The sequence below is a fragment of the Engystomops pustulosus genome, chromosome 4 (assembly GCF_040894005.1).
Source record: "Engystomops pustulosus chromosome 4, aEngPut4.maternal, whole genome shotgun sequence".
NCBI lineage: Eukaryota > Metazoa > Chordata > Amphibia > Anura > Leptodactylidae > Engystomops > Engystomops pustulosus.
In genome coordinates, this window is record NC_092414.1 from 94,806,850 (window position 1) to 95,296,079 (window position 489,230).

The 489,230-nt window shown below is 39.5% G+C and overlaps 1 protein-coding gene across 2 annotated transcripts; it reads left to right on the forward strand.

The window, feature by feature from the left end:
* The first annotated feature begins 44,883 nt into the window (after positions 1–44,883).
* On the forward strand, positions 44,884–409,669 carry SYT1 (synaptotagmin 1). 2 transcript variants are annotated; one of them, XM_072146793.1, is made up of 13 exons: positions 44,884–45,080; positions 62,215–62,275; positions 119,014–119,077; positions 157,679–157,723; positions 203,991–204,058; positions 279,529–279,695; positions 289,005–289,189; positions 300,416–300,547; positions 306,376–306,543; positions 329,300–329,467; positions 344,916–345,033; positions 405,259–405,392; positions 406,744–409,669. In XM_072146793.1, exons 6-13 carry the CDS (start codon positions 279,545–279,547, stop codon positions 406,948–406,950), a joined length of 1,263 nt encoding a protein of 420 aa, XP_072002894.1. In that variant the 5' UTR covers positions 44,884–45,080; positions 62,215–62,275; positions 119,014–119,077; positions 157,679–157,723; positions 203,991–204,058; positions 279,529–279,544; the 3' UTR covers positions 406,951–409,669. The 2 variants fall into 2 exon arrangements, with proteins under 2 accessions (XP_072002894.1, XP_072002896.1); XM_072146795.1 differs by having other exon boundaries at positions 300,425–300,547.
* Positions 409,670–489,230: the final 79,561 nt, after the last annotated feature.

Sequence of the window (489,230 nt, forward strand, 5' to 3'; positions counted from 1 at the left end):
GATGTGTCCACAATTAGCAATTGCACTGCTATGCAAAAAGGACCTATACATAGAAGGCAGACAGTTTCCCTCAAGGGTTAAATTATCCCAAAAGGAAAAAAACAGATATTCATTTGGAAGGAAAAGTTCAAAATATGCTGCATGTAGTTGTAACCAATCAGATGCCCTAAAACAGCGGACCTATCAGCGGTCAGGTTTTTTTTTTTTAAATTTTATTAAATAACAAAATGAACGATTAGTACATATCCGATTGCCTAATGGAGAAAACTCTTCAACTCAAAATCAATGTTCAGACCCCGCGCCTGGAGAGACTCCAGATGGTAAATCCAGAAGCCTTTTCTGATATTCAGCTTTTTGTCCACATCCTCCCCCCTCCAGTTAGCCTTTACCATTTCAAGTCCAAAAAAGTGCAGTCCCTTAGGGTTCTGGTTATGCTTTTCACGGAAGTGAGCTGATAGACTATGCGTTTTTAGAGCTTTCTTGATGTTTCTCACATGTTCCCCAATTCTAATTTTTAATTTCCTGCCCGTCCTCCCCACATATTTTAACCCACAGGGACAAATGATTAAGTATATAACTCCACATGAATCACAATTTATGAAGTTTTTTATTTTATATGGGTGAGGATCATCACTATTACCATACTCCTTCACTATTCCCCTATCTGACCAATCCCGATATTTACAGCCCTGGCATTTTTTGCAGCAGAAAAAACCTTGCATGCCCTTCCCTCTAATGCTAACATCTTTTAAATAGCTAGAGGTGAGTATGTCTTTCATGTTGTTAGCTCTCTTAAAGACTATTGTTGGTTTGTTCGTGGCAATCTTGTTTAGGACTGGATCATTGGTGATAAGATACCAATGCCTCTCTATACTTTTTTTCACTGCAAGAGCCTCCTTACAGTAATTTGTCACAAAAACTGGATTCCACAAGGTTTCTTCTTTCTTTCCTATGTACTTCCTCCCCTTCATGTCGCCTGTGACTTCTTTAAAAGCCTTGTTTAAAATCTCTTCTGTATAGTTCCTTTCCTTGAACCTATCCATAATAGTTTTTGCTTGTGCTACTAAGTCCTCATTCTTACTGCAATTTCTTTGAATTCTCCTGAGTTGCCCTTTTGGTATATTTTCTATCCACAGGCGGTGGTGACAGCTGTGGAAACACAAAAAGAACACAAAAGACACGAGTGATAAATATGAAAGAAAAAAAACGTTTGATAATAATATGGGGTATAGGAACACACAGAGGTTACCCGATAGGAGACCTCAGCGATGGGAACAGGGAGGGTACAATGAAGGGAGGTCATGGAGACCACATGATAATTATAAGGCACAGCACCAACCTAACTATAGAGCACATCGGGATTTTGGTTTTGACCCAAGATATGGGACACACAGACAGTATGACAAGAGGTGGAGTGATAACTTTGTAGGATACAGGAGATGGAGGGAACCAGACCCTATTCAGACCTATAATAGGTACACTCCACTTTCCAGAGAGCATCTGCACACTCCGACCTCACACAAAGGGGATTTTCATTTGGAAAAGGGGAAAACTATGGGGAAAGAGAGGGAGTGATGAGCGTCAGAAATACCCCACTAAAAAGAAAATTAGGAGAGGGGGACGGAAAAGAAGGACATCAAAACCAAGCCAAGAAAACCAAAGAGATCTAAAAGTGGGTATCTTTAATTTGAGCAACATCACTCTTAGTGAGCCACAATTGCGGGTTCTAAATAAGGGTTTTAAGTTTGCCCCCAAGCCCAAATTTATCAAATTCCAAACATATATTGACATTCATAAATTTGTTAGAAATATAAATCTAAAAAAATATTTTGCCACGAGACCCCTGGAACCTCGGATGCAGGATCTCCAGATAGGGGGTACTTTACAGTCCAACTTGAAAGAAAAATCCTCCTTCCTTCCGAAAAATCATGCGAATGAATGTGTTGAGGCTTTTAAAAGAGTAGTCCTAAGTAGAGATGAGCGAGCACTAAAATGCTCGAGTGCTCGTTATTCGAGACGAACTTTTCCAGATGCTCGAGTGCTCGTCTCGAATAACGAGCCCCATTGAAGTCAATGGGAGACTCGAGCATTTTTCAAAGGGACCATGGTTCGGGAATAAAATGTGTTAATTAATTGAAAAAGAATGTCTTCTGATAAGTTAGCAGATGTATGCAAACATCTGCAATCTATTCTTCACTGTTCCGCGCGTATATTATCTCCCGACAAGTTAGCAGATGTGAAGAACAGTGAAGAATAGGATCATTTAAGTGAAAAACACAGTGAAGAATAGATTGCAGATGTTCGGCACATCTGCTTACTTGTCGGGAGATACGCTGTCTCCGTGCCCCGCTGTCTCCGTGCCCCGCTGTCTCCGTGCCCCGCTGTCTCTGTGCCCCGCTGTCTCCGTGCCCCGCTGTCTCCGTGCCCCGCTGTCTCCGTGCCCCGCTGTCTCCGTGCCCCAATGTCTCCGTGCCCCGCTGTCTCCGTGCCCCGCTGTCTCCGTGCCCCGCTGTCTCCGTGCCCCGCTGTCTCCGTGCCCCGATGTCTCCGTGCCCCGATGTCTCCGTGCCGCTCCGTGCCGCTCCACGATGTCTCCGTGCAACGATGTCTCCGTGCGGCTCCCCGCCGCTCCCCGATGTCTCTGTGCCCCGCTGTCTCTGTGCCCCGCTGTCTCTGTGCCCCGCTGTCTCCGTGCCCCGATGTCTCCGTGCCCCGATGTCTCCGTGCCCCGCTGTCTCCGTGCCCCGATGTCTCCGTGCCCTGATGTCTCCGTGCCCCGATGTCTCCGTGCCCCGATGTCTCCGTGCCGCTCCCCGATGTCTCCGTGCAACGATGTCTCCGTGCGGCTCCCCGCCGCTCCCCGATGTCTCCGTGCCCCGATTTCTCCGTGCCCCGATGTCTCCGTGCCGCTCCGTGCCGCTGCCTGATGTCTCCATGCTGCCGCTGCCCCATGTCTCCGTGCTGCCGCTGCCCCATGTCTTCGTGCTGCCGCTGCCCCATGTCTCCGTGCTGCTCCCCGGTGTCTCTGTGCTGCTCCCCGGTGTCTCTGTGCTGCTCCCCGGTGTCTCTGTCCTGCTCACCGTGTTCTGCAATGTCTTCTTCACACATATATATTGTTCTTCACATACTATTTTGTTCGCACCGTTCCGCGCGTATCTCCCGACAAGTAAGCAGATGTGCCGAACATCTGTAATCTATTCTTCACTGTGTTTTTCACTGTGTTTTTCACTTAAATGATCCTGTGTTCACTGTGTTCACTGTTTTTATTCTATTCTTCATTGTTCTTCACTGTGTTTTTTTAATTAAATGCTCGATCTCGAGCAGGGGAAATACTCGTCCGAGCAACGAGCCGTTTCGAGTACCTTAATACTCGAACGAGCATCAAGCTCGGACGAGTATACTCGCTCATCTCTAGTCCTAAGTGATCTTGATAGGATGAAGAAGTTTAGGGTGAGCGATAATTTATCAAAAGAAGAAAGGGTAGCTTTAAATGAACTTAAAGAGAATAAAAATATAGTCTTAAAACCTGCGGATAAGGGGGGGGGGGGGTCGTTATTCTGAATAGGGAAGATTATGACAATGAAATGAACAGACTTTTGTCTGATGGGGACACATATTCAAAGCTTAACCCCTTAACGACTTGGCCTTTTTTAGTTTTTTCACTTTCATTTTTCACTCACCAACTTCAAAAATCTATAACTTTTTTATTTTTCCACATAAAGAGCTGTGTTATGGCTTATTTTCTGCGTAACAAACTGCACTTCATAGTGACGGTATTTAATATTCCATGGCATGTACTGGGAAGCGGGAAAAAAATTCCAAATGCAGTGAAAATGGTGAAAAACCACATTTGTGACGTTTTCTTGTGGGCTTGGATTTTACAGCTTTCACTCTGCGTCCCAAATGACATGTCTACTTTATTCTTTGGGTCATTAAAATCACGTGGATACCAAATTTGTATAGATTTTATAATGTTTTCATACATTTAAAAAAATTAAAACCTCCTGTACAAAATATTTTTTTTTTATTTTGCCATCTTCTGGGGCCAATAACTTTTTCATACTTTGGTGTACGGAGCTGTGGATAGTGTCATTGTTTGCGAATTTTGATGGCGTTTTCATTACTATAATGTTTGGGACTGTGCGACCTTTTGATCACTTTTTATGAATTTTTTTATATTTTTCAAAATGGCAAAAAAATGCCATTTTCGACTTTGGACGCTATTTTCCATTACGGGGTTAAACGTAGTGAAAAAACATTATCATATTTTGATAGATCGGGCATTTTCGGACGCGGCGATACCTAATGTGTTTATGATTTTTACTGTTTATTTATTTTTATATCAGTTCTAGGGAAAGGGGGGTGATTTGAATTTTTAGGTTTTTTTATTATAATTTTTTTTTTTTAAACTTTCTTTTATTTTTACTTTTACTATTTTTCAGACTCCCTAGGGTACTCTAACCCTAGGTAGTCTGATGGATCCTATCATATACTGCCATACTACAGTATGGCAGTATATGTGGATTTTACTCCCCATGCATTACAATGTGCAATTAGCACATTGTAATGCATGGTTAAAACGAAGTAGCCTCGGGTATTCGGAACACCCGAGATTACCATGGCGCTGGATCGCCGCTCCCCGTGACGTCATCGGGGAGCAGCGATCCACAACAAGATGGCGGCGCCCATGCGGCGCCATCTCTTTGAAGCCGCCGGGAGCATTGCCGGCGGCGATCGAGGTGAGAACACCCGCGATCGGTGCTAGCACCGATTGCGGTTGTTACCGGTAAGCCTTTGCTGCAATATGCAGCAAAGACTTACCGGCTATGGAGAGGGCTCGGCCCGCGAGTCCTCTCCATGCACCGGGACCCGGCGCGCGTCGGGAAGGGGTTAAAACTAACCCTACTGACGACTACAAAAAGGAGCTACAGATACTATTACTAAATGCTAGGGAATCAAATATTATCAATCAGAAAGAATACAGCTATCTTTCCATAAAATACCCGAGGATACCCGTTATATATTACCTCCCAAAAATACACAAGAGTTTGAACAAACCCTCGGGACGACCCATAGTCTCGGGGATCTGTTCTCTTACTAGTCGACTATCAGAGTATATTGATTTTTTTCTACAGAGACATGTGGTTAATATGAATTCTTATTTGAGGGACTCTCAGCAGGTTATTAAGTTTCTAAAAGAACTGAAATTTGAAGACAAAGTTCCTCTCTTATGCAGTTGCGATGTTTCTTCGCTTTATACTTCCATCCCACAAGAAATGGGGGTGGAGGTAATCAAAAAACGATTAGAAAATGACACTGACATAACTTCCGAACACAAGGAATTTCTACTTAAATCTATCAAATTCTGTCTGGAGAAAAATTACTTCAGACAACTGGAACAGCAATGGGTGCGAAATTCGCACCCAGTTTTGCGAATTTGTATATGGAGGCCTTCGAAGAGGAGTACATTTACTCCCACGAGAACCCATATAAGAACCAAATTTATGCCTATAAGAGGTACATAGATGATTGTATCCTATTGTGGTTGGGTGGCACTGATGAATTGAAGGGATTCATGAATTATTTAAACCAAAATCGATATAATCTAGCATTTACCCATGAGAGTGATTCCAGTAGGATACATTTTCTAGATTTGGAAATTTATATTGAAAACGATAAGATCCTGACTAGGACACATTTTAAAACCACGGATGTTAATAGTTATATAGATTTCCACAGCTGTCACCACCGCCCGTGGATAGAGAATATACCAAAAGGGCAACTCAGGAGAATTCAAAGAAATTGCAGTAAGAATGAGGACTTTGTAGCACAAGCAAAAACTATTATGGATAGGTTCAAGGAAAGGAACTATACAGAATAGATTTTAAACAAGGCTTTTAAAGAAGTCACAGGCGACATGAAGGGGAGGAAGTACATAGGAAAGAAAGAAGAAACCTTGAGGAATCCAGTTTTTGTGACAAATTACTGTAAGGAGGCTCTTGCAGTGAAAAAAAGTATAGAGAGGCATTGGTATCTTATCACCAATGATCCAGTCCTAAACAAGATTGCCACGAACAAACCAACAATAGTCTTTAAGAGAGCTAACAACATGAAAGACATACTCACCTCTAGCTATTTAAAAGATGTTAGCATTAGAGGGAAGGGCATGCAAGGTTTTTTCTGCTGCAAAAAATACTTAATCATTTGTCCCTGTGGGTTAAAATATGTGGGGAGGACGGGCAGGAAATTAAAAATTAGAATTGGGGAACATGTGAGAAACATCAAGAAAGGTCTAAAAACGCATAGTCTATTAGCTCACTTCCGTGAAAAGCATAACCAGAACCCTAAGGGACTGCGCTTTTTTGGACCTGAAATGGTAAAGGCTAACTGGAGGGGGGAGGATGTGCCTAGGCCGCAACCGCCAGCCACTCCGGTATTCCGGGCCCCGGCTGTCTCCAGGCCCCAAGAGAAGAAAAGGCTAGGCCCCGGTGGGGGATGTTGCACTCTGCTTTAGTCTCCAGTCTACAGCAGGGAGCTCCATGTCCTGATGTTATGGTAAAATGGCATGACAGTTCTTTCCACTTTTAAATGATGGCCCCAACAGTGCTCACTTGAACCTCCAGTAGTTTAGAAATTCTTCTGTAACCAATCCCATCAGTATACTTTGCAGTATACTTTGCAGTAATAAGCTTGCAAAGGTCTTGAGACATCTCAATGGTTTTACCCATCAAGAGAATTTTCTTGCATGGCACCTTTGTAATGAGACACCTTTTTATAGAAAATCAGTTGAACCAGCTGATGTTATTTCTAAAGTGGCAGGATTCCTCCTAATTATTGATAGATTTCAGCTGGTATCATGACTTTTTACACCTCTCTTTCTTCATGTGTTCAATCCCCTTGTGTCATTTCTCATTATTGCATACAAATTACTTTATGAACATCTATGGTTTTGATGTCTTTGCCAGTTTGGATTGGATGGGTTGTTATCAGCATTTGGTGAGGATTTTATGTCAATAGCACCTTTAGAAATATATTTACATTGACATGTACAATACTTCTTTTAACCTCTGTATATAATCCTTGGATTTAGAAGTGTGTTGAAGATTGTTGATGGAGAAATTTATAGTAGCTTAATTTCAGTCCTGTTGAAAATTTGTGATGACCTATTCCATATAATCCCTAGCAATTTATAATTGGCATCTCTAGCTCTTTTAACCCCTAGGGGACTCAGCCTATTTTGGCCTAAAGGACGCGGCCCCATTTTTCAAATCTGGCCTGTGTCACTATAAGTGGTTATAGCGTGGGAACGCTATGAGATATCCAGGGGATTTTGAGATTGTTTTCTCGTGACACATTGTACTTCAAATTAGTTTAAAAATTTGGATGAAATCTTTTGCGTTTAGTTATGAAAAAAAACTAAATTTGGCAAAAATTTTGAAAAATTCTTTATTTTCAACGTTCTAAATTCTCTACTTTTGATGCAGATAGTCAAAGCACCCAAATAAATTCATAACTTACATTTCCCTAATGTCTGCTTTATGTTGGCATGGTTTTTAAGATTCCACATATTTTACTAGAATGTTATGAGGCTCAGAATTTGGGTGCCATTTTTCACATTTTTTGTAAAATCGCCAAAACCCGTACTTAGATGGACCTGCTCAACTTCTAATTGACACTGAGAGGCCTAAATAATAGTGAGACTCGTAAATTACCCCATTGTGGAAACTACACCCCTCAACGTATGAAAAACTACTTTTAAGAAGTTTGTTAACCCTTTACGTGTTTTATAGGGGTTAAAACAAAACGGAGGTGGAGTCTGCAAATTGTAATATTTTTTCACAATACACTCATTTTGGGTGGAAAATTAAACATTTAAAATGGATTAAACGAAAAAAGGCTCCACAAAGTTTGATACCCAATTTCTCCCGAGTACACGGATACCCCATATGTGCTGGTAACCTGCTGTATGGGCGCATGGCCGGGCATAGAAGGGAAGGAGGCGCCATCCAGATCAGATTTGCTATGTCACATTGTACAGGCTATAATTTTTTTCTTTTTTTTAATGAGGACCTATAGGGGCTTATTTCTTTTGCCACATGAGATGCACTTTTCTAATACATAATTTTGGAGCCTCTATAGCTAATTGGTGAGATTTAATTAACTCTTTGTTGGTGGAGGAAATGAAAATCATCAATTTTTAGGAAAATTTTTATGTGTTTTTTTTTTTTGGCCGTTAACCATACCATAAAAATAGTATATTATTTTTATTCTATGGGTCGCCACGGTTATGAAAATACTTCATTTATATATATTTTTAATTTTTTACCATTTTTACTGAATAAAAAGTAATTTGGTAAAATTGTTGTTAATTTTAGCATCACCGTCTTTCATATGTATAACTTTTTTATTTTTCACCTCACAAATCTGTTTAAGGGCTTATTTTATGCGAGAATGATTGCTCTTTTTAGTGGTCTTATTTTAGATTGCGTAACTTATTAAAATCACTTTTTTTAGAGCATTTTTAAAGGGCATTAATAAAAAATCATCTTTTTCAGAGAGAGTTTTTTTAGGTTGTTTTTTACGGGGTTCACTTTGCGGATCTAATAACGATTCTGTTTTATTATACAGATTGTTACAGACGCAGGGATACCAAATATGTGGGGGGTTTGTGTATTTTATTCAATTGTACTGAATAAAAACTAATTTGGAGAAAATCTTATTCATTTTAGCATCACCATCTTTTTATATGCATAACTTTTTTATTTTTTGGCTGACAAATCTTGTTAGGGGCTTATTTTTTGCGAGAACAGTTGTTCTTTTTAGTGGGCTGATTTTAGAGTGCATAAAATTTTTTAAATCACTTTTTAGAGCATTTTTTATAGGGTATTAATTAAAAATTATCTTTTTTCAGAACGTTTTTTGCATTTTTTTTTTTCTTCTTAAAATCTATATTGCAAAAATCCAGAACATCAAGATTTTTATGTTGGGCATGAAGCTTCACAATAGGCTCACGCATCCTATCCTGTAGTGGTCACTTTTTAGCTGTCATCTGATCTTACAGGAAAGATCACAATGGTAACACTTCCATTATACTGCTGGAGGCAGATAATACAAGATCCACCATTTGCAATAATTCAATGGTCATTGAACATGCACATTCTGAATCAGTTTAGAACTAGAGATGAGCGAACATTCTCGTCCGAGCTTGATGCTCGGTCGAGCATTAGGGTACTCGAAACTGCTCGTTACTCGGACGAATACTTCGCCCGCTCGAGAAAATGGCAGCTCCCGCCGTTTTGCTTTTTGGCGGCCAGAAACAGAGCCAATCACAAGCCAGGAGACTCTGCACTCCACCCAGCATGACGTGGTACCCTTACACGTCGATAGCAGTGGTTGGCTGACCAGATCAGGTGACCCTGGGATAGACTAGCCGCTGGCCGCGCTGCTCGGATCATTCTGTCTCTGGATGCCGCTAGGGAGAGAGCTGCTGCTGGTCAGGGAAAGCGTTAGGGTGTTCTATTAGCTTACTGTTAGGCAGGAGTGATTCTCAAAGAACCCAACAGCCCTTCTTAGGGCTACAATAACGTTCTACTTTTTTTATTTTAATTTGCATCTTTTACCATTTTGTGAGGAATTAGCAGGGGGACTTGCTACCGTTGTGTTTAGCTCTTAGTGGCACACATATCCATAGCAAAGACCGAAGTGGGAAAATTCAGTAGGGGTTGGATTTCTATTAGGCAATAACTCAGTGTCATCTCATCTGGCATAGTAGTGTGCTTCCTTTGATACTTGGCTAGAAAATAGCCATAGGAGAATACAAACAGCTTCTTGAAGCCTACAGTAGCGTTCTATATATTTGATTTCTGGTTGATCTGCTGGTGGCTGTAGTTTCTGCAGTGCATGTACTTGCCAATTCTGAGCAATTTGTAGTGAGACTTGCGACCGCTGTGTTCTGCGCTTAGTGGCGCACATATCCATAGCAAAGGCCGAAGTGGCAAAATTCAGTAGGGGTTGGATTTCTATTAGGCAATAACTCAGTGTCATCTCATCTGGCATAGTAGTGTGCTTCCTTTGATACTTGGCTAGAAAATAGCCATAGGAGAATACAAACAGCTTCTTGAAGCCTACAGTAGCGTTCTATATATTTGATTTCTGGTTGATCTGCTGGTGGCTGTAGTTTCTGCAGTGCATGTACTTGCCAATTCTGAGCAATTTGTAGTGAGACTTGCGACCGCTGTGTTCTGCGCTTAGTGGCGCACATATCCATAGCAAAGGCCGAAGTGGCAAAATTCAGTAGGGGTTGGATTTCTATTAGGCAATAACTCAGTGTCATCTCATCTGGCATAGTAGTGTGCTTCCTTTGATACTTGGCTAGAAAATAGCCATAGGAGAATACAAACAGCTTCTTGAAGCCTACAGTAGCGTTCTATATATTTGATTTCTGGTTGATCTGCTGGTGGCTGTAGTTTCTGCAGTGCATGTACTTGCCAATTCTGAGCAATTTGTAGTGAGACTTGCGACCGCTGTGTTCTGCGCTTAGTGGCGCACATATCCATAGCAAAGGCCGAAGTGGCAAAATTCAGTAGGGGTTGGATTTCTATTAGGCAATAACTCAGTGTCATCTCATCTGGCATAGTAGTGTGCTTCCTTTGATACTTGGCTAGAAAATAGCCATAGGAGAATACAAACAGCTTCTTGAAGCCTACAGTAGCGTTCTATATATTTGATTTCTGGTTGATCTGCTGGTGGCTGTAGTTTCTGCAGTGCATGTACTTGCCAATTCTGAGCAATTTGTAGTGAGACTTGCGACCGCTGTGTTCTGCGCTTAGTGGCGCACATATCCATAGCAAAGGCCGAAGTGGCAAAATTCAGTAGGGGTTGGATTTCTATTAGGCAATAACTCAGTGTCATCTCATCTGGCATAGTAGTGTGCTTCCTTTGATACTTGGCTAGAAAATAGCCATAGGAGAATACAAACAGCTTCTTGAAGCCTACAGTAGCGTTCTATATATTTGATTTCTGGTTGATCTGCTGGTGGCTGTAGTTTCTGCAGTGCATGTACTTGCCAATTCTGAGCAATTTGTAGTGAGACTTGCGACCGCTGTGTTCTGCGCTTAGTGGCGCACATATCCATAGCAAAGGCCGAAGTGGCAAAATTCAGTAGGGGTTGGATTTCTATTAGGCAATAACTCAGTGTCATCTCATCTGGCATAGTAGTGTGCTTCCTTTGATACTTGGCTAGAAAATAGCCATAGGAGAATACAAACAGCTTCTTGAAGCCTACAGTAGCGTTCTATATATTTGATTTCTGGTTGATCTGCTGGTGGCTGTAGTTTCTGCAGTGCATGTACTTGCCAATTCTGAGCAATTTGTAGTGAGACTTGCGACCGCTGTGTTCTGCGCTTAGTGGCGCACATATCCATAGCAAAGGCCGAAGTGGGAAAATTCAGTAGGGGTTGGATTTCTATTAGGCAATAACTCAGTGTCATCTCATCTGGCATAGTAGTGTGCTTCCTTTGATACTTGGCTAGAAAATAGCCATAGCAATAGGATAGGATTGTTTGGTTTTAAAAACTAAAAAAAAAAACAAAAAACACAAAAAAAAAAAAAAAACACAAAAAAACACAAAAAAAACCAAAAAGAAGTAAAAAAAAAAAAAAAGTTATAACTCTCATTTTAAAAATGTTTAACCCGAGGGCTAGGGGTAGAGGACGAGGGCGGGGACGTGGGCGTCCAACTACTGCAGGGGTCAGAGGCCGTGGTCCTGGGCGGGGTGAGACACCACCTGCTGATGAGGGAGCAGGGGAACGCCGCAGAGCTACACTCCCTAGGTTCATGTCTGAAGTTACTGGGACTCGTGGTAGAGCACTGTTGAGGCCAGAACAGTGCGAACAGGTGATGTCGTGGATTGCTGACAATGCTTCGAGCAATTTGTCCACCACCAGTCAGTCTTCCACGCAGTCCACCCATGTCACCGAAATCCCCACTCCTCCAGCTCCTGCACCTCAGCCTCCTCCCCCCCAGTCTGCCCCCTCCCAGGAAAATTTGGCATTTGAACCGGCATACTCTGAGGAACTGTTTTCTGGACCCTTCCCACAGTCACAAACCACTTGTCCGGTTGCTGCTGAGCAATTTTCCGATGCCCAGGTTTTCCACCAGTCACAGTCTGTGGGTGATGATGACCTTCTTGACGTAGTGGAAGTGTGTAAAGAGGTGTCCAACGATGAGGAGACACGGTTGTCAGACAGTGGGGAAGTTGTTGTCAGGGCAGGAAGTCCGAGGGGGGAGCAGACTGAGGGATCGGAGGATGATGAGGTGACAGACCCAAGCTGGGTTGAGAGGCCGGGTGAACACAGTGCTTCTGAGACGGAGGAGAGTCCTCGACCTGAACAGGTTGGAAGAGGCAGTGGTGGGGCCAGACGGAGAGGCAGGGCCAGAGCTGGTGCATCAGCGCCACTGTCAACTAGTGAAGCTCCCGTGGTGAGGGCTCTTGCGGCGAGGGCTAGATCTTCAGAAGTGTGGAGGTTCTTTAAGGAAACACCGGATGACCGACGGACTGTGGTGTGCAACATTTGCCAAACCAGGCTCAGCAGGGGTTCCACCACTACTAGCTTAACTACCACCAGTATGCGCAGGCATATGAATGCTAAGCACCCCACTCAGTGGCAACCAGCCCGTTCACCTCCGGCCGTGCACACCACTGCTCCTTCCCCTGTGTCAGCTGCTAGTCAGCCCCCTGCCCAGGACCCTGGCACAAAAACCCCATCGTCGCCTCCACGATCCTCCACAGCATCCACCAGCGTTCAGCTCTCCATACCCCAGACGCTGGAGCGGAAACGCAAATATAGTGCAACCCACCCGCACGCCCAAGCCCTTAATGTGCACATCTCCAGATTGCTTAGCCTGGAGATGCTGCCCTATAGGCTAGTAGAGACCGAGGCCTTTCGCAACCTCATGGCGGCGGCCGCCCCTCGGTATTCGGTCCCCAGCCGCCACTACTTTTCCCGATGTGCCGTCCCAGCCCTGCACCAGCACGTGTCAGACAACATCATCCGTGCCCTGACCAACGCCGTTTCTGACAAGGTCCACCTGACCACGGACACGTGGACAAGTGCTGCCGGGCAGGGCCACTATATATCGCTGACGGCACATTGGGTTAACTTGGTGGAGGCTGGGACCGAGTCTGACCCTGGGGCTGCTCATATACTGCCGACGCCGAGGATTGCGGGGCCTACCTCGGTCCAGGTGTTTCAGGCCTACTATGCCTCCTCCTCCTCCCACCCCTCCTCCCCCTCCTCCTCCGAACTACCATCCGTGGGCACAGCGCCATCAGTCGGTAGCTCTAGGCACAGCAGCAGTGCCGTCGCTAAGCGACAGCAGGCGGTGCTCAAACTGCTGAGCCTAGGCGACAAAAGGCACACCGCCCAAGAGCTATTACAGGGCATCACGGCGCAGACTGATCTGTGGCTGGCACCGCTGAACCTCAAGCCGGGAATGGTTGTGTGTGACAACGGCCGTAACCTGGTGGCGGCTCTGCAACTCGGCAGACTGACACATGTGCCATGCCTGGCCCATGTGTTAAATCTGATAGTGCAGCGTTTCCTCAAGACATACCCCAATCTGTCTGATTTGCTCACGAAGGTGCGCCGCATCTGTGCGCATTTCAGGAAGTCCAGCCCAGATGCTGCCACTCTCAGGGCAGCGCAGCGCCGCCTCCAACTGCCCGCTCACCGACTGTTGTGCGACGTGCCCACGAGGTGGAATTCAACACTGACCATGTTATCCAGAGTTTACCAGCAGCGCAGAGCGATTGTAGACTGCCAGATGTCAACTTCCACCAGAACTGGTAGTCAGGTCAGTCAGCTTCCTCAAGTCTACAATGAGGAGTGGACGTGGATGTCTGATATCTGTCAGGTGCTGAGTAACTTTGAGGAGTCAACACAGATGGTCAGTGGCGATGCCGCCATCATCAGCCTCACCATCCCGCTGCTTGGCCTGTTGAAAAACTCTCTGGTCAGCATGAAGTCGGAAGCTTTGCGCTCGTCACAAGAGACGGGGGAAGAATATTCCCTTGTTGATAGCCAAAGCACCCTGAGGTCTGTTTCTCAGCGCATATCGGAGGAGGTGGAGGTGGAGGAGGATGAGGAGGAAGAGGAGGAGAATGTTGGCGAGACACAAGAGGGGACCATTGTTGAGTCCTTCACTGTTCAGCGTGTATGGGCAGAAGAAGAGGAGTTGGAGGAGTTGGAGGAGGAGGAAATGGACAGTCAGGCCAGTGAGGGGAGTGAATTCTTACGCGTTGGTACTCTGGCGCATATGGCAGATTTCATGCTAGGCTGCCTATCCCGTGACCCTCGCGTTCAAAGAATTTATTCCAGCACCGATTACTGGGTGTTCACTCTCCTGGACCCACGGTACAAGCGAAATCTTCCCACTCTCATCCCTGGAGAGGAAAGGAGTGTGAGAATGCATGAATACCAGCAGGCCCTGGTGCACAAGCTGAAACAGTATTTCCCTTCTGACAGCGCTAGCGGCAGAGTGCGTAGTTCTGCGGGACAAGTAGCGAGGGAGAGTAGGCGAGCAGGCAGCTTGTCCAGCACTGGCAAGGGTACGCTTTACAAGGCTTTTGCCAGCTTTATGTCACCCCAGCAAGACACTGTCACCTGTCCCCAGTCTCGGCAGAGTAGGGCTGATCTTTACAGAAAGATGGTGAGGGAGTACGTAGCTGACCATACCATCGTCCTAAATGATCACACAGCTCCCTACAACTACTGGGTTTCAAAGCTGGACATGTGGCACGAACTGGCGCTGTACGCCTTGGAGGTTCTTGCCTGCCCTGCCGCTAGCGTCTTGTCCGAGCGGGTTTTCAGTGCAGCTGGTGGCATCATCACCGATAAGCGTACACGCCTGTCGACTGACAGCGCTGACAGGCTGACGCTTATTAAAATGAATAAAGGCTGGATTTCTCAGAATTTCCAATCTCCACCAGGTGAAGGAAGCTCAACCTGAATAATTGATCCACTCCTCCTCCTCCTCATTTTCCTCCTTCTCCTCCTCTTTGTACAGTAAAGCAGAGGAAAATGGCTATTTTTTGACAGGGCCCACTGGCTCTTGCTATAGTACTTCATGCATTTAATTTTTCTGGAGGGCCACCTACCCGGTCCTCTGTTTGAAACAATTTTTGTGAGTGCCACATACAGGCACTCAATCTATTCCATTTTTCTGGAGGGCCACCTACCCGGTCCTCTGTTTTAAAAAATTTTTGGGACTGCCACATACAGGCACTCAATCTATTCCATTTTACTGGAGGGCCACCTACCTGCTCCTCTGGTTTGAAACATTTTTGGGACTGCCACATACAGGCACTCAATCTATTCCATTTTACTGCAGGGCCACCTACCTGCTCCTCTGGTTTGAACAATTTTTGGGACTGCCACATACAGGCACTCAATCTATTCCATTTTACTGGAGGGCCACCTACCTGCTCCTCTGGTTTGAAACATTTTTGGGACTGCCACATACAGGCACTCAATCTATTCCATTTTACTGCAGGGCCACCTACCTGCTCCTCTGGTTTGAACAATTTTTGGGACTGCCACATACAGGCACTCAATCTATTCCATTTTACTGGAGGGCCACCTACCTGCTCCTCTGGTTTGAAACATTTTTGGGACTGCCACATACAGGCACTCAATCTATTCCATTTTACTGCAGGGCCACCTACCTGCTCCTCTGGTTTGAACAATTTTTGGGACTGCCACATACAGGCACTCAATCTATTCCATTTTACTGCAGGGCCACCTACCTGCTCCTCTGGTTTGAACAATTTTTGGGACTGCCACATACAGGCACTCAATCTATTCCATTTTACTGGAGGGCCACCTACCTGCTCCTCTGGTTTGAAGAATTTTTGGGACTGCCACATACAGGCACTCAATCTATTCCATTTTACTGGAGGGCCACCTACCTGCTCCTCTGGTTTGAAACATTTTTGGGACTGCCACATACAGGCACTCAATCTATCCCATTTTACTGGAGGGCCACCTACCTGCTCCTCTGGTTTGAAAAATGTTTGGGACTGCCACATACAGGCACTATCCAAATTAAATTGTCTCCATAGCAGCCTCCACACGTTGTCTCCATTGCTACCTCCAAAAGTCGTCCATATAGCTGCCTCCATACATCGTCCCTTTATCAAACGAGGTGTGTCAGGCAGAAATTTGGGTTGTTTTCATGGATTCCACATCAAAGTTGTTAACTTTGTCGCCACCCTGCTGTGTTATCCACAAAATATACTGGCAAACTTTTACCATTTAGGGATATTATTTCAGCGCTTCTTGCGCATCTGTTTACATTCCCCTCACCCGGCATATCCTAAACTTATAAGAACGCTACTACACTTGATCTTATACAAAAGGTTCTTAGAAGTGCTGTTTGGGGAGTAGCCTAGAGACAGGGGCTTGGATTGGCGAAAGCTCGCCTGGCAGCGGAACGCCAGCTCCATGCGCATCATGCGCTTCTTGCGCATCTGTTTACATTCCCCTCACCCGCCATATCCCAAACTTATAAGAACGCTACTACACTTAACTTGGTGCAGGCTGGGACCGAGTCTGACCCTGGGGCTGGTCATATACTGCCGACGCAGAGAATTGCGGGGCCTACCTCGGTCCAGGTCTCAAAGGCCTACTATACCTCCTCCCACCCCTCCTCCACCTCCTCCTCCTCCGAATTACCATCCGTGGGCATGGCGCCATCAGTCGGTAGCTCTAGGCACAGCAGCAGTGCCGTCGCTAAGCGACAGCAGGCGGTGCTGAAACTGCTGAGCCTAGGCGATAAAAGGCACACCGCCCAAGAGCTATTACAGGGCATTCCACATCAAAGTTGTTAACTTTGTCGCCACCCTGCTGTGTAATCCACAAAATATACTTGCAAACTTTTACCATTTAGGGATATTATTTCAGCGCTTCTTGCGCATCTGTTTACATTCCCCTCACCCGCCATATCCTAAACTTATAAGAACGCTACTACACTTGATCTTATACAAAAGGTTCTTAGAAGTGCTGTTTGGGGAGTAGCCTATAGACAGGGGCTTGGATTGGCGAAAGCTCGCCTGGCAGCGGAGCGCCAGCTCCATGCCAAGATCCAACTAACATAGTTTTAACTGCAGCACCTTTAATCTACTACTAGTTCACTGCCTCCATACATGGTCCCCTTATCAAACGAGCTGTGTCAGGCAGAATTTTGGGTTGTTTTCATGGCTTCCATGTTAACTTTGTCGCCACCCTGCTGTGTAATCCACAAAATATACTGGCATGTACCGATATTATTTGAGCGCTTCTTGCTCACCTCCTTTGGTTCCTCTCTGCCACCCATTGGTTTGAAGCCTGAGTCCATTTAGGGTATGTCGCCATGACACTCTCTAGCCTGCTGCCGCTGCCTCTGCATGCCGTCCCCTATAGTGTCAGGGTCAATTATTGGATGTTTTAGATGCTATCTAGCTTCATTCTGTCACTCTGTCATGGCCATGCTGTTGCCCATAATTTTGGCATAATGGTGCGATTAGGCAGCCTCAGAGGCATCCATGCATGCTGCCCCTGCTGTTTCCTGTCCATTTCCGTGGTGTTTCCATCCTTTTCTGAGGTTCCCAGGTGTTTGGCCAAGCTTCCCTGTGCAGAGCCTTGGTCCCCTTGAAAAATGCTCGAGTCTCCCATTGACTTCAATGGGGTTCGTTATTCGAGACGAGCACTCGAGCATCGGGAAAAGTTCGTCTCGAATAACGAGTACCCGAGCATTTTAGTGTTCGCTCATCTCTATTTAGAACCCTTTGCCATACAAGTTAAAAGGTAGTGTTCAGATTTATTTTTATATCCATGCAAAAAAATGACCTCATTTACATTTTCCATAATTTTCCATGTATCTAATAATTTATATAAAATATAACGGGGCTTATATAAAATACCCGTGAGGGGGCTATATACAAAATAACTATGAGCTGATTTATATGATAAACTAGAGAATATTTTAGGGAACAGGAGACTGTTTTAGTTTCTAAATTTTTAATGCTGCCACATGAGTTCACTGCAAAGAGGCCCACTGTGGCTCTGTCGCCCAGGGGCCTACTGAAACCTGAGGGAAACACTGATTCAGTCAAAATATTTGCAAGTGACAAGTAAAAGCAGCAATCTAAAAAAAAAACCTGTATCAAATAATTAACAAAACCATAGCTCTCCGTGAAAGGCACACACAATATTGCTGCATTTCTATCAATGACTTCACCTCTCAATATAGCTTTATTTCATCCTTCATCCAGTGCTTAAACAACAAAATGTGACCCAATGCATGCTGTTTATCTACTGATAAAGAGGTTAATTAAGAAATCTGCTTTAAAATGCTGGCACATCTGCTCTGCAATCTAGCTATGAACACTGAAAGAATATAATTTACTGTTCCATCAGTAGACAAAGGTGCCATAAAACATGTGCTCAGTCTTCCCTGCATGCATCATGCATCTATCACTATGCTCATCTGCTTTCGCATGTAAGGTCTTTACAGAAAACAAAATTAATTAAATCATTGCCTTCTGGGTTCTGATGGGAGTTGCTTTCTGTTAAATTAGGTATGTTTATTACCAATGTGCCTTCACCATGTTATCCTCTGTATAGCTGTGTCTGCTTTCCATTCCCCAATTACTTAAACATTCAGTATGACATCTTATGTTGTGAAGTACAATATACCTCACATGGTAGGAAGTATTATTATTATCATACAAACAAATGCTGAAATGTTCAGACTAACTATTGTAACGTGTCTTTAAGGGGTTGGCCACTTTACCTCATGTTTTTTGTAATGTTTGTGAAAGTGTGGGGGGTAGGAAATTAGGTCATTTACCACATCTTTTTAAAGTTCTGCTCTGCTTTCTTGATATGTAATCATCAGCCTGACCATAAAATGGACGCAGATGAAGAGTCATCTGATCCCTAACTGGCAATAGTTCATGAACAGTAAGATATCACATGACCCTCTATCTGCGGCCATTTTATGGTCAGAAATGTCTGACTACTGAGGTAAAAGAAAGTGTAGCAGAACTATTAATGGATGTATATTGGAAAATTATCTAATATCCTGCCCCTCACACTTACACACACATTTCAAAAACATGAGGTAAATTGGCCATCCCCTTTAACCAGTTTACGACCGTCCGCTGTGTATTCACGGCGGCGGTCGGGTCACGCTACATGGAGAGGGCTCACGGGCTGAGCCCTCTTCATAGCTGGTAAGTCTTTGCTGCATATTGCTAGCACCGATCGCAGGTGTTTTCACAGCGATGTTCAAAAAGATAGCGGCGCCGCCATCTTACCTTGGATCGCCGCTCCCCGTGACGTCATCGATCCATCTCCATGGTAGCCTCGGGTCTTCCGAAGACCCGAGGCTATTTCGTTTTAACCCCTTCATTACAATGTGCTGATAGCACATTGTAATGAATGAGGAGGAAAATCCCCATATACTTCCATACTGTAGTATGGCAGTATATGATAGGATCGATCAGACAACCTAGGGTTAAAGTACTCTAGGGAGTCTGAAAAATAGTAAAAATAAAAATTAAAAAAATTAAAAAAAAAATTATAATAAAAAAACCTAAAATTTCAAATCACCCCCCTTTCCCTAGAACTGACATGAATATAAATAAACTGTAAAAATCATAAACACATTAGGTATCGACGCGTACGAAAATGCCCGATCTATCAAAATATGATAACGGTTTTTCAATGTGTTTAACCCCGTAACAGAAAATAGCGCCCAAAGTCGAAAATGCCCCTTTTTTGCCATTTTGAAAAATATAAAAAAATCTATAAAAAGTGATTAAAAGGTCTTACAGTCCTAAAAATGATATCATTGAAAATATTATCAAATTTCACAAAAAATGACACCATTCACAGCTCCGTACACCAAAGTATAAAAAAGTTATTAGCGCCAGAATTTGGCAAAATCAAAAAAAAATTTTTGTACAGGAGGCTTTCATTTTTGTAAATGTATGAAAACATTATAAAACCTATACAAATTTGGTATCCCCTTAATCGTACCGACCCAAATAATAAAGTAAACATGTCATTTGGGGCACTCAGTGAAAGACGTAATATCCAAGCCCACAAGAAAATGGCGCAAATGCGTATTTTCACCTTTTTCACTTTATTTGGAATTTTTTTCCTGCTTCCGAGTACATGGCATGGAATATTTAATACCATCACTATGAAGTGCAATTTGTTACGCAGAAAACAAGCCATCGCACAGCACTTTATGTGTAAAAATAAAAAAGTTATAGATTTTTGAAGGTGGGGAGTGAAAAATGGACATGAAAAAACAGGAAAGGGCCCAGTCCTTAACCGGTTAATATTTTAATATTAATGCAGCATAGCAAGAAAAGTGTATAGCTACCTGCATAAAACGTTGAATTTATTACATGTAGTTTTCTCTACAACTAGAACACATCCTAATGCACAGCTCATGCACATGATTGTGGATTGTACAGCTCCATGCATAAGTTGTCTGGCCAAAAGACAAAAGATAGACCAAGTACTATTCCTGCTTCCGTCTCAGGCCATCATTTTCAATTGTCATTAGAACGTGACCAGAGCTCACCTGCGGATGCCACATAGGACACAACTAGAGATGAGCGAACATGCTCGTCCGAGCTTGATGCTCGGTCGAGCATTAGGGTACTCGAAACTGCTCGTTGCTCGGACGAATACTTTGCCCGCTCGAGAAAATGGCAGCTCCCGCCGTTTTGCTTTTTGGCGGCCAGAAACAGAGCCAATCACAAGCCAGGAGACTCTGCACTCCACCCAGCATGACGTGGTACCCTTACACGTCGATAGCAGTGGTTGGCTGGCCAGATCAGGTGACCCTGGGATAGACTAGCCGCTGGCCGCGCTGCTCGGATCATTCTGTCTCTGGATGCCGCTAGGGAGAGAGCTGCTGCTGGTCAGGGAAAGCGTTAGGGTGTTCTATTAGCTTACTGTTAGGCAGGAGTGATTCTCAAAGAACCCAACAGCCCTTCTTAGGGCTACAATAACGTTCTACTTTTTTTATTTTAATTTGCATCTTTTACCATTTTGTGAGGAATTAGCAGGGGGACTTGCTACCGTTGTGTTTAGCTCTTAGTGGCACACATATCCATAGCAAAGACCGAAGTGGGAAAATTCAGTAGGGGTTGGATTTCTATTAGGCAATAACTCAGTGTCATCTCATCTGGCATAGTAGTGTGCTTCCTTTGATACTTGGCTAGAAAATAGCCATAGGAGAATACAAATAGCTTCTTGAAGCCTACAGTAGCGTTCTATATATTTGATTTCTGGTTGATCTGCTGGTGGCTGTAGTTTCTGCAGTGCATGTACTTGCCAATTCTGAGCAATTTGTAGTGAGACTTGCGACCGCTGTGTTCTGCGCTTAGTGGCGCACATATCCATAGCAAAGGCTGAAGTGGGAAAATTCAGTAGGGGTTGGATTTCTATTAGGCAATAACTCAGTGTCATCTCATCTGGCATAGTAGTGTGCTTCCTTTGATACTTGGCTAGAAAATAGCCATAGGAGAATACAAATAGCTTCTTGAAGCCTACAGTAGCGTTCTATATATTTGATTTCTGGTTGATCTGCTGGTGGCTGTAGTTTCTGCAGTGCATGTACTTGCCAATTCTGAGCAATTTGTAGTGAGACTTGCGACCGCTGTGTTCTGCGCTTAGTGGCGCACATATCCATAGCAAAGGCTGAAGTGGGAAAATTCAGTAGGGGTTGGATTTCTATTAGGCAATAACTCAGTGTCATCTCATCTGGCATAGTAGTGTGCTTCCTTTGATACTTGGCTAGAAAATAGCCATAGGAGAATACAAATAGCTTCTTGAAGCCTACAGTAGCGTTCTATATATTTGATTTCTGGTTGATCTGCTGGTGGCTGTAGTTTCTGCAGTGCATGTACTTGCCAATTCTGAGCAATTTGTAGTGAGACTTGCGACCGCTGTGTTCTGCGCTTAGTGGCGCACATATCCATAGCAAAGGCTGAAGTGGGAAAATTCAGTAGGGGTTGGATTTCTATTAGGCAATAACTCAGTGTCATCTCATCTGGCATAGTAGTGTGCTTCCTTTGATACTTGGCTAGAAAATAGCCATAGGAGAATACAAATAGCTTCTTGAAGCCTACAGTAGCGTTCTATATATTTGATTTCTGGTTGATCTGCTGGTGGCTGTAGTTTCTGCAGTGCATGTACTTGCCAATTCTGAGCAATTTGTAGTGAGACTTGCGACCGCTGTGTTCTGCGCTTAGTGGCGCACATATCCATAGCAAAGGCTGAAGTGGCAAAATTCAGTAGGGGTTGGATTTCTATTAGGCAATAACTCAGTGTCATCTCATCTGGCATAGTAGTGTGCTTCCTTTGATACTTGGCTAGAAAATAGCCATAGGAGAATACAAATAGCTTCTTGAAGCCTACAGTAGCATTCTATATATTTGATTTCTGGTTGATCTGCTGGTGGCTGTAGTTTCTGCAGTGCATGTACTTGCCAATTCTGAGCAATTTGTAGTGAGACTTGCGACCGCTGTGTTCTGCGCTTAGTGGCGCACATATCCATAGCAAAGGCTGAAGTGGCAAAATTCAGTAGGGGTTGGATTTCTATTAGGCAATAACTCAGTGTCATCTCATCTGGCATAGTAGTGTGCTTCCTTTGATACTTGGCTAGAAAATAGCCATAGCAATAGGATAGGATTGTTTGGTTCTAAAAACTCAAAAAAAAACAAAAAACACAAAAAAAAACAAAAAACACAAAAAAAACACACAAAAAAAAAAAAAAAAAGTAAAAAAAAAAAAAAAGTTATAACTCTCATTTTAAAAATGTTTAACCCCAGGGCTAGGGGTAGAGGACGAGGGCGGGGACGTGGGCGTCCAACTACTGCAGGGGTCAGAGGCCGTGGTCCTGGGCGGGGTGAGACACCACCTGCTGATGAGGGAGCAGGGGAACGCCGCAGAGCTACACTCCCTAGGTTCATGTCTGAAGTTACTGGGACTCGTGGTAGAGCACTGTTGAGGCCAGAACAGTGCGAACAGGTGATGTCGTGGATTGCTGACAATGCTTCGAGCAATTTGTCCACCACCAGTCAGTCTTCCACGCAGTCCACCCATGTCACCGAAATCCCCACTCCTCCAGCTCCTGCACCTCAGCCTCCTCCCCCCCAGTCTGCCCCCTCCCAGGAAAATTTGCCATTTGAACCGGCATACTCTGAGGAACTGTTTTCTGGACCCTTCCCACAGTCACAAACCACTTGTCCGGTTGCTGCTGAGCAATTTTCCGATGCCCAGGTTTTCCACCAGTCACAGTCTGTGGGTGATGATGACCTTCTTGACGTAGTGGAAGTGTGTAAAGAGGTGTCCGACGATGAGGAGACACGGTTGTCAGACAGTGGGGAAGTTGTTGTCAGGGCAGGAAGTCCGAGGGGGGAGCAGACTGAGGGATCGGAGGATGATGAGGTGACAGACCCAAGCTGGGTTGAGAGGCCGGGTGAACACAGTGCTTCTGAGACGGAGGAGAGTCCTCGACCTGAACAGGTTGGAAGAGGCAGTGGTGGGGCCAGACGGAGAGGCAGGGCCAGAGCTGGTGCATCAGCGCCACTGTCAACTAGTGAAGCTCCCGTGGTGAGGGCTCTTGCGGCGAGGGCTAGATCTTCAGAAGTGTGGAGGTTCTTTAAGGAAACACCGGATGACCGACGGACTGTGGTGTGCAACATTTGCCAAACCAGGCTCAGCAGGGGTTCCACCACTACTAGCTTAACTACCACCAGTATGCGCAGGCATATGAATGCTAAGCACCCCACTCAGTGGCAACAAGCCCGTTCACCTCCGGCCGTGCACACCACTGCTCCTTCCCCTGTGTCAGCTGCTAGTCAGCCCCCTGCCCAGGACCCTGGCCCAAAAACCCCATCGTCGCCTCCACGATCCTCCACAGCATCCACCAGCGTTCAGCTCTCCATACCCCAGACGCTGGAGCGGAAACGCAAATATAGTGCAACCCACCCGCACGCCCAAGCCCTTAATGTGCACATCTCCAGATTGCTTAGCCTGGAGATGCTGCCCTATAGGCTAGTAGAGACCGAGGCCTTTCGCAACCTCATGGCGGCGGCCGCCCCTCGGTATTCGGTCCCCAGCCGCCACTACTTTTCCCGATGTGCCGTCCCAGCCCTGCACCAGCACGTGTCAGACAACATCATCCGTGCCCTGACCAACGCCGTTTCTGACAAGGTCCACCTGACCACGGACACGTGGACGAGTGCTGCCGGGCAGGGCCACTATATATCGCTGACGGCACATTGGGTTAACTTGGTGGAGGCTGGGACCGAGACTGACCCTGGGGCTGCTCATATACTGCCGACGCCGAGGATTGCGGGGCCTACCTCGGTCCAGGTGTTTCAGGCCTACTATGCCTCCTCCTCCTCCCACCCCTCCTCCACCTCCTCCTCCGAACTACCATCCGTGGGCACGGCGCCATCAGTCGGTAGCTCTAGGCACAGCAGCAGTGCCGTCGCTAAGCGACAGCAGGCGGTGCTCAAACTGCTGAGCCTAGGCGACAAAAGGCACACCGCCCAAGAGCTATTACAGGGCATCACGGCGCAGACTGATCTGTGGCTGGCACCGCTGAACCTCAAGCCGGGAATGGTTGTGTGTGACAACGGCCGTAACCTGGTGGCGGCTCTGCAACTCGGCAGACTGACACATGTGCCATGCCTGGCCCATGTGTTAAATCTGATAGTGCAGCGTTTCCTCAAGACATACCCCAATCTGTCTGATTTGCTCACGAAGGTGCGCCGCATCTGTGCGCATTTCAGGAAGTCCAGCCCAGATGCTGCCACTCTCAGGGCAGCGCAGCGCCGCCTCCAACTGCCCGCTCACCGACTGTTGTGCGACGTGCCCACGAGGTGGAATTCAACACTGACCATGTTATCCAGAGTTTACCAGCAGCGCAGAGCGATTGTAGACTGCCAGATGTCAACTTCCACCAGAACTGGTAGTCAGGTCAGTCAGCTTCCTCAAGTCTACAATGAGGAGTGGACGTGGATGTCTGATATCTGTCAGGTGCTGAGTAACTTTGAGGAGTCAACACAGATGGTCAGTGGCGATGCCGCCATCATCAGCCTCACCATCCCGCTGCTTGGCCTGTTGAAAAACTCTCTGGTCAGCATGAAGTCGGAAGCTTTGCGCTCGTCACAAGAGACGGGGGAAGAATATTCCCTTGTTGATAGCCAAAGCACCCTGAGGTCTGTTTCTCAGCGCATATCGGAGGAGGTGGAGGTGGAGGAGGATGAGGAGGAAGAGGAGGAGAATGTTGGCGAGACACAAGAGGGGACCATTGTTGAGTCCTTCACTGTTCAGCGTGTATGGGCAGAAGAAGAGGAGTTGGAGGAGTTGGAGGAGGAGGAAATGGACAGTCAGGCCAGTGAGGGGAGTGAATTCTTACGCGTTGGTACTCTGGCGCATATGGCAGATTTCATGCTAGGCTGCCTATCCCGTGACCCTCGCGTTCAAAGAATTTATTCCAGCACCGATTACTGGGTGTTCACTCTCCTGGACCCACGGTACAAGCAAAATCTTGCCACTCTCATCCCTGCAGAGGAAAGGAGTGTGAGAATGCATGAATACCAGCAGGCCCTGGTGCACAAGCTGAAACAGTATTTCCCTTCTGACAGCGCTAGCGGCAGAGTGCGTAGTTCTGCGGGACAAGTAGCGAGGGAGAGTAGGCGAGCAGGCAGCTTGTCCAGCACTGGCAAGGGTACGCTTTACAAGGCTTTTGCCAGCTTTATGTCACCCCAGCAAGACACTGTCACCTGTCCCCAGTCTCGGCAGAGTAGGGCTGATCTTTACAGAAAGATGGTGAGGGAGTACGTAGCTGACCATACCATCGTCCTAAATGATCACACAGCTCCCTACAACTACTGGGTTTCAAAGCTGGACATGTGGCACGAACTGGCGCTGTACGCCTTGGAGGTTCTTGCCTGCCCTGCCGCTAGCGTCTTGTCCGAGCGGGTTTTCAGTGCAGCTGGTGGCATCATCACCGATAAGCGTACACGCCTGTCGACTGACAGCGCTGACAGGCTGACGCTTATTAAAATGAATAAAGGCTGGATTTCTCAGAATTTCCAATCTCCACCAGGTGAAGGAAGCTCAACCTGAATAATTGATCCACTCCTCCTCCTCCTCCTCATTTTCCTCCTTCTCCTCCTCTTTGTACAGTAAAGCAGAGGAAAATGGCTATTTTTTGACAGGGCCCACTGGCTCTTGCTATACTTCATGCATTTAATTTTTCTGGAGGGCCACCTACCCGGTCCTCTGTTTGAAACAATTTTTGTGAGTGCCACATACAGGCACTCAATCTATTCCATTTTTCTGGAGGGCCACCTACCCGGTCCTCTGGTTTGAACAATTTTTGGGACTGCCACATACAGGCACTCAATCTATTCCATTTTACTGGAGGGCCACCTACCTGCTCCTCTGGTTTGAAGAATTTTTGGGACTGCCACATACAGGCACTCAATCTATTCCATTTTACTGGAGGGCCACCTACCTGCTCCTCTGGTTTGAAACATTTTTGGGACTGCCACATACAGGCACTCAATCTATCCCATTTTACTGGAGGGCCACCTACCTGCTCCTCTGGTTTGAACAATTTTTGGGACTGCCACATACAGGCACTCAATCTATTCCATTTTACTGGAGGGCCACCTACCTGCTCCTCTGGTTTGAAACATTTTTGGGACTGCCACATACAGGCACTCAATCTATCCCATTTTACTGGAGGGCCACCTACCTGCTCCTCTGGTTTGAAACATTTTTGGGACTGCCACATACAGGCACTCAATCTATCCCATTTTACTGGAGGGCCACCTACCTGCTCCTCTGGTTTGAAACATTTTTGGGACTGCCACATACAGGCACTCAATCTATTCCATTTTACTGCAGGGCCACCTACCTGCTCCTCTGGTTTGAAACATTTTTGGGACTGCCACATACAGGCACTCAATCTATTCCATTTTACTGCAGGGCCACCTACCTGCTCCTCTGGTTTGAAACATTTTTGGGACTGCCACATACAGGCACTCAATCTATCCCATTTTACTGGAGGGCCACCTACCTGCTCCTCTGGTTTGAAACATTTTTGGGACTGCCACATACAGGCACTCAATCTATCCCATTTTACTGGAGGGCCACCTACCTGCTCCTCTGGTTTGAAACATTTTTGGGACTGCCACATACAGGCACTCAATCTATTCCATTTTACTGCAGGGCCACCTACCTGCTCCTCTGGTTTGAACAATTTTTGGGACTGCCACATACAGGCACTCAATCTATTCCATTTTACTGGAGGGCCACCTACCTGCTCCTCTGGTTTGAACAATTTTTGGGACTGCCACATACAGGCACTCAATCTATCCCATTTTACTGGAGGGCCACCTACCTGCTCCTCTGGTTTGAAAAATGTTTGGGACTGCCACATACAGGCACTATCCAAATTAAATTGTCTCCATAGCAGCCTCCACACGTTGTCTCCATTCCTACCTCCAAAAGTCGTCCATATAGCTGCCTCCATACATCGTCCCTTTATCAAACGAGGTGTGTCAGGCAGAAATTTGGGTTGTTTTCATGGATTCCACATCAAAGTTGTTAACTTTGTCGCCACCCTGCTGTGTAATCCACAAAATATACTTGCAAACTTTTACCATTTAGGGATATTATTTCAGCGCTTCTTGCGCATCTGTTTACATTCCCCTCACCCGCCATATCCTAAACTTATAAGAACGCTACTACACTTGATCTTATACAAAAGTGCTGTTTGGGGAGTAGCCTAGAGACAGGGGCTTGGATTTGCGAAAGCTCGCCTGGCAGCGGAGCGCCAGCTCCATGCGCATCATGCGCTTCTTGCGCATCTGTTTACATTCCCCTCACCCGGCATATCCTAAACTTATAAGAACGCTACTACACTTGATCTTATACAAAAGGTTCTTAGAAGTGCTGTTTGGGGAGTAGCCTAGAGACAGGGGCTTGGATTGGCGAAAGCTCGCCTGGCAGCGGAGCGCCAGCTCCATGCCAAGATCCAACTAACATAGTTTTAACTGCAGCACCTTTAATCTACTACTAGTTCACTGCCTCCATACATGGTCCCCTTATCAAACGAGCTGTGTCAGGCAGAATTTTGGGTTGTTTTCATGGCTTCCATGTTAACTTTGTCGCCACCCTGCTGTGTAATCCACAAAATATACTGGCAAACTTTTATCATGTACCGATATTATTTGAGCACTTCTTGCTCACCTCCTTTGGTTCCTCTCTGCCACCCATTGGTTTGAAGCCTGAGTCCATTTAGGGTATGTCGCCATGACACTCTCTAGCCTGCTGCCGCTGCCTCTGCATGCCGTCCCCTATAGTGTCAGGGTCAATTATTGCATGTTTTAGATGCTATCTAGCTTCATTCTGTCACTCTGTCATGGCCATGCTGTTGCCCATAATTTTGGCATAATGGTGCGATTAGGCAGCCTCAGAGGCATCCATGCATGCTGCCCCTGCTGTTTCCTGTCCATTTCCGTGGTGTTTCCATCCTTTTCTGAGGTTCCCAGGTGTTTGGCCAAGCTTCCCTGTGCAGAGCCTTGGTCCCCTTGAAAAATGCTCGAGTCTCCCATTGACTTCAATGGGGTTCGTTATTCGAGACGAGCACTCGAGCATCGGGAAAAGTTCGTCTCGAATAACGAGTACCCGAGCATTTTAGTGTTCGCTCATCTCTAGACACAACGCGTCCCATATAACTGCCCACGTCCTGTGCCAGTAGCTTAATTCTGTAAGTTCTTGGGTATGGATTCAATTTGGGAAGGCAACCAACACTCTTTATTGTCAGTAACACTAAGCTCTTTACAGCTCTTAGAAGCAGTGCAGAAAATGTTGCATGTGAAGGAATTATACCTTGAGAATTGTTAGCAGTAAGGAGAGAAATTCAACAGTAGAAATAGATGAGTCAAGGTCAGATACTGTACATGCTGAGTTCAGTATATTGGAGGAGGAGGTCAGACATGACCATCTGTATTAAGGCTTCAATGAACAGGAGTAGGAGATCACCTATGGTCAGACATATGCGAAGTTCAGCAAAAAGGTGACAAAACAAAACTAGTAAGCTAAAATAACCAGGCACAGGTTTTAGGCTGCATCTTAATACTGGTCAGCAACTACTGTGATTGGCAATAGAGTAAGTGTAATCTAGTAACTTTTCAAGCGCAGAGCCAAATCCGCAAAGTCAGGTCCATACTGAATTTGAAGAGTTTGTGGCTGGGAACCCTGTACTGAAGTTTAATTTTGAGTCCGAGGAGCAGATTTACTTACCCGTCCATTCGCGATCCAGCGGCGCGTTCTCTGCGGTGGATTCGGGTCTGGCCGGGATTCACTAAGGTAGTTCCTACGCCGTCCACCAGATGTCGCTGCTGTGCTGAATTTCCCCGAGGCCCGCTGGAATGCCCTGAAATTCACCGGCCTATACCTGGTGAAGGTAAGTGCAAGTTTCGCAACACATTTTTTTTTTAAATGCAGCGGTTTTTCCGAATCTGTAGGGTTTTCGTTCGGGCACGCCCCCGATTTCCGTTGCGTGCATGCCAGCGCCGATGCACCACAATCCGATCGCGTGCGCCAAAAACCCCGGGCAATTCAGGGCAAATCGGCGCAAATCGGAAATATTCGGGTAACACATCGGGAAAACGCAAATCGGGCCCTTAGTAAATGACCCCCCTAGTTCCTTATTCAGCGGTAAAACTGCACAGAATGCTGCTTCATTGATGATGAGCAGCCAATCAGGCAGTGTTTAGCCCCTTGACAACCACAACAATGCCCTTTATGGGCCTTGATGTGATTGGCCAGGCGGAAAATATGACCTCTCATTATATGCATCAAATCCCCGGTCAGACCACACATGGAATATTGTGTACAGTTTTGGGCATCAGTGTATAAAAAGGACAAGAAATAGAGAGGAGAGCAACCAAGATTATTAGGAGAATGGGAGGGGAACTAAAATACAATGACAGATTACTAAAGTTAGCTTTATTCAGCTTAGAAAAAAGATGGCAGAGAGTGGAGACCTCATTACAATGTACAAATACCTGAACGGACAGTACAAGGATCTCTCCAAAGATCTTTTTATACCTAGGCCTGTGACCAGGACAAGGGGGCATCCTCTACAGAGACGCGGTTCTTTTTTCTTTATTAAATATTTTAAATTAAGTTTTAACATATAGACAACCTATGATACATTCTGTTGCAAAGCAATTACAATTACAGTATCAATATCCCTGTCTACTTGGTCTTTACTTGCTGTTATTGGAATATTAAATCCTATAATAAATTTTATTCTTATACAGAGGTCTATTTGTGTTATCGTACTATAAGTACATACAATTTATCCTGTAAGTACAATTTATCCTGTAATTGCAAAGCAGTCATATTTAACTCACATGAATACAAACAAACAATGGTCTTCTCAGACCCTTACTTAACATAAAGTAACATTTAAGGTGTTAACGAGACTCTTGGGATTGGATTGGAGGGAAGGTAGGTATTGGGGGAGGGCCATGAGCTTATCACTGTATCTTCTATTTGTGTTGTTGTTGGTCAGTCAGATTAAGGTGAATAGTATTTGCTCTCTGTCGAGAGGTTCCATCTGGTAGAGAATTTTTTGTAGGTTGTATTTTGACATGCTAAGATTCTCTCGTATGCGCAGGATGTGTTCATTTGGCTGATCACTTCGTTGATGTGTGCGCTGTCTTAAGCTTTCCAGTGTCTGGTTATTATTAGTTTTGTGGACATCAGAAGATGTACAATGATTGTTTTCTGTTCTTGGGGTAGCTCTTCTATATTGATTAGTAGGAGGGCTTGTTCCAGGTTTATTTCTCAGTCTTTTTTTGTTATTTCTCTTATTATGGTGTTTGTTGCTTTACACAGGCCTAGAATTTTTGGCAGTTCCACAGGATGTGTATGAGACTTCCTCTGTTGCCACATCCTCGCCAACACATTGGAGACACGTTGGGGTAGATAAGGTTTAATCTGGTGGGTGTAACATAACATCTTAGGTGCGTTTTCAGTATTGCTTCTATATGCAATGTGCATCAGAGGATTTGATATGTTGTCTTTAGTGCTGCTTCTCATTTCTGTATTGAAAATTTCTGTTGTAGATCTTCTTCCCATTGTATTACGTTGTGGGTCATTGTGAAGTCTGTTCTTTTTCCTATTTTATTATAAAAGAAGGATATTCCTTTTTTCCCGGGCTGTTGTTTATCTAGGAATTTTAGTAGGTCTGGCTCAATTTTGGGTGTTGGATGTTTTAGTGTAGACTTTTGACCTTTGTGATTTTCTTAGCTTCACTGTTTGGAAGGCCCTTAGTGGATATAAGATATCTAGAGTCTATTTGACCATTTGGTTTGAGAATATCTTCAAAAGTTTCCAATTCTTTTTGTCTCCATGTTTCCAGCTTCAGGTTTTTGTTTTGGTTTTCTAGGAAGTTTAATGGGATGCGGTTTATGATACTTTCTTTAGAGTTGGTTTTGTTACTTTCTTTCGTTTCTTCGTTTCTTTAGAGTTGGTTTTGAAACAAACTTCGCCCCCCTTAACACCAATATCAAAGCACTATATATAAAATATTCAAGACACCAACTTACATGGTTTGGCTGAATAGCTTCATTTAAGATGAAGATAAATCTCTATATCTGTTCAGAAGGTTCCAATAAACATACCAAATGCTTTCTTTAAAAACAACAATAAGAATCTTCAGGACTTCATTTGGCAACATAATATCGTTATCTATCATGACCAAATATAAAAAAGCAGGAGGGTTGGGATTACCAGACCTAAAGGATTACCACAAAGCAGCAGTACTTGACCAACATAAAGACTGGTGGCTAGACTCAACCGATAAAGTATGGGTAACAATTGAGAAACACTACAACAACAACACATCATTAATAAATAGAATGATTGCTAAAGTATGGAGCAAACTCCAAACAATGAGAATATCAGACACAATATGGGGAAATATGATTAAAGAAGCGGTTTTTCAATCAACATAGAGATAGGTTTTGTACTGTAAGAGCAGTGAGACACAGGAGGTTGTCATGGTGGACTCTTTGTAAATGTTCAAGAGAGTCCTGGATGCCTTTCTGGAGAGAAAAAATATCACGGGTTATGGGGAAAAAACCTTTGTTTAATTCTTAAAGGTTGGACTTAATGGACTTTGTATACTATGATAATTTGCTGTATAACCAGCAAGGTCACATGTCCCAGCACTATTACAAAGAGGAGACAGAGAGGTAATGAATGCACTGTAGGGACAGTGAGGGGAAGAATAGTGTGTCCTGGATTTCAGAACCGCCCTTTACAAGGTAGACAGGGACACAGGGAGGGAGAGATAACTGTGGGGTACGGTACTAAAAGAAATACTTTAAAGTTTCACGGGAGTGTGATTCTTTTTGCTAAGTGGCAATGTCAGGTTTCGCCATAAGTATCCACCACAAACTTGCACATACGTGTTCACTGCAAGTGTGTTTTTTGCTAAGTAACGTTGTCAGTAGAGATGAGCGAGTATACTCGTCCGAGTATACTGCTCGGTCGAGTTTTAGCATACTCGGACCGGCTCGTTACTTGGACGAGTATTTCCTTTGCTCACGATCGAGCATTAAATTAAGTGAAAAACAGTGCTTTTATTGGTTAATAAAATATTACAGATGTTTCCTGATGTTTTGCTTGTAAGAACACATTGAAATAACACTATTCTTCACATTGCAGGTGTTCGCGCATGTCTCCCGCTAGGTTCGGAGCTGTTCGGAACATCTGGAATGTGAAGAATATTGTTCTTTCAATGTGTTCTGCACTTAAATGGTCCTGTCGTTTTTGCAGGTGTTCGCGCGTGTCTTCCGACAGGTTCGGAGATACGCGCGAACATCTGCAAAGTGAAGAATAGAATTAAAACATTAAAAACAGTGAATACAGGACCATTTAAATGCAGAACACATTGGAAGAATAATATTCTTCACATTCCAGATGTTCCGAACATCTCCGAACTTAGCGGGAGACACGCGAACACACCTGCAAAGTGAAGAATAGTGTTATTTCAATGTGTTCTAACAAGCAAAACATCAGGAAACATATGGAATATTTAATTAAGCACTGTTATTTTACTGTTCTGTTTTAGCAAAAAAATGCTCGGGTCTCCCATTGACTTCAATGGGGCTCATTATTTGAGACGGCACTAGAACATCTGGAAAAGTTTGTCTCGAATAATGAGCACCCGAGCATTTTAGTGCTCGCTCAACTCTAGTTGTCAGTTTTCCACATTAGTATACATCACAAACTTGTACATACATGTTTCCTGTTATTTTTGCTAAGTAATAGTCATGGTGTTCTACATCCATAATCACAAACCTGTACACATGTTTTCATTGCAAGCATGATATTTTTTCTAAATTGCATTGTCAGTTTTCTGAATCCATAATCGACAACATCCACATACGTGCTTACTTCAATTGTTTTATTTTGTTAAATAGCATTGTCTGCAGTTTCCTGCATCTGTATATATATATAAAAAAATTGCAAATTTATGTTCACTACGTATTTGATTTCCTAAAGTACTGTTAGCCACAACGTTTCTTGCTACTGCACAGTCTACCCAGCACACAAAGACCGACTATCAGGATATCAGTAGTGTGGCATTTTTTCCACTAGAGTGGAGAATACAGAGCATGCTTCATTAGAATCCAGTGCTACCAGTGCCTAAAGAGAGGTCAAGGTTTCAACAATTTCACCTCATAAAGGACCCAGGACCTGCAATGTAAACATGAGCTGCAATGGATGAAACACCATGAGACTCCCACTGATTCTTCTGTCAGATCAGCTTGTACCAGCAGCACACATGTGACAAGAGCACCACTTTCACCATCAACAAGCCAGTGCAGAGTTACCCAGTTTCACGGGTACCCCTACGATCCATTTTATGGATTGTGGGCGCAACCGTGCCCCTCTCCATGGCTGACCCTCTTCCCAAGAGCCTGGTCCCATCTGAACTAGGCCGCACGCGTCCCAGCTCCCTAGGGCGTGCAGGCGCCGGCACTCAAAATTTAAAAGGCCAGCGCACTCCTGACTGGCACTGGCCACATCCGGGTTTCCATAAATTCCGGCATCTCCCATCATTCCCCGCTGGATCTTTGAGCCAAAAGCCTTAGTGAAAGCTCCCCTGCATGATTGCTGTGTTCCTGTTCTCCAGTGTTCCTGTTTCCATGTTCCTATGCTCCAGCATTCCTGATCCATGTTCCTGCTCCTGTGTTACTGCCGTGTGTTCCTGTGTCCCCTTCTGCATTGTTCTCCCGCTATCTCCCTGGGCTTGAACTGTGTTCTGCATTACTAGCTTGGCTGCCACCACAGGCTAGTCGCACCTGTGGAATGACCTGGTGGCACCCCGCCGCAGCAAGACCATCCTGCTTTGCGGCGGGATCTGGTGAAGACGAGGTGCCACTTAGACTTCGGTGCCTGGTGTCCGCTAGTACCATCTCCCTGATCTGTCTGTCTCCTCTGGCGATACTGTTATCTGGATGGTGACGGACCGGTTTTCCAAGTTGTCCCATTTTGTTCCCCTTCCAGGTATTCCGTCTTATCCACGGCTTGCCAGTTTGTTTTTCAAACATATGTTCTGGCTGCATGGACTTCTGCTGCACATTGTGTCCAACCGAAGAGTCCAGTTTGTGTCCAAATTCTGGCGTTCCTTGTGTAACCATCTGCAAGTTAAACTTGACCTTTCTTCTGCCTACACCCTCATTTGAATGGCCAAGTAGAAAGGGTGAACCAGATTTTGGGCTGTTACCTCCGCCACTTTGTCTCAGTCCATCAAGATAACTGGTCTGACCTGCTACCAGTGGGTTGAGTTTTCCTACAATTCCCGGCGGTAGATCTGGTCTATTTGGGACCAGACCCGCCAGTCCCTTTCTCTGAGCCACAGACCTTACCAAGACCCAGGCTGATAAGAAACGTTGAGCTCCTCCTGTCTTTTCTCCGGGTGACCAGGTGTGGTTATCCTCCAGATACATCTGGCTGAAGATACCCAGCTACAAGCTTGGTCCCTGGTTCTTTGGTCCCTTTGAGGTAATCAAGCGCATCAACCCAGTGGCCTACAAGCTCCGTCTTCCTCCATCGATGCACATGCTGAACTCCTTCCATGTCTCCCTCCTGAAGCCTGTCATTCTGAAACACTTCTATCAACCACCTCCTCCTCCTGAGGCTGATTCCCCAGATGTCTATGAAGTTATGGAGGTTCTGGACATGAAGACTGTGAGGGGTAAGCGGTTATTCCTTGTAGACTGAAAAGGGTTCGGGCCTGAGGAGAGATCCTGGGAGCGCGTAAAGAATATTTTGGATCAAACTCTCCTCCAGAGGTTTCTTGGGACAAAGAAGAGGGGGAGACCAAAGGGGGGGGGGGTTACTATCATGGTTGCCCCTGTGATCCAGGTCACGGATTGCGGGCTCCCCCCGACCCTCACTTACCTTCCCACGAGCCCACTCCCGTCTGGACTAGGCCACGCCTCCCCACTCCCAGGTGGCACCCCACTAGAGCTGTGCAAATAAACACAGGAAGATTAGATGCTAACTCAGATTCAGCCTCATAGACACATACAATACCACTACTATACCACCACTATAGCCTGATTCATTTTACAAACTAAGTAGCATTTCTTAGTAAGCATCTTAGTATAAGGATTAAAACTGATTAAAACTGATGGTTATTTTTAAATAACATGTTTTCACGTATTATGTATAATAGGACATCCATAGAAGTACATATGTTCTTTCTTACCTTTTCCCTTCGTTCACAATTACTGTGTAATGAGATATTTAACCTATATGTGTCTTTGTGCAACAACCCAGTTATGTTGTGAATTTCATCCTGTCCAGGGTTTTGGTACATATTTGTCCACATTTGAGCATGGAAGTGGCATATGAGCATGCAAAGTGTGAACAAAGATATATAGAACTTTTTGTACCTCTTAAAGTTTTTGGTGGAGATTTATCAGCATTGAGAGCAAAACTGATTTAGTTGACAAATTTATTTTAGGCGTTCCGTTTTGGTCATTATTTAGTGGATCTATTCTGAGGTCTATGTTCACTTTTTGTGGGCTTGTTTAGGAGGGGGAGGGATTTGTTTAGGTGGATTGTTTTATGCCCTGTATTTATTCCTTGCTCTATTTTATTTTAGAGTCATTGAGGGTTCTAAGACTTCTTCAGTCTCCTTTACTACTTTTTGAGGCAAAAAGAAGTAGAAGAAAGTGCAACACGTTATGAGATCTATGAAAAAGAAAAGAGAACCCCCATTGTATAATCACTGGTGATGTTATCTGTAAGTAATTGAATTCACAGAGGACCTTCCCTGACACTTCTGGTTGTGTAAGCACTTGTTTTCCACAAAAAGTTTTCTTGCACATTAGATTTTTTTTTTATCTAAAATGTCTCTGATAAACCTGCGACAGGTCAACTAACAGATCAAGCCTTAAGTACAACTATGAAGAGGATAAAATGTTAGCAGTGTGAGATTAGGACATTACTTATTTTATGACATTTCAGTTATGATTGCAAAATAAGCATTCTAGGTGTATTTTAGGTCTCTACCAGGATGCATTAAAACATACTTGTCCTATTTTCTGAAGCATTTATGATAGCTTTGTAGGTTACCACTAACCTTTGCTGTCTTGTGCCTCAAAAGATGTATTTTGATTAAATTACATAGATATTGTACAGAATTTTACCAGCACTGAACAAAAACATAGTAGCCTGTTACCGCTGTGCTCTCTAATTGGTTTGGCTAGGGTACTCTGAAAATAACATAAATAACATTTCTAGTAATGTATGTGTGGCATTTTACCCTCCACCACTGATAGCACCAGCTTCTCTCCACAAATTCCAACATACAATCTCCCCACTCTCCCACTGACAACACATAAGCACACCCTCCCCCTCTGACAACACGCAAGCCCCCACCCCCACTGATGACTCGAAAACTCTACCCTCCCTCACTAACAACACACATTTCTCCCCCTTCCCCATTAACAACACACAGGCTCCTTCTACCCCCCTTACAACACAAAGCTCCTCGCCCCCATCACTGGCAACCTGCAGAATCACCCTTCTACACACAAAACACTAACAAAATTCAATCTCCCCTTCTAAATGCACAACTTGCGCCCAAAACACACATAAGTCCCCTCCCCATTGCCTACGCACAAGAGAGTGTTTGTTAATTAGAAAACATGCTGTCATATATATTTCTATTACCAAAGCTGGGAAAGTGCTTGACAGTGGAAATAGTTGGACATTATAGTGATGAGGTTGAACAAGCTTATTTAGACACTTGTCACTTTTCAGACTTGGCAAATAAGTGACTAACCCATTACATTCCTGATAAAAAAATATTCGAGTACAAGGCCAGAAACTGCAAAATGTCCCGTGTTTATGCTACCTCCACACCAAGTGGGAATAATGTGGACTGTGCCATTTCCTGGTGCAGATTATAGCACAATTTTTCACCAGGCAGGGCATGGCCTCTCGATATATCTAGTGGGACCAAAGGGGTGTCAGGAATTACTATGTGCCAGCACTTGATATCTCTCTCCTTATAATTCTGTTTTGTATTGTGTCTTTGTTATGCCTTATAGTAATTTATAAATAGTTTGTTATGGGTTTGTGTTCCTAAACAATTGTTGCTGAGAGTTTCAGTCTTTGAGGGGCAAGGCCCACGCTGGTAACCCCCAGGTGGCTTACTACATGTGAATTACCTTAAGTGATAACAACAGAACTGTACAACATGAAGCTAGTGTGCAGCACAAGAATTGGTATTTTATCAGGAAAGAATGTATGTACTAAACGAGATAATGTCAAATAAGGTAGATATAACTTTAGGTGCACAATAACACTTGTAAAAACATTGCTTTATTTATTTAACAAAAAACAATGCCAAAGTGCTGAGGCATTATTTAAATGTTATGGCAACCTTACCGCTTCCATAAGAATTAATTGGTAAGATGGCAACCGATAACTGATAATTAAATACCCATGAATTGATTTTCAGTAATGTCAATTAATCTCAGAAGGTTTAAAACCGCATTTCCAAATATTATGAATGCCTTAATGTTAAGAGAGTTGTGTATGAGCGAACAACCCAGAGCAAAACAAACTGAAACAACATTGTTAAGAAAATTGCACAAAAAATTCATCCCATGTGGTACAATGATAAAGTCATGCAGGAAACAATTACTTTAGATTATTGATACTATAGGTAATTTAAAAGTCATTGATATACATGCAATCCCTTGGTTACATACAAGATAGGTTCTGTAGCTTTGTTCTTAAGTTGAATTTGTATGTAAGTTAGAATAGGTATGTTCTGTAAGTGTAACTCCAGACTAAGTATTTGGGATTTTGAAGATTTGGGGCTGACATGGGAACAAAGATTAACAAGAGAGCTTTATCGCAGACAAACTTGATAACTTTTATGTTGACCATTGCCACTGGGGGCTAAAGTTCAGTAAATTTTTGTTATCCACGGAGCTTAGAGGGTTTTGCCCACAAAAGAAAGTCCTCAAATCTGAATCCCCCAGTGATCCTAACATGATAACAACTTTCAACCATTTATTTTGCGATTTTACTTTGCAAGTTTTTAGTTGCCTGCTGGGTGCTGCAATGTGATTAGGAAAGTATCACGAAAGGAGATAACAATTTAATAACTTACAATCTACACTTCACTGTTATCAACCATTACAAGATTACTATGAAAAGAAAATCTGTAAATATATCTACCGCCCCATTGAACAGTATTGTTTGTGAATGGTGGGGGCACCTAATAAATATTCATCTTTATTTATATATAGTGCCATCAAATTATGTAGCACTTTACATTTTCTGGGAAACATATACAAATATAATATAACATTAGACAGTACAAACAGTCATATGGAAGGAGTGAGGGCCCTACCTGCAAGAGCTTACAGTCTATGAGGATGAGGGGGTAACACAAGAGGTATAAGGGTTTGTCTTCCATGTACGTACGAGATTATGTTCACTAGCAGCACGGCCCAGGCGTCCCATCATACACTCACAGTTTACGTGTATCAGTGATCTCTGACAAGTCCTCTCCTGCATGTTAGCTGGCAGGATTCGCAGTGTGCCATTTTGCTTTCTTCCTGCTCTCCATGGAGCTGTCGCTGCAGAGACCTGGAGGTCCAGATGTCCCCTGGATAGGTTGTGAGGCCGCTCAGGGGATCTGTCCAGATCTATCCGCAGATACCAAAGGTAAGAGGCGACTCTGTAGTCACATTGCTAGATGTGTATGATGAAAGATGTATATGATGAAAAGCAATTATAATGAGAAGCGTAATGATGAGAGCAGGTGCCCGCCGCGGGAGAACAGGTAACCGGAGGCTGAGGATGATGAGGATAGTAGTACATAGATCACACAGCCCTATGGTATCCAGGTAGCAACCAATGCACATAGAACACATGTGCAGGGGATGCATGTTCATGTGCAGGGAATCCCACTAGACAAGAAAACCAGTGCGAAAATTATAAATAAGAAGAACTTATGTCGACAGGTTATAAATCAGATTATTAATATATCTGTGAAACACTTGATTTTTTTATTAACATCACATTACAAAATTTGTTATTTTTCTATTCTGAATGTAATTAAGAATTTTGCCTTCATGGGAATACCCCTTTAAGTTGGGAACTGCCTGTTCAAAGTTTTTCACATATAGGTATTGCATGTTGACTTTTTTTGTTAAATAAATTATGACATGGTGAAATTTGTATGTGCATTTCCTTTGAGATTTTTAAGATCTTCTAAGGCACCTTTTTTTCTTATTCTCTAAAACCATACCATTCAAAGAAAATGCATTTTCTGAGTAGACTTGAATTTATACAAAGGATGGACCTCCATTCCAATAGCAACGGTTGTCTTACTCTACAGCATGATAGCAGTGGCGTAAAGTCAATGGAACAACTGTAGCAGGACGTCTCATAGCCCAATGTGGGGCAGATATCTTCTACTGATGTAGAAGTCTGCTATGTATCATCCAAATATTCTTGCAGAACAGAATTCATTATGGAACATTACCTTCCAACAGTACCTGGAAATTCCTTGGTGCAGAGGTTCATCTTTATACACTTCTCACTGTCATTGCAATTCGCTATATTTCCAAACACTGGGGCGAGCTGAACCCAATTGAACAGAGCTAACTTCTTGGTCTATACACATAACAATCTTTATAAGTGATAAACTTTTCCTTTAAGTTTAAAACAAGTGCCATTGAACAATAAGACAAAAATCTTACCACAAGACTTACATGAAAAGAAAACTGCAGTTCAAGCATAGAGCAAGGCATGAACTGTCCATTGTGTTGAAAAGAGCCTGACTACATACATACTATAAAGAAAATTACATACTGTATATGCAGGGCCGGTTTAAGAGACAGTGGGGCCCTGGGCAAAACTAAAAGTTGGGCCCCAAGATAAAACAGTTTTCTGGACAGTCCCATTCAGTAAGAGGCTCCTTTGGCCCTCCACTATAATAACAACTTGTAGTTTACAAGCATGATTGAAGGTAAATATGAAAGATGATATAGATTTATGGATAAATAAATGAAAAGTAGATTATCTATAGATACATGGTAGATAGATAGATAGATAGATAGATAGATAGATAGATAGATAGATAGATAAGAAGATATATACATAGATAGACAAAAAGCTAGATAGATATATGGTTAGAAAGACAGATATTTAAATAGACAACTAAACAGATAGATGATCTCTACCCAGATATTTAACAAAGGGGTATTAAAGGAACAATACATCCTGCAGGGGGCCCTGGGCAAATGCCCAGTTTGCTACCTGCTAATTCCGGCCCTGTATACACTCCCCGGGTTACATACAAGATAGGGTCTTTAGTTTTGTTCTTAAGTTGAATTTGTATGTAAGTCGCAAATGTATATTTTATCATTGTAATCCCAGCCAGAACTTTTTTGGTCTCTGTGACAATTGGATTTTAAAAATATTGGATTGTCATAAGAACCAGGATTAATAATAAAGCTTCATTACAGACACCTGTGATAACTGTTATAGCTGTTTATTGTAGCCTAGAACTAAAGTACAGTAAATTACCAACATCCAGAGGTCCGTTTGTAACTAGGGGTCGTATGTAAGTCGAGTGTTCTTAAGTAGGGGACTGCCTGTATATGAATATTGTGTTATTTTTTGTAATCACAAAGAAGTCTCAGTCAGCACTGGCTCAGAGTTACTATCATGAGCATCAAGATGATGAAGAATTAACTAATGTTCCTAGACCAATTCCGCAGTTGCTTAGGATTTTTGCAGGTTTCTTCAGCATAGTTTCAAATGTATAGCTGTGATAAGTGTTCATCATTTATTGTACCTTTTCTGCATAATCAAACTGCCTCTAAAGAAGTTTTTTCAAGACATACAGTATTTTGTGTCACATATTATAGAAATACAGAAATAGTAGTCACAATGGGTTTAATGAGTCATACACACTGAACCATATATGCAATTGTTATGTCGGAGAGCCCACGGCCAGGTAAATTCACATTTCCACTTTCGGTCAGATTGCTGGTAAAATATTTAGCTTTGAAGTACATAAAGTAGCTCTCAACTTGGTAGAATGTTAGAGAGACTAACTGGTCTATGATGAGCCATTAAAGAGCAAGGAGCCCAAGTACCTGAAAGGGGCCAATAAATATAGTTTCTGTACAGGTATGCTCTGCTGTCTGTACCTTACATATAAAACATTACATATTTGCATTATTCCATTAGAACCTTATACTGATAACAGTGGAGCATTGAACACTCAAGACAATAGCCATATGTCTGACCTCTGCATACAAAGTATTGATTATCTCAGAGGCCATCAAGTCCTTATGTTTCCTTAATACATTTGTCTTTCGCTTAGCTGAGGGGCCTACAGAGTCCCATGAATATCTTTCTATTGTGCATCCTCAAGAGCATTGTTTTAACGATTTTAGCTTTAAAAATCAAAATCAAATCAAAATTTTATTGATTTAGTTATGATATTTGCATGTAATATCAGAAGCTAGTGGATTCCTATCTGATGTGAGTACAGTGCGTTCATCTAGAACGCAAACATATGCAAAATGCATCTTTAACAAGCAGTTAAATGTGGACTCACTGTGCCATCTAACTGGCATAGCTTTGGGTTTCACCGAAGGGCCATCTTTAAAGTGACCACATTGATAGTCACCCTCAAACAGGGATTAGATTTGTTACCAGGAAGCTGTCTCTCAATGTATTCAGTATAGGTGGCAGCTGACTTAGGTGGGTCTAGAGACAAGATGAAGCAGAGAATTATCACATAAAAGCAAATTTCACTGTATGGGGAATTCCAATGGAAATAAAGATAAGGTCAAAGGTCAGTGGGGGTGGCAGTAAATAATTACTGGGACATAACAGGAGCACAAAAAGTCTGAAACAAGAGCCATGCATATAAATGGTGAACTAAAGAAAAGTGGAAACAGTTGCTTCTTTTGCTACTAGTAAATTTGGGACAGTAAGCCTTAAGGACAAAGGAGCAGAAGGAAACACTTGCCTTCTCTGCACTGGAAGGAGGGCACATGAGTCCCTCAGTGCCCTTGCTGCAATATTCCATACTGAATGAGTCACACAGCCTCTCAGAGCAGCCATACCTAGCTATAGAAATATATGAATGTGGGAGATAGGAAGGGGCTAACCAAATAGTTCACATGGTGGTTTAAAGTTCAAATATTAAAATAATACAAAAGAAGTGTACACTCTAAGAGAATAAGTGTTTCTTGATTCACAATAAAACAATACATTGTAACCTGTGGCTGAGTGTCAATGTATTAACAAGTGAAGAGTGGGAGCGAGTCTCCTAATCTTCCCATACATTCATTTAACTGTGTTTCTGGGGAAAGGGAATATATTGCAGATTGGAGGCAACACACAAAAATGGAGGTTATGCACCCTTCTAAATGAAGCATAGTCGAACACAACACTTGGATATTTTCTGTGGATAGATGTTATTATCTACCATGTCTACTGTGTCTCTATCTACCCTCCCATACAGATTAAGAACCCTCATGGGCAGGATCCTCTTTCCACTACATGAATTGTGGGTCTTGTCTGTATGCAATGGCAGAATCCCTTTAAATGTGTTTAAGTGTGTTTAAAAGGCTAAAGGGATATAGATGTGTTTATCATAGGTGTGCAATTCCTCTCATGTCCAGAGGGATTATGTATTAATATGTAGCAAGTGGACTGTTATTAACATCACTGTGTCATCAAGTAGCCACAGTCTACAGCAGTGTGCCTCAACCATGGGGGCCAGAGGCCAATTCCAGGTAGCGGAACATTTAGTCCTGGGTTGCTGGAGGATAATGCAGGTGCAGTAGAAATTTGAAGGTGGAGATGTGACACAGCACCTTTGCTCCTCAGGTGTACTACTACACATAGAAGTGCTGCAGGTACCTGAAGTCAGCAGAAACTCCCTCATTGTCCTACTTTTGAAGCACCCCAGGAATCCTTTCCTTGCCCCCACCCTCATTATCATCCAACCCCTACTTACAGGCACCCACCTAGCAAATCTTACTGGTCCCTGGGGCAAAAAAAAGGTTTAGGATCACTAGTGCAGAGCATCCTAGGAGACATTACAGGTTCTTTAGAGTAAAAGCAGTCCGGCATTATGACAGTGTGCCTATAGGCCCAATGTAATGACACATAATTGACAAATATAATAATGCAAATGCAGCTACATATTTCTATACTGTCCTGCAAATGAGGCTCTATGTAGTTATTTAAGGCTCAATAGGTGTCATTTTATATAACATTCTGTAATGATTTCCATTATATAACCTTTCACAGTCATTTAAAAGAATGTTCTTTAAATATTTATCAACACATTTTACACTAACTCTATTAGAGGTAAATGTCTAAGAACACACATACACGTGGTTTATAATGAGACAACATAAGAGGGGTCAGGCATAGCCAAACCACTAGCATACTGGATAACAAAAGAAGTGTTACAGTGAGGAACATATGCAGCCATCTGTCTTACCCCAGCAGCATATTGGCACAGGCAGAGTTAAATGCTTCTGTTCATTTCCCAACAGCCCCTCCTCCACTCCCACATCAGCTGCAGCACCAGGGAGATAGAGTGCTGACTGCAATGTATCAGCTTTAAACACAGCTGCACTCCACTGCTTGGGGGGGTATATTAGATTCTGCTCGGAAAATGGGGCATCCCAAGATGGCAAGAGAATTCCAAGCTTGAGGGATCTGTGTCTTGATAATTACAGGCAAGGCTTTTCATATATAGATCTATATAGAGCATAGACAGTGCTATTATATTAGATGTTGCTGTTATAATATAAAAATAAGTGGGTTGTATTCTCCTGCACTTTAGCCTGGCACCCCCCCCTCCTCTCTGCCCTGGGGGGCACCTTCAGGTCACAGCCAGATGTGCTGCTGGGTGCACATGGGGCAGAGTAAGCCAGGGTCACTTTGCTGGTCCAGAGGACTGGGATACGGTGTCCTTGGTTGTCATTCGCCGGGATCTCCTTCCTCCCCTGCCCCTGCCCATCTGGGGGATAGTAATACAAGGGATGGGCGATGCAGGATGGATTTGTGCTGCTAGATTGGATATTCAGGGCAGCATCCTGAGCCGGGAGCCAATGGGCGGCGAGAGCTGAGCCGTGTCCTGCCTTCCCACAGGAGGGATGCCGGAGAGGCTGCAGTGTGCTGCTGATGCTGATGCTGCTCTCTCACCCACAGCACAAACTTAGGGGGTGAAGCAGTCTATTCCTGGCTGTCTGTGAGTGTGTAATAAAGATCAGCTGTCATCTAGGCAGATCCCCCTCTCCTCTCACCTATTGTGTGTCTAGGAGCAGCAGGGTAAACAGTGTTACCGACAAGGCAGAGCTGAAGGACACCCATCTCCAGCAGGTAAGTCATCATCCACTGCTTGTCATTTCTTATCAATGAGAGATAATGGAGCACATGCTAACACTCACCCTGTATCGCTCCATACATAGAGATTGCAGCCAGGGTCAAATCAAATTAGGAGTACTATGCATAGTCTATGTCTCTTTCCATATTATTACCAGGTCTTCATGTAATATTCATTGCTGCAATGTCCAAGGAAGCAAATCACCTAAGCTGCTATGGTTGGGCAGAGCCACACAATCCTCCAGTAACTTGGCTTTCCTCTCACTCTTCCTTGGAGTTCCTTGTTTTTGTGTCTTTTTAGAACTTGACATGCATGCCTTGCTATAAAGCCCGGTGATTACTTCATTGCTGCTGATTGCAAGTGTCAAGCATCTGACATCTGCTGCTCTTCAGCTCCAAATGCTGAGCTGGTAACACCCTAGAATATTATAGTAGTCATCACAGCCCGGATAAGTGTGTCAATTAACACTGATCACCGGGGTCCTGGATTTTTTCTAAGGCAGTGGATTTGTTTTGTTTCAGATGGAGAGTCATACACCCTGAAAATGAGTAAAATGTTCTTCCTAATGACCCCCAACATGCCTAACCCCCTCCACATTGTGTAGTTAGTGCAGAATATTAGTTAGAGCTCCTCCAGGACCAGCCTGGGACACTGTAGCCATTGTAAACTTGCTAGCTGTCTACTCATCCCAGAGTAGAAAGTAAAATGGGACAAGGAGGTCATCTTCATGCTTATATGTACCTAACATGTCTGGGGGAATATGCTTAGGTGGGGGGGGGGGGTGCTAAAAGTGGGCATGTCCTTTCATTATGAATGGGTGGAGATATATTATAAATGGGGTCAATGACTATGAACCTAAATACTGCCACTTCATGCGCTCTGTACATATACTGTACATGTGTGTATTACTGTTTATTTTTATTAGCTTTTTTTGAAGGGGGTGGGGTGGGATTTTTTTTAATTAAGTGTCCTTCTAAGACAGAACATTGGTCATCGGGCAATCTGTAAATCAATCACCACTGATAGAAGCTGCTGCCTTCAACCATTATTCATCAGACCCAGCTGGATGGTTTCTGTCAGATGGGAAGTGCTACTGCAAAATCTCTAGGTAAATGTATCTGGAAGGCTTTCCAAGTATAGTCTTAAATGAGCAGACACACAGTTGGCTGCAGTCTGCAGGCAGATGTTAGAACACTAATAAATCTTTGCTTTTTATTGTCAATGAGATGTCAGGTCTTACTATCTTATTTAAAAATGAATTTGCAAGTGAAAGAAGTGTCTTTATTTATAAGATTCCGCCTTAAGATCACAAAGCCCTCCATACTGTGAGCGATGATTATGGTGTGAGCATATTTATGGAATAAATACTTGTACTGTAAGGAGTGGAGACCTAGCCTTATGTTCTATGATGCTCCATACATTACAGTAACCAATCCATACACACTGCACATTACTCATATATGGTTTTCAGGCTAGCATGTATAAAAGTATGCCATAATCTGCAAACCTTTCTCCAGCTATAACCTTCTTACTTCAAGGACAGGATCCAACGGTCTTCTGTTCATTAGAGACATGTATGTATACTGTACATGACAATTAGCAGCCATTTGTCATGTTATAATGGGGGCAGAGGAGACATAGGAGCTGAGCTCTGACTGTTTATAGCAATTACTGCCTTCTAGGTTTTTAATTGTTGAACATTTTATGTCCTCATAGAAACAATAATTAGTTTAATGTATAACAGAGCCATTACATACAAAATCCCAGTAAATGCCACACATGAAATGATATTTAGGCTGTCTGTTATGGTGGAAGGATCAGGTTACCCAGGACTACATTATATAATAAACATTTCTGTGCAAATATTACACACTGCCTTTGTAAACTATCACACAATAGTGTGACTCCAATGCGGCAGATAACAGAACCGCTGTAATGGATTTATTTATCTTAAAGCCCTGCATTTATTTTGTATTGATGCTGTAGGTTGCTACAGAAGATCACAGGCACTAGAGAGTACTAAATAAGTCCGGAACTGGGAAATATAATCCAGAAGATACAGTGTATTACTAGTAGGCAGTGGTGTAGCCTGTGGGTAACCCATGCATGTGCCCTGTGTTCTGATTGGCAGATGAAGTGCCAAAACCCACCCATCTTGATGTATTTAGATACAGAGTCAAGACAGAGAATTGAACCTTTGTCATGAGTGAAGGAAAGTCTATCTACTGCTATATAGATATATTTTGGGGAATTCACGGGTAAACATTCTAATTTGCAAAAGCCAATAAATCGGAGAAGCCGACACTACCGGCTTTACCGGTCATTACTTTTGGACTATAAAAATAGCATGTACTGTAGAAACATTCAATGGGAATCTAGTGGACCCCTTTAGAGGTCAAAGGCATTTTCAGGGCTTATTGGGACCCACTGGAAAAGTAATTTGACATAAGTGTCAATACTATCTTATGACCAGAAACCATGACAGTAGTGTGAACAGAGCTTATGTAAAATGATTATTATGTGCAGCAGATTTGCAGTGCAAAGGTAACAATCATTTTGCATGATTTTTAAGCTTACGGTTATATTGTATCTGCAGGTTTTTTAGTGATTTGGGCATGCGCAACCGTACATGTAAATGGGTTTTATTCTGGATACATATAGCTATTAATACGGCATAAGAGGGAGGGCGTACTACAGCAATATACACTTTGACTATACTATACCTTTTTACCATTTTTTATTGATACATTGGATCCTTACAAAAAGTATGAAGATAGCAGCAAAGTTATATTATGGGATGCAGTTAATGAATGTTCATGGCTTCATAAAATACATCCTTTGTCTTTACACCAAATTTAATGTTGTGAGCACTTAGTTCTTTTCATTGATGTCCTTTAAAAACTACTCTATATTGTATCAGTATTAGAGGCTATGATTCTTTCATGTTTGATGGAAAATTTACACTGCATACAGCTGTATTTTTTCCTTTAAAATGACAGACATCTTTGCAAACCAGAATAACCATAGGGGGTATGAGTAAGAGCGTTGTTGAATGCAAGTTGACTAACCTCGCTATTTGGATGCATTCATTGTGAATTTGTATGTATTTTTTATAACCTTTGCAAAAATAGAATATTTTTTTTAAGTCTGCATGTGGTACTGGTGCCAAACCTTATTTCTTATTTGTGTTTGCTGAGTCTAAGGTCCAGACCAAGTCTCTCTTGCACACTGGGATATGACAGTATTGTCATTCCATTAAATCTATGTATATATTAGTCATAAAAGGTCTAGTATTGCTGTATTTGATGTCAAATGGATGAAAAGACTTGTAGACTCACTTTAAGTATATAGATGCAGAATGCTTTAACATAATATTTTATTAAAAAGATACCAAAAACCAAGTTACCTTGATTGATGAATATGTAAATAGTCCTCACTAAAAATATGGTTACTCCACATTAATCACTTCAAACCTACCTCCGGAGCTGTTTACAAGAGGGACATTAGAGAGCTTAAAATGGCCTTCTTACATCTAAATACATCTAAATAACATTGAATGGTATATCTAATATATAAAGCTGAGTGCAGGAGTGTATGTGTGTGTGTATGTATTTCTGCTAAAGGAATCTGCACCTTCGTGTTTTCAATCAACAAATTTTGCACAGCCTCTATCTGTGACTCAGGGAACGTCGTAGAATAGGTTTTAAGTTAAAATGTTCACCCCACGCTTTCCAAAATACACTTCTTAATCATTAATCGTTATATACAGGAGCCATTGTGTGCTGATCGCTGTGGCAGTAAGCAACCAATCACAGCTCATCTTCTATTTTGCCACAGGTCATTAATATGATCTCTTAGCTTAATGATAGGTGTATATAGTCCTGTGAGACTTTTTAGCAGTGAAAAGTCCCCAAAGCCCTCAATGTGACTACTTTAAGACAGACAGATAGAAAGAGGGAGAGACAGACATAGAAAGACAGAGAGAGAGACACAGCCAGAGAGAGAGAGAAATAAAGAGAGATAGATAGAGACAGATTGATATGGGCATGGTTAGACTGTATCCTCTGGTCCTCCGGTGAGCCCAGCCTCCTGATACCTATCTCCTCATAGCTATAAACTGCCCCAGAGGATAAAGAAGTAGTTTCCTCTGCTCGATGCACAGGATTCGCTCACCAGTTCTAGAGGAGCTCAGAGTTAGCTGGACCGGTATTAGGCAAAGGGAGGGGGAGCAGGGCAGCTACCAGTGGTCGCCACCCAGATGCCTTTCATAGATGCACATTGTTCTAGCTGCCATAATGTGAACACATTTGCAGCATGACATTGTCACCCTGCACTGGCTTAAAAACTAACCAAAAAAAAACTGTAAGTCGCTGACTTTAAAGCAAACTGTCCCCCAAGAATGTTGCAGAACTAAACAGAACTAGTTCTTTCAGAACTAAAGGTGAATTGGACAGACCTTCCAGGCTGGATTCACAAGGTGCACTTGTTTTAAAATGCATGCACTTTACAAAGAGAAAGATGCTTTCATATGCATTGTTGCCTGATGCATTTGAAATGTGTTTCAGACTAGTGGATGCTGCTAATAATGTTTTATCTCACTGCAACCCATTGTATTGCGTTGTTAACATTATAACACAGCTGCCATCCTCACAGCTCTTGTGCCCATCCTTCCACTGCACAGTCAGGTTAGGCATTTTTAAATCAAATACGTACTCATAGCACTATAATATTAAAGAGGAGGATTTTTGTGGAAAGGGATATGTTAATTGCAGGTATACCCAGGCATTTGTTGGCTTGCCATCAGATACTGAACAGATACCGAACACAGAATAATGAATGTTTTGATCAATTTAATTCTAAGTATTCTAGGTGTGAATTCAGGCTGCATTCACATATTCCAGTTAATAAGCATTTTGAAGCGCAATTTAACCAGAACAGGGAAGGGTTTGGGTCTATTCCCAGCAGCTGGGCAGTGATATGCTGTATACTGGCCTGTGACTTCAGCACATTACTACTTAGATGCTGATTGCTGCAACAGTTATGTGTCAACCGTACAACAACATAGATGGTTTTATTAGTAATATTATAGTAGCTGCAAATATTACAGATATTCATATGGGTAGCCTGCATTGAAAACATTTCTGAAGATCCAATGGGCCTATTCTGGGTTCTATTCAACCGTTGGGCCCAAGTTACCAAAGTCTGAACATTGCTATGGGTGTGCTGCCATTTCTTTGAATTTATTTAAGGAAGGCCTGAAACCTGACCCTGTTTGTGTGTGCGCCCACTGTTTTGTTAATTGATGTTTTTGACAGTTGCTCTGCTTTTAAATTTCCAGATATATTTAGAGGTAGATCGATATACATAGATAGATCTAAACTGTTTTTGTTAATCCAGTCTATTTTGTTATAGTTAAAGGGGTATTCCAGAAATATGCCTAATTCATATACAAATGGGTCCTTAAAATATATGCTAATATGTAATTAGTTGTTATTTAAAATTTAGCTCCCCTTAGCAGAAAAATGCGTCTGACAAACATCATAATGGAGAATTAAAATGCTACTGGCCCTTTAATCAGTCCAGTAATTTCCTCTGCGCCGAGGAGACACAGAATGGAAGATGGCAACTGGTCACATGTCAACATTACACATCCTGCACCTGCTGGGGGAGGTCATGTGATCATCACTATGTTTGACTGTGGTCGGTTGGTTGCAGTGCATCCAGTACGGCTGGTGTTATGCTGACACCATCTCATTGATCTCATTGTAATGTGCAATGATGGCAGTTACAGACATCATTACTATGGTAACAGATCAGGACAGCCTGTTACATCATCACTGGGAGCAGAGCATAAGAGGGACGAGGAGTTACTGAGAACTAAAGGATCATGGGACTTGTAGTTTCCAGTGGCCACCATCTTGGAGATAACTCTGCCTACTTTGGAAAGCCCAAAACATATCAAATGTTCATATTCCCGGACTACCCTTTAAGAGCAGTTATTTACCATTTAACAGCTTGTTATACTGTAAAATAGAATTGTATTCTCTTATAGTCTTTTCCCTCATCCCTATCTCTTGCCTTCCTTGGTTTAATTTGTTGGACATATGTCTTTTTGCAGTAACTTATTAGTTAAGGTGACGATGTGACTTTGTCTACATATGGAACTATGGTGAGTAAATAACAGAAAAATAATTAAGCAGCAATTCTTTAATACTCTATTGTAGTGGGGAGTATTCCCTTTGTTCAGTGGACTTCAAAATCCTTTTCCCTGTTTTCCATCTATTTTCATCTACTGTCTAGGCTGATTAGTGGTAATCTGTAGTCTTAGAACTGATTATAGAAGGAAATCACAACTAAGGCTATGTGTACATCTAAGGAAGAGGCTCCTTTAGGAATCTTTATGTCAAAGATAAAAAAAAATCTGGACCTTTCTCCATCAGATAGCAGATCTCTCTTACTTGAGCATTTTGTTTTCATGTTTCCATAAACACTGAAGGAAATGCGAGATCAGCCTGATTATTGGTTTTAAACAAACATATAACTTGAATTATTTTTAATTAGTATATTTTCCATATTCTGGAGAGATAAAAAACTACAGCAAATGCATTAAGATAAGAGAAAGACTGCTGGTCTGCTGACCCCCTTCCCAAAACACGGATCACATGTAGGCTGCAAAAGTTGGTTGTGGCTAATCCCAAATTTAAATCTATGGGAGTGCTGAAAATATCTGAGCAAGTAGAATGGGCTACCATATTTTAAGTGCTGCCATAGACCAGAATTCAAAAGACCTCTGTTTGTGACTGGTGGATGATATTTTCACACTTCACAACACACAGTAACGCCAAGTTGCTGGCATGGCCTCAAAAGCTGAGCCCATGCCTTAATGGTGGTAGTACAACCTATGTCACATGACAACCTAGCCCTTGTAACAACTGCCACTGCCAATGTTCAGACTGATCACACCTATTTTACCCTTAAAGGGGACCTTGCACCAGGAATGTAATTTTTATCTGGTGTCTGGTTCCAATAGCCTATGCTATGATGATTTAAAAAATGCCTTTGTCAGCATTCTGAATGATTTTAGTATGAGTATGTATGAGTATCAATATGAGTTTATTGGCTCACTGCCAGCAGGATGTACCAGGGGAGGAGCAGCTGTAGCAGCATGTATTTTATTGTATCTCCTCATACAGTCTTCCTCACCATACCCCTCCCTCCCCTGCCTGCTTAATGCACATTAGCTGTATAGAAGGGGTACACTGCACTCCATGTAAAATATGAAATGCAGGGGTGCGGTGTCTCGTTTTTTTGTTGTTTTTTTATACATGTTTTTTTTTAGAAGCTGCTGTGTATACTGGTGTGCAGAAAAATGGGGAGGGGTGAGGGAGTTGGAAGAGAGTGGAGGAAAGGAGACTAAGACAGGCATATATAGGCTGCACTTGCCCCTCCCTGGGGACTCACCACAAGCTGCTAACAGGGAGCAAGGTAATCTTAAATAAACTATTATAAACTACTTAAATGAGTCCGAATTCTGACAAAGGTATTTTTAAAATCAGCATAGCCATCCCTCCCAACTTTTGTAGTGGAGGAAGAGGGGCAAAAGATGGAAAAAATGTTTGCCCAAAGCCAAGCCTTTCAACTCCACTCCTTACTCCACCTTCCACACAGTATTATTTCCTCTTTAGTGTCCTTCATCCCCTCTCACACTATGTTTCCCCTCAGCTCCCTGGCACATTTTAGCCCATGTGATATTGTGCCCCCAGCTCCCTCTCATATAAATGTCCTCTCTTATTGCGTCCCCCTGCACCACCTCCTCATAATAGCCACCTAACAACTCCCCAGCTGTTAACAGCTCTGTCTGTGCCCGGTGGATGCAGACCGAGATGATGTTCAGGCACATAGCTCCTGCCAGGTGCAAAAGCAGGATTGAATCCCAAAACCATGACTGTCCCACTAGATCCGGGATGGTTGGGCAGTATGGCATAGCATTGGAACCTGTCACCAGCTATAACTTACAAATAACTTGAAGACTGTACTGACTGTGGCCTATAAGAGATGTGGAGAGATTAAAGTAAAGGCATCAGGCAAGATTGTTAGGCACCAATATATCACCATTACACCTGGGGTACAATTATTGCCCTCAGGCCTGCCATAACAAGACCTTTTATGCTGACAACCATGATAAAATGTCACATCTATGAAAAGATATGGGGATGTGTGCTAACTGTTGAAACAATGGTTAGCACATATCCAAAATCAACAGCCATGTATGTGCGTGGGGTCATAGAAAAATGCAACAGTCAATGAGGTCTGTTTGATGGAAAAAGTGCTACATTCAGTGTACATGTATGCAATTGCTGCCCAATTAAAAGAGTCAACATAAAAATGTATATCATGTCTAGGCTAGCTAGCATTTATGTTATTGTCCGAACCACTGAGACCGCGACCAATCATAAAAACAGAGGCCTCTTAAATCCACAGGCATGCTCATTTCACTGTTGTAGGACTGCAAAAGAGAAATATAAGGCTCTGCGGAATTACCCCAGTAGGGCAGAATAGCAGTGCTCCTGTGTGACTCCAATAAGGTATGCTTACCGTTAGATATCAATGTAGGACGAGTATCACCCAACCTGTGGTGGTGATATGGACAGTATAATTTTGACCTTCTCCAGAAAAATGAAAAATCTTGTACTATTTGGTTGCACATCAAACTGCTATTAGCATTGCAACATATTGTCAAATGTATCCATATTTTTTGTGTTTTCTCAGTAAATAGTTGAACAAAAGTCCTTCCTTCACAAGGTCTCCTTACTGCATAACATTCATGTTTTGACTCTTACTACTTAGTGTGGAAGACTTCATATTTTACATAGACCTTACTAATCACTTGGCTGTAGGTCTCTAAGGCACCTGCATGTTTTAAATGTGACTCTGTATCTAAGAGAAGCTATTCCTAAATATACACACGAGGATTTGTTCTACGGTCAATGGTTTGTTTGCCACCAACAACTTCAAGAGATAGAACTTGTTAAAAGAAATTCAGTCATCAAAGTAAATCAACAGAGCTGTATTGTTATGTAAATATTGTTGTGAGCCAAGATCAGGAAGTCGTGTTGACTGTGCAGTCTCTTGTCACTTGCAAGTTACATCATTATAATGCAAGATCCTTCTGAATCCATAACACAAACAAAATATGAGCAGTACAAACACTCATGTTATTTCGATAAACCCCGGTATTGAAGTGAATTTATGAGAACACTTGTATTAACAGTGACGGATGTTTGCTGTTACAGAGAGGACAAATGAAAACTCATAGACTAGTGACAGGTGTCATTATTACTACTTTACAGGGATGCTGTTGCCAGCTTTTACCCCACAAAACTACCAGTCCCTTTTGGTAGGGTATGAAATATCCTTTGTTGTATTCCTTCTTTATTGTGAAATCTCATCCAAAGGCATATTCAAATGAGACAAGAGCTGAAGGGAGCCCGAGATGAGTCATGCTAGGAGGCTGAAGCTGGGCTTTAATTTAGATTCTCATATCTTTGGCTGTATAGTACCTTGAACCATACTTAAGGTATCATATAAAAGAATTTAATCCAGTTTTGTGATTCTGTGAATTATAGAACCAGAGATAAAGGCAGTTTAAGAAAAAGGCGGAAAACTGACTTTTATCAGCAGTTTGCATTGCAAGCAAACAACCTGCCTCCGGTTACATAACTCACAAAACCCTTATCCTGAAAGGTGAGATTCATCTCTTCACTATGATATCAAATGCATGTCTCCAGGTACTATAGAGCCAAAATTATAGGCGTCTGAATTTACACTCCCCCTTGAGTCTTTACAAGTGGCTCATCCTAGGCAAAAAGTGACTTTTCAGCTCTTTTCTGCTCATTTCCAATGACTTTGGAAATAATACGTAAATCAGTAAGATTTAACATAAAATAGTGAATTCTATAAAGGGTTTTTTATCCCTTTCATGAGGGAGCTGATAGTTTAGTGTGGTAAAAGCTGATGACAGAATCCCTTTAGCTATTGCCTTTGTTTTTAGACCATATGTCTCTTATAGTAACACATAAATATCACACCGTTCTTCAAACATACAGAAAACAACACATTAAATGAACATTTACCTAGCCTGTTGGCAGGGCTGGATGACTTTCAGAAGTGTACATTAGCACCTCAGTTCTCCCCTACATATGACGTTAGAGGTATCTTAGAGGTAGACTCATATCCTTTCGTTCTCAAAATAGTTGAGCCACAACTTAAAATTCCTCACTGCTGATCCCCCTTTCCAATGCATGCTTAAGAATGAGGGTTGTGGGGAATTTAAGCTGAAGAAGTTAAAGCTATTTTCAAGTGATAATGTAGAGGAACCTTCTTGACTCTAAATAATTTCCATAAATGTGTTTTAATCTATGTAGTAATAACAATGAGTTGGATGATCACAGATATTACAGAATTGATTTGCCAGGATTTGCAGTAGATGAGGTTCTCAAATTCTTTGAACTTGCTTCCTCTATCACACAATTGGCACCCTATAAGCACAGTTACATTTACTCTAAGTCTTGTCAGGCCGAGGACCTAGTATTCTTTATTATAGGTTTGATGAAGAGGTAGTATTAGCTGTGTTGACTCTTTTTCTGTGTTTATAAACATAATAGTTATAGTAGCATATTACGTTCACCTACTGCACAAAGAGATCCTTATAATAAAACAAAAAAATGCCAATGGAAGAAGAGTCAGTAAAGTGCTATCCAATGTGGGGGTGGATTGTACAGACGATGCACTATTTAGAGCAAAGCTATAGAATTTTTTTCTTGCTTTCATGGTATTACAGAGAAAAGAACATGTTCCCTAGCAATGCTACGCATGACCTAATATAAAGATAAAGGGGCGCACACATTGTTATCCTGTCACATCACTCACAGTAATTGGTTTAGTCTCACACAAAGACCTTCATAGGTGTTAGATAACTTCTCCTTATTTACAGATCTCAGATTTTTGCACTGTTATTTTTTGTTAATAATTTGCTGTATTGGCCAGTCTTTCCCATTATCCCTTATCTGACAAATCATTTTATATTCTGCTTAGATAGAGGTGCATAAGATAGTGTAACTACTGCGATACAGTTTTGTTCACTTGTTAAACCAAAGCAGAGGAAAATCAGAGATTCTAGATGAATCATATTAGTGTGGATGGCATAAAAACTAAAAATCATAAATCATGAAAATGGTAAAATTGAAATGAGACAACTAGGAAATGTTGACAGTTATCTATGTAAGTATTAACCACACTCTATGCATTGTTAAAGCGTTTTCATAGGACCATTACCACTCTTCCCCATTGGCTGTCTCTGTCATTGCAGCATAAATATTGCTGCACTGTAATACCTGCTGCAGACCTTGGGCAAAAGTGGAATTGTATTGTGGGGAAAAGCAGGCCCTTCTTATAGCTGTTTTAAGAATTTTTTGATTTTATAAAATATATAGTACAAATATTAGATGTTATTTGGTCTGACATTGCTCATTCTCTTGTACTCTACAGCATATTCTCCTTATTGGTTCTCATCTCATTGGAAAGATTACTGAAACACGTAGAATTGGTATATACTTAAAGGAAATCTACCACCTAATTTGACCATCGCTTTGTAGAGGTTAAAAAGCTTAACATACGAAAACATTAAAGATCACACCTCGCGTAGCACTTCTAACCCACCTGCTGCTCCATCCTTCATTCCATCCTTCTGTCTGTTTCAAGAGGCGGCTGACGTCATCAGGAGAGGAGGGCCAGAGGATGCAATGGATAGGTTAGAAGTGCTGTGGGAGGCGTGATGCAGAAACCCAGAGGGGAGTATTGCCTCCCAGAGCCCTTCAGCCTAATTTACATAAAGATAAAGGGTTGAAAAAGAAATCAGCCAGCTACTACATTGGAAGTTAACATTAGGGAACAATGTATGACCACTTGCTTTTTTCAGACATAATGTAATCGACATAGATCAAGTAACATCATGCCACTAGAACCACAGTACATAAACAAAAATCCTTTATAATAGGAGTACAGAGAAAGATTATAATAACATTTCCTATCGGTTACAACAGTCACCAATCAGCAGGCAGTGTGCAGGCCTTTGCTGTGATTGACTTCAGCACATCTGCATCCTAGACATCACTAGTCTCTGTTCTAGTGGGATTTTGGTCCACTCTTCTTCCAGTCTCTTCCACAGTTCTGTGACTGTTGTGGGTTTTTTGGACATAACTTTGTCACAAAGGATTTTCCAGAGGTTTTGTATTCGGCGCTGGGCTGGCTATTTTATTGTTTTAATGTTTTTGGTTTGGAAATACTTTACCAGTTTTGCTGTGTGACAAGTGGCATTGTTCTGCCTGAAAAGTGTTGAATGCAAGGAAAAAACTACCTGTTGTTGAAGAGGGTTCTGATACACACTTACATTCACTCTTCCATGTAGCTGTATGAGAGGTCCAACTGCTGCTGCAGAAAACATTCCCCAAACAATGACACTTCCTCCACCATTTTTCAGTGATTTCAATCTTTGGGTTCAGTCTTTCCCCAGTTTTCAAAAAATGTAGTAATGTTTCCCATCAGACCCAAATAAATTAAACTTGCCTTCATCACTAAAATGAACTGCAGATCACTTCTCCTCTGTCCACAAAACATATCCTCTGCAAAGGTGAGTCTAGCCTTTTGAATCTTTCTCCTATTGAGAAGTGTTGTCACAGTACAGACCAAATGTTCTTAAACGTTGAGACACTGTATGAAGAGACAGATCCTTCAACTGTTGAGTGCTGAACTGGTGTGCAATTCCAGCTGCAGTATAAAAACAAGAACCCTTGGAGATTCTTGCACTTGTCTTTTGAGGAAACCAGCCTTTTAGGGGGACTTGAATGAGTTTGTGGTGTTGTAAAGATGCAATAGATTCTAGAAATCACAGACTTGGAACTACCCACTTCTCTTAATAGGTAGAAATGGTCCGGTCGGTCAAAATTGCCCTGCCCAAAATTGAGTAGAGAATGAAATATTAATTCTGATCCACATATTAGTACACTAACCAAACTTTTCCAAAACTAGTTATAAAATCATAATATTCTCTGACAACAGGACTTTTTTTTAGCTAGGTATGAAAGCGAAATATTGTGTGACAACAAGACTATTTTTAAGACTTTAGGTATAAAAGTGATATACTCTGACAGGAGCAAACAAGGTATGATTGATGATAATGATTTAAGAATTTTCTGTGGCTGAATACTAGACAGAGACAAAATCTTTAGGATCTTGCTGGATAATGCAGTACATGCTAATAATCAGGCCTGGTCTTCGCAAGTATTTATGTAAAATCCTGAAGAATCAGTAAGAATATCCTTGCACTGCTGCAATTCTTCACAGTGCCCTTAAAAGGGCAATTATTTCACATATCTCCCTGTTCTTAACCCCTTCACGACTTGGCCTTTTTTAGTTTTTTCACTTCCATTTTTCACACCCCACCTTCAAAAATCTATAACTTTTTTATTTTTCCACATAAAGAGCTCTGTTATGGCTTATTTTCTGCGTAACAAATTGCACTTCGTAGTGACGGTATTTAATATTCCATGGCGCGTACTGGGAAGCGGGAAAAAAAATCCAAATGCAGTGAAAATGGTGAAAAAACACATTTGCGACGTTTTCTTGTGGGCTTGGATTTCACAGCTTTTACTCTGCGACCCAAATGACATGTCTACTTTATTCTTTGGGTTGCTACGATCACAGGGATACCACATTTGTACAGGTTTTATAATGTTTTCATACATTTAAAAAAATTAAAACCTCCTGTACAAAATATTTTTTTTGATTTTGCCATCTTCTGGCGCTAATAACTTTTTCATACTTTGGTGTACGAAGCTGTGGGTGGTGTCATTTTTTGCGACTTTTGATGGCGTTTTCATTGCTATCATTGTTAGGACTGTGCGACCTTTTGATCACTTTTTATTAATTTTTTTATATTTTCCAAAATGGCAAAAAAATGTCATTTTTGACTTTGGACGCTATTTTCCGTTACGGGGTTAAACGCAGTGAAAAACCGTTATAATATTTTGATAGATCGGACATTTTCGGACGCGGTGATACCTAATGTGTTTATGATTTTTTATTAATATTAATATCAGTTCTAGGGAAAGGGGGGTGATTTGAATTTTTAGGTTTTTTTAATATAATTTTTTTTTTTTTAACTTTTTTTTACTTTTACTTTAACTATTTTTCAGACTCCCTAGGGTACTTTAACCCTAGGTTGTCTGATCGATCCTACCATATACTGCCATACTGCAATATGGCAGTATATGGGGATTTTACTCCTCATTCATTACAATGTGCTGATAGCACATTGTAATGAATAGGTTAAAACGAGACAGCTTCGGGCCTTCGTGAGGCCCGATGCTGTCATGGCAACGGATCACCGCTCCCCGTGACGTCATCGGGGAGCGGAGATCCGCGCCAAGGTGGCGGCGCCCATGCGGCGCCATCTTTTTGAAGCCTCCCGCAGCATTGCCGGAGGCGATCGCGGTGAAAGCACCCGCGATCGGTGCTAGCACCGATCGCGGGTGTTACCGGTAAGCCTTTGCTGCAATATGCAGCAAAGACTTACCGGCTATGGAGAGGGCTCGGCCCGCGAGCCCTCTCCATGCACCGGGACCCGGCGCGCGCCGTACTAGTACGGCGCGCGTCGGGAAGGGGTTAATTGTAGGAGCCTTTTTTATATATATCTCAGTGCTGAGCCAGGGCAATTGCTTCTGTCCCTGTCTGTCTGTCTGAAAGCTCTTACTAGCTCTATCTGCTTTGTGTAATGGCGTCTGGACACGTGATCCTTCTCTTATACTGCGGAGTCACATGTCCAGCCCAGACAATCACAGGTATGCCTACAGAGGACATGTTAAGGGCCTGGAAGCTATTGGATTGGCTGCTTTTTCAAGCAGCATTGCACTTTTTTTTCCAGAACATGGACCCAGATGAGGAATAATGATGTGTGTTTGGGCTCTAGGTCTGTGGATGCCAAACCTGTGAAATTTGTTGCAGATCGGAAATTTGCAGTTCGGGTCCCCTCATCACTACTGATAGATCTTTGGCCTTCATAAGGACAACCTGCTGCAGGGAGTTTCAGTTACTTTGGAACAACACATTTTTGCAAAGTCAATGAAAACAGGAAAGTTAATGGGTTTTGTCAGATAATTGAAGAAAGTAGCACCAGGTGCCAGATTAACACAGAAAACTTACATGTATCTGAAAGTGTTATCTCATTTTGATTATTTGTTATTTTACATTTATCTCATTTACAGAAGATTTACATTTTCTGAAATAATTTCCTTTTTTCACTTTCTTAGGCTTCTTCTCTTGCATACAGGTTTCTCATTTCTCATAGGCTTCATATCTTTTTCTATTTATTATTTTTTCTACCTCTTGTCTTGTAATATCTCCCTCTCCTCTCCTTTTTACAACTCCCTCAGCTCAAATTCTTTTCTCAACTCTCTACTGATTCACCGGATTTTCTAAGAAGGGGTAGTAGTGAACATGATTTGACATGATTCTCATCTCCAATGATCTAGCTTTGATTGTGCAGTTACCAAAAACACACAAATATAAAGTACAGGGGCAGAAAACAAGTGGGGAACACAGAAGATGTATACACATAAAACATAATTACTCAAATTAAAAAGCATAATATTCAGAAGACATAATTGGTGCACATGGTATATGTTTTATTTTTATAAACTCACTTACTATGCAAGCAAGATGATTTTATGAGGACAATAAAAGCCACCACAGAGGATGGCAGTCTCCTCAGCCAGAGGCATTTACAGGGTTAACAACCGCAATCAGTGCCAGCACGGACCGTGATTGTTACCAGTGGGTGTTTGCCGCATTATGCTTCAAATGCCCACCTTGTATGGAGAGGGCTCAGGCCGTGTGACGTTATAGTATGTCACATGTCAGTAAGGGTTAAAAGTTGATTTTAGAAGGAAGAAGGCCATGGATAACAAATATAAGAAGATTACCATAGTCACAGTGTCTGGTTTATCATGCTTGATTTTGATGGGAGATTTATGTTGGGAAATTTTAAAATTAAATTGTATTTGTATATCCTTATGGTATCCTTATGGTATACCGCATATTATATATCCTCTGTTATAAATAGTTACCATTACCTCCCACTTACACCTGGATAAAAACATTTCTTTTCTATGTATTAAAGTTTAGTTTAGGTATAAATCTATGCATGAATTCCAAGCAACTCAGCATTCTTAATTGGAACAGTCTGTGATGCTGGAGCTTCAGGCTGTGAAAACACAGGTTCCAAAACCAGATCGTGCATTTCGTTTTTGTGTATAAAAATAAAAGGTGTTATATTGTGAATATGCAAGCGATCAAGCTCCTGGTTTACAAATCATTGCTTTAAAATGTAGTACTATTGAATTTATATCGATGGAGGTCTGGGTGTATGCTGAAACGAAACCTAATACCAGGTGGTAGAATAAATGGTCCCTGAATGCAATTTAATCAATACTCTATTCAGCATTTACTAATGGAGGTGTAAAGTGTCATGCCGAATGCGTAACGAATTTACTAAAGCCAAGGCTGGAATATTGGTGCAAGTTAAAGCTGAAATTTGTACCAGGTCCAACGCGACTTGTTTTTAGCATTTACTACACCGCCGGTGTTATTAAGTCTGGTGAACAATATGCCAGTCTTAATAAGGGTTACAGAAAACTGTAACCCTTGGAATTATATATTTGTATATGGCTTATGTTACACTAAAGGATTAATGATCTCTCAAGAGGAGGGGGAATCTCAGTGCAGAGAAAAAGGCTGAAGTATTTATAATCCTTATATTGCAAAGCGTCAAAGAATATCTAAATGTTGTACAGTGGCTTGTCAGCAATTGTGGCTTATAGGCCTTTGTGCCGTTGTAAAGACGACCCATGTGACCTCTAGAATTACACCAATGTCAGGTAGCCTGTCAATACCAGGGCCAGCATGAAGTTTAGCATGAAGTTTAAGCAGGGAAGTTTGTAAACATAGTAGTTGTTTGTAACATTTTGTCCTTTAAGAGTTTTATATTTTATTAAGTCTTTTTCTTATCTCTTCTAGAAATTCCTTTGGTGGTGGCAACCAGTTTTTGTAAATATTTCTGGAGACGTTCCATTTTACAGTAAGTTTCATGGCTTTTTACATGCAGTGGGGTTTTAGGAACTATGTGATGTATTTTCTGAAGCTTCATCAAACCAATCCTGGAAAACTAATGCGGAAATACCTCATGTAGACTTCTCAGTGAAACCTTCATGGCGGTTAATACTCCTTTAATCTGTAAAAGATCGCCTGCAAGTGCAATTACTATAAGGAGTTTCATTTCCACATAAATGGTCTTTAACCTACCAGACCAGTTCCCTGCACTGTACAGCATGATCTATCATTGGGAGTCTATACCTTTTGTTAGAGACTTACTGGTTAGGCTGTTGTGTCATGTCACAAGGCATCCTGAAAGTCAGGCATTGATGTACGTAGAGGGGCCTTATTTTAGATGGCACTGGTGGCATAGTTTTCGTTACCTAAAAAACTTCAGTTTCTAAAATATAATTTATTTCCGATTGTCACATTTGTTTCATTTCCACCGTAAATACGTTAAATCCTATTATTCTCTACTAAAATAATTAGTCATTTGATTTGACCATGTTTATATCTCATCGGTTTTGTAAAGAATCATGGTATTCTGAATTAGTTAAATATTTCTGCCTCATTATGTAATGCTTATTAAAGATAAGAGTTTAAATTCTAGTGGGACTTACTTTCTCCATAAACATCTGTAGAACATATTGTACTTTCTGAATAGATGCATTAGCACAGTTATCAACAATCATTTTCAAAGTTATTTACATTGGGCTTATGGTCCATTCAAAAGACATAAGAAGACATAAGGGCAACCTATAATTTATGTTGCCTATCAATTTATGTCAACACTCATAAATTAAAGCCCCAAATTCCTGAGTTATGTTATTAGTGGCACATTGATAAAGTCAACCAATTAGAAGCCTTTACACTAGCAGAAAAAAATAATCTTTTATTGCAATTTTTTTCTTTGCATGGTTATTTGTTCATTCATTCTCTTATGCTATGCAGAGTTATCAAAGTAAATTACTCATGCAAACACTTATTTATATCAGAAAATAAGGATGTCACTTATTCTTGCCCTGTATCCTGAGATGGAGTTTTATTTTGTGGTGTACTTTGAAGTCCCCCTTACAGAATATCCAGAAGGCTGTTAGTCAGAAATAATCACTAAATGTCTATCATTGTTCTCCCAGCCACTGGGAAATGCAGCATTGAAGAGTGTTGACATCTCAGCCTGGTGTAGTGATTTGCCGAAGTGATAAACCAAGGTCTCTGAGTTCAAGGATTCAGTCCCTCTTCCAAGTAGCTTTAACTGACACATCAATAAACTGGAGACGTTGCACAATTATACCCAGAGACTTAACCAGATTTTCGAGGCTGAGATGTGGCTAAAACTAAATTTGCCTTTGTTCAGATTTTTCTGATCTTCCCATGTGGTAACAATGGGGCTGGTTAAAAAATGTATAATTTGTAGATCTTGGTAAACTCTGTTGCTTCTTCAATTTGCATAGCCCATGGCTTTTCTTTTTTGGTGTTATAATGTCCAAGTTGAGTAGTAGTTAATGTCCTCTATTACAACACCTCTTGTCACGAAAAAAAATCTGCTAAAACTATTTTACTGTCTTTATTTTCATGGCGGCAATGTGTTATTGCTAGATTTCCATTCCTTTATTTACTATGCTGCTGATGTCACAAAACATACACAAATATAATTGAGCTAGTGTACTTTTTATATGAGCATAATAATTTGTCACAGAAGAATATAGAATGTACAGAGTGAATGTATAATTTATTAATGTTCGTATAATTGCTCTAATTTTCCTTTTTGATAATTACAGTTTCATTTAATTTATGTTTAATGATAGCATTTATTTTCTTAGAATGATTTACTTACAATGAAGCTTATTAATATAAATGACATTATGCATGGCGGTTGAGGTAGAATTGATCCCCAAAGGTGTTGTTCAAAGATTATTTGGGCGGAAAAGCTAATTACGCAGGTGTGTTTCGTATATTAGACCTATTATGAAACAATAAATATACAGTAAAACAACAAATTCACATAAATAGCTTCTACCATTTCCTATGCAAACATAATAGTTAGTTGAACAGCACATGTTTCTTTCTATCCTTATCATACTTTCTGATAGTAACTGATAGAGAAATTGTGTAAATGAATATGGAATTAGCTCATAGTCGATTCCAAATATTATATTATAAACATGCTTCCCTGAAGCTTATCAACACATTTTACTATAATCTATTCTCTTTAAACTATCAAAACAAAACTGGTTTATTCATGAAAAAATGAATATTGTATACCTTTATAAAGAATCATACAATACATAATTAAAAATAAACTGATTACTGAAAGCAGCATTTTATATAAACATTGAATGAGTTTTTACTGTAGAGACTGATACTGAATACTAAATACTATAGGGATTCATTCAACAACATGTTCTGTAATACCTAAATAAGCTGCATCCAAAATTGGACATAGTGGAAGCTTTTGCTTTATGGAAAATGTTAGATTGCAGACTTGCTCTTATTTGCTGGTCTCATTTACAAATTTCACATTTAAAATATGTCCATCCCATTGTTGAGTGGGGTTGAGCTGATGTTAAAAAAACGCATCTGAAATCGCCAACCTGCCATGAAGAAAAATATATGCATTTTTTGGAATTAATAATATACTGTATATGGTCTGAATATGCATCTGGGAGTACAAATTCCCAGCTCAGGTTCCAAGGTCAAATTTCCAGGCTAAGTGAGTTCAATATAGTGGTCTGAAGTTTGTTGTTAAAACCCCCCTTGACTTTTACTGTAAAACAGTATAGCATATTGATGCAGTCATGCACAATAATCATTTCACAAATCTATGCATAAACGCAGAAAACAAAGGTTGTGTTAGGTTAAGAAATATGGGGAATTAGTTTTTGTTTCAGAAAAAAGGAGTGAATGTCAATATGATGGTACTCATACATGGCCAAGTTTTGATACCCATAAGCATATTATGGAAAGACTTATTCAATCTAAAAACAACAGTAGAAAATGCAAAGCTAATGATACTGGAAAATACTCATATTTATACAAATACTACTGGTGTACAATATTTTTACAACTGCTAATAATATTGAATGTCTGCATACGTTATGGTAATGCCATGAATGATCTACAGTAGATAACACTGACATGCTGTATTCAAAATATTACAATCACAGTATATAGTATATATTCCGTATAATGGTCAAAGTATAATATTTATTCATATAGAACACAAGTGTTACCGCTCCTCTGCCATTTTTAGGCTTGTCCTTTACCTTTCTAGTGCTATTGCTAAAATGTTATTTTACTATTAACTTCCAATCCAAGCTCCTACTCTGGATATGCTCCATGTGTGCAGTAAACGTCTACACCTCTTCCATACAAGCAACACAATACTATACAGTAAATAATATCCTTTCAACCAGACAACACACACACAGAGTGCCAGTAGACTGCATTTACAATATGTAGAGAAAGCTCAAGCTTTAATAAAGGTCACTTTAGAAAAAGGAAAATGTTTCTATCTAAGACATGTCTGTTTACACTTTGATGTAAGTTAGGAATATTTTCCTTTTAGACTGGGAAGTATGAAAACAAGAACCCACAGGGAATAAATCATGATTTAATTTCAAAATTTAAAATTATGTTTGCCTGGTTTCTGGAACTGCTAAATACTTAGAACATAAACAGTGAAATAAATAAAGTCTCCTGCATTGAAAATGTGAGTATTTTGGAAAACTTAGCAATACTGGGTTAGCTCATAAAGATGATCATAAACTACCATCTACCGTATTATTAGATACACTACTTTCCCTCACTTTCCCCAGGCATGCTTCGCTTGATGCATTTGTTGTTACTGGAGAGAGGAGATTAATCTAATCCCACTGAACTTTTTGGGTGTTTTTTTTTCAGAGAAAAAAATTTGGAGCCCATTTGCCCATTACAGCAGGCTGACCTAACCTTTGTCCCTTACAATAGGTTGACACTACATATTTTGTAGAGATCACCTCACAATCAGTATTACAATGAAACACCTACTTGATAATAAGGGGACAAATGTCCTTCTCTCTTGTTGTGTTATGTAAGAAAAAGTAGCACATGCAAAATATTTTTATGGATTGGCTCTACTATTATCTATTATTGAAGGCAATGGGTCTGAAAAGCTAAAAGTGGAAAAATTGGTCATGAAAAATGTACAGTAGGCTTGGCATAGTCAGGTATGTAAATGCTTGGGGCTGAAAAAACAAGGTGAGTTAGGTGGTAGTCAATAGTGAATGTATTAAAAAAGGACATTTTCCTGACTTTTATATAGTAAAGTCACATTTCCCAATTTAACATATACAGGCGGTCCCCTACTTAAGAACACTCGACTTACATACAACCCATAGTTACAAACGGCCCTCTGGATATTGGTAATTTATTGTACTTTAGTCCTAGGCTACAATCATCAGCTGTAACAGTTATCACAGGTGTCTGTAATGAAGCTTTATTGTTAATATTGATTCTGATGACAATCCAACATTTTTAAAATCCAATTGTCACAGAGACCAAAAAAGTTCTGGCTGGGATCACAATAATAAAATATACAGTTCCGACTTACATACAAATTCAACTTAAGAACAAACCTACAGACCCTATCTTGTATGTAACCCGGGGACTGCCTGTATTCTCCTTCAGTCCAATTAATTTGAGGTGAAATGTAGATTGCATTTTAATAGTATCGGGTGATTCATGAAGGATATCATTGCAAAGTGCTTGCTCTTTTTGACCAATAATGTTTGAAATGACATCTTGTTAAGCGATTTGAAATGAAGTTTTCTTTATAAGGTTATATAAAAAATAGACTGACTTTCTTTGTCCTTCTATACCTCATTAACTGTTCTGCATTTGATTCTTCTTAAAGCATTATATTTAGCAAGATTGATAAAGAAAACATCCGCTTATCATTCCACAAATGACTTTTGCTATTTGTAGTCCATGGATATACTAAATTATAGAACCTCATCATGGTGGAAATATCTATACTTATACTATAAAGAATGATTGTGAAAATATATAAAATTGTAAAGTGTTCTTATGGGTGTCAACATTCCACATTTCTTGGTAGCAGTATGTCACTTCATTTTATTCTCTGGCTCAGCAGATAAAAATGTTTCTCAAAGGCTCCTGGTACCGTCTGATCCATGGGCCATCCAATTGCAGAAACTCCAAAAAACAGTGGTAGATGTATGCGGGAAATGTGGCCCAGAGAGCCCCTGTGTAGCATTGGATCACAGAAGGCTTGCTACAGATTTTAATGAAAGAGATGCCATTCATATTGACTCAGCCAACTCTTTTAACGCATATGACATTAAACAGATTCTTTGATATCCTTCAAATATCATTGAAGAAAGTTGAAGGATGACAGGTCCTTATTTATGTAAACTATCTAACAATAAGAGTGTTTTAATTGCCTGGAATAAACCCTTTGGTTTTCTGCTTTAAAAGACTGTTTTGGAAAAATAGCTATGTTTTGTCAAAAAAGCCCCCACTCTTGATCAAAAAGTACTGGCATCTTTAATAGAAACTGATAACATTACACATGATAAAAACTTTTCCTACAGACTAGAAGATTAGCAAGTTATTGCAGATTATACCACTGTTCAGACACAAGAAGAAGTGCCGCTTAGCAACTCATAGGTGCCATCTGAGGTCCAGTAGGAACCGGACTTCATTATCACTTCTCCTATCAGTGACTAATTGCTGCAGAATTAGCGGGCCAGATCTATATGGTTCACACATCATACTAAGTATACCAGTCACTTCCAGTGTAGTATTGCTTGAATAACAACTATGCCGCACACTGTGCTCCTAAATAATAAACACTCCTCAAACCCCCTGATTTTATAAAAAAACACTGTGACCCCATTAATGCCTAAAATATGTAATTTACCCCGAATTAAATTATTGTGCAGTGCCATTTGAATGAATTTATTTTTATTTATTTCAATGTATTCATTAAACTGACAATAATATATGCCAGTGATAGCAAACCTTTTAGTCACTGAGTGCCTAAACTACAAAAAGAACCAATGCAACAATTTAAGCAGTAACTTATGACTTCCTGCTCTTTCACAGGTTTAAATTGTATAGGCACCTGAGGACACTAATACAGTAGAAAGGAGAAGAAGTTTAGATTATCATTGTAGCTTCCTTCTAGGGTCCTGGACTGCCTGGGGCTGCAAGAGGCCTTGAGTCCTGTCTGGAGAACCCTGCCCTGAGGTGATGGCGCGGGTTCCCATATAGAGGGCTCTGAGTGCCACCACTGGCACCTGTGCCATAGATTCGCCACCACTGATATATGCAGTGGGGAACATGTACCTTTTTTACTTTACTTTTTTTACGTTTTTTTCTTCCTTATTTGTGACTTTTTTTGTGGTGCATATGTCCAAGACAAACTCCCTTAATTGTTTTCTAGAAGAATTATCACATCATTCCAGATGTTAAATTTGCAACTTTTTGTAAAAAGTTGCAAAGAAGTCGCAAAACTCCTAAGGTACACCTGGCCAGTAGAAAAGCAGAAAAAGAAAAAAAGCCAGTAGCACAAAGCAAAAACCACACTGCAAGTGCTCCAGTGTCTCCCATTGTCTTAAGAATTCTGTAACCGACCCATACTCATTATATCACAACGTTATTATCTGCCAGAGCCAATACTTCTAATTATCTGTAGTTCATCAAATGATGGTTTGCTGATGTACTTCAAAATGGAGAGAAAAATATATTGTGTTCTTCCTTAGAACCTGTCACCAAGTACAAAATACTGAATGACATACATCTGATTTATTAGTTTTGTATTTGTTTTATTAAATTAATTTACCTGTTAAAATGATATAGTGCACAGAACTATATATTTCAATTAATGCAAACTAGTCAAGAGGGCGGTAAACACCCACAGATACACAACAAGAAAATGAAAGATACTGCCCCCTTGGTTAAAATTAGTTTTTTTACATATATAAACACACCATATCTCTTGATGGTGGATGGATAAAAAAGAACAACAAATTAATTAGGTCACAGCTGCACTGAACTGAGGTATAGCATTTAGTGGTTTTTAATTTGGTGGCAACTCCACTTTAAAAAGTCTGAAAGTATATAGAGTACTCAAAGTAAAGCCGCCTGTACACAAACATGTATGGTTCCGTCATGTAGACATTTATGAGTTAGCAGAACTCCTCATAACTTAAGAGTGTACTACATTTATCATTATGTACTATATTAACTTTATAGTATTATTTCAAATATCATCATCTACGCAACTAATTCCTAATGAAATACCCCCTATAACCATGTCATAATTTATTTTCAGCATGGAATTGTATGCCATCAAAGACGCTTTGCAGTTTGTTGTAGAACCTGGAATAATGACCGCACCCCAAACTACAGTATATATTGCACACATGATTTTTAATGTGCACTATACAACACAAATCAATAATATCAAAAGCAATGTTCTATCTTTCTATCAATATCACATCATTTCTTTAAGCTTGAGAGGATTTGTTTTTCCCATTATTTTGGGAGCTGCCTCTCTAAAGAAACAAGATCTTTATTGATCAGGCTGGAACAATTTGCACTTGAGCAACAATTTCCCCTCAAGTATGTTTTGATGCACTCCAGCATCTCACACAGAAGAGGAGATAAACCAGCGACACAGACAAATAGTACAAGCGGCTAGTGTTCAGGGGAAAGTGACAGTGTGATAGAGAACAGGACTGCAAGTAGGCTGTATAAGTACAAAACATTGATCTAAGAGGCATTCATCATGACACATGGTTTACTAGACTTGTTCAGGGTTCTGTAATTGATACCGTAGGCTACTTTAATATGGGTGACTTGTAAGACATATTTTACATCTCAAAGTCCAGAGAATGACCAGTAAATTATAAACCACGATGATAACATTTTATTTGTATTTTAAATATTTTTATCAAACATTTTTCAGTATAAACACCAATACCTCAAACAAAGGTTGCAGCGCACATGACAGAAGCACAGATCAATGTCCAATAGCAGGTAAAGTCTTCTAATTTCCTGGATTCTATTAACAGTCAGGTGCTCATTATAGGAAGTATATTTCAGCCGTTCCAGAGTTGGTGTTGCAATGGAACGGTGGCAAGAAGCTGTGGTAACAAAATGGAGTTACCATTTAGGGATATCGCAGACTGGAGTTGGTCCAGTGACCCCAGCCACTTTAAAGGGATTCTAGTGTGAATAGTAGCCAGGTCATTAATAAACTGTGCTTCCAGATGTATGAAAACAAATTGATGATTATATTTTTACCCAGAATCAATTTTTTTCTCTTCCATTAGTCCAAGAGTTATTAGACTAAAACATACAAAATTTTCTTAATTTAGAACATTTATCAAACAATACATGCTCACTACTAAGTGAAAAAAACAAGGACTATTTATTTATCAATTGGAAGCACAAATAAATGTCTTCCCAGAGCCCACAGAATGGATTATGAATGCATTAGGACTCATCTGCCTTGACCACAGTAATTGATTTTACATTCAAAGACTTACACCTTGGAAAACAGGGCAGTAAATCCTAGGATATATCGAAGTGTTGGTCTTTAATAAAAAAAGATGAAATACAAATCACTCACTCTCAAATCATCCTCCAAATGAAATTGGTCTCTTAACTGAATCTCACACTTAAAAGGTTAACTGGCAGGTTTTTAGCCATTACATCTTTCTGAAGGAAAACAAGATATTGAATACTATATCTTGGAGCCTTTAGGTGAAATGACCTTTGTTGACGTTTCATTTAAATTTCTTATAGCTTACAAAATCTCTGCTACATTTAAAGGGAAACTTTATTGTGATTTCATAATCATTCAAGCGCTTGGCTAAATATACACCTCTGATAACTGTACTAAATGTTATAGTCATGGATCCTGAGTGATCAGTCATTTTTAGTAAACATAGTTTTCTGCATGTAAAAACAATTTGTAATGCATGCTCAGGTAACAGGTACTACAGGCAAAGGCAGTGGACCCCGAGACTAAACTCCATTCCCAGCTCTTGCTGCATACTTGCCTCATTTACCTTAACAAGTAAGGAACAACTAGTCAACATTCCCTTTCTGCAACAAAATGTAAAAAAAGAAGACAAAGATAGTACATCACACACAAATATGAATAGTCTCCAGAGCCAAGTCAAAACGAAGAGGACTAACACAGTACAGTGGAGGGAGAGTCAGTTAGTAAAAGCAGGTTAACTATTGATGAACTGGGCAGCACTGCAAGAGAGTAATGGGTGTGGTGCAAACAGTGGCCCCAGTGGGCCCCTGTGTGAACTTAGAAACGGGGCACCAAGTAGTTGGTGCTTTTTGCTGTCCACTTTTATTCTGTATGGAATCAGCAGCAATCAAAGGCTGTATGCATTATAAAAGATACAAATAAAAAAGAGGCAATCCAAGACATATATGTTTATCCTAAAAAAGAGAACGCTAACTGTTTTATATTGTAGTTGTAAACCGTACAGTACCAACACCATGTAGTAGGCACTCAAACCTATTATAGTCTGGCTAATATATACTATGATAAACAAAACAACAAACATCATTTGCATACAGGAACCTTGATGTAAAGATGTAAAATAGAGCAACTTCTCATAAGACGTGACAAAACATTATATACCTCCTTCCGTGAATTCTCTGTTATGTGAACGTCTGATACAATATTGGGATGTTTTTCAGCAATTACTTAAATCATTTTGGATGTAGGAGATGTCATCAGATTAATAGCTCATCAGTTAAGTGAGCTTCAGTTATGCTTCATTTCTGCTACTAATTATTGCCACACATTTGTCAGGCAGAAAAAATATAATTGAACTAATCCATAGAGTCATTAATGAAAAAATAAACTGCATCTGTAGCGAGCGATCTATTCTGTTTTCTTTTATAAATGAAGACAGTCAATGTCATAGTCTTTACATTAGCAGGGCAGACCATACATAATTCTAATGATAAATGTCACCACTTCCAAACGCTCGGCGCCTCTGTCAGCAGTGTAGAAACTGACAAACTACAAATTGAGTATGCAAGAAAATGCTTGCCACAGAGATTTCTGTTGTGCTAGAAACGTCTGTCTTATCCTGTTATGAAATAAAAACTGATGTTCCAGCCAGAGAATTCATATGGTGTGTCTTAAAAAGAAATTGTACAGGCAAACCCTTACTTCATTATATCCACTTTTCTCCACCTTATATACTCCTGTTTTCTTTGTTGTTCTGTTTAACCCTTTCATAGCATAACAGTGGAGTACATAAATGACAAGGGACCCTGTAGCAAAAAAGAAAATGGAATGTCCATTATGCTACTGTAATCTATAGAGTTAGCTAACCACTATTTCCAAATGAGTAGTGGACGGTGGTGAACATGGAAAAGTAAAAAAGAAGAAAGCTGTGTCTACTTGGGCACAAATCTTGAAGAAAAAGAGGTAGCTTCCAGAAAAATCCAGAAAGAGTAGTAAAAATCAGTCACAGACCTACGAATTCAGACATTTACATTGTAGTCCTCAGTCATGGTCTTTTGACTATTGTACAGCAATCATAAGAGACCACAATCCAAGATGGTGGTGTCCATGCACTGCTAGCATTTAAATGCCCCTGATGACTTTGCTGGGGAGTTTTAAATGGTTAACACCTACAATCAGTAGCAGCATCAATAACAGGTGTTAGTGGTGGTTGTTTGCTGCATTTTTTTTGCTGCATTTTGCTGCATATTGCAGCAAACACCCAGTTTGTATAAAGAGGGCTCAGCTCACACCTGCTACCATAAGATAACATAGCAATTTTATTTTTACTATACGTTGCTACAAGTGCTGTAACCTAACTCTTTCTCCCAAGCACATGTCCATGTGAGCGTAACCAGTATTTCAATGAACAGAGTTTTCTACCCCTTTTAGGGTACATTCACTCAACATATGTTTGCCCAGGCTGCAGCCAAACGTATCCTATACAGCCGTTCATGTCCTATACATGTCCTATATTTCACCGTGCAACGTGTGCTCACCACAAATGACCGGGTGCCTTAGACGTCAATGGGGACCGATATGTGGCAACATATCGGTCCTCCTTACATTCGTATGAATGAGCTCTTATATATAATGACTTCTGTTATCACACCGACAAAACTAGGAAGAACATGCACTTTCCTGGCCACAACAATTGATGGATACTTCCCCTGCAGCCCATCAGCATTATTGATAATATACCGCAATACAACATGCATAGTAAATAAATTCATTGATGTATGCAACATTCTACATAACATAATGGCCTCAATAGTGCCAGATGACGCCGGCAAATGCACGGATAATGATATTGTGAAGCGTGCATTTGCACAGAGTTTTACTCTGTATGCCTCTGATGACACACTACCTATTAGGGGAGTGTAGAAACGTGTCAGGGGGAGGAGAGATATAGGATGAATAAGAGTGCATAAATAGCAATGTGAATAGCACTCGATTAGTGGATGTGCAGAGATCTGAAATAGATTAATAAGTATGCACTGATACGACAAACACGTCTTTTCAGTAGTATGCAGGGGTGATATGTATGATTGGGACTGCTCCCGATCTCCGTGCATACACTGAATTGCCTGATTTATGAATTTTGTGGTCCCATTTTTAATGTCTAAATAAAATATAGAAATTTTAAGTGTTATGTAAATTTTAACATTCTACATAACATACCTGACAATCTTTTGATGTTATCTAAATTTGATAATCTACTAGGAAAAAGTTCAACTGAGTCAAGCAGCGAGACAATTGTTTCCCTTAGTGTGTTTCCATTGCCTCCAGCACATTATCTGGATGGAGGTGCACTAATAACTATCATGCATTTCATGAACGGCTCCACCTGGAACAGGGATAAGATGAGTCACAATAGCAGCAGCAGTAATTAATCTTCTCATTACTATGAGTCATTGTAGTCCAGAGTATATTGTGGTAAAGAGAGGCTGTTTATACCTATATTACATCACTTACAAATGTTACAATATTATTTAATAATGAGACAAAACAATCCACTGTCCAATATACAGTAATTGGTGGTTTTGCTGTGTAATTTCAAGTTACTATATGATCCTAAATGTACTTTTACTTCTATTATACTTTTAAACTGATCAGTCATAATATAAAACACCTAATGTTGTATGAATCCCTCTTTGTCCTGCCAGAAAAACTTTGTCCCTTTACAGTAGCAGGTTCTCTGTGCTAAAGTAGTTGCCTATCCATAAAGTTATGTAAATTATATATATGGGGGTCCAACTTTCAAAAAAAAATTTTTTCAGTTTTTTAAAGGGGCTGCAGAACTAATGCGGTACAGAAGCTCGTTATAGCTTAATTTTCTGGTTTATACTTTCAAATTTCACACTTATGACTGGGAAAATGCTGCAATACTTTGCACCACCTGAATGGAAAGCATAGTCTTTTTAAGGATGAACCTGTCTGCCTCTCAGTGTTAACATTAGAAAGTCTACAACCATGTGTAGTCTTATCAAATGTTTAGGTCATCAATTTTAAAAAGTAGCATAACTCCTTCATACCCTAAACCCTTCCTTGAATCAGACTTAATTTACTACATACTACAATAGTGAAAGGACTGAGATTTAGAAGGGCACTACCATTTACTTCCATTATTATTTTGTCCCCTATTAAATTCATAAAATTTTCATTCATTTTGAAATATATCCTTTTGTGGTCATTTGTGTGAACATGAATAGCCTCAGAAATTTAAAGGGAAGCTATGCTGAGGACCAAGAATGATGGGATTTCTTCAACTGGGAAGTGAAATAGATCACTAAAGAGGTCCAAATAAAAAAGGGTTTACAAATTGTTATAAGTAAAGCTGATCACAGTGATGGATTAAGGCAACAGAGGACCCTTGGCCGGTAAAAAGATTGTTGGTCTTGAGTTTTACAGACATAGGGCCTTTTACCTTTGATACCATGTACTATTCAGTTTTCATTTAATTTACAGTCTAGTCTTTAAAAAGCCCCAAAACTGTGATCAGAAAAATAAAAAATCATTGCCAAGAATTGATAACATCTCCATACCGTGTCGCCAGTCCACATTCAGAAGGCAATCCTGTCTTCACATACTAAGAATTGTCTCAAACACTATAAAGTTAGTCAGTAACAACAGGACAAGAAACTCACTAGGGAAGAATTACACCAACAGGAGGAAAACTTTACTATGACTTCATCCTGGCTGTGACTCCCACTGCTTAATTTGCTCCCAGATTTCCTAACATCCTCAAACTGCAACCCTAAAAATGCCGTAGTCATTACAGTATAATGTCACCTGGATATCAAAATATATTCCGTACAACACAATTGTCCACACGGACAGTCCCCATCGACATTGTGGTCCTCCAATTGTATTATAATACACACTATATTCCCCCTGAATAAATTATCATATAATAACCCTGTAATATAACGCATTTGCATTTTTTTTTAAACCTTGCGCGATCAAATTGGGCAATTTATATGTAGCCTATTTGTAGTTTTTTTTACAGCCCTCTAATTAAATTATTTATATACCCCTATATACAGATCCATTTTGCTATATACAAACCCTCCAGGTCCTTTACATAAAGTCCATCCATACACAGCTCTCCCAATTTCATTATATACAGCCCCTTTCATTTTATTATTTGTAGTTACCTATATACAGCTCTTCAAATTTCATTATAGGGGTTCCCATTTCATTATATACAGCTACCTATATACAGTTTCACCATTCCTTTATATACAGCTCTCCATATACAGTTTCCCCGTTTCATTATAAGTAGATAAAGTTTCATTATATTTAGCCCCAATATAAAATGTACCACCATTTCCTTATATACAAACCCCCATATACTGTTTCCTTTATGTTAGTACATACTCCTCCCCCGTTTTACTGTATACATCCCACTTATACACAGCTCCCCCAATTTTGATTATATTCATCCCGCATATATAGCCTATATCAACCCTCAGGTAACACATCCCCCCATACTGACTACCAGATCTCCTCAACAGTTCAGGCTAACATGTTCCTGACTCCCTCCCCCTGTGACCTGCACAGAAGCAATAGCTGCTATAGGATGCGTTATTTATGACAGCTCAGGGCCATGGGTCATTTATTTCATTTGTCCACAGTGAGTAGGCTTGGGACACAATCTGTGCTGCAGCAGTATTAACTTTCTCAGATACTCACACACAGAGCCCTGCATGTGCCATCAGTGGTTCTGCTGCCACAGACTAATATAGAGGATGTCAGCCACAATTTTCACTATGGGGGTTAAGGTGGCAATGGGCCCCTCAGGAGCTTAAGGCTAAATTATACATAGATTAGCCTATTATAATGGGTAGCATGGGCATTTTCCATGCAAAGCTACTAAGGGAATCTCAAAACTTTAGCCATTTAATGGTTTGTATTCATATGTGCAGGTGGCAACAGTGAATGCTCAATTGCTCTGTCAATTATTATTATACTGGAAGATGCTGCATTCACATTGATGGTTCTAAAAGAAATGAATCAATACTTTTTTCAGACAATATTCCAATCAATTCCATTATGTTTTGTAACTCAGTCAATAAAGAACATAGCAGAAGAACGTACAGAAGTGCTAATGATCCAATCATTCATTGCCTTTTTTCAGAGTGCAAAATACAATAATGGGAAAACTGCTGGGGATTTAAATATTTCTCTTAAAAGTGAAATGCAGATCAACTCCATTCCACACAGATAGCACAAGGGAATAAATAAAGCTGCTCCTGCCATGATATGCTGACTTTCAAATTGGTTCAGTATTTTCTTTTTAACCCTAGAGGTTTAATGGAAGAAAAAGATCAGGTTTTTTAACCCTATCAGGACAGAGCTTCTACTGTATATGCCAGATTCTTTTTCAGGTCATTATTCTGTTGGGCATCCAAAAATCTTTCAGTCCAGATTAGCCTCAGTCATGATTGCATGTCATCATTATTCAACTATGCAGTCATGAAATCATCATTGACGTCCTTGAAAAGCTTTCATTCAAGCTTTTTCTTGCAAGTGAATTTAAAAAATAGTATAATTTAAATGTTAATGTGTCACTGAATGTTGGCATTGGCAATGATTTTCAGAAGAAAAATAATTAAGAAATGAATCAAAATCTGCTGATTTAGATTTCCATTTACAAAGGTTGCAGATGTCTTTCCTCCTACATAGTCACATGGGAGAAAGAAATAACAATATTTATTAAATGGGCATTTTATAAAAAAGTACAGAAATGTTTATCATAAGTTTCTAATAAAACTTGGAATGTAGACAATAATAATGTAGCAATAAATGGTACGGATGTATAATTTAGCATGTGATATAAAAGCAGTACCCTATATCTTAGAGGGTAAAAATAAACAATGAGCTCAATGGTGGAGATCAAAGTTTTATTTGATTGATATATGCCGCTGGAGTGGAAGTGCACTTATGATCAACCCTATTGTATACTGAACAAAAGAGTAAAGAGTAATAGTGCTATGGTGTTGTGTATGTATGTTATGAAGACATTCTCCCTTTCCAACTTCACATCAACAGACATTGTTATGGTTTGATACTGCCCCCATTTACATTCTACAGGATTAATATAATAGTGTAATGTAACAGATTTAACAGTATACAGTCCCCTAACCCCATGAATTTCTTATGTACAGCCTTATGTGGGCCCCCCCAGGGGCCCAGATATTTCTAGTGCTGACGCCTGCCCTGAGTATACTATTAAGTAAACAGGTTACAAAACCTCCACTCATTTTTTGACAATGATTTATTCACTAGGGAAAACAGGATCTGAAAAAGTAAAACTTGAGCCATTGCTCATTTAAAAAATATATTTATATTTACCAGGTTGTACAGTTGATGCAATTATTATGGTTTTTTTTACATTTTGATACTTGCACCTTCTGTAAATTTTAATATTTTAGTGAACAAAAATGTTCATACAAGGGTTTTCTCCATTTCCAATGTTTCTTAATGTTGTTTTCAGGATAACTGCGTACTTTTATATACTCAGCATAGACTTTGGATAGACTTTAGGTTTATGTGCACGTTTGGTGTTCATGTTGGTATTATGCTGCTGAAAGTACAAATAGTAATAAAAGAGTTAAGCATAGTACATGATATAATGAGATGGATGAAATTCTGTTAAAATCTGTTACTTGTTTCCAAAATGATGCCAAAAAACCTTTGCCAAGTCTGATTTGCAGATCTCTGACTAATGAACTGAAACAACAGGTTGAACAAGCTAACATTTGGTGCATTAAAACATATATAAAAAATGTATATATGTATTACATTATTTTTTGTATCTTGGACCCTGTACCTCATTCATTATTAAATGTATTCCTCTATTGACTTTGACCTGAGCTTATGGTCAAATTGTTACAAATTGAGATAAGTTTTGATGTAATTCTTGAATTATTGAACTGCTTTTCATTTTAATCCTTCTTATTTTTACCATTCCTTTTCTTATTATTACTGTAAGTCTGTGCCAATAATCGAATTCCAGAGCCTTTGAAACAAAAACTTTGTTGACCTTCCCAGACTTAGAAATTGAAATTTTACTGATGACAATATAGCATTTGTGCAACAAACCTCTGGTGAGTATTTTTGTAAAAAGTAAGGTTCAGTGTATTTCAGTGAGTAGATTGAACATGGCTAGCTCCAATACAGTCTCAGAGTTAAAACAGCTAAATTGATTTATTAAAGTGGCACAGAAAAAGGTCACTCACCAGCAATAATCCTTCACTGTTATTATCTCCATTCCATCTCAGTTGCATCCATACATTTTTAAGCCCTTTCACTTCATGCATCTATGTCAGAGCACAATTCCCATGCACAGATAGGAGTCTTTCCTATCTGAATTCCAGAATCACATTAGAATCTTTGAAAAACTTACTCCCAACTTCTTTATACCCATCACAGTATATATTTTATGTATGTCTATCGATGTATGCACTGCCAATGAAGGTATAATTTGTTATATATAAATAAGAATAATAAAAAATAATCTAAAGCAGCAGGAGTTCAATGATATATTAGGTAAATTCCTATAATAATTCTCTGCAGATAAGTCTCCCTTAACCCACTCATTATTTGCTGTGTGAAAGAAACTGTACATTTACTGTCACTGTACTAGAAGACAGCAAGGGTATACACACCAATCCAGAAAACAGGAAAACCGGAACAAGTAACCCAAACCAATTGTACCCAAAATATGTAAATTGTGCTGACTATGTAGACATAACCGCAAATAAACCTGTATATTAATAGTAAATCTCTCATAGAAACCAGTGCAATAAATATAGATAAATAAACATGAGTAAATAAGCAATGCATACAAGGTACATAGGCATGTTACTGACCAGAATAGGTGATCCCCTACACGTTTTTCAGGTCTTTGATTGTCTTTAATTGTTTTAAGAACCTGAAGAAGAGTCTTGTGCAGAGCCGAAACACGTTATTTTAACCATCAATAAATAAAAGAATGAAGATGCGTTGCTTTGTTGGAGATTCCTTGTATTCCTTTCACTGACATTGTGACGCTGGACCCACTTATCTCCAAATAGCATGCCGATTTCTATTATTACATGTCTTTCACCAAGATACTGATAAAGTGAGCCTTCTACCAACATATTGTTTAGCAATCCTATGACCTCCACTTGAATCTAGGACCCATCTCTTTTTAATGAATGCTGACGATCTGCGATCCACAATTCTATGACCCAGCTTCAGTTCAAACATGCTTAAATGTCCCAAACAGACAGGCAAACATCTTCAACAATTTTTAGTAAATTTGTTGATGTTATTATGCTAAGTTCTTAAAAAGTCAGAAATGCATTATAAATGTATTTCTCTCTAATTCTGTAGAGATACAGGCAGATGATGATGAAAAAGGAAAAACAGACATTATAGTATTCAGATAAGTGTCTTAGAAATGTCATAGAAAGTCTACAATGATAGGGCATTTCTGTCTCGCTTATGTTTATGCCCTTGCATTTGACCTTGTAAATATTGTATTTTTTTAGTATCTCGATTAAGTCAGAGGAGCTTCAAGAACTCTAAAAATATTAGATACACATTATCAGGATTCTGCAGACTGCATAACATTGGCATGGCTCATTCTTATCTGCTGGAAAGATGTAACTTTGTTATCTTTCTATTTTCCCTTTTCTCCCTTTAGTTCAGATTTTCTTTTTTGAAGGTTTTTCTTTGTAAAAAAAACTAAGTATGTAGAGAAGAAGAAGATGAACCCTAGAAAGGAATATAATAGAAAGTTGAACCAAGCTGCTGAAAAATAATTGTATATCAGATAAAGGATTGTAGAAATGAAATATATGATATAAAATAAAGGTTAACTGTTCTCAGCATTCAAGCTACATAACATCAAGGTGTCTAAAGTATTTTTCCATTTAATACAGATCATGACTATAGCAAAGGCAAGGGTATTCATAATGTAAGGCAAAAAGTGTCGAAAAAGTAGAAAATTAAGATTTTCTAACATCGAGAATTTTTCAAAATTTTCACCAAACAAAAAACAGATCACTAAAATTTTTCAACTAATATAAAGTACGATGTCTCATGAGAAAACAATTAAAAATCACAAGGTTTTGAATAATTGGCTGTGGCAGGAAGGGCAAAAGTAGCTTTGGCGTCAAGTGGTTAATATTGCACTCATTAACCCCATAGCCCAATAAGACGTAACCTTCATAATGAAGCAAATGCCCGTCGATATCACCCGCGAATGGTGCTTCCACCGATCGCGGGTGTTAACAGCTTTGCCGGTGGCGTGAAAGAGCCGGCGGCGCGTGGGCGTCGCCATCTTGGCTCCAATCGTCGCTCCCCGTGACTTCATGGGGGAGCGGCGATCCGTTGTCATAACAGCCTGGGATCACACAAAGATCCGAGGCTATCATGATCTCGGCTATCTATTATAATGTGCGATTTGTACATTATAATAGATGGTGAGCAAAATCCCCATATACTGCCATACTGTAGTATGGCAGTGTATGGTAGGATCAATCAGACAACCTAGGGTTAAAGTACCCTAGGTAGTCTGAAAAATAGTAAAAAAAATTAATTAAAAAAAAGCAACAAAAAAAAATTATATTAATAAAAATTCAAATCACCCCCCTTTCCCTAGAACTGATATAAATATAAATAAACAGTAAAAATCATAATCACATTAGGTATCACCGCATCGGAAAATACCCGATCTATCAAAATATAATAACCGTTTTTCACTGCGTTTAACCCCATAACGGAAAATAGCGCCTGAAGTCGCAAATGGCATTTTTTTTGCCATTATGAAAAATAGAAAAAATTCTATAAAAAGTGATCAAAAGGTTGTACAGTCCTAAAAATAAAAGCATTGAAAACGTCATCAAAAGTCACAAAAAATTACACCACCCATAGATCCGTACACTAAAGTATGAAAAAGTTATAAGTGCAAGAAGATGGCAAAATGAAGAATTTTTCTTCTGTACAGGAGGTTTTAATTTTTGTAAATCTATGAAAACATTTTAAAACCTATACAAATTTGGTATCCCCGTGATCGTATTGACCCAATGAATGAAGTAGACTTGTCATTTGGGCCGCACAGTGAAAACTGTAAAAACCAAGCCCATAAGAAACGGTGCAAATGTGTTTTTTCATCATTTTCACTGCATTTAGAATTTTTTTCCTGGTTCCTAGTACATAGCATGGAATATTGAATACTATCACTACGAAGTGCTATTTGTTACGCAGAAAATAAGCAGCTCTTTACATGGAAAAATAAAAAAGTTATAGATTTTTGAAGGTGGGGAGTGAAAAATAAAAACGCAAAAACAAAAAAGGGCCTGGTCCTTAAGGGGTTAAAGTGAAATACCAGGCGAGCTATTAGGGTATGTTTGGAGAATATATTGCTAAACCAACACTCGTATCAGATTCTTAAGAAGTCCATTTTGTTATTTCATTCCATTAAAAGTTCAGAAATACGACATTAACATTGTATCAGCCAGACCATGCGTCCAAGAGTACAATTTTTTTTTTATATATGGCTGGGGGGTTTAAAAAATTAAAAAGAACTAATACTCACTTCTTTCCACTGCTGTTTAGCAGCGTCAATGCCAGGTTTCTGCTTGTATACACCCTGACACAGCTGCATGCCCCCTACAACAGCCCAAAATAAGCTTTTATTTAGTTTTTAAGCCCATCCCCCCTGCCAAATATAAAAAAATTGTACTCCTGGACATCCCCTTTAAGGGCAGAGATGTTGACAAAAAGTATATTTTACCTCTCTAAGTGATGTACTATATGTGCCAAAGTCACCCTTAATGCCTGTGAGACATTACCACTGTAAAGGTTTGGATGAAAGGAAACAGAAGAACCAGCAGCAACTGCTGGTAATGGAGGAGACGGGAGGCTAGGGCATGTTTTTGTTAATTCTTCTGCTATGATGCTGATTAAGGAAAAAAGTTCAATAACCCATTTATCAATAGTTTGCAAAGTACACTTGCACTTTTTTGCCTCCCCACCTGTTTTATAGAGTGGATCTTATTTGATACAGATGTTGATATTTAGGCATGTTTCCTACTTGTGAATGCCCTACATGACTTTGAAATGTTAAATGTGACTATCCCCTAGAAAAAAAGAATTTAACACATCATTCTGTTAGAAGTGTTTCTTTATCCCTTGCAGCTGAGAAGGCATCCGTGTTAAGAGGGTGTTAGACCTCTAGAGATGCTTTTCATCCTAGGACACATCAAAATTTGCTTCTTCAGGCAGTTTCCTCCAATTACAGATTGTATTTCTAAATTAGAAATCTAGAAAGTCTCCACATGATTTTACAAGCAAGTGCACATGGAGTGTTTTATGTAGCATTTTGCTTTATGAAATGCAAGAACACATTTTTTTTCTATTGCAGCCGCCAAACTGCAAGCTGACAGAAACTCTTTATCATAATGTTTACTGCTTGTTAGGGACCAATAAATGTTTATGGCATCATTAATTATCATATTGTACAGAGAATAACTACATAATAATAACCCATTTTATTATGTGCTATAAACGACAAAAATGTGTTTTTTAATGTATTTTTAACAATTTAGAGGAGTTTTGTTATCTCAGAACGGCTGATACAAGAAGTATTTTAGCTCTGTGACTGGTATAATAATATTCTAGACAGTATCTCCCATTTCACTTTTGATAGGTCTATGGAAACAGAAAGAAAAATGTTAAATGTCAGTCAGGGTATGTTACAACCACTCAAAGTAGGTTGGAACAACATTGCTACATGTAACCGATGTTTAAAAGGTCAAACTGTAAACAATTTAAAAATATTAAAAATAGACTAGTGATTTTCATTATTAAAAAAAAACAATTAACAAAATATAAATGAAAGGGATTGTGATCATTATTTATTAGAAAAAGTCCAAAATAGTCCCTCATAGGAAATGGAGTTCAGGAACACTTTCTTGACCTGCTCTCTTTCCACTTCTATGGGTCTTCTGGGACAGCAGTTTGGGTAGTACCATACAGTCAATTCAGGTGACTATTGGTCCCCCATTCTCCAGATCACTAGGCATCATGTGTATATGATATACATGTCTACTATGGCATAACCTGCATAACTTGCACCACAAGTACCTACACCACAATTATGTTGCACGTGACTCATTTGTGTTGCGGCTGTTCTATTCCCTATCTACGCAAATTTTGGCACTGAAAGGGGCGCTCCGGTGCTCAGTCGGACCCTGTGCTACATTTATCATTCAGAGTCCAACAGAATTGTATTGGATACTCTATATTAAAGGTGCACCAAAAAAAAAAAAAGTTGGTGTACTCTGTCGGAGTGGTGCAGAGGGATTCATGAAGAACCTGCCCCACAATTCCTGAATCTGGTGCACCTTACACACACCACAGGCAAACTGCATATAGTGCAGTTTACACTGTTTTTGATAATTGTGGCCAGGATGTTATATTTCCAGAGAGAATATTTGCATAAGAAAAATGTTGCTCTTTAAGTACTTTTCAGCAACACATGATTACATAAGGATTTCTGTGTGTGAGGACCATTTATTTCCCTCTAAATTATCCATTATTGACTCTCAATGTGATATTCCCTGCTGATCTTGATTGCTTTTTGCATAAAACTATGTCTGCCAGTGCTAGGCCTTTGATACATTAAGAGCAATTGCTGCTCTCAACCTCCTTTGCTTTGGATTTCAGTTCTGATGCTTACAGTAGTTTGCTTTCAATTTGTATGCAGCCCCAAAGCATTGAAAAACTTTAGAGTTCATATTTTGTGTCTTGAGTCCAGTGATCACTTATGAATGATTTTATTACACATTTTCAAACATACTTAAAGGGGTATTCCAGTATTGCAGGAATAAGCATAATTTAGATTCAATACCTTTATAATATAATGTAAGCTTACCCAAAATCTAATATGTTATTAGTTGTTATTTAAAATTTTGCTCCCCTTTTTGTGGTCATATGCTATGATGGGGAATTAAAATGCTACTGGCCCTTTAATTAGTCCTGAGACTTTGTCCATTTGGAAGAGAAACAGGACAGAAGATGGTCACATGTCCAGATGACATGTCATGCACCTACCCAGGCAGGTCATATGATCAGCACTACGTTTGGTTGTAGTTGATTGGTTGCAGTGCATACAGTAAGGCCAGGGTTGTCTCAGTGAGGTAATGTGCAGTGATGGCAGTTATATATTATTACTATGATAACAAAGCACTGCAGTCTATTACATCATCACTGTGAGCAGAACTTAAGAGGGAGGAGCTGTTATTGAGAATTGAGTGATCATCGGAGCTGTAGTATCCTGTGGTGGCCATCTTGAAGATAACTTAGCCTACTCTAAAAAAGCCCATAACATTTTGTAAATCATAAAGCACACTAGTTAAGCTCTGTTTTGTGATTAACAACATTTTACATTGAGTTTTGTTGTATTTATGTATTTATAGGATAATGGGCTTTTGTATCAGAATAACCTTTAATTATTATTGGAAGTTTACCAAAAGTTTTGACCATGGAGTTCAAGAGATCTGTTTAGCCATTATTTTGTGTGTGTTTGCCATATTTTCAGCCTGACAGATGCAACTCTTTTATTAGTTTCTAGCTGTAAGCACTTTGACAAGTCCACATTTTTATTCAGTAAATGTAACATAACCTCTACTTCAAGGATGTAACTTTTTTCCAATCTTTTCAAAATGTTAAGGTGAATACAAGAAAAGGGCAAAGATCCTTTAACGGAAGCTTTATCATTAGCTAGAACAAATCTGAATTCCTAATGTTATGTGTCCACATAGATTAGCTCGAGACTTTGTAGCCAGTCATCTAAAAATATTTTCCACAGCTATTCTTGAAGAGGTCACAAGAAGAACTCATACAAGCAGTGAATCTCATTTGGCCCTTGAGGTTTCAATGAAAATGAGGCAGTCGGGCAGACGCCTCTACTTATCAATTATATATTGCATGAGCCAGTATCAAGTCAGGAGTGTGGAGTCTAAAGGCGGCTTATTTACAACTGCAATATGTTTTATTTGCCAGAAATATATATATATATATATATATATATATATATATATATATATATATATTGAACCTTTCTTTTCCATGACAAATATTAGTTAGTCTTCCATTGTAAGAACCCTATTACTTTGTTGTTTAATGTATCACGTAAATCATTTTCAATACATATTTTTCGCCAGTAGTTCTTACAAAATGAATATAATTTAAACTGTATCTATCAGTACTAAAAATCTGCTCACAGCCAGTTCCTTGCGCCAGCCAAAGATCAAAATAATTATGGTCCATTCTACAGGCATTTCCGTGTGTTCTTTTCTCATGAAAAGATGCTCAGTGGGAAAAACAACCATTCAATACAATAACCCTCTGAGCACAACAAACAAGCTTAAGGCACCAATTTTCTGAAAGTCCCAGGGTGCACATTTATGCTAATTACAATATTCAAATGGGATAGCGGCTTTATCAAGCTTTTCACTATTCAGGTTTCATTAATTCTTGTATGAATAACCTGCAGTGAATAATGAAGCACACTATGCAGCGCTGAAATAGCCACCACTTCCAGAGAAATCGCATGCGCTGGTACAGTACAATTGTTACTAACACAGTCATTTATTATGAACAGAAAGCAATTGTGGCTAGGTTTTGTTCCCTTTTAACAAGATAAGTATAGTACATATGACACACTGTGTCATACAGCATGGTCATCGTTTGACATGGTGGATAATGAATGTTGGGAAAGTTTATTGAAAAACTATTTAGCAAAATGCCAATACAAACATATAGATTTAGTGTAAAAAGAAGCAAAATCTATTATAAATGCTATTATTGTCATAACACCAAACCATGCTGACTGCATAGAATTAGTGTAACAAGAAGCATAATCTATAATGAAGGTAATTATTGTCAAAACATCAAATGGCGGTGGCTACACTTTGTGATGCACTTTGGGTTATTTGAACACCTGCTTACATGGTGTTCTAGCTTCCAGAAGATTCTTAGCAAAATGTATTTGTGGCATTGTGTTCTTGTGGATTAAGTGCAAGAACAGGGTTACACTCCTCAATGTCAAACTCAACACTTAGAGGGTCATTTATCATACGCTGGAGCTCGTGCTTCCACCTCGCTGGAGCCGGAGGCTGTAAGCCGCTGGGGCCACTGGGGCCGGAGCTCGCTGGAGCCGCTGGGGCCGGAGGCTGTGCAGCGTTTATTCTACGTGCAGTGTTTATTGTACTTTAAAGTCACCGGCAGTAACACCCTTTTGCTGGCCCACTTCTGACCCTCCACTCGGCCAGTCGCACCCCCCTCTGACGACCCTTCATGCCCCACTGGCGGAGAGGGAAAAATAGTTGCAAAGGCTAGCAATAAGCTAGCATATGCGATCATTTTCAGGTCCTGGTAAATATGCCCCTTAAGTATATATGTTTGGTTTGGTTTGGTTGAATCCCATGACAGCACAGCATAAAATATAGCTGCTCCGACTTACATAGAGAATCAATTTAGGTGCAAAACTAAAGAACCTATCTTGTACATAATCCGAGGCACGAAGCGGCCTAATCTTTTTAGCAGTGCATTTTGACTTACGGTACGGTATCAGCAGTTACTATATGGTATTCAAGTTTAAATGCGAAATAATACCAATGTCTAACAAATTATAAATACTTTTCTTGTCTTTTCTTTCTTTCTATCCAAGTCCATCTATTGGACTTTTATTAAATTCAGGAAATTGCATATGCAAGCATTCAATATGGATTTTTACATAACCGGGTAAAAAATAATTATGATGTGGTAATGCTAAACTCACAGTTTATTTTTCTTCATTGTACTGTCAATTTAGAAGGTAATTTCTAAACTTTCACAACTAGTTGCTTTATGTTATTTGAAATAAAGATAATTAAATATTACATATTGCAGATGAAAATCATGTTGCAATTATCTTGTGCAATCCTCTAGAAAAATTATATTTTTTCATTAGCATGCTGTCTTTGGTATGCCTGGCATAGGTTTGTATGAAAAAAAGATATTTAGGGTTAAAGTGACATAATTATGATGTATTGTGACCTATGCATGCAATTGAATTACTGATATCACTTCAATTACTTCAAAACATTTGTAAAGGTCTTCAAATTCAGAATTGGACATGACATTAATGTTATCAGCTCTGTTCTCTGTGCAATACTGTTCTTCAGATCCTTTCTTTGTGTTAATTCTGATACAAGAGGCAACTGCAAAGTGTTGGTTTTTGGTGATCCCGAAGGGCAGATCCACATGGATTTAATACCACTTTTAATCAATTCTTTAAAGATTTTAGAATTTTTGAATTTTTTTAGAGTAACAATAAAAATAACAAGATACACACTGTACTGATGTTGTACAAAAAAGAAAAGTGAGAACAATTGTCACATATTGCCGAAAGTAAGATTAAAGGAAAAATACAAACATGGCATCATTCAAATTAACACATAGTTGACACGGAATAATCAAAAAAGCAGATTAGTATTATAGGTGTCCCAACAAGTCCAGGTATCATTCAATTTGTCCACTGTACTGCTGCTATTCACCCTAACAAGGATTTCATATTAATCGACTATGCTTTAGAAATGTCACTAATGTCAATAAATTAGAAACATTTCATGTAACTTGGTAATGCTAGTGAGCTATAGTTTATGGAGTTTGTGTAGTCTTGGCCAAGTAGGAAAAAAAATGCAGGCTGTCACAGCAAGGGAAATATAATGGCAACTGTAAGTTACATGTGAGTTTCTTTCATTGAAAGTAAAAATATTGAATGTCTGAATATTAGTGGAAGACAAATGCAGACAGCTGAATTGAGAGGGTGTCGGACACCTTATTCTCACATTGTATTCATATGATAATGAAATAATTTCTAATCCCCTCTGAACAATGTGATCGGTCTGAGACCAGCATTCAGATTGTGCATTAGAGACAATGAATTTAGCTCAACTAAATGTTACCTAAATGGTCTAGCTATTAATCATTCATTTCTCCTGCACTGTGAATTGTGTCACCAGTACCTGTAGCTATTATTTGCTGAAATTTTCAAAGCTGACTTGTATATGTCAATGTCTTCAACTCCTTTGTGCTGCAAATTGCATATCCCATTTGTTTTGCATCTCACATTTACTGTCAGTAAAACAATGAGTTATGTTATGTTTACTGGGATAAATTCCCTTTTAGGTATGTTTCTGTTATACGACAACATTATTCTTGAATGTGTAATGGAATGGGTTATAACTAGAGATGAGCGAACACTAAAATGCTCGGGTACTCGTTATTCGAGACGAACTTTTCCCGATGCTCGAGTGCTCGTCTCGAATAACGAACCCCATTGAAGTCAATGGGAGACTCAAGCATTTTTCAAGGGGACCAAGGCTCTGCACAGGGAAGCTTGGCCAAACACCTGGGAACCTCAGAAAAGGATGGAAACACCACGGAAATGGACAGGAAACAGCAGGGGCAGCATGCATGGATGCCTCTGAGGCTGCCTAATCGCACCATTATGCCAAAATTATGGGCAACAGCATGGCCATGACAGAGTGACAGAATGAAGCTAGATAGCATCTAAAACATCCAATAATTGACCCTGACACTATAGGGGACGGCATGCAGAGGCAGCGGCAGCAGGCTAGAGAGTGTCATGGCGACATACCCTAAATGGACTCAGGCTTCAAACCAATGGGTGGCAGAGAGGAACCAAAGGAGGTGAGCAAGAAGCGCTCAAATAATATCGGTACATGATAAAAGTTTGCCAGTATATTTTGTGGATTACACAGCAGGGTGGCGACAAAGTTAACATGGAAGCCATGAAAACAACCCAAAATTCTGCCTGACACAGCTCGTTTGATAAGGGGACCATGTATGGAGGCAGTAGATTAAAGGTGCTGCAGTTAAAACTATGTTAGTTGGATCTTGGCATGGAGCTGGCGCTCCGCTGCCAGGCGAGCTTTCGCCAATCCAAGCCCCTGTCTATAGGCTACTCCCCAAACAGCACTTCTAAGAACCTTTTGTATAAGATCAAGTGTAGTAGCGTTCTTATAAGTTTAGGATATGGCGGGTGAGGGGAATGTAAACAGATGCGCAAGAAGCGCTGAAATAATATCCCTAAATGGTAAAAGTTTGCAAGTATATTTTGTGGATTACACAGCAGGGTGGCGACAAAGTTAACAACTTTGATGTGGAATGCCCTGTAATAGCTCTTGGGCGGTGTGCCTTTTATCGCCTAGGCTCAGCAGTTTCAGCACCGCCTGCTGTCGCTTAGCGACGGCACTGCTGCTGTGCCTAGAGCTACCGACTGATGGCGCCATGCCCACGGATGGTAATTCGGAGGAGGAGGAGGTGGAGGAGGGGTGGGAGGAGGTATAGTAGGCCTTTGAGACCTGGACCGAGGTAGGCCCCGCAATTCTCTGCGTCGGCAGTATATGACCAGCCCCAGGGTCAGACTCGGTCCCAGCCTGCACCAAGTTAAGTGTAGTAGCGTTCTTATAAGTTTGGGATATGGCGGGTGAGGGGAATGTAAACAGATGCGCAAGAAGCGCATGATGCGCATGGAGCTGGCGTTCCGCTGCCAGGCGAGCTTTCGCCAATCCAAGCCCCTGTCTCTAGGCTACTCCCCAAACAGCACTTCTAAGAACCTTTTGTATAAGATCAAGTGTAGTAGCGTTCTTATAAGTTTAGGATATGCCGGGTGAGGGGAATGTAAACAGATGCGCAAGAAGCGCTGAAATAATATCCCTAAATGGTAAAAGTTTGCCAGTATATTTTGTGGATAACACAGCAGGGTGGCGACAAAGTTAACAACTTTGATGTGGAATCCATGAAAACAACCCAAATTTCTGCCTGACACACCTCGTTTGATAAAGGGACGATGTATGGAGGCAGCTATATGGACGACTTTTGGAGGTAGCAATGGAGACAACGTGTGGAGGCTGCTATGGAGACAATTTAATTTGGATAGTGCCTGTATGTGGCAGTCCCAAACATTTTTCAAACCAGAGGAGCAGGTAGGTGGCCCTCCAGTAAAATGGGATAGATTGAGTGCCTGTATGTGGCAGTCCCAAAAATGTTTCAAACCAGAGGAGCAGGTAGGTGGCCCTCCAGTAAAATGGAATAGATTGAGTGCCTGTATGTGGCAGTCCCAAAAATTCTTCAAACCAGAGGAGCAGGTAGGTGGCCCTCCAGTAAAATGGAATAGATTGAGTGCCTGTATGTGGCAGTCCCAAAAATTGTTCAAACCAGAGGAGCAGGTAGGTGGCCCTGCAGTAAAATGGAATAGATTGAGTGCCTGTATGTGGCAGTCCCAAAAATTTTTCAAACCAGAGGAGCAGGTAGGTGGCCCTGCAGTAAAATGGAATAGATTGAGTGCCTGTATGTGGCAGTCCCAAAAATGTTTCAAACCAGAGGAGCAGGTAGGTGGCCCTCCAGTAAAATGGAATAGATTGAGTGCCTGTATGTGGCAGTCCCAAAAATTGTTCAAACCAGAGGAGCAGGTAGGTGGCCCTGCAGTAAAATGGAATAGATTGAGTGCCTGTATGTGGCAGTCCCAAAAATGTTTCAAACCAGAGGAGCAGGTAGGTGGCCCTCCAGTAAAATGGAATAGATTGAGTGCCTGTATGTGGCAGTCCCAAAAATTGTTCAAACCAGAGGAGCAGGTAGGTGGCCCTGCAGTAAAATGGAATAGATTGAGTGCCTGTATGTGGCAGTCCCAAAAATGTTTCAAACCAGAGGAGCAGGTAGGTGGCCCTCCAGTAAAATGGAATAGATTGAGTGCCTGTATGTGGCAGTCCCAAAAATTGTTCAAACCAGAGGAGCAGGTAGGTGGCCCTGCAGTAAAATGGAATAGATTGAGTGCCTGTATGTGGCAGTCCCAAAAATGTTTCAAACCAGAGGAGCAGGTAGGTGGCCCTCCAGTAAAATGGAATAGATTGAGTGCCTGTATGTGGCAGTCCCAAAAATTGTTCAAACCAGAGGAGCAGGTAGGTGGCCCTGCAGTAAAATGGAATAGATTGAGTGCCTGTATGTGGCAGTCCCAAAAATGTTTCAAACCAGAGGAGCAGGTAGGTGGCCCTCCAGTAAAATGGAATAGATTGAGTGCCTGTATGTGGCAGTCCCAAAAAATTTTTAAAACAGAGGACCGGGTAGGTGGCCCTCCAGAAAAATGGAATAGATTGAGTGCCTGTATGTGGCACTCACAAAAATTGTTTCAAACAGAGGACCGGGTAGGTGGCCCTCCAGAAAAATTAAATGCATGAAGTACTATAGCAAGAGCCAGTGGGCCCTGTCAAAAAATAGCCATTTTCCTCTGCTTTACTGTACAAAGAGGAGGAGAAGGAGGAAAATGAGGAGGAGGAGGAGGAGTGGATCAATTATTCAGGTTGAGCTTCCTTCACCTGGTGGAGATTGGAAATTCTGAGAAATCCAGCCTTTATTCATTTTAATAAGCGTCAGCCTGTCAGCGCTGTCAGTCGACAGGCGTGTACGCTTATCGGTGATGATGCCACCAGCTGCACTGAAAACCCGCTCGGACAAGACGCTAGCGGCAGGGCAGGCAAGAACCTCCAAGGCGTACAGCGCCAGTTCGTTCCACATGTCCAGCTTTGAAACCCAGTAGTTGTAGGGAGCTGTGTGATCATTTAGGACGATGGTATGGTCAGCTACGTACTCCCTCACCATCTTTCTGTAAAGATCAGCCCTACTCTGCCGAGACTGGGGACAGGTGACAGTGTCTTGCTGGGGTGACATAAAGCTGGCAAAAGCCTTGTAAAGCGTACCCTTGCCAGTGCTGGACAAGCTGCCTGCTCGCCTACTCTCCCTCGCTACTTGTCCCGCAGAACTACGCACTCTGCCGCTAGCGCTGTCAGAAGGGAAATACTGTTTCAGCTTGTGCACCAGGGCCTGCTGGTATTCATGCATTCTCACACTCCTTTCCTCTCCAGGGATGAGAGTGGGAAGATTTTGCTTGTACCGTGGGTCCAGGAGAGTGAACACCCAGTAATCGGTGCTGGAATAAATTCTTTGAACGCGAGGGTCACGGGATAGGCAGCCTAGCATGAAATCTGCCATATGCGCCAGAGTACCAACGCGTAAGAATTCACTCCCCTCACTGGCCTGACTGTCCATTTCCTCCTCCTCCAACTCCTCCAACTCCTCTTCTTCTGCCCATACACGCTGAACAGTGAAGGACTCAACAATGGTCCCCTCTTGTGTCTCGCCAACATTCTCCTCCTCTTCCTCCTCATCCTCCTCCACCTCCACCTCCTCCGATATGCGCTGAGAAACAGACCTCAGGGTGCTTTGGCTATCAACAAGGGAATATTCTTCCCCCGTCTCTTGTGACGAGCGCAAAGCTTCCGACTTCATGCTGACCAGAGAGTTTTTCAACAGGCCAAGCAGCGGGATGGTGAGGCTGATGATGGCGGCATCGCCACTGACCATCTGTGTTGACTCCTCAAAGTTACTCAGCACCTGACAGATATCAGACATCCACGTCCACTCCTCATTGTAGACTTGAGGAAGCTGACTGACCTGACTACCAGTTCTGGTGGAAGTTGACATCTGGCAGTCTACAATCGCTCTGCGCTGCTGGTAAACTCTGGATAACATGGTCAGTGTTGAATTCCACCTCGTGGGCACGTCGCACAACAGTCGGTGAGCGGGCAGTTGGAGGCGGCGCTGCGCTGCCCTGAGAGTGGCAGCATCTGGGCTGGACTTCCTGAAATGCGCACAGATGCGGCGCACCTTCGTGAGCAAATCAGACAGATTGGGGTATGTCTTGAGGAAACGCTGCACTATCAGATTTAACACATGGGCCAGGCATGGCACATGTGTCAGTCTGCCGAGTTGCAGAGCCGCCACCAGGTTACGGCCGTTGTCACACACAACCATTCCCGGCTTGAGGTTCAGCGGTGCCAGCCACAGATCAGTCTGCGCCGTGATGCCCTGTAATAGGTCTTGGGCGGTGTGCCTTTTGTCGCCTAGGCTCAGCAGTTTGAGCGCCGCCTGCTGTCGCTTAGCGACGGCACTACTGCTGTGCCTAGAGCTACCGACTGATGGCGCCGTGCCCACGGATGGTAGTTCGGAGGAGGAGGTGGAGGAGGGGTGGGAGGAGGAGGAGGCATAGTAGGCCTGAAACACCTGGACCGAGGTAGGCCCCGCAATCCTCGGCGTCGGCAGTATATGAGCAGCCCCAGGGTCAGACTCGGTCCCAGCCTCCACCAAGTTAACCCAATGTGCCGTCAGCGATATATAGTGGCCCTGCCCGGCAGCACTCGTCCACGTGTCCGTGGTCAGGTGGACCTTGTCAGAAACGGCGTTGGTCAGGGCACGGATGATGTTGTCTGACACGTGCTGGTGCAGGGCTGGGACGGCACATCGGGAAAAGTAGTGGCGGCTGGGGACCGAATACCGAGGGGCGGCCGCCGCCATGAGGTTGCGAAAGGCCTCGGTCTCTACTAGCCTATAGGGCAGCATCTCCAGGCTAAGCAATCTGGAGATGTGCACATTAAGGGCTTGGGCGTGCGGGTGGGTTGCACTATATTTGCGTTTCCGCTCCAGCGTCTGGGGTATGGAGAGCTGAACGCTGGTGGATGCTGTGGAGGATCGTGGAGGCGACGATGGGGTTTTTGTGCCAGGGTCCTGGGCAGGGGGCTGACTAGCAGCTGACACAGGGGAAGGAGCAGTGGTGTGCACGGCCGGAGGTGAACGGGCTTGTTGCCACTGAGTGGGGTGCTTAGCATTCATATGCCTGCGCATACTGGTGGTAGTTAAGCTAGTAGTGGTGGAACCCCTGCTGAGCCTGGTTTGGCAAATGTTGCACACCACAGTCCGTCGGTCATCCGGTGTTTCCTTAAAGAACCTCCACACTTCTGAAGATCTAGCCCTCGCCGCAAGAGCCCTCACCACGGGAGCTTCACTAGTTGACAGTGGCGCTGATGCACCAGCTCTGGCCCTGCCTCTCCGTCTGGCCCCACCACTGCCTCTTCCAACCTGTTCAGGTCGAGGACTCTCCTCCGTCTCAGAAGCACTGTGTTCACCCGGCCTCTCAACCCAGCTTGGGTCTGTCACCTCATCATCCTCCGATCCCTCAGTCTGCTCCCCCCTCGGACTTCCTGCCCTGACAACAACTTCCCCACTGTCTGACAACCGTGTCTCCTCATCGTCGGACACCTCTTTACACACTTCCACTACGTCAAGAAGGTCATCATCACCCACAGACTGTGACTGGTGGAAAACCTGGGCATCGGAAAATTGCTCAGCAGCAACCGGACAAGTGGTTTGTGACTGTGGGAAGGGTCCAGAAAACAGTTCCTCAGAGTATGCCGGTTCAAATGCCAAATTTTCCTGGGAGGGGGCAGACTGGGGGGGAGGAGGCTGAGGTGCAGGAGCTGGAGGAGTGGGGATTTCGGTGACATGGGTGGACTGCGTGGAAGACTGACTGGTGGTGGACAAATTGCTCGAAGCATTGTCAGCAATCCACGACATCACCTGTTCGCACTGTTCTGGCCTCAACAGTGCTCTACCACGAGTCCCAGTAACTTCAGACATGAACCTAGGGAGTGTAGCTCTGCGGCGTTCCCCTGCTCCCTCATCAGCAGGTGGTGTCTCACCCCGCCCAGGACCACGGCCTCTGACCCCTGCAGTAGTTGGACGCCCACGTCCCCGCCCTCGTCCTCTACCCCTAGCCCTCGGGTTAAACATTTTTAAAATGAGAGTTATAACTTTTTTTTTTTTTTTACTTCTTTTTGTTTTTTTTTGTGTTTTTTTGTGTTTTTTTTTTTTTTTGTGTTTTTTGTTTTTTTTTGAGTTTTTAAAACCAAACAATCCTATCCTATTGCTATGGCTATTTTCTAGCCAAGTATCAAAGGAAGCACACTACTATGCCAGATGAGATGACACTGAGTTAGTGCCTAATAGAAATCCAACCCCTACTGAATTTTGCCACTTCGGCCTTTGCTATGGATATGTGCGCCACTAAGCGCAGAACACAGCGGTCGCAAGTCTCACTACAAATTGCTCAGAATTGGCAAGTACATGCACTGCAGAAACTACAGCCACCAGCAGATCAACCAGAAATCAAATATATAGAACGCTACTGTAGGCTTCAAGAAGCTGTTTGTATTCTCCTATGGCTATTTTCTAGCCAAGTATCAAAGGAAGCACACTACTATGCCAGATGAGATGACACTGAGTTATTGCCTAATAGAAATCCAACCCCTACTGAATTTTGCCACTTCGGCCTTTGCTATGGATATGTGCGCCACTAAGCGCAGAACACAGCGGTCGCAAGTCTCACTACAAATTGCTCAGAATTGGCAAGTACATGCACTGCAGAAACTACAGCCACCAGCAGATCAACCAGAAATCAAATATATAGAACGCTACTGTAGGCTTCAAGAAGCTGTTTGTATTCTCCTATGGCTATTTTCTAGCCAAGTATCAAAGGAAGCACACTACTATGCCAGATGAGATGACACTGAGTTATTGCCTAATAGAAATCCAACCCCTACTGAATTTTGCCACTTCGGCCTTTGCTATGGATATGTGCGCCACTAAGCGCAGAACACAGCGGTCGCAAGTCTCACTACAAATTGCTCAGAATTGGCAAGTACATGCACTGCAGAAACTACAGCCACCAGCAGATCAACCAGAAATCAAATATATAGAACGCTACTGTAGGCTTCAAGAAGCTGTTTGTATTCTCCTATGGCTATTTTCTAGCCAAGTATCAAAGGAAGCACACTACTATGCCAGATGAGATGACACTGAGTTATTGCCTAATAGAAATCCAACCCCTACTGAATTTTGCCACTTCGGCCTTTGCTATGGATATGTGCGCCACTAAGCGCAGAACACAGCGGTCGCAAGTCTCACTACAAATTGCTCAGAATTGGCAAGTACATGCACTGCAGAAACTACAGCCACCAGCAGATCAACCAGAAATCAAATATATAGAACGCTACTGTAGGCTTCAAGAAGCTGTTTGTATTCTCCTATGGCTATTTTCTAGCCAAGTATCAAAGGAAGCACACTACTATGCCAGATGAGATGACACTGAGTTATTGCCTAATAGAAATCCAACCCCTACTGAATTTTGCCACTTCGGCCTTTGCTATGGATATGTGCGCCACTAAGCGCAGAACACAGCGGTCGCAAGTCTCACTACAAATTGCTCAGAATTGGCAAGTACATGCACTGCAGAAACTACAGCCACCAGCAGATCAACCAGAAATCAAATATATAGAACGCTACTGTAGGCTTCAAGAAGCTGTTTGTATTCTCCTATGGCTATTTTCTAGCCAAGTATCAAAGGAAGCACACTACTATGCCAGATGAGATGACACTGAGTTATTGCCTAATAGAAATCCAACCCCTACTGAATTTTGCCACTTCGGCCTTTGCTATGGATATGTGCGCCACTAAGCGCAGAACACAGCGGTCGCAAGTCTCACTACAAATTGCTCAGAATTGGCAAGTACATGCACTGCAGAAACTACAGCCACCAGCAGATCAACCAGAAATCAAATATATAGAACGCTACTGTAGGCTTCAAGAAGCTGTTTGTATTCTCCTATGGCTATTTTCTAGCCAAGTATCAAAGGAAGCACACTACTATGCCAGATGAGATGACACTGAGTTATTGCCTAATAGAAATCCAACCCCTACTGAATTTTCCCACTTCGGTCTTTGCTATGGATATGTGTGCCACTAAGAGCTAAACACAACGGTAGCAAGTCCCCCTGCTAATTCCTCACAAAATGGTAAAAGATGCAAATTAAAATAAAAAAAGTAGAACGTTATTGTAGCCCTAAGAAGGGCTGTTGGGTTCTTTGAGAATCACTCCTGCCTAACAGTAAGCTAATAGAACACCCTAACGCTTTCCCTGACCAGCAGCAGCTCTCTCCCTAGCGGCATCCAGAGACAGAATGATCCGAGCAGCGCGGCCAGCGGCTAGTCTATCCCAGGGTCACCTGATCTGGCCAGCCAACCACTGCTATCGACGTGTAAGGGTACCACGTCATGCTGGGTGGAGTGCAGAGTCTCCTGGCTTGTGATTGGCTCTGTTTCTGGCCGCCAAAAAGCAAAACGGCGGGAGCTGCCATTTTCTCGAGCGGGCGAAGTATTCGTCCGAGTAACGAGCAGTTTCGAGTACCCTAATGCTCGACCGAGCATCAAGCTCGGACGAGCATGTTCGCTCATCTCTAGTTATAACTTAGTTTGTCTGGGTTAAGAGCTTTTTATGGGTCTGTGCTGAATAACTCCCAAAGCCAGAGATGGAATAGAGGGGCAAGAAAACTTCTTGTAGAGAATATAGCACTAGCTTTACAAGTTGTATATTGTACGTGGTGTGTGCACACATTTGTTATTTGCTCTTAAAGGAAACCTACCACTTGTAGTGGCAGGTTTCTGATGGAAATACCGGGCACCAGCTCAGGGTGAGCTGGTGCCGGAGCTTATTTTCGTTAGTGTTTTAAACCGTGGTATCGGTTGTATAGTGGTTCTTTTGTGGGACCAGAAGGCTAGACCTTGCTCCCCACATCAGCAAAGATTAAAGTTTGAGATCCCCAGTCACTGACACCAGTTCACTGGTTGCTTTTCTTGGGTCACTTATTTTGGGCCAATATATAGGACACCCGCATGCCAAAAAGTTAGCCGTAGATGATTCATATTCTTACACTTATCCATTTTCCTGGCTACAAACATATTGGGGGTCATTTACTAAGGGCCCGATTCGGGTTTCCCGACGTGTTTCCCGAATATTTCCGATTTGCGCGGATTTTCCCTGAATTGCCCCGGGATTTTGGCGCATGCGATCGGATTGTGTCGCATCCGCGCCGGCATGCACATGACAGAAATCAGAGGGCGTGGCCGAACGAAAACCCGACGGATTCGGAAAAACCGCCGCATTTTAAAAAAAAAGTGTCACTGGACTCGCGCTTACCTTCCCCAGGAATAGGCTCGTGCATTGTGGTGGGCCTCGGTGGACTTCAGCGCAGCAGCGACACCTGGTGGACGCCGGAGGAACTGCCTTAGTGAATCGCCGGAAGACCCGAATTCACCGCAGAGAACGCGCGCTGGATCGCGAAGGGACCGGGTAAGTAAATCTGCCCCATTGACTTTAAAGACTAAGGGGGAGATTTATGCACCGTCGTATGATTGTGGCCACCCCCTCCCATGTTGGATACATCAAGAGGTTTGGGTGCTGGCAGCTGGACATAACTACACCAGGTCCGACCTGGCATAGTTATGCATAGAAACCAGAGAGCCAACCACCTCCACTCACCACCTCGCCCCTCTACCCAACTTCCACAGCTACATGGAATGTGAAATTGCTATTTTAAATGCAAATTCTTGCACCGCGCAATGATTTGTGATCATTTCACTACTTTAGTGCCTTAAAGCTGGCACAGAAGCACTGATAAATTTCCCCCTGAATATTTATTTGCTGTACATTATATACTGGCCAGAAATATTGTAACATTTTTAATTGACTGGTGCTGTCAGTGGTGTTAAGGCTTTGCATGATCAACATTTATCTATTTTAGATATCTAAGGGATTTTCACATTATTCATACAAGGTACAGTGCAAAGCTCTACATTTATTTTTACATCGTTCACATCTTATCACTTTTTAAATTGTTGTAACAAAAACACCATCATATAGAAAATGGGCCTTCGGTTATACAGTTTTTTCTGTTATAACAGCCGGTGATGATGAAGTTACAGTAGTTTTGGTGTGAGCTAGAATTTTCAGGGGAGTTAATTAAAATCTAATCCTGAATCATATGTATCAGCCATTATAGCTCATATGCACATAAAGTGTAAGTCTAGGGATTTGATTTGGTTCATCAAATGAAACACATTCATTGTTGAGAAAAATCTTTAAGCACTTTTTTACTATAAGAATACTCACCAGCTATCATGAATTTTAGCAATGTTATAATTATTATTGATGTGTACTATTATTAAGCTTTGTAACAGCTAGTTTCCTAACCCCTGTTGGCTCCTACATGATGATATCAGCATAATAAAAGGCAAACCTAATAAATAAAATACAATACAGTTTAAACCCTTGTTAACTGCCCTGTAGAAAAAGTATTTTAAATGGTGAGATCATCATCTCCAGTTAGACTCCTGGGACATCTGTAATAGTCCTTCTAACATAATATCAATTTCTTCTTACATTAATGTTAAGTAGCAAATAGCTGGAGGGTGATGTAGAGATACAGAAAATACAGTTGCTTTCTACCACTTATAGTGACCTGAGGAAGTAACTCCCAGATACATTACCCTCATTCACAACTAGCCTATATTGGCTTTTAGAGCCAGGAATATTTTGATCTCCATCCTAAGCCCATAACATTTTTCATTTTTTTTGTTGGTGGGGCTTTCTGGAACTGATTTTTACCGACAAGCCCTATATTCTGAGTGGTGTCTGGCCATATTCTGCCAAACTAGTGGCAGAGGAAGTGTCATGGCAGCCATCTTTCAACCTCCCGGTAGAAAAATCCTGTAAAAAAGTCATAACTGAGGCTAAAATAGAGAAAATGTTAACATGGAAACATTTAATTCCAACTATGAACATAATATAGTAACTAAATTCACTAGTGACACTTTAAGATGTAGACAGTAGAGATGAGCGAGTATACTTGTCCGAGTATACTGCTCGGTCGAATATTAGCATACTCGGACCAGCTCGTTACTCGTACGAGTATCTCGCCGGCTCAAGTTTGAGCATTAACCCTTTCAGGACCTGGCCCTTTTTTGTTTTTTAATTTTCATTTTTTACTCCCCATGATCAAAAATCCATAACTTTTTTATTTTTCCATGTACAGAGCTGTGTGACGGCTTATTTTCTGCGTAACAAATTGCACTTCATAGAGATGGTATTGAATATTCCATGCCGTGTACTAGGAAGCGGGAAAAAAATTCCAAATGCAGTGAAATTGGTAAAAAAACGCATTTGTGCCGCCTTCTTGTGGGCTTGGATCTTACGGATTTCACTGTGCGCCCCAAATGACATGTCTACTTTATTCTTTGGGTCGGTATGATTACAGGGATACCAAATTTGTATAGGTTTTATAATGTTTTCATACATTTAAAAAAATTAAAACCTCCTGTACAAAAATTTTTTGGGGGATTTTGCCATCTTCTGGCGCTAATAACTTTTTTATACTTTGGTGTACTGAGCTGTGGGTGGTGTCGTTTTTTGCGGATTTTGATGACGTTTACAATGTTATCAATTTTAGGACTGTATGACCTTGTGATCACTTTTTATAGAATTTTTTTATTTTTTTAAATGAAAAAAAGTGCCATTTTCGAATTTGGGCGCGATTTTCCGTTACGGGATTAAACGCAGTGAAAAACCGTTATCATATTTTGATAGATCGGGCATTTTCGACCGCGGCGATACCTAATGTGTTTATGATTTTGACTGTTTATTTATATTTATATCAGTTCTAGGGAAAGGGGGGTGATTTGAGTTTTTAGGGTTTTTTATTATAATTTTTTTTTTTTTTACTTTTTTTTATTTTTATTTTTAGTACTTTTCAGACTCCCTAGGGTACTTTAACCCTAGGGGGTCTGCACGATCCTATCATATACTGCCATACTACAGTATGGCAGTATATGGGGATTTTACTCCTCATACATTACAATGTGCTGATAGCACATTGTAATGCATGGGTTGACCAAAAGTAGCCTCGGGTCTTCGCGAGACCCGAGGTTACCATGGCGACGGATCGCCGCTCCCCGATGACGTCACGGGGAGCGGCGATCCTCGAAAAGATGGCGGCGCCCACGCCCAATGCTGCCGGCGGCGATCGAGGTGAAAACACCCGCGAACGGTGCTAGCACCGATCGCGGGTGTTACCGGTAAGCCTTTGCTGCAATATGCAGCAAAGACTTACCGGCTATGGAGAGGGCTCAGCGCGTGAGCCCTCTCCATGCACCCGCGAGCGACCCGTGACGTGCTATTACGTCACGGGTCGTGAAAGGGTTAAATTAATAAAAGACAGTGAAGAACAGTGTTTACACTGTTCTTCAACACATTACACATTTTTACAGATGTTTTCCTTGTAAGAATTGAAATAACACTATTCTTCACTTTGCAGGTGTTCGCGCGTGTCGCCCACAAAGTTCGGAGATGTGCACGAACATCTAGATTGTGAAGAATATTGTTCTTTCAATGTGTTCTGCACTTAAATGCTCCTGTGTTCACTGTTTTCACTTATTTTATTCTATTCTTCACTTTGCAGATGTGCGAGCGTGTCTCCGAACTTATAGGAACAATTTGTGTGCTGTTGTGCTGACAATGATTAAGCATTGTTGTGCATTCTCATAAAATACAGTAAAATTAGCATTTTAGGAATACAGTTTAGTTCCTTTTCACATTTTGTCTTTCTCTTGCTATCACAAGCTAAATATACAATGTTTGAGTGCCTTGAGCAACACACATGGAAAGGCAGTGCTGCCTGGCCTTTGTGTGACAGCTTGTTAGTATTTTTGCCATGTAGCTGCAAAAATAGCAAGTTCTGCTTCCATCTGCACTCTGCTCCTTTTCCATAGCATTGATCATGTTTTTGTTATCACACATAAATTCAAGGTCACAGTCATAGTTTAGGCTTCAGATTGTAGTTTAGCATCAAATAAATGGCTGAACCACTTTGTCTCAGGTTACAAGAAGAGGTCAAAGCCTGTACGCCTCTAGGAAGGAAATGTCTTGATATAACAATCCAAAAGTTCACTAACCTCAGTCAACAAGCCAGAATAACTTTCCTTTCTTAAGATTGGGTGGACGGGTGCTCAATGGGCCCACATTTCTAATTCTAGAGACTACATTTTATTCTAAAATAACACTTTTCGTTTATGGTTTTTGATACAGATATTTCCAGCTTTACCTAAGCTCGGATTTGGTTCAAAACTACAATTTCTCATTGAATTAACAGCAAGATATCCAAACAAAAATGTATTTGAAATAAAGCTTGGTGTCTTGTACCACACAGTAATAAGAACAGATTGAGCCATATGTAAAGGTTGTCCAGGACACATCTCTAACTGACTGCAAAATTATAATTTAATTTCAATATGTTATTCTTATTTCTACTTTGGTTGTAGGCCCCACATATTGTTGTATTTCAGGCATTTTTACATACAGCTTAAAGGGTATTCCCACGAAGTCAAGATATTTAAATATGCTCAGGATAATAAAATAGCAAATTCTCTAATTCAATGTTATTTACAAAAATATAGCATTTCACAGATATAATTTCAACCTGTCTCTATCAGTCCTGGTGTATACAATTTCAGATGCCCCGGGATCAGACCGTAAATCTTCTGACTATGGTTGGGGAGGGAAGATTCTTCTCATGAATAGCTTCTCCTGTCTGTACACTGCAGTGCTCTCTGCATCCATCCCCCATCCCCACATTACAAGACAAGCTCAGACAAAGACACTTCCTGCAAGCAACATGCAGAGTTTACAGAAAAGCTACAGATAAGAAGATAAGATCTTTATCCAGTGGAGGTAATCACTCTGTGTTTGTTGTAGGTGAGATGTAACAGAGCTGACAGTGTGTGTTATAGCTGAGCTGTAGCAAGGCTGAGAGTGTCATTGTGTGTTATATCCATCTCATGGATCTCTCATCTCATGATCTGTCTCTTTTTTGGATACTAGTAGAATGTTCAGAAGCTAAATATAAATGTAAATAAACCATGGACCCTGATAATCTAAGCACTTTGCCAGCACACAGCATCTCATCATGAAGTTTTTGCTTAGAGAATCCCTGCCCACACTCAAAACAGCAATAAAACTGAGTAAAATTTTAAAGGGGTTAAAAATTAGCTTTATTTTGTAAACATCATTAGGGGATTCAAATTTGAGAACTTTATTTTATGAGAAAACCTCTTTAACCATCAAATACTTCTCCTTTGGGAACAGTACAACCCAGTATCACATCTGGGCATGCGTCAAAAAGTTCCAGTGAACCAAAAATTGTTTTATAACTCTTGTGAATTTAAGAGGTAAGTGCTATAAATGCACATACAAAGACCATTCTCTATTTCTATCAGCTTGCGAGATGAGGGATTTTAACTAAAAAACAGAATTTTGGTGAAAGGTTTGTAATTTTGAGATTGGTCCATGCTTCAAAGATGGGCATTCGAGTTATGTTTACTGTATTTTTGGGACTACAAGGCGCAATGGATTATAAGGCGCACCTGATTATAAGGATGAATGACCAGCAGGTGGCAGACCTGTGTACAGTTCAAGGCAGTTGTTGTCTGTATATATAAGGTGAACTGGACTATAAGGCGCGCCTTTGATTTCTGAGAAAATCAAAGGATTTTTTGTGCACCTTATAGACAGAAAAATATGGTATTTATTAATAAAATGTGTAGTTTTCTGCTTATGGCTAGGGCATGCTGGTAGACCATAAATCATGAATAATTTCATAAAATCTAGTTCCTATCTTGGGTCAGTTGATTGACAGTGAAGTGCATTTAAATCTACATCAGCCTTTTTACAAAAAATATTTTATTATAATATATCCTATACAGCATCCTTCTAAAACTAGATAATCTTTCTAATAAAAGTTGTCTTTATGCCACATTTACAATATAGTGTATGTCAAATGAACCAAAAGTTGCTGTCTTGAAAATAATAGGCTTCATTATTTTCTTGCTCCAGTTTTGGTAGAAACTATGATTTAATAATAGGTAAGTTTAATTAGGAGCTTAGCCTAGGGCACTCACTGGCCAGTCGCTTGTTTCTCTGTAATGATGTTTAACCCCAGATGGCTGAGATTGCTACTTTTACTCTCTGCAGAGGTCATGTCAAGTTCTTTTCTTTTATGTTTTATTTTAGTTGAAACTGATAACTGAGGGTACCACCCTGTTATATATGCAAAAATAGGCAGTTCAAAGCTACACATACTCTTATTTTAGACCAGGTTTATGAAAGTGTTTAAGGCTAAATAAAAAATATGGGGTAGATTGAAGCTGTCTAGTTCATCTTTATACCTCCAAATAGTAGTTGGGATTACAAAAATATAGCAGTTTTGATGCATTTTGTATGGATCTTTAGCTAAGACTTTTAACAAGCCATGAGTCTCTGAAACCTTTCTAAAGTCACTAAAAAGTGGTGCAAATAAGCCTTTCTATTTATTTACAGAAGTTCCCTTTTGCCTTTCTCTGGCTTAACTGTCCACTCTGCTCCCGGTCACCTACTATAAATGGCCCTATGTTATATTGTGGTTCCCTTGCTAAGAGAAAAAAATAAAGGAGCAATAAATGAAGTGCTGTTGCTGTTAAAAGCAGATAACTTTATTTTAGAAAACCAATGCAATGTATAATTTACACATTAAGGCTACATGCACACTGCCGTGTGCCCCCTAACTGTAGCACGGCGGGCACATGGCAGCGCGGGGAGAGGAGGAGGAGGTGAGCGCAGCTCACCCCCGCCCCTCTCCATAGCGATGTATGGCCGCGGCGCCGTAATACGGGAAAAGATAGGCCACCGTAGGGCACCGCGAGCCCATAGAAGTGTATGGGGGACGTATATTGGCCGCATATACGTCGGCCGTATATACACCCCCCATACTGTAGTGTCAATGCAGCCTAAGGCCTCATTCACACAGCTCTTCTTAACCTGGGCATAGAACAGGGCTGGGTAGAGGAGGAAGCAGGAGTTGGTGTTAGTCACCCCCTCTCCCCATAGAAAGCTGTGCGGCTGCCGCTGTCTAGTAAAAACTAAGATCTTAGTGGGAAGTGAACAAATAGAAATATCAGATTTGTGCCTGCCAGAGCAGGTTTCAAGAAACAAAGAATCTGATTAAATGCAAAAAATATTAGGGCACTCCTTAACCTTTAAGAATAAATAATAATACATCCAAATGGATTCACACAAGCCACAAATTATAATAATGGGTAAGGTGCTAAGTCGAACGGAGGACATGCATTTTAAACTTTTTCATATAGGTTTATAAATAACAAAAAGCGTGCTATAATTTTGTAAATCCCCTTATACCTGTTAAACAGTTATACCCTACACATTTCAAACTAAACCAGGATCCGCAGGGATATATATAAAGGCATAGGGGAACTCACTATTCATAGAATCCTAGTATATAAGGTTGGAAAAAGATGCAGGTCCATCAAGTCTAACTTTAGATCAACAAAATGCATTTTCCCCTAACTTGTGATATTATCTTTAGATAAGGCCCTCTTGAATATGTACAAAGTATCAGCCATCAGCCTGAGGCAGAGAGTTTTACAATCTCACTGCTCTTACAGTAAAGACTCCCCAACTATGGCAATGGTAGAACGGCCTCTCCAGGGGAAAATGCCCCCTGTACTGCCCATTTGGGTATTGATACATTGTAATGAGGTCTTCAATTAGTCGTATTTTTTTGTAAGATGTATAACTCCAGGTTTTCCTGGGGAAAGCAGTTTGAGCTCATTTTGTTTGCAGCCGTGGCTTGAGTGATGGATGGCTAAACCAGTTAGTGCTGGGGGTAGTGTCCATTACTCCCTTTAAGTTCGGTTTGCTATTCTGTGTATATGACTTCAGCTACTTGTTACCAACCATTCTATTGCTATACGATTCAGCACTTTTGTGGCCATCTTGGTTTTACCAGGTTCTGTCCGACTCTGTTTGTCTGTCTTTATCTGTTGTCTGTCCATCAGTATCCTGTCTCTCCCGGTATTACCCTGCTTTACCTGCCACAAAATTGTTTGTTTTTGGCTTCATGCTTTGCTGTGTACAAGTGTGAACACTGGTCTAGCTCTGAATCACTGTTACCTGTCAGGTTCTCCATCAGCAGCTGCCAGATGATGTGCCACCTCGCAAGGTCACTCAGGGTCTGCCCTTGTCAAGGCAGTTTTATCTGCTGTGCTGTGCCTTTGTTAGTCTCCTCTCCTGCACAGTCATGCAGCTCCCTCACTCTTCTCCACTTCCTGGCAGAGGAGGGTGAGGGATGGTGTGGAGCAGAGGAAGACTGAATGAGAAGACGCAGGCACATACAGACTGCCCCTCCCCAGGACTCACCCCATGCCAGGTAGTGTCAGTAAAACTCATATAAACTACTGAAATGATTCAGAATGCTGACAAAGGCAATTTTAAAATCAGTATCCTGTCACCAGCTAAAAATTACATTCCTGCTGACAGGTACATTTTAAGCCCCATTGAAAGTCAAGGAGCTTTTAAAAATGTTAAATGTTTTGTTTTCTTAGAAAAGGAAAGGACACGCATGGATTTCTTCAGGTTTGCACTATGAAATATCCAACTGTAAATGAAAGCTATTTTATTGAACACCGGCATAAATAATGCATTGCTATTCAATGAGAATAAGCCCAAGGCATCTGTCCTACATTAGCTGCTTGAAACATGTATGAGGAAGGGGTGTGCTGCCTACTGTTATTGTGCTTTTCTATATGTAATAACAGGACGTGTGGCAGGGCTTTGTAAAAACTGCACTGCAATGTCATTCGCAGTAATTTAGTGAAACCATTAAATATCTAGTTATGAAAGTTAACAGTGATGATTCTACAATGCAAATCTTACCTATGGAGAGGATACAAGAATATGTCTAATTTAGTAGAATTTATCTAATCTTTAGAGAAAGGCGGGTCGCTGAAATGGAACCTGCATGTGCCATGCATTTGTGGCATAGCCTTTGAATGCCATAAATGTCCAAGATGTCATTAGTTACCTTTACAGCGGTGTATGCAATACTGTCAGCAAACAAGGAAAGTTTGGGGGCCGTATTCCATAGGTAGACATTGGTGGTTGAGCACCAGTCACCCTGCCCATGTCCATAGAATGTGAGCAGCCTCACCCCAAAAAGGGAAGATATAGGAACTGCTCTATAATTTGCAATGCAGATGCTCAGCTTGCTCATGGTGTTGTGAAACAAAGTGTATGCACAATAGACCTTGTGCAACTAGTTCACAGCCTGCAAATACAGACACATGCATGAGGACTTAGTCTCTATTATCTATATTATTACTGTGACAGCCAACCAGACTTACGTTACAGATTCATGCAGAGTGGTGGCCTACCTCAACAGATGGCAAACTAAAGGTATATCACCTAGTGCCATGGTGGCATACATAGATCAAATAGGTATGTTATATAAAGTCATGTGCTGCCATATAGTTTAAGAGAAACCAAGTTTTAAACCTAATAAATATCCTCTTGTACAATACCAAAACTGCCAATAATCATTGTGATATATTTTTCCATCAAGCTATGTTCCATAGTGATAAGTGGCATTTTTAGCTCTGCCGTTACATGTTGACAATTTGATGCCACCTATTTTTAACGCAAATCTACAGAAAATGTAGTTCATTAATATTTATGGAAGTGATAATTTGCATGATAGTGTTTTTCCCAATCTGTACATTTTGATAACACCTGCAATAACAACTTTGCTACTATTCGATAATACAAAGATAGATTTGATGAAAGGTTGGATAATGAAATGCATTACCTTTGTGCACATGTTACTCTGTCTCTGCTTGAATAAGGTTTAAAATGGTGATGTTCTATTTAAAAGAATTAGCATATGTAAATTTATATTCAAATTCCTATATAAAAGATGTTATGACTAAAATGATGAAAACAAAGATATGCAAAATATATGTGATGGTAAAAAGTCTGGGTATTATTTCTAAAATATACAAAATGAAATATAAAGAAAGCATTTCTATATTTTATCATGTAAGAATGGAGTCCCACATTTACCACTGTGCATTGTGCAGGGTGCATCGTGCGACTGTGCACCGAAATGTCCCTTCCAGTGCAGAATTCTGTGTTCCGTCGGGTATATTGTAGCCACAACACAAATATAAATACATGTGAGAGCAGTTTGCACTGAAAAAACTGGGACAGGGGCTTAAATAAATATGGGCCAGAGCGGTGGTGGATAATAGGTTCTACACTACAGCTTTTCTGTCTTTCTATGTAAGCGTTCTCCTGGCTGTCAAAAAGTCACCACCTTAATGCTGTCTAAGCCATGAGATGCAAAATGTCACCATATGGAGGATGGCTTAAAGTGGCTAATTCTGAAATTCTATGTAATCTCTTCTATCAAAAGAAGGGTCATTCTTTTAGTCCCCTTTTCTACATCTAGCTTCTGTATGTTCACAACAGAACTTTAAGCTTTCTATTGAACATATATCAAGCATCTTCATCCACCTAATGCTATTGTGTTTGGCTGTTTTTAACCTATGGTGTTCCGTGTGCACACCATTTTAACAATTTGTACAAAATACACTTCTTTGAAATAAAAGATCATTTGCAATATACATACAGACGGTACCCTACTTAAAACACCCGACTTACAGACGACCCCTAGTTACAAACGGACCTCTGAATTTTGGTAATTTACTGTACTTCAGCCCTAGGCTACAACAAACAGCTATAACAGTTATCAAATGTGTCTGTAGTTAACCTTTATTGTTAATCCTGGTTCTTATGACAATCCAACATTTTTCAAATCCAATTGTCACAGAGACCGAAAAAAAAAAATATTTGTCTGGGGTTACAATTATAAAATAAACAGATCCGACTTACATAAAAAATTCAACTTAAGAACGAAGCTATAAAACCTATCTTGTATGTAACCCAGGGACTGCCTGTAAATAATATTACTCCTTTTGTTTGCTTTTAGTTGTTCTATTCCATTCCCCTATCTTAAAATTGTTAACAGTGTTCCCAGCAATATTTAGCATTTTTTTAAGGATCAGTGACCTTCTATGTTGCCTTGACACACTGGGATCTTGGGTTTAAATGTAGCCATTTGTAAAGAGTTTTTATCCTCTATGGCTTAATTCTGGCTTAGTTAAAATTTTCTATCTTGCTCATATCATGTCTGAGTAATGAGCATTTTTATTTCGCCAGTATCAAATGGACGAGAGCAGGATTCCTGCTCCCACTCAGGTCAGTAGAGAGCCTAATTAGCAGGCTTTTCTGCAGCCAATCTGCTGTTAATGCCCGCTAATTATCACCACCATTTTTGGGAAGATTGATGCTCCGCAGTGACATCATAAGGAGGTAAATGCTCCCCAAAATGACAGCACATGCGCAGTCATTTAAATGCAGCTGTTTATTTTTCCAGCAGCATTTAAACAGTTAACACCCATGATCGATAACTGGACCAAAACAGCATTTTAAATTCTTATGGATTCATCACTACTTGGGTGGAACAGACAGCTTGTCTGAGATCCAAAAATTATTATATTGTTGGATTGGGAACAGTAATAGCTATGGAAAAATTCCATCTCTTCCAGAAACAGTGGGACTGTACCTATTAAAGGAAATCAAAATTTAAAAAAAAACTAGAAATACTCACCTCTGCTCCTCTTCATCTTTATCCCGGCACTGCCCTTTGCTAATCTTGATGTCAGGGTTCAGGATCAGTGGATCCTCTGGACCACCACGGGAGGTGGTACTTGCCGATACCTGGGACTGGAATCTAAGTGGTACCTGGTTTTCACTAGAGCCCGCCGCAAGGTGGAATGGTCTTTATGCGGCATGGTACCACCAGGTCATTCCAAAGGTGCGACTAGCCCACGGTGGCAGCCGAGGTCCAGGTACCTTAACGGAAGACAGTCTTGTGGTAAGGTCCAGGCACAGGGTCAGGGCAGGCGGCAGAGATGCAAGGTCAAGTCCAAATTCTGGGTCAGCAATGGGAGGTCCAGGCAGATGGGAATGGGAACACAGGCACACGGAACACAGGAACACAGCAACACGGAGGTACTTTGGTAACACAGGAACACCGAGCGATCAGTAGGAGTCCGGCAGAGCAGGAAGGGAGGTGTTGGATTATAAGCTGGAGGTTTTCAGCCAGTGCACCAATCAGCGGTGCGCTGGCCCTTTAAATTTTTAGCAGCTGAGACACGCGTGCGCACCCTAGGAGGCTGGGATGCGTGCACGGCAGTCCGGAGGAGATGAGTATTTCTAGGTGGTTTTTTTTTGTTTTTTCAAATGGTTGATTTCCTTTAAAGGTTGGGTTGAAGTTGATAGATGTAATTAAATGCCATTTTTAAACATAGTGGTAAATGGAATTGACACTAGTATGTGTGTCCATATCAGGGAAACTAGAGTGTAAGCCATGTTAATAGAAATGACTGATGTGAATGGTGACAGTCTCTGTAAAGCTGAATATGCCAGAACTATCTATGTAATACCGGTAGTTACTTATTTACATATAAAACCATGTTCCATTTTTAAATCTTAAATTTATGGAAAATATGTGTTGGCAATCCTGTTCTAACAAAGTCTAAGAATCTTTTATTATGTGTGCTAATTGCTTAATTAAAATGTGGCATCAAAGAGCCTGAGTTTTGGCATGGCATTAAGAACATAGTGAAAGAGTCGGATCTGACACATTTTCACTGGGGTACAAGTTAATCCTCTGGATATAAAAAATTCTCTTGTGGTTTGCAAATCTGTTCAATCAAATGTGTTTCAGGTCAAAATCTAGTTTTGCAACAAGTACTATCAAAGTAGAAAAATGCTTATTAGACAGAAAGATCATTCATGTGAAATAAATTATTTTTACATCATTGCTGGTGTTTTTATTCCCAAGACAGATAATGTCAAGGGAGATAAGAAGAGACTGAATTGAATATCTAGTAATTATCCTTAAAAATCATTCACATTATTATCTCTTATATTGATCTTTTAGCATTGTACAGTACTTTACATTGTTACATTTTGACACTTACACTATGTGAAAACACAAAAAAGTAGTACAATGGTGGATCCACAAGTACATTATGTATGCAATCTCCAACAAAAGTGGAAAATATTTAAACTTGAGGGCATTTCATAAAGAAAACCAGGAATTGATTCTGGAACCTCTAAATGCAAATTAAAAATATAAAAGAAATACAACAGAGAAATATATTTCTTTGGGCACCTATATAGTATACAGAATACATTATAAAAATAATATAGAACCATGGTATCCAGAGGAGGCTCAGTTTTGCAGAGCTACTGTATGCACAGCAGTCAAAGATGCAAAGGGGTGAAGGATTGTAAAACAAGCATAATTACATACTGGTTTGTGCCCCTCCTAGCATGATCTGTTCTTCTTTGAGCTTATTATGCCCTTGTTTTTACAAGCAAAGGCTTTAAAAATTATGCAAATGAGCCTGAGGGGCTAGAGGCTCCAAAGCTGTTAATGGAGCGTGGAACCCCTCAGGCTAAGGAGCATAAGAAGCTAAAAGAAGAGTGGATCCTGCTGGAGGGGGCACACACTAGGATTTAAATGTACTTAGTTTACAATCCTTTATCCAGGTGGTAAATTTTTTTATTAATTCTGATACCTCAATAAGCTTCTGTTTGTCTTGCTTCCTAGATGAAATTAAATAACAGGGAAGGGAGCAGCATTGGAGGAGTACAGTAATCAAATAAATAGGTGCTTTTCTCTCAAGAAATATTACATAGTCTCTTGTGTTACTGTATATACTTGTGTATAAGTTGAGTCGGCAAAAAAATGGCGTCAGGACGCTGCCATCTACCGGTTATCTACCGGCAGGCGCATAGTATGGCGTGGCCGCTGCCGACGTCGTACTATGCACCTGCCGGCTGTGAGATAACATGGCCACGTCCTGTCGCCTGTTACAGAAGCCAGAAGAGGAGCCGGGAAGCCAGAAGAGGAGCCGTTATGACATTGGGGGAGCAGCGCTGGGGAGCAGCGATGCACACCAGGGCCCCCGGAGGGTGAGTATGTAAGCGTTTTTTTGGGCTGGCTGTATACTTCGGGGGTAGAATGGGCTGGCTGTATACTACAGTGGGCAGGCTGGGCTGGCTGTATACTACTGGGGCAGGCTGGGCTGGCTGGGATGGCTGTATACTACTGGGGCAGGCTGGGCTGGCTGTAAACTACTGGGCTGGGATGGCTGTATACTACTGGGGCAGGCTGGGCTGGCTGTATAGTACTGGGGAAGAATGGGCTGGCCCTATACTACAGGGGGCAGAATGGGCTGGCTGTATACTACTGGGGCAGGCTTGGCTGGCTGTATACTACTGGGAGCAGGCTGGACTGGCTGTAAACTACTGGGGCTGGCTTTATACTACTGGAGCAGAATGGGCTGGCTGTGTACTACAGTGGGCAGAATGGGCTGGCTGTATACTATTGGGGCAGGCTGGGCTGGCTGTATACTACTGGGGGCAGGCTGGGATGGCTGTATACTACTGGGGCAGGCTGGGCTGGCTGTATACTACTGGGGGGCAGGCTGGCTGTATACTACTGGGGGCAGGCTGGCTGTATACTACTGGGGGCTTGCTGGCTATAGACTGGGGGGGGTGCTCTGACCAATTGGGGGTCTCGGCTTATACTCGGGTTGGCTTATACTCGAGTATCTACGGTAACTATTGATTGATACAAAGTTTGTTTAAAATTCCCGTTAAACATTTCTTCTGAAGTGTACAGTTCTCTTAAATATAGGGTATTGAAAACATCAATATTGCATTTTGTTTGAGAGGGATTTTAAGTAAAATACATTTACCGATCCTTTAGTAGGTATATTAAATTTAGCTATGCATTTCATGCTGAGTAAATAATCTCACACAAGAATCTGATAAGTTCACATCAGCGCAGATACGAAATATTAGCATAGTAATTGTGACAGCTTCATGGCTTCTGCTGTGACATTTACAGAGGATTTAGAGCATGGTGTATACATTGATCTACATCTTGAAGTGCTTATAAAGTTTACTTTTGCTGATCAAGTACAAATAGCTCCTAGTAAGCCAAATATTGTAGAGATCTTAGTGTAGTGAAACACTTTAGCTACATAAAGATAGGTCTTAGGTTTAAAGCTGACCGGTCTTAGGGGTCAATATCAACTAGAGATTACAGTGTGTACTACAGGAGGAAGGGTTTAAAGACTTTTTTCCACCGGCAGACAGAGCAAAGGTGGGTTCAAGCTTTAACCAAAAGAATGCAGCTCTAGCCAGTTGTTTTAAAAATTGTCATTGTTTTGAATCGTAAAGGAAATATGAAGGGAAATAGAGCGGCTCCTTGCACACTGAGAGAATTTGTTCATAGAGTTTTCTTTATATTTCGTGCATTTCTCATGTTAATCCTCTAATCTAAATTTAAGGCTGATATTGAATTGAAAATGTTATGTGATTTTTATTTTGGTAAAATGTAGTACTGAATGGCACAAGTATGAATGGATGACCATGCAGACATTGAAGTGCTAGCTCCTTCAAAGCAGGATCTGCACTCTTTAGATCTGCTCTTATTTAACCCCTTCCCGCCGCAGCCCTTTTTCGTTTTTGCGTTTTCACTCCCGACATTCAAAAATCTGTAACCTTTTTATTTTTCCATGTACAGAGCTGTGTGATAGCTTATTTTCTGTGTAACAAATTACAATTCAAAATGGTGGTATTTAATATTCCATGCCGTGTACTGGGAAGCGGGAAAAAAATTCCAAATGCAGTGAAATTGGTAAAAAATGCATTTGTGCCGTATTCTTGTGGGCTTGAATTTTACGGATTTCACTGTATGCCCCAAATGACATGTCTACTTTATTCTTTGGGTCGGTACAATTACAGGGATAACAAATTTATATAGGGGAGCAACGATCCTCGGAAAGATGGCGGCGCCCATGCGTAAGTGTTACCGGTAAGCCTTTGCTGCAATATGCAGCAAAGACTTACCGGCTATGGAGAGGGCTCGGCCCGCGAGCCCTCTCCATGCACCGGGACCCGGCATGTGACGTCACATGTCTGTAAGGGGTTAAAGTAAACCTATATACCTGTATACCATAATATGGCACATAGTAATTATGGGTTTTAGTAACTTAATTGGCATAATTCTTAAAGACAACCTAAGCAGCTATCAATAGGAAATATTGTTCTACTACATGTACGAGCCAGGCAAACATACAATATTAAGCAAAGAAGCACTTTACTTTTGTGACTGACAATTTGGAGCTTTAAGTACTTGCCAATATTGGAATTACGTATGGTCTTGTTATATATTTATTTCAGATTTTCTGTGACAACAGTAAATACATAGTACATAATCTTACATAATCGTACATAATCACAAAAATCAAAAACTTAAAATTCTTTAAATCATGAAATAAGATGAGAAATGGAATATTGGTGCATTGTTTTAAAGCTTAACACTTTAAATATGATCAAATGCTGTAATCTTGTCATTTAACACAAAACATGTTTACTGAAATTAGGTTTAATATTTTATAGTTTATGAAACCCAGCAGTTACCTCTAAAAGTGCTTACAAATAGAGTATAAAAAGTCTTGAGACTTGCTATGTGCTGTGGTGCAGTGAAGCACATGGGCAGATGCCGTAACATATTTATAAAAGGCAAGCTGCTCACAATGATGATCTATAGATAATGAGCCATGACAAGTCTGGAGTTGATGAAGCATAAGCTCATAGCAATTGAACAAGTCCAAATTTCGTCCTAAAAATATCTTTCTGTGCTAAGCACAGCGGCAAACAAATCCATGCTGCATCATTTATGTGCTGGGAAAGAAGGAGCATTGTTATTGTAAACAAATATAATATACTTTAATTTAGCTTTTTGGGCAACTTGAAATAAAATGTAGAGATTAAAGTTTATCAAAACCTTAACAGTTGGATACAGGGAATGGTTTAGAAAACAGATTTTAAAAACCATTAGCTAATGGAGGTGGGGGTGTAGTACAAGGCTTTGATCTCTTATCTAGATTATAGATACACTCCAGAACGTGTCTTTTAATATATCATATGTTATTCGTATTCATCTCTCATGCACTACAGGACAAAATTCACAATATAGTGTAACACAATGAGTAGCATTTACCATTCCTAGTAGGCCAGTTTTCTGGCATACAGTGCATGAAGAAGTTGCAATTCCGGACACATGCCACACATATTGTGACTTTTTGAGGATTTTCCACTCAACATGTCACAAGGGCAGGGCACAAGGCCAGGCAGTGGAAACTCTGGTTGTAGCTGAAATATTTACCATTTTGGACCTGGTGTGGATTTCAATTCTGGAGTACCAGTTCTTTGCTGAAGTTGCTAAGAATCTAGTTCAAAACTGGCAAAGATTTCAATTCTGGCATGTTACTAAAGGTCTGTTCATGTTAGTCATTCCAATGAGTTGTGTGCTGAGTGTGGAGCACAATGTGCCAGTCTTAATAAATCTCCCCCAATGTGTTAAATTTTTTCATTGGGACACCTGGTTTTGTCATGTTTCTATAGTGAACCTTTCATGGGTAATAAATTATAGTGTAATAATTACGCCTCCTAACTGAAGTTTAGATAGCTTCAACTTAGGCTGTAAAATGAGAAATAAACAACTAAAGGAGATTTTATTTTTATGCATTTTCTGTTCCCGTTGTTCCTATAATAAAGGACTTTATACTTTATCCTTTACAAAACATATATGGGTCATATTGATTGTTTTGTCCATGAAGAAATAGATCAATATGTGCTGCATGTATGAACTGACATGTAACCATTGGTTATCGTATTTACTCTCTGTGAAAAAAGGAAGTCTGGATAGCAAAAGTCATTATGTGCCTACGAGAAAAATTCATGAATTACAGTCCAATTTGACTTTATCACAAATACATTTTAAGACTATTTACCAAGTTTAAATAATAAAAACTTTTAAATGTATTTATCTAATTGTGAAATGTTTATCAATTAATAATGCACTGATGCAATCTCCAGACCATGAATCCCATACTCTTATTTAATAATCTAACTCTAGCCAGTCTGCTAGACAGAATTTCATTTTCTTCAAATATCCTTTTGTGATTGTCGCTTTAATATCGATAAGAAAGGGTTATGTTAGAGCTTATATCCGTTTCATTCACAAAATTTAATAAAGAGAAAAAAAAGTAAAGAAATAAAAACCAGTCGTCTGCATTAGGCAATGGATGACTAAGGCTTATGTGATATAAAAGAGAGCCAGTCAGATCCTCTTGAGATATGTTTTTAGACTGTAGACTCCAGCTAGAAAACATTTACTCTATTTATACTTGTATTTTCTATCTGAAGGGAATGTACGACCAATACTTTTGCGATGAGTGGACCCAACACTACAATACTCGGGTGTCCTAAACTCAGAAGGCAATGCGCCCTCACCTGTCTGCATTTAAATGCTGACAGTGATATTTAAAGATTGTAGATGTTAAATGGCGGAGTATGGGATCGGTACTCAAACTCAAACAAAAAAATTTCGGGTCAGCTTATTCCTAATCACTAATTTTCTTTTTGATATAGTAAAACCACATGACAAAACTAATAACTTTTCTTTCATCTGCTTTTATTTTCTGATCTTAGATTGAATTGATTCTATTTTCTGTACATGAATATGGAGGGGGTACCAACTTTCATGTTGCCTTGCTCTGCTCCGTTAGCAGCACTAGCTGACATGCTTTACAGAAGCCTCATGGCCATAGAGAGCAATAGAGAGGTGTAGATAAGCTGTGACATCATCAAATGAAGTGACTACTACATGAAGATCTACATGGATGCTATAGCCTATAATATAGTCAAATTGAAAATGATAGAAAGTAGTACTTTTTATTCAATATTAATAATGACACTAAAAACTTGTAAGAATATTAATAAAAGAAATATAAAAAGAATTACCCATAGATATCAATTAACTCAGTTAACCTTAAAGGGAACAATAAAATGTTTCAAACTGATTACTAGAGATAAGCAGGATTGTTTTTATGTCTGGGTTTGGGTGTGTCTTGCATGACCTGGCCAGACGTGCAGCCAATATGGCAAATTGACTCCCCTATCTACTAGCCATTGATCTGATTGATCAGGAATGTCTCTCTGGCCAATCATGGCTATGGCTGGTAGGTATGGGCATCAATGTCGCGGTTTGGCTGCACAGCTGCCAATCCGGCAATATGTTTGGGGCACATGGGACATACCTGGACCCGAACTTAAAGTTTGGGTCCTATCATATCTACTAATGATTTATCCTTAGGAGGGGACATCAGTGCTAATTAAATTAACTTTCTTTTATCAATTATGGATTAAGTGTGACACTGTCTAAAAAATTTTGAAGACCTATCCAAATTCCAGTGGCACATGACAGTAAAAAAATCAACAGTGTGATGCCAGACTCATAACAGCCATGAATAATAGACTTTAGCGATCTTTGCCTCTTTTGTTAGCGGGTAAACTATAAACTATAAGTATACGGTATACTATCAGTGTGATGGATAAGTAGTCACAAGGAATGCACTTATCACCTCATAATAAACTGACATAACATTTCTCTGTAGGAGAAAAATCTCATTCAGTTTCTTGGTAAAAATAAGTAAACAGAGAGGTTAAGTGACAAGTAAGTTCTTGAAGGCACAGCTAGATCCTTTTCCCTTGTAAGTTCATTTTTTTTCTAAAGCCACTTAGATTTGTGTTAGATAGAAGAGAGTGCGCAGGTAATCAGCAAGTAGTTGTGTAACTAATGCTCTGTAAAGCTGTCTGCAAATAGCTTTGTCTGTTTCTGTATCACAAGATGGTCAGATTAGGCTCATTCACACTTTAGAACCAATTTGTTCAGTATACTTAAATGGAAACCTTATTGCATCTTTTTGATCTCTTCCAAAATGTGCTGCCCGTGATTTTCTTCATTACTCTATCCGACACCTGTTTGATGTTTTCCTTCTGTAGTGTAATTTGGACTAAGCATTTCTCTTCCAAACAAACCAAGGATAAAATGAGATTTTATTCTTATTTTTAACATTTTCTATTGGTCTCTAATGAGAGTAGCCAGACTCTTTCACAAGTAGTCTGTGAAAATTGGCACATAATAGTTTTTATCAAGGTAAAGTCCTGTTGTCCTTGATCCTGCTCTCAATATATTCCTCATAAAACCTGCCTATCTTAATATACTGTCTCAAAGTAGAAGCTTAAAATTCATTAGAGACTTGTGGGTAATGTTTTATAATGTTGACATTTATGAAGTCTATGGACAAGGAACAATGTGAATATGTTACAAGATCGCTTGACAAGAATGATGTCTCAGATTAATTTTAGTGGTGTGAATAATGGGAATGATATTGAATAATATTCAGTTGATTATGCTTTTAACATTTGCATATTGTTTTCTTTTCAGGTCTAATTAAAGTGAAGAGCTATTTGAATTTACTACCTGAAGCATCATAATCAAAGTTCTTCAAGTAAGTCATATCCATGAGTTTGTAATATTAAAACCATTATCACAGTTGTCATAAAATGCTATGTTAGTGTTGGTTTATTGTTTAATATTATTGTTATTTTATTTCAATTTTGGAGGGTTAAACTTCTTTTCATTATTTTGGACTTAGCTCTGAGGGCTGGTATAATTGTTATGGTTAAAGTTTTTAACCTCACATAATGCTATCACTCCATCTTATAGTGATAACCTTTCCATGTACAGCTTGTATAAAAATTAATACATATAGCTTACCATGTGAATGAGTCCATATTCTCCCATCTGTGGATAGTTAGTTTACAAGGGCAACACTACTAGAAGTTTGTCTTTCCATCAAAATACAATGAAAACCCTACGGAGTAGTCACTTAAAGGTTTCCCTCCTGAATGAGAATGGTGGTTTCCATTATGCAATTATTTTCTTGGAAGCAGTTTTTAAGAGTGCAACAAATTCTACCAAGGAGTCATGCACAAAAATATGTACAAAAACATTTTTGGCTGGGTGGAAGTGGGAGGAAGCTTAGCGGACAGGATTAGGACCTGCTCTATTTTTCGCAGTGCAACCCCATGGCTCAGTCAGGGTATGGTAAAACACAATATGGTCAACATACCATGCCAGTCCACAATAGACCAATATGTCGGTTGTGAGCTAGCTGCCATTTTTGTTGTTAGTTCATAGCGGTCATATATATGGTTGTGTGCATGAGACCTAAGGCCAGTGTTTCTTTAAGGTAAGTAAATTACTTAATCCTTTTTGCTCAAAATATACTGTATATCTTTGTTTTGTTTTTTTTAAGACTATTTTTGGAATTAGTTTTTTACAAAGAAGAACAGAAAGTTATTGCTTCACTTAAAAATGAGAAGTCTTTTCACTCCATTGAGTGGGTGTTCATGTTGGGACCTTGGATTCCCCCTAATTTTATTAAATGGCTCAACATTCTTTATCACAGACACAGTGATTAGTTCCAGGTCAAGGATACCTTTCTTAATATTTTCTGCTTGGGGGTGGGACCAGGTAAGGCCGTCCTCTTTGTCCTGTGTCTTATTTTTGTATTGGTGTTGGAGCCTTTATTTACAGTAGAAAAACGATTGGAAAGTCACTGTATGCTGACGATCTGTTAGTGTATCTTTCTGACCTGGACCCCTCTCTAGATGTCTTTTTACTGGTGGTGGAGGAATTTGGTGGTGGCAGTACTCGGACTTCAAGTTAACTGGCACAGGTAGCTTCTACTATTGGTGGTTGATTTTGATGCCGCACTAATATCTATACAGATATTTCTGAAGCTTTTGTGAATATTTTTTTATATTTATTTATGATAAAGAAAGATCACTCTGCCATTGCTTTTATTCATCCTAAAAGGGGTGTTGTGAATGGTTAATGTTTCTAATGTTGACAAAGTTCCATTAACTCTTTTCTTAAGGGACAGCAGTATGATTATGTATAACTCTAATATTAAATTAGATATGTTTGCATGAAAACACACCTAATGTAGAAATGTGTAACTTTATCACATTAATATTTAGTATAAAGTATTATTTTGAATCTTCATTTAATTTTATTTCTCAAGAAGTCTTTTTCATAAGGCTAAAACCCAGGGAATATTACTATTGCATGAATTAGAAGGAGAGATTGGATTAACGTAGAAGTTTGCTCTAGGTAATTTCAAGGTTTTGTAATTCTACTTTAAGAGCATTTCTTCCTTTAATCATTTGCATGGTAGGAAAAAAAAATCAAATGTTTGAGATCAAGGACCAGAAAGTACATCAAAGGCATTACAAATCATTACTTGTAAGTCTCAAGCAGAGACTGTCTATTTTATACTACATGGATATCATTTGTTGCCACTTTATGGTTAAACACATCAATTTTGCCCTATTGTTAACCTACTGTAGCTGAAGGTAGATGTAAATATATTCATACAATAAATAAATATGATGGGGGTTTTTAATTTAATAAAGGAAGCCGTACCAAACTTTCCATTATAATCTCCTCTGAAAAACAATCCTTGTATAGCAGACAACCTAGGATAGGATGTGACACAATGAATGTTTCCCTTCGGCAAAGGAAAATGTAGTCATGTAGTATTTAGTATTTACATATTATGTACCGTATATACTCGTGAATAAACCGAGTTTTTCAGCACAAAAAAAAACTCGAGTCAATAAAGTCACTAAAATACTTAAAAAATACTTAAAAAATAAAAAACTTATATACTCACCCTCCGTTGGCCCTGATGTGCAGCGCTGCTCCCCCGATGTCCGTGCGGCTCGTCTTCAGGCTTCCGTGCCATTCTTCTTTCTTCTGCTGGGCGCTGCCATGACTTTCCCCCGTATGAAATCAGTAGCGGTGCGTCATACTAGGTGCCAGCCGGGAGAGAGCTATGGCGGCGCCCAGCAGAAGAAAGAAGACGGGCGCGGAAGCCTGAAGACGAGCCGCACGGACATCGGGGGAGCAGCGCTGCATATCGGGGCCACCGGAGGGTGAATATATAAGTTTTTTTCTTTTTTTTTTAATGCTGGGGGCAAGCTGCATATTACTGGGGGCAGTGCTGTATACTACTGGGGGTAGGCTTTATTCTACTGAGGGCAAGTTGTATACTACTGGGGGCAGGCTGTATACTACTGGGGGCAGGCTGTATACTACTGGAGGCAAGTTGTATACTACTGGGGGCAGGCTGTATACTACTGGGGGCAAACTGTATACTACTGGGGGCAGGCTGGGCTGGCTGTATACTGCTGGGGGCAAGCTGGGCTGGCTGTATACTATAGGGGGCTGGTAGGCTATATACTGGGGGGGTCTGTGACCAATGCATTTCCTACCCTCAGCTTATACTCAAGTCAATAGGTTTTCCCAGTTTTTGGTGGTAAAATTAGGGTCTCGGCTTATACTCGAGTATATACGGTACTTTAGATATTGCTATTTTAAAATATATTTTAAATAGAAAATTCACATGATCCATTAAAAGTGTACTCCTATTTTTCATGAGATATAGAGCACAGAATGAGAATTATATAATATAGATGAATGCTTAAATACAACACATGTAATAACAAAAAAAATTAAAATACACAGAGAATTGATCTTTTATAAAGGTGATTTGCTTATAGAGAGGGCAGTTTCCATAGAGTATCGTAAGAAAAAAAATCGGACACTGAAAAAAATCTGTATTTGAGGAATGGGATCTTCTCAAAGGGTGGTATTCATTTCAACCCATATTCTGTCCCTTTGTTCTCAATTTTTTTTTATCATATATACTTTGTTTTCGTTGTAGACTATAATAAAGTCTCCATATTTTAACAGGTATTTCTGGTAAAATACCCTATATGGATGATTCAATTAAAGCACAGATCTAGTCTAAGGATTATAACAGTAACATTTCAGAACATGTACTGCCTTCCAGTTAGCTGGGATAGCCAACATCACAAAATGTGCTTCAATGCATGATTGATGAGTTCTGGCTTGATTTGTCAATCTACATAACTGTTCTGCCAGATGACTCGGCAAACAAAATGAATATAAGCATAAAGAGCCAAATGAAGTTGGCTTAGCTGATTAAATGCAAAATCTAGTTATTTTTAACATGCAGAAACCTAACTGAGCCCAAGGCATCAACAGTATTAATCAAAATGTGTTGTTTTTTATTTTTAACTGAAAAAGCGTTAGAATTCTAGAGTAACAAATGGAAGATGAATGAAATATTGCACCATTAATAGGATTCTATAAATATTTATGAACAGGAAAAATCTTGTTCTTTATCTATAAAAAATGAATGGCTATTTTCAATTTTTGTGTATGTGTGTGTTTTAATGTAGGTGAATGCTGTGTTGTTTTATCTTAAACAGATCTAAACGTAATATCATTGCTAGGCATTGTCTATATATTGTAATACATTGAAGTACAGAGTGTAAATGATAATGACATTTATGTATAGAAGATATAAAGTATGTGGTGGGATGTAGTTTGGTAAAGTAAAATCTTAATGAAAAATACTGCACAAATTGGACAATACTTAATGGCAATGATATATTAAGACTGGCACCAATATTAATCACCAGCAAAACCGTTCCTCAACATGCTGGAATTATTAAGAGACTTCAGAACTTAAATTTATGCTAGGTCCTAACTACAACCTATGCCACTTTTTGGTGTAGATTATAGTAAATTTGACTGATCATGGCGTTCCCCTTCTGGGCCTCCTTCTTCCCCGCCCAGTAGCACCCAACTTTTTTTAAAAAGTGGTTTCAGTGGGACAAATGGACCAATAAGCACCAATTTCTGCACCAGGAATTGCAACTTTTTTTATGCGCTGTATGCAAAAATACTGGCTATACGGCATTATACATCAGACCCAAAATCTGCCTTGTTACAGATTTAGTGGTGCAGCAATCACCAAGTCATTGGTCAATGTGTAAATGTATCTATGTTAGAGATTTTTATCTAGGGCTTAACTGCCCTTACTTCAGTTGTACAGAAATTAACCTTTTCACGACTGCCCCAGGGCTTGAACACAAACCAAGACACACGTCAGTCTCTTAGTGCATGTAAAGATCTTCTCCCTGTTTATTTGTCTCAGCTGCATAATATCACAGACAGAAAATCATCAAAGAGGCGTGAATAGAACACTGCAATGCTATTGGCCATAATGAATTTACCAGCACATTCTGTGAAAAAATTAACAGGCCTTGTTCCTCAGACATGTTTATCTACAGAATGTACAGAGAATGTCTCCAGAACCCAAACATTTATTATAAGAAGGAGAACATACTGAAGGTGAATCATCTCTCACATGTGCCAAGTAAAAACTTTTACAGGCAGGTTATACAAAAATGGCTGAATCATGACACTAGCTGGACAGTGGTCAGAGAACATGTCCGCTGTATCTAAAATGGCTGACAGTAGGCAAGATGGCGTCCGAAACCAGTGCGATCTCCTTAACAATCTGGAAGCACACATATACTAGTTATCTATTATCCACAACATACAGAGAATAAGAGTGCCATAATCACTTGAATTTATCTGTTTTTAACCCCTTAAGGACGGAGGGTTTTTCGCCTCATTTCTCGCTCTCCAACTTCAAAAATCCCTAACTTTTTCATTTTTCCGTGTACAGACCTGTGTGAGGGCTTATTTTGTGCGTAACGAATTTTACTTTCCCGCAATGTTATTTATTTTAACATGCCGTGTACTGCGAAGCTGAAAAAAAATTCCAAATGTGGAAAAATTGAAAAAAAACCGCACGTGCGTCACGTTCTTGTGGGCTCAGTTTTTACGACTTTCACTCTTCGCTCCAAATAACATGCCTACTTTATTCTTTGGTTCGGTGCGATCGCGGTGATACCAAATTTATATAGGTTTTATTGTGTTTTAATACATTTTCAAAAATTAAACGAATGTGTACAAAAAAGAAAAATTTTTTTTTGCCATCTTCTGACGCTAATAACTTTTTCATACTTTGGCGCACGGAGATGTGTGAGGGGTCATTTTTTGCGAAATGAGGCGGCGTTTTCATTGCTACCATTTTGAGGTCTGTGCGACATTTTGATCATTTTTTATTTCATTTTTTATGTTATGTAAAAAGGTGTAAAAGTCGCATTTCGGACATTTGGGCGCCATTTCCCGCCTCGGAGGTCACCGCCGGCCGTAACCGTTTTTATATTTTGATAGATCGGGCATTTTGGGACGCGGCGATACCTAATATGTTTGTGATTTTTACTGTTTGTTATGTTTTATATCCGTTCTAGGGAAAGGGGGGTGATTTGAACTTTTAATATTTTATTGATTTTTTTTATTTTTTAAACTTTTTTTTTTCTTTTTTTTTTCACTATCTTTTAGACCATCTAGGGTACATTAACCCTAGATAGTCAGATCGCTGCTACCATATACTGCAATACTACAGTATTGCAATATATGGCATTTTTGCAGCACATTCATTACAATGAGCCACTGGCTCATTGTAACGAATATGCAGCTGCCAGATAGCCTCGTGTCAAAAGAAGACACGAGGCTACCATGGCAACCGATCGCCGCCCCCCGATGACGTTCGGGGGCGTGGCGATCGAAAAAAAGATGGCGGCGCCCGCGCGCCGCCGTCTTTTAAACGCCGCCGGCGACTTTGCCGGCGGCGTTTAGGGGGTTAATAGCCGCGATCGGTGCAGGCACCGACCGCGGTTATTAGCGGTGGGGGTTTTGTGCAAAATGCAAAAACCCCCACCTCTGTATGAAGAGGACTCAGCCCGTGAGCCCTCTTCATACATCCCTTATACCTCTGCGCCGTAGAGCTACGGCGCAGAGCGTTAAGGGGTTAAATCACTGTTTGTTATTATGGCAACAATTAAATAGAGAATTCTGAAATTCCACATGTGCCTCTCCCCCTCTACAATGACAAGGTTTGGAGCCTTTTGATATTGCTTTACATTTGAAAAGAAGCTCTTCGGACTTTTCAGAATCACCTAAAAATTGGAAACATGAATGGTGCATAAAGCAATATTGTGTAACCCTTTCTCATAATCAGAGCTTAAATACAACCAAAATTTTACTAAAACTGGTAGATCATCACTTACGGTATACACATAACAGTCTTAACTCCTCTTATTTCCCATTATTGATCTATTAGTTTTAGTTCTCTGTCACTTGAAGCTCTCACCTAATAAAAAACATAATTTTTCTGCTATCATGCCCTAGTCTATGAATTCTTATTATAGGTAATAAGTGCATTCACATGGTCATTGATGAGTACACTCTCGACCCCATCTGCTATGTTCTTCTTATTGTTATTCAATGCCTCTTCCTTCAGTGTCTGCTTTAAGAAGTCTCTAGGGAGGCATAACAGCTCCTTTAATCAGATACCCCAGCAATCATTTAATCTTCAACTATTGCTTCGCTGCAGCTATTGAGTGGAAGTGCCCTCTTTTCTGATTTATCCTTTCTGGATCATACAAATTAAAGTGCTAACACTTTATGAGGGGATGTCCAATATTTAAAAAAAAAAATTAAATCCAAGGCCACATTCACATGGCCATGTGCTCGGCAAGATTAGTTCCACAGCACACTGCTGGATAAATAATGGAGTGGGAGTGAGCTCTCCTTACCCCTACCCTCTCCACTGAAAGCTGAGGGCAGTAGAACACAGTGGGGCTTATTTACTAGGGGTCCGTGGATCGCATTTCCATCGCATTTTCCAAACTTTTGGGGGATCGTGCCACTGGGACAGGTATCTAGCAGGTGATTGTGCCGCACGCAATTGGATTTTATGCACAAATTGGGGGGGCGGGCCGACGATCCGATGGATTCAGACAAACTGCGGGATTTAACTTAAAAATTGTGTTGCAAGACATGCACTTGCATACACCGGGAGGAAAATGGTGGACCTGATCGGGGAAGCAACACATTCAGGAAATCAGGCGCACAATCTTATTGAATCGCGGCACAGTGTATTTTCGTTGGACAATGGACTTTCGGGAACTCCTCCGGATTGGGTAAGTAAATGTGCCCCAGTGCGTTCAAAGCATCATCCTGGGTGCCATAGACCTCTATTGTGGCTCTTACCTGGCCTTCAATTTGTGCAGCCAGATAATTACGGTCATGTGGATAGGGCCTAAAGATATATTCAAATTCAAAAAATAACTTATGTTCAACTGATAAGAACTTAAGTACCAGAGCTCCAGAGTACAAGTCCTATATTAATTTCTTTTTGCTGTCTGTAAGTACGGTTCATATATAAGGCGCACTGGACTATAAGGCACACCTTTGATTTCTGAGAAAATCAAAGGATTTTTAGTGGGCCTTATAGTCCGAAAAATACAGTACTCTTTCCATGCTTCACATTCCTTGTTTATAGCAATACATTCTGCTTATCTAGTACTTCATTGTGCTCATTAAAAAAATATCAAGATCTAGAGTACAAGTTATGATTGGAAGGTCTATAATATAAAAATACTTCACTTTGACAATTTTAACAGTCCTAAAACTAATGTTTAAAACCACCTTATGAAGGGCAATGGATTCAGTTAGTAGATGACCCAAATGCAATTCTTTTTTCTTTAAAAAAAATATAAAAATCAATGCCTTATAGCTTTTTCTTTTTTTTCAGACATTGTAAACCTTTGTTTTATGTGTTTATTGAACACTAAATCACCATTACGCTTTTGCCACAATTCCTCATGAAAGCAAGAAGTGTGAGCTTTCAAGTGAAATAAATGAGGTTCCATTGAAATAGGGCAATGCTTGGATTGCCACTTGCAAATTGAATTCAGATGTTCTATTTCTGAACATCCTTATTTGTAACTTGAGGTAAAAGTTGCATTTAGGGATTTTGTTGTCACACAGAAGTATAATTAGCCACAGTCTCAGAATATCAGACAATAGGAAGCACTATTTTTGGGATTCACCATTAAATTGGTGCTCTGCTAACTAAATACACTAATGCTTTCACTTTACGGCTGTTTCCATCCTCAGACATTAACTAGAATTGGGAATCTGTGTATATATTTTTTTTTTTTTTATAGAAGAAGCCGTTTTACAGTTTTCAGCAATAGAGTTAAAAGGTTTTACAATTGTAAACCTGTTCTATGTTGTACTTGATTTCCAACAATATATACAACAATATATCATGGATAACAAATATAAACTAATGTTTCCAAAATTAAAATCCGTGCCCACCTCTTCTGTCAACCCCTCTCTTCCCTTTTCCAGAATTTTTTAGTTTTCCAGTTTTTACATAGTTTTCCTAGCAGACTACCATAATCCTTATTCAGACATACAAAAAAGTCTGTTTATTTTTCTGAATCTATTTCTGAATTCTATTAATTGTTCCTCAAAGGAAGGAACATGTATTTAAAAGTGAGGATTCCAACATACATCAGTTTAAGAACTTCCCTATAACTCAGTGATGGTAGTGTGTCACTTCTTAAAAAATAAATCATTTTGTTGGGATACAGCACAGCAAGGTTTAACTGTCTCTGATTGGGTATTCTCTTCCCCAGTATTACTAAGTGGTAACTGCGACGGATGCACTGGCAGTAGGGTATTAAGGCAAAAATTTTAATAGCTGCTTTTAGATAGTGGGTGGTTGTAAGGAGCTCAAACACCTTGGTCCAGCCTTCCGCCACTAACAGGGCAACTGTGGGACACATTCCTATTATTCCCAGCATTCTGGGTGCAAGTCTGGAATAGACTTAGTGCAGGTGGGAACTCTGGCTTTGTTGACTAACTGCCTTCACTAATGGAGGTAAGATAGCTTCCCCTCATGCTGTGCTCAGCAAGAGAGTTGTTCCATCTCCGGATGCTTACACTATCTGGTGGTGAATCCAGAGCAGCAAGCAGACAGTGTCAGCATCTGGAAGGGGTGCAACTCTCCTGCTGAGACCATGGTGTGAAGAGTGGCTGTATCACCTCTGTTAGTGAAGGGCACTATGCCCCACTCTCAGCAGGAGAGTTTGCTGCATGTTAGAAAATATGTTTCGACATGTCCCCTGTGTGTCGTTGTTAAGCCATCTTTGCTCTAACTCCTTATGAAGAATGTATTGACAAGTGGGTGGACACGTGCATGACTCTTTTGTTTCAAGTCTATCTATTTCTTTACTGCAAAAGTATTGTATTAGAGAGAGGGTACAGCATGGCACTTAGAGGAGACGGCATCATTCAGACAAGTGCTATGGCTTTTACAAAGTCTACCAAGCACTGATCTGTACCTTGTATATCGGCATGTTGGAAATATGCCTTAGCCCATTTCACTGAAAAGGAACTGAAAAGCCATGTGACCGTGGATATGGCTTTCAAGTAGGGATATTGAAATTGTTCACTTATCACTAATAGTTGAATACAGAGTTTTAAATGATAAAATACTGCTTTAAGCATAACTTGTAAACATAAGGTATACTTATGGTATTTCTTTAAACCTATTACATGTGTTGCTATATCAAGGAAAACATATGAATATATTTAAATAGCTATATTTACATTGAACAATACTGTAGGTTAGCCAGTGCTGAGTTTTCTGTATGACCTACAGTATAGTCATTTGTACAGTGTGTGCATATTGCACTGAATGGTTCATCTCCACATGGTTATTTGTAAATATGTGCTCTAGACCTATTTAAATCTATACATGATGTTTCTGTAAACTTTCATAAATAAATACATTGTTTGGATTCTCAGACTTTTTTCCCACTTACAACATTTTCTCAGTAGGGAACATATTGCTTTGAAATTGCTTACTTGAGCCTTCTTGTAATTTATGACCTTTCATTCCAGGTAAACTTATACACTCTTGATACAGAAATGGTTTCATTATTATTTCATATCCAGACACTTTCCTGGGTTTCAGTATATTAAAATGAAACATTAAAAATGAAATTACATTTTAAGGGGTTATCATTCAGTTATCATTTATTTTTTTTTAAAAAAAACAAAACATTTGAATACAGTCACATGATGGCAGAATGGATGTGTAATTCTCCGGTTTAGATCTTGGCACCCCCTTTGTTTTGTTACCTAAAGGCTTTAAATACAATTTAAGCATAGTTGAATATGTGTTAGATAACATCCATGGGGTTTGAGGGTCAATGTAAACCTTATCAACCAATCAGGTTATGCTTTTGGATTTTTAAATGTCTTCTATCTAATGCAATAATAACAGCATCAAGTTTTAAGAGCATGTTATATAGTGTGACCTAGATTTTTGTAGGCTAAAGTATATGTTTCATCTGCTGGAAATGAGTACCATGTTGTGCTGCACAGTCATACAGTGCATAACATAAATGAAAAGACCTCTACCTTTATCCCCAAGGATTTCCTGCCAGCCATGTTATATGTGACAGGCAGAAAATGAAATAAAAAGATAAAATATGTTTTCACCTAATGACTTGTGCATTCAACTGTGATAAAGCTCACACCACTCTGATATACTAGTGCATTGTGATAAAGTGGTCCACAGCATGAGCACCAGGGAAAGTATCAAGCCTCTGACAGCTTATATTCAGTCACTGCAAGATGCCCTTTACAGCCAAATAAAAAAAAAAATTGAGGCACATTTTTAGTATTATTAGAAATGCCAAACCTGATCATTGCTCAAATCATTTCAAGAAAAAAGGCATCAATGCTATTTAGGGCTACATGAAAGACTTTTTGGTGAGCAGTGAGTCTGCATAGACCAACTAAAATCTAGTGTTTGTCAATAAGGAGGTGTCAGATTTGATTTGCTACAATGCTAAAGGAAGTACAAAATTGATCAGTGTAAAAGAAAAACAATTACTATAAGAACATACTGCACCATCCTCCCACTCTGTGCAGTAAAGAATCTTCATCTTCATGGTAATGACAAGGAAAATGGGCCTGCAGTATTGATTTAATAGCCACTGAAGCAAATGGCATTAGGATATAAAGCCTGGAAAAGTTTTATGCTATAGTATATGACTACCAGGGTGACACACAGATCTATGTAGCTGATTTCACACATTGGGAGTCATTTATCTTGGTCTTTTCTCTGTTTCTTTGTCTGTTGTCTGTATTTTTGCCTTTTTTGTAGCATTTGTATATTTTTTGATATATTGGTGACATTTTGACTTGCCCAGCAAAGATCGCTGTCAGGCTGCATTCACACTACCGCAAGGGGGACGTATATATATGGCCGACGTATATACGGCCGATATACGTCCCGCATAGGCGGCAATGGGCGCGCGGCGCCCTACGGGAGCGGTACGGTGCAGCACACGTGCGGCACCGTACTGCTCCGTGCCCCGTGAAAAAATAGGACATGTCCAATTTTTTCAGGGCATACGGAGCCATGCGCCATATATCCCTATGGAGAGGGGCAGAGGTGAGCAGCGCTCTCCCCCTCCTCCTCTCCCCGTGCGCTGCCGTGTGCCCGCCGTGCTACGGTACGGCGGGCACCGGTCGTGTGAATCCAGCCTCACCATGAGTTTTTCAGTGATGCGCCTAATATACTTTTAGAATCCAGATGTGGACATATAAAAAGACCCCACAATTTTGGTGCAAATCATTGTTAAAACGTTTCACTATTGCTGCAAATCATGGTTAAACTACACTCCCGAGCAGGGGGAAGGAAAACGTTTTGAAGGGATTGCAGAACCCTTTGTTTCTTGATAAGCATCAGATTTTTGAGATGTAAAATTCTCCCTAAACTTGTGCAAATAAATGTATGTTTTGGCATTTTTTAGAAGCCTAAAAAGGCAACAAATTATTTGTAAAGGAATCCAGGGAGATATATTTCATTTAAAAATAAAAAAGAAACAAACATCAGATGTTCCCACCCCAATATTTGTTTAAATTTAACACAGAAAATTAGCCCAATCCTGTGGGAAAAATTATAGTTACCCATCACACTGTTTATTTTTTGCAGTTTTTGTTTATAAGCTGAGGCTACAGTACAGTAGACCGTGTGCAGTGAGCTCCACTTCCTCCATATGCCAATGTAGTTTAGAACTGTCCATAAAAAAAACCATCACAGCTACCAAATCTGCAAATAGTAAAGCACTTCACTCTCCCACACTCATCTCCTGTGTGGTGTTCCAGCTTGCTCACTCTCCCTGCCTGTCAGCACCATATCACTTCAACCCTCCACTCATGTCCCTAGCCCCCACCCCATAAGCATCATCCATTAACCCCCCGCCCTTGTCTGCAGATGTAGCACACACTACTACAGCTAAAGACCATGTCTGCTGCTTGTGACAACCTCCGAAGAAAATAATATCTGTTCCTTCATTGTGATTCATCATGTAAACAGGCAGATGAGCAGAGCTGACAAACTCTTTTCTCCTTTCTACCAATGCTGGCCCTCTGATGGTTCAAACCATGTGATAGTTTCGTGATTACTCTGGTCCTCAACCAACTCTCCAAGCTTCTGTACATCATATGCGATGTACCTGACAAGTTAGTGGAAAAATCATATCCATGAGAGGTCATAAGACCACCTAGACAGACAATGAATATATCAGTGAAGATACATTACTGGTTGATTGTTGCCTTGAAAAGCCCTTGGACACCAATATTCCAAGAAATCAATTCAAAACATGATTTCCTTGAAAGGCTGGAATTCACAAACAGTTAATAGCCACACTGATAATGCATATCCCTATGCCATAAACACAAAAATATTGTCACATAAAGCTTATCATGTAACACACAGCCATGAGGAATAGTATAGGATGCTACAACTGTAGGTGCAATATTTGTCATAGTATTCATTTAGAATGGAAATATACCATATACAGTATACCCTACCCTAGAGTCTTAATGTAGCAACCTAAATCGCAAAAATTAGTGTACGAGGAATAGAATATCAAAATGTATTGCTATCCTGCAAGTGCTAATGTGGTTGGGTGTTAAAGCTGTCTCCTGGAATGTGAGTTTTTGGCTGGTGTCAGGTTCCAATAGCCTAAGCTATGCTGATTTTAAAAAGGCCTTTGTTACCATTCTGAATCATTTGAGTAGTTTATATACCGTATATACTTGAGTATAAGCCGACTCGTGTATAAGCCAAGATCCCTAATTTTACAACCAAAAACTGGGAAAGTCTATTGACTCGAGTATAAGCCGAGGGTGGGAAATGCATTGGTCACAGCCTCCACTATATAGTATATAGCCAGCCCCCAGTACTATATAGTCAGCCAGCCCCCAGTAGTATACAGCCAGCCAGCCCCATGTAGTATACAGCCTGCCAACCCCTGTAGTTTAAAGCCTGCCAGCCCCCAGTAGTATACAGCCTGCCAGCCCCCAATAGTATACAGCCTGCCAGCCCCATGTAGTATACAGCCAGCCAGACCCATTGTAGTATACAGCCAGCCAGACCCCAGTAGTATACAGCCTGCCAGCCCCATGTAGTATACAGCCAGCCAGACCCATGTAGTATACAGTCAGCCAGTCTGCACTTTGCCAAATAAACTTACATACTCACCTTCCGGCACACCGATGCTTGGCGCGACTCATAATCCGCAGCTCCCGGCCGACAGATCAAATGGACGTTTCTTTGCCCGGCTGATACAACATAGAGAAGATAAAAGAGGAGCCGACAGGAGCCGTGCCAATGATCGGGAGCTGCGCCAAGTACAGGGGCATTGGAGGGTGAGTATATAACTTTGGTCTTTATTGACTCGTGTATAAGCCAACCTGAGGTTTTTCAGCACATTTTTTTGTGCTGAAAAACTCGGCATATACATGACTTTATACAGTAAGTTTAATTCACATTACCTGCCAGCAGTGTGTGGTAAGTCACAGGGGGAGGGCAGCTACAATCTGTGTGTGCCTCTGTGTGCAGTCTTCCTCTCCTCCACACCATCCCCTCCTTTCCCTGCTCAATGCTCATGACAAGAAGTGGAAAAAAGGAGGGAGCTGCATGAGTCTGGAGAAGAGGAGATTGACCCAGGCACACAGGCTGCAGCTGTTCCCTGCCCAGGGACTAACAACACCCTGTTGGCAGGGAGCTGGGTAAAGTGAATTAAACTTATATAAACTACTGAAATGAGTCAGAATGCTTAGCATAGGTTTTTGAAACCTGCTACTAGCTAATAATCAAATTCCTGGTGACAGGTTGCTTTAAAGGTTTTATTATATTTTAGCTATTTTTCGTTCTTTGCATGTATATTTGTAGGATATTTTGCCACAAATTGTCACAATTGTCACAATTAATAGTCATGAATTAGGGGGTTAGTAAATGATTGCAGCGTTTAGGTATCCCTTTACATAATCACAGTTTTACATAATTATAATCATATTTCCACACAAATGCATAGCCCGGAAAAACTTTTTCAAAACAAGCTTTCTGAAGGTCCTAAAACTGCAATTGACGAACTGATCCTTTGAATAAAAATGACTGGTGCAGTAGAAAAGAGAAATACAGCTCACAGAGAAAAAGCTACATGAATCTATCAAACAATTAGCATATTTTATCTGACTACAAAATATATGTCAATCACTCTGAAACTTCAACTAATCCAAAAAAGTGACACGGATATTAAAAATCCAATGAAGCAAAAACCTACTGTATTTGTCCGTATCTGGTAACGACTACACAGATTGTGAAATACTCTTTCTTTTTTTATAAACAAAGTCTTGACATAACAGAATAAATTTTAAAGTTAATACAACCTGACTATAGAAAATCAGAATGCATTTAAATATTAACTAGAGGGAAGAGTGTGAAGAGCAAAAGCTGTTGGCAGATTCATGCATTTTTAGCAAAATATATTTATGAAATTCATGACTACTTTATTTAATGTAATATTTTGTGGCTGTTACTAAAGTTTGAATTGTAAAATTCTTAAAAATAAAAATTCTACAGGCATAACATTTAATAAACTATGCAATAAATAGAAAATCCCATTGGACTAATTTGTAGATACCCATAGGCTTTTAATACCATCTTACAAATGCAGTTTGTAATAATAGCATTTGAATGGTCTCTTTATTCTATCTACTGTCAAATTTTAATATAAATGCCAGATTAGCTGTAAGATTTAAACTTTTGCCGGGAAAAGTGAAAAACATTGACATCTCATTACAATGATACCTGCCGGGGGATTGGACATAACAGACGGAAAATAAATAGTTACATTTAAAGTAGACATACAGGAAACAGGCAAGCTGAAGAATTCTGAGCCACACTGACAATGGCATGATTTTCTTTACTAGATGATTGGGCAGTAATGACATAACAAATTGTGCAGGCATATCTTTTATCTTTTGGGCTCCTATTAAGCGCACCCAAGGAATTTAATAGCTGCCAAACCTATTTTCTTATGGACATGCAGATCCTCCCCATGTATCTATTATTACCTACCAGGTAGGTAATGACTTCTCCATGAAGTCACACATCTGCACTTTTCACACATGCAACAAAGTGAAAATAGGAGAAGAAAAGCCATGTGTGCATGCATGTAAGCTGATAGGAGGCTATGCTGTGGAGAAAAGCCACGGGTACATATGTCAGCACTATTTTCTCCATGATACTCCAAACAATATCATGAGTGAGAGGGGATGGTGGAGCTAACAGATTAAAGCCCAATTCACAGACCATCAAGGGACGTATCTACGGCCGTAAGCTCCTCCATAGTCATCAATGGCCCACCGTACCACTCCGTACATAGGACATGTCCTACCTTTCCCGTGATACTGTGTATCTCTATGGAGAGGAGAGAGATCACGCCTCCTCCTCTCCATGGTGCTGGACATGTGCCTGCTCAGCTACGGAGGTAACACGTTTGTGCGCATGTAGTCTAAGGCTGCATTTCTCCAATCCTGCATTTATGTGCTGTGTGAATCCGTATGAATCTGTATGTACGTGATGATTTTCATCTGTATGTGCATGTATGTCACGTATCTGTACTGTATCCATATAAAATATGCTGGGCCGGCAAATGATGGCTAACTAAACATTATGAGATACTTAGTGTGGAATATATATTATACAAAACTTGCCCAAGAAAAACCCAGTGTTCCCATTTGTTGCACAAAAAAAGATATAAACTTAATTGTACCGCATTATGTACATGATATTTTAGCTATATAATTGAATAATGAATGTAATGGTGACACTCAGAATATAATTTGTCCCACATCATCGTATTTCATTTTTGTGCATTACATTTATTACTTGCCTATAGAGTGTCCTCTAAGTTAGGTAGTAATTCACTCATTATGCTGTATGAGAGTGACATAGCTTGCTGCTGTGTTAGACACATGCAATGTTACCATAGTTTTGCTGTAGTAGGTTGATTAGATTGTGAGCCCCATGGGGACACGGACTGATCTGGCAAGCTCTGTGCAGCGCTGTGTAATCTGTAGGCGCTATATAAATAAAGGAATTATTATTAATTATTATGTTTCCCTTTAAGAAGCAGTTGTTTGATGGGAGCCTCATATTGTCTTTTGTCATAATATAATAACTTTTATTACATTATGCAAAGGTTTTAGTCTGTAAAGGTTGTTGAGCTTTAAAGACATTGGAAAAAGGCACAGCAAAAGAAAATCTGATGAAGGAGGCAAAGATGAGTAAAAGTAACTATTAAAAATATTGGTAATTAATGAGGCTTTTAAACATGTAGCATATGTCATGTCCTTCTGTGTATACATTATTCCTCCTACCAGGTTTCATCGCCTTTCTGCCATTTCCAAGAAATAAGAATTGAAAACAAATAGTTTTTTGTATGATACATTGCCCCATTTAATGACTCTCATGTGTGGAACTAATGACAAAATACATTGAAAATAAAATAGGTTTCTCCGTCTGTACATGGAATGATACATTATAGCCCGTATACTAATGTGCTGTTATCTCAGAGTAAATGTATGTTACAGGTGTATTTCATTTATCATGGACCTTCAGCTCATTACTTACCCTGATGAATGCAGATAAGGCCAGTTTCTGGTCAGCTTTTAGCATCAATTTTTCCAAAGCAGGAGTGGATCCTATCAGATCCTTCTCTAGGAGTTATTACTGATATCAAAAATGAGAGAAGAAAACCACTACGTCTCTGTTTGGAGAATTGCAGGATTGTCCGATTGTTTGGAAAAGAAGAAAGATATTTTCCGTTACTATTGTTAAAAATTTATATTTTTATAGTAATATATTAAAAATTCATATCTCCATAGATAACATGTTTAGACTATGTGTTTCGGGCAAACACAGTCTTAATTTTCTAAGGCTACATTCACACGAACGTATGGAGGACGTATATACGGCCGACGTATATACGGCCGATATACGTCCCCCATACACTCCTATGGGCGCACGGCACCCTACGGGAGCGGTACGGTGCCCGGGAAAATGATAGGACATGTCCTATCTTTTCCCGTAATACGGCGCCGTGCGCCATAGGTTGCTATGGAGAGGGGCGGGGGTGAGCTGCGCTCACCTCCTCCTCCTCTCCCCGTACACTGCCGTTGCCCGCTCCGGTACGGTACGGGCGGGCAACGGCAGTGTGAATATAGCCTAAGACAAGGCTTTGTTGTGTTTTCATGAAACAAGTCAGCTAAACATGTCTTTACAAATACTAATGCAAAATACTAAGCAAAATACTGCCATGTGAAATTGGTCTAAAATGTGCGTGACTGCAATAATGTCTTATACAGTAGGGCTTTAAATGGATTACTGTTATTTCTGATAATTATTAACTTCCCAAATTACTACAGACAAAACAGGCAGATGACTAATTCTACTCAACGTACGGTGTCATTTATTTTATATGTTATAAACTGTAAACACACTCTGATTAGAGCAGTGGTGATAAGGGTGGCCACACTGGCACTTTCCATGTACTGCCTGTACTTGGTATTGTGTCTGATAGCACATACAAATGTGTCCAAACAATTAGCAGCAATTACAGGTGGCATGTGCTAAAAGCCAGGTGCTATGTGTTGTATGTAGCAAGTCCAAATAGAAAGTATTGCACAGGTGCCAGATAGCAAGAACAGGTTCTAGTGAACACCTGCACCTGGGCTGCACTGTATATGGGCAGCTTAAAACTAACATTTTATGGAATCTTAGACATAGCCATTCACATTGTCATAGTGTAACACATTAGAGCAAATTTACTTACCTGGTCCTGCCGCGATCCCCGATTCGGATGGTCCGACGAAGATGAAGTCCGGTGCGATTCACGTAGCTCTGTTGCTTCCCCGCCGAGGTCCGCCGGAGTTCCCCTTCTTCTTCCCGGTGCTTGTAAGTTTGTGTCTTGCGACACAATCGAAATGTTAAATCCTGTGCGTAGTCCGAATCTTTCAGATTGTCCGACGGGACGCCCCCCCCCCCATTTTTTGTCGCGTGCAAGCCAGCGCCGAGGTGCCAAAATCCGATCGTGTGCACCAAAATCCCATGTTAAATGTGGAGCAAAACGGAAAACGGCGGGAAAACCGCGACCGAAAACCGCGGACCCTTAGTAAATGAGCCCCATTATATGCAGAGAAAGCTCGGACAAATCATAAGCATAAACATATATGGTTCATTTAAATGGCATATTGTAAATTCCAAAAGATGAGTTTTGAACGAGACCTGATTAGCAATACCAATAAACACAGATGATGGAATTGGGCATTTTGGGTAATCCACATTGACACTAATATTTGTGACGTCTCTCACCATTCCGAATTTTTTAAAATGGTACAACCCACAAATATATGCCTTATCATAGCCTTATCATAGTTTTTGATAACCTCTGAACCAATCATTAGTCTTGTGTGTAAGTTTGCTGTGCACATTCAGCTGGGACTCACTTCTCCCCTTTCTCTCTTCAAAGACCTTCTATGTAATTTAGTAGTTAGGATGCGAGTAGGTGTAAGTGGGACAGTGCCAAGTGAATGGTAGCGAATGATATTGGGGTCTACAGAAGCATTTTTTTATTGGGAGATTATGCATTTCGGAGGTGGTTACTAGGTAATGGAAACAACATAATCTCCACATGCAGTCTCAACGTTGGCCTTCTGAGAATCTGAGAAAGAATATAGTTCACCCCTGAAACACATAGGGACATATTTATCAGGGCCTTTGCGCCGCATCAGTTGTGTCTCTGCTACCACTTGCGATTATTTTGTCCTCCCCACCACCTTCACGCCAGTGGGAAGATGGTCCGACGCAGGTTATTACTGTCCCCGCACCTGTGGAGTCGCTGCTACCGGCTGAGATTATTGCTACACCAGAATAAACGCTGTGCAGCACCCTGCCCAATACATCAAGAGGCTTCAGCCTCTTGATGTATTAAGCTGCGAAAATGCAGTGGCGGGGCTGTCATACGCCTGTGCATGACAAATATCCCCCATAATCTTCAAATACATTTTCTGGACAAAAAAGTGCATATGTGGACCCCAGTTTAATTCCCTACCATCCCCTTGGTGCCTTTCTCGTCTTTCTTTCTGGCATCCTAACTACTGAACTAGCCAGGTATCTCTCGTATATACACATATGGTTGATTGCTGGGCAGCCTGTTTAGGTATAATTTCCCAGCTTCTACCCAACAAAATCTTTGATGTGGTGGTGGTGAATAAACAAACATGTCTACTTTAAAGGGGTGCTGTCAAGCTTTATATCTTGCCTATATTAGCTTCTATGAAATTTGACAGTTAAAGGGGTTGTCCACTTTCAGCAAATATTTGATATGGTTTGTGGAAGAAAACGTTATCCAATTTCCCATTATACTTTCTGTATCAATTCCTCAATGTTTTCTAGATCTCTGCTTTCTGTACTGCTATAGAAAGCTTCCACTGGCTAGAAATCTGTCCATGTGATGTGATGGACATGTATGTGCACAAAATGTTATTATCACAGAGAGTAATAGGAGTTGTGTGATAATAATGGCTTGTGCACCTGCATATCCATCACATGACCATGTACACTGGTTGTAAACAAGGAAGCTTTTTATAGCAGGACAGCAAGCAGAGATCTAGAAAACATTGAGGAATTGATACAGGAAGTATATTGAAAAATTGGATAACTTTACCTTACACAAACCATATCAAATATTTACTGAAAGTAAACAACCCCTTTAAGTAATCTGTGACTTTTTGATTACTTTGCTTGCCTGAAAAAAGTGTATATAATTTCAGATGGAAAGATGGAGTAGAGATGAAGGGGAGAGGATATTAAGGTTCTTTGTAAGTGAAGATGGGAACACTTATCTCTGATCCAGGTGAATGGTAGAATCCCCCAATAAATTGTGCATTACACAAAGTATGTATCTACATTGCAACATTTATCAATTAAATTCACAGTTTTATCACATGAAAAAATATAATTAATTCTTCATTAAAATAAAGACATGCTGTCGTATAATTATTTTAAACATAACCAAGCACAGGAAACTATAATTATACTGAATTACTGCTCATTAATATCACAAAATATGGATACAATTATAATTAAAATGGCATTATTGGCTCCTAGTATCAATAAAATCTGATTTTTCAATTAGAAGAACAGTTAATGTCTGCAATTTTATAATTAGAGAGACACCATCAAGTATACTGGGATAGTCATACTGTTCTTTATGTTTCATACTTTTTACAGTGTTTTGCTTTATTTTAGTTACAGATGTAGCTGTAGGGATCATTCTCCTCTCTACTCTCTCAGAATTTTCGGAATTATGTTGTTTTTTACATTTTATACTAATATACAGGTATGATTTAATTACATAAAAATTTTAACTGTGTATAATAGAATGCATCAAAATACAGTCATGATAATGAGATTTTACCTAAATATGTTTCTTAGTGTTCGTGTTCATGATTGCAGAAAAAAAGTTTCATAATATTGTATATACTCAAGTATAAGCCAACCCATATATAAGCAGAAGCACTTACTGATAAAATGCCCAGTAGCCTCCGCCACTAATGAAATTCCCTGCAGACTCCCTTCACTAATGAAATGCCCAGCACCCTTCCCTCACCAATGAAATGCCCAGCAGATTTCCCCACTAATGAAATGCCCAGTAGCTTCCCCCACTAGTTAAATTCCCTGCAGAACCCCCTCACTAATGAAATGCCCAGGAGCCTCACCTCACTAATGAAATGCCCAGCAGCTTCCCCTTACTAATGAAATGCTTAGCAGCCTCCCCATACTAATGAAATGGTCATCAGCCTCCCAGACTAATGAAATGCCCTGCAGCCTTCCCTACTAATGAAATACCCAGTAGCTTTCCAACACTAATGAAAAACCTCAGCAGCCTCCCCTTACTAATGAAGTGCCCAGCAGCCTCTCCCCAGTAATTGAATGCCCAGTAGCTTCTCCTCACTAATGAAATTCCCAGCAGCCTACCCCATTATTAAAATTCCCAGCAGCCTCCCACACTAGCCTCCCTAACTAATGAAATACCCAACAGCTTCACCATACTAATAAAAATGCCCACCGGCCTAACCGCACTTATGAAATGCCCAGGACCTGCCCCTCACTAATGAAATGCCCAGCAGCTTCCCCTCATTAATTAAATGCTCAGCAGCCTCACCCACTAATGAAATGCCCAGCAACCTCACCCACTAATGAGATGCCCAGCAGCCTCATCCACTAATGAAATGCCCAGAAGGCTCCCACACTAATGAAATACCCAGCAGCCTTCCCATTTAATGAAATGCCTAGCAGCCTCACCTGACTAATGAAATGTCCATCAGCCTCCCCTCACTGATCACCAATGAAATGTCCAGCAGCCTCCCACACTAATGAAATGCCCAGCATCTTCCCCTTATTAAAGAGAACCTGTCAGGCAAGTAAACCCCCAAAACTAAATATATTTTCATAAACTGCCATTAGAAAGCATTAATCCTATCCCTTTATTGCATCTGTACGTGCCTGTAAATTTTAACAATCAGGTACTACGGTAAATCTGTATGAGAGGTCCAATGAATTATTATCATATTTAGCTATCTAGCTTATTCATGAGTGGGAGGTACACCCCCAGTGCTTGACTGACAGCCTGTATATTGATGTTACACTCCAGGTGCTGGCTGCCTCTATAAGCTCTCTGGTTCTGGCGGTTGCTCCCTCTGCAGCCTGTGTGTGTATGAGATAGTTCCTACACACATGACTGACAGCCTGTATAATGATGTGGTTGGTGCTGGCTCCTCTCTGTACTTCCTGGTTCTGGCGACCAAGCCCCCTGCAGCCTGTGTGTGTGTGTATAAGAGAGATACAACAGCTCCAGGCAGCCATGTTATAGGAGAACATGTGAGGTACTTTTGTAGCTGATGTCTGTGTCTCACACATGTGTATTAGGAGGAGAGAACATGTCAGCAGGTAAAGCACAGACACTAGCAATACTGTACTAAACATTACACACAGACATGAGCAAGGGGAGGAGAGCAGAGGGGTAACAGGGGTGACATCACTTTCTATCTCCATGTGCCCAGGTTCATAAATAAAAGATGATTTTACAGTGAATAATGAATGAATTGAATAGATAAAAGTTGGGATGGATTCCTTGTGAGCTGCTCCAACAGGTAGTGATGACAGAAATAGAGACCTGATGACAGGTGTCCTTTAATGATATGCCCTGCTTATACTGAAGTGTATATGGTGTGTTATATGTGTTAGCATCTATTATCTAAAGTAATGATAGGTACAATAAAGCTGTTATTTTTAACATCATAAAGTAAGTGATATTAAATTGTCATTTTATTGTCAATTGTTTCCTAAGGATTTTTAGAAAATAAGGTGATAGCTCTTTTAGGCCTATCATTATTTCCTTCAGTTATTTGGAGTCAAAACCACTTTCCATTATACCTTAGCTTTGTAGGTATTTGGTACCAGTTCTGTTTGTCCTACATCACCTGGTTTTGGCTCAAAATAAGTGAAGAAAATAACTGAAGACTAGTGTTGAGCAGACTGGAACCGGGTCAATGTGAGCAACTTTCCAGTGGCATTTAAAGAGTTAACACCCACAATCGGTGCCAGTTTCTGGAAACAACTTACTGATTCATGCTAGTTTTAAGCAATAATTGCTTAAATCTCTGTAAAAGACACAATACTGAATAGCTGGGTGAGAAGAGGTGACAGTTTGGGCTCCAAACACCATGACAACTGATCAGCTGATATAAATATATGATAAATATGGTATGATAAAAAAGCTTAAATGTTAGGTTTGACTGTTAGACAACCTGGGCAGCGCAGTATCATATATATTTTATCTGAAAGTTCTTTTTTCTTGGATATTCCCATGTGACATTGTAGGACCAACAAACTATTGGATTAACATGCAGAACATATAGTTCATGTGTCAGCCTATAATACAACAACAAATCATTTTTGGCAGAGATTAATGCTATCTTTCTACTTATTTGCATGAAGAGTCTACAATGAATTGCAGATACAAAGTCCTCTGGCAGAGAATAGATTAATGGAACCTATTATTTACTTGCCCTACATAAGATAATGTTAATATACTCTACGATAGATAGTAAATTAAATAGATTTTTTATTACATTGCCTTTATATTTAGAAAAATCTATATATAGTAAGTAAATGAAACACTAACACTGAAGTAATGAAACACTAGGGGGGGGGTGTGTGACTAGGACAAATAAGTCTCAACTGGGACAAATATGGGACAAATAATACTCAACAGGAACCAATGAGGACAAATAAGTCTCAAAAAGTAGTAAAACACAAAAACCAGACAATGTGATGAAAACTTACCCCACCCAAATGTTAATTAAGCAATCGGATCCATAAAAGGTATTAGAATTAGGTACAAATCACCTCAAGTGAACAGCAACAAGTGACAAATGATGTATAATTAACTGAGGAACAATTTTTAAGATAATCCCTGTTGAGTTCCAATTAGGTCAATTATGCATGCTGTTATTTTTCTTCTTTGTCAGTTTATTTTAATGTGACCACTCTAGAGTGGATCAAGCCTGCACTGATAGAAGCGCCAAAAATGCTTGGTTAACATTTAAAAATCTTGTGAAGGAATTATTAGGAAATACACAAGCTTACCGTTGACCATAAACAAGAAAGCAGAGGTGCACCTGAAAAACCTTGGAACAATTCCACTAAGATTTGAGGGTAATGAAGGCATGGTATAAGGGTAGATTGTTTGTATTCATGATGGATAACTATTGTTAAAGCATCAGCAAGATTGTCCAAAGACTGAACATTCAAGGAAAAGTTCTAGGTATACATTTTTACATTTATATTTTTATATGTGTGTTCAGCTGCAGAATGGCAAAAGTTAGTCAAAAACAAGTTTCAGATCTCAAGAAAAATTGTGTTATTTGGTGTAATTTATTTGACAAAATCTGTACCAAAATGCAGAAGCTATGTGTGAAAAATAAGGCACCGGATTACTGGTTCTATAACAATCATCATCAGAAAGTCACTACAAGCGGTCCCCTACTTAAGGACACCCGACTTACAGACAACCCATAGTAACAGACAGACCACTCTGACCTCTGGTGAAGCATTCTGAATGCTTTACTATAGTGCCAGACTGCAATGATCAGCTGGAAGGTGTCTGTAATGAAGCTTTATTGATAATCCTTGGTCCCATTACAGCAAAAAATGTTTAAACTCCAATTGTCACTGGGGCCCAAATTTTTTTATGTCTGGATCTACAATTATAAAATATACAGTTTCGACTTACATACAAACGCAACTTAAGAACAAACCTCTGGACCCTATCTTGTACGTAACCCGGGGACTGCCTGTACTCATATGAAAGTACACACTTTGACAGTTTCTAAGTTTTAACACCGTGCCAAAGAGAAAAAACATTAACCACAGAGAAAACAATTGTTGATGCTCACAAATCTGAAAGGGGTTGTAAGGCTACTTCAAAATAATTCATTCTAAAGTTAAAAATATTACTTATAAACAGACAACAGTTTCATCTAGATTGGACACCCCAGCAAATTCACACCAAAGTAAAACACTCAATAGCTACATCTTTGCTGTGTGAACAGACTTAACCCATTTGCTGCTTAAGTTCATGACAGTACATTAGTAAAATACTGAATAAGCATGGCTTGCTTTAGAAGGGTTGCCAGAAGAAATCCTTAGGTCATAACATCTAGCCCTGATAACCATGTTTTGAGAGGTGTGGTGAAGGGGAAACTACTTGGGCTTGTTTTAAAGCAAAAGGACCTGAGTTGTTCATAAACTCCTCTGCATACTATACTATATAAACTCCAGACAATATAAACTAAAGCATGTCATCAAATATACAGCAGAAAGGTCAATTAAAACCGAACAGGGGGCACACATGCAATCCGCTGTATTAAAAGGAACCTGTCACCAGTGATTTCATTTTCAGAGAGGTTGCAGAAGCCCATTACACCTGCATTGCAAATATGCCTGTCTTCCATTTGCATTACAATACAATTGTGTGTTTAACACACAAAATCATAGGGCCTCCTACGATCATGTGCCCTTTATAATACTTTTTATGAGACACGGTTAGCTTCAGGGTCCTTGGTGACTGCCAGCTCAGCACCCCCCCCCCCATATTTCCCATGTTTGTGGAGGAAAAAACACCCTTATATAACGCCAAACAAGCATTGGACAAAAATGTATTTACTTATTGCTTCCCAATCAGAATAAAAATATGTGTCCTTTAAAGTACTTCATTTGGGCAACAATGTTTCTGGTTGATATCCCACTAATCTGAGTGAAAGGAACCAATAGCTCACATCTAGTATAGATAGTCTAGTATATGTAACCTTAGCTGTGTATTGTTTTAAGAACTAAGCATCTATATAATATATTTGAGACATTTCATATACTGATAAAAGAAGTGTCTTGACAAAACCTCTGTGCTATTAAACATCTCATTTGGACATTTGAAAGTGAATAAAACTAAAATGAGAAAACCATCTATAATAGCAAAGAACAGTTAATAATCCTTTGTTTTGTGTTTGAAATCCATTGCATGTTTTATGCTTTTCCCCACTCTGGTTTTGAAATTCAAAGCATAATTTGATTGACCTGTCATATTATTAATAACAGTGGAAACCCGAAAATGAATCACTTAAATTATCTCACATAATTTAAAGAACATAGTCAATTTGCATTGTAATAGCCTACCATGTTCATTCTTGTAGGCCAAATTTAATAAATATGTGTTCTCTGGATAGTAGATAAATGCATTACTTGCAAATAAATGTGAATTAAAATGAATTCTACTTATATGTGCCAGCATATCCCTTGGAATATTTATGTCTTGTCCCACAGGTGCAATATTGCAAACAGGATATCTGATTGAAACGAATTTATGTACAGAAAAGTGTCATAGTATACACTGTTCATGCTTAACAAATGTTGATGTGTCAAATCACTATGTACAGTGAACATGTAACTAGTTTATGAAAAATATACTGGAACCGCATATTAAATAGCATTAAAAACACGGGATAGCAATATTGTTGCTGTTATTAATATTAATAATAACAACGAAACAACATATTACATAACATTGAATGACAGGCTCTAGAAAATGAGCTTACATTGAATTTGTTAATAATATACAGGCGGTCCCCTACTTAAGGACACCCGACTTACAGACAACCCATAGTTACAGACGGACCCCTCTGCCCACTGTGACCTCTGGCGAAGCTCTCTGGATGCTTTAAAATAGTCCCAGATTGCAATAATCAGCTTAAAATTATCTGCAATGAAGCTTTATTGATAATTCTTGGTCCTATTACAGCAAAAAAATTTGAAACTCCAATTGTCACTGGGGCAAAAAAAAAAATTGTCGGGAACTACAATGATAAAATATACAGTTTCGACTTACATACAAATTCAACTTAAGAACAAACCTACAGTCCCTATCTTGTATGTAACCCGGGGACTGCCTGTATGTCCAAGGTGCTCTTTATTTATTTAATGTTTCTTTATTGCAAGCAGCAAAACATTTTTGAAATTGAAACCTAAAAATATTACACTGGAAAATGTTTTCCTTGAACTTTGCACATCTAGAAAGGTTCCATCTCAGTAATATATAGTTATTCCATAATAACGTTTAGTAATTTAATACATTACATTTAGTTGAATAGAGGCTCAGGTCCATCACTTACAACTATAATGATCCAGAGGAAGCAGCCAGAATAAATTCCTTGACCTATGTCCCAACTTGGGAAGCTTGTTCCCATAACTAATTATAATTTTCCTGTCAAAGTGGCCATCCTGCCCCTCTTCACATTGTTATATATTGATTAAAACTTTAATGAGGAAAACTTATTCCCATGACCAGGCATGTATTTTAATGAAAACAGTAATTATATATAAAAGAAAATATAATAAATGTTAGACATTAATATAATCTTAAAGTTCAATATGTAAATTATGCATATATCTCAGAAAACAAATCAGATAATTTTAGTGGCTCTATGTTTACATTACTTTTTTTTACAACTTACGTTATATGGTATATACTGTAGCACTATGGCCCTTAATCTTGACCTCAGAACAGAAATTGCAGTGTCTCGTAGCCTTACATTTACATTCATAGCATGCTTTATTGTTCCTGCAGAGGTATAAAGCTTATCCTTTAACAATAATTTTCAATACAATTTTACGGGTGGATAAAATATTCCACCTGCCCCTCTGCCGTACCTGATATATCAGGAGGCTTGATGTATCTGTCAGGCAGCTATGCTGGCAGACAATTCTATGCTTTATCCTGTGCCCCTTCAGGCCTGAATTGGCGCAGGTCATTGCTCACTGCCCACTCCCCCTCTGGCTGGCATCCACTTCACACCGCTCAATGCCCACTTGGTATGGAGGTGGCATATGGAGGGAAATAATGAAAATTCTTTGTCATACAGCAGGATTTGCAATTATTTCAGGGCTTGTATGCCAGAAAACTGATGCACAAGCCCTGATGTCCTCCAATGAAATCATGCACTAGATCGGTTAAAAATAAACCTTTTCCACAGTATGTGGACTACCTACTGTAAGGCCAAATGCACACAAAGATTGTGGGTATGTAAAGCCACATGCACAAGTTGCAACCAGATATATGTCCCCATAGATGCAAGAGGCCTTAATGATACTTTACAGTTATGAAAAATTCTTATAAAACATTAAGCACATGAGTTATGGCATCATGGTTTTCCATATTCCATTTTTACTTCTCCCACCAAGCACTAGCTGAGATATAACTGGAAAGCTGGCACGTTCTGCAACCTTTTTTCTACCAAAACTCTAATTTAAGTTTATTAAGATTTTAATAAAATCATTGGAGAACAGAATATGAATACTCTAGACATCAATGTAGTTTATGTAGACATCTGCACTACTACAAGTTGTAAAGGTAAACATTTTCAATTACAATACTAGCAATAAAGATGCCCTATCAATACTGAACAATAGAGATGAGCGAGCACTAAAATGCTCGAGTGCTCGTCTCGAATAACGAGCCCCATTGAAGTCAATGGGAGGCCCGAGCATTTTTCAAAGGGACCATGGTTCAGGAATAAAATGTGTTATTTAATTGAAAAAGAATGTCTTCTGATAAGTTAGCAGATGTATGCAAACATCTGCAATCTATTCTTCACTGTTCCGCGCGTATATTATCTCCCGACAAGTTATCAGATGTGAAGAACAGTGAAGAATAGAATAAAACAGTGAACACAGGATCATTAGAGTGAAAATCGCAGTGAAAAACTGTGAAGAATAGATTACAGATGTTCGGCACATCTGCTTACTTGTCGGGGTGATAGGCTGTCCCGGGATCCGCTACTCTTCTTCCACTGAAGTCTCCCCGTGCTGCCCGATGTCTCCCCCGTGCTGCCCGATGTCTCCCCCGTGCTGCCCGATGTCTCCCCCGTGCTGCCCGATGTCTCCCCCGTGCTGCCCAATGTCTCCCCCGTGCTGCCCGATGTCTCCCCGTGCTGCCCGATGTCTCCCCCGTGCTGCCCGATGTCTCCCCCGTGCTGCCCGATGTCTCCCCCGTACTGCCCCATGTCTCCCCCGTGCTGCCCGATGTCTCCCCCGTGCTGCCCGATGTCTCCCCGTGCTGCCCGATGTCTCCCCCGTGCTGCCCGATGTCTCCCCCGTGCTGCCCGATGTCTCCCCCGTGCTGCCCGATGTCTCCCCGTGCTGCCCGATGTCTCCCCCGTGCTGCCCGATGTCTCCCCGTGCTGCCCGATGTCTCCCCCGTGCTGCCCGATGTCTCCCCCGTGCTGCCCGATGTCTCCCCCGTGCTGCCCGATGTCTCCCCCGTGCTGCCCGATGTCTCTCCCGTGCTGCCCGATGTCTCCCCCGTGCTGCCCGATGTCTCCCCCGTGCTGCCCGATGTCTCCCCCGTGCTGCCCGATGTCTCCCCCGTGCTGCCCGATGTCTCCCTGCTGCCGTTCCGCGCGTATCTTCCGACAAGTAAGCAGATGTGCCGAACATCTGTAATCTATTCTTCACTGTGTTCTTCACTGTCTTTTTCACTTAAATGATCTTGTGTTCACTGTGTTCACTGTTTTTATTCTATTCTTCATTGTTCTTCACTGTGTTTTTTTAATTAAATGCTCGATCTCGAGCAGGGGAAATACTCGTCTGAGCAACGAGCCGTTTCGAGTAACTTAATACTCAAACGAGCATCAAGCTCGGACGAGTATACTCGCTCATCTCTACTGAACAATAATGTCCCCACTACAGTATTCATATAATGGCCTCTGGGGCTCCTGTTGTCTAGTACTTGGAAGGCCTTAAAGGTAACCTGTCGAAAACAAAGCAAACCCTGGGACTCACCTGATGATTTTGTCAGTAGAATCTACAGATTCTTATCACATTGTAATGGAATAAATTGTTAATTCCCTATATTCTAAGTGTCCAAAACTCTAGCATTTTATCATTATATATTTGACTCAAAGCCATTTAGTAATAGGGCAATTGGGTATTTATTAATAGTTGTGAAAATAATGTCTCACTCTGATTTAGTGAGAAATAGAACTTACATGCATATTCCATGACTTTAATATTCTCTTGGGCTGGCAACTCAATAGGGGGTATAGAAAAAACACCTTGTAGCTCATCAATTACTTACTTCACTTTTGTTGCTTACAAACCTGGTGTTTAAGATGTAGTTGCCATGGCAAACCATCTGGACGTGAATGAAAAGATTTTAAGTGGTGGTTGTAGAGTGATTCACAGCATGTGTGGTAAATCTTATGCTAACTAAATTCTTAGATCTGTCTTGAGTATTCAAGTTAATCAATATTACTTACATTTAATGTGTCAGACAAGGAAATTTAAGTCATGGTATTGACTCTGAACTGTATGCAGCATCTAGTATTATTATTTAATATAACATTGCTTAGAATTGTGAGCTCTAATTATAGTGAAGAGATTTATGTACAGTAAGAAGAACATTAAAAGGTGTTCCATAACCAATCTATGCTTCAATAGCATATATAATCCTTTCCTGATAAGTCCAGCCAGAATTACCCCTCCTAATGGTTGAATGAAGCATTTGTGAAACACTTTTGGTATTTATAAAGGTGGGGTAGTTTCTTTCTGTCAGCTTGTGTTAGACTCAGCTGTACGTTCAATGATGCAGGAGCTAGGCAGTTGCAAGGGCGGGTCCATGAACTGGATAAAGAGCTTATCTCCAGTCAGAACTGGTGATACTTTCTCCCTGGACTTGTAGTACTATTGCCTGTGCTTTGTTGGACCTGAAAACCAGTATGAACTAGATCTAGCATCCATACTTACATAGTTAATACGGTTGAAATGTCCATCAGGTTCAACCTAGGAAGGGAAAAGATAGGATGGGAAACAAAGCCTGCACCCAAGGCTAGACTGGCACCTTTACCCGAGCCTGTATCCAGCCTGACCTGGAACCCCAACCTTATCCAAAACCTGAACCTTGTATCCTGTCTAAACTGAAATCCTGTTTCCTGTCTGATCCGGAACCCTGTTTCCTGCCTGATCCAGAACCTGGAACCTCAGCCTTATCCAGAACCCAGATCTTGAATCCTGTATCCTGTCTTTTTTTTTTAATTGCAATAAAAGAATGTTTTAAGGGTTATCACAGAAATAGAATACAACTTTGCCCATAATCAGAACATTTTTTTTTTAGTTTTCAAAAGTTTTTATTGAGGAAAACAACATTACAGGTTATATAAAAACAATGGGGGTGCTGATGCTCGCAGGCAACGGTCCCACTTAAATTTTTAAATATCCTGTATCCTGTCTGATTTGGAATCCTGTAACGTGTCTGGTTGTCGAGGGTCTTGCCAATCACCTGCCAAGACAGCCAGGAGTTTATGTCAAACTCCCAGGGTTGTCTTTAGGTAGTATCTGTGTGTGTACTGTAAAATCCCCATATACTTCAATACAGTGGTACTGTAGTATATGGTGGGAATGATCAGATATCCTTTGGTACCCTAGGGGCCTAAAATACAATAAAAAGGTTTTAAGTTTTTGAAATATATTAAAACATAATCAAACCTATATATTAATTTGGTATAATTCTGACCGCTTCAAACTAAAGAATGAAATTGTAGTATCATTTGAAGCACACAGTTAAAGTTGTAAAAACAGAGCCCACAGGAAAATGACACAAATGTGTCTTTTTTGCCAATTTTACCACATTTAGAATTTTTTCCAGCTTTCCAGTACACGGCGTAGAAAATTAAATACCGTCACTGGAAGGACAGTTTGTTGCATAGAAAACAGGCTCTTACACACCTCAGTATACAGAAACATAAAAAGGTTATGGATTTTTAAGGGTGGGGAGCAAAAAATGAAAAAGGGCATTTACAATAAGGGGTTAAAAGTATAGTCAACTTCCAGAAAATAATGAAAAGTTATCAAATTTTCCAATTTACTGTTAATATCAATTACTCATTTGATATTGGAATTATTGTATTACCTACTATGGGGAGAAATTGTCCAAAGTCATAAATAGAAACACGGCTCTTTAATATTACAGAGAGTGTCTTGTAACAAGTCACCTTCTGTGTGACATCACATGACCATGGACTTATTTTATCAACTGGAAAATATAGTGAAGCTTCTTATAGAATGACAGCAAGCAGGGATATAGAAAAAGTGAGGAATTGATACAGAAAGTACATTGGAAAATTGTCAACTTTTCGTTATACAAACAATATCAATTATTGTATAGATAAGATTATATACTACCTTAACTGACAGTTGCAAGACTCTTAGGGCAGCTATATTAATTTTTAATTCCATGTGTCATCCCTACCTCAAACCCTTCTATGTTTCATAATTCTTAGTCTCTTAAGTCTCTGTTTTTCTCTGTCCCACTCTCTATAAATGCATGCAAAAAACACACACATAAATATGTTGCTCTATATATTCCCATAGGTGCCCAGCTTAGAAAGAGAATTTGAAGTATCACAAAATCACAATGTCAGGTGCTGTTTATGCTATATGTAGCATGTAGAATCTACTGAACTTGATTTAACCGGAGGTTGTTTTTGTTTCAACCCTTAGACTAACTAATACACATTAAATGTCACAAGTCCAAATAACGTAGAGTTTATGTGAATATTTTATAACCAGAAAGATATTCTGGAAGAAGAAAAAAAAACTGAAAAAAAAAACCAAAATGTAAACTTCGGAATCAGAGGGTTAGTTTAGATGATGGCATTTTAGATTTAGCATTCTGGCATTATAAAGACATGATACATTAGATATAGGATACATGTTGCTGCTTTGCATTATTGTAAGATCTGAATGTTTATTTATAATGACATCTACTTATGTGATACTCTTTCTGCTTTAAGGAAATGTCATGTTTCTTTCTGAAAGCCTTATGAACTTTATGGGCACACAGAATAAAGCAGCATGTGAAGATTGTCTCCATTGTCACTCTTGCGGGTGCATTACAAAACATCTGACACTTCTGCTAGTTGGTCTGTCAAACTGTCAAGACGAAGAATGAGACAACAAAGCAATATCAATACAAATGTAGAATATACATTTATTTTATATATGTTTCAATTTTATCTTAAGAAAACTGGTCCCACATGCTAAAGTAAGAGACTTTTTTAATTTTTGCAAGTTTTTAAATTATTAATTTAATTATGCATTATCACCAATTAGTTCAGGATCTGGGGGGGGGGTGATCAATTGCAAAGGAAATAAGGAAATAAACATTTTATCGGAGAGTGTTAATCAGTTGCCATGGCAGACATGTAGGTTTGCCATGCATAATGATATCCAATAGCCTGCAGATGGCAGGCTTTTAGATATCATCATCAAAGCACAGTATTATTGCAGTATATAGTATGAGCAATCAGACCCTGTAGGGTTAAAGTACTGTAAAGGGTCTGAAAAAATAGTAAAACAATATTTATAAAATGTAAAAAAACATAAAAATGTTTTAAAAATTCCAAAAGTTTAAATCACCCCCTTTCCCTAAATCACATATAAATATAAACAGTAAAAAATCATAAACATGTTAAGTATTGTCACCTCCCAAAATGTTTGAATAATAATGATCGAACAGTCATATAGATCCCAAATTGATATAAATTAACACCTATATGTACTGCAAAAATGACACCTTACAAAGTGTGAAAAAGTTATTGGTCTAATTATTTTTTGTACAAAAGATTACAAAATCTACTAGACCTTAATGAAACCTATATAAATTTGGTATATCTATGATTGTATCGACCCAATGAATAAAGTGAAAGTGTCGTTTGGAGTGCACAATGAAATCTGTAAAAAAAGATCTCACAAGAAAATGTGTTTTTTGCCAATTTCACTGCACTTCGAATTTTGTACATTGCATGGAATATTAAATGGCGCCACTAAAAAGTACAATTTGTCCCACCAGTAACAAGCCCTCATACATCCCTGTAAACATGAAATTAAAGAAGTTATCACTTCTGGAATTAGGGGAATAAAAAACAGAAACACAAGGGTCCTGTAAGCGTTAACAAAAGGAAAAAACATATTTTTATCCTTGAAAGACCTTAAAGTGGGATTTGGATCCAAAAAATTGCTGACTAATATAGTTATGAAAGTTTTTGCTCTGTCATGTTTAATTCTATTTGTATATATGCCCTATGATATGTAAAGTGCTGAGGAATATGATGGTGAGATATAAATAGAGATCATTATTAGCTAAAAAAACTATGTAAGTAAAACTAAGTGTTGGATAATTACAGTGTAAGATGATATCTTTGATTTTTTGTTGCTTTATGCTTAAAAGGGCACCTCCGTCATTGACTTCTTCCTTCAACTGTACACGGTGAACATTTAGACCCTAATATATGTCTTAATTATTATGTACCTCTTGTTTCTTCTGATATATTTTCCCAATCAAAGAATGTGGGGTAATGTCACAATATAAAGACTCCACGATAAGCGTTGTAGTCAGAATTTTACAGAACTGAGTAAGGTTGTGATCTCCTAATTGGGACCATGATAACTGTGCAGCAGTTATTTCTCATTTTAGTTGCACTTTTGGAAAACCATGGCAAAAGGCAAACTATTGTGACAAAATGTAAATATAGCCTAAATATTTGGGGCAAATTGATTTTGTGTCAGAGTGTGCTACTGTGCTGTGACTCGCTGACTATTGGACAACGTTTCGGAACCTCAGAGTTCATTTCCACATAATTATTCTGCCTGGACTTATTTGGATATAAAGAAAAGTAAAAAAGAAGGTGTGGTACACCTTTATTTTAGCTTTGAGTCTCAATATTTGTCCAGAACAGCATATTGCTGTGATATTCTATCATTTCTTTTACCTGTATTAATACTTGTTATAATATTTGTAACTATCAAGTGAATATTTAGCAAAAGAATAGTTTCTAACTTTTGTAAAGGACAAATGAGATTTTTTACAGTAATAGTAAGCAATCTGACAATGGTGTCATTAATACAGTAAAATAAAGAGTCTCAACTAAGCAATTTGTAAAACAAGATGCACAATCTATTGTCTAACACTACAGAAACTTGTTCTATGTCTCCAGTTTCACATAGATAATAGATGGTGTAGGCCATATGTTTGTTGCTGACAGAAGCGTAAAAAGGGCCTCATTCAATAATACATGACAAGCATAATGTCTTTAATGGAAAAACAGGTTTAACTGTAGAATAAATGTGAGAATAATTGCTAATCAAGGTCAATGGAGTATATATTAAAAGGAATATAAAGGTACATTGTGCATTATGTATCTGCCATGATAAGACTATAGATTAAGTGTTTTTGTAATAAGAAATATTACATGTATCAGCCATTCTTTGTTTCCCTTTTTTTGTTTTTATGCCTTTTCTCAAAGTAGAAAGTTGTACAGTATTTACATATTGTGAAAAATAACTATTAATAATGAAAAATTTAAACAGAATTAAATAAACATGCAGATGTCATTGATAAACACTTTATACCTAATATATAGAAGCAAATAAAATAGATCCAGTCTTCACTGCATAGAAAGCCATTGAAGCTGATCAAGAGTGTTATCCCTGCAACCCCGCCTTAGCCCGTTTGGCTTCCTTTCACAGTCATAAAGTGGTGCACATGACACAAAAACCTCAAGACTTGAGGCAGTTTCTGAAGAAAAGAGTTACATTTTCCCATGCTGCCAGTAAACCCCACCTCCTTTTTTGACTGACAGTTCTGTGTCTCTTCCAATTTCGGCATGAGCAGACAGAAAGTCCTCTCTCTCCACTTCCTGGCCTTACCAGAATCTCTCACTGCATGGTGAATATAGCAGTGAGCACTGCAAGAAACTACAGATCTCTTTACCCAGCTATAGGCTTATGCGAGTTACAAAGGAAGGAAAAGTTTGGGAAAGGATTTTATTGATGAGAGGAGGCAGATTGAAGCTGGGATGCCTGTGCTGCACTTCCCAACAAAGGCACAGTAGGGGGTTGTGTAAAATTATTCTTGATGATAGGTTTATTTAAGAAATACTTTTAGGCCAAAGTTAGCAGCTGGTGAGTAACATAAATAAAAACACACTCTAAACAAAAAATAGATGATTGTGGATAATTACAAACTGATATTTGAGGTAATGATAAAAAATATTACTTCTAAATTGTCAAAGAAAGTCCTATTACAGAACATGAATATTAAGACTTGAACATATTTGTGTTAATACTAATACAGAGAAATGACTATAGGACAATAAGACTTAGTATCCAAAATATTTCTTCTACTAGTTGTTTTGATGATGGTCTATTTCTTATGTCACATAACACTGGAGACAAGTGTCAATGTAAAGGAAGCTGATAATAAGTAAATTATTAAGTTCATTTGTAATGTTTAAATAATTTGAGCTTTTCACTGGGAGACTTTAATTATTATAGTTGTACTGTATGTTTCTTTTTTATCATTTTCTAGTAATCCTAAATAAACCTCCCCTTGTTGATAGCTACAATGTGTATTTCACAACACTGTTGGAAAGGAGCAGCTGTGGATAATTGCTAATGTTGTGTGGCAAGCACTGATTATTATGTTGTGGGTGGCTCTAATGACGATACAAAATGTCTGGACCTCTGGTGCTTTAATACTTATGGGGTGTCGTGAATTAATCAACTATTAGTGCAAGTACTGGAAATCAGCCTACAGTACAACATATGAGATTCTCTATGATGCAAATCTTTTTTAATAATCAATATACTATTGTATATGATATATTATTTGAACTACTAATAGCTCATACTTTAGCAAAGTTAATGCAAGAAATATTTTTCTTTGTATTCTAGGTTATTCAGTTGTTTTACTTTTCATTTCTTGTTTTAAGGTTTTCTAAGGCAGGTTGTTATGTTGTTTTTACTGAAGATTTTACTGAAGATTGCAATGGTTTTTAAAAATGTTGTTTTTACAAATTATAGCATAAAGAATTACCTATGTGTTTCTTTGATTAAAAAAAAAGGGTTCAAATATGTTGCGCTTTCAAAGTGCATAATGCGGCAGGATGAGGCTTAAAGAGTAACTGTTATTTCAGCTACCATTTAAATGTGTGCAGGTGGAAGGAGGTAATTCAGGCTATTTCTGTAATTTACATTTTTTTTTACTATAAGTAACAGCGCTGAAGGTCCTCCTTGGTAACATTAAGTAACTGAATATTACTAAGGAGTGTCTTTAGTCTTTACAGTGTGTACTATTTAGACTGAGGATGGCTACTATGAAATGCATATACATGAGTGTTTGAAGATTTTTACACACTAAATGTATTTAGCTGCCCTGTCTAATTCGTGAAGTCAGCCCTTTTCTGGAACAGTTTTAAGGACTGGGCTACCACTTTCAAACAGAAAGGAACAATTAAGATGTTCATATGACTGGACGGTTATATGAACCTCCCTTCTCTGCATGTAACAGTAGCCATCTTCAGTCTGTATAGTACATGCTATAGAAACTGAAGGTGAGCTTTCTTTGCTAAGGAGAACTTGTTTCTAATCTACCTATCATAATTTATGTTCACTCTTAGTCTCAATTAATGCAATGGATAATGGGTTCTTCACATATTAGCAAATAAATATTATTGTTTGTATCCCATTTTACAATTTACCAATATACTTTTTACATCAATTCCTCATGATTTTCTAGATCTCTGCTTTCTGTCCTTTTATAAGAAGCTTCTATGTTTACTTCCAGTAGATAGAAATATGACCATGGTCACACATAAGGGCTCATTATATCATACACCTCTGATTACTCTCTGTGATACTACCAAGCGGTGAATCTGGGTGAAATCACATGACCATGGTCAGATTTCTGTCCACTGGAAGTAAACATAGGGGTTCAATTATCTTAATTCAGAACATTTGTACATGTATTGTTTCCTTTTTCCTGGGTTTTGTACTTTCATTTATCTTAGAGGGTGATATATCAAACACGTGTGCCCATTGTTTTTTTGCACCAACCCCCTTCTAAGTTTTTACTTACATTTCTCTGGAATGGATTTTATTTCTGCCAAAATTACATCATTTATCTGTGATTTGAAAACTTCAAGGAATTGATACAGAAAGTATATCAGAAAATTGCATAACTTTTAATAATACAAACAATAACATTAATTTGCTAAAACAGGAACACCCTTTTAAGAATATTGCAACGAATGTCAGCATTATATGCATTAGTGTATTGTATATTCTACTTTTATTATAACTACTTTTTACTGCCTTGAATTGTAATTGTATGGTTTCATGGATTATTTTTTGTTACAGATATATTGACATTAAAGCAAACAAGACCATCAAGTCCAGAAATTGGTGAGTGCATCTATGTTTACAAAAATTTATTTCCGCCCCAATTGTTGTCTTTTTGGTGTGAAAGAAAATAGTTGCAATGCAGTGACTGTACACTGTTAGATTTTACTGCAAAAGGCTTTGAATTTTATTTATCTCCCTAATCCTCTTTTATAATTTATATAGTCCGTCTCTGCAAACTGTACATACCTAGATAATATGAAATAATAGCTCATTTGTGAACTGTGAGTACTTAGAAATATATATTAATCTAATAAGCAATATGTAGCATCTTAATCACAAACACTAAATAATCTAATTTGCATTGTATTTGATAATATAGTGTTTTACTGTGAATATATTTAATTGTCTACAGTAAAATGGTACATGATATAACAAGGATTTATCATTACTACTTGATCTTGGGGGTATAAACTTTGGACACCTACTTGTAATGAGAAAAAAATATCAGAAACCCAAATGTTTATAGTGGTTGCATCTCACCTGCCAGCTCCATTTAAATGATTGGGTATTAATGATGAGTGGCATGAGTGGCCCCTCAGAGAGATTTGCACTATGAAGGAAAAATATTTGGATTGTACATTGCAGATGAGGGTCATTGTAAATACTTCCCCTACACCTCTAGTAAGGAGTGGACACTCCACCTAAGGGGTTCCTCTATTTCTGTATTTATCATAGGGGCCTTCCTGACATCTACTATACCCATAATCGATATCTGATTAAGTTCCATAATAGGACAGAAACATCAGGATTTTGTTGGATCATTGGATTATTTGAATGTAAAACAAAAAGCGGTATCGACACAAGATTGAGTGCCAGCTTTTCTACATTATTTGAAGCAAAGGTTTGGTTGGCAATTATGGCACCAATTACTTCTAATTAAAGAAGTGCTATGTTATTCTAGATTTTATTGGAAATACAGACCTCCATCAACTGTAATGTAATTGTAATCCTTTCAATGTATTGTCTCATCTTTTGGTTCAAAAAACAACATTGTCCAGCATCATCCATAATCTTCTTGTATCCTTCTAATGCACAGAGCTAGTCAGAGCTCCCAGGTAGTGGTTCCTTCTCAAGCTACTCATGGTTGGCCACTTACTCCAATGTACAGCCTGTAAGACTGCAATATTTAACTGTAGTTTGCAGAATGTTTCTGAAGCCAAGCCAGGAGGAGTCTTATGTCTTCTTGAAGATACTACATGCAGTTTTTTCTTTTTCCCTTTCCCAGGCCCACAGAAATGAGATTATTGCAGAGTTGGTTCCGATGTAAAATCCACTAATACTTAAATCTCACATTTCCTAATTTTTTTAATAAAACTTGAATTCGTTCATTTCTATTTTATATAAACCACATTGCTTTGTGATGCTTTCTTTCTATCATTTTAATGTTAACTATTCCAACAACAGCAGTTACTAGATGTCTAACACAGTAAATAAACTGAGGAGTAATATGCCCATAAAGCACTTCTATATGCAGTACAGGATGATCACACTGGTATTTTTCATGGTGTTATCTTGCCTGACCAGTATTATGGCATGATCCCAGCTGGAACCACACAGCCTGACTGCAAAAATAGAATTCAAGCCAGGATTTTAAACTGCATGCCCTCTTCCTGTATTCCAGAAGGCAATGCCAAGTATGCTCTTTTAGAGCTTTATTTTAATACCTGTACCTTTTACAAAGTTATTTTTGATGCTGGCATCAGTCTATGAAAGCTGGGTTGCTGTTTTGAAAGTAACATTTCCAAGACTTGTTATTGGAAATTCTGAAACTAATTTAAATAAATATAGTATATAAATTATATAAATATAGTAAATTTAAAAATGAGTCCATGCTTTGGGTGTTGAAAGCAAGGGACTGTCTTAAAGCCATATGATATTGGTAAGAGTATTTAAATACAACGTAACTAAACTAAAGTCTTCCCTGGTAAAAGAAGTCTGGCTGCTACTTTGGGTGTTTCATTATATTCTTTATACATTCTGGAGTCAAGATACTTGATTAATATAAAATAATCAGTTTATCTATAAATCATGTAATTATAGACTTACTAAGAACACTTTCTAAATATAACACTAGCCCAAAGCAGCACAAAATGATACAGTGTAAAGTGTAAGTGGAAACACCATTCAACTTCATTATAAGCAAACTTGTTCGTTATATGGTAAAAATGTCTTGTAGGCCTTGGGGGCAAAGTCTTCCCAGAATATCTTTAATGTATATTCAATAACTCTCTTATTCTTGTCCTAACCTACTTTGTGTTTAAATCCACTATTAGCCTTTTATTCTACCTTTTATCTGACCTAGTTTCTTCCAAGAGACTTATGGGTTAGATAAGTGGGAGGTTTTTCCGCAATGCTCTGTAACATTATTATTGGGATTATTGTTATTATGCATTGTTGCTGTTAGTATAAGGTTAACAATTGTGTGCAATATAAAGTTACATTGTTCTTCTATCATTTAAAATGACAATACTTACACATGACTCAACTGGATTGTTGCTATTTTTATAATGTTCCTCTTTTTAATAAAATTATAATTTCTGTAAGTGTTGCTTTAATTTTGCTAATCGCATAACATGCTATTCATGCACCATGAGTTAATCAGCATCATTCGGCACTTTGTCCCTCAAGTGAATCTTCTCTGTAGAAGTAGTTTACAGTATTCTTCATTTGTCATAGAAATAACTGAGAATATACATGTTTACTAGAAAACATTTCACTGCAGAAGTACAAACATACAAAAAGACATTTCAAATGCTAATATTAAAAACTATTTTAAATATTTTTCTACAAGTCAAAGGGATCCAAGTCAAATTAGTCTATAAAAAAACTGTTACTATAATGCACATGTATTTATTGAGACCTTTCTCAAAGTCCATTACCTCAATGTAAGGCCTCATGTCTAGCATAGCATCATTGCTTTCTATTGGGTACATTCACAGCATGGTGCATGCACTCATGGTGGATTAAAACTACCATGGGCCCCTAACTGTAGAGAGATTTCAGGCCCCTTACCTGTCTGTAGTTTTAAAATACACAGATGCAGCCTGCTACCTCTAACCCTACATCATGTCCACCAATTTTACTAGGCAACCCCTAAAAAGGACCCACACTCTAACCAAAAATGCTAACAACACCCTCACACATTGCCCTTGAATCGTATTTGGAAGGAAGACTTTTACTGACACAATACATGATGAGGGTTATACTAGAAGGTCTTGCAGTGATCAGTAACGGGCAAAGCTAAAAATGTCACTTTCAATATAATATCATATAATACCTACCATATTATTAATATGAAATCATTATATTATACCTCAATATATGTTATACGTTATATAATATATACAGTGTGCCCTGTAATATAATATATAGCCCCCTTGATTAAAAAATACAGCCCATATATATATATATATATATACATATATATATATATATATATATATATATGGCCCAGCCCCAACCATATACTTATTCATTTATTCACTGTATACCCCTTATAGCTAAAATACACAATAAATCAGCTCCTTATATATATATATATATATATATATATATATATATATATATATATATAATATTCAGCCCTTCAGTATATATCTCCAACACTCCAGTATATATCTAAAGCCCCCCAGTATATATCTACAGCACTCCAGTATATAACTCCAGACCTCCAGTTTATAGCTTCAGCCCCCAGTATATAGCTCTAGCATCCGGTATATATCTCCAGCCATCCAGTAGTTAGCTCCAGACCTCCAGTGTATAGCTCCAGTCCCCCAGTATATAGCACCCAACCCCAGCATATTGTAAGGGCCCCCAAGTGTATATCTCCAGTCCCTAGTATATAGCTTTAGCCCCCCAGGTTATAGCTCCAGCCACCCAGTATAAAGCTCTAGCTACCCAGTATATAGCTCCAACCAAAATGCCCAAATTATAATCCACCATTGCATGCACTATGAGGTACAGAGTATCATCACTGTTCTGCAAAAGATAAGGCACTTCCTATTCCTGTCCATTGTTGGGACCTAGACAGTGATTTCCAATGGAAAATGGCAGAGTTGACGGTGTTCACCACTGATGTCAGTCAATCCCCAGGCAAGAGATTTCATTACCTTGCTTGCAGCCTACAAAAGGCACACGTTTGCATGAAGCCTAAGTGCAATGAAGTGGAGACCAACAGATAGGATATTTACTGGATTTCTTGTAACTAATTTAAGTCCAATGTATGAGGTTCTCCAGTCTGATATGGTTGCTTACCCACAATTGGAGATGACATAGCCAAGTGTACATTAAAGAGAACCTGAGAGTCATGTGTAAAGTGAAACTGTCAGGTCTTGTGTGTTTCAGTAAATACTTGAACTCCTTATTAAAAACTTTTTTTGCACAACAGTGACGTGCCAATCCCCTTTTATTTCCTTAAACATGTATAAATACAATAACAACTGGTAGTCTCCCATGTATGATATATCCCTGCGTTGTGTGACATATTCTAACCAATATTATCAGTAGAAAGCAGTGCTGCCAGTGACAACAGAAATACCGTAATTATGCCATACCGCCTTTGCTAAGGTTGACTTTTCTTTAACTTTTCTGTTACAAATAAAGATAGAAGACCAATAACCGCTTCATAATTCTACTCACCTGCACATGCAACACAGTAAATAAGTATATGCAGAAATACTGAATAATTGTTACAATTATAAAATCATTATCTAGGTAAGTAGCCTAAGATAACCAAATAGTTTACCTACTGCTACTTAAATAGTAAGGATGAACCTGTGGTGTTAATTTAAAATATATGGAAGAAAATGTTTTTCTGCAAATAAAATTGAATTATTCTGAGGAATGTTTTTTTTCAAAGTTTGAGCTTGTTTTATAAATCAGATCTTAGAAATAATGCAGTGATTTTAGGGCCACTTAGATGTTGAGTATCTTTTATGGCAGAGGTTAGTTAACACTTTTGCTATAGATGCATAAAATGTTACACAAGTACATTTTTCTGATTTGCACATAAATGCAAGCTAACTAGTGACCAAAACCTAAAACATTCACCAAATGGATATAGAGAACTGTAAAACAGTGTTTATGAATAGTGGATGTATTGCTTTATGCTCTACAGTTGTAATACTACAGCACCCAATACATATCCGGGTTTCACATTATTTAGTAATTCGGGACAGTATGTCTGTATGCTTTATATTACAACTATAGTCTTCTCATTCAAATTATTATTAGAATCCAGTATTACAGTTTTCATCTCATTAGAAATATCCCAATGACTGGCCTTTAAAAAAGGGACATTTATATATTAAAGGATTGTGGCACAAAAAGTATATTCTACAAATGCAAAGTGCATACATGTGTGTCTTAAATTCCATCATAATTTGGGTTTTCAGGATTATGCAAATTGATTTTTATAAATGTTTATCAAAGTATACCTTTGTATGCTTATTTTAGTGATGGTCTACAAAGGCTCTTTTTTGTGGCATAGGTTTGTTTTTTTTAATGGTAGATATTCGGTAGATTTCACTGGTTTAAATTTTTTTGGACTGGGTGAATTTAAAAAATAGCCAATGTTGTATTTCTTGATGTAACAAAATGCCCTCATTGTGCCCTTGTTTAGCAAAATGTTTCCATTGTACAATGTTTCTTACATGGCCCAGCATGGTGGTATCATCCAGAAAATCAACTTTAAATTGAAATTTAAAAAGTCATCAAGACGGAGAATTGAGTACTGAATTAAAAATGTATTTGCCTGGTGATTGAGATCATGCACATGAGCCAGTTCCTGCCATATTTGGATGCAAGGCAGCAAAGGGCACATTCTGTGGTAGGAAGTGGTACATTTTTATACAGACAATTTACATTTCAATTCAAAGTTTTCACCAGGGTTTACTGATACATGATCTGGACGGTGTTAAGCTGCTTCACAACATACTGTTAGGGTGCATTCACAAGATGTGTTGCGTCACGTTTTCTGATGCGTTTTTGAAGCATTCCAAAGGCTTCAGCATTGATCACATGTTGAAATAACTTAGCATTTTAGCAAATGTAATGGAAACGCAATGTTACTTTACCATGTGATCAAGGTTGAAGCCTTTGGAATGCGTTAAAAATGCATTAAAAAAGTGACGCAGTGCATCGTGTGAAAGCACCCTTAGTGGTTAATTAGGTCAATTGCTGCAGATAGGTCCCCATTAAGTTGTTTAAGATTAATTAAACTAGTCTGCCATATTTTATCAAATCTTTCTATAAATTTCAATATTTTCTTATTTTGGGGAAGCAAAATAGGCAGTAGAGACAAAAAAACTCTCACTCTATAACAATAATAATATAATTTTGCCTTGAATTATTGACTTAGTAATGGAAGTACTTTTCTATTGAGTACTTTCAGATGCAACACTATCAAATGTAATATGCCATTGCAAGATAGAAAGAGCTGTTTGCGCTACATTAATTTTTAGAGGCAAGTACCACACATAAGGAGAAGCATCTTATGATATTATTTGTCCAATGCAATCAAGTGTTTCCATAAAACAGCTGCGACTGCTTGGTGTGTGGTAGCTTATTGAAAAAGACACTCTGGCACACAGAATAAGGAATTTATCTTTTTACTGGCCTTGAACCCATATTCACTAAGAGGCTGGGGCCTCTTAGTGAATATCCTCACAGGACCGCCAGTGGGAGGAATTTTAACCACCAGTCTTACTAAATTTTCCCCATTGACTTAGCATTTCTAATATACATGTAAAGGCTAGATGGAGCTCTTCAGCAAGAATCCAAATGCCTTTTGTGAGAAATTTTACAGAAATATTTTCATTTTTTTTATAAATGATCTTATATGTGATATAGAGAAGATTGCACAAAGCATCTTGTGTTTAATTTTTGTTCGATGGAAGGTCTTCAATAATTCTATACATTCCTTTCAGTGACTCATTCTTGACACTTGACTTTGAATTTGTTGGACAGCTCATTACCTTGAGTATAGTGTATATCTCATTTTTTTACTGAGAGAAAAAAAAACAAAAAACGGAAAGCGCAAATGTTCTGTAGTATTTTGTGGGTTGTTTCTTTAGACTTTATAATATGTGTGCTCACCTTCTCAGGTTGTAGAATAGTCACAACCAACCTTTTCAGCTCGTTAGTGATTCCATGGGGCAGCCCCCCAATATTTCCCACTGTCATAGGATCCAATGGGGGTAGTATATCCAAAGAATGTGAGCGTATAGCTTATCAAGAAAGAAATCTCTGCGTTCAGCACCCAAGCGTGATGTTTTACTAATTTTATTACTAATTTAAATGTGATAAACATCACTAAAAACTGTTGAAAACATAGTAGTATATAAAAAACAACAAGGAGACACCTTTCGTAGCCCGTACCTGGCATGTCATCAATCCATACTGTATGGACTGATGACATACCAGTTATGACCTACAAAATGCGTCTCCTTTTTTTTTTTATACTACTTTGTTTTAAATAGTTTTTAGTGATATTTATTACATTTTTTAAGAAGTGATAAAATTTGTCAAATATTAGCATGCTTGGGCGCCGAACGCAGAGATTTTTTCTTGATGAGTTATACTCTCACATTTGGATTTTTTACTGATGAAATATTTTGTATATGGTCAGAAAATACAACACTAAGAGGTTTTTACAGATTCTGTAACCTAACAATGTTATCATTTAATATTTTTAGAAGATATACATTTTTCTAATGGTCACATCTGGCTCTGTATGAAATAGAATCTGTAAAGGTGTCCTGTTGTGTATGAAAATTAATGTACAAAACCAGGTCCACGTAAAACACGGATTTCACTTTTTAGAAAGCTACAATGGAGTGACTAAAGCTTGTTATTCGACTTATATATCTATTGAAACTGCCTGATACTGCTGGTGGTGCTGCGTGTCTACCTAAAAGGTTAGGTATCAAAATTCAATGTAACTGCTCCTATGTTTTCCCCGAAATCAAGTAAAGAAACTCTATACGTATAGGAAAGTGAGCCAATGCGGCCAACAACTCTTGCTTTGGCCGACATTTCAAATGTATATGGGGTTATAATGTGATATTTCTAGTGCTCTAACTTTCAGTTATATTTATCTCCAAGTATGAATGGATACAATGCACTTTTTAATGCTGTATGTTACTTTTTTCCCAGTAAATGAGCAAAAACAGCAGCCATTATCAGATGGCGATCAGTCAATTATCTGTTCTTACACAGAATCCTTATCATGTAACGGGCATCTTTTACGTTCCGATTTCCATTCAATTGTTTGTAGATAGAGCAACTGACAGCAGGTTGTAATCTTCCTCTATCTTCCTAGACAGCAGTCGCCTTTACTCATGCACAGGCTTCTAATGTGTCTTTCACTGGATGTGGCGAGTTGCTTTGCATTATAAGTGATAAAGGAACTATATCATATTAACATTTTCTTTTTCTTTGTATGCCTTACCAGCTACAGGCAGTGGCAGTAAGGTGGCAACGATGACAGGGAACTCAACCAATATACTCCTCAGGGATAAGTATCTCAATAAGTTATTTGCTTCATTGTACATGCGCTACTAATGCAGCATGCTTGCATTGAAATGCATTGTTTGCATTAATTTTCTGCTTGAACTCATCCCAATGCTGGGCACACCAGTACAATGGATAGGAGCTTATAGTCATGAAGAAGCATGATACATTTGCCATGGTATAAAAAGCTGTTTTATCTATAAATATGAATATAATTCTTTATGTATGGACATACACTATGCCTGATAAATTGGAGCTATTGGTTCATTGGATCCGAATTTCATTCAAACAAACATAAGAAGGGTTTTGTTTCGTACATGATAAAGCTTTACCATCACCTGAATTGCTAAATGTAGCCTAATCAATGATAGTGATGCAGGTTTATTATACAGTTTGCTTGTCTAACCGCTCAGGATACACTTGCATGAAGCATGTCAAATATAAAAACAGGAATCTTGATGCAAACTCAATTTCAATGAATGTGGTAAATATAGGTTTTTCCAATAATTTTCTATTATATAACCTATAATAATCTTTGCATAGGCAGTATTTATTTAGTGGCATACATTCCAAAATTCCATTGTTATAAGATGTTTATCACATTCTGAAGTTGGAAGTTAAGGCAGTAATATGCAGAGACTACCAGATTGCTCTATTAATGTTGAAACTCTAGAGCCTCCAACTTGCAGTAGACAGGAATATAGATATTCAGTGCATGCATTCAATAATGATAGCAATGGCTCTTTTACTTTTCACTCTATTGAGATGGGATAGTTTAATTTTACTTTTCAAAAGTGCCAAATATGTTAAAACAGCAAGGACTGATAAATAAATGCAATAATTTACTGTATAAAATTATTTCTGTATTTGTGTCATAAGAAAAGGTGTATTCTTGTCTCTATAGATATTTCATGTAATATATGATATCTTATGCTAAAAATGAATCAACAAAATGTTAATACAGGCAGTCCCCGGGTTATGTACAAGATAGGTTCTGCAGAGTTGTATGTAAGTCAGAACTGTATGTTTTATTATTGTGACCCCAGTCAAAAATTTTTTGGTCTCTGTGACAATTGGATTTTAAAAATGTTGGGTTGTCATCAGAACCAGGATTAAGAATAAAGCTTAAAACTGTTATAGCTGCTTATTGAAGCATAGGGCTAAAATACAGTAAATTACCAACATCCAGAGGTCCGTTTGTAACTAGGGGTTGTCTGTAAGTCAGGTGTTATTCAGGAGGGGACGCCTGTAACTTATAATTCTGGAAAATGGACTAATATTGTACATTGAAACAAGGACTAAACAAATGGAAAAAAAATAGGGAGATGCTTGGAGAAGAATACCTTGTAATATAGACAAAAGTAGAAGTGTACTTGATCTATTTCTTTAGGATTTTTAAGCAAAAAATAGATTTGTTGTCCTGCACAAAAAGGAGGGCCAAAGATGACCCTCTGGATAATTATGACCATGTGATATTTAAGTTTTTTTTATATGGATAGTAAACATGTATAATGAACAAAATCTAAGATGCAGCAACGCTGTTTTGTTTGGTGTCTATTTGGTAAGTTTGAAAGTTTCACTGTTCTTTAGTAATTTATTGTAATGGTGGTTTTGTGATAAAATTGATTTTTGAGATTTTAACTGGTTCTGAACTGCCCACCATATATCCATGGAGGATGGCCTGGGACCCTAAAGGTCACACCTTTACACATTTACAGCACAGGCTTTAGGAGGCTGCCCCAACAGCTACAGGGAACCCATGGGGATCTGAAACATAATTTGTTTTACCATTTTCTTCAATTTTTAAGCCAAAAAAAAAAAAAAAATAAGTATATGCAAATATGTCAATGGTAGCCCAATAATAAAAAGGTAGGGCCATTAAAGAACACATTCAAAAGCTGACAAATTGGGGCACATTTACTAAGGGCTGTGCGCCAGTTTTCTTGCAGACTTTGCACATTCTTTCTAGTGTAAACTGCTTGTACAGGTATTTAACAAGTGTCTGCACCACAAATTTGTCCCACACAACCATTTCGTGGCGCAGCTGCAGTAGGTATCATGTGACACAAATTAGGGAGCATTCCGGTGCTCAGTCAAATCGTGCACCAGGTCTAACTTGCAAGTCCGACAGAAGTGTGTTGCATGCACCATGTTAAAGACAGACCAGAAAGAAAGTGCAGTTTGAACCATTCTTATTAAATCTTCCCCATTGTGTTTGGTCCTGAATCGGCTAAAGGAATAGCTTAGGAAATATTATGTGTAGAAATACCTAGGTACAATTGACTTTTTTTTTAAATTTATATATGTTCTTATTTTTTGGATTCTGAGCAATAACCCTTTGCAATAAAGGCGAATTTAAAGGTAAACCCTACGTTTCTACTTCAGTTTTGTCCTCTACAGGGATAAATACAATCAGATTTTCGTATATAGGATGAAAGTAAACCAACAATTCCCACATCATTAACACAGCAGTTTTAAAGGTTAATGTCCTTCCCCTCACCATTTTTGGTACCAACCAACCACAAAAATAAGAATAGCCTGCAATATCTACTGTTTTAGAAATACACTGACGCAACCTTCTAGCCATCAGAACAGTCAGATTCTTACTCTTGCTTTTTCCTTTTTCCAACACATTAAATGTAACGAATGACTGTTTATTTGTTGCATATAATACCACAACCCTTGATTGGTTCCAATGTAATATGATAATCAATGCTCCCATAGAAATTGGTGTCAATGTCCAGACTGATCAGTATATATCTAAATAGTGGCACAAGCGCATAACATTAACCTCATGCATTTTTCATGCCAGATGTCTCCATATTTGTGATTTAGAAGTATGTATATAAAAATAATTGGTCCACATTTTCTCAATCAGACCCATTTTTGAATAAAATTAGGTATTGTTATGACAAACAATGAAAAGAAATTGCTTAAGCTTTGTGACTCCTGATGGTCCACTTAAAAAAGAACTATTACACTTCCGTTGATGTTGTTTTCTAGTTTGAATAGCTTTTAACAAGCACACTTCTTTAGTACAATAAGGACTTTATGAGAGGCATGAGACATAAGCATTTTAAAATGCTAGTGGAGAGCAGTGGGGGAGTTGCTACAATAATTGAAGTGTCAGGAAATAGTTCTGAAAAATGTCCTTTCACCTCTTAAGAAGTTGAACAAAATTACACATACTAAAAGTGTAAACACATTATTATCCTGCTCTTTGAGAGGCTAAAGAGGTTTGTTCAAGATGATTGCTGAGTAATGTGTACAATGCAGGTCAGAGTAGAGCATACTGACATATCATGTACATTACTTGAACATTACCAGAACATTTCTGTCTGGTCTAACCCAACAGGGCAATGAATCAGAAGTATATATGAGTTTATTTAAAAATAAACTAGTGACTTTAATATATGAAAACCAAAATGGGAAAATATGGGAGAAATCTTATTCTGTATAGATTAGCAATATTGTGCACACATTAACAATTAACATTAACGGAGGCCGGAAGAAGCGCAATCTTGCACGAAACGGCGGTCGCCACAGACCACAGGCATTCTGCTTTCACCTACCCCCTCCCTTGCACGCACCATTGTGAGTATGCAATTGTTTCCTTGAGATGAATAAAAAGTAAGAAGACTTTATTGAAGATCAGTGAGTGCCATCCATTCCTTCTCCCACATTGCACTATTGTGCACATATTAACAACATTGGCCGTTTATCAGGAGATTCCGGACATTGCAAAGTAGCTGGCACATTCTAAACAATCCACTATATGAGCCCAATCCTATTTTTGTTGCCACGTGTCTCCTTTTTTCTAACAACTGCCCTGGACTGGAGGGTTTAGGGATCACAGTTTGTCAGAATAATTTATATTCTTAGGAATAAAAGGAGCATACACTTTTCTGTCTAGTGACAGATGATATGGACACCCACTTATTACAGATTCCTCTTGTACAGACTGTTTCATAATTTCCCCAGAAGAAAAAAACCTAATAAACTAATAAATGTTACAAAATGTAATTGAGAGATGCATGTTTTATAAAACTTTGTATTTTAAATATCATCATTAAAGAAATGAATGTATTTCCCCGGCTTTTCACTATTCAAAGATTGCAATGTTTGCAGTGTAACTTCATTTGGCTGTATACAAACTATGTTCTCTATTGGTTACTATTCATTACAGACAGTAAAATCCTTTGAGGTGTAACCTCTCATTAGCATCAGTGTTCTGAAGGTAGCATACACAAACTGCAGCAATCAATCACACGGAGACAGCCAGGTAGAAAAAGATGAATATGGATCGTAATGCAGAATGACATCGCCCTGACATTGGTAGGAGAAGCCATTCTGATACCAAGATAAAAAAACAATACTAAAACTCCAAGAACATATTGCAGGCAGTCTTACTATATTATGATCTTTACTTAATTGAAATAATTCCAAAATACTATCAAGTACTTACAGTATTTACGTAGAGGGGGCCAGCATGGCATTAAAAGCTACAACTGAATAAAAATCACTGTGTTACTTTATTCCTGTTTTATATTAGAAAAAATGCAAACCCTACCATAGAGCATGCAAACTAATTCAGCTAATAAAAATGATTGTATATGGGCACAGATACAGAATTTATTTGCACATTTCCCATTATTTCACTTACTCAACAAACAATCATCTAGAAGCATAGTGGGACAAGCTGTTACAGGCTTAATTTCTAAGAGCATGAGTACTCTATTATTTTCTTGCAATATTTCTACTGGTTGGGTTCTCTATTTTATAATGCATCATTTTATAAATCCTATTACTTTCTGTATATTTAAATCAATAGAAGATTGTCCACTTTTCAGGAACCTCATCTCTTAGAAGTGTTTTTCATTCTGTAGCAACTCTACTGTCTTGACTTACTAGATATCTCATTGACTTGAATGCATAATGTCCAATTCTTAAAGGGATATTTTGGGATTGAGGGGTTTTGAAATATAGGGCCTGGGTGGAAAATTGTCTATAAAATTGTCAAACATGATATACTCACCCATCTCTTATACTCAAGTTCAGTGAGTCGCCACCTACCACCTCCAGCCTCTGTATGTATACAAACCTGCTATAGCCTTCAACTGCTGCTGTAGTGGGTGCATGGATGAACTAGAGCAATGAAGAGATTTGAGTTTATTGATTTTCTTATTTTTAGACCCTTTCCAGTTTTAAAGACCCAGACAACCCCTATATAAAGTAACTAAACATGGAAGCATTTTCTTTTGTTTTGGAAATTAATAGAGCAGGTGATAATAGTACATTTTTATTTCATTAAGAAGATCAGCTTCTCCGTGCCTTTTTCTGCTTCATTCTCCTGCAGTGAATAGTTTATATGAATCTCTTTTATCACTGTCAGTGGAATACAGGACCGAATTCTGATTTATACAAACTGCTTATACAAACTGTTCAAATAAGGAAGAAAGGCAACGATTAAAAATGAACTTTTCAAGTCTGAAAATCAGAAGGATCCAGCACTTTCAGATGTTCCTGACCACTTTCCTGGAGATTGGGTGAAGCACTGACAAAGAGTTTCCCTGAGAGAGCAGAGCCTCTTCACTGTTCTCCCTGTCCTGGCCGTACTGATATGAGTATTAACAGCAGGACCTAAAGTGAAGTTAGAAGCATGTGACTGATGTAAAAATTCATTTTTGTAACATCTATGTTTTTCACAAAGGACAATTGATACAATGGCAGGTTCAGTAATAAATCAGTTCAGTATTTAATATTAAACCCATGTTGTGTCCAACAGAACTTTAATCAGCATTGGTACCAAACCTGTTAAATATGGGCCAACACTGATTTTTTTTTCATTTTGGCTTTCTTCACTGCCTAAGCATGAGGGAAGTACATGACAATCCTTAACCTTCTCCAATTACTGGAAGTGAGTGAAACTGCAGGGAATTCAGCTCCCCCGTCAGCTCCTCTACAGACACTCAATCTTTTATGAGTCTTTTTAAAATGACAAAAGACACTATATTTGATCCTACGATATATTTAATTTTACCATCTGCATATTTTACACTGTACCATAAGCAAGAAAAATAAAGCCTATCACAGTTTTTTAGCTTCTTCAATAAAAACAGTCCTACTTGATTTAATATCATCCCTTGAGGTTCTAGTATTTACCAGACATTGATGTTAGTCACACAAGGGCATTTGGGATGTTTTTCCCCATCTTAATGAATGTGGATTCATGCTCTTATTTCCTGCTGTATTGATTGTAACATAATCTTGCAGCTTCCATGAAATGACAGGTCTGCTTTTATTTTTAGTTGCTGTTATGAAAAAGTATTCTATATACAATAATAAATATTTCAGCACCCGCTCTCCTGCATTAGTCAGGATGTTATTCACATTCAGCAGACATGCTTCCTAGTGCAGTAGTTAAACTCTGCATTCTGTCACTGTCCTTAGGGAAGAAATGGTTGAATTTAACAAGCCACTTTCTTCAGAAAATTCACAATTTCTCTCTTTTCTCCTGGCTGTTGGAAACTCTAGAATATGCAGAAATCCATGTATTCAGCACATTCTCCAATTTATAAGATTTGAACAGAACTTGTGAGGTTAGAGAAAGTCACATGGTTGCCATAACTTATGGATAAATATAACGGCATTGCATATATATAGCAATTAATATTATATTTCTGAGATTTATTACAATACGGCACTATACATTTATTATTGGAATTGTTTCTTTTCCTAAATATAAAGTTATTTCAGCAACAATGCAAAGGTTACATTGGTGAAGCTGTTGAATGTACATAGTAATACCAATGCAGTGGATTCAACCGGTGCTAACATCTTGCTACAGCCATTCTTAGAATGTCTAACACAATAGATAGATCTCTGATGTCTCTACTACAGAAGTAGTACATTAAAATACATAAAAAAGAAAATTCTAAACCCACAGTCCCATACATGTTATGTTTCAGACAGTTCTAATGTATCCACCATATAGTGATTATTGCCCACAACCTAAGCCTATGGAATAATAAAATGTGGTAATTTATGTACTTTGGATATATGAGGTAAGATGAACAAGTCTATTTATTAGTTGGCAGATTGATACAAATGGGGCATTTTTTGGACACCAAATCTTCTGATTCACTTTGGACTGATGTTTTAAAATGGCACTTCTACTACTACTGCTGCTGCCATTCACCCCAAAACAAAATAAATTTGGACCCTAAGAGAGTGTTTAAAAAAATTTATGAAGCTTGCAAACATTTAAAGGGAACCTGTCACCAGGAGACCTATGTTAGCATACACTGCAAAGAGTTTTTGTATAAAACATAGGTTTTCACAGAAAAACAGATATGTTATATAGTACCTTTCAATGCAATGTGCTGTGTGACTAAGCACTTATTACTTGGGAGTGGCTATAGAGGAGCAGTCCCCTCCACCCTTGGGAAAACTGCTCCTCCATGTGTCCTTTTCAAATATATGAAAACGTCCATCACTTGGCTACACAATGCCCCCTGCTCCTCTATAGCCACTCCCAGGGATGGGTGCCAATATTTTTATAGAAAAACTCTTGGTGGTATATGTACTATACTCTGTGGGGACTACTGAAAAGGGGTCTCCTGATGACAGGTTTCTTTAATCTTGGATGATTTACTAATTTCTACAATGTTTGATGCTTGCAAGGCAGTTTAGTACTTTAGTTTCTTAAAAAGGTAGAGAGTAGAGATGAGCGAGCACTAAAATGCTCGAGTGCTCGTTATTCGAGACGAACTTTTCCAGATGCTCGAGTGCTCGTCTCGAATAACGAGCCCCATTGAAGTCAATGGGAGACTCGAGCATTTTTCAAAGGGACCATGGTTCGGGAATAAAATGTGTTAATTAATTGAAAAAGAATGTCTTCTGATAAGTTAGCAGATGTATGCAAACATCTGCAATCTATTCTTCACTGTTCCGCGCGTATATTATCTCCCGACAAGTTATCAGATGTGAAGAACAGTGAAGAATAGAATAAAAACAGTGAACACAGGATCATTTAAGTGAAAAACACAGTGAAGAATAGATTACAGATGTTCTGCACATCTGCTTACTTGTCGGGAGATACGCTGTCCCGTGCCCCTCTGCTCTCCGTGCCCCGCTGCTCTCCGTGCCCCGCTGCTCTCCGTGCCCATGTCTCCGTGCCCCATGTCTCCGTGCCCCATGTCTCCGTGCCCCGCTGCTCTCCGTGCCCCGCTGCTCTCCGTGCCCCGCTGCTCTCCGTGCCCCATGTCTCCGTGCCCCATGTCTCCGTGCCCCGCTGCTCTCCGTGCCCCGCTGCTCTCCGTGCCCCGCTGCTCTCCGTGCCCCGCTGCTCTCCGTGCCCATGTCTCCGTGCCCCATGTCTCCGTGCCCCATGTCTCCGTGCCCCGCTGCTCTCCGTGCCCCATGTCTCCGTGCCCCGCTGCTCTCCGTGCCCATGTCTCCGTGCCCCATGTCTCCGTGCCCCGCTGCTCTCCGTGCCCATGTCTCCGTGCCCCATGTCTCCGTGCCCCATGTCTCTGTGCTGCCGCTGCCCCTTGTCTCTGTGCTGCCGCTGCCCCATGTCTCTGTGCTGCCGCTGCCCAATGTCTCCGTGCTGCTCCCCGGTGTCTCTGTGCTGCTCCCCGGTGTCTCTGTGCTGCTCCCCGTTGTCTCTGTCCTGCTCCCCGTGTTCTTCAATGTGTTCTTCACACATATATATTGTTCTTCACATGCTATTTTGTTCGCACCGTTCCGCGCGTATCTTCCGACAAGTAAGCAGATGTGCCGAACATCTGTAATCTATTCTTCACTGTGTTCTTCACTGTGTTTTTCACTTAAATGATCCTGTGTTCACTGTGTTCACTGTTTTTATTCTATTCTTCATTGTTCTTCACTGTGTTTTTTTAATTAAATGCTCGATCTCGAGCAGGGGAAATACTCGTCCGAGCAACGAGCCGTCTCGAGTACCTTAATACTCGAACGAGCATCAAGCTCGGACGAGCATGTTCGCTCATCTCTAGTAGAGAGGCATTTGGAATGCTTCAGCCCAGGTGTGTCTGTTATCTCTACACAATATATAGCTCCCCTACTGGTGTACAGTTATAATACAAGAACTACCCCTTACTTAATGTTCCTGCAGAACTTTGTTGGTGCTCTGGTGCTATAGTAACAAAAGAAATCAGACTAGGACTAGGAGAAACCACATCTACAAATGAAATCTGCATTTGTAGTATATGACAAGTATATGTTTCCATCAGATTATTCTATAGATGAATAGAAGAAGGATAGTCCTTATGTTTTTAACGCCCAACTATAATAGTAAAAGGTAGTAACATTTTAGGGGCTATATTAATAATTAATGGATTAATTAGCCATATTTATATATCAACATCATATTAATGTATAATGGCTATACTGGATAAATAGATTTTTTACTGTATCCTAAGTAATCATCAGTCCTTTAAAGGTGTGTCAGTCAGACAGCATTTTAGTATTTAATGCTTGAATTCAGCTAAATGAACCACCATGAACGTCCCATGCAAAATGTTCATTGCCGCCCACCTCAACATTTAGGGATTGTATGCTGATAAGGTTTAGTGTGAAAGCGACAACGACTATGTGGAATCATTTCTGACTGCTGGAAATAATAAACATTTCTATCAAATACCTCATAGGGAGATGTTCTCAGGCTTCTTCCACATGAAAACTTTTCATAAATATTTATAATGCTTTTAACTTCTGGATTATGTAGGTTTTGATAACAGTGGGAAACGATTTCATGCAGAGTCATTTTAATTCCTTTCACCTTTAAGAACTTCAATAGGAAAGTATTTGTCAATAGACATACGTGATTGTTGCACTTCTTTTCATTTAGGCTTTTTTATAACAAAAGTGTAAGAAGTTTGTTCAAATAATGGCAATAAAACAAAAAACGAAGTATTTAACACAAACTAAAGGTGTACATGTCATCTGCCATCCACTTGGAAAGCTAATACTTATGAAGCTATTAATATATAATCAAGCTATAATTGTTTTAATTACATAATATGATTCAATTACAAACTGATAACATGTAAATTCAGCATAGTGACACATATAGACCATTCCCTCTATGAGACATTCATGCATATACACAGCTGCATGCACACTTGTGTTTGGGCCTTCATTTTTATTTCCCAAACCATAATCACAGAAGTCTAACAGATCCATTCATCAGTTTTCATTATTTGAAAGGTTTCATGACTTTCCGTTAGTGTCAGCTTGTGTCATTTCCATTAGTACTTGCATTATTTAGATGGGAATTTAGATGGGAGCTGCAGTACCTTTTTTACAGTCTCAAATAACTTCTGTTATTGTTTTAGTGATGGAAGAACATAGTGGAGATACAAACGCAGATGGGATTTTAAATCTGTAGAAAAAAACAAACCATGTCACCTTTACTAACAACTATGTTACCTGAAATTATAGACATGAATATTAATTATTAATTAATTATTAAGTGTCAATTAACATTTAGAAATCTACATGTATATTAGGTCCTCAAGGTTTATTAGCAAAATATCATAATTTATTTAACTGGTTGCGGCCACAAGACGATATAGATCATCCTAATTAGCGGGAGGTTGCAGCATAAGGACAATCTATATCGTCATCAGAATTGCGCTGTCACTGTCAGTGTGCCAGTTTGATCCGCAGCAGGAGAACAAATGTTCTATACAACCTGGTCCCTGCTGCCTCTGCCTGGCAGGGAGATCGCTCTTTGCTGGGCAGTGCAACTCTTTAACTGTTGCAATTGAGTACAAATACGGCAACTAAGGAGAGACGGAGGGAACAGGGAGACAGAAGGAAGAAGGAACACTTCCTCGGCCCCCTGCAGCGCGATCAAAGAGTGCTGGCAGGTGGAGGTCTGACAAAGACCTCTGTGTCTGCCATGTATGGTGGCCTATGAGGCCCAGTCCAAGACTAGGCAGTACAGTACTGTGCAGACAGTACAGAAGTACTGCCAGGTATTGTATAAGTGATCAAGGTATCCCAGCAAGTCCCCTAGTGTAAAAAAAAATTCAAATGAAGAAAAAAAATAAATAATTGAAAAAAACACATAAACCACCCATTTTCCTATATATACTTATATTTAAAATAAAATAAATAAAATACCCCCCCCCCCCCCAACACAAAATTGGTATTATCACATCCATAGCAACCTTGGCCTTGCATCTATTACATTATTATTCCCGTATTGTCTGGGTATAAAAAATACAAATAAAAAAATTATTAAAAATTGCAATTTGAGAGCTTCCTACCTCCAAATAATATATAATATAAAGCGATCAAGAGATCAGTTGTACCCTAAAGTAGCCCCAATCTGGTGGAAGACACAATGAGGAATAATGTAAATTCTTTTTGGAATGTCAACAGTTTAACCCAGGAAGAGGTACGGCGCGGCCTCGCAACCAATAAGATAGATAAATCCCCGGGGACAGATGGCATACACCCCCGGGTTCTGCATGAACTATGTACGGTGATAGACAGACCGTTATTTTTAATATTTGAAGATTCACTGAGGACTGGTTATGTTCCACAGGACTGGTGCATAGCAAATGTGGTACCAATATACAAAAAAGGATCAAATAGCGATCCTGAAAACTACAGACCTGTGAGTCTAACTGCTGTGCTGGGGAAAATATTTGAGGGGTTTGTTAGAGATGCTATCCTGGAGTATCTCACTGTGCAAAACCTTATAACCCAGCGTCAGCATGGGTTTATGAGAGATCGGTCCTGTAAGACTAATCTGATTGGTTTCTACGAGGAGGTAAGTTCAAAACTGGATCTGGGGGACGCTGTGGATGTTGTATATCTGGACTTTTCAAAGGCATTTGACACCGTGCCATATAAAAGGTTGATATATAAAATGAGACTGCTGGGAATAGGAGAAAATCTGTGTATTTGGGTAAGTAATTGGCTTAGTGATAGAAAACAGAGGGTGGTCATTAATGGTACATTCTCAGATTGCATTGACATTACCAGTGGAGTGCCACAGGGGTCTGTATTGGGGCCACTTCTTTTTAATATTTTTATTAATGACCTTGTAGTGGGTTTACACAGTCAAGTTTCAATATTTGGAGATGATACTAAGCTGTGTAAAGTAAGAAATACTGTGGTCGATAGTTTAGCATTACAGAGGGATTTGTGGAAGCTTGAGGAGTGGGCAGAGAAATGGTTGATGAGGTTTAATGTAGATAAATGTAAAGTTATGCACTTGGGCCATGGAAACAAAAAGTATAAATATGTTCTAAATGGTCAATTACTTAGTAAAACTGGAGCTGAAAAGGACTCGGGGGTACTGGTGGATGGTAAACTTAATTTTAGTGACCAGAGCCAGGCGGCTGCTGCTAAAGCAAATTAAATTATGGGATGTATCAAGAGAGGAATAGATTCTCATGATAAAGACATAGTTTTGCCCTATACAAATCCCTGGTCAGACCACACATGGAATATTGTGTTCAGTTTTGGGCACCAGTGTATAAAAAGGATATAGTAGAGCTGGAACGGGTGCAGAGGAGAGCAACCAGGATTATTAGGGGAATGGGGGGATTAGAATACACTGACAGATTACAAAATTTGGGATTATTCAGTTTAGAAAAAAGACGACTGAGGGGAGACCTCATTACAATGTACCTGAACGGACAGTACAAGGATCTCTCCAAAGATCTTTTTATACTTAGGCCTGTGACCAGGACAAGGGGGCATCCTCTACGCCTAGAGGAGAGACGATTTTACCATCAACATAGGCAAAGGTTCTTTACTGTACGAACAGTGAGACTATGGAACTCTCTGCCGCAGGAAGTTGTTATGGCGGACTCTATGTACATGTTCAAGAGAGGACTGGATACTTTTCTGCAGAGAAAAAATATCACGGGTTATGGGGATAAAACATTTATGTAATTCTTAAAGGTTGGACTTGATGGGAGTGTGGACTTGATGGGAGTGTGGGAGGAAACCGGAGTACCCGGAGGAAACCCATGCAAACACGATGAGAACATACAAACTCTTTGCAGAAGTTGACGTGGGGGGGATTAGAACCCTAATCTACCCACTCAGCCACCGTACTGCCCATTTGTTTTCCTATAATTATTTAAAAAGCATGTATTCTGAATAATGATTTACTGGTTGATTCAGTGAATGAATAAATATTATTGCTTCTATATTTCAGAAAATTAGTTATTTACTGAATGTAAAAAGACGAACAAAATTAAATAACTGGAGCACAGAAATCCACAATTTCATTTTGCCCTTTAATGTATGAATTCCCATGTGCCACTTCACAATTGACATATCTAATTAATTTGCTTACAATTGGCACTCCTGTATAAATGTCAAAGTTTTTAGTACAATGTGAGTAGTCATTAAGGATAAAATATTAGTAGTTCAAATGGCAGCCACCTGCACAATGCTATTATGAAGCATTGACTTCATGCTATTAACATTACATTATTCGTTGACTTAATTGCAATGAGCACTTGTTTATGTAAGGCATTGATTGTAAACCTGTGATGTATTGAAAATACGACATGTAAAATTAGAGATAGCCAAATGCAGCAAAATAATAGATATGTTTTATACATTGTAAAAAAACAACAGAGAAATAATTAATATGGTAATTTATAAATAATGTTTTTTTTCTGCTTGTTGCTTAATTCTATCCTATCCTGACCATTCGCTTTAGCGTTCTAACAGCTAGAGGCTATAGATGAGAGGATCTATTTGGGTTGGATCTAGCAATTTTCTGGCACCGCATCAAATATGAACATTTTCTGATTTGCATTAGACAATTCTTGTATGTACAATAATAATGGCATTCTAACAGATCCGTTATATATACATTGACTTTAATAGACGTCTGATTATTCACACTACTGTCCACCACCCTTTAGGCTTCTGTTATTATCTTTATTAGTGAAGAATTAAATTTAAAACATTCTTTACAGAATAAAAAAATGAGATAGGGCTAGAAGGGTTCAAATACCAGTTGTTTAGGACAATTAAAGCAACAACAAACTGCATATATTTGGTCCCGACTGGAATCTTAAGAAAACGCCTGCATAGTTTCAGCAAAGCTAATCTGGAATTATCACTTGTTAGAGACCCATAATTAATAGTGTGTTTAAATATCAACCAACTTTATCATTTTATCTAATAGATCTGTATTTATGGTATTTTAATAAATGGTAATTTATATTTTACATGTTTCATTTCACTCCATGGGTTCTTCGAAACTATGTATAACTATATTTTTTAACAAATGTTTTCATTTTACCAGGTTTTCCAACGTTTTTGTGACATTAGTCCATCATTATGTGTGTGTTTGCTTATGTTTCTGGCTGTGTGTTGGGATGGACCAATTGGGATTAAAACAAAGCCAGTATATCTGTTTCAGAAGGAACAGACTCCATACTGTAGACAGCACTTTTCCACCTGGCCGGGTCTCCTCAGTACAGTTTAGGGAACTGGTTGAGAGGAGTGAGAGGCTTAAGAGTAGGGTTGGGAAGTAAGAGTTCTCCTTACGGAGACTGCCAATTAAGGCCGCCGTGTAGGCATGTAGAGTCTCATAACCATGGATGCTACACTAGTGGACATCTCATAATTCTTCTTATTATGGGCCATTCAGGTAATTGTTGAGGCCTGATAACAATGTACATCTTAGTTTGCAGATTTCCCAATGCTTGGCACGATATCTCAGCCCCATTTACTTGGCTAAGGTTAAGCTATAATTCCAAATTCAGCCTCCAGACCTTTTCCTATAGACTTTTTTCTGTGGAATGAAACAAAAGAAAGAACATCTTGAGACGTGCTAGCATAAACCTCATCCCACTCCTTCAGCAAGAACAACTTTCAACTTGCTAGACAAATTTCTTTTTATTTTGCAGTTGTTGCATCCAAAATATACATATTTCTTTTTTTACTATGTAATACCTTATCACATAAGATTCTATACATTATATTCTATACTATATTTTTGCACATTTCAAGCTGTTTCATTTACATTTTACTTAAGAATATGAGATTAGATAAGAATCACATATATCCAGAATTAGATTTTGAACCATGGAACTATGAGATTTGTACTGAACTTGTCTGGCCATTAACATGCTCTTAGCAATGAATTAGCTTTCTATCATGTGGAAGCATAGTCTGAGAATGGCTTGTTAATGAATGTTTGATAATGGCTTGTCATCGTTTCGCATTAGATCTCACGGGCATTCTTCTACTAACCTTTAACATTCCCTGCCTCTTCAAGCATTGTCAATGGGTTTGCCCAGAGAAGTAGATGGCATAAAGATGACAATGACATTCACCAGAGGATAAAAAAAAATAAAGTCTTGGTTAAAGACTAGAAGAAAAACAGTATTTCAGTTAAACATTACCTAACCACACATCAGCATATGGCAAATGGTCTTAATTAAACTAAACACAAGGAGTATTATTGAGAGATAGTTTTGAATCGCATCCATAAACCAGTGTGCAATGCCATAAAAGCAAACGACAGATGTCAAGTGGGGGCAACATTTAATTGAAGTATTTAAGTGAAGTATAGATGATTTTGTCAATAAGCTTTAGTTTTTCATGTCCATAATGGGAACTATCAAAATATCCAAACATAAAAGAATTTTCCACACACCTATAGGCCAGAGGTTCATGTAAATGCCCAAGATGCATTCATAGATATGGCATCAGCAAGATTACTATTAACCCATGGCTATTTCTTTCCTTTACTCTCTTTGAGTCTTAGAAGTCAATATTTTGTACCTGTGTTTAGATAACGAAAGCTAAGTTCACATTTAGGGGTTTACACCATGCCCTAATGTTATTTCTAGAGGAATTTTGCTATAAATAGTGAAAGCGTATTGGAAGCTGCCCTTCCATGATTGTAACCCAATGGAAACAAAAGGTGAGAGGAAGACCTTTATCCTTAGGTCTGTGGCTTTTTTTTTAGCTCTGGTCGGTTCTTCTGTAATGCAAGAGCACAATAAAAGCCTCCTACACAGTTGTCAACTGGGCCTAAGAAGTAATGCACTAAGCATAGCATGGACACTGCGTGATTTCTTTGTTTGGACATACACAGTCTCTTATGCTACCTTTTAGGCAGGGGCGCACCAGCCATGAGGCGAGTTGAGACTTTCACCTCAGGGCGGTGCGCCTCCTGCTGGTGGAGAGACGGCATTTTGCACGCTGCCAGGCTGCGCCGCTACTACTTACAATGGTACTTGCATCATTCAGATGCAAGTACCATTGCTGACAGCACCGCGCAGGACTTCCTGTGCGGTGCTGCTGTGACATAGGAAGCGCTTACTAGCACTTCCTGTGTCACTAGCACAGAGGCAGCCTGGAGGAGCGAGGGGGAGGAGCCAGGGGGAGGAGCGAGGGGGAGTGGGAGCGCCACATTCAAAGATGTGGCTGGTCTCCCTGGAGGTGCAGGCCCCGGCAGAGCTGACAGGAGAAGCCCCGCCCACCAGCCCGGGCCTACTGCACAGAGGAGACAGCTCCATAGGCCTCCACTGCCTGACCTGGACCTGCTGCTGTATACCAGGTAAGTGTAATGTATGTGTGTGTGTGTTCTCTGTTTATATGTGTTTTGTCATGTGTATATGTGTGTGTATTTAGAGGTATAACATGTAAACATGTAACAGGTATGACATGTAATAGCTGTATATATAGGTGTAATCCGTATGTATGTAGAGGTATGACATGTAATAGCTGTATATATAGGTGTAATCCGTATGTATGTAGAGGTATGACATGTAATAGCTGTATATATATAGGTGTAATCCGTATGTATGTAGAGGTATGACATGTAATAGCTGTATATATAGGTGTAATCCGTATGTATGTAGAGGTATGACATGTAATAGCTGTATATATATAGGTGTAATCCGTATGTATGTAGAGGTATGACATGTAATAGCTGTATATATAGGTGTAATCCGTATGTATGTAGAGGTATGACATGTAATAGCTGTATATATAGGTGTAATCCGTATGTATGTAGAGGTATGACATGTAATAGCTGTGTGTGTATATCTATATATATATAGATGTAATGCATGTATATATAGAGGTATGACATGTAATAGCTGTATATATAGGTGTAATGTGTATGACATGTAATAGCTGTGTGTGTATATCTATATATATATAGATGTAATGCATGTATATATAGAGGTATGACATGTAATAGCTGTGTGTGTGTATATATATATATATATATATATATATATATATATATATATATATATGTAATGCTTGTGTATATAGAGGTTTAACATGTAATAGCTGTATATATAGGTGTAATGTGTATGACATGTAATAGCTGTATATATATAGATGTAATGCATGTATATATAGAGGTATGACATGTAATAGCTGTGTGTGTGTGTGTATGTATATATATATATATGTAATGCTTGTGTATATAGAGGTTTAACATGTAATAGCTGTATATATAGGTGTAATGTGTATGACATGTAATAGCTGTATATATATAGGTGTAATGCGTGTGTATATAGAAGTATGACATGTAATAGCTGTATATATAGGTGTAATGTATTATATATGTGTGTATATAGGGGTATAACATGTAATAGGTGTGTGTATATATAGGTGCCATGTATGTGTATATGCAGGTATACCATGTAAAGGGTGTAGATATAGGTGTAATGCGTGTATACTGTATATACAGGTATAACATGAAATAGGTTTATGTATATGTGTGTGTAATTTGTGATGTGTGTGTGATATATATATGTATACAGTAATTGCTTTCTTTTGGGGGGAGCTGTATACAGTCATTGCTGGCGTGGGGGGTATATTACTCTTCCCTGTCCGGACTACATTCAATGGGGGCCCTGGCTGTATATGTTTTCTACTACATGACGGTACTCTATGAATTTTATACTACATGGCTGTACACTGTATCTATCTTGTACTACATGACGGTACACTGTATCTATCTTGTACTACATGACGGTACACTGTATCTATCTTGTACTACATGACGGTACACTGTATCTATCTTGTACTACATGGCGGTACTCTATGAATTTTATACTACATGGCGGTACACTGTATCTATCTTGTACTACATGGCGGTACACTGTATCTATCTTGTACTACATGGCGGTACTCTGTATGTATTTTCACACCAAACCAATATGATGGATCTGGTCCTGACATTCCCTTATAAATGGCGGGGGGGGGGGGGCGTCTCTCTATGGCTCGCCTCAGGCAGCAGACAGGCTTGGTACACCCCTGCTTTTAGGTCTACCCATACCCTATTTGTACAGTGCTATATCTAATACAGGTGATGCTTTAAAGGAAACCTACCACCATGGATCTACCTATAAAGGTAGATGGGGTGGTAGGTGCACCTATGGGACGTGAGGATAACCCATTTAAGGGCTAATCCTCACATCCCTGCAATCTTTTAATAACTTTAACTTCCCTAGTATGCAGATTTTCTAACAAATTGCGGGGATGTGAGGGTTAGCCCTTAAAATGGCTATCCTCACGTCCTATAGATGCACCTACCACCCAATCTACCTTTACAGGTAGATCCGTGGTGGTAGGTTTCCTTTAAGGGCACAATATTGTACCTCTTACTTAGACAAATTGTAATAAACTCAGACAAATTACTTGGTATAACAAAGTAGGTTCTGAAATCATTCGAAAAACATTTATTAGTATCTTACTGGCTTTAGATGTTTATGAATATATCTGTATTACTGAACTTCCATGATTCTTTGCTATGCATTTTTTATATCAGAATAATAGAAAACCATTTACCATTTGGGGGAGGAATAACGTTATCTATCAATGGGTTTGCAAATAAATTCATGGTCCCTAATATCAATCAGCCAAGTCATAAATGAGCTTATTTACTCAATGTTGAGATAGTTAACATTTTGGTTAGTTCATACCAAAGAACCCTAATTTCTAAATGGTTTCAAATTAAGACACAGTATTTTATTTTAAAAAGGCAACAGGACTCAAATGACATGTCTCTAACCACAATTGTGATTAAATTATTCTCTTTATGGGAACTATTCATATAACATTTTTTAATCATTGGCATCTTTACCCCATAACAATTCACTAATCACTTTTCTTGACAGATTACTCTAGGGTAATTTGGTTGCTACACTGCCGCCACATAAAATATGTAAAGTGAAGCACATTTGTGGAAAGCCGTTGAGAAGAATTAACCAATTTAATTAGAACAAAACCTGTAACAGCTATTTAAAGGTACATTGACCTTGAAGTATTTGACAATATAATATGCAGATTAAGCTGGATTGTATAGGAAAAAGGTGCAATTGAGTTCTACTGACATGGCATATCAGTAGAGTCACTGACCCGTGGCTGCATTGCACTTTTGCTGTCATACATTTTCAAAGAGTTTTTACCCTGTTCATTCACATTGTGCATGGTGATGACATGAGCCACCGCTGCTATGGATATCCTTGATCCTTTCTATTTAATGGAAATCTTCAGCTCACGATGCAGTAATTATGTTATTGAGATTACTGCTGTACCAAACTTTATCAAAAGAAGTTTGATACATTATACGTTTTTTACACCTCAGATGCAAGTAAATGTTTGCCTAAAACTATTGCATATCTCAAATTTATTGAGAGAATAATGCAGTATTCATGATTTTTTGGTTAAGAAACTATACCTGAATGAAGAAAAATGGGACAATTTTTCAGATTCTTTAAAATCCAGTTATATTGTATTATATATTATTTTGTTAGAATGTCAATTATGGCTAAGATGTAGATTTAAGTTGTGAAAAGTAGTTGCAAAGCCCATCCTTCCCTTTTCTCCTATCCTCTAATATAAGAAGAACTATGTGGAAAATGACCTATTGGATAGTGTGTTCTCTATTAACAAGGACCTATCACCACCACAACAAACACAACCACAACAGATTGCAACAAATGCTTATTTAATCCGGAGACCCCACCACTCCCAGGAAATTAGTAACGTTAGCATCTGCACCTAATACATTAATTAGCCTCTTGATGTCAGGTGGGAGGGGTCAGACAATCCACTTCAGACCAGGACTGCCCAGGACTACCTTGGATTTCCAAGGTGTTATCTGTGGGGTTTTCTGTTCATAAAGCTATTTGAATACAATGCACATCTGCCACCTGCCACATCTACTGTACATATCATTACTAAGGGACAAGAAATTTAATCAGGCACAGACATTTAAATCATTAAACTAATTAACACTTGCGATATTGGCACCATACAATATATAAATGTTTAAAATAAGGGAAATACTTGGGTGGGAGAAAATAAAAACACAGAATTGTGATCCATGGTGACTACAGGATGGCTATTCCTGCATGCAATATTTCCAGATGGAATAGCTAGATGAACAGGAATGCACACAGTGAAATATCAGAGCAGCATTGTGCTGCTAAGCGTGCTTGACTGAGCAGCTCAGTTGACATTTGGCATGTTTGTTTCCTCAGGCGACATACTGTTGCTAGCTAAAAAGTGCTCATTCGATTGGGTGATGCAATGAATATATACAATCCTGACGTGGTGTTTTTGGTTTTGCAGGAATATTGCAGAACAGAAAAGGAAATGTAGTCAAATGTAAATTTCTCGGGAAATTAATACACAGCATTATATAAATTATGAGTTCTTTTTAAAAAGTCAGTGGAGCATTATTTGTTTTCTGTTAAGATTGCAAACACAACTGCTCTCCTGTGCCTGAACCTACACCTTTGCAATTATTTGGCTTCCTTATTCATAGTTATAATGATGAATTAAGAAACTGAAAAACTGCTAGAACTATTAAGATGGTAAGCTCCAGTTGCTTTTAATTATGTACTTTTTGAGGGCAGCAAAATGTGGTGACAAATAACTATTTATATGATAGTAGTTAAACAATCTAGGATAAAATAATATAGTACTTAACAGCAATGTCCCTTCTTTACAGGTAACTTGTCAGCCACATATAGCCCCCCAACCAGAAGGTTCTACCAGTGAGTTGCTCTGCAAGATGATATTGAAATGAGTCAGCGGCTCCTGTGAATAATAAAATGACTCCCCCTACTCTGCATTGTAATCCTGTGAATTGAGTCGGCCAGATGTTCCTGAGCTGAGCTGAGTCAGGCTGTAACACCCTCCTCCTTTGTCATCTTGTAAACACACCCCCTACACATACCATTCACCCCCCTTTTTGTGCTGCAACTTAGTAGGAGGTGTGTACAGGAGCTGTGCAGGGGCTTGTTTATAAAATAACAGAGGAGGAAGGGGTGTTACTGCCCGATACAGATCAGGAACATCCGGCTGACTCAATCACAGGATTACAATGCAGAGTGGGGGGTTCCTTTTATATTTCACAGGAGCCGCTGATTAATTTCAATAATATAATGTAGAGCAACTAATTACAGTAAATGAGGCAAGATCTGTGGTTTGGGGGGCTAGATGTTCCCTTTATTTCAGCTCGGGCTCACTGTATGTAGGATTATTATGTGTGAATGGCAGCAGAGTGGAAGAAGATTGCACATGACGAAGCAACATTTGTGGTATGCTTAATGAGAAAAATACACTCAAGGCTTTATTTGATTTGTAGAAAACTAATCAAGAGTGAATCCTCTGGATTTTCCTAAAATGTTGTCAGCAATGAATCCATTTTGAATTAACTTCTTATATAAACACAGGGGACTGGGAACAATCAGGTGACACAGACAGTGATCCCTAATAGTGAATCCCCCAGACTTGTCCTACCTATTTACCCGATCCACCCTAGATAGTGGGTGTTAACTAGGTGATGATCCCTCTGTGTGCAAAATACAGAGACAAAGGCAAAACAGTACAAACAGCTATGAGCAGAGCCAGGTCACAACAAAAAGGGCAAAGCTGAAGGGTAGTCTGAATATATTCAGAAAGCCAACATAAGAGAATACAGCAAAACAATGGCCCACAGTAATCAAACAGATGCGGTTTGCCTGTGAAGTTTTCATGAATCTGGTGCCCCCTGCACTGCTCTGGAAGTGTGCACAATTTTTTTTTGTACTTTGTTTACGCTGCAGAATTGTGGCAGACACAATTGTGCGTCAGACAGAATTGCGTCACAGGTTTCGACTAAGCACTAACACGCCCCGCAGTTTGCATGTTCTTCTTAATACAAAGTCAGACAGAAAACTCGTGAAAACACTTTAATAAATGTGGGCCAATATCAAGATACCAGGAGCTTGCTGCAAACAGAGAATATAGGATGTACAAAGCACTGACGAGTAGGAGCTTATAAAACAATCCAGGTCCGGAAGGTGAATGGAAAGGAACACTGTCAATCACTGTGAGTTAACTACCGAAGAACCGGAGCATAGGCTGCCGGGTATGGTGCAGACACAGTCAATGCAGCCAGAAAGCAAAAAACAGTTTTCACACAACGTGAAAGTGAAACACTATGGGGGTCATTTACTAAAGGCCCGATTCGTGTTTTACTCGACATGTTACCCGAATATTTCCGATTTGCGCCGATTTCCCCTGAATTGCCCCGGGATTTTGGCGCACGTGATCAGTGGCGCATCGGCGCTGGAATGCACGCAACGGAAACCGGGGGGCGTGGCCGAACGAAAACCTGACGGATTCGGAAAAACCGCCGCATTTAAAACAAAAAAATCTGTTGCGGAACTTGCACTTACCTTCACTCAGCCCAGCTCGGTGAACTCCAGCACGTTCCGATGCTTTTCAGCGCAGCGCAGCAGCGCCACCTGGTGGACGGCGGAGGAACTGCCTTAATAAATTCCGGCCGGACCCGGATCCACCGCAGAGAACGCGCCGCTGGATCGCGAATGGACCGGGTAAGTAAATCTGCCCCAATGACACAATCAGATGCAGTCCACAGAGAGAGGATGATGCAGGCATGAATGTTACATAAATAAAGTATAATTGCTGTGCTATATACAATATTTAAAATACAATGTAACAACAAAGTAATGATTAATCATATAGCTATATTTCAGCCATAATACAACTGTTATAGTATGAAATGGCATCTTATTTTGCTATTAAATACATCATACTGGGCTTAAAAATTAGTCACAATATAGTCTAGAAAATATTGTGTGTGTGTGTGTTTATACATGTTTATGCAAGCTGTTGTTCAAGGTGTGAAGATATTATTAAAATTATCGTCCTTTTGCAGTTCCATGAAGGTATGAAAGCATTGTCACTACAAAGACAATGCCGCAAGCTGTCTCTAGGACTAGTATGGCGTTTACCATTGATGTTGACATTCATTTATAATTAAAATAATGGTATCCTGCACTGAATATTTTATAAACTACCTAGAGTTTTCCTAGTAACAGGACATTATTTAAAATAGGTTGCTGTACAGCAAATATTCTATATATTGAATAATATTGCAATAATTATATTTTTTATTTATATTCTTACTGCTTGACTTATACAATGCCTTACACAATATTATTTTGTTGCAGTAATGATCTGTTAACATATGTCTAAGTTAAAAAGGTTGTCCACTTTCATCAAATAATTCATATACTTTGTGTAATGAAAAGTTCTCCAATTTTCCAATATACTATATGGGGCATATTTATCAGGACCTCTGCACCACGTCACGCCTCTGGAGTGTGAATGGGCTTGAAGGGGGACTCACTCCGACCGGCGCCGTTTTTGTGAAAAGTCACCGGTTTATTTCTATGCCAAGCCCTGTCTGCTTTAAAATAAATGCTGTGCGGCAGCCTGCCTGATGCATTTAGAGGCAGAAGCACCGGCGCCTGTATATGATAAATGTCCCCCTATGGTCCATGTGGTAATTCCTCATGGTTTTCTAGATCTCTGCTTGCTGTCCTTCCTTTGAAACCTTCCAGTGGATAAATTTACTTCCAGTGGATAGAAATCTGTCCATGGTCATGTGATGGGCATGCAGGTGCACAAGCGGTTATCATATAAAGTAATCAGAGCTGTGTAATAATAATGATGGCTTTTGCACCCACACATCCATCACAAGACCAAGGACAGATTTCGATCGACTGGTAGTAAACATACAAGCTTTTTATAGAATGACATCAAACAGAAATCTGTGAGAAATTGATACAGAAAATATAATGGAAAATTGTATAACTTTCCTTACACAAACCATATTAATTATTTGCTGAAACCCCTTTAAGGCATCAGTATCTTTTCAGCATGGGAAAAAAATCCTGAAGGGAAACTGATGTCAGAATGGATTCCATAATTTTCTATTAGATGCATTCTACCAGAGGCTGTATTGTGCTCCATAGCTCAATGCCTATGCAGAAACCAGATCAAAAAATGCTGCATGCAGCATATAGGGCTAGTCTACTCCTTTGGAGTCCGATACACCCGGGATCATGTAGTGCACCATAAGGTGATTATTTATGTCAAACTCCAACTTGAATCTAGTGACCAGAAACAACTACTGTGATGCCTTACTCCATATAAATTATTCAATTTGCTTGGATTTGCTACTGTAATGCATTGAAAATGCTATCCACCATAGAAAAATACAAGTTATAGTGATTATTCCAGTAGAAGTGTCCAAAGCCAATAGAAAGGGTTATGTAGCTAGGGCATGTTGAATAAAAAAAGCCATTATGAAAGCCATCCAAAACACATTGAAATTATGTATGCAAAAATATACAGTATATCTTCATTTTAATCAAAACAAATGATCCAGTTGGCCTCATATATGGTTGAGTAGATGTACTTAAAAAGAACCTGTCACCCTAAAAAACACACATATAGCGGACGGCTGTAAGCTCGGTCCGGTGTTCTGAGGCTATGATGCTGCAGCTCCTAGTGCATTTCTTAGGGTGACAGGTGCTCTTTAATGATGCCTTATGGATATTTGGATGAATCACAAAAAGATTTTATGACCAGAGAAAGCAGTCCTTTATATTTCTGATTCAAACGAATGGTTCGAAATCATGGCTAGCTACATTCATCCCAGAGTTTAGGGTGGGGGATGGAAAATAAACTAATTTGTACAAAATTTATAAAAACAGAAGATTTGCATGTAACAATCTGGGTTATAGAGGACTAAATCGTTATATATACCAATTTCATTGACAATTTGAGGAACATTAGCGGGGGCAAAATAGACATGGACCAAACAGACATTTTTGGAAAAACTTGGTGAAGATTCTACAAAGCGAATGTTGTCAAGTAGATGGTATAATCTATTAGCACAATATCAGTTCAAAATTATTGGTGTGATTATTATTATTGTTGATATTATAATTATTACGATCTTTTATTCATTAATTAAAGAAGCAGCACTGTTCCCTGTCTTTTTTACTCACAGGAAAACATATAATGAACAGTCTTATTCTTAACAAGATTCATATAAGTGTCTGTGCTACATGATAAATCTGGTGTAGTATAAGAATGTCTAGTCATATTTTCCATCTCTTATTAGTTGGCTTACTCTATGCCAGAAAACTAGGACAAAATTCTGTTGGGTCAGCAGTATACATGGCCCCCCTTTTTATAGGCCACGCCCCTTATCGTAGGAGAGCCTACGATAGACAGATTCATAAATCTCTGCCTTATGTCTCGTGATACAAATTGAATCTTTTGTGTAAAATGTTATTCAGTCAATGCTATTGAATGAACCTATGCAGTATATTTACAGACTTAGAGCTCAATGTTGAACCTTATGTAATGAGCAATAGCTTATTATATGACATCAGGAAGACATTACAGTGTAATGCATTGTGTGTAATGTAAAAGAATATATAAAAGAAATCGTACATTGCCTTTTTATTGCCCACATGTGACGTTATTCTTTTTATACACACATCAAAACTGGCGCACAGCACTAACAAATACTGTTTTAATCAGTAAACCTCAAATGTGCTGCACAATATATATGGATCATACAGGTTTCTTTGAGGTATTGAAGTATCATGTCATTCTTGTTTGATTTTTACAGGGAAGGCTTTCTAGTAATAGGTGTCTTTAATTCTAAGTGTTAATTAATACCATGAAAATATAATTATTAATTGGATAACTATAATTGTATAACAAGCTCTGTCAAATCAGAAAATAAAAGGGTCCATTTGTTGTACATTTTAAATTTCCATAAAGAATTGACTTGCTGCAACCGTTCCAGGTCATTTACCTGTCTTACAATTGTCCGAAGAGAAAAGATTATTGTGTGTTCGTTGAGCAACAAAGGGATTTGTGCTAGCAGAAACGAGGCTATATTTCTGTGCTCTTATGTCCAAAAACATCATGAAAACCATGATCCATACCGAATGGTTTGCGTTTCATTGATTGCTGTCTGCAGGGATTATACCGATACTGACTGTGAAACAAGTTTTGGGGTAAAATGATCTCCATGGCTAGTCTTGCATGTGATAACTCCCCAGCGTGAAGGACAAATGGCTGGAGCTGTACTGCTGATTTTCTCTTTAGACTTGTCTTTGGAAGGCAGAGGGTTTTGTTACTTTTGTGCTGCTAAGCACACATGCCGCTTTGACCATAGAAATAAAACATTGCTTACTGACCGATCTTTACAAAGGAAGAAAGAAGAAAAAAGTTTTACCTTTTATTTTATTTAACTTATCCTCACTGACCCATTTAAGCACTATAGTAGATGTAGCAGGGGTAGGTTTGTCACAAAACAATTATTTCTCTATTATTTCTTCTTTTTTCTCTTTGAGTTAATAGGTTTACTTTAAAATGTAGCATAAAATCACATATAGCTGATGATTTAATGATTAGCGGCATAACATGCAGCTTGTAGTGAAAACAGGTGACTATGCAGCATATACACTCACCGGCCACTTTATTAGGTACACCTGTCCAACTGCTCGTTAACACTTCATTTCTAATCAGCCAATCACATGGTGGCAACTCAGTGCATTTAGGCATGTAGGCATGGTCAAGACAATCTCCTGAAGTTCAAACCGAGCATCAGTATGGGGAAGAAAGGTGATTTGAGTGCCTTTGAACGTGGCATGGTTGTTGGTGCCAGGAGGGCTGGTCTGAGTATTTCAGAAACTGCTGATCTACTGGGATTTTCACGCACAACCATCTCTAGGGTTTACAGAGAAAGGTCTGAAAAAGAAAAAACATCCAGTGAGCGGCAGTTCTGTGGGCAGAAATGCCTCGTTGATGCCAGAGGTCAGAGGAGAATGGGCAGACTGGTTCAAGCTGATAGAAAGTCAACAGTGACTCAAATCGCCACCCGTTACAACCAAGGTAGGCAGAAGAGCATCTCTGAACGCACAGTACGTCGAAATTTGAGGCAGATGGGCTACAGCAGCAGAAGACCACACCGGGTGCCACTCCTTTCAGCTAAGAACAGGAAACTGAGGCTACAATTTGCACAAGCTCATCGAAATTGGACAGTAGAAGGTTTTAAAAACGTTGCCTGGTCTGGTGAGTCTTGATTTCTGCTGCAACATTTGGATGGTAGGGTCAGAATTTGGCGTCAACAACATGAAAGCATGGATCCATCCTGCCCTGTATCAACAGTTCAGGCTCATGGTGGTGGTGTTATGGTGTGGGGAATATTTTCTTGGCACTCTTTGGGCCCCTTGGTACCAATTGAGCATCGTTGCAATGCCACAGCCTACCTGAGTGTTGTTGCTGACCATGTCCATCCCTTTATGACCACAATGTACCCAACATCTGATGGCTACTTTCAGCAGGATAAAGCGCCATGTCATAAAGCTGGAATCATCTCAGACTGGTTTCTTGAACATGAAAATGAGTTCACTGTACTCAAATGGCCTCCACAGTCACCAGATCTCAATCCATTAGAGCATCTTGGGGATGTGGTGGAACGGGAGATTCACATCATGGATGTGCAGCCGACAAATCTGCGGCAACTGTGTGATGCCATCATGTCAATATGGACCAAAATCTCTGAGGAATGCTTCCAGCACCTTGTTGAATCTATGCCACAAAGAATTGAGGCAGTTCTGAAGGCAAAAGGGGGTCCAACCCGTTACTAGCATGGTGTACCTAATAAAGTGGCCAGTGAGTGTATATACGTAGAATATATTATTTAGTATTTTTACATACATTATAGAGAGCAAGGTCACAGGAGAGAAATGTCACCACTATACTTGTCCTCAGCTTGAGAGCAATAAATATCATTGAGGCCTCCTAGATGCCAATCTCCCTCTTATTCTATATAGAAGTGATTTTTTTATACGCAGTGTCCAAACTTCAGCCAAAAAAGCTTATTTATCAGTGCTGACAGTGTCATTTAATCAGCACCATTACTTCCTCTTTGAGGACACCAATACCATTCAAAGAAAGAGAAATTCCCTTCCAGGTCCCCTTGAACAAAAGGAATCACAGGGCAGGTGCTCCAATGGTAATCCAGTCCTGGCCAAAACTATTTTCTCCTCCTACAGTCCCAGGAAGTGTTTCTTTAACACCATGGGACTAAATATAACTAATAGATTGTCCAAATGCAGCAACGGTCCGCTAACTTGGACAATCTATTTTGTCCTGCTGCTCATGGTAACACTGGCAGTGTCATATACAGCCTAGTCCCTGCTGTGTCTGCCTGGTAGTTTAACCCCTTAGTGGTGATGGAAGAGACAGAGGGAACAGGCTTCAACACTATCATGAAGACCTCTGCGTCTGCCATGTACGTTGGCCTATTAGGCTTAGTCCAAGTCCCAGTGTAAGTGAACTGTGTAAAAGTTTTAATTAAAAAACAAGTGGCAAAACAGCTGTTTTATTCTGTTCTGCTGTAGGAAAGAGTTAATAAATTTGAATCATTATTCTATCTTTACCAAAAAAATTAAGCCATTGTAAAATAGGTTACTGCAAATTTGTACCGCAAAAAACAAGCTCTCATATACCCATGTCTGGCTACCCAAAACTATAGAGGGATGCCTTGAGTTACTTAACCTGTTTGCAAACTTTGTGGTGGGGTCAAGACCTGGGTGCCCACAGAGATGGCCCTGTGACTCTGAATGCCACCTCTGGCACCCATACCATAGACCAGTGATGGCTAACCTATGGCACTGGTGCCAGAGGTGGCACTCGGAGCCCTTTCTGTGGGCACTCAGGCCATCACCAGAGATGACTCTTCCTGCAGTCCCAGACAGCCCAGGACTTGCTGGGCACAGAGCTATTTTAAAGTGACAGCTCTATCTGGGACTATTTTCTGCTATATTGGTGCCTCAGGTGCTGGTATCAATAAAAACTGTGACAGAGAAGGGAGTATAAATCACAAATTAAATTTCTGTGTTGGCACTTTGCAATAAATAAGCAGGTCTTTGTTGTAGTTTGGGCACTCGGCCTCTAAAAGGTTCGCCATCACTGCCATAGACTCTCCATCACTACTAGTATATTAAAGTTCATTCTTCAGTCTATTCATGGGCTGCACTTTGATAGGAAAATGTTTGCTGTTTTTGCTATCTGGAAACACAAGGTTTTGTCTGATTGGCAATAACCATTTTCTAGTACCGTATTGTGTGATTCTGAGTAAATAATGGGGGTCCCAATATTAGGAATAAAAAAAAAAGTAATCAAATTGCAGGGGATCAATTACTTCAGTGTATTTAACTATCAGCCTTGCACAGACAACTGCCAAGTACTGGTGATTGCAAAAATGAAAATCTGTGCAATATTTGAACCCCCTGGTATGTGCGATCAACGGAGAATGCAATCTAAAGAGGAGGTTCAACAACAGTATTTTAATAAATCACCTACCATGTCATTTCTAGGATATTGGTTAAAATAGGGTGAAAGTTGAACTCCTTTTAGTAACAGAAAATCAAAACTCTCAATCTCCATATACCACAGTAGAACATTGGTGATGTACAGTACTGCCTCTGCAACACAGCCTTGTTCCACAATTCTACCTGCATGATATAAGAAGGGTCAGTGTCAATTTAATTTACAATTTAATTATTTAATTATTTTTACATTGGGGTGTTTTCAATTCTGTGAACTATGGAATATGAATACATATATAAAATACTTATACAAATGAATGACAACTTTAGAAACATTGACTGGGATTTATCAATGTGTCCCAGGTTCTGTCAGTTTAGTGCAGGAAAACCCTAGTCATTTTCTGTGCCAGATTTATCACTGTGTTAATGAATCTGGTGCAGGATAAGACTGTCAGTTTCCAGTTTAGACCTACTTTAAAGTGGTCTAAACTCGGCGACACAATTTTTGGTGCACGGAACAATAAAATAGTCTACGCCCCCTTTTAGACCAAGTGACGCCCCTTTTCCAAAGCCCACGCCCCCTCAGTCGGACAAGTCGGAAAATGGCTAAAAACAGGTCTCAAAAGCCTTGATAAATGTGGTATAAAGCTTTTCATACTGTTTTTTGGCGCAAAACCACCAGAATTGTGCCGCAATTGCAGTAATGCACCCCCCATTGTTTTCAAACGTTGACATTAAACAGTACCAATTCTCACGAGATGTCTGTAATTTAAAGTTAGATTCTTTTGTTGAATAGAAATAAAACACATATAATATGTATTAGTTTTAATGACATTAACATTATAAATATGAAACATTTTACAACATGTCTACCATATCAACTGGATAACAATGAAACATGGTATTTATGACTTTCAATATTACAATTGTTGGGAACATTTCCTAACTAATAGAAAGTGACTTGGTGATGCTGCCTGAGTACAATAGCTATTGAATAAGAATTAAAGCAAAACTCCAAAAGGAAAAATATCATCAACTATAGGCTTATGATAACACCTGCATTATAGTATCTGGTATTAATCTTTAGTACATGACAAAATGGATGAGTAACTATTAATCAATTGAGTGCACAGTATTTATTTGATGCATAAGCTATCATTTTCCCTGCAGATGGATTACATAACAAAAGCAGAATATAAGCCATTGATAAATCAAGTGTTTCCATTCCCAGTGTTCCGAGTTTGTCCTAAAGCATTCTATTAAATATTAAAATCCATATAAGAAATGATTTATAATATAATGTATGGTGAAGTAAAGCACTAGATCCTTTATGTTTTAACAATTTCTGATTTTAAGATGTATGAACATCTTTAGCCCTGGCTGCCTTGAGAAACAACGGAGGATTTGTCTATTTAGATGTGTTGATATATGTGTTTGTGAGCTTACAGTTGGTTCCTAAGATGAATCCTTTCAAGAGGCACATGACTTTTATGACACCATAGCAGGGCATCAGCACAGTGTTTATGAGCCTTTGAAGCTTCGCAAGGAAAGCTTCCTTTGAAGACATGATCTTAAACGCTATATGAGTATTGATTTTGTCCTTTGGAGTATCATAATTACTGTGATATGATAGATGTGAAATATTAGTAAGGAGATAAGCCTACTGTAGTACAGCTTCTTAGACTATAAGAATACCTAGCACTGAAAGTAATGGTCTTTTTTCCACATAATTGATAACAGCATTGCACCAGCCCAAGGAAATAGCCATTGTGTGATGAGATAAAAATCATGAACTACAGGCAAATTATGGTGAAAGGGAATTTTACAGCTTATTGATTAGATTGATTCCCACAGCTATCTCATTAGGATGCTCTTGACCCTTGGTGTGAACCCAAACAATGCTGTTTTTTTCATTTAATACACAACCAATTTCTTCCGAAATTCAGATATATAAGTCAGACTAAAACATATTACAGCACTTGTTATTGTAATATATTGTAATTGAATACACCCATGCAAAAGTAAAAACTGTTTTTTTTCAATTTAATATTTACCTTCTATTACAAGTCTAGCTTACAATAGAGACACCAAACACTGATTCATCCACCAGCTATATCCCCATACACATGGTCAGCCAAACCCACCAAAATACGAGACTTTACTGATTTATGTCTTTTCTACTATACATAATTAGAAAATGTTTTACTTAAACCGTGGCACACTGGGGATGGCAACAAATGGACAGGATTATAGGGAAAAGGAGAACTGGTGAACATCAGTAATTAAGAAGGATTTTCTCAGCACAAAACCAGATCATTAAACTACTTTCATTGAGCTCAATGGATGTCATACCAGAACATACATAGCAGATCTTTCAGAGTCGAAAAGTGCTGCCATTGTATTCTTCAGCTGACTATTAAAAGTTTAAGAAGAAGGAACTTACTTTATTTTAGTTCAAATCTAGATAAAGACTTCAATTTCTCAAGAATCCACTTTAATACAATATTGTAACATGCTAACAAAACCATGGACAGTGGGCAGTCCACAACTTAACTACTAAGTAGCCACGTAAAGACACATGTATAATAGAGCTCTAACAAAAGATCACTCTAAAATCACGCTGTTTGGAAAAGTTAGTTCTAGTTAAGTGGTTAAGAACTATAGTCTGTAAACTGAACAACATTTTTTAAATTCACCTTTAAAGTTCTGCAAATCAATTAAATTACATATTATAATCATATATAGGGCATTATTCATAATTGTGTGGTTTTCTTAGTGAAGCTGTAAAGGCTACGTGAAGTAACTTGACAATAATATAAACTGGAAATTAGTAGAAGTGTGACCAAAGCCTGGCTATCAGGCTAAAGCCTGACTAAAGCATGTAAATCAGGGAACAGAACATACAATTTAAAACAATATATTTATAAGCTTGTTATGATAAATGTATTGATATGTAACTTGAGTATACGTTCTACATAATGGAGCGCTGTGCCACTCTCAAGAATATAGGGAACATTTTAGAAATATTTTTTAAAAACTTTAATACATTGTATTATAAAGTGTCAAGAAAGACAGCAAAAAGAGGCATTGATTTCCTTGTCACATCCTAGAAAACATTATTGCATATTTCCCAGAATATCCCCTGCTGGAGCATCCAGGGCTATATGTCTCCAAACCCAAGGTGGCCTTAATTGGCAAAGTCACCATAAGGTGAACTCTTACTTCCCGACCCTTATCAAAAGCCTCTCACTCAACTAATTTGCATATTTTCCAGAATCTCCTACTGGAGCATTGATGGCTATAAGTCTCCATTTGCCTGCAAGGTGTCCTTAATTGGCAAAGACTCCGTAAGGTGAACTTTTACTTCCCGACCCTAATCACTGTACTGACGAGATGCAAGGACATCTAAATAGCGCTTTCTACAGTTGGGAATCTGTTCCTTCTGGAGTAGACATACTGTTTTTCCTTGTCCCATCCTGGGAAACTTATTTGCATATTTTCCAGATTCCACCAAATTATTTATTATAATTATGTAAAAATACAGTAACCAAAACATAAGTTCCCTTATCAATCAATGTGAAGTAAATTTTTCTGGATCAGTTTTCAGCAAATGGGTTACAGGTTAAGGTTCTTCTACAGAATACAGTGACAGATTCTCTTTAACATCACCATCAAGTACCTTTTGTAATCAAAAATAATGCAGCCATTTATTTAAAACATTACTGCTGCAGCTTTTGTCATTGAACAATTTGGAATAAAATGTAAATGACATTATTAACTGTTTATTCTTCTTCATTCGACTATCTCATCATTGAAAAGCTAATGCCTTGTAGCAGATCTTGATCTTTGCCCTTTGAATGCACAATGCAGCACCATTCCCTCGATTAGATAATATTGATCCCTTTTTTCTATGTTTAGACCAAATGTGCAAACATGATTTCATTGTAACTAGGATGAGAATGATGATACTTTGAGATAACAATGGTTTCAGTACAGTATCTTGCATATTGCAACATAGGTGTTAGTTGAGATAATGGCAGAATGTATGCAATATTTTACATATCACAAAAGAGTTGCTGGTCAATCTGTATTGGCATAAGGATGCACAGTAGACAATGGGCCAGATATATTATTGTGTCTGCACAATATTGTTTGTCCATATTTTCACTAAAAAAATGTCTTTTGTACTTGCACATGTATTTATTATGTGCAGAAAAAATGGCCAGGAAGCAGTACTCCATTAAAAACAAGTGTCTCCTTTTTCAACCATAATCAACACTCAACGATTTACCCTCTCGGTTAAGGTATTATTAAGGCATTATATATTCTTTGTTTGTCTTATGTAGTTACTTTCACCAATTCCCTTTGAGGAGTCTGTTTACTTGAGACGTTTGAGACAGGGAGGTGACATCCGAGGAGAGTGTTAGATGACTTAGGGTCAGTTTGTATGATTGTCTTTGTAGTGGCGGGAGTCAAATGCGGGGGCGACAAAAGTAGGGGCAGATTAGCCTATTTACCTACACTGTGATCTCCACATACCCACTGCATCATCATCCTTGTTAAAACACTAGTATGAACATATACATGTCTAATGTCTAATTTATGGTGGTATATATGCCATGGTATGGATAACAAACACATACTCTTCCACTTGTTGCATTTATTTATAAAGTATTTTTATCCCATAGAGGAGGTTATCTTACTTTTTTTTAATCCTGTTGGCTGCATGTATTATTTAAAGATTTAAATAATATCTTTGTACAGCCATAATAATTTGTTAGCTCTTATCTACTTTTACACCTTGAATCTTCTGCGACAATATACCTCTATTGCCACATGTCACTCAAATAATCATAATGTCACATTCTTTCATTTTAGTCCACTCATTTCTACTTATCTGCTATGTGTATATGTGAGTACATACTTGTAATGAGCTGTGACCAGCTAGGCTTCAGCATCGGCACACAAACAGGAAAATGTTTACTGGACAACGTACAAGCAGAGCCGCTGCTGCCAAACATGATGTGGCTATAGCCCTTGGGGATGTTAATAATGCTAATATGAAAACACAAGGTATAGAGAAATTCACATTTTAAGAAAGTTCATTAAAATGTATTTAACAAAATCAGTAGATCAACATTATCCAAAATATTAACGGGTTTTCAGTAATGTAAATACTCTTTAAAATCGGTGGTTATAAACCGTTCCGAGAGCAAAAAAGTGAACTACAGTTGGCAAAGCAAAAAAAAATAATGAACTAGTTGGCAAAGTGACATTATATATCCCTATGATTTTTCTTGTGTGAAAAAAAAGTTACTTATCATTTCATGTACAATGCAGGTTTTGATGAGCTACCTCAAATATAACATGTTACCTCAAAGACACTATATCCAGAGGGGATCTTGTCACACAAACAAAAAATAAAGCATATTGCCCTAAGCTGCAGTACAGGAGTATAAAGTGGAAAAAGAAGTCCAGGAATCCAAGCTCTATAAATGATAACCCTCAAGATATGTTTTGTGTTCCTCTTACAAATTCATGCTAAGTGTCTTTTCCTTTTTTCAGCGCTTAGGGGCTATTGATGCCAGTTTAAACTCCTTATCTCTAAAGAAGCAGCAGACAAACAGTGGGAAGGAAAATACCCTGAAGTTGCTATCTTACAATTAGACAAACATGCTATCATTGCATGTGGAAATTATAGCAGCTGATAGACCACATGAAAATGTCAAAGCTGTATCAAATGTTCCCGAAATAACATAGTTGCATGAATCCCATTGAATAAAGTGCCACTTAAAGGATTAAAGATCCTCTGTTACCCCTAAAATGGTTGTTTATGGTGTTAAAAATTGGACCATTCAAAATAAACTATCCATACATTTAAAAAATTATGAAAACATAAAAGGAGACACATGGGAAATGTTAGTAACTGATTTGGGTGGTAAAAGTATCCGTCTGAAAACAAGATAATTTAACATTTTTAAATATTCTAATTCTAAAAAATTTCACAATGTTTTACATTTATTTATAAATAAATGTAAAACTCATCCAGCAAAATTCATCACTAATGTGAAGTACGACATGTGTTGAAAAAACAGTCTCGGCTGCATCCTTAAAGGAAATCTACCATTTGTTTTCATGCATTATGAACCAAACATTCCTTGAGAATGCAGTAGCTACTCTGATCCAGAAGCATATCTTGTTTAATCCCTGTGGTTTTGCTGAAAAAAATTATAAAATTCAGGATAATGGGGCTTTGTCGTCAGGATAACGAGGCTTTGTCACTTTTGCGCCTGGGCTGGGCACTTTTTCTCTCACATTCTCAGTATAGACTGCTCCAAAGAATGATATAATCACTGTGTTGTCACTTACAGGCAGAAGTTATCAATTGCTGCACCATCCACCATCAAGCTTCAGTTGAATCTGCTTTCTCTGTAGCCATGACATCACATGTATTCATCATATGATTGCTGCAGCCAATCACTGACCTCACCAGTGATGCATGTGTGATACATGACTGCTTATGTTAGTGATTGGCTGCATCCATTGACCTACTCAAGATTATTACAGAAAAAATATCAAGAACCATCTGAATGGTGATGCTGTAGTGAAACAGAGTGACTAATAGTTATTTTTTTTATTTTACCACATTGCTGTTAGTTACCAGATTTTAGGATACTCAAAGTACTATTGAGCATTCTAAAAGTAAAGTTACAATCTAATAAAAGATAGAAATGACAATAGCTCAAAATGGTCACAGATGGTGATAGAATTGCTTGTTAAACTCTAAAGGGAATTCTTTGTGCAGATGTCTCTCATAAATATGTATAAGCACACAAAGTATACCACTGTTCATGTTACTTAGTGACTAGAAAGGTACTGGCATGATAATGGCTTCTAAGTTGTGGTCAAGGACCTTGAAAGGTATAGGTAACACAGAGCTGGGAATATTTCTTATACTGTGCATGAAAAAAATTACATCAATTACATATTGCATTTTGAAGCATGTGCTATAATTGCAGCTTGGAACCAACAATGATACATATAAAAACAGAATCCCAATCTAATCAGTTTCCATTGAAATGAATAGCTATTCATACCCTCTTATATGTGTTATTATAATTTTTGTCTGTGTTTTACTTTACTTGTTTTACTTAATTGTAATATAAAAACATAATATAAATACCTAAATAAATTGGTAATGAAAACATTATGGGCTATGTAAAATGTTAATTAAGCTTAATGCCCACAACTATGTGCCATTTATGGGCTGCACGCAACAGGCTGTCTGCCTGACACCAGAGGTGAGTAGCGCACTCCAGCGGAAATTACCCCTCATGCAGCAAATCCAGTCAGGAATAGGACCTGCTCTTTCATTTATATGTCCCCATAGACGACAATGGCGGCCCGGCAGTTGTATGGTGCCACACTCTATCTTTCCCTGTGTGTACGGGCGTACACCATTGTTCTCAATGGAGGGGGGAGGGGTCACCTCCTCCACCTCTCCAGTGGCTAGGCGGGCATACGGCTGTATGAATGTAGCCTTACACTGTCATGTCCAATTACCAGAGTGTAAACAGAGCTTGCAAAAGTAGAGGGGAAGACCACAGTTGACTCCGATTTTTATAGTTTTTCCCCGATTGAGCCAAATATACATATACCGCATTTTTTTTATCTTTCTTGCTATGCTGCAAATCAAACAAATAAAGTTATAAAATAAATTATATTGACAGATAAAGGTTACTTTTCTATTCAGTGAAATTATTTTATTACATTTCTTGAGTTTTTGGCTTTTTTTTACATTTACTGAAATATGTTTTACTCTTAGTGTTATAATATAACAAACATCTCCATATTATTTGAATGTTATCCTTCCATCATTGCTGATATTCTCCATCCTTTTACAAACAACATTACACATATTACAATTATATTATTCTAATAGCAGCGAAGATAATGGCTTCAGCTATCAGCCTAATTTTATTTAATTTTCTAGAATTTGTTTTACAAGTTGTAATTTGGTTTTATTGTCATTTATCGTGCAGGGGCTTCTCTAGAATACAAGGTGAAAAAGCCAAGACAAGAAAAACGCTACTCCAATAATCTAAAAAAGGTAAAATTACATTTATGCTGAACTATCAGAAGCATTGGCTACTTTGTTGACCTGAACCTGAAATTTCTAATATGTAATTAAAGAGCAGCTCTTTGGCATTGGCATCAATGCTTTCTCCAGGATGCCTTCTAATGCGAGCACTATTTATAGAATGTATAATAGATTGTAATCTTATTAGAAAGTCATTTGATTTGATGTATCTGGTGCCTGCTGTACTTTCATTATTTCAGTATATTCATATGATTCAATATATAATTTTATTTCTAGCTGAATACTTTATAGTTGGTTGGACAAGAATAACTTGTACTTAGTATTATGTCTCTGCTATTATTCTAGCAAAACTTTAGTGCATTTTTTATTAGAATTGTTTGTTTTATACTTAGGGAAACGGCTTACACTAATATAAATTTGTCTGGGTGACATTTAACATTGTATACTGTTGCAGTACTGCTTGCTTTTCCTCATATTGTTTCATAATACAATCCAGAAAATACTGACGCTTGATAGTTTGGCGTAACAGATGGTATTTGTAGGCTTGCCAGCTGTGCCTGCAGCATAATATGTTTTAATTATAAACAGGTAGGTCATACATACACTTTTTGCAAAAATGCTTTGTATTAGTCATGCAAAGTAAATGATTAGTGGTAACTGACTTACAGGGATAAATATGTATTAGTGTTAAAGGTTTGGTTAAACACTCTTCTGATTATTAGCACAGGTCTCCAGTCAATGCTATTAAGATTCCTGCTGCTTATACAACACTTTTCTTTGGATACTAATATTACACCTGAATTTGTAGTAGTGTAGATTTGTATATTGTTAGCCATGGAGACCAGAAGAAGAGTGGAGAAATCAGGCGATACTATTTTGAGACTAACTGAGGCTATATTTGATCAAATATACTCAGTTAGCCTCAAAAAGGTATCACCTGATTTTTTCACTCTTCATCTGAATTTGTAAGCTTTATATTCCTTGGATATCATGGATAGGGGGCTACTCTGGAATTAATATTAAACCTGACATGTACCAGAGATATATAATATATTAGTTACTTCAAATTGGAACATAACTTTTTACTATTTCCCTAATTCATTTCAAAATAATAAAAATAGACCTGATGCAAAGCAATCTAAACCTACTAAAATCAATGAGTAACTGATCTTAAATTCAGTTTAGTTGACAAAACAGAAAAACTGAACATATTGGGAAACCTATATGTAAACTTCTAAAATATTGAATCATTATTTCTGCAAAAGGGGCATTAGTTGACACTAAAACTTCTCCTTTAAAAAGGTTATGGCTTCTACAGATGCATTCAGAAGGTTTCTGGCTAAATAGGCTTATGCTGGGAGCAAAGAAACATTAAGAATCCTTAATTGGATTAACACTAATCTAAAGGAGTGCTTTTTAAACTATGAGGGTGGACTCTCTAATAAGATGCCACCAATTGTGGGTGAGGTACAAGTAGGGAGGCAATTATCACAGTTGTGAACTTGTATTATTTGTTTTTGTTAAAGCGATACCAGATTTTTAAAAAATTTGGAAATATTTATGATTTTCCTGCCTTTAAGTTGTTATATTTATCAGTGAAATGTAAAACAACATGAACTTACTATTGCTTGTATAATTGCGGGTAATAGCGCAATTTAGTGCAATAGAATTTTATTCCGGAGGGACCAAGTGTTTCTAAACCGTGGCCATTTATAATGGCCTTTCAAACGGAAAACTGTTTGAAAAAACTGTTTTCCCCTCTCTGTGTCTCTTGCATCTGAATTTATGAAGTACTGGCATCATAATATTGGTGTTTTCCAACACTCACAACTTGTTCTATTTTGGGGGGAAAATTTTGGTGCCACTTGTGACATTTTTTTTCACTTTTTGTATCACAACAATAGCCTAGCTCAATGCTGGCGTAGGGATTTCTAAATCTTTCAGTCCATGCGCCAATTCATTTATCCCTTACACCACAAACTTATAACCCTCTGAAAAATACAGAAGAAAAATATATAGAGATAAAATATAGAAATCTAGCACCACCAAAATAATATATGCCCCTCTCTGACTTTGTAATAACCCTAATTAGCCATATGCTCTCTGCCTGACCACTGAATTCTTTAATATAGTCAAGTTTTTCTGCTTAATGCTATTGCAACAACAATGCTACTAAAAAGCCTCATCTCTATCTTCTAGAGCTGGTAGTAATTTACTGGCAGAGCAATGAAGAAGTCAAAAGGAGAACCAAAGATATATGCCATATTCCTCTCTATCTGCCCTTCAACCTAGTTTTGTCTCCAATCTTTTGTTCATACAACCATTTTTTCCAATTTTTTATCGCAGATGCAGAAGAGTAGTCTGAACATGAGATCTAAACACTAAAAATGCATAAATCAAATTCTTAAGGTAGGAAGCTAGCAAAGAAATAATCTCTATAAACAGCCCTCAACTTGATCCGAGCAGAATTGTTATAAGAAGCCAGAAAGCCTCTGCCCCAGGGCAGAGCTCTGTAAGGTTAAAGGACATCTACCACCAGGATCAAGGATTGAAAACCAAGCACACTGACATACTGCTGTGTGCCCTTTCTGGCAAGATCTGCTCTTCTTTTAGCTTCTTATGCCCTTTTTAAGAAAAAAAAAGACTTTTTAAATTATGCAAATGAGTCTGAGGGGCTCTAGGCTCCATTAACACCTGTGGATCCTGCAGTCTCTCAGGTTTATTTGCATAATTTTAAAAACTTTTAAAAAAAGAAGAGCAGATCCTGCCAGATGGGGTGCAAACCAGTATGTCAGTGTGCTTGGTTTACCAGGATTCTTGATCCTGGTGGTAGATGTCCTTTAACTACTGCTGGACCAGAGCAGAGCTGCAGAGGAGATGAGTGTGATGCAATTCAATCATCCAATAACCAAGGCAGCTAAATCCGTGTTCACACACAGCGGTATAAGAGATTCAGCATCTCCATTGCCACATACCACAGATAAGGGACAATGCTGACACAACCAATAGTACTATGTTCCTAGCTGTTTTATAACATGATGTTCTCCTTTTAGATAATGAACAGCATACAAAGTTGACTAACCGTAATACCCATTTCAAAGATTTGTACTTTTCGCCAAGATTTCTTTACAATTTTTTTATCTATCCAAAACTGTAATTGGATGTGTTAGTGGGGACAACCATTAATTTCATCTCAAATAATTGTAAAATTCAATGCTTTTTAATTTTTAACACAATCATTTACAAGGCTAGTAGCCTGGAGGTAACATTGTTGATTAGTGAAATTGCAATGTGCTAAACAGGATACATTTATGTTTGTATTTTACAAATTATCAGCTACAATTAGAAAGTAACATGTAAATACTACATAGCGCAAACATAATATCTTCAAGTTCAGTTACTAGCAATATTTTCATGAAACTATTTATTAAGAAATGGTTCTATGCTGACATTTGATACAGTCCATATGCTGATTCATGAATACAGCGAGTTATGTGGAGCAGAAGCTGCAGCTAATTCACTCGCCTTGCCAGACAACCAAGTATAAATTATTAATACAACAATGTGTAGAAATGAGTTATTTCAGCAACTAAACTAAAGGACAGCTGTAATGCCAGAAATGTTTGTAGATGTGCCATTTCTTCACTTCATATGTATTTGTAGAATAATTGATCTATCATCAGTTCTTTGAAACAAGTGCATTTTCTTTTTAAATTGTATTTTATATTGTACTAGTTTGTGACAACTTTATTTAAGAAATAGGAGGGTTTTGTACATCACACTCAATAATAATATCAGCCTGGTCTTTCTAGTAAATAATAATTAATAATAATAATTCCTTTATTTATATACCGCACACAGATTACGCAGTACTACACAGAGCTTGCCAAATTGGGCCATTTACCCAATGGGGTTTACAATCTAATCTACCTACCAGTATGTTTTTGAGTGTGGGAGGAAACTGGAGGACCCAGGGGAAACCCACACAAAAATGGAGAGAACATAAAAACTCTTTGCAGATGTTGACTCTGGGACATGAACCCAGGTCCCCAGCTCTGCAAGGCTCTAATGCTAACCACTAAGCCACCGTACTGCACCCATCATTAGTTAAGTCCCACACTGCTTATAATCTTTTTTTTTATAAAAGCCACCCATAAGTACAATATTGAAAGATCATTCTTTCATACACAAGAGGGTGGATTTATCAAGAGGTGGCATAAAGGCACAAGGTTAGGAATTGGAATTTTTTCAAGGCTTGGTGAGCTTTCAGTTTTTTGGCATAATTTGCTATTTGCAAAAGTAAGAGCAAAAACTCGCTTGAAAGGGGATATATAGTAATCCCTGGCAATTCTAAGTATAGGCTGCAATTGTTTTAGATCAGTGGGCAATGACTATCTGCAATCAGGTTACCAGAGAGATATGAAATTTTGCAGCTCCCTTTCATCCAAAAATACTTTCCTAAGGGTAGACCATTAACATTAATTTCAGAATATACCACATTTTTAATTATGGCTTAAATGCAGAAACCATGCATCATACTAAATACTTTTAGCAAAGTCCACATTGCATTGTCCATGATCATTTAGCAACTTTTCTATAGCAATTTTACAAGAAAAGATGGCACTTACTTTTTAAACTTTTCCAACATATTATATACTGCAATATATATTCTTCTTCAAAGGCCCAATATGCCTTTGAAGAAAAATACTGTTGGGTTTGTAATGCATTAAAAAATCCTTTCATAGATAGCAGTGAAGTGAAAATGACGTACCCGGTACGGGTACGAAACGCGTCTCCTAAATAACAATATATTTTTGCTGTGATTGTAATTATAGTTTATTTCTACTTTTTTCAAACACGAGCTATATGCTCACAAATTTCTATTTTCATAGCTGGCAGTGAAGTCACTGCACCTAATTGTAAATGCTTCTACTTCTGATCCACAAAAAGCTCTATATAATGATAATATCAACTTGTAAAAGAGATATTGTTCATTGTATAGTATAGTATCTTGTGTGTTTTTTTTCTACTCTTGAGTGTAAAGAAAACAATATTGGACAATAAGTTGTTAGAGAGCACCTGTAGTAGAACCACCAGACTGACCTGGCACATGTCTAACCTTGCTGGATGCTAACACCTCTCCAAACCAAATGGAGTCTTCATTATTACCAGTTATCTATAAATATTTTCTCATTATATCTTTCTCAACTCCCTACATTTTGTCTGCAATTCCATATCTCACTAAATATTAACTTGTAACAGGTATTCAAAAACGTTTTTAAAAAACCTGTAAAACATCAGGGGGAGATTTAATTGTTTTCTCTTTCTAGTTGTCTAGTTTTCTAGCTGTCTAGTTTTGTCTTGTTTTTAGTCTAATTTGTCTTAGGTGGATTGTCCCTTTGGTAAATTGCACCTGTGCCTGTTAGTTTCATATTGCTCCCTGGTGTGGAAGATGCGACTTATTTTAAAATGCGACTTATTTTAAAAAGTCACAAATTTCTGCACAAAAAGTCTCACAGATGGCTGACCGATAATTATCCCCCCTTTATATAATGTTTTTAGTTATATTATCTGCACATTACAGCCAAAAGACAGTTCAACGGTGTTCCCAAACTAAAAAAAAAGAATTGCAATTAGCAGTTTTTTCCGTTTGTCAACTTTTGATTAATTTGATAAACTGATAAATTCCCTCCCCCATATTTTGTCGTCTCTGATAGAAATATATTCTTGAGAATAAGACATAATTGGACAGAAACAATTTGTTCTATTTTATATATACAGGCAGTCCCCGGGTTACATACAAGATAGGTTCCATAGGTATTTTCTTAATTTGAATTTGTATGCAAGTCGAAACTGTATATTTTATAATTGTAGCTCCTGAAAAAATATTTTTTTGCCCCAGTGACAATTGGATTTTCACAATTTTTTTATTTAATGGGACCAAGGATTATCCATAAAGATTCATTACACCTTACAGCTGATCAATGCAGCCTGGGACTATAGTAAAGCATCCAGAGAGCTTCACCAGAGGTCACAGTGGTCAGAGGGGTTCGTTTTTAACTAGGGGTCATCTGTAAGTCGGGTGTCCTTAAGTAGGGGACCTCCTGTAATTTTACTATATATTTATAGATAGTATCTAATGAATATTTTCTTTTATTTATTGAGCTTGAATAATACTTTACTTATTATATTCGGGGTTATGTTTTCACATATTACCATTAGTCCTATTCATAATGTAATTTTAAGAACATAATTTCTGATGAAGAATTCCTGATACCACTCTAATTGTTTGTTGAATCATTTTACCCAGAGCTGTGCAGTAGACAGGTGTAAATTGAATGCCAAATGGCCAGTCAAATCAATTCCTCTCTGGTTCCATAATAATCTATTTCTGTGACATTGTGACATTTCATATTCCAATCTGCCTGTTAAACCCTGTCTCTGCATAGTGGCTAGACAACAGCATAGTTTAATAATAGAAGTAGCATAACTTTTAACAATGGAAATGTCACATTTTTTCAATATCTCTGGTTGTTTAGCCAAATATCCTACATTGATCTTGGATGATCAAGTACATCATGCACTTAGATTATTCATTTTAAATTTTTTATGTAAATTATTTAGTGCAGGTTCAATAGTGTTAAAGCTCTACAAAATGACCATTAGGCACAGAGATTGAAATTCAGTGGGATTAAATTAGATTTGTTATGTTTCAAAGTGAACTCCCTTTGGTGGTTGGGATTGACTTTAGCGCTAGAAAGGAAAATAGAGCAAGATGCAAGCTGCAATTTTTCATAGTTATTGCTGGTGACACTTCTAAAGTACTGGAATGCAGGCTCTGGAAAGCTTATAAATTAGACAAATGAAAGAGTTTCTCGACTGGTTCGAAAGGACCAACAAATGTGTGGAACAAATAAACCTTAATAATGCATGGATAGCTGACAAATAGCTTCATCCATTTACCTAATATGTTTTATTCCTTCCTAAAAAGACAGGTAAACATATCTCCAGGATAGGTTGTCTAATATCTATATTAATCTATATCTATAGGTATATCTATAGTTATCTATAGTCAATTTAAATATTTGAATGAAAAAAACTAATTTACAATGAAACCATGAAATTAATAATATATAAAATAATAAATAGGAATATTTAACCATTTTCTTTAAAACCTTTTTTACTGTGACATTGTACACACAGAGTACAATGTATGAAGACGTGCGCTGTACACGTCTTAATTTAAAATTTACATTTTTGGAGCAGGATACATTAAATTTGAATGTCCCCACCATGGCCCGCCTATTCCTTCCCTACCATGCTCACTTTCTTAAAAGTACTGCATGTTGCATGAAAGAGAAAGAAAGTTGTGAATTCCATGGTGTACTTTGGGAATTGTGACTTTTTGAAACATTGGGGGTCATGAATCTTTAGTCTGAACATTTGTGTGTGTCTTTTTTTAATTTATCTGGGTTTTGGACTTGTTTGATTTATCTTAGAGGGTGGTATATTTTACTGTGAGTGTGAAACATCTGCAACTTTTTTATACCTCCACATCTGGATTTTAAAGAAATACTAGGTGAGACACTGATCAAAGCAAATTGCACAAACTATGCCGGATGGGTGAAAAAAGTCATCAATTTTTGTGCAAATATTCAAATGTGCCAAAAAATACTGCAAATATATGAGAAAAAAATGTTATGGATCAAAATGGTTAGAAAGGTAATATTTGTCCTGATCATGTGTTTTCTTTTTTACTTTTCACACATTTTGTCATCATTTTGGATTATTTTGTTGGAAACAGTTTCAAGAGTTACTACTTTAGCATGACTATCATAAGGATTTATGCATAGATTCAACCAAACATATTCAACTGTAAAGAAGTTGACCGTATAGGTAGCATAGCCACTGAAGAAATCCACAGTGCACCGTTAAATATATAGTACACAACGAATATCCATACAATGAGTTGCTAAATTTCACAATGAATATATTGGCTATGTGTTCTAAACACATTCCAAAAACTTAAAAACCCTGGTATCCTAACCAGTGTATCACTCTCGCTATTGGAGCCCAACAGAGAGCATTTGTTGATTTGTTTAGCTGCATTATGCTGACCCCAGGCATGGCACTTTATCTTCCTGAACCGCAGACACTAAGTAAAATTGTAAGATCTTCAGGGCATACATTTATCTTGTCTGTCTTGTTTTTTTCTTTTTTTTTGAACCATGAAGTAGTTGCAGCATGATCGAGGGGAATAAAACCAAAACAATATCATCTCATACACAGAAGGTCAACATTCTCTATATCCTTCAGTCCAGTATCAAGGAACATGTTCAACCATTAGTTAAAATAGAAAAGTAGAAAAGAAAAAATCTATACATAGATCTGTATACATAAAGATACAGGGGGATATTTATCATTATGTTCCCCAATCTGCCACCTTCATGATAGAGGGGACTAAAAGGGCATGGCCAGGCGAGCGGTGAGTGTGTCCGGCAGGAAGTGGGCCTGTGCGGGGCGTTAATGTCCCCAAGCCTGCATACTCGCTTCACTGGTGCATTTATATTTACTTAAAAAATCAAAAGTTTCTAGTAAATATAGAGCCGAAGAAGTGAAACTCCGCCTGCAAACTCTAAACTTGACTCATCTCAGTCAAATATAACTCTTCACTGGCCATTTTCACATCACATTGTAGGAGATTTTTTTTAATACGGTAGGTTAAAGTGCGATATTTCACTTAAAAGGGAGAATTCTACAATGGGCATTTTATGCCCTACCTGATTGGGCTAGTAGTTTATGGGATAAAGAGAGGTTCTCTTTAAGGATACACAACCTGTAGAAGTACTAAGCTACTGTATATCACAAACTTACAGACCTTGTAAAGTTGATAGGCATTCTTAATATAGGAAGCTGTAGAATTATATATATATATATCCCACTTAATCTTCATTTGACTTATAGTAAAGGTATTGAAGGGCAGGACCAGTTTTAGACAAAGTGTGGCCCTGGGCAAGACTAAAAGTAAAACGATTTTATTAACAGTCATAGTCAACCCTTTAGCCCTGCACAAGAGAGAAGAAATTCCTAGGAGAATTTCATAGGAGATAGACAGATGATAGGTAGTTTGATGATAGAATATAAAAGATGATATAGATTTATAGATAGATGCAAGAAAAGAGATTTGAGAGAAATAGATAGGTAGAAACAGTAGAAAAGAGATCTAGAAGAACACTTGATAGATTGATAAATAGATAGATGTTAGATATTTAGACAGGAGATAGATGATAAGTATCTTCACCCGGGCATTCAACCAAGGGGTATTAAAAGAGCAATACTACCTCTGCCCACAAAAGTCCACATGAAGGGGCCCCTTTAGGACAGGGGACCCTTGGAAAATGCCGGTTTGCTGCACCCTAACGCCGGCTCTGTTGATGGGGTCTAATAAAGTATGGCTGTTCTGTCTGAGGATGTAGCCCAGTACAATTCACTCAAGCAGAGACAAGTATAGTTCTGTTTATAAGCCTCCTTTCACACGAACATATGCTATACATGGGCCAGGGCACCTGGGAATCTTGCAGCCACGTTTTGCTCTATCGTGCAATGCAGCATGCTCTATCGTGCAATGGCACGATACTGTGATGCATGTGTGTGCTTACCATACCATGCTGTGCTCAATGCACTTTTATGGCGGCCGTGTGCTAGCTGCCATTCACACAGCTAGCATATGGCTGCAATAAATGGTCACGTGAAAGGGGTTTTAAAAAAATGGAAATCCTGATCAATGAAGACATTTAAACTTTGGTTCAATGCTTCTTGGCCTGCTATGTTTATGGTGTAGTTGGGGAGATAGTGTCAGTTGACACTTAAATATGCCTTGGCTAGTAACAATTGGGAGGGAAGCGGGTAGTTTATGATATGCTGGTGCTAGGTTCATAGAATTGCACCTTAACCTGCGCTCCCATTGAGGCCTCAATGGGCGCAGGTTGTAGTGACTACACAGGAATGTTTTGGCCACTCCAACATCAATTTTATGTAAAACCACAAATATTTTTTTTAAATTCCAACACAAAATTGATCTTTATGACAAACCACTCTATCTGGTGCTCCCATAATCAATAGTGGTGTGTAGATCAATTTGAAATGCACTGAATGTAAAGTCATCATGTGATGCTACATTTTAGAAAGATTTCTGCTATTAGGTTGAAAGCAATTTAATGCTCAGTACTTAGCACTATCTATCAATTCTTCTCAATAGGACTCACCTTTTCACTCCTTTTGATTGATGATCTTTGGGAACAATGGGGCAGATTTATGCTGCCACACTTGCTGTTCCTTGCTCCTCTTTGGTCCCCTGGATATACAAAGTGATGTTGGCCTTACAGTATATCCCGTGGACAGACGATTCTATGACAGGTACTGCCAGGTGTGGAATTGACTTTTTTCAGCTTCAGTTCAGACCTACATGCACAGGAGTGTCCCTCTAATCATGCTTCAATTATTATGATGGATAAAATAATGCAGGCTGTTTTACATGCATGACAGGCATAAGCCATCCATACATTCTATAGAAACTGATGTTAGATGGGAAGTCGTCCATTAACCATCAGTATTTGGTCAGTTCTCCTTACATTCACAATGAAATACTACAAAACAATATGTAAACCTAAAAAAGCATCATAGTAAGTAGATACAGCCCGTTTATATAAAAAAAAAACCTATAAATATATTTTTTTACTTTCAATCAAATTACTGGTACAGAAACAGTAAGTTACCAAATAATATTCACATTTTCATATTTTATCATTGAGAATTCAATATTTATGAGTCTTTTAATAATATATTACACTTCAGAGCTACTTTTTCTTCCAACGTTTAGATGCAGAACAATATTGTGTTATATTACATTGTATTGTAGAACTATGACAGGTATTATACCATTCTCTGTAGAAATAAGTAGATGCTAAAAATAATCATGTTTGATGCCATTTGTAGGTATTGCTAGTATTTCTACCATAGATGGCAGTATAGATGTAACCATCCTTAACTAGTATGTAATGGGAATTCATAGATTTATCAAAGTTCTACAGATGAGCTGATATATTTTATTATACTTCATAAGAAAATTCTAACTGACTATACATTAAATATAGAATTCTCCTATTGTGAACAACTAGGCATTTAAAGGACATCTACCACCACATTTAGGGGTGGTAGACTGTCCCCAAACCTGTGCTAGTTACCTTATGGGTGACGGGGGACTGCTGCGGGCCGTCTTCTATATTGAAATATGCAGTTATACAGTTTATGCAAATGAGCCGGAGGTGCTCACTGTTTGGCTAGCCAAGCGCCTCCTGGTTCCATTGGAACATAATTTATGTATGCCCCCTCATCTGAATACACCCTCGGCGCCATCAGAAAGCACTTCAGACAGCCAATGACATCACACGGCGGTCTGCTTATGTCGCGCATGCGTAAGAACTACCTTCCTTGCACAGCCGCACTTTTCTCCCTGGCTGAGCAAGGGATATAGTTCCCGCACATGCGCGAGATTACCAGACAGCCGCTTAACGGCACAGGCTGTCTGCAGCACTTTACATTGGCGCCAAGGATGTATATAAATGAGAGGGCGTGCATAAATTATGTTCCGATAGAGCCTGGAGGCGCTCGGCTAGCAGAACAGTGAGCACCTCCGGCTCATTTGCATAAGCTTTATAACTGCATATTTTGGTAAAGAAGATGGCCCATAGCATTTCAGCAGTAGTCCCCCATCACCCCTAGGTAACAGGCATACTTTGGGGACAGTCTACCACCCCTAAATTTAGTGGTAGATTTCCTTTAAGGATCACCCATAACGGTTACCATTTTAGATGACACAGCCATATGTGCAGATTTTAAAGATGCTTGGATTTCTTTCCTAATACGGCACCCAGCAATGGAACAATTAAAAAATCTAGCACCTTAAGTTATCATCTTTCACTCTTGCTCCTATGCATTTAGTTTGACATTTGTGGGGTGTCAGATGATGTCTAATTAGAATACTATTTGCAGAGTGCTTCTCAGAGATAAAACCAAGCGATAAGCTAAAGAAATAAGAGACAAACAAAACCTTTAAAGAAATGCCCTCAATCTATTTGTCCTTTCAGACTCAGGAAATTCGGTGTCATTAAGTCAGTCGACTTAACCTCTGGTGTATAGCCAGTGCTATTCTTTCTCCAGTTTCCCTGAGATATTGTTATCAATAAATCAGCGTACCTGCTGGAAAGGATGTGACAAGAAGATGAAAACATTAAAAAAATCATGAAATTCTCTGCTGTAACTTGTAGCACTTTGGTAATAAAAGTCAGTATGTTCTCGGGCATTTAATCTCCAAATTCTTGGCATAAAAATCTTACCTGAGACTCTATAAGCAAATCTGTATGCTAATTATGGCTGAATACGTATGGTCTTTTTAAGCACATGCCTCAGGTTTTCCATTTCTTCAAAGTAAAAGTTTAGCCATTTTAGCATTTGCCTTAGTAAGGTAGAATACATTATTGGCGATGCTAAGCAAAAATGTGTCTTATGGGCATTAGATAATTCTACAGGATGTATTAATCAAGAAGAGTCAATTTTAGGGAGACCATGTAAAAGAAAAGTAGTACACATTCTGAAGACATTGGGAAGTTGCTAGCTGCCTTTAGAGTAGCAATATAAGGTGTATACCCATAAATATATACTAAACTTTCATCAAAATCTTATTAGTAGTTATAATAGTAAACTTTGTTCTTGTATCTTTCTTTTCCCCTGCTATTCTTACTCATTTAAGCAGTTTGTATAAATCAGCTAAATGTTTTGTTCTTCAATGACAGCTGAGATATGATAGCCTGATAAAGATTCTAATGACATAACTCTTTTCAGACAGTCTCTGTAAAATCTAATTCCCTTAACATGATGCATCGCCAAAGAAAGTGTTCTCTAGGTATAGAAATATTTATTCATTAGCCTCCTTACAGTTCTCTCCACTTCTGAAACACTGCTCACTGCAGGAGAAAGAGCAGAAAAAAGGCACACATATGCTGCTTTACTTAATGAAGTAAAAGGTTATGATCACCTGCACTATGCTAAAATGCTTCTAAGGTTTGGTTATTATTTAAAGCACACCTGTCATCAGGTCTGTGTCACTAGTCCTGTCACCTCTACCTGTTGGAGCAGCTCACATGGATCCCATCCCAGCCTTTATCTAGTCATTTCATACATTATTCATTGTAAAATCATCTATTCTTTATCATGTAACTGAGGCTGGTCACATGGTCAGAGGCAGTGATGTCACCCCTGTTACCCCTCCCCTCTCCTCCCCCTGCTCATGTCTGTGTGTAATGTATAGTAAAACATGGCTAGTGTGTGTGCAGCATCTGCTGACATGCTGCATCCTCCTAATATACAGGTGAGAGACACAGACATCAGCTACACATGAATCTGACATGTTCTGCTGTAACATGGCTGCAGCCTGGAGCTGCTGTATCTCTCCTATACACACACACACATGCACACACAGGCTGCAGGGGGCGTGGCCACCAGGAAGCACATCATTATACAGCCTCACTCCATTATACAGGCTGTCAGTCAAGCACTGGGGGTGTGGCTGTGCCTCCCACTCATGAATAGAGTGGACAGCTTGAATATGCTAATGCTTCATTGGACATTTTACAGGTCATTTGCATACAGCTTTAGGACCTCATTGCTTAGGTTTACAGGCATGTAGAGGGACAATGAAGGGATAGAGGCAATGCTCTCTAATGGCAGTTTATGAAAATATATTTAGTTTAGGGGGGTTATTTTGCATGACGGGTTCTCTTTAAGTTCCTTTCAAACTAGGACTGTCCCATGTAACAGTTGTGCTGAAGCAGATTTAAATGGCAGAAACAAGAATCTTTTAGAGGAGCTGGCCATATGGCAGATTATGTGATTGAACACTGGGAAAGAGCAATAAAACTACAGTACTTGAATTCGAAGAGATGTGGAATTCTACATAATCTCTGGTGTAGAATATATTTGCATTTTTTATTATTGGTTTATATTGGTTTGATTTTGGTGTATAAAATTCTACTATGCTTTCTCTTAGGTATAAGAGGTTGTAATGAATATGTTACATAATACCTACATAATGACATTTTTTTAAACAATAGAAAGGGTTTGACAAAAATTGTGTATAAAACCATACAATTTGCCTATTTAACTAATGCTCTTTAACTAAGAGCTAAATGCGGTATACTAAGTATAGATTTGCTTGTGTTATTATATGTGAATACTCTTAGCTTTAAGCTTTGTCTACAACTAGCCGTAGTCTGGGTCACTAGGTCAGTGATTACTAATGTAGGCAAGCAGTGGTGGCATTTTCCTCAACTGACATGCCATTGGCACAGGTTAAGAATTAAAACCAGTAAGTAGGGTTTTCACTTATTGTTTAGAAAAACTCAATATTGAAAGAATATTTCATGTGACTCACTATATAACCAATAGAAGGGAAACATTTTGTATTTGTATTCATTCATTTATTATATACAACTTGATTTTCTCTTTTTTAAATAAAAAAATTATGAATAACAAAACTTTTAGAACCTGATAGGAAAATCAATAGGTTATTAAATACAAATACGTCTGATATAGTTTAACAGAGTCTGTATGTTAATAGTCATACATTTTCACCAATCTGTTAAGAAAATACAGACACAGTGCTGCCAATCAGATGTAGTACAAGAATACATGTGTGTATACTCACACATTTAAACATTCTTAGGGGTACATATATCATAAGTCAGGTTTGTTCCGTCTGCTTTTTGGGACTTTTTTGGCTTTTCTGCTGTTCAGATGCATCTTAGTAGTTTACCTTATTGATACATGTGGCATTTGGTCTTCAGTGAATTTTCTAAGCTATTTCTACAACTGGTCAGGGGCAGCTGTAGATTTGTGCCAACGTTTTTGAATAAGTGTCAACTTTCACATCTGGTTTCAGGTGATAACTCAGGGAACACTGTAGAAAACTAGACAATGTTGAAATTTGTAGGGGGACAGTTTTTGGTGAAAAAAAGATGCAAATGAGCACAGGCACAATGAAAAATCTCAAAAGCCGAAAGTTAGATACATGTCCCCACATACACATAAACACATTTATACAATTATGCAAACACATTTATGCACACATATATAAATTTGTACACGTAACCTGATCTATCCCAGAAGCTGCTGACCACATGGGAAAAGTAGACAGCAGGAATTAGAGATGAGAGATTGTTAGGCTGTCTGCTCCATATCTGAATTTCCAATTGATGCTGTGTACTGTGGAAGATATGTACTGTTTTACACAATGTGCAACATAATATGTATATAATTGTGCACATCCTCCATTCTTTAGTGTGTCAGGTCAGATGCCAGGGCCCCCTGACACTGCGGGCCCCATAGCAGCTGCTATGGCTGTTACTACTGTAGGTATGCTCCTGGTCACAGCATCTGAAGCAAGTTACAGAGATTCCGCATCAATGTTAAAAGTAATGCAGAATAAGGGAGGGCACAGATATCCAGGAATAGACTAAAACCAGCATAGATTAGGTAACAGAGATGCAAATGAGAAAACAAACACAAAGCAACACATGAATAAGGCAGGGAAGATATGTACTAAATAAGATAAATTGAAAGACTGGCAATGAAACACATCATAACAGGAACAAGAAAGCAATTAATACTCAGCTCAGCTCAGCTTCATGTGAAAGATCACAAGTGTAGATGACTAGCTGGAAACAGGCTACATGGTTACAGAACCTTAAAGTGCTTGGGAACCCTACAAAGTGTCCACCTTCAGGGATACAGTGTGACAGACAATGAGGCGACAGCAGCTACAAAATTCAGTTGATGTCACAAAAATTAAAGCAACTAAAGAATATGCTACTGGTAAAGAAGGGAAGATGATTTATCCTCAGAAAAACATTGTACAGAATTTCTATGAAGTGAACAGGATATTGATCTATAGATAATATACACTACTATTTGTGATATAGGTTATCTTGACTGAAACCCTTATACTGTAATAAATTATAAATGCACTTTTCAGGGTAAGGTACTATGAATAGTTTAAACATATTGCAGGCAATTTTACTGCTGGTGATATATGGAATTAATGTAGTAAAGTTATGTGTATTCAGAGTACATGATAAGATGACAACCTGTATGTTTTATTAACGCTATCTATGTGCAAAACATTCCCTAGTGCGAGGAGAATTGTTCCAGAATGAGCTCAATCCATTATGGTATTGAATAGAGCCTATTACTTGCCACTACTTGTTTCTCTAACCCCTTTGACATCTCATTGTATTGAGTATCCTGAAAAGTAGTACAGTTACACAGTTTTAGATTAGTCATTTTTATATGTACATTGGCAGACAATATCAATTCCAAATAAAAAATATCAGCACAATGTATAGTTGTTTATGGTCACATGGTTCAGGCCACTAGATAATCATACAACTTTCTTTCTAAGGACTTGATATCAAATTTGAAAACAATGGGCCCCATAAACTGGGAATATAGGACTATATCCTGCATATGGTTTATATCACACATTCCAGTATAAAAGTTAAAAAATGCAGCGCACTCAAATAATAATGTAACATGTATCAATAGAATCCTTACCAATCATCCTATATCCCACCATTAGAAAAATCCCCAACATCATGCTGCTCTTTTAATTCTCTGCAGGATAGAGGCAGCCAAAATCAGTTTTACTAAATTCTTCGTAAGGTTTTAGTAGAATGGCCGTGCTCATGTGGGCAGATGCCGCTCCATGTAAACTGGAAACATGCAACCGTGTTCTTATGATCTAGAGGGCTTGGTGGTGAGATCACTACGAATTGGACTAATTCCCATGAGTCACACGTCATGATTCTGGGCACCCCTTTAAGGCACCTAATTTTCCATGACTATGGACAGCTTGGTTATCAATACAGCCTAAATTTGTTAAGTCATGTTATGAATTAGCCAAAACTCAAATTTAGCTGCTCACCAATGATCACCTAACCTTATGGTCCTACATACAAAGGTTCCCAGTGGATAACAGTGATCCTAAAATTAGTGAGAACTTTTACTAATAAGTAAAGTTGGATCTATTCCTGAACAAACTTGCATTGCTTAAGATTTTTCTTGATGCAAAGAAATACACTAATTTGCTTCAGACTTTTATATAAAGTTTACCTTTCACTAAATTTAGCAGAGTTATTAAATTTATGTTAAAATGTCCCCATTATTTAATAAACTGTATCATAAAGATACCTGCCTCTTTCAGAAACATGCTGTGATATACATCTGGGCCCGGTTTAGCTAGCAGCAGCTTGAGATACGGAATTAGCATACTGTTTCTCGGGGAATGCCCTTGAATGTGCTTTAGTAGCTGTCTTGTAGCAGACGTGAGCAGCATTGGGAAGGAGTTGGAAAGATAATGTGTTTCAAGCTCTGTGCATAAATCCTAGGTGTATGTTTCTACTGTTAGAGCTCAGAGTAGCTCTAAAGAAATGTCAGGATCATTGTTCAGCGATTAATGAACATCAAGTAGTGGACTGGGGTTTGCACTTTGGGACCTGCCTAACTCACGTTACTACATATTTACAAAGATCTTCCCTTAGTAAGAGGTAAGGGCATATTCCCACACTTGAACTAACTAAATATTTTATTTTCCTTGATAGAGAGAAATTCCTATGACTTGATTTCATAACAAACTACTTTTAGAAACCTCAGATTTGTAATATTACAAAATAAAGCCCATCTTAAAATTTGGGCTTTACATGTTACATTGTATTCTAGCTCCATGGAAATGATGGCAAAAGTTATTATCATGCAGATTCATCCTCCAAAGAGTACTTATGTGGCTGTATTATATGCTGGAGATATTGCAATTCATGAAAGTTATGTATAAATTGTATAATAATGTCATGAGGTGTGGCAAACTCAAGAACTAAATAAAAGCTGACCGGATTGTTATAATTCCAGTACCCGCTTTAAGCTTTTTTACATATAAATTTGCAGTGTTCGTATGTGCATGCTTGAATACTTACAGCTATTTTTTCTACTTCTCTATTAAAGCCTGAAATTGTGTTTGCGTGCCTGTAATATATTTGCTTTCGTGTATCTATTTATGGTAATCAAGTCAGTCATAGAAAGCCAGAAAGTGACAGCATGCTAATGATGGTGCAGTTGCTCAGGCTACTGAATTACAAATTCCAATCTCTAAATATATCAGTAAGTGTAGACGCAACAGTACTGATGTCAAGCCTGGTAAAAGTAAACTGAGGTGAAGACCAGGGGTAAAACTATGAGACAAGAGCATTTTGAAAACATTTAATTAATGTTAACCCCTACTGTGGCATTTCCAAAATGTTGCTCTATACTCTAAGCAAAACATAAAGATCTAGGGCCCCTATGGAAAATCTGTAATTGCACATATCATCTACCATGTACCAGAGTTAACTCATAGATATAGAACCAGTACTAAGCCTACTACACAAATATGAATCCGGAACCAAGCTTACTTCATAGATACCAGACATCCAAAAAGGATTGAACAACCGTACTGACACTATGGGGCACATTTACTTACCTGGTCCTGTCGCGATCCCCGCTGTGTGCTGTCCGACAAGAATGAACTTTGCCACGATTCACAAAGATCATGCGCCCAATTTCCTGCATCTGTCGCTTCCCCGCTCAGGTCTGCCGGAGTTCACCTTCTTTTTCCTGGTGTATGTAAGTGCATGTCTTGCGACACAATTTTAAGGTTAAATCCCACAGTCAAAAACTGATCGCGTGCAACACAATCTCCAGTTAAATACCTATCACAGAGGCAAAAAAATCCCCAAAATTTTAAAAATCCGATGAAGGTGCGTTCGGCAGACCCTTAGTAAATAAGCCCCTTTGTATTTATATTGATGTAATGTTTTGTTTTTCCGATATTTGTATCAATATATTATCCCATATATGTTCCATTTGTCGACAATGCTTTCAGTGTAAACACATGCGTGGGTTAGTTTCCTTATCAGGTGGTATTGAGTAATCAGTATATAGGTGAACCACACAATCTGGAGTGTTAGACCATGAGTAAGGACATGAATTGTATTGTCCGAAACGTGTAGGAATTACAGTGTTTTTCTTTCCTGGCTTGTATCATGCACCTTAACCTGACGTCATTATGTTTTTAATTTTTTGGATAAAATAAAGGATTCTAAATGTATTATATCACAAGTGCTAGATCGTTCAATGCAATTTCCATACCATTACTTCTTAGACCCTCTAATAGCAACAAAGTTACTTTATAGATAGAGAATTACAATATATTACTACATAGATATAGTTACTTTATAGATAGAGAATTAAAACATATTACTACATAGATATAGTTTGAAATTAATCTTACTTCATAGATTCAATACTGTATCTAAACTGTGGATACAAATAATTGTGGTTACACTATTATAACTAATATTACTATATAGATATCACAATAAAAACCTAACTCAATAAATACAAGTAAGACTACCAAATAAATACAGAACCACAACCAGGCTTACTAAATAGATACAGTACCGGAACTGCACTGATTACTTATCACGCTTTCTAAGGCTGGGCTCACACTTCATTTATGAGTTTCCTCTATCCTTTTCAATTATTAAATAGAATATTCAAAACCAAATACTGAAGTAAATGGAAGAATGTTTCTTACTATCAGTTCAGTTAATATAGACTTGCATGTACAGAAGGGTGCATTCCATCATGTTTATCTTAATACAATTGAGAAATAATGAAGTTTGATAGAAGGTACCCTTATGTGAAGAGAGGTTAAAAACTTTCCATCTCCCTTTATCATGGCTCTTACATCAGCAGGCTGAGTTATGGATGTGTTTACAGGGGATCGGGCAGAAAGTAGACAGGTATTTTATATTCGCTACATGCTGGCAGCCACACCCCCACCTCTGCCTGTTAGAATATATGGCTCCACATAATATATCCACCAAACCATTTGTAACTACAAAACAATATTGGCACATGCCTTCTATCACCATGTTTTTATTAAAAAGCAAAATGCAAAGATAAATATTTCTAGTAATAGTGCTGTACCAAGAGCAATAATATCTTTATACATATTGGGGCTTATCTCTGACTTTTCGGGTATTGCGCCGTCGTGATAGGGATTTAGAAGGGAATTCTGTCGCACGCGAACTGATTTTGGCGCAATCGCGGCAACTTTCATTCAATGGATTCAGACAAACCACAGGATTTAACTTGTATCGCAAGCCAAGCACCGACAAGCACCAGAAGAAGAAGGTGAACTCCAGTGGACCTGAGCGGGGAGCAACACATGCAGGATATCAGGCGCAGGATCTACGTGGATCGCAGCACAGTGCATCATCGTCGGACAGTCTGTATAAGGGATTGCGACTCGGATGGGTAAGTAAAAGTGCCCCATTATTTCCTTCACACATTTTGTTATTCAAAAATGGAAGAGACAGTATTGCCAGTAATACGACTGTACACGGCCAAAATATTATTTCCACAAAATGACCAGTGCAATGGTAACTTCACAGAGGTTGAATAACACCATTATGCTAATACTAAATACCATCGTCTCTACAAAGCCAATGTTACCACCATGTACCTAAGCGCACATATTGGGGCAGATTTACTTACCCGGTCCAGTCTCGATCCTGCAGGCATCCTCCGACACTAATTCGGGTTCTGCTGGGATAAAGGTTTTGGGACCACTTGATCAATAAGAATAATAAAAAACAGACTTTATGAGCAGCAACATATTCAACCAAAATTTGATATTAAGGATTAAAAAATGAATCAATAAAAACATTAGGAATGCAAGTCCTGCTCACTATGATCTGTGATTAGACAATTTTGTTATCTTTTTAATTATTATATATTTATGTTTATGTATATATTGCAACGTTATGCATAATAATATTGTTATACATACTTTTATTTACAATCTCTAAAAGTAAATAAGTTTGGGGACATAGACCTAAGCTTCAAAAGGCAGAGTGATCATTTCAACATCTTCAAATAATAATTTCAGAACCACTATACTGGACAATTACTGTATACCGAGCAAAGTGTTCAGATACCGAGTGTTTCCAAAATAAGCTTTCTGTGTAGGGAGATGGAAAAGTCAGTCAATTTCTGTCCTGATATAAGATATAGATGAATGTTGGTAAAGGCACTTATTTTGACACTATTTAGGACCTTACTGTCATCTCACTGGGAACACTGAAAGCAATCAGAAGATGCAATTTAAAGAGAAGATTTACTAGGGGAGCAAGGTATCCACTACTGATAAACATGCATTATTCTGTAGACATAAATGCACAGTGTTTATATGGGTTCTGATATATTTAATTTAAAAGGATACATCATAGTCACAATACATACAAACCCAGACCATTCATCATATTTGTAGTGTCCACTTATCTGCAGTATAACTGACACAACACAAATGTCTGCACAAAAAGGGGTGTTCCGGTACACAGAAGTGTGTTGCATGCTCTATGTTAAAAGTGCGCCTGAAGTTGGTGAAGAACGTGTGCCGCAAATCATGACTCTGGCGCACACTACATAGGCGAACTGCACATAGTTTTTGATATATGTGGATCTATGGGGTAAAAAGTTGTGAAAAGAGTTAGACATTTCTTGGTCAAAAGCTTATTCTATTCCGAGAGCATGCAAATGGTGTGCATAGGAGTAAAATCTGTGGGAAAGGCAAATTTCAGTTTTTTTTGAGTATGGTCAGTTTTGTTTAGTAGAAAAGGATTGTTTTAAGTCATTTATTGCATTTATCTTTTTTTCGGAGGCTATGGACTTCCACTTTATACTTGGAGGGGCAGTTATTTAACCAAGACAAATATTGTTATATGCTATCTCAATTAGATCTCTTGACAATGAAGACAATTTTGTTTATGTGGGAGGGAAAGGTGGGGGGGGGAGTAATCACATTACATGTTCACATTACTTGTCATTAGAAGTTGAAGGGGGGGCAGCAAAAAATTTTCCCCTACCATCTCATTGTGCTGAATATATCAAGAAGCTCCAGCCTCCTGTTAAATATGGCAGCCAGCTTCACTATCAGGCAATTCTATGCCGGTTCCTGCCTGGCATACAATTACACTTTAAATTGTATCAGAACTGGTGCAGGCAAATGCACAAGCCCAGGGCGGAAATGCCCTACACAGGCCTTCTCCACTGTCCGATATGGCTCCCATGACACAAGAAAACTGGCATACAAGCCTTGATAAATCTCCTCCATTGGGTCATTTAAATGTAAACATAAGAAAATTCAAATCTATGTATATTAAAATGTAAAATCAAAAGGATTTGAAAATTAGGATAAGTAAATATTAATTAATGTACCAAAACATTTCTTTCTTAAATTAGAAATGTTTCTTGCACTACAAAACTCTATGCAAGTAAAATTGACAGAACCATAAAAATGATTGACTATAATAGAAATCTGATGTCAGCTGCTCTAACGGCAAACCTCCAAAGTTTCACTATAATTTAAATCATACATGTTATTATTAAAGAAGTATCCACAATTTTCCACATTCTTTGTACACATAATAGTTTTTAATGGCAGGACACAGAGTTCATAATGATTTCCATACAATTTATACATTTTCTGTTTTGCAACAGAAAGAGCAGGAATCACTTTAGCCCAATGTCAATGGTAAGATTTAAGGAAAGAGAAAAAAGAAAAAGATAATTGCACACTTATGTGAATGTGTAATTGCTTTGAGATGGAATTTTCGTAGTCACATCTCAATACAGGCTAATGTAATCCACCACAGGTAGTAATTACTGAAAGTAATTGTAATGCAGAATGAGAGGTAAACGTTAATGAAATAGATTTCTAAGGATATAACATCAGAAGTGCCAGAATGGAAAGCATTTATAAACCATGGCTATTTCTTTGGCTAAACCCAATCACAATCATTTAAAGGCTAAAACAGAAAGATGGGATGAAATTGCTTGGAGAGAATAGGATTGCATTTATTTCGTATGAGTTTATTGGTAGGATTGAAAGAATTAAGCTTTTGATCCCATTGAATAGAACATCATATATATATACACTCACCTACCACTTTATTAGGTACACCATGCTAGTGACGATGATTGAACATAAAGACCAAGACACACGTCAATCTCTTAGTCAAGATGTTCTACCCTTTAATAATCAAAATGCATAATATATAACAGACAGAAGAATCATCAAAGGGGCGTGAATAGTATACACCAAAACTATTGGTCATCAGCACATTCTGGGAAAAACAATTAATTAATTGTGCTCAGTTCTCAGAGACCTTGTACACAGATATTGTTTATACTAATGCTGAGAAGAATAAGATAAGTGGGCTCCAGAATCACAATATAATCAAGGACAGACTGGCTTCTCATTAAATGTCAAAGGGTATTAGCTGACAGGCCAGCAAACAGGTTACATAAAATGAAGTTTGAATCATGACATTAACTTGACAATGGTCAGGAAACATGGCCGCTGTATCTAAGATGGCGGACAGTAGTCAAGATGGAGTCCGAAACCAGTGCGACCTCCTTAGCAGGGTTGGACCCCCTTTTGCCTTCAGAACTGCCTCAATTCTTCGTGGCATAGATTCAACAATGTGCTGGAAGCATTCCTCAGAGATTTTGGTCCATATTGACATGATAGCATCACACAGTTGCCGCAAATTTGTCGGCTGCACATCCATGATGCGAATCTCCTGTTCCACCACATCCCAAAGATGCTCTATTGGATTGAGATCTGGTGACTGTGGAGGCCATTTGAGTACAGTGAACTCATTGTCATGTTCAAGAAACCAGTCTGAGATGATTCCAGCTTTATGACATGGCGCATTATCCTGCTGAAAGTAGCCATCAGATGTTGGGTACATTGTAGTCATAAAGGAATGGACATGGTCAGCAACAATACTCAGGTAGGCTGTGGCGTTGCAACAATGCTCAATTGGTACCAAGGGGCCCAAAGAGTGCCAAGAAAATATTCCCCACACCATGACACCACCACCACCAGCCTGAACCGTTGATACAAGGCAGGATGGATCCATGCTTTCATGTTGTTGATGCCAAATTCTGACCCTACCATCCGAATGTCGCAGCAGAAATCGAGACTCATCAGACCAGGCAACGTTTTTCCAATCTTCTACTGTCCAATTTCGATGAGCTTGTGCAAATTGTAGCCTCAGTTTCTTGTTCTTAGCTGAAAGGAGTGGCACCCGGTGTGGTCTTCTGCTGCTGTAGCCCATCTGCCTCAAAGTTCGACGTACTGTGCATTCAGAGATGCTCTTCTGCCTACCTTGGTTGTAACGGGTGGCAATTTGAGTCACTGTTGCCTTTCTATCAGCTCGAACCAGTCTGCCCATTCTCCTCTAATCTCTGGCATCAACAAGGCATTGCCGCCCACAGAACTGCCGCTCACTGGATGTTTTTTCTTTTTCGGACCATTCTCTGTAAACCCTAGAGATGGTTGTGCGTGAAAATCCCAGTAGATCAGCAGTTTCTGAAATACTCAGACCAGCCCTTCTTGCACCAACAACCATGCCACGTTCAAAGGCACTCAAATCACCTTTCTTTCCAATACTGATGCTCGGTTTGAACTGCAGGAGATTGTCTTGACCATGTCTACATGCCTAAATGCACTGAGTTGCCGCCATGTGTTTGGCTGATTAGAAATTAAGTGTTAACGAGCAGTTGGACAGATGTACCTAATAAAGTGGCCGGTGAGTGTATATACACTGTAATTAGAGAACACACAATTTCCTAAATGTCATGGTCATTGTGTAGTCATATGTGATATGTGATATATCCTAACATTAGCAAAATAGCAGTTCTAAAGCACAGAATAATAATGTAAATGAGATAATTGTAACAAAAATACTGATCAAAATTTCCCACTGATGAGATAGCTGAAAGTTATTGGTGTTGATCTGGCACCTCATGTTTTTTTTTGGCACATTGCAATTTTAACGCCTTTTTTGGAACTTTTTGAAATGTGCACTGAAGTCCGCCGGACATTAGTTAATCATCATTAAGATGCATTTATATTTTATTCCAGATGTGCTAAATGTGGTCAATGACATTTATCTCTACAGATAAAATTTTAAACATCTTTGGGTGCAAAAAACTCCAGCTAAAACCATACTTAAGAAAAACTTACTTGAGAAATTTGTGCGACATATTTGAGACAAATATTGCAAAAAGAGATCTGAAATAACATTTAATTCGAGGAAAAAGTGAGCCTGATAAATTACCAAAGTAGCAGACGAGAATAAAGATAGACAAAAACAAGCCAAAACATACAGAGATAAGATAAATGACCCCCAAGTCTGAAATTATAAGAATATTGCATCTTATAAAAGAGAGCACAGGCTAATGCAGAAGCATTGCTTTCCAATTCAACATTAAACAGAGTAAGGATCTCTCTTATCATAAAGTGTCACAACTTTTAATAGTATTTGGACTAAAAGCTCACTCTGCAGTGACCAAACCTCTCATTAGCAGAAAGAATCAAAAAGCTAGACTTGAGGATTATGTTGTATGGTCAGCAAAAAAGTGGTCCACAGTTCCTCAACCCGAAGTGTGTAAAGAATTCAGTGAAAGGTGGTGGGGGAAGTGTCATGTTTTGGGGAATGTTTTCTGTAGTAGGAGTTTGACCTCTCATACAGCTACATGGCAGAATGAATGCTAGCGTGGTGTAGTGGAATGGTGTACCCCTTACAACAGATCCTTAAACTACAAACTGTAGCTATATAGTTTCTAAAGCTAGAAAAAGACTACATTGTTCATCAAGTTCAACCTATAAATCGGAGATCAGGGCTCCAGTAATCCAGTATCCACAACAATAAGGGTCTAATGATATGTCATCATATAATTAATATACAATTAGATTCAATGTATTACTGAGTCAAGGGCATCTTGTAGCTGAGATATTATGAACTACCTTCACTCGTTTTTGATCTAGGGGACACTGCAGTTGTCCCATGCAACTAGAATATGCAGTAACTGCTGCACCTACTGGGCTCTGAGAAAACCCATCAAAGCGAACCTGTCATCAAGGGGGTTATTTTTACCTGGAGACAACTTCAAATAGCCTATGGCATGTTCATTTTAAAAAACGCTGTTGTCAGCAATATAAATCAAAACAGTGCTTTTTAATCAATTATTTATATTACGTGGCTCCCTGCCGGAAAAATGTTGTAAAACGGGGTGGGGGCAGTTCAAACAGTACAAGTTATCTTCTCTCCTTCCCTTCTTCTTACTCATAGCTCTCGGTCCCTCTCCCTCAAATCCCCCCCCCCCCGCGTCCTGAGTGAGAAGGAGGGGAATAGGGGTTGAAGATAAGATGACTCATGCCATTTGAACTGCCTTCCCACAGGCTCACTGGATTTATTCATATTGCTGACAAAGGCATTTTTAAAATGAGCAAGCCCTAGGCAATTGGAACCTGTCTTCAGGTAAAAATTACTTCCCTAATGTCAGGTTCAGGCACAGGGTCAGGGCAGGCAGCAGAGATGCAAGGTCAAGTCCAATCTGGTCCAGGCAGATGGGAAGGGGAACACAGGAATGGACAGGAACACACAGGAGCACAGGCACTGGAACGCAGGAAGACGGGAACAGGAACACACAGGAGCATGGGAACCTAGAACGCAGGAAAACACAGGACATAGGAACATGGGAACTAAGGAGCAGAAACACACAGGACACAGGAACATGGGAACTCAGGAGCAGGAACACACGGGAATGCAGGGATATCGCAGGGGAGCTTTCTCTAAGACATAGGCACCTAGATCCGGCAGGGAGTGCAGGAAGAGGCTGGCTTAAGTAATTTTGCTGAAAATGGCCAGCCCCAATTAACGGCGCACTGGCCCTTTAAATATACTGAAATCGGAGCCCAGGAGGTTGGGACACACATGCCTCGCTGCCGGAGTCAGCACTTGATCGTGGCGAGGTGAGTGACTGACCAGGGGGATCGGGGCAGCGGATAGGGGCCCTGCGACCCGGGAGATAGGTCACAGGAGCACCCGTGACAATATGCATGGTGTAGCTTATAGAATTTTATGTAACCCCCAAGTCTGAAATTATAAGAATATTGCATCTTATAAAAGAGAGCACAGGCTAATGCAGAAGCATTGCTTTCCAATTCAACATTAAACAGAGTAAGGATCTCTCTTATCATAAAGTGTCACAACTTTTAAGAGTATTTGGACTAAAAGCTCACTCTGCAGTGACCAAACCTCTCATTAGCAGAAAGAATCAAAAAGCTAGACTTGAGGATTATGTTGTATGGTCAGCAAAAAAGTGGTCCACAGTTCCTCAACCCGAAGTGTGTAAAGAATTCAGTGGAAGGTGGTGGGGGAAGTGTCATGTTTTGGGGAATGTTTTCTGTAGTAGGAGTTTGACCTCTCATACAGCTACATGGCAGAATGAATGCTAGCGTGGTGTAGTGGAATGGTGTACCCCTTACAACAGATCCTTAAACTACAAACTGTAGCTATATAGTTTCTAAAGCTAGAAAAAGACTACATTGTTCATCAAGTTCAACCTATAAATCAGAGATCAGGGCTCCAGTAATCCAGTATCCACAACTTGTAATACATTTTACAAGAATAACATTAAAATCTCTTTTGGACTTTTACTGTCTCAACCATTTCCACAAGATGTTGTGGAATTAAGTTCTGCATTTTCACTTCTCTTACAGTAAAGAGCCTGTTGTCTTATAGATAATGCCCCTTTGTCATGGTCAAAGGCTTAGGTATAAGAGAGAGAAACATTAAAGAATATGTGTACTGTTTATTTGCCTATTGTAACCTGTAAAAAGGTAATTAGTGATGAGAGAACGTGACAAAGTTTGGGTTAGGTCGTGTTTGGCCTAACCCGGACTTGAAAAGTATGTTTGGGTTGAACATGGACCTAGACCCGAAACTCCACATAAAAGACCCACTATCATTGCTTGTGTTAACTCTTTAAATGTTGTTGGCCAAACAGGCCATGCATGCCACCATGTTTGGGAGGTTGGGAGCAACTGCCGGTATATTAGTGCTGGTGTTCAGATGGAACATTGATTTAAATACCTCAGGCGACTTTTAAAGAGTTAACCCCGGCGATCAATGCCAGCACAAATTATCATATTTATTATCGTCGGGGAGTTTTCTTTATAATTTTACCTTGTAGGAAAAAATAACATTACAACAGTAAGACATATGCATATCTGACTGAATAGCCCTGTGTTTAGGAACCAAAAAAGTCACAGCTATCCAAAAATCATTCTACCTCTATTTCATAAGTGAATTATGTTTCACACATGTACATGCTACACTACCAACAGTACTGAAAGTATTTGCATACATATATTTCATTGAATTATAAAACATGGATGCATCTCCTTATGCATTTGGAAATTCTTTATATTCTTTGTATAAGGACTCATATTCAAATAAGACTTGTTAATGAGTATAAGTGGTACAACACTAGAAACATCACGCCTCATGAGGAAGCTTACTGTAGCTTCTATTCATGTTAATCTTTGCTTATTATTACTTTTGATTAGTGTGTGGAATGAGAAATTCCCAGTTGGTAACAGAATAGTTCAGACAAATAGCTCTTCAATATTTGTTTTAACAGGTTCAGTTGTTGAGCCAAAAGCACATCTTATGGTTTGGTAGGCAGCGTCAAAGCAGATAATGCTCCTTGTGTCAAAAGAAGGTTTCCACCATTGAAGCAGCTTCATACTAAAGTTAGTAATAGATTTTTAGAGGCATATAAGAAGTATGCTTTACTATGAGCTATACCATATATTGTTATTGAATAAGGGTCTAATGATATGTCATCATATAATTAATATACAATTAGATTCAATGCATTACTGAGTCAAGGGCATCTTTTAGCTGAGATATTATGAACTACCTTCACTCGTTTTTGATCTAGGGGACACTGCAGTTGTCCCATGCAACTAGAATATGCAGTAACTGCTGCACCTACTGGGCTCTGAGAAAACCCATCAAAGCGAACCTGTCATCAAGGGGGTTATTTTTACCTGGAGACAACTTCAAATAGCCTATGGCATGTTCATTTTAAAAAACACTGTTGTCAGCAATATAAATCAAAACAGTGCTTTTTAATCAATTATTTATATTACATGGCTCCCTGCTGGAAAAATGTTGTAAATCGGGGTGGGGGCAGTTCAAACGGTACAAGTTATCTTCTCTCCTTCCATTCTTCTTACTCATAGCTCTCGGTCCCCCTCCCTCAAATCCCCCCCCCCCCCGCGCGTCCTGAGTGAGAAGGAGGGGAATAGGGGTTGAAGATAAGATGACTTATGCCATTTGAACTGCCTTCCCACAGGCTCACTGGATTTATTCATATTGCTGACAAAGGCATTTTTAAAATGAGCAAGCCCTAGGCAATTGGAACCTGTCTTCAGGTAAAAATTACTTCCCTAATGACAGGTTCCCATTAAGCTCAGATTCCAGCAATTCCACTACCACCAAAATTAGTATGGCTGTCTAGGACTTTGCTATATGATGTCATTATACCTTATCTGACCTTACAAGAATCTTTATACAATATCCATATGGTCATATTTCATTAAAAAAGAATCTTTTTAAAGAAAAAAAGTTATAGGCATCAACATATAAGTCAGGATTCAGGATCAGTGGATCCTCTGGACCACCATGGGAGGTGGTACTAGCCAATACCTGGGACCTCAATCTAAGTGGCAACTGGTCTTCACCAGAGCCCTCCGCAAAGCGGGATGGTCTTGCTGCAGTGGAGAACCACTTGGTTGTTCCACAGGTGTGACTAGCCTGCGGTGGCAGCCGAGGTCTAGGTATCTTAGCAGAAGACAGCCTTGTGGTCAGGTTCAGGCACAGGGTCAGGGCAGGCAGCAGAGATGCAAGGTCAAGTCCAATCTGGTCCAGGCAGATGGGAAGGGGAACACAGGAATGGACAGGAACACACAGGAGCACAGGCACTGGAACGCAGGAAGACGGGAACAGGAACACACAGGAGCACGGGAACCTAGAACGCAGGAAAACACAGGACATAGGAACATGGGAACTAAGGAGCAGAAACACACAGGACACAGGAACATGGGAACTCAGGAGCAGGAACACACAGGAATGCAGGGATATCGCAGGGGAGCTTTCTCTAAGACATAGGCACCTAGATCCGGCAGGGAGTGCAGGAAGAGGCTGGCTTAAGTAATTTTGCTGAAAATGGCCAGCACCAATTAACGGCGCACTGGCCCTTTAAATATACTGAAATCGGGGCCCAGGAGGTTGGGACACACATGCCTCGCTGCCGGAGTCAGCACTTGATCGTGGCGAGGTGAGTGACTGACCAGGGGGATCGGGGCAGCGGATAGGGGCCCTGCGACCCGGGAGATAGGTCACAGGAGCACCCGTGACAATATGCATGGTGTAGCTTATAGAATTTTATGTAACCATATAAACCATAAGTAGTAATTATATTTTTTACCAGATAGATTTTCAGAAGCTCACTTGAGTTTAAATAAGAACTGGCCAGCATAGTGAAGTTTTTAAAATGTGCTCATCATTGAAATATTAAAGTTTGTTTAAAATATATTTAATGCATGTAACCTTTAATGTTATTTGTGAGACATTAAAAGGTTTATTACCTGACTCATCTTAGTCTGCTTACCCCACAAAGCTCAAATTGAATATCAGGTTAAATAGCTAAGTATTACTGAAGCGTGACAGCCATTATGGACATTTGAGGTCATATCAAGATCCCATTAAACACGATAAACCTCATAAACATAACATAAACATGTACATTAGTTGCTTGAATAGACAAGAAATTTAAATTATATACATAAATAATGAGATTCAGAGAGCCATTTCTGTAATTACTTCCATTTAAAGGTTAAGAAGCAAAGTGCATAATGGTGTTGACCTAAATTTCTATGTTGTGATTTAATAGTGCTGAAAAAAATAATAACTATACACTATACACTATCCAATCCTAAAAGTGTTATATAGCTCATCCCTAGGGCATACATTGTGTAAGGCTACAGAGGTAAACTCTAGTTATATATTTTGCTATGTTGTAGTGGAAGAAGCTGCTTTAATGGGAACCTGTCACTACATTTTCACAAATACAACTAGTGGCAGGTTCCCATAAAGCCTTATTAACTAATTGGCACCCTTCTTTAAGCTACAAAATGTTTCCTTAACATCTCCATTAAATCAGAGTTATAAACTTGCCTGGTATATGGTGGTATCTAGTGAGAGTAGGGAGGTGTGGCCTAATGTTATGTGACCAGGGTGACATCATCTCATGTCCTTTAGCCTCCTAACATTAGTTAACTGTACACCATGCACATATCTGACCACATAAAGTCACAGCATGCTTGCATGCACTATTCAATACTCTCCATGCAGGCTGCTGTGATTTCATGTGCTCAGATATGTGCATGGTGTACAGTTTGGTAATGTTAGGATGCTAAAGGACCTGCAATGATGTCACCCTGGCCAACATGACATTACTGCTGCATGCTGAGAAAGCATGGGGATGAGCTGCTGGATTCAGCCCGACATACACACTTCAACTCACTATAGACATCCTTTGATACCAAGTAAAATTATAAAGTTGAATATATGGGGATCTGAGGGAAACAATTATCAGCTAAAAGAAGGGTGTCAGTTATTATGGGGCATATATATCAGGCCCCTGCGCCACATCAATGGCGTAGAGGCCCTGAAATAATAGCTTATTGCTAGCACTTGCGATTATTTTGCCCTCTCAGCCACCTTCATGCCAGTGGGGCGTGAAGGGGGCGAGGGGGGTGTTGGCGGTCGAGTGGAAGGCGCGGCCGGCCGCAAGCATTTTTTTCTAAGCCTTTTGATGCATGTCGCAGGGAAAATGCAGCAGCAGGTCTCTATGGGAGCCTGCCACTAGCAGGACTAAACCTAGATCTTTTTCTGATACATTGACAACTGTGCATTGCAATTAACCTTGCCAAGGTACCATGTCCTTGCCCTGTCTGGCAAAGGTGGCACTGATTGGTGAGTGGGAGACACCCCTCAAACTGGTAACACTTTTATGTCAATTTATTCCAAAATTTTTAGGAGGAACAACAGGAACAGAACAATGTATGGGTCAAGGAAGATGCTTTAGGACTATTTTGTGTAAAATGTATTTCTTTAATAAAGATAGACAATTCCGGAGAGATGGCAGCTGTTATTTTCACAGCCAAGTAAAATTAGCCAGGATACTTAAAGATATATTTACTTTAGAATGTCTAGTTGTTTAGAATGCATGTCTCATTTTTACTATTGTATGCTATTATATAGTCCTCAGAATATCCATAAGAGCTAGGATTTACATATGCGTTGGAGATAAAACTTCAATCTTCATAGTTTATTCTATCACTAACTCAACATACATGGTTTTTTTCATAGCAAAATGATGGGTATCATAATAGAAACCCAATGGAAACAATATTGTCAGGGGAGATTCTACCTTTGGGTGTCTGTCATCAGATACATCCAGGAATTACGTTATTTTCATTGTTTTGGTACAGAGACATTGAATAACAGATAAATAAGTGGGAACATGAACAGAGCTTTAATGTAAGAAAGATAAAAGACCCCAAGTTATATGTAATGTAATATAGTGTCTGTATAAATACAATGGAAGATACAGTAAGAAATGTTTAGGCATTCACATCACATCAATACAAATACAATATTTCTATGTTTATTCTTAGAAAAAGTGTCTCCTTTTTATGACAAGTTTTTAGTTCATATATTAATGTATTGCTTCCATCTAATAGTTTGCAGCTGTATTGTTTTCAACTGCTAATAGCATCTTCATTATTGTAATTTTTTTAGGATGCTGTCTTATAAAAGACTCTGGTAGCTCTGAGGTTGCAGTAGCAGCAAATATTTTAAAGGGTGAATGTTGTGTTGGTTTAAAGTTGAGTCATTGGTTTTGCTATCCTGTTAGTCTTATGCTCTGGCTTTATTTCAAATGGTTTCATAAAAGATATTGTTGTTTTTTATAATGAGGATGCGATTACAATTTTCAATTGTATCATTATGGGTAGTAGCATAGAATATGCCTTTTATTCCGTCTTGGACATGTTTTGCTTTTTTAACAAATAAATTATATATGTATTAGTCAGAAATATTAAAAGTCAGAATCAAAGTATGACTTTTCACTAGGAGGTGCAGATCTGAATTACTTGAATATTTAAAGGGAACTTGTCATGGTGATTATGGACACTAAACCGGACCAGTGGTTTAATGTCCCAAATTGCCCTGCATCATTGATAAGCATTCGCAATAAAAAAAATAAATGTTATTACACCCTGGTTTCACTTCCCTCATTGCGAGATGAAACGCCAGCATGGGATCTCCAGATGCCTTATCGGACTCGTATCCAGATAAGCATTTAGGTTTATTTTTTTTATTTTCCTTCTATTTAAAAACTTCAATTGGGTTTATTCAGGGCCCTAAACCACAGAGTTGGTTTAGGGTCCCAGACCGACCTGACTGGTCTTCTTAACAAAAAATGACTGGTGTCCCTTCTCAGAATCCTTTACACATCAAAATTGATTATACTAATTCCTTTTGATTATATTAGTACTCTGATAATATTTCAGCTACAATTTTCCATGTAACTAGACTTTCTGCTTACCCTTTGCATCCATTTGTGTAACATTTATACTTCTAGGGGATGGCCCAGCTATTCTCATTAGAATCATATACTGCCCCTTCTGGATGGATTTACTGCACATAATGTATTGCTTCTTATTTTAGAGACCTCTCTGTTCTTTGATTACCAAAAATCAAAGTAAGCATGTAATAGCTTTCATTCACATGCAGTTACACAGAGTACTTTTATCATGTTGGAGAATATCTGTGTTGAAATAAAACATATTATTAGAGTGGATATGATCCTTTCATTTACTGTTCATTTATACTAAATTCCTGCATATACTATCAATGGTAAACCTCTCTTACAAGTGGAGAATACAACTGATTACTGTAGACATTACACTTCACACTGTCATCAGAATGCGGAATAAATACAGCACACTTCATAATCTGCCGGAGGAATGCAATATAGATGATTATGCAGATATATAATAAACACTTATGAGCAAAGTGAGCCTTATTTTCGATAAAATCCATAATTATTAATAAACTGTATGTTAATTAGAAAATTGAAACACTAAGCACAGTTACAATTTATACTTTAATTAGCTGACAAAGGCTTTAACAAGTCCATTAGAATACTCTTCATTTGCATTGAAAGAGTCCTAAATACAACCAGCGGACACTACTCTTAAAGATTTACTCAAATTATATGCACAATGGTGGTAAATGTTAAATAATTCTGAATAATTCAACTGAAATGCGAGTAAGTGCAAATGTTGAGTTTAAAATTAGCATTGCAAATATAAAAAATCATGTTTGCCCAGTAGAAATTAATTTTTTCTTTCTCTTTGATATCAATGCTGCACATGTTTAATGGTGTATTCAATATCAGAATGACACTCTTACCAGAGAGTGCTCCTTTGAGAGCAGATACTGCTTCATAGGCCAATGATGTAATTTCTATACATCATCCGATTCTGATTCAGTCCTGTTTACGAAATGTAGCTGAGCTGCAATATTAAAGATAGCCACGATATCATGTAGGGTGCTGTGCTTAGATGACTATGAAAAAGCCACTGACCACATCAAAGTGCTTAGGTCTCTCCTACCCACTGATTGTTAAAACAAGGGAGGGGTCAATTACAAACTGATCTGTTATTAATCCTTTTTCTTGGGAGTAAAAAAATCATACTAAACCTCTTTAATGCCTTACTGTAGATTATACTGAAAATACCAATGCATAGTAATGATTGGAAACTATCAAAATAACATTTTGTAGTGGGACTTTTTGTCCTACCACAAAACAGCTTAATATTGTGCCCTTCAAAATTCAACTAGTTCTGCTAAAAACAATCCCTCATTAACACAACATAAACATGAAAATGTTTTTGGCTTCAGGTGACGACAATGAAAAATTGCTTGGTCTTCCAAAGGAACCTGCCCATATCCCAAAAAACCTTTATCAGTATTTTGTCACAGAGCTAATCACATCCCAGAAAATGTTTCCAGAAAATCTACTTTGAATTGAAATGTAAACTGGTTGTATAAAGTCAGGGAGGCAGAAAGTTTAGCACTGAAGTCAACCTCTTAATGCCTCAGAATAACCCCCCCCCCACACACACACACACTGTAATTTACATAATTTATCTCACTTCTGAAAAGCTGGTTAATGATTTCCCTGGATACTTCAGTGTGAAACTCTCTGTCTTCTATTTATATCTCACTTCAAAGTTGATTTTCTTGTTGATAACACAACACTGGACCTGGAAACAAACATGATCTGGAAGGTATTAAGCTGCTTGACAACATACTGGTGGTAGTTTATTAGGTCAATTTCTGCTGACAGGTTCCGAGATAGGCTAAGCATCAAAGGATAAAATAGTTTCCTATTTTATGTCGCTTTGACTGTTTACCCTTTAGTTTGCCTTCACAATTCTTTGGTGAATAAGATTTACCTTAAGAATGATTTCAGCTTCATTTCTAATAGCATTTACAGTAAAGCTTTAAATGAACATAGTAGGGATGAGAAGTCCCCTTCGAATTTGGCTTTGGAGTGCTGCTATTTTTCTTAGGATCCTCACTGCTGTGATGCGAAAGTAAACAATCCTACGATCCAAGCACTTGAATGGTGGAGCACAAGCGTATGGTACAGTTACATCATGGTGATTGTACTGTGCTCAGAAGCTGAGCCCAGGCGATCACCGTGGGATCCCAGCAGTATGTGAGAGCTAGGCTCCCAGAATAACAGCTGGGGTTGCGATCCCGGCTGATTAACCACACGACTGGCACCCTCTGTGCCAGGCACAGGGGGTTCCGATTATTTCTATGGCAGCCATGGGGTCCGGAGAAAAGACTTCAGGGCTACCTTTTAAAGATTTCTGTTAGCCAATGCAGAATGCTTTGGCTGACCAGTGTAATATGCTGCAGTACATTGGTATTGCAGTATATAACACTGAAAAATTATCAAATGATCACTTGTTATGACTTATAAAGTGCTGAAGAATTTGATGACACTATATTTATATAAAGATTATTATTATTATCATTAAACAAATGACAAGTGATTAAATGATAACTCATTCATGTCCCAAACTTGGACAAAATAAAACAGTAAAAAAAAAAACTGTAAAAAAATAAAACTGTAAAAAATGAACAGTAAACAAAAAGCAGATAACTTAGAACTTTGAATATAGAGAATATTTAGTGATTTCAGTCTTTCTGCATAACTAAACACAAAATATGTCATCCAAATTTTTCAATTAATTTGAAGTACAATGTGTGACAAGAAAACAATCTCAAAATCCCCTGGATATGTGAAAGCATTCCAAAGTTATAATCTCTTATACAGGACACAGGACTGATGTAAAAAAATGGGCTGGGTCCTGAAGCCTTAAAATAGCTTAGTTAATTTTTATGCGGTGTATACAAATGGGAAAGGTAGTATACAATTTGGACTAGTTCAATATTTCTGTGGAATCTCTCCCCCAGCGGAAAACAGTTTGATATTGTAATGCATGAAGTGCATTTGATTACAAGGGAGTCTTAGGATCCCATTGTTGATATTATCTTAGTTGACACTGTTATAAATGTTCATTTGTTTGTGTCATCATGTGGAAAAGGCATAAAATAATGACAACATTCAGATGCCATATGGGCAATAAAATAAAGACACTGATTTATGATCTAGCAAGCTTATAATGATGAGGTTACATCAGGCCAACAACTAGCCTGTCAAGCAGTCAATAAAAAGCATCAATTGGCATAAACCTTATTTGGTAAGGTCAATCTCTTATGACTGTCTGTCTTTAGTCATGTTACACTTATCAGTTATTACATATGGAGATCACAGTACTCCAGATATGACCTTAGGAGTGCTTGGAGTGTGTTACCATGTCATCTAAACAGTGAAAAGAGACTCCAGGACCCACATAGGCCCAAAGAATGCTTGTATTTTATATTTAGGAAATGGCATAATACTACCTACGTGCATTCATTTTGTCAAACTTTCAGGGAATTCTTTAATATGCTGTGTGATACCAATGAAGTTTCTTTGGCTTTGTGTGTTTAATGGATGCCAGGTAAACACACAATTTAAGGAACATTCAGATGAGGAGGTAATGGAGGTATAAAATATAATTATAGCAAGTATTACATATTTAAGTAATTATGTCCGCCCCCTCCACCAGCGGCTGCGACCCTCTATGCCCCCTCCAAGCTCACATGGCATGGAGGTGGCGTATTCTTAAACACTGAGCAAGAATTTGTGATTAATTCTCTGCATCTATGCCAGAAAACTGGTACAGGAGCAGTGATAAATCTCCCCCTTTATTACTATGAGAAAGTAATGTAAATGACATGTAAATAAACAATACAAGCAACTCTTATATAAAAGAATATGACACCGGACCAGAGAATATCCAATATGGATCCGTTTTATTAATGCCAGCACATGAAAATTAGTGAGGGCAACTGATATGGGTGATAGTTGATAGTAGATTAATGTTAGATTTGATGAATGTTTCTTCAATGGTAATCATAGCCCCATGCTAGTGAAGACTAAGCCATGCTTCACCTCCATAGATGCTAATATACTATTTTCTAACCTTTCCCTTTCATGTGTCATTATGATTATTCAACAGTTACTTTTTGGAACATTGAAATGAAAGCATTCCAATGGACCAAAAAATCAGCAAACAAACTCAGTATGTTATACAAGTTCATCTTATATTATATAACACAACGACAAGAAAATAATAATGCCCCAATAGCTTTATTTATCTTTGACATAATAACATACACAGTAATATACTTCTGGATGAAAGGACATATGTTCATTGATTTCAACCTTTTCTTAAATGCAGTGGTGGGTAGATCCATATTGATCTAAGGAAAGACTAATACAATACATTGGTCTGCACTTGCCATTGCAAACCTAATTTCAGGAACGATGTGTTCTGGTTCTTACAAATAAATGCCAATCAAATGTGTGATCTCAGCAGTTAAGAGCTTTATCCGAGCAGAAAATAATCCTTTCTCTTATGGATGTCTATTAAAGACAGGGCAAATAGAAGAGGAGGTGGTGTATGTGTATGTCAGATGAGACAGTGGTCAATGAAGACTGTGAAGAGGCTGAAACTTTGTGGGTTGAAATTCATATTTATATAAATACATATTTGTATCTATTTATAATTGTAGACCCCCTAATATCACTGAGGAAATAAAGGGTCACCTATATAAACAGATGGAGCAGGCTGAACAGGAGGGGACAGTACTGATAATGGGAGACTTTAACTTCCCAAATATTAATTGGGGTCAGGGCTCTTCTTCATCTATCAAAGGGAGAAATTTTATCAAGTTTCTGCAGGATAATTTTATGGTGAAGCTTGTAGAAAACCCCACAAGAGGTTATACTTTGTTGGACCTTGATTTCTAACAATGTGGAGATTTTCCAAAATGTAATTGTCTGGGAAAACCTTGGGAACAGCGATCATAATATAATTAATCTTCTCCTAAACTGTGGGAAAGCAAAAACATGTGGGAAAATCAAAAATATTGAATTTTAAAAAGGCCAATTTCCCAAAATTAGCATTGCACTACAGGATTTAGACTGGTATCAAATACTGTCACATGCTGATACTAATGTTAAATGGGAGACATTCAAATCTATATGGGTCTACGGCTACGGTTAAAAGGGCAATAAATGTTAAAAAGAAGGCATTCAAAAAATAAAAATCTCACGTGTCCACTGAGGCCTTCAGTAATTACAAGATGTCTACTAATTTCTGTAAGTAGGAAATAAAATCAGCCAAACAACAAAATGAAAGACAGGTGGCCAAAGATAGCAAAACAAATCTGTCTGTCATCGTTTGAAGAAAAACAGGTTTAATTATCAGAGGTGACAGGGCTTCTAAACTGTGAGAGCTTTAAATCTGTGGAATAGCCCTCCTAAGGAGATGGTCACAGAACTGTGAATCTCTACAACAAAAATTGTTAATTACAGGCAGTACCCAACTTGAGGACACTTGACTTATAGACGACTCTTGGTTACATACAGAGCTCTCTGCCCACTGTGTCCTCTGGTGAAGCTTTCTGGATGCTTTTCTTTAGTCCCAGGCTACAATGTTGAGCTGTAAAGTGTCTGTAATGAAGCTTTATTGATAATCCTTTTCACATGACAGCACATAATTGTGAAATTCCAATTGTTAAAGGGACCACAAAAATTTGCAGTTGCAATTATAAAATATACCTTTTCCGACTTAATAAAATTAAACTTAAGAACAAACCTAAAGAACCTATCTTGTACATAACCAGGGAACTACCTGTACTGCGGTATCTTAGAAGGCAAGTGATAAGTATGTGGACTTTCACTTAAGATATAGTGACAGACAACTGTCACAAAAATATACAATAATTGGAATATCTTAAATAATTTTCTACCACTAGGTGGACTTTAAATGTATTCAGGAGTTTGTTTTCCTCTGATGATGGTTTGGAGATTAGTTTGACACAAAGTTCATTTCTTTTAAAATGACTATAATTAAGTTGAACTGCTCATGGAAGATAATTTCACATTAATTAGTACAAGGATTGACAAGCATTTTAAATCAAGCATATTATACATTTTTGCATATAAATTATAGTATTATGTAAAGGAGTTGTTTCTTTAAAAATGGAGCTGTAACTTGCTCTTAGTGTTAGCATTCCATTGAGACTCGAGTAATATCCTTGGTAACTCACAACATTAATACAGTAAAATTTTGGTAAAAAATATCTGATTAAAGTTATTTTAGACTAATAAACAAGGAAAAAGCTGTCACTCAACTACAAAGTTGTAATGCTTTACCACTTCTTAGGAAATTCTAGCACTTATAATCATACAATATGAATATACAATTCATTTGCAATATATAACAGTATTTACAGGTGCGTTCCCTAGTATTGTACTGTACTTACTATCTAGTTAATTATTTGCTTCCATTATCAAATGATATTTATATATATATATATATATATATATATATATATATATATGTATATATACCATTAGGCCTCCATGCACAACCTGCTGCTAGATCTGCATAGTGCACATCCTGTAACTGTGCCATAGGTTTCAAAGAAACCTGACCTCAGGTAGAATAATCCAATATATTCACACACATATATGTATGAAAACTGTGTGTATATATTTGTGCAGCAGGACTTTAGAGTATATACTTTACAATTTTATGCCTGTTTTAGCTCCTATAACTCTGTGATGGTCAATGTAAAATTCCAAGGTGTGGGCGGGGACTCTGTAAGCAGATACTTCATTCCTCTAGTGCTATGTGCAGACAATGTGGTCAGATTATCAGGGCACAGGTTTATATACACTTTTATTTAGTTTCTTAACATTGTACTAGCATATGACACATATAAGGAGAGATGAGACATATCAGAGATAAGATGATGATATCCATGAGATGCATATTAAACACATCAGCTCTGACTCCATCAGCTCTTCTATATCTCTGCTCTCAAACCATCAGATCTGATATGCTCCCCCACTCCCCCTGGATAAAGAACTTATCTGCCAGTAACTTGTAGCTCTCCTCTCGCTACTGCTGTTGTTTGCCAGCAGGAAGTCAGTGTGTATGTATTTCAGTGTGCATCAGTGTGAGCTCATCCTGGAATGCAGGGGGAGTGGCCGCTGCAGAGGGCAGAGGAAGAGAGAAGTGCTCAACAAGATGGCTGTCTTTTGACCCTAAAGTCAAAAGATATGGGGTGGGAAACCAGGGACAACTGAAATAGTGTACACCAGGACAGATAGAGACAGGTTGGACATATGTCTGTGGAATTCTGTATTTTCATTAATAACACTGAATTAGAGAATTTGTTTTTATCACTAATGTTAAGGTGTTTCTCACAGTCCATTGTCCATCATACATCTTAATATATCTAGGGTTATCTTGCATCTTAATTATAAAGTAAAACTATAAATGTGAGATAATTATATTACACATGTTTCTGAATGTTGGTGTTTTTGTTATTAGCGTGGGCAAATGATGACTTGGCCAAATGAAATACAGTGTACTTCAGAGAAATATGTAACTTACCATCTGGAAATAATGGCAGAATTGCTTTCCTTGCTGAAAAGCAGCTGATGGCAATTTAGCACGCTGGGTATTGAGCTGGCCTGAATGTTGTTGCAATTTAGACATATAACTGCTTTAAAAATGAGAAAACAAGCCATTTAATTTCGTAATCCCCAATAACTCGAGGTCATATAGCACATGTTCAGCAAAGTAATTTGATTGTTTTTTTTTCTTGAGAACCACAAATCTCCTTTACAGCCATAAACAGAAGGATTATATTCAGCATCCATGCATTTTAGTCAGTCTGTAAATAACATTTAAAAAATGTATAGCAAATATACTTAATATCTTTGCTATCCAAAATCCATCATGATAAGCCAGAGACACTTACTCATAGATCCAAACACTGTGATTCTAGTAACCTTCTAATATATGTTATCCATGGCCTCCTTCCCTCTAAAGTCAACATTTATAATTATGCCAATGGGCCAGAAGGGCTAATGGGGTGGATCCTAGAGCCCCTCAGTGCTCCATACTCACAGGCTGTTACACTGTGCAGGAGCACTTCCACCTTCCACTGTTTGCTGGAACTTCCTGTGTTGCAGTGAGATTACATCAGGTAGAGGGAGGAAGTGTACCAAGCAGGAGAAGAGGGAAAGGGTGAGATATTCTAACAGCATGTCAATCTGCAGCATAGAGACCCTTCAGGCTCATTAGCATAATAAAAATGATTTTAGTCAAAAGGAGTCCATGGATAACAAATATAAGCAGATTATCACAGTCATGGTGCCTGTATCTATGAGTAAGGGCCCCTGGTGTATCATGCTTGATTTTGGTGGTAGATTTCCAGTAATACTATAGGAGTATATCAGGAATTAATTAATGTGAGGTTTTAAAAAGGGCAGCTTACTTATCATTGATATAAAGAGGGGTATTTATGATATTACCAAAGTGTTATTTAACTCTTTGAACCAACCTCAATTATTCCTAGGATGCTTTAAAGTGTATTAAAGGAAATCTATCATCAAAATCAAGTATGATAAACGGTGATTTAATCATATTTACCATAATTATAGATCCAGGCACCATGACTGTGGTAATCAATGTCTTCCTTTCTTTTAAAATAAAATCAAGGTTGCCTGTGTCTGTCTTGAAAATTTCTGATAGAGAGTGGTGCCATCTCATCTAGTGTGCTTCTGATTATAGTGGTTAGTAGCCCGATTTGGACAGGTGAAAGAGGAGATAGGGGAAAGTGCAGACTGTAAGGTTTCTGTATTAACTATGGGTGGAAGGATTCTGAGTAGGTGAAGGATTATTGAAAGTAAAAGAAAGAAGGTTAAGGACTGAAAATGGAAAGGAAGAATTGGTAAGGCCCCTTTCACACTTGCGTTTTTCACGTGCGTTTTCTGCGCGTGCTTTTGACGCGCAGAACTTGCATTGCACTCTGACCCATTGTAATCAATGGGTCTTTTCAGACTTGCATTTTTTTTCACGTACACACGCGCGTTTTTTTTAACGCGCGTTTAAATCTCGACATGCTCTACTTTTGCAAGTCACGCGCGTGAAAAACGCACCATACAAGTCTATGGAGATGCATCAAAAACGCATTGCACTCTGAGACACTTGCAAGTGCAATGCAAGTGCAATGCGTTTTTCACGCATCAATTGCCATAGAAAAGATAGAGCTCAGTCCTGAGTCCATTTCACGCGCGTTTTCTGCGCGTGAAAAACGCATTGAAATTGCATTGAAATTGCATCAAAAACGTGCGTGAAAAACTGAGACACTGAACAAACTCTGGCTGAAAACTGATTGCACTCTGATGCAAAATGCGCGTTTTTCACTGACCAAAAACTGATCGCACCCTGATCAAACTCTGACGTGAAATGCAACGCGAGTGTGGAAGGGGCCTAAAATTAGATATTGAAGAAAGTCGGGGGAAGACCAAGTCTACGATGTATCCCTTATTATGAGTGCGGGAATCAGAATCGGAAATTCCCAACTATGTCTTGAACTGCTTGTATACATGGTTCTATACCACAAATGCAATCTGAAAGATGACATCATCGCATTCAAAATGACAGGTGGAATTGTGACTTTATCAAGGCTCGTGACTTTATCAGGGCTTGTTGCCCCCCCCCCCCCCTCCCCATGCTGTGCAAATCCCCCAAAAAGTTAACACAGCATTTGTTAGCCACCTGACACATTTCCTTTAATCATCACATCTGAGCCTGTTCCAACATGTTACATTGTCTTCTTGACTGCCAGAACAGAATGGTCTGGTATGAAAGGGAAACTATCAGCATCCAGCACAAAATAATGACATTTGCATTGTTAATAACAGAACACAAGACTTTATTGTGAACAAACCCTTAGTTTCCAATCACTACTTACAATAGCTGTAAGAGGAGTGGGGATTTGTTTGTCATTGCCATATTTTTGGATTATTAGATTATTTAATGCATACCACAGATTATTACTTTTTGTTTAAAGCAAGGAGCACTCCAAATTTCACATAATTTATTTAATAGAGCTAATTTTCTGCTGTAAATCATTATTAGAGATGAGCGAACACTAAAATGCTCGGGTACTCGTTATTCGAGACGAACTTTTCCCGATGCTCGAGTGCTCGTCTCGAATAACGAACCCCATTGAAGTCAATGGGAGACTCGAGCATTTTTCAAGGGGACCAAGGCTCTGCACAGGGAAGCTTGGCCAAACACCTGGGAACCTCAGAAAAGGATGGAAACACCACGGAAATGGACAGGAAACAGCAGGGGCAGCATGCATGGATGCCTCTGAGGCTGCTTAAACGCACCATTATGCCAAAATTATGGGCAACAGCATGGCCATGACAGAGTGACAGAATGAAGCTAGATAGCATCTAAAACATGCAATAATTGACCCTGACACTATAGGGGACGGCATGCAGAGGCAGCGGCAGCAGGCTAGAGAGTGTCATGGCGACATACCCTAAATGGACTCAGGCTTCAAACCAATGGGTGGCAGAGAGGAACCAAAGGAGGTGAGCAAGAAGTGCTCAAATAATATCGGTACATGATAAAAGTTTGCCAGTATATTTTGTGGATTACACAGCAGGGTGGCGACAAAGTTAACATGGAAGCCATGAAAACAACCCAAAATTCTGCCTGACACAGCTCGTTTGATAAGGGGACCATGTATGGAGGCAGTGAACTAGTAGTAGATTAAAGGTGCTGCAGTTAAAACTATGTTAGTTGGATCTTGGCATGGAGCTGGCGCTCCGCTGCCAGGCGAGCTTTCGCCAATCCAAGCCCCTGTCTCTAGGCTACTCCCCAAACAGCACTTCTAAGAACCTTTTGTATAAGATCAAGTGTAGTAGCGTTCTTATAAGTTTAGGATATGCCGGGTGAGGGGAATGTAAACAGATGCGCAAGAAGCGCATGATGCGCATGGAGCTGGCGCTCCGCTGCCAGGCGAGCTTTCGCAAATCCAAGCCCCTGTCTCTAGGCTACTCCCCAAACAGCACTTTTGTATAAGATCAAGTGTAGTAGCGTTCTTATAAGTTTAGGATATGGCGGGTGAGGGGAATGTAAACAGATGCGCAAGAAGCGCTGAAATAATATCCCTAAATGGTAAAAGTTTGCAAGTATATTTTGTGGATTACACAGCAGGGTGGCGACAAAGTTAACAACTTTGATGTGGAATCCATGAAAACAACCCAAATTTCTGCCTGACACACCTCGCTTGATAAAGGGACGATGTATGGAGGCAGCTATATGGACGACTTTTGGAGGTAGGAATGGAGACAACGTGTGGAGGCTGCTATGGAGACAATTTAATTTGGATAGTGCCTGTATGTGGCAGTCCCAAACATTTTTCAAACCAGAGGAGCAGGTAGGTGGCCCTCCAGTAAAATGGGATAGATTGAGTGCCTGTATGTGGCAGTCCCAAAAATTGTTCAAACCAGAGGAGCAGGTAGGTGGCCCTCCAGTAAAATGGAATAGATTGAGTGCCTGTATGTGGCAGTCCCAAAAATTGTTCAAACCAGAGGAGCAGGTAGGTGGCCCTGCAGTAAAATGGAATAGATTGAGTGCCTGTATGTGGCAGTCCCAAAAATGTTTCAAACCAGAGGAGCAGGTAGGTGGCCCTCCAGTAAAATGGGATAGATTGAGTGCCTGTATGTGGCAGTCCCAAAAATGTTTCAAACCAGAGGAGCAGGTAGGTGGCCCTCCAGTAAAATGGGATAGATTGAGTGCCTGTATGTGGCAGTCCCAAAAATGTTTCAAACCAGAGGAGCAGGTAGGTGGCCCTCCAGTAAAATGGAATAGATTGAGTGCCTGTATGTGGCAGTCCCAAAAATTCTTCAAACCAGAGGAGCAGGTAGGTGGCCCTCCAGTAAAATGGGATAGATTGAGTGCCTGTATGTGGCAGTCCCAAAAATGTTTCAAACCAGAGGAGCAGGTAGGTGGCCCTCCAGTAAAATGGAATAGATTGAGTGCCTGTATGTGGCAGTCCCAAAAATTCTTCAAACCAGAGGAGCAGGTAGGTGGCCCTCCAGTAAAATGGAATAGATTGAGTGCCTGTATGTGGCAGTCCCAAAAATTGTTCAAACCAGAGGACCGGGTAGGTGGCCCTCCAGAAAAATGGAATAGATTGAGTGCCTGTATGTGGCACTCACAAAAATTGTTTCAAACAGAGGACCGGGTAGGTGGCCCTCCAGAAAAATTAAATGCATGAAGTATAGCAAGAGCCAGTGGGCCCTGTCAAAAAATAGCCATTTTCCTCTGCTTTACTGTACAAAGAGGAGGAGAAGGAGGAAAATGAGGAGGAGGAGGAGGAGTGGATCAATTATTCAGGTTGAGCTTCCTTCACCTGGTGGAGATTGGAAATTCTGAGAAATCCAGCCTTTATTCATTTTAATAAGCGTCAGCCTGTCAGCGCTGTCAGTCGACAGGCGTGTACGCTTATCGGTGATGATGCCACCAGCTGCACTGAAAACCCGCTCGGACAAGACGCTAGCGGCAGGGCAGGCAAGAACCTCCAAGGCGTACAGCGCCAGTTCGTGCCACATGTCCAGCTTTGAAACCCAGTAGTTGTAGGGAGCTGTGTGATCATTTAGGACGATGGTATGGTCAGCTACGTACTCCCTCACCATCTTTCTGTAAAGATCAGCCCTACTCTGCCGAGACTGGGGACAGGTGACAGTGTCTTGCTGGGGTGACATAAAGCTGGCAAAAGCCTTGTAAAGCGTACCCTTGCCAGTGCTGGACAAGCTGCCTGCTCGCCTACTCTCCCTCGCTACTTGTCCCGCAGAACTACGCACTCTGCCGCTAGCGCTGTCAGAAGGGAAATACTGTTTCAGCTTGTGCACCAGGGCCTGCTGGTATTCATGCATTCTCACACTCCTTTCCTCTGCAGGGATGAGAGTGGCAAGATTTTGCTTGTACCGTGGGTCCAGGAGAGTGAACACCCAGTAATCGGTGCTGGAATAAATTCTTTGAACGCGAGGGTCACGGGATAGGCAGCCTAGCATGAAATCTGCCATATGCGCCAGAGTACCAACGCGTAAGAATTCACTCCCCTCACTGGCCTGACTGTCCATTTCCTCCTCCTCCAACTCCTCCAACTCCTCTTCTTCTGCCCATACACGCTGAACAGTGAAGGACTCAACAATGGTCCCCTCTTGTGTCTCGCCAACATTCTCCTCCTCTTCCTCCTCATCCTCCTCCACCTCCACCTCCTCCGATATGCGCTGAGAAACAGACCTCAGGGTGCTTTGGCTATCAACAAGGGAATATTCTTCCCCCGTCTCTTGTGACGAGCGCAAAGCTTCCGACTTCATGCTGACCAGAGAGTTTTTCAACAGGCCAAGCAGCGGGATGGTGAGGCTGATGATGGCGGCATCGCCACTGACCATCTGTGTTGACTCCTCAAAGTTACTCAGCACCTGACAGATATCAGACATCCACGTCCACTCCTCATTGTAGACTTGAGGAAGCTGACTGACCTGACTACCAGTTCTGGTGGAAGTTGACATCTGGCAGTCTACAATCGCTCTGCGCTGCTGGTAAACTCTGGATAACATGGTCAGTGTTGAATTCCACCTCGTGGGCACGTCGCACAACAGTCGGTGAGCGGGCAGTTGGAGGCGGCGCTGCGCTGCCCTGAGAGTGGCAGCATCTGGGCTGGACTTCCTGAAATGCGCACAGATGCGGCGCACCTTCGTGAGCAAATCAGACAGATTGGGGTATGTCTTGAGGAAACGCTGCACTATCAGATTTAACACATGGGCCAGGCATGGCACATGTGTCAGTCTGCCGAGTTGCAGAGCCGCCACCAGGTTACGGCCGTTGTCACACACAACCATTCCCGGCTTGAGGTTCAGCGGTGCCAGCCACAGATCAGTCTGCGCCGTGATGCCCTGTAATAGCTCTTGGGCGGTGTGCCTTTTGTCGCCTAGGCTCAGCAGTTTGAGCACCGCCTGCTGTCGCTTAGCGACGGCACTGCTGCTGTGCCTAGAGCTACCGACTGATGGCGCCGTGCCCACGGATGGTAGTTCGGAGGAGGAGGTGGAGGAGGGGTGGGAGGAGGAGGAGGCATAGTAGGCCTGAAACACCTGGACCGAGGTAGGCCCCGCAATCCTCGGCGTCGGCAGTATATGAGCAGCCCCAGGGTCAGTCTCGGTCCCAGCCTCCACCAAGTTAACCCAATGTGCCGTCAGCGATATATAGTGGCCCTGCCCGGCAGCACTCGTCCACGTGTCCGTGGTCAGGTGGACCTTGTCAGAAACGGCGTTGGTCAGGGCACGGATGATGTTGTCTGACACGTGCTGGTGCAGGGCTGGGACGGCACATCGGGAAAAGTAGTGGCGGCTGGGGACCGAATACCGAGGGGCGGCCGCCGCCATGAGGTTGCGAAAGGCCTCGGTCTCTACTAGCCTATAGGGCAGCATCTCCAGGCTAAGCAATCTGGAGATGTGCACATTAAGGTCTTGGGCGTGCGGGTGGGTTGCACTATATTTGCGTTTCCGCTCCAGCGTCTGGGGTATGGAGAGCTGAACGCTGGTGGATGCTGTGGAGGATCGTGGAGGCGACGATGGGGTTTTTGGGCCAGGGTCCTGGGCAGGGGGCTGACTAGCAGCTGACACAGGGGAAGGAGCAGTGGTGTGCACGGCCGGAGGTGAACGGGCTTGTTGCCACTGAGTGGGGTGCTTAGCATTCATATGCCTGCGCATACTGGTGGTAGTTAAGCTAGTAGTGGTGGAACCCCTGCTGAGCCTGGTTTGGCAAATGTTGCACACCACAGTCCGTCGGTCATCCGGTGTTTCCTTAAAGAACCTCCACACTTCTGAAGATCTAGCCCTCGCCGCAAGAGCCCTCACCACGGGAGCTTCACTAGTTGACAGTGGCGCTGATGCACCAGCTCTGGCCCTGCCTCTCCGTCTGGCCCCACCACTGCCTCTTCCAACCTGTTCAGGTCGAGGACTCTCCTCCGTCTCAGAAGCACTGTGTTCACCCGGCCTCTCAACCCAGCTTGGGTCTGTCACCTCATCATCCTCCGATCCCTCAGTCTGCTCCCCCCTCGGACTTCCTGCCCTGACAACAACTTCCCCACTGTCTGACAACCGTGTCTCCTCATCGTCGGACACCTCTTTACACACTTCCACTACGTCAAGAAGGTCATCATCACCCACAGACTGTGACTGGTGGAAAACCTGGGCATCGGAAAATTGCTCAGCAGCAACCGGACAAGTGGTTTGTGACTGTGGGAAGGGTCCAGAAAACAGTTCCTCAGAGTATGCCGGTTCAAATGGCAAATTTTCCTGGGAGGGGGCAGACTGGGGGGGAGGAGGCTGAGGTGCAGGAGCTGGAGGAGTGGGGATTTCGGTGACATGGGTGGACTGCGTGGAAGACTGACTGGTGGTGGACAAATTGCTCGAAGCATTGTCAGCAATCCACGACATCACCTGTTCGCACTGTTCTGGCCTCAACAGTGCTCTACCACGAGTCCCAGTAACTTCAGACATGAACCTAGGGAGTGTAGCTCTGCGGCGTTCCCCTGCTCCCTCATCAGCAGGTGGTGTCTCACCCCGCCCAGGACCACGGCCTCTGACCCCTGCAGTAGTTGGACGCCCACGTCCCCGCCCTCGTCCTCTACCCCTAGCCCTGGGGTTAAACATTTTTAAAATGAGAGTTATAACTTTTTTTTTTTTTTTACTTTTTTTTTTTTTTTTTGTGTGTTTTTTTTGTGTTTTTTGTTTTTTTTTGTGTTTTTTGTTTTTTTTTGAGTTTTTAGAACCAAACAATCCTATCCTATTGCTATGGCTATTTTCTAGCCAAGTATCAAAGGAAGCACACTACTATGCCAGATGAGATGACACTGAGTTATTGCCTAATAGAAATCCAACCCCTACTGAATTTTGCCACTTCAGCCTTTGCTATGGATATGTGCGCCACTAAGCGCAGAACACAGCGGTCGCAAGTCTCACTACAAATTGCTCAGAATTGGCAAGTACATGCACTGCAGAAACTACAGCCACCAGCAGATCAACCAGAAATCAAATATATAGAACGCTACTGTAGGCTTCAAGAAGCTATTTGTATTCTCCTATGGCTATTTTCTAGCCAAGTATCAAAGGAAGCACACTACTATGCCAGATGAGATGACACTGAGTTATTGCCTAATAGAAATCCAACCCCTACTGAATTTTCCCACTTCAGCCTTTGCTATGGATATGTGCGCCACTAAGCGCAGAACACAGCGGTCGCAAGTCTCACTACAAATTGCTCAGAATTGGCAAGTACATGCACTGCAGAAACTACAGCCACCAGCAGATCAACCAGAAATCAAATATATAGAACGCTACTGTAGGCTTCAAGAAGCTATTTGTATTCTCCTATGGCTATTTTCTAGCCAAGTATCAAAGGAAGCACACTACTATGCCAGATGAGATGACACTGAGTTATTGCCTAATAGAAATCCAACCCCTACTGAATTTTCCCACTTCAGCCTTTGCTATGGATATGTGCGCCACTAAGCGCAGAACACAGCGGTCGCAAGTCTCACTACAAATTGCTCAGAATTGGCAAGTACATGCACTGCAGAAACTACAGCCACCAGCAGATCAACCAGAAATCAAATATATAGAACGCTACTGTAGGCTTCAAGAAGCTATTTGTATTCTCCTATGGCTATTTTCTAGCCAAGTATCAAAGGAAGCACACTACTATGCCAGATGAGATGACACTGAGTTATTGCCTAATAGAAATCCAACCCCTACTGAATTTTCCCACTTCAGCCTTTGCTATGGATATGTGCGCCACTAAGCGCAGAACACAGCGGTCGCAAGTCTCACTACAAATTGCTCAGAATTGGCAAGTACATGCACTGCAGAAACTACAGCCACCAGCAGATCAACCAGAAATCAAATATATAGAACGCTACTGTAGGCTTCAAGAAGCTATTTGTATTCTCCTATGGCTATTTTCTAGCCAAGTATCAAAGGAAGCACACTACTATGCCAGATGAGATGACACTGAGTTATTGCCTAATAGAAATCCAACCCCTACTGAATTTTCCCACTTCAGCCTTTGCTATGGATATGTGCGCCACTAAGCGCAGAACACAGCGGTCGCAAGTCTCACTACAAATTGCTCAGAATTGGCAAGTACATGCACTGCAGAAACTACAGCCACCAGCAGATCAACCAGAAATCAAATATATAGAACGCTACTGTAGGCTTCAAGAAGCTATTTGTATTCTCCTATGGCTATTTTCTAGCCAAGTATCAAAGGAAGCACACTACTATGCCAGATGAGATGACACTGAGTTATTGCCTAATAGAAATCCAACCCCTACTGAATTTTGCCACTTCAGCCTTTGCTATGGATATGTGCGCCACTAAGCGCAGAACACAGCGGTCGCAAGTCTCACTACAAATTGCTCAGAATTGGCAAGTACATGCACTGCAGAAACTACAGCCACCAGCAGATCAACCAGAAATCAAATATATAGAACGCTACTGTAGGCTTCAAGAAGCTATTTGTATTCTCCTATGGCTATTTTCTAGCCAAGTATCAAAGGAAGCACACTACTATGCCAGATGAGATGACACTGAGTTATTGCCTAATAGAAATCCAACCCCTACTGAATTTTCCCACTTCAGCCTTTGCTATGGATATGTGCGCCACTAAGCGCAGAACACAGCGGTCGCAAGTCTCACTACAAATTGCTCAGAATTGGCAAGTACATGCACTGCAGAAACTACAGCCACCAGCAGATCAACCAGAAATCAAATATATAGAACGCTACTGTAGGCTTCAAGAAGCTATTTGTATTCTCCTATGGCTATTTTCTAGCCAAGTATCAAAGGAAGCACACTACTATGCCAGATGAGATGACACTGAGTTATTGCCTAATAGAAATCCAACCCCTACTGAATTTTCCCACTTCAGCCTTTGCTATGGATATGTGCGCCACTAAGCGCAGAACACAGCGGTCGCAAGTCTCACTACAAATTGCTCAGAATTGGCAAGTACATGCACTGCAGAAACTACAGCCACCAGCAGATCAACCAGAAATCAAATATATAGAACGCTACTGTAGGCTTCAAGAAGCTATTTGTATTCTCCTATGGCTATTTTCTAGCCAAGTATCAAAGGAAGCACACTACTATGCCAGATGAGATGACACTGAGTTATTGCCTAATAGAAATCCAACCCCTACTGAATTTTCCCACTTCGGTCTTTGCTATGGATATGTGTGCCACTAAGAGCTAAACACAACGGTAGCAAGTCCCCCTGCTAATTCCTCACAAAATGGTAAAAGATGCAAATTAAAATAAAAAAAGTAGAACGTTATTGTAGCCCTAAGAAGGGCTGTTGGGTTCTTTGAGAATCACTCCTGCCTAACAGTAAGCTAATAGAACACCCTAACGCTTTCCCTGACCAGCAGCAGCTCTCTCCCTAGCGGCATCCAGAGACAGAATGATCCGAGCAGCGCGGCCAGCGGCTAGTCTATCCCAGGGTCACCTGATCTGGCCAGCCAACCACTGCTATCGACGTGTAAGGGTACCACGTCATGCTGGGTGGAGTGCAGAGTCTCCTGGCTTGTGATTGGCTCTGTTTCTGGCCGCCAAAAAGCAAAACGGCGGGAGCTGCCATTTTCTCGAGCGGGCAAAGTATTCGTCCGAGCAACGAGCAGTTTCGAGTACCCTAATGCTCGACCGAGCATCAAGCTCGGACGAGCATGTTCGCTCATCTCTAATCATTATTAAACTTTTCAACAATGTGACTTTAGTATCTATCATGCTCAAATTTTAATTGGTAATGGAAAATATAAGCTTGTGCCAAAGTAATGAAATAAATAATTTACTACAGATAACAGCTAGTAACTGCCTCATTGGAAAAAATGCAGTTTCTGACAACTGGATATCATATCACAAAAATTGTGCTTTTTTTAAGGGAAACTGTAATGGGTTTAAAAACTAATCACTGCGGATGATTCACACGTCTTGACATTCCATATTCAACAATCTCAGACTCCAGATTGCATAAGCTGTTAAAGACATGTCAAAAACACCTTCAGATTTCACTTTCATATTTATAAGCACATTTGCATAAAACCCAATAGCGGTTTAATGCAGCACATCAATGTCAGATACAGACGCATTCCGATTTCTATAGCTGGAGTTCAAGATTTGTCTTTTCACATGTATACTACTAGTTATCATTAAAATAATCCTTCTAAAGAGGACGTGTCACGTGTTTTCAGAGAGTATGTCCAATATTATTATTTTACGCAGGTCGTAAAGGACCTCTGTTTTCTGAATGATGTGTCCAGAAGAACTGAATCACAACACTAGTCTACTGAATAACTACCAATTGTCTGCAGACCACAACCCAGAATAAATATAGAAATTAGACCTCAAAATAAACACATACTTAAACACAGCTAGTGGAAATGAACCAGTTTGTTGGTCTGATCCCCCAGATTGAACACATTGCACAGGATGAGAATCCTTGCATAATTATGTACGTGAATTATGATGCAAGGACTCCCTGTCTAATGAACATACAGCAGAGCTCGTACTGTTAGAATTCTTGCATTGCAGGTGCTGCAGTTTGGTTGGCAGACAGGAAATCCTTGTATTAGATTTATGTAAAATGTCAGGACTCCTGTCATCTGCAATGTTTTCAGTCTGTGGGATTAGGCCAAAATGCGGGTCCATATAATTTAGACTGAACATGGTACCTAATAAATCTGTTTAAATCTATTTTCTCCATCGCCGTCCCACTCCAATTCTTGTGTACTTGCACTGATACTAAGAAATATGCAGAGTCAAGGTGCCTCCACTGTAGGTGGCTGTCTGTGCATTGGCTCTAGCTTTTGACCCCCCCCAGCTTGCCCCCCTTCATCACTAAGCAGATCATCAGCAGCAGGGGCACCATGTAGGCACAACTGGTAGCAACAGAGCACCGTGTCTCAACAGTGTCACACTACTATTTCACCACCACAACATTGTTAGTGCTGCATCGGCACACCTACTGTAGTAACCCCTATGCACGTCTGTCTAGCCTGTGTCTATGTGTTATTGTGACTGGTATATTGTACCATAATTGTTTCTCCATATGCAATGTAATGTGTTCATGTAACCTGTATTGTGCTATATCGCAATATCCTGTAACTGTTTGTATGCAACCAAGGAACTATCAACATGTAAGAATGTGCCTCTCTAAGGCCCCTTCCACACTCGCGTTGCATTTCACGTCAGAGTTTGATCAGGGTGCGATCAGGGTTTGGTCAGTGAAAAACGCGCATTTTGCATCAGAGTGCAATCAGTTTTCAGTCAGAGTTTGTTCAGTGTCTCAGTTTTTCACGCGCGTTTTTGATGCAATTGCAATGCAATTTCAATGCGTTTTTCACGCGCAGAAAATGCGCGTGAAATGGACTCAGGATTCAGCTCTATCTTTTCTATGGCAATTGATGCGTGAAAAACGCATTACACTTGCATTGCACTTGCAAGTGTCTCAGAGTGCAATGCGTTTTTGATGCATCTCCATAGACTTGTATGGTGCGTTTTTCACGCGCGTGACTTGCAAAAGTAGAGCATGTCGAGATTTAAACGCGCGTTAAAAAAAACGCGCGTGTGTGCGTGAAAAAAAATGCAAGTCTGAAAAGACCCATTGGTTACATTGGGTCAGAGTGCAATGCAAGTCATGCGCGTCAAAAGCACGCGCAGAAAACGCGCGTGAAAAACGCAAGTGTGAAAGGGGCCTAAGGCCCCTTTCACACTTGCGTTTTTCACGCGCGTTTTCTGCGCGTGCTTTTGACGCGCATGACTTGCATTGCACTCTGACCCAATGTAACCAATGGGTCTTTTCAGACTTGCATTTTTTTTCACGCACACACGCGCGTTTTTTTTAACGCGTTTTTTTAACGCGTTTTTTTTAACGGCCTAAGGCCCCTTTCACACTTGCGTTTTTCACGCGCGTTTTCTGCGCGTGCTTTTGACGCGCATGACTTGCATTGCACTCTGACCCAATGTAACCAATGGGTCTTTTCAGACTTGCATTTTTTTTCACGCACACACGCGCGTTTTTTTTAACGCGCGTTTAAATCTCGACATGCTCTACTTTTGCAAGTCACGCGCGTGAAAAACGCACCATACAAGTCTATGGAGATGCATCAAAAACGCATTGCACTCTGAGACACTTGCAAGTGCAATGCAAGTGTAATGCGTTTTTCACGCATCAATTGCCATAGAAAAGATAGAGCTGAATCCTGAGTCCATTTCACGCGCATTTTCTGCGCGTGAAAAACGCATTGAAATTGCATTGCAATTGCATCAAAAACGCGCGTGAAAAACTGAGACACTGAACAAACTCTGACTGAAAACTGATTGCACTCTGATGCAAAATGCGCGTTTTTCACTGACCAAACCCTGATCGCACCCTGATCAAACTCTGACGTGAAATGCAACGCGAGTGTGGAAGGGGCCTAAGTATTTAAGTATCTGTGACATTAAGCCTGTGTAACAACTGCCTGAACACTGGCCCACATTTATTTAGGTCTTTGTGGCAGTTTTCTGGCGGGCTTTGCATGTTCTTTTCAGTGCTTGCGCACATGTATTTAAGAAGTGTCTGAGACACATTTCTGGCACACCTGACACAATTGGGACACACGTGACACTTTGTGGCGCACTCTGCCCTATACTGGACACGTCACAAAATTCTACACTGAAATGGGCCTTCCGGAGTTTAGTCAAACTGTGCGCCACATTTATCATGCAAAGTCCGACAGAAGTGTGTCGCACGCCCTATGTTAAAGGTGCTCCAAAAAATTACTGCACTCTGTTGGAGCAGTACAGGGAACACCAGATTCATGAAGAACGGGCACAAGAAATCAATTTTGAATCTGGCGCACCCTGCACACTACACAGGCAAACTGCACATAGTACAGACTGCAATGTTTTTAGTAAATGTGAGCTACTAGATACAAAAGAATTTCGCCCCAAATTCAATATCAATATCAATATAGTTATAGTTATCATATCGTAAAAGCTGCAATGTTACAAAATCACAAGCTGAATACATGGTTTACCAAATTTATTAAATAGTATCAGAAGAGAATGTTGCTCATGTGTTCCATTTAAAATAATATACCTATGTAAATATAATTGGACACATTCAGACATCGCTTTCCATATTTGTTTTCAATAGCAGTAACAAATTATAATGTCTTGAACTGGCAAGGAAATTGTTGTCATTTACATGCTGTATGTGAAGTACGAATGGTCCTACTAAATATACCATATTTTTAATTGTTCTGTGAAAGGAATATTTGTGGTGCAGCAAAATAATAATACATAATAACACTGATCACAGGGTGCTTATTTGCGTTCCTACATTATGCAAACAAGTGAAGTTAGACAAATAAAATTCATGGTTAGCAAATAACATGGGCATTTTTATTCACTTGACATTTTAAGATCTACTTTTAGCAGCCAAAAAGCTAAATTTGACATTAAACTGCAATGCCTATTCAATGAGCCAACTCTGAACTAAAAATGGAGATTTGTGAAAGTTGTGTTCATAAAAATCTCATTAAAAAATATAGTGCATAAAATGTGTAATTTGCCTCATAAAAGAGGGAACAGTTTTCAACCTACTTGCCCTGGCTTGGAATATATTAGTTGTTTCTGCTCCGCAGCTAATGTGATTACATAGCAGAAGGTGAAGTACTAAGAACACAAATATGCTAGTCACAATTGTTTTACTTCAGACTGGTACATTAGCCACAGCTTTAATAGCACCTTATCTATTAGAGCACACCAAAATATACAGAGTTGTTATGTAAAATAATGAGTTTTCTGAAGATGCAAAGAGCTCATTATTTGTAGTATGCGTGTCAGGATCCAGTTTTTTCAGCTGGAAGGTGACTTGTTTCAGGAACAAAGTGAAGAAAAGTGACACATTTAAAAGGATGCAATTACTTAAAAATGAAAAGAATTTGTAACATTGGCACAGACCTTATGACCTTGAACTTTTATTTCCTGGCACAACCATATCCTTAATGCTGTATAAGGCATAGGCAATGTGTAGGTTGGGGTTGACTGTACTTGTGGAAAACAATATAAAGTACCAAAGTGTTCTGTCTACATAAAATGATAGCGTATACATTACGTTAGAAATAGCTTTAGAAGAGATTATTCAACATGGCAAAATATTAACCTCAGGTTACAAAACAGGAAATTTGCTGGAGTTACATTCCCTTATAGCAGTTTTCTATTGTATTATTATATATTATTATTAAAATTATTCTCAAAGCTGAAATAACATTTAAGCCATACAGATAGACAGATCCATTTTTGGTTTATAGTATTGTTTAAAGATACATAAGTCAGTGTAAAGTTTTATTTTATATCAACAACTTGACAAATATAATTCTATTTGGTTAATTAGGTTTCAGTAATGGTAAAAACATGTGATAAGTCAGTCTTAGAAATGGGTCCAATTTTATTAGAAAATAAAGCTTACTTTGACAGTTTTTTTTTTGCAATGTGCTTGTACGGAGAAATAGTCTTTAAAGCCTCTTCAATAATAGCTATCTAATCTTTCCAGACTCCTCGGCTCAACCTTAGCTTGTTTCCATATCGGAGAACTAGGTATCAGAGGGTTCAAGTGAGGGAAAGAGCATGCAAATCCCCTACTATGTGAGCACAGAATAACACTCTTAAGTGATGGGTCTTTTTTTTTTGCACATGTAAGCATTTATATATTAGAAAAGTACACTGAAGGAGAATATACATTCTTACATGCGGCATAAATGTACATAAAGAGTAAATACATTTTGATAAGACTTATTAGGTGAATCTTGATTTGGAAATAAATGAACATTTAAAGGTATGTAAGAAGTGGACTGATACCACATAGCTGCAAAGTTAATCCCATTTTGGGCCAAATTGTCAGATTATCCAGTTTCGTATTGTAACAACAGTAACAGGATGACTGTCACCAGTGCGAAGGAGGGGACTCTTAAAAATACTGACCACCTGGGGAATGCTAAAGAGGTACTTGAAGCTGGATCTCGTGGCTAGGCTGCAAATACCACAGACTGGCCCAGAATGAGAGCTTGCTGTGATTACATGTCCAACATGGTTGTGACATCTTGCACCAACAAAATGGCTGGGATGGAATGTAATTGGTGGATACCTAGATAATGAGCAGTGTGAAAAATGTCACTGTATTTGCTGAACTTTTAGTATATTGTACACTGAAATGTATTCTTAGTCTTAATTTTAGACTAACCCTTTCAGTTGAAACCTTTGATTTATATTTCAAAGGTTAACAGATTAAGTGGTATAAAAAAGAGGCTGGTAACAATGGGGTTCATTTATCTTTTATCATTATCAAGTGGCATTTGCAAACATGTCATGTTTGTATCACTTTTTGCTACCTTGGCATTTACGTGTGTTTGCACTTGCATCAAGTTTGTGTCACATTTGCATCACTTTACACTTATGTAGCATTTGCGTTCATATCGCATTTACACTTACGTTTCTGCATCGTTTGCGATTAAGTCACATTTTAATCACATTGACCCTTGTGTGGTGTTTTTCATTTGTCGCATTTACATTTCAGTTTGCGCAGTGTTTGCAATTATGTTGTATTTGTACTGACATTTACGCGGCATTTGTGTTTGTCTATTTTGCATCACATTTACATTTATGTGGCTTTTGCGTTGTGTTTACATGGAGTTTGTTCCACACACACACATATATATATATATGAGCTTCAAGAGGTAGTCACCTAAAATGGTCTTCCAAAAGTCTTGAAGGAGTTCCAAGAGATGCTTAACACTTTTTGTCCCTTTTTACTTCACTCTGTGGTCCAGCTACCCCATACCATCTTGATGGGTTCAGGTATGGTGACTGTGGAGGCCAGGTCATCTGGCATAGCACCCCATCACTCTCATTCTTGATGTAATAGCCTGGAGGTGTGTTTGGGGTCATTGTCCTGTAAAAAATAAATCATGATCCAACTAAACACAAACCGGGTGGAATAACATGCCACTGCAAGATGCTGTGGTAACCATGCTGATTTTGTATACCTTCAGTTTTGAATAAATCCCCAACAGTGTCACCAGCAAAGCAACCCCACACCATCACACCTCCTCCTCCATCTTCCTTTATTGTAGAAACATCACAAATGCAAGACAATTGTGACATGCACCCTCAGCCGATGTATTTCACACAGTGTGCCCATCCTTAGTCATGACTTATGCACAACACAACTGAAGGTCCCAATACCATTTATAAAGCAAGAAATCAATTTATGTTGTGACTTTTCATGCAACAGTTGCATATAACACACAGAGCATATCGAGGGCTAAAGCCACTTTCATTAATCTGACTGCAGAAGAAGTCCAAAGCCAGACATAGACCTGTCGCAGTCAGCCGGTTTAATGATAAATTGCCCCCATTGAGTTTTGTTGCATTAATTTATTAATAGCATTATGGGTTTTTGTATCAGATTCTTATATTTCCGGAATACCCCTTTAATATGACTGATCTGTGTATTTTTATAGTTAATTTGATATATGGCATTGGTCTCCTAGTTCTGACCACTGATGGATTTAAATGAGGCTTTAGTGTCTAAATTGTTGGAAAGCTGTAATATACAGTTTTGAGAGGAGAGGATGTTTTATGTAATATGCAAAACTTGAGCTAAAAGGACATTATTGTCCTGTAGACAAAAGAGACAGAGCAGTTTAAGTTCTTCAAGGTAGATTGCTAATCATAAATTTACCTCTACATTTGCATATTTTAGCATTCCTGGAATTGATTAAAACACTTGGATGGCCACGGTGTGGTGTAATCATAGCTAATCATTTCCTCTAGTGAGACGCCATCAGCTATAACAGTGTGTGAATGTTTGGAGAACTCTATATTGCATTACATTAGGGTAAAAGATTTCTTAGCAGGGCAATTATTCCAGGAGCAAACCTCACATATCACTCAGTCATGCAGCATCTGTTCCACTCTGCATTTTTTCACACTGCATGAATTTACCAAATAACTGGATGTGAATTGCTACACAGTTATGCAAATTGTGTCCTGAAATTGAGTAAACATTCCATATAGAAATTGACAGTTTGATCACAATTCATGTTACTTACTTGGTAGAGATCTAACCCGATCCATTTAAAATCCACGATTGTATAACGGTCAAAGGATTAGAAAACGGATGTTCAAAGGCCTCATTTTATTTAAATTGTAAAATCTTTATTGAGGAGAAATTGTTACACTCGCGTACACCTTAGTGAAAATCAATTTTCAGCAGAAATGAAAAATATTTAATATATGTGACAGATATCTTAGTCTCCTCTGCAATATTTTAAATTTACCCAAGAGAAAATATCAATATTTGATAATATCTGTTATTGATCAGATTGTGAATTCTGACCCAGCAACACTGCTTGGAATATTTGTACAGTTATAATTAGAGAGCGTTTAAAGGAGAGAGGGGAATAATAAAGGAAAAATGAAAAATCATGAAGGGAATCCTGCAGCCATCTAGAAAATGAGGGGTTAAATTTGACCAAAATTCAATGCATAACATATGATTATGGAAATTTATTGTGTTAGTTCTTAATATAGTAATACTTCCATTCCCAAAGTGTCAATCTTGCATTGCAGTATTCTCTGAGATTTTCTTACATATCTTATAGACATCACTGAAGGACCTTATTACAGTCAATTGGTGGTAACTTAAATGTGGCAACAAATCCATGGCCTCAGCAATCACTGAAGGAAGACATCAGCAATCTCCCTATTTTCCCTTGCTTGCCTCTGTCCCAGCCTCTAATGGATTTTCCACTATAACACAGAAACCCATAAAGGGGTTTTCCCATGAACTAAAGTAAGGCACTATGATGGACCCCTTGTTTTTGCGATCTGTGGGGTCTCAGCACTGAGACCCCTACTGATCAGCAAGTTATGCCCTATCCCGAGGATAGGGCCTTATTTTAGTTCATGGGAAAACCCCTTTAAAGAGGTTTTCCCATCTCAGAAAATAAATGTTATTGTTTGAATAATGAAAAGTTATACAATTTCCAATATAGTTTCTGTATCAACTCCTCACAGTTTTCTAGATCCCTGCTTACTGTTTATCAATGGAAAGTTTCTATGCTTACCTACAGTGGATAGAAATCTGTCTATGGTCATGTGATGTCACACAGGTGCACGGCTCATTAGTATCAAAGAGAGTAATCCGAGCTGTGTGTTATAGCCCTGCACCTGTGAGACATCACATGACCAGGGACAGATTTCTATCCACTATAAATAAACATAAAATATTTCTATGAGTGACAGGAAGCAGAGATATAGAAAAGTGTGAGAAATTCATACAGAAAATATATTGGAAAAGTGACTTCTCAGAAACAACAGTTTTATTATGTCCTGCTTCTGGCACTAGCTGCTGAGCAGAGCAGATGACAGAAGCTGCAGAAGCCGTGGGCTTACCCTACGGTTCCGATTTTTCTTGCGGCAACCTTGGCTGGTCCCTGTGCTGCAGGCCCTGCTATGACCCGACTGACGCATGCTCTGTTAGTTACATACATAACACAGTTTAATACATTTGTATTAAGGGCTTGAACAAGCGATCAGACGAATGCTTGTTCAAGTCCAAGTCTGGAAAAAAGTAAACAAGGAAAAAATATTTGATATCTCTTTGTTTATAATAATCTGTAAAATAAATCTATCCCAATATTGAACCCACAGAAAAAGAGATAAAAAGTATCCGTAATATATAAAAAAAGGTACATGTTCAAAAAAGATACCACTGAAAACAACAACTTTTTTCGCTAACCCTAAAGCAGTTACAAGAGTTATACAGGCGGTCCCCTACTTAAGAACACTCGACTTACATACGACCCATAGTTACAAACTGACCTCTGGATATTGGTAATTTCTTGTACTTTAGTCCTGGGCTACAATAAACAGCTGAAACAGTTATCAAATGTGTCTGTAATGAAGCTTTAGTGTTAATATTGATTCTTATGACAACCCAACATTTTTAAAATCCAATTGTCCCAGAGACCAAAAAAGTTCTGGCTGGGATTACAATGATAAAATATACAGTTCCGACTTACATACAAACTCAACTTAAGAACAAACCTACAGACCCTATCTTGTATGTAACCCGGGGACTGCCTGTACCTCTGAAAAGTTGGCAATAATAAAACAAATTAGATTTTCTCTTTTTCTTTCTATTATTCTTTCTATTGTTTTTGTACAGAAAAATTGGGATAACATAAAAAAGATATAAAGGAAGTATCACTCTAATTGTAGTGAACCAAAGAATAAGGATAAAAAAACCATGTATAAAAAAAGAATAAAAAACTATATCAACATAAAGCAGACATTAGGGAAATGTTAGTTATGAAGCTGGTTAGGTGGTCTGACTATCTGCCTAGAAAACCTTGAAAACAGAGAATTCTTTAGAATTTTTGCCAAATTTCTGTATTTTTCATATGGAAGCTCATAACTTATCACCCAAGTACAAAGTTTCATGAGAGAACAATCTCAAAGTTTTCCAAATTATCGTGATGAATGTCAGATTCTAAAAATAGGGCCTGGACAGGAAGGTGAAAACTGGCTTTGGCAGCAAGTGGTTAAAGGGAACCTGTCACCAGAAACCAGGGCCGGTTCTAGACAAAGTGGGGCCCTGGGCAAAACTAAAAGTGGGGCCCCAAAATAAAACTATTTTATGACCAGTCACAGTCAGTAAGCGGCTCCCTTTAGTATGGTAAAACAAACTGTAATTTTGAAGAATTTTATAAGAGATAGATCATAGGGAGATTGATGGGCAGCATGGTGGCTCACTGGTCAGAACTACAGCCTTGAAGCGCTGGTCAACATCTGCAAAGAGTTTGCATGTTCTCTCTGTGTCTGTGTGGGTTTCCTCTGGGTCCTCCGGTTTCCTCCCACACTCCAAAAATGAGGCCCATTGGGGAAAGGGACCGATATTTTCTGAAAGCAGACACTTGCCCCATTTTCAAAATTGCATCAAAGAGTTTATAGACATAGGCGCCTTCATGCAAACTGAAACGTTTTATAAAAAATATTTTAAAATTGACTTTGATGCCAAAAAATTAGTTCCAAACAGAAAATATTTACCTTCACATCTCCTAAATGTAATAGATGGACATGTGTAGAGTTCACAAATGTGCCCTGTTGATATGTTCACATAAATAAATCCACATAATATCACTAAAACTGTAATAACTAGATATCTGCTTTTGAGCTAGAAATTTTAAGACAGTCATAACCTGCAAAATATAGCAATAAAACAGTAAAGGCACCATAAAACCTTTATAATTTTGAAAGCAGACAACCAGGAGATGCATTTGACAATTAACATTCAAAATTTCCTCTAAAATATGTACAAATTCAGATACTTATATAAAGAAAATATACTTTCCTAAAACAGTAAGATGTGAGGAGATCATACAGACCCCAAACCAATACATTCACCAAAATATGCAGCAAAGGGAACTGCAGAAAATTGCACTGAGCTTCCCACAGATCTATCATTGTTTGCCATTGTATTATGCGCACAATAACAGAACCCTCCACGATTCATAAGAATAAGAGTGAGAACGTCATAACATCGGTGTAAATAATGGAGGATGGTGGGAAATAAAAACTTTATCCCAGAACATGTGGGTGTTTTTGGTGTTACATATAACTTTTTGGGCATGTTCTGGCCGCGGTGTAGTCACATTAGGCAAAGAGGATCGAATGTTCATTGTATCAGTCAATTTTCCCAACAAAAAAAACTATCACAAAATAAAAGGCAATAAGAGAGAAAGTGTGTTCTTAGATAGTTCTGCATAGAGAAGGGTTAAAAACATGCATATTAGTTGATATTATCCCTCTCAAAATGTAGTAAGATATAAAGTGAATATTTCTATTATCTGTGAGGTGCAGCAGCTCCTGTGTGCAGCAAATTCTGCCTGTAGCCTGATGGCTAAGAATCTGGATTGGGTGGGGGTACACTTCAGGGGGCTGTATCTCTGGCTCTGTGACACTTAGAATCTCACTTCTTTTTTCCTATGAAAGAAGAGACTTTCCTCTTTTATATGAATCTAAATTTGTGTTTCTAAGTGTTAGGAAACGGAGATAATAACTGTTAAACTGCCGTTGGGAGTGATTTTTATATATAAAAATGGCACCTGATATTCTCACTTTAAACCTTAATATCTCTGGATCCATAGCACCTAGAAACACAATTCAAGATTCATTTGAAAGAAGAGATTCTCCCCTTTCAGGGGGCCCTGGGCAATTGCCCCCTTTGCCTACCCATAGCGCCGGCCCTGCCAGAAACCCTTTTTTGCCTTCCTCATTCCCCCACAGACAATTATTAACATATCCCCAAACTTTTTTTTATCAAACTGTTTTATTTGTGGATCAAATTATAACCTACATTAAACTTGACCTGGCCCCCTGCCAACAGTGTCCCCTGGGCATGTAAATCACAGAGCCGAGTCCCTCCTCCTTCTGTGAAAAAAGCCTCCTCTTGCTTCAATTTGGAAAAAAAACCTTGTGGGAGAAGGGAGGAGGTTTTTTTCAATGTGAGGGGAAAGGATCCTTTTACACTGGAGGAGGAGGGTCTCAGCTCTGTGATGATGAAGCCAGGTAAAGTTTAATGTAGGTTGTCAATTGATCCACAAATGACAGAATTTTGATAAAAAACTGTTTGGGGATATGCCATTAATTGTCTGTGGGGGAATGAGGTAGTCAAATAAAGGGGTTCTGTTGACAGGGTTCTCTTTAAGATTCCCGGATAACAGTAGAGTACTATCAATTAACACTAACCAACACATTTTAATGGAAGCATTAACATTCATGGGATCTAGAACAGGATCCAGCAGCTGTCATGTGCTCCCCCTGTACTTCAGTAGTGAAAGTCTAAGAGGCATTGAACACTCTATTAGAGTCACAGCATACTATGTAGCTACCTTCCTGGAAAATGGCAACATGAAATTGTGTTCTAGTACAATTACGTTTAATTGGACAGTAGCCCAAAGACTTTTATACTGTAGATGGTTGATGTTTTATTTTTGAATAAATTAGAACATTTCATCACAAATCCAAAATAAACATATTTTAATTTAAGACAAACATATAATTTTTCGACTGTAATGTTAACAATGTGTTAACTAAATGGTTATACAGTAAGTGCTGAAGTTCTGGGAGTCTTGGAGTAAGGAGGTCAATCTAGTGACAGGTCCGAAGTGATACAAATAGAAGAGAACTGCAGTATACACACATGATTGTATCACATTTTCAACCCTAATGAGAAATAATAGCATGACATTCCCTGCACAACATAAGGGTCTTCCAGTGTCATCTCGCAGGATATTTATAGACTAGGATTATTTCAGTTTAAGTGATAGAATATATTCCGTTAATATAAAATGCCAGAATTCTGTCCAATCAAATCCCACTTGCCCGAATGATTAGTTCAACGTTAAAATCTCAAGAACTGTATTTAAAATGCTAATCTCAAGACATATTTCTGACAATTAACAACATTGTGAGTTGAAACTAATCTGCTCTTCTCAGATTCTCATGTTTGGTACATCAGTGCATGAACCATCTTGCATGTTCTAATTAATTTTACTAATCCCCTGGTTGCAAGTGAGTATATTAGAATGTATAAAGATCACATATTATTCAGAGGAAGCTTTTAATTTCAAAGATATGACCCAAATAGATGGTAGTGAGTATATTAATTTACATACCATGCTGCTTTATTGTGCCATTAATGAAAAGTATTAGCCTGTTATTAAAGCTAACAGAGATTTTAGTGGAGATTTTAGAGATATCTGATATTGTTGCTATTATCTGTGACCATTTCATCTTGACCCTACCATGATGGTTTTACACCCCGGCATAATATGGACAAATAAAACAATTCTGCAATGAAACTGCTTGAAGTTCATGCTGTGAAATTGCTGTTCTTGGTCGAGTCTCTGACCATTGTGAATAGTTAGCATTTTATGGATTTTAATAGAAAATATAGAATTTAAATGAGGAATTTGAGCTATTCCCAGAGTAAAAAATAAGGTTTAAGCTATCACTAGAAGTAAGTTTGGTTTCTGTTGAGGGGTGCCAGGAAAGCTTCAGGGAATTTCAAAATTCAGTGTGTATTATTTTATATTTACTGTGAAGTTCATTTTAAGGTATAAACATCAGCTGGATATATATAAAATATATACACTCACCGGCCACTTTATTAGGTACACCTGTCCAACTGCTAGTTAACACTTAATTTCTAATCAGCCAATCAGAGTGCATTTAGGCATGTAGACATGGTCAAGACAATCTCCTGCAGTTCAAACCAAGCATCAGTATGGGGAAGAAAGGTGATTTGAGTGCCTTTGAACGTGGCATGGTTGTTGGCGCCAGAAGGGCTGGTCTGAGTATTTCAGAAACTGCTGATCTACTGGGATTTTCACGCACAACCATCTCTAGGGTTTACAGAGAATGGTCCGAAAAAGAAAAAACATCCAGTGAGTGGCAGTTCTGTGGGCAGAAATGCCTTGTTGATGCCAGAGGTCAGAGGAGAATGGGCAGACTAGTTCGAGATGATAGAAAGGCAACAGTGACTCAAATTGCCACCCGTTACAACCAAGGTAGGCAGGAGAGCATCTCTGAACGCACAGTACGTCGAACTTTGAGGCAGATGGGCTACAGCAGCAGAAGACCACACCGGCTGCCACTCCTTTCAGCTAAGAACAGGAAACTGAGGCTACAATTTGCAAATTGGACAGTAGAAGATTAGAAAAACGTTGCCTGGTCTGATGAGTCTCGATTTCTGCTGCGACATTCGGATGGTAGGGTCAGAATTTGGCGTCAACAACATGAAAGCATGGATCCCTTTATGACCACAATGTACCCAACATCTGATGGCTACTTTCAGCAGGATAATGCGCCATGTCATAAAGCTGGAATCATCTCAGACTGGTTTCTTGAACATGACAATGAGTTCACTGTACTCAAATGGCCTCCACAGTCACCAGATCTCAATCCAATAGAGCATCTTTGGGATGTGGTGGAACGGGAGATTCGCATCATGGATGTGCAGCTGACAAATCTGCGGCAACTGTGTGATGTCATCATGTCAATATGGACCAAAATCTCTGAGGAATGCTTCCAGCACCTTGTTGAATCTATGCCACAAAGAATTGAGGCAGTTCTGAAGGCAAAAGGGGGTCCAGCCCATTACTAGCATGGTGTACCTAATAAAGTGGACGGTGAGTGTATATTAAAGGGAACCAATTTCTTAGAAGTGTTTTTATGAGAATGACATACACGTATTCATACTATTGATGACATATTCACTGAATACTCAGTATGTGATTAGTGAGTGACCCTACATCATCAGCTTGTGTAATCAACTTCAACCTTGGAACCTCTAAAATGCATGGAGGCCGATGCAGATGTTCTACACCCCCACTGACCGCACGATGATAGATCATATAGGGAATGCATTCAGGGCTTAGAATACCCTTTAAGAAGAACCTATCCAACCCCTTTAGAGCACCAATGCAATGAAGACACATAAAACAAATTATCTATAAGAAAACTCAAAAGGTTACTGGAATTTGGATGTACCATATACAGCGTCCACCATCCTCTTAATGGCTACAAGTGGCAGCAGTCAAGCAGTCTGCATCACAGACAACACTGTTGAGAATGTCAGTTCTAGGAGGATGATATCTGATACTGTAGATATCCTAGGTTAATATTTCCCTGTCTTATGACTTTGGCTCATTAAATGCTCATATAAAAATGCAACCGATAGATAACATTTTCTCTTATCCAGTTGCCTTTTTTAGCAAATGATTCTTACATGGTTGTTTGGATAAAAATGTCTTTATCGTTTTTCTCCCATTGATAGGTTCATTAAGTTTGTACAGGATGATACTTGCAAAACACAATTAAACAGAATGAAAAAAAAGGATCTTGTTTTAAAGAGAATCTTTTCTTTACTAATTGGTTTTGCTCCTTTTTGTCATGCTTTGAAAGGGCTGACTATGGCGTGACAAGTTCATTTAGCATCAGTCCTGGAAGCACATACCTGCTAGCAGCCTTGGAAGATAGTCGTCTTGGGTTTTCATTTATTTCTAACCTTAGTGATAACTAAAATGTTTTGATACATAAAAGAGCAGAACCGTCATAACATTTTACTATTTATTGTTATAATATACAGTAGAAAAGAAGAATTATCAATATTTTATTATAGGTGATATAGAGTAGGTGTAGCATGATGTACAGTATAAGATTAAATCATACAGATGTCATTGAGGACAGTCCTCTGACCTCTACCTCATTCTACAGCAAGCATGACTAGTATGAAACCTTATACAAGAGCCATGTAAAGTGTTAGTTGTAATGGAATTCATCCTACAACTGAGAAGATTACTAAGGATACAACTGGAAAATGTAGATGTGCCCACCCTCAACTTTACTTCAATCAGTTAAAAAGAACCCGTCAGGCAAATTAACCCCCAAAATAAATATATTTTCATAAACTGCCATTAGAAAACATTGCCTCTATTCCTTCATTGCCCCTCTACATGCCTGTAAACTTAAGCAATGAGGCCCTAAAGCTGTATGCAAATGACCTGTGAGATGTCCAATAAGACATTATCATATTCATGCTGTCCAGCTTATTCATGAGTGGGAGGCACAGCCACACCCCCAGTGCTTGACTGACAGACTGTATAATGGTGTGAGATATAATGGTGTAATGGCATTATAATTGCAAAGCTCCATGTGCTTCCTGGTGCTGTCAGCCCCTGCAGCCTGTGTGTATGAGATACTCCTATACACATGACTGACAGCCTGTATAATGGTGTAATGGCTCCTCCATGTGCTTCCTGGTGCTAGCGGCCATGCCCTCTGCAGCCTGTGTGTGTGTGAGATACTCCTATACACATGACTGACAGCCTGCATAATGATGTGATAGCAAATTCTCCATGTAATACAGTACAGCCTGCAGAGGTGGACTTCATGGCAAATTCTCCATAAGGTGTCTCCCTAACAATGTTGAACGTCAATGTTCCAAATTCCTTGTTCAAAGAAAGATAAACCTCTACCAGAGTCCAGAAGGCATTTATGTAAAGGAGTTATTGATAAAGACTAAATGGGGGGCATTTATTATTGACTTTGAAGCAGAAAACTGGCAGAATTTTTTTCTCCATGCGGTGCCTGTTGCACCTTTTTATCAAGTGTCAGCATCACAATATTGGTTCTTTTCTGACACTCAACTTAATCGTGTGCAAAATTGGGGTGCCGCTTGTAAACCCAACACTTTTCTGGCGCATCAAATTTTCCAAATAATTTTTTTTGGTGCACAACTAGACCAGCTAAAATATGGTCTGTGGTGTTCTATTTTCCCTAAAAAACCTTTGCTCCAAATCGTTAATCACTTTGCACCACAGACTTACATCCCACTGAAAATGATAGCACATTTCCTGCGCCAACCATCTGCCTAAATTGATAAATGCCTGCCAATGAGTCTCCAGCGAACAGCTGTATACATGTATGACGTAAATGGGTATACCCATCTGGGCATAATTATTTAAGTCATCTGCTGTATATATGTATATTTCTTCACTTGCATGTTATTAAAAGAAAATGGGGGTTGTTTATTATTTTTTCTGCTGGGCTTTTTTGGTGTAAAACGTCTCCAGAAAGTCGAATTGAGGTTTTTTGCTTCTTTTTAGTATTAAAAAGTTGCAAAAGACTATTTCTACCACTTCGATATTTTGGCCTAAACAATGCAAGCGCTAGTTACTCCAGTCCTCTGCTTCCATAAGTTCTGGGACTTTTTACACATTTCGCAACTTTTTAAATAAAAAGTCCCAGACAGCAAATGGAATACAGAAGAAAAATAAGCAAATGCGTTTTTTCGACATTTTCACCACTTCCCAGTACACTAGAATTATAAGTACTATCACTACAAATTCCACCCAACAACAGTACCCCACATAGCTCTGTACCCCCCAAAAAAGGACATTTTTGAAGGTGGGTAGTGAAAAATGGAAACTCAAAATCCAAAAAGGGACAAATCAAGGGGTTAAATGTTTTTAACATTGGTATTTAAATCATCAATATGCGCTGTAACATGCAAAAAAGTGTGTTGCATACCAAATCTAGACAGCAATTATTCCTGCTGATGCTAATTTCCAAATTGTGAAACTGTGTATACAGTGCATCTGTTCATTTCTTATCTTCCCTATTTTTTTTTTTTCATTTGAAGCCGACTTTGAGGATTTCCACTTTGATATAGCGATATAGAGACATTCCACATTCTACAGCTGTTGTTTGTGTCTTTTTGTTTAGCAGTGCAGCAGTTCCATATATTCATTTCCTAATTAAATTTGGGACATTTTTGTGTTCACTTTCATTCTTCAGCTTAATCTTGAAATATGCAAATGTTGTTAGGCTAGTTCTTTTTATAGTAAAACAAATATGGTAACTTTTCTATAGAAGGTTTAACTTACATAAATGGAAATAAAAGTGAAAATCTAATTATCAAGTAAAAAAAAGTGTGTTGATGCTATTACTTTGCTGTGACTTCACATATGAGACTAATTTACTATAAAATGTATAATAAACATGTTCATATACATAGAATTGGTTGAACTTAATGTTATAGGATTTCCCTGACAACCAAAAGTGTGTGGGACATCCTAACTGCCAACATAACAAATTTCCAAGAAAAGAGTAACTGAGCATGTTGAATCATACTGCATTCTGTAAAATGTATTTGTATATTTAATTTCCCAGAATGCCCAGTGGAGCATCAATGGCTGCAAATCTTCATATGCCATGGACTTTCATGACAATGTCTCCATAAGGCGTCGTCTTAATTCCCTAACTATGTTGAATGTCAATGGTCCCAATTCCTTGTTCACAAGAGAAATAAGCCTCTGTCAGAGTCCAGAAGGAATGTATGTAAAGGAGTTATTGAAAATCTATAGACTAAATTGGGGGCATTTATTATCGACTTTCAAACAGAAAACTGAAAATCTATAGACTAAATTGGGGGCATTTATTATCGACTTTCAAACAGAAAACTAACAGAAATGTTGTTTTGCCTTGCTGTGCCTGATTTGCCTTCTTTATGAAGTTAAAGTTGGTGCTACAATATTGGTGCTTTTCCAACACTTAGACTTGTTCTTTTTTTGTGTTTTGTGTTCTAATTTTACTACTTAAAGGTTGCACACTTCCCTATTCTGACTGAAACAATGCTAATGCAACGCCAGTCAAAGCCAGATTCATGATTTGGGACTCTTTTAAAAAGTTGCATAAAATGTTGCATACGCCTTTCCTGGCGTATGTGCTTTATACACATTTTTCGACTCAGACAGCAATGTACATGTGTGAAGATTACCCATGAATGTAGAGATGTTGTCCCTTAGAAACAAAATAGCTGTCCCTGGAAATGATCAACCCCACACTTTGGAAGCAGAGGCCATGTATATGCTATTGATGTGCCCGACCACTTACCTCAACCACTTATGCTATTGAGGTAACCAAATGCTTGTAACTAGGTGAGGCTGATGTACCTTACCCTTAATGTATAATGAATTGTGGTGATCCTAGTACATTGATCCTCCGAAGAGAAATTGGACCCTTCTTTATTAGCATAATCTATTTTGTAAGAGAAATCGAAATCAAATAGTATTGTCTAAATCAGACAACTTATGTTATACATTTGACTTAACACAATTATTGGATTTATTCAGCAAAAATGTGTGATATATATTCAGATTTTTTCATAAGACTTACCAGATGTGATATAGATTTATTTCTAACATTTTGTGAGTGGCAAACATACCCTTGTTAACCTTTAGTAATAATCTTTATTCTTACCATTGTTGTGGACCTGAACAACCTATGTCTGACTCATTCTTTGCAACCTGATGTTCTCTTTAGTCTGCCTTGCTCTTTGATTCCTCTAGGCAAATTTATATTATATTGTGCACTTTGACCTTATCTAAGACCTTTCAATAACACTGTATGCCTCTAGCAAATCATCACACAATACTTCCATACCACAGCCAAATATGTCTTTCTCCAAGGTACTGCAGATAATAATTAGATTCTCTCCCTTTTTTCAATTTTTTCAATTTTCCTTAGGCTGGATATGTTATAAAAGAACAAACGTTTGTTTAAAAACTTCATATGACCCTGTTTTTAAGACACATCAATTTTTTTAATCTTGTATAAAACCTTACCTATTGCAATCAAAGATTATACTACAAAGCATCACCTAATAATTATGACATAAATATATTCCATTGTTGAAAAAAAATTATAATCCCAGTTTATAGAAACCTGTATTCTTCAAATGTTCTCAAGTGCGCAGTTGCCCATCTTATTAATTATTTGAATAGTAGAGAACATTCATGCCATCGGATATGACTATAGGATTAAGTTGAGAACTTCCTCTCTTTAATTGTTCATTTTTTGGTACCTATGTATCTTGAAATTATACCCAGTTTCACTTCACTCAGAGGGAGGAGGAAAGGAAGTAGGTAGAGTTAGGACCCTTAACTCGTTGAACATATGACTACTAGTAATTACAGAGAGTAGGCTTGTGTGCTTGTGACTGATAAATTGATATCTTTAGAGACAAATCCTGATAGGATGCAACATAACATGACTAAGACAGAAAGACAATGTGTTAGGAATTTAGAGAGTGACACATCCATAGTCATCAAGTCCTCTGATAAAGGGGGTAACTTGGTGATTATGGATAGGGATCAATAAGTCCTGATGTGTCAGAATATCCTGAGGGACAGACATTGTTACAGAGTTCTGGTTAAGAACCCAACCATGAATTTTCTAGATTCCTTTATGGATATCTTACTTCAAGTTAAAGCTGACAAACTGATTAGCTTTAATTTTTGACACATAAGTTCCCCAGGGTGGCCAAATTCTATGGCCTCCCAAAAGTTATATAAAGGGACAAGCCCATTTAAGGGGCGCTCGATAGTACTGTGGATTGACAGTGTCACACAAAATGCTAGAATTTAAGTTAATCGGATATTGCGCCCCTCGTCCAGACTGTTCCCTCAAATGTGTGACCAGTACACTTATCTAGTCTGCACACAGAGCTGCTGTATAATTCAATACCACATGATGTAGGTTGTAATGCGTTTGCATCCTTTTTACACATGAGAGGTACTAATTTTTTGAAACATAATGAGTTTACCATATCCACATTTTAAGTATCAATCTGGCTCTGCTTTATCGATATTGTGCTTATCCTTTGGAATGGCACCATCGAAATGTTCAAGGAATTCGTAATGGTCCTTAATAAGACCACTAAATGGCTCTTTCTGACATCACAGAACCATATTGACAAGATTTCATTCCTTGACTTTTTGATAGAGAAGTCGGAGTCGGTGGACTTAAAACTAAAATCTTTAGAAAATCCACAGCTACAAACAGTCTTTTGGAATGGAATATTTGGCATCCAAAGCCATTGAAACATGGCATTCCAAAGGGACAGTATCTCCAGGTGAGGAGGAACTGCATGGATCTGTCAGAGTACTTGACAGCGGCCACTGATGTCAAAGTTAGATTTCAACATAGAGGTTATCCTGATTCTGTTTTGAGGGAAGCACATCATAATGCTCATGAAGACTCAGAACATTGGTGAGTAAGGGAGATATTATCCACTTATTAGAAACTGTTGCAAATGCATACAGACGTGAAGCATTTGGTAGCTGACTCCCCAGGAATAACTTACTGAAGGGGTAGAAACTTGATAAGGTAATCCGATGTGTATCAAGTTTCAAGGCATTGAAGCAGTGATACCACCAATAAGAGGGGGTGACTTTCATGGTTTGGCCACCCAGGGGAGTCATGATGGATATGTGTAATGGCTACTGAAATTTAATAGTAACAAATGTCTCATGTTTGTATTGCATGTCACCATATTGCATTATTAGGAGGTGAATCCATCTGTAAACTGAGGATAATGCTGATAATTCTGTCTATTCTATAATGCCAATGCTATTCTATATTGAGCACAGTTATCTATTTTGTTATGTTTGTAGTTCTTTCCTTACTCTAAGGTTCCTTTGTCCTAGTCTGTACAGGCGGTCAACTACTTAGGGACACCTGACTTACAGACGACCCCTAGTTAAAGAAGGACCCCTCTGACCACTGTGACCTCTGGTGAAGCTCTCTGGATGCTTTACTTTTAGTCCCCGGCTGCAATGATCAGCTGTAACGTGTCTGTAATGAAGCTTTATTGATAACCCTTGGTCCCATTGAAGCTAAAGTTTTGAAAATCCAATTGTAAAATATACAGTTTCGACTTACATACAAATTCAACTTAAAAACAAAAAGATAAACTCTATCCTGTACGTAACCCGGGGACCGCCTGTATATCCAGATAGATATGCCTGAAGATGATCCTCTGGTGTTTGGGAGATGTGTAGTGCGTCTTTGATTCTTCATTTAACCTGGAAGCAGTACAATTGGTCGCATAAGTTGAGCCTCTATGTGTATCACTGAAGACAGTGCCAACCTGGATTGGAGGGCTCCTGTTGGTACCGCCGCGAATAGGTGGGGCTTTATAGAAAAATATCCGGAATGAGCGTGCAGCACATACGGCCACAACAGTGCTGGAGATACAAGTAGACAGCTGTGACTATCGTACCAACTTACCTTCTGTTAGTCACAGTGTCTGTCATGTTTGCGTGTATGCCTAATATTGAGTCTAATATGCCTCTGATGATGCATCAGTCCTTAGGACTGATGTAGAAATGCGTCAGGCAGGAAAAAATTTGTGTTTAGGCAGGAAAGCGGACTAGCTTAGATTTGAGACACTCTAGGCGTTACCAATTATGAGCAAAGTGAGGACTTCTGTCTGGATATTTGCTCATGGTTCCTTTTTCTGTTTACTTTGTCATCTCTTGGAATAGGTGTCTTTAGTAGCACCAATGCATTCAACTATGCTGTGATAGGAGATCACACTTTGAAAGCCTGAGTTAAGTTGATACCGAGTGGCTATTTTTCAGCCCATTTTAATTTTTGATGTGAATAAAAGATTGTTATTTTAAACATTTTATTCAGACAGAAAATATTTATCTTTGATTGCCATAAGAACGTAAATTTTGTATTAGATAAAAAGCAGCTTTTTGTTAGGCCTGTGCTGTGATGTGGTTTTTCTACTCCTCATTGTCCAGATTAATTTGATTGTTGTTGCTGTCACAGTTCTCACAGCATTTGATGAAAGCAATACATTATGACATTGCTTAACACAATGTTAGGAAGTCAATGTTAGTAAAACATCACATTTATTATCCTTTTAGTTTACATGTGTGGGTACTATCAATGTTGTGTATGGATTCATTATGAAAAAGCGATGTGTGTTATCTTATAGTGTTATCTTTTGCAAAAATACAGTATCACCTGTGAAATAGAAAAATGTTTTCTTTGTACCATGTTAAATATTATATGAGGCACAGTGAAATGAATGCACAAGTGGGGTAATATTTATTTAGTGAGCAGGTGCACTGCAGATGCCGTGTTTCATGATTATCCTGTTTTGGAAATAGGCTTCATCTTGGTTCTTTTGAAATAATATTTTTCTTCTTATCTTTCATCTGCAACAGTTCCCTTCCATCAAAAATGAAGTCACAGCGCATGACAGCACCCCAAACAACACTTGGACCTGCAATGCAGGACAATACTACAGAGATCGTGTCTCCAAGCGATGGGAAAGATAATCACTTCTCAAAGCTGAAAGAGAAATTCATGAATGAGCTGAATAAAATTCCCTGTAAGTAAAATAAATGGAAAGAATGTAATTTGTATTACCAATAACAACATCCAACTGTAGAAGAATATTAAATAGCTTTTATTATAATAATTTACTTAGAATAAAAATTTTTCCAACTTTATGGTATCATCAATCGTATTTGCAGATAATGCATATGATCAATTATAAATAATCAGCATTTTTTATTATAATATAAACCCAGTCTTCTGCTAACAATCTATAGAACAAGATTTTTTATATATATTTAAAGTCAAGCAAGATAAATCAGGGGCTCTTACTCATAGATCCAGGCACTGTGTCTGTAGTAATCTTCTTATATTTGTTATCCATGGCTTCTTTCCTTCTAAAATACACTTTAAAAGTTATGTGAATCAGGTCTGTGTCTCAAGAGCCCCTCAGTTCTGCAGATTCAGAAGCAGAACATGTCTCTCCTTTCTCCCTCTGTGTAATCTAGCAGCAGCAGGAAGGGCAGGGGGAGGGGAGACCTGCTCATTGTAACAGTGAGTGAAAAGACATCACTGAGGGCCTCTGAAAACTCCCACTAAAACTCCTCATTAGCATAATTTTAAAAGTTGATTTAAAAAAAGGAGGCCATAGATAACAAATATGAAAAGATTACCATAGTCAAGGTTCCTGCTTTCTCATGCTTGATTTTAAAGGTAGATTGTACATTAAAAAGTCATACAGTTATACCTTGTCACCTGTACAGGACATATAAAAGAAGCAAAGAGTAATCTAATTATATTTTTTATGGTAGTACATAACCACTCCCATTTGTACTAAATGAATATGGCTCTGATTAAAAGAGAGTAGCATATAAATAGCTTGACACCAAGAGAATTGATCTGTGAGTGGGATAGAATATGCATATGGCTGTCCTTATCACATCAAATATTTTCACAGTTTGGGGAGGATGGGTACTCGACATTTGATGTCATCTTTATGTAAATCACTCTTTGCACTGATAGAATATGAAGTGAGAAAATATTACCGCATATGTCTTTCAAGAATGATCATGTAGGACTCTAAATTGGGATGAATAATGCGCTGTGACCAATAATGACAGATAAATTAGAATATTAATTGATTTTCATCCCTAAGATGGATCTTGGCAATCTGGCAGCTGCCGTGTTTGCAGAATTGATAGCAAACAGATTTTCTGTGTCACATAAAATTCCCCTTTGCTAGAAGAGAGGTGTTATGATCGCTATACTGTAGCATAGATGTCATTAACAGGAACGTGCGCAGCATCCTGCAAGGACATGGCATCATTGGCATCTTATTACTATGAAGTTTATATATTAATGCCAGGCCCGACTGGCAACGAATATAAACTCACACTGCTTGGAATATGTCTCTTTTTATCTTGGTATTTATTCCTCACCGGCCCACTTTAGATCATTAAAGTTAACAAACTGTCAATGTCTTCTGTCTACCATTTCATTAGCTCCCTTAACAATTAATTAACTAAAGAAAAAACATGTTGTGTTCAACAAAGGCAAAACTAATTGCAAAACTGAAGCAGTAAGATTGTAAGATGACACTAGGATAAATACAGTAATACAAGTAAAATGAGCTCCTTTTATTAAAATGTTTTGTTACAATGGTAGGTTCTGTAACATACTTTATGAAAAAGATGTTCCAAAACTTAAGTCTAAGTATTTATTAAAATAAAAAAGTCCAGAGAGCTGACAAATCTTATTAGAACTGTTTCAGTCTGAATGTTATAGCTTTGAGTTATTACTTTTAATATTGATCCATCTATGGAAGCTTTGTAGATAAATAATGGTTTTCCAACCCCTAATTTAAGTCATAAAATGTCAGTCCCATTTTGACAATCTCCAGGCAATGAATAGATGAATTAAAATTTTTGTTGTGCACAACTGTAAAAGGGGAAGTGCAGTATTAGATGGAACCATTTCAGGTAATATAAAGTCCTCTAGACCGGGATCCAATGTTAAACAGGCTTCATATTCTGGTTAATAAAATGGGTCTCAAGTTGTTGGTCAGCTGTTTAGTCAGCATTTTCTGTCTAGCCTCTGCCTTATGTGAGCCATTTCTGATCATATAGGAGTAATCAATGTCATTAACTTCAAACATCTACACTCAGGTGGGCGGAGCACCCATCTGATATTTTAATGCCTAATTAGCATGTAGGTATTGAAACTACCCTGACTCTACATTAAGCTCCTGTCAGATTGGTTTGTCCAAACTTGGAGTACAGTAGAGAAATAATTGCTTTCAAATGGTGAAGGTTAGAGTAAAAATACTAAGCCAGTGTCATTGAAACAATGCCTGACAAAGGAAGCAAATATATGGTGCTGGTGTAGGTGGTGGAATGTCCTGTTTAATACTACAGAAAGGTACATGGTGCATTCTTTCAAGTGGTTTTATTATTGAGCTACTGTTCTAACAATTTGGTAATTTGGGCCCATTATGTACCAGTTACAATATGTAAACACTGGTTTTGTAGCAATTTTAACTAAACCTATATGACTAACTAAATATTTAAAAAATGCTTCTGGCCTTAATGGGAACCTGCCACTTAGAATTTCATTTTTAGCTGGTGACAGATTCCAATAGCCTATGCTATGCTGATTTTAAAAATGCTTTTGTCATCATTCTGAATCATTTCAAAAGTTTATACTAGTTTACGTTACATTACCCGGCTCTCTGCAAGCAGCATGTGGTGAGTCCCTGGGGAGGGGCTTCAGCAGCCTGAGTTTGCCTGTTTCAGTCTCCTCTCTACACTCAAACAGCTCCCACTCCCCTCCCCAATTCCTGCCATGTGCAGGTGAGATGGAGAGGAAGAGTGCATGAGGACATAGGCTCACAGGCACATAGACTACTGAAGCTGCTGACCCAGGGAGCTATTTTAAGCTACTGGAATGATTCAGAATGATAACAAATGATTAAAATCAGCATAGCATAGGCTATTGGTACCTATCACCAGCTAAAAATGACATTTCTGGTGACAGGTCCGCTTTAAAATCACAATAACCTTATAAGTGCAGTAAGAGTCAAGCAATATTAATACAATCCAATATAATTTTATTATCAGAATGCTATTTGCATGCTTTGGAAATGTCTACTTTTTATATAATATGTAGTTCAAGTTCCTTGTTCTCAAGAGGTTAAATATTTTTCACAGAGAAAATTAAATTTGTTGCTCATTTTAATGGAATCACAAAATCTGACATGTCCAAATTGCAATACTAAATCTTCTAATGTATTGTTCCCGCTATGAAATAACTATGTACTTTTTCAGATTACACACTTTCGTTGACAGCCTTAAATTGGTAGTCATGCTTCATCTGACATTTTTAATTTAACTTTTTGAATCAAGTTCTTTAATAATTGTAAAAGTCAATGTATTAACTCCATATGCAAACTCTCAATGCAAGGAAGCCACCAGAGCGGAAATAAATCTGTATGGCATTATGGAGCATGCACACACTGAACAATGTAGATAAATATGCTGTAAAATGCTAAGCCATTAACCTGGCTCCCTTGGCATTAACAATGCTACATTCCTTTAGTGACACATGGTGACTTTTGTACATAAGAAAATTCAAATTTAGTCTTCAATTTTTGTATCTCCTATGTACAGTGTCCATATTCAGAGTCAAAAGTCAGGTGTCAAAGTCAGATATCAGAGTCAGGCGCCAGAGTCACAAGTCAGAATCAGACATTGCTTATAGATAACATTATATGATCTTAACCTCTGACTTCTAATAATGTTCTTAAATAGACACCGTCTATGTTGCTTGACCACATAAGTCTCCTGACCACATAAGGAAATCCTAAAATTAAAAAAGTGTCTTGAAAATATGCCAGTTCTTCATATGAACAGACCATAGTACTCATCTTAAAACACAAGGAAACTTAATACAAAGATAAGATGATTATTTTTGCTTACCAATTCCCACAAACTTTATCACCTTCAGAATTATAAGGTAACTATCTACATGGCAATCAGTTTTCCATTGGTGGGATACTACAAAATGGGGTGTCTGGTTTGTTGTTGTGAGTAGAGAGATGTGATGTAACTCTGTACATGCCTGTTGCATGACAAATGAGCTCTTTACTTGATGTTGAGCCCTCACTGAACTGTTATTTATAATTTCAGATCCTATTGACATACCATGTTATAGTATTCAAAGGATGTTTACTTACATTTTAACATTGGGGTCACTCAAGGACTTATGAACTAAGGGATACAAGTATTACAAGAATTTTAACTAACTTGGATGGAACTTTGTCTTGTTTCTTCTATTTTAATTAGACATCAGTCCATCATACAAGACTTGCAATGGGGGATATCATAAATATCCACAAAATAGAATAAATATTTTTATAAAACAATGGTGTGCAACAACATTGTTGATAAAAAGTGGTCATCTTATGATACACACATTCAGAGATGCCAAGAGGAAAGATAAGGAATAGGGATGACTGGATCCATTCAAGTTCGGGTCTGAACTATTTCAACTGAACCCAAAACACCCCCCCCCCACCTGCTGGCAAAGTTATGTGAATTCTTACCCATTTACCTGTAAAAAGCTCCCCCATTGTCAAATTTAGGGGGAGTGTCAATTATAAAGCCCCAATCTTTCTAATACCTAGAAACATGCTGCTGGTGTAATATTAAAGAAAGGAATCTCATCTTTCAGATTGCGGCAAGCTTGTGGTTCATTGTGCTACTGAACTGGAGATACAGGCAGCATTAAAACATTATTGAAAATACAAGCTGCAGATAAAGATTCAGTTACTATTTCTTAACTGCCTGTATGTCTATTTCAGTGCATCACAGAACCATAAGCTGGGATGGGACTGAAGGAATCTAAAACCAGCAACCACTTAGCTTGACTCGTCTCATGTTAAAATGACTTGGGGGGAAGATTTCACATTAAAGAGGGAACTCTAGAAAGGAAATGTTATCCTCTTACCGAGGGGGCAGTAATTTATTGGAGTAAAAGCTGGTGACAGGTTCCCCTTGTTAGAGTTAATACCCACAATTGGTGCAAGCAACCAATGCATGCATGTGCTGAAACCAAAATTCTGACTTAACCTTGGAGTTTGTGTTTGTCATTACTAGTAGGGAAGTACAGGCAGTCCCCGGGTTACGTACATGATAGGGTCTGTAGGTTTGTTCTTAAGTTGAATTTGTATGCAAGTCGGAACTGTATACTTTATAATTGTAACCCCAGGCAAAAAAAATGTTTGGTCTCTATGACAATTGGATTTTAAAAATGTTGGATTGTCATAAGAACCAGGATTAACAATAAATCTTCATTACAGACACCTGTGATAACTGTTACAGCTGATCATTGTACCCTAGGACTAAAGTACAGTAACTTACCAACATCCAGAGGTGTGTTTGTAACTAGGGGTCGTCTGTAAGTCGGGTGTTCTTAACTAGGGGACCGCCTGTATAATGATGATAATGATAATGATGATAATGAAAAGTTTCCTAAACCTTAAATGTATATTATTTTAGATGCTTTTTTTTGCACCCCCCAAACCTCACTTCCAAATTTTTCCTCTTCAGCAACAGATGTTTACGAGACAGAAACAATATTGAAGAAGGAGCATGGTGGCTAACATTCTCCTGTGAATGCTTATAAAAGCTTTTCAGCTGATAAGTAACAAAGATGTTGAATGCTGTTTACATGCTCGTGAAGAAATAACTCCATTTATTCTCTACTAACAATGAATAGCAATTACAGCTCTCTTTTAAAAATATTTTGTTAAAGTCTGCAGAGTCGAACTCCCCAGAAAGTAATGGATTCTGTTAAATGGAAGTAAAAACCCTGAATTAATAGCATTTGCTTTACAAGAAGAGAGTTCATAAACTCACGAAGTTTATGTTTTTGTGTATATTTGGTTAAAATAATGTACATTGTTGGATACAATACTCAATTTTTTTCGGTACAGTAATATATTCTAAGCTACATTATGTAGTAGACTGGATTAATAGAACATTGTTAGATAATGTGAGGGAAAGTTATCCTTCTTGATGGAGGGGTATCTCTATGTGGTTGCCATTGACTGATGACCCTGGAAGCCCTTATCACAGGCTGATATCATCCTGCTCAAAGAGATGGTGCAAAGCTTTAAACATAGTGCACCCAACTCCAAGCTTTAAAATAGAAATAAAAGAGTTAGGAAACACCAATCTCAGCTGCTGGGAATAGTAGCCACTGATGCAAGAGGCAAATGTCTAACCACCACCAATACTCCATCTCATCCCCCATACTGCACTTGAAAGACCGGAACTGCTTTGCACAGAGGCCCTGTGCTTACTAGTGCCTACATCATGCTGTACATTCCTTTATAGTATGTTCGTTTGCCCGATGGACTCAAGATCCTCTGATGTAAACTCTACGTTCCACTCTGTTCATGAGAAACACAAGACAAGCTGAATGGGTTTGTGCTTGTTGATGTCTGTAGCAGGCTGTACATTTGTGTGCAGATATTCAATGCACTAAATGTAGGAGATGCATTTGATTTGTGATGTGGCCATTGAATTAAGCTGGGGTGGCCTGCCACAGGTTGGTGAAACATGACCAGATGACCCAAATGTGCAGTTAAGGGTAACAGGAGATGTTCCCCACAACACTGTGCAGAACACGGGGAGAGTGGAGTTTGGGAATTTAGAATAGAAAGGACTGCTCTCTGCTATGGTGGTGAGTGGGTCCTCTACATTGTAAACAATAAGTTGTAAAGTCCCCCTCTATTGGCCTGCATATGAAAATGCTTTAGTGTGTTACGCGATCAACTATAACCTGAGTAGACGTAGACCTGAGTATAAATCCTTGAATATATTGAAAAGGAGTCAAACTTCAAGCCTTATAAAAAGCTGAAATACTCTTCAAATATTAAGAACATTTTTGTCCTTTTATTCCTTTTCTAAGCACTATGGCCTATTTGATATCATACTGGGATAATAATTAACAGGGCAATAATTTACTTGGAAGTGGCCTTGATTGAAATGAATTACTATAGAAATTTTCTATTATCATAAGAATTATGCAGATGCTCATTTTGGAATAGCTGGAAGAAAGACTGTTCATGAGTACAAACATCTCTGCTTCTCTGGGTAGGAGGGTCGCACTACCATCTATGGAAGGTGTTCATTTTCTCAGCAAAGACATTAATTATCACTTCAAGCAGAAAAATCTTGTATGGCTTTTTGCAGTCATAATTTCACCATATTTGGGTACTCTGAAAAAGCAATTTTCTTGTTTCAGCCTCTATTATGTCTTCCATATGAATCAAGAGCATTCTGCTTTTTTTTGCATAGTGTCTTCGCAAAGTGCCTTGAATTCTCCTAAAAAGGTGTAGAAGGGAAGAGAAAATGATCAGTTTGCTGATGACAGGCATTGTTATTGTTTCGGTTAGCAGACGTTTTTTGGGGGATTTTGCCTTTCATTATTATTCTAGTATATAATCACACATGCAGAAAGGAGCGGCGCTGAGCACTGATGGGACACATTATGCTTTATGTGTCAGAACATCCTTGTAAAGATCTTTTATTCTTAAAGAACTGCCGTAAAGTGCTTTAAAAATCCTCAAATGTCAAAATGTCTGTGATTGTCTTTCCGTTTCATTACACAGCCATGGTATTATTAGTGATGTGTTTGTGGAGCGCTGAATTGTATCAGCACAGCCTAAGCTAATGTTTGTATAACCTTTAAAACTACACAACATCAACATCTACTGGGGCCTTCTTATCACATACAAATGATCCACTGCGGACTTGTTCCAAACGGCCATGTAGGCCATGTACAACTTCCATTGTGAGTCCGACAGCACAACTTTATCAGTATCTGTGAATTACAATTTGCTCCTAATTTTCTTCCATCATTAACTGCAAGATTCACATTGCCTGTAACCATGGTAACCCGGGCTGTGAATTGAAGTAATTGTTTTAATAAGTATTTGTTACTGTTAGGGTAGACGCCACGTCGCATGTTATATTGTCACACATGGCATAGTTCCTTGTTCTCAGCTTGAATTGCAGATAGAGTAAATATGCAATATTCATCTGCGAAATGACACACAAATGACCTTGAGAAGCAGCACAATAACATTATTACCATGACGGCAGCAACCTGAAGAGATTGTAATGAAAACAATGACAAAAGCCTAGATTTAAGGCTCATACATGCCACTGTATAACCGTCATAATACAGCGCGTTGAGAGTCTATGATGCTCTCATATTTTCATGCAGGCTTTTTTATCATGGATTTTGTGTAAATTCTGAATTCTATTGCATGCAGTTTTATGCTTCTGGCATAGAATATTTCCTTAATACTTGCAGAGTCACCATGGGGTAGATCACCAGGTTCCCTCAGGTCCCAGCAGCCTTGATCCTCACAGCTCTACAATGTGCTTGAGACCAAAATGTAAATTTTGCATGTTTCTAATGTACTTATTTTAACAAAATGGTTCTTTTGTTATGAGATTTTAGTAATCTATAAAGTAAATAATGTAATATCTCAACAGAATTTTGGGAAAACCCAAGGTTTTTTTTAATTAAAGCCTTATCTATACTTTTTTTCCAACCACACAAAAATACATTTTTTATCAATGTAAAGGTCTGTGTTGAACTTGAATTTTAATTTTAATTCACTGTTAATTTTAGGATGAAAAGTTGTACACTGAACAGCCTCAATGATAGTAGCAGATAGTATTGGACCCATGAACAGTGTATAGACATAATTTTTTTTTTATACATCTGGCACAGGTAAACCCAGAAATGTGGGTCTTCTGCTTGTTCAGTCCTTTTTTTTAAAATTTTGTTAGATGCTGCATATGTTCCTGCATATACAGAGGAGGCATATACAATTAAAAAAAGACAATATACAATTTAAAGGAGTTTCAACAACATTGACATGTATGGCATAGCCACAGAATATGCAATGAGTATCTAAGTGGTGGGATCCTAGAGGGTTACCTGCTGTATTCAAGAGGAGATTGAATGGAGATGTTACTGTGTGTCCCTCTCTATTCAAGACCATTGGATTTGTGAAAACAATCAGGCTGCACTTTCATCCACTAAGTCTTGTGTTCTATGCCCTCAAAAGATGCCTCAGCTACCTCTGTTACCTACATGATATTTGAAGGGAACTTTTTCTAATATCCAGTTTACATAAAGGCTCTTAAGATAACATTGATTTATATTCAGGAATATGTTGGGACGGAGTGATAACCTGGTTTTGAAGTACAAGATTGCACTGCATATCTACATAACCAGGTATTATCTATCATTCTTATGTTCATGTTCTTCTCTTATTTTGCAGTGCCACCTTGGGCCTTAATCGCAATAGCCATAGTTGCTGTCTTGTTGATACTCACCTGCTGCTTCTGTGTCTGCAAGAAATGCTTGTTCAAAAAGAAGAACAAGAAGAAGGGCAAAGAAAAGGGTGGGAAGAATGCTATAAATATGAAAGATGTAAAGGATTTAGGCAAGACCATGAAAGACCAGGTAACCAAGTCCTTGTATATGCTAGTTGTGCAAAGATTTTTGTGTTTTATATGTATATATGTGAAACAAGTAAGACCTGTGTTTCCTGCCCACAATACAGTGAAAACTAGAAATGTTCACGTAAAATGCTGTGTGAGATTTCATAACCACTAGATAACAAAATCGTTCAATTCTGGAAATGTATGGTACTCTGTCACTGAAAACAATTCAAATCACATCTATTGCATAGCAGAAAATTGTATTGACTTGATTTACACCTTAATGAAGTATTTACAGAAACATATCTTGACCATGTTAGACATTAAATGTATTGTAGGATTAAATTAGACAAAGCAAATGACATATTGATTTCTTACTGATGTGATTTTGTAAATACTACTCCAAAGGGAGTCATTTATTAGGAGTAGAAAAATATATATTTTTTACACTATGATGTTGCATATACAGCTAGAGTATATAATAAATAGGTAGATAGACAGATTTTTTTAATACTGTTTAACTGTACAAAGGAAAAAACGAAAAAGATCCAGCTCACCAATCACGCAGTCTGCTTCCAGCGCACGGATACAAGAAGATCCCCATAGACTTAAGGCAACAATGAAAGAGTAGAAAAACCAGCGCTTCTGGAGACGTTTGTAGTATAAAGATGAAAAACTTTCTTTTATTCGTTCCTCTTTAAAATCATATCACGGCAGTGTGCACACACAAGGATACACGGGGTAAATCCAACGCGTTTCGCTCAGACGAGCTTAGTCATGCATACATCTACAAGAAGTTCTTACCTCTATTTAAACCTTGCGCTGTTCTGTGGCGTGTGACGTCACGACCACGCCCCCAAATCACATGACGAACACCGAATGTGACAGTCACGTGACTGGATCACATGATCGGGGCAGTCACACCCCCTAACAAAACAACGGCGTGGTAAGTTAAAAACATAATTACAGTCGTTAAAACCAACCTGAAAAAGGAATTATGTGGAAAAGGACAATAATGCACACCTGTATTGAACTAATGTGTGATATCAAATACAAGATATGGAGAAATAAGTATGCATATACATGGCGCACTGACACTCAGAACCTAATAACATCTATACTAAAAATGACTTATGTGGCCAGACATGCGTTACCCTCTGGACCCAATTGCTAATTAACAAGAAAGAAATGTATATATATGCAAAAAAACACAATCATATCTGAATGCATGGACTATTACCTACTTGATCGATGTAATTCAGGCACATAAGTCCGAGCCTATACCTACACAAACAATGTAATGCACTACTGGCGTATATAATTCGAGACTGTAAGTCATATAAAGAAATGTACATATAATGTGAAATGCCTGGAACCTCTAATAGCACAGGATTAAATCCTGTCTTAGGTTCAAACCGAACGGTTGTGTAGTTTTTAAAAGAAACATCCAATAGGTTTCCCTATTCATTAGCTTTTTCTTGTGGTCACCACCCCTAGTTGGTCTTTTCACTTTTTCTATGCCCATCCACTTAAAGGAGCTGGTGTCCCCAGGATGGGTGTTTTGGAAATATTTAGAAGCCGCAGAGATGTTTGTTAGATTAGTGTTCCTAATGTCAGAAAGATGCTTTCTGATCCTTGTTTTCAATGAGTTCGTGGTGCATCCTACGTATTGTTTATTACAAACAATGCATGTAATGAGGTATATCATGTAAGAGGTGTTACAATTGATTTATGTCTGTACTTTGTAACTTATGTTCGTTGTGCACGATGTAAAGGTGTCGGTCGTAACTAAGAAACCACATGTTAAACATCGTGTATGACCACATTTGTGGTTACCCACATGATGTAACCAGGAATAGTCGTTAGTGTTATTCTCAGTAAATGTGAATAGACTTGGGGACACCAGAGACCCAATGGTTGGGGCCTTTCTGGAGCTGAACCGTACTCCTTGCTTAAGGCACATTTTTAGATCATTGTCTTGTTCCAAAATTGGAAGATATTTGTTAACAACTTTTTTAATTTGTTGAAACTGGTTACTGTATGTAGTAGTGAATGAGATGGGAGTCAAACCATCGCCTCCTTTTTGTGAAGTATTGTGTTGTTTGTCTTTCAAGAGTGTGGATCTTTGTATGTTGCTTAATCTTTTTTTAGCAGAGGACAGGATCTTCGGTCTGTACCTTCTCTCTAGTAGCCTATGTTCCCAATCCTTTAAATGTTGATGAAATATAGTATCTGTGGAGCTATTTCTGCGGATATGAATCAATTCCCCGAAGGGGACAACAAAATAGTGTTCCCTGAAACCTGTTTGCGGAAAGGGGATACTGTGACTATGTCCTTTTTAGCTTCCAAAGTAACATCCAAGAAATCTATACTAAGGCCCCCAAAAAAAGCGTAAATTTTAAGTTCATCTCATTAGAGTTGAGGTAGGAAACAAAATTCTCAAATTCCAGTGGAGTATCGTTCCAAATCCACAACAGGTCGTCTATATAGCGGCCGAACCACCCTATAGACGACCTGTGTGGATTGTTGTCACAAAAAATGTACTGTTTCTCCCATTGTATCATGTAAATGTTTGCAAGGGAGGGGGAAAATTTAGCCCCCATAGGGGCCCCCTCCACTTGCAAATAATAGTTTTCCAAAAGAAATTCTGTTGTCATTAGAATGTATTCCTTGAGTTCTGGAGAGTATGTGCTAAACTCATTTAAATGTTTGGCCAAATATATGAGAGCTTTCTTGTGTGGAATTGACGAGTACAAAGCACATACGTCACAGGATGTCCAACTATATGTGTTTTTCCACCTGAAAGTTTCAATTTTTTGTAATAGGTGTTAAGTGTCCAGAGGGTAACTCATGTCTGGCCACATAAGTCATTTTTAGTATAGATGTTATTAGGTTCTGAGAGTCAGTGCGCCATGTATATGCATACTTATCTCTCCATATCTTGTATTTGATATCATACATTAGTTCAATACAGGTGCGCATTATTGTCCTTTTCCACATAATTCCTTTTTCAGGTTGGTTTTAACGACTGTAATTATGTTTTTAACTTACCACGCCGTTGTTTTGTTAGGGGGTGTGACTGCCCCGATCATGTGATCCAGTCACATGACTGTCACATTCCGTTTTCGTCATGTGATTTGGGGGCGTGGTCGTGACGTCACACGCCACAGAACAGCGCGAGGTTTAAATAGAGGTAAGAACTTCTTGTAGATGTATCCATGACTAAGCTCGTCTGAGTGAAACGCGTTGGATTTACCCCGTGTATCCTTGTGTGTGCACACTGCCGTGATATGATTTTAAAGAGGAACGGATAAAAGAAAGTTTTTCATCTATATACTACAAACGTCTCCAGAAGCGCTGGTTTTTCTACTCTTTCATTGTTGTTTAACTGTACAATATTAAAGTTACTGTACATGGTCATATATACATATAAAACTGGGTTTGTAATAAATACATAGTTACTCAACATATAAAATCTGCAAATCAACTAAAATAAATGTATTTCTGTGTTTAGTTGTGTTGTTTGTACAAATAAAATTGTGTATACTTTGCCTTAACTTGTTTAATGCACAGATGTAGCACTGGTTAACATGACAATTAACCAGTTAACCAGTTAACCAGACAAATATAGGTCATCTTAACCAGTGTGTACAATGCCATATGAGATATTTCCTCATAATGTATTCACTACATCTTGCCCACAATATTATGCTATAGAAGGTAGCAAATGATGACATTTGGGTTTACTGGATTCACCCATCTTGCATCCATTTTAACAGTATAATTGGATAGTGTAGGTTGAAATCCTGAATGGATACTAATGCCCCTGATGCCACTAATGCCTTCTGCAAACATCGGGACACATTTATCATAGCTTATATACCTGAAGATAGGTGTACCCCCTCTACCCCAGGTGAGATTGGAGTGGTGCTGCTACTGTAGTTTAAAAGAAATTAGTAGCTTATTCTGATGCAAATTGTAATTTTAAAAAATACCTGAAAAATGTATGAGTTTTGCTATATGAATTGCTGCAGTTGTGCTCCTTCCATTAACCTGCTGCAGACTTTAATTGAAACATTAGGGGCAAACATAATATCGGTGTCTCCTGTGCAGAAGCACCAGTGCCCAGGAAGTAGGGGGCCCTATGAGAACTTTGACATATCTATCGGGTTCAAATGCCAGAACTAATCAATTTAATGTCTAACAGGTATTAATTTATTGTCAGAAAAACATGAGAATGTTACCATATGGAATAACAAGGGGGCAATTTCGCAGGGGCCCTTTATTGTATGTGCCCATTATTGATGTGAATAATTTCTCCATCAAGCACACCTACAATACTGCTGCTATAGCTAACCTGCTGTCAACCCTTGCCGTGCGTCCTCAGTTTTATTTTGTCTTTATCTTTTTTATTGGATAGTAAAGAGGTTGCTTTAACCATCAGCATGTTCCCGTGGCCAATTATTATTGAAAGAAAGAAAAGGGTTTATGTACTCTGTAAGGAATTTGCTTTCCCTGAAGTAACTCTGCCTGAGCCAGTTCATAATATATTATGGAATTTCTTATAATGCAGTTTCATAATATACCCAAGGTGAGAGTGTTCTATTTAGTGGTCATAAAAGTAGCAAGGAGAGATAAAGCACCAAACTCCACACAAGCCCAGAATAGCATGTACAAACAAATCAACTAAAGACAAGAAATCACTTTAGTTTCTGCTTTGTAGATCTTTAATTAACATATGTTTTCATGATTATGTTAATTAAAATATGTTTAGTTCATGTCTTTAATGTTTGTTTTTTAGCTATTAGAATTCATCTGTAAATGACATTTTCACACAATGAAATAGTCATCATTTCTAATCTAGCTTCACAAAGAATTAACTGTATGTCACATTTCTCTTCATATAAAATTGCCAATTGTAACCCAGCTCCTCCTTTCAGCAGAAAACTAATTATTTTTTTTCTTTTTGATCCTTCATCAAAACGATCAATTCCTGCAACAATCCATAATATATAATATTTGAAATCATTGTTGTATTGTTGTTACTCATAATAACCAATGATATATTGTATGAAACATGTACCTGCAAAAACTGTGTAATTCAATGTTGGAGCCATTCATTAGTAACACTGCTGTCTTTTAAAGACTCTTTTATATTTACAGTGGGGTTCATTTGTGGCTGATAGCATCAATAAGCCCTAATTTATTTCATATAATTTGTGATATAATATCACTTCTGTACTTTTACAAGACTGACAGGTAATCATGAAAGGTGTGTCAGGGAGGCTACAGTAGATTGTCAAAATAGAGTCCAGAAAAAAAAATCTGATAGTGGATTCCATAACAATAAGACCGGCTGCACAGAAACTTGTGCAGCCCCTGGAAACAGGCCACACACTGCAGAGAAATATGATACAAGGACTACCTTTTTGCCAGCCGAACCGCAATGCCGGTAGTGTAACAGTTCTTATAGTGCAGGTCCTGCAGTCTGCCCAGCAGACATAGGATCCTTGCACACGAACGGTTCTGCCTCCACAAGCTGAACATGTTCTTGTGCAGTTGGCCTAAAAGTATAAAAGATTCCCCTATAATTTGGACGTTTTAATAAATCTGATGATCCACTTTCATGGGCTTTTTTTTCCCCTCATAAACCATATACACACCGGTTTACATACAAGATAGGTTCTATAGGTTTGTTCATAAGTTGAATTTGTATGTAAATCGGAATAGGTATATTCTTTAAGTGTACCTCCAGCCAAACAATTTTTTGGTCCCTGTGACAATTGAATATTTAAAATTTTGGCTTGTTAAAGGAGCAAGGATTTATAATAAAACTTCACGACAGACACATTTTTATTTCTGAATTTATTAGTAAAATTATCAATTTTCTATTGATATAATACATTCGCAAAGTTAGAGCTTACTCTTATATTACATTGTGAAAACCAATATAGCTGCATTAACTCTAAAAATAATAATCAATTGAGTAAATAAAAATGTTCCCTCATTACCCCCTTCCTGACTTGCTGCAGTCAAGAACAAAAGTACATCCAGACATTATTGTTCTGGGCATTCAACTGTTATCTAAAGGGACAAGGAATAGACATTGCACACTGTAGAATAAGACCAATTCTTTTAAAAAGTGTCTTGGTCATTGTTTGCCTGGATTTCAGAAGCTCCCAAGTGTAGCATAAACCAAAACCATTTACATGAGGCAAACATTACCCAGTAAAAGATATTTGTATTCACCATGACTTATTTCAGCGCAAATGACCCCCATTCTGTTACTAACAATGTGTTTTGTTATTGTATTATTCCTGTTTTTTATTTTCTATTCTGTTTTCTTTTCTTTTTTTATTTAGTTTTTATATGTATTATGTTATTCAGTTTTGTATAATGTACTATCTCTGTTACCATGTGGAAAAATGACCTATTTATTTCAAGAGGGAATATGCTTTGAAGGCATCTGAAAAATTCATGAAAGCATGAAGTAGATGTATTAGCACATTATGAACTTTCTTCTGTGTGACAGTATGATTAGTAAATCAGACCATTTATAGGCACGGTTCATTCCCGATGTGGCAGTGGAAGGCGAATTGAGCTGTCAAAAGAGTGTTCAATGGTCATTCCATAATAGTTTTATAATTATTTTTAGAACTATGTCAGATGAATGATAAGTATTGTCATTTATATTTGCTGCATAACATGTTATGTGGGATATTCCAGACATTTTTATCTGTTATACTTTAATAGTGTTGTTATGGTAAACATATGAAAAAAAGATGACCTGTCTCTATCACTATGCATGGCCAAAATAGCTGAATGAGATTTTGATAAGATTATTTTAGGTAAGGTATATGCTGTACTTAACCTTTAATAATATGACATTCAGGCATGTATAGAAAAATAATAATATACTGAAATAATTGAGACTCATAGGGAATTATTCCCTTTTAACTTTTTCCTTCACTATTCCTTCACGATTCATGTTGTGTAGTCACAAAGGGCACAAGAAAGTTGCCATTCTGGAAAAGTTATTGATCTTTGTTGAGTGCGCCAGTCTGTGGTTCTAGAACAGTTAAATCATGCAAAGCATAAGTATTTGGCAATGGTTTTTCCTGCCAGATTCTGTGCTTTCATGTAATGTATTACTATATATATTAGTGAATATCATACCTAAAAATTAGAGCAAAAAAAATAATGTTATTACATACTGTAGGTCGACCAATAAAGCAGATGGCAGTTGTCTTGTCTCCACCAATCACCTTTTAATAACATTTCCTATGGAGAGGTCAATAATTAGTCAATAATAGTTATAGTCTTCAAATGAACTTTTAAAACATTGTATTTATGAAAAAATGAGCATCAGTTTTATGTTCTATCCATTGATACTTTTTGTTATAACAAGTATGTGCCATGTGGGACATGGTACAGGTATTCAGAGATGCACCTAAGAAAAAATCCGATAATCCCCCACTTTGCATCCCTTACACTAGACCGAACACATAACTTGAGGCGAGAATAATATGCTGGAATTTTATTAAAATGTTTCCTTTTTTATTATGTTATTATTAATGATAATTTTTAGAAGAGCTTCACATTTATAACATAGCTTTAGGATGAACCAGACAGATGCCGTCAACCAAGTCGATTCTCGTCCGAGAAACTATGGTTTATGACTAGGAGATGTTCTACTTTTTAAGGAAACAAATGCACGGTGTATCAAAATAACAGTCATGGACAATGATCTGTTAAAAGGTAGTTGTATCGTGTGCCGTCTGTTAAAAAACGCTGTTGACATGTGGCCATTTCTTTACTATCATGGGCATGAACTTTAAGTGGTGTATGGATAATATAATATACTAATGAAATAGCAGCATTGATATAAATAAATGTCATTGGTGTACTTTAGCATTTTTGTAGCATTATCTTTCACATACTAAATGCATGCACAGATATAAATGACTTTACGGAGAAGGAAATTATTTCAGAACATGGGGATTGACCTACATTTCAGCACTCTAAAAACAACCAACCGTAAATGATATGCATATCTAATGGTCATTTTTCCAAAGTTCTTACTAATGGTTATGTGTGGCTGTCTTAATTTGATTTCTTCCTTCTGTGTCCTCCCTCTCTGTGTTGTATCTCATGACTGTTCTGGATTGTCACTGGCGGTAGGTTTTTTTTCCTATTTTGATAAACCATAGATAGTGGAAACATTTTATGATTAGTTGTCTTGACAGCTGGAGCTTCTCGATTGAGATTAATCCACTGCTTAACACTGCTTAATACATCAAGAGGCTGAACTAAATTGATTTCATTCAAACGTAAATAGAGTTAGCCCCACAAATACAAACAGAATTGTATTAGAAGGCTAAAATTGTGTAATTGCTGCAAATAATCAACGTTATTAAACAAAAATTACAGATCAATTATATGCTTCATATTACATGTCCTAATAATATTATTTCAACCAAAGTGAAATATGAGTCATAAGATTTCTGCTTCTAAGTGAGTTTATATGTGTGTGAGAATAGACATGCTCTGTGTTATGCTAGACAAAGCCACACTGATACATAGTATGAATTCACTAGGGCTGCCTCTCCTAAACAAATTGAAACATTTTGAGTGTTTCTACAACTATAGGAATAAAAAAAAAAGTCAGACTTTTTTCAGGAACAACACCACTCTTGTTTTTGGGCAACTCCATTCAAGTCAATGACTTTGTGCAACAATACCAGACACTGTCCATGGACATAGAAAGCATTGTTAATGGAAAAATAAATTATACTATATGCAAAACATGCCATTTATAGCTAAATCTAAATACCATCCAAGTCATTTTAATAGGTTCCTGAAATGTTGCTTGGGACCTTATTTGAGGAGCACATAAATAATTGTAGCCAAGTAGTTTATGAGTGATTGGCAGCTATGTGCCTGCAAGCTGATGTTTTGCCCACAGACTTAACTACTGTGATAAAAAAAGCATTTAACATACTGGCGTTAGTTCTATAACATTCTGCCAGAGATATTCCTTAGTTAACATTTATCACTAAGTTTTTGCTGTTGTTGTTTCATGTGTTGAAGGCTGCTTGGCAGGTATCTTCAATTATGAAGCCAAGTCATTTTGTGGACAACTGTGATAATATATTGAAATGTACTTCACAAATCTTACATTCACTAGTAGGGTGTAGAATTAATATACTGGGTTTAAAACAAATAGTTGGCTCCATTATACTCGGTAGATATGTATGTATTAGTCATTAAGATTTGTGAAAATGTGCTTACACAATTGTCTATTTTTTAATTGGCACAGATCAACATGTGACACCAAGCCTTTTAGTACTTACAGTTATAAACTGAATACTAATAATTTAGTGGTAATATCAGAGCTAAAAATATTCTTTGACATAACTTATAGCATAACATCATTTTATTTCTTGGGAAAGATGAAAAAAAAACAGTGCCGTGTAGGTGTAGTTTTTCTTTAGCATGAAGAAGTGCATAAAACAAAAAAAATCTTTCTTCTCATATCTTTCTTATCCCCAAACTTCCACTCCTAACTCCTAGCACCAAAAACAGCAATATAAAACAATGACTATAGGAGAATGTTCTAGGCTTACTTTGTGACCTGTGGAGGAATCATTGAGCAGGGACGCAGAAGAGCCAAAAAAAATTAAAAGTTTATATATATATATATATATATATATATGCGTGTTACTTGTCATTGTATTCCCGCCCGTCCTTTTAATTGGATGACAGCTAAAAAAGTGACAGCTTATTATAAGCCTTAGCAGCCAGAGAGAAATTGCATGATTTGAATGCATTTAAATAAAATATATTAAAAAAAAAAAAAAAGAAAAAATTATTTATATATATATATATATATATATATATATATATTAGTCTATCTATATGTAGTATGGGGTGTTGCTGAAAGGTAGTCACTGGTTTTAAGCACAGACAAAGGTACAGGTGCAAGGTATGTGAATTTATTGTCTTTTAGACATCAACCAAAATAGATCTGCTTTTTTTAGCTTGTAAGCATAAACTCCAACAGTCCTTTCTTCCGGTACAACAAAATACAAAGGAACAATCTTCACCAGGTCAACAGTCAAGCATTCCAGAAACTTTTAGGCAGCTATTCTCCCTCAGCAGATTGAGGACATGAGCTCCTTCAAATACACAGTCCCCACAGCTGCCTTTTGATAGGTGGCAAAATCAGGGCTGGAGTATGGGAGTGTGCTTTCCCCCCTTCCCGAGCAGACTCTTTGATCGCTTCATAAAATTCCCAGATCCAACCCACAATAGGAAAACATGCTTAGCGCTTTACCATACGTCCTCTTCCAGTAGCAACATAGAAAATGTAAAAAAACCCCAAACTGCTAATTAAAATAAGTGTCAGCAGAAATCACCAACATCTATCCAAATAATTGCCATGATTGTAGAATAAATATTTTTTGGTCTATTACATAGTTAAGTTATGGGCCAATTAACATCTACGCAACACATAAGATCACTGTGACCTACAGAGTGGAGAAACATTCATTTTCTAAATGTTATTATAAAGCAGCAAGAACACATAAGCTTTCTATTACTGGTTGAAAATGTTAGACTAAATCTCCAGTTAATTAAATTGCTAATCTTTGACTTAATTACTGACAAACAATTCTTAAATGACTTCATGAAATATAAACATTGTGAAATGAATTTGGTTCAGCCCGGCTTACTATAAAAAAGTATTCAATAATAACGTACCTATAAAACCCTTAATTTCATGAGCCTCCATATAATGATAGCATGTTTGAATATGTATTGGGAATGGCACTTTGACCTATTTGAAAAGTTTTTAAGAAACTCAAGATCTAGGTAGCCTTTATACTGGAATGAGCCTTGATATAGTGCATGCAGATTTGACTTGATTTCATTGGGATGTAACTTCTTGATAGATTTTTGTAGCATTATTCTTAGCATGTGTTTTGACATATAATAGAGTTGATTTGTTATCAAGCATTTTGCAGTATTCACGTAACATAGTTTAGAAGTAAGTTAACCTTAATATGCCTGCTTCCATTCTAAAATCAATCTTCTTACTATTTTGCTGCCTGCCAAGCACCTTTATTTACAATATGACTAAATGAATATAACATCAGAGTTCATCTACTGTAAACCTACTGTATAGCTTTACATGTAAAACATCATCATTTGAATAATACCTCACACATCCCATAAATTTACATTTCAGGCATTAAAGGATGATGACGATGATGATGCTGAGACAGGTTTAACTGATGGGGAAGACAAAGAAAAACCTAAAGAAGAAGAAAAGCTTGGCAAACTTCAATATTCATTGGACTATGATTTCCAAAACAATCAGGTTAGATGGTATTTTTGTTTTACCTATGTTATATATTTCTACATTTATTTTACACATTCAGGTGTTTAGAGATTATATCAGACAGAGCAACCCACATGTGGCATTAAGTAGAGTAAATATGTCAGGAATTGTTTTCCCAACCTTATAGGAAACCTACCACTGCTCGCATGATAAAATCATGCGAGCAGACCACCTGGTAGGCTATTTAATACTGATGCCGGCACATACTTTAGTTAGGCACGGCGATCGTTAGTTTAGATAAAAAAATGTTTTACTTACATATGAAAATATTCCTCCGGTGCTACCCCTACGTCATCTTCGGAAGGGAGATGCCTTCCGATCTTTAATTATTCACGCCTCCTTCATTGTAGCCGTTTCCTTCGGGTGCCGAGAGCCGTGACGTCACCAAGCTCTCGGCACCTATCGCTGTCCGGCTGTGTGAGAGTTAGTATCTGCGCATGCGCGATAGGTTCCGAGAGCTTGGTGACGTCACGGCTCTCGGCACCTGAAGGAAACGGCTACAATGAAGGAGGCGTGAATAATTAAAGATCGGAAGGCATCTCCCTTCCGAAGATGACGTAGGGGTAGCACCGTAGGAATATTTTCATATGTAAGTAAAACATTTTTTTATCTAAACTAACGATCGCCGTGCCTAACTAAAGTATGTGCCGGCATCAGTATTAAATAGCCTACCAGGTGGTCTGCTCGCATGATTTTATCATGCGAGCAGTGGTAGGTTTCCTTTAAAAAGCACCTTGTACATAACTGTTCATATTAAAGATATAACTTTTTGGTCTTTTGCTGGGAATATTGTGACAAGAATTAGATCGAGACAAGCTTTATAAAAGGCTGTGAAGAGTCAGATAAAGGTACTAAAGTGCTAAAGGCACTCAATCAAGCAAAGTAACCTAATCTAATCCAGAGGCCTAACCTAATGTATAAACAAAGTCTTGAAAAGAAGAAAGAATGGGTCACTCACTGACAAAGTGCTGTATCTTTATTCAGGCCAATAGTAGATACGCAGAGGAGTCGGGCACGCCACAGAACGACGGGCCGTTTTGAACGTATAGTGCATTTTCAAGCCTCTGACATTTAACCTAATGAATAAAGGCCAATTGTAGCGTATATATGTCAAGTATTGCTTTTCCAGGCTTACATAGCTACTTGTACATAACTATTGGTCTTTTGCTTGGGAGACAATTATCAGTGAGGAAAAGGGTGCTGAAAGGGTCTTTTTCAAGGTACTAGAACTCCCTCCCTTTGTTTCTCCATGCCAATGATACACAAATTTTAACAAATTTCCTCAGGAAGAAAGCCCATAGTAGAAGTCTTTGTGGTTTTTGTCAGTCTACTTCCAGTGAGGAATACTGGGCCAAGAACTAGATCAAAACAAGCTTTACAAAAGGCTGTTAATAGTCATATAATGGCAACAATCTGAAATGTAATCTTATTTAAAGGCAATGGACTCAACCTAATGTATAAAGTAAAGTCCAATCACCTTTAGAGTAAAAAGTCTTGAAACCACCATGCTCTCTCATTCTGGTGCCAGCTCACCAAACCCAAATGCTGTGTCTGCTTCTATATTATTTGCCAAGAATATATATATTTGTCAGGACAGTCTTTTAAAGAAAGGAAGCAATAGCCTGTAATTCTGATTTAATGTTTTGAAGCAAATAGAGGAGACTGTAGATCCACAACACCTCTTCTTAATGTTTTCTGCCAATGCGGGAGCACAATCCTCATGTTCCATTCCATTGTGACTGACCACTCAATACTCAGAGAATATCATTAAATCAATAGGAGACTTTATAAATCTGAAACCGCTAAATCCTGCCAAAGAATAATAAATGGAAGAAATTGGTCCTTACAAACACATTTCACTTTCTGTCTACAGATGAAAACAAATGTGAACTTTATTGAAAGAAAGCAGTTGTTCAAGCTCTTGTTGCTGCAAAGTCAAATGAAAAGTCATTGAACTCTCCTGCCGTGTAAAGTGTGTGCAGAACAATAGTCCTGTATTTCAGGATGGTATTGTAAATACACAATCTTGAGCTACTGGAATATCAAACTGATTTCAGTGACCTTGGTCTGTAAAGATTGTAGATATGTTGCAGAGGTATTACAAATATGGATGTACATGAAAAAGGTATAATTGAGGCAACATTCAGTTTGTGAAAGTATATAAACTCTGCAGTAGAATAGAATCCTGCACAATACATAACAAACCACATAAAACTTTTAATCTTTTTCAGTAGTTATCATTATGTATTTAACTAATTCCCGCTCAGCGACAGCTATATCCTTCACTGAGCATGATTAGTTAACGCTCAGTGATTCATATATCCATCATTGAACTGATGCCTGTTCAACTTGTCACCAGAACTGAGCCAGCATCAGGATACATGTGGTCTCAGCGGCAACTAACATGATCGACCCCTCAGCATGAGGTTGCCAATTGTTGCTGCTACGGCAGCCCTAAGGTCCAATCAGGACCCCAGGGGTGTCCATAGTGAGAACCTGTGAGATCCTTTTACACAGAAAGGATATTACAATCTCTGTGGCAATCTATGCATCCGCTTAGACTGTCTGTTACAATATGATGTTTTGCAGGGAAAGATAATGAACAAGCAATGGAATGCTTGCTTGTGCATGACCAATGGAGGGACTAATAAAAAAAAAGTTTAAAAAAGGAAAAATTAAAAAAAGTTAAAAATGTATAAAAATGTGCCAAAGACCCCATTACATATAATGGTTAAAAACGTAAAAAATCATTACACAATCCTTATACATTTGGTATCAGTACACCCGTTACAACCTGTTCAATAAAACTCTAATAAAAAAGTAAAAACAAAAAAATTCCAAAAATGATGTAAAGTATAGAATGTCCCATAAAAAAAACCTCCTGAATCAGCTCTGTAAAAAAAAAAGTGCTATACCTCTTGGAACATGGAGATGCAAAAACTATAGATCATTCCCCATATTGACCCACATTTATTAAAACCCTGGACCATTTTTTTGTCTGACTTTGCTTGTTCTTTTCAGTGAAAACTGCTAGCACATGTATTTAAAAAGTGTCTGCAACACATTTGTACTTTAGAGATGTACTTTACATACAAAAACACATAAAAATAACATACATATCTGTATCTTTTAATAAACTGGTCTCTTCTATCAAACAGATGGACCTATAGTAACCTATCATTGGGCTGCATACATTTGTTCATGAAAGTATGAGAATTTATTTCTAATAGGTAACAACAGCAATTTTCCACTTAGACAGTTCTTAATCAATGATGCGCCACACTATTAACATACGACAACTGCGACAGCAGTTTATGCAATATGCTTAGGGAGGTCACACTAATAGAAAGTGAAGGAGGTGAACACCTGCTATGTCTGCATGTATTAACTTATTATTATGACTCATATAAAATAAAATCTCCTGGTCCATACACATATTAGGAAGAGGTAATACCACCTTGAGACTATTAAACCTTTCTTTAGCAAAATGCATCAACATTATACAGGTCATTCTTGCAATATGCTATCATTCCATAATTCATGCTGCTGGAGGTCTAATTGTCATTCAGCCAGTACAGTGCATTTCACTGGGCTTCAAAGGGAGGCATGACCAAAGAACTCTGAAGGAGCACGATAGCTTATTTTCAGCAAACATTGCAGAAGAGGAAGGGAATTATTTTTCCACTCCACTGGGTAAAAATCATAGACTCATTTCTCTCTCTTTCATGTAAAGTTATAGGTGTTGTTTAGATCTATCCTTTGCATAGGAATATTATTAGTGTAAAAAAAATGAAAGTCTGTCTTTAAAATGTATTTTTTGTTTTTTATGTAATAAATTTAAATTTTTTTTATCAATACTGCAGAAGTGCTTGAACTTTCTTAGTATGTTTCTGGCTTATCTTTGCCAGCTCCATCAAACATGAATAATACCTCTAGCACTAATGGTTATAGTAACAGGGGGGGGGGTAGCGTTTATCACAACTCAGTCGCATATTTGTAGTTCCGCACATTTTCTGCCAAAAATAGTGGACTTATTACGACTAATTTTTTTAATTACAGACATTTTGACATACAGACTTTTGGCTGCAAAAACAATCCAATTTTAAATACCAGTCTTAAAATTTACTCAACTTAAGAACAGGTCTGATCGGGTGGGATTTCTAGCAGGCACTATAGTAAATGCTGTGGATCAGGGTATTCACGCCCCTGTTAGCGCCCATTGTCTGCCATGCTCCATCAGAAATCACTGGAAGGCATAATGAATCTTGCCATTTTTATCTAGAATATTGCTAATCTTTTAGACAAGCAAATTAAAAATGGTGGCACCCTAGAAGATTCAAAAACAAAAAGGTTCCTTTTTCAGAAACCCTTCCCAAGCCATTTTAGACATTCAGCTAACAGATAACAGTACTAACATATAGGCATGACTCCAAACTCTTATTCATTCTTTTTCACACAATCAGTCATGGGTTGATACTAAACCAAGTGGCGCTTACCATATTTCAAAATTATTCCTTTAGCCTAATAACAAAACATGACATTATATAATAGTGCAGCATTGTTTTAAGACTGTAGGTAGAGGACTCAGAGGATGAACCCTCCTTTTACTGTCAAATGTTTTATACAGCATATATCCACTGTTAAGTGCTATGATGGGAGCTGGCACCTTTTCCCATCATTTTAATTCCTTGGATAAATCCAACTGTGACATGTAAACCATCTTTTATTTAATCAGTTACTATAAAGCCTGTCACTTAGTAAACTGTAAAACAGCCTGTAAGATATTGAAACTGTATATATGTTTACTGCAGTACAGTAGTATTACATCATATTAGATGAGTGATATCCTATGGTTCAAACACACTAGAGGGCCTAGATTAGTAAAATATTAAAAGAAAACTAAACATTTTAAACATTTTAAAATTTAAACAAATATATAAATTTCAACCAAATCCATTTCTCTAGAATGCCATATAAATAAACAAAATCATTAACAGGTCCCAAAATGCTCAAAAAATATAATTATTTCAGACTTTGCCATTATAAAAATAAATGTCATAATGCCCAAACTGATGCTTTTTCAACCGAAAATTTCAGCTGGTCAATTTCATTTTATGTAGCTCCATTTATAGCAGTATAAAGAAAGTTAAAATACATTTTTGGAAACATAATAAAGCATTTCACAAACTACATAAATGTTGTATCTCTGTGATCATACTCAAAGAAAAAAGGGAACGTGTGATCTGGATCGCACATCATAAAAATTGTACTGTATTTGGGATGTTTTTTCACCTTCGTGTTACATTGCACAGAATAGTAGATGGTGCCAGTAGGAAATACAATGGGGCAGATTTATGAAGTGTCTGAAAGTCAGAATATTTCTAGTTGGTAAAATTAAAGCTGAGCTGTGATTGGTTGCCATGGGCAACTAGAAATATTCTGACTTTCAGACAGCTTGATAAATCTGACCCAATATGTTCCAAAGAAAACACTGAAACAAAAAACTAATAAGAGTGATGTCATTAAGGGATTTAATGATAAGAGATATAAATGTTTCCAATTCATTATAAAGAATTTTAAAAGAAAATTAAAATTAAAGTCCTTCATTTCCTAGAACTGACTATATATACAAATGCGGCAATGTTTCCTACAGATGGTTAAAAAAATGAGAAGAATAAGATATAGATTAGAAATGTGAGAAATCATATATAATCTTGGCTTGGTATTTAAGCCCTGTAGGAAGGAATGGAATATGCTTTGTTACATTTTTAGAGTTGAATGTCATCTCTTTTTTGCTCTATTTTTAGCTCATGGTGGGGATAATTCAAGCCGCTGAACTACCTGCTTTAGATATGGGAGGTACATCAGATCCTTATGTGAAGCTATTTTTGCTGCCAGATAAAAAGAAGAAATTTGAAACGAAGGTCCACAGAAAGACCCTTAATCCTGTATTCAATGAGCAATTCACTTTTAAGGTATTTCTTATTTGATGATTGTTTATTATGTTGTTTTTGTAGATATCTGGGATAATTGTACAATGCTTTTACTGTTAAATATTGTATATATAGATTACATATACTCATAAAATATAAACAGTATAATGAGTAATATAGACCATGTGGATCATTACTAGTTTAAATGAAAAAAACATTATTAAATAAAATACAGCAAGAGATGAGCAAACCAAATAAGAAAGATGGAGAGGAAGCAACACAAAAGATAGGCATTCTAGATATATTGGCCCATGTCAAAGAATGTTTAAGTATTTGAAAGAATATGCCTAATGATAAATAATTCCATTGCATTTTATGCATTTAAAAGCAGCAAAATATTTATTTTCAATTAAAGATGAAGCAGTAACTTATAAGGGCTATCTGCTCTTGAAAATCTCTTTCAAAACCTATTTATGAAGAGTAAGTGCTTCTTTTTATTATCCACAGCTACTTTATGCCAGTTATGGCCACCCAGACCCTTGTTTGCCAGTAGAGTCATTATATGCTTAAAGACCATACAGTGGCCAGTTAAGCAAACAATTGACATTAAATGGTTGATGTAACCAAAGCTCAACATGTTCTGCTCGATAATGCAGAAACCAGGAGACAGAGCAGAGTACATACACTTTGATTTTTCTGGGATTCCTGGAACACCCCTATAAGTACTGTAAGCATAAAAGACAACTCAAAATGATCAGAAAAATGTGTATGCTTGTGCTACTTACAAAATTCTACTTACAAATCCTAATGCTTAAAGTTTAAACCCTTCAAAGTTCAAACGCAGTATGAAGTACTTGCCTCTTAATACTTGATGAATGTTGGCTGGAATATACAGCAAACACACATCACTCACACCTGTGATGGGTACTTGCCACGATTGAGGTGTGAACCATTTACCTGCCATCAGAAATTCATTTCTCATGAGGAATTTCCAAATGAATCAATACTTTAAAGCCCTCCATCAGATTTTATGAGCTATTTTCAGAAACTTACAACATATAAGAAAATCAAATGCCATCTGTTGTGCAAATTGTGTAAATGCCTTTTAATCGCAGTATGCCATCATATATACAAATGGCTGCCAAATATCATTATGTAAAGATTATAATGCTCAAAGTATGAAAACAGATGCACAACACAAAGTAACATGTGAGGTAGGTAGAATTAACTGTTTGTTTTGAGACATATGGATAAAAAATCTTCATGTTCTATACATCACCAAAAGATGAATTATAGACATAGGTGAGCAGGTTTTGAGTGGAAAATATAAAACATTTATAACTTCTTTATCATTTCAGAAAAGTTTGGAGAATGTAGGAATCATCTTGTAAATATTATTTTGACCCCTGTCAGTTCCCTTGTTCCATTCAATTCAATCATCCTCAAGCTAACTGTAAAGCAAAACTTGTGATGATTGTTATGCCTGTGCTGTTAGGTATGGGCTATCTTTATCACTCAGAGAACTTATAGAAGATTTCTAATTTTAAGAAAACAAATATCAATCCTCCTTGTAGTGTTTTTTTCCTATTATACCACATAAGGTAGTCCTAGCAGAGATGGAGTTTTCCAAGTAATGGGTGGGATAATGATTTATTTCTAATACTTTCTTTTTATCATAGAACATTGCCTCGGTTCACTGTGTAGTTTATCATACATGGTACTGTCAAATATGCATGTTTTAGAGAAGTGCAGCCTCTCATTGTAAGTGTTTGTATTTAGGGTTTGCATTCATAATATTACCTATAACCTGAACAATTCATTTTATTTTGTTTAATGTTGCAATTGTGTCTTACAAACTTGTCAAAAATTTTCATTTTCTTTGCTAAAAAATCACTTCTCATTTTTCACTATGTTATGTCACCTCCTAAATATCTTTTTAACGTTCATCCCATTTGTTTTTCTCGAGGCCGTTTTCATTTCAACAGCATGCTCAGTCTTACGGTGACAGCTCTAGTTCACAAACAGAGACAATAAAAGATCCAGGCTCAATAATCACTCAGTAAGATAGATATCCCTACAGGCTTTAAGCCTTGACTGTGTGCTATAGTCTTCTCAACCCCTCAAGTAAATTCATATCACAATCTTTTACCTTCTGTTTTATCACATACACTACCAAATTCCTAAAATCTATTGGAAAAAGTTATATCCTGTATTTACCACTGCCATTGATATCAATGCTTTGAAATACATAAAACTGAGTTTTAAGTATTTATGAAAACAAACATTCTTTTAAAGTCAATTAATCCACACTACAAACTAGTTACAAACTACATAAACATTGTTAATGTAAAGAACAAAATATCAAAAGGTCACATGGACATGTTATTTCTTTCAAAATCCAATGAAAGTTTCACTATGCAAAACCAATGTCAAAACCATAAAAAACATATATACACATTATATAAAAAGCATACAAGGCACCATATCAAATGCATCTTGAAGAGCCTGTTGTTGGGGTAGCATTGCTTCTGGAGGGAGATTTATCATATGCTGGCACATAGTGCACCAGCAAATGATGTTCTGCCCACCAAGCATGTTCAGATATATGAAGAGTTTCTAGCCTCTAGATACACCCAGTGGGCAGCAGTGCTGCCTCGCAATTGTATGCTAGATCCTGCCTTGCATAGAATTATGATATAGCCAGTTCACTATATCTAGTGGGCAGGAATGCCCCAAGGTGACCGGCTCCACTGCAGGGCACAAATCTTTCACTCCCTTCCACTTGGCATAGAGATGGCACAAGGAGGACAATATAAAATTGATGTCCAAGTTCCGATAGAACCCCCCCTCCCCCTAGTGTTCTAACTTGTTTAAACATTACTTTTACATGCCTCCTGTCGTACTAGTCGGAAAAGTGTATAGAAACTGTCTTAAACCCATTATTTGGTGAATTTTTGAGACATTTGACAACTCTTTTTTGCACCTTATGTATGATCATGTCTTTTTACTTAGGATACATGACTTTTTGTTGCAAATGTATCAAATCCACATGAATACAAGGAGTGGATATACAGGACCGGACACTACTGTAAATTTTGGATTTGAGGCTGTGTCCTGCATTTTAAGCACTGTAGTTACACCCCAAGGAGATGATGACACATGAGGCTGCGGTCACACATGATGTTAAGGGTGCGGTCACACAAGCATTTCAGTTTCAAAACACAAGCAAAACACCACATCACATGTGACCTCACCCTTAGAAGTAACCAATACATTTAATAAAAGAAAAGTGCAAAAATGTATGAATTTTCATAAAAGATTGGTACTATGCAAAATTGTAAACATTTAAAGCATGTGAAATCATCTAAATCATTTAAAAATCTTTCCTTTGCACCTGTCCTGGACCAGGTGCAGATTTGCAAAAGTAAGCAAGAAAAGTGATACATAAGTGAAAAGTTGCACAGAACATCTGGAAAATAAAGATACATAATTTCAACAGCAAAAGTCGCAGTGAAAAGTCAGAAAAACGTCAAAAGTAGACAATTTGACTAGCAGAAATAAAGATACATGTCCCCCCATATGTCTTAAACAATTTGATAAATGTGCCTCAATGACCTTTTCAATTACATTGAAAATTTTCTTGTTTTATAACTTTTGACAGAATTATGTATTTGACTACAGATGCAGGACTACCCAGTCCATTTTATTTATTTCATGTATAAGCCGAGTTTTTCAGCACAAAAAATGTGCTGAAAAACGTCTCCTCGGTTTATACACGAGTCAATACTGGGCTTAAAAAATAATAAACTTATATACTCACCCTCCGGTGACCCCGATGTGCAGCGGTGCTCCCCTGATGTCCATGCGGCTCGTCTTCTGGCTTCCCGGCTCCTCTTCTGTAAGATCGTGCTTTTTTCTCTCCCGGGTGGTGCCTAGTATGACGTCAGCAGCGGCACGTCATACTATGCGCCTGCCACCCGGGAGAGAACAATGGCGGTGCCCAGCACAATCTTACAGAAGAGGAGCCGCGCGGACATCGGGGGAGCAGCGCTGCACATCGGGGCCACTGGAGGGTGAGTATATAAGTTTACTATTTTTTTAAATTCTGGCAGGCTGTATACTACTGGGGGCAGGCTGTATACTACTGGGGGCAAGCTGTATACTACTGGGGGCAAGCTGGGCTGGCTGTATACTACTGGGGGCAGGCTGTATACTACTGGGGGCAAGCTGGGCTGGCTGTATACTGCAGGGGGCAGGCTGTATATTATAGGGAGATGGCTGGCTATATACTGGGGGGGGGGTCTGTGACCAATGCATTTGCCACCCTTGGCTTATACTCGAGTCAATAGGTTTTCCCAGTTTTTGGTGGTAAAATTAGGGGTCTCGGCTTATACTTGGGTCGGCTTATACTCGAGTTTATACAGTAGTAATTATAGGAGTTTAGCATTTTTTGGAGTCAACCTATGTTTTATTACTGACTATATGCTGTACAAGAGAATATGGAAACTAGTTGGGTGTTTCCCCTAGTTGGGTGTTAGAAACCTATTTATTATTTTAGAGACAAGTTTCTGGTGCCAAGGCAATAACCAATCCCTTGAAAGAGATTTGAACAATCTTATCTTCCTTTATATCACAAAGTTTCTTATATTCCTTGATATTAAATGATTAATATTAGAACTGATATTTTTTCTTTCTTTAAATTAAAGGCCAGGAGAAATATGCAGTAGATTCAACAAGAAAACAATCACTGTGCCAATATTTTCGAGAAATCTCATAAATCATAAAAGGGAAGTCTCTGTGTGGCCTCATCGAAGACCTTTCTTGCCCGCTCTCGTTATTGCTGCAGGTTCCATGTCTCCCAGTGATCCTTATAACTAAGACATTTAATTCTTGGATCTCTGGAACCACTTCCCCCCACATTTAAATATAAATACATTTACATAATAAATTATGTTACGCTTAATTATAACAAAGTCATTACGTGACTGTCAGTAAGATGGATAGAAAAACAATATAGGCTATGCTACTCAAGCATAAAAATGGGTTAATCCAGGCGGTTAAAGAAAACCATCAACATAACTGAACATTTAATTTCGGTGGTTGCATTAAACACTCTGTTTTCCTTTACATATCAATAAGACTTGGGTTCTCAAGTTCAATGTTCTTTTATTCTGATTCTGCTGTGCAAGGAAAATAACAGATGTGTCTCTGGTTTGCAGTCTCCAAAAGGATTACACAATTTCAAATAAACATGTCAGTGTTGAATCACCAAAGATGTTAATACAGAATATAATTACATGTATTTTTCAGATGTTAAGAATTTACATCTTCACATATTGTATATCCAAGATACCAAACGCAAAAAATTGTTGAATTTGTTTCTGTCTTAAAATCTAATACCGTAAGTAAGGCATTGAGTTGGGCACTATGTAAAAAGCAGGACATAAGATAAAGATATAAAAGATAATTAAAATTATGGATACTGACAATTATCAACCAAAAAGTGTAACATTTACTAAGGCAGGATTTATGCAGATTAAGCAACAGCATAAAGCATCATTATTTATATTCTTATATTTAATTTAGATTTATGTGGTAAACAAGTCAATGTTTTTTTCTTGGTATCACATCAAATACATAGAACTGGGTTTGTGAATAGCTATAAAACAACAAACCCTATTATTTTGATTATGTTTCGATAAAAGAGTCATTCAATTCCAAAATACAGACATTTGATGAATACAATCTTAGATAAATACAGTCATTTCTGTTGGACAAAAAACACTACGAACATCAAGAAATTGATTGTGTAATTTATTTGTGTAAAAAGAATTGTATAGTACAGTTCATTGTTTGGTCCTATAAAGCATCAATTGTTGTTCCTAAAAGCAACTATTGATATTGTGGTCTCATGTACACAGGCCTTTCATGTACTACATTCCCATAGTCAAGGTAGAAATCTGTTTAGAGACATCTAAAAAACCATAGAAATATTTAAGTGTTTTACATTGCATAAAGATCAAAAGCATCAAATTAGCATATGCATGTTTCTGGAAAAAAAATGAAAAGGGAGGAGATAATAGGCATATATACTGTATGGGTGGTTATCAGAGCTTTTAAACAAGTTTTTTGTTGTAAAAGTCCTGAAATAGCCACAATTCCCAATGTCAGGAATTGTGGCACAACCAAGTAGGTGTGGAAGGGGCATGAAGGGAACCCTGCCCACAGGTCGAGGAACTGGCGCAGGCTATATCACATATCAGGAGGCTCTAGACATATCCAGCACGCTGGGAGGGGCAGGGTGTAAATCATGCACGGGCGTACCATGTACCAGCGTGTGATTGATACCCTCGCTGTGTGTAAGGAAATTTATAAATTGGATTTTGTTTAAAATCTAAACATATTAAAAAAGTATGACAGAAATACAAATATTTATTTTACAATTAAAATGTGCCCCAACAATAAGAAAGTGTAATACAAGCCTTAACCTGCTTAGCACTTCAACTTGTTATATTCATGTCTTGTTTTCCTGTTTTCTTCTTCCATTTCTTGTCTCTTTTTCCATCTGTTATGTCAGTAATTAGCCCATGGAAATCATTGCCCAGCAATTCCAAGATATAAGCATTGTACGGGGTGCCAAGAGCAACAGTGATACATATTTACTGAGTTTCTGCAATAAATTCATTATTAAACTGAGTAACTAATAATTTTCGGAGATAATTTGTGACTAGCCCTCAGCGCATTGAGGCATTCTTTATTTATCTCTCTTGTTATAATGAAAAAGCCTGCGGTAGAATAACTAGTCATGAGGCAGCTGTGTTTTAACACAAATGCAAAGTTGTATGCCTTAAGGACACTGTACATCAGATGCAGCCATGTTGACATTCGCTGGCTACATAACTGCACACCAGACTAGGTCCAAAATGCATTACATCTTGAAAGGGTAGTGAACTCTCCATCTTGCCTGTAGCATCAATGGCGTAAACGAAAAACGACACATTCTGCAGATAATAATAATTCCTAAAGCTACAAAAAATATACAAACAGGGATCTGCAGAGGCTTTAATAATTTAGGAAGGTTAAGTGTCAACCTAACAATGTTACCTACTTTTACTTTTTGGCTTTTACAAGGTCTCATGAAATACTTCAAACCAAATCTCCTCCAAGCAGTAAACACATTTTTAAAAGTCAATGTTCTGAAGATGCTTCTGGATTTAAAGAAAATCTACTATCAAAATCAAGCATTATAAACTCATAGATTCAGCCACTGTGACTGTGGTAATCTTCTTATATATGTTATCCATGGCTTCCTCCCTTATTCCCCTAAAATAAATGTTTAAAACTATGCTAATGAGCCGGAGAGGCTATCCTAACCCATCTGCGATCTGTCTCACATTCCCCCAGCTCCCTCATCAGCACTTGGATTACAGCATGGAGTACTCACGGCACTCAAGTGCTGAGGAAGCAGAGGAAAGGATGAGACAGTGTAACAGCCTGTAAAGTCAGATCACAAAGCGGCTAGGGTAGCCCAGGCTGATTAGCATGACTTCAGTTTATTTTAGAAGGAAGGAGGCCATGAATAACAAATATAAGAAGATTAGCACAATGGTGCCTGGATCTATGAATAAGTGTATCTGGTTTAACAGGATTTATTATGATGGCAGATTTCCTTTGACTTAAAGGGGTATTCTAGGAATATGAACATCTGATACAAAAACCCATAATGCTTGAAATTAATGAATATAACAAAACTCAATGTCATTAGTTACAAAATGAAGCTTAAATATTTTGATTTTATGATTCACAATGTTATGGGCTTTCTAAAGTAGGTGGAGTTTTCACCAAGCTGGCTGCCACTGGAAACTACAATCCCATGATCCTTTTGTTCTCAGTAACCACTCCCCCCTTTCAGGCTCTGCTCCCAGTTATTATGTAACATACTGTTCTATGTTGTTACCATAATAATGATGTATAACTGCATCACTGCACATTACCTCACTGAGATGGGTCTCACCACAACACTGGCCATACTGGATACCCAGCAACCAACTGACTACAGCCAAACATAGTGATGATCACATGACCTGCCTAGGTATGTGCAGGACATGTAATGTGTAAACACAAAAAGGCTGGTGTGTATTATCGACTAGAGATGAGCGAACACTAAAATGCTCGGGTACTCGTTATTCGAGACGAACTTTTCCCGATGCTCGAGTGCTCGTCTCGAATAACGAACCCCATTGAAGTCAATGGGAGACTCGAGCATTTTTCAAGGGGACCAAGGCTCTGCACAGGGAAGCTTGGCCAAACACCTGGGAACCTCAGAAAAGGATGGAAACACCACGGAAATGGACAGGAAACAGCAGGGGCAGCATGCATGGATGCCTCTGAGGCTGCTTAATCGCACCATTATGCCGAAATTATGGGCAACAGCATGGCCATGACAGAGTGACAGAATGAAGCTAGATAGCATGTAAAACATCCAATAATTGACCCTGACACTATAGGGGACGGCATGCAGAGGCAGAGGCAGCGGCAGCAGGCTAGAGAGTGGCATGGCGACATACCCTAATTGGACTCAGGCTTCAAACCAATGGGTGTCAGAGAGGAACCAAAGGAGGTGAGCAAGAAGCGCTCAAATAATATCGGTACATGATAAAAGTTTGCCAGTATATTTTGTGGATTACACAGCAGGGTGGCGACAAAGTTAACATGGAAGCCATGAAAACAACCCAAAATTCTGCCTGACACAGCTCGTTTGATAAGGGGACCATGTATGCTTACAGTTCATGCCAGTCGCTGCACTGGCTGCCAGTCTCCTTTCGAATACAGTTTAAAATAATAATAACCCTCATCCATAAAGCTCTGTATAATGCTGCACCCCCCTACCTCTCCTCTCTTATCTCAGTCTATCGCCCAACCCGTGCTCTTAGATCCGCCAGTGATCTTAGATTAACCTCTACCCTAGTGCGGACCTCCCACTCGCGTCTCCAAGACTTCTCTAGAGCTGCACCAATTCTATGGAATGCTCTGCCCTGGACTATCAGACTAATACCTAACCTCCAAAGTTTCAAACGTGCTCTTAAAACCCATTTCTTTAGGCAAGCCTATAACACTCATTAACTGCATGAAGTTTTAACTCTTCTACTAACCCGTCCTGTGTCGTCCTCCCATCTGTTATCCAGCAACCAACAGGCACCAGACTTCTCTGCAGTCCCATTCACCCTGGACCTGGTATATAAGATGACGGCTGAGTGGTTCAAGCGACAGCAATTCCATTTATTATATTTTTTTCTATTCCCTAAGAAGAATGGCTAGGCCATTAAATATTCTTTTACCTCGTGTTACCCCATCATCTTCATAAACCGTAAGCTCTGGCGAGCAGGGACCTCACTCCTGTTGTTCCATACAAATGTTGTGCTCTGTTACATTACATTTGTATTTGTTTCCTATGATTTGTAAAGCGCTACAGAATATGATGACGCTATATAAATAAAGATTATTATTATTATTATTATGGAGGCAGTGAACTAGTAGTAGATTAAAGGTGCTGCAACTATGTTAGTTGGATCTTGGGATGGAGCTGGCGCTCTGCAGCCAGGCGAGCTTTTGCCAATCCAAGCCCCTGTCTCTAGGCTACTCCCCAAACAGCACTTCTAAGAACCTTTTGTATAAGATCAAGTGTAGTAGCGTTCTTATAAGTTTAGGATATGGCGGGTGAGGGGAATGTAAACAGATGCGCAAGAAGCGCTGAAATAATATCCCTAAATGGTAAAAGTTTGCAAGTATATTTTGTGGATTACACAGCAGGGTGGCGACAAAGTTAACAACTTTGATGTGGAATGCCCTGTAATAGCTCTTGGGCGGTGTGCCTTTTATCGCCTAGGCTCAGCAGTTTCAGCACCGCCTGCTGTCGCTTAGCGACGGCACTGCTGCTGTGCCTAGAGCTACCGACTGATGGCGCCATGCCCACGGATGGTAATTCGGAGGAGGAGGAGGTGGAGGAGGGGTGGGAGGAGGTATAGTAGGCCTTTGAGACCTGGACCGAGGTAGGCCCCGCAATTCTCTGCGTCGGCAGTATATGACCAGCCCCAGGGTCAGACTCGGTCCCAGCCTGCACCAAGTTAAGTGTAGTAGCGTTCTTATAAGTTTGGGATATGGCGGGTGAGGGGAATGTAAACAGATGCGCAAGAAGCGCATGATGCGCATGGAGCTGGCGCTCCGCTGCCAGGCGAGCTTTCGCCAATTCAAGCCCCTGTCTCTAGGCTACTCCCCAAACAGCACTTCTAAGAACCTTTTGTATAAGATCAAGTGTAGTAGCGTTCTTATAAGTTTAGGATATGCCGGGTGAGGGGAATGTAAACAGATGCGCAAGAAGCGCTGAAATAATATCCCTAAATGGTAAAAGTTTGCCAGTATATTTTGTGGATAACACAGCAGGGTGGCGACAAAGTTAACAACTTTGATGTGGAATCCATGAAAACAACCCAAATTTCTGCCTGACACACCTCGTTTGATAAAGGGACGATGTATGGAGGCAGCTATATGGACGACTTTTGGAGGTAGCAATGGAGACAACGTGTGGAGGCTGCTATGGAGACAATTTAATTTGGATAGTGCCTGTATGTGGCAGTCCCAAACATTTTTCAAACCAGAGGAGCAGGTAGGTGGCCCTCCAGTAAAATGGAATAGATTGAGTGCCTGTATGTGGCAGTCCCAAAAATGTTTCAAACCAGAGGAGCAGGTAGGTGGCCCTGCAGTAAAATGGAATAGATTGAGTGCCTGTATGTGGCAGTCCCAAAAAATTTTCAAACCAGAGGAGCAGGTAGGTGGCCCTCCAGTAAAATGGAATAGATTGAGTGCCTGTATGTGGCAGTCCCAAAAATGTTTCAAACCAGAGGAGCAGGTAGGTGGCCCTGCAGTAAAATGGAATAGATTGAGTGCCTGTATGTGGCACTCACAAAAATTGTTTCAAACAGAGGACCGGGTAGGTGGCCCTCCAGAAAAATTAAATGCATGAAGTACTATAGCAAGAGCCAGTGGGCCCTGTCAAAAAATAGCCATTTTCCTCTGCTTTACTGTACAAAGAGGAGGAGAAGGAGGAAAATGAGGAGGAGGAGGAGTGGATCAATTATTCAGGTTGAGCTTCCTTCACCTGGTGGAGATTGGAAATTCTGAGAAATCCAGCCTTTATTCATTTTAATAAGCGTCAGCCTGTCAGCGCTGTCAGTCGACAGGCGTGTACGCTTATCGGTGATGATGCCACCAGCTGCACTGAAAACCCGCTCGGACAAGACGCTAGCGGCAGGGCAGGCAAGAACCTCCAAGGCGTACAGCGCCAGTTCGTGCCACATGTCCAGCTTTGAAACCCAGTAGTTGTAGGGAGCTGTGTGATCATTTAGGACGATGGTATGGTCAGCTACGTACTCCCTCACCATCTTTCTGTAAAGATCAGCCCTACTCTGCCGAGACTGGGGACAGGTGACAGTGTCTTGCTGGGGTGACATAAAGCTGGCAAAAGCCTTGTAAAGCGTACCCTTGCCAGTGCTGGACAAGCTGCCTGCTCGCCTACTCTCCCTCGCTACTTGTCCCGCAGAACTACGCACTCTGCCACTAGCGCTGTCAGAAGGGAAATACTGTTTCAGCTTGTGCACCAGGGCCTGCTGGTATTCATGCATTCTCACACTCCTTTCCTCTGCAGGGATGAGAGTGGAAAGATTTTGCTTGTACCGTGGGTCCAGGAGAGTGAACACCCAGTAATCGGTGCTGGAATAAATTCTTTGAACGCGAGGGTCACGGGATAGGCAGCCTAGCATGAAATCTGCCATATGCGCCAGAGTACCAACGCGTAAGAATTCACTCCCCTCACTGGCCTGACTGTCCATTTCCTCCTCCTCCAACTCCTCCAACTCCTCTTCTTCTGCCCATACACGCTGAACAGTAAAGGACTCAACAATGGTCCCCTCTTGTGTCTCACCAACATTCTCCTCCTCTTCCTCCTCATCCTCCTCCACCTCCACCTCCTCCGATATGCGCTGAGAAACAGACCTGAGGGTGCTTTGGCTATCAACAAGGGAATATTCTTCCCCTGTCTCTTGTGACGAGCGCAAAGCTTCCGACTTCATGCTGACCAGAGAGTTTTTCAACAGGCCAAGCAGCGGGATGGTGAGGCTGATGATGGCGGCATCGCCACTGACCATCTGTGTTGACTCCTCAAAGTTACTCAGCACCTGACAGATATCAGACATCCACGTCCACTCCTCATTGTAGACTTGAGGAAGCTGACTGACCTGACTACCAGTTCTGGTGGAAGTTGACATCTGGCAGTCTACAATCGCTCTGCGCTGCTGGTAAACTCTGGATAACATGGTCAGTGTTGAATTCCACCTCGTGGACACGTCGCACAACAGTCGGTGAGCGGGCAGTTGGAGGCGGCGCTGCGCTGCCCTGAGAGTGGCAGCATCTGGGCTGGACTTCCTGAAATGCGCACAGATGCGGCGCACCTTCGTGAGCAAATCAGACAGATTGGGGTATGTCTTGAGGAAACGCTGAACTATCAGATTTAACACATGGGCCAGGCATGGCACATGTGTCAGTCTGCCGAGTTGCAGAGCCGCCACCAGGTTACGGCCGTTGTCACACACAACCATTCCCGGCTTGAGGTTCAGCGGTGCCAGCCACAGATCAGTCTGCGCCGTGATGCCCTGTAATAGCTCTTGGGCGGTGTGCCTTTTGTCGCCTAGGCTCAGCAGTTTGAGCACCGTCTGCTGTCGCTTAGCGACGGCACTGCTGCTGTGCCTAGAGCTACCGACTGATGGCGCCGTGCCCACGGATGGTAGTTCGGAGGAGGAGGTGGAGGAGGGGTGGGAGGAGGAGGAGGCATAGTAGGCCTGAAACACCTGGACCGAGGTAGGCCCCGCAATCCTCGGCGTCGGCAGTATATGAGCAGCCCCAGTGTCAGACTCGGTCCCAGCCTCCACCAAGTTAACCCAATGTGCCGTCAGCGATATATAGTGGCCCTGCCCGGCAGCACTCGTCCACGTGTCCGTGGTCAGGTGGACCTTGTCAGAAACGGCGTTGGTCAGGGCACGGATGATGTTGTCTGACACGTGCTGGTGCAGGGCTGGGACGGCACATCGGGAAAAGTAGTGGCGGCTGGGGACCGAATACCGAGGGGCGGCCGCCGCCATGAGGTTGCGAAAGGCCTCGGTCTCTACTAGCCTATAGGGCAGCATCTCCAGGCTAAGCAATCTGGAGATGTGCACATTAAGGGCTTGGGCGTGCGGGTGGGTTGCACTATATTTGCGTTTCCGCTCCAGCGTCTGGGGTATGGAGAGCTGAACGCTGGTGGATGCTGTGGAGGATCGTGGAGGCGACGATGGGGTTTTTGTGGCAGGGTCCTGGGCAGGGGGCTGACTAGCAGCTGACACAGGGGAAGGAGCAGTGGTGTGCACGGCCGGAGGTGAACGGGCTTGTTGCCACTGAGTGGGGTGTTTAGCATTCATATGCCTGCGCATACTGGTGGTAGTTAAGCTAGTAGTGGTGGAACCCCTGCTGAGCCTGGTTTGGCAAATGTTGCACACCACAGTCCGTCGGTCATCCGGTGTTTCCTTAAAGAACCTCCAGACTTCTGAAGATCTAGCCCTCGCCGCAGGAGCCCTCGCCACGGGAGCTTCACTAGTTGACACATTTGGCGCTGATGCACCAGCTCTGGCCCTGCCTCTCCGTCTGGCCCCACCACTGCCTCTTCCAACCTGTTCTGGTCGAGGACTCTCCTCCGTCTCAGAAGCACTGTGTTCACCCGGCCTCTCAACCCAGCTTGGGTCTGTCACCTCATCATCCTCCGATCCCTCAGTCTGCTCCCCCCTCGGACTTCCTGCCCTGACAACAACTTCCCCACTGTCTGACAACCGTGTCTCCTCATCGTCGGACACCTCTTTACACACTTCCACTACGTCAAGAAGGTCATCATCACCCACAGACTGTGACTGTTGGAAAACCTGGGCATCGGAAAATTGCTCAGCAGCAACCGGACAAGTGGTTTGTGACTGTGGGAAGGGTCCAGAAAACAGTTCCTCAGAGTATGCCGGTTCAAATGCCAAATTTTCCTGGGAGGGGGCAGACTGGGGGGGAGGAGGCTGAGGTGCAGGAGCTGGAGGAGTGGCAATTTCGGTGACATGGGTGGACTGCGTGGAAGACTGACTGGTGGTGGACAAATTGCTCGAAGCATTGTCAGCAATCCACGACATCACCTGTTCGCACTGTTCTGGCCTCAACAGTGCTCTACCACGAGTCCCAGTAACTTCAGACATGAACCTAGGGAGTGTAGCTCTGCGGCGTTCCCCTGCTCCCTCATCAGCAGGTGGTGTCTCACCCCGCCCAGGACCACGGCCTCTGACCCCTGCAGTAGTTGGACGCCCACGTCCCCGCCCTCGTCCTCTACCCCTAGCCCTCGGGTTAAACATTTTTAAAATGAGAGTTATAACTTTATTTTTTTTTTTACTTTTTTTTGTTTTTTTTTGTGTTTTTTTTTTTTTTTTGTGTATTTTGTTTTTTTTTGAGTTTTTAAAACCAAACAATGCTATCCTATTGCTATGGCTATTTTCTAGCCAAGTATCAAAGCACACTACTATGCCAGATGAGATGACACTGAGTTAGTGCCTAATTGAAATCCAACCCCTACTAAATTTTCCCACTTCGGTCTTTGCTATGGATATGTGCGTCACTAAGCGCAGAACACAGCGGTCGCAAGTCTCACTACAAATTGCTCAGAATTGGCTAGTACATGCACTGCAGAAAGTACAGCCACCAGCAGATCAACCAGAAATCAAATATATAGAACGCTACTGTATGCGTAAGTAAGCTCTTTGTATTCTCCTATGGCTATTTTCTAGCCAAGTATCAAAGCACACTACTATGCCAGATGAGATGACACTGAGTTAGTGCCTAATTGAAATCCAACCCCTACTAAATTTTCCCACTTCGGTCTTTGCTATGGATATGTGCGTCACTAAGCGCAGAACACAGCGGTCGCAAGTCTCACTACAAATTGCTCAGAATTGGCTAGTACATGCACTGCAGAAAGTACAGCCACCAGCAGATCAACCAGAAATCAAATATATAGAACGCTACTGTATGCGTAAGTAAGCTCTTTGTATTCTCCTATGGCTATTTTCTAGCCAAGTATCAAAGCACACTACTATGCCAGATGAGATGACACTGAGTTAGTGCCTAATTGAAATCCAACCCCTACTAAATTTTCCCACTTCGGTCTTTGCTATGGATATGTGCGTCACTAAGCGCAGAACACAGCGGTCGCAAGTCTCACTACAAATTGCTCAGAATTGGCTAGTACATGCACTGCAGAAAGTACAGCCACCAGCAGATCAACCAGAAATCAAATATATAGAACGCTACTGTATGCGTAAGTAAGCTCTTTGTATTCTCCTATGGCTATTTTCTAGCCAAGTATCAAAGCACACTACTATGCCAGATGAGATGACACTGAGTTAGTGCCTAATTGAAATCCAACCCCTACTAAATTTTCCCACTTCGGTCTTTGCTATGGATATGTGCGTCACTAAGCGCAGAACACAGCGGTCGCAAGTCTCACTACAAATTGCTCAGAATTGGCTAGTACATGCACTGCAGAAAGTACAGCCACCAGCAGATCAACCAGAAATCAAATATATAGAACGCTGCTGTATGCGTAAGTAAGCTCTTTGTATTCTCCTATGGCTATTTTCTAGCCAAGTATCAAAGCACACTACTATGCCAGATGAGATGACACTGAGTTAGTGCCTAATTGAAATCCAACCCCTACTAAATTTTCCCACTTCGGTCTTTGCTATGGATATGTGTGCCACTAAGAGCTAAACACAACGGTAGCAAGTCCCCCTGCTAATTCCTCACAAAATGGTACTAGATGCAAATTAAAATAAAAAAAGTAGAACGTTATTGTAGCCCTAAGAAGGGCTGTTGGGTTCTTTGAGAATCACTCCTGCCTAACAGTAAGCTAATAGAACACCCTAACGCTTTCCCTGACCAGCAGCAGCTCTCTCCCTAGCGGCATCCAGACACAGAATGATCCGAGCAGCGCGGGCAGCGGCTAGTCTATCCCAGGGTCACCTGATCTGGCCAGCCAACCACTGCTATCGACGTGTAAGGGTACCACGTCATGCTGGGTGGAGTGCAGAGTCTCCTGGCTTGTGATTGGCTCTGTTTCTGGCCGCCAAAAAGCAAAACGGCGGGAGCTGCCATTTTCTCGAGCGGGCGAAGTATTCGTCCGAGCAACGAGCAGTTTCGAGTACCCTAATGCTCGACCGAGCATCAAGCTCGGACGAGCATGTTCGCTCATCTCTATTCAGGACATTAAATAAATAAACTTAGTTCTCACCTTCCGGCGATACTCACCCCCAATCCTCGGCGCCAGCTTCCGATCCTCGGCGGTGGCTCTCGATCCCCGGCGCCGGCTGTCTTCTTTCTTCTTTTGCCGGCGGAGTCGCGTCCATGCGATCTCCCCGCCGGCGCTCACTATGATGCGGCGGTGTGACGTTATCATCGGTGACACCGCCACATCATTGTGAGCACCGGCGGGAAGATCGCATGGATGTGACTCCCCAGGCAAAAGAAGAAAGAAGACAGAAGCCGCTGCCGGGGATGGAGAGCCACCGCCGAGGATCGGGGGTGAGTATCGCCGGAAGGTGAGAATTAAGTTTATTTTTTTTAATGTGCTCAACATACAGGGGGGCAGGCTGCCTGTATACATGAGGGGGGAGTCTGTATAGATGAGGGGGCAGGCTGTATACATTAGAGGGGCAGGCTGGCTGTATACATTAGGGGGGCAGGCTGGCTGTATACATTAGAGGGGCAGGCTGGCTGTATACATTAGGGGGCAGGCTGGCTGTATACATTAGGGGGGAAGGCTGTCTGTATACATTAGGGGGGCAGGCTGGCTGTATACATTAGGGGGGCAGGCTGGCTGTATACCACTTGGGGATGGCTGTATACTACACCCTCGGCTTATATTCGAGTCAATAGGTTTTCCCAGTTTTTGGTGGTAAAATTAGGGGTCTCGGCTTATACTCGGGTCGGCTTATACTCGAGTATATATGGTAGCTTATATTTTAAGGACCCATATGTATATGAATTATGCTTATTTCTGGAATACTTCATTAATAATATTTTTTCACAAAAGTATATAGTGTTTATTGATATGTTTATTAATACATTGTCAATTCAAGAGAAGCGGCAACAAAACTGTTAATAAAACTAAAAAAAAAAATCTTACCACTGTAATTTGATGCTAATGACAAACATAGTAGAGGCCAACAGAACTGCCAACACACTATTGCTATGTATGAAAGGTGCACTAATCAGTTTTATAGGGTGCTATAGATTTTTGCCTGGTAGTTGGTACCTCTCAAGCAGTATCTGTCAGGTTCTGTTCATATCATAACACGTATCTATAGTACATTTTGTGTATATATTTAGAAATTCTCTTTATGAATTCAATAGATGTATCCATAGCGGAAAAGGATTTAGAAATATGCCAAATAATTGAACCACATTATGTTGGAAAGTGTGATCATTTCTGCTTTACAATCTAAAGGAATCACACTAGAAGTGATGCAATCCAATTTCTATGGTTTTAACAAATCCTTATGCAGTTAACAGCAAGATATCTACAGTGATGAAATGCTAAACCTTGTCAACCTTATCCAATACCCATAAAATCAGAGATACGGAAGAATTCTGACTATTACAAGCTGAAAACAACCTATGCTTAGCCGGGGACAGATAATTAGCAATTTTATTCATTGGTTTGTAGATTTGATATGAATCTAGCTTTTTTCTGATTTTCTTCAAACAAATCTTCCAAAATGGCGATTAGTTAATACTGTCATCCATCCTAGAGTTTAGGGAAAGGGGAATGGTGAGGAAAATATTAAAAAACATTATTGTAAAAATCTGTGTTTCAGCAGACAAGAAAGGGTCATATACCAATCTCCAGAAGAATTGGAGCAACATAGGCTCAGGCTGATTTATTTTATTTTGCAAAACTTTACGTCGCTTCTATAAATCAAATCTTGGATGATTCACTCTTCACTATTCTTGAGCTATGCCAAAAAAGAGCCAAGCCTTCCGCCTTGAAAATCTTAAAACGCTATCTAAAACGCTAATCTTGAACATAATAGTGGCCAGAATATTGGGTATATAAAAGTATTATGCTTATAAAAATATTTAAGCCTTGCTCATGTAGTTACAAATCCTTATAAAATAGGATCAGAATAGTATCAGTACAATGTTGTAATTGAATCTCACAGCTTAACAACCAGGACTTTTTTTATTTTTCATTCCCCACATTAAAAAATCTATAACTTTTTTATTTTTCCATGTATTGAGCTATGTTATGGCTTGTTTTCTGCATAATAAATTGAGCTATGCAGTCACATCATTTAATATTCCATGCCTTGTACTGGGAAGCAGGAAAAAAATTTCCAAATGTAGTGAAATTGGACATGTCTACTTTATTCTTTGGGTTGGTACAATCACAAGCATACTTAATTTATACAGGTTGCTATCCATTTAAAAATATATTAACCTTATGTAAAAAAAAATATTCATTCAGTGTATAGAGCTGTGTGACATTTCATTTTTTGAGAGATGAGATAACATTCATACTAGTCTGAGGAGTCTAGGGCCTTTTTATAAAAATTTTTATGTGTTGCAAAATGTTGAAAAAATGGCATTTTAGATATTTGGGTTCTATTTTCCTTTATGGGGTTCAACCCCGGCAAAAACTGCTATTATATTTTAATAGGTCAGAAATTTGGGGACATAGCGATACCTAACATGTTTATGATTTTCACAGTTTATTTTTATAGCAGTTCTAGGAACAGGGGAGTAATTTGAAATTTTTTTGTTTTATTTTAAACTTTTTTATTACTTTTTTTTTTTACTATTTTTCAGACTCCCTAAGGTACTTTAAACCTAGGTTGTGAGATTGATCCTACCATATACTGTCATACTACACAAATGGCCTAAGTCAATATTGAAGCTTTGTCAGTGGCGTTCGAAGGGTTAACACCCGTGATCGTGTTCACCAAACACCCACCTTGTATGGATGGGGCTCAACCCGTGAGCCCTCTCCAAACACATCTGCAGTCGATGTGTAATATTCTAATACGTCACATGTCGGTAAGGGGTTAAATGTCATATGAAGAGATTTTTGCAGCTATGGGCTTTCAGTGCCTATTAATTGTACATAACACATACATCACAGAACACAGTCCATCAGGTTGTGACCAGGAATGTGTAAGCATTTCATGTCATGTATCGTCAGGATTGATTGCCACTTATGAAACATGTAGAAAGGTCAAGATTACCAGATAAACAGACTTGTTCTAAATCATCAGTGTTTCCCAGCCAATTATTGTCAAAATATGTATTGAAAACAAAGATGTTTTTGTACAAATATTTTAGGATTTAGTGCTCATCATTTAAAAGGCAGCCATTTTGACACTGACATTTAGCTTTTTCCAAACTAAATAGAATGACCTGAAATCCTCTGACTGTTCAAAATGTCAACTAATGTCTCGCTATTCTAGCAGACCATTTGTAATTCTGTACTTGGTTGTATGTAGCACACAAATATATTTTGCAGAAAGTTAGTATCACGGTGACTAATTAACAAGTGAAAGTAACGTGTCACTATCTTCACCAACACTGCAGAGTGGAAAGGAGCTAATGTAATCATAAATAATGTAAGGATATTTAGGATTTACATATTAAGTGTTTTGCACATTTCCTTACTTTTATTTAGGAGGATTTTATCCTAAAAATACAGGCGGTCCCCTACTATAGAACACCCGACTTACAGATGACCCCTAGTTACAAACAGACATCTTGATGTTGGTAGTTTACTGTACTTAATTCCTAGGCTACAATAAACAGCAATAAAAGTTATCAAAGGTGTCTGTAATTAAGATTTATTGTTAAACCTGGTGCTTATGACAACCCAACATTTTTAAAATCCAATTGTCACAGAGACCAAAAAAAACTTGTCTGGAGCTACAATTATAAAATATACAGTTTCGACTCAAATTCAACTTAAGAACATACCTATAGAACCTTTCTTGTACGTAACCCCGGGACCGCCTGTACTACTGAAAGTGAAGGATAGTTGATATTACTCAAGATAAGTCTTAAAGTACAGTCAATATGCCCCAAAGATGATGAATATTGACAATTTTTTATCTTTCTTAGCTGTATGCACAGAGCCATAGATGTTCAGTTTGCCCTATATGGAGCTTTTTGCATTTTATCTTTCTGTATGCCCAGAACCTAAACAAAGCCCTATGCTATGTGATACCATCACATTTAAAGTCTCATGGATTTCACATAAATCCGTTTGAAGTGAAAATTTGTACAATATGAATCTGTAATTTAGCTGTGTCCATAAGCCATGACTTATGCCCAATATGTCTATTTCATACACAAATTAATTGATTTTAGTATTGAGTATATAAAAAGTTACATTGGTAGGTGTTCAAATGACTCAATTTAAATTCCCTTTAATTTAAGTTCAGGTTTTACAAACAGATGATGTTGATGTTTGAGAAAATATGAAACTTATTTCTTTGCCAAAGAAATTCTTTGAATGGAAACATTGATGACTGCTTTTTCCCACCTGGCTTGAATGCCTGAAAACTATGCCAGAACGAGGCAGTATCTCAATACCTGTGTCCTTTCTGAAAAGGAAATATCATTATTGTTCAAGTCTGTTGCATGTTTTATCAGTTCATTTAGTAATTGTGCATTCAGACATATACACAGAGTCTCAATCTGGAGAAGAAACATAGATGACAGCCAAAAAAGTGACAAAGAAACATAAATACAAATAATAGAAGATTATTATTAGATCCTCAGTTTGGAGATGAGTCATCCCAGATGAGTCATTCAATTAGCTGCAATGATTTTATGATATCATAACATATGGCATAATCACCATTAACAACATTTTCCAATGTAAATGTAACATGGGTCCTATTTGACTTGGGATTTTAATAGAATATTTAAGTGACTTATAAAATACAGTCCTCCATCAACTACCACAAAAGCAAGAATAATATGATGTATGATGATGATGAATTGTATACAGTCATATCGATTTATCACAACACAATGCTAATAGGTCACCATTTCTTGCACACATGTGACTGAGGCCAGTGATTGGCTGTAGTGGTCTTAGGATCCCCACCACTTCTGGTTCAGCCAGGACTGCAGGCAGAGGAAGGTGAGTTTTTGCTATAGATGAGGATGACGGATGTTATTAGAAGTCAGAACCTAAGTTAAATAATATAGCAATAGTGAGTAGTGACCATTTTGCGTAGACTTTAACATCCAGGAGACAGAGGCAAAAGTTTTAATGATAGGATATTTATTATGAGCTATAATTCCTAAAGGATAGCTTGTATGATTGAAATTGCGTAAAAATTGTCAGCTAGTACACAGATAGTGAGATGATCTGAACCTGCAATATTCATGTCAATGCTGAACATGGCAGGTTTGGTTCCTTCGAGCCCGAACCCAGGCTCCAATCAAAAGTTCAGGTTGAAGTTTGGTTAACCATTTGGTTCTGCCACAGATAGCGGGTTTTAACTTACACGTAGATGCAAACAGATGCATGTGCGCCACCTAAGTTCCTGCACTGATTGTGGGTGTTACTGGATGTTACTTTTAACAGCATTGGGAGATTGGCTTTAAATTTGCCAGAGTGACTTTTGGAACTTGTATTTTCTATGCTCTATGACCCACTCAGGTAAATTGTTCAGTGAGATAGAAGTAGCTAACTTTGATCATTCCTTAAATGATGTAATTATGTGTGATACATCATTGTAATTCTACCTGTAATCATTAAGCATCGGTTGTTATGTGATTCTTCTTGGGGTTCTTCTTTGCCTCTCTCCCAATGGGTCTTATCCCATGATTGCTTAGTAGGCTAGAAGGCCAGGTCGAGAAAGAGTTCATGCCATGATTAAGAGCACGGACGTGCTTGAAACACATAGGCTGTATTTCTACCATCCTTGATGTTTTAAATAATTTATACAAATAAAGAAGACATTGGGGGTCATTTACTAAGGGCCCGATTCGCGTTTTCCTGACGTGTTACCCAAATTTTTCTGTTTTGCGCTGATTTTCCCTGTATTGCGCTGGGTTTTTGGTGCAAGTGATCGGATTGTGGTGCATCGGGGCCGGCATGCACGCGACGGAAATCGGGGGCATGAGCGAACGATAACCCGATGGATTCGGAGAAACCACCGCATTTTAAAAAAAGGTGTCGCGGGACATGCGCCTACCTTCACTCAGCCCGGCTCAGATAAACTCCAGTGCGTTCCCAGCGCAGCAGCGGCACCTGGTGGACATCGGAGGAGCTGCCTTAGTGAATCGCCGGAAGACCCGAATCCACCGCAGATCCGCGCCGCTGGATCGCGAATGGGCCGGGTAAGTAAATCTGCCCTATTGTTTTTAGGATGTGCCGCAACCATTCATTTTTTCTGACCCATACAAAAAAAGTGTCTGAAAACTAGAAGTGCAGGAAAAATGTCAGGATTGAAGAGCTGCACTGTTATTGAGTGTCTTGAGTGTTGGAAAAGAAGCCAAACTGTGGCGCTGACATAAAATAAAAAAGGCGCACAAGGCATAGGAACCAGAAAAACCTCCACCAAAAAATAGGCGGAAAAGGAATTAATGCCCCCAATATGATTTCAAAAACATTTGTATTTTTTTTTTACAGGTGCCCTATGCAGAATTAGGTGGGAAGACTTTGGTAATGACTGTTTATGATTTTGATCGCTTTTCAAAGCATGACATCATCGGAGAGGTAAAGGTACCCATGAACACGGTTGACTTTGGCCATGTGACAGAAGAGTGGCGAGACCTTCTTAGTGCTGAAAAAGAAGAGGTAAGTTGCTCACATACTTCAACAGAAAAGAGCACATCAAGTTATTCATTAGAGAAAAGTGACCTTGACTGCCAATGTCATGCTGCATTGTGCACTCAGCTGAAGGGTTTTCTAAGGTTTTTTATGTGATAACCTCAGAAAGGGCCATTAATATGCTGGAAATGTGACTTGGTGTTCCCCTTTAAACTGCTATTCGAAGAAAAACCCTTCCCTACTGTTATATTCTGCTTTCAAGCTTTAAAAAATAATATATTTAGAGTACTGTATAAGTAAATTGAGTTTTTATTTCCTGCAATTATAATGTTTTTTTAATGAGAAAAATGTCTAAAAACTTTGTTTTGGCTTAAGAATTTTCCACTTTTGTAGCTTGAAATGTGTTTTCTTCTTGTTACGAAATCTCTTTGTTTACCTTTGTCATATTGGTTCAACGTGTAGATGTCCTATGGTGCAAATTAATCAAAAGGTGATATTTTTGCTGTTTAAGAAGCTCTGACTTCATGCTGTGTTATTTTATAGACTTGCTTCATCAAACTGTCCAGATATGCCACTGTTTGACAAATCAGCCTCTTAGAATAACATTTTATATTCTACTTTTCTCCTGTAAAAGATGTTGCCCTAGTTTTACCACCCCCATAGTGTTTTGGCTTTCCTTCATTTTTTGTGAATTGATCAATACATGAAGCAATCACAGAAAAAATGAAATGTGTAAACATGTGTACTAAAGTAAGCAGCTCCTAGTGCTTGAACAAACGCCACAGTGTTCGAAGGATAGCGTAACCGGAAACCTCCGGTAACGCTATCTAACACTGCGGCTGGGTACAGTGTAATCATCAGACCGGTCGCAAAGTGGTCCGATGTATTCATGACGGGGCAGTCTGAGGCTCTGCCTCTTCCCCGGACCGCCCCACTCGCTCCATAGGCAGGCGGTTACTGCCACACGTCATGCGGCGATCACCGCCCCTAACCCCGCCCCCTCATGAATACATTGGACTGCTTTGCAAACGGCCAGACGATTACATTGTACCCCGCGCCGTTTGTTCAAGCACTTACTTACTTACTTACTTACTAAAGTAAGCAGCTCCGAGTGCCGACATTATGGGTGACAGGTCCTCTTTAAAGGACATCTACCACCAAGATGAAAGATTGTAAACCAAGCACACTGTCATATTACTGAGTGCCCCCTCTGCCATGATCTGCTCTTCTTTAAAGGAGATCTACCACCAGGATGAAGTATTGTAAATTGTAAAAAAGGCTTTAAAAATTATGCATTTCCATAATTTTAAAAACAAGGGTATAAAAAGCTAAACAAAGAGCAGATCCTGCCAGAGGGGGAACATACACAGTTGGGGGGGATTTACTAATTGTGGCACAAGGACGACTGTCGGCATTGGAGATCAGTCTCCGCAAAGCACAGCCCAATGTATTAAAGTGGTGCATGGCTGTTAGTGATTACTGGGTAGACAGAACTAATCAGTCGTGCGCCAGAAAAATGGCAACAGTAATGAAGTGTGCGGCCAAATTTTACATGCACTGCGCCTTTATTTTGCTCTCTGACCAATTTTTTACTGGTCTATTGTGCGCCTAAATTTGCGCCTAAAAAGCCGGCAAAATACACATAAATGTGACGGATAATGTGGAAAAGTTAGGCCATGCCCACTTGCGCCAAAAAAAAACGTGAGGTGTCGGGATATTCGAAGACATGTGTTCTTTCTTGCGCAAACTCATTATAAATGATCTGCAATAATTCTGCGCCCAAAAAAAGTTAAATGCTGGCATTTTTGGGGCGCAGATATGATAATACATGTCCCCCAGTATGTCAGTGTGCTTGCTTTACAGTCCTGGTGGTAGATGTCCCTTAAAATGGTTTGCCTTTGGCTCTATTGACTAATCATCCCAAACAACTAGAACCCTGTTAACTATGTCAGTAAAAGGCCAAGCAAGAAAGATAAAAAAAATATCATCAATCATAGAAGCAAGTATTTTTTCCTTATCTATGTGGCCCCTTTACTTGTTCTCACACTAGGCTGTAACATTTTGATCTGATATTTTAATGTGTGTTTTTAGCTACTGCAGCGAATGTGTGCATCTTTTGCCATTCATTACTTGTAGAATCCTTTCCTCCTACATTATGCATACTTCCCATTATACCACTAGGTTTTTATTGTGCTCTATATAATGTTTGCCTATTCAATGTAAAGGTCATTTTTTTTTATTCACTCGATTATTTTAAAAATTGCTATTCCTATTTATTTTTTATAGAGGCTTAGCAAAAGAACGCCTGCATATGTGAATGATTTTGTCCAGTCTGTAAAAATGACAAATGACTGAGGCAGATTTCTCTGAATAAAGCTTTTGCCATTAACATGGCTAATACATGCTCTGAGCAGTTATTAGAGTGTGAAGGAATAGTGGTGAATGTTCATGTATTTATAGTGCACAGACCAATTTTATCTTTTTGTGATTCACTAAACTGGTATTTGAGTTGAACATGTTTGCTGAAAGTATACAATACAAAGTTACAATACATGGTAGGTCTTAGATGCAGCAAAGCCTTTAGTAATTATATTAAAAGGGGTTCTAACAATTTAAGTTATAGATCTATCCACCTCCTATATTACTGTCATGACCTGGGTTTCCTATTTTGTATTGATGTTTATATGGAATAGGTTACATTTGTGAAACAAAAATTTTAAAGGGTACCTGTCAGGTTGAGTTGGGACACTAAATCGCCCACAGGGTAGTTATGGACCATTGATTTAGGGTACCAAATCTCCATGACTGCATTAATAAAAACAAATGTTTATACTCAACTTGGCGCACAGCTCTCCAAACCTGTGTGATGCTGCAAGGGTAGCAGTCATAGTGCATAGTAATTACGGCATATGAGCAAGGAAGCCAGCTTATGCCAGCTTCATTGAAGCATTAGGAGAGGAGACCTACAGATGAGAATCCATTTTGGACTCAAATCTAGTGAAGTATAAACGTTTGTGTTTTTTGTGGCCAAGAACAGAGCTCATATATCGTATAGGGGACTTACACTGGGAATACCTTGATCCCTCATACAATACATTGCAGTACTTCTGTACTGCAAAGTATTGTATCTGTGATTTACTGACAGTTTGGCCTAATAGGCCACCATATATGGGCAGACACTGAGGTCTTCTTCAGACCTCCACCTTCCACGGCATCCCCCTGGCACCCTGCAATTACATTGACAGTGGGAATCATGCTTGATCACGGAACTTAAGGGGCTAAACTGCCCGGCAGGGAGAGATCTCTGTGCAGAGCAGACCCAGCATGGGGAAAGCTGTATGTAACAGCCGGTCTTCAGCTGGATCCCGCTGGTACCCTAACAATTCCAGGACGATCCGTAGGATGAAATAGATTGTCCTAATGTGGCAATGGGCCGCTAATTAGGACAATGCTTTTCATCCAATGTCCTTTACCTGTTAATTTTTTTCACAACTTTTATCTTAAAGTCTCTACTTTTTTAGTGCACATCATCATCAATATTATCATTGTTGATTCACAGCAATGTCAACATCACCTTTATAATCCTGTTAAATCATTTATTGAGAAAATAAAGGCCATATATTGCCTCTCCATTAAAATGCACCACATAAAATGGTTCTAGTTGTATTATCTAATACAACATGATTTGTACCTAGTAGCATTTATTTAACATCACTGTGTTAAACTCTTGCTGCTCTATTAGTCCTTAACAGTCTCCATTCAGTGACATACCTTAATGACACATCACATGTGCCACTTCTAACTTCAATATAGTGACATGTATGGAGAAAACATAGAGGGAGCAAAATCACAGACTACTTATATTAACGTTTATGAAGGAATGTATGAACAAGTATGAAATATGTAGAGTACAGACAGTCCCCTACTTAAGAACACCCGACTTACAGACATCCCCTAGATGCAAACGGACCTCTTGATGTTAGTAATTTATTGTATTGTAGTCTACAATAAACAGCTATAAACAGCTTCTTATGACAATCCAAAATTTTTAAAATCTAAATGTCACAGGGACCAAAAATAATTTGTCTGGGGTTTCAATTATAAAATATAATGTTCTGACATATATATTCAAAAAACCCACTGAACCTTTCTTGTTCGTAACCTGGGGGACTTATTTTATTGTATTATTTTAGCTATAAAAATTATTTTTGTAAAACTAATTTATAAAAGACTGAACTTCACATTTTGTTGGAGAAGTCTATTTACAACAGATCTATCCATTCCCAATGGTAAAACAAAGCAAAACTCTAGCCATCATATAGATCTAAAATGCTCTATTTTGAAGTGTTGTTTGAAGAAATAGCATGCTGGAGCCAACTTCATGATCAAGAGACTCCTGAGACAAAGGGCAGATGAAAGTAAGTACTGTCACCTAGACACAATCAATAAAGACATAAAAAACTACAAGGAACAATAAAAATGTACAGTAGAAAACTCCATCAGCGGCACTGATGGGTCATGCAAATATAAAAACTTCACTTTTCACAAACTGAAAAACATTGTCTTTTCATAAGAGACATGAAACAATAATATTTGTTCAGATTACACTATTAGAATCTCTGTGTGATTTTGCTAGATTTTAGAGTTGAATGAAATACTAAACTCACATTTAAACTTTTTTGTACCATTTTTTGTAGATATCTATAGACACAACTTAGACATTATAATACTAAGCAGATCTGTGTTTTGGGGATCCATTTTCATTATTCTGCTTACCCTAAAATGGCTAAAACTGCTAATTCCTATTTATCATATGATTTAAGAAATATTTTTTGGGGGGAGTTGCACCCATTTACAGAGGTTCTTCAGGCATAGAGAGGAGAAATATAGTTACTAGAAGATACCATTTTGCATTATAAACCCTTGTGTAGCCATATGCGCTAATGTTTAATGCAGAAGCAAACAATGAGAGTAGGAATACATTTATCATTACTGATGTATATATGCTTATGTTCCATGTGCATAAATATACATTCACATTCATGTACTCCTCCAGTGCCCTACTTCATCTCTTCATCCCAGGAGATATCTGTTTGAAAGTATGAAAACTCTGTGTCCCAGGGGCTAAAATTGACAACCCCTTATGATAGCAAATTGTTTTGCAGATATGTATTACCACTTTAGCACGCTGGAATCTATGGAAATAGAGTTTATAGCATTTTTCATGGACCTAGAATAAAATCTAATTAAATAATAAATGTTATTCATCTTATACTTTAAATATAACTGAATGGAAATGCATTGTGAAAGATGTGTTCCCCAAATTATAGCAAGGCTCAGACTTGGCGACTAAGAGGCCAGAGCCTCTTAGTGAATATTGGTGCAGGAGGGGGGGGTTTAAGAATGGCATTTTAAGGCTTTATTAATTCCCCCAATGGGTCTCATCTTGACAATGGGGGTCCACCAACACCATTCCTGAAGCTGAGCCGAATGCAGAGATTGCAGCACATACCAAGACATTCAGGTCTATAAGAGTTATGACTTGGCTATTTTCAGTGCTCCCATTGACATGAATGCATATTGACTGTGCATGCAGTGGAAAGGGGTCACCAGATATCCTGTGGATATGTCATAAATATCTAGCTCTTTACATTTAGCTCTTTGGAACTATAACATCAACATCCAAGAGAGATCAGTGCAATGTTAACTACTTAACTTACCTCAGTTGGTACACTGCATCATGACTCATGTGGAGTTATCCTGGTCACAGGCCTAGGTTTAAAAAGATCTTTGGAGAGCTCCTTGTACTGTCCGTTAAGGTATTTGTACATTGCAATGAGGTCTCCCCTCAGCCGTCTTTTTTCTAAACGGAATAATCCCAAAGTTTACTTATCTGTCATTGTATTCTAGTCCCCCCCCCCCCCATTCCCCTAATAATCCTGGTTGCTCTCCTCTGCACCCGGTCCAGTTCTACTATGTCTATACCCTGGTTCCCAAAACTTTACACAATATTCCATGTGTGGTCTGACCAGTAATTTGTGTAATGGCAAAACTATGTCAGCAATGCTGTGCATAGGTACCTAGGTCCTGTCAGATCCTGTCTGGGTCCTCACACAAACTTCTATAATGCAGAAGCAATGCAGTGTATTAAACAAGCAATCAAACAAAAAGATGTTCCAATTCTCAAGTTGGACTAATTGTTAGAAAATGTAAGAACCTAAAAATACAAAAAATAATCATAAAAATGGAAAAAGTCTGTTAAAACCAAGACTATAAATTTTGCATATTATTCAGAATGAAAATGATTAAAAAACAAATAAAAATCCAAAAAGATACCAATTCAGGCTGTGTTCACACACATGAGTACCCGCCGTACCATAGCATGGCAGGCACAGGTCGGCATCTTAACAGCAATGTATAATGCACGGCCCCGTATTGAGGGGAAAGATGTCCTATCTTTCTCACGGGTACGGAACGGTACATTGCCGCATGTGTGCCGCACCGCTAAGTATGTTCATCGCCGTCTATAGGGGACGTATATACAGGGTTTATACATCAGCCGTATATACGTCCCCCATACAGCTGTGTGAATGTAGCCTAATTCTGTTGAAAAGCCATCCTGTAAAAAAACACAGAAGCAGACTATGGTGCTTGAAATGTGGTGACAGTAAAAATATTTTTGGAAATAGTTCTCATTGTGCAATGCAACACTATATGGAAGAAAATCATTTAACCAAATTTAAAAAGTTACCGTTATCAAAACATTTTACAAATTACAAACTGATAATAAAAAAATGTAAAAAGTTATGGTTATCAAAAGGTGATGGTAAAAAAAGAAAATAAGAAAAAATAAATTGGCCTTCTAGGCATACAATAGGTTAATTTATAAGGAGTAAAATAAAAATATATGATATCCAGTCCCTACAATTACATTTAGGACAAAAATATTTGTTCCACGTACTAGGCAGTTCCGTGTCTGTGTTTTATACCACTTTGAAGCTTTTTCCTTATGCTGCTTTTAATGTGCACAAGTCTCAGCACTTGTTGGCAGGGGCAGAAAGGTTGGTTAAGAAAATGAAAAAGAAATACTTCTGAGCTCTACTTCAGTGTTCACCGCAAGGTTTGTATTTCAAAGCCTGAAAACCTGCAGTGAGAAACAATTTATTGATGTCTGAAAGATAGTATTTTTCTATTCATATTTCTGTCAGCAACCTCTTCTGGGATTAACACTAAAACAACCAATTAAAATGTGCTTCCCATTGCCAACCCAACTGCAAATGCCTCAAGTATACTTATAAACATAAATTCACCTACTATTAGAATGTGGCTGTAACCCTATATTTAGGAATTTGTGATGCTGAACACATAAAAATAACATTGTCCATAAGCTTTTAGCTTTGCTTTTTTATACTTATAGTTCATGCTGTGTCTAAATATACCCCATTAGAGCCACATTCATATATTGTTGGGAAATCATAATGACAAATAGAAGATAAGGGTCAGATTGCAGCAGTCAGACCAGTACACAGAAAGACTAGACCAGTCTTCTGGTGCACAAGATTTATCTGATGCTGATTGATAAACCTGTGTAGTTTAAGACTGCTGAATCCTACATTGCACCATTGTTAGTTTTTAGGTGTAGTTCACTGCACATATTTTGGCACACAGAGTTTTTTTTGCTGTGAAGCTACACCCCCTTTTCTACAAGACCACACCCCTTCAGTGTACTGGTAGGAAAAGTGCCTAAAAATTGTTCAAACCCTTTAGTAAATGTGGTGCAAGGGGGTTTTCTTGTGTATGCAGCTTGACACATCTCACCCACTATGTCTTGATAAACCCACCATATATTAGTGGTATAATAATGATATCATACTCTTGCTAAATTAAGACACAGAAGCATTCAGTAAATACCACATTGGCCAGACATTTTCTCCATCAGAATATCTTCAGTGTTTCTGTTGAAAATACGCAGCAGAGAAAAAACTTCAAACTAAATCAAAATTTGCAGCAAAAATAGCTTGTAGAGCAGAGGTTTTTTTTTCTGTATTCATTTTTTTGTGAAAAAAATCATATCACATTTCTATATTGCACTTTTCCAACAAAAATGGGCAATACAATTTTTCATTTTGGTCTTAAAAGTACAGCATGTTCAGTCTAAATGAAGCCATCGATTTTACTTAGAACATGCTTAAACACATGAAGTTCTCCTTTTGTTCTTCATATGCAAAGGCATTCTTTGCTAAAAGCTTTAATGGAATGTCTAGTCTTTAGAAGAACTTTGAGAGAAAAATAAAAGCCACTAAAGCTAGTGGTGCGTTTGTTTGTTTGTTTTCTTTGATGCTTCAGTATGGCATATTTTCTTAGACTTACTTTATAAGGATTGTGCTGGAAATTACAAATACTATCATTTAACTATTGTAAAGGTCAGTCTAATAATTTTGTCAGTCTTCACGGAACGTAGAATCTAATGGATTACATCACCACTAACTATTGAGGTTTATTCCCCCTTATCCCTTTAGAAAACACAGCTATGAAAAATGTAATATGTTCAAGAATATCCCATATTTAAAACCCTTTGATGTGTCCACTGGTAACTAAATTTTTCTTAACATTAACGCAGCAGGACTATATTTCTATTATTATCACATTCTTTCTGTATCAATTCCTTACAGTTTTCTAGATCTCTGCTTGCTGTCCTTCTATAGAAAGGTTCTATATTTACTTCCAGTGGATAGAAATCTGTCCACGGTCTTGTGATGGACCGGCAGGTACATAAGTCGTTATTATTTCACAGCTCTAATTACTCTCTGTGATAATAACGACTCGTACACATTCATGTCCATCACATCACCATGGACATATTTCCATCCACTGCAAGTAAATATATAAATTTTCTTTAGCATGACAGCAAGCAGAGATCTAGAAAACTGTGTGGAATTGATACAGAAAATATATTGGAAAACTTTTTACATTTTCATTACACAAACAATATCAATTATTTGCTGAAAGTGGACAACCCCTTTAAATTTGCTAGCAAAGTAGAATCATTAGGCAAGTGATTTGCACATAATATTGTTTATTGGAAGTAGGAAATACTGTAGATGAATTAAAAACACTGAAATTGTCATAAAAGCAAATCCCCGCTATGAGAAAGCCACAAAAGTGCATTCTCGTGTTGAGTTATCATCTAAATGGTATTGCCACTCTATTCAAGCTTATTTTCCATGCAAGCAGCTGCTTTGTGAATTCCTGTTACTCATTAGAACAGAACAAAGATTACCTCTCCACACCATACAATAGCCACGTTATTTTACTGTAATTATAGAAGAGCTGTGCAGTTTAACGTCCGGCAACATCTCATAATCTATAAAAGAAAACAGCTTCAGCCTATATTATGTTTCCGCTCAATGTTTAATTCATTCGTGAAAAAGCTTTTTGACAAGCTATAGTTAATAAGTTTTCCATGCTGTCAAAAGTAATAATATTAAGATTCTGTTCTGAGTTAAATTAATTTTGTTTTGTGCAATGGCCCACATAAACGTGAGTGACATTTAGAAATATGATCAGGCAGAAGCTAAGAGGAAGCCAAGTTGCAAAATGGAATGAGATGCAATCATTAAAGCATAGCAGCCAGATGTAGGCATTAGTGGTAAGAGGCAAAGTGCACGGAAATGTCATTCCTGAGAGATTTTCCTTTTTGCTTTCCTTTCAAAGAAATTTTCCCTACCTTTTTTCTTGTTTTCTTCCCTTTATAGTTCGAACATTTCCCTTGAACCAAAGCACGTGATATTTGACATCATGACCCCCATTTTGAAATGAAAGAGCATTTTCCAGTGTCTAGGTTCTGATTTAAAGTGTTTTCAACCATAGCCTTTTAGAGGTGTGTAAAGAACAGATGATTGCACAGGCTTTTCACCAAGTAATGACGTTGAAGTAGCATTTTCATAAAACCCAAATTATAGTGTTTATTTGTGAAGCACCTTCAATTTTTTTTTCTCCGATCGAAACACTGTTCTCATGTATAGTTTAGAAATACACTGAAGAGCCGTAGTCATAGGAAAGTACTGCATAGCTTGTCATTTGATGTTTCCAAGAATAAAGACAGTCATTAAAACAGACGTCACTTGGTTCATTAAAGAGATGATAGTTCTTTAGGTAGAGAGAGTGCATTTCTAACAATGCAAATAAAAATGCAAGAATCCTTCAAACTTTATTTTTAAAAGTAATTCACACATTTATTAAACTATCTTGATCGTGTAGTAGAATAGTGTAAAAAAAAACCCTTTAAGGCTTATTTCATATGGGTGTATTCAGTTTGTGAAAATGGCCATATGTCGGCCATGCTCACATTCTGTACATTGCCATGAGTCAGTGCACCCCTGCAAGAATTTTGTTACTGTAGGAATTGTTTTGAAATATGGCAAAACTACAGTCCATACTAATTGAATAATAGTAATAATAACTAATTGAAAATATGCTGCAAAGGATTATTTTTGGTCAATGTTATAGCATTGGGAATTTTTTTCCAGCTTCCCATAATATGGCATAGAATATTAAATACCATCACTAGGAGGTAGAATTTGTTGTGCAGAAAACAAGCAAAAATACAGAGTGAAATCTAATATCAGAAAGTCAATGCTCGACTTTAGAAACAATTCCAACTGTTGAAAAAGCTGGTCTCATCACTCCGTTATGTTCAGAAATGGAAGACCTTTGGTGTTGCCTCATGTATGGGTTCCAGAATTTGATCCTTATGATCAGGCATCTGAGACACTCTCCTGTCCGGAGCCTATCATGGATCCTATAAAGGAACAAATACATTACGCAGATTGCCTAAGTATAAAGATGTAAGAGTTTTATTCTTGTACTCACAAAAACAGGTAAAAATGCACATATAAATCCTTAAATGCCATTACGTTTTTGGGCACAGGTGAGAACATGCTCATTCTAATTGCTCCTCCAAGGAGTCCTCCTATCTCAAGGTTAACATTTTAAAAGTCTTGTAAACAAAAATACAGCTCTGTACACGAAAAAAATTAAAAAGTCGTGGATTTTTAAAGGAGGGGAGCAAACAATGGCAAAGAACATTGACAGGAAGGGGTTCATGTATGTATTGTAACCTAAACAGCATACTGTATATGGTCGGATAAGTTTTCATTTTGAAACTGTTCAAGTTCTGCGCATCGTTGTAACTGCTCCAGATTTGTAAAGCGCTGCAGAATATAATGGTGCTATATAAAGATTTGTTACAGTTATTATTAAAGAATGATGCAAATACTCTCTTATTGATTAAAGCAATATTTACATTGCAAACAAAAAATCACCATTTTATATCTTGTTTTTAACATTATTGTGCCTAGACAATATGCATAAACACTACAGGATGTCGTTTTTTTTCATTAAGCAGGTCACAAATGAGATACTCATTGAGTTAATCAACCAGCTAATCTAAATCTACTTAATCATGGAAATTATCTTCGCACTCTAAAAATGTCACTCTAAGAATTTTGCAGAAATAAATGTCATTCATTTGGAAAAGCAAAAGAAAAGTTGGTGTCAGCTTTAAAATAGCACATTTCTTATCAATACCCCACTTATAATTCAGAAATATTTCACACATTTTACTATACCATTTAAGGCACTTTCCCACTAACCTAATCAAGCCTGTGACGAACTGTGTCACTAACCATGCTGCATTGGCACTGCTTTTTGGGAAATTCATGCAACATAGGAATCCAAGGAATCCCATCCCCGATATTAATGAGTTATGCTAAAAATAATACATGATCACTAGTTTATGTTTAAGGACCCCCTTAAGAGGGGGGGGGGGCTGAACTTCTAATTTTGTCATCAGACCTACAGCTAATTTTTACAGGCATATAAAACATTAGTGATAATCAGTGTTAATTCCATCTTTTATGTCTCCTAACCAACAAAAGATTCAGCTTATTACCTGAAGGTGCCACTTTGGCTTTCGGATTTTACTTTAATAAGCTTTCCAACAAAATGTTCATTTTGATACAATGCCTTTCATATGCCACACTTATTTACATTAGGAGCGCTAAGTAATGCATGACAGTCAGCTGAGTGTAAAGAACTTGCTTGCCGTCAGTTTCGTGTTATTAAGAAGAAGGTTAATGCTGTTTCTACAAGTCACGCAGTGGGAACCTCTAACTGTACCTTGCACTTTTCATGTAATGATCAAAGTCATTTACTACCATAAATTATGTATTTGTGGAAAAGAACCTATAAGTACCCCATATAAGATAATTAGGCCACTGGAGACCTTTTTTGCACATCATAACACATTATAGTCTGGAGGCGGTTCTGAATCTTCATACAAAACTTGTATGAATACTTTATCCTACAAAATCAACTGAAGTATATTCTGATCTTTAAAAAATATGTCAAAACAGAAATATGTCCTAAACAGAAGAAAAGAGTAAAGTTCTTCTTTTATTTGTCATGTAGGTTGCGATGAAATATTAAACTAAAGTTGTTAAAAGGACAATTAAAATCTTTTGAAGTGTCCAGGCAGTTTTTATAACTATGTGGAGTGGTACAGCTCTGACCTGAAGCCTTTCTCTGCACACTCTTACAGGACACATGTACACCTCTCCACGCCTCCCCTCCTTACACTTCCTCCAAAAGGACTTGGAGGCAAAGAAACATTTTAAATATTGCTTGACTCTCCCCTTAATTAACACTTTATCCAATCCTGAAAGACACCTTTGACTAATTAATCAATGGATGTTTACGAAACCTGAAGCAAACATAAAACATATAAAATAATATAATAAACAAGTAGACAATGTTCACATAGAGGCGGCAGCCTAGGCTGAAAATGTTTGGTATTTCTGCCAACTCCAAGGTAATCAGAATTTACTTCTAGAATCAACTTGTAAGTTTCTGTTATTTTTCTCCCTTTTTATTTTGGAACTCTTTAACTGTGTTGTGTATTGTGTTGCATATTCTGTACCTTTTAATAAGCACCGAACCCCTATTGTTAAATGCTTTTACTTTAATGTCAGTCATTGTATGCTCAGCAAATCCATAGCCTTGTAAAATGTGGAGAGCTGTGTGACTTCTAGAGAGCTGAGCGTGCATGTCTAGTGGAATAACAAGATGACTGCTTGAGAGGCAAGAGTGGTTGTAGATTTGGGTAGCTATTGGCCACAGAATGCAAAAGGTGTGTGAGGAATTCTTAAATTGTAACTTGAGTTAAAGGGGGGGGACAAGATTGGGTGAGCTAAAGAAATTAAGCTCTTGAAGTTACATTTCAAGGCAGTGCATTCCTGCCATAGGCTAAACAAGAGCTGCTAAAATCATGTTTTAATAGACTGTTAGCAGGGTGTGGAGATTTCAAAGACAATTCCTTTCATTTGCACTGTCCAAGATCTAAAAAAAATCCCCATGGAAGAAATTTGCCACATTAAAACATTTTAGTGAACTTATTTTGTAATATTTTTTAACCTTAAATGGCATCCTAACTTAGGATCCAGAGGTGATGTATACAAAGATCTACACGATGTAGTTTCACATCTGCCCCAGTAGGATGAAGAATACAGAAACATTGGATATGGATGGTCCATCTGTGTGAGGAACAGCTGTAATGACAAGTAGAAGTGTGATGGTTACATAGCAAAATGGAGAAATGAACAAGATGAATGCCTGAAGCACAGAAGACATACGTTATTAAACATATGTATTGTTTGCATATCGTACAGTTTTTGTTTATATCTGCCAACCTCCGATTAGGGTACATGTCAAAAAAAGCAATTATTTTCCATCTGGAAAGGAGACTTTAAGGCAAAAATATGAAACCAAAAATGTCTAAACAAAAAAATTAAATGCTCTTCCCCAGATATACTTGGGATATTAAGGTTTTACTATTATTTTATTTTTTTGTTTAAAGCAATACAACAATAGTAATTAATAATAAGAAATTAGATTAGGGAATTATGGCCTCTTATACTAAGCTATATGATGGCTTTGTATAGCACCCGTAGCATTGTATCTGGCCATTCTCTACTTACTTCTCTACTTGTTGCCATTCTGAATACTTTCCATTTTCTTAGGCTGCACAGCTCTTGTTTGGTTTCCAATGTAAGGTCAATGTGATTTATCTACCGACAGTAGATGTGTAGTAGAAGCGCACACTCATATGGCTGACACTTTATGGAATACATTGTAAATCACCAGATAAAGGGATCAACAGTTTTGCTGACTGAGCATTTGTCATATTCATCTTATAGTCTTAAATGGTTTATGTGCCCTGTCCATGTGGAAAGTAAAGCTTTCTCTACCGATAAAACCTGTCTACAGTATGGGGAAGTTTTCTTTAGAATAACATTGTTGCCTTTTTTATAAGTTAGCTTTTTTAATAATTTTTGCATTAAGTGTTAAGGATTGTATCGCTGTATTATATGAGCAGGAAGAAGAAATCAAATTTATTTTTATCTCGTTGACTAAAATCCAAGCAATGATTTTCACATTGTTATGTCCAAATAGTTGTCTTTAAGTCCTAAATTATAAATGCATTTTAGACCAAACCTTCCAAACATAGGAATAATCTATTCTTTACCACGTCTTCATGACCCATTCTTAAAACTATATAGTATTGGGAGTTCACGGGGGGCCTATGTATCATGCATCATGCACCAGTTTTTTGGCATTCAAGAAAAGAAAAAGTCACAAATCCTGACCCATTTCCCACCTTGGAAAATTGATTTGCATATTGACCAACACCATGGAATCTCTAACATTTTAGCCCATTTACACTATACTTGGAACTTGTTAGAAAAGAACAGGAAGTAGGGTAGGAAACAAAGCGGGTTAGGGCCAGGACACTGTGGCCAGCCAAGTGTACTATTAACCTGTGCCAAACAAATGCTAAAATAGCTCAAATCTACACCAGCTCAGACCCATCATAGATTTCAATACCCACACACATGCTCTGTGCCGGAGTTATTAAGTGCTTGGAGCCCTATTCCAGTATGCCTGGGTGCGCTGATAACTAATACAGGTTCACAATGTGGCAGTCTAAAAACATTAATCCCCACTATGTACTGGTGCTCATGACATCATCAAATAATAGTAAGATAGTTTTTAATACAGAGTGAAGGGCAGTCATTGAAACCCTTCTTTATTGAACTATTAATATGGCTCATTTTGCTTGGTTAGTTTGGTTCATATTTCTGTAAATTTTATTACCATTTCCTAGGAACAAATCAAATAACCCTTTGTTCCTTATGATAGGTTATGAATTATTATAGAGGATAAATCATACCAATAATAGCTATTTAAACAAAAAGCCATACCCAGTGTGAAAGTACAACTGGATCAATATAATGATGTCAAAGTCTTTCTAAAGACCCCATCTGATCTATTTTTCAGCTATGGTACATATTAGTGCTATAAATCTGCATAAATAAAAACAGATTTGGCTGATTTATTGCTTGAATTGTTTTTACAGCAAGAGAAACTTGGTGACATCTGCTTCTCCCTCCGCTATGTACCCACGGCTGGCAAACTAACAGTTGTTATTCTCGAAGCAAAGAACCTAAAGAAGATGGATGTTGGTGGTTTATCAGGTAAGTGACAAATAGATACAGACTGATAAATGGGCATGTATTCATTTCTATAAGTGTCCTGAATATTATTAGTAATAATTACAATACATTGCATCATGAAGCTGTTTTAGAAGTTGACTAGTAAAAGAGTATAATTTTTCACAGTAACTCCATTTTGGACACCTGGGTATTTCAAAAATAGCACAAGAGTTTCCTCTGCTTATTCAGCCAGTGCATCAGCAGACCACAGGCTATTATATATTGCATTCACCAAAGCAATGGGAAGGGAAATAAGGAAATATAACCTCAAGGTTCACAGGCAGTAATGGCAACCTGGTTTAATATACTTGGCCTCTAAGCCTGTTCCCCTCTCAATGGGGGTCATTTATTAAGGGCCCGATGTGTTACCCGAATATTTCCAAATTGCGCCGATGTCCCAATGAACTATACCCCATGAGGAAATATAAAAAGATTTTACTGGAAAGCTTAAAATAATGATTAAACCATACAAACCATATATAAATGGATCCTGGCAACAAGAAATGTATTGAGTAGTATTGTGGCAGTTGATTATCTATTCCCATGACCAGTAATGGCATAAGTAAGGCTGGATTAAGGCTGATCTATTCCCATGTCCAGTAATGGCAAAAGTAAGGCTGGATTAAGAAATTACAATGTAATATGATGTAGTTAGATAGCCTTAGCATGCCAGGGGCAATATCACCTAGGGAAGAGAGGAAGATTGTGACATGACATGGTCATTGTTACTTAACTACAGCATATGATCCAGTTACTCTGTTATGCTTATATCATAACTATAAGATAAAAGAGAGATATGTACATCCATTATCCCAAAAATGCCTTCTGGCTGATATGTGTAAGTGATTTAATGGAATCTGTCATTTGGTGTATTCAAATTTTGTAGTTCAGTGAAAATATGCAAAATTATTGTATGCAGGGCAAATATTTTCATTGCAAGTAAGAGAACCATCCAGATGAGGAAGAAATTTCCTCTCATCCTCTCAACTGATACATTTCAGTCCATTGACTAGAAATTGGTGTTTATTCCAATATGTGGCAGCAAGTTTATTTCTCTCTACAGGAAATGAGAAAATGGGATGTGAATGTAATTGGTAGGAGTATGACACTGAATTGTTCTTTATCTATTGCAAGATCATGATTAGTTTCCTATTTCCAGTAGACATGGTACCCGACATGTGGCTTTGTGTAGAGAGTTATCATTCCCAGGAGATAACGCAAAATAGTATAGAGTATATGAGATTTCAAGACTTATTGCTTTGGGTACACATAGTACATTTATGTGGCCATGTTTTTCCAAACTAGAACAACAATGACAGAATTATGGTTCTCCATCTGCTCTTCAAATAATTTGTGCTTCAGGGAATACTTTTAAATGCTTAATATTAGCATGCAAATAAGCATTCATATCTATTGGCTTTATTGGTCCCTGTCAGTGAATGTATCCATGAAAACAATCTTTAATCAGTTACTATTTATACATTTGTATTAACCTTTAGAGAATCACGCATGGTTAGTATTCATGAAGTAATTTGGACACCAAGCAATGTGTTTTGGCATTTTGTGTATTGCTGATTTGTTTTTAATTCTGGCAGAAGGAAATTATAATCCGTTTGTGGTTTTATGGTTGTGACACATAGAGGTACTGTGTAGCATTTCAGTGCCCGAGGGTTGTGTTATCACCCTTCACGCTCTGTGTTGCTGTATAGGAAGGCAATTACTAGGGAAAGATGCAAACTATTATTGGATTTTGCTTGTACTTTATTCAGTGAAACATTATGAAATTTTCTCAAATATTGTGTGGTTCAGTTCCTCACAGTATTTAGAATATCTGCTTGTTATTGCTGTATGGGATGCTTTACCACTTCCAGGAGTTAATAATCTATTTTTATCATGTGATTCTCATGGGGCAAATTTATAAAACTGTCTAAAATAAAAGCTGTCTTTGTTGCCCATAGCAAGTTGTTACAGCTCAGTTTTTATATTTTGCTCATGGAAATTTGAGAAACTGTAATTTGTTGCCTACCCAGTGGATTTATATATTTCCTACTTTTCAGACCACATAATGAATCCATTGCTACCACTAGCCAATTAAAACTTAAGATCCTTCTCAAAAAAATTACATCACTGGTCTAGTTGCCCATGGCAACCAATCAGAGCCCAGCTTTAATTTTCCCTCGAATTTTGCTCTGATTGGTTGTCATTCACAACTAGAGCAGTCATGCTTTCAGACACTGCTGAAAAATCTACCCCATTGTCTCCTGCACTGACTACCACAATATCCTCCTAGCTGATCTTCCTTTGCCGCCTTGTAAATCCACTTTTCCTTTTTGTTTGTCATTTTACTTGTTATCCAGAACACCAAAAGATAAAGCCAAAGTTAAACAACACACAAGGTTGTGGCCTAATGCCCTGCCCTGTACTCTGCCATCCTCAAGATTTGGCTTGTTCATATCCTATACTGTTTTATTTTTGCTTGTACATATCCCATATTCTAACACTCACAATCCCAAAATGTTAGATTGACCCCACAATTAAAACCTTTAACTGAAATGGAAAATCCCCTTTTTTTAGTGGATAGTCACTTTGCTGTGACTGCAATAATGCCTGAGCAGCTTTTAGACTTGTCTTATGTTTATTCCCTTGTAGCTTGTAAGTCCTTGTGGGTAGGATCCAGTGTTCCACCACAGGAGCTTGACTCAGAGTTTATGTTTATTGTATTAGTTTTTTTGTGTTATGTACTGTATGTAACAGATTTTTACATGTAGAGCACTGTGAAATGACTGCAAACTCTAAAATAAAGAGTCATTATAATAATAATATTTCTTTAATGTAGCCGTGTAGCATTTTCTCATCATGGCCAATGTGTAAATGATGATTTCGTTTGTTGTCCTCTCTCCAGAGACTGGTCCTCTGGATACTGTATGGTAAAGTTTATAAGTAGAGATGAGCGAACACTAAAATGCTCGGGTACTCGTTATTCGAGACGAACTTTTCCCGATGCTCGAGTGCTCGTCTCGAATAACGAACCCCATTGAAGTCAATGGGAGACTCGAGCATTTTTCAAGGGGACCAAGGCTCTGCACAGGGAAGCTTGGCCAAACACCTGGGAACCTCAGAAAAGGATGGAAACACCACGGAAATGGACAGGAAACAGCAGGGGCAGCATGCATGGATGCCTCTGAGGCTGCTTAATCGCACCATTATGCCGAAATTATGGGCAACAGCATGGCCATGACAGAGTGACAGAATGAAGCTAGATAGCATGTAAAACATCCAATAATTGACCCTGACACTACAGGGGACGGCATGCAGAGGCAGAGGCAGCGGCAGCAGGCTAGAGAGTGGCATGGCGACATACCCTAATTGGACTCAGGCTTCAAACCAATGGGTGTCAGAGAGGAACCAAAGGAGGTGAGCAAGAAGCGCTCAAATAATATCGGTACATGATAAAAGTTTGCCAGTATATTTTGTGGATTACACAGCAGGGTGGCGACAAAGTTAACATGGAAGCCATGAAAACAACCCAAAATTCTGCCTGACACAGCTCGTTTGATAAGGGGACCATGTATGCTTACAGTTCATGCCAGTCGCTGCACTGGCTGCCAGTCTCCTTTCGAATACAGTTTAAAATAATAATAACCCTCATCCATAAAGCTCTGTATAATGCTGCACCCCCCTACCTCTCCTCTCTTATCTCAGTCTATCGCCCAACCCGTGCTCTTAGATCCGCCAGTGATCTTAGATTAACCTCTACCCTAGTGCGGACCTCCCACTCGCGTCTCCAAGACTTCTCTAGAGCTGCACCAATTCTATGGAATGCTCTGCCCTGGACTATCAGACTAATACCTAACCTCCAAAGTTTCAAACGTGCTCTTAAAACCCATTTCTTTAGGCAAGCCTATAACACTCATTAACTGCATGAAGTTTTAACTCTTCTACTAACCCGTCCTGTGTCGTCCTCCCATCTGTTATCCAGCAACCAACAGGCACCAGACTTCTCTGCAGTCCCATTCACCCTGGACCTGGTATATAAGATGACGGCTGAGTGGTTCAAGCGACAGCAATTCCATTTATTATATTTTGTTCTATTCCCTAAGAAGAATGGCTTGACCGTTAAATATTCTTTTACCTCGTGTTACCCCATCATCTTCATAAACCGTAAGCTCTGGCGAGCAGGGACCTCACTCCTGTTGTTCCATACAAATGTTGTGCTCTGTTACAATACATTTGTATTTGTTTCCTATGATTTGTAAAGCGCTACGGAATATGATGGCGCTATATAAATAAAGATTATTATTATTATTATTATGGAGGCAGTGAACTAGTAGTAGATTAAAGGTGCTGCAACTATGTTAGTTGGATCTTGGGATGGAGCTGGCGCTCTGCAGCCAGGCGAGCTTTTGCCAATCCAAGCCCCTGTCTCTAGGCTACTCCCCAAACAGCACTTCTAAGAACCTTTTGTATAAGATCAAGTGTAGTAGCGTTCTTATAAGTTTAGGATATGGCGGGTGAGGGGAATGTAAACAGATGCGCAAGAAGCGCTGAAATAATATCCCTAAATGGTAAAAGTTTGCAAGTATATTTTGTGGATTACACAGCAGGGTGGCGACAAAGTTAACAACTTTGATGTGGAATGCCCTGTAATAGCTCTTGGGCGGTGTGCCTTTTATCGCCTAGGCTCAGCAGTTTCAGCACCGCCTGCTGTCGCTTAGCGACAGCACTGCTGCTGTGCCTAGAGCTACCGACTGATGGCGCCATGCCCACGGATGGTAATTCGGAGGAGGAGGAGGTGGAGGAGGGGTGGGAGGAGGTATAGTAGGCCTTTGAGACCTGGACCGAGGTAGGCCCCGCAATTCTCTGCGTCGGCAGTATATGACCAGCCCCAGGGTCAGACTCGGTCCCAGCCTGCACCAAGTTAAGTGTAGTAGCGTTCTTATAAGTTTGGGATATGGCGGGTGAGGGGAATGTAAACAGATGCGCAAGAAGCGCATGATGCGCATGGAGCTGGCGCTCCGCTGCCAGGCGAGCTTTCGCCAATTCAAGCCCCTGTCTCTAGGCTACTCCCCAAACAGCACTTCTAAGAACCTTTTGTATAAGATCAAGTGTAGTAGCGTTCTTATAAGTTTAGGATATGGCGGGTGAGGGGAATGTAAACAGATGCGCAAGAAGCGCTGAAATAATATCCCTAAATGGTAAAAGTTTGCCAGTATATTTTGTGGATAACACAGCAGGGTGGCGACAAAGTTAACAACTTTGATGTGTAATCCATGAAAACAACCCAAATTTCTGCCTGACACACCTCGTTTGATAAAGGGACGATGTATGGAGGCAGCTATATGGACGACTTTTGGAGGTAGCAATGGAGACAACGTGTGGAGGCTGCTATGGAGACAATTTAATTTGGATAGTGCCTGTATGTGGCAGTCCCAAAAATTTTTCAAACCAGAGGAGCAGGTAGGTGGCCCTCCAGTAAAATGGAATAGATTGAGTGCCTGTATGTGGCAGTCCCAAAAATGTTTCAAACCAGAGGAGCAGGTAGGTGGCCCTGCAGTAAAATGGAATAGATTGAGTGCCTGTATGTGGCAGTCCCAAAAATTTTTCAAACCAGAGGAGCAGGTAGGTGGCCCTCCAGTAAAATGGAATAGATTGAGTGCCTGTATGTGGCAGTCCCAAAAATGTTTCAAACCAGAGGAGCAGGTAGGTGGCCCTGCAGTAAAATGGAATAGATTGAGTGCCTGTATGTGGCAGTCCCAAAAATGTTTCAAACCAGAGGAGCAGGTAGGTGGCCCTGCAGTAAAATGGAATAGATTGAGTGCCTGTATGTGGCAGTCCCAAAAATGTTTCAAACCAGAGGAGCAGGTAGGTGGCCCTGCAGTAAAATGGAATAGATTGAGTGCCTGTATGTGGCAGTCCCAAAAATGTTTCAAACCAGAGGAGCAGGTAGGTGGCCCTCCAGTAAAATGGAATAGATTGAGTGCCTGTATGTGGCAGTCCCAAAAATGTTTCAAACCAGAGGAGCAGGTAGGTGGCCCTGCAGTAAAATGGAATAGATTGAGTGCCTGTATGTGGCAGTCCCAAAAATTTTTCAAACCAGAGGAGCAGGTAGGTGGCCCTGCAGTAAAATGGAATAGATTGAGTGCCTGTATGTGGCAGTCCCAAAAATGTTTCAAACCAGAGGAGCAGGTAGGTGGCCCTGCAGTAAAATGGAATAGATTGAGTGCCTGTATGTGGCAGTCCCAAAAATTTTTCAAACCAGAGGAGCAGGTAGGTGGCCCTCCAGTAAAATGGAATAGATTGAGTGCCTGTATGTGGCAGTCCCAAAAATGTTTCAAACCAGAGGAGCAGGTAGGTGGCCCTGCAGTAAAATGGAATAGATTGAGTGCCTGTATGTGGCAGTCCCAAAAATTTTTCAAACCAGAGGAGCAGGTAGGTGGCCCTGCAGTAAAATGGAATAGATTGAGTGCCTGTATGTGGCAGTCCCAAAAATGTTTCAAACCAGAGGAGCAGGTAGGTGGCCCTGCAGTAAAATGGAATAGATTGAGTGCCTGTATGTGGCAGTCCCAAAAATTTTTCAAACCAGAGGAGCAGGTAGGTGGCCCTCCAGTAAAATGGAATAGATTGAGTGCCTGTATGTGGCAGTCCCAAAAATGTTTCAAACCAGAGGAGCAGGTAGGTGGCCCTGCAGTAAAATGGAATAGATTGAGTGCCTGTATGTGGCACTCACAAAAATTGTTTCAAACAGAGGACCGGGTAGGTGGCCCTCCAGAAAAATTAAATGCATGAAGTACTATAGCAAGAGCCAGTGGGCCCTGTCAAAAAATAGCCATTTTCCTCTGCTTTACTGTACAAAGAGGAGGAGAAGGAGGAGGAGGAGTGGATCAATTATTCAGGTTGAGCTTCCTTCACCTGGTGGAGATTGGAAATTCTGAGAAATCCAGCCTTTATTCATTTTAATAAGCGTCAGCCTGTCAGCGCTGTCAGTCGACAGGCGTGTACGCTTATCGGTGATGATGCCACCAGCTGCACTGAAAACCCGCTCGGACAAGACGCTAGCGGCAGGGCAGGCAAGAACCTCCAAGGCGTACAGCGCCAGTTCGTGCCACATGTCCAGCTTTGAAACCCAGTAGTTGTAGGGAGCTGTGTGATCATTTAGGACGATGGTATGGTCAGCTACGTACTCCCTCACCATCTTTCTGTAAAGATCAGCCCTACTCTGCCGAGACTGGGGACAGGTGACAGTGTCTTGCTGGGGTGACATAAAGCTGGCAAAAGCCTTGTAAAGCGTACCCTTGCCAGTGCTGGACAAGCTGCCTGCTCGCCTACTCTCCCTCGCTACTTGTCCCGCAGAACTACGCACTCTGCCGCTAGCGCTGTCAGAAGGGAAATACTGTTTCAGCTTGTGCACCAGGGCCTGCTGGTATTCATGCATTCTCACACTCCTTTCCTCTGCAGTGATGAGAGTGGAAAGATTTTGCTTGTACCGTGGGTCCAGGAGAGTGAACACCCAGTAATCGGTGCTGGAATAAATTCTTTGAACGCGAGGGTCACGGGATAGGCAGCCTAGCATGAAATCTGCCATATGCGCCAGAGTACCAACGCGTAAGAATTCACTCCCCTCACTGGCCTGACTGTCCATTTCCTCCTCCTCCAACTCCTCCAACTCCTCTTCTTCTGCCCATACACGCTGAACAGTAAAGGACTCAACAATGGTCCCCTCTTGTGTCTCACCAACATTCTCCTCCTCTTCCTCCTCATCCTCCTCCACCTCCACCTCCTCCGATATGCGCTGAGAAACAGACCTGAGGGTGCTTTGGCTATCAACAAGGGAATATTCTTCCCCTGTCTCTTGTGACGAGCGCAAAGCTTCCGACTTCATGCTGACCAGAGAGTTTTTCAACAGGCCAAGCAGCGGGATGGTGAGGCTGATGATGGCGGCATCGCCACTGACCATCTGTGTTGACTCCTCAAAGTTACTCAGCACCTGACAGATATCAGACATCCACGTCCACTCCTCATTGTAGACTTGAGGAAGCTGACTGACCTGACTACCAGTTCTGGTGGAAGTTGACATCTGGCAGTCTACAATCGCTCTGCGCTGCTGGTAAACTCTGGATAACATGGTCAGTGTTGAATTCCACCTCGTGGGCACGTCGCACAACAGTCGGTGAGCGGGCAGTTGGAGGCGGCGCTGCGCTGCCCTGAGAGTGGCAGCATCTGGGCTGGACTTCCTGAAATGCGCACAGATGCGGCGCACCTTCGTGAGCAAATCAGACAGATTGGGGTATGTCTTGAGGAAACGCTGAACTATCAGATTTAACACATGGGCCAGGCATGGCACATGTGTCAGTCTGCCGAGTTGCAGAGCCGCCACCAGGTTACGGCCGTTGTCACACACAACCATTCCCGGCTTGAGGTTCAGCGGTGCCAGCCACAGATCAGTCTGCGCCGTGATGCCCTGTAATAGCTCTTGGGCGGTGTGCCTTTTGTCGCCTAGGCTCAGCAGTTTGAGCACCGCCTGCTGTCGCTTAGCGACGGCACTGCTGCTGTGCCTAGAGCTACCGACTGATGGCGCCGTGCCCACGGATGGTAGTTCGGAGGAGGAGGTGGAGGAGGGGTGGGAGGAGGAGGAGGCATAGTAGGCCTGAAACACCTGGACCGAGGTAGGCCCCGCAATCCTCGGCGTCGGCAGTATATGAGCAGCCCCAGTGTCAGACTCGGTCCCAGCCTCCACCAAGTTAACTCAATGTGCCGTCAGCCATATATAGTGGCCCTGCCCGGCAGCACTCGTCCACGTGTCCGTGGTCAGGTGGACCTTGTCAGAAACGGCGTTGGTCAGGGCACGGATGATGTTGTCTGACACGTGCTGGTGCAGGGCTGGGACGGCACATCGGGAAAAGTAGTGGCGGCTGGGGACCGAATACCGAGGGGCGGCCGCCGCCATGAGGTTGCGAAAGGCCTCGGTCTCTACTAGCCTATAGGGCAGCATCTCCAGGCTAAGCAATCTGGAGATGTGCACATTAAGGGCTTGGGCGTGCGGGTGGGTTGCACTATATTTGCGTTTCCGCTCCAGCGTCTGGGGTATGGAGAGCTGAACGCTGGTGGATGCTGTGGAGGATCGAGGAGGCGACGATGGGGTTTTTGTGGCAGGGTCCTGGGCAGGGGGCTGACTAGCAGCTGACACAGGGGAAGGAGCAGTGGTGTGCACGGCCGGAGGTGAACGGGCTTGTTGCCACTGAGTGGGGTGTTTAGCATTCATATGCCTGCGCATACTGGTGGTAGTTAAGCTAGTAGTGGTGGAACCCCTGCTGAGCCTGGTTTGGCAAATGTTGCACACCACAGTCCGTCGGTCATCCGGTGTTTCCTTAAAGAACCTCCAGACTTCTGAAGATCTAGCCCTCGCCGCAGGAGCCCTCGCCACGGGAGCTTCACTAGTTGACACATTTGGCGCTGATGCACCAGCTCTGGCCCTGCCTCTCCGTCTGGCCCCACCACTGCCTCTTCCAACCTGTTCTGGTCGAGGACTCTCCTCCGTCTCAGAAGCACTGTGTTCACCCGGCCTCTCAACCCAGCTTGGGTCTGTCACCTCATCATCCTCCGATCCCTCAGTCTGCTCCCCCCTCGGACTTCCTGCCCTGACAACAACTTCCCCACTGTCTGACAACCGTGTCTCCTCATCGTCGGACACCTCTTTACACACTTCCACTACGTCAAGAAGGTCATCATCACCCACAGACTGTGACTGTTGGAAAACCTGGGCATCGGAAAATTGCTCAGCAGCAACCGGACAAGTGGTTTGTGACTGTGGGAAGGGTCCAGAAAACAGTTCCTCAGAGTATGCCGGTTCAAATGCCAAATTTTCCTGGGAGGGGGCAGACTGGGGGGGAGGAGGCTGAGGTGCAGGAGCTGGAGGAGTGGCGATTTCGGTGACATGGGTGGACTGCGTGGAAGACTGACTGGTGGTGGACAAATTGCTCGAAGCATTGTCAGCAATCCACGACATCACCTGTTTGCACTGTTCTGGCCTCAACAGTGCTCTACCACGAGTCCCAGTAACTTCAGACATGAACCTAGGGAGTGTAGCTCTGCGGCGTTCCCCTGCTCCCTCATCAGCAGGTGGTGTCTCACCCCGCCCAGGACCACGGCCTCTGACCCCTGCAGTAGTTGGACGCCCACGTCCCCGCCCTCGTCCTCTACCCCTAGCCCTCGGGTTAAACATTTTTAAAATGAGAGTTATAACTTTATTTTTTTTTTTACTTTTTTTTTTTTTTTTTTTTTTTTTTGTGTTTTTTGTTTTTTTTTGAGTTTTTAAAACCAAACAATGCTATCCTATTGCTATGGCTATTTTCTAGCCAAGTATCAAAGCACACTACTATGCCAGATGAGATGACACTGAGTTAGTGCCTAATTGAAATCCAACCCCTACTAAATTTTCCCACTTCGGTCTTTGCTATGGATATGTGCGTCACTAAGCGCAGAACACAGCGGTCGCAAGTCTCGTCACTACAAATTGCTCAGAATTGGCTAGTACATGCACTGCAGAAAGTACAGCCACCAGCAGATCAACCAGAAATCAAATATATAGAACGCTACTGTATGCGTAAGTAAGCTCTTTGTATTCTCCTATGGCTATTTTCTAGCCAAGTATCAAAGCACACTACTGTCAGATGAGATGACACTGAGTTAGTGCCTAATTGAAATCCAACCCCTACTAAATTTTCCCACTTCGGTCTTTGCTATGGATATGTGCGTCACTAAGCGCAGAACACAGCGGTCGCAAGTCTCACTACAAATTGCTCAGAATTGGCTAGTACATGCACTGCAGAAAGTACAGCCACCAGCAGATCAACCAGAAATCAAATATATAGAACGCTACTGTATGCGTAAGTAAGCTCTTTGTATTCTCCTATGGCTATTTTCTAGCCAAGTATCAAAGCACACTACTGTCAGATGAGATGACACTGAGTTAGTGCCTAATTGAAATCCAACCCCTACTAAATTTTCCCACTTCGGTCTTTGCTATGGATATGTGCGTCACTAAGCGCAGAACACAGCGGTCGCAAGTCTCACTACAAATTGCTCAGAATTGGCTAGTACATGCACTGCAGAAAGTACAGCCACCAGCAGATCAACCAGAAATCAAATATATAGAACGCTACTGTATGCGTAAGTAAGCTCTTTGTATTCTCCTATGGCTATTTTCTAGCCAAGTATCAAAGCACACTACTGTCAGATGAGATGACACTGAGTTAGTGCCTAATTGAAATCCAACCCCTACTAAATTTTCCCACTTCGGTCTTTGCTATGGATATGTGTGCCACTAAGAGCTAAACACAACGGTAGCAAGTCCCCCTGCTAATTCCTCACAAAATGGTACTAGATGCAAATTAAAATAAAAAAAGTAGAACGTTATTGTAGCCCTAAGAAGGGCTGTTGGGTTCTTTGAGAATCACTCCTGCCTAACAGTAAGCTAATAGAACACCCTAACGCTTTCCCTGAGCAGCAGCAGCTCTCTCCCTAGCGGCATCCAGACACAGAATGATCCGAGCAGCGCGGGCAGCGGCTAGTCTATCCCAGGGTCACCTGATCTGGCCAGCCAACCACTGCTATCTACGTGTAAGGGTACCACGTCATGCTGGGTGGAGTGCAGAGTCTCCTGGCTTGTGATTGGCTCTGTTTCTGGCCGCCAAAAAGCAAAACGGCGGGAGCTGCCATTTTCTCGAGCGGGCGAAGTATTCGTCCGAGCAACGAGCAGTTTCGAGTACCCTAATGCTCGACCGAGCATCAAGCTCGGACGAGCATGTTCGCTCATCTCTATTTATAAGCTGTTTTATAATTTAAAAGTTGAAAGAACACACGTGTCCTTTCTCTGGTTCCACATTAATGTCAAGCCACTGTATTTAATATTGAATATTTCATCTTAGTATTTTATTTAGACTGAAATATGGATCCATGTAGAGCTCTCTAAGTACTCCTGGGCTGAGCTGAGAGTGGACATGTAATAAGATAAGTCTGCAGTTTTCATAAAAGAAACACTCTAAGTACAGCTAATTCTGTTCTAGAGATTTATCTTGCAAAATCTAAGAGGTCCCTTGGTGTGATCCTAGCATCCTGGCGAGAGAAGCATAAAGAAACTGTTTGGCCTGCATCGCACAAATTATCACAGTTTTTAGCAAATGTTTCAGCGGATTATATTGGCTTTTGCAAAGAAAACACTAGATCCAGCAGAAGGCTAGTGTGCTTGCTATTTACATAGGAGTTTGCTTGCTCATGGGCATTCGTGTAAAGCTTTTCTTTTTTACAGTCATCTGTTTGCTTCATTATTTACAATCCTGCTATATCCAACACTAATAGTTTATGTAAAGAAATAATATTCCGACCCCACTGTGAACTTACCCGAGCATCATGGTAGACACATCTTTGCCGAGTTCTATTTGAGAATTCCCCGGAGCCCTTTTCTGCTCTGGCATCTCTCCATTTATGAATTATCCCTTGTATGAGACATTTTGTCTGAGGGAACAGATTGCTGGTTCAAGGTAAGATCTAAAGCTGTCTAACAGTGCCATGAAATCTACTTTAAATATAAAGCACCCATGGGAAATATATATTTTTGTTTCATAGCAGGCTAAGCTGACATGAGCTATGGAAATATGATGCATTTTATGCAAATCACTGCCATTGTACAAGCTAATATTTATCTCCAGTATAGCACTTAGTAACTAGACAAAGTAAATAGGATGTCAGGGATATTGTGGACCAGATGGTTGGCATTCTGTCACAGGGCATCTGGGATCTAATGGGCTTGACCTCTGATCTTGAGGTAGTTGACAAACAGCTTCTCATTCTCTGAAGTCCAGGTGACATTTAGATTTTGATTTATTTTACTAATCCAGATTTGTAAATTAACATAGACACACATTTTAAGCCTACCTGAAATAAATTTGCTATAATAATGTATAAGCTGACAATACAATCTGTTCAGGCATTTACACTCACATAGAATATTCATAACTTGTAAACCATTCGACCTGGTGTCAAGCTTGGGGCAGAAAGAAAATTCCATGTAAAATATAAAGAGAATAAAAAAAACATAAGACATCTGTATTTTCTTAGTAAAATTCCCCAGATGTATCTGTGTCTTGAACTTACTGGGTCCTGTACATCTATAAAAACACAGAAACCTGAAAGCACTTTACAAGTTTCTTAAAAAAGATACAAAGATACAGCATGAAACTACAGAACAGTAAATTCACTCACAATAAACATTACCAAAAGCCTTTTTGGAAAAATATTTGGCAGAAAAATGCCCCAAAATACAGCATACACTACTGGGACCAATCCATTGTCATTGTATTACATTGTACACCAGTCTTAATAATCAGTGAACCCGGTGTGACTCAACGGAATTACTAAGAGTTTCCAAGCCCTATCATTCTTGCGCTGCTCACACACTGGAAGTGTAGACTTCAGCTATAACTTGGGCCACTTTTTGGTCACATATATACTAATTTTGCTGGGGATTTCAGCAAAATGTATTTTATTACTACAGGAACATATTTTTTTTTTAACCCATTCATGACCCAATGTCCTTGATACCTGAATGTGCAGGTCATTTTTTGCAGTTCTGTTGGTTTTCTTTGAATAATGATATATATGAAACAGCTTTATATTTTGATAATTTTACTGTGTTTTTTTCACGACATAGGAATCAACTTGATAATATAGTTTTATTAATTATATATTTTTAGCTTACAGTATTAGTAACAAGTGAAATAACTTTTTTGTCATTTTTTCCATTTAAGTTTTTAAAAGGCAGTTACATTGAATAAACCTTTGCCAAAATATTTTATAAATATGTATGGTCTCAGTCCATCAAGTGTGCATATATTCTACAAACTGTCAACTCTGTATCCTTGAAGCATCTTCGATATTCTGCCTTCAGCTTATATGCACAGTTCTAATGCATTATCTTCTGAACCATGCCACCTAGAAACACAGTTCTAGTGTAATTTTAAAGAGGAGAATTTCCATAATGACATATCATGATTATATTCGAATTTGCCACAAAACCAAAGATATCCACAGTTAATGACATTGTCCGAAGTTTTATTTCTGACTGCAACTTTAACAGAAGTTTATAGACATGTGACAGTGGTGAAAGGGTTAAAACTTTCATATGTCATAGTAATCTGTGGGGCTGAAGGGTCATCATGAATCAAAGAGGCATATGTACTGTCCCCCTTTATTTCAAATTGGCTGTACTCAATTCTTCTTGAGGAACGAATGCTCATTCGTATGATACATTACATTGTGCAGATCTCTGAGAACAGAAAGCAGAAACAAATGGGAACAGCACTTAGTGGAGACTTTGTTATGGGTTAGATGTTACCAAAATTCTGTGACACAAATTTCCTGCTGTTGTCGCTATTGGCTAGAGCTACTGATCTGATTTTGGCATTGGGATAAAATAATGATACCAAAACACAGGTGTCCACCCTTATTTTAAACTAAACTTGGATAAGAACTGTCAGTTTTATCGTGAAGACACTTATCTGCTATGATGAGGTGCTGATAGTACCCTGGACTGGTAGTGACACAACCACTAGACATATATAGGCCTACTCAAATCACAATAAACATGTCCAGCTAAGAGAAACAGACCCAGCAAGAACCATCTGAAATATTATCATTTTAAATGTTGATGAATGCATTATCCATTAATATTGCTATCCTCATTTCAGCAATTTCACAATATATACCATAACTAAAACGTTACTGCATTAATAATAAACTAAATCCTTGTTTTAATAAAATTACTAATTAAATTGTTAAGAAGTTTTCGTTCAAAAGTAGGCATAAACCCAGGTTGTTGAAATTCCGTTTCCATAAAATACATTTTAACCAGACTACAACACTTTACAAAAAGTTAATTAGAGTTTTTAATCCTGGCATAGCTCAAATGAAGGATTACAGAGGGTAATGATATGCAAATTACCAGGTAGCTGATAAGACTTTGTGAAAGACCTATACAAATTGTCAGCCAAATCTGAACCTCATAGTGTGATGTTAATTATGAGCAAAACACAGATAGTAGACGGCAATCGCCCATTGGTACTTATTATCTGTCTTACAATAAATGCTCCAAGGTCGGCATGAAAGTTTTCTTTGAGTCTGGAATACAAAGTTTTACTAAATTCACATACAGCAACTGAGAAGATCGTTCTCATGTACCACTGCAGAGCTTTTATTCCAAATCAAAAAGAAACATACAAATTTCATTCATTTATAACTTAATCCCCTTTCCTTCGTGCTAATCCTTCCTTATTTCAAAAATGAACTGCATTGTTGTTTCACAGTCATATTCTGGTTCTAAATATATATTATGTTATTGTACGTTCTGGCCCTTGCCTGGTGGAGAATTTCTGGCCAGTGCAGTTGGCTGCTGTATATATCAGGAGGGAGGTAAATTCCCCCCTATATGTGTATGTTGTTGTAAAAGACAATGGGTGGTCGGTACTTGTACTGTATAATTGGTTATGCTTTAATTATATACAGTATATATACTGTAATTTTACTCCAAATTATTACTTTATAAGTTATTATGCTGATAAAAGTGCAAATCGTTCTCATTAGGCAGTTCTTGGGCAGTAGCAACTATACTATAAACCGCTACAGTCATTTCTTGGCAGACATTGGATATAGTTATTGTTGTTAACAATTACTCATGTGAGTCTCAAAGCAAACAAATATTAAGTTTCTGTCCATATCTATAACATGCCGTATTGTATGAGTAAAGATGTTGAAAAGTACACATTGTAACAAAACACATTAATGTAATACACCTTATCTAAATATGAGTCTTATGTCCACATGCCCTATGTCTTGACTCCACAATAATATGTGGCTCTACGGTGGACATGTCTCCTAGTTTTGTTTTTCTGTGGTGAATTTTTGAGACATTTGGCAGCTCTTTTTTCTCCTTATGTATGATCATTTCTTTTAACTTGTGATACATGATCAGTTTTTCGTATCCTGGCAGGCGCAAGTTTTGACTTGTTATTTAAGACTTTTTGTTTCAAATGTCTCAAATCCACATGGACACATACCACGTGAGGAGGTTATATGCAGGAGTGGACACTGGATTTGAGGCTGTGTGATGCATTTCTAAGCACTGTAGTCATACCCCAGGGAGATGACGACATATGAGGCTACAGTCACACATGGTGTTAAGGGGGCAGTCACATGTTGCGTTTTGATTGTTTTTTGAAACCTATTAAAAAAGCTGAGGAGAGGTGATTTGCCTAATTACATTACTGTTAACATTTGCATTTACAAAATGCATAGTAAATGCGATGTCAACACATGCGTTAACGTCATGTTAACGCAAGTGTTCACAGCTGTTTAGTTAGGCAAATCTCATCTGTTGCTATGCGTTTTTTTAAACTCATGCGTTAAATGCAACATGTGACTGCACCCACAGAAGTAACCAATAAATTTAAAAATTTCTGAATCTTCCAAAAACAGGTTACTGTGCAAAATGTTAAACATTTAAAGCATGTGAAATAATTCCAATTTACATGTTAAAATCGGGGCCACAAAAATAAGCAAAATAAGTGATACATAAATGAAAAGTTGCATGGAACATCTGGGAAGTAATGATACATAAGACACACTGCACAAGGAGCAGACCAAGGGATACTTGAAAAACGAAAGAGAAAAAGTCACAAAGATTACAAAAAATGAGACAATTTGACTAGCAGAACTAGAGATACATGTCCCCTTATGTGTGTTTTAGCTCATTATACTTGTAATGTTGATCTAAGATAACACATGCAAGACCAGGTCATCTGAGGAAAATCCCAACTAAAACAACAAACTGAGAGGGTTTAAGAGGTATAGAACATTTCAACTGTAAACCAAGGAATAGAAACCAATGACTCAGAAAATAGAGGACAAATAATTTAAGGTTCTTTGCTAGGAACAGAATATATAGATCTTGCAGATTCTGTAAAGTGGTGACACAGTTTGAAATGTTCTGTGGCAATGAAAGAAAGTAATTTCGATAAGCGCAGTACAAACAATAGGTCATTATCTTAAAGCCGACTCAGACAGGCCAGCGGAAAGTGATTGCAGAAGTAATCATAGCACAAATGGTTTATTCTATGCTGTTCATAGAGCGGATATAATAACAACATGTACATGAATATGACATAGCCACTATTGCTTCAAGAAAATGCAATACCGGAGAAGTACATGGGTGCAGTACACCTAGTGCCTTCACAACAATGATGATGGAAAAATCCATTGAGATTTGTTATATTCATTTATTTATAGCATTATGGGTATTGCTATCAGGCATTCATATTCCCCAAATACCCCTTTAAGTCAGGGACCACCTGTATAGTGCATTTTAAACTCACCTTTCCTTTTTCCTAAGGAAAAGTTTTTTTATAGAAAGGTTCAGATTTTTTGTGAACTCTGTGGCAAACCATTTTTACTATAGGCTCTGCTTGAAAACTGGTGGTGACTATAGCTATAATTTCCATCAAGTCAAACCCAGTCTAAAACAAGTCAAAGGGTTCTGGATCTACTTGAATGCCGTAGAGTCTCTTTGTAGATCAGGGCCGCTTTTTGTCGGCAGGGGGGATAAAGATTTACACTGGTTTGCACCATGCCAGTCTGAATACATTCTCTCCAGTCTATCCTGCCATTCAGCCATAGAAGATATATCATAAATGTATGCAAAAAGCCTTGTCTAAAATATTAATTTTGGAAATGGTATCTACACTACAATAAACCATCAACCATGTCACAAAAACTCACATTTTTCTTGCAGCATGGTAATTGGCCTGTTTATAAATGTAACAGAATTTAATTTCATTCAACTGTATCCTGGAAGGACACCATGCCATACTTAATGGATTTACCAAATTTAACAAAAATATAATAATTTTTAGTATTCTAATTGGGGAACCACAAGTAACTGAAAGACAATTGTCTTCTTGCCATTTTGGGTCATTCTTTGTTGAGAAAAAGTTCAATAAATAATTCTCAAGTTTGAGAGTAGTATCTAAAGAACACATTTTGGTTGGTAAGCAAATCACATTTTTCTTGTTGTGGTGCAATTATCTTAATGACAGAATCATTTTTAGTTGATGAATGTGTCATCCCAGCTTGACTTGAGACCTGTTAACACTCACATGCATAATATACGCAGTGGGAGGTATCTTCACATAATATATCTCGTTTATTCGGAATACTGTAGATTTTCTACTCTTATTACCAAAGACAATATTCTTTTTCTCAGCATTAATATCATGTTTGATTGTCAGAAAAATTCACTATGACATCTTTCTGTCAAATGAAGAGTTAAAAAAGTCCCAGTAAATGATGAGACTATTAATAGTTTCTGACAATTAGTAGTGGCACGCTTTAGATGAACTCAAGCATGGCATGCACTGCTGCTGTATTTAACAACTACTTATGGTTTGATTCTATTAGAACTGCTCTGATAGTTTTGCCAGAACTCCAAACACTTAGAATTGGTTGTGTTCTGGGTATTAATGAGCTTGTGTGTCTTATGTAGCAAAGTATATTCATTGAAATTTTCATTTTAGTCTTTTTCATATTATACTTTAAAAAACAAATATATTTTTATAATAAGATAATACGAATAAATAAACAATGGTGTAAGATATAGATACTATTTACAATAATTATCTGAATACAATCATATACCTAAATATTTAGCACTATCTACAGACTAAAATTCAGTCAGGATTCCTTACTTATACTAATATCAAGACACCCAAATTATAATAAAAAAATACATTTTCTCTATAATGAGAGATTGCTGGAAAAGTGCTATACATACTGCTGTTTTACCTGTAGAGTGATCTGGCAGATATAAACTAGTATACAAGTTTACAATTCACTTTTTGTATCAATTCCTCACAGTTTACTAGATTACTGCTTGTTGACATTGAGCAGGAAGCTTCATTGCTTAGTTTTAGTGGATAGAAATCAGTCCATGGTCATGTGTTGTCCAATTCATCCCCAATTCACTGGACATGTTCTAGGTTGAATACTCACACTCATTTGATCTTATAACCCCAAAAGATCCATCACATTCTATACCATATATTTTGTAAGCAATTTAACTTACTGTATTTTTTGGACCATAAGGTGCACAAAAAATCCTTTGATTTTCTCAGAAATCAAAGGTGCGCCTCATAGTCCAGTGCGCCTTATATATAAACCGTACTGACAAACAACAGCTGCCTTGAACTGTGCACAGGTCTGCCACCTGCTGGTCATTCATCCTTATAATCAATGCGCCTTATAGTCCAGTGCGCCTTATATATGAACCTAGACATTTTAGCAGGCATTTAATGATGGTACGCCTTATACTCCAGTGCACCTTATAGTTTGAAAAATACTGTAAATCTTTTGACTTTTCATTCTTTACATTACATGCAATAGAAAAAGTATTTTTATCAAACATTGAAATGTGGTTTACATCCCATAGGGACCAAAAGAGGTTGAAATTAGATTTTCTTTCCAGACCTTTTTTAATATGACAGTTATTTTTAACTAAAGATAAAGGAAAATCACTTATTCAGTTAATGTCTGCACATAAGGAATTCTTGCTGCAGTTTCTGGGAAACCATAGAACAGTGTAATGGATGTGGAGACACAGATTATATGCATGTCTGTGTCCTGGTAAGAAATGTGCCCTTTAAAGCCATCCAAAATGAAAATTTAGTGAGGTTTCTTACACAGTGTGATTTATAATTCTGCAGTATTACAGCTCAGATTCCAAAATATAATTTTGTTAAGTTATATTGATCGAAACAAAAAAATTTTCCGAATTGCAAATTGTTAGTAATAAGTTTATTCTAAAATATATTCAAGTATAAGCCGACCCAAGTATAAGCCGAGGCCCCTAATTTTTCCCCAAAAACCTGGTAAAACCTATATTTTTTTACTCAAGTATAAGCCGAGTTTGGGTTTTCAGACCATTTTTTGTGCTGAAAAAACAGGCTTATACTCGAGTATATATGGTAATTGTTTCTTGGAGTTTTCCAAGATTTAAATGAAGCCAACTGCCACCCTAAATCAACACTCAATCAAAATCAGCAATGTGTAGGACACATTATAAGCTTCCATGAAAATATTTCCCAATGAAATATCATTTCAGAGAAAATTATTTTTTATCTGTATGCTAGTTAGCTCCCTTGTGCTCTAGGGGCTCTGTCTGCTGGTGGAACGGATTTTTCCTTTCTATGTTGACCATCACTAAACAACACCACTCATTTACACATTGGTGGAATAAAGTATAATAAGAAGGAAATGGTCTCACTTCCAACACAATGTCGCCCCCAGTAACCAAGATTTGCTGCAAGACAAAAATGTATTAAAAACATGTAGAATAACTGCAGCAAAGGATCAGATGAACAAACTCAAAGGCGAGCCTGTATATAGTAATGCGGTAAGGTGGTGTTGACTGCAGTGGTGAATAAAAACTTTCCTTTGAGTTTGTTCAGCTGATCCTGTGCTGCCTTGTTTCTATGCTATTGTTATTGATTGGATCTCTGACCAAGATTAACAACTTGCACCAAACTATGCTCCGTATCTAGAATGTTCTGTCTACCCTTTCCTGTTCTTTAAAAAAAGATAAGCTTTGAAAGTACCCCGAACAACACCGGTAACCTCCATTTTATTAGTAACCCGTTTTTAGCCTATAGCTAACACTACACTACCCTTTTTTCGTTTATCAGTTACAGCCCCATACTCAGATGATCAAAACTGTAAAATCCAGCATGATTCCTATTGACCTAAATGACTAAAATGTAAAAATCAAGAAAATGTTGAGCATTGCAAAGTTTCTGCGAAAACAATATATGTTATTTTATTAAAAATAACTTAATAATAATCCCTCTATATATTTGTATACTGCTAAGCTAATTAAAACCGCTCTCCCTCTGTTAGCCTGGGGAATACACTTTCATTTCTTGTTACAGGGTTTGTATGGTTGCCATTAGCATTTTAATTATGGCCTATTATTAACTGTGTATGTAGTTCTTTATGACTAAACACAATTTGTGTACTTACTTAATGGCGTAACTTTCAACGTCTCTACTTGTTAAGAAATAGTGAGTCCCATCTCATCTTCAACAAAACATCTGCCATTCAGTGATTACAAACTGTATACGCAAACTTTTGTAACGTTTGTAAAGAATAACATTTTACTCATGTTTTACTTGAAAAGCAATGTGTTATCATCATGTAATTGGGGAAATTATGTGTTCTGGTACAATTTAAAAATAGAATTTTTTTATAATTTATATGCCCACTATACACTCCCCAGCCACTTTATTAGGTACACCATGCTAGTAATGGGTTGGACACCCTTTTGCCTTCAGAACTGCCTCAATTCTTCGTGGCATAGATTCAACAAGGTGCTGGAAGCATTCCTCAGAGATTTTGGTCCATATTGACATGATGGCATCACATAGTTGCCGCAGATTTGTCGGCTGCACATCAATGATGTGAATCTCCCGTTCCACCACATCCCAAAGATGCTCTATTGGATTGAGATCTGGTGACTGTGGAGGCCATTTAAGTACAGTGAACTCATTGTCATGTTCAAGAAACCAGTCTGAGATGATTCCAGCTTTATGACATGGCGCATTATCCTGCTGAAAGTAGCCATCAGATGTTGGGTACATTGTGGTCATAAAGGGATGGACATGGTCAGCAACAATACTCAGGTAGGCTGTGGCATTGCAACGATGCTCAATTGGTACCAAGGGGCCCAAAGAGTGCCAAGAAAATATTCCCCACACCATGACACCACCACCACCAGCCTGAACCGTTGATACAAGGCAGGATGGATCCATGCCTTCATGTTGTTGACGCCAAATTCTGACCCTACCATCCGAATGTTGCAGCAGAAATCGAGACTCATCAGACCAGGCAACGTTTTTCCAATCTTCTACTGTCCAATTTCGATAAGCTTGTGCAAAATGTAGCCACAGTTTCCTGTTCTTAGCTGAAAGGAGTGGCACCCGGTGTGGTCTTCTGCTGCTGTAGCCCATCTGCCTCAAAGTTTGACGTACTGTGCGTTCAGAGATGCTCTTCTGCCTACCTTGGTTGTAACGGGTGGCGATTTGAGTCACTGTTGCCTTTCTATCAGCTCGAACCAGTCTGCCCATTCTCCTCTGACCTCTGGCATCAACAAGGAATTTCCGCCCACAGAACTGCCGCTCACTGGATGTTTTTTCTTTTTCGGACCATTCTCTGTAAACCCTAGAGATGGTTGTGCGTGAAAATCCCAGTAGATCAGCAGTTTCTGAAATACTCAGACCAGCCCTTCTGGCACCAACAACCATGCCACGTTCAAAGGCACTCAAATCACCTTTCTTCCCCATACTGATGCCGCCATGTGATTGGCTGATTAGAAATTAAGTGTTAACGAGCAGTTGGACAGGTGTACCTAATAAAGTGGCCGGTGAGTGTACTATAGTAAAATTAAGTCAATTGCAAGTCAGTTTAAGGGGTGGACTGCCTTGGGCATTTCACTAATTATATTTCTAAAAGACTACTATACTGACTACTAGGTAATCCATGGCCACCAGAGTATTATTAAAAGAGAGCAAGCACAGTGGCATGCTCTGACAATTTCTACCCCTAATAGAAATCCTACCAATACCATACCATCCTGAATTTGAATGAATTCGTTAATTTTATGTTAAACTATCCTACAATAAAATGTAAATTGCATTCGTTTTGGATCAAAATTAAGGGCCACATTTACTAATATTTAGACCATACAGAATGGTTTGGCTAAGTTACAGGCCAGAGATTAGGTCAGGGAAATAAGAATAATAAGTCTTACTGTACACTTTTCCCTTTAAGACCACCTCACCAGACTTGTAAAGACTTACACTGCTGTTTCACTGGGAGTTGTGGCACATGCAAATATGTTCTCTTTTTTGTGGGGGGAGGGTTTATTTGGGATGGAGAAAAAAAGGAGTACAAGGTGCCATAGGTGAGCTATTATTGTATTAAGGTAAGAAAGTGTGACCCTTAAAAATATATTTAACTTTTTGTTGTAATATTGATGTAACTCGGGTCTAGTTATTTGAAAAATGTAATGTACTGTTTTTACTTAGTAATATTTGATTTTAGTATTTATAATGAATAAATGCCTTGAACCAATTAAAAAAAAGTTATCCAGAATCGTATTAGGAAAACATAATCTCTTGAATAACTTGTAAGGCAGCCCCCTATAATATCAAGCATTTTTTCAGTATGAATTTGTATAATTTATAAGTCAGGCACCATTCTTGGGCTCAGCATTAGATATTTTTTTTTCCAGGAGTATTATATGTTAAAGACTAATTTAGAAAATTCATAACTATAGTGTGGTTTATTGCTTAGGGCTTATGCTATATTTGACAGTGTCTAAAATAGAATAAATAGTTGAGCATTACAGGTTATTGCTTATCTCCTATATCTACCCATATCCTTGTCTTAAAGTGAGTTATAATTAGTTTTTCTGTGTGTAGGATCATATTTAATATAACAAAGACAAATGCAGGATCTCACTGTGTATGTAATAAAAACACTCCAAGAAAAATATGTTTTTGTGGCTGCAGAAAAGGCTTTGTTTGAAGCTTTCTTAACTTTATTTATTTTAGGAATGCTTTTACCACCATTTTATTCTAAAAATAAATGTTGAAGGGTATGACTAAGCTTGGGTATATAGACAACTCAGCTATTCTCCAGAAAGTTCTGATGTGATTATTGGTTTTATGTTTGTGAGCACATAGTATATGGCTTAATAAAATCCCCCACGAAAAACTATCAATGCAACATTTAATTATGACAACAAAAGTCTCATCCAATGACAAGAGACAGGATAGGTAGGATACCCACAGTTTATTTGACAGTATGTCAATATTGTTACAAACTGGGGTGCGGGTAGAGTCTCTGAGGCTAAAGTCTGTGGACTCCCTGGACCACCGTGGGGATAACGACGCTAACTGCAACCCGGGAGCCGAGTCTAAGTGGACTCCTGGTCTTCAACAGGTCTCTCCGTGATTTTTAAAAAAGTTAAATACAGTGCACATTAAAGAGCAGATATGGTAATAAAAAACTGCAGACAGCGTTAAATAGCAGCCCTAGAGAAAATTTTTTAAAATGCCTTTATGCGTTTTAGAACCGCTGCAGTGGTGTGAAACAATGCATTTATGTTCTAGGATTGTTCTAGGCTCATTCCCTTGCCATGAGTTACTTAATATTTCACACAATGAAACCTATAATGAGGTTGCAAGTTCTAGTACATGAACATGACCAGATGCAGAAGTAAAGGGTTTTTTTAATGTGTGTGTGTAAGTTTTCTTGAAATGTAAAGTAAAGCCCTTGGTTCAGAAATGTTCATTACTAGAGATGAGCGAACATACTCGTCCGAGCTTGATGCTCGATCGAGCATTAGTGTACTCGTAACTGCTCGTTGCTCGGACGAGTATTTCGCCCGCTCGAGAAAATGGCAGCTCCCGCCGTTTTGCTTTTTGGCGGCCAGAAACAGAGCCAATCACAAGCCAGGAGACTCTGCACTCCACCCAGCATGACGTGGTACCCTTACACGTAGATAGCAGTGGTTGGCTGGCCAGATCAGGTGACCCTGGGATAGACTAGCCGCTGCCCGCGCTGCTCGGATCATTCTCTGTCTGGATGCCGCTAGGGAGAGAGCTGCTGCTGCTCAGGGAAAGCGTTAGGGTGTTCTATTAGCTTACTGTTAGGCAGGAGTGATTCTAAAAGAACCCAACAGCCCTTCTTAGGGCTACAATAACGTTATAATTTTTTTTTTTTTTATTTGCAGCTAGTACCATATTGTGAGGAATTAGCAGGGGGACTTGCTACCGTTGTGTTTAGCTCTTAGTGACACACATAACCACCTCAAACACCAAAGTGGGAAAATTTATTAGGGGTTTGAGTAGAATTAGGCACAGTCTGCCAGTTTCTTTTTATTTTACGTTTATTGTTTTAATAACTCAGTGTCATCTCATCTTGCATAGTAGTGTGCTGTAATACTTGGCTAGAAAATAGCCATAGGAGAATACAAACGGCTTAATTACGCCTACAGTAGCGTTATATATATTTGTTTTCTGGTTGATCTGCTGGTGGCTGTAGTTGTTGCAGTGCATCTACTAGTAAATTGTGAGCAATTTGGAGTCAGACTTGCGACCACTGTGTTTTAGTGACGCACATATCCATCGCAAAGACCGAAGTGGGAAAATTTATTAGGGCCCGGGGTTGTATTTCAATTAGGCACAGTCTGCCATTTCCTTTTTTATTTTACGTTTATTTTTTTCATAACTCAGCGTCATCTCATCTGGCATAGTAGTGTGCTGTAATACTTCAACAAAAAGGGGGGGAACGGCACTGCCCAGGTATAAACACAAGCCAAGGTGCAAAATAAACTTATGCAGTAAAGAAGGAAGAAGAGAAAGCATGCACCTATATGGCAACAATTGTAAATGACAAATTTTATTGAGTCTAGAACAGGATATACAAACTAACGGACACAAAACAATTAAAAACAATTAAAACACTGTGCCACACAGAGCACAGGCGACCCCCCTTTTTTAAGGGTGTGGGAAAGAATTCCCAACCCCGGGGAAACCCACAGTCGTCCAGAAATCCCCCACCTGAAGAATAAACCCCCACAATAAACAAAGTATAGCAGTGTAAACAGTGTCAGGAGAACCTGACTATGGTCCAATACAATACCTCCTACCAATGAGTAAGCATGCGGCGGAGTAGGCAGATATGACGGGGGAGGGGGGGTGGATCGGCTGTGGGCCAGGAGACCCCACGCGTTACGTCACGCTAACGTGACTTCCTCAGGGGTAATGATGGTTGCTGTGCTCGTCTCACCTATATACCCAAATTGCCCCCAATTACCTGTAACAGGAGTGTGAAGGGGAAGGTCCGGACATAGGAAGTAGTGGGCTTCACCCCTCAGCCGGAAGTGGATGATGCCGCATGCGCATGCGCTGTGCGATAAAGGTGTAGTAGATACGAGGCGCCCAATATCAAAGCGGCGCATGCGCCAAGCGGGAGCGACCCGCTGATATGACATATGAAGTAGAAGTGATGTTGCCGCGAGTATGCGCATGCGCATATGACACTAAGCGCAGGCGCCAGCATTGCCAGGGTAATCATGGAACAAATACAATTGGGTAAATTCAAACAGTAATAAAACAAACCTAAGTGAAAAAAGGGACGAGGGGGGAGGAGGGAGGGGCATACAGGTGAGACGGGGCAGCAAACCAAAAATGAAAAGAAATAAAGTGTCACAATGTAAATGAAAATATCCACAAAACACATGACAGTCAAGGAAGTTCAGGAAAAGCGGCACAATCATATGCATAGTGTAATTATATAGTAGAGATCAACAAAATGGAGATACAATTGCATAATGTACAACTCTGGGATCAAGGGAAGACTGAAGAATAGGACATGGGGATCAGAGGAATCAGAAGTCGAAGTGGAGCAGCGAAGGAGGAAAGATGTCCTGTTGGAATCCTGGCCATGGATGTCGACATTCCCAACCAAGGACCGCCGTAGTCGGGAGGAGAGGATGGGCACGAGGGGTAAGAATGAGCCAAGGGAAGCAAGTAGGTTAGTGTTGCATGGGTTAGAGAGCTGGAAGAATATGTCCTACTCCGCCGCATGCTTACTCATTGGTAGGAGGTATTGTATTGGACCATAGTCAGGTTCTCCTGACACTGTTTACACTGCTATACTTTGTTTATTGTGGGGGTTTATTCTTCAGGTGGGGGATTTCTGGACGACTGTGGGTTTCCCCGGGGTTGGGAATTCTTTCCCACACCCTTAAAAAAGGGGGGTCACCTGTGCTCTGTGTGGCACAGTGTTTTAATTGTTTTTAATTGTTTTGTGTCCGTTAGTTTGTATATCCTGTTCTAGACTCAATAAAATTTGTCATTTACAATTGTTGCCATATAGGTGCATGCTTTCTCTTCTTCCTTCTGTGCTGTAATACTTGGCTAGAAAATAGCCATAGGAGAATACAAACGGCTTAATTACGCCTACAGTAGCGTTATATATATTTGATTTCTGGTTGATCTGCTGGTGGCTGTAGTTGTTGCAGTGCATCTACTAGTAAATTGTGAGCAATTTGGAGTCAGACTTGCGACCACTGTGTTTTAGTGACGCACATATCCATCGCAAAGACCGAAGTGGGAAAATTTATTAGGGCCCGGGGTTGTATTTCAATTAGGCACAGTCTGCCATTTCCTTTTTTATTTTACGTTTATTTTTTTTATAACTCAGCGTCATCTCATCTGGCATAGTAGTGTGCTGTAATACTTGGCTAGAAAATAGCCATAGGAGAATACAAACGGCTTAATTACGCCTACAGTAGCGTTATATATATTTGATTTCTGGTTGATCTGCTGGTGGCTGTAGTTGTTGCAGTGCATCTACTAGTAAATTGTGAGCAATTTGGAGTCAGACTTGCGACCACTGTGTTTTAGTGACGCACATATCCATCGCAAAGACCGAAGTGGGAAAATTTATTAGGGCCCGGGGTTGTATTTCAATTAGGCACAGTCTGCCATTTCCTTTTTTATTTTACGTTTATTTTTTTCATAACTCAGCGTCATCTCATCTGGCATAGTAGTGTGCTGTAATACTTGGCTAGAAAATAGCCATAGGAGAATACAAACGGCTTAATTACGCCTACAGTAGCGTTATATATATTTGATTTCTGGTTGATCTGCTGGTGGCTGTAGTTGTTGCAGTGCATCTACTAGCAAATTGTGAGCAATTTGGAGTCAGACTTGCGACCACTGTGTTTTGCGCTTAGTGACGCACATATCCATCGCAAAGACCGAAGTGGGAAAATTTATTAGGGCCCGGGGTTGTATTTCAATTAGGCACAGTCTGCCATTTCCTTTTTTATTTTACGTTTATTTTTTTCATAACTCAGCGTCATCTCATCTGGCATAGCAGTGTGCTTTCATACTTGGCTATAAAATAGCCATAGCAATAGGATAGCATCGTTTGGTTTTAAAAACTAAAAAACACAAAAAAAAACAAAACAAAAAAAAAAAAGTTAAAAAAAAAATTCAAGTTATAACTCTCATTTTCAAAATGTTTAACCCGAGGGCTAGGGGTAGAGGACGAGGGCGGGGACGTGGGCGTACAACTACTGCAGGGGTCAGAGGCCGTGGTCCTGGGCGGGGTGAGACACCACCTGATTATGAGGGAGCAGGGGAACGCCGCAGAGCTACACTCCCTAGGTTCATGTCTGAAGTTACTGGGAATCGTGGTAGAGCACTGTTGAGGCCAGAACAGTGCGAACAGGTGATGTCGTGGATTGCCGACAATGCTTCGAGCAATTTGTCCACCAGTCAGTCTTCCACGCAGTCCACCCATGTCACCGAAATCGGCACTCCTCCAGCTCCTGCACCTCAGCCTCCTCCCCCCCAGTCTGCCCCCTCCCAGCAAAATTTGCCATTTGAACCGGCATACTCTGAGGAACTGTTTTCTGGACCATTCCCACAGTCACAAACCACTTGTCCGGTTGCTGATGAGCAATTTTCCGATGCCCAGGTTTTCCACCAGTCGCAGTCTGTGGGTGATGATGACCTTGTTGACGTACTGGAAGAAGTGTGTAAAGAGGTGTCCGACGATGAGGAGACACGGTTGTCAGACAGTGGGGAAGTTGTTGTCAGGGCAGGAAGTCCGAGGGGGGAGCAGACTGAGGGATCGGAGGATGATGAGGTGACAGACCCAAGCTGGGTTGAGAGGCCGGGTGAACACAGTGCTTCTGAGACGGAGGAGAGTCCTCGACCAGAACAGGTTGGAAGAGGCAGTGGTGGGGCCAGACGGAGAGGCAGGGCCAGAGCTGGTGCATCAGCGCCAAATGTGTCAACTAGTGAAGCTCCCGTGGCAAGGGCTCCTGCGGCGAGGGCTAGATTTTCAGAAGTCTGGAGGTTCTTTAAGGAAACACTGGATGACCGACGGACTGTGGTGTGCCACATTTGCCAAACCAGGATCAGCAGGGGTTCCACCACTACTAGCTTAACTACCACCAGTATGCGCAGGCATATGAATGCTAAACACCCCACTCAGTGGCAACAAGCGCGTTCACCTCCGGCCGTGCACACCACTGCTCCTTCCCCTGTGTCAGCTGATAGTCAGCCCCCTGCCCAGGACCCTGCCACAAAAACCCCATCGTCGCCTCCACGATCCTCCACAGCATCCACCAGCGTTCAGCTCTCCATACCCCAGACGCTGGAGCGGAAACGCAAATATAGTGCAACCCACCCGCACGCCCAAGCCCTTAATGTGCACATCTCCAGATTGCTAAGCCTGGAGATGCTGCCCTATAGGCTAGTAGAGACCGAGGCCTTTCGCAGCCTCATGGCGGCGGCCGCCCCTCGGTATTCGGTCCCCAGCCGCCACTACTTTTCCCGATGTGCCGTCCCAGCCTTGCACCAGCACGTGTCAGACAACATAATCCGTGCCCTGACCAACGCCGTTTCAGACAAGGTCCACCTGACCACGGACACGTGGACGAGTGCTGCCGGGCAGGGCCACTATATATCTCTGACGGCACATTGGGTTAACTTGGTGGAGGCTGGGACCGAGTGTGACCCTGCGGCTGGTCATATACTGCCGACGCCGAGGATTGCGGGGCCTACCTCGGTCCAGGTGTTTGAGGCCTACTATGCCTCCTCCTCCTCCCACCCCTCCTCCACCTCCTCCTCCGAACGACCATCCGTGGGCATGGCGCCATCAGTCGGTAGCTCTAGGCACAGCAGCAGTGCCGTCGCTAAGCGACAGCAGGCGGTGCTCAAACTGCTGAGCCTAGGCGTTAAAAGGCACACCGCCCAAGAACTATTACAGGGCATCACGGCGCAGACTGATCTGTGGCTGGCACCGCTGAACCTGAAGCCAGGCATGGTTGTGTGTGACAACGGCCGTAACCTGGTGGCGACTCTGCAACTCGGCAGACTGACACATGTGCCATGCCTGGCCCATGTGTTAAATCTGATAGTTCAGCGTTTCCTCAAGACATACCCCAATCTGTCTGATTTGCTCACGAAGGTGCGCCGCATCTGTGCGCATTTCAGGAAGTCCAGCACAGATGCTGCCACTCTCAGGGCAGCGCAGCGCCGCCTCCAACTGCCCGCTCACCGACTGTTGTGCGACGTGCCCACGAGGTGGAATTCAACACTGACCATGTTATCCAGAGTTTACCAGCAGCGCCGAGCGATTGTAGACTGCCAGATGTCAACTTCCACCAGAACTGGTAGTCAGGTCAGTCAGCTTCCTCAAGTCTACAATGAGGAGTGGACGTGGATGTCTGATATCTGTCAGGTGCTGAGTAACTTTGAGGAGTCAACACAGATGGTCAGTGGCGATGCCGCCATCATCAGCCTCACCATCCCGCTGCTTGGCCTGTTGAAAAACTCTCTGGTCAGCATGAAGTCGGAAGCTTTGCGCTCCTCACAAGAGACGGGGGAAGAAGATTCCCTTGTTGATAGCCAAAGCACCCTTAGGTCTGTTTCTCAGCGCATATCGGAGGAGGTGGAGGTGGAGGAGGATGAGGAGGAAGAGGAGGAGAATGTTGGCGAGACACAAGAGGGGACCATTGTTGAGTCCTTCACTGTTGAGCGTGTATGGGCAGAAGAAGAGGAATTGGAGGAGTTGGAGGAGGAGGAAATGGACAGTCAGGCCAGTGAGGGGAGCGAATTCTTACGCGTTGGTACTCTGGCGCATATGGCAGATTTCATGCTAGGCTACCTATCCCGTGACCCTCGCGTTCAAAGAATTTATTCCAGCACCGATTACTGGGTGTTCACTCTCCTGGACCCACGGTACAAGCAAAATCTTTCCACTCTCATCCCTGGAGAGGAAAGGAGTGTGAGAATGCATGAATACCAGCAGGCCCTGGTGCACAAGCTGAAACAGTATTTCCCTTCTGACAGCGCTAGCGGCAGAGTGCGTAGTTCTGCGGGACAAGTAGCGAGGGAGAGTAGGCGAGCAGGCAGCTTGTCCAGCACTGGCAAGGGTACGCTTTACAAGGCTTTTGCCAGCTTTATGTCACCCCAGCAAGACACTGTCACCTGTCCCCAGTCTCGGCAGAGTAGGGCTGATCTTTACAGAAAGATGGTGAGGGAGTACGTAGCTGACCATACCATCGTCCTAAATGATCACACAGCTCCCTACAACTACTGGGTTTCAAAGCTGGACATGTGGCACGAACTGGCGCTGTACGCCTTGGAGGTTCTTGCCTGCCCTGCCGCTAGCGTCTTGTCCGAGCGGGTTTTCAGTGCAGCTGGTGGCATCATCACCGATAAGCGTACACGCCTGTCGACTGAAAGCGCTGACAGGCTGACGCTTATCAAGATGAATAAAGCATGGATTTCTCCTAATTTCCAATCTCCAGCAGGTGAAGGAATCTCAACCTGAATAATTTATCCACTCCTCCTCCTCCTCCTCCTCATTTTCCTCCTTCTCCTGCTCTTTGTACAGTAAAGCAGAGGAAACTGGCTATTTTTTGACAGGGCCCACTGGCTCTACCTATAGTACTTTATGCATTTAATTTTTCTGGAGGGCCACCGACCCGGTCCTCTGTTTTAAACAATTTTTGGGAGTGCCACATACAGGCACTCAATCTATTCAATTTTTCTGGAGCTCCACCTACCTGCTCCTCTGGTTTGAAAAATTTTTTGGACTGCCACATACAGGCACTCAATCTATTCCATTTTTCTGGAGGGCCACCTACCTGCTCCTCTGGTTTGAAAACTTTTTTGGACTGCCACATACAGGCACGCAATCTATTCAATTTTTCTGGAGGGCCACCTACCTGCTCCTCTGGTTTAAAAACTTTTTTGGACTGCCACATACAGGCACTCAATCTATTCCATTTTTCTGGAGGGCCACCTACCTGCTCCTCTGGTTTAAAAACTTTTTTGGACTGCCACATACAGGCACTCAATCTATTCCATTTTTCTGGAGGGCCACCTACCTGCTCCTCTGGTTTAAAAACTTTTTTGGACTGCCACATACAGGCACTCAATCTATTCAATTTTTCTGGAGGGCCACCTACCTGCTCCTCTGGTTTAAAAACTTTTTTGGACTGCCACATACAGGCACTCAATCTATTCCATTTTTCTGGAGGGCCACCTACCTGCTCCTCTGGTTTAAAAACTTTTTTGGACTGCCACATACAGGCACTCAATCTATTCCATTTTTCTGGAGGGCCACCTACCTGCTCCTCTGGTTTAAAAACTTTTTTGGACTGCCACATACAGGCACTCAATCTATTCCATTTTTCTGGAAGGCCACCTACCTGCTCCTCTGGTTTGAAAAATTTTTTTGACTGCCACATACAGGCACTATCCAAATTGAATTGTCTCCATAGCAGCCTCCACACGTTGTCTCCATTGCTACCTCCAAAAGTCGTCCATATAGCTGCCTCCATACATCGTCCCTTTATCAAACGAGGTTTGTCAGGCCGAAATTTGGGTTGTTTTCATGGATTCCACATCAAAGTTGTTAACTTTGTCGCCACCCTGCTGTGTAATCCTCAAAATATACTGGCAAACTTTTACCATTTACGGATATTATTTCAGCGCTTCTTGCGCATCTGTTTACATTCCCCTCACCCGCCATATCCTAAACTTATAAGAACGCTACTACACTTGATCTTATACAAAAGGTTCTTAGAAGTGCTGTTTGGGGAGTAGCCTAGAGACAGGGGCTTGGATTGGCGAAAGCTCGCCTGGCAGCGGAGCGGCAGCTCCATGCCAAGAACCAACTAACATAGTTTTAACTGCAGCACCTTTAATCTACTACTAGTTCACTGCCTCCATACATGCCCGACTTATCAAACGTGCTGTGTCAGGCAGAATTTTGGGTTGTTTTCATGGCTTCCACAACAAACTTGTTAACTTTGTCGCCACCCTGCTGTGTAATCCACAAAATATACTGGCAAACTTTTACCATTTACGGATATTATTTCAGCGCTTCTTGCGCATCTGTTTACATTCCCCTCACCCGCCATATCCTAAACTTATAAGAACGCTACTACACTTGATCTTATACAAAAGGTTCTTAGAAGTGCTGTTTGGGGAGTAGCCTAGAGACAGGGGCTTGGATTGGCGAAAGCTCGCCTGGCAGCGGAGCGGCAGCTCCATGCCAAGAACCAACTAACATAGTTTTAACTGCAGCACCTTTAATCTACTACTAGTTCACTGCCTCCATACATGCCCGCCTTATCAAACGTGCTGTGTCAGGCAGAATTTTGGGTTGTTTTCATGGCTTCCACAACAAACTTGTTAACTTTGTCGCCACCCTGCTGTGTAATCCACAAAATATACTGGCAAACTTTTACCATTTACGGATATTATTTCAGCGCTTCTTGCGCATCTGTTTACATCCCCCTCAACCGCCATATCCCAAACTTATAAGAACGCTACTACACTTAACTTGGTACAGGCTGGGACCGAGTCTGACCCTGGGGCTGGTCATATACTGCCGACGCAGAGGATTGCGGGGCCTACCTCGGTCCAGGTCTCAAAGGCCTACTATACCTCCAAATCCTCCCACCCCTCCTCCACCTCCTCCTCCTCCGAATTACGATCCGTGGGCATGGCGCCATCAGTCGGTAGCTCTAGGCACAGCAGCAGTGCCGTCGCTAAGCGACAGCAGGCGGTGCTCAAACTGCTGAGCCTAGGTGATAAAAGGCACACCGCCCAAGAGCTATTGCAGGGCATTCCACATCAAACTTGTTAACTTTGTCGCCACCCTGCTGTGTAAGCCACAAAATATAATGGAAAACTTTTTTCATTTACGGATATTATTTCAGCGCTTCTTGCGCAGATGTTTACATTCCCCTCACCCGCCATATCCCAAACTTATAAGAACGCTACTACACTTGATCTTATCCGAAAGGTTCTTAGAAGTGCTGTTTGGGGAGTAGCCTAGAGACAGGGGCTTGGATTGGCAAAAGCTCGCCTGGCAGCGGAGCGCCAGCTCCATGCCAAGAAACAACTAACATAGTTTTAACTGCAGCACCTTTAATCTACTACTAGTTCACTGCCTCCATACATCGTCCCCTTATCAAACGAGCTGTGTCAGGCAGAATTTTGGATTGTTTTCATGGCTTCCATGTTAACTTTGTCGCCACCCTGCTGTGTAATCCACAAAATATACTGGCAAACTTTTATCATGTACCGATATTATTTGAGCGCTTCTTGCTCACCTCCTTTGGTTCCTCTCTGCTACCCATTGGTTTGAAGCCTGAGTCCATTTAGGGTATGTCGCCATGCCACTCTCTAGCCTTCCGCTGCTGCCGCTGCCTCTGCATGCCGTCCCCTATAGTGTCAGGGTCAATTATTGGATGTTTTAGATGCTATCTAGCTTCATTCTGTCACTCTGTCATGGCCATGCTGTTGCCCATAATTTTGGCATAATGGTGCATTTAAGCAGCCTCAGAGGCATCCATGCATGCTGCCCCTGCTGTTTCCTGTCCATTTCCGTGGTGTTTCCATCCTTTTCTGAGGTTCCCAGGTGTTTGGCCAAGATTCCCTGTGCAGAGCCTTGGTCCCCTTGAAAAATGCTCGAGTCTCCCATTGACTTCAATGGGGCTCGTTACTCGAAACGAGCACTCGAGCATCGGGAAAAGTTCGTCTCGAATAACGAGTACCCGAGCATTTTAGTGCTCGCTCATCTCTATTCATTACCTCATCATCTGCCATTCCTGTCCATAAAATGGTCGTAGATGAAGGGTCATGTGATCTCTAACTGTGCTTTAGCAATCTATCTGCCAGGGCTTTGTTCATCAATTGTTCATGAATCACATGACCATCCAGCCGCAGACATTTTATGGACAAGAATGGCAGCTGATAAGTAAAAAGGCATTTCTAAACCAGGGGTTTACTTTACATTTCAGAAACGCGGTATATAAAATTTTAATAGATGTACAGGCAGCCTCTAACTTAAAGGTGATGTTTACACATTGAACATCATTTTTAACCCTTACTTAACAATTTTATTACAATTGTATTGCTGTTTTAGCTCTTATCGTTCACTAGGCTGGTCAGTGCAAAATTCCAGGGTGTGGGCATGGACTCTTAAGCGTTGGGGCACTTTTACTAAGGGTCGCACAGTGCACTTTTGTTGGACTGCGTGAGTTCTTCATGGCTAAAATGGCTTGGAGAGGTATTTAAGAAGTGTCTGCGCTAAGATTGTGTCGCACACAACCCTTTTGTGATGCAGCTGGGCTGCCGTTAGACAGCCCAACTGATTTGGATCAAGCGCCGTATTTTACTTTCAAATTGGGTTGCACACCCTATGTTAGAGGTGCACCACAAAAAAGATGGTGAACTCTGATGGACCATTGCGGGGAAGCATTTTGCAGGGATTGCATTTATGTTCTAGGATTGTTGCTGGACGTGAAGCACTCTGATGCACTGGTATGTGTTGAGTCTTTACTGGACACGTCACAGGTCATTCCCTTGCCATGAGTCATTACTGCAGCAGGCTTCTGTTATTCTGAAAACTGCACCAGTTACTGCACAGGGTAGGGTCTGTGCTTTGGTATGGTTACACAGAGTGACAGGACAACGACCTAACCTAGTCTGCAGTTTTACCATACATGGTTAAAAATAATAGCAAATTTCCCTTCAACAGAAAAAAAATTATAAATACTGGTGTATAACCTAAAAACAGTATAGCCAATATTTTGTATATTATCCATCAATACATAACTGATATATAGAAATATACATTGACCTATTAAATTGTGTCTAGAGGGTTAAAAAAATCATGAAATGTGTAAGAATGAAAGTTGGCTGCAGATTCTGTAGTTACTACATGAATGCTTCATTTTCAGGCTGTGAATAATGTATGTAAAACCTCCTGCTTATTAGAAACCTTTGTTCAGAGCAACACTTTGCATTCAGTTTAAAAGAAAGGAATCGCCACAGACTTTATTTCCTCCTAAGTCATCAAGACAATAGATTTCTACTCAGCACTGGGGATTTAAAAGGCACTGTTGAAAATGATAAGACTTGAGGCAGATTCTGGTAAATTTCAATTTAGTTCCATTGTATTGTCTAAATAATGTGCAAGGTGTAAATGAACAGCATTTTGTACGGTTGCGAAAGTGATTAGATTGCGGTTCATTTGTATTATGTTTCCTATTATGTAGCTTCAAGTTTGTATCATTCCATGCAATGTTACCATATTATGGAGAAATCCCAAGACAGCGATGTAAATATGTGTTCATTTATTTGTGATTATGCAACATAAGCTGTTAGGTTGAATTTTTATCTACTCATTGCACATTGTTTCAGATAATAATTGCATTCTGATACTTAGCACAACAATAACCAGAAATATGGCTCAGTTATGACAAAGCAAAATAGTTATTTGGATCTGTAATTATTGGACACAATTCAAGTTTATTACATTGAATGGTCCTAGCTACCTTGATGGAATTCTGTAGTTCCAAAAGAATATCTAGCAGTTTAAGTGATGATGGATTATACATATATAATATATATAAGTATAAAAGTAGAAGTATACTACATTATAATATCTTATACAATAATACTTTATTCATCTCCGAGGGGGGGGGGATATTCTTTTGTACATAGTTACAAACAGTTAGAGGTAGGGTTCACGTTACAGTTCCATAAATACACTACGAGATGCTATGTACTTAGTTACAGGACATTGCGATTTAGCACATTAGAGGTCAAAATTACCAAATTACATTACATATGGGTAAACAATTGTGTTCAATAGACATAGGCTAAACTGAAATGCATAGAGGGTTACTAAAGTATGGGTGCAGATGCGGTGCTAAAAGTGATTGTGGTGAAACAGTGTGGTGTTGGTTTGGTAAAGTGACACGTTCCATAGCTCAATTTTTGACAAGTACCAGCGCTAATGCTGCCTGGTGCTGGCTACCACAAGAGCCAGAGCCAATGCACAGTCAGCCATTTACAGCAGCGCCATCTTGACAATATATTCTCCTAAGTGCAACTGCAAGTCCACCAGAGGTTGGTTGTTAAAGAAGGACAAAGGTAATGGTGTGACATTATATCTTCATTAAGTATTTTTTTCATCTTAATCTTGTTATATCTGTGGCAAACTTTACTACTGAGTCTCAGACTCCTGTGTCTAGAAAGTGGCTCTCTCAACAGAGGTATAAACCTTTCAGATCCCTAGCATACCTGATGTAATCTTTAGTGACTGATTCTGCAATGGCATGCTTTCTTACACTACACATAGCAGGAGACAATGACTGATAAGAGCCTTGTCAACAGGAGGTAGAAAGGTAAAAGTAAAGAAATATAACTGTAAATATCTTTATTTACTAGAACCGACATGTCAAGAATTGTGGCAGGACTACTGATTAGTTTTACCAGCCAAACATAAGAGTAAAAATGCAATTCATTGGTTTTTATTTTATTTCTTGTCAGATGTAGTAAGTGGTTCATTAATATAATTTAAATAACTATAAGTCAACTAGTCACTAAATATTTCACACAATGAAACCTATAATGAGGTTGTGAGTTCTAGTACATGAACAGAACCAGATGTAGAAGTAAAGGGGTTGGCCACATTACTACATGTTTTGTGCGTCTTTAAATTTTCTTGAAATGTAAAGTAAAGCCCTTAGTTCAAAAACGCTTTTTTTTACCTCATTAGCTGCCATTCCTGTCCATAAAATGGTCGCAGATGAAGGGTCATGTGATCTCTAACTGTCCATGACCAATCTATCTGCCAGGATCTTGTTAATGAATTGTTCATGAATCACATGACCATCCAGCCGCAGACATTTTATGGACAGGAATGGCAGATGATAAGAAAAAAGACATTTCTAAAAAGCGGTATAGAATTTTAATAGATGTACAGGGAGCCTCTAACTTCATGGTTCGACCATGAAAAAATGTTTTAATCTCCTAGTGATGTTTGCACAATAAATATCATTTTTAACCCCTAACCCCTAATTTCACTCTGTTTTATTGCTGCTTTAGCTCCTATCACTCAGTGATGATGTGGGCGGGGACTCTCTATGCAGACACATTTTGATCCCTCTAGTGCTGTGAGATACAATGTGATAAAATGTGGTTAGATTACTAGGGTCCAGGTTTATATATATTTTCATTTAGCTTCTGAACATTAACTAGTATCTGACATATAGAAAGAGAGATGAGACAGATCAGAGATGAGAAATGACATTCTCAGCTCTGCTATTATAGCCATAAAATATACTGTCAGCACTGCTGTGCCTCCCTTCCCCTCCCCTGGATAAATAGCTTATTTGTCAGTAGCTTTATTCTCCTCACAAAGTCTGTGTGTGTGAGCTCATCCTGGAATGCAAAGGTGGGAACTGGAGGCAGAGAGAAGCTCAGTGCAGCAGCAGATAGGAGAACAAAATGTCCTGCCTGACCCTGGACTTCTGATTTACAGTCGGATCCAGGGGCAATCAAAATTGTATGCACCATGACTGATAGAGACAGGTTGGAATTATACATATATATAACCCTCAGACAACCCAAAGTTACAAAAAGCCCTTTTTGCCCACTGTGGCCTTTAGGAAATCTCTCAGGATGCTGGCAATTTACTGAACTGTATGGTGTCGGAAATTAAGTTTTATTGCTAATTCATGTTCCCTTGTCAACCCTAAATATTTTAAATCCAGTTCTCACAGGGACCAAAAAATTGTCTAGAATTACACTTAAAAAATATACCTGTTTCAACTTACATACAAAGTCAATTTAAGAACAAAGTTATAGAACCTATCCTGTATGTAACCAGGGGACTGCCTGTATATGAGTAATATTGGTATAATTACCTAATATTCTCCCACTGCACTTATACACACACATTACCAACTCCTTTAACCCCTTCACGCTCCGCGGCGGATATATCCGCCACGGAGCGCAGTGACTTAGCGCTCAGTGGCGGATATATCCGCCACGGCTCCTATGCCGGCTCGGCTCTGGATCAGAGCCGAACCGGCATCGGGAAACACGGGGTGCCGGCTGTAACTAATAGCCGGCACCCCAGTGTAACACCCGCGATCGGAGTTGTCTCCGATCGCGGGTGCTTAACCCGTTAGATGCCGCGGTCAGCGCGACCGCGGCATCTAACAAGTATCTGGGGTGTCTTTCCCCCACGATCGGCCCCCCCGAACCGTTTTCGGGGGGCGCCGATCGTTGCTATAGTAACTCTGGGGTCCGATCTGGACCCCAGAGTTACTAGCAAGAATTGTCAGTAAGATGGCGTCTGTGACGTCATCTTACTGGCACAGTGCCAGCCTATGCAAGTGCATAGGCTGACACTGATAATACTCTGCAATACATGAGTATTGCAGAATATTATCATGAAGAAGCAATCAGAAGATTGCTTCTTCATGTCCCATGGTATAAAAGTGAAAAAGTAAAAAAAAAAAGTTATTCAATAAAAAAATAAAGTCATAAATCACTAAAAATGCCCCAAACCCCCAAAACATATAAAGAGACATATAACTCAAAAAAAAAGTCTAAATCATAACACAAACCCCACATATATAGTATCACCGCGTCCGTAACAACCCGTAGAATAAAAGTAAATCATTATTGAACCCCCACGATAAACGCCGTAAAAAAAAACTGTTATAAACCCTCCAAAAATTATGATTTTTACCTTTTCAATCCCACAAAAAATGATATAAAATGCGACCAAAAAACCATATGTACTCAGACATGATACTGGTGCAAAGTACAACATGTCCCGCAAAAAACAAGCCATCAACCAGCTCCGTAGCCAAAAACGTAACAAAGTTATGCCACTTGGAAGATGGCAATACAAAAATTATAGATTTTTCCCCACATTAGGGTTTTGTTTGACAAATTTAGTAAAACGTAAGAAATTATATTCATGTCTGGTATCCCCGTAATCGTATCAACCCATAGAATAAAGATAACATGACTATTAGTCTATACGGTGAACACCAAAAAAAAAAAAGTCAAAAATCCAGTACAGAATTGATGCTTTTCTACTCCTGCCCTCAAAAAAAGTTCCTAAATTTTCAACAATAGGTGATACCAACCCCAAAATGGTAACAATGGAAAAAGCATCTCATCCCGCAAAAAAAATGCCGTCACATGGCCCCAATAACGAAAAAGCGAAAATTTTATAGCCTTCAAAAGGGGCCAATGAGGAAACTAAAATCCTGGCAGCTGCAGCGCCCTCCTTCCCTTCTGCGCCTCGCTGTGCCCCCATAAAACAAGTAACGGCCACATGTGGGGGGTCTTTGTACTCGGGAGAAATTGCAGAACAAATTGTATGGTGGGTTTTCTCTTTTTATATTTTGGAAATGTGTAAATTTTAGGGCTAAATGAACGTATAAGGGAACAATTTGACCATTCTAAATTTCACCTCCATTTTGATTCAATTACTATGAAGATCTCAAGGGGTTAACAATCTTCGTAAAAGCTGTTTCTGATAGCTTGAGGGGTGCAGATTTGAAAATGGGTAGATTATATAGGGGGTTTTGATGCTAAATATGTAAAATTTCATTCAAAACTGTATTTATCCCCAAAATAGTCAATTCTGAAAATCCGGAAAAGCGATATTCTATTTGTAAGCCGCGTGACGTCAAAATAAATTATCCAGATATTTCAGAAATTATGAAAATGTAAAGTAGACAAATGGGAAATGTTATTCAGCAACTTATTTAGCTGGTAAATCTATCTGCCTGAAAACGTGATGATTTAGAATTTCGAAAATGGCAAATTTTTCAAAAAAATCATCATATTTTCTTTTTTTTGTAAATAAACGCAAAACTTATCTGCCAAAATTTACCACTAAAATGAAGTACAACATGTGGGGAAAAAACAATCTCAGAATCGTTTTGATAAGTAACAGTGTTCAAAAGTTATAACCATATAAAGCGAAGCAAGTCAGAATCCAAAAAATCGGGCTGAGCCTTAAGCTGTAAAATGGCTGCGTCCTTAAGGGGTTAAGCTACATTTACATCTAAAATGGAACTTCTATTGTTCTGCTCCAATATAGCAATGGAGGCCTCAAATAGTTAAAATGACAGCCTATTGGGCAGATTTATCAAGCTGTCTGAAAGTCAGAATATTTCTAGTTGCTCATGGCAACCAATCACAGCTCCCATGAAAATATTCATGAGCACTGGTAAAATGAAAGCCGAGCGGTGATTGGTTTCCAAGGGCAACTAGAAATATTCAGACTTTCAGGCAGCTTGATAAATGTGTCCCATTTTTTTGATAATACCAAGCTTATTTCTTGATGTGTTTTCCACTGCATAAAATTCAATATGTATCCAGGCAAGCAGTAAACCATAGGGACCCTTTATTTTATTTGTATTTGCCACCATTCAATAAAACAATATCTATAATAAATAAAGGAAAGCACACTGTAAGTGAACCAGAAAAATAATTTACTTCAATATTATTGCTGTTTGTCACAGTTTATACTGCACTCAAAGGAACTGTATACAGGAGAGATATAAGGTATAACAAAATGAGATAGGGGGAAATACAGAGTAAAATGAAGCCAGTGTGACAAGGCACACTAAATAACAATGTTCCTATAACATCAAGGGACATATTTTAATCACTATTGACTTAATATTGCACAACCCTTTCATTCTTGAACTCCCAATATTTTAAAGCCTTTGGCAAAGTGTATAATCTACATTGAATGAAAAAAATGTGTTTTTCATTTAAGCAGGAACACACTTATTGTGGAGATTTGTCAAAAGTGTCTTAAAGTATATAATGTTAGAGAGTGTTACATGTTGCAAGATTTAGTAAAGTGTATAATAAGGGATGATAAATTTGGCATAGTTTAAAACTGTCTACACTAACTTTAAGTTGGCTTAGGTTACGCCTGTAAAAGAAAAATGGCCTAAAATCTTTGCACAATTTTTGGTGGATTCCCCTTCCAGTCTCCTTTTAATTAGGACATGCCCTTATGAATATACCATTCTAAAAGCTGCCTACAATTCATCTCATAATTGGAAAGCTTGTCTACAATAATCTTTTTTAATCTAATTGGATTGTCTGGTTTAAAAAATTCAATTGTATTAAGACGAGCAGATCTCTCATTCTAGACCGTAATTTACTAGCTTGGGTTAAGAATTTCTGGAAAGAGAACCAACAAAACCCTCTTTATATGTGGTGGATGTTATCTGTTTCACACAGTCAGTAACTGCCACAGTAGGTGTTGGCACTGATCATGACCATTTACCTGTTAGGTGCTGCGGTCGAACCGGAAAATGGCACCTAGAAAGTCTACTCGTGGGCGCCCCATCTTTAAATCAGGATACCATCTGAGGGTGCCAATCGGTGTGATTACAGCGGGGAGCCTGTTAAAAGCTTTCATAGCTGTCATTAGTAAATCTATATTACAGTCTTCCAGTGACACATTGTAATATAGAAGCTGTAAATCTACAATATACTGCATTACAGTTGTATTACAGTATACTGTATAAGTTAACAGACCCCCTAAGGGTCAAGTACATTTAAAAGATTAAATAAAAAGCAATCAAAAGGTCATACAGTTGTCAAAAGGTATCAATAATGTGCCATTAGAAAGTACCATTTTTCTTGCAGAAAGACAAGACTCTTTTACAAGACAAGAAAATATCTTATTTTTCTGCAAATTATATCAATGCCCCCAGATCTGTAATCTTCAGCCCCGTATACTGTTACTGGTAAAAGAGGTTGCCATTAATATAGAGATTTACAGCAGTCTAATAATCAGACAATCCCTCACCAACAATGCTAAGTTACATTCAGCACAGTGTATAGAGCCGGATCCAGATATCTCTGCCTTGTTTCTGGACACTATGAAGAAAACAACTTTCTTGTTGGCCTTCCACCAAGCTCTTCATCATTTCTTCCTCAGTAATTCTCTTCAGCTGAGTGAGCAGCATCAGTCTCAGTGCAGAGGAGGAGTAGCTTAACTTTTTACTGCAGCTCCATGACTGAAACAAAAGGATGGAAATAAAGGTCTTTTGTTTTTCGAAGAATGGTGGGTCTAATCCCATGGATAGAGGCATCAGTGGAACTTTTATAAAGACATCTAAAAGGTACTGGTGACAGGTTCTCTTTAAAGACCTGCGGTTTATCCCATCAAAAGAATATATTTTCGAATGTGCTGGTATTTTATTTTATCGTACAGTTTTTTATGTGTGTTCCAACCTTATGTATTAAAGCCAAAGCGAGCATAGAAAATGGGTCATATATTATGTATCTATTTTTCAGACAAAACTTTATATATTGAAAGCTGAGCCTGGATTTCAGTGATTTGTCACAGCTAGGGATTGTGCATGTCCTTTTTGAATTCAATGCCAGTTTTGGCTAAACCGCATCTGGCAACCACTTTACAGTCTATTCAGTAAAGTCTGGAGACATAGACATGGATACAACAACACCAATACAAGGTCTTAATTTCAACTTTTGAGAATGTTTTTGAATTTTGGTCTTGGTTCATAAGGTCATCTACTACATCGAGTATCCTGCAGGCTGAAGCATTGCTCACTCTTAGGTATCAAGGTTCTTAGATCTTTGCTTCCCTTATAAGTGTAAGAAAGCTAGAAAAATGAAAGGATCTTTTCAGGCTTTGAACCAGCTGTGGTCTGCATGGGTTTCAGGTTTATCTTTGAAAGTGTTTCCAAGGATTCTTGAGAAATTGATTCATGTGTCTTTTTTCTAAATTAATTCATAACTATGGTTTGATATCTGAATAAGTTACATAATGCATCTACTATAAAAATATTAATAAATAAATGATAAAAAGGTGGCAAAATGATCCTATTACAGATTTCACCCCAAATAATAAAGGAATAAACTGCTTGGTTGCAGTTGTCAGCTTTTCCAGTTTTGTTTTTAAAAAGGTCACATAGATGACTTGTCACAAACTAGTCAATAACGTCCCACTGTGAATTTTGGTTGTTTGTGTTACCATGACTGGGGCATGAAACATTTATCAAGTGTTAAAGAATGGGATTAAAAAAGTGTACACCTAATTGACTTAAGTTATCCCTCTACAATATTAGCATGTACCCCTGTTATTTAACTAGTCTTTAATTATCTGAAACATTTGCAAACATCAATACACAATTTTTCATATAATGAAGTTATTTAGATTATTTTCAAATATTTTTTTCTCCAAATTAATTATCTAAACTAAGCTTAGGCGGTTCCTGGCTCCCTGGATTTGGAAGGAATATTGAAGGCTGGATGCTATGCTTTGTTGCTTTTATGAGAAAATATTTAAACCACCACTTACACACCATTACAGAAATACAAAACCTTTAGGCAGAAATATACAACTATGTAGTCAAAGGCAACATAATGTAAACATATCAATGGAGAACAAATTGCAAAATAGAGGCCATACATGTTAATCAAATAAATTGTGCATAAAATTACATTACATTAAAAAATATAACAGCAATTATACACAGATAGTACATACACCTATGCACATAGAATAGATAGGAGGACATGAAATTTTCTTTAAGAAGGGGCTAAGCAAGCACATCAATAATAGTTGTGGTTACAAATAATCCTTCTATATTGACAGCATTTTAAAATTCATCCATAAGCAACATGTAAAAAAATGAGAGAAAGCACCAAGATAGCGTCTTACACCTTTCTGATTTTCACAATCCCTTAACTGCAAATGAAATCCTATTGGTACAGCTAAAGATATCTTATCCGAAGGAAGAGCTGACTTAAAGAAATATTCCACAAAGACAAGATTCTTAAAAATACTTAGAATATATGTATATTCTCTATTTCACTGTTATTAACAGAAATATAGCATTTCACAGATATAATTCCAACCTGTCTCTTTCCCACGAAGCCAAGATTCAAAAATATACTCAGAATATATATATATATATATATATATATATATATATATATATATATATATATATATATATATATTCTCTACTTTACTGTTATTAACAAAAATACAGCATTTCACAGATGTAATTCCAACCTGTCTCTATCAGTACGTGTGTTTGCAATTTCGGTTGCCCAAGATCCATCCGTTAATCTTCTTACTTCAGGGTCGGGAAGACATATTGTTCTTCTGTCTGACGCTACACTGAGCTTCTCTCTGCCTCCAGCCCAAAGAGATTTCCTGCCGGCAAGCAACACATTGTGAGGAAAGCAAAGGTCTTTATCTAGGGGAGGGGGCTCATTTACTTACCCGGTCCTGTTACGATCCAGCGGCGCGTTCTCTGACGAGGATTCGGGTCTTCTGGCGATGCACTAAGGTCGTGCACCCGATGTCCACCAGGTGTCGCTGCTGCACCGAGGTCCGACAAGGTCCGCCAGAGTTCCCCATCCTATTCCTGGTGCATGTAAGTGTAATAGCGTGATTTTTCCCGAATCCGTTTTTCGACGCATGCAAGCCGCCGCCGATACGACACAATCCAATCGCGTGTGCCAAAAACCCGAGGCAATTCGGCACTAACCGGTAAAATTTGGATTCGAACCCTTAGTAAATGTGCCCCACTGTATCTTACAGTACTAGAGGGATCATAACGCATCTGTTTAGAGAGTGTTTGTCCACACTCTGGAATTTTTAAATGATCTTTATTTTGTAAACATAACTCGGGGATTGAAATTTGAGAATTTTTTTTCATGAGAAAACCCCTTCAAGTCTTGTAGGAAAGTTGTTTAGTTGTTAAGAAATCGTCATCTAGTTGAGGTGTAAATCTATCAGTGATTGACAGCTATCTCTGTAAGCACAGCTATTGAGTTATGGGGGTGGTCCTATCACTATCATTTATTGTTCCTATCTCTGTAAGCACAGCTATCTAGTCATAGGCTTGTTCTTGTCAGTCATTAAGAGGTATCTATGATAATCATAGCGATGATCCTATCAGTGATACAGAGCTATCCAATTATGTGATGGTCCCATCTCTTTCAAGTGATGGTCATATCTCTGTATGTACAATCTATATAGTCATAGGGGTGGTCCTATGAGCCAAAGAGAGCTATCTATGTCATAGGGGTGGTTATATCGGTCATAGACAGTTATCTCTATATGGAAAGCTAACTAGACATAGGGACAGACCTTTTAGTGATCAATAGCCCTCCATCTACCAGTGCATGATTGTGTATACCCAAATAACTCTTAATCCCTGATACGGACACCCTCATAGCTGGACGGATGCTTCTAAGCCAGAATGAGCAGAGAAATAAATAAAAAGTAGGTTATTAATCTTTTTTTTTCTACAAGCTACATATCTCATTTGGTTCCCACACTCCATAGCATGCTATATTCAAATCCAACATCATGTTCAACACGGTAGGTTCCCTACATACATTGTTTATTTAAATTGCATATTAACCTGACAACATCCAATTATCTAACAGATTCCATGGTCTTTTCACACTGACATCATGGCTTTAGTATTGACAGTAATTAACAAATATGATATAATACCTTATGATCAGTTTTAAATCTTTTAGGTCAATTCAGTGGGCCCATCAGGCGGTACTTTAAATTTGTCTCATAATATACTAATTTACTCTGAGGTGTGGTGTGTACCTTCAAACACCAGCTATTTCTCAATATTAACTCATGTGCTCTTTTGGCACCATTCTGCACACTTTGCTTGTGTGAAAAGGTTGAAAAAGAATTTTCATGGTTAATTTGTATTTTGCTACACCATGAGGCCCATATATGTTAAGTCTGGCTTTGTGTGTCTGCTTTTTTTTTTCTAATTGATACATGTAGTGTTTGAGGGTCTTAGGTTGCAAAAGTTGCAAAAAGTCTTCAAAAGTTGCAATTAGCTAAATATATTTTTTATGCCTGGTGGTGGCGGCTGTGGTTTTGCACCTGAATTGGTGACTTGATAGTATCATAGTATATAAGGCTGGTAATAAACAGAGGTTCGTCAAGCCAAACCTACAAGATTAAACAAATGTTTTTTTTTTCCAAAATCATGATATTTTTGCTCTCAAGAAAGGCACCCAGGCCTCTTTTTAACATGTCCAAAGTATCAGTGATCCGAAGAGAGAACCCTCAGAAGACAGTTCCATAATCTCACTGCTCTTACAATAATGCATCAATGTCTATGGCAATAGTAAATCAGGCAAGACCCCATGGAGGGAAAATAAGAGAGGGGATCGGCACTCAGATGTCCAATAGATAACTGGAGACTTGTCTATATGGAGATGCCTGATGAAAGCTCTGGTCCGGAGATGAAACACGTCGGTTTTTTTTAATAAAACCTCCTAATATAGACGAGTCTCCAGTTACCTATTGGACATCTGAGCGCCGGTCCACTCCCTCATCTTCCCTCCATGGGTTCTTGCATGATTTACCTCCGTTTCCTGGGTTCCGATGTAAACGTGGATTCTTCTGGACTGGCTGCCACTGTACCTATTAAGGCTGACTTCACCTGACATCAGGTCAGAGTCCTATCACTTTTATATCCACCCACCATTTCAATACAGTATTACACTAGGGTTGCGTCTTTGTTTTGCGCTCATCTCCTTGTGGCCAGACATACGGATCCCTCTGTTTGTCTCCATCCGCCAGGTATCTTTGATTATTATGGCAATAGTAGACCCGCCTCTCTTCTAGGTATTTGTACATTGTAATGAGGTCTCCCTTAAGGGAGATTTTTGTATATTTTTCTAAAATGAATAATCCCAAATTTAGTAATTTTATTATTGTACTCTAGTCCATCCATTCCCTTAATATTCTTGGTTGTTCTCCTTATTTTCCATTTACAGATTATAGAGGCCACTGTGCACTTAGGAACCTTGAGTGCTGCAGGAATTCTTTTGTAACCTTGGCCAGATCTGCCTTGCAGCAATTCTGTCTCTGAGCTTCTTAGGCAGTTCCATAGATCATGATTCTCATGTGCTCTGACATGCACTTTGATGTGTGAGGTCCTATATAGACAGGTGTGTGCCTTCTCTAATTAAGTCCAATACGTTCAATTAAACAGAGCAGAACTCCAATGAAAGAGTAGAACCATCTACAGGAGCATGCACAGCATGTGAGTTAAATCTGAGTGTCACAGTCTTTTTTCTGTCAAGATGGGGTGCAGAGTGTACATTAATCAGCAAAAAGATTTTTGTTTTCATCTTACCAATTGGCTGTTATGAAACAAAAAGTAAAAAATGAAATGGGGCTAAGTACTTTCTATACCCACTGTATGTAACACTCCATGGAAATAGTTGTTTCTTTATTTAATTTCCTGAACCATTTTTCATAAAATGTGACTGTAGTATAATATTTGCAAGAAATTCCTGGTTCACGTGAATGCAAACATTTTTACAGAGCCACATATGTTTGACACATGAACTAGGTTTTCCTGTTTAGATCTCAGATGTGAAATACACTACAGTTTTGGCTTTGTTGTATGATTCTGTATTCAGGTCAGTGAATCCCTGCATGAAGATGATTTTGCCTTGAGAAATTACATGTGTTGATATGTTAATTACATCTCATATTGCCTCTCCTACTGTAAAAGCGTTGAAGTTATTGTTATTCTAATGTTCTAATGGATCATCATACAATATATCTGCCATGGTAGGGTTGGCTTTTCTGTCAATAACACTGCCCCCTACTTTAAGAGAAATTTGCCATTTTAAGTACTGATATATTCTTTTACTTTCATAAAATTATACATAGAATTAATTCTACAGCTTATTTTATTGCAACTTTACTTGATGCAATTCCTTTTCCTTGAAGTCATTCCACTAACCATAATGCTTTTCCTTGAATTAATTTTTCCTAACCATAATGTTTTATTTTTTTAAAAACTAGGACTTGATAAGTTTTATTAGTTAAATAGTATTTGGTGATATTTTTAATATTTTTTTCAAGAAAGTCAGATAATGTGAAGATACAGATAGTTGTAGCTAACATTGGAGATAAACACAGCAAGCTTTAAGTAAGAGAATTACAACCTATATTGGCAGCAAGTGTAATGAGGCAAGACATGGTATGACGTGGAAGGTACACTGCTGCTTAGTTATTAGGCTAATTGGTAGATTCTGCACCATCTGTTATTGGTACAATCCCATGTCTGTAAATGTTGAGCATTACATTAATCCAGCCAAAAGGATACAAATGTGAATTACTGTAGACCTTCTGGCATGTCAAGATGCTTGTTAAGAGACTTTCACAACGTAAAGGAAAAATGATTTATCATATTTTGAACAATACATCAATTAAAAATGTAACTTTACGATCCCAAAAAATACTGCAAAACCGCTTATGTTACAGTCTTCCCTGTCATTAAAGACAACCTATTGCTCCTATGTGTACTTGGAAAATAAAGGGTGTATTTTCTGAGCTGTACCTGCTATATGCAAAACAAAAATATTTATCTGATCAAATTCTCTATGAGTAACTTATATAAGTTATATAAGGGTTAAATTGGTCACAGTTGACACTGGTTATACTGTGGTAGGGTGTTTCCACAATCCTTTTTTTAAGCTGTCCTTTATACCTCTCTTATACCACTTCTGCATCCGTTATGGATGACTTATATAACTGCATTTCAAGTCATATCTACTGCAGTACAAGAACAATACACTGTTATCGTATTCAGTTACCCAATTAGATCTGCAGTACAATGAAGACATATTCAGTCAATATTGTCACTGTCTGGATAAATGCTATGAATCCTAACAACACAGAAAAAATAGTCCAAAGAGGGAACAAACTGCAGCTGGAAATACAGTATATATTATGTATGATGCTTGTGAATTGTAAGAGTCATAATTCATAAAATTTTTATTATATAGTATATCTCTATGGGATGATATTGTCATTGTCCATGGTGCTGAACATTAATGAAATATTACCCTTGTTTTAATGTTCACAAAGCGGTCCAGTTCCTGTACTTGTTCTCATACATTGGAAAAGGATATGGTGAAATGTGAGATTTTATAAAATCCTACATTTGGGTTAACATTTATTATAATTTTTTTTTTTGATTGTATGTACAATGAACCATTCCCAGCGACAAAATTAAAATCTCTCCAGATTAAAAGCAGCTTTAACTTCTGTAAATCAGCACAATGGGGAGGTGGCCTCTGGCTATGATAAAGCGGTGGGAAAAATTTATCCTTGAAATGAATACAATGGCAAACTGTTAGAGCTGGAAGCTTAGGGCTCCCATAGTAAATCACATATCTTAATTATGCAATACTCTGCACAAAATGTAGAGCAGTAGGTGCTCAATAAGTTGGTCTCTTCTTATATAGTATCATATCATTAACAATTTTTAACAAGTGCTGAAATATTGTGCTATCAACACCTTACACCAATCCAGAATGGCTACTGCTTATACCATAGAAAAATCAGGATACAAGTAATATTTTATCCCCATTTAAAAACAAAAAAACATATATACCCATTAAATCAGTTTTCCCCAACATTTTCATAACCATTGAAAATGTTATACTGCCACCTTTCCTGTAATTACCCCTTTATAACATTTCCCTTTGCTGTAGTTGCCCCCATAGATGCCCTCCTTCCTGTAGCTTTCCCCCTTTTAATGTCCCCTTTTCTACAGCTCCCCCTTTGTAATGCCTCTTTTCTGTAGCCCTCTCCTTATAGTGTACCCTGTGTAGCCCCCTTCTTATATTCTACCCTTTTCTGTAACCATTCTTATAGTGCCCCCATTTCTGTAGCCCCCTCTCTATAGTGTTCCCTTTTCTATATCATCCTCCTGATAGTATCCCCTTTTCTGTACCCCTTCTTATAGTGTCCCCTTTTTGTAGCCTGTCCTTACAAGGGGGCTACAGAAAAGCAGACAATAAAAGTAGGATCTACAGAAAAGGGGCACTATAAAGAGGAAAGAGGAAAAGGCATTATGAAGAACAATTTCTCCAAATCCCCACTATGGCCCACTGTTAATAGCCCTCGATGTATGATCTCTTCATGCAGAACACCACTCAACCTCTTCCTTTTGCTTTGAAAATATAACAATAATATCTCACACTCACCTTTTGTGGTTCCTCAAAGCAGTTGCAATCATCTTTAATTCTTCACTCTGCGGCCATTCTGCCTGTGGCTCTGAAACTGACAGATAAGATTATTTTTTTCACAAAGTTTTTTGGCTGCAGATCATGACCAGGTGTTTTATGACCCAGTCTTTGGCTGAGGCCCAGCAATTGGGGACTGCTGGATTAAATAATGCTAGTACTATACAACCAAGCATTAGCAGCTCACTGGACAACCCCTTTAAACCTGTAAGACTCCTATGTAAGCACTCAGTCTCAAAGAGAGTGAAAAACATTCTCACAAGTGCCATTATTATAATTATTATTATTATTATGAAACTTCATGATTCCAGTGTCGTCTGTGCTTTCTGATTAACATTTATTGAAACAGACAGTAGCAAGATCATATACACTAATAATAAAATGATGAAGTAAAATTGAGGCTTATTAAGGATTAAGGCGATCCTAAGTGAATTACACCATGTTAAATGAATATGTATTACAAGCATGGGGCCCATTTCCAAAGTGAGCAATGTATAATTATGAATATATCCCCCCCCCCCCCTGTCTACAATATCAGATGTTCCTTGCCAAACCCTCAAATCTGCAAATACTTATTGAGACACTAAATAGCATTGCAAAGGTTTTCATTGCATTTTATGTGCCTGTGACAGATGTATGATATTGTAGATGAAAATGTAATCAGGAGGAAAGGATTGCTTTAGTCTGTCTCCTGCTTCCTTAACTATGAAATATGGGTCTTCTTTGATTGAAGTGCTCAGTACTAAAATGATTTCATCAAATCAGAAGTTCTTCTACTCTTCATTCTTTTTGTCACGTCCGATGCATTTAGCTTGTTTATTTTTTTACTTTATAAGTTGCAAAAGTAATATATATGCAGAATGGAATATAAAAAAAACAAGATCACAAATGTAGAATTATACTGTATACATGCTGCAAGTTGTACATTTGTGTTTACAGGGACGTACTTTTATGTAATGTACACTTAAGGCTGTGTCACTCTGGCATTACTTAATAGGTTATATATAAGAGCTAATTAACAAGTTACGAAACCTATGTTGAATGGACAGGTGGGAACATGGAGGGTTATCCCACCAACCCTCCGTATGTGTCCAGCAGTAGGGAAAGTTGATGATTAGATGAATCCATGCATCCATATACAATATTTAATTATATTGAGGGAGATTTTTCAGAAGTGTCAGAAAGCAGAACTGTTCTAGTAACCCATGGAAACCAATCATAAGTCAGCTTTAATTTTATAAAAAGCTGTGGGAAAATGAAAGCTGAGCTCTGATTGGTTGCCATGGACAGCTAGAAGAGTTCTGCTCTCAGACACTTCTAGTAAATCTCCCCCATTATTGTCTGTATCAATTTCTCACAGTTTTGTAGATCTCTGCTTGCTGTCATTATACAGAAATTTTCTATATTTTCTACAGATAGGAATCTGTCCATGGACATGTGATGTCACACAGGTGCAAATCTCATTAAAACAAACAGCTCTGATTACTCTTTGTGATATAACGAGTCGCACACCTGTGTAACATCACATGACCATGGATCAATTTCTATCCACGGTAAGTATAGAAGCTTCCTACAGAATAACAGCAAGTAGAGATCTAGAAATTCCTGAGGAAACAAAAAAGAAAGAATATGCAAAATTGTATATTCTTTTATTACACTGCCAATAATAATATGGACTACCTATTTAATGTGGGGTTCACATCTGCAACCATATAGAGTATTAGTATATGGCATCCACTATCTTACTGTAACACAGAGCTTCGTACTGTGCTATTTGGTCAAGCATTTTCCCTTTATGTAATATATTTCAGTTCAAAAGGAAACTTCAATTATCCTTTGCCTTTCCAGATAAAAGACAATATTAAGATGACACTGGTTGAATCCCCAAAGACCCTATTCACATCCCAATGTGACCTTATGGACACTGGATAATAACATTGATTATGTAGAAGCTCCATCTAAACAGTTCTTGTCTAGTGGCAGATGAAACTGTATGTATAAAATACAAATATTCTCAGCATTTCATTTTTATCTTAACTAACCTTCATTTTACTTACACTAATAGCATCTATATCTTGTGTGTTAGAAGCTCACAAATACACAGTCATACTTGACCTGCAAGCTCTCATGCTAAGCTTATAAAAGACTTAACCTCTGGCCAGCAGACCTGAACTCATTTCCCTTGAGTGAAGACATCAATAATGCCTCCCATATATTTATATAACTACTTTCTGTAAGGTTAGTACAAGGTTACTGTGTTGTACAGAAAACCAGAAATGAGAATATGGATTGGAATGAACTATGTTATTCTGAAGACGAAATAACGGACAATTGTTCTTTACATTAATGCATTGCAGAAACCATTCGCTATAATCTGTAATAACGGTTTGGGTCCTGTCTGCTGGATTCTGTTGGAGGACTGTCTATATAATTCATATGAAATAGCCCAAAAGATTTAGGTTTTATTTTTTTGCCTATTTTTTTTTATATTTTATAGCCACATTCCCTTTTTAATACCCTTTGCAAACCATGTATTGGATGATCCAATATGAAGTAAAATCCGTCTATATTCTGTGTGGTATATAACCTAAACATGACCCTTATAAACCTGACCTTCACAGAAAGTGGAGAGAGACTATTTATACACTAAAAAACTGTTGTTCGTGGTGCACAACTTGCCCCCTGAGGAGCTACTCACGGCACAAGACCGGTCCACACAGTCTCAGAGAAATCCAAAGGAATAGAGAAAGAAATATTTCACTATGGCCGGAGCTCTCAATATTATTCTCCTTCCTCGTTATTCTGTCTTTAACCAACAGACAGTGAACGTCACCAATCCTTAGTTCCTCCTGCTGAAAGTATGCCACCATTCAGACTACCACCATCGCACTTTATTTATCCTCCTTTACTTCTTTTATACAGGACTTTAACTGGAAGAAATATGCAGGCAGATGGTGTGGTACTTTCCAACAAAGTTAAAATTTATTCAAGTACATCATACTCACAAGATTCAGTTAAAAATGTGCATATCACAATTTAAATAGCGGGGTGCTAGCCTTCATGTCCGCCCGACCCAGGGTTTTGCCAGTGAGGCTTCTTCCAGGACTTTTAGTCATGACTTAGACTAGAAATATTATAGTAGTTGTTCAATCGCACAACCAAAAGCCTCAGGATAAGGTCCACATCACTTCTACAACACACTAACACACTTTTACTAGCAATAGCTTGGCTGATTTATTTCCCCACAATAATTTTTTGGTCTTGGACTAGTCATACACAGTATTTAGTGACGATTGAACTTTAGTGTGACCAGCCATCCATCTATAAGAAACTCCTGACTTTCTCAATGGCATAAATTGATGAGCGGCTAATGTCAACCTCTTTCTCTTCTAAAAGGATATACACTTGCTTTAGTGGAAGAGAATTTGGACCCTTTCTATAAAGAGAACAAATGCATTCAGCAGTTATCTTATATCAATATAGGACAATTTTCTGAATTGTTAATTCACCTCTCAATATACAGTCTACAGTTAGCAGCACTATTTAATATCTATCATGTCACTGTATCATGCTTTCCATTACTGAATCCTCAGTTGATGTGCCTTTGAAGAACTTAATAGAAAGTGTTTGAAAACACCCAGCAAATCTTTCAGTGACTCCATTGGCAGCATTATAAGTGGAACTTCTGCTATTGTGTTTATCCCTAAATGAATCTGCTAAGCTAAAAAGAAATGGCAATTTGCTGTTTATATAATACTACTTCTATTTTTATTCCTATGATAAGCAGGACAATTGCTCAGCTTCAGATAATTGGCTGATATCTTGCTCTAATTCTAAGTGAAATAGAGGCTTTCAAATTAGTACCTTCACATAATTATGGACCTATTCAGCAATCATGGGGAGAATGTTAACTAGAATTTATATTTTGCTAATGTTAGAATTGCTGCTGCATTTATCTGGAAAAACATTGCCTGCTCTTGCTGTCAGCACTCAGGGATAAAGACAACACAGATTCTGAATTTAGAAAAAGGGAATTTTAAGCAGCAGTTAGTTCCAAAAATATACTAGATAAAATATAGAAGAAATGTAGAGAGGATAGTGCTGACATCTTCTATATTATTTGTTCTCTAGGCATAAATTGTTACCACCGTCCTGAACTATAAACCAATACTTGAATCTGTATTGCTTAGGTATGTCCTTCAATATCTCTCATTAGTTAATTAGTATACTGAGGTCGGACCATAATTTTAAAAAGGAAATAGTGAGCAGGGCAGATAAAGAATAAGTACAATTAGGCAGCATTGTGTTCAGGCAGCAAATGTCAGGACTGGATAGCAAATGGATAGTGATCCCTAGCATTAACCCCTTCCCGCCGCAGCCCTTTTTTGTTTTTGCTTTTTCATTTTTCACTCCCCACATTCAAAAATCTGCAACTTTTTTATTTTTCCATCTACAGAGCTGTGTGATGACTTTTTTTCTGCGTAACAAATTACACTTCAAAATGTTGGTATTTAATATTCCATGCCGTGTACTGGGAAGCGAGAAAAAAAATTCCAAATGCAGTGAAATTGGTAAAAAAACGCATTTGTGCAGTATTCTTGTGAGCTTGTGGGATTTTACGGATTTCACTGTGCGCCCCAAATGACATGACTACTTTATTCTTTGGGTCGGTACGATGACAGGGATACCAAATTTGTATAGGTTTTATAATGTTTTCATACATTTAAAAAAATTAAAACCTCCTGTACAAAATTTTTTGGGGGGAATTTGCCATCTTCTGGTGCTTATAACTTTTTCATACTTTGGTGTATGGAGCTGTGGGTGGTGCCCTTTTTTGTGGATTTTGATGACATTTACAATGTTATCATTTTTAGGACTGTACGACCTTTTGATCACTTTTTAATAATATTTTGATAGATTGGATGCGGTGATACCTAATGTGTTTATTATTTTTACTGTTTATTTATATTTATATCAGTTCTAGGGAAAGGGGGGTGATTTGAATTTTAGGTTTTTTTATTATAATTTTTTTTAACTTTTTTTATTTTTATTTTTACTATTTTTCAGACTCCCTAGGGTACTTTAACCCTAGGTTGCCTGTACGATCCTATCATATACTGCCATACTACAGTATGGCATTATATGTGTATTTTACTACTCATACATTACAATGTGCTGATAGCACATTATAATGAATGGGTTAACCTGATGACATCACGGGGAGCGAGGATCCTCAGAAAGATGGTGGAGCCCACGCCGGCGGCGATCTACAGGAAAACACCCGCGATCGGTGCTGGCAATATGCAGCAAAGACTCACCGGCTATGAAGAGGGCTCGGCCCGCAAGCCCTCTCCATGCACCAGGACCCGACATGTGACATACTATTACGTCACATTTTGGTAAAGGGTTAAATCCTACTTTCGTCCTATCCACTCCACACTCCCTTAAGTGACATGTGCAGTGAAAAACCTGTAGAAAAACTGAAAGTGCTGAATTTTACATGCTGATGTCCCACTCTATAAATTACTTAGGCTTTCTGCTTTCTGGTGTCACTAGAACACCATGTGACCATGACAGAAGTCAGAAGATCCATCTGTCTTTAATATAATAATGATATTTTCACTACTACATTGTACATGCCGTGCATTGCAGTCTGCACTGTATATATCATACATTAAAAAAATAATTTTTAATGATTTTATAGCTACCAAAGAAAGACAGTGGATACTGTACGTAATACAATAAACTGCATGCTGCTTTATATAAAGAACACTAAAGTGGGGATGTTATTATGTAGCTCCAAATACAACCACCAATATCACTACACATACCCTTGTACACTAACATGCATTTTGTTTGCTGAATGTTATGTATCACAAAAAAATTACATACAGGTACACATTGTCCATGCACTTTGTATTTGTATCTGGGCATGAGGGAGAGAGTGACTGCACACAAGAAACACATAGTTAATGTATGTCCCACTGTTGTCCTGTGGTTGTGAACACTAAATTTAACTCGATAGTGCATGTCTGGCCTCTACTGCGAGAGTGTGGGGGCGGTTGTATACTTTTGAAGGTGGGGAGCAAAAAACGAAGCACAAAAAGGAAAAAGGGCCATGTCATTAGGGGTTAATAGTGCTCTTGCTTGGAATATGGGTTACCTTATCAGGGTTTTTCTGACTGTTGAATCCACATTACTTTAAGGAAAGTAATGGCACAATATTTTTTTATCAGTATAAATTCACAGGCTTCTACACCAATGTAAAGATAATGAAATGGGTTGTTGAAGAATATCTATAAATAGATATATAAATATATATGGCTGGAGCGCTGGAAAAATGATAAACGTTTTTACACTCACCTCTCTCCGCACTCCCATTCAGCTGCTGCACTGCCCATCACTGCCACCCCCTTTTTGCCTACAGAGATTGGCAGTTTCCTTCCAACCACTGTAGTCTGCCTTCTACTGCTTCATCATTCAATTTGGAAGATGGAAGATGAAAAATATGGTGCAGGATAGAACTTACTGTTTCCATATGTAGTATATTGCTGCTACAAATATAATATAGAAAAGGTTTGAGGTCCAATTTGTATTAATAAAGTGTGGTTCATTGCCAACTTTATAGAGTGGCCCAAAATATACTTAATGGATTGACAGATTTTCCAATTATCAAGATCTGTTGAAGGTTTTATCTGGACACAGAATTCATGGAATATGGACATAGAATTCATGGATTATGAAGTAAAGAACATTTTACATTGCTAGTGGTGTAGTGAGCCATCCATTTCTCTCTCTCTTGGCTTCGGTGAAGACAGTTAGCCATCTGCTCCTCTGTGTATTTGTGCTTGCTTAGTCTCTGGAGAGCAGGGTCTGCTGGGATGTTTTATGTCATGCACTTGATAAACTCCCTCATGCTACACTGGTTATAAAGATGGGCAGCGTTCTCCGCCGGGCTATCGAGCTATACATTTTTTAGCCTAAAGTGGGAGCTTCCAGGTGTCTGAACAATCAAACACAATTTCAAATCCATTTTTTTTCCAATCATCTTTCTCTGATTGAAAGTGTCTTTGGCAGAATTTTGTCTACAGAGTCTGTAAAGCTGTCAGCAGCAGCGGGAACAATTCCTTTATCAACACTCTATAAAAATATTGTTGTGTACTGTCTGAATCACAAAGTATGACTGTTTTCTATTAGATCCTGAAACAACATAATTTATATCAGACATAAAAAGTCTTTTCCATATTCTAACAAGATATTTGTGAATTCTCAGCTATGGTGACACATCCCCGTGAGTGTAACAGTTTGCTGGATGTGAATGTAGCGTAACGTTATCACATAGACAGTAGTGAGGTTGCAGCATAAACTGTTGAAGGTCTCTGCAATTACTCATGGGTGGAAGAAATATCTTAATGCAAATCCATGGCCACATGAGTAAAATGAAGCACCTGTATGTAGATGTGAATATTTATAAGGTTCCCTATTACAGTACATTTTACATGCCCAGTATATAGCACATTATTCTTTCAGCTCAGTTACACAGCCCCTTGCTTGAACCATACATTTTTGTTCAGAGTTGATCAATCCTCTGCACATCTCTTCAGTGGGAATGTGTGTGATATACACTGAGAGAGAAAAGTGAGATAGAAGATAGAAATATCAGAATGCTGCAAAACTCTGAATGTAGTTGTGTCTCAGGTATACATAAATTATTAGTCTCACTAGACTGTGACCTTCAGCTAGAGAGCATAAAGAAGCTTCCTCTGCTTCACTATAATATGTCTCTGAGAGGCTACTGTAGGCAGTGTACCTGTTGGGGCACTTCCCAATGCATAGAAAAAGGAGGTTCTAATGGAACCCCCGAGGCAAAGGTGATTTTGGCCTTAAAACATAATTAACTCAGTGTGGTTTGATGAGGACCCAAAGCCCTAGGAATGAAATCTGACTATTTTTTTAGCTACATAGACCAATAAACCAATACATAGACAAGTAGACCAATTGTTATGGTACCTGATAAGGGAACCTAAGCTGTCCTGAAAGCTTGCTTGTAACATCTTATATTTCAGTTAGCCATTAAGAGGTATCACAATCTCAAGAATGTTACTACAGATAACATTGTAACATTTTGTTTATTCCAAATTCCAGCTTCAATATTGCAAAGATGGGATTATATTAAACTATTAAACCTGTGGTAGGAAATGGCTACACACTGTTGTTGGGAAATTGTGAGGTCATTAACCACAATGGGTGGGAAAGGCTTCTGGGTCCTTTCACATATCTGTGTTTAGGTTGTGAATATCTGAAAACAGCCAGAGTTCTAGATAACTTTTTACATAGATTAAACATTAGTGTATCTAAAATTACATGGTATCTATTTTTATGTCACCTAAGCATGCGATGGTTGGGGTCTGAATCAAATTTGTCCAAACCAAGGTTGCTCCAATTGTCATAGAAAATGGTTTAAAACCTCCTCTAGTCGTCTAAATTACTGCAGTTTTACCAAATTTATTTTGTAAATTTGTAACAATTTTTTTATTTCCCCCGACCCAACCTCCTTCTCTCTGAGACATTCATCTCAGAGAGAAGGAAGTTGGTTGGGGAGAAATAAAAAAATAGTTGCAGTGGTATCTCAAAGCTATTCCAAGAGATCCATCCAAAGCAAATACAAAAACATTCGGATTGAATCCTAGATTTGTACAGAATCTATGAACCAAATAATAGATTCACTAATCTCTACTATGGGTCCAGACTTTAGCTCTTTTAGGTATAAACTCTGTTGCCATTGTTGTGAGCATAAACCCTTAAATAGGAGAGAAATCATTTTTCAGTAATGCAGTACATATAAACATCAACAAAGGGTGTCAGCCTTCTCTCAGAAGTAAATGTTACCTCTGGTTGAAATAACCAGGGCTCTGGAATATTCTGCAGAGGTTTTAAAACTAGGGGTTAAAGCTAGAAGGAATGATTGGCCTTCTTACACAGCCACCTCCACCAACTGTTTGCACAGGAATGTTAAATACCATTTTATAGACCTTTTTATTCAGCATACTTACATCTAATTAAATTTAAATCTTTCCAGATCCCTATGTGAAAATTCATCTCATGCAGAATGGCAAGAGACTGAAAAAAAAGAAGACAACTATTAAGAAGAATACACTTAATCCCTACTACAATGAGTCTTTTAGCTTTGAAGTACCATTCGAGCAAATTCAGGTAATCTGAAACATCACCTTGGAGCATCCAAACATGGTGCCGATCTGCTTCTGCTTTAGAAAGGATGTAATGAGGGCTGTAATTACTGCATCGGCTGTGCTTTCACAACACATTTTACATTACACTTCTGAGCCTTTCAACATCCTTTTTAAAATTGTATTTTAAGAGTTTGCTGTGAATGTGAAGAGGAGATTCTTATATAGGGCTATTCTTTCCACATGTTTTACTTACAAGCGACTAATTAGGTAGCATTTTATCTCCTGTTAGGACCAGAGATAGGTGGCCTTGAGTATGGGAACCTCCGCTCTGTCTCATTACATAAGTGCTGAACTGATGGAGTGACACTATGCCTAAATAGCAACGATTCAAATAGAAGCATCTCTGACAAAATAGCAAGAGGTATCCAGACAAATGTCAGCCAGATAAGAGCAAATGAGATTTTACTACTTCTCTTCCCATCATTTTTGACTGTTACGGTAATTTGCATTATCACAGGCTGTCATATAGAATTGATATGTAATGCAGCTCTACAAGTGCTTCCTCCTTCCTTCCGATGAAGACTATATAGAACGTATTTACAATATAAACTTCTATAACAATATACTGCTGTAAAAGAAGAATCTATGTGTTAATGTGAAATGATAGAATATATTAATTATTACGCACAAGTTTATATTTGGTCTTTTCTTTTTCCTTGATACAACATAAACAACAACATTTTGGTTAAAACTCTTCTCCTATCACTTGCATATTCATGATTTGTAGAGTCTCCCGCACACACTTTTTCCCTAGAGATAAGCCAAAGTTTTATGATACTTTTTTAAATTATCTGATTTACCTGACATGAGTTACATTTATGAACTAATGTAGTAAAAAAAAACTTTTCTAAATTTCAATTTCATTAAACTTCATTAAAGTTATTGGGCAAACATGCGTTCTGATTGCAAACCACGGATTCGACTAAACTAACAAATCGATTCACCCATCTGTAATTCTGGCTATCACAATGCTATAATCTTTATAAGATGCATTATTAAGTATCATTCAGTTTTAGGTGTTATTCTAGACATTCAGGGCAGAATATACATAGATATGAAATGACATATGGATTTTGAATATTATAGTTGGGAGTCCTATTTCTAGGACTTTTAAGGAAAACAAAGTTTGTTACTCCAGCATCTTGATTCTTGATTTTCCTAGTAAGGTGATTGACACATTTCAGAGCTTTAGCCTAACCATATATTCTGGATGCCATTAATCTTACATCACCTTTTTATACCTTGCATAGTTTAATTGACAAATGAACAATTATATTACTATTAACACCCTTTTCATTTGTTCTTTTTTTCAGAAAGTGCAAGTTGTTGTTACTGTGTTGGACTATGACAAGATTGGAAAAAATGACGCCATTGGCAAGGTGTTTGTGGGCTACAACAGTACTGGTGCGGAGCTCCGACATTGGTCAGATATGCTGGCGAATCCAAGACGACCCATTGCACAGTGGCATACTTTACAGCCTGAGGAGGAAGTAGATGTAATGCTTGGCGTAAAAAAATAAAGAGAACCCAATCTGCAGTTGCCCATATAGTGCTCTTTAGCCAGTATATGTAAATACCTCAGTAGTATGGGTCCTTTCATGTCTTTCCATGCATTCCTAATCCAGGTCATTCGTACCTATTCATTTAATTTGCACAAATTTTAATGCCCTTACTTCCCTTGAAAAGAAAACATATTGTGCGCCACACAACTGCCCTCTTACTCTTCTTTTAAGCAATATGATGTGTAGATAGAGCATGAATCAATTTATTCTCACACTCTTGTATATAACAGTATGCCAACATTTATTTCTAGTCTGTGTATTTGTATGTTGTACGCGTTTCTTATTCTGTGTATACTTTGATGTTTTTAATAAGATGTTCTATTTTAAACAATGTAAATTGACTAAATATAGAAGAGCTGATAATATATTACAGGTTAACTATTGTATCGTCCGCATTCCAGGAGAAATTCCAACTTATAAGGCACTAGTAGAGTTGCACTGACATCTTAAAGGACAACTTAAATCTGAGCTCGACCAGATCCATTCGATTACTAAATAGGCGTACATTACATATTTTATGTGAGCAAATTAGTTCATGTGTTTAGACTGCAGTCAGAGGCAACATCTACGATTAGAGGAAGCATGTAAATGTCCACAACAGGTTTGGTCACTAGATGCCAAGCTATTACTTTGTATATATTTATGTGTTAAAAAAACAAAAACAAAGCTAAAATGGTGGCATTTTTCAATCTGAGTGACGAGGTAATAACAGGGAATACATATGTATAATGTATTATCTCCAGGACCACTCCTTCTATCCAATGAGATCTGCTTGTGCAAACAGCACCTTTCGCTCGTCAGACACAGTCCTGTAAATTTTAGCTGAAGATAGAATGTACATTTTGTGGTTTATCTGTACGTTTCCCATGCCATATCTCATATACTCAATGTGTATATGTTGTACTCGCATAATCTGCTTCACGGACATATCATGAGGCAAACTCAACATTGCTGGAAAGCATTGTGCCGGGTACACAGTCACCTACGTCTTCATAGTTAACAAACAGTATTGTGACCCAATATATATATATATAATATAAAGACTAAACTGATTTAGCCATAATTCTGAATGCACTTCAAGTAAGCCAAAACTGCTAGTGACCTTTTTTATATATACTATTTGTATAATGAGTTTTAATTTGTCCTTTAAAAATGGTATAAAACAAAGAACAAGTGCTAGCAAACTGGAGCACCCTCTTGTGTATACTAGATGCTCATTTCAGGAGGAGTTTTTAAATGTTTTCAATGTTATTATGTAGTAAATGGCACTATTATGAAGCTATTAGTCATTCCATAAGAGTCTTTAATGACTGCTCTGTGTATCACTGTGACTGCCGTGTGTGCTTAGATGAAACTTAGTTCTCTCAGTGAATAGCAATCAATTAATTCTATAGTGATATTGTACTGATACTGCCATCTCTTTCTACTGCACTGCTGCAGGAGAGCATAGCACAAATAGGTTACTATGGACCAATTTGAAACTGGGGGCTATGCTGGGTCTTGGATACAGAACAGGTAGATCACACAGCAATGTATTGAGCACTGTGCAATATATTCCGCAAATTATCTATATTGAAATATATATATAAAAATATAAATAATCAATAAACATTGTAGACTATATCGAATTATCCTTTAAGCATATCAGTTGGGAAGAAACATATTGTACATCAATATATTAATATATTTAACTTTATTTTTATTGCACAGATCAAAAATAGGGGACATTTCTTATTTTACTTGTTATCTTCTTAAGACATAGAATCGTGGATATAAGCAGGACATTGCACCCACAAGAATGACTTGATAAGCAAGGTATATCAGTGATGTCCCTGCCAAGGTACAATTACCAGTTTTATCGAGCTGAGCAATTGATACTAAGCAAGATGATCATTCTTAATGGTGTTTCTTCTATATTACTGATAAGAACTTCAATATAGAAAATGTTATCCTTTAGAAGACATCATTTAATCAAACCATCATATATACCCTGTTATCTCGGTTTTAGAATGGCATTAATAATGTAGAACGGGTTTAGGCCTGTACGCTGCATAATCTGAAATAGTAAGGTGATATATGTACTTACAATAATGAAGTTTACCAAAATTTACCATACTATTTCAGCTTATTACTAATATTATTATTGTTTTTCTTGTTACGGTATTTTTTCCAGACGTTGTGTATATGTCTAATGGATATGCTCAAAATGCAGGTTCATACTGCCGAAAGTGAATTCACAAAAGATATTAATGCATTTTTACTGTCTAATATTAATATTAGACAGTGATGCAACAGAACAGAACCTGCTATTTGATCAGAATAGGGTAAAAATAACCATAAACAGCCACATCTACCTTTTGGACAAAGCTGTGTAAAGTCTTAGAATCTGATGCTGTAGAAATCCTAGTTGCCTTTGTCTATACTTACTGCCTGCTTGAGTGTTTCTATGTGTGAGTTTCTCTCCTGTATCTCGTAGAAATGTTTGGGTGTTTTCTCTTGCCATATTGCTCGTGACCCGCGGGCTAACAAAGTTTGCTGTGTATACCTTCATTTTTGATGAAGTGGTTAAATTTTAGTTTCACTTTGTGTAGTGATTCCCACAGTAGAGTTTTCAGATTGTTGTTAAAAACCTTGACATATTCAGCAAATATTCAATAAAAATATTTTATTTCCTGTTTCTGTCTCGCTTTTTTAAATGGCGATTTCTGTATTTGCTACACATGAAAAGAAAGCTAAGCACTTTGCATCTCTTTGAGTAGGGCGATTCTGTTAAGGAGATATTCTTTTACATAAGGATGCCAAACAAAAAAAATATTTAGCTTTCTCTTTTATTATTTGGACATATTTTGTTCAATCTGAGGTCAGTGATGTCTTGCTAAATTCTGTCATGATGATACCTTTTTTGACCATGAAAAGAAACTGCACTGTTAACAGGATGCAAGACCTTGCCATAAACCTCAACACGCCCAAATCATGGGACACACTAAAATATTGTCTCACAATACAAATTTGAGTAGATGACTGGATATACCAAAGCATAAAACTGGAGCTGTAGCTGAATCCAAAGTTGCCAGTAGAAAAAAGAAGAATTCTTACCCCTTCAGATATAATGTTAATTATATTAAGGCATGGTTAAAAAGATTTGACAAGGTGGCATAGGCAGGACTTGTTCCCTTTCTCACTCTTCTCAAAGATGGTATTCAGGGCCATCAACACTAAAAAAAATTACCCTTCTCAGGGCCATATGAAAAAGGGTTTTAGACAGGGTTGGTCTGGCACACCAGTGTGCCCTGACACCTTTTAGCTTTGCCCGCTGCTGGGTGTTGACTCTGCAGTGTCTGTACTTCTACTCTGTTTCCGGAGAGGGCACATATAGAGTTGAATAACAGGATAGTACAGAGAGCTATTACTTCTCTGTATCATCACTATTCTCCTGCTGTAGCTGCGGCGCAGAGCAAACATGTGATCATCTGCTGGCATTACAGCACAGAGGAAGATGAGAAGATGAGAGCTGCTGGAGAACTGGGACCATATATTGGGGGTTGTGAGGGGGAACCCACAATATGAGAGAGTCATGAGAGAGGGCCAACAATATGGGGGTATGAGAGGGGGCCTACAAAAGGGTGGCGATATGAGAGGGGACCCACAATATGAAAGGATTTGAGATGGGGCCCACATTATGGAGGCATGAGAGGGGTCCAACATATGGGGGTATGAGAGTAAGCCCAACATATGGGGTGTATGAGAGGGGGAAAATATAGGGTGTGTGAAAGTGGGACAAAATGTGGGGCATATGAGAGGGGGCCCACAATAAGGGGCGTATGGGAGGGGGCCACAATATAAGGGAGAGATGAGACGGAACACAATATGAGGAGGAGATGAGAGGGGCCATTATATGAGGAGGGGAAATAAGAGGCCACAATATGAGGGAGAGAACAGAGGAACCACAATAGGAGAGGCAAATAAGGGGGCCACAATATGAGGAGGAGATGAAAGGGGCCACAATAAGAGGGAGAGATAAGAGGGAACACACTATGAGGAGGAGATGAAATGGACCACAATATGAGGAGGGTAAATAAAAGGCCACAATATCAGGGGGAGATGAGAGGACCACAATATGAATGAGAGAAGAGAGGAACCACAATATGACATGGAAATGAGGGGCCACAATATGAGGAGGTGATGAGAGGTGTTATAATATGAGGGGGAGATGAGGGGCCACAATATAAGGAGGAGATGAGGGGTATATGAGAAGCCACAATATGAGGAAGAGATGAGAGGGGCCACAATATGAAGAGGGGAAATGAGAGTACCACAATACAAAGAAGAGATAAGAAAGAACACAATATGACAGGGAAATGAGGACAGTAGGTGCAAGATGAGGGGCAGATTAGAGGTCACAATATGAGGGGGAGATGAGGGGCCACAATATGGGGGAAGATGAGAAATCACAATATGAGGAGGAGAAGAGAGGTCATATATTAGAAAGAGATGAGATGCCACAATATGGGGAAGGGGAAGATGAGAGAAGGCTTCACCTTTTAATAGGTCCTACCAAATTCTGAACCTTACATCTATGTTCACAACATGGAATTACAATTTAGGCGTATCTGGAGAATCTCCTCCCTAAATCTAGACTCCTCCCTGAATGCAGACGTTTTTAGATTTAAATGCTTGTGTTGCCTAATTAGTAACAAAATACATTACTACTTACCCAGCACAAGCAATTTGGATCTAAAAACTTGTGCATTCCAGGAGGAGATTCTCGTATTTTAAAACACAATTCAATCGCATCTTGTACACATGGTCTTAAGCTGTGTTCACATTATGTGTTTCCATTGCGTTTTAAAACACATTGCAAACACGTTGGGAAAAACGAATCTCAAAATATATCTGTGTTTTTACTAACATTAATAATGATGTGTTTTGGGATTCGTTTAACCTGTTGCATTTTCTGTGCCTTTCAAAACGCAATGAAGATGCATTCTGTAAACACGGCCTAAGAATATACAAGTTACATTTCCATGTAGCAGTAGGTGGTCCCCCATATTCAATGTCACTGGTTGGCCTTACGCCCCCCCCCCCTTGCTTGTACATTATACACAATTACTAATCTTATAACTAGTGCAAAAACAGCTGAGCAAACACAACACAGTGGTAATATATAAAATAAAACCTAAGCTTTAGTGTTATCTTTAATTACTAAAATGAGCTCACTAGGATAAAAACACACACACAATCACAACACTTAAAGGGTAGGGCTATCGTAGACGTATTTGTCACTAAGGTGCAAAGCCGCATGGTGCAAGTGTGCCCCTGGCATTAGCATATAGCCATGGCCCACCCCCAGCCCGCCCATATTTATAGTGCTCAATGAACTTCTGAGTAATGCCCACAAATGCATATCCACCCAATCCGCACAGAACATCAGTCCATCATGTGACCACAACTTCCGCATCATAACCGAGCGCAGCTGCCCCCAGGGTAACACATGACGTTGTCACATGATCAGGAGGGGGAGGGGGCGGAGGCAATGGTTCAGCAATCAAAGCCACACCCACTAGCAGGCGAACTTAACTTTAGGGCTTCCAATGGAGGTAAAGCATCAACCCATCACTAGGGGAACAGTGACGCTTCTGCTACCTTTACTACAGATGTTGACAACCAGAACAATTTTAGGTAGACAACCAATATGTTTCACAAAAAAGGTGCACTCATATCCAACCGCAGAATCTACATAACTCCAAGAGGGTATCCACATCTAAAGAATATATCATAACTCCAATAGGCATTCCTATGAACAATCGACACTTATAAAGATGCAGTAAATGTGCATAATTCAATATTATTACCTAAGACAAAGTTTCACATACAATAAGCACCTGGATTAACCAGAAACATCCTGCATAGGAGGATTTTCATTCCCACTATTGTTCTATGAAGCATGCAGAGGAGACAAAATCATAAATACCATTTGGTTTTACTGAATTCAGATTAAAAGTCCACTGAGCCTATTTTTGATGGATCCGGTTGTCCCAATCGCTAGCTCTCTGTGATGGTCTTACAATTTCGATCCCTTGAAAAGTTAGGCATTTTGAATTCCCCCTGATGATTCTGCCATATATGCTTGGCAATGGGGGTGTCATTTTTGTCTTTGATATCTTTCATCTGTTCGTATTAGGGATTCGTTTGAATAGCCTTTTGCTGAAGTTGGTTATAGGTGACCTTATGATTACAGCTTACCTTAAAGGGAAAGGTTTTAAAAGAAATCTATTTTCCTGCATAATTGCATCTAAAACTATTGTTATATTCTTCAGTAGAGATGAACAGAATGTTTCAGTTCGGGTTTCAGGTTCGGGTGCCTCCCACACAACCCAGACATATTGCCGGATTGGCAGCCAAACGTCCAATCTGGAAAATTGATGTCCCTACTACCAGCCATAGCTGTGACTGGTCAGGAGGACAGCTAAGGGCTCACATTTGTTGGATTGGCTGTTCATTCACCAATCCAGAAATATCCTAAGGTTGCAAGGGATGCACCCAAACGGAAACTTGGGGTAGGTTCATCTCTATTCTTCTCTTGTTAGAAAGCTAGCACAAAACAATGATGGCACTGGGTGGCAGTGATTGATGTATTTGCCTACATAGCTATGCTTCCAGCACTAGCAAACCACTCAGTCACCACATCTGTAAAATGTGTCTTAAAATTATTTGTAATGTGCAATTCATATCTGTTACTATAACTCAATTCAGGAAAACACATCAATGTTTAGTCCTAAATAAAACTGCAACTAAAATTATCAAATTTAATTTATTATTATTTTACAACTGGAAAAATAACACACAAAAATAAAAGTAATGAAAAACAAATCAAGATGTAATAACATAATGTGGGAGATTCCTGACCATAGGACTTTTCCATCTACAGGCCCTCTAAATGTTTGGACTACAGGACAAATTTCTTTTTCAATTCATTGATTTGGTTATGTATATTTTGACATTATGAACAAAACAACTGTAGAGAGTAGAGGAGAAATATGAAATTTTATTCATGTATTCATTGATTTTACCTGGGATATGATGTATCCACAGGAGCTTTCCCGCCAATTTTGCCTACTGGATTGTATTCACTCTGCTTCTCAACTAATTGTATGGCAAATTCAATCTTTTTCAAGCACCTGGTACTTTTACAGAGGCTGGAAGTGAGGGGCTGAAACAGAGGAGCAAAATAATATTCTATACAGAGACTTAAAAAGAACATTCTGTCTAGTTTTCTAAACTGCATTTCATTTTTGTTATAAGATGACAACAGAAAACATAATAAAACATAAAACATGTAATGTAAATAGTACATGCAAAAAAAAAATGACATATCACAATGTGTACTACACGTGTCTGCTAACAATACCCTACATAATCTCCTGTTTTATTTATCTTGGAACTATATTTTAAGATACAGAAATTAAGATTGAAATCTCTTGAAATCTATACAGACAGTCCCTGGGTTATGTACATGATAGGTTCATACAAGTTTCACCAGAGGTCACAGTGGGCAAAGAGGTCTATCTGTAACTAGGTGTCATCTGTAAGTCGGGTGTCCTTAAGTAGGGGACTGCCTGTACTGGATATGTGTTGGACTCACCTACAACTAAAGTTTCTGGAACTGTAGTTTTGAGCACCAGTTCATATAACATTACTCATGTGAGTAATAAGAAACAACAGCTTGCTCATTTTGGCTTGTGCTTCTAATAGGCTACTGGAAATAAGTGGAGTTGAAATAAGCAGATTTTGTTCCCCTCTTCTCTGCTTGATTTTTTTCATATTGTTTAACCTTAAAAGAAATATTCAACCACGTCAGGACTTTTAAAGTCCCACCACTATTACTGCCCATTCTCTTGCTATAAGTACTTTCGCCAACATCAATAGTCTAAGAATAATTGCATGATAAACAGATCTAGTCTCTACGGGGCTAATTCTTCCAACAATGGCATAATAGAAGGATTGAGGGAGAGATCCAAAGTACTATTCATCTGTAGAAATTATTCACTCCAGAACTTATGAATTTCTGAACAATATCAGATTAAGTGAATAAAATCAGCTCAAGCCTCTCCACATGTTACAAATAGACGACTACCTGATTTTCATCTTATGTAAGTCAGTGGGGGAGTAATACAACATGTAAAGAATCTTAACCTGTATCAATCTATGATTTTAATTTATTGATCCTATTCTGATTTTCCTAAAAATCCCTTCACACTCCTCCCCCGATATCGCTCCTTCCCATCTTTTCCACCTCTCTTGTTATTTGTGAATCAGCCCCTTTGAGTGACCCCTAAAGAAAAATGTATAAATACCAGCAATCAATCCTTTTCTTTTTACAGTATTTTGCACAAATTCTAAACCTTTATGTGAGTTTATTTCTAAATGTTTTCTCACTCTAATTGCATTAATCGTGTGAACTATTTGAAAATATCTTTAAAAATTCCTTTCACCTATTGCATATTTTTCTGTCACTCCATTTTTTTAATATCTGTGAAAAATAACAGACCCTTTTCCTTTCCCAAAAAATGTAATCCGGTAATTTCCCCAATTCAGGGATTTCATAATTATGCCAAAGTGGAGTGCATTCTAGTATACCATTAATGTGTAACATTTTCTTAAGCTCTTTCCAACCCTTAAACATAGCCCCTTTCTTGCTAACTTTCTAGCTCTCTTTGTTGTCTATATTCTTTTTCAGTGCTTCAAATACAGAACTTGAGTGATTACCTCTAATTATAAGTGCTTTCACTGGATCAGTCATATCCTTTCAGCCCACTTTCCTAGATAGCTGAGCTGCAAGGTACTAACCAAAAGAAAATGGCATCCCTATTCCTCCCTCTGCAATTGACTTATACCAATGCCTAAGCTTTATTCTCAGAGAACCATTTTTACCAGGGAAACTCTATCTGTGAATGAAAGTGGCAACTTATCCCTTGCATGTATCCTACCTCTCGTTGCCCTAAATTAAGGTTTCAAATTTAAAGTGTCAAATTCACCAATTTTAGCTGATATTTTTACACCCAAATATTTAAGGGAGTCTTGGCAAAGTACAATTTCTCCCGTGTCCAGCTCAAAAGTAAGTGGAGTTTAAACAATCGGATTTAAAAAACGGAGGAGTTTGCAGAACTGTAAGTAATCTACATTTTATATCGCTTGATTTATATACTCTTCACAGTTTTGTAACTAGGATATGACCAGCAAGATTGGTTGTATGCTCCAGTGCACACTCTGCCGTATGTATACATCGCTGGAGCAGGAGTTCCAGGGTGAATACCGCTGCAACAGATGTGCCCATATTTTACATCTAGAAGCTTATGTTAGCGATCTAGAGGAAGATATTGCACGTCTGCCAGCAATCGACAATCTTGAGAGGAGTATTCTGCTCACTGAGCAAGCAATAAGCGGGATAGAAGTGGAGGTTGGAGAAGAAAACCAGGAGGACGGGGTAGGTAGCTGGGTTACTATAGATAGAAAGAGTAAAAAGGGGTCCAAGAAAAGGAAGGCCAGTTTTGACTCTGAGCACGCAAGCAAAATTGCAAAATTGTGCAACGATGTAAGGATATCAGTGTAAGAAATGGCAGCCCTAGCAGATTCTGCTCTCCCTAACAACCAGGGGAACAACCCAGCTAGTGGTAGGGGGTGGTAGTACAGAAAAGCAAAGACCACTAGTGGTTGTAGGGGTCTCTATAATCAGGAAGACGGATAGAATAGTTTGTCGCTATGACCGCCTCAACCAAATGGTTTGCTGTCTCTCTGATGCCAGGGTTTGGCATGTGGTGGCAAGGGTGGATAAATTACTGGAAGGGGCTGGGGATGACCCAGCTGTCATGATCAATGTTGGAACCAATAACAGAATAGATGTTAGGTGGAGGAGCCTGAAGAATAATTTTAAAGAATTAGCTTCAAAGGTTACTGGCCTGGCAAATTTCTAGAGCCTTTATTAAATATTGTCACCAAACTCGCCTTGTGCCAGTCACCTTGTGGAACCGTATTAGACATAAAGGAAACTCTGAATATTTTAGAGAGAGGCACAGTAATAAAAGAACTGAATTCTTTAAGACTCTGGGGTGTAAACCCTCTGGTCCAGGAGCTTGTACATGTTTATTTTATTGAGCATAGAATGGATCATGTCTACATTTAGCCAGCCTATTATATTACACTGCACTGTACTGGCACCACGCATGTCAGATGTTTATTCTTCTATTTTATATATGACACAAAAAACCCCATTTAGTACCTCTGTCTTCTTTTAGTCTCCAGTCTTGAAAGCCCCATTTTCAGAATGTAGGGGTCCAACCTGGTCTTACCCATTTTTTTGCATTTATATACTTCTTCTATACTTCTCCAAATTCTTTGGATTTGGTTTGCTGTCCTTGGCCACTCTATACTTGTTAACTATAGGAATAAATTTAGAAGTATAATGACCCAGTTCAGATTTGAATGTCTCCCATTTAACAGTATCAGCATGTGATAGTATCTGAACCTGAAGTCTATATCCTGTAGGGCAGCCCTGAATTTTGGGAAATTGTCCTTCTTAAAATTCAATGTTTTTGATTTTCCCACATGTTTTTGCTCTTCATAGTTTAAGAGGAAAATAATTATGTTATGATCGCTGTTCCCAAGGGTTTCCCGGAGAGTGACATTTTGGACAATTTCCGCATTGGTAGAAATCACAAGGTCCAACAATGCATCACCATAAAATTGTCCTGCAGAAAGTTGATAAAATGTCTCCCCTTCACAGATGAAGAAGAGCCCTGGCCCCAATTTATATTTGGAAACTTAAAGTCTGAAACATAATTCACCAGCTCACCTTTCCCTTAATTGCAGGCACACATGTGGTTGGATAGGCGCGGGCCACCTTGCTCCTCAGGCATAGTAAATTCCGGTAAGAAAAAGTTCACGGTCCAGCCAAGTATCTCCAACTTCACATATGCAGTGTTTGGTCATCCACTTGGCAAATGAGGTTCAATGTGGATAAATGTAAGGTTATGCACCTTGGGGCTAATAATTTGCATGCAACATATGTCCTTGGGGAGTAAATCTGTGAGAGTCCCTTGTTGAGGAGAACCTGGGTGTACTAGTAGATCATTAATTAAATATCAGCATGGAATGTCAATTAGTTGCCTCTAAAGCCAGCAAGATCTTGTCATGTATCAAAAGTGGTATGGAATCTCCAGATATTGATGTAATATTACCGCTGTACAAGGCATTGGTTCGGCCTCACCTGAAATATGCTGTCCAGTTCTGGGTACTACTCCCTAAAAAGGATGGCCCGGAGCTGGAGAGGGTACAACGAAGAGCCACAAAAATTATAAGGGGTATGGAGGGTTTCAGTTATGAGGAAAGATTAAAACAGTTAAATTAATTTAGTCTGGGTAAGAGACAAAGAGGAGACATGGTTAATTTATATTAAAATATGAATGGTCCGTACAAAAAATATGGTGGAGAGTTGTTCCAGGTTAAATAAAATCAAAAGACAAGGGGGCACTGTCTCCATCTAGAGAAAGCAAGGTTTAATCACCGGAGGCGACAGGGCTTTTTTACTTTGAGAACTGTAAATCTGTGGAATGGCCTGCCTGAGGCGCTGGTCACAGCAGGGACAGCAGAGAGCTTCAAGAAGGGCCTAGATGCCTTTTTACATCTAAATAACTTGGGCGATTATTTATATAGAATTGTTTCCCTTTAATTACTTCCTCATCCAATCCCTTCGCTTCCTAGGTTGAACTTGATGGACATGTGTCTTTTTCAACCATATGAACTATGTAACTATTTAACAATTGTGAGGAGGCAAAACTCCAATCCAGTGACTAGATGGAATGATGTTATAGCTGGGGGTGAATCAGGCCAATATTCATCTGATGAATTTACTGAGGTTAAAAACAATACAAAAAAAAGCAGAACCAGGAAATTCCATGTCTGACCAGTGAATTGCTGAGCACCATTGACTACCATAACCCAATTCTACTTAGGTCTCCAATTTGGAGGGGAAGATATTTAGCTACTGAGACATACAGTAGGAGAAATGATCAACTTCTAATAGCCCTATAGATCTGTAGCACAGGCTCTGTGTTAAGTGAAAATAATTCAATTTTTCAAATTGAATCTCTAGCTTAAACATTAGATTCAGTCCACAGTTTAGTGCAAATACATATTTTGTTTTTGATGTGGTTTAGTAGTAGTATAAGCTTGGATTCACACAAACGTATGCTCTCTAGGTCGTATCAGGGTGGGCATATGTCCAGCTCCATGGAGAGGAGGAGGGGTGACCATCCATTGTGCACCCATTGCCGGCCTATGGGGGGAGTATGTAAGGCCGCAAACTTGCGGCTGTACATATGTCCCCCTACGGTTGTGTGAATGCCAACATCTAAGCTTGTCTAGTTTTGTGACATTGAATTACAATGCATTTGTTACTGAATTCGAATTTTTTGCTATTTTTATTACATCTCACTTTATTGCCATAAAATAGTAGATGAAATCATGTCTCCTATCTATGAAAGGGTCAGCGTAGAGAAGAGTGAGGGACCTTTGTCATTTGGAACTTTTATTGTAACAAGTCCCATTTCATAAATGTATCTACATCCCGCTTTTTACCTTCACTTTTTACACACTATTCGGCTAGCTAATAAATATATTTCAGTACCACAAGGATTTCAAAGTGAAATAAATGTATAAAAAAATTAAATGAACAAATAAATTGGTAAAAGCAGGCCAATCTTTTTAAACAATATTCATAATAAGGGCAAATATTAAAAAGTCAAAATTAGTATTACAGTGAAAGAAAGCCTGGTAATTAATAATAGACATCTAACAAATCTGTCCTGTTATCAGCCCTAAGTCCCTGTGGATAGATGGCTGTTACAGTAAAATTATGCATGTTGTATCTTGCATATTTTACCAGAAAGATTTGCTACTATGAGGAAGGTTGGAATCAAGTAATATTGCTTTGAAATTCAAATGTTATCTTCATCATGTGAGCTGTGACCACATCCATTTCCCTATGTCAGGATTCTGCAGAGATTGTGGGGGCAGATAAAAATTCATGTAGACACGGAAAAAAACTTGAATATTTTTTAAGGAAGTAAAATAATGTTCCATAGGAATTTCACATTTTGCCCAAGGGTTCTGAGAAGAATGTGGAAGTAGAAGATGTTAATGAGGTTGATGTTGAAGATTGGGACCTGTGCTATTCAATGCATGCAGGCTAATGTTGAAACCTATGCCCCATTACTTTTCTGTGCAGGAAACTAAGTGATTTATTTAGATATGTGCAGTAAATTGTTGGACACATTTAATGTAGATGCTGCCTTGGAAGCCTGTGGCAAGTTTTGAGAAAATTACACCATGTTGAGGGCGATGCATGTGTTCTCTAATACTACACAGAAAGCTAGAATGGTTTATTAGAGCTCATAAGCAAGACATGTAAAATAGGAAATAATCAAATAAATGGAAAAATAAACAGCAATGTATGTAATAACAACAAGAAAATAACATGAATAAAACATATCTTCATAATATATTACAGTGCTGTGCTCATTCTATACTATTTCATCAGCTAATTAATGCAGGAAGTGAATATGTTACTTCCTTATTACATCCTCCAGCATCCCTGGGAGCTTTATAGAAAGGTTGCATTTGGATTTCTTTTAAGCAGAGTGAAAGATTAATGTCAGGTTTTATTTAGATTAGCGGTCATATACAGGGAGGGAAATACATTTCCCTGCATATAAATGTTAGTTAAAATTAAAAAATGTTCTATTTTTTATGTGAGGCAGCTCATAGGCCAATAGAAATAATTAACATAGAGACTGAATAACACTCAAGCAAACAAGAATATAGTGACTGTATAGTCACTGAAAGTTGATCTTTAGTCTACAGTAGAAAATATTCACAGACAATTTTAGTGTTTCACCATTTAACCTAATTCCATTTAGTTTTCATTATAAAAATCTATAGCTCATATCTTTATTAAATCATTTTTTGAAAAGCAGCTGGCACCTTGTCAACAGACTCACCAAGTCACAAGAGGTTTACTCTTCTCTAATGTATCCAACCTCTCCCTCCACTCCTTCATTCCCCCCTCTCTCAGGAATGATAAGGTGCTGGAGAAATGAGGGAGCTTAGAGAGACATTGGTTTAACAAAGACATTAGTTATGGATTACTGAATAGGAATAGAATAGAATGCTTTATTCTTCCCATAGGGGAAATTGATTTTGACAGCAACAACACCTCCATTCATGATCACAATTATACATGTACGAACAATAAAGATACTAGCATACATATACTACGAACAAATAAATACATCCAAGGATAAGTAAAAATTTTTTTTAAAAAGAAGGTAAAAAGAAAGAAAGCACCTTGTTAAAAATAATATTAATTAGTTGCCCAAGTTAACTAGTGCAATTACCCTAGGTATGAAAGAGTTTTTAAAACGATTAATTCTACATTTAATATGCAGAAACCGTTCACTAAATGTACTACGTTGACCAATTAGTGTGTTATGTAATGGGTTTTTCTCGTTACTTACAATGGACTTGAATTTGGAGAGCATACATGCACACAAGACTGACTCCCAGTCCTCCGTCTTAGAGCCAACAATTGAGCTCACCTTCCTAACCAATTTCTTGAATTTGTTTACGTCAGTCGTACATGCATTATTTCCCCAGCACACCACCGCATAAAATAAAACACTCCCAATTACAGACTGGTAAAAGGACATCAACATCCTACGGTCCACATCGAAAGACCTAAGGAATCTTAAAAAGTAAACTCTCCCAGACGCCTTTTTATACAATTTCTCAGAATTTATATGCCACAATAGCTTATCATCCAGATAGACTCCCAAATACTTATTATTTGTGAGCATTCCACTGTGACACCCCTAATCTTTGTTGCCTCACAATCAGTATCACATTCTTTTCGGAAACTAATTACCATTTCCTTGGTCTTCGATAGATTCAATTCCAATCCATTTGTGTCACACCACTCCGAGAGCAAGTCAATAGTCGACCAGTACTCAGACAAATCTCCCTCTTTTATACGCCCTATTATCGCAGTGTCATCCGAATACTTCTGCAAGAAACACTGACTTCGGTTCTTTTGGAAGTCAGCAGTGTAGATGGTAAATAAAAACGGGGCAAGGACAGTCCCCTGCGGGGCTCCAATGTTACTCACAGCCACATCCGACACAGTGTTTCCAATTTTTACCTTCTGTGGTCTTAATGTCAGATAATTAAAGATCCACTGGATTAGGCCAGAACCAACCCCCATTTTACCCAATTTCTGACATAGTTGTTCCGGGATTATCCTATTAAAAGCACTCCCAAAGTCGAAAAACATTATCCTAATCTCAGACTCCGGCTCGTCCAGGTGCAGGTATACCCTGTGAAGCAGGTAAAGAATCACATCCTCCACACCCAGACGTGGTTGGTATGCGAATTGTAGAGGGTCAAGATACGGTCCAACTACTTCAGCAAGATGTCTCAGAATAAAACGTTCAAACACCTTTATAATTATCGGTGTTAATGCTATTGGGCGGTAGTCATTTGGTTCTCTTGGAGCCCTGACCTTTTGTACCGGTATAATACACAACGTCTTCCATAACGTAGGAACCACAGCAACTGACATACTATGATTAAACAGTTCACAGAAAACAGGACCAAGTTTGCTGAAGGGGGGATGTAAGTAACAATCACCACTACTACTGTAAATTCCCTTGGTAGATATATAGGTCTAATTGCTACTGCCAGAATCTCAATGTCTTTACAACAATGCTGGACACGAATCGTTACCTGTTCCCTCGGACACCAGGAATCGTTGGTATATACCATTACACATCCGCCCCGGCCTTTACCACTTAGCCCAGACCTATCCAACCTAAAGGGACACAGATGCATAAAATAAAGTAATATTTTCATGCAGCCATGTCTCTGAGAAACACAGCAAACAACCATTGGAGATTGACTTTTTGCAGCTCATCAATTTTTTTCACGATGGACCGGACGTTCCCTGTCAATATGGAGGGAATAAATGGTTTCATCCCTCTCTTTGATATTTTACACTTTCTTCCGCCCTTACATCCCCTATATGGTCTCATTACTTCTTTAGGTTCCCAGGGTCTTCTCAAACAGCCCTTTGGAGTACCTTTCTCAATAAAAAGTAACATATGTCTTGACCACACAATTCTTGACTCATTTATACTTGGCACTACAAGTTCTATCCCTTCATCACGATTACAGACATTAATGTTATACACAGCCTTGTTGATTTTATCGCTAACTTCTGTAGCAGCTTTACCCACATACAGGTGATTAATACTTGAACACAGCTCAGGGCTGCTGGTGTTAGTACAATTAATCCGCTTAACATCTCCTAAGGATGACAGTACAGAAGCAGATGTACCGTACCATGTTCTCTTCAGAGTTTCTTCACAACTACACTCAGGCACCAGACCGTAATCATCAGACCTGGCCAGACAAGGCAGAGACACATAATCTGAGTTTTTACCGTATACCCGTTTAGGAGCTAGAGGTACCCCATCTGACCATTTCGGGAACCCATCCCTGGCCAGAGTATAGTCCAGCTCGTTTTTAACCCAATGGCAGCTACCTGAACATTTCCTGTCAGGAATACTCCCATTTGAGAGCCGAGGGACCTCATACTGATAGCCGACAGGCCCCATACAGGGGGAGGTTACATCCCGGAAACCAGAATCATCCCTAACCCCCCAAGTAGCCAAGACATTTGGGCAACCACCATTGCCCCCCAGGTTCTGGTCTCTGCAGGGGCTCTTACCTTTGCTAACATGTCCAGAATCCAAGGCCTTGCACAGCCCATCAGGGCACCATACATCTCCAGATTGCCCTTCCTGTACATCCAGATTCAATGTAGAGTCCTGCATCAATATAGAGTCCTGCATCAATATAGAGTCCTGCATCAATATAGAGTCCTGCATCAATATAAAGTCCTGCATCAGTATAGAGTCCTGCATCAATATAGAGTCCTGCATCAATATAGAGTTCTGCATCAATATAGAGTCCTGCATCAACGCAGAGTCCTGCATCAATGCAGAGTCCTGCATCAATATGTCACCCGGTGGAGATTGTAACAGCAGACAAACAAGATAGGTAGCGGCAGCTGGACTAAGGAATTTGCTCAGCACAGCATCCACCTTTCACCAACTAGCCACAAGCCGTTGGTCAAACAGCAGGGACAGTAGGCCGCAGGCCATTGGTCAAACAACAGAGACAGTAAGCGGCAGGCCGTTGGTCAAACAGCAGGGACAGTAAGCAGCAGGTCCGTTGGTCAAACAGCAGGGACAGTAGGCAGCAGGTCCATTGGTCAAACAGCAGGGACAATAGGCAGCAGGTCCGTTGGTCAAACAGCAGGGACAGTAGGCAGCAGGTCCGTTGGTCAAACAGTAGGGACCAACGTAGTAAGAATACTGAATAACCCTTTACTAGGTTTAATTATTTATTATAAAATATATTGCAAAGTTAATTATCATCCAATCCATTTATTTGTACACTAATAAAAGTAGTTCAAAGGTTTAGTTATGCATCAAAGAAGGACTTCAGTTTCAGCACAAATGTCAAACCGCCACCTAACTGTATATCATCTCACTGAGTATCCTCCGGTTTACTAAAATTCCATAATGCTTTTAGCATTGCATTACATGAGCAGCCACAGACAGAACCTTCTCTGCTAGCTGTGGTGCATTGGATCATCCTCCCAATCTTTATTCCCCTACATACACTGAGATACTATAAGTATATACGTAGCAGTGATATCTTTCACTGTGTGACAGGAACCTAATTAATATTAGAAACTGGGGTGTGTATTTCTGCCCTGTTTGGTTGAATATGTTTAATATTAAATACCAGAGAATAAAAACTCAACAGTCAAACAGAAGGAGATCACAAGCTATATTTAGCCTTGAGCCATTGGTTGGGGGACACTGTTCTTATTTAATTAAGTAAATGTGAGGGCTTATTAAGACTGGTATAACCGCTGCACATACACAAAAAATGCAGATGTGGAATGTCCGTGCTCAATCCCAATTGTATCTGCATGTTTTTTTCACATACATATGTCATCCTTTTTTTTACATCCGAACAAAAAAAGGATTGTTTGCCCAGCCAAGCTAGTTACATAGTTACATTTAAAAAAAAACGTACTACATACAGATGTGCATCCGTGTGCCATCGTTTTTTTTTTTGTGGATCCATTGACTTCTATGAGGTCCGTGGTCTGCATTTGAGAGAAAAAATAATTCATGGAGCAATTTGTGCATGCCTGTGAAAAAATAAACCCATAGGAATCAATGGGACAGTAGAATGTTCAGAAGCAATGGCAAGTGTAGATAAACCCTGTACCCCGATTATCTAAGCACATTGTCGGTACCCAGCATCTTATAGCACATCATAATGACAAAGTGTCCACTTAGAGAGTCTCCCCCCACAATCACTAGGGGATTCAAATTTGAGAACTTTATTTCATGAACAAACCCCTTTAACCCTTACAGACATGTGACATACTACTATGTCACAAGCCGGCTGCGGGTGTATGGAGAGTGCTCACGGGCTGAGCCCTCTCCATATAAGGTGGGCATATTGCAGCAGACACCCAACAGTAACACCCGTGGCCGGTGCTGGTCCTGATCGTGGGTGTTAACCATTTGAATCCTGTTGGCGCGATTGGCAGCCTTGGGTCTTCCAAAGATCCAACGTTGTCTTGTTTTGACCTATTCATTACAATGTGTAATTTGACATTGTAATAAATGATGAGGAAAATATTTATACATGTATATTTCAAACCCCTAGGCTATTTTAACCCTAAGTTGTCTGATCCTACCATATACTACAGTATGGAAGTATATGGTAGGATCAGAAAACCTAGGGTTAAAATACCCTAGGGGTATTTTACTAAAAAATAGTAAAAAAATATAATTAAAAAAAGTAAAAAAAATTCAAACTACCCATTCGTATAAATATAAATAAACAGTAAAAATCATAAACATGTTAGGTATCGCTGCATCCCAGTGTCCAATCTCTTAAAATATAATAACGGTTTGCCATTTTGAAAAATATAAAAAATTCAATAAAAAGTGATAAAAAGGCTGTTCAGTACTGAAGATGGTAGCAAAATGTCATCACTAATTCATATAATAGTATTGTAAAAATAAAAATTTTTTAAAAACCACAAAAAATAAAATAAATAAAAATTTAAAATAAAATTCATTAAAATATCCCAAAAGCCCCTAAAACATATAAAACAGTAAATAATAAGTAAAAAATATAAAAATGGTTATACCTGTTGGTGAACCCAGTAACGGAAAAATGCACTCAAATGACGCCACTTTTTTGCCGTTTAGCAACACATAAAAAATGTAATGAAAACTGATCTAAAGATCGCACAGTCCCGAATATGGTAGCAATAAAAATGCTAGCTCATTCTGGAAAAAATCATACCTTAGCCAACTCCCTACTCCTAAGTATGAGAAAGGTCAGAAGTCAGAATATGGTTAAAATAATAATTTGGGGGGGGGGGGGGATTTTGTACAAAAAGTTTGGTATAAATAAATTTGGTATCTCTGTGATCGCACCGAACCAAAGAATTTATTAGAGATGCCATTTGGAATGTACTGTGATGTAAAAACAGAGCCCAAAAGAATATGGCGCAAATGTGGTTTCTTGTCAATACTACCACATTTTGAATTACCGTATATACTCGTGTATAAGCCGAGTTTTTCAGCACAAAAAATGTGCTGAAAAACGTCCCCTCGGCTTATACACGAGTCTATTACCCCCAAAAAATTACCCACTTAAAAAAATAAACTTAAATACTCACCCTCCGATGTCAGCGCGGCTCCCCGATGTCGGCCCCGGTTACCGATGTCCCCGATGTCAGCGCGTCCCGTCTTCTTTCTTCTCCGACATCGGGACATCGGGGACATCGGTAAGTCGCGCCGACATCGGGAAGCCACGCTGACATCGGAGGGTGAGTATTTAAGTTTATTCTTTTAAGGGCCGTGGGGGCAGGCTGTATACTACTAGGGGCAGGCTGTATACTACTAGGGGCAGGCTGTATACTACTAGGGGCTGCTGTGTACTACTAGGGGCAGGCTGTATACTACTAGGGGCTGCTGTATACTACTAGGGGATTGCTGTATACTACTAGGGGCTTCCTGTATACTACATGGGGGCTTGCTGTATACTACATGGGGGCTGCTGTATACTACAGGGGGGCTGCTGTATACTAGTGGGGCTGCTGTATACTTCTAGGGGCTGCTGTATACTACTAGGGGCTGCTGTATACTACTAGGGGCTTGCTGTATACTACATGGGGGCTGCTGTATACTACAGGGGGGCTGCTGTATACTAGGGGCTGCTGTATACTACTAGGGGCTTGCTGTATACTACTAGGGGCTTGCTGTATACTACTAGGGGCTTGCTGTATACTACATGGGGCTGCTGTATACTACTAGGGGCTTGCTGTATACTACATGGGGGCTGCTGTATACTACTAGGGGCTTGCTGTATACTACAGGGGGGCTGCTGTATACTACTGGGGGCTGCTGTATACTACAAGGGGCTGCTGTATTCTTCTGGGGGCTGGCAGGCTGTATTTACTGGGGGCTGGCAGGCTGTATACTACTGGGGGGGTTTGACCAATGCATTTCCCACCCTTGGCTTATACTCGAGTCAGTAGTTTTTCCCAGTTTTTGGTGGTAAAATTAGGGGTCTCGGCTTATACTCGGGTCGACTTATACTCGAGTATATACGGTATATTTCTACTTTCAAGTACTCGGCATGGAATATAAAATTCTGTCACTAGGAAGTACAATTTGTTATGCAGAAAACAAGCCCTCATACAGCTCTGTACAAGGAAAAATAAAAAGTTATTGATTTTTGAAAGTGGGGAGTAATAAACAGAAAGTAAAATGGAAGAAGCCCATCAGTGGCTAGGGGTTAAAATGCCCACTATACCCCCTGATAAAAAGTTTATAAATTCTCTGGGATAAAGGTTCGTGGTACCTGAGGCCACATTAACACATAGCATTTTGGTTGCGTTCAGAAACGCAATCCAAAAGCTCCACTCATGATCACATATTTTGGTAACATTGTGTTTCCAACACATTAACTAAACACAAAGTAAATGCAATTTTACCCAATATGTGATCACAGGTGGTGCATTTGGATTGTGTTTCAAAAGGCAAATTTGTAATTGGTGCAAAAAAAAATTATTTTCTGTTTATAGGCTTGGTTGCCATAAAGCACTGATAAATAAGTGTGAGGATATGTTTGTGTTTGTGTACATATAAAAAGAAAAGCACCTGCTGAGCTATAAGCATGTCAGATTTGTTGGAGCCCGGAATCAAAGGATTTTGCATTACTGAAGTTATCTTTGAAATCCTACTCATTTAATGCAAGAGGGGATGCCGGCCCCTGTACCATGCACATAAAATCACATATTAGGACACATTTATTCATGCAGCTCAGATATTTTCAAGCATGTTTACATATTCCTAGAAGCTACACACATCCATGTTGCTGCCCCTTTGAAGTCCTGCTGTAGTCTAATTGACAAAAGCTGTGGATGCTGAAGCAATATCCATGAGAAACCTACCCACTCACATGCTCCAGTGCTCCTCAAAGCCTATACAGGATTACCTTTACAGAGAAAAGAACACAACTTATTTTTATTCACTGCATTTAACCCCAAATTGTCTGTCTAAATGAGGCAATCCCGAGCTACATGAATGCATTTCTCAATTCCATTTCTTGCAGACTCTGATCCAAAGAAAGCAAACTAATTGCTTATCATTTATGCAAAATAAGAATGAGGCCATTATGTCTCCTGATTACAGTTTCAAAATGTTCCCTATAGGTTTTTTTTTTCCTATTGCCTTGTCAAGTGAAAGAATGCAACACTCTCCTCTTTAAAGATTCAGATCTGAAAGCAAGCAGCTGCTGGAGATAATCTTCTCCACTTTGCAGGGTGCTTTTTATAGTTTATTAGCACTGACAGCAGTTGCCGTCTCTGGTTATAATACAGCCCCTAATACAGTATGTGGATTACAGACTCGAATAGTTTCCCCTTTTGGTAACAGTTCACAAACTATGGTATTAAGCATTGGTAAAAAAATATGCATTAATGGGACAAATGTATTACTTTTACTATTTACAAAGAGATTTCAGACTTCAGGAAAAAAAAGGCACCACACCAGATTTATCACAGTTGTAGAATGTTTAATGTAGTCATAAAGACTGGTCTAAGAACATATTAGGTGGCTTACATTGGGCGAAATCTTTGGTGCAACGTTACATGCATTAGGCACAGATTTGTGGCAAGCTTTTAGTCTAGTTTAATTTTACTATGGAAGTCTGTTTCAGTGTTTACAAATTTGACAAAGTTAGTGCATTACTGCTATGCCATACCCCATTGCAATTAGCAACGGGCACAAAATGCTGATGGTAAGATGCCCTTCTTCAGTTTCCATCATCCCATTATGGAAGGACACCAATGATGGTGGTTTGAACTGGACCTTATAGATAGTTTTTAGTTGAGTTGAATCCTCAACGACTGGATTGGAGAGTTGGGTGCTGTGCACTACATTTGGGCTCAGGCACTACATTTTGGGGGGAATTATGATCCATCTGCAACCTGATTGGAAGGTGCATGAAAATTGAAATGAATGGAACATGTCTAATGTGCGTATGGCACACAGCCAACAGGCAAGTTGTGCAGCATGTGTCATGTGTGTAACATATGTGTTAATGATAAGTCAGATATATTTGTGCAGTAAACTGACCATGAACTTTCCTCTGTAATATACAATACTACATGTCTGCTTAGGGGATGCTGCAGAGGACTTGAACAACTTTATAGATGCACATTCTGTTCCTACACTGTAACATCTCCTCCTCTGTGCCTGCTCTGCATTTACATGGCAGCAAAATACTATAGATGGGCCTGAACAGACTTTTTAGCTTCTGTTTTACATTTATATTATGTGCTTACTCATTATCGGGTGTATTATAAGGTGTAAGGTCTAGGGTGTAATATAAGTTGTAAGTTACAGATTTTTCATTAAATGCATATTTCCTATGAAACAATAAGGAGAATATTCTCTCTGAATGTAATGTAGATCAGCCAAGCTTCCTTGTCATTCCAGACATATATTGCTTTGATCAGCAGCTATAAATAGAGTAATTGACACAAATAATAATCTAATAAACTTCATAGTTTGATCACTTGATGGTTCACGTAAAGGCCATCTTCTACAATCTCTCCATAAGAAAACATTCTTGACTTGGACTTGGCCATGCTTGAGTGCCTCACAATTAAACATATACTGTAAGATGCCATTCTGCAATGCAGGCTCAGATACATGTGTGAGCTGTATCCTAAATAACAAACCTTTCCACAAAATCTGCCTTGTTGTAATCTAAATAGAGATGGAAGGTGTGACAGCTACTGTGGAAATTGAATGTTATTCTATTTAAACAAAGTAAAAATCATTAAGGTGGCCTAAATCGCTACTTAATGAAAAATCAAATAAAGCTGACAAATTATTAGCCAGAAAATGAGAAGGTCCACTACTGTTATCACAGATTACATCCGAAAAGACACACTGGCGCTGTAGTGTAATCAACGGGAGATTAAATTAACCTTTAGAAGATATGGCAGAAGATATGCAAGACGTTATTAAACAATGATATTAACCATGTACAATTACAAAATGTTTTATCCCATAGTTCTGTGCAGTAGAAGCTAGACTATACCCAGTCCTTTTACCTTTCAAACGTCATGCCGGTACCGAGGGCAGAAAATTATGACAGGGGTATTTGAGGAAGGATTCCAAGGCCCAGAGTTCTATATGGTTAAGACCATAAAAATGATTGCCAGTGCAATTCTATACATGATTACGCCCCCTAGCGGATACATCAAGTTAACGGCTTCGCCCATAAGCCTTAGCACTAGAAGAGAGTAGCACTGGAACCAGGAGGAGTCTCCCTAATGATCCACTGCTAGAATTAGATTCAAATACTGCTTCAGACTGTGTTCACACAAGGCGTTTGAATTGTGTTTTTAAATGCTTCATCATAAGTTAATACATTTTCTTAGGAGCAGCATGCGTGTGGTGTGTGACATTGTTAGTCATCACCATTAATGTTAAAAGACAAAACACATGTTACTACTTACATAACAAATATGTGATTGATCTGTTTTGCCCAATGCATTTGAATTGCAAACGCATCATCTGAACGCGGCCTCGGGCTGCGTTCACACTGTGCACTTTAATTACATTTAGGAACATAATTCAAGCACCAGTGGGGAGGAGTTTCTCCCAATGGCATCTGCATTTACACTGAAACGCTTGCGAATGTGAATATGCACCATGTGTTTTACATTGCGCACATGTGTTCGGGAGAAACTCCTCTCAAGTGGGACCCAAGTGTACCCACTAACTCTAACCCAAATATACCTAGCACCAAACAACCATAAGTTATTTACCCACAAACATATAAAGTGCCCTCCATAAGAAAGTGGTTGTCCGAGCTGGGAGTTGGTGCCTCAAGAAAGCAGTTGTACTTACCCCCCTCAGGCACTCTGGTCCAGTCTATGTATACAGAGGAGCAGCAGTGACATCACAACCAGAGAGGCATCCAGTGCAGGTCCTGGCTATGGTCCATGTACGGCTTACAAAGGCCACAGGCAGAGGCTGCAGAGGGGAAACATGTGAAATGATGTTACTGCTGCATCTCTGTATACATACAGAGACTGGGGGTGATGGGGGCACATCGCTGGACCGGAGCACCAGAGGAGGTAAGTGCAACTGCTTTCTTGCTTTTACAACCTCCCCACACACTGAAGTAGTCTGTGTAGTGGGGGGGCTGATGCATCCGCAGGGTTGTTGTAGAAGACAGTTGTCTCTACCCAAACTTTCCATAAAAATATACATACAGTGGGGAGAAAAGTATTTAGCCACCAATTGTGCAAATTCTCCCACTTAAAGGGATGAGAGAGGCCTATAATTGACATCAAAGATAAAACCTCATCTATAAGAGACAACATGTGAAAACAAATCCTGGAAATCACATTGTCTGATTGTTCTGACACCATCAATCCGTCCCTGTGAACGAGATGTCAGACAGCTAAACTCTTTTCATATGAATGCATTGAGCTGGATGCGGGGGGTTTACTTTTCAACTTTTATTAATAGGATCAGTGTAAAACTACAAGAAAATAACAGTATTCAGTACAGGGTGCACAGCACATATCAGTACCTCACATTGTGCAAGACACATGAATTATATAATAACTCATAGACTGTTCTGTGATGAGGAAAACAACAGATAAACTAACTGTCCAAGACAGAGACATTAGTATGTGCAGCTTCTATGGAGCAAGATGGCTGCTGAAGAGGCATGGGGCCAGGCATGATGGGAAACTAAGTAAGCCTAAATAGGAACAGGTTAGTCTGCACAGAAACATTAGGCAGAAAAAAATGAGGCTGCAATACAAGAACTAATCAACAGGTGGAGCTGCTGGCAAAACCACTTAGATATATGCCTGAGAAGGTATGACACTTATTATTAAAGAGTTAGTTTGCAAATTATGGTGGAAAATAAGTATTTTGTCCCTAACAAACAAGCAAGATTTCTGGCTCTCACAGACCTGTAACTTATTTAAGAGGTACATCTGTCTTCCACTCATTACCTGTAATAATGGCTCTTGTTTGAACTTGTTATCAGTATAAAAAACACCTGTCCACAACCTCAAACAGTCACACTCCAAACTCAGCTACAGTAAAGACCAAAGAACTGTTGAAAGGCACCATAAACAAATTTGTAGGCCTGCATCAAGTTGGGGAGACTGAATCTGCAATAGGCAAGCAGCCTGGTGTAAAGAAATCAATTGTGGGAGCAATAATTAGAAAATGGAAGACATAGAAAGACCGCTGATAATCTCCATCAATCAGTGGCTTCACGCAAGATCTCCCCCCATGGTATCAAAATGATCACAAGGGGAGGACCTAGTGAATGACCTGCAGAATCCTGGGATCATTGTACCAAAGGGTACTGTCAGTAATACACTATGCTGCCAAGAACTCAGAAGTGGCAGACGTGTTCCCCTGCTTAAGCCAGTACATATCTGGGCCCGTCTGAAGTTTGCTAGAGAGTATTTGGATGTTCCCAAAGAGTATTGGGAGAATGTTGTGGTCAGATGAAACCAAAGTAGAACTGTTTGATAGAAACACAACCCGTCATGTTTGGAGGAGAGTGAATGCTGAGTTGCATCTAAAGAACCACATACTGTGAAGAATGGGGGTGGCAATATCATGCTTTGGGGATGTTTATTTGCAAGTGCTCACGGATGACTGATCTGTGTTCGTTGGGGCAATGCAAGGGCATTGAAGATAAAACATGGCTGGGTTTTTCAGCATGCCAATGATCCCAAGCACCCTCTCAGGGCAACTGTCAGTGCAAGAGTGGTTTTGTAAGAAGCATTTCAATGTGCTGGAGGGGTCTTGCCTCTCCAGATCTCAACACCATAGAAAACCTCTGGAGGGAGTTGAAAGTCTGTGTTGCCCAGCGACAGTCCCAAAACATCACTTCTCTAGAGGGGATCTGCATGGAGGAATGGGCAAATATACCAGCAACAGTGTGTGCTAACTTTGTGAAGATTTACAGAAAATGCTTGACCTTTGTCACTGCCAACAAAGGATATAAAACAAAATATTGAGGTGAACTTTTATTATTGACCAAATACTCAATTTCCACCATAATTTATGAATAAATTCTTTAAAAATCAGACAATGGGGTTTTATGTATTTCGTTTCTCATTTTGTCTCTCATAGTTGAGGTCCAGCTATGATGTCAATTACAGGCCCCTCTCATCTTTTTTAGTGGAAGAACTTGCACAATTGGTGGCTGACTATATATCATGTAATGAGTTAAAATGAACATTAAATAAGTTTTCCAATTATGCTAGAAAACCCCAGGTGGCCTTAACTAAGGTCCCCTGGGCTCTGGCAACCCAATCCTGTGTTATGCTATTGCTGGCTGGGCAGGAAGTTCTGGAAGTTTTATAACAGCCCAAGTATAGTAAGTATACCCTGTTATAGTTTCTTGTTCACCTCCAAGAGCCATGTGTCATGTGACATCTGGACGGCAGGGCTCATGACTTTAAAGGGAACCTGTCATCAGAAATTTGCCTAATAAACCACTTGCAGTATGTTGTCGAGCAGATGAGCAGCTTTTAGATGATGTTTCTTTCATGGCGCGGTGTGGTGGCATCATCCAGAAAATCAACTTTGAAGTGAGATGAAAATTGGTTTTATGAAGTCAAGGAGGTGGAGAGTTTAACACTGAAGTCATGCTTTCCCTGTCTGAAAATGCCCCTTTCACTATAATTGATGCTCCTACATCCAAGGACATAATTGAACAGATCTCTTGAAGTTTGGTGCATGATGTCAATCCCATGGCAGGAGGTGTTCAGAGGCAGGGGCAGCTTGACTTTAATGTTAAACTTTCTGCCATCCTTACTTTATACAAGTAACTTACATCTAACTTCAAAGTTGATTTTCTGGATGATCCCACCTCACTGGGCCATGAATGAAACATGATCAAGAAGCTGTTCAACTTCTTGCAACACACTGGTAGGGGTTTTTTAGGCCAGTTTCTGATGACAGGCTCCCTTTACTATCCTGCTTGTTTTCTGCAGATGGAGAGGTCGTGCAGATATTACTGTATGCACAACCCCTCTTCATAGAAACTCCCACATCAGCGATTGGAGAGGGGTACCGATATATCCACACACCCCTCAAACTACTAATATGGGAGTAGACAGGACAGAGGGGGCGTGCAGAGAGCAGTGACTGCACAGCCACTTTTATCCACAGCTCTGACGGCAAATAAGGAACTGGTATAAGTGACCAATCCCTTTAATATCCAAAGTGTTAATGAAACAAAGATGAGTTGGGTATACGGAGACTTTTTGTACTAAATATTTAATTAACCAACAAAAAGATTTAAAAAAATGTGTCCTTTACAACTAGTTTTTATTTTCTTTCACAGTCTGCACTGCCCACTCCAGCCCCATTTAATGTGCTACCATAGGTCAAAACTTCAAATGAAAGACTTGCTTTGTAGGCCATGAACTTGCTGCCCATATCTATTCCTGCTTCCTAGACTTTTGTAAGCAAGCGGCAGGCAAATCTCAACTTCCAGGTTTTACCTAAGGTATCCTTTAGCAAATACGATATTTTATTGTTCACTTACATTATTATCTGTGTTATCTAGTCAAGACTTGCCTTTCTGTCTAAATAGGGGTCTTAAGATTCATTTTTCACAGATTTTACTCTTTCAGACTTGCCTTATCTGCTGATTTTGTCCATTGGAAGAAAACACATTAATCAACCACCCACTTACGTGACAGTGATCTATTACTAACCGACCACATACCTGCAGAAGAAACACGCAACGGAGCTAATGCAAGCTCTTTTATTGCATTGTTTTTTGGATCCTTGTAATTGCTGAGCCCTACAGTGTTCTCACTTTAAAACATTTGAAAAGACAAGGTCATAACAATAGAAGTGCCTGAAGAAAAAGTAACAAGCATACATTTACAAGATTTTATTAATCATTACATCAGATGTTGTATTGTGAGAATTCTCACAAGGTACTTTCCTTTTTTGGAGACTTTTTCAAGAAATTTTTTTATGTTCTGCAAATTAAAGGGGTTGGCCACAATTTTACATAAGTTGCCAATTTGCCTTTACTATCCAATAAGCAAAGTATATGGTTAAAACTTAACTTTTACTCAATACACTACACTGCAATAGTAAGCATTAAAAATGTCAAGATAATGACAAGATAAAATTGCAATTAAAACAGACTAAGCACTGATAAATAGGTCTCTGTCCGTCTCTGTCAGTAAAGGCATCCAGTGAAAAGAGAGACACAGCAGGGTCATGAGGATGGCCTAGAGAGAGGAATCTGTGTATTCAGCATTCCTGATACTTACTTCTGTGCTGTTTGCAAACTCTTGGTGATTCTTTGTTTACATGTCTAAGCACTGATAAATAGGAGGGGCTGTAGCAGGAGATTTATGGCTCCACCTTCTCTCCCAGAGAGCAGCATGTGGAGAACAGGAAAGGTTAAAAAGCTATCAAAGGAGCTAAAGACACAGGTACATATACAAGCAGAGACTTGTCTAATGGAACAGATATGTTGAAAAGTGCCCAACCCCTTTAAGATCTCAGTACACTAGAGATGGAGCCATTTCTGCTGTTGCTCTTGTTTAGTTTTTTTCTATGCTTCTAAGCAGCAGCCTGTACTGGCTCTTCACACAGTGTTTGATTGACATCTCTTGCAGAAGCGACTTCTCACAAACCAGGAATTTGCATGATGATACTAACTTGCAGAGAAACATGATAGATATGTCTGGAAAGCTGATAAAGTGCCCTACACAATACATCTATTACTTGGTGGTTGCTTTGGACACTGTTCGACTCCATCACTATTTTGCTCTCTCTACTGATTCCAACACAGTTGGAGATTTTCTGTAGGCCACAACATTCCCAATCAAACATTGCTGTGGCTGTTAATAAGGCTATCTAGGCTGGAGAAGCCAGTCTAGCAGTCTATATTAGGTACCAAAACTAATGGCAATGACTGCTCTGGAATTGTGGGGTTCGGGACAAATTTATAACTGCGTAGGGATCAATGAGGTGACTGTTTGAGTTAGTGGAGGTGTTTTAAAGTCCTCTATAGGGTAAGTACATTTAAAGGGGGTTTAGAGATGAAGCAAAAGTAGCCTGGTGGCCGGGGAGGGGGGTTTGGGCTGCACATAAAAATAAAGCTGTCAGCACTGAGGTGCCGTGCCCCTGTAAACAAGCAGGAGGACATCACCGAGGGACCGTGGTACTGGACAGCCCCTCCTTTATGGACTACATTACAGAATGAGGTGCTTGTTGTTAAATATTGTTTAATTTAATGTTTCTCATAGTCTTTTCTATTGTATGGTTACTAAAGTTATTTATAAAATAATGTTGTCTATGTGGTGATTTTAAAGAGGACCTTTCACTACTTCACTTACTACATAGATTCATGGGTACTGTGAATTTTCCTTCTAGCCCCCACGGTTGCGGAGATATCATTCCCAGTTTCTGGCCATTATAATCTGTATTTGGTCAGAGAGGAGGAGCTGGGGCTGGAGCTCGAGGTGTGTGTTATGCTAATCTTCTCTCATGCTGTTAGCAGTGAGCTGTAATTTTTCTATGTGCATCTAAAGGCTGTGTTCACAGTGTTGACATTGCGTTTACACTGTTTACAAAATGCGAAAACCCAAACGCTATTTAAACGAAAGTGCAAACGAGACATCAATGTATACACCACATAAGTGTAAACCTGATGCAAACAACACATAAATGCAAACAGCATGTAAATGTAGGTGTTAACGCAAATGTGATGGCACGGAAGTGTAAATGCAGCGTAAATGCAAGCGCCATTTACGTAAGCATAAACAAGAATCAAACTCGACATAAACGCAAATGCCACGTAAGCATAAACATGAGGCAAAGGCAAATACCACGTAAGCTTAAAAATTACATAAATTTGACATAAACGGAAAACCTGCGTATACGCATAAACTCTGCATAAGCCTAAGCACGCCACAAATGGTGCGTAAGCATAAACGCAAACAAAATGTGAGACAAACACCGCGTAACCAGAATCGCAAAGCCGCATAAGTGAAAAAGTGGAGCAAAAACCGCATAAGCTGAAACGCTACGCAACTGGCGCGTTAGCAGAAAAGCAACACAAATATCCCATAGGCATAAATGCAACACAAATATGATGAAGATGCAATGTAAACGCAACGCAAACACAAATTGTACGCACCCTTGACGCAATCACAGTGTAAGCACAACAGCGACGCAAACGCAGCAACTGTGACGTAAGCGCACCATAAGCATAACTGTGACACAAATGCCATGTAAGCGTAACCATGATGCAAACGCCACGTAACCGTGATGCAAATGTGATGTAAGCATAAACGTGACCCAAACACAGCATGACGGAGTGTAAGCGTAACCGTGAGGCCGTGTAAGCGTCACTCAAACTGTGCGTAAACGTAAACATGCCACAAATGCTGCATTAATGTAAATGCCATGCAAACGCAGTCTAAGTGTAACTGTGACCCAAATGATGTTTAAGTGCAAACGTGATGTAATTGCCGTGTAAATGCAAATGTGATGCAAACGTTGCGTAAACATGACGCGCATAAGCGAGCATAAGCATAAATTTGGCGCGAATGACGCATAAACGTGAACATGAAACAAGAACCGCGTAATCATAGACGCGACACAAAGCGTAATGCTGCATAAAAGTACCTAGGACGCAAGCATGCAAACACTTTGTAAGCATAACATGATGCAAACGCTGCATAAGCGTAACGCAAACGGCGCATAAGCAGAACTGTGACACAATCGCCGCGTAAGTGTGACGTGACACAAAAGTTGCAGAAGAGTAACTGTGCCGCAAACACTGCGTAAACATGCTGCGAACACCGCGTAAACATGATGCAAACGCCGCATAAGTGTAACCGCCACACAAATGTTGCATAACTGCAAACTTGACACAAACGCATAACCGCGAAGCCGCGTAACGCAAATGTTAGCGTAACCGTCAGCAAAACTGGCGAAACATTGTGATTATGTAAATGCAATGTCAACAGAATATAAGCAGAATGTGTGTGAACACAGCCATCAGATAAACATAGAAAAAAACTCACAGCTCAATATTCGTAATAGCTTCTCTGACATCGCCTGCCCCCGATTAGACAGCATGAGAGAAGATTAGTATAACACACGTCTCCAGCCCCAGTTCCAGCTCCTCCCTGACCAAACACAGATTACAATGGTCAGAAACTGGGAATAATAGCTCCGCAACCGTGGAGGCTAGAAAGAAAATTCAAAGTGCTCCGGAATCTGTGTAACAGACCCTACAGGATGGTATGCTAACCTCCACATGTGCGATGTGGTGAAAGGTCCCCTTTAAGAAAGGTGTCTGGGTAAAGTTACACATTAAGATTTATTAAATAATTGTACAAATTCTCGCTGTTTTCACCAAAACAACTTTTCTACATGTTCTGCACCACATTATTATGAGTCTTGGACACTTTTTACATCTCACTTGACAATTGCCTGACATAGGATTGCACTATTACCTGCACCAGGAACACCACGCTCCAACTCATCATTGAAATAGTTTTTCATGCCTTTTGAAAACTGGTGTTTGTGGAATGGTATATTTAGTTACTTCCTTAAAGGGGTTTTCCCATCTAACCTGTTTATGACATAGCCACAGGATCCTTGATACTCCCTTGTTACTCCCGACAGATGTGGCAACTTACATTAATGGCCAAAAGTTTTTAGAATGATACATGTTAATTTTTACAACGTCTACTGCAGCAGGTTTTATAATGGCAATTTGCATATACTCCAGAATGTTATAAAGAGTGATCAGCTTAACAGCAATTAATTAAAAACTCAATATTTGCCTAGAAAATGAACTTTTTCCCCCAAAACACATTTCAACTTCATTGCAGGCCTGCCATAAAAGGAGCCGCTAACATCGTTTCAGTGATTGCTCCATTAACACAGGTGTGGGTGTTGATGAGGACAGGGCTGGAGATCAATCTGTCATGATTAAGTAGGAATCACACCACTGGACACTTTAAAAGGAGGCTGGTGCTTGGCATCATTGTTTCTCTTCTGTTAACCATGGTTATCTCTAAAAAAAAACCTGTGCAGTCATCATTGCACTGCACAAAATTGGCCTAACAGGGAAGAGTATTGCAGCTAGAAAGATTGCACCACAGTCAACAATATATCGCATCATCAAGGAATTCAAGGAGAGAGGTTCCATTGTTGCCAAAAAGGCTCCAGGGTGCCCAGGAAAAGTGTTTCAGCTTCAGGATCGGGCTACCAGCAGTGCAGAGCTTGCTCAGGAATGGCAGCAGGCAGGTGTGAGTGCATCTGCACGCACTGTGAGGCAGAGACTCTTGGAGCAAGGCCTGGTGTCAAGGAGGGCAGCAAAGAAGCCACTTCTCTCCAGAAAAAAACATCTGGGACAGACTGATATTCTGCAAAAGGTACAGGGAGTGGACTACTGAGGACTCGGGTAAAGTCATTTTCTTTGATGAATCCCCTTTCCGATTGTTTGGAAGATCCGGAAAACAGCTTGTTCGGAGAAGACAAGGTGAGCGATACCACCAGTCTTATCTCATGCCACCTGTAAAGCCTCCTGCAACCATTCATGTGTGGAGTTGCTTCGCAGCCAAGGGAATCGTCTCTCTCACAGTCCATGGAAACCCATCCATGAATAAAGAATGGTACCAGAATGTCCTCCAAGAGCAACTTCTCCCAACAGTCCAAGAGCAGTTTGGTGATAACAATGCCTTTTCCAGCATGATGGAGCACCTTGCCATAAAGCAAAGGTGATAACTAAAGGGCTCAGCCAACAAAACGTAGAGATTTTGTGTCCATGGCCTGGAAACTCCCCAGATCTTAACAACATTGAGAACTTGTGGTCAATCATCAAGAGACGGATGGACAAACAAAATCCAACAAATTGTGACAAAATGCAAGCATTGATTGTACAAGAATGGACTGCTATCAGTCAGGATTTAGTCCAGAAGTTGATTGAGACCGCCAGGGAGAATTGCAGAGGTCCTGAAGAAGAAGGGTCAACACTGGAAATAATTGACTTGCTGCAGTAACTCATTCTAGCTGTCAATAAAAGCTTTTGTTACTCATAATATGATTGCACTTGTATTTCTGTATGTGATAAAAACATCTGACAAACACACATCAAAACCAGAGGGCAACAGATCATGTGAAAATATAATATTTGTGTCATTCTCAAAACTTTTGGCCATGACTGTACAATTGGTATATAACATGAATTCAAGCAGTCATGCAAATGGGGGTGGAGACCTTGTTTGCTAAAAGCAGAACTTTAAGGATGTATCTGACTGTCAAATGTAATACTGTCAATTGCAAGAGAGCACACCAAAACTTTTTTTAAAGCTATAGTACCTTTTCTACCAAACAGTCAAGAGCTGATAACTCAGGAGGGGGACATAGATATTAATTGTCTTGGGCCCCGAGAAATGTAAGTCTTCCCGCATCTATCCAAAGGGTAAGAGATTAATGACATATCGTTGGGGTTCCATGTCGGAGACCTCCATGATCACTAGAATGTGGGGCATCTAATCTAACCACCATCTCACTGATGTTAGCATGAAGAATGAAGCACCAGTATGCATGATCAAAGGCCACTCTACTGAAACTGATAACTGCAGTTGTGTAGAGAGAAGAAATAGGGTGATAATTAGTGTTCCCAGCAACAGTACCCCAGCAATCGACATTAGTCATGGATATGTAAAAACTGTTAACGGTGGGAAACCCCTTTAATCAAAGACCTAAAATGTAGCAAAAGACTGCTGAAACATGAAATTGTACTGGAGATTTATTCCACTATCTATAGCAAGCATTCTTCCCAAGGGGAGAGCTGTCAGTATGTGAAATAGCACAAAACAGTGGGTATGATTTAGGCGATGAGAGAAACAATTAATAAACATCCATAATTAACACTTCTGTCATAGACAGAAAATAATAGCTATTATGCTAGCTGAAGGAACAGATGAATCTTTTCTTTTTTTACCCAATATATTCAATAAATCTATGAAAACCTAAATTGTGCAACATGTCAAAGCAAGCAAAAAAATAACATAAGAAGGACTGAATGTAGAACGAGTACCTCATAACAAGCGCACAATGCAATGAACACAGAGTAGGGAAGTATTTCAAAAGAAGTGATAGATTCAGTACAAAATGGTCACATCAGTCAAATTTGCGTCCCTCCCATTTTGTCTTAACAATAAGCAGTAACCAAGTGAATCTCCCGCCAAGGTATCAACTGGGAATGATGAAGATAGTGAACCAGCACAAAATGTGCCATATTGGGGAAGATTTACTTACCCGGTCCTGTCGCGATCCAGCTGCACGTTCTCAGTCGAGGATTCGGGTCTTCCGGCGATTCACTTAGGTAGTGCGCCTGATGTCCACTGGGTGTCGCTGCTGCGCTGAAGTCCGCTGGAGTTCAGTACCCTATCTTGGGTGCAGGTAAGCGCATGTCAAGCGACACATTTTTTGTTAAAATTCAGCGGTTTTTCCAAATCCGTCGGGTTTTTCCATGGCCACGCCCTCCGATTTCCGTTGCATGCATGCCGACGCCGATGCGCCACAATCCGATCGTGTGGCCAAAAACCCGGGGCAATCTGGCACAAATTGGTCATTTTCGGGAAACCCAACGAAAAATAGCAATTTGGCCCCTAGTAAATGACCCCCATTATTTTCTTCCATTGTCTCTTCCAAATCAAAGCCTTTAAATGCACTTAAAAATATTGTTTTGAACATTATTCGCTCTTACTTTCTATATATAGCTTTGAAAAACTAAATATACATTTATCATTCAAAAAAAAAAAATAAAGATGGTGAACATAGAAAATGTAGCATTTACCTGCATGTTGTTGTTGTGAGTATTTAAAGGGGTTGAGCATTCTTGAACAAGATTTGTAAATAGAATTCCTTTTCTTTTTATTACTGGGGGCACCCAGAAAAGTTTCTCCTATTCTGTGAATAGGGGAGAGTCATGTTTGTGGTACAATTTTAACCCTTAACCCTTTAACCCTGAAGCCACTTTTCACCTTCATGACCGGCCCATTTTTTTCAAATCTGCCCTGTGTCACTATAAATGGTTATAACTATGGAACGCTTTAACATATCCAAGTGATTTTAAAATTGTTTTTTCCTGGCACTTAGTACTTCACATTAGTTGAAAAATTTTGATGGTATGGTTTGCGTTTATTAATGAAAAAAAACTGATATTTGGTGAAAATTTGGAAAAAGGCTTGATTTTTGAAATTCTAAATGTTCTACTTTTTCCATACATAGTCATAACCGCAAAAACATTATCCCAACATCTGCTTTATGTCTCCATGGTTTTTTATGCATCCTCTCATAAGATGTTATGGGACTTTGAACTTTAGGTGCAATTTCTCACATTTTCATAGAAAACACAAAGGGGCACATTTACTTACCCGGTCCTGTTGCGATCCCCGATCCGGACGGTCCAATGTAGATGAAGTCCGGCGTGATTCATCAACATTGTGCGCCCGAGATCCTGCACCTGTCGCTTCCCCCGCTGAGGTCCGTCGGAGTTCACCTTCTTCTTCCCAGTTCTTTCTTGCGACACAATTTACGATGTTGAATCCCATGCGTTGTCCGAATCCGTTGGATCGCCCAATGGCCCGCCCCCCAATTTGTGTTGTGTGAAAGCCGTGGCCGATCCGTGGCAGAGCTGGTTTAGGGCTTATTTTTTACGTATTGAATTGTCCTTTTCAGTGGTACTATTTTGGCGCACACAACTTTTTTGCTCACTTATTAGAACATTTTTGTAAAGGGTTTTTATGAAAAAATTTAATTTTTGGCAAGTTTTTAGGGTTTTGTTTTTACGGCGCTGCATTATGGTACAGATTGTTACGGACGTGGCGATACTGAATATGTCGGGGTTTTTTGGTGATTTTGTGGGTTTTTTTACTTTACTAGATATGTATAGTTATTAGAGATGAGCGAGCACTAAAATGCTCGGGTACTCGTTATTCGAGACGAACTTTTCCCGATGCTCGAGTGCTCGTCTCGAATAACGAGCCCCATTGAAGTCAATGGGAGACTCGAGCATTTTTCAAGGGGACCAAGGCTCTGCACAGGGAAGCTTGGCCAAACACCTGGGAACCTCAGAAAAGGATGGAAACACCACGGAAATGGACAGGAAACAGCAGGGGCAGCATGCATGGATGCCTCTGAGGCTGCTTAAATGCACCATTATGCCAAAATTATGGGCAACAGCATGGCCATGACAGAGTGACAGAATGAAGCTAGATAGCATCTAAAACATCCAATAATTGACCCTGACACTATAGGGGACGGCATGCAGAGGCAGCGGCAGCAGCGGCAGGCTAGAGAGTGGCATGGCGACATACCCTAAATAGACTCAGGCTTCAAACCAATGGGTGGCAGAGAGGAACCAAAGGAGGTGAGCAAGAAGCACTCAAATAATATCGGTACATGATAAAAGTTTGCCAGTATATTTTGTGGATTACACAGCAGGGTGGCGACAAAGTTAACAAGTTTGATGTGGAAGCCATGAAAACAACCCAAAATTCTGCGTGACACAGCTCGTTTGATAAGGGGACCATGTATGGAGGCAGTGAACTAGTAGTAGATTAAAGGTGCTGCAGTTAAAACTATGTTAGTTGGATCTTGGCATGGAGCTGGCGCTCCGCTGCCAGGCGAGCTTTCGCCAATCCAAGCCCCTGTCTCTAGGCTACTCCCCAAACAGCACTTCTAAGAACCTTTTGTATAAGATCAAGTGTAGTAGCGTTCTTATAAGTTTAGGATATGGCGGGTGAGGGGAATGTTAACAGATGCGCAAGAAGCGCTGAAATAACATTTGTAAATGATAAAAGTTTGCCAGTATATTTTGTGGATTACACAGCAGGGTGGCGACAAAGTTAACAAGTTTGATGTGGAAGCCATGAAAACAACCCAAAATTCTGCCTGACACAGCTCGTTTGATAAGGGGACCATGTATGGAGGCAGTGAACTAGTAGTAGATTAAAGGTTCTGCAGTTAAAACTATGTTAGTTGGATCTTGGCATGGAGCTGGCGCTCCGCTGCCAGGCGAGCTTTCGCCAATCCAAGCCCCTGTCTCTAGGCTACTCCCCAAACAGCACTTCCAAGAACATTTTGTATAAGATCAAGTGTAGTAGCGTTCTTATAAGTTTAGGATATGGCGGGTGAGGGGAATGTAAACAGATGCGCAAGAAGCGCTGAAATAATATTGGTAAATGATAAAAGTTTGCCAGTATATTTTGTGGATTACACAGCAGGGTGGCGACAAAGTTAACAAGTTTGATGTGGAAGCCATGAAAACAACCCAAAATTCTGCCTGACACAGCTCATTTGATAAGGGGACCATGTATGGAGGCAGTGAACTAGTAGTAGATTAAAGGTGCTGCAGTTAAAACTATGTTAGTTGGATCTTGGCATGGAGCTGGCGCTCCGCTGCCAGGCGAGCTTTCGCCAATTCAAGCCCCTGTCTCTAGGCTACTCCCCAAACAGCACTTCTAAGAACCTTTTGTATAAGATCAAGTGTAGTAGCGTTCTTATAAGTTTAGGATATGGCGGGTGAGGGGAATGTAAACAGATGCGCAAGAAGCGCTGAAATAATATTGGTAAATGATAAAAGTTTGCCAGTATATTTTGTGGATTACACAGCAGGGTGGCGACAAAGTTAACAAGTTTGATGTGGAAGCCATGAAAACAACCCAAAATTCTGCCTGACACAGCTCGTTTGATAAGGGGACCATGTATGGAGGCAGTGAACTAGTAGTAGATTAAAGGTGCTGCAGTTAAAACTATGTTAGTTGGATCTTGGTATGGAGCTGGCGCTCCGCTGCCAGGCGAGCTTTCGCCAATCCAAGCCCCTGTCTCTAGGCTATTCCCCAAACAGCACTTCTAAGAACCTTTTGTATAAGATCAAGTGTAGTAGCGTTCTTATAAGTTTAGGATATGGCGGGTGAGGGGAATGTAAACAGATGCGCAAAAAGCGCTGAAATAATATTGGTAAATGATAAAAGTTTGCCAGTATATTTTGTGGATTACACAGCAGGGTGGCGACAAAGTTAACAAGTTTGATGTGGAAGCCATGAAAACAACCCAAAATTCTGCCTGACACAGCTCGTTTGATAAGGGGACCATGTATGGAGGCAGTGAACCAGTAGTAGATTAAAGGTGCTGCAGTTAAAACTACGTTAGTTGGTTCTTGGCATGGAGCTGGCGCTCCGCTGCCAGGCGAGCTTTCGCCAATCCAAGCCCCTGTCTCTCGGCTACTCCCCAAACAGCACTTCTAAGAACCTTTTGTATAAGATCAAGTGTAGTAGAGTTCTTATAAGTTTAGGATATGGCAGGTGAGGGGAATGTAAACAGATGCGCAAGAAGCGCTGAAATAATATTGGTAAATGATAAAAGTTTGCCAGTATATTTTGTGGATTACACAGCAGGGTGGCGACAAAGTTAACAAGTTTGATGTGGAAGCCATGAAAACAACCCAAAATTCTGCCTGACACAGCTCGTTTGATAAGGGGACCATGTATGGAGGCAGTGAACTAGTAGTAGATTAAAGGTTCTGCAGTTAAAACTATGTTAGTTGGATCTTGGCATGGAGCTGGCGCTCCGCTGCCAGGCGAGCTTTCGCCAATCCAAGCCCCTGTCTCTAGGCTACTCCCCAAACAGCACTTCCAAGAACATTTTGTATAAGATCAAGTGTAGTAGCGTTCTTATAAGTTTAGGATATGGCGGGTGAGGGGAATGTAAACAGATGCGCAAGAAGCGCTGAAATAATATTGGTAAATGATAAAAGTTTGCCAGTATATTTTGTGGATTACACAGCAGGGTGGCGACAAAGTTAACAAGTTTGATGTGGAAGCCATGAAAACAACCCAAAATTCTGCCTGACACAGCTCATTTGATAAGGGGACCATGTATGGAGGCAGTGAACTAGTAGTAGATTAAAGGTGCTGCAGTTAAAACTATGTTAGTTGGATCTTGGCATGGAGCTGGCGCTCCGCTGCCAGGCGAGCTTTCGCCAATTCAAGCCCCTGTCTCTAGGCTACTCCCCAAACAGCACTTCTAAGAACCTTTTGTATAAGATCAAGTGTAGTAGCGTTCTTATAAGTTTAGGATATGGCGGGTGAGGGGAATGTAAACAGATGCGCAAGAAGCGCTGAAATAATATTGGTAAATGATAAAAGTTTGCCAGTATATTTTGTGGATTACACAGCAGGGTGGCGACAAAGTTAACAAGTTTGATGTGGAAGCCATGAAAACAACCCAAAATTCTGCCTGACACAGCTCGTTTGATAAGGGGACCATGTATGGAGGCAGTGAACTAGTAGTAGATTAAAGGTGCTGCAGTTAAAACTATGTTAGTTGGATCTTGGTATGGAGCTGGCGCTCCGCTGCCAGGCGAGCTTTCGCCAATCCAAGCCCCTGTCTCTAGGCTACTCCCCAAACAGCACTTCTAAGAACCTTTTGTATAAGATCAAGTGTAGTAGCGTTCTTATAAGTTTAGGATATGGCGGGTGAGGGGAATGTAAACAGATGCGCAAAAAGCGCTGAAATAATATTGGTAAATGATAAAAGTTTGCCAGTATATTTTGTGGATTACACAGCAGGGTGGCGACAAAGTTAACAAGTTTGATGTGGAAGCCATGAAAACAACCCAAAATTCTGCCTGACACAGCTCGTTTGATAAGGGGACCATGTATGGAGGCAGTGAACTAGTAGTAGATTAAAGGTGCTGCAGTTAAAACTATGTTAGTTGGATCTTGGCATGGAGCTGGCGCTCCGCTGCCAGGCGAGCTTTCGCCAATCCAAGCCCCTGTCTCTAGGCTACTCCCCAAACAGCACTTCTAAGAACCTTTTGTATAAGATCAAGTGTAGTAGCATTCTTATAAGTTTAGGATATGGCGGGTGAGGGGAATGTAAACAGATGCGCAAGAAGCGCTGAAATAATATTGGTACATGATAAAAGTTTGCCAGTATATTTTGTGGATTACACAGCAGGGTGGCGACAAAGTTAACAAGTTTGATGTGGAAGCCATGAAAACAACCCAAATTCTGCCTGACACAGCTCGTTTGATAAGGGGACCATGTATGGAGGCAGTGAACTAGTAGTAGATTAAAGGTGCTGCAGTTAAAACTATGTTAGTTGGAACTTGGCATGGAGCTGGCGCTCCGCTGCCAGGCGAGCTTTCGCCAATCCAAGCCCCTGTCTCTAGGCTACTCCCCAAACAGCACTTCTAAGAACCTTTTGTATAAGATCAAGTGTAGTAGCCTTCTTATAAGTTTAGGATATGGCGGGTGAGGGGAATGTAAACAGATGCGCAAGAAGCGCTGAAATAATATTGGTAAATGATAAAAGTTTGCCAGTATATTTTGTGGATTACACAGCAGGGTGGCGACAAAGTTAACAAGTTTGATGTGGAAGCCATGAAAACAACCCAAATTTCTGCCTGACACAGCTCATTTGATAAGGGGACCATGTATGGAGGCAGTGAACTAGTAGTAGATTAAAGGTGCTGCAGTTAAAACTATGTTAGTTGGATCTTGGCATGGAGCTGGCGCTCCGCTGCCATTCGAGCTTTCGCCAATCCAAGCCCCTGTCTCTAGGCTACTCCCCAAACAGCACTTCTAAGAACCTTTTGTATAAGATCAAGTGTAGTAGCGTTCTTATAAGTTTAGGATATGGCGGGTGAGGGGAATGTAAACAGATGCGCAAGAAGCGCTGAAATAATATTGGTACATGATAAAAGTTTGCCAGTATATTTTGTGGATTACACAGCAGGGTGGCGACAAAGTTAACAAGTTTGATGTGGAATGCCCTGTAATAGCTCTTGGGCGGTGTGCCTTTTATCGCCTAGGCTCAGCAGTTTGAGCACCCCCTCCTGTCGCTTAGCGACGGCACTGCTGCTGTGCCTAGAGCTACCGACTGATGGCGCCATGCCCACGGATGGTAATTCGGAGGAGGAGGAGGTGGAGGAGGGGTGGGAGGAGGAGGAGGTATAGTAGGCCTTTGAGACCTGGACCGAGTAGGCCCCGCAATCCTCTGCGTCTTCAGTATATGACCAGCCCCAGGGTCAGACTCGGTCCCAGCCTGCACCAAGTTAAGTGTAGTAGCGTTCTTATAAGTTTGGGATATGGCGGGTGAGGGGAATGTAAACAGATGCGCAATAAGCGCTGAAATAATATCCGTAAATGGTAAAAGTTTGCCAGTATATTTTGTGGATAACACAGCAGGGTGGCGACAAAGTTAACAACTTTGATGTGGAATCCATGAAAACAACCCAAATTTCTGCCTGACACACCTCGTTTGATAAGGGGACGATGTATGGAGGCAGCTATATGGACGACTTTTGGAGGTAGCAATGGAGACAACGTGTGGAGGCTGCTATGGAGACAATTTAATTTGGATAGTGCCTGTATGTGGCAGTCCAAAAAAGTTTTCAAACCAGAGGAGCAGGTAGGTGGCCCTCCAGAAAAATGAAATAGATTGAGTGCCTGTATGTGGCAGTCCAAAAAAGTTTTCAAACCGGAGGAGCAGTTAGGTGGCCCTCCAGAAAAATGGAATAGATTGAGTGCCTGTATGTGGCAGTCCAAAAAAGTTTTCAAACCAGAGGAGCAGGTAGGTGGCCCTCCAGAAAAATTGAATAGATTGAGTGCCTGTATGTGGCACTCCCAAAAATTGTTTAAAACAGAGGACCGGGTAGGTGGCCCTCCAGAAAAATTAAATGCATAAAGTACTATAGCTAGAGCCAGTGGGCCCTGTCAAAAAATAGCCAGTTTCCTCTGCTTTAGTGTACAAAGAGGAGGAGAAGGAGGGAAATGAGGAGGAGTGCATAAATTATTCAGGTTGAGCTTCCTTCACCTGGTGGAGATTGGAAATTATGAGAAATCCAGCCTTTATTCATCTTAATAAGCGTCAGCCTGTCAGCGCTGTCAGTCGACAGGCGTGTACGCTTATCGGTGATGATGCCACCAGCTGCACTGAAAACCCGCTCGGACAACACGCTAGCGGCAGGGCAGGCAAGAACCTCCAAGGCGTACAGCGCCAGTTCGTGCCACATGTCCAGCTTTGAAACCCAGTAGTTGTAGGGAGCTGTGTGATCATTTAGGACGATGGTATGGTCAGCTACGTACTCCCTCACCATCTTTCTGTAAAGATCAGCCCTACTCTGCCGAGACTGGGGACAGGTGACAGTGTCTTGCTGGGGTGACATAAAGCTGGCAAAAGCCTTGTAAAGCGTACCCTTGCTAGTGCTGGACAAGCTGCCTGCTCGCCTACTCTCCCTCGCTACTTGTCCCGCAGAACTACGCACTCTGCCGCTAGCGCTGTCAGAAGGGAAATAGTGTTTCAGCTTGTGCACCAGGGCCTGCTGGTATTCATGCATTCTCACACTCCTTTCCTCTCCAGGGATGAGAGTGGAAAGATTTTGCTTGTACCTTGGGTCCAGGAGAGTGAATACCCAGTAATCGGTGCTGGAATAAATTCTTTGAACGCGAGGGTCACGGGATAGGCAGCCTAGCATGAAATCTGCCATATGCGCCAGAGTACCAACGCGTAAGAATTCACTCCCCTCACTGGCCTGACTGTCCATTTCCTCCTCCTCCAACTCCTCCAACTCCTCTTCTTCTGCCCATACACGCTGAACAGTGAAGGACTGAACAATGGTCCCCTCTTGTGTCTCGCCAACATTCTCCTCCTCTTCCTCCTCATCCTCCTCCACCTCCACCTCCTCCGATATGCGCTGAGAAACAGACCTAAGGGTGCTTTGGCTATCAACAAGGGAATCTTCTTCCCCCGTCTCTTGTGACGAGCGCAAAACTTCCGACTTCATGCTGATCAGAGAGTTTTTCAACAGGCCAAGCAGCGGGATGGTGAGGCTGATGATGGCGGCATCGCCACTGACCATCTGTGTTGACTCCTCAAAGTTACTCAGCACCTGACAGATATCAGACATACACGTCCACTCCTCATTGTAGACTTGAGGAAGCTGACTGACCTGACTACCAGTTCTGGTGGAAGTTGACATCTGGCAGTCTACAATCGCTCTGCGCTGCCGGTAAACTCTGGATAACATGGTTAATGTTGAATTCCACCTCGTGGGCACGTCGCACAACAGTCGGTGAGCGGGCAGTTGGAGGCGGCGCTGCGCTGCCCTGAGAGTGGCAGCATCTGTGCTGGACTTCCTGAAATGCGCACAGATGCGGCGCACCTTCGTGAGCAAATCAGACAGATTGGGGTATGTCTTGAGGAAACGCTGAACTATCAGATTTAACACATGGGCCAGGCATGGCACATGTGTCAGTCTGCCGAGTTGCAGAGCCGCCACCAGGTTATGGCCGTTGTCACACACAACCATGCCTGGCTTCAGGTTCAGCGGTGCCAGCCACAGATCAGTCTGCGCTGTGATGCCCTGTAATAGTTCTTGGGCGGTGTGCCTTTTATCGCCTAGGCTCAGCAGTTTGAGCACCGCTTGCTGTCGCTTAGCGACGGCACTGCTGCTGTGCCTAGAGCTAGCGACTGATGGCGCCATGCCCACGGATGGTAGTTCGGAGGAGGAGGTGGAGGAGGGGTGGGAGGAGGAGGAGGCATAGTAGGCCTGAAAGACCTGGACCGAGGTAGGCCCCGCAATCCTCGGCGTCGGCAGTATATGACCAGCCGCATGGTCAGACTCGGTCCCAGCCTCCACCAAGTTAACCCAATGTGCCGTCAGCGATATATAGTGGCCCTGCCCGGCAGCACTCGTCCACGTGTCCGTGGTCAGGTGGACCTTGTCAGAAACGGCGTTGGTCAGGGCACGGATGATGTTGTCTGACACGTGCTGGTGCAGGGCTGGGACGGCACATCGGGAAAAGTAATGGCGGCTGGGGACCGAATACCGAGGTGCGGCCGCCGCCATGAGGTTGCGATACGCCTCGGTCTCTACTAGCCTATAGGGCAGCATCTCCAGGCTAAGCAATCTGGAGATGTGGACATTAAGGGCTTGGGCGTGCGGGTGGGTTGCACTATATTTCTGTTTCCGCTCCAGCGTCTGGGGTATGGAGAGCTGAACGCATGTGGATGCTGTGGAGGATCGTGGAGGCGACGATGGGGTTTTTGTGCGAGGGTCCTGGGCAGAGGGCTGACTATCAGCTGACACAGGGGAAGGAGCAGTGGTGTGCACGGCCGGAGGTGAACGGGCTTGGTGCCACTGAGTGGGGTGTTTAGCATTCATATGCCTGCGCATACTGATGGTAGTTAAGCTAGTAGTGGTGGAACCCCTGCTGATCCTGGTTTGGCAAAGGTTGCACACCACAGTCCGTCGGTCATCCGGTGTTTCCTTAAAGAACCTCCAGACTTCTGAAAATCTAGCCCTCACCGTGGGAGCCCTCGCCACGGGAGCTTCACTACGTGACACATTTGGCGCTGATGCACCTGCTCTGGCCCTGCCTCTCCGTCTGGCCCCACCACTGCGTCTTCCAACCTGTTCTGGTCGAGGACTCTCCTCCGTCTCAGAAGCACTGTGTTAATCCGGCCTCTCAACCCAGCTTGGGTCTGTCACCTCATCATCCTCCGATCCCTCAGTCTGCTCCCCCCTCGGACTTCCTGCCCTGACAACAACTTCACCACTGTCTGACAACCGTGTCTCCTCATCGTCGGACACCTCTTTACACACTTCTTCCACTACGTCAAGAAGGTCATCATCACCCACAGACTGCGACTGGTGGAAAACCTGGGCATCGGAAAATTGCTCAGCAGCAACCGGACAAGTGGTTTGTGACTGTGGGAAGGGTCCAGAAAACAGTTCCTCAGAGTATGCCGGTTCAAATGCCAAATTTTCCTGGGAGGGGGCAGACTGGGGGGGAGGAGGCTGAGGTGCAGGAGCTGGAGGAGTGCCGATTTCGGTGACATGGGTGGACTGCGTGGAAGACTGACTGGTGGACAAATAGCTCGAAGCATTGTCGCAATCCACGACATCACCTGTTCGCACTGTTCTGGCCTCAACAGTGCTCTACCACGAGTCCCAGTAACTTGAGACATGAACCTAGGGAGTGTAGCTCTGCGGCGTTCCCCTGCTCCCTCATCAGCAGGTGGTGTCTCACCCCGCCCAGGACCACGGCCTCTGATCCCTGCAGTAGTTGGACGCCCACGTCCCCGCCCTCGTCCTCTACCCCTAGCCCTCGGGTTAAATATTTTGAAAATGAAAGTTATAACACTAAGCGCTAAACACAACTGTCGCAAGTCTCACTACAAATTCCTCACAATTTGGTAGTAGATGCACTGCAGCAAGGACAGCCACCAGCAGATCAACCAGAAATAAAATATATATAACGCTATTGTAGGCGTAAGTAACCCGTTTGGATTCTCCTTTGGCTATTTCCTAGCCAAGTATGAAAGCACACTGCTATGCCAGATGAGATGACGCTGAGTTATGAAAAAATAAACGTAAAATAAAAAGGAAATGGCAGACTGTGCCTAATTGAAATCCAACCCCTAATAAATTTTCCCACTTCGGTCTTTGCGATGGATATGTGCGTCACTAAGCGCTAAACACAAAGGTCGCAAGTCTCACTACAAATTCCTCACAATTTGGTAGTAGATGCACTGCAGCAAGGACAGCCACCAGCAGATCAACCAGAAATAAAATATATATAACGCTATTGTAGGCGTAAGTAAGCCGTTTGGATTCTCCTTTGGCTATTTTCTAGCCAAGTATGAAAGCACACTGCTATGCCAGATGAGATGACGCTGAGTTATGAAAAAATAAACGTAAAATAAAAAGGAAATGGCAGACTGTGCCTAATTGAAATCCAACCCCTAATAAATTTTCCCACTTCGGTCTTTGCGATGGATATGTGCGTCACTAAGCGCTAAACACAAAGGTCGCAAGTCTCACTACAAATTCCTCACAATTTGGTAGTAGATGCACTGCAGCAAGGACAGCCACCAGCAGATCAACCAGAAATAAAATATATATAACGCTATTGTAGGCGTAAGTAAGCCGTTTGGATTCTCCTATGGCTATTTTCTAGCCAAGTATGAAAGCACACTGCTATGCCAGATGAGATGACGCTGAGTTATTAAAAAAATAAACGTAAAATAAAAAGGAAATGGCAGACTGTGCCTAATTACTAAGCGCTAAACACAACGGTCGCAAGTCTCACTACAAATTCCTCACAATTTGGTAGTAGATGCACTGCAGCAAGGACAGACACCAGCAGATCAACCAGAAATAAAATATATATAACGCTATTGTAGGCGTAAGTAAGCCGTTTGGATTCTCCTTTGGCTATTTCCTAGCCAAGTATGAAAGCACACTGCTATGCCAGATGAGATGACGCTGAGTTATGAAAAAATAAACGTAAAATAAAAAGGAAATGGCAGACTGTGCCTAATTGAAATCCAACCCCTAATAAATTTTCCCACTTCGGTCTTTGCGATGGATATGTGCGTCACTAAGCGCTAAACACAAAGGTCGCAAGTCTCACTACAAATTCCTCACAATTTGGTAGTAGATGCACTGCAGCAAGGACAGCCACCAGCAGATCAACCAGAAATAAAATATATATAACGCTATTGTAGGCGTAAGTAAGCCGTTTCGATTCTCCTATGGCTATTTTCTAGCCAAGTATGAAAGCACACTGCTATGCCAGATGAGATGACGCTGAGTTATTAAAAAAATAAACGTAAAATAAAAAGAAACTGGCAGACTGTGCCTAATTGAAATCAAACCCCTAATAAATTTTCCCACTTCGGTCTTTGCGATGGATATGTGCGTCACTAAGCGCTAAACACAAAGGTCGCAAGTCTCACTACAAATTCCTCACAATTTGGTAGTAGATGCACTGCAGCAAGGACAGCCACCAGCAGATCAACCAGAAATAAAATATATATAACGCTATTGTAGGCGTAAGTAAGCCGTTTGGATTCTCCTTTGGCTATTTCCTAGCCAAGTATGAAAGCACACTGCTATGCCAGATGAGATGACGCTGAGTTATGAAAAAATAAACGTAAAATAAAAAGGAAATGGCAGACTGTGCCTAATTGAAATCCAACCCCTAATAAATTTTCCCACTTCGGTCTTTGCGATGGATATGTGCGTCACTAAGCGCTAAACACAAAGGTCGCAAGTCTCACTACAAATTCCTCACAATTTGGTAGTAGATGCACTGCAGCAAGGACAGCCACCAGCAGATCAACCAGAAATAAAATATATATAACTCTATTGTAGGCGTAAGTAAGCCGTTTGGATTCTCCTATGGCTATTTTCTAGCCAAGTATGAAAGCACACTGCTATGCCAGATGAGATGACGCTGAGTTATTAAAAAAATAAACGTAAAATAAAAAGAAACTGGCAGACTGTGCCTAATTGAAATCAAACCCCTAATAAATTTTCCCACTTCGGTCTTTGCGATGGATATGTGCGTCACTAAGCGCTAAACACAAAGGTCGCAAGTCTCACTACAAATTCCTCACAATTTGGTAGTAGATGCACTGCAGCAAGGACAGCCACCAGCAGATCAACCAGAAATAAAATATATATAACGCTATTGTAGGCGTAAATAAGCCGTTTGGATTCTCCTTTGGCTATTTCCTAGCCAAGTATGAAAGCACACTGCTATGCCAGATGAGATGACGCTGAGTTATGAAAAAATAAACGTAAAATAAAAAGGAAATGGCAGACTGTGCCTAATTTAAATCAAACCCCTAATAAATTTTCCCACTTCGGTCTTTGCGATGGATATGTGCGTCACTAAGCGCTAAACACAAAGGTCGCAAGTCTCACTACAAATTCCTCACAATTTGGTAGTAGATGCACTGCAGCAAGGACAGCCACCAGCAGATCAACCAGAAATAAAATATATATAACGCTATTGTAGGCGTAAGTAAGCCGTTTGGATTCTCCTATGGCTATTTTCTAGCCAAGTATGAAAGCACACTGCTATGCCAGATGAGATGACGCTGAGTTATTAAAAAAATAAACGTAAAATAAAAAGAAACTGGCAGACTGTGCCTAATTGAAATCAAACCCCTAATAAATTTTCCCACTTCGGTCTTTGCGATGGATATGTGCGCCACTAAGCGCTAAACACAAAGGTCGCAAGTCTCACTACAAATTCCTCACAATTTGGTAGTAGATGCACTGCAGCAAGGACAGCCACCAGCAGATCAACCAGAAATAAAATATATATAACGCTATTGTTGGCGTAAGTAAGCCATTTGGATTCTCCTTTGGCTATTTTCTAGCCAAGTATGAAAGCACACTGCTATGCCAGATGAGATGACGCTGAGTTATGAAAAAATAAACGTAAAATAAAAAGTAAATGGCAGACTGTGCCTAATTGAAATCAAACCCCTAATAAATTTTCCCACTTTGGTGTTTGAGGTGGATATGTGTGTCACTAAGAGCTAAACACAACGGTAGCAAGTCCCCCTGCAAATTCCTCACAATATGGTACTAGCTGCACTACTAGTGCCAGCAAGCCCAGCCACAAGCAAACAAAAAAAAAAAAAGTATAACGTTATTGTAGCCCTAAGAAGGGCTGTTGGGTTCTTGTTGAATCACTCCTGCCTAACACTATTCTAATAGAACACCCTAACGCTTTCCCTGACCAGCAGCAGCTCTCTCCCTAGCGGCATCCAGACACAGAATGATCCAAGCAGCGCAGGCAGGGGCTAGTCTATTCCAGGGTCACCTGATCTGGCCAGCCAACCACTGCTATCGACGTGTAAGGGTACCACGTCATGCTGGGTGGAGTGCAGAGTCTCCTGGCTTGTGATTGGCTCTGTTTCTGGCTGCCAAAAAGCAAAACGGCGGGAGCTGCCATTTTCTCGAGCGGCCGAAGTATTCGTCCGAGCAACGAGCAGTTTCGAGTACGCTAATGCTCGAACGAGCATCAAGCTCGGACGAGTTTGTTCGCTCATCTCTAATAGTTATGTATGTTTGTATGTATATATAGTTTATGTTTAGGGGGACTTAAACTTTATTTAATTAATTTTTTTAAAGTGTTTTTAACTTTTTTTCTTTACTTTTACAGGTACAGTGTAATACAATGGACCGGGTAAGTAAATTTGCCCCACTGAGCATGCTTCTGGCCGGACCAGGAAGAGGCCGTGCAGCCCTTGGGCACTGGCAGACCCCGGGACTGCCAGCAGAGAATTAGACACACACACATCTTGGTAAGCACGGAACCCCTGCAAGCCGCAGTCATGCGTGACCGCAGCATGTAAGGGGTTAATGCCCTGGAGTCTGTCTGATAAACAAATTTACAAATCTACAGTATCATAAGGGGGGGGTTGCTGCTCCTTGCTCATGAATAAGCGCACGTTATCTGCTTGAAATGCATTTACATTCGGATTTTGTTGCAACCTTTATATCAGAGGTAGTAACATATTATACTGAGACACAAACTTACCTATTGTAAGCATGGGGATAGTCTTAGCCTTAAAGTAGTAGTATTCGTTACAGACACAGAATACTGATATATGGAGATTTATTATTGTATTCATATATATACTAGCTGTAGATCTCAGTGCTGCCTGGGATAGGAAATAACTGTTCTTACCTACAAAAAATAGAATGAGTTAACAAAAATGTTACATATTTTATATGTATTTATCTCTCTCTGAATGTCTCTATCAGTGACCATCTCTATCACTGACCATCTCTGTCACTGATCTTCTCTGTCTCTAACCTTCTCTTTCAGTGACTGTCTCTGACCTTCTCTTTCAGTGACTTTCAATAACCATATCTGTCTCTGACCATCTCTTTCAGTGACTGTCTCTGACCATCTCTTTCAGTGACTGTCTCTGGCATTTTCTGTCTCTGACCATCTCTGCCAGTGACTGTCTCTGGCCGTCTCTTTTAGTGACTGTGTCTTATAATCTCTTTCAGTGACCCTGTCTGTCCCTCACCCTCCCTGACACTCAATCTCCATGCCTGTTTCTCTGTCACTAACTCTCCTTGCGTGTCTTTCTGTCTCCATCCATCTTACCACACACAGGTAGCGTATTATACTCATTACCCATAGTAACCAATCAAAGCTTAGAGCTCATATTAATGACCTGTGACAGAATAGCAACCAATCACGGTTAAGCTTCTAACTGTCGCAGCAGCAGTAGTAGACAATGGCTCCTGTATATGGTGGGCAATAAGTGGATTTTTGAAAATGAGGGGTGTAAAATTTTGTATCAAAAACTAGTCTATGACGTTCCCTAAGTCACAGAATGTGGCTGTGCAAAATTTGGTGATTGTAAATGTGACGGTCCAGATTCCTTTAGCGGACATACACAAACACAATACACTCAGATATATATATTAGATTTCTATGTACCAGTATTTTATAATTATAGGAATCTTAGGACTGTCTTCACTGTCCTAATTAAAAGCAGCACTTCCGATCAATTAAAAAGGAGGCTAAAAATTTTAAATGACAAGTTTTTTATTACATTATACATGAAAATTTGTCAGTGAGCTATCATTTTAAAACTTTTTAAAACCTTTTTTTTTATGCAGAGACCTTTAATGATCAGAGACCTAAGCAGATGGATTGCGGTCAGACAAGTCACTTTAAAATGCCGGTGCTCAATGAAAATCTATACCAGGGACCCTAACTATAATGCATGGTTTGTTAGACTGATCTCTTCAAATGGGAAAATGACACTATGGGGCACATTAACTTAACCGGTTCTGTCGCAATCCTCAATGGTGCGTTGTCTGACGAGGATGAAGTCCAGCACGATTCACTAAGATCGTGTGCCCCATATCCTGCATGTGTCGCTTCCCCACTGAGGTCCACCGGAGTTTACCTTCTTCTTCCTGGTGTATGTGAGTTCATGTCTTGCAACACAATTAGAATTTTAAATCCTGCACTTAGTCCGAATCAGTGAGGTTGGCCGACGGCCATGCCCCCGATTTGTGTCGCATGAAAGTAGGCACGATTGTGCCAAAATCCGATTGTGTGCACCAAAACTCCTGCTAAATGCGGCGCAAATCGGAAATAGTCGGAAAACCCGAAGGAAATGCGGTGTTCAGACCATTAGTAAATGTGCCCCTAGATGTCCAATCTCTGGGTCATGGGCCCTGATGCAAGTACACCCCCTGCCACCCTAAATGTCTCTTGTTTTCAAAATTGTGAACGGACTTCTAAGTCCCATGTTTTCCCTCCTACCACAGTAACACTGTGCCGACAAAGTAAACATCGGTCCCACTGTTCTGTCCCACCCATTAGCTCCCCTACACCCCATGGTATACTGATTTAAATTTCTTTATTGTCATAGAATAACAGGTATACTGACATCAAGACAAGATAAATCAATACATTTACAGAAGCAGGTATATAGGCCATGAACATCATAGGAAGAAGCATTCATATATATCAACAGATCATTGTGTACAACCAGAAGAGGTAGAGGCATAACCGATAAATGCACATTATACTGTATTCCTTATATACAAAGCTACAGAGAAAATAATACATTTTCACATACATTTATATATCATACTGTATAGAGAGAGATAGCTGGATAGGTAATGGTATTAGGTTCAAATGCTGATCTGATATTTCACGATTCAAGAATAAATCCCAAAATAGCTGGCTATTTCATGTTGCGTCTTAAAATGAAAATTTTATAGGAAACAATTTACGCATTTTACCACACTGTGATCCAAATTTTCTCCATTGAGAAATTGTTTACAAGAATTTACAGCATTACATTGTCTATACTAGGACAATAATCATTTTATTGCAGAGCAAGTTTTCCCAATGTTTTGACAAATCCTGAGCATTGCGACATCTAAGCTTTCCCGTCGCTCTCATGGGCTAGTTAATCTAATCAGTCTGGGAACAGCAAATTCCCACTTCACAGATGGAAGTTTGCCAAACCCAGACTGTAAATGTTTTCAATTATTATAGTTGTTCTTTTTTTTTCACGACACAGAACAAGTCAGGAAGTATTTTCAGATTGTTACTAAGACTTTTACATACAAAATAAAAAAGAAAATGTCTGGAAATGAAATATTCTACTTCAACTTTCTAAGTAGACAACGCTAAATAATATCATGATAAATGCAACAAAGAATGAAGACACTGAAGCTTATCAGTGAAAAAACTGAGCTTATCAGTAGATTTATATTTTATACAATGTCACGGGTGCTCCCGTGACCCTCTTTCCGGCCCCCAGCTCCCCGCTCTGCTGTCTTACCTCTCCACATTCATGCTCCACTACTCGCAGCCCCGTGCGCACGCGTTGGCGCTCAAAGATTTAAAGGGCCAGCGCACCGCTGATTGGTGCTGGCCCTTTCCAGGAATTGAATAAAAGCCGTCCTCTCCCAGCTTTCCCAGCCAGATCTATGTGCTATATGCCGGAGAAAAAGTTTGCCTATTGCCTGTCTGCTGATTTTCTGATGTGACCCCGGTTCTGCTTGTTTCTACCTCTTGTCTGTCCTCGACCACGATTCTTCCTCGCGACTTTGTACCATATCTTGGCCACCACCGTGGGCAAAGTCGCGCCTGTGGAGCCACCTGGCGGTACCGCGCCGCAGCAAGTCCATCCCGCAAGTGCCACTTATATACTGCTTCCAGGTGTCGTCTTCCACCATCGCTCAGGGTGATACAGAGGATCCACTACCTTAGATCCTGACATATAATATTACTACAAACTTTGGGGTTGATTTATGAACCTTATATATTGTAACCTATCACAAGGCAGTTTTATTTTTCAGTTGTGAAAAACTTTGTTGTGAGTGGTTGCTATGAGCAACATATGTAGTCCTTTTTACAATTCAGATGACCCTTGATACAGCATTTCCTCTGTCATTGTTCAGGACCTTGGGAAAGCTGGGTGTCTAAATAAACACATTACACACAGAGCTTCCTGAACTATCCAGACAGGACTAATCAACCTGAGCTGAATGGCTAATAGACAACAGCAAGGGGATGGTCCAGCGATTGATTAATTATGCCTGTCAGGGACAACACAGTGATGACATATTCTGAGCTTATGCTGGGCGGTACAAGGCTGGAGCAGTACATAATTAGGGTGAGGTTAGCGCTGAGCCCCCCAAAGGAGTGAGAGAGCCTCATCATCATAATTTTATAATTGCTTTTTCAGCAAAACCACTCAGTTCAGGGATTAAACAAGATATGTTTCTGCATCAGTGTAGCTACAGCATTCTCAAGGTATGTTTGGTTCATAATGCACAGAATTAAATGGTAGATTTCCTTTAATAGTTAGGAAATATCATGTACATATATGACAAACACATGATAAATATGGGTCCTATTGAAGACCTGAATCTACTTTAAAAATGGAGATTCATTTACCTCCTTCCTCTGCCCTGCCCATTGTAGAGTCTGCTATCAACTCAAGCCTAAATCTAAGTCTAAATATCTACAACTTTCTGGTTCCCACTGCCAATGCAAACGCCTGATAAATTGTGCAAATATCTCTTGTTAACATTTGTGCGTGTTTGTAACAGACTGTATCAGAATTGTTTGTAGAACCATTTTGCCCGTTTGTACACATTCATTGGATTTAAAGACAAATGCAAGATTCAAGCAGCCATAGAGTACAAATTGGTTTAAGGCAGAAACCCAGAACACTTAATTCTGTGTAACCTGCAGACTTGAATACAGATGTGAAGCAAATTAAAATTCTCAATCAGGAATGCAGAGGGAACGCTTTATTTTAATTAAACAACATTCTTATCCAGACACTCGCAAGTTTGTCTGCGGAGAAAGGGACTGGCTTCCAAGATGAAGGTGTGCAGCTACACGGAAAAGGTTAGCATTTAAACTTTACTTAGGGAAATGAAGATTATGAAATTTCACAGTCTTGTGTCGAGGGGCTTATATGTCAGGAAGCAGCCCTGAAGCTGCCAGGGAACTACACTGCTGATTTAATTCACCAAATAATCCTCTGCCTTATCTTCAGATGTTACTCAGCCATGAAGAGAAAACAAGTAAAGTAGAAAAGAGAAGCTTAGTTACAGGTCTCACACCTTCCCCAAAAACTAAAGGGAGGACACAGTTATGTAATTATTAAACACATTCTATGTAAACCAGAAATCACAGAATCCCATCTTTATACCAATGTCCTAAAAAGAATATTTCCATCTAAAGCTTGTTCTGACATTGATAAGAACTTTCCTCCCTCCCAGGCAACATTTTATGTATTTGTTCTCTTTAAGAATGAGTTGGTTAAGCACAACTCAGGACTTTTTACATGGACAAGTAGACTTACACCTGGTGTGCAGATGATGGTGCCAGACCCACCACTGTAACCAAAGTCAAGAGCCCAAAGTCTAAATACGACAACGGAACCACTTGTTATTTTACTGCATATAGAAGGAAAGATTTTTAAAAATGTGTATATTGGGGCATTCCGCCAGAATGCACAGCTGCCACTATTCAAGAAGGTTGTGCGCCCGATTTCCTGCATGTGTCGCTTCCCCGATCAGGTCCGCTGGGGTTCACCATCTTCCTCCTGGTATATGTAAATGCATTGGATGCGACACAAATTTAAATGTTAAGTATTATTATTCCCACCTTTAACATACAGAACATATATATGCAAACTAAACCTGTACCAAAGCAGAGAGAAATCTTGCAACAAGACTCTTGAAAGGTAACCCCCTAGAATACTTGCTCAACATACTATCCTGTTCCTTAAAAGACATTAAGCTTCACACTACTACCATCTGCTCTTCTTACAAGCATCTCCAGGACTTCTCCCAAGCATCTCCCATACTCTGGAACTCTTTACCAAAATGTGTAAGACTGTCTCCCACCATCCAAACCTTCAAATGTAACCTGAAAACCCACCTTATTAAGACTGCCTACAACACACAATAACTGCACTGCCTCAGCTCGTGTTTCCATCTACCCTCCCACATAGTTTGCATGCACACGAACGTATAAAAACAGGCGTATATACAGCCATATATACAGGTAGCATATAGCCCCATTCATTTAAATGGGCAATACGGCCACCAATTACATGGCATATTGCCCACCGTACCATACCATAAGCAAGTCCCCTAAAAATATAGAACATGTCCTATTTTTTCATGTATTGCCAATCCATACATGCCCCATAGAAGTCTACGGGTAAGTATAAAATACGGGTTGCATACGTGCTGCATACGGTTGTGTACCATATGCTGCCATAAATATATGCAGTATCCAGGGTGACCAGGAAATGGGGGTGGTGGCATGAGTCTGGGTTTCGGACTGTGGAGAATTGGAGAGAGTGTGTGAAGAGAATGCCATTTTATGGGATAACCGTCCTGACAACTATGTGGACTGCAATAAAAAGGATCGCATCTGGGAGGCTTACCTGGGAAAGTGCCAGGGCCCAAGGGTGCGGCCCCGGATCAATTATACCAGTGTCGCTTTAAGACACTGGTACAAATGATAACCTTTCAGCTGGTGTAGTTTTGTGCCTCTATGCTGTGTTCGTTGGGAGCGCAGCATAGAGGCAGAATCCATAAATCACCTTTCCTCGTTCCCCAGAAGTGGTGCTCAACACTGTACGTGACGGCTCTGAAGTCGGCGCACATGATAATGATGTCATCACATGACATGTGCCAGCTTCAGACCCGGCGCATACAGACGAAGGACAGTGTGGCTATGGGGGGGGCTGCAGTGTGCCTTATGGGTGGAGGGGAACAGTGTGGCTAAAGGGGGAGGGGCTGTGTGCCTTATGGGTGGGAGGAGGGAGAGTGTGACTAGGGGGAGGAGGCAGTGTGTCTTATGGGGGGGTAGTATGACTGCCTAGGGGGGGACAGTGTGGCTTATGGAATGTGGATTATGGGGGGACAGTGTGGATACATAGGGTGAGGCAGTGTGGCTTCTGGGTGGTTGGATAGTGTGACTATGTAGGGGGGAAGTGAGGCTACACATGGAGGGTACAGTGTGGAAACATAGAAGGGACAGTGTGGTTAATGGAATGTAGTTTATAAGGGGACAGTGTGGCTAAGTAGGAGGGACAGTGTGGCAATGGGGGGCAGGACAGTGTGGTGACTAGTGGGGGAGGGGCAGTCTTACTACAGGAGGGAGGTCCACTAAGGCTCTGTCATCCAGGGGCCTACTCAAACCTGGAGCCAGCCCTGATGTGCATCCTCAGTGTCCCCTGCAGCCATGTACATCTTCAGTGTCCCCAGCAACCATGTCCCCTGAAGCCACACTCAGAATGCAGGGTCATTGGCGGTGCTGCAGATCTTTCAAAACTACTTTTCTACTACGTTTCTCTGCCTGCCAATGGAGCAGCATCCATACAGCGCCACAGGCCTCCAGCCCCAACCACAACCCCACCTGGAGCCATGTTTAGGCAACCATATTATGAGGGATCCCAGTGCTCCACACACATGTCCTCCCACAGCCAGGGTTCTGTCTGGCCCTTTACCTGTAACTTTTTGATTTATAATATTTCTGTTTGGGGATTAGGCGAGGATGGGTTGTTAATGTTTACTTCTCATCATATAAAAAGTTTGATATGAAACAACTGCCTTCTCTGTTTTAAATATCTGTTTGTGTTTGGCTGACTAGGTAATCATATTTGGGGCAGGGCAATCATTTGTCAGCATTTTGTCAATACCATGCAGTCACATCTAGCAGACATACTTATCAATCCTCTAATTCTTACTAACATAATGTGCTAGAGAATGTAAAAGCAATATCAGATTATATAGACTTTGCTTGTAGTGACCTCATTTCCATCACAGAGTTACCTAAAAATATTTCAATATTAAAGACCACATTGCCTATACTGCCGACACTATATGATATCACAGCTTATCTACTCCTTCTACCTGTACAGAGCACACTCCAGAAAAATCTCCATAGACAACAATGGGGCACATTTACTTACCCGGTCCTGTCACGATCCCCGCTGTGCGTTGTTCGGCGATCATGGACTCTGGCGCGATTCACTAAGATCGAGCGCCCGATTTCCTGCATGTGTCGCTTCCCCGCTCAGTTCCGCTGGAGTTCACCTTCTTCTTCCTGGTGTATCTTGCAACACAATTTAAATGTCAAATCCCGCACTCAGTCCGAATCCATCGGATCGTCGGCCTGCCCCCCAATTTCTGTCGCATGAAAGCCGGCGTCGTTGCACCAAAATCTGATTGCGTGCGACACAATCCCCTTCTAAATGCCTGTTCGAGCAGTGCAATCTCAGAAAACGACGGAAAACCCGACGGAAACTATTGCTTCCTGTGGCCATGAGACTGCTGTAAAGAATATCACTAATTTTTTTAATTTTTTTATTATCACAGTCCAGGCAAGATGGCAGCCTAGCCCTTGTGGACAGAACAATTACAATCAGAAAATAAAACTATATGTTATATTTTTTCTGGATAAATAATTACTATTTACAGTGTTGTTTCATTTATCAAAGCAGACCAGAGATAACAGTGGCAAAAACCATACAGGTACATGTAAGATTGTATTGGGAATTCCAGAATCTATGAGGCTGGCTTTAAAGTGTGTATGTTTTAGGAGTTCCTACTGAATTAGAAGAGATTGCATCTAGATTCATCTCTGCACAATGACCTCTGAAGTGTTTATGGATGTCAAAAACCTTCCGATGACTTCCACCTCTCTCAATGTCACCTCCCTCATTCTAGCCTCAGTCCCTTATTGTCAGGGGCATGTGTCAAAGGAAGTGAACTGACGCACTGAGATAAGCCTTGACAACCCCTTTAACCTGAAGTGTTATTTTTTTTTTATAAAACTTCATAATGCAAAATGTATAGCTCTAATCAGATCTCCTCCTTGGGTGGACAGGGTTTGAGTTGAACCTGCTCTATTTGTCTATGTGTCTGTACAGCAAAACCTCCTCCTGCAACCCCCCTCAATCCAGCACTGTGTCCCCCGATCCGGCGATCCTAGGAGACGGTGATGCGCACGGTCTGGCTTCTCGAGATTTAAAGGGCCAGCACGCCGTTAATTGGCGCTGGCAACCTGCCAGCCTCTTCTCTTATGCCCCGTCTTAGTGAAAAGCTTGTTATTATGCTCTTTGATAGTTTGGTGAATTCCCGTTGTGACCCCGGTTTCGTCCCTGACTATGCTCCTTTGCTGCCTGCCGTGACCTTCTGCTACGTCCCCAACTCTGATCCCGTGCTGCCTGTCCTGACCTCCTGCCTGTTCCCGACTACAATTCTGCTCTACGGACTCAGTACTTCGCCTTGGCTGCGATCACGGACAAAGTTGCGCATGGTGAGTGACGTGGTGGTACCACGCAGCAACAAGTCCAACCTGCTTTGGTAAAAACGGGGACCACTTAGACTCTGCTCCCAGGTGTCGGCTTACTTCATCCCCCGAGGTGGTACAGAGGGTCCACTACCACTGATCCTGACACTACCTACCTAAACTTACCTCTCTTACCTCTTCAAAAGGAATAGATAATCTTTGGTGTTCTTTTCCCCTCAAGGGGACATTTATCAAGGCTCCTATTCCAGAAAACTAGCATAGATACCTTGAATTAATTGCAATTGCTGGTGATTTGCCAAGGGGAGCAGCTCACGTTACTCGCAAGCACTCTGACGTAGAAACACCAGCATATGATAAATGTCCCCCATCTACAATTTACATGGACACTGACAAGCATACGGGTAACTATATTTAGAACTATCGACTTTCAGGCTCCATATCTCACCATCCACTACAGCTTTGGAAATGAGACTACCACCATTTTACTGACATCTAATAAAAAATTAGACTTGCAACTATTTAGCACATGCCAAGTCATGCAGATTCTTGTCAAGTAACTACATAAGTTTCAGAACTCACAAATTGTACTGATGGATTAGGTTTCAGGCTTCTTGCTGGAAAACCACACCCAGAGCTGTCTGTGATTGACAGCTCCATTTCTGATCCTGGGAAAGCTAGGTGTGTCTTTGTACTCGTTTTGTCTGCAGCTGCAGTTTGAGTGATGGACAGATGAGCCAGTCAGTGATGGAGATAGTGCCCATTACTGCCTTATATTCTGCCCAGCCCATTCATTGGGTGCTGGTTATTTCAGTCTCCTGTGATCTCTAGTGCTTTTGTGGTTTTTGCTATTCCGTGTATTGACTTTTGCTATATGATTCTGTACCTTTGCCGCCATCTTGGTTTTGACCCAGTTTGTTTGACTCCGCTTGTCTGTGTGTACCTGCTGTTTGTCCCTCAGTATCGTTTATCTCCTAGTGTGACCCCACCTTCCTGTCTCAGTCTTGTGTCGGTTTCTGTGTACCAATGTGAACACTGACCTATATCTGTATTCCGCTTACCTGTCCGCTCCACCATCCAGCAGCTGCCAGACGAAGTAGTTTTCCCTGTCATCTTGTAGGGTCACTCAGGAGCCGTCAGTTAGGTTCCTGATAGCGGGTTCGCCCTTGTCAGGGCGATCTATCCGCTGCAGGCAGGGCCTTAGCCCGCAGGGACGTCGCAGATTGAGTTCCCCACCACTTACCTAGTCTGACACCTAGTGGCAAGCTTGGTTGTGGTTGCTGAACAGGTACTGTCAATAGGTCCAAAGCATTGTTACCCTTCTGCTCATCAGCATAGTTGTTTTGTAGGATATAATTACAACTAATTTTGCTTCCTTGAAATCTGTATCTCAAGTTTTACCTTACCAGCTTACATTCAGACTGCACCTTTCTACCTTCATGTCTACTTTGCAAAACCATGAACTGAATGACACTGGTTATCTGTATAGAGGACCGCGTTCTGTGTGCAGCTCACATACCCAGACGTGTGCCTGACCTGAATAGCATAAAACAACATGATTTTCATCTTCTCAGGCATCTGACGGGGTCGTCTGTGTAACAAGAATACGTCATGATTGAAACTTGTTATGGAGAAGGTTTAAAACCTTGTCAAGAGGCTTGTACAATTTCACAGCACAAAATCACTGCTTGGTCCATTTCATCCGTAAATTACTGGTCTGCGCCACTCCAGCTTATTCACTTATTTTTCTGTACTGATTAAAAGATCATATGAGATGGCACTTAGCATTGACGTCAGATGCAATAGTCTTCCAGGAAGACTTGGTTAGTATGTGGTTTGCTGGATATGTACCAAAGAGTTCAAGCAAGTCAAGTCGGGTGAAGGCTGAGTTATATTTAGCTGCACGCGAGTGCACGAACCCCTTCCATAACAATAATGTATATGTTCCTTACAAGCTGACATAGTATAACACTAGTGAATTCCTTACCTGCTCCCAAACAGATGTAGAGATAAGGAACACTTACATACATCCCTTGCTGATCTAAATTCAATTGTTTCACTGTGTTACATTACACTCCATAGAAACTTGGGGGAATTTATTTAGACTGGACTATTGTGTCCTAGTCTCAATAATCCCTACACCTCCATACAACATAGGCGATTTACACATCGTAGGTTGCAGCCACTTAGTAAATACGGACACATGCCGAAATGAAAAATCCTGCCCGCCTTAGATTTTAGATATAACCTGCTCCAGTCCTCAGCTATTGAACGCTATTAGCAATTCTAGGGGGCCAAAACTGTTGACAGATTATTTATATGCATACAACAACTTCCACAAGAGGATTCAGAAGAAGGAGGAATTACTTGATCATAAGTGATACCTACAAACATTGGGGGAAAGAGTAACATGCCACTATGCCAAATAATATACATAAGCTTTGTAAGCCCAGTTACATGCATTATACAGTGCCCAAACACTTGCAGACCATGCTCAATTAGTGCCATTCCATGGTCAAATACAGTGTGCATTCTAGATACTTTGTTCAGTCCAAACCAAACAGTATCCACGCTATATACATTTAGAAATAGAACATTACATTACCCCTTCAGGCTAAAGGAGGTGAGGGCGGCACAGTGAAGTAGTCGGATTGAGATCCAGGTGGGTGCAAGCTCTATGGGCCCAACTCAAGGCACCAGATAGGTCCAAAGAAGACAGCAGGAGATCAGCACTCTGTGGTGATTAATGTTTATTCATACACCAGTGGCAATACAATGCAACGTTTCGGCTAGCTCCATGTAGCCATTTTCAAGCAGTGTGGGAAGTGATACAAGGCGGGTTTATATCCCCTCAGGATGTGACATCATCAGTAGTAATGAAAACAAACAATCAGTATAATGATACATTTCAGCAGTGTTCAAAAACATACAATAGTTACATATCTGTGTCATATCGTGATACAATTCAGTATATGTGACACCATAATTGAATATTAGGAGGAAAATCTACCATAACACGCCCATGAGAGAAATATAACTGTTGTTCAAGCACAGGGTTGCATAACAACCGCGCCAGACGCACTGATGCATTAACCACAGCAAAGAATTGTCAGGTCCCCTTCATATTAAGATGGCCTTGTCTGTCCGCATCAGTGGCACTTACCCCATCCAGCGCCATAGGTAAACGGTGGCCCGATCGCTGGTTAAACTCCAAACTGCGGGGCTATGTGAATCTGATGGCGGCGCTTAACAGGTCATGTGCCATGGCGGATCTCGCAAGATTACCTCCCGTGACGGAGCAGCCATCTTTGTTTGGGGAAACCCGGTCTAAGCCGATGAAGTTGAAAGGTACACACAGAGGTAAGTATCAAAAAGCGTGTCTCGGCAGAATATACACACATCAGTCACATCGGGATGAGCTGTACCTCCGGGACCACTCAGTCAGTGGCGGTGGTGCCATCATCTTTGAAACTGAATCCAAAAGACTTATCACACTTAATTTGCATCTATCCCTGCTAGGTGAATACTATCGTAAAAAGATGATACCACGGGGCCTTCGACCACATCTAAGACCCAATTTGTTTCCCAACAATACAGAGTTTTGACAAGCGTTTGAAGGGCTAACGAATAAATATGCATTAGATATTATATTGCTTAATATTGATTTTCTTCAGAAAGAAATCACTGTGACTACACAGAAAGTATTGACATTTGAATTACAACTACAACAACTTATGGACCCTACAGAGTTCACTTCTTATTGAGAAAAAGCGACACAGGTGTTCTCTAGATTCAAACAGGAACAAGAGGAGACTAAACGACACAAATGGCATGGGGACTGTGAGGACTATAAATCAGGCAAAGTCTACAACTGGCAAGCTGATGACAAAAACGATTAAAGATCATCCAACCCGAGAGCTTCTAGGAAAAGACCCAGAACATATCCACAACCCAATAACGCAAAAACCGGCTCAACCCAAGGCTCCACTTTTTAAGAGTTGGGCGAGTCCCACCTGAAAGGAGGAGGCGGAGGAACACTCGTCGCGGGGGCAGAGGCCACAGGAAATTCCCCTCTGTTGAACAGCCCCATGACCAGGAGCGGCTCAGAAAAGGTGAACTCTTCAACGAAAGACTTGGTGGTAAATATTTCTTCCAATCCTTTATCTGATACACAATTGGATCTGTTAAGTAAGGGACTATCCTTCTGCCCTACTGAACGGGTAGACTGGTTAAAATTTGAGGCTGTATTAGATTTATATTTAGATTAATTAAACTTAAGGTTTGGTTTTCCCAGCAACATGACCCCCTCCCTGGCGCCGCATGGGAGAAGAACAATGGCGGCGCCCAACACGATGTTAAAGAAGACAGAAGACGGTGCAGAAGCAAGATGAGGAGCCGGGAAGCCAGAAGAGGAGCCACGACGACATCGGGGGGGGGGGGGGGCAGTGCTGCGCATCAGGGCCACCGGAAGGTGAGTAAATAAGTTTATTTTTTTTAGTCCCTTTTTAATTATTTTTTACAAGTACTGACTCATGTATAAGCCGAGGGGACGTTTTTCAGCACATTTTTTGTGCTGAAAAACTCGGCTTATACACGAGTATATACGGTACTTTCTGTTCGGTGATGAACACTATTTACAACTATGTGGGACAGCAATGGAGGTCAACACGGCCCCCACTTATGCCAATATGTTTATGTCAGACATGGAAGAGTTGTCGATATATTCGTCACCATTCTTTGTACATGTACTCAGATGGTGGCGTTATATTGACGATATCTTCCTGGTGTGGACCGACAGTGTAGATAATTTTAATCTTTTTTGTGACACATTGAATCTTTTGGACCCCGATATCAAATTTACCAAAACATTTGCTCAGACGAACATCCAATTCCTAGACACTAATGTATACATTGACGGGAATAGACTAAAAACTGATTTATACTTCAAAGCCACTGACCGTAATAACCTTCTTCGTTATGACAGTGCACACCCAAAGAGAACCTTGGACTCTCTACCCCTTAGTCAGATGATTAGGGTCCGTAGAATTTTGACGATCCCTCACACAATGACAGAAGACTCAATGAGATGTCTGAAAAATTTATTTCCAGAGGGTACCCCAAACGCCTGGTTTCCAAACATAGGGAGAGAGTAAAGGATCTAGATAAACAGGCATTACTCAACCCAAAAGACAAGGGGCAGACTACACGCAACAGGATACCATTCATATCCACATTTGGGGCACACAGTAATGCGATTGCCTCTGTCATACATAAACATTGGCCGATCCTTTCTCATTATCATAACACGATTGAGGAATTCAAATCGCCTCCACTATTCTTTTATAATCGGTCCAAAAATTTAAGAGACCAATTGGTGAAAAGTGACATCGGCCCATTACCCCGCAAGAGCAACCTAGCTATGGCGTTAAAACCAGGGTGTTATCCATGCAGGAACTGTGAAAATTGTTGTCATATGTTGAAGGGGGATAGATTCACAAACCCTGTATCAAATGTGTCATATCCTATTAAACATCACCTTACCTGTAGATCCGATCACGTTATATATGTACTGACTTGCCCTTGCCCAAAAATCAACGTAGGTGAGACTACCACTGAATGCCAGTTAAGACTACACAATCACCGTTCATCCATCAATACTTCTAAACTGGACCTTCCAGTCCCACGACACTTCTCTGGGTCACAAAATAAATCATCTGAAGTTTTATATCATCGATCACGTCCCTCCTCTTAGAAGAGGTGGTGATCGACAAAAGTTACTAAAACGATGTGAGATCGAATGGATCCACAAACTTAACTTATTACAACCGCATGGCCTAAATGTCGATTTTAATGTGAACATCCTGAATTGAGTTTGCCCTAATTCTTCCGCCTGATATATGCATTATATATCTATCACTGTTGGTCTGTTTTAAATTTGTTTTTTACAAAACTAATTGATTTTATCTTCGTTTTTAGATCACGATTCTCACTTTTTATGGAGAGACAATCACCATTAAAACGCCTTTATTTTTCTGCATCTGGATGTCCCCCAAAAAATTTTTTATCCCACAGAGCCATGTCCAGATACTTTGTTTTGCCTCACACAAGTATGAAAAAATGCTTTTGGGACACACAGAACTGGTGGTGTCATGTGCAATGGCAGTATAGGCAGTCCAAGGAGGGTGACGAGACTCCATCTGGTGTCGATGACAACGCGCTCGGATTATCGAGTGCTAAATAGTGATGGCACCACGGCCACTGACTGAGTGGTCCTGGAGGTACAGCTCATCCCGATGTGACTGATGTGTATATTCTGCCGAGACATGCTTTTTGATACTTACCTCTGTGTACCCTTCAACTTCATTGTCTTAGACCGGGTTTCCCCAAACAAAGATGGCCGCTCCGTCACGGGAGGTAATCTCGCGAGATCCGCCGTGGCACATGACCTGTTAAGCGCCGCCATCAGATTCACATATCCCCGCAGCTTGGAGTTCAACCAGCGATCGGGCCACCGTTTACCAATGGCGCTGGATCAGGTAAGTGCCACTGATGCGGACAGAGAAGGCCGTCTTAATATGAAGGGGACCTGACAATTCCTTGCTGTGGTTAATGCATCAGTGCGTCTAGCGCGGTTGCTATGCAACCCTGTGACATGTGCTTGAACAACAGTTATATTTCTCTCATGGGCGTGTTATGGTAGATTTTCCTCCTAATATTCAATTATGGTGTCACATATACTAAATTGTATCACGATATGACACAGATATGTAACTATTGTATGTTTTTGAACACTGCTGAAATGTATCATTATACTGATTGTTTGTTTTCATTACTACTGATGATGTCACATCCTGCGGGGGATATAAACCCGCCTTGTATCACTTCCCACACTGCTTGAAAATGGCTACATGGAGCTAGCCGAAACGTTGCATTGTATTTCCACTGGTGTATGAATAAACATTAATCACCACGGAGTGCTGCTCTCCTGCTGTCTTCTTTGGACCCCCTCAGGCTGTTGTACAGAAACATAAAACATATATATAGCGCTACACAGTCCTGTTATGCAGTTTTATCATATTTCCCAAGTTGGTAGTGTTTCATATTTCTTACTGATAAAGCAATTATGGTGACAAAAGCCATATTTCACATCATTGTCTAAAAACATTTATTAGTTGTGGTGCAGGGTGGCATTAGAACTGTGCTATATTTTTCAGTGGGATGTAAGTTTGTGGCTCAAGGGATTAAGGAATTGGCACATGAACTAAAAGGTTTAGAACTTCCTAGAGTTGCCTTTACCAGCTCTCTTTTTGCACCACAAAATTCACAAGCGGCGCCAAAAATTTGCCAAAAAAAACTATATTGTGGTGCATAAATTAAAAGAGGCACAGAAAGAAAAAAAAACACTGCCAGTTTTTCGTTTGAAAGGCCATAATAAATGACCCCCATTGCCTCTCGCTTGTTCCTTAATTGCGTACCACTGTTCTGTATTCAGAAATTACCACATTTATGTGACTTTCAAAGCAAAGTTTAACAGTTTTGCTTGTAGTACAGAGAGTCTCCAACAGGTGTCAGAAGTAGACCAGGAATTAACTCAGCAAAAAAAAACCAATGTTCAAGTCTTAACATGTCAGTAAAATATGTGCCTTAAGCAAAAACTTAACAAAAACAGAAAGATAAAACTCCAACAGATGTTGTATACAGCTAAAGGGAGTGTAATCAAATGGCAAAGCACTCCATGCATGTCATATTGAGCCCGTATAATATTCTACAATACCTGCATTATGTACAGTATAGGCTGACGGGGTGATAATGTGCCCACCGTAGTGTACAAAAGCTTCCATCCCTCATTTCTGATCATTTGTCAGTGACTACTTTCTGGGTAAACAGGAAGCGGCATCACTGAACCTATTACATCTCTGGAAAAAGTTCTGTTTTACCACATTTATACTGCTGCCCATCAAATGGGGTTTTATTGCTTAGTTTACCTACATTAAAGGGGGTTCCAGATTATTTATATTAATGATCATTGCATAGGATAGGTCATCATATTGACAGCTCTTGCGCCATTGTCAATGTGACGGGTGACATGTGGCGCTTGCTTTTTTTTTTACGAATGTAACGCAAGCGTCAGGGGGCGCGCCTCAGCTTTATCACAGTCAGTAGCCAGTATCCATGCGATCAGTAGCCAGCAACAGGTGTCTTTAATCTTAACACAAAATGGCACACTTGGCCCACCCTCGGACACTTGCGATTCTTTTGTAAACGAAATGTAATTGCCACGTTTGACTGCACCCAAAGAACATAGTGCAAGGAACTGTATTGACTGTGGAGTCTACTGTTGTAACAATCCGTAGTTCTCCCTGTAGATGAAAGTCGCAAATGTAGGTATGTCATAAATAGGGTCATAACTAACTGGGTTCACAAAGCAAAACTTGGAATGGGGTCCCTACTACAACATGAAATTTTCAGCTGCAAATTTCAATAGGCTTGTTAATGTAGAGAGGTAATGACCACAGTGATGTCACAGTACAGTAAATACATACAGTGATGTCACAGTACAGAGATAATACACACAGCGATGTCACAATACTGGGATGATAAAAACAGTGATGTCACAGTCCAGAAATTATACAAACCAGGATGTCACAGTACAGAGATTAACACACAGTGATGCAACAGCACAAGGATAATACAAACAGTGATATCACAGTACAGAGACAATACACACAGTGATGTCACAGTACTGGGATAATACAAACGTTGAAGACACAGTCCAGAGGTTATACACTTGTGATGTTCACAGTACAGAGATAGTACACACAGTGATGACAGAATACAAGAACAATTCAAACATTGATGTCACAGTACAGGGATAATATAACCAGTGACGTCACAGTACAATGATAATACACACAGTGATGTACCAGTACTAAGATAATAAGCACAGTGATGCCACAGTACAATGATAATACACACAGTGATGTACCAGTACTAAGATAATAAGCACAATGATGTCACAGTACAATGATAATACACACAGTGATGTACCAGTACTAAGATAAAAAGCACAGTGATGTCACAGTACAGGGATAATACACACAGTGATGTACCAGTAATAAGATAATAAGCACAGTGATGTCACAATACAGGGATAATACACACAGTGATGTACCAGTACTAAGATAACAAGCACAGTGATGTCATAGTACAATGATAATACACACAGTGATGTACCAGTACTAAGGTAATAAGCACAGTGATGTCACAATACAGGGATAATACACACAGTGATGTACCAGTACTAAGATAACAAGCACAGTGATGTCATAGTACAATGATAATACACACAGTGATGTACCAGTACTAAGATAATAAGCACAGTGATGTCACAGTACAGCAGATAGTGTCTTATGTGTTCCACAATATGCTACCTGGCTGATTAGGACATAACTATTTGGAATGCCATAGCCTGGACAGCCACCCAAAAAGGACATATTATAATCCAATACTGGCTACTTTACAAACTTTACAAACCTATGCATTCATGTAACACTGTACTGCTGTCACCCACACACAGCCAACACGGTTTGTAAAGCTGCTAGCACTACTGTGTACCCTACTGGCTGTGATGAGGCTGCTAACAGGTTATCTCTGGGTAAACTCCAGGTAAACATGTGTTTCTGCATTTCTATTCTTTATTTGTATAGATTGGCAGTATTTTTTATGTGTGCTGCATGGCGACTAGTTATATAAATAGTTAAGCATCTTTATATATGTTAAGCCCCATGCACACAACCAGATTGGGGGTCGTGAAAATGCAGCCAGATCACAGCCCTATATAGAGCAGATTGCTGCCCCAATTTGCCACTCAGCTTCCTTTGAAGAGGGTTCCCGGGGCCCTAGGTTCTGGCCCGCGTGAAGAACACGGATATGTGCATGCCCGTAAAATGTATAGTGATTTATTTATTGTCTTTATAACTTAATCATTGAATAAGTCAAGTATCTGTTTGGAGGCGTGGATGTTTTTTTCTGAATCACTCTCCCTATCCAAAAAGATTAAATTATATCACAACAGATTATAACAGATTATTCCCAGAAACACCCATCACAAGACATTAGAAAACCGTGAGTATATGGCACCTTGTAGTCACATTGGCAGTTTAGTTCTTGGAATCTTCAATGTTATTCAGATAAGAAGGTGGAGAACTGGAGTTTGTTACTTTCCAACCTGAAGTCACCCATAAAATAAAAGGATAAGAAGGAACACCAAGTCCTAATATGAGCAGAATAATTTGTAGTTCAATTACCAGCTACCCTGAGAGAATTCGGGGACCAGATATGGGGACTGCACATTGTGTACTGATACACTCAGAACAAACATTTCTGAAGATCTGATTTAAGATTCAAATGACCCTCGATTCTCAAGAGCCTCAGTGATTTACTGCTAATGAATGTACTGGTGCCAAGCCAATTTCTCAATGTTACAAAATTAGATACGACAATAGGGGAATAGATCAGCCACAGCATTAGGTTTCCTACGCCCTAAACGGAAAAGGCCCCCAATAAATAAATTAAATGACTTAAAAGATCTTCTTTTAGGAGCCAGATACTACAGGACTTCTTCAAAGATCTTGTGGAGTCTATAACTTAATTGGTCAATGTACCTTTGGTTGTGGGAGGGAAACCTGCATAATTTTATATGGGATGGATTAAATGTTATAGCCTCATGTTGTTTCCAAATATTCAGACTTTGGGATATTTTCTTTCAATTACGATGTTCTCTGTAGGGGATAACTCTTTTTATACTTTGAAAGATCAGACATTTTGGAATGAGGGGATACCTAATGGACTAATGGGCTATGATTTTGTTTGTTTGTTTGCCTACTTCTTGTAGGCTCCTTAGGATTTTTCAATCCAAGGGAATATGATCACCATACAATGAGTGATTGCTACTGCATTGAGGTATATTGTGAATATATTGATTCCCTACTAAACAATGCCTCTGGCAGGGTGTAATGGAGATCACTGCAAAACACATCGGTAGCATCAAATCTGCAGCTGCAAATACGCAGTATGAAAAAAATCCACCCTATAATTCATAATTTTGATGTAGATTTCACAGTAGAAATGTTTATGATTTCCACAGATGCTTTGTACATCTACAATGAAGATCCATAGCATAAATTGAGAGGCTGCAGTTTTAAACCTGCCCCACCATCTACAAGTACATGCTGGTTAGCTTCTTCCACACATTTCTCCAGCTTTTAAATTAGATATTTAGTAGCAAAATGACATTAACTTTGATGGTCCTGTGATATTCTTTGTGTGGCACAGTGAGTAGCAGAAGGGAGGCGGAAGCATGGGGGAGGTACTGTGGGAGGGCACGAGGCCATGATGGGTGGTAAATTTCCTTTAACAACAATAATTGATTGTATAGACAAATAGATAAATTGACTATAGATAGATATATAAATTAAAACACACTGTAGAGATAGATCAATTGATAGACCTTATTGATTTTTTTTTCATATTGCATCCTAGATGCTTCATTTTTTATGATTTTTATGTCCTGTATCAAAGCAAAATATACCCTTCAACTTTCATTTTCAAAGCTAGTGACATAGATTTAGAGTAATAAACAGTGGCAGATATACAGCTTGTATGTGTGATTAGGATTAGGACCATGCTGTTCTCACAAATGGATAACTATTCTGCAAGAAAACATGACCAAAGAGTAATAAAAAGAAAAGGACAGTAATATTTAACCAATTACAGAAAATAAAAATTTTTCATGGCATTTAGGCTTTTAATTCAATTCTCAATATCTGTTATATGTCCCAGGTTGTTGTTTTTATTGCCTCAGACCTGCAACCCTCTCTAACTTATTTTCATCCATTGCAATATAGGGGGTCCCTGGGCATGGTTAAGAAAAGATAAATCTGGAAGCTTTTGTCTCTGTGTTGAGCACAGGAGGTTGTGGAATCCCTATGAGACTTTGTAGAGCCCTTGTCATGGCCTGGTGCCTTGCCCTGGTCTTGGAAGTATTGTGATGAGACACCTAGAAAGGGCTAGATGATGTAGTGGAAGCTCTATCCAGCCTCCTGGAGTGATTTCCAGTATGGTCTGGTATTCAAGGAGGTTTTGAAAAACTAGCCAGGCCAGGGCTTCAGGAAGGCACTTTTCATAGAAAGTTGAAGGACCCAGCCCCAAGCCACTGGAAAGGGTTGCAGAAGTGCAGAGTTCCTGGTCCTGACGCAGAGCTTAAACTTGTCTGATTTTACTCAACAAGTCCATGCTTTGAGGTGTTTTGGTTACGGGTGAGGCCCCCTACAGTCAAGCTGCATGACAATGTGGCCCCTGCTCCAGATGCTATCAGTAGAATGATAAATGATAATCATGTAAACTGATTCCTCACCAGAACTGTCAACGTTTTTCATTTTAAACAGTATTGTTATTACCCTTGTATCAGTATCAGCCTTCATACACAGCACACCGACTTTTGTTATGCTTTTATATACATTATTAACCAAATATTTAAAACAAAGAGATGCTTTGGATACATTTACACATAGACTAAAGCTGAGTCTGCTTGGTGTAGTTTCCTTACTAGTTCCCCTCTGAAATATCTTCATATCAGACACTAAACTACTGTAATTGCTTGGCTTGGCTTAGTTTGGCATTCTACTTTCACACAATGCATCTTTCAGTAGGATATATTAGTTCAATACAAACGTTGATTTACTCTACAAGAGTCTGGAGAAACTTTCCATTGTTTGACAGGAATGATTACACTATAATGTCACTGACCCACTTAATGTTTAGCCACATTTGATGACCATAGAGCTGCACTTAGTGTTATGCTGTCGTCATGAAGCCCTACATTCCCAGACAGGAGTCTCATTGTCCTGCTATACTGTTGCTTGCGTTAAAAACCATGAAATGGAAAATAATACATCAAAGATGTGCATGAATGAGGATGCACATTTGTAGAGAGAAAAAAGAAAGAAAATGCACATGCGTATCTTCTCATGAAAAGTTCAGAAATTATTTATGATTTTCAGAAACAAAACTATCTTCAGGCTTGAAGGAAGTAAGACAGCTGCTGTAGCAAACAACACAATAGGACACTATGGGTGGTATTTATTTAGACTGGAGTTTTATATTGCAATTTAACACCCCTAATAATAAGGAGGTTCACATAAATGTGCAGGAGAAGAAAACTAGGTTTACATCTACAATCCTCATTTCCTTTGTTCTGCTCTCTTATATGTGCAATCATACAAAAATATTATATAAATACTATGAGTTTTAACCCCTTAATGCTATGTACCGTAGCTCTACGGCGCAGAGGTATAGGGAATGTATGAAGAGGGCTCACAGGCTGAGTCCTCTTCATACAAAGGTGGGGGTTGTTGCATATTGCAGCAAACCCCCACCACTAATAACCGCAGTCGGTGCTTGCTCCGATTACGGCTATTAACCCCCTCGTTGCCGCCGGCAAAGTCGCCTGCGGCATTTAAAAGACGGCGGCGAGCGGGCGCCGCCATCTTTATTCTGATCGCCGCGCCCCCGAACGTCATCGGTTGCCATTGTAACCTCGGGTCCTCGCGAATTGTAATGAATGAGCTGCAAAAATGCCATATATTGCAATACAGAAGTATTTCAGTATATGGTAGGAGCGATCTGACCATCTAGGGTTAATGTACCCTAGATGGTCTAAGAAATAGTGGGAAAAAAAAGGAAAAAAAAAGTTTAAAAAATAAAAAAAATTAATAAAATATTAAAAATTGAAATCACCCCCCTTTCGCTAGAACATATATAAAACATAAGAAACAGTAAAAATAACAAACACATTAGGTATCGCCGTGTCCCAAAGTGTCCGATCTATCAAAATATAAAAACGGTTACGGCCGGCGGTGACCTCCGAGACGAGAAATGGCTCCCAAGTGTCCGAAATGCGACTTCTACACCTTTTTACATCACATAAAAAATGGAATAAAAAAATTATCAAAATGTCAGACAGACCTCAAAATGGTAGCAATGCAAAGGTCGGCTCATTTCACAAAAAATGACACCTCAAACAGCTCTATGCGCCAAAGTATGAAAAAGTTATTAGCTTCAGAAGATGGCAAAAAATTTTTTTTCTTTTTTGTACACATTCGTTTAATTTTTGAAAATGTATTAAAACACAATAAAACCTATATAAATTTGGTATCACCGTGATCGCACCGAACCAAAGAATAAAGTAGGCGTGTTATTTTGAGTGCACAGTCAAAGTCGTAAAAACTGAGCCCACAAGAACGTGGGCATTTCACATTTGGAATTTTTTTTCAGCTTCGCAGTACATGGCATGTTAAAATAAATAACATTACGGGAAAGTAAAAATTGTTACGCACAAAATAAGTTATGGATTTTTGAAGGTGGAGAGCGAGAAATGAGCGAAAAAACCCTGCGTCCTTAAGTGGTTAAAGAGATCCTTTCATCACCTCTCCCATGTCGCGATAATAATTTGGGTGCTGCTACACAGATTCATGAGCACTTTGAATTTTCTTTCTAACCCCCAGAGTTGCTATAGAACATGCAGGTTTCCCAGGTGGCTACAACTATAGAACATGCAGGTTACCCAGGTGGTTACTACTATAGAACAGGCAGGTTTCCCAGGTGGTTACTACTATAGAACAGGCAGGTTTCCCAGGTGGCTACAGCAATAGAACATGCAGGTTACCCAGGTGGCTACAGCTATAGAACATGCTGGTTACCCAGGTAGTTACTACTATAGAAAAGGCAGGTTTCCCAGGTGGCTACAGCTATAGAACAGGCAGGTTACCCAGGTGGTTACTACTATGGAACAAGCACGTTGCCAGGTGGCTACAGCTATAGAACATGCAGGTTGGCTAGGTGGCTACTACTGTACAACATGCAGGTTGGCTAGGTGGCTACTGGTTGTAAAACATACTTGTTGTATGTATAACATGATCGTTGGCTAGGGTTAATTAATATAAGAAAGATAAAGAGGCACATAATTTACAGTTGGTCCTAGAGGATCTCCTTCTCCTCACAAAAACGCATCAATGAACATTGTCCAATAATAGACCATCAAAACCACTTATTTTCTTTTTTTTATATACTTTATATACTTTGCTTCAATATTCACATATGTACATAAATCTTCATAACATCATAAATTAGTTTCAATGTCACAATGTCAAAAATTATGACTTGCAGAGTTCAATTTGCTAGTGAGTGTTTAAAGAAGTACATAATGTCTGTGTCCATTTTTTAAGTTTTATAACACTCACATACTCGTAGACCTCGGGCAGAGACTCATACTCCTCTGGCTGTAAGATGGAATAGTATTGTCCACATGCAGTAATGTTTCAAGGGACACGCCCTCTTCCTCAGACGTCTGAGGAGATCTCTCTGTTGTCTACTTGATCAATGTGGTCAGCAGCTACTGAGCTGCATGAAGTCAGATCTAGGCTTCTGACACCCCCTGGGATTAGAGAACTTCCTGACAGTGAGTATATACAAATGGGTGTATGAGTGTATACATGTATGTGCGTGTATACTGCATGTGTGTATATGTGATTTGTATGTATGTGATATGTATGTGATATGTATATGCTCAATGGGGGAGACTTATCATACGCCTGCGCTCATGCTTCGGTCAATGAAGAAATCCTGCCCCCTCAGCACCGTCAGATATATCAAGAGGCTCCGGAGAACTATTCTGTGGCCTGCAAACCTTCACTTGTGAAAGTTTGCTCACTATTGCAAGTGCACAGATTCAGGACAGGACCAGCACACATTGGCCCACTCTGCCGCCCGCCACACCCCCTTTACACCCCTACATGCCTCCTTGGCATGGAGATGGCATGAAGGGGGGAATAATCACAACTTCTGGCAATTTGTGTATGCATATGTGTTTGCATATTTGATGTATTTATGCTCTATATGCGGCTTTATATCTGATGTGTATTTTGTCTGTATATGCTGCATGTCTGTATATGGTACTGTATGTATGTGTGTATATATGGTTTGTATATACTGCATGTGGGGGTGCTAATGTTGTGTGTGTGTGTATAAAGTGTGTTAATACTGTATACATGTGTCAGATACCTGTCTGGCAAACAGCGCAACCACAACCAGACTGGGTAGACGTATACAGTGACAAACCAACCCTGTAACTTCACCTTGGGCTATGACCCTGCCTACAGTCATGGCCAAACGTTTGAGACTCACACAAATATTATATTTTCACATGATCTGTTTTATGTGTGTTTGTCAGATGTTTTTATCACGTACAGAAATATAAGTGCAATCATATTATGAGTAACAAAAGCTTTTATTGACAGCTAGAATGAGTTAATGCAGCAAGTCAATATTTGCAGTGTTGACCCTTCTTCTTCAGGACCTCTGCAATTCTCCCTGGCAGCTCTCAATCAGCTTATGGACCAAAAAAACCAAAAAATGCCCCGGTGTCAAATACACTAACACAGCTCTCAACAGTTCAAACTAATAAATATCAGCAGAAAAAAAGGGGGGTGTGCCTGCTCGGTCTTCCTCCTGTCTGCCCTCTGTCACCATGCCTGCGGGTAAGTGCAATATGCGTAGCCATTAACTACATACTCCGGAAGGTACCTCCGGGGCATTAAACGGGCTAGGGTTGCACTGTCACTTACCCCTTTCTCACCTTGTTGGCCCTATTATCGGGCATAAACTATCATATTTATTTACATATTGTTTACCTTCGGGGCTTTAGACGGAGGGGGGCCGTTCTGGTACTCTGTGTGGTCCCAATTGTCATCTGGGACACTTGGTTCCCTTGGTATATTTTTAATATAACTTGTGTGTACATTTATATGTCTGACTTGGAATATTATGAATAAAAAGATATGTGTTTTTTCAAGTAATGATTTGACTAGCTCGTTTTTCTGCTGATATTTATTAGCTTATGGACCAAATCCTGACTGATAGCAGTGCATTCTTGCACAATCAATGCTTGCATTTTGTCACAATTTGATGGTTTTTGTTTGTCCACCAGTCTCTTGATGATTGACCACAAGTTCTCAATGGGATTAAGATCTGGGAAGTTCCCAGGCCATGGACCCAAAATCTCTATGTTTTGTTCCCGAGCCAATTATTTATCACCTTTGCTTTATGGCAATGATAATGAAGAAAGTAGCAGCACTCCGTCTACCAACTCAAGATTTTTTAGTCACAGGCGACGTTTCAGCCAACTCAATGTAGCCATTTTCAAGCAGACCCATACAGCCTTGCTCCAAGAGTCTCTACTTCACAGTGCGTGCAGATGCACTCATACCTGCCTGCTGCCATTCCTGAGCAAGCTCTGCACTGCTGGTAGCCCCACCCCGAAGCTGAAACACTTTAAGAGACGGTCCTGGCACTTGCTGGTCCTTCTTGGGCACCCTGGAGCCTTTTTGGCAACAATGGAACCTCTCTCCTTGATGATGCGATAGATTGTTGACTGAGGTGCAATCTTTCTAGCTGCGATACTCTTCCCTGTTAGGCCAGTTTTGTGCAGAGCAATGATGACTCCACATGTTTCTTTAGAGATAACCATGGCTAACAGAAGAGAAACAATGACGCCAAGCACCACTCCCAAAGTGTCCAGTGTTGTGATTCTTACTTATTCATGACAGATTGATCTCCAGCCCTGACCTCATCAACACCCCCACCTGTGTTACTGGAGCAATCACTGAAACGCTGTTACCTGCTCCTTTTAAGGCAGGCCTGCAATGAAGTTGAAATATGTTTTGGGGAAAAAAGTTCATTTTCTAGGAAAATATTGACTTTGCAGTTAATTGCTGTTAAGCGGATCACTGTTTATAACATTCTGGAGTATACGCAAATAGCCATTAAACCTGATGCTGTAGACTTTGTAAAAATTAACATTTGTATCATTATCAAAACTTTTGGCCATGACTGTACAGAAGATAAAACACCCGATAAGGGCAAACCCACTCTCAGGAACCTGCGAACAGACCCTGGGAGACTCTACAAGTTGAGAGGTAAAACAGTGGGTCAGACAGAACCAGGTCAAAACCAAGATGGCGGTGAAGCACAAAATCAATAAACTAGAGACATGTTGAGTAAACGTAGCAGAGGACGACTACACTATAGTAACCCTTGCTGGACAGAGCTGGGCTGCAGAGGTGCTGGGTGTAGTTCAATCCATCCCAAAAGAGCAGTAACCTTGCCACAGTTGCCACACAAAGCATTTAAAAAAATAAACGCCTCCTAAGCCACCTTCTGCAGACAAAAAGTGGCATTGATGTTAAAGGCATACTTATACTATACAAGATTTGTTATTTTGATTTTATTGTTTTAAAGGAGCAATTTTATCATATCCCTTCCTTCTATCATCAGCAAGCAACATGGGATATTTTCACTTGTTAAGTGACACAAGTTTACGAATATGGAATTACTGGCTCAAAACATATCTTCTTCAGAACTGTACCATGTTGTATATTATTTTATTATATTAACATATGTGTCTATAAATAAACATAACAACCACTATAAGGAAATGAATAATACATTAGTTAGCCAGATTTTTGATGAGAAAAGAAAAGATAGTATTTAAGAGTGGATATTCTCTTTATGTTCATTGTAATGGGGTTGTGACAGATTGGAACAAAAGCTATAATGCATATATTATCTTCAGATGAGATATTTGCTAATTCTTAAGGTAGTTTTGTCAGATTATGTCCTGACCACATAATACAAAGAATGCCATCCAAAGAAAAAGCTGATCTGCAACATTCTCTTAGCACCGTTTATATCATTGAGGCAAAGCCTTAAAACTCTCAATTACGGTCTCAAATGTTATCCTGGATCTGGTTAATCCAAACATTTGTGACTAATGTTGAAGGACTAGTTCTGTAGTAGGAGATTTATCACTAGGCGTATGTAGCTTCTTGGTGCATAATTTTTAAACTTGGGTGCACAACAACATGCAACACCAGATACATCAACTGAGAATTTTCAAACCAACACAAATTTAATCACAAAACTACACCACATAGGAGGTACTTCATGGTAGTGATTTATGTTGATAGTTGCCCTTTAAATTCTGGAAATTTGATTCATAATGATACATTGAAGTTGGCGCTGGTACATATTAAAAGTGACATCACGGGATCTAAACGCATGAAATGATTCATTGTGGACTTAAGGAATAAAGGTCCATAAGAAGGAATTATTAGTGTACTATTAGTGCCCGCTCAATTTTGTCAGAGGCGACGCTGCTACTGCAGATCACATTAGCAGCTGGCCCACACCACTGACATGATTCATGTAAATGGTGCCTTCACATCATCTGAAGTGTTGAGCCGGCGAACCACCGTGTGATGCGGCGATTCCCCCTAAACCAAGCACCTAATCACGCCCCAAATTTTTATTACTAATAAACATCTCCATAATAAGAAGAATAATAATTAAACAAAACTTTTGCTTAGCTCAGGATTTGAACCCACAACCTCTGCACTCCACCTGCAATAGAGATAGAGAGATCCTATCATCTAGACTATTGGCTATGTGGATACCAAAGGGAGGATTTTTTGTAACTAAGAGTTTTACTGTTAGACTGGGACACAGGGTCCATGCACTGGTATATAGAGATACATCTTCTCAGAGATTGTTACTGTAATTATTGTGATGACTATTATTATTATTTTTATTATTATCATGGAGATCATAATCTCAATAATAATTATTTCAATAATAATCTCAATAATAATAATGAGAGCTATGGGTATGGGTGAGGCGTCATCTCAGTTTAATGTGTAGTGATAGCAGTTACACATCATTACTATGGTAACAGAGCAGGACAGGATCACCATCATCACCGAGAGCAGAGCATGAGAGAGAGGAGCTGTTACTGAGAACTGAGGGTTTATGGAAGCTGTAGTATGCTGTGGTTGCCATCTTGCAGATAACTCTGCCTACTTTAAATTTTGTGAACCATAAAAGCAAACTATTTAAGATCCATTCTGTGATTAAAGACTTTGGTGCACGGTCTTCAATAATCTGGTGCACCCTGCACTGCTCGGAAAGTGTGCACCATCTTTTTTTTGGTGCACCTTAACATACAGCTTGCCAGACACAAAACTGGTGCAGGCACTTTATAAATACATGTACAAGCAGTTTGCACATTCTTTTTAGTACAAAGTCAGACAGAAAACTGGTATATTCTGTTTAATAAATGAGGCCCATTGAGTTTTGTTGTATTCATTTATTTATAGTATTATGGGTTCTTCGCATATTCCCAGAATAACTCTTTGAGTATGGAGTAAAGTACCACTTTCTAGTGTAAACATAATGTAATCCATAACAAAGCACATTTTGAATGTGTCTGCCATAATATCGGACATGGTCATATAGCTCCATAACACAAAGCTTTGGAGAACAACTCAATGCTATAGTTTTCAGAACTCTTCCTTCTTTTGCAGATTGAAAATTGTGATAGCCAACAGACAGGAAGCTTTTTAGAATGAGCTGGTCTGGCATTGCCTGCTGCCTTGTTTATGCAGTCTAAGCACATGCAGGATACAAGTTCTTGGGCGTTGGCTCTAGAGATCTCATAAGACAACTTTTCTTGTACCAACATGAATCATTTGAGATGATGTGTAAAGTTTCCTTCCATTTGATATAATAAAGACTTGTGTGCCTACTTCCCTTTCATACCAAATAAATATTGCTATTAAATTTATAGAGTGTACAACATACAGCAGCCCCTCGTGTAGCATACGGCTATAAGTCATATGGATTCTGATTGTTTCCAATGAAGGAGGACTTAGGAAGCAATTTAAGTGAAGTTATACTGACAATATTCTGAAGTTGGTACATCATGTACATTCCATGAATGGGTCAAAAATTATACATTTTAGTACTAACCTGTATCGATAATATTCCCACCGTTAAAATCCTCTAACTTGGAGACAGAAGCCGGATAAAAGACCACTGCTGAAATAAAAATCTAATTAATTACATTAATGCACATGTTTTTGTGAATTGACTGGCTAGGCCACTCCATGACCTTAATGTGCTTCTCCTTTGTTGCCTTGATTATAAGTTTTGGGTCAGGGTTCTCCTGGAAGACCCAGCCATGAACCATTTTTAAAGTCCTGGCAGAGGGAAGGAGGTTCTCACTCAGGGTTTTATGGTACATAGGTCCACCCATTCTCCCATTGATGCGTTGAAGCAGTCCTGTGCCTTTAGCAGGGAAACACTCCTAAAACATAATGGGGCAGATTTACTTACCCGGTCCAGTCGCGTTCTCAACGCTGATTTGGGTCTGCCGGGATTCACTAAGGTTGTGCACCCGATGTCCACTAGGTATCACTGCTGCGCTGAAGTCCGCCGGAATTCACCTCCTCCGTCTCAATGTATGTGAGTGCTATTTTTGGGACACACATTTTTTTTTTAATTAATTCCGAATCCATTGGGTTTTCCGACGGCCACGCCCCCCGATTTCTGTTGCGTGAAAGCAATCTGAAAAAATTCGGGAAACCCGGCGGAAAAACGCAATTCGGACCCTTAGTAAAAGTGCCCCAATGGGTCAGTTATATTATATTGGCTGTGCCAGTTTTCTGTTGTCCTTTGCACTGCAGCATGCACATGAATTTAAGAAACGCCTGAGCCAGTTTTGTGTCGCAGGTACACTGTATCCAACAAGACAGAAAAAATGTGCACCTACAGGGTCTTGTTAGTGTCACGGATTAACATAGAATTTATACAAATGTGATTTTCTGGTTATTCCATCTCTCAATGTTAAAATTAATCTAGCCATAAAATTATGGACTATTCAAGTCTTCGTCAGTGGGCAAACTTACAAAATCCGCCTTTAAACAAATAATTATTTCCTTCACTGTATAGGCCAATTACTACCTTAGTGAAAACGGATGAAACACATATTACATGGATGATGTTTGTCCCTGTTTCATTTTTTTTTTTTTCAGTTCCATAGACTTTCAGAGAAAAATACTATGCTATGTAGCTGTTGTAGACCTGGTACAAGGGTAAAAGGATATATTCACAAATTGCAGTCATATTGTACTTTTGCCATAATTTCACTAAAATCACAGCAAAAACTGCAGTATGACCACAGCGTGTAATTACATCCTAAGAATGTAGTGGTCAGTGGTTGAAAGTAAGTGATGTAGACAAGAGTTACATCAAATGGAAAATATCGAGCACTACCATCAAGGAATCAGAAGTCAGAGAAACCACAGCAACTGTGGTATCTTGTCCAAAAGACTACCAACATACGCCTCTTTCCTTAAAATTGCAATTGTAGCAATGTAACAAAATGGATTTGTTGTTTTTACCATTCACTGGCGTGTATTGCTTTTATTCTGGTCATATTGCTATATTGTTGAATACTTATGTTTTACTGAATATTTTGCAACTGCCAAGTTATAATTTTATTAACCTATTTTTTTTAGAGCAAATCACATAGTGTCTTTGTTTCATCAGATTCCTTGGCTGCACTCACAGCTTTGTTGTAGTTTGTCTTGTGCAGTGGGTCAGGTTAACACTGCCATGGGCCCGGGGTTGTACAAATATTATGGCCCCTAAAAAGTCTGGAATCACTTCCTACATATATTACTAGAACCAAGCTTTGTGGGGAATGGAGGATGCCTGCCTGCTTTCAATCTGCGGTTTCAGGACCTTTTAAGGGCTAGAAATGGCTCTTGTATACATGTGTATTGAGAGCAGAACAGATGTTCGAGTATTTCATGGGTTATGGACCTTCTTAGTAGGCCTCCTAGAAGGCTTTGGCCCGGGCTAACCGCCTATATTATCATCCACTACTGCCTGTACACCTTTACTTTTTTTCTTGAGTGTCCTATTTTATATAGCTGTACTTCTTCTAGAAAAGAGTTCTCTGCTCAAATGTATAATGGATTTTAAATATATGCAAATTTGCTAATACATTACAAAGTAAAAATCTAAAGAATGTTAAAACTACAAATAACAAAGTCACATCCCCAATGCTCTTTACACTGTTAGATAAGTAGAATTCATTGGAGGATTTGTATAGAAATGTTACTTTTATGCATGTATTTCCAGTCTATAGTCTCTGGGCCGAAATCCCTCTGATTAACTTGTTGTCTGTACAAGTTTGTATACATTAGAAGTAAAGCTGCAGCGCTGTTATGTTACTTCTAATGTATAAACTGTACAGTCCAGTAAGGAATGATTTACATATAGACT

What these genes read in the sequence shown, in the direction of transcription:
- SYT1 (XM_072146793.1), top strand. Translation starts at nt 279,545, where the DNA reads ATGAAGTCACAGCGCATGACAGCACCCCAAACAACACTTGGACCTGCA. An exon ending in ATGATTTCCAAAACAATCAG is followed by an intron (nt 300,548 to 306,375) that starts GTTAGATGGTAT and finishes CTCTATTTTTAG; the next exon opens with CTCATGGTGGGGATAATTCA. An exon ending in TTAGTGCTGAAAAAGAAGAG is followed by an intron (nt 329,468 to 344,915) that starts GTAAGTTGCTCA and finishes TTGTTTTTACAG; the next exon opens with CAAGAGAAACTTGGTGACAT.